The 576,716-nt window shown below is 38.3% G+C and overlaps 11 protein-coding genes across 16 annotated transcripts; 6 read left to right on the top strand and 5 right to left on the bottom strand.

Moving 5' to 3' along the window:
- The first annotated feature begins 115,555 nt into the window (after positions 1-115,555).
- Positions 115,556-146,677, top strand: kdm7ab (lysine (K)-specific demethylase 7Ab). The gene is made up of 20 exons (XM_066724412.1): positions 115,556-115,674; positions 129,958-130,043; positions 130,720-130,837; positions 132,929-133,089; positions 135,814-135,955; positions 136,164-136,350; positions 136,804-136,966; positions 140,708-140,795; positions 140,938-141,044; positions 141,364-141,455; positions 141,652-141,738; positions 142,346-142,555; positions 143,273-143,400; positions 143,827-143,990; positions 144,457-144,557; positions 144,980-145,131; positions 145,273-145,454; positions 145,654-145,724; positions 145,942-146,230; positions 146,553-146,677. Exons 1-20 carry the CDS (start codon positions 115,577-115,579, stop codon positions 146,639-146,641), a joined length of 2,715 nt encoding a protein of 904 aa, XP_066580509.1. The 5' UTR covers positions 115,556-115,576; the 3' UTR covers positions 146,642-146,677.
- Positions 146,678-151,640: 4,963 nt separating this feature from the next.
- ndufb2 (NADH:ubiquinone oxidoreductase subunit B2) lies at positions 151,641-155,613 on the bottom strand. The gene is made up of 4 exons (XM_066724411.1): positions 155,409-155,613; positions 152,894-153,038; positions 152,467-152,564; positions 151,641-151,751 (listed from the first exon to the last, which is right to left on the bottom strand). Exons 1-3 carry the CDS (start codon positions 155,492-155,494, stop codon positions 152,493-152,495), a joined length of 303 nt encoding a protein of 100 aa, XP_066580508.1. The 5' UTR covers positions 155,495-155,613; the 3' UTR covers positions 151,641-151,751; positions 152,467-152,492.
- Positions 155,614-156,535: 922 nt separating this feature from the next.
- On the top strand, positions 156,536-163,521 carry LOC136771856 (uncharacterized). The gene is made up of 9 exons (XM_066724403.1): positions 156,536-156,792; positions 156,993-157,358; positions 157,701-157,774; positions 158,546-158,702; positions 159,229-159,457; positions 161,035-161,540; positions 162,072-162,246; positions 162,887-162,993; positions 163,392-163,521. The coding sequence occupies exons 1-9, from the start codon at positions 156,544-156,546 to the stop codon at positions 163,404-163,406; spliced, it is 1,878 nt and encodes a 625-aa protein (XP_066580500.1). The 5' UTR covers positions 156,536-156,543; the 3' UTR covers positions 163,407-163,521.
- On the bottom strand, positions 163,471-170,750 carry adck2 (aarF domain containing kinase 2). Its single transcript, XM_066724405.1, has 8 exons — positions 168,906-170,750; positions 168,496-168,642; positions 168,036-168,164; positions 167,558-167,653; positions 166,572-166,817; positions 166,197-166,325; positions 165,630-165,683; positions 163,471-165,243 (listed from the first exon to the last, which is right to left on the bottom strand). Exons 1-8 carry the CDS (start codon positions 169,824-169,826, stop codon positions 165,103-165,105), a joined length of 1,863 nt encoding a protein of 620 aa, XP_066580502.1. The 5' UTR covers positions 169,827-170,750; the 3' UTR covers positions 163,471-165,102.
- Positions 170,751-171,250: 500 nt separating this feature from the next.
- LOC136771855 (DENN domain-containing protein 2A) lies at positions 171,251-214,996 on the top strand. 2 transcript variants are annotated; one of them, XM_066724401.1, is made up of 20 exons: positions 171,251-171,339; positions 193,473-193,571; positions 197,017-197,985; positions 200,999-201,126; positions 202,704-202,816; positions 203,068-203,265; positions 203,863-203,956; positions 204,192-204,242; positions 204,329-204,516; positions 205,058-205,167; positions 205,674-205,743; positions 206,527-206,604; positions 207,061-207,201; positions 208,345-208,493; positions 210,083-210,260; positions 210,683-210,724; positions 211,024-211,129; positions 212,635-212,883; positions 213,228-213,314; positions 213,660-214,996. In XM_066724401.1, exons 1-20 carry the CDS (start codon positions 171,320-171,322, stop codon positions 213,689-213,691), a joined length of 3,102 nt encoding a protein of 1,033 aa, XP_066580498.1. In that variant the 5' UTR covers positions 171,251-171,319; the 3' UTR covers positions 213,692-214,996. The 2 variants fall into 2 exon arrangements, with proteins under 2 accessions (XP_066580498.1, XP_066580499.1); XM_066724402.1 differs by lacking the exon at positions 171,251-171,339 and adding an exon at positions 178,097-178,498.
- Positions 214,997-217,009: 2,013 nt separating this feature from the next.
- tead4 (TEA domain transcription factor 4) lies at positions 217,010-254,961 on the top strand. 4 transcript variants are annotated; one of them, XM_066724394.1, is made up of 13 exons: positions 217,010-217,187; positions 217,684-217,765; positions 226,483-226,722; positions 236,627-236,691; positions 238,240-238,302; positions 240,150-240,284; positions 240,629-240,672; positions 240,922-240,983; positions 241,757-241,887; positions 244,192-244,365; positions 248,874-249,014; positions 251,796-251,948; positions 252,563-254,961. In XM_066724394.1, the coding sequence occupies exons 3-13, from the start codon at positions 226,716-226,718 to the stop codon at positions 252,674-252,676; spliced, it is 1,089 nt and encodes a 362-aa protein (XP_066580491.1). In that variant the 5' UTR covers positions 217,010-217,187; positions 217,684-217,765; positions 226,483-226,715; the 3' UTR covers positions 252,677-254,961. The 4 variants fall into 4 exon arrangements, with proteins under 4 accessions (XP_066580491.1, XP_066580494.1, XP_066580492.1 ...); XM_066724397.1 differs by lacking the exons at positions 217,010-217,187; positions 217,684-217,765 and adding an exon at positions 237,578-237,747 and having other exon boundaries at positions 226,612-226,717; XM_066724398.1 differs by lacking the exons at positions 217,010-217,187; positions 217,684-217,765 and adding an exon at positions 237,578-237,747 and having other exon boundaries at positions 226,698-226,722.
- Positions 254,962-262,396: 7,435 nt separating this feature from the next.
- Positions 262,397-267,582, top strand: mansc4 (MANSC domain containing 4). Its single transcript, XM_066724387.1, has 3 exons — positions 262,397-262,816; positions 264,173-264,307; positions 264,981-267,582. Exons 1-3 carry the CDS (start codon positions 262,594-262,596, stop codon positions 265,679-265,681), a joined length of 1,059 nt encoding a protein of 352 aa, XP_066580484.1. The 5' UTR covers positions 262,397-262,593; the 3' UTR covers positions 265,682-267,582.
- Positions 267,583-268,572: 990 nt separating this feature from the next.
- mrps35 (mitochondrial ribosomal protein S35) lies at positions 268,573-283,606 on the bottom strand. Of its 2 annotated transcripts, none has more exons than XM_066724389.1 (8): positions 283,415-283,606; positions 282,910-282,965; positions 281,548-281,715; positions 279,799-279,859; positions 279,545-279,684; positions 275,020-275,129; positions 273,266-273,335; positions 268,573-268,991 (listed from the first exon to the last, which is right to left on the bottom strand). In XM_066724389.1, exons 1-8 carry the CDS (start codon positions 283,557-283,559, stop codon positions 268,725-268,727), a joined length of 1,017 nt encoding a protein of 338 aa, XP_066580486.1. In that variant the 5' UTR covers positions 283,560-283,606; the 3' UTR covers positions 268,573-268,724. The 2 variants fall into 2 exon arrangements, with proteins under 2 accessions (XP_066580486.1, XP_066580487.1); XM_066724390.1 differs by having other exon boundaries at positions 282,910-282,962.
- Positions 283,607-288,638: 5,032 nt separating this feature from the next.
- On the top strand, positions 288,639-523,400 carry kcnq1.2 (potassium voltage-gated channel, KQT-like subfamily, member 1.2). The gene is made up of 19 exons (XM_066724383.1): positions 288,639-289,185; positions 306,141-306,231; positions 320,587-320,713; positions 321,450-321,528; positions 325,951-326,047; positions 328,476-328,616; positions 331,083-331,193; positions 332,206-332,301; positions 333,928-334,056; positions 337,394-337,559; positions 345,235-345,261; positions 349,530-349,589; positions 351,260-351,374; positions 354,816-354,884; positions 445,411-445,486; positions 446,855-446,949; positions 450,632-450,672; positions 456,378-456,439; positions 522,778-523,400. Exons 1-19 carry the CDS (start codon positions 288,779-288,781, stop codon positions 522,928-522,930), a joined length of 2,142 nt encoding a protein of 713 aa, XP_066580480.1. The 5' UTR covers positions 288,639-288,778; the 3' UTR covers positions 522,931-523,400.
- A 34,419-nt stretch (positions 523,401-557,819) lies between these two features.
- On the bottom strand, positions 557,820-561,938 carry cdkn1bb (cyclin dependent kinase inhibitor 1Bb). The gene is made up of 3 exons (XM_066724370.1): positions 560,956-561,938; positions 560,290-560,411; positions 557,820-559,075 (listed from the first exon to the last, which is right to left on the bottom strand). Exons 1-2 carry the CDS (start codon positions 561,425-561,427, stop codon positions 560,305-560,307), a joined length of 579 nt encoding a protein of 192 aa, XP_066580467.1. The 5' UTR covers positions 561,428-561,938; the 3' UTR covers positions 557,820-559,075; positions 560,290-560,304.
- Positions 561,939-567,374: 5,436 nt separating this feature from the next.
- yars2 (tyrosyl-tRNA synthetase 2, mitochondrial) lies at positions 567,375-573,883 on the bottom strand. Its single transcript, XM_066724369.1, has 5 exons — positions 573,074-573,883; positions 571,019-571,186; positions 568,923-569,078; positions 568,608-568,778; positions 567,375-567,838 (listed from the first exon to the last, which is right to left on the bottom strand). Exons 1-5 carry the CDS (start codon positions 573,853-573,855, stop codon positions 567,664-567,666), a joined length of 1,452 nt encoding a protein of 483 aa, XP_066580466.1. The 5' UTR covers positions 573,856-573,883; the 3' UTR covers positions 567,375-567,663.
- Between the last annotated feature and the right edge of the window lie 2,833 nt (positions 573,884-576,716).

The following is a 576,716-nucleotide window of genomic DNA, read 5'->3' as shown; positions in this document are numbered from 1 at the left end:
TCACAGGAGTTACAAAACAAAGTAATTGGAATAGTTCTCTAGGCTGAATCAATGATCAAAACACACACAAAAATGTATAGCTGAACAATGTGTATTAAACTAAATGAATGACTGCATGTCTTTGTTTTATGATTTTGACTCCATCTGTAAATTATTTAATAGTACTTTTCACTTCCATCATTTGACATTTGAAATTTGTTCTTGGCTGTGATTTGTATTTATTTCAACTACCAGTTTTTTTGACCCTGGCCCTTTTTTTTTTTTTTGGAAGAGCTCAATACCTGATGATTCATCACAGGGAAGGGAATTCACTCTACGTAAAATGCCTATTCAGGAAGTAACAGTGCTGAGGAAATTGAAAACATTTGGTGGGGTGTATTCCCGATTAGATGAATGGAATTCTAAATTAAGATTGCCAGCAAAAACAAAATAATAAAGAACACACTTCACTGCACAGAAATACTGCAGTGTGACCTCCAATTATTACATCTATATAGAAACATGAATTTGAAAACAAGGACATTTTTGTCACCAAAATAATTCTGAGCAAGTGTCCCCTCATACCGTATTTTTTGGGGAAAAAAGCTCATGGACCTTCTGCTGTCATCATCACACTGAAATTAATAATCTCTCAAGAATCTATTTAAAGAACAGCTACAAATTATTTTCTTATGTAAAACACATGGACATTTAAATTGGCTATAAAAGTAACTATACCTATTTTTTAACACACAAAGGAAGGCACAAAAATTATATTTATTTTATTATAATAATCATATAATTTATATATGTGTTTGCTTGCTTGTTTATGTATTGGTTTATTTTGACCCCTTTAAAATAAGAGACATACTGCAATTACATAACTACCCTAACTGTACGTTATTACTGTAATGTTAGATATTTTGCTACACAGTAAAAACCCCACAAACAACAGAAAAATCACTGAATAGCTACAATAAACATAAAAGTGACTCAGAAGAAAACTATTTACAGTAAAACTAGCCAGTACAGATGACAGCTAATTCAACAGCTGCTCCTCCCACAGCTTTTACAGTAAGGGAGTTTGAGTAATTTTTGAAGTGTACTGTCGACGTCCTTCTGTTTGTTTTATTTGACTCACCAAAGTTTTCCATTTTAATCTAATAATTACATTTTTGCATCTTAAATTGTTGGAATTAAATGATGTGTATTTAAAAAAAAAAGTGATTGTAGTATTAAGATTTATAAACATTTTCAGAAAAGTATTCATCAACAGCTGGTGAAGATGGCAGAGTAAGCCACAAATACTTATTTTCAGCTTGAATCCATGCAATAAACATACACACTAATGCAGAGAAATGCACACACACAGATATAGCTACTCGCAGTCAACATGATGGGGTCACCTGAAATTCTTCATGGTGTCGTTCCTGTTGTAGCTGTTTTCGACATTTGTCTTATGCCAATAAAGCTATTCGAACTGAAATCTTATCATCTTCTCAAATTAATAGCTTTACTATTTATTTATTTATACTATTGTTATTTTTGTTGATGTGCAATTTAAATTTTTATTTGTATTCATGTGCAGCAAGTTCATGGTTAGGAAAGGATTAGCTTTTGACTACAGTTAAGTTTTCTCTAGTTTTGCTTTTGTTGTTTTACTGCCGATGCCACTGTTTTGCATAAAGATTTTCTCGACTGTCTTCTGATTTCTGACACACAGACATACACACACACACACACACACACACATCTGAGTAATGGCTTCTAAGTTATCGTTTGGCAATTGCCTATTTTATTTTTACTATACAATTTTTTCCAGTACTTGGGCCAAATGACAATTGGATTCTTGTGCAGTTAATGTATTGCCTAAATCGATGTATTCTCTCTCTCTTCTTGTCTGATTATGTTGAAGAACAATATTACTGTATTGTATGAAAATAACTTGGAAAATGTGAAGGTACTTATTACACTGTTTGTTTGTTTTGATTTTGTTGTAAGCCATTACAAACACATATAACCATATCAATTTGTATTCCCTTGGGGCTGCTTTGTTTCCTGCATGTTGTTCCATCTGAGCTCTCAAATATTTAACTGACAAAATAATGTATTGGAAGTATTTAACTTTTTTTTAGCTTTTATGCAACTGATACATTTAATTCACCACACAGCACCTGGAAAGCAAGCAAGGCCACTTATCTAAATAATTTATGAAATAATGTTTAGCCTCCTAGCATAGCGTCATATATATAGTTCCTTGCAGTTTCATAGACCGTTTTATTTTGTTGTTATATATCTATGTATATCTATATCTATCTATCTATCTATCTATCTATCGATATTTATATATATATTATCAGTATTATCAAATAATCAAATCAAAATAATCACTGCAGTAAAACCTGTACTCATACTGAACCTTTGAATGAGCTATATAAGCAAAACATTAAATTATCTTCAAAATGACAGGGAGTTCAATTTAAGCTTTTACATTAATTTTCACTCAAGCAAATAAAGCCAATTGGTTCCCACAGATAAACAGAAGGTCCCAATTTCAGTGGCTTGTGCATACTTTAGTAATATATATGTTAAACCCCCTCTGATAGATCCAATGCCAAGCCACTTTCTTCCTTTGCAGTTCCTAGTGATCTTTCTGATAAACTTCCCAATGTGCAGGACCATGGAAGAGAACTCATTTCCTTTGGAGAAAAGCAAATCAAGGAGTTGCTTTTGCAAATTAATAGATTATTGCAGAAAAGCAGCACAACAGTAAAATAAGCAAAACCTATTGAATGACTGCGGATTATGAGATGATTGATAAGAATTCCCCAAAAATGAATTAGTCTAACCTCTAATGGATAACCCAGATATCTGGTAAGTCTTACATTTGTAAGTTTATTAGAAAGTCAGGTGTCTCAATGCTCATTTCAACTTGAGAAAGGAGGGCTTTGCAGACTCTAGCAAAACAGAGTGCCTTGTAAAGGTATTCGGTTTCACAGTTTTTGCTTTTAAAGCTTGCAGTCATGACACTTTGAAGTAGGAATTAATATTTGTTATATGCACAACCTAATGCACACATTCAAAGTAAAAGCAAAAGTAAATATACAATTAACATTAAATAAAAATGTAAAAGGCATGATTAATATGAGGTTTTCAAACTTTTTGCTGTGTACAAACCTAAATTAATTAATGGGGGAAAAAATAACCTTAACAACCCAAATAGTTGAATGGCCTCTGTGTGCAATAATAGTGTCTCTCATTTTTTCAGAATAAAAACACCTGTATATGTGTGATTCCCTGGTTAGGTTGTGGATTTCAAGCAAAGACTCAACCATGAGGCAAATCAGGAATACAATATTTTAAAAGCACAGGTCAGGAGAAGGGTACAAACAAATATTGAAGTCTCTGAATATCCTTGTGAGCACAGTCTACTAAATGCTACTTATCTTATCCTTAGAAGTCTTCAGATTGAGCATTCAAGTTTTGAAAACAATATTACATTTAAAAAACTAAATTGTAGGGTTCATTTTGTAACAAAATGGGACACCATAGGAAGTGTCTGAATACTTTTGACAGGCACTGTAAATCTGGCACTCGAGTCACACATTAAACCTTGTCATCCACAATGATCCCACCTGAAGGTAAGAGGCTGCAAACCCTATAGGCTACATCTCCATTTCTGAGTACAGAGTTAAAAAAGCCCTTCATGTGTGTACAAGTGTTTTTTTTTTAACTGTTAAAGTTAGAGATATGCAATATTTAAATTGCTTTTAAATTTAAGATGAATGTAATATCTGTTATTGCACTCTGTGAAATAGACAGCATGCTATCAAAAGTACTGGGACAACAAACAAATACCAAATGACATAGGCCTGTTTTTTCACATTAGGCCTATATAATTGGGTGTAAGCCCACCCTTGACATTATTGAATACTACTGATTGCTGGCCAGAGGACTACAATACAATATAATCTATTATAGGTAGAGGGTGGCTTGAACACTACTTTTTGTGGTATAGTTATGTTTTTATACCTATTACAGGTAACGGATTACCGATGCCTATAGTATTTTCTGTCATGGTACAAATAACTGGGACAATTAAGTATTCAAACATTAAGCATTCCATAGCGCTCTCCTATGAGTAGTAAACTACATAAATGTACACAACAGAGATACAGATTTACTAATAAAACAGAATCTCTGTTCAGGATTCAAATTAGTGCTTGTTTAGTGCTTCATTTCTACTTGTACGCATGCAAACTGGAAAATTCCCAGGGTCTACAAAATTTACATTTCACTTATGTAAAGTAACCACTTTCAGCATTAATGTTGAGTGACTTCAGTTGAGGACAAAATAATGAAACAATTTAATATAGCTAAATAATGTCAAACCACCAGAGATCTCGATATCTAATTAATAAATGACAGTAATATATTTATTGACAAATAAAGAACTTTACATTTTTGATAGCAATTCTAGGGAAAATACACAGAAGATTAAAAAATTGCAACCCGGTTGCTTTTGTGGCTATTGTGGCATCAATAACCATAGATATGAAACCAAATCTCTACCACTGGGTTGTGCCCAACAGGTATAGCAAACATGGAAAAATGATGAGGCAAAATCAGACATGTAAAATGCCAAAGTGTCTGCCATTTGTTTGCTCAAATTGTGCCCAAATCTAATCCAGTCTTGGACACATCATAATGCATATTAATTTTAAGCTTGGAAGAAAACCTGAAATTTGCATTCAAGAAAAATAATTCAAACACAGTTGCTATGGTAACAATAACCACAGAAGCATAACCAAGCTTATGCCATTAAATATATGTACAATAATCCTGCTAAAAACACAAATAAAACTTTAAGAGTTTATACGTTTCTCACAATAAACAGATGTTCTGTGGACATGGCAATGAACAGACTAAAACTATACCTCCTACCTCACCCACAATACAACAAGGGGGGATAGAAATCAAAAGACTAAAATTAAGTTATAAAGCATTTACCTCAGGTCTGGATGTGATAGCCATTGTGGATACCAATTAAACATGAACTCCCTCAAGTAAAATTGCAGCCATGTCACAGTCAAAATTAATAAAATGAATACATATTAAAAGTTCTTGTAAAACTTTCTGTGCAGTTTTAAGTAAATGGCAGTACTTAACAAAGCTAGCTGATTCCCCATTAGCTTTCTCTCACAGAGATGGGGGGTCATCCAATATTCATATTTGCCACCAGTTACAGTTGACCACAAAAAAACACTTGACGCTTTGTTCTTTGTGGAAAAAAAGAAACAAAAGAAACCTATTCTTTATAAAAGATAAACAGAAACAGTCCCAGTTTCAGCCTTACAATTCTAGTGATATTTCTTTACTACTGTATCATTGTTAGCATCAAAAATATCCATGTGGGCAGAAATACAAGAGGAAAGTGTCTTGTCAATGCTCTGCACAAGGTTCTTGCTTGTGGTAACCTATACAAATTGATCAAGTGCTGTCTAATTATAGAAGTTCCCTGAGGACAATCATCCAATAACTGGTATCAAAGCAACCAATCCAGTGAGCTCCTATCTTTGTGCAAGATAGGCAGTAGCAAACAGAAGTACCAAGGGACCTAAATCATATACACTGAAACACAGTAAATGGATGTGTTCTGAACTCAGCATGAACACAGCCTGATTGAAGGTTTGGCAAAATCACTGCTTGCTCAGACACAATGTTCCTTCAGTCAAGCCATTCAGATCTCACACCGTGTCTGCTTAGTATAGCAAAGACTATAACAGTAGGTCTCAAGTAGACAAGATGGTTGAAATAAGGTCACCAAGTGAAAAAAAAAGGAACTAAATCAGCCCTTCCTGTAAGCAAGGGTACCCGTGGGAATGTAGAGAAGGGGAATTTGTTGTGAGTTCCTGCTTTGAAACATTTCTTTTTTCAGTTTCTCTCCCCACCCAAACAAATGTATAATCACGTACATTTATGTATCTACACGTCCCATTGTGGCTGCGCACCTTGTCTGTGGTGTGATTGATTTACACATACACAGAAGACATTCTCACCAAACGTACATCAAGTCTTGTAGTTAGCACAGAAGCATGTTTCGCGAGACTGTAACGTAGTCATGACGTTGTTTTGATTCATTTTTGTCTATTCTGAACATTTCAGTATGCGCGGTTCCACTCAAATACTCAATTTCCCGGTTTCAGAAAGGTCAATTAGCAACATGGAGCCCTAATAGAGATGACCGAAGACACAGTTATAGCAAACATCAACAAATGTCAAACAGTTTCATTAATAATAAAGCTAAAATTGGTCCGAGACTCCCTTCTCCCTTTCAGGTTCAGAGACATTTGGAAGGATTGTTTTTCTGCACATCTGTCACTTTAAACTTCACTTCAAAACATGCACAAAGTGTACATAGGCAATAGGCAATGTAAGGAATAGTATCCTAAGTACTCCACACCTTTCTAATGGTCAATTGAGGACATGCTAATGCTTAAATTCTGTTCATGAATAATACCGTGTCAATGGGGATTCTTTCAACACAGATTTGAAAGTACCTGTTGCTCCTGCACTAGACTACATTCAAAAGGCTTTGTGCTTCTGCTTGGGTGAACAGAAGCTTGGGCTGGGCTTCTAATATTGCTATTTTTCTTGTCTCCAAGCTCTGCATACCCCCTGCCCTGGAGCCTTACCCACTCCACAGGGAATGACAGGGCACTCTAGCCATAGTGCCCACACAAATCTTGGCTGCAGGCAAGGGAGCTGACAGTTATTATTTACCTCAGTGAGCTGCAAGCAAGCTGACAGTTAGTATTTATTTGGCTGCTTTGCTCTACAGAAAAGCTGTGGGGCATAGCATGCAGCGAAGCCTGGCAAAAGAGGATATAAAAGCATTGTTAACCTCTAACAGTAATGTAAAAATAGAAGTGGCAAAACAAGAGTTGTTCCTTGTGGTAGGATATTGCTCAGATATGACTGAAAGCACAGTGTAAGAAAACAAGTCATCAATATATATAGCATATTACTTTTTTTTACTGAAAGGTTCTTTGAAGTCTGAGAGAAGGGGTAAAAGAGGGCTCGAATTATCCCAGCTGAATCTTTCTGTACAAATGAAAATGATTTTCATCTTTTATGTACCAATGCTACAACGCTACAGCAAGACACTGTTTATCACTTGCTTTATTGAGGACTTGGGAAGTGTCAGGAAAGCCTAATAACACATGTTTTACATAGGAGCGCCAGCAACCAGCTGTCAATGAGACTAGACACATTTAGACAACTGTTGATCACTGTTGATTCAGGTGGCTAATCCAAACAGATCTGAAACAACACTTGGTAAATTATTTTCTTATGCTGGGGCATAAGGAGCAATCTCTACAATACACCCCAGCAGTAAACAAACAGAAAATTGGCAATATGTTTTTAACAGGCCAATAAATGTTTTTATCAGTCTTTTCTGCTGGGAACTGGGTGGGTCTCCTTTGATCCTGGGGAACCTGGATTTACCGCTTAACAGAGTAACCTGATTTATTCCAATAGGCTTATGTAAAATCAGAGGATAATATATCCACAAGGGCTAAGGTCAGGATAAATGACTTTTTCAAAATCAGCAGCAACCACAGAAGCAGACTCACAAACTACCAATGCCAAACTTACAGAGCAGAGAGCAATCTGGGAGGACGGTCCCCACAGTGGGAAAGTCAAGCTTAGTAACTGTCCAGCCTGTAAGAGAACATGGGAAACAGATAATGAGTGCAACAAGTTCATTTTTAATCCAGAATGATCCACTCACTCTAAGGAAATGCAGCCTTTCTAATGTAAGCTTTTGAACGAGTTGAATCACATTAATCAAAGTGATAGCCATGGAAAGGCCTCATCCAGCCCTTTTCATTACACTATTTAAATATTGTTTTACAAATAATAGCAATAAAAGATGGAATAGGCTATTTCAAATGATGAGGCAAAGAGAAACTGAAGATTCCAGTTTAGATGGGGCTTGTGAATTTCTGAATGCCATTTCATAGAAATCAACAGAGTGGCAGTCTTCATTTACCACGCCCCCGTCGTAACTCAATTTATTTTTTTGTTTTTCAGTTTTACTTCAATGAACAGCTTAATATTGCTATTAAACTGAAAGAAAGTTAAAGATGGGGCCAAGCTAGATCCACTCCAGCAGGCATGATACTCCACAGAAATTACTTCCCCCATCTAGAAGCAATCTCAAAGGCTCCTAAACAGGCCAGAATGAATCTGGTATTCGGTTTCCGACAAAAAAAACTATTGCTATGCAGATTACCAAAGCATAGTGAAGTATCCATGCGTTGGACTTGGTATGCACTTGTTTACAGGTGCATACCATATTGATCTCTTCACTTGAGTATTACTTTCCCAGTGCATTAATGCATTGCCTGACTTGAAACAGAAAGCTTTTACTTCAGTAAGGACATATGTTACGACACCTACTCAAAAAGTTTTTCTTTAATTTAATTTAATCCAAGGAAGAAAGTTCAAAATACAAGTGTAAACTGCGACACAAATCGATCGTGACTCTTATATATCATTCATAGAGTCACTCGTATCTGATCCCCTCTAAAAAATATGGAACAAATGTGTCCCAAAAATAAAAGAAAAGCTTTACTCTAAACAAGCCATGGAAGAGAGTCAACTTTTTTTTTTCAGTCTTTCAACATAGTTTGCAAAAAGCTAGTTACACCCCCCTGCCCCCCCCCGACCCTTCACTTTCCCCTCAAAATCTGCTACTGCCTCTCAGCGAGGATCCACTTCAAGCTTGGCTCAGAAATGGATACTCCCAATTGAGAGCCCCTGTCATACGAACAGATGGAAACAGAGAATCGCAGCTATTTTTTGTTTTTTTTGCTGTTTTCTGGGACTGGGTCAAAAGGCCCAGCGCCTGTTGAAGGTGGGTGTGAAAATAGGGCCCAGCAGCAGGAGATGTCTTTGCTGTTTTACATGGAGAAGTCTGAGCGCTGGGCTGCAGATATACTGCGTCTTATACCTCTGCGGGCTCTCGGCATCCCGGCACCAGCCATGGCTCGGGCTTGTACGGGCACTTCAACTTTAAAAGCATGTCTAATCCAATCCCCAGTAGATTGGAAGCTATCTGTGTACCTCCCATATAGCATATTCTGGACGGCTTAAAACAAACCTTTTTTCCTCTCGTCAGTCTTCTCTGTTGTTGATCCGTCAATCCTGAACAACTGATCTGTCCCCTTGGGGCATACCAAACTAATCCTATTTACTCTCTCTCCCTCCCTCTCTCTCTCTCTCTCTCCTGACCCATCAGACTATCTTAAATATTCATAACTTTTTTTTGATGAGCATACTAAATAGGTGTCATGATTACTTGGAGACAGGACAAGATTGTCTTTTAATAAGCAAATAAAGAAAAAAAGGAAGAAAGAGAGAGAGAAAGAAACAGGCTAGCCAATGCCCCCACAATATGGCTTGGAAGGTTTGCCTGTCCAAAAAAGAGAGTTAACTCAGTCAAGTGTGAGGTCAGCTTGGTGCGATTCAAAAACCCTGGGAACGTACCCCATTGTCGCAGTTTGGAATGAGTTAAAATTCCTCCGCTGACCAAACCTGTGAACGATTGGAAAATGATTCCAATTGTAATTCAAATTCTGCTGGGGGGGCAAACATGTGTTCTACAGTAGACAAACACAGTTTTCAATATAGAGTTCCTTGCTCCCAGACTCTGAAGATAACTTTCTCTCTTTTGGTTCTTGTCAAAATGATTTTGCAACTAAGCTGGTGGGGGAGTGGGGGGTGGTAATAAACACAAACTACAGGGAAGGTCATTTAGTAATATAAGTATGATTTTCATATTTCATAACTAACATCCCGCAAGAAAAAGGACATAACAGATGCTACATGGTTTGCATTTAAGTTCAGTTTCAGTCTTGGTCACGTTTATGCCAAGTTGAACATTAAGGTTCAACTTCATAAGACTTTACTTAGATTTTAAATAAACCATATTTCACTTAATCTATTTTATGAAAAAACTGATTGCAATGTGTTTGTCTTAAATGAACAATAATGCCTAGCAGCCACCAGTATTGTGAAAGCATTTGTATATTGTTCAACTAAACCATGATGGTCTTTTGTCTCTGAGCATCTTCATTTCTTTTGATCACATACTTTGAGAATCTATTCTTTAGATAAACAAACATTAGATAATTTAGTCTGTGTTGTGGGCACCACCCTAACAGACTGCCTCTGTGTTCTGCATGTTAAAACCCCAAATAATAATAAATAAATAAATAAACTGACTTCTTTATTTCATATCCCGCTCAGTCTTGTCCAACTTTCCTACAAAAGTACTTCAAGCAAAGTAGAGTGAATAATCAGGACACATTGAATAGTTCTTTTTTATTAATTGAAGCAGATGTCCTGATTTTAATTCAAACCATTTTTACCCCACCGTAATATGTTTACATGTAATAAAGCCCAGTTAGTGAGTGTGCTAACGCTTAACCCTTTCTTTGTCGAATTCTACATTGATGCAACCGGGACTCAGAAGGCACTGATTTTTTTTAACAGCACAAGAGACAACGTATTCATCTGTGGCTTTGAGTTGCAGGTTTCTACCTCACCTCACGAGCTCAGAGCTTTATCTTAGTGGTTATTTGCATTGGCTAATTTAAAGCAGGCATCACAGACGGCGAAGCACAGGAGGCACTGTGTCTGACTGAGTGTAGAGAGGTGTGTGGTTGGGGGTTACGCTGAAGATGGCGAAGCTGGGCTGTACAATAGCAGAGACAGGTGCTCTTCACGGACCACCCTCACGTTGGATTCCGTGGGGCGACTGGCAAGGGTGTGAGGGGCGTGACACAGAGACCCCTGTGATTTCACTGCCAAACGATGAACGGGCTGGAGCTCTGGCAGTGGGCAGGACCGCTGTTCATCTGCCCCCTCTCCAAAAAACCAAAGCCACATCAAGCAATGCCGGTGACCCGCAGCGCTGGGCTTTGTAAGCCTGGGAGCGACATTCCAGTGATGTCCAGTTCACGGAAAACAGTTACAGACCGCCTGCCAAAAAGACAGTCATCAGAAACCACAGCACTAGTCAGCTTGAGTTATACTGTAAAGACTCTAAAAGCTATTCCCACAGCCCGCTCCAGATGTGCTGCTTTCTTTCGTTGTGTCTGTGAATGCATTTAGTTTTCTGAAAATGTTATATAATTGGACAACTGGATATAACGTAATTGGGTTATTTTTAAATACAGAGTGACACATGGATAATGGCGGTAAAATAAAACAGATTGCACAATCTAATGAATACAGCTATTTTAGGTATATATTTTAGGAAATTGTTTAGGTTCTCTATCTGAATTAATCTTGTTGGCATCGACCAACCTAATTCATAAGATGCCTTTAGCCAGTTAAGTGAGACTACAGTCTTGTACCCTTATGAACATAAAGTGTACTAAGAAGTGTCCACATCCAATGGCAGGACTCACAGGCACTTCGAATACATTCCACGAACCGGGGGTATGCGGTGTTGGCATAGTTGGCATTTCATCCCCCTGTGAGGCTCATATGAGCAACTCATCTCACCCTGCTGCTGGAAACAACAGCACTTGACTCCAACAATTCGGCAGGGCCCTCTCCCTTCCCTAGATCCCCTGCTCCCAGGGAGACCGCATGCAACTGTGCACCTTGCAGCCCACACATCTCAATAGGAAGTGGGAAATGGGAGAATTCCTCTCTAATCTGTTTTCAATTTGCCTTTCCTACTTTATCTGTCTTTTGTTATCACTGCACAGGCTCATGAATAGGGAAAGGTCACTGGGGTATGATTTCTATTCCTTCCTCTGCTTCAAGTGAAGAATGCAGGGGAAGGCCCCTCTCGGATATTTTGGGCGTTTCTCCCCCCTTCCCTTTCCTTTTTTCCCCCTTCTAAACCCAAATAAAGTATGTGATGGATGAGTGAGCAGAGGCAACACCGTCCCCATCAATCTTGGGAGACCTGGAGGTTCTGCAGGGCACTTTCAAAAAGACAAACCCCTTTTCAGGCCTCAGAGGACAAACCCCCCCCCCCATACACACACACACACACACACACCGAACACACATCCCCTACCCCCCAACCCCAATTAGTTGAAAGCTGATTTGAAACAGCATAACGTGCCCTACACCAGAAAGAAAGGAATGGGAGGGGGGGTACCAAAATAGGACACCAAATGGCCCTAGTTAGCTGCAGAAGAACAGATGATTCTCAGCGTCGCTGGTTGTGGTGGTTCTTGCTCTTTTTGCGCACCACTACGAGCAGGCGAATTCCAAGAGGATGCAGTCATCAGAAGTTGGTCAGAACAGGGAAGTGGTTTGAGAGTATGCGCCTTCACATGGGACTGAGAAAGACACAGACAGAGGGGAGGGAGACCCTGACAGCAAGAGGGCTCTCAGGCCATTAATCTAATCTTAATGATGTCAGCCTCGTCCTTGATCTCGATCTGCGCATCATTCCGTAGGCAGATAAAGACAACACAAAACAAACCGAGAGAGAAAAACAAAACAACATCACGAAACCACCGACGATAAAACAAGGACTGAACTGTGTGTAACTGTTAATAAGGAGGCTTTCATTTTATCACAGGCTTCTGGCTGTGCTGTAACACAGGAAAGCACAAGCCGAAGTGGTTTGCTCATGACATCAGACGCTTGAGATAAAATGAAGGACTAATTTATTCATATGGGATATTCTAATATGCTGAAACTTCAGAGAAGACCAGATTTTAAAGTATGTTAATGTTTTCAGTCAGTAAGTCATTTGACGTTTCAGACCAAATGCAGTATGGGCAAAAAGTCAAAGCAGGGGAATCCTCTTCAGACTCTTTATAAGAAGCAAACCATTCAATCATATGTTGTACTTGCCTACCAGATATACATTTTATGCTTTTGTATGGACATTCAGCTCAGCTGCCAATAAAATGAGTCCGCTTCTGTGACCGGAGCTTTAACGTACTGGATTTTGAGAAAATATTGATGCAATTTAGTTGATGGTCAAAATTCATAATACTGTGTAAAGGATAGATTCATGCATTATAAACCAGTTACAGAAGAGGAAAAAGTGAAAGTAAAAGTGATTGCAAAGAAATGCAGCTTTAGAAACATGGACAACACTCCCATCAGTGGTGGGATTCATTAGTAATGGTACTGGCATTCACACAGACACAGGCCTGGTATCCACATTTTTGCGTGAACTCCCAGAAAGTCAATGTAGTTTTTGTGCAGAGCGTCCCTTTAAAACTTCCACCATAAGAGGCAACTGCCTTCCTCTTGCTGCCGTTTGCAAGGCTGTGTTTACTCTAAATTTCATGTGCAACAACCAGCTTGACCCACAGATTAATTGTATCGAGTTTGCTCCCACTGTAGGGTAGAGGGAGTTTCTACTTCTAAAATTTCAACTTGCACATTTTTGTATGTCTTCGCCGGAAACGGGACAGTGAGGCAGGGAAGGGGGATTTGCCTAACAGCAATCCAGATTAAAGATCCATACAGAGTGTGTGACAGAGAGAGAGAGAGACAGAGAGACAGAGAGAGAGAGAGAGAGAGAGAGAGAGAGAGAGAGAGAGAGAGAGAGAGAGAAGCAGGACAAAAAACGAAAAGAAAAAAACGCCTAACAGCTGTGAACATTTTCCATTTGAACTGAAACATTCCTCCACACAGCCCGCGCACTAAACACAGGCTTCCTCTCATTTCCATGTGGTATTTGTCCCCAGCTGAGATCTAGATACTACGAGGGAGCTGCAAACTTTCCCATAGATACCACTCAACCACACGCTGCACTCAATGCAGAAATAAATCTGGGCGCACTGGAATGCTTTTAGGTCCAGTACAGTTAGTGTTTTAAATTGGCAATGAATTGTGTGTGTACATTTCTATTTAATAAATCTTTTTTGTTTGTTTGTTTTTGTTTTGTTTACCACCCTATTCACAGTTAAATATGCAGAAAAAAAGCCTGCTTGTAATACTGCTTCTCACCACTAATCCTTTTTTATTTTTTTGTTATGACACAAATTAAGGCTGTGACATGGGAAGTCTGTGTTCAATACAGTCGGTGTTGTTTTATTTTACTCTTCAGATTGACATTTAAGTCTCTACAGCCAAAAAATATATTTGAAATCCTTACAGAATCATTGCAGTTGTTTATTTCCCCCATTAATTAGGGAACTGTATCTCCTATTACTGATAGCTACAAGTTAATAAACAAATAGAATTACACAGAATAGATAACTCCACAGGACTATATACACATAGAATATATGTAATTGTTATTATTATTATTATTATTATTATTATTATTATTATTATTATATAAATACTCACTAATATATAGGTTTTAATGTTGCATACTCTATGATGAGGAAGCCTGCATCATTATACATTTGGGTATATAATCAGTATATTTGAAATATTGTTGAATTTTTATATGAAGTGACAGGGGCAATGAAAAAAGACTAGAGGCTAAAAATTATTATTTTTGTGGGGGGGGGGTATCATATGTTGTAATAAACAGCATGTGTGAAACAGAATTTTGTCTATTGAAAAAAAAAAAGAACAACAAAGGTTACTTCTTTACTTAAAACAAAAACAAAAACCCCAAACCAAATGAGTTGTCTTCAAAACAAATCTTTTGGATATATTTTTCTACTGAAGCCATGTAGTACTTTAACACTTTTGAGGAATCGTCTCAAAATACCAGCGCTTTGTCAGGTTCCGCTAATATTGGCAACTTTATATTTAGACCTTTAGCAGAAAAACTACAAACACACTGCATTGGAAGTGCAAGAAAGGCACCAAACTATTGCTATGTCAATCACTGGAGTCATACCTAGTAAAGATCCCGAGTTAAAAAGCAGAGACAACTTTCAGCAGAGTATATGATAAAAAATATTGTAGTTATCTAAGGACCCACTGGCTTACAGGGTTATAATTTTACTCTTTACACTTTTCAAGGAAATGTTAAAGTTCTGTCAATATAAACAATGCCAGCAAGCAAGCGGTCAGAGCTTCTAAACCCACGCCAACTCAAGCCTGCTTGTTGAAACAGAGAGTCGATGTGCCGTACAGAACATCTCACTTCAGTTCTTAAAATAAATGGTAAGTTTAGTCTTTGCTGAACAGGTTCACCTCAATACATGGATCATGAAACACAGCTGACAGTACTCCAGATCAAACTTTTGAAATATAAATATGTCTGGAATATAAATTGTACATTCGTATTATTAGTAAATATAATTAGATAATGTTATCACTTTGATCATTACAGTAATAAGTCAGAAAACGCCTCTATGTGGAGGCATCTCTTGCACAAAACATGATAACAGGTTTCCTGGCAAGAAGGGAGAAGGCTCTGGTGAAAAAAAAGGTGCTATATCTAAGCCAGGCCAGGGACATGTGAACAGAGCAAAGATTGTAGCAGATATAAAATGTCTCCTCATTATCAATAGCGTACCCCCAAAATGTATCTGTAACAGCACAGACAGAAGAGGAAGCAACCTGTGGTACCAGTTGGCATTGTGGCTGGTTCTAATGCATGCTTCGAATCGGCAGCAGAATGAGTGTGTGTGTGTGTGTGTGGGCGTGCATACGAGCGTGCGTAGGAGTGGAGCTCTGCATGTGTGTGGCCTTTTCACATTTATGAACATCAAATAAATGACACCTACACAGTAGCTCTATAGTACGCCTCTCATATCAGTGATTTTGTTTGTTTGTTTGTTGTTATTGAAAACTTGTACTATTCAGCAGGCAGGAGGCTACTTACTAAAGATATGTGAGAAAACTTCAAAAAGACACCTGTCTGTATGTTTTTGTTTTTCTGAGGCAAAGAGCTTTTCAGGCAGGTTGCCCACAAAAGCAGATGATGACTGCCATAAAATGAAAACTATAAAATGAAAGAAAATATAGCCCACCCTTTTGTTGAATTGACAAACTCAAAGGCCATTTTGGATGAAGGCATGGATTTTGCAGATGAATACTGATGTTTTACTGCAGATCTGAACCAAACGTTATGGAAGCAGGTATACAACAGGGGGGGAAATACAAACAAAACACACAGCAGTTTGACACCTGAGGGAAGGCATGACTCTGCAAACGCATAGGGGAGAAACCCTGGGGGGATTTAGACAGAGAAAAGAGGCTGGAGATAGTATGGAGCAGCTTGGCGGAGAGGACGATGTCTAGGAACTAGGGCCGGGACTTTAATATGGGCAGCAATAGTCAGCCAGTGGTTAATTTATGATATTGTTTTTTTTTTCACAATTCCTCCATCTATTTGGACTTAGGAGAAGCAAACAAATAAAGAAACAAAATCAAATCATTATGTGGTTAAGTGAAGCATACAGTGCTAGTGGTGGTGGAAAGCTGCAAAGACTGCATATCTGCCTGCAGTTACCTTACAATAGCACAGTTGCAAACAGTGCTCTTGTTTTAGTATGACTATTTCCATCAGCTAAACAACCCACTTGAAAATTATAGACAAAGTCATACAGTACAAAAGCTTTGGCTAAAAATATATATTGCTTACTAGTAATAAAAAATAAACATCCCTTTTAACTTTGAAAACGACTTCTCAAACTTGGCAGAGGGAGTCGTAACAAAGCACTTTAAGGGGGAGATTGTGGATGCAAATGTAGCAGTTTTTCATTCAAACTCTTACTTGATTCTAGATATCGGTGGGAAGTGTAACACCCTACACTATGTGCTTCCCCCGGATATGAAAACAAATACCGAAAAATACCATGTTAAGTTATAATAAATGGCCACCGCTTCTCTCTTTCACTGCACCAAGTTAATAACTGTATACTGCAGCATCCTCAATAGTGAGTATTTCTCACTACTATCAGATTGTCCATCAGTCAAATACCCAATACAAGGTTGCTACAAAGAAAAGGAAACAATCCTAACTGAAACACTCCTTTAACAAGACAATTGAAGGGAAATGAGCAGAGACTGGAAAAGTGCTCTACATCTTACTTATGCAAAGTATAACCTGATACATTTGTTATCACATCAATGTTCACTGTAGATATGTTCATTCAATGTAACCGCGTACTACAAGACAACATAGTCCATAATGCATTAGCCTACAGGTGAACAATTACATTACATAATTCTCACTTCTTGGGTATGGGGCCTAGATGGAGCAAGTCTGCTTAGTGGCCAACGCCTACAACAGGTACATCCACAACAGGACTGTTCTTGCCTCCACTTTTTTAGCAAATTTTAATGATTTTTGAAACAATGGGATAATTGTGGAGACTCTATTCAACAGAAAAGATTCTACACTGGCACTTCTGTACTATTCACCGCGGTTCTAATCTCAAGTACAGTAAAGCACTGCAACATTAAGTGAGAATAGCAAGAGAGCAGCATGGCTATTAATGATATAATGGCTTTACATCTGCACATGTGTGACAGTGTGACTGCTATGAGGTGCCACAGAAGGAGAGACATAAAGAGCTTCAGAGTGTGTGTTGGGGGTAAAGGGTGAGCTTTCTCCCCTTCAGACAATGGGACTGTTCACCCAAAATAGTACCTTCCTTCAGCAACTACTTCCTGCCTGCATCCCGGGGTTGCAATCTTTCTTGACTCAAAAGGGGATTCCTGTGGATTTATACCTCCATATGGGGGACTCTGCATCTGTTTTTGCAAAGGCCAGACAAGAGATGCTCAGTTGAAGTCCTGCAAGCACCTGCGAGCACCCCTCAATCCAGAGAACCCACATGGACGCACAAAGACAGCAGCTGAGTACAGGCAGCAGTTTGTGCTAAAGCATTAATCTGCATTCTGGAAAACTGAAATGACCAGTTTAAATGGTGAAAATGAAATGCAATATCAAGCTTCTCAGAGATCAAGAACAAAATTGTAAAACAAGTATTTTAAATGTATGCCTTATTATATCTTTGGAAACACAGAACAAGTGATAAATGCAGGGATGACTAAGAATCTGTTAGCACTGTACATTTTTATCAGTGCACTCTCTTTAGGGAAGGGTAGTTGAAGGTAGGTTAAATACACTTATGTAGAGTTAAATAATTAAAAAAATTGGTCGAGTAAATTTGCATTTCCCAGCTGTAGAAAAGGCAGTTTACAGCGTGACAAAATTAGAAAACAAAATATTAAGGCATAAGAGATGCCACAAAAACAACACCACCAAAAAAAACATGAACAAAAAACATAATTATATCAGAAAAAGATAAAGAAACTACCCATCTTTAAATAGATTTAGAGATTTAGAATTCCCCTAACATTCTGGCCAAAAGTAAATCAACATAAAAAGGAAGTAAAAACCACTTTCTTTCAGATTAAAAAAAGATTTACATAAACTGTATATATATTACACTAAATAATATTGGATTTCTTTCTGCAAATTATTACAAAAAAATATATATTCCCTTGATGCACAACACAGGGTAATTACAATAGAATCCATTCAAGAACTTGCACATGTGTCAAGATCTTTGGAAAGCCTGTATTTAAATACTTATTATTATGATTTTTATTATTATTTACATAACAGTCACTCAAGAAATGCTTCACATTAAATAAACAGTCTAAAAGTCACAGAGGTAAACTGATACAATTATTATAATATTGAGAACTTTAACCAAGACACAAAAAAGAAAGGAAATATTTAAGGAAAAATTCTGAACACATTCCTAAATGTATTTTTGTATAAGTGATACATAGATAGATGGATAGATGTACAAACATGTATAAATGTGTATTTATGATAATTAGTATAAATATTGTCATATATTTGTTCAATAATACTTAAAGGATTAATTAAACAATGAGTTTAAAAATATACACCATACCTATAAGAAAACTTGAAAGACAATAAGAATGAGGACAACAACAACAATAATAATAATAATAATAATAATAATAATAATAATAATAATAATAATAATTGATTTTCTAATTATGTTTTTTTTATAGAGAATAATTAGTGGTAGTAATAATAGTAATAATTATAATGATATACCTTTATATCCTTTAAAAGAATGTGTATCATAGATGACTAAGTAAGAAGTTACAGTTGAAATGCAAGGTATAATATTAATCCAATTGGCTTACAAACAAAAAGTAATTTTTACAATCAAAACCATAATATCATAATCATAATAACTGAGTAAAATTTGATTAATGTAATGTAACTCAACAGTTGCCTCATTTTTAACCAATTAACTGGAAAATAGTAGATCAAATCATTAATCCCCATTAATGAAGCAAGCACACATCTTTTTCCAACACACAATAAGTAGGAAAAGTACATTTAGAAATCTACCAATATACACATATCTTATTCAATGAAATACATATTTCATATATCAGAACATTTTGGAGACACAACAGTTACTGGTACCATCCTTTTCACTCTTCAATCAAAATTATTATTCCAGTATTTAAAGCCTTAAGTTAAGGGACATTAATGTATTAAATAATGTTGAAGTAATCTTGTTAGTACAATTTACATAAATTGAAATGCATTCCTAAATGTGTTTTCATTAAATGTTAACTCTTAATTATTAGCTGTTATTTCAGTTAATTATTATAATAGAAAAAATAAACATAAATCAAATAAACACAAATGTGCCAAGATCACACCCCTGTGCAGTTAGAGTAATATCTAACACAACTTAGTTTTTACTGCTTCAGAAATACCATAAAACAACATAAAACATTATATATAAAAGAACTTATTTAGTTTCCCACAAAATATCTATTTACTAATAATAGTTTCACTTCAAATGTTCAAGCAGTAGTAAATGCATTTCCCAATCTGATATATTTTAATATTTGAGTTATTATTAGGTTGTTCCTCTGTTTTTAAGATTCCTAAAAGAAGCAAAGAATATTCAACACATTAGACAGTTTGGTTTAGAAGTAAAAACAAAGTGAACAAAGTGACCATCTGATCCATAACTGAAGTTTAAAGAGACTTGAAGGAATAAATAAATATCAATGTGAACTTGTAGAAAGTACTGGAAGGTTTAGATTCCACATCCCGTTATAAGGAATTTGCAAATTAAACCCAGATGACAATGTATAACAATTTATTTAGAGTTTTATAAGAACTGCCAAATTTCGTATTCTCCTTATTATTGGAAACATATATACTGTACAGTTATTTCTGCAATGAAACATTAAAGCATTTACATGATTTTGATATATTTAATTAATCTGTATACTTGAATGTTTGTACATCAATATGAAAAACTATATGTGTTTATTGTTTAGTTACATCCTGAAGTAATTTTTTATACTTGTAAATTATACACAAGATTTTTTTCCCCATCTTTATTAATTAAAATGAAAGTAGAGTATTTATTTCACAAATTACGTAAAATTGTTTACAATGTCAAATGCTGTGGGAGCACTACTCAGGTGAAAGCGGGTGGTTTTCTTTTCTTTTTCTTTCATCACAACATATGACAGATAAAATTAAAGAACTGCTATATGAAACTTTTAGCATTCTAATTTTAATACTACTTAAAAATAAATAAATATATTGAAAACAATGGATACAGGACACTAAGATGTCTAGGCAACTGTGGGCTCCAAATTGTAAAATGATCTGCCTGTCAAACAAGCTACTGCTGAAAAATGCTTATTATGAATTCACATCACCTGTCAGATGTAGCTAGTTTGCTTCTACCTTTGTTTTTGGTTTGTTTATAATGATTTTATTTGTTTGTTTGTTTTCCCGATGTCTGGAAGTTGAAACGATCGACTGTCGGTGAGCAACAGTGTTGGCTCCATTTAGCAGAAATAAATATGCATGGATTTTGTTTGTTTGTTTGTTGTTTAACCCAATTCATAAAGAGAAACAAACAATGTATTTGTGCAGTTAGAAAATACAATACAATTCCAAAATGCAGACTTCATTAGAGTCCTTCCCAACCAGGATGAACATGAAATGAATTCTGAAAGGAACTGATATCAATTTGGTACACCTACCTATACACAGGAGGTGCACACATTTTTCTTTCATTTGTTCTTTTAGGCTTAGGAGTTAATTGAATGTTGACTATCTTGGCAAGGAAAGTAAAATTTCAAGCAGCTTCAATACAAGACAAGTAATCTACGCAATCTTAATTCTTGTTTTAAAGGCAATCTTAATTCTTGTTTTATTATTACTATTTTCTGGTGTGTGTGTCGGGGGGTTATAATTGCTATGTCTGGAAATGTTATCGTTTAAGGAAACAATGTTTTATACCTAATAATTATATTGCATCCTCCAGCTTAATACATTTTCATGCTTCAAAGACAAAGGCTTAATTACACTCACCCAGCAACAACTATTTAAGCTTATTACATCCTATAGCTGATTTTGAATGAGGACTTACTTAAATGTTTGTTTTTAGTGCTGTTCTCCTGTGCAGACTTTATCTGTATGTGTGATCTATTCCTCACACCCAGGAATGTGCTATCATATTCCTTTAACTCAATTTCTCCATCAATACAATACAACAAGATTGCTAAAACAATTCACTGGGAGACCACCTCAAAGCTCAGAGCACAAATAACTCTAAAAATACTGAAATTATCCATTATATCTAGTAATTAAAAGCTTAGGAAAACAGATATGTTCTTAAGTGAGGTTTAAAACGTGTAAATGAGGTTTCAGTTCTCAAGGACTTTGGCAAGGAGCTCCACAAACATGGAGCCCGGTATGGCTGGCCCCCTCCATGGTTAGGAGTCCTGCTAGAGTAGGACAGAGAGACTGTATGTCAATGTACTTAGATACCAGTTTTTACAGAAGATGGAGTATTTTGCGAGCAATTCAAATACAATCTTCATTACCTTTCAATGAAGTACAGCCTGTTCTGTCTCCCAATGTCCTGGAAAGATGAAGTCCAAGTAAAGAACAAGCTCAAAGGTGTGCCTCTAGAATAGCACCACTTGGCAGAGGATTCAGGATCATAGGATCATTCGCAGTCCTAGGGGGTCAACAGGTTATTGGTTATCACTACTGCTGTGGAGGGCGTGGTGGTAGATTGGGACAATTGTTCTGAAGGTGATTTGGAAGTGAATGTGCTAGCCAGTGAAAAGCCAGCCTGCGTAATGGTGTAATAAATGCTGATGTTCTGGTGTGACAGCTGCCCTGTGCACCAGATTGAGGGAGGACTTCCCCATGTCCTGCAACATCATGTGTCTGTATTGCACTGTCAGCACATCAAGATGGGGAAGACCATAATAAAACAAAACACCACAGTACACATTGCGCAAATAGAGTGAATGAGAGAAGACATCTTGAACAAAATGGCTGAGCCAACCTTTTACTGTTCAAGATGTTGTCTGGATGTTTCGCAGAGAAAGAAAAATAACTGTAAACTTTTTGTCCTTTCCCTTTACATTGTATAATACTAAACACCTTTGAACAATTTTCCAAAGAGTGGGAGAGACAAACCATTATTTCAAATTGTTCAGAGTACTACTTCTTCTAAAAGCAAGACAAATAGATAGGTTTATGTCCTCCTTTATTTATTATTACACTACTTCACGACATAATGTAGATTACTTGTTAACATAGGATACAATCTTATGCAAGAACATTAGCTGACAATTACAAAAATGCATAAGAAGGTCTGTAATGCAAACTAATAATAATTAGTAGTTTCATTCTTAAAAAGTATGGTTTATACATCTTTACGTGTTGCTATAAGTAACATGTTTTATGCATATCTACATGTAGGTAAGATGTACTGCACTTTTCCACTTTGACTCTATCATAAAAGCAATTTTAAAAACTTGAAAATGTAAAACATTTTACGTTTGGCAGATGTCAAACTCTGGCATTTTCAGGGTTTCAGGATGTGTTGTGTCATAACTTCCTGGATAGCAGAAACACAGCGGAAAAACTACAAGCGCTGGATTTGTCTTCCCCGTGGCAACTCTAGTCATTACATTCAGTGCTTTAAGCTTACCCAATAATATTAGTATTAATAATAATATTGTGATTTTTTTTTCATCAAAATGTACCATAAACCAAACTCATCACTGTGTAACAGTATTTAAATTAAATAAATGCTTAATAGTGTAACAAAATCTATTTTGCCTTATTTATTGTAAATAATCATAATTTTACATCCTCCCTAAGATATTTCTACTTGCTTTGAACTACAGATTCTCTTCTCCATGTCATGCCTCCAAGGCTTATTATTTAATCTTTTCACCTTGATGTGGTCATCTTCTAGGTCTTTTTTCATTTCTTGGGATCCAATCCATAGCCTCGTTTGTCATTTTTTTAATCTGTTCTTGGAATGTGTTTGGCCTATTTCCATTTTATAATTTTCGCTCTTTCAATTATGTCACATATTTTAGTTTGTTCTCGGATCCATTCATATTTCTATTCCTTTTTGTTTTATTCCAAGTATACATCTTTCCATGCTTTCTTGTGTCGTCTGCAGTTTCTGTAATGCCTAGATCACTCGATTTTAAGCCTGATTTAAGCCCAATTTGGCCCTCCCAACAAATCTGCACTGATTGTCATGACAAGCAGTGTGGTCGGGGTGCGTCCCTGCTACTGATCGTCGTGACAGGTTGCGATGCAATCACGTGCCCTCTGATCCAATCGTAAGCTAGTTGGAGCCCCTAGAGATTGTATTAAACATTTTTATGACTCGATCAGCACCGATCGTGTAGGGTGACGTGATCAGCATCACATGGAGACCGGCAGCAGCCAATGAGAGTTGAGCTGATTGAAGAAGAAAAAATAAACAGAAATCCTAAACATGTTAGGAGAATATAATTTTATTAAAATACTTCTAAAACTAATGGTTGTTTCAGGGAAGGTTATTTAAAAATACTATAATACAGTGGAAATATTTTCAAATACCAATTCGTATCTGTAATTGACCCAGGTCTACAATGAGATGATCATACTGTGGGATGGATATAGCCTGTTTGTTGCTCACCTCCAGCTCTCACAGCCACAGCTGCCCTCGCCTCCCCAGCCATGTCTTCAAACTATCTCTCCGCTTTTTGTGTTTGTCCGCACAGAGGAACACAAACAGCAACAGCAGCTTATGGTCGCGTTCTTGTTGCGCAGATTTCCACAGAACTGCAGACATCTGCGCTACACAAACGTGACCTGTAAATGTCCACGTCCGTGTTTGTTTACCTTTTCTCTAGATGAATCACATGTGTTTTTGAGAGATGTGGGGAGATTAGATGCTGTGTCTGAGCTTCCCACGACAAACGATTTCAGATCAGTTGAGAAGTGTGTGTATCCCTGTACTTAAGCAGTCGGGTAGTGTGCACGCAAAAGACAAATTCAGTGCAAAATAGTTGTTAAGTGTGAGCTGCCCACCATTCACAAAATCAGGTGTAGTGTGTAGAAATCGTGTAGTGTGACCCTAGCTTAACACATTTGCTGTTAGTGGCCAGGTTTCATAGCCATAAGTGAGCACTTTTGACTTCTTGAAGTATCCGTTTACCTAATATATACACTACCGGTCAAAAGTGTTAGAACACCTCAATTTTTCCAGTTTGTATTGAAATGTATGCAGTTTAATGTCTCAATGTACTCTGAAATTAAAGCATAGAACAAATAAACAATTGGAGATTGGAGAACAAAATGTAACCCCTTAAGCTGACAAACCCCTCTGCTACCCTTAAAAGGCACCAAATCCGTGTGCTTCTCTTTAATCCCATGTGGACTCTTCACTGTTGTTTGCCAAGTGTTTGGTATCCCTTGAAAGCTGAAACTCTCAGGTTTCTAGCGATGTGAAGCATTCCCTGATGTGAACAATTTGGTTTTATACCCCTCCTCCGCATTCTGAAATAGGGGGGTGGGGGGATACTTGGTATGAGTAGAAATACAAAATCTTAGACAATTATGACATATTCTGGAACCAGACAGTCTACTGATCAAAACAAGACTATCCACGTTTTGGTAGAAGCAACACACACCCGTAGAGAGCTCAAAAAGTCAAGATGGAAAACTCTGTTTACAGTGTACTAATACAGAATGATTTTACATCATTGGATCTGAACTCCTCTGTGTTTGATAGAAACTATCAACTAAATAATATATACTGGATTAATCGCTATGTTGTTCTGAACAAAACAAGCCTATTTGCAAGAAATCTGATGAAACTGGGTGATCTGTGACCGTCTGAATGAGACCCAACCCCCCAACCCCCGGAACAGAGTGCACAATTTCCCCCATGCTCTGAATGACGCCGGGCGACACGGAAACTGTAAATTGGATGTGTTTGCGAATGAAACGTGCTGGTAACCAAGAGAATAAGCTTTCAAATGATGTGCACATTGTAGGAATACAGTGTAAGTTCTATGCACAGGAACTGCGTGTAACACTGCCAAATAATGCTTAAGAGGGTGTAGCAACACAGTATATAACTCAGAAATGCACATTATTTTTCAGTATTTGGTAACCTAAACTTTTTTTTATCAACGGATACTCAAAGTGTTATAGATCTTACTTAAACACTATAGCAACACGTAAAGAAACATAAAACCCACATTTTAAGAATTGTGCATGTTTCCCTTTAATGTTGTCCATTAATTAAAATAGGAACATACAAGCTTGGAAGCTGTATTCATTTCAAGTGTTAGGATTAATTTCTTACACATTACACACAAAATGTGATAATTTGCATATAGGCCTATATGTTAAATAATCGAGTAAAGTCTATTTTTTAAAGTCTATTTTTCATTTGTATGTCATTATTACAGTTGCTTGCCTGCCTGCTCCCTTGTTCCAAACACTAACCTGTTTTCCAGATATATCAGATGTATCTGTATTACATGAGGACACATGTTGGCTGCTTCAGTATTTGGCAACAATCATATTGGACGACTTATAAAACAGAAGCACCACCCAAACACAATACACCACAATTATCTCAGTTCTATGCAATATGACATCACATATTGTTTAGACTATGAACAATAACTGAAGAAATACTTTTGTCTTTGTTTAATTGTATTACACATACACATTTTAATGTATTTTATGAGCTGTAATTCCTTCCAAAGCTGCTGCATGAAGACAGTTTGCAACCAGAAAGGCATGTATAAGAAGACCCACAGTCCAATATTAAATAACTGGTTCCCATCCTATGACTCCACCCATGTTTCAAAGACACCATGTGGAGCAATTTATATTGTCTTTCAGTTTTATGGGGATTTCAATGAGCAAAAGATAATCTGCAACAGGTAAAACCCTATATATGCAAATACTTCTCAAAACCACATAAAGGAAAGGAAACATGTAATCATATTTCTAAGAAAAAGCTCACTCACTGCCATCAATCAAGATCTCTGAATACAAAGGCACAAAGCCTCAAAACTCTTTCTGGTGATTCTGCAATACACTTAGTATCAAAGGACTGAATGAAAAAAGATTTTTTCAATTTAGGAACTATCTACATTAATTGATTAACTTTTCCCTTATATACACACATATACATATATATTGTCATGCCGTACCGGGCGGCATGGAGAGAGACCGCCCCCAACTATGCTGCATTTGCCCAGAGCCTGTTGGGGGTGAACTACCAGTTTAGGCTCGAGAGGAGCTACAGTTTTGTATACAATTTCTGTCTGTCTGTTTATTTTGATCATGGCGCTCTGTAAATATAATGCGGGATAAAAACCCACACTGCCAAACACACACACATATATTGATGCTATGCAGGGCGAGAGACGGGGAGACCACCCCCAAGAAGCACTGCCCTCCCTGTACCCATTGACCGGCTCCTCCACCCTAATAAAGCAGGACTCTCCTTCCTGAGGTGGGAAGGCAGAAGGAGAGTCGGCTTGTATGAGAGAGAGAAAAGGAAAAGAGAGTGAGAACAGAATCGGCACAGTAACAGACTTTGATTTTTGAACTGGGATTTCGGTTACGGATTGTGATTTGCGGTGAACAATTTAAAAGCCTCTAAAAGGTGTTAGCCTGGTATCTTAGGGCAAACTGCATGAAATTAAGCAAGAGACATTCTTGCACAAGTCTTTTGTTAAAGTAAAAACAACATGTTAAATCTATGGACTAGAATAATGCAGTCAATAAACCCATAATCTGAGTCAACCCCCAAAAGTATTTATGACAGGTTTTACCACAAAACATACAAAACTGCTCAAAGTAATACACATACCAACCTCCAATGTATTTGAACCCTAGTTAAAGCCCTCATCTAGCAAAGCAGCAGAAGTTATCTCTAGTGGGAAAAGAAAGGCAAAGCGTTTTACGTCAGACATTGTCAGTATTAAAGAAGCCTGTGACACACCTTGGACATTCCCGGGAAGCATATTTATAATCCCAAGTTTATGTGCTACTTTCCAATCAATAATGAGTAACACATACCAGGATTTCATAACAGTTAACAATTGAGTTATTCCCTTAAGCTCATAAGACAAAATGATTCATGTATTAATATTTGTAATTAATACCTTCTTTCCCTGAAGTGGTAAAGTATTATATTTGTATGCTTTGTATATATGGGAAACTGCACTGTGTGAAACTATCAGATGATTGGGAACAAACAGTTTTCCTCTGGGCAGTATTACTCTGTGAAAGGATGTGCAGACACAGTTGGATATTGTGTGATGGAAAGAGAGGAATTCTTCCTTAGTGACATCAGGGCACAACCAATGTATACCCTGTCTGTCTCCATCTTCAGATCTATGGCACAACACAAAAAGAGTAAAGCTCAGCACAGTATCACTGAACGAGGGGTCTGTAATAACAAATTAGCAGCCAACATCCATTTCACATATGGGTCATTCACCCAAAACATGTACCACTGAGAGTGATCACCAACTTGGCAATAGGTAACAAAAATTCAAACATGAATACATTTCTTAACATAAATTGTATACATGCATACAGAATGAATAAATAAATATGATAGTGAAATCCATGTAAGTCATCACAAACATGTTTTAACTAAAAATGTACTTACTTATTCATTATATGCAGAATTTAGACTGATCTTATAACATACACAAAATAGTTTAGATAGTTATTTACTATTTTGTTCCCCACATTGAGTTTGAAACACTCTGTGTCTTTAAGCACACAATTGTTTTGCCCATCGCAGTATTGAAAAGAAACTACAGTTGTGATATATCGTGATGCATATAACACAAAAATATAGGGTCGGTTTCATTCACATTTCAATGAGAATGCGTGCAGTGTTACGCAATAATAAAAAATAATTTGTTTCTGCGAGCCCAAATCATGTTTGATCGGTACATGAAAGGGATGTATTTTCTTGCATTCGGCATCCAATGAGAGCATTTTCTCTGTGTTTATGAAAAACCTACTGTTGTTTTATTCTGCTTGTATAAAAAAATAAAGGGTTACTATGTGTAAGGAGCAGAAAGAGACATTTTGTCCGTTTGTGATTAAGGTTACACAGAGTCAGCAAAAAAGAAGAACTATGGTGGTTTTAAGTGGCCATGAGTCTTGGAATACAATCTAATTACAATGAAAAGGTTTTTTTGTGTGTGCTTATTTTATGTTGGTTCCAGGTCGCGTTTGTGTTGTGCAGATTTCTGCGGTCCTGCACAGAGCTGCACAATTCCACAGATCCCATTGGTGTAGCAGTGCAGATCTGCGCAGAACTGTGAAAATCTGCGCTACACAAACACAAACACAGATCTCAAGCACCGTATTTAGTGGACAAATTCACTGTTCAGTTTCACTGACACCTTTTTATGCAAGTCTACAGCAGCAAAACATCAGAAAGAATTTATAAATAACCCAAACAGGTGGCAAAATGTTATGTTGGGTGTGCCAGAGAATGAAACTCATACCCAAACATGGCCGTGGCTTGCACCTTTTTAAAAATGTGACATCCACCCATTCAGACTCTCATGAACACCCACAGATACATGTGGACATTGTTAATATGTTAAAATTAATATATCTGACAACCAAGATAATATTTGTTTGTATACTTTTTGTACACCTGTTTTGTGTCTTTGTTCCAATCAAAACCTTAGATGGGGTGCTAAAAACCTGCCATGTAGCTGGCTGGTTATATTTGTTTCATAGAGATGTCTTTGGATAACTAATTTAATAATAAACAAACACAAGAATATAATTCAGTATAATTATATTACATTGTTCTTTCTCTTGTGTAACACTAGTGGTACAAGTTTTGAGAGAATAACTCATATAACCATCAGAGCATTCTGGCCTAGGGAACCTGTACTATTCAAGTAGACAGATATTTCAAATGTAGGCCCTAATGAAATTAAATTGATACAGGACGTATTCTTTTTTCTCTCTCTCTCTCTCTCTCTCTCTCTCTCTCTCTCTCTCTCTCTCTCTCTCTCTCTCTCTTTAAACAATTTCTTGTGCAACATTCAATTCTGTAATACAAGCTTTGTTTTTATGGTGTATTTCAACAGAACTGCTGGATACAGCAAGCCTTCATGCTGTAACAATCCAAGGAAAGCTTATTTCCACATGTTGGAAGCCACTCAATGCTACAAAAAAAAAAACGGGAAAAAAAAAACACACACATGGCTAATTCATATGCTGTGTGTTGGTGGCTGTAATTAATGAATGCTGCTACAGAGTTACTTCATGGGAAGTTTTTTTTGCGTAACTGAACTAGGGGAGAAATATAATCTATCGAACGAAACCTCACAAGTGCGCGGCCAGTTTACTGTTGCCCATGGGACTCCCACTCACAGTACACACATTCCACAATTTGGATTTACACCAGTGATCTCCACATTATAAAACACATCCCGTACTGCAGGCAGAGCCATTCACTACAAATGTACTTTTCAACTAATGTAGTTTGCCCTGGGTAAGGGCGTGTGCTAAGAATGAAATAATAATACTGATAATAATAATGACAGATGGGTCAATTGAGAACCTATTTTATTATTATTACTGTAGTATTTATTTTTTAATAGGGAGCGTGGGAGATTGACCTTCTTATCCGTCTCAGATCTTTTCATTCACCACTTATCTACAGTTTCTTATTTCCCACACTTAGGTCATTCCTTTATATTTTAAAAGACATGGGTCCTTGCTCTGCTCTGGGGACACAAACCATACTCAATGAATCAGACTTGCAGTTTGCCCACAGTGAAAACCCAGGCCAGGCGAGGCAAGCTCAGTACAGCTGGCACAGAGTAGTGTCCACCACATTTTGCCAGGAGTCCAAAAGGCTTCTCCATACCAGGAGTAATTAATTGAATCATAAGAGGTGTTTTCTTATTGCTATCATTCCATAACCTGTACATCTGAATTTTATAAGATTTATAAGATGTTGAGGCATGGACTCCACTAGACCTCTGAAGGTGTGCTGTGGTATCTGGCACCAAGACGTTAGCAGCAGATCCTTTAAGTCCTGTAAGTTGCGAGGTGGGGCCTCCATGGATCGGACTTGTTTGTCCAGCACATCCCACAGATGCTCGATTGGATTGAGATCTGGGGAATTTGGACGCCAAGTCAACACCTTGAACTCGTGATTCATCAGACCAGGCCACCTTCTTCCATTGCTCTGTGGTCCAGTTCTGATGCTCACGTGCCCATTGTAGGCGCATTCGGCAGTGGACAGAGGTCAGCATGGGCACCCTGACTGGTCTGCGGCTACGCAGCCCCATACGCAACAAACTGTGATGCACTGTGTGTTCTGACACCTTCCTATCAGAACCAGCATTAACTTTTTCAGCAATTTGAGCTACAGTAGCTCGTCTGTTGGATCAGACCACACGGGCCAGCCTTCGCTCCCCACGTGCATCAATGAGCCTTGGCTGCCCATGACCCTGTCGCCGGTTCACCGTTTTTCTTTCCTTGGACCACTTTTGATAGGTGCTGACCACTGCAGACCGGGAACACCCCACAAGAGCTGCAGTTTTGGAGATGCTCTGACCCAGTCATCTAGCCATTACAATTTAGCCCTTGTCAAAGTCGCTCAGATTCTTACGCTTGCCAATTTTTCCTGCTTGTAACACATCAACTTTGAGGACAAAATGTTCACTTGCTGCCTAATATATCCCACCCACTGACAGGTGCCATGATAACGAGATTATCAGTGTTATTCACTTCACCTGTCATTGGTCATAATGCTAAGGCTGATCGGTGTATCCACACCATAGTCCATATTCAGATGACTAGCTTTACCTTGCACTTGCCTTTGTTAATGCTGATATAAGTCAAACAGGGCAAAGCAGTAACAGTGTTTCAGTGTGAATTCAGTGTCAATGTGAATGGAATAAAAGCAAATGACATGAAACCAACACAAAACCTCCTTGTTTTGTGGCTAAAAGTTGGAAGGCAGGAGTCTTACTGCAGTGCAGAAATGAAGGGAAAGAAACAAGTGTTAGCACATTATATTCTTCACTATGGAAAAACTATGGAGAATCACAAATGCACAGACTTGTTCATGGGCTTAAACAACCCTCTGAACAGTGTATCTGTTCTCCTCTTGTTTGTGTGTGTTTTTTTTTTTTTTCAGATATAAATTTGACCCTCTCGGAGACAGGGCGATTGCAGAAAAATAATACACCCTAAAAGAGCATCCTACAGAGGTACGTTTAACTTTCAGACAGTATATGTGATTTATATGTGGAATGTAAACTCGTAGTGTTGATGTTTTTTCAGTCCCTGGACTACAGTGTCTTTAACCAATTTCTGCTACCATTAATTCTTTGTATTTGTTTGCTTATTTCTTGATTTGTCACTTCTGTCTGTTATAGATATTAGAATTGTGATCTGTGTGGAGTCCATAATGTCAATGTCTTACATCATATTAGTTTAGTAAATATATTATTGCTTGAGACAGTTAACTGAACTGCCTAATGGAAAAAAATACCTTTTCTGAGTCAATATTAATTAAACTGAAAAGATAACATTAACATAGGAAGGTTTTTTTATTTTTATTTTTAATCAACAATTTAATCAAGCTAAAGTAACCTTTATTTCCATAAAATAAAACTGCATTTTAATTCATGTATTGCTTTTCAGCTATTGTAAGTTGGTATTGGTATTTGTACCACAGTAACTAGTGGGAAAATATTATTTTCCGAAATTGGCTCAAGAATCATATTTGTGTAATAAGACTTGGATAATTTTGGTAATGAAATTTAACTGTACGCTGTATTAAAATGAGCAGAATTCACTGATGTGGATCAAAAACGCAAACATTTATTTTGACATTATATTTTCACATTACGTTTAATATCCTGTTTGACAAGATGACTCTGAAACACATAACCTGCAGCAAGTCAGAGCTGTGACATATTTGTATCCCTTCTCTGGTAAATTACTTCTCTGATATAATTCCATTTTACTGTCAAATTAAAACTAGATGTAATGGCATGATTGTCTTGCTTGTGATAATATATAAAAAAAAACATACATATATTTCACATAGTCGAATCAATTACCAAACTTTTATAATAGGCAAAGTAAGCAAGTCAGCTGAATTTATATGAAATGTAACTGGCAAAATAACAGCAATTATCCTTCTTATTGTTTATCTGTGTTGAATCAACATGCAGATATACAAGGACTTTTACACTGAATCCTCACAGTACAGTGTCTGGAGAACACAATTAGGGGAACAATACAGAAATACAGCAAGCTGCCTGGTGTTGTTAAGAAAAAGTGGATGAGACTGTTCTTTTGTAATGGGCACCGCATGATACTTCAGTGTGCTTGCTTACTTCCAGTTCTTGTGAATTCTTAAGAAAAAGGAATAAGCAATGTTTTTTATTTATTTATTAATATTTATTGCAATGACAATATTCTTTCTTCTCTAATGTTTAATGTTTTTTGTGTACATTCCAAAAAATTGATGGGAATTAACAAAAAGGTACATCACATATAAATGGTATAATGCATTCTTAATATTCCAGTGCCTTGATAAAAACATTTAGTACAAAAATTAATTGTGATAATGAAGATTTAATGAAAATGATTGTGATATGAAGTGGTCATAAAATGGTACATGACAACAGTAGGCAAGTTAATGCTTACATTTGGAGTGAAAGGGGATCATGCCTAACCTTTCTGTAGTCACAGTACATCTTCAGAGCTGTATTGTAAATATTGCAATACATTACACAGCACAGCAGATACAGAGAATAGAATAACTTATTTTCACCCCAAAGTGAAGCACCACAAAAATGAATACATTTCTTCATTCTGGGGATGTGACATGAATTCATTATATAATTACTCCTCCACACAAGTTTGTAGTACAAACAATTGTTTGAGGAAAGAGTAGATTAATGTGCGTACCCTATTTTAATCTCTAAAAAACTTCTGATTTCTTCCAATATCTACTTCTGGAAATACATTAAGTAAAGCAGTTTCCATGAGCCCTTCCTTCATACTAAACTCAGTAACATTTTAATTAAACAAATGTCTAGCCAGCAATTATCAGAAACCATGCATAGTCTTAATGAATCCCCCTGAAAGCTGGAATTCCAAAAAACAGAGAATAACGTCTAGCATGAGAGAAGAACAGTCATCAAACTTCATTACGTGTTGGGAAAGCTAACTTCAGAATATAATTACTGGTGTAATTTTGATTTATTTAGATAAAAAAAATACATATCAAAAGAATCAACTTTTTTTTTCAAAAACCAACTGAGTAATTGCCTGACACAACTGCCCAAGAATGTAAGATGGTATTTATGTTTCGGGGTCTTTTGTTTCTGCACAGAAAAATATGATTTGCTCTTGCTTATGTTATATCTCCTTAAAAGTGAAATTGCTCTTGGCCCAGCTTCAGTTGTTTCTGCAGGCTCTTTCATGGAAGGGGTGGGACCAGTGAGGGGGATTTACCTCACCACCTTGCAGCCATTCCCACTGAACAAGCTCCCAGTTTCACCCAAGCCAAGACCCATAAAAGCTGAAGTTACAAATGAGTGTCGCCATTTCAACCAGTCATTTCTCTCTCTGTTCTTTTCAACTCATTCTTTCCAGAACTTAATTGAACCATATATTGTAATATCCTAATGAATAACCACCTGTATTTTGGCTATTGCTAATGTGTTCCAGGTGACTGTTGCTCTCTGTTGAGAGAATTACCACCAGTACTCATATTGAGGACTCCCAGTTTGAGGTAATGGCTGGGATTTAATTAATCTGCCTTTCTTCAGGATTATATGAGTGTTCTCTAGCTGGTTCCTGATGCCTTTATTGCTCACTTTTAAGTCTGTATAACTATCACCTTTTTATACATTGCACAGCAAGAGTTTCCTTTTTCCTACAATTTCCAGTTCAGTTAGTTTCTCATGCAGTACAATGTCAAAACTTTTGGAATAGAGATATTATATCATACTTTCTATTGACATCTGCTTTAGTGGAATCTTATAGGGTTTTACTTACTAATTGTCTAATAGACTGGTCTGTCTTGAGTGTTGTATTAAGATGCTGAGGAAGACCATGCACCTACAGCCTGACTCGAGAAACAACTCTCCTGGTGTAGCAGTATATGAGGGTGTCCTGCAATACTGGGGGCTAGGGCTTGAATCCCATCTTTGACGCACATCAGCATCTGCCATAACAGTGTCCTTTTCTAAATCTTTCCCATGTCTTGGATTCCAAAGCCTTAGAAACAAATCTGTCAAGTAATGTCCATTAGAATCAAGTAAGATGCCCGCTGGTTTGAGTGATTTGACCATGGGGATGTATGCAGGCCATGCTAAAATGAACCCACCCTCTAGATAAGCAGCCATATAAATCATTTGTCAGTAAATGACAAATAAACGAACAAAAGCAATGGGTTTACAAACGGGGTTCTGAACAGAAAATATATCATCTATATATATATTGCTTTCTAATGTGAGCAACCGAAGGCTACAGAAGGAGTTAACGGATTATCAAAAGCTATTTCCTCTGAAGGAGATTTATCTTTACCTTCTGTTGAAGGGGTTGGCCATACCCTAGCAACTTCAGCTATGCAGAAGGCAGTTGGTATTTCAGTGTGGCACTGCCAACTCTGCTACCTGTTTAAAGAGATTAGCATGGCTTTATCCCCTACCAGGAATGTGGATTGACTCTGTTCCTGACCACACCAAGAAAGGTATCTTTAACTGTAAACATGTCTAGTCTTCCAGAGGGAGACTAGCTAGACACTCTTCATTATTGCATGCATAAGATCCACAATGGACTTTTAGCTTTGATGTCACAGGTCTGAAACTATGTGAATGTCTTTGAGGGTCTTGGCTTGGTTTCATTTGGTTACATCTGCAAAATTAAGGAAATGTCACCAAGAAACACAATTTCATTTCAATCAAGCTCAACTCTTTTTGTAAAGAAATTCAAAATACATATGTGTATGACTGTGCGTCAAAATCAAAAGAAACATACAGAGTTGCTTCTTACTTAGAATTGAATTCATTATCACATGAAATAATGCAAGAAGGGACTGTGTGAGGCTGTCACAATAGAATTAATTGGAAGGCCTAGTAGTTAGGACCAAGGTTTCAAAAGTTACATGAGGAAATAAACTGTCAATCATTATTAGCTGCAGTTGAAGGAGGCCTGCTTATTACTGCATGGAACAAAGTGTTTTGTTTTGTCATTTCTGAAAATATACATCACTTTTTTAAATGATTAGCTCACTGTGCATATAAATCAGTGTATATTGGACTCATTAACGTTCAAGCATTCATGTTACATTTATCATACCTTCTGGAAAATAAGCATTCAGAATGATTTATGTGACACTACAATTTTGTTGTGACTGCAGTATAATGGTAGAATGATACGTATTTAATTTCTTTTTAATATTTAATATTTAGTTTGTGTTGTTTACTCATAGCAGAGCTATTTTGTTCTGTATTTCTGCATGAAATAAAAACAGATTTAAACTATGAAAAAACAGTTAACATACAACTCAAATTGTAATTAAAACCTAAGATTATTTTTCTAAAAACAGTGCACCCGAGCCACAGAAGAATGTAGCTTCCATTCCCTTCATGCGGAAAAAAAAAAAGAAAAAATGTGGCAGCATGAGTTAGTCATGGGAACTGGCAAATATTTTCACAGCATGCTTGGGCAGGACCGTTCAGAAACTCTGCTTTAACTTGCAGTGGCACCCGGGCCACCGGAGTCCTTCTAAAGCAAGAGGATGCTTTCCATTGTAACCGGAGAAGCTATGGAAATGGGACTGAAGTACAACTAAACTTAATAAATCAGATGAATAGCTGAAATATGATGCACCCAGGGCAAATCAGGACAGCCTATCACAGCACAACTCAGAGCACATTCTTCTGCAGCACTTCAAGGCCACTGTGCCATCCTGTGCTTTGCAACACTGTACTGTGTGTGATCACAGATAAGCCCTTGTTAATGAGCCTTCCAGACAGAGTTCTAGTCTACGTCATCGACCCATATAAACATGTATGATGCTGAAGACAATTCTCAAATGCACATAACTTGCATGTCACAAACACTTTGATTTAATGTGTCCAGTATTTTATTTGATTGGCTTCTCACACATTTCCCCTTGGAGCTGAAAAATTCAAACATTGTTGAAGCCGGTCTCTTACATTTTCCTACAGTGTTTATTTGACCAAATTTCATGGCTGGCATCCATTGACAGTTTGTTCATCAGAAAAAAGGTTTGCAAGGAGAAATTCTCTGCTTCACGCCAGCTTGAGAGAAAAAAACATCTCTGCTTTTTTCTTTGATGTTAAGAGATTTGGAAAAGAGTTCATCTTGGGGGGCGGGGTCTGGTCTTGATTTCTTTTTTGTAGCTTCTTTTTTGGGCCTCAGTGTAATTTGTTTGCATAACTACCTGATGTAAATGTCAGATTTTCACACTTATAGAACAAAGGAAGTTGTTTACCACTTTTACTAGATGCTTGTGATTTGTGTTTTTCTTCTTTCATCAAACTGACAGATGCTCCCCCACCTTCCCCACCCTTCCTGCCCTGCCCTGCCCTGCCTTGCCCTCACCACACACAAAAAGGTGCCATTTCCCAAAGAGATCAAAACACACCACTTGCTTGGAAGGTGTATTTGATAACAGTGTCTTACACTGTCTAAAGCTGAAGCAGGTGCAGTAAGGTCAACATCTACATGGTGCAAAAACAGCGATCAATTGTTTCTTGTTTTGCTTGGACTGGAATTTGTTTTTGGAATGGGTTTTGTGCACATCTGTGTGACTTTGGGAGGATCCCCCAGATGAATATGGTTCACCTGTTTTCAGATTGATTCTGAGCCCCAAATAAAAAAGGAGGTACCATCATCTCTGCTATTTGTTACCCAGTAGTTTCATAGGAGGTCAAAATGTGTACTATAAAGATGTCCAATCACTGAGTTTTTGAATGCTTTCCTTTATGCTTAAATTAGGGCTGTCAGAATGAACGCGTTAATAACGCATTAACGCAAATTCATTTTAATGGCACTAATTTTATTAACGCGCGATTAATGCAGTGCGCATTTTGACCCATAGCCTAGCCCGTAGTTGAAGAAATGGAGATGCAGCCATAGCAAGCCATAAGACAGGAAAGGATGCAGCAGCGAAAAGAAATGGAGAAAGAAAAAGTTCTTCTGAACGGAAAATTCATATACAAAACGATGTCTGAAGTTGTCTGCATTGATTGTCGATGTGGATTAAGTTATCACCGCAGCACGTCGAGTTTAAAATATCACTTGATGGCGAAGCATACAACTGATGCAGAGAGCTCTCCTGCCCCTCGCCAAAGGCAGAGCACACTAGATCATTTGCAGCAGAGACGGATGGACAACTCCACAAGCAATAGACTCACCACAGCGATAACTAAATGGGTGGCTAAATAACTAAATGTAAACAGGCTTGTGTAATTAAATTGCTCAGTGCAAAGAAAGATAAGTAATGGGAACCTGGTATTTCTATGTTATTTTTTTCATGTGTCTAATAGACATGAACAAGTTCTTTGAAAAACATCTATGACCTTTGAAACATGTGTAGTCTTCATGCTCTATGTTGAGTATGGTTTCACTAATAATAACATAGATTTGTATAAAGCATCCATATTTGTCCATGCCCATGTTCATTACAGTATTAAAAACTTGAAAAGTATTAATTTAAGGTACATTTAGAACAGATAAAAATGTGCGATTAAATTGCAATTAATCACGAGTTAACTCATGACAATATTGAGATTAATCGCGATTAAATATTTTAATCAATTGACAGCCCTAGTTTAAATAATCTACTCTACTTCATTATATCAACTCATTCATCATCCAGCACCCTTGTATGTGGTCCTTATCATCTTATCTAAGAAGTACTTGGGCAAAATTTTTGTCTCCCAAAACAAGACAAAAGTTATCTGTCATTCATAGGGTGTCAGTTTTTCCCTTAAGTGTCAATGAAGCCAAAGGAAGGCCTTTCACCTTCCAGGAAGCATTTGAATTTCAAATTTCAAAACTCAGTGGTACTCTTATAGTTTTTGTCCTTCAGAGAAGAAAAATAAATATAACACCTGCGAGGGGGATGATTTTGGCCTTGCATGCTTCATATGCCCAGCTGATAGTTCTTACAAGGGAATGCCCTCAAGGCTGACAAACGCAAGGTTCGTTAAAGGGAAAGACAAATTCATTTTCCGCCACAGCCTCTCTTTCACCCTGACACTGTTCAACATCCTCTTTTAATGTTTCTATGTAATTGAAGCATCAAGAAGATTGGTATGAACAGAATATAAATAGGAGGCTCTCTGTGTTTGGAATGTGCTATCAAAATAATGGCATTCTCCTTGAAAATGTTTCCTGAAAGTTGCTAAGAAAACATATTTTGGAAATGTTTCTTCCAGTATGCAAGGCTTCAGCTTTTGAAAGGCTAACCTATTATTATGGGAATATTTTCTGACTTCTTAAAACTGGGGATCAGCAAAACTGGGAAAGAAATTATACATTACATATAGGGGCAAATGTAATAAAGGACTGCACAGGTATTAAGAGTTGTAGACTATTAGTTTGAAGGGATGAGTGACATGTATTAAACAAGTGCAATGATAATTGCATGGTTTTAAGAAATGTTTTGCGGAGGTAAAGTGTCTTTGTGTTTAAGCCCTTGATGAATATTGAATTGGTGGTGTTCCTGTTAAAAAAAATCCAAGAATGGGGTGGAGTGTACAAATATGTCATTTTTCAAATATTAAAATGAGATGCATTAAAGCTGCTGTTAGAAGCGAAACATATAAACTCTTGAAAGCACGCTGGAACAGTCACAATCATCAAAACATGAAAAGGCAAATGGGGGAAAACACCTCTCTGAACAGAGAGTATGATGCACTTGTTCAACAGGAGTCAGTTCCTGCTGATTTCTAGGACACCCCCACTGCACAACTGGCACTTGCTTTATTAGCTGTTTTAGTTTTTCCTCTGTCTGCCATTTAACATCATACAATCTTTTTAAAATTACTTTTAATTAATTTGGGGACACTTTTTACATATGTATTTTTGAAAGTAGGGTTCCATGTTTGTTTTTTAAATGCTTAAGTTTAAATGCTCCTGGGCAGAACATGAATTTCCAACTCTTCATCAGAATAGCAGTTGTCTTCCCATCTTGCAATTCACTGCTAGTGGCAGGTTGTGCTCTCAGTGAGGCAGACAGGGATATTACGCCAATACATTTTTGTTTCAGCTTGTAATCACACAGGCTGTATACACACCAGGCCAATCACAAATCAGCTACTGCGGTTCAGAAAAATGTTGCATATTTAGGGTCTCTTCATTTGCATATTGTCTTAGACCCCATCATTAAAATTGTGCTTTAAGAATTCTTACAATAAAAACTCTTACTGCTGTATATCTGCACTGCATCTGGCTTTTCTTAGCACATACCCTTACAAAAGATCTACATGTAGGCCTTGAGGATTCACAATTATTATTATTCTTGTTTATCACAGCACCTGTTCAACTATGACTGACTGCCAGTGTGCCAACCGAGATAATTCAGTTACATGAACATCACTTAAAATTTCTAAATAAAGCAGTAAAACAGTAGTAATCACAGAATGTTTCACTCTTCACAGTAGAACTTTTCTGATAGAAAATGCATCAGCATGAAGTGAATCCAAATTGCAGATATAAACCACTGCTTTCAATTAGATAATACACTGAAATCAGTGCTGTGGTGACTCTAAAGAGAAAGCGAACATCCAGACATGGCCTACTTCCTTAGCCAGTGTTGTATTTGGATAAAAGGAGAGGATCTGAACCTATCCAGATGGGGACAGGTTTACTGAGGACGGACCAGGTCAAAACAGAAACTGGAGTATCAAAGGAAGGAACAGTAGTTCAGAAACTTGGCACTTTCAAGTAGCACTTACCAAGAGTATCATATAAACTTAACCCTGCTGTCAAAATTGCTGTTGAGAAGGAAATGAGGTGAAGGTCATGACCTGGGAAGCAGAGGTCAAATGTTGCAGGCCACCATTGAAAGGAAGTCACAAGGTAAAAAGTTCTCCCTTAACAATAAGGTACCAGATGGCTGTTAAATCTGAGTATGAGCTGATGGAAAAGCAGACAAATCTCTGAAGACTGTCGTCTAGGCCTTATAAATTAGAGGGATATATAAGTTACTCAGCAACTGTCACATGAGGACCACACACTGCAGAGGCTGAATTTCCTTCTATTTACCTTTTTTCAATTTATTTTTTTATATATACTAAATCCCAAAACTCATAAATGTCAAAATAAAAGCGCATGCCTTAGTAACAGCCTCACAGAGCCATATGTTTTCTTTCAAATGAGCAAAACAGTTCAACTCCAAGAAACTGTATCTATTTTTCAAAAACACGTGAATAAGGCCTACATATTTTCATCAACAGCCTGCAGGAAAGAATATTTAAATACAAATTGATGTCAAGACTGTGTGTCATTAAATAGTTTTCGGACTAAATTAACATACAGAGGAGTCTCATTACTGTAGGTTCTAAAAAAAGGATACTTTTAAAAGTATAAACAGCATTAATGATGTTGTTTTTAAGCATCATTCTTTACCATTCAGTAGTTTAGTTCAGTTTCCATTTTTAAAATCACTTTAAAGGCTATATTATTTTCAATTTGACAGTAACTGCACTTAAAGAAATGCAAAACATAGAAAAGGAATATGTGGACAGAGCTATTCAAAAGAATCCCTAAAGAAAACAAATGAACTCAGAACTTATGGAAGACATAACAACCAAGTGCACCACACAGCAGGTCAACCTCAACATGGAAAAAAAAACTGTTCTACATGTTGCTTACATCAAACACCAACGAGCTGACAAGAAGTCAATACTTCAACACAAATGTCACCACACTGACACCTCCGTGTTGTACACACTCGTACATTTGAAGACAACCTTCAAGAGTTTACTGTGAATGCCACCATATTAAACTTTCAAAGTATGACATTGAATATTTTTATGTTTCTTTATATTTTGGTGTGCCACGCTCAGGAAATGTGCACTGCGTGTTATACCCTGTAAATACAGTCCTTCAACTTTGAAGTTCAATATGGGACATCCATATGCTTTTCAGAGAAGGATAAGCTTTCAGCTGGCATCCGATTTGCAATTTATCAGTCTAGACATGTCCCATGACAGTTTACTCGCAATTAACTAATCTATCAGATCCGTTTCTGTCATTCTTGCCTTTTTTAAGAATGATATAGAGGGGGGTAGTGCTGGTGTTGGGGAAGTTGGGAGCCTCTTTAGCACTCAGGCTTTGATCGGCCAGAATCTACTGAGAATTGAGAAATCGACCAAATTTAAAGATCCTGTCACAAATGAAAGAACGTGAGTACATCTAAGGACAGCATCATCAAACAGACAGAAAATTTAAAAAGTATCCCTGTAATATATTTGCAAGGAATTGTTCCTTCCGCCAACAGGCTTTTCAGATTGAATTTATTTTCATGGTATTTTGTGGTAGTGCTGAGAAACAAGGGGAGGTGGGGGGATGGTTTTCCAAGGTTAGCGTACATACCGAATACACAAATGTACCTTTATATTCAATGTCACAATGGCAAACTATTAACCAGTGAGCAATGTTTCCACCCTCTTTACAAAGAAAAAAAAAGAGAAAAATAATGTATTCCGATGTTCTGAAAATGCTGCTAATGAGTTTGGGGGGTTGGTGTATCATTTTAATGATACACAAATCTTTCCTTACAGTGTTCAGCCAGAAAGTGACCAACCAAAGCATTTCCTCTTTGTCACGACCTTCATGATACTTATAAAATCTCTTCTACCTTGACAAGCTGTTCTTTGTCTGTCAGAGAGGACAACAATCTAACCACTTTCACAGAGAATTAATGAATGCTAGCATCTCCACGTGCTCATGCTACTTTATGCCTCCGTGACCATGCAAGTGCCATGGTATCTATTTCAGTCAAATATTAAAGCAGTCATGAGACTATCACTTCAGTCTAACTTCTAACTTGAAACTAAGCATAAGTTGAAATGCAATTACTCAGCAAACACCTGTGCACATATGTAACATGTCGGAAGCTTTTAAACCCATTTCAGAAATACAAGCAAACGTAAATTCTGCTCCTATCAGGTGCAATCCAACAACAGAATGTCCCTTATGCCACAGCCACTAAATTGTGTTTTCAGATCATATTTAAGGGCAAAGCAGATGGACACGATATTCCAGGAAAAAATACATCATGTATTAAAACTATGCTTATATATATATATATATATATATAGATATTTCTATATACATATATGCTAAATTACTACTGTAATCCAAACATTTTCTGTGTGATCTCTGCCTGTTATAAAAAGTTTTTTTGTTATACAATATCTATAGTAACTTTAAAAATTAAATAGCACGCTCATAAATACACTACTGTTCATCAATAAATAAATATATTTAAGTTTTGTAAAGACAGAAATACACAATTTATGGTTGCAAGTGTTGTAATTATGCTACGATTTACGGTGAAAGAGTATATTCTATAATAAATACTTCAATACAACTATAATTTCTATAAAATGTAAGCCAGTGTACTATATTATTTATTTCCCACCAGTATGTTTCACAAAAGTGATAACTTACCAGATATGCTATGAACAAGGTTTTTGGGGTGAATTTCACGTGTTGCTGCACATCAAGTTCATCTGGAAGAAAAATATTTAAGAGAATTTTAAATGAATACAATAAATGATGGCCTAAAGAGACAACAATAAGTTAATTCAGTCATAACTGCATACCAGTCTAAACTTGGTTTCATGACAAAATACAGAAAACATTTCCTGATGAATGAATGAATCAAACCAGACATATCTATTGAAATAACTTGTAATTGTTTTACTAATTGATATGTCGCATATAACTATTGTTGTAGTTTTAGCATTTAGTAATTAATTTGAATCATTATTCTTTAAAATACTTCAACAGTAGATCTTAAAATTAACTGATCAACACCCTCGTACAGAAAATGCAAGGAAGTGATTTTAGTACTTTTGTACAGTACAACAAGAAAAGACATTGCTGCACTTGAAAGTTTTCAAAATATTTGATTAAAATCTTCAAAAACTTTTAAAGGAATTGACGAAGTTAACTTAAAACATCTACAAACACATCAACAAAGAAATCAGGATTAGTCCTGAGATAAGACAAGTGAAGGATGCATAAGAGGAAGTATTCCTTTACACAAAGAGTTGTGGGTGCTTGGAGATAATGAAACTAAGCACTTTGTGGAAGCTGATTCACTGAGATCCTTCTAAAAACATCTTGATGCAGTAATTAGAACAATAATACATTTACAATCAAGTCAACAGGAATAAACCTTTGATTATTTTTATATTAAATACAAAACAAATATGTTTTAAGTGAAAGCAAGAGCAGATACAGACAAAAAAGACATGAAAATGTCAAGACCACCACTGTGCTCTCTCTAGGGGACCTCCTGTGTCTGATGTAACCAAGAGCCCAATTGGAACAAATTCCAGCAGACTCAAGAGGTACCCAGGACCAGGGTTGTGAATGACAGCTTTATAAGTCACTGTCCTCTGTGTATAAAATCACTGATTTATTATATTATCAGAGATTAATTTGTGAATTGTAAAAGCTACAATCAGTACAACTAAGGTGTCTTCCTTATTCCTAAACCCAAATAAAAACAAAAAAATTATAATCTCTTCAGTTATCTTTCAAATCGAGAATACTGCCCAAAGGGGGTGGGACATTGTTGTTTCTATGGGACCTCAGTGAATGGAATTATGTAAAGAGCTGCCTATAGGCCGTCGTGAGCGCCACACAGGCAGACGCTTCCTCTACTGCCTGCTTTATCTGCTCTTTGACGCTATGCCTCTTTTGGGACCCATAACCCTGGATTCATGAGATATACATAAGTACTAACAAATATATATTTATTAGTACTCCTCGCTCAGCGCCCACCCATGGCCCTCTCCATGTTACCAGACTTTCTGTCCGAGATCCAGGCCTCATTGAAAAGACCATCCCCTGCCCCGACTCATGGTGGAGAGGCGTTCAGCCGTGTTCAAGGTGCACAAGAGGCCAGTCTACAGGCTTTCCCTCTTGTGGACACAGTGACTGCTGCAGAACCACAGGACCTCTCGTACCCTAATCAGGCATATATTTTCTTTAAAAATACATAGATGACACTTGTGCCGAAACCAGTCATTTCAGTAATTTTTTAAGAAAATATAGGCACTTTTGTATTTTTATTAATTAATGTAACAGGTTTTGTTAGACATACATTTGTTCTCCTATTGATAAATTGTGTGTATACACCCCATTTTTCCAGTTTTTATTGAAATTGAAGCAGTTCAAGTCCAGTGAATAACCTGAAATGGTACAAAGGTAAGCGGTAAACTGCCAGAGGTTAAAAAAAAAAGTTTAGGTTACCAAAAACTGAAAAATAATGTACATTTCAGAGTTATAAACTGTTTCTATACCCTGTTAAGCATTATTTGGCAGTGTTACGCACAGCTCCTGTGCATAGAAGTTACACTGTATTCCTACAATGCGCACATCGTTTGAAAGCTTATTCCTCTTGGCTACCAGCGAGTTTCATTCTCAAACACATCTGATTTACAGTTTCCGTGTCACCCATTCAGATTTTATTAAACAAAACGATTCCATTATTTATATTTTATCTCCAGTTGTTTATTTGTTCTATGCTTTAATTTCAGAGTACACTGAGACATTAAACTGCAAAACTTTAAATACAAACTGGAAAAATGTAGGTGTTCTAAAACTTTTGACTGGTAGTGTACACATATATAATAATTTAATTATTGCAATGAATTATTATTATTTTATTATTTAAGGATTTATAATAGTTAAGACCAAGTATTAATGACCAAGGCATTATTATAAGATATATAAATAAAAAATACATACTTTCACTTAGGCCCAGTCAACAGAAGATTAAAAAATTACACTATATACTATATACTGCAGCAGATTGATGCAATAGATCGTTATAATATATGCCCTATGTGTTAAATAAAATCAATCTGGTATATATTATTTTTAAGAATGTTCAGGAAAGCAATAGAATTTGTTTCAATCATAAGTGGCTACAGCGAGTGCAACCTGAGACATATATTCTTAATGCATTTTCACACCAAGAAGACAGGGACAGAGATAAAACACTGCTGGAGGAAATGCATGTGTGCATGCAATCTTCATGCAATGCTGACTAGCTTTCAAAGTTCAGTTATATGCATGTCTACACCATCAACACTTTGAGGAAGCACAACTCTATCAATGAAACAGTATCACTTTCTTTTTCTTTATTTGTCAATAAAAACTGTATTTTTGAAAAAATACAAAATATGAATACAAAGTTACAAAAACTTTTTTGGTAATATTACATTTTAAAAAGAAAACACTATGGGCAAAGTTGTTTAAAAACTTATAAAGAAAAAGAAAGAAAAGGAGATATGAAATTTTAATAACCATATAAAATAATATAAAAAATGACTACTTTCTGAAATATTTACATGCCTACACAACTAGAGTATAAACATCTTAATGACTGTTTTTATATTTCAAATTGGGAGAAATGTTTTCCTTATAACAGGTGAGGCGACACTGAACTGCCTGTTTGAGAGGGGAGTTAATTTTATGTTATTGAATTATCATCTGTTTGAAGATTAAGATATGCTGTCAAAAAGGAATATCCTTGTGCTACAAATTCCTAGTAGAAGAAGTCTCTGTACTGTACAGATCAAATACAGCATTATAACTCATTATAACTCATTATTCTTGTCTTTGTCTTACTTCAACTCACTTGCCCATTTGTTTTGAAATTATATCTGTGAAAACATTATATCCTCTTGATGAGCCACATTACATTTTTCAGATTGTTTGTTTCGTTCTGCAACAGAAGGACATGACACTTCGAAGCAAGTAAGAAAGTAGGTGGTCTCACAGACACAGTATATCCTCTGAAGCACATGTTTTTGCAGCTCACTGATCACAGAAGTCTGAAAAAGAATCTATATACAGACATCTGCCAACCTCTTATGTCACATGGCCTTACATACGTGGATGTATTTATCTTGCATAGGCTCTCCAATTATTTGAGATATTTAAAAACAACAACAACAAAAAATGTTTGATTTAATGCCCACAATAACGTTAAGTATTTAACCTTTTACTTTTCCATTTAAATCAAGGACAGTGAAAGGGAAAAGGAAGTTTAAGGTTAACTTTAAGGCCAACATTTGTGTATCACTGAATTCCCATGGTTAACGACTAATGTAGAGATATCAAGTGAAAAATGGAGTATGACTTTAGCCTCTTGGTTCCCATAGTCTTTGGATGATGTGGCAGTTTCTTTTTTTTTATCTATGAATTTATTTTAATTCATGCTATTGAACCAACCATTCCATTGAAACAGCTTGAGGAAGAGAATGGTCCATGTGGGATACACTGATTGCATTTCGTTTGCAAAGCTTTTTTTATATTTAGAGAATACAAAATTTGTATGAATGATCTGAAAATGAATGATTGCTTCAATAAATATTATCAATCTATTTGACTCCAATTATTGAAACAAAAAAACAATGTTCCCATTGTAGGTGATTCATTTTCTCAAGTGCAGGTTAGTAACACAGTAAAATGCTCAAACACAAGTCGGAGAATATCACTTGTTACACCCTTATAAACAACTTATATAGTGTTTAGGAATGCACCTTCTGTCTGAAAGAACACTGAGGGGGAAAATAAAATGGTAGCTATAATTATCTACATCTAATTAACTACATTCTTATGATGTCATTTCCTTCCACAAGTTTCTCAGTAACCTAAACCACTGTGGTTTCTATATGCTGTTCAACTCATTTCACATACAGATGGGTGACAAATTAAAGGAAAAACCAACATAAAGTGTCTCAGTAAGGTGTTGGGCACCACGAGCCGCCAGAACAGCTTCAATGCTCTTGGCACAGATTCTATGAGTCTCTGGACTCTACTGGAGGGATGAACACCATTCTTCCAAAAACATTTGGGGTTTTGATGATGGTGGTGGAGAGCACTGTGTATAACAAATTGCTCCAAGATCTCCCATAGGTGTTCAATTGGGTTGCGATCTGGTGACTGCGAAGGCCATAGCATATGATTCACATCATTTTCATACTCATCACACCATTCAGTGAGCCCTCGTGCCCTGTGGATGGGGCATTGTCATCCTGGAAGAGACCACTCCCATCAGGATAGAAATGTGAAACCATAGGATAAAGGTGATCACTCAAAATAACTTTTACCCCATTTCCACTAACCACGTTCAGGTGCACCTCAGTGTGGCCGTGCTGTAACTGTACACCTACACTGTGCCGGCAGCGTTTCCACTCATTGTCGTGAGGTATAGCTGCCCTAGGAAGTGACTGTGAGACATGAAAGATCAAAACACATCCTGGGACACTCGGCATTCTGGGATTTAGAGTTTTAAACTGGAGCCTGAAATACCTCTAACATGTAACATTAAAGTGCAATAAACTTTGTGTTAGATCTTATAGTTTACCAAATATTCAAAAGTATATATAGATATAATATTTTAAACCTTGGACAAGAAAACCATATTAACTATCTCACATGTCCAATTTTATTTACGTTAAAACAGACTTTTAATTCATAACTTTTAGATTTGATTCGTAGTAACTGACAAATAAATCGTAGGATTTCTGCTAGTTCAATTTCTGGTCATTCTCATTTAAAGTTATTTGTCCACAGGAAGATCCTACAAGTTGTATTTTAATCTAACAAAGGTTTAGTACTTTAACATTCAACAATATTTTTTTCAGAAAATGGCTACACAGAGTGAAAGTTTGCTTATTAACTTTCCATACATTTGTTTAAATAAATAAATAATAGAATATTCATTAATGAAATCCTTACATTTCAGTCTCTCATAACCAGTTACTGAAAGTATAAATTGACTGATATTCTTGCAGGCATTTTTCAAAATGTGTGTGACTGCTGGGGTATTCTACTTGATTACTGTGACTTCTATGTAGGTAAACAAAATTGTGTGATTTCCTGAATTGAATTATTTAAAATGTGGTATTATATAGTAACACATGTATGACTGTGTTATAAGCACTGTAATAACACTGTAATTGAAAAATATAAACAAAAGTCATCATTTTTATTTTATATTGTAAGGCACTGTGTTCAAATATCAGTTACACAGTAAAAACAGTTTGAATGTATCGGTGTATTGTTTTAGAATAACAGTATTAAGCTCTGTTTCAGGAGAAAACAATCATTAACCAACACATTAAGTTCTTGTTTATTAAAACAAATAACAAAATAATCTCTAATGGCTCTTTCTTCTCCAGCTGGTGCATTTCAAATGAATGCTGAACTTTGGAATAAGAACAAGAAAAACAAACGCACAAACAGAAGAAAGTGTGATCCCTGGTGGAAATCTTTGCTCCTAAATGATCCTACAAGATCCCCATAGGATCATGTTCAGAAAAGGAACCTGGGCAAAAGATTCTGAGTAAAACCCTATGAGGCTTGTGATTTTATATCATAAAAGCTTAGTATCTTTATCGGGAATCTGGAACTCTAAGGAGCCGACAATAATAGATTTGTCAGGTTTGTGAACAAAATACACAATATAAATACCTTTGAAGATCAGGGCAAATAATAATAATAATAATAATAATAATAATAATAATAATAATAATAATTACATTAAATATGTTATGTATGTGCTTAACAGATCCAGGGCAACTTATGTACAACAGCAATGCACACTAAACAGTTCTGGTTCCTTGGATTCTATGTTAAATATCTTGACAGGATCCTATAAAATACTTTAGGATCCCCATAGGATCCTGCAGAGGAACACATTGTGAACTGGAACAAGATCCTAGTCTAAATCTCAACAAGAGCATTATATAAGATGTCACTTTCTGCATTGTGTGTACTGTTAACTATAAGTGGGTTAAGGGAAGACATTTTGAAACCCTAAAAGGCAAATATATATCAATATGGTTAAATAAAATATAATAAATATTAATGAATATTGTATTAAGAATATCATTATACTATTTTCAGATTCATAACACACACCTAATAGGTTTATTTAGAGTTTACAGAAATTGGGCACTATTTTGAGAAAACACACTTTAATTTCCAGACTATTTATATATTCATCTCATGGCACCTTGGCTAGATCAATGTTTATGTTTGAGTTATTCTTTGCCAAATAAACTAATCTTCCATGTCAAAAGAAGTACAAATCAATACTAAGGACAGAATTAAATAAGAATAAATCACAAGGTGTGAACACGAAAAGTTGTGGAAGAGTCACAGGAGGGAATCTCACAGCTCAGCTAATTAAATCTAAAATATGAGGAGCCGCGAGCGAGGAGGAGCCTGTTTTGCTGGCCTAGCTTCCGAGATGGGCGGGCAGCGCGAGAGACACCGGTAGCCAATCACAGAGTCTGAAATTAGTGTGAGTCCTAATTAACAAGATGACCTTTATAACTTTTTTGAAATGCGTTTTTCTGGATTTTTTTGTTGTTATTCTGTCTCTCACTGTTAAATACACCTACCATTAAAATTGATCATTTCTTTGTCAGTGGGCAAACGTACAAAATCAGCAGGGGATCAAATACTTTTTTCCCTCACTGTACTTTTGAAGCTATGCAGATTTATACAAGTATCATAGAAACTACATTATTAGATGTTAGTGGAACCCTGTCAGTACTGTACTCCTGTACTACTGTACTGAATGTATTTCCACCCACACATATGTGTTCATCTGTTCATCTGCTGACATATTGATTAGATTATAGCTAACCTATGGGAACATTTTTATTGGTTTCAGACTTCCTAATGGTGAATATCAGAAATGATGAATCTTGAGGATAACATATAAAGGACATTATTCATCAGAAATTACTCACAGAGCCTGTCATTTAGAAACATTAATTATAATTCCTATACCGCAAAGCACAATTTGATATGATAATGCTTTACATCACATCTTCATGGTGGAATAATAAATACCAGTAAACATTTTAATGTGTTCTCTACTTTAATTTCAAGCTGTGATGGGGGTTTCGTTTTTTACATCAATTTCCAATGAACCAACAATGTATTTTGTTTGTTTTGAGACATGCAACATGTGGTACTATCTGTATTTAGCAGATAATACCATCTGTGTTGGATTACAATACTTATGGTTAACATTACTTCATAATAGTAATTATTAATTATAATAATTCATAATATTAACTGCATCTTTTCAGCTGTCTCAGTAACCTGCTATAAACCAACAAACAAAAATGTATATATTTAAGGCAGTATTAAACTGCATGTATTAGAATATGACAGGGATCAGTGAAAATATTTGTAGGAAATAAAATATATGAACTGATATATATATATATATATATATATATATATATATATATATATATATATGGGGTTCAGATAATTTTTCCAGAAGGTGCTTGCACTGCATATGCACACAATTAAAGTGGTATGCATCCTTTCATTAAAAGTGCTTACTGGTATGCAATTGAGCACTGAGCTCTCAGTATTATTTTCATATTTGCATTCCTACAACTTAATGCCTGCATGATTACAAAAACACAATTTAATTCAGTGAAAGTACATCTTAGGTAACCAATATCTTGCAATATCTGTACTGCTTTAAAGAAAAACAAAAATAAAACAAATAATAAAAGATTTTAAGTTAAAATGTGGAAATTTATTTTAATATTTCACTTTATATTCCACTACATTTCTTACATCGGTCCAAAACCATATTCCATCAGATTTTAAGCAAATTAATCCTTCATTGATGAATTTAGGCATATATGCTGATTTCCCAAATCCTCTGCTCCCTGATGGTTAAATAAATCTCATGATTGTTATAAAAAAGCAAATACACGTTAATGTAAGTGTCCATCACAGACCATGTCCACATATTAAAAACTGACCACAAGGTGACAATTGTGAAGACTGCATAATTTCAAAACATCGAACATGTTATAAACAGGAACTTTAATAGAAATCATGCAGTTTCAAAACCATTTCCTCTCCATAACGTTCTTTTTCTGCTTTAAAAAAGTTACATTGCTGCCACTTTTCTATTTTCCGTTTATGTAACTTTTCAACATATTCTATAAGTGTTTTTTTAATTAATGTAATGTTCTGTCACCATGGTTTAAAATTACAATATCAGCACCTAGATATAACTGAGACAACACTGTTTATTTTGTAATTAATTCTGTACCAGTATATAAAATAATTAGATTTCTATTAGATTTCAGACAGAATACCTTTAAGGTATTGATCTTTGTATCTCAACATTGCCTTGGGTAATAATGCCTTATACAGTATACAACTTACTTTTCATTACATTAAATTAGTAATGCTTTGCAATGGAGTATATTAAGCAGAATATTGTTAAAAACACATTATTTTATATACACATTATCCTCTGTGCCAAATTTAGTTTATATTTTGTAAACATATTTTAATATTTTTTAATCTGTGAAGCAACTTTGGCAACCTTGCAAATGGCACTATTCAAAACAAAAGTTGATTGATTGATTCTTTACAATTCCTTTAAAATTAAATTACTACACAAATGTCATAAAAACATTGTTTAGTGGAAATGATTTTCCTAAAATTACATGTAAAACAAAAAACATGTGATATACTCATTAAATTCCACAAGAAATGGCACAATAGCTGGTAATTATGAAAGGAAAGCGGAGACCATACATGTAATCTATTTAAAAACATGTTCAAAGAAAATGGCATTGCCTCTTTAAATTAATTGATTAAAGATCTGTTTATTTCTTTCCCAATATTAATTCTTGATCAGTGTTTATTTGCTTATACTGCTATTTAATAGCACAAAAAACATGTATTAGTAGTCATTATTATTGTTATTGTGATTTATTAATCGGGGATTAAAAAAAATGAAAATAATTTTGAAAACAAATATACAAACAAAAAAACAGCAAAACCAAGTCGGTATTTTGTTTCATTGTGTAATTTATTGAATAGTCGGCTTATTGAAATGTCATTGACAATGACTGCATGATATCAAACTATATAAAAGATCCATATTTAACACACTTCTCAATCTGATCACTTTACAAATGTACAGTATGACTATAATAACATGTTTTATTATTGTATATTATGAACTTTGCACTTAAATCAAAACACTGGAACTTATTGTACATTTACACTTAATACATTTACACTTTTGCAGCAGCGCCATCCACTATGTTGGGGAGTCTGATGGTCTTGTCCTCATGGCCAGGCCTTCACACAACCAAGCAGGTTAAGGCCAAATAAACTCTATTACTTCATCACTACTATCTTCCACCTGCTTCTATAGAGGGTTGTCCTTACCACTGAATCAGTAAATCACAAAAGGATATGACAATTGGAAAAGTAGAAAAACTAAATAAAATAACATGCTTATTTAATTCTTGAAAACCCTACTGTGAAATCAAATGCTCTGCAACCCCTTGTGTGTCCAAGCAAATAAGCATAGTAGTCATGATGGCACTGAAACCTTTTTTTTTTTGTATCTGTACAAATGAATTACTTAATTACTAAATATAATTACTTATAGTTGACATTAAGGCCAAAGTTATTACAGGTACTATAACTTTTGTATTTTTAAAAGTAGGTATGTTAACTATCCTCACATTCGGCAAATGTAAAACTGAAAGTTAAAAGTACTTAATTCAACGAAAGAACATTTTACCACAGTAAGATAAGAAAACATGAAAAGGATGCAATTGAGTTCACAGTTGGTAGAACCTGTTCAAATGTATCACTATTTGTTTTTCAGAAACCAGTTGCACTAGCCAGTGCAAAAGCACAGAATCAAAAAATATTGTTCAGTAGCAAAAACATTCAACATACAAAATAATTTCTGTGTAGGGTTTACTAAGATGGCACGTGGGATGTGGGTTTCCTCTTATGACTTCTAGTGAATTTTGAGAAGAAAACAGACTTTAAAATAAGCAGAAATCATTGCAAGGATTCTTAACCCTCTCTTGCTCTGTAGCACTGCTGTACTTTATGATTATCTCTCTCCAGTCCAACCTAACCTCCTAGTTACTCAATTAATCACATATATGTAATCAACCCTGGCCTAGTCAATAGATGAGTCAGCAGTACATGAAGACATGACTGCCTTTCTATGTATGCCTACAATATAATACCCTGTAAATCTGTAGAATAAGTAAGACTGTCATGAATGAGGCAAATTGTTGGTGCATTCAAATAAAAATAATCAACACGATATTGAAGTATTTTCCCCGGTGGTGTTATTGTGTGTATGTAATTGAAAGGAAGTAAAAAAAAGGGAAAAACTGGGACAATACAGCTGCGTTTTGTGTTTTATTTTCAAATGGATGGCCTTTGTCCAAACCGCCTTAAGAATCAATGACATCAACTGCAAACAGTGACTAAGAAGGACACACAGGCTTCCGAACGTGCGCTGAAGATATTCATGGTATCGGTCTTGCATTTATTGGTGTGTGTTATTTGCATGACACACGTAGTAGGCAAAGTTAAGGCTTGACAACTGATCTCATTTGACTAAGCAGGGCTGGTCCAGATCAGTATTTGGATGGCCATAAAGGTTTCTGCTGGAATAGTAAGGGTACAGCAGGTAAATCATCCCAGTACACAGACAAAATATATGACTATTTACTGATGCGAGGTCCGATGGGGGCCAGCCCTATGCTTCTGACCGAATCCTGAGGTAGTGTACGCTCTATCTTCACTGTTACAATGTAAAACATGTGCTCTCCTGGGTTACCAACTGGTGCAGTGAGAGGGCTGGAGAAAGATGGCACTCCTTGCTATGGAGTGAAGGTGTGCAGATATTGTGTATCCTCCAGTGGTGACACAAGGTCCATCTCTAGTAACTATGTCACCGTCTCTCACCCAGACACAAACTGTGTGGACACGCTGAATGGTGGCCCAGGTAGAGGTCACACTCTGGTTAGGGCTGAATAAACTTCATCCTCTGAGTGTATAGGAAAAGGAACCAATGGTCTCCCCATCTACAATACTACAACTGGACTGGAATAGCAGAGCTCACTGACAATTCACTCACTAAACTGAAATCGCCCCTCTGCAGGCTCCTCAGAAGAATCTTCTGGGGATTTCCAGTTGACTACTGTCACATGTAATGCCATGTGTTGGAGACTGCATAATGTTTTGACCAAATAAGGCAGTTGGCATAGCAGTCCAATACCTCTTTCCAATACCAACACATAGAACTGTGTCAATTCTACATAGTCCTATGGAATAGAACATTACATAAGAACTCCAGTATGGAATAATGCCAACCAATGCTGGTGATGCATTTAGAGATTTATGGTGATAAATAAAGTAAAAAAACGGAAGACGAAAAGGAACATTCAATGAAAATGATCTTCTCTGATATCATGGAGAATGATTCAAAGGTGGGCTTTGCAATATGTTTAAAAAGACAACAGAAAATAAGTGCACAACAGTTCAACATGAACATTCTATAGACCCTCACCCATAAAATAAATACAATTATTATTATTAATCAGGCAATTTTTATGTTTCTGATGCAGATCAAAGATTGTGCATAGACAAATAATCATTACATTTGCTTAAAAGCATCACAACTGGTGAGGTGTGTTTAAAAAAGCTTTTCCACTACTGACCACTAGGGCTTCCCTATAAATAGAGGGTAGGAGTGTGTGCACGGTTGCCAAATCAGGAAGATTCATACTGGGTTTTATTTTTTCATTGAGTCTGAAACAATTTCTTTGGGCAGGTACCTACATTTTGGGCTACTTTTTTCACATTGTGCAGGTGTTAATGTGATGAAATTTTGAATGAATTTCAAATTATATATTATTTTTCAAAATACGAAAGTGGTAGAAATGCACTTCCAACTTATTTTCACTGCTCTTCTGTACCGACTGGTCCAATGAGAATGCAGTGTGTGACTAATACAGGTGTGTACAAGGCCTACCTCGCGCTCCATAGCTTAGCAAGTCACAAATGACTTGATTGAGGCTGCTGGTTTTATACAAAAAAAAAAAAAATGCAATTATGGGTAAACAGTTTCAATACAAAAAAATGGACATGAGATAACTGGAGTGTGGGTTTATTTATTTATGTAAATGTAGATGAGGGTGTAAACACTTTTGTACTTTTGGGTTTGTCATAAAAAAAAAAAATTAGTCTGGTTTTGGCCTAGATTGATTTTGGACAACTGGTGCATTTTGATTTCTAGCAACTCAGAGCGTATGAAGAACACAGGTTCATTTTTGAGACAGAACACATATATACGTATACGCGTGTGTATATATATATTAGGGCTGTGCGATATGATGATATATATCGTATGATGATAGAAAAATTTATATTGTTTCATATTATATCGTTTATATCGTGGTGTCGCAAATTGCAATCTTTACGACAGTATTTTTCATCATTAGGACGCTTTGTGTTCTTCCCGGTTCTTCCACACGTGCTGGATGCAGGTAGAAATGTGCATCAGAAACACAGATAGACATGAGGAGAGAGACCTGACACACAATAACCAACACAACCAAGAGATACTGTAATGCGCAAGCACACACGTTGCGCCCCGTTCTCGTCGCCGGGCTAAACTCGATCTGCAAGCACCCCCCACCCCCGCTAATTTAGATGGATATAATTTGTATAAAATTAATAATAACATTTGTTTGCATTTTAATAAATTGGAAAGCAATGCAAACACATGCAGAAAGTATAATTTTATTTTATTTATTATTTATGGTGAAGTGGTTCAACAGTTGTATTATTATTATTATTATTATTATTATTATTATTATTATTATTATTATTATTATTACTACTATTTTGTATTAACACGTGCTGTACTTGTAAGTAGAATCGAAACGCGACAGTCATAAAGAAATGTCTCTGTCTAGTAGATGTTAATGCGCCACTATAAACCCGGCTGTGCTAAATCTACCTGAATCTGTACCTTTTACAGCGCATGTGTTGCGTGATTACTATTACTCGTGTTATTGTTGTTATGTGACAGTAAATCATACTGTGTATATGTATATATGTGCTCTGAGGAAGATCACTTTTTCTCTAATAAATAATTTTTGAGACATCGGTGAATATGGACTGTTTTTAGACGGGAGCTGCTGTACCATCCAAATTTAATACGGATAATTGTTCTATATAAAATCCCTGGGATAAGGCACCCCGCATTTAAGATTTATTAAAACTATTGTAACGCCAGCTATTTTTAAACGTATGTATACACTCACCTAAAGGATTATTAGGAACACCATACTAATACTGTGTTTGACCCCCTTTCGCCTTCAGAACTGCCTTAATTCTACGTGGCATTGATTCAACAAGGTGCTGAAAGCATTCTTTAGAAATGTTGGCCCATATTGATAGGATAGCATCTTGCAGTTGATGGTGATTTGTGGGATGCACATCCAGGGCACGAAGCTCCTGTTCCACCACATCCCAAAGATGCTCTATTGGGTTGAGATCTGGTGACTGTGGGGGCCAGTTTAGTACAGTGAACTCATTGTCATGTTCAAGAAACCAATTTGAAATGATTCGACCTTTGTGACATGGTGCATTATCCTGCTGGAAGTAGCCATCAGAGGATGGGTACATGGTGGTCATAAAGGGATGGACATGGTCAGAAACAATGCTCAGGTAGGCCGTGGCATTTAAACCATGCCCAATTGGCACTAAGGGGCCTAAAGTGTGCCAAAAAAACATCCCCCACACCATTACACCACCACCACCAGCCTGCACAGTGGTAACAAGGCATGATGGATCCATGTTCTCATTCTGTTTACGCCAAATTCTGACTCTACCATCTGAATGTCTCAACAGAAATCGAGACTCATCAGACCAGGCAACATTTTTCCAGTCTTCAACTGTCCAATTTTGGTGAGCTTGTGCAAATTGTATCCTCTTTTTCCTATTTGTAGTGGAGATGAGTGGTACCCGGTGGGGTCTTCTGCTGTTGTAGCCCATCCGCCTCAAGGTTGTACGTGTTGTGGCTTCACAAATGCTTTGCTGCATACCTCGGTTGTAACGAGTGCTTATTTCAGTCAAAGTTGCTCTTCTATCAGCTTGAATCAGTCGGCCCATTCTCCTCTGACCTCTAGCATCAACAAGGCATTTTCGCCCACAGGACTGCCGCATACTGGATGTTTTTCCCTTTTCACACCATTCTTTGTAAACCCTAGAAATGGTTGTGCGTGAAAATCCCAGTAACTGAGCAGATTGTGAAATACTCAGACCGGCCCGTCTGGCACCAACAACCATGCCATGCTCAAAATTGCTTAAATCACCTTTCTTTCCCATTCAGACATTCAGTTTGGAGTTCAGGAGATTGTCTTGACCAGGACCACACCCCTAAATGCATTGAAGCAACTGCCATGTGATTGGTTGGTTAGATAATTGCATTAATGAGAAATTGAACAGGTGTTCCTAATAATCCTTTAGGTGAGTGTATATATATATATATATATATATATATATATATATATATATATATATATCCCATAACAACATAACACACGTAATAGTAATCACACAACACTTGCGCTGTAATGTGTTGCATTCTGCATATATTTACCATGACAGCCTGCATGTAGTATTTGTTATTTTTGCTTATTGAAGGATTAACGAAATACTTGTAGTTTGAATGTCTTTGGTCTGATTTTGATCAAATTTGATTGGATAAAAACAAGAAATATCGATATATATCGTGTATTGCCCAAACTTCTAAAAAATATCGAGATATTATTTTAAAGTCATATCGCCCAGCCCTAATATATATATATATATATATACACACCGATCAGCCATAACATTATGACCACCTGCCTAATATTGTGTAGGTCCCCCTTTTGCCGCCAAAACAGCCCTGACCCGTCAAGGCATGGACTCCACTAGACCTCTGAAGGTGTGCTGTGGTATCTGGCACCAAGACGTTAGTTGCAGATCCTTTAAGTCCTGTAAGTTGCGAGATGGGGCCTCCATGGATCGGACTTGTTTGGCCAGCACATCCCACAGATGCGCTATTGGATTGAGATCTGGGGAATTTGGATGCCAAGTCAACACCTTGAACTCGTGATTCATCAGACCAGGCCACCTTCTTCCATTGCTCCGTGGTCCAGTTCTGATGCTCACGTGCCCATTGTAGGTGCTTTCGGCAGTGGACAGGGGTCAGCATGGGCACCCTGACTGGTCTGCGGCTATGCAGCCCCATACGCAACAAACTGTGATGCACTATGTGTTCTGACACGTTTCTATCAGAACCAGCATTCACTTTTTCAGCAATTTGAGCTACAGTAGCTCCTCTGTTGGATCGGACCACACGGGCCAGCCTTCGCTCCCCACATGCATCAGTGAGCCTTGGCTGCCCATGACCCTGTCGCCAGTTCACCGCTTTTCCTTCCTTGGACCACTTTTGATAGGTACTGACCACTGCAGACCGGGAACACCCCACAAGAGCTGCAGTTTTGGAGATGCTCTGACCCAGTTGTCTAGCCATCACAATTTGGACCTTGTCAAAGTCGCTCAGATCCTTACGCTTGCCCATTTTTCCTGCTTCTAACACATCAACTTTGAGGAAAAAATGTTCACTTGCTGCCTAATATATCCCACCCACTGACAGGTGCCATGATAACGAGATTATCAGTGTTATTCACTTCACCTGTCAGTGGTCATAATGTTATGGCTGATCGGTGTATAGTCATAGTTAATAGCTCAGGGGAAGGGGATATGGGCAAACAATATAAACAAGGGTAATGACCACGGACATGCTGCATCCTACTAACTATGTTTCCTATGTATGTATTTATGTATGTATGTATGTATATATTTTCATTCTCTTAAAAAAAATATATATTAGGAACTTGTTCAGATACAGCACACATACAACCATATGTAAAAACAGACAGCCCCACTGTTGATTTTGCGGCTGTCCACGAGCTGTCCCCTGAAATAGTGCTGTGTGTGGAGTTAACTTCACCCTTTCCACTGTGTTATTTTACGTGTCACAAACCTATACGAATATAGCAGGAATCACGCGTAATTTCAGCCACTTCCCCCATTTTGCACCTTGCACACAATGAAAGGGTGAACGGCGCAGAATGGATTTTGGGGGTTTTGAATATGGAAAATAATGCAAATTTTTGTGCGATAGCCATTTACGCCATGCAAACCCCTCTGTGCAGTGCTCAAACCCTATGAATATCTAGCCCCTTGTATCTTCAAACTTTGTCTTCTCAAAGACTGCAGTTTAAGATTTTATTTTCCAAGACCCTATGGCTATTTCCCATGGAGTTTTGTGGTATTAATTATTTAATACCCCTTCTTTAATACTTTTTGCTATATGAGGGAGTTCAAACTAACTTTTTTTTTCTGATGTTCTGATTTGCTTCTCTTTCTATTTGATTGTCATAAGGACATTCTTATGCTATTCATGTCATTTATCTTTCTCCTAATTTGCTAAATTTACTAAAATTTTTATCTCCTATTAGAGCTGTCTTTTACTATTAGTGAAGTATACTGCCTTTTTCTTTCTTAACACTTATTCTGAGTATGGTCTTCTATTCTATATGTATATCTTCTAGTCATTATATTGCTGCTGTTCTTTAAAATGAACAATCTGATATTTGTAATGGGAATGTGGAAAGCATGGCAATGAAAAATACAGTTTTTGCTATCAATAGTTGCTTTTTGTGAACCTAGATGCTTCATAATATACCAGTATAAATGCTAAAGACTTGCTTTTGTCATTCACATCTGCAGTTCAGTTAATCTGCTCTTAGAACCATTCTCACTAAAGCTTTAGTTTGACATTTTGTTAAATAAAGCTAAAATCCCCTATTTTAATGTATAGATTTCTGAAGCTATAATTAACCATTACACTAGGAAATTAGAATGGCTTTATTTAGTGTATTAGTTATTTCATCTGTTAATTGGTTATATATGTTTACACTATACTCTACAAATTACAGTAACTCCTTTCATTTAAAATTCTAGTGGACCAACTGCAATTTTAAAGGAATTTCTTGCCCTGTTATTTATCTATTTTGTGAATGAGCTAACCCAGAAATTGTAAAAAAAAAAAAAAAAAAAAAAAAAATCTGTGAATGAAAAGATCATGCTAGATGCCTCCAATTTAATATTTTATAGTTTAAATAGCTGCATCATGTGACTTGGGATTGCGGATGCTATTTATTTTAGTATACTTCCTGACACGAACAATGAGAGAGAAAAAAAATGTTCAAGGTCTTCTACACAGCTGGACCAGGTGTCAACAAAGGAAAGGGAAAGCAAAGATTGCCTAACATCATATGTATCTGGAAAACTAAATTTCAGGTAGTTGAAATTTTCTGAAACCGAAAGATATGAAATCGTGCTTGTTACCTATTGATACACTCCCCACCACCACCACCAAAGTAGAGAACTAAGATAACATCAATTGCTTCACATTCGTAGAAATCGGCTAAAGAACAGAATTTAAAATACCAAGAACAGGAAGTCTGACATGTTTTGGCCTTTAGGAAAAATAGTTGCAGCCGACATCCGGTCTTACATCATCACTTTCTGCGACACGACAGGTATAACGCAAGGTGACAGCTAGACTGTGCAGTGTGTACCTGTAGCTATTTTTAGGTTGTGAGCAGTATGTTGAAAAGGTTATCTCAGACTGGAGTGGGAAGTTGGGGCATGTTCCATTTTATTTAAACAAGCAAATGTATAGTTTATGTACCTTTCTCAAACAAAATGTGCACCTTGCCTGGTCATGAACAAAAATGTTTTGCTGTTGTATTTTTTTTATAATATGACCATGCTTTGAGATGGTTTTAGAGCAGCTTAGTATAATTAAACAATTGTATTAATTATTGGCAAGAACTTGTTACATAAAAAAAGTATTTTACTGATTGTCTTGTGAACAGCGTGGTTAACAAAAGGAAACAGCTATTCTGTGCTCAGAGACTTGTTGGAGGTGGTTATGAAATCATCAAGACAAAGCAGCAGTGACAGTTTCACAAGTGTTACAGTTTGACCGTTTTCGAAGCTGTGAGTGGATTTCCATGTCGTCGTGACAGTGCGGGGCAGAAGACACCATTGCATGATGTTGGTTATCACTTGTGTGGAAGGTTGAAAGGGGCAAATGGCTACCGACAGCATTTCCCCCTGATCTGCGTTGACTCCAGGGTGTGGTGCTCTTCATTGCAAAAGCTGACATGTGATCCTAGTGTCAAAAGTGGTAAACCAGACTGGCCTTTCTTATATGTATCTTTTCAACAGGCTGATTCAGAATGTGATGACTATGCAACTCTGTACACAGGAAGATACCTCAGTAAATTTCCAGTTCACTTGAACCTTAAAATCTACAGCTAACGGAGTCACCTTCCTAAACACATTCCAATATATCCATTAGAGCTTTTTTTTAATGTTGGCATTCATGTAGACCACAGCTATCGTACTTACACTCTATAATCTTTAGGAATTCACCTTATCTTATTATTATTATTATACCACTATAACGTTTCAGTTAGTCTATAAAGCACTTTTTTTTCCATCTCTTAATTTAATAGCTTTAATATGATCGTTTCTGAAGGATTCCAGACTCTCTCGTCATATAAGCAGCAGAGCACCATGAATTCCTCGAGCTCCAGAAAAGTACAGAAGTGTCCGCACAGTACAATAATAATTGAGTATTAAGACAATGAACCCAGTCAAATTAAAAATCTCTGGAGTGTCTTACAGTCTTTTGTCAACTAGCACTGCATAAGATCTATAAGACACATTTATTATTATTATTATTATTACAGATTTGCCTTTGTGCCACTACCCCCTAAGAAGAAAACAAAGAAACATTATGCAGCTTGCTTTGGTTTGACTTATCTCAAGTGTTGTTTATTTATGTTGTTGAATAAGTTATAATTTTCGGGTTGCACAATGAAGATTATACATAGGTTTCTTTGCAGGAAAGACTATTCTTTTCGCACAAGACTTTGGTAAAATGACACATTTCCCAATAAGCACATGTTGTGTTTTGAAGCATTACACGAGCACTGCAGTGAAGGCTCTTCAGATGCACAACGTTATAATTGTTACTATCAAGATCATATTACGTATCTTCCATTGTGGGCAGTGATGAGGACCTTTTTGGAAATCCACAAATCATTATGGTCCTCTCCTATGGAAAGGCAAGGGGAATGGGGTTTTATTTCCACTTCAAATTTGGTGGGGGCTTCTGTGCTGTCTGATAGACTCATAACTCCCTTTCTGAAGTATTTCTTAACACACACACACACACACACACACATATATATATATATATATATATATATATATACATATTCCTCACAACACTCTCCTTTTTAGAGGCATAAGCTCTTAAAGGAATCCTTAACAGAACCTAGCATTTGAACTCATGGTACCCAGAATGCCCTAATATTCAGAGAGACAACTGTAATGTTCCATGGCTTTCCTGCTACACTGTCCTTTCTGGTCAATCTAGGCATTATCTGGCAGAGATCAGTCATCCTTCAAAACCTGCATTCGATTCACTGGAAAAATGTATGGTGGACTCAGTCATAACAGATTATTAAACAATCCCAATCAATGGTCTTTCACACTGGAATGACACTCTCATATATTTTGTCTCCATGGAAGAGTGCACATAAAAAGTAAGATAACTACAAACAGCATACATCCCTTTAAAAAAACAAAATGAGGAAGCACCACCACAACACAGCATATGCCTGATCAGAGTCTGTGATTGGGTTCAGTGACAATGCAATGACATATAGTGCAGCTCCCTGAAAAAGAAAGTAAAGTGAAGCCTGAGGCGTGACCTGGGGAAGTCAGTTGAACCGTTCCCCCAGCTGGCAAAAGCACCTGTGAGGTATTAAATGCAGATGAAGGATGTGATCAACATTGAAGTTTGTGTTGAACACATTTGTGTTTTAATACAACAAAGCTAATTATGGAATTGCTTTTCTGTATAGTTCAGCATTTATGGGACACAATGAATGACAATTTCTTGTTCAGCGTTATTTTGCTTTTCTGACAATATATGTATACATCACTCTAATGTAGAATTTACTTAAGAAGCTAGGCAGGTGGTGATATTAGCTATTAGCCAGTGCGAAAATTATTTTAAATTGTTCCAGGGAAGTAAATGCATTTATTTAATTAATATCAATTATGTATTCAGTTTTTCTCATAAGTCTTTCATGACCTCATTCTGCTGGATTCAGTCTTTCAAAAATGTATGCATGCACACCTGTGTTTCCTGAAATACAGGAGTTCATAATTGCTCATAATAGGGGCAGAAACCTCAAGTTTGCTCAGTATAGAAGAAATACAAAATGTACAGTTGTATTCACTGTAATAGAGGCAACCTAAGAATTACTTGGTCTTCCATGACCAAATAAGTGGTCTTCCATGCCTTAATAATTCAGTAAGGTATATAGGGGGGAAATAATGTTCTGCATCATTATACTGCACATTGCTGAAGTGGGACACATCTGCAGTTGCTACAGCGCTCACAGACCAAGTTTGTTTGCGCTGGCTGTGCAGATGCAGAGACACGGAGTTCCTGTTTATTAGGTTCAATGTAAAAGAAGAGAGCGACATCTAAAGGCAATTGTATTACAAGCCAAAGTTTTTTTTTTTGCCAAAAAAAAATGGCATGTATCACAGTCACCTGAGCAATAAGAGAAACGTTGGCTGTGAGCAATATTGTTTGTTTTAGGCTATATATTTAAAAACACCCAAACAGGCACTTGACTATTCTTCCAAGTTCCCTTTCCTGATGAAGGACAGGAAGAGGCTAATGATTGTCCATGTAAGGGAAGGGGTATCGTCAGCTCTGGCCCAAGTTTAATGTTTAATGGTGAGGGGCATCTTCTATCCAAGAGCTTCACTATGGCCAGTCTGGAGAGGGAATGGAAATTGGATCTGGAGAAGGAATAGTGGAAATTTGCCAAAATTGTAATGGAACATCAGCTTCCTGGGGCAGATGATACTGAGACTGTAAACGAATGAGTCCTCATGTAATTTAAAACACGGTTAGGTATAATTATGTTATTGTGTGATCTGTACATATAAAGCATGGCAGAAGTTAGAAATAGTGCAGTCTTCTGCCATAATTGGCACATCGTATTTTTCACTGGATCCTGGCTGTAGCATATCATAGCTTATTAATCAGTCATTTTTTAGATGAAGGAAGTAAAATTAATTTCCTATAACCTTTCAGCTAGTAAAATGAATACAGTTCTGCCATCTAAGGACAGAAATGGGTACTTCACAGTGACACACTGTAAATAAACCATTGCCCCTTTGTAAATGAACAACTTCCAAAACTAATATCATGTATGCATTTGCTAAATCAGTCAAAAACACACACACACACACACACACACACACACACACACACACACATACATGCACCCATATATAAGACATACATACACACAAACAAACACCAGCACACTGTTACATAAAATATGTTAGTAATAGATTGAACCCACAGATCATGCTATGTAGAAATTGTATCACCATGTATGTGATGTTTTAGACAAACAAACTAATAGCTGGACAGGCATCTGGACACAAAAATATGAAATGTCCCATGAGCCCAGGCTACGCTTGAATGAGGTTGTGATGATTACAACAGGAGAAACGAACAACCCAAAGCACCACTGGCAAATGAGTCTCCCATTTGTTTGTGTGCCAGCTGCGTGCCATCACAGGCAGCAATTCATACTTTCAAGATGGTAATATGTGATTCAGAAAGTATTAAATGCAAGGCAATGAGATCTACAATTTGGGTCCCTAATGTTGAACTGTAGACAATCAAAATGATGTTTCTGAATCATCTTATTTTTCACATTAGATTGGATTAGGTTAGAGATGTGCATTTTGAATCTGTAACTGTGAACCAATGGACCAATCAGTTAACAAGTCTGGCACAACTACACTAACCAGAGTTTTATTAATAAATAAATCATGAGATATTGTATCACAGATTGGTAGTTTCTTTGGAGTTGATGCCGTGTGCATGGGAGCCATTAAGTAATATGAATAAATTATTTAAACTGACTGTTCAAAATCCCATTTTCTATTCATGAGACCACTGCACCTGGTGTTGTAAAATAATGACACTATCAATATGTTTTCAAACCCAAAGTGTTTTCTTAATCATAACTACTGAGGGTAGATTTGACAGAAACATACCAATGTTTAAATGAAAGGAAATCATGAACTGTGTATGCATATAATTACTGGAAAACCCAACAGTAATATATAGAAACCTATGAGATTCGGTTATGAGCACTATATGGTAGGATGTTCTAAGAAATCATTAAATGAATCCACTATTCTCAAGTCAATTAAATAAGGTATTAGGAAATTGGAGAGTTAAAGCCATTAAAGGTCTAAAGAAAGGAAAAGTAATATTTCCTGGCTTGTAAGGTGTGTTATACATAATATTTTAAAGGAGCTGAACATCCTTAAATGTGTTCTGTTCTATATAATTCAACAGGCAGGTAAACTTCCACCATAACACAAGAACCACTATGTACTTTATGTCCAATGTCTATTGCTGAACAGATTATGCTGCAGTAAATCATGTAGCACATAATTGAAAGTTTGTACAGAGTGGTGAAACTACAAAAAATAAAGAAGAAAAGATAAAATCAATTTACTATTTTATATACAGTAAAACACAGCTATGGTATATAACATCACGGAAAACTGACAGGTTGGTATGCTTTATATACTGTACACCTACTAAACACAGACCTGCAATACAGAACACAGCAGTAGAAATATGGTGGAATGATAATTAAAGGTATGAAACAATGAAAGAACTAAACTTATTCTTAGTGTTTAAATAATACTAGAAACACAATATCAAATCGCATAGCCGCAATGTGTTTACACAATAACAATAAACAGCTGCAGACTCAGAAGACAGAGGGATTTGGTAATTCGACAAAATAGTTCATTTTTAGGAAAATACAACAAACTACAAGAAAATAATAAACTAAGATTAATGTGTATATATTAAACAGAAAATGCTTGCCAAAGCGACAACGTTTTTGGTTGCTAGGAGATGCAGTGCTCATGTAAACAAGGTGGATTTTTAACTAGAAAATGGAGGATGCTCTTTGACTTTCTACAGGAAGTGCTCTCCAACTAATAGAAAATTACACTGTGCACAGTGCACAGTGCTGATCAATGAAGGCAAATAAAACACTAGCTGACAGCAAACCCACATGAAAATGTTATGAATGGGATCCTGCTGGTCGGGGTCCTTCACCTTCCTGGTTGTGTTGTCTTAACATGGGGGTGTAGGTGTAGGCACATCTGCCTTGTGCAGAGTGATAGGACATCTTAAGTTTCTGAACCCACCAGGTTTCTCAGTCTTTGAGGTGATTATACTGGGCATGGAGAGGGCAAAGCTGGACTCATTCCTCATCTGGAAAAAGTTTGAGAAGAAGGAGAAAGGGAAGATGACTTTGTGTTCCTCTGTGTACCCTGAGCCCTGGAACATTAACTTCCCTTGCAGGCTGTGAGGCAATTTCTGGGATTCACACCACGAGCAGTGTCAAGGTATGTAAGACCCAGTAGGTATCCCTCTATTAACCAGCTTTTGAGGGTCAGCGTTTTGGGAGCATTAGCCATGCTATGCTCTTGAAACGAAAAATTCAAATTTCTTCAAATTGGACGCACAGAATTAAAAAAAGGTTTCCATGGAATCATATGACTCTGGGTGAGTAAGCAATCAGGCTAAAATGCCAAAATACAAAGTATCCCTTTAACAAATCAAAAATCCCTTTAACATACTGTTACTAAATACTTTACATGTGTATTGGTAGTTTAATGGTTTAAACTACTCTGTATTTCACTGTTGTAATGACGCCCATGAAATGTGCTTTATGAAACAGCTTCCTCTTTGGTTTAACAACAGGTTCATTTTGAAATACCTATAATTAAGCATTGCAGTATTCATAACGCACAGACTAAAATGATGACACTGTCTCCTCTTGTAATTATTCTCTTACACCTTGCCTACCAATTCTTCTATAACAGTTGATTTTGGTTTCTAAAGTATTAGGTAAAACATTACTTTCTCTAGTTTTTTTATGTTGCCCCTCACTACTAGGGCTGTGCTGGTGACAGATTTAGTAGTATCGATATACCTTTGACAAATTTACCGCAGTGGCCAGTATTATTGTGGGGGAGGTGTTCTGAAATTCTTTAGAAGTAGTAAGACTCTTCAAATTAACTTTTAAATATCTAATAGCCTATGAGGAGTCAAACAGAATGACACTTTATTCTCACATGCACGTGCTCATGGAATGACCGTAATTACACATCTCAGTTTATTCAACAGAAAAGTTTTATTTTTTCAAAAATATTTAAATTTTTATATGTTGAATAAGAAGTTGCCCCACATAATGTTTTAAATGTTTGTATCTCGATTATTCAAATAATCACAAAAATGTATCAATAGAATATCTGTATCTATCTATTTTATTAGTCAAGAGTTGCAGCACTAGTTACAAGAAAAGGAAAGTCTCGCCCAAACCAACCATGGTCACAGGTGGTTAAAACATGGCGCAGACAGGAGTCAATGATGTCTGGACAATAGAGCCCAACCTATGCTCCAAGTGGAGGCTTTTACAAGTTGGACAGCACATGATCCCTACCAGATACACAAACCGTATATATCCACATAAAACATACATCCAAAGGTTGGAACGGCTGGCAAATGTATTCACATTACATTTCCAATCTGTACAATGTATTTTGTTTTCAGGACCTGAGCATTATATGCCAACAAACATCTAGATAATGAAGCAAATAAGTCTGATGTAGTAATTTTCTGTCAAGATAAAGTATTACAAGAAACTCATTTTGCAAAGCGCTTTGCGCACAACTGTTACAAAATATCAAAACCAGATAGTGCCCTTGAATAAAGGAGTCTGAATTTCCTGGACTGAAATTCACTTTCTAACAGCTGTCATTTGCACTGGGCCTCTTGTTTCCCTGCTGCAGTTCCTCAAAAGTAAAACCCTTAAGCAAGCTAGCAAGGACAAGAAAGCTATGTCTGGTTGGAAGGGAACTGGTGGGGGAGTAGGGCTGTTTTATGCATGGCCTTGCAGCTTTAGTGCAACACGTTTAAAGCTTCTGGTGTTGGACAGTATCAAATTATTGCAAAAAAAACAAACAAGGAAGTAGTAGGGCTGTGCACATAAAAAAGGACACGTATAAGAATATGGATTATGTAACAGGAAGCAATATCTCCATCTGTTCCACTTGTACTTTGAGACAGGAAAAGTTACACTGCACAAATCTATAGCTTACATCCTGACCTTCACAAAAATGTTTATGTCAGGCAAGCAGTCAAAAGACAAAAAGAAAAACATAAATAAATCAATAACAGTGCTTTAAAACAAAATGGATCAGAAGGGGGTGGGGTGCCATGTGATGGATGTAGAAACAATTCCTAGAAAATACTTCATATCACAAGCCACTGTCTCTGTGAAATATTTAATCTGCCCAAGTTCAGCTGATTCTCTGACCAGCTCATTTCCTTCCCCTATACCACTTACTGGTGTGCAAAGTGCTAGCAACCCGTCCTTCTGCTATGCCACGTTTTCACCATATAGGAAATTGACACCTCCTAAACAGCCACAAAGTTAACGAGAAGTAGCTTTGCAAAGCCAGTGCTACTTATATTGCACAGTCATGTGCCCAATTTGTCCTAATTTTTTAATTGGTGTGCACAAAAGAACAAACTCTTCTGATATTAGCTTAGGCAACGTCATGTGTATTGGTATAACTATTACATTTTTAAATCATATGTATTTCTCTCTGCTATTGGATAATACATTTTTATTTGTTGTGATGCAAAACTGTATTGGGGCAGAGTGAAGGCAAAAACAATGCAGTTAGCTGTGGGAATCAAGGCGCTTTCACAAGAGTAGGCCTATGTTGCAGAAACCAGAATGGAAAAGTAATTAAAGCAATTACTCCTGCGTGTCACTCCCATACTGTAAAAATTGAGTTGGTGGAGAACCTCTCATTGTTTACAGATGCACATATCTCTGACAGTTATTCATATAGCAAAACTATATATTTAATATGAGATCTGCCTGCCTTCAGGTGTTTGTTTCCGTTGCAACACATTGACACGACACAGAATGTCCAAAAAAGAAAACAAAATCTAAGAATTTAATATCTGTTATATTTCAGTAGCATACCTGTCAATAATAGTTACATATACTGCACATCCAGGTTCAAAATTAGTCATGCCTCAGTAATCAGTATTTTGGTATTCTCAGGTGCTTTCTGTAGTCTATTAATAGTTTCAGGCCCTTCTCAGGGGGAATTTTTAACCACCTTGTACAACTTCTCCAGCTATTTCAGGTAGCATATCATTTTAAATGGATACTGAATGTATACCACTGCATGTTCTATGTTCCAAGACTTCACTTATTTAAGGCTTTCAGAACACAAAACAGGAGACATTTCTTCATACAGACAGATGTGGAAGTCTCAAACAAATACCCTGGCCATGTTGTTGAAGCAGATGCCTAGAATATAATATTGGTTCGATTCCATGGATCACTAAGTTACTTGCTACCCAAACCAGTATGAGTCCTGCGGCCTCCTCTCGTTTGTAAACAATCCTTTGCTCTATATTTTTACATTACACTCTATCAAGGGTATGAAGGATTCAATTTGAGTTTTTCTGTGGGGGAAACCTATTAATATATTTAGGAACAATACTGTTTGCTGGGACAAAAGGGTCTTCAAATCAGTGAATATCCATATAGAAACTGGAATAATCCCCATTCCTGGTTAGCTCAGCGTCAAATTATGATGGAAGGGTAGAACCAATACTAGGTGTCTGTAGAACTAGAATGATTTAGAACCAGCTGTGTTGGTCTCCCAACTGGCAACAATGCCTCAGTCTCCTACACAGTGCAGAAGAAAGCTTCACGGTGAGGACTGAGCATATGAAGGTCCATAGTTCCCACCATGTGAAAAAAGTTGCTGAACAATAAACTGAATTAATCTACATGAAAAACATGTCTTATTCAAAGGCTTGGTCCAAAGTCCAAAGCGTAATGGAAGGTCTACAGTAGGTAGAAGTAAGAATACACTGAAGAAGAAATACTTAACACCAACAAAGCAGGGGAACTTGAGCTTCAATTTAAAACAGTGACAAGGACAAGGAAGGGGGGAAAGGAAAGTACACATATAACATAGTTGTTGTTTTTTTGTAACTGCACAAGTTTCATATGCAATTTAGAGGTTAAAGTTTCAAAAAATGTCCAGATTTTTTTTTATCAACAATACACATTAAACTAAGTACATCAAAAAGGTCAGCTTAATATTTCACAGTGTAGGTCTGAATCAGTATTATTCACAAACACAAATAAACAGCTTCAACTCTTGTTTTTTGTGAGTTGGTTTAGTCTAGTTTTTGTTGGTTGTTGTTGTATATAAAGGACAGATTAACCAAAAGGCATTTTTGGGTTACAGATCCAGTTGCCTATTTTACAACATATTTGAATTGGTTTTATTTTTGTGCTGAATCGATATCATTGAGATCACCTTAACATTCTAGCAATGATAAGTAACTGTAGAAAATAGAATGTATAATGAAGAATATAAAACAGCTGTCAGACCTAACTTCAAATCAGTCAAGTAGCCTACGCTAGACCTGAATACAAGGCATCAAATAAGATACATCATTACTAAAATTCAACTGAACATCATATAAAAATAAAATATAAATCCTAATTTTGACATCACATTCAAAAATGAACCCAATTTTATTTTATTAAGACATCTAGTATACAATTTGTTACATTGTTTAAATGCAAGCATTGATGGATTTTTATGTTGAAGGTCCATGCATCTACCAACATAATGCAATGAAACACAATGTGAGGATACTGCACTGGTTTGAGTGCAATAGCCCTGTCTTGACCTCAATCCCAAAGCAGAATTACCATCCGTCATTGAACAGGAATGGCTCAGGAAAAAGTTGTTAAGCTGTAAAATGGCATAGGTACTGTGATTGCACGTCATTGGCTTTGCTATATGAATACAAGTGAATCCCATGTGATCAGTGCTTCCACCTCGTAGAATTTGGACTTTTCCCCAAAAAGTAATAATGGAATCTGTCAAGGAAAACAGGCCAGATACAGCAGAGGGATATCCGGATGTTTCACTGAATGGATACATTCTATAATTTAGAAGAGAATAATTCTGACGGTGACACAGATTCTGACGGAGAAGTTCCGGGGCAGAAACTCTGACTCAACGACTGTACGTCAGCATGACCTTTGACACGAGCAAACATTGGCCCATATATGGGCACATGCATACTCTTATTCACTGGTGGATTTTACGAGAAATCAAAAAATGTACAGGGCTACAATTAAATCAACATGCACAAAGTAAGTTATATATTGTACATTGCATTAGCTTGTTGTGTAATATTGCTTGGTTCCTCTTGCGGTGTCACTTGCATTGTAATAGTTGTTGAAAGAGATATCACATATAAAGCACACAGTGTTGTGCAACTACATTTTTTTTTTTGGTGTTTCCCCCTGAATTAGAATTAAATAAACTCAATCTGTTTGCTGTGGTGGGGAAAAAAAAACAGCTTGAATTTGTAATTAGATGAAGAATCAAAAGTCCTGTCTGTTGTTCATTTAAACATGGCACAGTCAAATGTGTACGCAAAAGCACTGTTGTTTGTTTTTCCATGTTGAAAGGAAATCAGAGGTACAGCAACCGTGAATAAACTTTCAGAAATCTCAAGTTGGAGGTGTTGTCATCTATGGTACTAATCAGACACAAATGAAAACCACACAATTCAGGGGAGGGGCATTCCAAACTGGGGTGTGAAAGTTTAAATGTTTGGTTTGCAAACAAAAGATAAATTCCTAAACAGCTGAGTAAAACGTCCTATTGCTGAAACTTACTGTGCTTGATTACTTGATTTCACAAGAGTTTCCAACAAATACAGTCGACATGAAGTGCACCTTTAACCTAACAGTTTGAGCATAACTCGTACATATTCAACAACGTTTTACAAACAGGTTACATTAAGCTATTAAATGCATGAAAAGTTGAAAAGTGAAAGTGAAAGTGTCACACCAAAACAAATGCAACTTTAGGCACCTTTTCTTCAATTTTTAACAGCTTCCAAAGTTGCTAGTAAAACATTCATCTCCTAATCTAGTTGACCGTGGTAGAGACAGTGATTTGAGGAAAGACTCCGCAGACAAATGAGAATTACCTGTGCATTCCAATGATTTAATCACTGGAGCAGCAATGAACACACATACTCCACCCTCGGAAGTCAGGCCAGTTCCCTTTCCTCTTAGTTAAATACATATTGTGCTTTAAGATGATTAGATTACAGAACTGTATACAAGAATAAATGTTGGCGGCAAAAATAAGGTTGGCTATGAAAAACGTTGATAATCACGTGGTGGCAACAAAGCAAGAACTGTGTTCACAACCTCCTTTCAAAGAATCTAAAAAATGTATCCAATAAAATACAGGAATTATTTCAAAGGGTTTCCTCAGGCCTAGAAATCGAAATAAGATCATGCAGGACAGATTGCAGCAGCTGTTTGGCTTTGCTGAACACAGGGATATTTTTTGCTAATGGTTTTCGTAGTTTTTTTGTTGTTGGGGTGTTCTGCATGTGTACTGAACTTGGTAGGACGTGTAGAATATGTGGTCAGACCTCAGATATGAACCAGCATGCCAGCTACACCTCTGAGCACCTGATCTGCACAATCGCAAATGAGAGACAAACCCGCTATGACAATAGACCAGTCCCCAGGTGAATGGATTTCATGCTCTCTCATAAGCTAAAGTGAGTGACATGAGCCCTACCCACGGTTTAATAGTTTAATTCTACATTGATACACCTGGAAGCTATTGTCCATCCATTCATGTTAGGGTTACTGAAGCACAGCTCCTCCTCAGATTAATTCAATTAATGTTATGTTGAAAAGCTATATTTGATTTAATTTTGTTGATGAATATAGAAACGAAACAGAAGGAAAAGGATTAAGGAGCCTATACCATAAATCTTACAAATAGGCTTTTACAATTAATCGAACAGATCGGTTCCCACATACACCGGCTTCTGTTGAGCCTCTGACTTTTCCCAAGTTGCTGTACAACTCTGCTGGTGTTTAAACAAGTGTAAATGCAGGTCTGAAGACTAAATCCCTCTGTGGCTGTGATTGGTGAAAGTTGCGATTTCTTTAATTCTTTGCTGCCACCATGTGTGCATGTTTGTATTTCCCTCCTGTTTGATACTCATTTACTAGAACTCATGATTTGTATTACAACCATCACACAAACCTTATCCTTTACTCTCATCTAACATGGTTTAACTGAAAGCGGGTGGGAATTACTGTAACAAAATATAAGATCCCTTTCTACCTTTCCCAGAGAACACATCAAATCTGTATTTTGAATAAGGGAGGGAGCACTTGCCCCAAGGAAGGTCATAATATTTCCAGCACTCCCTAATTAAATCTTTTGAAAAGACCACAACTCTTGACATTGAAGGTACAATTATTTTTCTTGTCTGTTCATAGAACAGAAGAAAGAGAAATTAATCCGTTCTTTTGTCTTTTCCCCAAAGGCATTCCATGACTTTATAATATTTTTCAATTTTTGCCCCTCCAAAAAAAAAAAAACATCCTTCAGAATCAATGTTTCACAGTTTTGTGTTAAATGGAAGGGCTGTACCGCAAACCTAAATATAAGTGAACCTGCACAGGGCTATGTAACGGCACTTGTCACATTCAATAATATCTAGGCCACACCAAAAAGAAAAAAAGAAAAAGAAAATTGAACCCGTCTTGAGTTTTCTCATACGGCTGATTTTGCAGTGCAATAACCAAGTCGGAAAGAAACACAAAGATGCTATTTTTGTACCAATTCATTCTGTGTGGGAGTGCGTTGTTTCAATAATATTCGGCAGAGACAGAAACTGAATTTATTGTTAGGTTAGGTTATGTTATGGGTGGGTGGGTAGGGCTGATTTTAAGTTTTGTTCAATTTTTTTTTGTTTAATTTCATCTGCCTCTTGTCCATTCACAAAGACGATGAGATTTTGAAATTCAGAATCAAGACACCTAAATTTACCAAAAGGCTAGACACAGAGCGTAACTTCCCTCAACCAATACCTTCCCAGAAAGGCTAGTGGGAAATGTTCAAACCTTACTTAAACTGTGACCATATTTCTTAAAAAAAAAAAAAAAAAACGAATCTAGAAATGACAAATGACAAAAGAGAACACAAAAGCATTTTCAAAACAGTACTCCCAACTAGGAGTGGGTGGCTTAAAAATGTGTTATGTGGCTTGGATATTTTTTTGATCAGGTTTTTAGTCTTGTGCAAGCAGTGGATTTTTCCCTCTTTCGACCAATAATTATACCCTTCCACTTAGTGGCAGCTATACAAAATACAACTTTTTGGTTAATGTTTTACTTCAGATCAATTCCAAGAATGTCGCGATTCTATTTAAAGGAGTCCATCGTTGTCATCTATGCACAAAACATTGCCTCAGTTGATCTCCCTGTATCTGAAAGCACTACATTATTTGACAACATATCACTGGTACAGGGCAAGACAACTGATCCACTACCCTACTGTGTAGACACTCTTTCCATTTGTGCGAGCTGTATTTGAAAGCTGCCCAGTGCATTTTTTTAGCCCCCCTATTTGTCTACATCACTTTTAGTCTGTGACACTCGCAAGTCATTATTGGTCAGATGACTCGAATAACGTGAAGTCTGGTTAGTGTTCTCGCTATTATTATTTAACAGTGGAGGCAAAACAGTTACAATAATGGAGGAAAGCAGAAGAGCAAGCAAAAACATTAACTTAATACTCCTTTGAGCGCAGGAACAATGCAGTGGCCTAGCCCTAGCACGAGACACAAGGACTCCCTGAGGAATCTACCTGGAAGGTGAAAGGAGTTGACATTAGTTAATAATTAATTCTGACAAATAAGTGTAGGCCACCTCAGATACATCAAATATGTATAAATGCAAGGCTAAATTAGTTATTGTGTTGTGGTTTTGCTATTGTAGGTGAGCATTTCCCGTTAAAGATGAAGGAATTCCTTTCTTTTCCTCCTTCGTGTTTCTGTCTGGCGTTTGTTTAGCACGCAAGAGGAGACAGCTGCTGTTCAGGGCTCTAGGTAGCGAGGAGAGGTCGATTCTCCTCCCCCGCGGCTCTCGCCAGGCGGACAGCAGCTGTGCACTAGGCAACCAACCCTGCCAATCCACGGGGGCACCGCTCTTCCAGTAAAGACAGCGCCTGCACCCAGTCCCCGAGCAGACGCAGAAGCAGCTTTTCAAAGAAACAATGCCGTCGGAAAGGAGAATGAATGAAACAATAGAAAAAGAAAACCAAAACAACCTCCACACACCGCAGGGCAGAGAGTACCTGTTCAGACGCCTACATGTCTCTCAATGTGCACATGTGGGGGTAAGGACTGAACCCGTTTGGACCCGTTTCTGTCTCCCAGTGCAGAAGTTCACTAAGGAGCTTCTGAAAATAATAATCATCAAAATACCAACAATAAAGGACAGAAAAGACTCATCTAATGCCCTGTTTCCATACAGCCATGAAACATTTTGTCTCCTACTTGTTTTTTTTCCATATGTGTGTGTGCGTGTTAGTATGTGTTGGACATGTGTATATTCCACCTCTGCATTACAAAGGTATCTCCTTTGAATATAATGGAGTTGATTATAGCACTGTACCTCAGAGTATAGTTTTAGAGTCTGATTACTTCCTCCCTAACTAACCTTTTGTGTGTATTTCACCACTAGGTTAAATATACTCCCAGGTAACTCAAAGGGAAACAAACAGTGTATTTTTAATGCCTGTCTTCCTGAGGGCCAGGCTCATGTGGACTTCTTCAGACCCACAGACTGCTAAACTACTGTTAGTTTGACTTTAAGAGTCAAAGTGTCAGTGTGGACCACTGGCCAAATAATGTCCTAGCACAGTTCTGACCAGAATATTAATTTGTCCTTTAAGACAAAATGTATAAAATCAAAGAACAAAAATAAAACCTCCCTTTTTTCCCATCAGTGAAAGTCTAATTTTATCAAACATGACATGGGGATCTATGGGAATGAGCTTGTACACTGCGAGGGACAACCACATGCACACAGACACACACATACAACAAAAAGACAACCACCAAGTAGAAGTGTGATTTAAAAAGCATTTCTTTTCGGTTTGCTTTGAAATGCACCCTATGTAAAAAATACTTTTAGAGATGCAATCTCTTCCAAGACTCTTGCCCCGTTTACTCAAGCATGATTCTCCAACTCACTTTTTTTCTTTATATTTATTTCAAAACTATTTCTATATGAAATGATGAATTGGTCTTGGCTTCCTACATCAACTCCTCATACCTCCAAGCACTACATAAAGAAACACAATGGACAGATACAAACATATCATCATGACTTCCAAATGAGGTGACTACAGCATGACAGACACACACAAAAAATGCATAAATATTAAAATAAGCAAGACTTTGGAATGCCTGATTAGCTGGTGGTTAGGATATCACATGAAGAATTTGCTTTATTTTCAGAGATCCTAGTGTAACCTCAACAAGCCTGGTTGAACTACTAAGTGATGTCACCTCGTATGCAATAGAAATTATCATAAATAAATCAAAGCTATTTAGCACAGCAACATCATTAAACCCCAAAAGCACCACAGGGTTAACACTTAACACTAAAACAGGGCTGCTAATGAAGTGACTGGCAACCGCGTGGTTTATTATTTTGTTCATGCAGGACATATTGAGCAGACTGGCATAACAAAATCAGACATTTGCACTGCCTGAGTATTGAAGCATAATCGAGGCATTCAATAGGCTATTGTAAATGAAAGTTAATGGCAATTAAGTGGTTTCAGAGCTCGCTCATCAGGCGTTACTGCGTGGAAGAGGAATTAGTCAGTGTTTTGCAGCTAGGTTTTATAACGAAGGCTTTAACAACCTTCTTCATAACGATTTCCTGGAACTTTTGTTTTTTTTCTTTTAATAAAATCGAATGAAGAAGTGGAAAGTACAGTAATAACACCCATCCACAGAATTAACCTGCAGACTGTAGTGTGTTGCAGTGATGCTGCTTCCATCACCTTGCATTCATGATGACCACAAGTTTAATATGGATATCTAACAAAGGCGCACTCATAAATACAACACGCAAATAGGCACCAAAGAGGACCAAACAAATGGGCTCTGCCTTCGTTCATTTCACATGGAGCACATACCATTATTGCAGATGCATAGCTCTTTCCAACAAAAGCTGAATAGGGGAGAACAAATCTCAGTATGGACAGAATGCACTTCGATTTATTAGAAGAAGAGACACGCATCCTAAATGTGCCCCTCTCCCTGTATAAGGGAAACAGTTTTATAGCCTAAATTGGCCGGGAAAGGGCACACATGAAGAATAACAGTTGGTCGATGTGAAATAAACTATATGAATGCAGAAACCTTATACAGTCAGTACAGTACGATAATTATTATATGACAGAGGAATAACAACACTGCATGCTATTTTAAGAAAAGGTTTGCATAGCCTACCCTAGGAACACAAAGAAAGGTGTCAGCAAAGGTCTCAATAGAACCCTGCGCCTCTTTCTTTGGCTTGGTTTATTTGGGGAACCAATTCATAAAACATTTATATGTGCTGGCAGAAAGCATTTGCCTAATTTTAAATATGACTTATTTTTCCACAGAGACGTACCGGCTTAGCATACAGGCTTTCTATAAAAGCTTATATGGCCTTTAAAATATAAGCAGACTGTTCTGTCTCTTTGCCAAAAGCCATTTATTTCTTTGGGATTACAAAGAGTAACCGTGAGCTGCAGAAGTCAAAGTAGAATAAACAGATTGCCATGTAACAGATCCTTTGCAAACCATTCTCCTCTGGTGGTTTTTCAGGGAAGAGACACCTAGCAACAGCAATCAAAGGGAATTCAAGATAAAAAGATGCTATGTATAGGGCGAAAAAGGAATACATCATTAGGTCACCAATTAAACATCTCTGGTTCTTAAGAAATGTAATCTATGTGCTGCTTCTAAGGAAAAGAAAAGGGGAAAAAAAGAAACTTTGCAAAGTATCAACAGGCTAAATAAGGTCATAGAAACCAATCTGTCCCTGGATTAGATCACTCGCAAATCTCATGTGTGAAGAAGAATTTTAAAACTTAAAACTGCAGAATTTCTCTGCCTGATTTCATGACTTGGATCGAACATTAAAGGGTCAGTAGAAAAGGATTGATGGCTCTTTTACTACATTCATTAGATATGGTGCACCTTAAACTATAAAACGTTTGCCCTGTGGAACCTTCACAAATGTACATAATGGCTTTCCACGCACAGAACACATTAGTCACAGCTTCTCTTTGCCGGAAGACAATCCACTACTGTGATATTTATATTATTTTGACTTACAATTACAATTACAAATAATTACATTTGCCATCGCATTGTGGTGAATTGTGCAGTATACAACTATATGCCATATCATTTAGATTGATCAGAAATCCATTTCACGCAAACGGCTTTAGTTTTAGTTTGATATTGTGTATCACATGTTGTTTATGACTGTATACACTGCCCTGTATTACAAACGTGGCCACTCCCATCAATTACCAATATTTTGTGGTGACAGAAAAGATGACAGAAGAGTTACAATGTTTCTTGGCAGTAAGAAGAACTTCTATCTGGTACAATACCAAATTGACAGGATGTTCAATCACACTGCTGTCTAGCCTCCTCTATATCACACTGCAAAAAATACAAGTCTTATCAAGTATATTTATCTTGTTTCCAGGCTAAAAAATCTAAGTGAAAAGTAAGTGAAAAAATCTGCCAATGGAACAAGACAAAATACAACATACTCAAGGATATTTTCTTAGAAACAAGTGTTATTATCTTGCTTGTTAAGGAAATGTATCTTATTTTAAGGATGGTTCGATTTTTTAGCCTGGAAACAAGATAAATATACTTGATAAGACTTGTATTATTTGCAGTGCAGTGTTAAGAGCTTCCTCTCACTGCAACATACCCTATGGATTTACGTTACTCTCAGCTGATGACCAGAAAGAGTCTTTTCTGGGCTTTGGAATTGCCCCGAGAAGAAGTCAAAGGCTCTCCCTCCTTTTCTCCTCCTCTTAAAACATAAGAGTTTCAAAGCTCAGCAGGAGATGTTTCTTTAAGAGGTCAGTGTGTCTGGTATAGGCCAGATAGCTTTCAACAAGTCTGGGTTCCGCACTTTAAGATGACCCACATTGAAATACTTATGTCTACATGCTTAAAAATGGGCTCATTCCACCTGGAGCTGAGGATGCTTCCATATCCTGCGACAAGTCTTGAAAATTAGGTATACACGGCCAGCTTGAACACTATGGGTTTGCAGGGGAATGGTGCACAATTGGCACACAAGAGACTCCCTGTGGCCTGTTGATCATCTGCGAGTTCAGTGTCCTCCAATTGGTGGAATGGCAGGGCTGAGCTTTTACATTTTACATGCTTTCATTCTGCACGCTGATATTTCTTATTTCATCTATTTAGGTTTTACAAATGTGAATTGTAGCTTCTCGTACTGCTGTCAAAATGGCAGTCCAGCAAATGTGAAGTAAAAAGGCTGAAGCACCAGACTAGTTATAATTACCTCAGCAAGACCTACCTTAGTGGCACTACTTGCTTGGAAAAAATGTTGAAACACATCGGTCATAAACGATTTGCATAAGCCCCTGCAGTCTGCTCTTGCACTTGAAGCCATTCTGAACCTATCACAAATTCCTCTCTCTTGGCAGCCGTTCAGAGTGTTTTCTTTTTTTTTTGCATCAGAACTGGCAGTCGAACTGTAGTCTGCATTCTACACTAATTAACGACCTTCAGAAGAAGACCACCAAACTGGCGCACTGGCACACTCAGCACACACTTTTATTTTTTCCCATAAAAAGAGGGTATCAAACATGCCTGAAATGTCTTTTGAAGGAAGACAGCAGAGAAACACACTATTTTCTTTCATTCGTTTTCCTGCATGTGTGTGCGCGCACATTTTTTTTTCTTCTATTCCTCCCATTAACTCTTTCCTCCGTGGAAACCACAAACCTTCAAGACCGAGCCAAGAAAACGGGCAGCATCATGTGTTAGCCATTCCAGAACATTTATCACATGAGACAGTGCATTTCTTTGGCTCCGATACAGTCGTATGACTTTAAACTAAACTGCAGAAGAATATGTCACTTTCCCAGTCAGGCAGTCTCGTGGGTTAATTAGACATTGATGAGGAGGAATGATGAACTATCAGCAGAGCTACATTCAGTCATTACCTTTCACAAACCCTAGTAAAATGAATCAAATACACCAAGCACAGCATTTCTTCATTTGGGAGTTGGCATCATCAACAAACCGGGAAGATTCACAATAACAAGATTAATTTGAAAAAGTAAAAAATAAATCAATGTAGAATGGTAAGCCTGCCTACTTGAGTGTCAGTGGTAATGTTTGACGGTTTTATTTCTGGTTTTCTTATTTCACTTGATGACATGTCAGACTGAATGGTTTATTTGCATGGTTTCCTATAGCTGTACAAAAAGGAACGGTGGAAAGCAGTGTTTAGAGAGAGTTTTGATCCTCTCAACTTTTGCCTGTTTTTCTTACATTCCCAGAGGAAGAAAACGTTTTGGCCCTTGTGCCCAAAATCCAACTCCAGTGATTCACTTTGGAGAATGTTAACATAGCTAACAATTCGACATGCATGTAAGATCCCGCAGTTCCTCTTGCAAACAATCAACATATAGCTTTTTCTTCCTATGCCATTACGTTTTTTGTTCTCTTTCGTGAAAACATTTCTCTCTGTGCAACATTCATCATCTATATTGGACGTTCACACAATAGGACACATGCAAATAGCTGTTGGTTTCCCTAGCAATATCTTAAGATGATGTATTAAAGAAGAGACAATTATTTATTAACATAATCATTTTTCTAATAATAAATGGCAACTTGCATGTTATGTTTTCTCTATTTTGTTGTTGAAGAATGTTAAGAAAAGAATAATAAAGTATTTTTAATGATGAAAGTAGACAGTAGTTTATAAACAGAAACCCTCAAAAATCAAAAAGGCATCTAAATAAAGTATGTGCTTTTTGTAACTTTTCGTAAAATCTTCCCAGTTATTTTAGATTTGAAAGTGAATTGAAGTGTTATTTTTTTTTAAGTAAATAAATGAAATACGAAAAAATGCTCAGCAGTTCCCAGCATTTCTATGAAATGCATTTCAATCAAAGCCACAGCATTCTTTACTTCACATATCCTTCCAGAGTGGAATTCTGCACAGAGAAAATATAGTTTGCCTTCTGTAACTTCTTTATTAAGTTACTGCACTGCACTATTTATCAGCCTCATAGGCTGTACACAGTCATTCATGTAGTACCCTGGCTTTTGGTCAAGATCTTAGTAAACTTTAAAGGGCATGTTGGATGTCTGCTGGCCTAAGTTGACTTATCAACCAAACTGCCAATGTAATGCCCATCAGGGATCTCATCCAGTGTGTCTGTGGCCTTTTTTTATATATTCTGAATTATATTTTTTGTCTGCTGCTTATTTTCTATCCCCCACAATTTGGAATCGCTATCTATCAATCTTCTAACTTCACTGTGACGCACTTCATACAAACATGGAAGAGATGAGAACCGATTCTTGCATTCTTTGATATGGCCACTGTCAATCCACCAATTTATTTCCTCACTGAGGCCACAGAGTAAACAGCAGACCAACAGAAAGACCGGCAGAACTAATGCATGTTCAGCTGATAACACTGTTGGTTCTCAGGGGCCCAGTAAGCTACAAATATCAATGATTTTGTGGTAAGCTGAGGAAACTGGAGCCCACCCAAATCCGTATGCATACAGCTAATTACATGTTACCTCTTGGGGAATCCTATTAACAGCTGTCTTTGGGAGGGGGGGGTGACATACTAGAATCATATAGTATTGGGGAAACCTAGGCTCTGAGCTCAAATCACTCAGGTGCCTCTTTAGAAAAAACAAATATGCATGTACATTAATAACAGTAACCAATGAAAGCAAATACAGTTACAATAGCAAAGTAAAAGATACACTTAAGTATTTATATATATTTTTAATGATAAAAATGAATGGATGAGTAAATAAATAAATAAATAAATAGACACAGGAATTGATAGAATGCAGGGTTAGTTTTCCTTCTGCCATTCTGTTTAAGATCTTCCCTAGTGTGGCAGTGTTGAAGTGTTGCACGTGATGAACGATGCACAGAGGTTAATAAGGTGCACTTAGTAGATACCTGTATGCTACAAAGAGGAGTGATCTTGACCTGGAAATGATTGAGTGAAATGTGATACCAACAGATCACAGGCATATCTCTTTCCAAATCATCATTCTTCCTGAGCTCTTAATTAATGTAACACCCTTCCTAGGTGTAATGCACAAACTGATTAAAACAGACCTAGTATACTTGCTGGATTGTGGACTTCCAGGCCTGGATTTGAAGGACACAAAGTCAGTCACCGCAAGGAAAGGCAGTGGCAGCTATGTAAGAGTCTTAATACACCAAATACAATTAAATCTGTAATTGTGAAAACAACCTGTACTATGATACTATAGGAATAGCAATAGAAAATGGCTGATGGGGGGGGGGGGGTGAACTGATTTTAATTCTGACACGTTTCCTTACCCTGTCAAAAACACTACACATCCAATATATATCTCAACTGTAGATAAATGTAATTAATTGGTACAAGAATTCAAGTTAGATGGTGCCAGATTGAGACAATATTTCTAGTGAGAGACCATATCTTGATTTCACACCATGCAGCTTAAAGGTGTTCCCTGATTTCTCAATTCCCAAACATGGGACAAAGTTCAAATTTCCCCCAACATTGTTCTCATGTGTGTTTGTTTCACAGCAACATAATATTTACATCCCTTGCCATACCTGTGTAATGTGAAGGGTGCTTTTCAAAACTCAAGAGGTGCCACTCTCCTTGGGTTTGTTTAGCTTTCTGACGGGCAGTAGTGAGGAAGGCTGAACAACTTGCTTTGGGCTTTAAATATACAGAAGACTGAAGTACATTTATTTATGTATTTATTTATTTTACTTACTACATTATTCTAACAAGCATTTCTGATATCCACTGGAATGTCACACTAAAGTTCTGTCTTGTTCTTATGAAAGACAGGAATATCTTGAGTGTGGCAAATGCTGGACACGTGCTTCTCTTAGAAAGCGGCATGAATTATTACATGCCACTATATTATCATCAACATGCTTCATTAGGGAAGCACAAATGTTCCAGTGAAGTGCTGCGGGCCTGCAAACCAGAACATAACGGCAGATGCAAAGAGAATGTCGTGAAAGCCCTCAGACAAAAACACATTGTGTGTGGATTTAAAAAGGCTTACGGCTCCTATGAAAGTTGCTTTTAAAAGAATAATGAATCTCCCCGCCAATCCTCACTGAGATGCAGACTCACACTGTACACAAACAAAAAGACAGAAGGGAGGAAATCTGATGCAAGTGACACTTGAGCATTTGAAACAACTGACAACTCAACAATTGAAAAGGGAAGAGATTGACTGATAAACAGATACACAGATGGACAGATATATCTCCCCACAAGTTCAGGATCATCTAAAAATGAACTTGTAAGGAATAAGTAAAGCATATCTTTCAAGGTGACAATTGAGAACTGTAGCTGTCTGTTACAGCTAATTAATTCAAAATCATGACAACAGTGGTATACAGTAGTTGAATTTAACAGTTGAACTCTTATCTTACATCCTTGTTTTCGTATTGCCAGAGGGAGATGATCCTTCAGTAAAGCAATCTCAGTCTTTGAATGTCTTTCTTGTGCTTAGAGTGCATGGGTCTTTGAAGGAGCTGGATCTCAGGGCTTCTTCTCTGTGGCTGCATTAGTGCAGACATTTTCCATTCTGTCAGCGAAAGCACACAGGCTCCTTCCATAACTGAGCCCAAACTCAGCGCCACTTCATAAAATGACTTAAGACTCTTGGCACAGCCAGTGGGAAAAGTCTATATTAACTGTGTGTGAGATCCCTAACCTTCCAACAAAGAGACCAGTTGTTTCTGTACAGTACTTGTTAAGAGTTTTCAAACTTTACCTATACGGATATGCTGTGGCACTTACAGTCAGTGTGTGCAAGTTAGTGCTGTTCTGCTCCCAGGCCTTTCCATCAGCCTTTGATTACAGGGCAGTACCTCCCATGCTGTAAAAGTAGGCTGCAATGAAACTTTGTAAAGTGTCTTCAGTTTGCCCTGCACACAGAACCAGACCTATATCGGTTCCTAGCACAAAATCTTGATCCACACTGAACCTGACGTTTATTTTTGTATTTGTGATTTACACGTTAATCTTTAAACGATAAAAAGACGGGAAATGCACAAGATTGTTACATTTTAGCTCAATATTACATCTGGAGAAGCTTTGTATCTATTGTTTATGAGAGAGTCCTGTACTCAAAACCAGGGCTCCATTTCCTGGCTGCAAAGGACCCTCTGTCTCATGAAAATTTATATTTATAACATGTTTTTGGACGATGATTTTACATGGTTCCATTCAAACTACTGTTATGTATGCAATGTAGGCTATAACATAGAGCTGATATTGTAGGACAAGAAACGCTCATCTGAATGAAAACTATAAACTGGCTATTTCCATAACTCTAAAGACACGTACAAACAATAGGGTGTAGAAATCACTTCATATTCCTGGATGCAATCCTAGCCAGGTGTAAACCATGACAAATCCTTAGGCCATCCCTTGTGTCTGAAAATACAACATGCTGTAAAACTCTGCATGGAAAATGTCACTGAAAAAATGAGCATTCGCATTCAGAAATCCAACATCATGACAACATCCTGTGAAAACACAAATATGCAGGATATCACATATGCTGGTATTTTCTGAGAATCACAGAGCCAACGGTAGGCTGTGTTCAAAGATATGTGGCATATGAGTACCCCGTCCAACAAAGAGTAACTCAGAGACTTTAGGAGTAATCCCAAGATAGTGAAGAGGGTCAGAAAGAGAAACTGTTATGGTAAATGACTGGTTTAAAGCTATGCAAAGCCATTGGCTGAATACTACACAATAAACTATATTGTGGACTCCTAACAGTCACTGTATGTCTGGTATCAATGACCACTGGTGAAGATGTTGGGAGCAGTGTGCAATTAACTGCAACTTGGACAACAGGCAAGTGAAGCTTTGCTCTCTTCGCCGATCAGTCACAGTGCGGTCTACAAAGTGATGTGCGAAAGTTGTGTGGCGGTGTGGCGGTGTTGCGATGGGATGGGTGGGAGGACTCATCATTGATGGTCATGGTGACGCCAGTGACTTGTATGCACTGACACAAACAATAATCTTCCCATCGCATGACTCTTTGTAGCAAACACTGGTGTGTGTTTTATTGTCACAATTGTGTGAATGAATTACTGAACGAATCACTCAATGTGATTGGTCTATGAGGGCAGGTGCTCCCAACACACATGTCTGGAAGGCTAGCGGACAACATTTTAAGTGCTCTAATTTAAGATGTACTATATATATATATATATATATATATATATACGAGAGAGAAAATACATGAAAATGTGCCATGAAAATGTGACGCCAATGGGGATCTCCTTTTAAAAAAGAAATACATAAATTGATGATGATAAAAAAACAAGCCCTTGCCTTGAAAAGTCTTGTGTAGTATCCGGTCAGAGGAATACTGTTCAGTTCAGACCGGCAGGAATAAACTTTAGAGAATGTTGTACAGGGTCAGGAATTCATCACTGTCCACTTGTTGCCAGTCTGCCTTGTGGTTCACATATCCTGGCAGCAAACACTAAAACACTACAGTACATCTTGCAAGGGCAGCGCAAAGTCTTTCAGTACATTCTATGGATGGAAACACTGAAATTAATGAGGCACGGTGGTTTATACAGCGCAAGTGACTGAAAATCAGTTATACTTGGGATATATACAATAAGCACAGATAGGGAGATTTAAGTTTAAACTGCAGCCCACATATATGCATTTTGGAAGCCTGCAGGTTACTGTAGCTCTCGGTTGTGACCTCTTTTCCGATAAATTCAATGTATTTTTTCTAATCTAAATGCCTTCTTCTAATTAAGCAATTCATCTTCTGTTGTCAAGACAAAAGGAAAGGCCAATTACCAACAGGAAGGTACCAATTCCCTGGTCTCAGCAAAAGGTCTGTCAGAGGGGGTTAATACAAAGCTGCAACACAGAGTCCCACTGTGTGGAATTATGGGAGAAACAATTTAAGTTCCTAGTGCTGTTTACACAGGCTGGTTAAGGAACCATTTCAATGAGTTAGTTCAGAGCAAGCAAGCTCCCAACGGCTCCAGCTTCTGTTTATATAGACATTGTGGACTAATTTCAAGCCGTAAGCAATGTAATATGCCGGTCGTTTGTGAAAATGTATACATCTTTCAGCTGCTTCACTCTTGACTTTCTGGGAGGGCAAGCTTAAGATTTTGCCTGGGCTTGCATTCATTTTAAACCATTTAATCACAGAGAAATTTCAGTTCAAATAGTGCAGAACACCACACAGATTAAAGATAAGATTGTATTTATTTCTTTATTTGTTTATTTATTGACTTTGGAATGGATTTACACAAGGCAGTCTGGGATTCCCCTATTTGAAGAAGATAACATAGGAAATAGATGGGGTTTACACAGTCTTGTATATCAGAGGATTAGTCACTAGTCAGTGTTCGTCATTGCATTAGGTCTCAGAAAGGTTCTTCCTAAGGGCCTGCTACCTGCTTCCTCTAGTAGCCATAATGCTGAATTACCAATTGTCCTTTCAGGCAATTTTCTTTTAGGCGTTATTGCGCTTTGTTTCTCTTGGGTTGTAAATTATTGCTAACAGTTCAGATGTGGTTCTTCGAAGGAAAGAGAAGATAGAAATAAGAAAAAAAATTAACAAATCAATGGATTCAAGAACAGTGTGTGGTATATTGAACAAAATAATTTATCAAAAGAATGTTTACTCATATTTTCATCGATATGTCATAGGGAACAGCAATTGATTAGTTAAAGCCTTATAAAGAGGTGTGATCAATTACATTTGTCTAGCACAGAGGATCCTGTAGAGGAAGTGCACAGCGCGCCTCATTCAATACAATTCCGGCTTGAAGAAGGCAGCTCTGTGTCCTGTATTCATTTTATATTTATCTTCCCCTTCTCAGGGGGACACGACATGTTGGAGGTACCACTGGGATGAATGCGACATGGATCGGCTCCAGAAGATAGGCAGACTACCCCAACTGTCATACAGCCCTTTCACCCAACCTGGGCAGACAACACCGTGAGTCAATTCGGCTACTGTGGAGCTCAAAGAGACTGAGGGAGACATGAAAGCACTCTGAGGTCATCGCAGATACCAGGAGAGCAGCAAGGTACTTGGCTAAGGGAAGCATTCACATCACACCATTATTGTCCACGTTTCTGTTAATATGGATCCACCAGTGTCAGAAGATTAGAGAAGTTAGAAGTAAGAGGAGCATTGTATTCACTGTCTAAAGAGAACATTATACTCAGAACAAGAGCATGTGACTGGTGATTGGTCACTCATATATCATATTACTCAGGATCTTGAAAGGGAAGAGATCCTAGGACTAGAGGATAGAGATCTTGCTGATCTACTTTGCCTTAAAGACAAATTAGCTGGTTTCCAGGTAACTGGTGAAATTAGCACAGGAAGCAGAATCTGGCTTAAAGTATGACCCTGTGCTAGTTCAGAGCATGTTCCTCCATACAGTTCTGACTGGCCTACAGAATGACAGCATAAGAAGTGATCTCCAGCCATATCTCCAGCAGACAAACACCTCTGACAAGCTGCTGCTTGAGAAACTAAACATTGGATACATAAATGAGACTGAGAGACAAAACAAAAAAGAAACAGTCAGTACAACAGCGACCCATTGCAGTCCATTCAGCTCAGTCCAGTGATGTTTCTGTTGAAAAGATGTGCTATCAGAGCTCAAGGAATATGATATATATCTGATATGATGCTGATAAAGAGCTTGAGTGCAGAGGTCTCTCAAATCGGAGAATCTATCCAGCAGCCCCAGCTCATGCCAAAACAGTATCCTCCCCCACCAGCTGGAGGACAAGACAGCGTGATAGCTCACCAGTTTAAAGACCCACCACAAGAATATTGGCCATCTCGTGTGCCGGGACAGAGGAGAGAAACCACTCAATATCAACAAAGGTTTGCACCACAGCAATATTATCCAGCTCCCATTCATGCACCCATGAGATGTTTCAACTGTCAACAGAATGAGTCTGACGAATACTGTATGCACTGCTACAGATGTGGAAGCAGCGAACACTTCCTGGCAGGCTGCAGGGTTAGAGGAACAAGACCATACAGAGAGGGTCCTTTAAACGAGGAGGGCTTGCCCCCATGGGATAAGGAGTGAGCAGTCACAGAAATTCATCCCAACAATGTGAAAACTGTGGGAGAATGGGAATCAGTGTTCATCATGTAAGAAATCTTTCTACTGTTCAAAGCTATGTCAAGCTGATCACTGGACTGAACACTGAAAACACTGTAGGCAGAACATATGCATGAATGTAAATGCCACTGCTGTAAGGAGGAAGGCTCACATAAACAAACATGTCAGTGTAACTGCGTTAGTAGGGAAACAATGTCTCGTTGAGTGCTATATACAGGGCCAAAAGGTTAAAGTATTGTGGGACACTGGCTTTCAGCTGTGCATTGTAGATGATCAATGGAAAAATTAACATGTACCAAATGTGATATAATTATTCCAGTGCTTGTATTGAAAGACAGACATCTTTCTCATCCAATTATTGGGTTTAATGTCATTGAACAGATAGTGAACAAAAGTGAACTGGAACAGTCTGACCCCAGAGACAGAACAGTTAAACAGAACTGTGAGTATGGCTTTCCCTTGTCTAGAGAAAAACAAGATTCAGGCTTTCATAGAGCTAGTGAGCACTGAACAAACACATGAGTACATGGTCAGAACTACAAAAGAGAGAATCACTGTGCCAAAACACATATCAGTCCAAGTTGAATGTCGAGTGCAAACACAGCCATTAAAGGAAGACACCACATTGATTTCTGAACCTGTTGTAAATCCTCGGTGGACTGAGGGCCTTGAGTTCCCGGAGATTGCAGTGAAACTGAGAAAAGGTGTTTCACCATATATCGTCATTGATGTGTAGAACCCTACTGGCCATGATATCATGTTGGCAGGGAGAACTATCACCGGCACTGTGCAGCAAGTACAGACAGTCTATCCAGCCACAATACTGGAGGGGTCCTGTTCAAAGGCTTCAGTCACTGTAAACCAAGTCCATACAGAGACTGATCAAGTTGACTAATGGGATCCACCTGTCAATCTGAGTCACCTAAGCGAAAAAGAACAACAGATAGTAAAGCAAATGCTAAGAGAAGAATCAACCTCTTTCTCCAAATCAGACAATGACATCGGACATATTGAGAAGCTAAAATTGAGCATTTCACTGAAAGACACCGAACCTGTAGCACGCACCTACCTGTCTGTGCCCAAGCCGCTCTGCAGAGAAATGAAAGACTATTTACATGACCTTATTGCACAGGGATGGATGGAAAAGTCTACTTCTTCATATGCATCACCAGTTGTCTGTTTAAGGAAAAAGGATGGCAGCCTTCGACTATGCATTGATTACAGAGAGCTAAACAAGAAAACCAACCTATTCCCAGAGTGCAAGACATCATGAATAATCTGGGAGGAAATTCCTGGTTCTCACTATTTGATCAAGGCAAAGCCTATCACCAGGGTTTTATGGCAAAAGACAGTAAGCCCTTGACTGCATTCGTGACCCCATGGGGTTTATATGAATGGGTGAGGATACCGTTTGGTGTAATGAATGCTCCTGCTGCATTCCAACATTGTATGGAAGAATGCTTGGAAGGCTTAAGAGATGAGATATGTGCCCCTTGCCTTGACGATACATTGGTGTTCAGTAAAACCTTTGAAGCTCACATTAATGATGTAAGGAAAGTGCTACAGAAGCTGAGAAGCAAGATATACTATGACAACAAAGTGAGAAGCTCTGTATTACATCCTGGTGACCATGTTCTCATCCAGAACATGACTTCTCAAGGGAGCGCAGGAAAGCTTTGGAATCACTGGGAAAACACTATTCACACCATTGTGTGTCAAATAGGAAATTACATCCCGATCTATGAGCTGAAACCTGACCAAGGAAAGGGAAGGGCTAGAATCCTGCACCACAACCTACTGTTACCATGTGACCATTTACCCTTGGAAGTACAAATCAAGACAGGCTCCTAGCCAAAGAAAAGGGTGACAAGCCAGATGAACAAGAAAAACGAGGGACTGGACCAAGGGGATGAGGAACATGATGAGGAGTACTACCTACATGTTGTACCCCCCAAGAGGATGTCACTGTGGAACCCACCAGATTGTCAAATAAGGTTACTTCAGAAGAAATCGGTGAGAGACGAGCAGAACCAGAAAATCAGCAAGAACAGGAACCAGCAGAGGAAGAGGAAAAACCTGCGGATGAACTAGACGATCAAGTACCACCATCACCAGATGAGAGTTAAAGCAACAGTGAAACAGAGCAAAGATATCCGTTGCCAAGGAGAGAGCACCCAGGATCTTCACTTATGACCATCTTGGTACTCCGGTCTCTTACTCTGCAGGTCCCCCAAGTAAAGTGCCTTACCAGTACCAGACTTTACCCTACAGTAACCTGCATGCAATCACGACATGGACAACACCTGTACGGCCTTATCAGTACCAACCACTCTACATGTATGGGTACTAGAAACCGACAAAGACTGTTTGAGACAGAGACTCTTTGACACAGATTGTAAGAGAAACACAAAGTGCTCAAGGACTTTGTGTTAAGCCGAGCAGTACTCAGTCATGGACTGTATGTTAAGCTGGGTACATTGGAAGCTTTTTTTCTAAGGCCACAGGTCAAAAGCTTCAGAGGTTATAGGTTATGATATAAGGGACAACATCTATTTTTGATGGGGAGTGTGTGTTGTATTGAACAAAATAATTGATCAAAAGAATGTTTAAAAAGATTCTCAGTTAAAAAAAATAATGAATGTCATGGGTTAAAATATCTTTAAATTTAAAATTAATATTTTACTCATATTTTCATCGATATGTCATAGGGAATGGCAATTGATTAGTATAAAGAGGTGTGATCAATTACATTTGTCTACCACAGAGGATCCTGTAGAGGAAGTGCACAGCGCGCCTCATTCAATACAATGCCGGCTTGAAGAAGGCAGCTCTGTGTCCTGTATTCATTTTATATTTATCTTCCCCTTCTCAGGGGGACACAACAAGTGCACCTCTTCAGCTTTTCTTAGCATTCATTAGCATTTTAGAGAATCATTTGAGAGCAACATTACCACAGAAAACAAGATTTCAATTGATTCTTTATCCTTGAAAGCTGTCATACTCATATTTGTGTACAAGGCTGGCTCTGATCTCCAATTGGCAGAAGGAGTTCAAAAAGAGATCCAAGAGATTCATCTGAAAGATTGAGATGCACAAACAAATAACAACCAAAAACATGGAAAACTGGCTCCTACATATATTTGAATGTGGTTTGGATGTGTAAGATCAAACATGTTACAATGCAATATTTTAAGTTTCTGTCTCAAAATGAAATTATTTTATTAAAAGCAGAATTGTTATATCGGAGAAGGTTTCAGATGCTCTTTCATTTTCATTAAAAGAGGCAATTTAACGCTAGATCTTTCTTGAACAGATTAAGTGCAAACGGACTGGCACGTTTTCATTCACAAACAATAAAAGTAAATAAAATGTGACCCTCCACCACAAAACCAGTCACATTACCAAACTTTAGTCAAACTTTAATTGATTATTATTGTATCTGATTGAGCTGGATTATTGCTTCATAATGAATATAATTTTTTAAAATATGTTAATTCCCCACAAAGTTATGACATTTTAAAGTCCCACTATTGGAATTTACAAAATAGAGACAATCGCTGTTAAATTTCCTACATATCCATACCATTTACATGAAAATTGGCATACATATTCTTGACTGTATGATGTAGCCTACATAGATATATCTTGATTAAATGTCTTCTGGTTGCTCTACTTAAGCAAGTGGGTTGAAAGGACACCATGTTTGGCAAGAGGAAAGCCTGAGCTTTGTGTTATTACTAAACATCATGTCTTTCAGCACAGGCATGACACTATTATGCTTAAGTGACTGAACTTTATGTATTTTTATGAGAAAATCCATGTAAAATAAATTAATAAAGTACTCTTCAAGAAATGTCCAGTTTATAGCAGTTACACATTATATTTGATAACTTTCAAAACTGAAAATGAAAGTTTAGATGTTGTTGTATATGTAAACACTGAAAACTCAAAACCGATTATATAGACCTTTTTGACTACTCCCTGTATTGAAAATATATATGACGGTATATATGACTTCTGACTAGATTTGTGGTGGAGTGTCAGAAATAATCTACAGCTGAATTATGGTGAACATCAGGGAAGCCACACAACAACTTTTGCAATCGGTTTCCCACATTGCAGACAGAGAGGTTTAGAAGTAAAAGTCCAACAAGCAGAATCTCATCATGAGTCATAAGACACCAAATACTTGACTCCATCTAGAGGGCTATTAATGCACTCCACCTAAGAGCAATGGTTTCACTCGTCACAAAATGTATTCAGCTTCTCACAATTTTCTGTACCGGTTGTTATTTGTCACAGAAACTGGAAATTTGAGTCATCAGCCAAGTATTGCAGAAAATCGAGAACATCGCTATTACAAAGTCAACTATGCCACAACCCCACTCCCAATCAAATGACACACATTCATAGGCTGTCCTAATTTTAGTCGCCTTAGTATACATAGCATATTCTTCTAATCCACATTAAATACCAGGAGTCGGCCTTTAAAAAAAAGCCATTAGTGTAAGTAGGCTTTAGTGGGACATGAGGTTAACTTCAAAGGGGCTAGTAGACCTTGCCTCCATCAGATTCCCCCAATTTAAGCACGTTATTTTCTCCCTCATCGATTACGTTTAACAGACTTCAGATCACACTGAGAAACCTTTGCTTCCTTTGTGATCGGTACGAATCTCCTTTAATGTTATAAATTAAATCAATGAGCTGGCTTAGACCAGAGGGCCGAAGGGGTCAAAATTAATGATAGCCCTAAACAACTGAATTTCTGTTACCTCTTCCGTGATCCATGAACTCCAGTAGTAACCAGATTGAGTATACTTTGACAAAGCATGCAGCCTAAAGCCAGTTCCTGAAAAACAGTTATATAGTTAATATCCTTTATTTCCCTTGAAAATGATTGGAAAGCAAAATCACTGATGTGTGTATTTCTGAATCAATGCCCTGAAAGAATTCCCATCAGTGCCTAAGTGCCAATGATAATACAATGTCGTCCATCCATCCAAAATGTACTACTCATTTTTAACATCCCAAATTACACTCTATACTGAGAGCAATCCTGTAAACGAATTGGACAAGTTGGAGCTGTAGAAAATTATTAAAATTCTCTTTCTGTGGCAAGGGTTGCACCAACTACATTCTAGGGTCAAAGCTAGGGTTCGAATTGAGGTTGTGGTTGCAGTCAAGATTAGCAGGGACAGACCCAGCCTTGTAGGATGATTTCACTGTTTCCAGTTACAGAAAAGCAATCCCCCCAGCAATCAACTTTCCTTTATCAACAAATGAAAAAAATAAGAAGAATCAGCAGCAATGTAAGGTTGTTTGAATGCAATGCATACTTCAAAGTCTTACTTAATTTTAAATGAAGAAATAAAACTTGTGCCATTGGGAATGAATTTCAATTTGTCTGACCAGAGTGAACAGATCTGGTTATGGAGGTGTGGGTAGAAATGCGAAGATATGGAAAGATGCTCCTAGGGAGTTATTCAGCTATGATAACTTGACAATGTACATCTGAAACCCAAGTCGGCTTCTAACTAAGAAAGAAAATGTATTTTTGTTTTGTAAGCATCACACAAGATAAAGTACGTACACTTAGTCATTACTTTAAAGGACTGAGGAAGTCAGAATCATCCAATAAAAAAGGAAAGTTCTGCAGTTGCTGGTGAAAAGTGTTGCCACACTGTGTGGAGAACTCAAGAGCCCACAGCCAATGATACATTTGAATCTTCAAAAAGTGTGTTTTGTACATTTTAGAAGTACAACATCGATGACAGTTTCCATAGGATGCAATGATTCACTGGTCTTTCTCAGGTTCTTCCCCCACCCTCGACAACTCACATTCACTGTTAGCACAACTGAGCTGATCCAAAACACCCCTGTCGTTGCTCACTCCAAACAGTGGTTTTAAAGTTATTGCAGCTTTGCTTGTACTTCTTTTTCCTTTTGTCACCAATTATCTGCGAGCATAGTGATACATTTGTGGTATTTCCCATTATAATATGTGCCTTTAACTTATATAAAATATTACAATTCAGTTATTTTACACACAGCCAGTATACATACATCATCTTGCAACAGCTTAGATTCTGCATTAACCCTTTCAACTTTGAATGCCAACCCTCATTTATATATAAAAAGAATATTGTTGAAATATTATAATGAATTAAGTCATAGTGTACGCACCCACTCTGTGTTCTTTGATGTGTAAAAGGTTATAGCTTCCACATTCAAGCATTACCACAACGAAGTTCAATATAATGGACTTCAATGAAAATATTCAAACTTAAACTTTAAAGTCGGCATTTAAAAAGCCTGGTCTTTGCTCAATCACCCTGGTAGGTGAAGTGGGGTTCAGTATCCACAGATATCAAGGATCACTGTCTCACTGTGACAACAAATATAATAATAATAATAATAATAATAATAATAATAATAATAATAATAATAGATGCATTCAATATCACATATCACTTTTTATGCATCACTGTTACATATATGTAAGATCAAGGTATTGAATTACTTAAAACCAAGCCAAACAGTGTTTTTTTAATATAGGTGTTTGAGTGTCCCATCACTTACACATTCGTTAACTATTTAAAGCAGGTATATTTACCTAACAACCATCTATTTCTATATTTTCTGCCAGTTGTAGGATGACTTTAAACATTTCACTACAGTGTGACCAGCTGTTTCAGTTCTGTACATACCTACACATTATACAGTGTGATGCATTCGATCGCTATAGTATATAATATCTTTAATAATTTTGCTGACTTCGCTTCTCCTCAAGGGAGAAGTTGTTAAAGATCTAAAAAAAGGAAGGAAAAAGTTTGGTAGAGTTCAGAACACAGAACATCTTATGTTTCTTAGTACTTGCAAAGGCTATTTATGTCAAATGATGGCAACCAATTAATCAATACAGCTTATTAACTGTGTATTATGGTGCATTTCTGATTTATGGGTTATTTTAGTCTTTTAAAGGTTTTTTATGACTGTCTGTACATATTACAGTTACTGGATGTGACCAGATTCAAGTTTCGAATGGCCCGACTGTGCGATTGTGACCCTAATGTATTAGGATTGAATCACAAATAACCTAAACATTCATCGAATGAGTGCATTTTCTATTTCAATACATATGCTCAGAATAAGCAGGAGATTTTTTAAAGGCACATGTGTTTTAAAACTATTGCTGGGGAAGCCTGAATATATATTATAATATTTACATTTCTCTTTTAAGCCTTGCTTTTAGGGAAACATAAGAGTCTATGCCTTGGTCTCAAAAAATAACTTCCTAACTGACACAATTGTAACCTAATTAGCTTTACCGCTAATGCTGACACCTTTGATACATCAAATTTTAATAAATGGTCCACCTCATTTGCACAATTGCACCCAATTGTTGCAACTTTTTGCAGAAGCACACAGAATTAAATAATCATCAACGACTTAACCGCACAGACAACTTATGTCCACAAAACAGTTATTTAAACCAGACAGAAGTCATCGTGCTTGTTTAGTACACGTCACCAAACATTTCCAACTCATTTAACAACTCTAAAAACATGTGCAATCCTTGGTACTTCTAACCTTAAGTCCCTGTGGGATTTATTGTGCAAATCTTTGCTGCCACCCAGTGGCAATTAAAACACCTTGCAATATTGCCTAGTTTATTTTACACAAACTACTTTTATTATTAATCTCCAAGGAAACACACATTATTATTATTATTATTATTATTATTATTATTATTATTATTATTATTATTATTATTATTATTAAAGTAATAAAAATACATACACATTAACTAAATAAGTATTACTATAGACTTACTGACTGCTTAACTATATATTCAGCTGCTGGTTAAAACCATGATTCATTCTGTTTTTCAACTTTTCCCAGTAACACTGTACCTCTAAAACAATATTGTTTTATCGTTTCATATTTCACACTTTGTTTTTGTTCTTTTATACAATATTTTCAAAATATTTAAATTGTTGTTTTACTAAAACCTATGGAAAACAGAACTAAAATACAAATTGTTAAACCAAGAATTGTGTATGTAATTGCTAATGCAATCTTAGTTTAAACATACTGTTTTGTTATCTTGTTTAATTGCTGCAAGATTGTAATTTTAAATTAACTCGTCCCCAACTGACATAAATAAAGATTATTATTATTATTAATAATAATAATAATAATAATAATAATAATAATAATAATAATAATAATACCCTTAATAATAACAACATCTTTGTTTAATTCCGATACAAAAAATATAAACTCATAACCAAGATTATCTGATGCATTATCTAATACAAATATATTCCTTAGCATTTTGAACTAAAATATGAACTTGACTTGGATAACTATGATCTAAGGTAGCAGTCTTTCTAGTTACAATATAAGGGCCATTTTCAGTCTCTGAATAATATAGTAAACACTTATGCTTAATACAGCAGTTGGCAAACTAATTATCAATACATTTAGGTAAAGCCTTCCACAAATAATTTCAATTTGAATAATTTGAATAATAAATTAGAAATAAAAAATAAGAAAATCTATAATATAGATAATATTTATTTATTTTCTATTCAAATTTAAATTTCTAATGATAGCGATATATATATATATATATATATATATATATATATATATATATATATATATATATATATATACATTTAACAATGAAACCAGACATAATAATCAAACAAATAATAATTCAGACATTTCAATATTTTTTTAAATAAGAATTTAAGAAACAAAACTAAATAACAATAGTTCAACCCTCCCCCCCATAAGAACTCATGTGCAAAAACTGTTACATTTTATTCCAACTCCACATAAATGTCAGTTAATTTTCGAAATGCATATTTGACTGAAAAAGTATTAATTTCTGTTCTACAGTTTCTTACTATCTTGCACAATAACATTTACAGAAACGGGATGGGAAAATATTTGAAAATCCCCATTTGTGTTATTTAAATGTATTGCTTAATGGTGTGAAAGTGAAACTGCCTTAACATTCTGACAAAGAAATATCTGTGTAAAAAATATGTTTTTGTTACAACCATGGAGGAAATGAAAAAATAAGAAATTAAATTTTTTGGTCATTCATATTTGTAAAATCAAGATATAATATATAAACTTTATATAAACTATATATAACTGCATATTTTTGTATTATTATAGAATGTTGGTGGTGTTATTTTTATTGTTATTGTTATTTTTCCATGGAAAATGTTCTCATCAATTGTGTATGCAAACTGGTTAAGCAACTGCCTCTTTAAATTGAACAATAAAAACTTACCACACAACAGCACATAAAATACAGTGCATACTTACATCTAATTTAAACTATCAGTGCAATAGTCAATTTCAACTATCAAATATTTGGTTTCTGCTAAGATGTCAAATGCAAATTGGAGGGAAAAAAAAGACTGCAAACAATTAATTAGATTACAGGCACAGACAAGGAATAAATAACTTTAAAACATGAAGCCAGTGCAATTCGTCATGGTAGCTTTCAGTACTTCCTGTTCTATGAAAAATAAAATAAATATCGGTTTCAATGAAATACGAAAATTACATTCTAATGTTGCTTAATTTGGACGACTTACATCATTCAAAATGTTTGTTTAAAATTAAGTTAAGAGCTATTCATAAAACCACAATCTGCAGACATATACAAATATATTTCCTATAGCAGAAGACAAAGGTACAAGGCACTGTTGAGAATTTAAGGAGTGCTATGTTTGTCTTATACTTGGATCTCAGTCTTCTTAAAACTGTTTGTTGCGCAGTTTCTAATTAATGCATTGTCCTAATCCTGCTCTGTATAGTAAAAGGTTTTAGTCATACTTTAGGTTCTGCTAGATTCCATTTGGTTCATGCAGACATGCAAGCAAACATACAAACAACATGCTTTCTTTAGCTTCTCAAACACCTCCTACAAGTAATAAAACAACACATCATTTTATAGGTAACTATTATTATTAATAATAGTAATAATAATAATAAAAGTATTCCTTTTGAATAAATGTAATCCATTCATAAGCAAGGTATATTCTCCTGGCATTTGCTATTGTAAGAATGTATTAATATTATTAATAATATTTAATATATTTTTTGTGGCAGATAGCTCTTCTTTACCTTAAAAATAATATGTAATATTTGTCTTGGCGTTCCATAGAAAAACATAATTTATATTATGATTATTATTATGATGATGATGATGATGATATAGTTTAAATAACAATTACCCTTCTCTGAGTATTTGGCATGTAAGTACAAAATCATTCTGTTTTACAAGATGATAATCTAAAATAAGCATGTTTTTATTTCAAAGGTTAAAAAAATCACAATATATGTCACAATATACACTCTGAAATTGGATAACTGCTTAATCTTAACTGGTAACTGGTAATGTGTTCAGTACATTAGCAAAACTTATCAATTTATTATCATAATGTAATGAGTTCAATTATTGACTGTATTGACCTGTCTAACCTTAACCGAGAGGAAAAGAGATAGATAAATCAAAGAGGACTTTGTGCGTAATAACATCTAAGATTATCAATAAGCTTTTGGAGACGTGATAAATTAGAGGTTAAGGACAATTCTTTAAGTAAATGGCATGAGCCATGTTGCATCAAGTAGCAATATCACTGGGTTTGTGTCTGACAGTGCAGTTCACAGGTTTACAAGTACACTATACAGTTTGTTGGCAAATGCTTTGCCATTGCATGTAATGTGCAGGTGTAATGCGCCCCTGCTTACCCTTGCTATATAAAATGCACTTAATACAATGTACAGTAAGGGACTCACAGATGACAAAACAGACTTAAATGCTTTAATGTTAATCAGCTATAATAACTTAAATCAGAACATACCAGCTGCTGAAATAATAGATAATTGTATGCAATACCTTTCAAAGCACTTTGGGATGTAAAGTTGAAAGAAGCCATGGAAAATGTGTGAAAAACATAAAGTTTCAGATACATAAAGTTAAAGAAATTATAGAACACATACACGGTGTATGCAAACCTTCCAAAAAGCTGAGGAAAAATCAAATTTGCAACCCACCTCACTGCAGATACAAACTGCACCTCAACCAAAGTTTCTGATTTGCAAAGGCTAGCATGGATTGTCAACAGCAAGGGTCAGAGGTTTGCATAAATTATTGGGATTTCAATTTCATGTTTTGTTTGTTTCTCTGTTTTTGTACATCAATAGCAATTCCTACTGGTTTGCAAATCATTCTTATCTTGTGTTACTGGGGTGCTCAAAATATAAGTTAGTTTATAATATGGAAGAAATTATTTGCTTATAATTTGAAATTGACCTTTAACATAATGTCACTTTATAAATTAATCTGTAAAAATAAATAAATAATACAAAATAATCCATCCCAGAGTCAAGAAACTACAAAATTCTAAAGTAATTTTGTTTCAGGGGAGATTTGTAAATCTCCCAGACTAGATAAACTCTACTTAATATGTACACAGCTAAGATTAGTTCCTGCCAACTAACAATACTATTATGCACATCCTTAAAATGAACGTTATTGACACAAATAATAATAGCGTGTGAACAATTATAATAGCGTGTGTTGCTAACTAGTAGAATTCTACTTTTTGCTCCTTACAAAACATGAGATTGGCGTATGCAATGTCATATCATGCCTTCACTGATGATTTGAGCTACCTAATCAGGTGGATTTATAGCTCAAGTAACCTATATTTGAGAATTATTGTTCAATTGATTGTGAATGAATTTGTTTTCAAAACAAAATGTTGTTACCCTCAGAAAACCTAATACCACTGTGTTACTGCACATTGCTATTACTTGAAATGTCACTAATAGCAATGTATGGACATAATGTGGCAGATTTAACTTTCTACCAAATTCTGAAAAGCAATTAAAAATCACTTCTGGAAGTTACAGAACTCCCGTTACATATTTGACATTGACTATTTTTTATTATTATTATTATTATTATTATTATTATTATTATTATTATTATTATTATTTTCTTAATCTCCACTAGATGTCACCATGTCCTTATTTTATCTAAGCTACTGTAAATATATCAATGTATAGCTACAGCCTATACAAAACATCGTAATTTGTTACCAAAATCAGATGCAGAAAAAGTTTTTTATTTGAACATTGAGTATTTCTGCTTCAATGAAGAAGAAGAAGAAGAAGAAGAAGAAGAAGAAGAAAAATCTTCCAGTAATAGTAACAGATGCATTAGTATTAGTATAGTATCTGCTCTTGTAAAACAACACTGAAGAATAGGATAGAGAAACATTATAAATGTTTTAAATAAAAACATTACACATAAACAAACATGTTAAAATCTGCATATTGTCTAGGCCATAGTAATTTCAATGTGCAGCAGTAATATATATATATATATATATATATATATATATATATATATATATATATATATATAGATTACATGTAATAAGAGGTACAGCCATGTGACATGTGGTGCTTCCTAATGCACTAGGGAGCTGGGGTCCGGGTATTAGTCTCAGTGTCAGTCACTTAAACTTAAAAGTTTGTAGGTATTTTTATTAATTGGGTATTCCTCAGTGTACTGCAGTGTGACTTGTTTTTTTTCTTCATGAAATTAACCACAATAGAATGAGAAATCGAAAGAAAGAAAGAAAGAAAGAAAGAAAGAAAGAAAGAAAGAAAGAAAGAAAGAAAGAAAGAAAGAAGAAAGAACTTCTGGATGTTTTTACAAGTGGGGTTTCCACTGAGCTCTTCGCGTGACCTATTTTATCTCGACCAAGTGACAACCAACCTAGCAACTGTAGAGGAAATGTCACAGCAGTTCTGTTTTCAGACGGCAGCGCTGTACATTTCATTGGGGACAGCTGGTAAAGCTATAGACCTAATCCTGAAATTGACTTATTTTAAAACGTCTTTTGTTGACTGCTTCTACAACACTGCAAATACATAGTACATAGGATATACTGTACTAAAAAGAACTGGTAATCTTTAAGAACTCTCAGATACAAGCACAAAAACTGGATACAATGACCCTGAGTAATTTTTAACAGCTTTGTTAAATCTAAGAAAATTTAAAGTAGATCGAGAGATACTCGAAGAAATCAAAAGTTTTGTCCACCATGGACAACAAATCAGTGCAGACGGAGATATTATGAAAGAAATCAAAAGAAGAGTGAAAATTGGATGGAGAGCATTTGTAAGAAATGCTGCTGAAAGGAAATCGACCCATTCCCCTGAAGAGAAAAGTATCTGATCATCTGCATACTACCAATGCTCACTTATGGCTGTGAAAACATGTCACTTAACAAATATTTTTTTTACAGAAACTGACACAAAGAAGGATGGAAAGATGTATGCTTGGAATAACAACAAGAGATTAAAAAAAATCAATGGATCTGAAAACAAAGGGAAGCTATACATGAAAGAAAGTGGAAATATCTTGGGGAAGCCATCTAGCAGTGGATCAATATAGACTGATGATGATGTGTGTGTGTATATATATATATATATATATATATATATATATATATATATATATATATATATATATATATACACTCACCTAAAGGATTATTAGGAACACCTGTTCAATTTCTCATTAATGCAATTATCTAACCAACCAATCACATGGCAGTTGCTTCAATGCATTGAGGGGTGTGGTCCTGGTCAAGACAATCTCCTGAACTCCAAACTGAATGTCTGAATGGGAAAGAAAGGTGATTTAAGCAATTTTGAGCATGGCATGGTTGTTGGTGCCAGACGGGCCGGTCTGAGTATTTCACAATCTGCTCAGTTACTGGGATTTTCACGCACAACCATTTCTAGGGTTTACAAAGAATGGTGTGAAAAGGGAAAAACATCCAGTATGCGGCAGTCCTGTGGGCGAAAATGCCTTGTTGATGCTAGAGGTCAGAGGAGAATGGGCCGACTGATTCAAGCTGATAGAAGAGCAACTTTGACTGAAATAACGACTCGTTACAACCGAGGTATGCAGCAAAGCATTTGTGAAGCCACAACACGTACAACCTTGAGGCGGATGGGCTACAACAGCAGAAGACCCCACCGGGTACCACTCATCTCCACTACAAATAGGAAAAAGAGGCTACAATTTGCACAAGCTCACCAAAATTGGACAGTTGAAGACTGGAAAAATGCCTGGTCTGATGAGTCTCGATTTCTGTTGAGACATTCAGATGGTAGAGTCAGAATTTGGCGTAAACAGAATGAGAACATGGATCCATCATGCCTTGTTACCACTGTGCAGGCTGGTGGTGGTGGTGTAATGGTGTGGGGGATGTTTTCTTGGCACACTTTAGGCCCCTTAGTGCCAATTGGGCATCGTTTAAATGCCACGGCCTACCTGAGCATTGTTTCTGACCATGTCCATCCCTTTATGACCGCCATGTACCCATCCTCTGATGGCTACTTCCAGCAGGATAATGCACCATGTCACAAAGGTCGAATCATTTCAACTTGGTTTCTTGAACATGACAATGAGTTCACTGTACTAAACTGGCCCCCACAGTCACCAGATCTCAACCCAATAGAGAATCTTTGGGATGTGGTGGAACGGGAGCTTCGTGCCCTGGATGTGCATCCCACAAATCTCCATCAACTGCAAGATGCTATCCTATCAATATGGGCCAACATTTCTAAAGAATGCTTTCAGCACCTTGTTGAATCAATGCCACGTAGAATTAAGGCAGTTCTGAAGGCGAAAGGGGGTCAAACACAGTATTAGTATGGTGTTCCTAATAATCCTTTAGGTGAGTGTATATATATATATATATATATATATATATATATATATATATATATTAATTTAGATACAAACAAAAAGATACTCCTCATCAACTTATTAGTATTTACTTCTAGAAGCAACAAGTCTATATCCAATTCCACAAATTTAAAACTTTTAAAACATTTAGCAACTGAGCTACAAATATTTCACACTTCCAACCCACACAAACAATTGTCTATAAAAAAATAAAAAAAACAACAACACAGACGTTTTCGGTTTGTTTAATTATAACAGCTTTCAGTTACTGCTGGTTCCCCAGAGTCATGATTGCCTGCACCAGTGAGCACACATGAGATGTAACAGGAAACCGTGATGTCAGTTAAATTCTGGTAACCTTCAGGTGAATGCAGTAATCAGCTGCTTTTGAGACAGTGGTGTGTGTTACATCCTCATTAGCGGCAAATGAAAGCTAGCCAACCGAGGGAAATTTTATAACCAAAAAACAAACAGTTGGTATTCAGTTCAGTTTACCAGAAAGCCTCTTGGTGACATACAACTTCCTTATTGAAATAACACAATTGAAATTATCTATTTTAAACGTCAACAACAATAATACTAACAAAAATAGATCCCCGGTAATGTGCTGTAACTTTGGTCTGGTCACTCTTCCACTCTGCACTGTCAAAGTTGTAATTATACCTTCAAACTGATTTTGTATGTTTTTTTTGTCATTGTCATCCCCCCACTCGTTTTGAATGCTTTTAGAAATTCCCAACGTGGGTCCAAACACGGTTGGGGTTTTCCAAAGACTCCTCATGAATCTCTGAATAAATGTTGCTAACCTCCCAAAAGAGCCTAAATATAAATGCAAACCTAGCCTATCATGTTGCTATTGTTTAAGCGTTAAGACAAAGAAATGCTATAGCTGTATTGGCTTAACTTTCCAAAATGAGACGACCACAACAATATTGGTTTTCCTGAACACACCACCTTCACTCCAGATTGTATAAATAATATTCCTAGCTTTATTTTCTTTAAAATTAAAAAAACACATATCCTGTGAGTATACTGTTAAATTGGCATTGGTAGGATGTTTGTCTGCATTTCAAACCCAAATGGAAACTACACAGATTTAGTGCTTACATTTTTGTAAAGAGGAATATAATTTCCTCAGAGCGGTAGCAGCTGGCACTTCCTCTCTGTCTTACTTACTTTGAATTAGTTTCTAGTAAATGCACAGCTCAGGCAATCATGTCTATGGTGTTGAGATTACATTCCCTGCATGGCCAGACAACAACAATAATTGAATTACAGTTCTGCACTTCTTCAGTTTTGCATCAACCGGTTTTAAAATGCACACCGCTATGATTTCAGAGCGCGTTTTATTTTAGCCCCTGGAAACTTTCACATTGAATCATTTCTGGTAGATCATGTACCAGAACTCCGGAAGGCTGAGGTTTCACATGTTGTTTGTTGTTGTTGTTGGTTAGTTTGTTTTCTTTTGTAGACGCAGATCCACAGTAGAGTCCCTCCCAGCATCATTCTCTATAAACTTGCCTCTAACGTATTAGATAATTAGATAAAAGTCTAGTACACAAATGAATAGCTTGGATGTAAAACTTCTGTCACAGACTTCTCTCAAAACCAAAGCCTAGAGCAAATTAAAACAAATTATTTACGCCCCCCATTCCCAACTTGTCCCCAGTTGCAGTTTCATTTATTGTTGGGTGTTACTTTCTCCTACTAAAAACACAAAAGGAAGATAGGGATAGGGATCAAGCTTGTTATTTTTATGAATCGCGGGTCGGTCAGAGTCTTGTTATGGTCCCAAGAACCAAGTGTGATACAAGAAGTGTGACAAACTGGGAGTGAGTGGAGCTTGCACATCAAATCTGAGTGAGAATAGATGGTTTTTAGATCCAGTTTTAGCGACTGAATGTTGTGTTTTTGTCACCCATCGGCAGGGTTGTGTTATACTCAACATCAGAGAGTATAAACAAAACCAGGAAGCTGAAACCCCTTTTTCATGACTGCTGACTGCTCTTAACTGCACTACTCTCCAGACTGTATGACTCATTTGCATTATTTAACAAAAAAACAAATCTTGAAGTTCATAACAGGGTTAAAGTTCGCAGTACGTCGCACATAGACTAGGAATATTCCAATTGAGCTCATTCATATTACTGATTCCGTATGAGAGAAAACAAATACGCATGAGGTAATTAGGAACAAGGTCTATTTCATTCCTTTATCCTTTTTCTTTCCTTGGTTTTGTGTGTGTTGTTAGTAGCTGCTATCCAATAACCATTGACTAACTATCCGCACACTTAAAAATACCAAACATAAGCACACAGGTAATTATTTCCCCTTAATCAAAATCTTGTGTATTTTGAAAGACAAGGCACAATATTCTTAATTCAATAAACAATTTTCAGTCATTCTTATGTGTTTATTCTTATTTATTTTGATGTAGGAAAATACAGTTCTATGAAGAACATATATGACACACGTACATCAATGTACCCGTGCAACAGAAAACATTCTGTGCTAAGGCTGTACCCACATCCTGTGCAGCACAGTACAAAAACATACATGCATCTCTACACCGGGTGCGACATGTCACATCAGTCAAGTCAGCTGAGATTAAGTGAAACTGCGTTTTTTTTCTCTCTCTCTAATGTGACAACAAATGTGGGTGAAATTGAAACCTTGAAGATGGAAATTAGGATAGTTTGAGTTAGGTGGCACATTACCACCTACACAGATGTTAGCTAAGTAAAATACGAATGAGTGTTTTATCAAAAGTAAATTTATACACTTCAGCTCTTATCGAATACTTTGCCAACTCCTCACAGTTTTGACACATGACATGAAATTGGCAATCAAAATGAAAGTTAAAATCTGAAATTTGGCACAGAGTTCCAAACAGGTAGCCCTGTTGAGAGACAAACTACAGATTCATTTTTAACCTGTTTTAAAATCCATCCTAAACAAAAGGGGAAGGGGAGGGAAATCAGGCAGGCATGGAGAAGTTAAAATGTCCAAAAGCATGTTTTAATAATTTCAAACGGACATTAAGGCTCTCTCCCCCTGGTGTGAAGTGTTGTGTTGATTGAGAGTCAGCAGTCTGCCTGTGGAGTTCATTGCTAACTTTGGTCCTGACAAAGCTGTTCCAGGTTGTCCAACAAGCAAAACATGTGTCAGAGCAATTGAGATATATCTAGACATGCCACATCTTTGATTTAGAGAAGACTTTCTTTTATTTGTAAAAATGACAAAAATGTTAGGGGTTTTAATGGAATATATTACCTTTCTTGTGTTTTTTTTTACAGGACAGCACAGAATTAACTTAAAATATCCAACTTCTTTACATATCCAACTGTGAAACAGTTCCAGGTAGCAGGAATTTTGTTTAACCAAGTCATTATGAGAGACAGCATCCCTAACATCCATTCAGGACCATGAGGTGTCTACCACATCTACCACACCTTACACGAAAAACGAATAAATGTTTCCAGATTCAGAAGCTTTTAGAAAAAAAAAAATCTGATATTGAACTGATAACCACCCTGCTATGTTGCAGATGGTAAAATCATCTGAGAAATCAGCGTAAGTTCAGAAAAAGTCTTGATCTTGAGATGACAAAAATACCAAGGTATGGTGTAGAAGTAGTGCAGTACCATAGTTAAGGGCCGAATTAAATGAAAACTTTGACACACCCTCTAATAGCAAACTACAAACCTGTACATCATAGCGGTTACATTTCTGATTAGAAGAAAGTGGCATCTTACTAAAAATGAAGCCACAACTGAGTACAGTTCTGTAGTTTTCTATTAGCGGGTGGGTCAAAGTTTTGATCTAACCCCAACCTAAGTAAGGTATGTGATGCCATAGTAAAATGTAAGAGTTCTGTACTGGCTTTTTTTCCTAATAAAATTCAGTCATTCTTCTCAGTTTAATGGTCTACAGCACATTTCATTTAAATTGGAAAGCTATAATATTAATGTGTAACTTTATAATAATAATCATTATAACAGTTGTAACACTAACTTGTTCATGTAATGTAAAATAAATAAACACTCGCTGTATCTTAACTGTTACGACAAGGTGAATACTTGTCTTATCCTGAGGTTTTTCTTAGTTTGTGTTTTTATTGATAGTGTTTTCAAACTCAATGAGTAAACTTGCACAGCACAAGGAACGTGAATTCCTTTCATTTTTTCTCTTCCATATACATATGAAACTAAAACAGCACCAGAAAATCACCAAGAGACCAAACAAACGTCAAACGTTCCTCGTTAACTGAAATACACAGAGCTGTTCATTCTGAAAATACTGGAGTCATACCCTTTTGACAAGCAGGCAAAACCACACCATCAAAGGAAAATTAACATGATGCTCTCAATGGTTTCCCTCTGACACAAAACTATTCCGGGAAAATAAACAAATGAATCATTACACTGAATTATAAGCTTATTATAAAACTAAGTGGGTTTTTTTTCCATAAATTAGTCTGTCTGTTATTTGGGCTTTTATTTTCCAAAAAGTTGAAACCAGGATCACAGTAGTGAGTTTCATAACTTCAGCTTGGTCACGCTGGATGATTGTTTTGCCGTTTTACCGTTTCACTTCATAAAAAGGCAGAATAACTGCTGTCCCCGCCACTCTGCTGCAGTTCCTTCGATACAAGCAACAGTTGAGGTCGGAGCCAGCTGCACGCATTACACGTGTGGGTTTCTGACACTTTCTGTTGTCAATCATGCATTATTCAATGCATGATTGGCTTTTTGCTCATCTTTCAGCTAGCAAGATGATACTCTAAGTCCTAGATATCATTGGTCTTCTGATCAAAAGAAGGACAATGAGCACACTATTGTCCTTCCATGCCATTTAAAGATATCCCCTAACCTGAGCCATCAAAGATCGTTGATGGAAAAACCAAAGTCTGAAATTAAACATTTCTCAATTAGTTCAATATGGATCACCCTCTAGGCAGTAGTCAGATGGAGGAGACCTTGAGGAAGCGTGTAGATTAATATCCTGACATTCGATATCACATTTCATGAGTCCATTTTGCCTCCACCAGGTTTGCACCTCACATGTTTGAGATGATTGCCTGACTTCCATGTTATGTTGGTGGCAGCTGGTTTGAGGACCATTGAGTCTATGACAAGGAGAAATGTGGAGTAACACAGTCCTGACAAATATGGACATTTATATCTCTAACCGACATGGGTCTCCCTTTCGGAGCCACGGACAGGAAAGCGGCCAAATACAGCAGGTTTCTGTTCACAGTTTGCTTTTGTTTGGTTTCAGACTGTGATTTGAAGGGTTAACGAATGTATGCACCCAACCCATGAACACTTGATGCCCAATAAAGACTCTCAAACTCAAATCTTGTGGGTTTCGGCAATCCCGAAGAGTGCTTAAGGTTAGCGTTCGACAGCCCGTGTTGGTTGTGGTAGCCCTCTGTGATCGGACAATACAACCCATATACAGCAGCTACAACCACTATTCAGAGGAGTGCCATATATTTTTCTCTTAAAAACATAAAATAAAAATAATCTTGATATTAAACTTCAAAGTTGAAAAGCCAAAGCTACTGGGGGTTGAGTTTATTTGTAGGTATCTTGTAGCTTCTACCACCTTTATTGAAGAATCCGAAAGAATACAAAACCTCTCTAGCCCAGGATGGATCAATGCAATGTAAGTCTTATTTAACAGTGAAATAACACATCCATTATAATATCACTGTTACTAGACATTTATTGGCACATAACGATACCAAGTTGACTACAGTGATAGCCAACTGTAACACTGTATCAGTCACATACTATAGCAAGTACTGGCTCACACATCCTCCACCACAGTTACCACCCAACAAACAAGTATCCAAGTCAAAAAGGTCACATTGTAACAGTTTGACATAAATCACTACTTGCTGCGAGCACTGCCAGGGAGACGAGCAAACACTCAACTTGCGACATTTTGAAAAGATGTTGGAGATAAGAGGTTGAATGCGGGGGCTACGGAACTGGCAGCGGTGCACAATGCGATGCCAAAACACGGCCCGCCCGCCTGCATGCCAATGTGGCGACCACTGCAGCGCATGGGCAGAGGTGGGCAGTCGTTTACAGAGTCGACGTTGCACAGTGTAAACTATGGAAACTTCTGCAACCTCCCCCCCCCACCTTAACCTTCACTTCAGCGGAGTCTTAACTGAAACAAACGATATTTCATGTGCATTTCCTTCCAAAAAAACAAACACGGGCAACAAAAAGCTGTTTCCCTGCGAAAGGCAAGCGCACCTTTTCCCAGCGCAAGCAGGTCGTTTTCAAGGCGCCTGGGTTTAAATGCCAGTTGCGCAACAGCACTGGCTGGTAAGGCTATGGCTTTTTGTGGAGAGACTTCGATCAAAGATTTGGCCCAAATTGATTAATTAACCCCCACACACACACACACACACACTAGGTATATGTAGATAGCACCACTTATGTGTAGAAACATGCCTAACAATATAGGCAGCCCCTTAGGAAATAAGGTGTTTAATCGACTTTTTCTTTTTTCGTCTCCTTTGTATAACGTCCCGGATGTCTGCCAACATCACAATGCGAGCGCTCACATACAGTAAGTGATCCCAGGCAGCTATCGCCACATCCATTGTGCTAAACGGGCACCACACGGACGGGTAGCACTGGCAGTATAACCACATACCGCCCTTCGTCTTACCTTCGCGTTGTTTTCTACGGTCGCCCGTATCCACTAGGCGCTCTGATCCAGATGTTGCAGACAACGTGCCACTCTGTTGTTTACAAAGTTTCTGCCAGAGGCGCGATTGGTCGCTGCGCGGCGAAGACGACGCCCCACACTTACTACTGTCTTGAACTACACACTGCGCTATCCGTGTCGCACGCTAGGTGGCGCTCTTCACCCAGCGGGATGAGAGCACTTCACAAATGGCAATGCAACAGCACCGAGTGGTCTTCATTGCGCAAGGTGTGACTTGCAGGTAACAAAAATGTCCACTATACTGACACTGTGGGAGGAATAGAACTAGAGGAAGTAACGCATGAGAAAGAATTAGGAGACTATGTGGACTCCTCACTTTCTCCAGCCAAACAATGTGGGGAAGCAATAAAAAAAGGCAAACAGGGCATATTGTGAAAAGTGTAGAATGGAGAACAAGGGCAGTGATGTTCAGACTGTACAATGCACTAGTTAGAGCTCATCTGGATACTGTGTTCAGTTCTGGGCTCCACACTTCAAGAAAGATATCGCTGCTCTAGAGGCAGTTCAGAGGAGAGCAACCAGACTTATTCCAGGTCTGAAGGGAATGTCCTACTGAGAGACTGAGGACCTGAACCTTTTCACCCTGGAACAGAGGAGACTATGTGTGGACTTGATTCAAGTCTTCAAAATCATGAAGGGCATCGACCACATCAAACCAGAGGAGCTTTTCCAGATCAGCAGGGACACACGGGCCCGGGGACACCTAGAATAGGAGAGAGAAACATGATAAATGTTTTAAATGCAGTAGTGTGACTTTTTCTTCATTAAATTAACCACAATAGAATGAGAAATCGAAAGAAAGAAAGAAAGAAGAAAGAACTTCTGGATGTTTTTAGAAGTGGGGTTTCCACTGAGCTCTTCGCGTGACCTATTTTATCTCGACCAAGTGACAACCAACCTAGCAACTGTAGAGGAAATGTCACAGCAGTTCTGTTTTCAGACGGCAGCGCTGTACATTTCATTGGGGACAGCTGGTAAAGCTATAGACCTAATCCTGAAATTGACTTATTTTAAAACGTCTTTTGTTGACTGCTTCTACAACACTGCAAATACACAGTACATAGGATATACTGTACTATAAAGAACTGGTAATCTTTAAGAACTCTCAGATACAAGCACAAAAACTGGACATACAATGACCCTGAGTAAAACCAAAGTCATTTTGAACTTATTCCAGGTCTGAAGGGAATGTCCTACTGAGAGACTGAGGAACTGAACCTTTTCACCCTGGAACAGAGGAGACTACTTGGGGACTTGATCCAAGTCTTCAAAATCATGAAAGGCATCGACCACATCAGACCAGAGGAGCTTTTCCAGATCAGCAGGGACACACGCACCCGGGGACACAAATGGAAATTGGGCTTCAAGGCATTCAAGACAGAAAACAGGAGACGCTTCTTCACACAGAGAGGCGTCACAATCTGAACAAACTCCCCAGCGATGTGGCTGAAGAGACAATTTGGGAACATTCAAAAACAGACTGGATAGGATCCTTGATGACTTAGTTATTAATGGACACCAAACGAGCACAATGGGGCGAATGCCCTCCTCTCGTTTGGACACTTTCTTATGTTCTTATCATCTTTGTAGAAATAAATGAATAAATAATTTCTTTCTTTTCTTATTTCTTTCTTTCTTTCTTTCTTTCTTTCTTTCTTTCTTACTTTCTTTATGTATTAATGTATTTGACAGTCACCCTTATGACTTGCTTTTCTTTAAGTATAATATCAAAGTGCAAAGGTACCAAATATAAAGTAGTTTAACACAAACTATACTATACTACAGAGCAAAGCACAGTACAACATACTACTGTTGTTGTGTATTAGTTGAATGTTTCAAATTAAAATATGCTTGAATAGTGAACATAAGAATTGTACAAAGAACGCTTGTGATGTGGTATTCCATACAGAAAGTAGTGCAGTGGTGATAACAGTTTATAGGATGCAAAGCTGAGAAATAGACTCAGGGTCTTATGGTCTACATGTACAGTCTGCTTTATTGGTTTTAATGTAGATGATAAGAGATAATGCTGTCCTAGGTAACTGGTCCCACTCCTGAGAAATAGTCTGTTTCCTGAAGAATCCCAGAGTACACTTTGTAGTTAATATCAGGCACGCACCACACTGTGAGAAGTGCTTCCTGCACCTCCTGTTTACAGTCCTATATACAATTGTTTTAAATTTCAACTTGTGACCCCAAATCCTCATTTCATTGCTGAGCTATACATACTCCCTTGGGATGAATTTCTGAATACCTATGAAATAAGCCTGAAAAAAAAAAAGATAACGTATTGATATGTACACACAACCAAAGCAACTGTTAATGAATCCCTACCCCCCTACACCTCACACACACTATAAGGTATTCTGAAATAACATATACTATAAAACTATCTTCTAAATTACAAGCAAAGACAATAAACTAAGAGACAAAGACAAAGATCATATATTTGTATTCCTTCTTATCAGCACACCATGACAATGCATTCCTTGCATTATGAATATATTGCAACATGAATATGGCAGAAGAAAGACACAGTCTAACTGAATAAGACATAGAAAGCCTGTCAATGTTAGAACTGGTTAGTGTGCAGATAATTGCTTTATTGTGTTGTTTGGAACCCCCAGTGATATAACATTAGAAGCTGTACAGGAGATGTTAATTGTTGTAGAAACCTAACTGTTTCCTTGTTTTTATTTTTTCAGTCTTTTCAAAATCATTTGAAGACGGGCAGTTTAGATCACGCAAAACAGCCACCTCTGCTGACACAAAATACATTGAAAAATATGAAAAGGGAAAGCTTTAAAAACAAGACATCCTTTCTTGAACTCGAAACATCATGTCACTTCCCCTTTTTATTATTTGTTCTAAAACATTCGTCTTCTTTTCTCCTTCCTGTGCTTGTTTGCAAAAAGAAACCGCCATTCCAGTAGAGAAGGGGATCGGGAACGTAGAACAGCCTGTACATTTAACTCTGACTTAACCTGATTCCTCCTCTCTTATTTCTAATTCAGCACGATGTCCACTTAACTGCCAGTGCCAGAGAGCCCGCAGCAGCGTGGATGAAAGTGCACCCGTTAACACGCAGTGCCAAATTGATTAAAAGAAAACGTGCTGATAGCAAATTTGGCAAAAGAATACAATAAATCATAAATGGTTCGAATCTTTAACCTGATTTTCAACCAGCCAGGGGATGAGCTACTCTGGTAATGCTACACTCAATCAGAAGCTGTGCACACATCCTTACTCTGCTGGTCTTGAGGGCCCTTACAAAACCATTGCTGCACACTTGACTGTATTGCGTCACCTCGGTGCAGCGCCATGGGCCTCCAGCAGAGGCCGCTCTCCCGGACTGTTTATTCTGCATATATTTGTGTCGTTATTCTAAATAAAACCACACAATGCTGAGCTTGCATTGCTTTAAAAGGTGCTCCTCCTAACCTATAGGATATTTTCTCTTGTGAGATCAGGGGATACTTTGTAAATCAGCAGCCATGAACTTCAACTATTATGTTGCATTGTGGCAAAAAAAAAAAAAGTATATATTTTATTCATCTGTGTGTGTGTTTGTTTGTTAACTGTGCAAAAAACAACCTGTTAAGACCACTGCAACCGCACGCACGCACGCACACACACACACACACACACACACACACACAGCTGCAAATTGAGATATGATCCGACACAAAAGGTGGGCACACACGGACGCCCCCTTTGCACAGACACGCGTTGGTCGCCATACAGCCACACAGCGACCCCGATGCGGGAAGTAGGGGGTCTGCCAGCCTATTAGAAAGCCTATGAGAAGGCCCTCTGGGGATACAGCACTATAGAGACCCTCAACACAGACAGGCACGTACAGCACGACACACACGCCCGCCTGCACAGCCGAGCGACGTGCCAGCGCGAATAATATATGCAACATGCAGAAATTACACCACCCAATGCCTTCAGGTGCAAATACCTGAACTGATATATTCATTCTTATTTGATCAAATATAAGCGGTCTACTTCAATAGGTTCACGAAAGAGACTCAATTATTGGTCTAGTTCAAACAGCAGGAATTAGCTCAGCAAAGCGTGCAATTTATTTAGAAAAAAAAACATGTTTAATTAAGGCTAACGTTTTTAGGAGTTCACAAAAAGAAAGTTATCATGATTTGATTGATAGTCTGTGTTTAAACATTAAGGGCCAATTTGCAGATGAATTACTCAGTGTACTATAGTTGCAAATCCATTCCAAATGACCTTCAATCCTATAGGCTATGAATGTAATATATATATATATATATATATATATATATATATATATATATATATATATATATATATATATATATATATATATATATTGTTATATTCCGTACATTTCTGTAAACAGTACCCTTTATGGATTAAACTGGCTTTTGGGAAATATTGTTTTATTTTCTTGTTTTTGTAGTGATAATGAATTCTGAGTTCAGTTTTGACACAAAACATCGTGCGTTTCTAAATTGGATTATTACAATTAGGTTAAGCACGGAACCTAGACTTAGATGATTTCCCTTTCAGCACATAGTTTCGCAGTATTTCCCTTTCTCGTAGTATCTTGACAAACTGCAGTGTCTCTCTAGGGTTACTGGAGTTTGCAGTATCATTTATGTCCCCGACACGTTAGATGAAAGAGGGACGCCGCCGTCCCCGCGACGTCCGAATGGAATCAGAGAATCCGGTCACAGTGACGTCAGCCCTCGCCTGTCTCCGGTCACAGTCGTTTCCCACTTTTCCGAGGTCCGTACGCACTCGGGTTTCCCCTCGGCTGTTTCCGTCTCACCCCGGCGTTTTACGGAATCCCCGCCCCACTTGATCCTGTGCGTTGTTTGGGGACAGTAGGAAGATGGCGGCGGCCCCGCTGTACTGTGTCTGCCGGCAGCCCTACGATGTGAGCCGGTTTATGATTGAGTGCGACATCTGTAAGGACTGGTTCCACGGCAGGTAAGGGCACGATTTCCTCCTCGGTAGCATATCCCAAATCGGCGTAGAAATCGCCGAACGCGTGTCGGGAATTGCCTTCGGAAAACTCGGGGGGTTAATCCGATGTCAGTTCCGATCGCAGAGCTTAGGGGGGTCTTCATGTGTCTTTATTGTCATTATTTACACTTAAATGGATATGAGCGTGCAGGCGATATAATCTGACCAATTTGACGGTGTATTTTGAGGACCCGGCCGTGGTGCGAGTGCTTGTGCCGGGCTCTGTCAGTCCTAGCTTTTGCTGCTCTGTATTTGATCTCTTTAATTCGTTTTTGTCAAGTGTAAACACACAATGTTGTTCTAGAATGTTAAGAACGCGGTGCGAGTTCGACTGGTTCTCAGTTCGCAGGGAAACGCGCTTTTTGGAGGAGTTTGTCCCAGTTCCCCCAAGTTATTGGTTTCCACAGTCCGGGGCAGTGCGCGTCTTTGATTTGCTCTGTTTTGTGGCTGTTTGTGTGCATGTGTCGGAGCTGTCACTGACGGGTCCTATTTTGGGGAGTTTGTGGTTCTTTTCTTGTAGTAACCGTGACCTAGGGAAATGCGAATTATAATGTAAAGCGGCATTGCCACTGTCTAGAGTTGCAAAGACGATCAGTTAGCCAAGTTGGGGTTGCTTTCCCAGTTGACCCAGTCTCTTCCACTGGCGGAGACGCGATGAAAGAGCTTAACGTGCGTTTTGCGTAAAGAAAGAGTAGCAGGGAAAGTACGTGTCGTGATTAGATCGGAGGCGTCCGCGTTAGTCATTAATAAAAACCAAAAACTTTTGTTTCAGTTCTTCTTTTGTGATTCATTCACGGGGGTTATTCTAGTGTGTGGGTTTCTGATCCAGAGTAAGTTACGATCAGTTGCACAGTTTGTTGAAAAGGTGGCTGCATGCTACTAGCACTGATCGGGATTGCACAAACTTCCCAATTATGCTCTGGATTTGATTGCATTACAATTCTACAGCACTAATCACAATACGTCCATTTCAGGTGGCGTGGCACTGCGCCCCCCTCCAATAAATGTACTTCGTATTGTCTGTGTTAGTTGTGACTTCGAGGACAATGTGCGTTTTGGTGTCTTTCAGTTTCAGTTGGGATTAATGCAACTAAACAAAGACGTGCGCGGTTTGGACGGGAGATCCAGTGCGAGCTGAGACCTCCTCCGTCCCCGGCGTGTCCCTGTGCGGGGGTCTGTCTTGATGGCGATGTTTCGCGTAGTTTTAAGGAAAGGATTACACACGGGGACGGAGAAAAGAACGGTTGTTGTGATTGTGGGGGGTTTTGATTGACAGCCGATGGTCGGGCATTTAAATACCCCCCATTTAACAAAAACAGACTCCCGAGCAGGCCGAGCAGGGCCCTCTAGCGGCGGACGGCGGAGCTGCGTTTTAAAGAGACAGCAGCGTTTCTGACGTGTCAATGGGGAAACAAAACTAAAAACTACAAACTACAAACTAAAAACTACAAACAAAGCTCCCATAACTCAGTTTCTGAAGAGAGCCCGTACGAGATTGTAGCTTCATGTCTTGACAGACCACTAGTTGATGTGGAAATGATCTGTGTCAGACCTGAGCGTTATGCACAGTGCAAGCCGGGGGGGACTAGCTCCTGGCGGGACCTCCCTGCGCACCCATGTGAGGGGAGAAACGTGCAGGACAGCAGCAGCCTTGGGGTGTGGAGTCTGTTAAAGCCTTTCATTGCAGGTACTGAAAGCTATACATGTTACAGAGAGTAGTGGCCTGATCTATTTCGAAGTGCTTCATGACTTGGCACTTGCTTTACACATTGAAGGAAACTTCTCCTCTGCTGTCACCAACCGTTGGGCATGTTTTTAAACCCTGTAGGTCCACCTTCTGGGTGATGCTCCATTGTATGAGAAGGGAACAGCTTGTTAGCCTTGTAAACAGTACTACAAATCACATTTAACAACCTTCAATATCTCTAGTGCCCACTTTAATAATTCATACCAATCCCATAAGTCTAACACGTCTGGATCTTGTAAGGACGTCCATAAAGATATATGATTAACTTTCCAGTTTTTATGACATTATGAAGGGGGCATGAATGAGTTTTCTGGCAGGGCCATGCATAATCAATTATAATATTTGAAATATTTGTAGATGGCTGCTAAACAAATCTGTAAATCATGTGTTTATTGTGCATAAAAGGCAGTTATTATTTATTATTATTTCTACAGAAAAACAGAACAGAATTATGTCTGCAAGAATGCACTTGGAGAAAGTTTGCCCTTTGTACGAACAAAACGTGCATTTGTTTGACTAACCTGTATCTTAAGATACTGGTTACAGATAAGCCAATTTATTTCACTCTGCAATCACACTGCAGAAATGCAGAGCAAGGAAGCTGAGTAAATGGAGAGCAAGAATAATTCAGGCTGTGTAGATCCATACATTAAAGGAATCTGGTTCCTTATGGATAGTTAAGTATTGATAAATTAAGTGCAGGTCCCTTTTTGAATCTGTGCCACCCTCAAGAGAGTTTGGCAAATATGTCTTTATTGCATGTATGCTTGCTTATTTATTTGTCAGAGACCTCACACGAAAGAACCACCCAGCTGTCTCCAATTATACAGACATCTGCATTTAAAGTAACTTCTCAATCTTTAAAAAAACAAAAAAAAACACTTTTATACTGAACAATAGTGTTGAATGCATTAATTCAACACTTAGGCCTTCTAATACATATTTATACTTTTGTAATAATGCCTTGCCAGTAGCTACACACCGTTGTCTCATTTTACTTTCAGGTGAGTTTATTTTTCCAGTTGAACTGAAAGCCATCTGAGTCAAAATCTGGTTGAAGGGACTACGTGTAAGTTATTTGAAAGAATGGGTTAAAACTCTTATAGTACTAAACTGAAGAGGCTTAAGAAGTCTTATTTAATATACATTATATATTTACAGACCCTTTGTTCCGGATGAGCTTGCTGATTGAACTACCACTCAGGCAGATATGAGGAGGTGTTTGGAAGTGATCCGCTTTTACCTTCTGCGCTGAAATTATGTGCACGTCAGAGGAACAGTGCATGCAGCCTCTTGAGTCAGTGCACACTGTGTACTCTTTACATGTTTGCCTCTACAGCAACCATTTGGAAATGACATTTTGTTTGTGTTGTAATAGCAAGTCTTACATAACTAGTGTGGGCTGCCAAGAATTCTAAACTTGGGATACAGGATGTATGAGCTCAAATCTCCATTGCAACACTTGCCAGCAGATTAGCCGAACCTTCCTTATTGATGATTTTGAATAGGTGCACTTCCTGCAATCTTCCATATATATGTTTGTGAAAGGGGAAGGAAGATTTGCACAATGCACATTCTGATGGAAAATGAGAACTTAAGTGACGCATTGAGAAGCACCATTAAACAATATATATATTCAATTCAGAAATATATATTTATTTCTGTATCTGTAGTGTTTGAATAAGACGATTTTAATGCATAAAAGCAGCAAGGAACTGCTATGTGAACTTAAGGGTTCATGGAAGGGTCATGTACTTAATTAATGACCTATAATGCAACACTTGAGCCACAGTTATGTTTGTTGAATTTTTCTCTTGGGTGTAGCAGGTGTTATTGAACATTAGAGTGATATTGTACAAGATGATGCTCATAATTTGCTGCACGTGGACGATCCAATCTTGGTGAAAGGAAAGTTCTTATTAATTAGGTTGTGCACAGTGCTTAGGAAAAGGTGAGCCAAAAGCCTTACTTTGAATCATGGGATTTGATATTATGAATAATTAAAGTATACATTTTCCAGCCATTGCTTTTTGCACACACATTTTAGAGCAATGCTATATTGTGGAATTCCACCTTTTTAAGCTTGGTAAATTGTTTTCCCATTCTTGTCTGAAATATTCTTCACCAAATTAATCAATTCCCACCACAGAATTGTTAAAAGGTCTTTTATTTTATAGTCTTTTTTTTTTTCCTTTTCCTGCAGAGCAAGATTTGTGATCTAGTTTCTGTGAAAGTAGATGGAAAATATAAAAGGTGCAGACCTTGCTAGAAACGGGTTATTTGCACGACTGTAATGTGCTGTGAATAGTCGTCTTTTCTGCTAAATGACAGTTTTGGAAAATCGGCTCAATTTAATAGGGACTGACAAATTGGCACTGGTGCAAGAAGGCTTGGAAGTAGTAATTTTTATTGATTGAGATTGGTTGCGTTTTGAGAAATCACAAACACCAGTGTCCTCAAAAAAAGGAAAGAAGGCAAAACTAGACAAATTCTTTTACAGAAAACACTCTCCTCTTTATACAGTTGAAGAAATCAGTCGGAAGGATTTTTCTATGGATTGTTTAATGAAGGAATTATAACGGTTGCTTATGTTGGTGCTTCTTCACCAGTCCCCAGAAGACCTAGTCTGTTCCCTGATATGGCCGATTAAGAAGGTTAGGAATCTTTTGGGTTCCTGGTCTTGTGCAGTGTGTTCCTATTGTTCAAACTCTCTTGTCGTCTGCAACTCAACTCTCCGCTAGGATTATACTGTCTAGCCAGTCAGTGGGATGTATTATTATCAGGCAGTGAACGGGTTTGGGGGATTATAAACCTCTTTGCAATTCCTGTCAAGGCTTATGCTGTGCCAAGCGTGTTCTGTTATATACTGTACTTATACAGTAACACCTGCAGTATGTGCCTCGTGTGCTTCCAGAGACGCATCACTGCATTCTTGATTGCTAGTAGGTGCAAGACACTGGTTTAGATAAATTCCTTTTTTTTCTTCTTTTTTTTTTTAATCAAGATCTAATTTTCTTTTGTTTATTCAGTTTTGTTTCTCAAAAGTGTCTTTTGATTCTTGCGGTTAGGCCCTGGCTTCCAGTGTACAGACCACTTACAAAAATAAATTTGCAGTTTTCAACAGAATTGGGAATTTAGTCTGTTTACGTGGAGAGAACCCTTCCATATGGGAAATGTCTGTTTATCCCAGTGAGTTCAGTTAAGAGCTCCAATCTTAACTTAAAGTGCAATGTTATGGATTTAATGCTAATGTTAACATTAAAATAATGTAAGCAGCACTGACGAGTGTCTAATCCTAAATAAACGTAGACAAGTCTTTACCATTTCTGAAAGCAGAAATGTTTTTTGAATTTCCACATTGACAAGAGAAAACACTTCCAGACTTGTTTATGAAGTGCTGGGCAAGACAGGATGGGAAAACTGGATGGGATGCCATGAGATGCCTTAACAAAGGACTTTTTTTAGGCCCAAAGCAAGCAATGCCAACCAGCATTTGGTAGCTACTATTTAGTAACTGCTGCGTTTTGCTTTACTTTGAAAGATTGAACAAACTGGATTGTTTCAAGAGTTTAGATAATTGGCTGCTTCTTTCCCTGATGTAGGAGTTCCATGTAATAATATTAGTATTGTGCTCAAATGCTTTTCCTGTTGAGTTTTGTTGTGCTGTTCACTATAGCTGTCCTGAAGGAGGGTTCTAGCATGGTGATGCATCATGTGAATAAGCTTTGTGCAGTAGAAAAAGGGAAGATTGATAGAGGTGGTGCTCGGCATGTACAAGTTCAAAGCCTCATCCATCACTGCCTCTCATGGATGGACATGCTAAAGAGAGATGGATGATTCCAGTCATGTATTTATCCCTAATTATGACTTCAGTACCGTGTTTTTTTTTTTTTTTTTTTTCTCCCACAGTTCCGGACAAAATTAACTTGCCGTGATTGAACTTTGAGTAAGTGTGTCGTGGGTGTGTTTGTGTGTGCTGTACCATCCCTAAGTAGATTTGTGATATCGCTGCAATGTGCATATGTTTTTTATCTAGCTATATACCCATGTGTCTCTGATCATGCAACAGTGTTGAGGCATAGGCTGTATATTGACTAATGTTACATGGGTAGAAGAGCTTGTAAGGCCAAAAGGTTATTTCATTGAAAAACTTGAGTGATTGGTGCCAAAGATATACCTGTTGCCTTCTTGATAGGTCTCTCTTTCTTCCCTTTTTCTGTTAGGCAATCCTTTTGACTCATAAGGATTTCCCTCCACCCCAGTGGGAAGTCATAATCCGTATAACAAAAGTACCAGCATAGGTTCAGATCATCTCATATTTTATGTGTTTCAAGAATAAGACAAATTGGAGGAAAACGGACATGCTGATAAAATTCAATCGGTCAAAATCCGTCATACAGGCATTATTTTTTCAACTGTTTGCGTTCCATTTTTCTCTCTCCTCACCTCTCCCCAGTGTGCTTGCAGTGCACCTCATGAAAGGCGGAAGTATTTACCTGTCTGTACGATTCATTTTTTATTTTGTGTTTGAGGTTGGGTGGTGGTTAAAGCCTTGGTAGTTGAAACCAAAAGCTTTAAATGTTAGCATTAGCAAGGTTATTGTCTCAGCACTTTTGTACTTTCTAACTTATCAAGCCAAAAAGTAAACATACACCTTTTCGGTTGGTGATCCTGGTAACATTATTGTTAAGATTGAGTGGTTGGGGCTTTGAAAAGGAAAGATTTCTTTTTGTTTGTTCTGTTTTTTTGTTTTGTTTTCTGCTGCTTTCCTGTGCACATTCGTTTTCTCGAAGTGTCCGAGGCTGCAGAGCTGCGTGATGTTCTGACAATGAAAATAAGGATGTCTTTGGTTAGGTTTCCTGTCCTTCTCTTTGGTTCATTTCCTGCTGCACAATTATCTGTTGAATAGGCTTTTCTGTGAATTTTTGTTTTGAAGAGATGTATGAGGATTATGCACAAATTATACAAATAAACAGTCGAGTATCTTTATGAAGTGAGCAGCAGTGACTCGATAGTTGTACATCAGGAAACGGTTCACAGGATGTCATCTGTCTCTGATGCACTACATTTTGCTTAAGAACACGATCTGCAAAGTCGTAAATTCAAGGGCATGTCTCTTTGAAGAACCGTGGTCTCATTTCACATAATCCGGTGTGGAAACATCCTATTGTGTGTTGGCTTCATTGTGCCACAAAGATGCTTTCCCTTGGTTAAGCAGTTCCCTGGAAGCGGCTATTCTAGCAATTGGTCGAATTCTGATGCAAACACTTTAGGAGGATTTTCCAACAGATTAGAGCTGTTTTTGGATGTCAAGGTTATATTGCCTGCCTTCACATCTGACCAATATGTGAAGGCGAAACCAGTGACAGTTGCAGAGTTGACAGTTTTGTTTCAATAATAAGGAATCTGACTGACTGTACAGCAGACAATCGGTCATTGTATCCCTGCATAATTAGAGGCTAGAACAGAATTGGGATAGAGTGGCTAGGTATCCATGTAGTTGGATCAAATTATCCTCTTTAGTGAATAGTCATAGTACGACTGCTAAGTAACTTGCCGCAGGTACCTTTCTTTCTGAGAGTCTCAGGGAATTGCTAGTGTCCATCTCTGTAGCCTAAAATATAGTAACGGGAAGGAACATTGTCAGTCGCTTCCTTGATTTGAGTTTATGATGGAGGAAGTGTACGATGATGCCTTCTGCGTCTAATATAATGTTTTGACATTAGGTTTAGTTTAATTTTTGTACTTATGGTTCACCCTGACCAAGCCAGTCAGGTTAATAACTTTTCAGAATTGAATGAAGGAATCGATAAGAGCATATGGGTTTGCTATTGGAACCCATCCGCAACTTCCTGGAATCATCCCATAGTTGGACAGAGAAATGCAGGAGAGAATGTTGAAATATTACTTCCTTTGTGTTGGTTGGTACCAATGTTCAACATGGTTGGCCTGGAGCTATAGCTGAAACTGGCTATATTGTTGTCCTGAGGACCACTTTGTGGTGAGCAAAATTGTAGTGACCCTTTTGTCTGCAAGGGTTTCGATTTGTTTTTAGTGACAGTCTTCTGTTGGCACTCTTCATTGCTCTTGTGTTTGAATACTTTCCACTCTCTGTTATTCTCAATAAAAAATACAATCCAAGGACAGACTTTCCTTTCTTATACTCACTTGATCCTTTATGTTGTTTGAGGCAAGTACACTAAGTGTGTGATCACAAATCACGAGAAAAATATATTTGCACTACATACTACAACTGTGTAATCTCTTAAGATTCAACAAACCAGGAAAATATGACTTTTTCAGTGTAACCACCCCATTACAAACTTGACATTTACTTATCCCTGATACTGTCAGAGCATATCTCTAGCCTTCAGCAAATCTGGAGCAAGATTGTACCATCTACCATTTAATGGCTTTGTTTATTGATTTATCTAAACACTGATTTAAGTACTAGAATTTAAAGGTGTAGTTGTTTCACATTGTTTTAGACTATCTGAATATGAGAATGAAAGACGTTGTTTATGAGCTGACAGGGGTCGAGGGGGGGTTGGGCCATGAGTTTGCCAACGGTTTATGCTGGTAGCGTGTCTGTTGTCCCCATAGTAACACCCACACTGTTTAATTGCTCTAACTAAAGCTCTAAAGTGTGATACGCTCATGTGTTTTTCTTAAGTCTTGAATAGGATAATGCCAGAGTCCTTTAAATAATGTGTTAGTACCTTGCAATTAATCTGTTTGACTGTTCTTGAAACGAATAGGCTGCCTGGGGTTTGTGTAAATTGTCAATGCTGCCAGGTGTGCGCTATCTGCATTGGATCTGTTGACAGGCTGAACTCTCCCCTACTGCTCCCCTGCCCCCTGCTCTGAAAGCAATCTCGAGTGCCATCGGAAATCCTGGGTTCCTATTTCAGTGCCGTTAAAGCCCTGTTGTGGGGTTACTACTTAGACAATCGTCCCATTTCCCCCTATTGTCTGTCTCTGCAGGTTGTCCTAGGGAAAACACAATGAACTCTTGAAGCAAAGCTGACTAATGAATAACTCGCCTTCACAGATATCTGGCCTTAAAATTGTCTCGTCTCCATTTACCTTCGGATGGGCCCTTGAATTCACCCTGTCAGGTCTTCCTACTTCTGGAGTGATCCAATGCTATTTACCCTGCTGATGTTTGCTTCTTGGCAGGCTGCATTCATTGTCTCAACTAGGCTGGGAAGCACACATTAAGTGGGAAAGGGCTAGCGATTTGTCAGCAGTGAAGAGAATTACAATTTATGCTGGAATGGTACGGAAGCATGGGCTTAATTGGCAGCTTCATTATCCAGAATAGTCCAGACGATTTGCCTTTGTGTTGCTCATGTTTCGATCTAACCTTGTATATCAAGAGGATGCAGTATAATTGGTGATGTAGTTAGATGCTTTACCATGAATGTTATCCAAGGCATAAAGCCGCACACAAGGGGATATGCTACTGTTTGGAGCTGATTGCATGATCATGTAGCCTATAATTGAAGCTAGTGGTAAGTTTTAATCCTTTAAATAGGAATATCAATTCTGCCATCATCATCAAGGGATCCAACCGTGATTTGAATGCAATTGTATGTTTTAAAATCAGACTAGAATGGGAAGGCATACAGTTTTTGTGGTTTCTGGTCTCCTAGCAGTATTCTTAAAACAAGTTAAACTGTATTGCAGGCTTCCCTGCTGCTCTCATTCCAGACAAACCAAAATAAGGATAATGAATTTCACACAGCTGTGTTTAGCATGTGCATTCCTCAAATGAGAGGGGACGAAACTTGTACATAGATGCTCTTCTGTAAATGAGCTTGCAGAAGGATGGGAAATGTTGTTGACATTTTCTGAGTTGGCTCAGCCAAAACCAAAAAAACTTATGCTATTTGTGTAGGTGATGGGTCAAATTAAAAATCTGTTCAGCATGTTTCTGAGGTGCTTTCAACAAGATACCACAGCTGAATCTTAATGTGCTGTCTCTAATGGAGAAAATAAAATCAATACAGGGAATCACTGCTGTCCACGCCCAAACAATAAATATTGTTTTTCTATCTCTGGTACAAATATTAGGCATTAATCTTTGCAAGAATGCTGTGTATTGAAAAGTAGAAATATCAAATCAAATAGAAAATCCCCAAAGCATCACGAGAATGAAGGTAGAAGTTACTCATTCTGATTTTGAATGGGGGGAAATATGTTTTAACTGGACTGAACTTAACATTTCCTAAAAGAAGCAGTATATCTCCTAATAGTGTATTTGACATTTATTTAGTTGGAGCTACAGATAATTGTGCTACATCCAGATGATGCAATATCCTGCAATTCTTAGGACACTTATTGAATTAATGTAATTATAAACAGATTAGTTGTATGTATATATGTGTGTGTGTGTGTGTGTGTGTGTGTGTATATGCTTATATTTCAGTCTTTTCATTCAGAGAGAAAAGTACATAATTCAACCCCCATCGTGTTTTTGTTTATGGATTGTTAACAGTTGCCTAGGAAATAAAATGCGTGTAATTTTTGTGACCTAAAATGCCTTTTCACTATCTGGGTCACAAACCCAACAATTATGTGATATTCAGGCAAAAATGTACCTGAGGTTTTCATCAGTGTAGGGTTATCTTTTTATTTTCAGATTATGATTCAAGCCATGTAACATGATTATTGGTAGCCTGATATTTTCTTCTGCTGTACAATTTCATAGGGTTTGCTATTTTATCATGGTTTATTTTAATGGTACGCTAGAAAACCAGTTCTGATACAGCATATTGAATTTTTAAATTTTTTATAGACTGTACATTTTCTGCCTTAAGCGGTTGTCTAACAGGAAGCTAGAGTCTAAAAATAAATGTGTGTGTATGTGTGTAGCGGCTGTGACCCCAAGAGTGAGAGAGAGTAGAAAGACTTAACAGATAATTGAAAAGCAGGGTGGGGGGAGGGGGAAGGAGGCGGCTGACTTTTGGGTCTCATTCACTCTTGGGTGTGATTCTTCCCATGTGTGTGACCGGATGTTTAAAACTTCCAAGCCTTTCCAAAAATGTTCACTGTATGAATTTTCCATAATAATCAACTTCCAGTCCTTTGTAGTGAAACTTCTACCTGCCCTGTGTTTGCAAGGGAAAAAATATTTAGTCAATAAGTGTTATTTTATCCAGAGCAATTTCCACAGATTAGGGGATGTCCCTGGGGAATCTCGGTATAATAATTTTCATCTGCAGGAAGGGCCTAAGGAGGTTCAGTGACAGTGAATAGGAAGTCATTTTTCATTGCCACAAAATGTCCTGTCCTTGGTTTGCTTAGCTTTAACTTCCTAGGTCGTAAGTGAAGGAAATACAATATTTACAATGTTATCCTAGAAAAGGTCTTGCTTTCCATTAATACTTGGCTTTCATACTCTACCAATACAAAAAAATAAGCTTTTGCTTCACAGTTAGGTGAGTGATGAAGTCGGTACCCCAGTGGTGGCTCCGAATTTGCTAAGGGCTGGCGTGAGTGGGTGGGGTAGACGCGGGTAGGGGTAACTCGCAGGAATGTGCTGCATTCATTAGGCGCCATGGCCATGTTTCTGCTCTGGATAAAACATAAGACCCATTGTCTCTGCTCCGGATTGCGCTGTGATACAGCCGATCCGCCTGGGAAGCACATGTCTTCACAGCGCTGTATTCCCGCCTGATCCATTTGGGGACACAAGCTGTGATTCATGGAAAATCAAGTGATTATTGCCAAGCGGGTATTAACATGAGAAACATGACTGGGGATTTGGGATTCTAAAAACAGAATTTAGGGTCTAAATGGTGACTCTGTGATCGTCTTCTGGCACAGTGCTCTGGAGATCCCACAGGCCTGCAACTTCCTGTGTAGCTAATGGTTTCTTTTTGAGTGTGTTTTTTCTATGTATTTTCTTGTTTTGTTTACAGTTTCCCCCATTTCCTGCAATTACACGTAGATCAAAGCTGATAACAGCCAGAGGAATTCTGTGTCCCTCCTCCAGGCAGCTTCTCCTTTTAATAGAAGCACTGTTTCCTTTTCAAAGGTAGTTCCCCTTCTGCTAATATCCCACCCAAACCGACAGGAGTCAAGAGTTTGAGCTTTGATGTGGGCATCGCCACTCCAAGTCAATCAATCCTGCTTCCCACAGCCTGGGCCTCGGCACACTGCCTTGCTGCCTGCACCAGAGAGACATTCCTCTGCAGCTGAGACATTCTCAGTCCCAATCCCCAGTTGGGACTGCATTCCCATTGACTGTCAGGGTAAACTAGATGCTGACAAAATGCTCACAAATCTGACAGATGATTTTGTTAAGCCCAGTTGTTTCTTTCTGTTGGGCTTAAGCACAGTTTAGACAGTTAATTGATTTCTTTTAAATGTTAGAATTGCAAAAACAAAGGCTGTCATAGTACCAGTATCCTTAACCGTATGATTGGAAACATTATATAACCCTTGAAATGAATGTAATTCTTTTAACAATGACTGCATATGTTTGGAATCGCGTTCTTACAGCATAAAGGGCACGGGTAGTTTTTTTTCCCCTTTGATGTTTGCGCAAGTCTACTGTGGTTAAATGCACTCTACACTTCCCCTTAAAAAACTTCTCTATTAGTAATAGTATAATGCATCTTTATGGGCTAAATCGTCTTTGATTATTTGAGGATGTAATCTAATTATTATTTTCATCAGCAAGTTTCATAAGAGGAGGGAAATGGTCTGTATTGTACCATGCTGTAACCACCCCATTTTAATAACTTCTGATAGTTATCTTCTCAAATACTTCCTACTCCATCATCTTAGGACATCTAGGGTTGCTGTTTTAAGATGCATCTTTTTCCTCTTCTTTTTAGTTATCTGCAGTGTATAATATGTTGGATATTGTCACTCTGTTAAGCCAGGGTGAGGTAAAGGATTCAAGGAGTCTGAAATGTGCAGTGGATTCTCTTAATTGCCTCCTCAGATCCCCCTCCCCCCCTCTTTCTTTCTCCTTGCAGGCAATTCCTATGCTGTGTAGTGTTGGAGTGTTGTGCTCCAGGGCTGTAGCTCCGACAGCCAGCTTTTTTGTTCAGCCCATTTGTGCTGGAGCCACACCTTACCATGTGTCCGTTGATTCAGCTGGGCGCTTCTATGACAGAAGGTGTTCAAAAAAAAAAATCCTTAATTAAACAACAAAGGTTAGAAGTTGTGCTTTAAATAGTAATTCAAGATGGTGACTTTGCAGCTGTTTCCATGAGATGCATGCTAATGGTACAAGTGAGCTCAGAGTTTGCTTATAAAAACATGATTCCACTCAGTAGGGCAATCAGGGTTTCAATTTCTAGTGTCCATTCTCTGTTATCTATTAACAATCACTTCTCCTCAATATGAATTAACTTTCTCTTGGATTTGCAGTGCTCTAGAGCTGTTAACAAGCTGTTTTTGTTACAAAGCTAGCCTGTAACTTTGAGTTTGCAGTGGAGGGTGGGGGGTGGGTTGTAGGAGAATAGCACGGCAAGGATTTTGTTTGGAAGTGCTGTCCCCCCTCTCCCCCCTGTAATTTAGCTGCCTATTGTTCCATATTCTCTCTGCCCCCTTCGTTTGAAGGATGCTTCTCAGTGATCTGTCCTCGTTTGCTGAGCTGACGGCGATCAATTTGAGAAATAGTCTCGGCCGCTTAAGTGCAAAGAGATTGTACCTACAGTAGTCATGGCTTTGTCTTTAAATGGCTGTTTACAATAGTACAATAGAAGACCAACAGAGCCGTTCAACTTTTTCAGAGCGACCAATTTCGGAGTCTGCTGTACTGCCATTTGTTTAACATGCGTATTAATTTCACTGCGCCTCAGAAATGGGTCGCCCCCCCCATGCCTAAGTGTTTCCATCAGCACTCATCATAATTTCTTTGTACACAGTGTAGATGTCTCCTGAGTCCCTTGCTCTTTATTTAATTACTTTAATGTTACCTAGACAAAGCTGAACACCAGACAGAACAGCCATTTTTTAAAATCAATTATATCTAAAAATAATACTCTGCAGTATTGAATAGTATACTGCACAGAATTCACTTTAGTACTGTATGAAATCAGCTTTGCCACAACAGCTGCTGAATCTATGTTGTTGTTCTTAGGTAGACCAGTCTAGGGTTCACTACCAGAGAGGTAAGGCTAGGAAGAGATGGAGCATATAGATAGATCCAAAAGGACTTTGTTACCTTCATATTTTGAAACATCATTAAAAAAACTATCTTAACTCAATACAAAGCCGATATTTATATTTATCTTACTTTGACTAATTGTCGTGTTAGCCCTATAATGCTCATCTTTAAGAATCTTGTGTGAGTCTGTTTTACTTTTTGATTGGCAAAACTTATTTTCAGACTTTTTTCAGTCTGAGAAATCAATGCTAAACTACATTATAAAACAGTATTGTCACTTCATGCTGCAAGAATCTGTTGTTTTCTATCGAGCCCTTGTCATTTCGTGTACGTACAAGGTTGTTCTAATTGATTGCTCTGTTTGTTTCAGCTGCGTTCAAGTGGAAGAGCACCATGCCGTCGACATTGACGTCTACCACTGTCCCAACTGTGACATTGTACGCGGACCCTCCTTGAGTAAGTGTCTCGCCTTTGCTGGCTTCCAGAACGCAGCGTATTGGTCACGAGGGAATACCAGATATTAATGAAGCATTTTCCCTTTTGATTTAAGATGGTGCAACCAACCACTATGACTCACGAGAGTGTATCAAGGCAATGTTATAACTGCAAGATGGGTAATTGAATGGCAGTATTATTGATTAATAAGAATGTTAAAAGACCATTTTCTAACCGGGTCGGTGACTCTTATGAACTGGTTAATGGCTACATACCTTAATGTGGACATTAATGTTCAAAACCCCTTTTTACTACCAGGGGGATTAGGTTGTCAGGGAAGAAAAAGAAAATCTAAAAGACGTGAAGATAGTGGAATGAAATGTGTTTCCCTGCAACAGTGTTTTGTCTTTCTCTGACAAATCAGCCAATCAGACAATACCCGTTATCTTAAAATGACATTTGTAGTATGACATTGTCCTTTAAAAATACTATCGGTAAATCTGTAATATACATTCAATTGATGCTTAAGTGCCGTGAAGCCTCGTGCAAACGTTTGAATGATTTAAAACAAAGATGGAGTCTGGTGGATTGACAATGCCATGAGAGAAGTTATCTGACTACTCCAAAGGGCAAGGTTGATTCTGCAGGTGTAATACAGTGCAAGTAACAGGCCGTTATCCCTTTTCTCCCCCTGCAGTGAAGAAGCGCAATAACTGGCACCGTCATGATTACACAGAGCCGGATGATGGCACCAAACCAGTGCAGGCGGGCACGTCCGTGTTTGTCAGGGAGCTGCAGGGCCGGTCCTTTCCTAGGTAGGTGCCTATAGTTCGTGGTACAGATACACCATACACCTCGCAAACCTCTGGCAACTTTATAGACAAGTTGGCTGTCTAACTAAATGTACCTCCCATTGTCAGCAGACATTTACAGCATTTCTAAACCTGCTGTTCAAATCCAAGAACCTGTCTGTGTTAGAGCTTGGCATTGAGGCAACACTGACCAGACAGCCCAACTTGCCTATAGCCCCATGGGCATCAGGTCTGACCATACCACGGCCTTCTCGTTGCAGTAGCACTGCTGTAACAAGGACATGGATGAAATTGTGACAGAATATGTAAATTGATGAAAGATTTCAGTCAAAAAATCTAAATCATGGACCATATATAGATTGCTTCAGGTACATATTGCTCTAATCACTGGTCCCAAACTTTGTACCCTATGTAGATATATTTGTCCCATAAAACCCAATCTGTTATTTTGCTATGTATTGTCTTTTTTTTAATTTCCTGTTACAGATCTAATAATATACATTTTGGATGAGTCATTTTTGCTTGTGGTTATTTGAAATTTTAATGAGCTAATCTGGGAAAAATAGCCCATGAACTGTGATGCAAGACAAAGATTTATTTTATTTATTGCATTTATTTTTTGTTTAATACAAAGTCACTGCTCTGACTGACTGACAGACTGGCCAGTGGTAATCTGAGGTATTAATTTGTGTAATATATGGGTGCAAACTTTTTGGAAAACCATATAGAACCATATAGGCTTAGTTTTAGTCTTTTGGGGGGTCTCAGCAGGAAAACTAAGGTGTTTTATGGGGGGTTAAGGTACATTAGTAACTTGCCCAACTGTAGTTGCGAGTTTCTGCAGTACTGGTTGAATAGAAACTGCAGTATCACAGTGTCTGTAGTACTTTGCCCTGATTTATAGTAGAAGCTGAATGATGCATTATGTTGCCAAGGCTACAGGCCCAGGACTCTTTGAAAGAGGCTGGAGTCTGCAACTCATAAAATGAAAATATTGCTCCATAAATAAATATCACTGACTAAAAAGTGAGGAGTCCCAGCTGAGTGTCCAGACTGAATCCCTGCATGAGAACTGATGACGTAGAAGTCGCATTCTCTGTGAGACTTGTGTTTTGTATGAAAAATGTTCCTGAAATGTACCATGTCCAACCTGAACAAAGAGGTTTCTTTTTGCCCCGATTCAGGAAAGAAAAGAGGCTTTTGTTGACTTAAAGCCAGGCTCCCCAAACATTTTCCTGTCCTACCTCCATTTAAATGTAATATGGTTCTTGCACATGTCAACAGTGTTTCTGGTTTGCATTATGTCATGTGAAATTGTGTGAGTTATGGCTTGTTTAATTACTTACTGAGAGGAGCGTTAAGACTCAAGCAGGGGCTGGGGAAGCGGCCTGGGCTAAGAGTAAACAAACCGTTTCAGTTCATTTAGGGTCTTTGTGTAGATTTGCGTATGGGGAATGGTAAATTCTTCACGGTGAACCGATGAATCCACTTCATGGAAAGATACAGGCCCGTTTGTGCTTTACAAACAAAGCCCCTGTTTTAAGTGTTACAGAATGATTTTATTCATTTTTGTAAATCTTAGATGCATCTTATGATTCAATGTCTTGTATTTGAAATGGGAATTGTACTGAAGGTTGAACTGTATAGGGTGTTCCTTGCCATTTCAGAAATTGCTCCCGTTTTATTTCTTCCAACATCAAGGGAGGGGCCCCATGGTGTGAAAACCTTCAGAATTGGTCTCTCTGCACTGAACAAACTGACTACAAGATCAAATCTCTGCCTTAATCAGTTGTGCTTGACAGAACATTTAAAAGATATCCAACATTTAATTCCCAAATCTAATATTAACCTTGTCTATAATTAGCAGGTCTTTGGTGAGTTGCCATTGCATGCTAATCTGCTTTGCAAAGAAAAAAAGAAAAGAAAATGAAGATGGCCAACTCTTCTCCTTTTAGAACCTTGCCATTAAAACAAAATAAAAGAAACATGATATGATATAGGTTGATTATAAGGTCATTCCTTGACATGTGTGTGATTGGAGTGCAATTCATCCCTGTAATGATCTCCCTCTCCTTGCCTTTTCCGATGGTCCAGTGCTGACGAGATTGTGGTGAAGATGCAGGGGAGCCAGGTGACCCAGCGCTATCTGGAGAAGCAGGGGTTCGAGTATCCCATCGCAGTGCATAGGTTGGACGGCCTGGGGCTCAAGCTGCCTCCCCCCACCTTCACCGTCAAAGACGTGCAGCATTACGTGGGTAAGTGTCCAGAAATCGCTCACACGCTTTATTAATGCATGAATGGCATAGTAAAAACTAGAAACCTCTTTTCTGTTTATCCAGTACATTGTAGCTGCCTTGACTGTGATTTGACACTGACGTTTAGGTTGGTTATCCAGAGCTAGGTGGGGATGGTCATTCACAGGCTGTTTTGTTCTGAAACTCAAAATTTCTCTAGGCACCTTCCTTTTGTCTGTTGTGAAAATGTAAATATTAGTCAACCTCTTGGGTCCAATAACAAAAATGGTTTAGACCTTATAAATGTGTCCACATGTATGTATGCACTTATAGACACTCCCTCCTGGACACTCTTATGGTTATCTCCATTTACCTCTCTTTAAAGGGAAGTTAAAGACCCCGACACGTGTCCAAACCTACAGATTGTTTGTGTTGCTGCCAGTTGCCATGGTTTGTGCCTGGAACTGGGCTGTCAGGCTCTGTGCACTTGCCTGGTTGCCAAAAATGAAACAAAAAGAAGTATTTGGAACGAAAATAATCATAAAACCCGTTGAGCGCGCACAGGGCTGCAGTGCACATTCACGTGCCCCAATGGAAACGTGGGTTCAGATGGGCTCCTATTACACATGAAATGAGCCTTGTTGTCTCAGGTTAGCCTCCTGTGGATTTTAGTTCCAATTACAAAAAAAAACGTCACACCAGCCTCGTGCTGAGCCGTCCTTCTTTAAAAGAAACCTGAAGGGTTTTGGAAGGACTGGGGCCTAGATTGCGTTGCACTCCCACAGCTGGGAGACAAAGCTTCTGCAACGCCTGCTGTCGCTGTGCCTGACCGCAGCCACCTCCGCTGTCATTCACATTCATTATTAAAGCAAGCAAAAAATGTAATCGTACACTTCGTCTAGGCTGCGGCTTATTGTACCTAAGTTTTAATTACGTTGCCATGGTCACCCATTTCCCATCTTTCAGGTGTTCAGCAGGCATGTTAGCGTTCAGCAGAAGCCGATTGTAATGGGGTTTCCTCCTGGGTGGGATGGACATATCTGTGTTACCAGGCATTTACACATGTAAATATTTAAGATTTATTCTGTAGTACAAGAAAGGGATTTTAGGAGACTGCAAATTGCCTGCATGACTGTGAGTTGTGATAATTATTACATTATTTTTAATACACGTTTTACCACTTGAATTTAAAATTATTTGGGGATTAACTGATCTTGATAAAAAATTATGCATTTTAAACAGAACAGTATGGGAGTAATACATGGATTTGTTCAAATTGTGAACCAAATACAATGTAAAATGAAATGCCCATTTCTCAATCAGTGCAGGTTTTATTTATTTATTTATTTGTTTATTTATTTTAAATAGGTCTTTAAAGATGTATTGCAGTGATGCAGTAATCAAATAGCATCCATTTGATTGAATCGGATTGTGCTAGTCTATTTCACTTTATTTTCTTTATTTATAACAAAATCTTGATTATAGTCTCGCAGTGGGCACTAGACATTGAGCTTGATTTATATTTTACATAATGCCATTTTCCAAACACTCTTACTGTGCTTTGTAAATATACTGATTCAGTTTTTACACATTTATGATCCACATTGCAGACTTTATTCACTGAATAGACCCTTTTGTGCAAGGGACTTTTTTTTCCTTCCCCAGAAAGTCTGCTTTGAGGGAAAGATTGATCAGCGTTATTTGCAGTTTGGGTACCATAAAAATCCACTTGCTCTTTTGCTACGGTCGAGGTGCTTTTATGATTTAGGACCATCCCCACAGTCAATTACATGATTGCGGCCAGCTTTCCCCCTCGCGTCGCAGCCTCCCTACACTGTGCACTCTGTGTCCACCCTCTCTCCAGCTGTTCAATCCTGACATCAGCCCGTAGCCAGCTGGGGCCGAGCATGGCGGGCTTTCACAACTGCCAGCTGTCCCTGTCTGCCTTACAGCACCCTCCCTGCCATTCGGAGTGGCTGCCTCACAGCTGTCTGTGGCAAATGTTATTGGGCGCGCAAACAAGACGGCTCCTGCCATCTTTGGGAGAGATGCGCTGGGGAAAGATTGCGGCCCCACTTTCATGAGATTTCCAGGGGGACTGTGAAAATGTCAGCGAGCTCGCAGTTCTTTCCTCCCACACTCTTAAATAGGAGCGCGAATCCACTCTCATTCCTCAGCTCCAATACCGCCGGCTATGCCACATTTTTTCCTTTTAGTCGGTCTGTGATAAGAATCCATAGGAAATGGTTTTCTCTGATATGGTTGCTTTCACACAGCAATTTCAGTACACAAATTGACCTGCAAAATTGTTTCTCGGCACCAAGTTAAGCATGTAAAATGTAGCCTAATTATAGCCAAGTTTTACTTAAAAGAATCTTTTGTGGTTTATGTTTAGATGAGTGAAATGTTAATTATTCAAAAATTAATTGTGAATAACGTCTAAAAGTTATATATAAATCCCCCCCATTGAGGTGCAGATATAAGGCCTACATGTCTCAGTGTTTATGAGTGTAACGAAGAGAAGAGTGATTTATATGCACCAGTACCGTAAGTGAGATCTTGTTTAGTGTTTTTACATGGCTTTGCACTCCAAAAGCAGGGCTGACCACAGGTGTACCTCAGTCACATCTGTAAAGTGAATTGAAATACACCATTAATCAGTTCTGTGCTTTTCCTAGAAGGTCTGTAACGAGCCAGTTCTCATATACAGTGTTTTGTAACCATGGGTTCACTTGTTCTCTTCAGGGGCTGACAAAGTGATTGATGTCATTGATGTGGCCCGGCAAGCAGACAGCAAAATGAAACTGGGGGAGTTTGTCAAGTATTACTACAATCCCCAGCGGCCAAAGGTGTTAAATGTCATCAGTCTAGAGTTCTCGGACACCAAGTAAGTCTTCTTGGCCCACTCCTCTTGATTAAAAGGTATTTTTTCAGTAGGAATGGACAAATGTGGTATTTCATTTGATTTGTGTTGAGTAGAGATCTATGCAAGGCCCTTGCTTTAGTGGATAGTCTGTGTCTGTTCTCTCTACAGTTGTGTCTTTAGAAAAATCAAAAATACCTGCAACTCTGACCAGTGCTTCCCTCTTTCTCAGAATGGCGGAACTGGTAGTTGTTCCAGATATTGCCCAGAAGATGTCGTGGGTGGAGAACTATTGGCCTGATGACTCCTTCTTCCCAAAGCCCTTTGTGCAGAAGTACTGCCTAATGGGTGTGAAAGACAGTTATACAGACTTCCACATAGACTTTGGGGGCACGTCTGTGTGGTACCATGTACTCTGGGTAAGTGAATAGGAGCTAGGACTTCTACCTTCTGACCTTTGATTTTAAACCACATTTCTCTTGGGGGGGAAAAGCTAGGGGAGGGGTTGAGAAGCTTTGAGAGATCTAACCCATGTATTCCCAGCAGAACTACCAAACTCAGTTGTAAATATCCAACACCCATATTATTTTGTGCCACTGGTTTACCATCCAACTCTTCTTTCTTAGAGATAGGGTCCCAATCAAAGAGGCGTCATGTCAATTAATCACTTTGAAAGACTCCTGGACAGCTTCCTGTCTGGGGTCCAAAACTGTATTTACTCTGTGGCTTGAGGCAGAGATAAAGATCTAAATTGTAGCCAAATAAGTGCTGCCACTAAAGGAAAAAGTTTCCCCTAAAATATATTTTTTGCAGGTTTTTGTATTCTTATATGAGGATAAAACATGTATCTGTCATTTTTCTACTCTTTGAAGGGTGAAAAGATTTTTTACTTGATAAAGCCAACCGAGGCAAATCTTGCACTATACGAGGCGTGGAGTTCGTCCCCCAACCAGAGCGAGGTGTTTTTTGGAGAGAGGGTGGACAATTGCTACAAGTGTGTGGTGCGGCAGGGAACTACACTCTTCATTCCCACAGGTAAGGAAAGCCTTATCGGCCTCCCCTTATCCTCTCCTGATGCTCTATGTCGTAACCTTGAACTTGTACTTTGTTGCTACTGTTGTTTTAGCCTGCTGAGCGATTTACTCTTCCTTTACCACCCCCTTGACCAGGTCCCTTAACTCTTTCAGGCTGAAGCAGACGTCTCGGACGTACTCTTACCTGCCGAACCTGTAGGCAGGTGGAAACTGACAGGGATTCTAGACTTTTCCTGCAGGAAAAGCACGTATTGTAATTACCCTTTATGTACCTCAGCAATGCACATAATCATTCAAAATAAGCAAACCACGAAAAGGACTTTGAAGCTGGTTTTCCCCTCTCGATCCCGTTTCACAGGAAAATATGACCGATTTTATATTTTCCTCCTCGAAAAGTATAACTTCACAAGACCCCCATCTGGTATCCGCACAGTCGTACTTAGATTTTGTTTAAGAGTACTGCATCTTAACAGGAGTTATTTAAGTCACCATCCTATTTCACGTCTCATAATATTTTGACGCCGATATTCTTTTCAGGTCAGTGAGTGTTTCTTTCTGAATCCAGTTCAGTTGGAAAGTTGGACTGTAGCTCAGATTGTGGAAGACAGAAACGGATTCCCTGCTTATGCTCGATTCTGCAATTTGCAAAGATTTACTTATTCATTATTTTAGTATAAACAAAGCACAGCAGCTTTAATGATAATTGCAGGAACACACTTCTGTGATGTTGAAACTGAATCTGGAAAAAAATTGCATTCTTTTCTCCCATAATATAAGCAAAAACGCAACAAAGCACAGTAAGTATTGATGGGGGATAATTCGGTTTTAGAAAAGCATTTGGTTTAACATGTTGTCATGCAGGTTTGTGTTGATCTTATTGCTGCTTTTATTTGTGTTTGGCCACGCTTAAAATGGGTTCGTAAAGCTTCGAATTTGGCATTTCATGCATTCTATAGCATTAAGCTTCTCGGTTCTGACTGTAACATAGAAGGGTCTTTGTACCAAAGGACAGCTCTCATTTGGCAGCAATGGGAAAAGTAAGAAAGCTTTCACAGCTGATGGTGTTAGCAGACTCTCTGAAAAAGTGTTCCCCGCTGTGGAAACCCAGCTCTGACCTGGCTGTAGACTGTTGTTCTGGCCTTGATATCTACCTCTGCCCTGGATCCTGACTGGGGTCCCCCCCCACTGCTCTGGAAAAACACCCAGATCAGAACCAGATTTCTGACCGTGCCACATGGAAAACCAGCTTAAACTGTCTTCTTGCATAGAAGAAATAGTGTTGTATTTAATGCATTCAAAAAAAAGTGAAAAATCTTTGTCATTTTAAATAATTGCACAGTTTAATCTGCACAATTATTTCTGTAAATCTTGAATGAATACATGAAAGCAGTGTACATGAATACATGAATACACTGAGAAGAGTTTTTATTTTGCAGCAAGACGCATAGAACAAGCTGTGTAATTTTGCTGAGGAGAGAGAATAATGATAATCGTATCCTAAGTTATCACAACATAACTATGAAACAAAGACCATGATGATAGCACTGCATACCCTATTACAGTGCGGACAATAACAGTGAAAGACATTTATAGCCAAGTGCCATAACCATGCCGAATATTACAGCTTGGACAAAAACAGTGCATGACGTCTACTACTACTACTACTACTACTAATACTACTACTACTAATAATTTCCTGTCGAGTTTGTATCATGTTTGACACAATCTGTTGGTTTTGTTTAACAGCACTTGGCTTTGACCTGACTTTCGTAGTGCCTAGCAGAGGAGTATAGCTGGGAAATTCCCTGTCCAAACCATCTAGAGACCGAGCATAAAAATGTACAATAAAAACATTTATTAGTAGTTTGTGGGAGTTTGATAACTTGACATAACCATTAGGTCAAAGTTTTCTCTCCTTTGAGAAAGGTATCTTTTCTATAAAGTGTTTTAAATAAAGGTCACTTTGGGCAAATCTTTTAATCTCTTAGCAGAGTGAAATGCAAATGCTAGATAATTCTCGGATCAGTTAATCTACTAATTGTTCAGGTGAAACAAACCTTTTTTACATGACGCCACATTAGGTTTTGATTATTATTAGTGATCGCAATATTTATTGATGTTTTGACATGTTAATATTTCATTTTTAATTATTTAAAACGCACTTTCAAAAATACAACTTTATGCTTGGTTATGCTAATACCCCTATTACTAATAATACACTTGCAATATTAATACTGTAATTATTTAAATAATTTCTTGTTGTTCTATCCAAGCAAAAGTGATATGACTAAAAATCTAAAAAAAAATCTAATTTCACCCCAAACTATAAATTGGATTTGCTGTTATTGTCTGCACTATAATAAGACATACTGTGTTGTTGCGCTTTTTTGTCATCCTTGCTTTGCTGTGGTGTCATGTAACCGTTTCCTAAAATGTTGCATTTTCAGAGGGCTGTTTGTTCATGTCAATATATGTATTATAGTTTTTTGCTTATTATCACACTCAAGAAACCGAAAAACATCTGTTTTGAATGTATAACAGGCAAGGGACTGAGGATTGTTAGTGATTTTCCACAGCAGAGCAATAATATGGTACATATCCTTTTAGTAAATTGAATTCATAAACGGTGTAAAAATAATTTGTTGCATATCATGATATGTTACTGTTACACTGCCTTAGTTTCTCATGGATCAGTTATCCTACCCTTCAAAACCAGGACATTGTTTTTATTCAGCAGCAAAGATGTTTTCCTACTCCTCAGAACTGGCTATTTTTGAAGGATCATTATTTGGTACAAAACTACAAATCAAGTAGACACTACTCCTGGTATCCTTCGTAATTACATTGCAGGAGCACTGCCATTGCACTGCACACTTGACTCCCAGTGCAGTGCAAATGAATGGGCAGGAACGTGTGCACCACCCTGGCATTCATCCCTGGAGTCAACAGTCCCCTCTGTGCTGAGACCAGATTATTGTTGAACTTTGCAACAGAAACATTCATTAGGTTTTATGATGTCTCTGCCACATATAGAACCAATTTATAAATATATTTTTCCACCGTACAAGACATTTGGAAGTGTTCCACCCAAAGTGGCCAGACTTTCCTGTCCTGTTAGGTTTTTTAAGCATTACAGTTGGTGCCTTGATTCACTTCTATCAGACTGAACTGCCCTTCGACCGCACCACTCGACTTCTCTTTTTTTGTGGTGTCCAATGTCTGAGCACCAGAGACTGGGAAGATGACTTCCTCTCTCCAGTCTCTGAGTCTGGGCAGGTTCTCTTTCTCTTCCTGTGGAATTTGGAGAGCACTGATATCCTGGGAGGAACTCGCACCAGCTCGAGCATTATCCCTCTGGCCTTGTCTTTGGCTTTCCCGGATGGAAGGAATGGAAGGGGAGGGGGGGGTAGGGGGTTGTTGCCTCTCTGAGGTGGATTCACCCCCAAGCGTCTCCATGCTATTGATGTCTGTGTAGCATCAGTACAACTGCAGCTGTTCATTTAAATCCTTTATGGACCAAGGGAGCACAGTGTGTACAGGGATAGAATGATCTCTAGGCAGCAAAAGTGAACTAAAATGATAATCTGCTTGAAATAAATTATATTTATATATATATATATATATATATATATATATATATATATATAAGATTGAACGAACACCTGGTACATATGTTTGTGGTCCGCTATCCTCTTGACTCCTAAGCGTGTGGCAATATAGTAATTAATGTTTGTTTTAACAGGTTGGATCCATGCTGTTCTCACCTCTCAAGACTGCATGGCTTTTGGTGGAAACTTCCTACACAACCTTAATATAGGCATGCAGCTCAGGTAAGCTGGCGAAAAGCAACTGGTTCGCCATCAAAATTTTTTTTTCCCACTGGTATGTTTTATATACCTTTTATGATCAAGCTCTGAAATCTGACCCTCAGTCCATTTGTGTGTCCCCCCCCCCACCCATTTCTCCTGGCAGGTGTTATGAAATGGAGAGGCGGTTAAAGACTCCTGATCTCTTTAAATTTCCCTACTTCGAGGCTATCTGCTGGTATGTGGCCAAGAATCTGCTGGAGACCCTCAAAGGTAAAAAAAAAAAAAAACAATATTCAACTTGACGAGGTTCTTTACTGTTGACAACACTACGAATCCCAAAGTTAATCAATAATCGCCCAATGAATACAGCTGCCTCTGGGTGAAATGCCATTCATAATGCTTAGAGCATTATCACATGAATACCACGTCTTTAGGGGAGTGGGGGGTGAATACATTTACATAGTATTTAGTGTTTGTTAGCTTATCCTTTTTATATGTTATGAACGAATGGCAAACTTTTGGATACATGTTATAGTTTTAACAATAACAGGAAACAACTGAGAGAGGTTTTATTTTTCTGATCTTCCAGAGCTGAAAGAGGACAACTGCCAGCCCCCTGTCTACTTGATGGAGGGTGTGAAAGCTTTAACAACTGCACTGAAATCCTGGCTAAAGAGAGAGGTGAGTTACTGCACTGGGTACCTCCCATTCACACTTTGGTAGACTGGAAACTGACATTCACATTCTGACCCATTCCCATCTCCAGTGACTGGTGTGTTTGCTGTGGTATTTGTGCAACACGGGAAGGCCTTGATGGGAAGTAAAGCTGCCCAGCATTACAAGCTGTTCACCGTCTTGCTTCGGTTTGTGTCTGCAGGCTACAGAACCAGCTAGCGAAGTACCCGACCATATCCGGCCCAACCATCTCATTAAAGAACTTGCTAAGGAAATCCGCTACCAGGAGGTAAGACCAGCATAACCCCTCGAGACCCATGTATGTGTACTGCATACACTTCAATGAGAGTTCATAATGGCTTTATTTACTAACTTTTATTCATCATTTGGATGGTTTGCCCTCCTTTTTGCATACTAATTGCAGTGTGGCTCTGGTTATTGCCTGGTTGGCAAATATTTACCAGCCATCTGAATATTATATAACCAGCTCCACATGCTTGGCACGGAGCCAAGTCATTATGAATACAGCACACACACCATGGTTTGCTACAGTGCTTACATAATCGGCACCAATCTTCCCATGATTCATTTTGCCCTCCCAATCAATTCCTGAATTCTTCTGGTTGCTTTTTATACCCCAGACCATGTCAGGGCTGTTCTTTGACTGGCATTTCCCCCCCCCCCCCGGAACTTGTGACACTAGAGATGTATGCACGGAATTACTGCATCATCAATCAAAGTGAATAAGCCATTAAATACAGGTCGAATCTCAAATCTCTGTTCCTGATCCACTATTTTGAGGTTTCTTTGCCAGAACCTGTGTATGAGCTTAGCTTGGGAAAGTCGTGTATGGTGGCTCTCGATGGGCGTTTCTGATCTGTGTGTCTGTTCGACAGGAGGAGCAGAGTGGTAGCAAGCCAATTAAATCTCAGGGACTGGGGAGCTCGTGCCCCATGACACGGTCGACGATGGAGAAGGGCTCCCAGGCACGCAGGAATGCCCGGCGGCTGCGAGATCACGGCACCAAGACCCCCTCCAACCTGGACATCCTGGAGCTGCACACCAGGGAGGTGCTGCGGCGGCTGGAGGTGGCCCCCTGGGAGGAGGTATGAGAATTAATGTCCTGTGCATTGTACAAACTGCAGCCATGCTCGTTTTTCTCCACTTAGTTGTGTTCAAGGCAGTTCCTTCTCTCTAGGCTGAATAAGATGAAACCATCTGAGCACCAAAGTCTGGTCCTATTCTTGTTTTGTGAAGAATATTTTTAAATAAATATATAAATAAGATGCTGTTTGTAAAGTTAAATATCAGTTTTACTGAAGATGAAAAACTTGCCATGGTTAATGGATAAGAAAGCAGGTAATTTTGTAGAAGTTAGGGGTTTCCCTAAAAATGCTGACAGAAATCAAACCTGGGATGAAATCACAGATAACGTGAATGCCGTAGTGCACACTGTAACAGAGATTTTAATAGGAAAAAGGAAAAATCTCCTGTCTGAGTTTTTGAAGAAGACTGTTTAACTTAAAATGTATTAATGTACCTAGTAAATTTAAGTCTAAGACTTAAAAGCATGCAAGACCTTTTGTGCAACCAGCTCCTGACCTTTAAAAAATGCAGTTTCTCTGAACCTGAATAATTAAAATATGTATTACTTGTTTCCCTGATAAATGTGGTAATGTTTTATGTATCAGTTGGAGTGGCCCAATTCTGTTCTTTAAAATTAGGACTTTTAGACATATGTTATTCATAGTAAACCAGTAGGACTACAGTGCAGTACAGTCCTGTTTTTTATTTTTTTGTATTAAAAACTCTGCACCTTTTAGGATGCAGAGTATAGCGCTAGGATGAACGGAAAATTTCACAAGATCTTCCATACCTCATCTTCTGTGTCTGATCGCAAGAACTTCAACAACAACCTGCGCTTGGTGCTCTCCAATGGCAGGATTGTCAGGTGAGGAAGAAGCTCTTACCTCTGTCAAAGACTAATTACCATGTGTGGGTGGAAAAGGGGTGTAATTTGATTTAATTGAACCCTTCTGGGCATAATTCGTCGGCTTTGTGAGTCACAGATCCTGTTCACACATTTCACACCAGGTTAATTACACTCATCGGTCTTCTTAATTGTTCATATTATTGTGTGATTTGTGTTTGTTCCCAGCAATGTTAAATCTGTAATTAGATATGTGTTAATCCAATTAACTTCCAGGATGCACCAAAGGTATTTGTAGGCTACAGACACTTTTTTTTGTGGTCAACAAAGCCAAAATGAATTTTAGAATAACTCCAGCACTGATTAGTGTTCCTGCACAAAAAGTAAATGAGCAGAGGAGGTTTGCTCTTATTGCACTGGCTAAGCGGTGTGTGTGTTTCTGTGCAGAGATGAAAGGCAGATGTCAGACAGGAGTCCGAGTGATGCTGACAGGAATGGCAGCTCAGGACAGTCAAACGAGGCCGGCAAAGTCAAGGTCAAGAAGGAGAGCTCGGAGGGGTCAGGGCAGGAGAGCGCCATGGAAACAAATGAGAAACCGAACCCTCTTAACAGTAAGTTGGCTCACGTGTGGGCTTCACCACTCGCTTTAAATTTGACAAGACTGCCCATCGGGAAACAAAATAAAAATAAAACTCAGAGCCACAGAGATGGGTTTTTCTTAGCTATCCTGCTGGCAGCAGCTACCACTGTCACTAGCTGTGCATCGATGGGCTTCTTCCATGTAGAGTTGGTCTTTTTCTGTCCAAAAATAAGTGTCTAGCTCAAGGGTGAGTCTAATCAATGTTGACCGGTTCACTGAAATATTCCAGTTACAGAGATTTTGATCATTTTTGATCAGCTCTCTTGTTATATGAAACAAATCAGTGATGTAATGTTGTATTAGGTGCACATCACAATCAAATTCTTACTTGCATTTAAAACGTACAATTCTAGTTTAGTTAGACGGTTCTTAACATGCGTATGTAAGCTATAAGACTCTGACCTTGCTTGTTTATTTATTCTTTTTTTCTTTGACAGTGTTTTTTGAAAGTGTGAAATCTGAACTCAGGAATGGAGCATCAGGACACTCTGACGTTTCCGACTCGGAAGCAGAGTCTGAAGACAGTTGCACTACACAGGTAGACCCCTGGTTTCTTATCCACATTTACTGCATGTTTTCTCAAGACTGAACTGCTTGGGGAATAGGCATATAAAAATATTTAAGATCATGACAAATTTTCATAATGGATATTATTAGTTCCCTTCCTCCTACTGTCAAGAAAGTGTTTGGGTTTCTGATTCTAGTCAGTTGTGATACAAGTCCCTTTTCGTTTGGACTTGCCCTCCAAGACACACCCTCCAAAATCCAGAATACTTGGTACACTTGTTCTGTAACATAGCTGTGTTATGTAAGCCAGTCAATCAAGGAAAACATGGTTGTTGTGCATGCTGTGTGACAGGTCTAGGTTTGCAGATAACAAGAAAAGACCTTAATTAAAGAGTGTACTTCAGAATGGTTGAATTATGGCTTTTTTTGTCATTTTTTTTTCCTACCACCCAGCAAAAGGATTCTTCTGAGGAAGAGTCGGGTAGCTCGGAGGAAGACGACAAGCAGGTTTCCTCGAAGAGCAAGGCCAAGAGAGGCTCAGGGGGCATTATGGACCTGTACCAGGCCAGCCAGAGACTCAGCGACCAAGAGAAGCCACTCAAACGGTATTCATATTTAGCTTAATAATGTATGCCCAGTCACTTGTATTTAATTGCATGAGCGGGTTACACTTAAGCTCTGGCCTAAATCTCTTTTAGCGGTTTTCCTTAAGATGATTGGAATGAACGAGTCTTGTGATTTTGCAGAGCACGTCCTACCTCGCCAAGCACAGAAGAAGAAGCTATCCAGGGCATGCTGTCAATGGCAGGGCTGCTGTACCCTCAGTGTATGCCCGATCACCTGGAGGACAGCAGGTGCTCCCAGGAACCATGGGACTCCTCAGGGGAGCAGTGGTGGTCAAGCCCAGCTCACAGGACAGAAGACTGCGGTACGTGTCTCTCTATTTATCTTCTCTTCATATGCATATGTTTGTTGAGAGTGAGGCATGAAGTTGTTTGCAAATTCTGAAGACTCGGAAGTCTGAAAAGGTGGCCTGCTTGTTTGGGTAGTGAAGAGAAACATTAAGGTATGTGTACATATTGATTATTTGTGTTTCATTATTTTTCTTCTCCTGTTATCCTTCACAGGTGGTGGAGAGCCTGTGTCTGGAGAGGAGAGCCCAGGTGGTTTTGATACCACCTCCAGACTCAGCCACCAGGTAAGCCTGAATCCTGATCAGTGGGCATTGTCCTGCCCAGTGTTCTGGCTCTCACACTCTCAAAAATGAAACTGAGTTTTGGAAAGCGACCATATCCTAACTAAGCAGTTTTCACATCCCAAACAGAACAGGTTTAGAAATGGAGGAAGCCGCTGAACAACAGAACCCCTCAAACACTGTCCCGCTCTCCTCACCACTCTTGTGTCTTTCCCGGCAGGGTGAGATGAAGGTGCAGAAGCACCTGAGGAAGGAATGCACGGCTGAGCTGAGCCAGAGGATCCAGGAGAACAAGAACTTCATGGACAGCGAGAGCAGCAACAGCAACAGCAGCAGCAGCGACGCCTGGGCCAACCACCGGCACTCCCTGGGCCCCTCCAGCCCCCTGCGGGAGGAGAGCAGCCTGGGGGCCGAGTTCCAGTACAGCGAGACCTCCCTGTCGCCCCCCCTGCACCCCTCTAAGAGGCCTGCCTCAAACCCCCCACCCATCAGCAACCAGGCCACAAAGGGTAAGGCAGACGAACAGCGATTTGTTTTTCTTCTCCTTTGGTTCTCTACTCTGTCAGGAGACAAAGGGAGAGGTTAAGATTCTACAACAGACACAATTTAAGAGGTTCTTAAATGAGAAATCGATGCAGTTCTATTTTTATAAACCCATTTCCTGAACATATGCTATAACGGCATTAGTGCACCTGGATTAAATAAGATTGTGGTGCTACTGTAGTTCTCCACAGTCCAGCCATACAGTAATTGCTTGTTTTAGTATAGCAGACCTGTTCTTTCACACTCGCTCTCCTGTGATTTCAATGCTCCTCCCTTTTTTCTTTGCAGGCAAGCGTCCGAAGAAAGGCATGGCCACCGCAAAACAGAGACTGGGGAAAATCCTCAAGCTGAACCGACACGGACGCTTCTTTGTGTAGCAGTGAGCGGAAGGGACTTGGGAGGGGGGTGGGTGGGGTGGGGGGGAGAAGTAGAGAGAGAGAGAAAAAAAAAAGTAAAGACACTGTTGTTTCCAGTCTGTGCGAGGAGGCGGAGGAGGGGGTGGGGAAGTCCAGAGTTGCCCTCTGGGTTTCTCTGTCCTTTTGTTGAGAGACATGCTTGTGCTGTAGAATCACTGCCTGGGGCACAAAAGAGGAATGGCCTTTTACACTACATGATCACTGTGCAACTTTAGGTGACAGGGTATCCGAATTTCACTCGCGAGCGCACGGCTACACACTACACACGTCTGAGCAGACACGGAATAAAAACGGAAAAATGGAGACAAGAAAAAGACACGGGGGAGCGCGTGGAGTCTTCAGCAGCACCTGTACTGTGGGAGACGCTTTGGAGTCAAGAAGAAAGCGGGGGGGATCTAACACATTGGTCCAGTTGGAAGCGAGTGTGTTGGATCAGCAGCTACCGGCTTTTGACTGAATCGGGAAATGAGCTTCAACTGAAATTGGGAATATGCTACAGAAGATGGACCCCCCCCCACCCCCCAGCCCCTTGTCCCATCCTTCAATTGCCAACTATGTATTGATGCCACATCCTAGCATTCTAGTCTAGTACTTTTGGCTTTAGACTACTACGTCTCATTGTGGTGAGTGCTGGAGGGGAGAGCGAAGAACAACAACAACAATGGCCAAGAAAAAGTTGAGGCTGTTTTTCTCTGCAAAACTGCAATACTCATCCAATCATAGTGGTGGGCTGTTTCGCGTCCTCCGAAAACCATTTCCCGAGACGGAGGGTGTTGGCTGTCACCTGACACGGCAGTCTTGGGTATGAAATGGTGCCCCTGTCTGTGACTGTGAGGTGAAGAGCTTTATTAGAATGGTGCTGTGTTAATTGTCTCCAATTCCTTTGCCCTCCTTTACCTTCAAACCAGCAATAAAGAGAGTGTAGAGCAGGTGACGTGACAGGAAAACAAAGCACTTCCAGGGCTCCAGTTTCCTTCCCTTCACACAACCGCCAAATTCACCCCTGTTGCCCATTTTTTAAGCAATTTACCGTAACAATGACCGTCTTCGTCTTCAAAACCGTCAAATCCGAGTTTCCTCCCTCCTCAAATTGACCCACCTGCGTAATGCTTTAATACGTTAACACACTTCCTGTAACTGTATATTTAGGAATTGGGGTGTAGGGGGGGTTGTTTATAAAATATTTAAGAAAAGAAAGAAATAAGCCATACCGTATAAATATATATACAATAATTGCCTGATGAATTTGTAAATGTATTTTCGTTTCCTACAAGTCATAAAATTGACATTTTATAAGAAGAAATTGCACAATTAAAATTACTGTATGGAAATAACTCTCAATTTGAGCTTTTCCAGTTCTTTTAAGTTACAGACTCTTGTATATACGCCAATAACCTTATTTTAACTTATTTGCATTACCAAGTATGACGTTCAAATATTGATTTATTCAGATTTGCTTTTCTCCATCAGCTAAACAATTTGTACAAGAGGCTGCAGGTCATAAAACCTGACACAGCTCCGACTGTTTTACAACGGGAGTTTTATTTCAGTCCCAGAAATGTTTTGTTTTACCAAATCCCCCCAGCTTTTTAAATATGCGGGAATAGTTTGGGGGCATTTTTTTTTTTTTTTTTAATATTAGTAGCACAAGTCCCATCCTTAAAAATGACCAACCTTTTCCTTTAGTGTGGAAGCCAGAAGTGTCTGGAAGTGCTGCTGTCATAAAGTTGGATTTCTAAAGTAGCAAAAAAGGTTTACTTTTGCCTAAAGCATTAGATTATATAGGGAGAAATTACACAATCATTTTCTGGTTAATTTATTTCAGTCAGTTTTATTTTTAATTTTTTACTTTGGTGTTTGTTTTAATGTTTGTTTTTGACATTTCGATAGCTTTTGAATTAAGTATTTATTAAGGTGAGGTGACTCATGATGTTACTTTGGTTCTTTCATTTGAATTCAATGTGAAGCCTTTTTTGTGTTTTGGGTTTGTGGTAGAAAATGAAAGAATTTTGATTCAGTCTTTATGCATTCATACCCAACCTGATTAAAGTGCAGCTGAACTTTGGGACTTGTATATAAACTCAATCTACACTGAAGATGCAAACATTGGATCTGCTCAATATTTTATTTCTGTTTTTAACTGTGTAATCTTTCAGTAGCTCATGTTTTAAGATAAGTCATATTTGGAATTTCACTCATGAGCTTTTCGTTGGCCAAATTACGGTCATGTCTGTTTTCCTGCTTGGGCAGCAAACAGGTTATGATCTGTGTCTGTCTACATAATATAAATCACTTCACCAGCCTGTAACACGTGATGCAAAAGTTATACTAATACATGTTGGAAAAGAACTGAATTACAAGCAATTTTCTAAGCAAAGTCTTACAGTAGTTCAGAGTCAGATTGGATAGGATACTAAACACATTGCACTATTAGCGGAGTATACATTTGTCCTCTGTCATGGCTACTGATCTAAATATTTCACGACAAAGCATTATATTGCATTACAAATGTATTTTTAAATGAATAAAGTCTGCAAACTTCAGCTGACTTTTCTCTTGGGCCACACAGTATCTTTGTGAATCAAGAGTATATACACAGGGATTTGTATTTATTTCTTTCTGCATCATATTTTAGCCTCTGCTCTTCCACTGTTTTTCATAAGCTAGTCCTTCAGCGCATTATGCTATTCATTTGGATGTTTTTGTTGTTTTATTGTTTTGCATTCAAGGTTGCAAATTTGGAACTGCATTGTAGTCGTGTGTTGAACCCAGGTATTCTGTCTCAAGCGTGCGATTAGGTCCTGTAATGGTAGCCCAATCCATGCTGATTTCAGGGTGATGACACGCCTTAATCAATGTTTCTTTTCTTTCCAGGCTTTTAATAGCACCAGGGTATAGGGAGGGGTAGGTCTTTCTCAGGGATTGTTAGTATTGTGTTGAAGAAAAATGTCATCGGTAGGATGGGAAGACAGTCATATTCACTAGCATTGAATTCATTCATACAGTGTAACTCTGAAGGCTAGTCAACCTACTTTTTCATCATGACTTTACTGACCTCGCTTTACTTTGGTGTTCTGTTCTTTTTTTTAATTTAATATATTCACATCCAATTGGCAATAGAGGTCACTACAGGATGACCATTTAAAAGGAATAAACATATGCAAGTTTTCAATACTTAGTGGGTTTTAGGGAAACAGCTTGGTCTCTAATTTGTAAGAAAGGATTTGACTGTTTGGGGCAATACTGAAGGTAATATCTCTGTATTCTAGGCACTCTTTTAACCTGGTAACCCATTGAGACTGGGGCAGTTTGGTTAAAGAATGAAAATAACTATTCTACAGCAAAACTATGAGATCCATGTCAAGAGTACAGTGGCTGGGAGAAGGTGGTTGCTTGTTGGTCTGTGCTCTTAAATGCTTACAGCAGTACCACTTAATCAGTTTTCAGGAGGATTTGATTTTGTGGAAATGCAATGAAGGGTCCATTTTCCTATTGGACCCTCTGAACACCAGTTTCTAGTGCATCAAATTGTATTCAATTCGAAGGTATTTATCAGGTTTCCATTCTTGATGACGTGCGTGGTTATACTGCTGCAGGGGGAGTAATTCAGTTGATCAAATCAGATGGCATTTTCACTTTGGTTATCATTAATCATATTCAATTTAGACTCAATGAAATCTAGTTTAATTTCCTCTTGATCCCAGTTTTAATTTCCTTGGCCACACTCCTTTTGGGAATTAATTTGTGTTCATCTGAATTGTGAACAGGAATTCTTATAGCGGGAGACTCCCTTTTACATGAATTTGTGCTCATTTCAAAGTGCTCACTGATCTGGTGAGACTTCTCTCAAGACTGAATAAAGCGGGGTTTGGTGGCATTCCTTCTTCGTATACAGGACGGCAGTGATGGACCTGGCTGCTTTTGAGAACTCTCCATTCTGCTATAAATATTCAACCAATCTGAGTTTTAACAATGCCCTTTTTTCACAACCTTTCAGTTGACAGGGATGAGTGCCCATGTGTTTCTGAAGATCCCCTTCTGATGCAAGAAATGTCGAGTGTATACCCAGACCTCTGTGGTTGCTACCTTCTAAGTCGTATTGCACTAATTTCACCCAAGCTCAAGTTTGTCAGAGGCTTTTGAATGACCCATTTACTAGGCAAAAATAGAGTTCCTTCTTTGAAAGGCACCTACTAGCATGACTTGCCATACTGTCAGCTCTCATTGATCCCTGTTGTGGCTGTCAGGGCTATCAATCTATGCTCCCAGCCTGGAGGGATTGAAGTGATTCCACTGCTTAGTGTATGCTAGCTATATGAAACAAAAGCTTGATGCAAAAAACTGAGTTTGATTTCAGTTTCCCCTTACCTTTAAGCTGGTTTAAGTGTTTTTAAATGTGTTAATCACATTGCTTGAGTTTGTCTTCTAACTTTAAACCTACATTTTCACTAAACACTAATTTTATTTCTCAATTATTGCATTCAAATAATATTCTCGGTCATTTATCTGTCGGTAAACTATGTACATCAATGACTGGCCTGCAGGCGGGGTATGTATTATGCAGTACTATGAATTGTACAGTATTTATTTGGCTTTTTTTAATTTGTTTTTAGATCACTTTTAATGCATTCTTTTGTGTTAAGTATTGATGGTCATGGTGTATCTTTTTTCTTTGTTTTATGGTTTTCTAAAATTGGATGTTTAAAAGGTATTTTCATATTTGGTTTGAAAAACAAATGTTTTAGATATTGTGACTTTGTTACTCATTGCAATGCATCTTGGAATACTTTGATTTTTCTGTATTTGAAAATGGCCTGTAAATATTAAAAAGATTTCTTAGTATTCCTGGCTTCCTGTCCCTTTTGAGCATACACACAATATAAATATCAATACAACTGTTAAAGAATATAACTGTTTGTGCAGCCTGTAACTCCTCTGACAAAAGACAGGAGATTCCAAGTTGTGATTAACACATTTATTATCTTATATACAATACAGAAGACTCGCAGATGGTGCAACCAGAGATTCACTCATCTCCCTTCGGCAGCAAAGTGTCCCACGGTTGAGATAGCTGAAATATAAAGCATGAAAAACTGATTTGAAGACAGTATAACAATCTATAGCATTGCAAAAGTTAGTTTTTTGGAATAGAAAGAAAAGTATGAACAATAGATAGTCACCCACACAACAGTTAAAGTAATGTGGTAGCAGTAGAATACCACCTTGCAAATAAGGGTATTTACACAAGAAGTATGGAAGAATGAAGAGATACTCTTCAGTTAAGTTCAATACATCCAGAGCCCAGTTCTTAAGAGAATCATATCCTACAACTAGCTGTAAGGATTATCTGACTGACTAGATAAGTGAACAGTTGGCATGTTTTATTCTGGAAATCAAATGACACTCAGATTTTATCCCTCCATTTTCAGATTCCCAGACAAGATTTATATTACAGTGCATGTTAAAGGAATTGTGAACGGGGAAACAAAATACTGAAAGTGGTCTATAAATTCAGTAAATCAAATTAATTGAAAAACCTTCCTGACAGAAGCAAACCTGGGTTTTATGGTTGTCAGGCCACTCTTGAATGGGATGGGGTTCAGGAGACTGGATAACTGTTACACCTTTGTTAATTTGCCAGACACCTGCCATTGCCTTCCCACTTGAGGATGAGATTTCAGACCACTGATTTTGATAAGTGTGTCTTTGACCAAGAAGCCATTGCTATTCTGTAAGTAGCTTCCCTAAAACCAAAAAAAGATTTATATAATGTATTAATTATTTACCTTCTCAACCATCATCATGGGTTACATTACTCCTCCTCTGGTGGGATTCCTAATTCCTCATCAGTCCACTGAGAGGCATCAGGCCAGGGGAAGTGACCCTAAAAAGCAATGGTTTAATAAGGTGTAAATACACAGACAAACTGTATTAACAGACACACTATTGATCACACTATCTCCTATTATGCAAGTTTCTATACTTCACCATTCACGAATATAAAAAAGGGCTTTGAAATATAGCGATATATACCATGATATCATGTACCATAGGATCACTGCAGTCCTACAAAATACATTTTAATTAAACCCCCCTTAAAATGCTTCAGGTGATTTCCAATTACAGTGTTCATGAAGTATGTAGGCCTAAACAAGGGCGGGGAAACAAAGAAAAAAGATGAGCAGGGTTTTGACACAGAACCGGGTCACTCACCAACACTGCATCGGGGTCGTGCCAAAAGTGCCACAGGATCCAGAACCACATGAACCCGCTGAGCAGCTCTGCTTGGAACTTCTGGCTCTTGGTGAGCTGAGGGTACTGTCTGTACTGGGCCTCGATGTGAACGCCACCCCCCGCCCTGCAGACACATGTGTGGATCACAGTCAGTGGGAGAACAATTGTCTGCACTGATACACACAGCATAGATACACATGTGCCTGCATTTAGAAGCCAAACGGCTGAGATTGGCAATGTGTACTGATCATTCTTGTCAATACACTGAACGTAAAATGAACAAAGAAGTTAAGGGGGGGAACCCAATAAGTACATTAATCATCTGGTACTCTGTCCTTAGTGCTACAGAGATCTGCTTATGATAACATACTTTGCGGTACCATTGTTTACACCCAAGCAAGAGTCAAACCAGACACAGTAAAAAGTAAGCCAGAAAACAAGCAGGATAGGCAATAAAGGAGGGTATTAAAACTTGCAACTAACACAGATCCTTAAAAACTTATTTTAAAAGGTAATCTTTAAGACATTTCTTTAAACTAGCATGTGTAGGGGCACATCTCAGAGCCTCTGGAAGTGCGTTGCACAGCCGTGGAAAACAAATGGAAAATGTTTGGGTTTTGTTTCGAGTTTGGCTGCTGCTGAAGAAATAAGCAGCATTTGCATCGTTTTTAAAAAGATGTTAAAAAATATATTGCACATAAACTACACCTCACCATAAAGACACAAAAGCAGAGTGCATGTTTCAATGTTAAACTATTTATTTGAAAGTGCAGATCTTTGTTAATAATTTAAGTCACATTGTTGTTTATCTGTGCTTAACCACTTTCTAGAATTCTAGCTACATCAGACAGTCAGTACCATTCATGCCCAGCTCCTGCGTGATAGCTTGCCACATTGTCGCTCAATACATTTGCTCTGTTGTAAATTATTCGTGGTTAGACAGGCAGATCATAAGCTTTTCCACCAATCCACGTCTTCCTCTCGTGTTTCATTGATCCATGTCATTTTTAACACAGGTGGGACAGGGAAGATGCACACACTCGTGTTTTTCTCTTTTCACGCACTCGAAGACAGGATGCATCATCCAGTGTGCATGTAAATATGAATATTGTGCTACTATGCATACTCTTGTCTCTCATTTCAGAAAAAAAATATCTACCTCCATAGTCCAGTATTGGACTGCCGTGGAAGCTATATGATGTAGAAAAGCCTGCAAACACTGAATTTAATGTTTACTTTATTTTTCATTATCAAAACAGTTTAGCACCTACCAAACTAGAGTAAAACACCTTTGTGTTTTAAGATCAATGTAAAAACACTTGTTAATATATACACTATATGCAATAAAGCCATTTATTTTTGCACGTTTTCTATGCCATCTCAAGTTGTTTTAAATAGAGCATTACACACTTCTGTTTTTTTTTTTTTTAATAAAACACTTGCATTTAATGCTGGAATTATTTTTTATCCGATTAATCAAAGTAGTCATCAACAGATTAATCAATTATCAAAATAGTAGTTTGTTGCAGCCCTACCATTGTTAGGAATTGTTTTAAATCATTCAAGGTGGCCTATTGCACTTCATTTCATTGTTAAAGTCCTCACATACAGCAAAATGTAGTCTTAAACAGTAACTGTGCAGCAGGCCTGATATCCCTTGCCTAAATATATTGATTGGCAACTTTCAGTTTAATTTAGCTTACTACATGTACTATATGTCTATACCTGCCAATACTCGCTGTGATCTTTTGGATAGGGTTATAATTTGCAATGCATATATATTAAAAGGGCAGGTGCTCAGCCTCATTGAGGAAAAAAAAACAATTGTTGCCAGTCTATAGACATAGCAGGCACAGAGCTGGAGTGAGAGACAGTGCTTTTAAATATAAAAGCATATAAAATCAGCCTTAAAGTCTTGACATCAGCCTCACTAGCAACTTTCATGCAGGCATAGCAGTCCTTTTGACAGATCAATACATCCATAAAGCTGACCCCTCCAAACACGTCATTACTTTTTTTTCTCCACTGCAATATTTTGCTAATATACTGTACATTTTAAATGGGATGATCAACCATATTTACATAAACCATGGTTAAAATGTGAAGATAGTTAAACAATACTGACAGCTTGTGCGCCACCTACGGGTCAGTTAAAGCAATGGTTACTGCAAACTATTGTTTTCATTTCCCCAGGTCACGACAATTTCTTGTGAAACACTTTATAGATTCTCGTCCGTTTTAAAACGTGGATCATTCATACCAATGCACCCGGTTTCCGACACTGAAATCAGCGAGTACGTGAACCTTGACTGAAATCGCGACACAGCGTCAGGGTGAAACGACATCAGATTCAATCTTTTTAACGAATACAAAAATACAGCAGAGATCAAAGTGTTTCTCCGATCGCAATGAATAATAAGGTGTAGTAGTAATAATAATGACGATCGTTGTCTTTTAAGAGATATCCACAGCCGTGTTTCTGAATTAACCTCACCTCCTGATGCCCACTTGCTGGGTTCCGTTCCGCAGCAGCCGCGTCCCGGCTCGGATCACACTGGCAGCCCTAACCAGGGAGGACATGCTGTCGGACTTTCGCGCCGATTCCTCCTGCTTTTCTCCTGGTTTTCACCCTTGAAAAAGCGCCGCTCTTGTAAAATGTCACCTTCTCCCTTCCGACATAGATCCGGCCTGCCAATAACAAGCGCTCTCATTGGACGCGTCTGAACAGCCAGAGAGGTCGAAGGTCAAGGGTTTCTTGTAAAAGTAATAACGCTGTATATGCACTGTTTTTGTTAGTTAGGTATTCAGTAATAATATTGAAGACAGTAGTCAACAACAACAACCAAACAAAAAAAAAAACTTTCAAATATCTCCATTCGGTGCATTCAGCCTATTGCAATGGACATTTCTTGAATTGAAATCTGCAGTTATTTTTCTGGGTAAATAATGCAGGTTAAATACAAAAAATGAAATGGAAAAATCATATGTGTCTATGGAGTAAATAGAATGATGTGAACATTAAATAACGTGACAATTTTCCTATTTTTGAGATTACATATTTAATTGTCAAGCTATATTAAAAAAATATAGATATCTGACAATATAATTTAAGTACATGTTGAATTAATATGCATACACTGGTTCCCTCACTCCTATAATCAAGTGCAATGGGAGTGGCCTTGTCACTAGGCAACACGTCTCAGTCCGTACACACGGCGAGTTATTTTGTATTCAAAGGTAAGTATTGCTTCCGAAAGTGGTAGCTAATATACACTGCGAATTAAAAAGTTAAACAAATTACAAATATTTCCTTTTGAATTTTGGAAAGGCACGACATGTTAAGCGTAAGTAGTCTATGTTATATAGCGCCTTGGTGGATAAGAATTTCTCAGGAAGTTTCTATTCGTTTAGCTTTTTATGATTAAAGTGCAGGTGACCAAATACAAGTGTTTAACAACTGTCCGAAATAATTGACATTGTTTGATCCACTCATCAATTCATAATTATGAATGTGTGTGTGTGTGTGTGTGCGTCAACGTGCATGTAAACGTTTTTATGGCTTCAGATCTGAAAACGATGGATCTACCTGTATAGTTTAATTGCATCTCTCCTCTTCTTCTCTTCTGGCAATGCCTGTCAGTTTCAGGCTATTTGTGAACCCAACCACGATGTTGACCCACACCCTCATCCCGCAATGCATTGCCCACAAGAACCTCTTTGGAGCCATTTGTGAAGTTACCATCACATTTGTGATCGACACCTCAGGCAGCATGTATCTCAAACTGGGCAAAGTGAAGGACCATCTCATTGAAGCGCTCTTCCACAGGGCACAGACGGTACCACACTTCACCTTCAACCTGGTGGAGTTCAACAGCGAGGTAATCCAATGCAACCAGGGAACAGGACCACCTTAACCACATGCATTTCAGTGTTTGTTTTTTAAGCAAACCATAAAAAGTGCTCTACAAATGTTAAAACTGTTTATAAATACAAACAATTCCAGATATATTCATGGTAGAACATGGCTCCAGGGTTTTTTCAGGTTACAAGAAAGCGCCATCTTCTCTTCACATGCTAGGTGAGGAGGTGGTGCGAGCGCTCGGTCCAGTCCAGTCTGCTCTCTCTGTCAGACGCAGTGTCCTGGATCCGAGGACTGGAGTGCCACTCGGTCTCGGACACCGGGGCCCTTCTAACTGCCCTGAAATGTGCTCTGAGTGACCCTGGGTGCCAGGTTGTGTGCCTGATCACAGACGGGCTTCTACAGAGCCCTGCAGAGGAAGTGCGGCCCTGTGTGGCACTGTGGCCCCCAATCCATGTGGTGTACCTCAGCGAGGAGAGGGGTCAGCACTCCCCGCAATGGCTGCTGCAGGAAATGGCAAGGGAGACTGGAGGCACTTTCACGGTGTCGGGAGCACTGGAACCTGTTTGCAGTAGGGTGAGAGAGGTGGGTATGTTCATTGTATCTTTTCCCATATGGGGAGAACGATGCTGCTGTTATTGCTGATTTGGTTGAGATGTACTGGCTCCATATTTTAATTAAAGCTGATGTTGTCAATCAAGATCATAATTTTAGCAGTTCTTTTTCCTTCTGTGCTCAAGTATTGAAGTAAAAAGTACGTTAAGTTTTTTGAAATCTCCTTATTCAGCTCATCCAACCATTGTACTTGGTACACAGAGAATCATTCAAAGAAACCCATAACTAAAGCTAGTTTCAAAAATATGGTCCATTCAGCTTGAGCCACACAAGCTCTATCTCATAGCACTGTTCTGGATGTGTTTTTGGCAGCACAGGCCCGTTCCCTGGGCAGGAGGTACAGACTGCTGTTCAGGATGTCACAGAACACAGAGCATCTGTCCACAGTAAGTCAACTGAGCGCACTTCTAAGACTGCTTGAAGATGAACAGCAATATTAACAGTATTTATTTATGTATTTTTTTCTCTGTGGTGACTTGCAAGATATGCAGTAGGTTATAGAGCAATACAGACATTTATACAGTGTAGAAATATTATAAATTAAGTTTAATTGAAAATGAATGCAATCTTTCCTTTGTTACATGCTGAGCTCCTCATGGACGAACATCTTAAAGCACTGTACAGCATCAACATGAAGCAAAAGGAATGCCTAGCAATACTCACAGGAGGGAAATTGAAATCAAAGCTTTAATATTTGTAGTAAAATAGCCAAAGCTTCCGCTTAAAATAAATTATAAAAAATGTAAAAGGGTTGATCAAATATATATATATATTTTTTTTTTCTGACCTCATGATGTATGTTTGTAAAGAATCAGGGTCATAGAAAGTTGTCTTCTTGAATTGACAAGAAACAGCGGAGTAGTAGTTGATCTATAAATATTTAACACCACTGTCAAATTAATCTCTGTGCTGTTTGAAATGTTTGTTAATGTTGTGATACTTGTTTATCCTTCTGAAAGAGATCTCTTAAATTTAAAATTGTTTTCATGTATTTGGTGTTGAGGAAGAAATATCTGAGCCATTCTTGGTTGCATACTGCAAGTGCGATTCAGAGAATTGGTTGTTAAGCAAGTATATGGCAGATGCCTTATAAAGTAGTGGGGAAAGCAGCCTGTTAAAATGGGAAGTAATTAAATGTTTCCCTGAAATTTCAACAGTGTCCGGTTCTGTAAGTCACCCGTGGACTCGGCACTGGAAGGCAGTTTTGTTGATGGAGCCCATGGAGGTCCTATGCTTGTCAGAGGAGCACGAGTCCTGGCCAGAAGACACCAAGATAGGCTGTACTACCCCGGACACCTCTGCCAGGAAGCCGTAGTAGGCACTACTAAACATTCACTGTGGCAGGCCTAGTCAAATTACAATGCTGGTCTTTAGTTAGGGCATCCATATGGGCCCAAAGTTACTGGTGCTTTTTAAGACAGAATGGTCTTTTTAAATGGCAATGTTGAGATAATAACAATGGTCATTCAGAAAGCTAAAGAAGAAAAAACTTCTCTAAAGAGAACAGATTGGCAGAAATTGTAGAAGTAAACCAGCATGTGTGAAGCTCATTGCCTTCGATAGCATGGCAACAGATATCTGAAGAGAAACAGCACCAGAGATTCACGCAAAATAGGTTAAATCAAATGAACTCCTTTTTAACAACATTACCTTCTTAAATAAATGGCAACAATGTGAATAACAGCTTTTTGGTTTTGCTTGGTGTAATTACACTTGTCATGTACTGAGTGAGAGATAGTGGTACTGATCCATATATAAAGCACCTTAAACCCACTGGGATTCTAATAACTAAAACTAAAAAGCAAAGAGTGTGTGTATTGAGCCACCCTTCTCTCCTCAGGGTTTAGGCAGGAGGTTCACGGTGGAGTTCGACAGAGGGAAGTGTTTCCGGGGAGGGGCAGGAAGTCGTATACAGGAGACTGCCCTCTGTGACCTGCTGCACTTTGAAGATGCCTGGCGGTTCCCTGTCTGCCCAGGAGACTCAGTCCTGGCTCCCTGGGAAAGTGGAGCAAGCCAGTATGGGCCAGGGACTGTCCTACTGGGGCAGGAGAACAGGAGCAACACACAAGGTATCATCACCAAACTTTTATGAGTTTAACCTACAGTCCAGGTCCACAATTCCAGTCCTGGGAGAGGGTGATGTTGAAGTCAGCTGGGCAAAATCCTCAGTTTATCTCACATTACTGATTCTCAGGGGCTTCTAGGGCACCTGCAGATACAGATAGTAAGTGGAATTGTGAACTTCCAATCAGATCCGCCAGGTGCAGGAGCTGAGCTGTGGACATTCTGGGCTGGCAGTGCAATAACTGTTTGAAGGCTTTGATGGTTGATGGATACCTCCAAAGCTAGGCTTTCTGACATTTGGAGGAAGTGTGAAGAAACAAGGAGTATTAGGTGGGGGGTGAAGCTGACAAACATACACCCGAGAGCAATATGTACAGCGTTATACCACCAGATCTGTGATCATTGTTGTATCTGAGGGATCCACACAAATGGCAGTTGATGGATACCTCCAAAGCTAGTCATTGGTGATGCATTCCTTGAGTACAAAATGCTTAGGGGCAAGTGGAAGGCAGACTATATATCTTTCCTTTCAATACCAACCATCAAAATAGTAGTGTCATTTCGCACCTGTGGCATGTGGTGTGGGACGTGTTTTCTGCACTTCCCAATAGGTGCCATGCAGTGAGAGAGTGCATGCACTTCCCTGATGTAGACCTGGCTGATGAGCTCCAGGTGTTTCAACCTGCTTAAGCCAGTTGGTGTTTATCCCCCTCCACGTTTCAAAAGAATGGAAGGAGGGTGAGACACTTCCCCCACATATACTTGTTCTCCTGGATCACTCCCCAGAGGATAGAAATAAACTGAATTGGCCAATGCTGGAACGTAAGTCCTCCCATCAGACAAACACGTCTGGGACCAAAATTGTGCTGTTAAAAATCACAAGTTTCACCTTTTGAATGAATAGTTGAAACTGGTGATTTTTACAAGTTACTCACAATTTTGCTTGCCAAAATATTCTTGTTTTCTGATCTAAAATGTGTTCCTTAGGAGACATACATTTCTCCTATCTAATTTCACTACGAAGGGAAAACCTTTGCAGTCTGCAATCATCTTGCAAGAGAGATGAAATGGTGTTGACTCTACTCCCGCTGAATGCCAAAACACATTTCCTAAATGCTTCAGCTCACAAGATCTGTTGCACTGAGAGGATATGAGTGCAAATTATACATATTGTAGATGGGTGTTATTGTAATGGGAGTGGACTGCTCAATTTATAATTTACCCTACTCTCCAACACGTGTGAGCAATCCTTCAACTTTTCCATTTGGATAGCATTTTAGGAAACTGAGATATTTCCAGTACAGTTAGCATGCTTTCTATAGCATAGTCTGTTCCAAATCTTCCACATCTTGAAAGTCACTTCAAACTCTCTGCCAATCGGTAGATCCAAGGAATAGATGTGATACATTTTTCATACAGTTATTAGAAAAAAGTGTTTTTATACCATGGATAATTTGCATTACACTGCTAATCAAATCAGCTGACACTGAGCATTCTAGATACATCATCAGCCTAGTTTGGTGAGTGCATTCAGAGTTGTTTAATGCAGTTGTAGTTTGCCATTACTCCTGCTCTTCCACAGAGGTGTGCAGCAGCGATCAGGGTTTGGTGGTGACTTTTTGGAACGGACGCACTGAGAAAGTGCCACCTGGGCAGGCGGTGAGAATCCCCCGCCAGCTCTATGAGTTCCTGGTGCTGGAGCTCCAAATGCCAGCCACCGCCAGGGAGAGTCTCCAGCAGTCTGTCCAGCATTTTCCCATGATGGCACCTCCTGGGTACAGGGCCTGGGGATCACTGGCTGCCTGGAGCTGCCTGGCCCCAGCCTGCTCAGATGCCCACAGCTACTTCACAGCTGACATCGCCTCTACGCCTATAAGCTCACAAGGCAGCCGTGGACAGACACCAACAGTGCAGAGGGCCCAAGCCCAGGGAGTTTTGAGAGAGAAGGAGAGATCACTTACTAGAGCCCGCTCTTTGCCAGTGAAGAACAGCAGGACTGGTGTGGTGGGGACCCAGAAAGAGAAGTGTGAGAGAGAGATCTGCAGAGAGACAAGACAGCAAGAAAAAGCAAAGTGGTGGACAACACAAGTATGTGCTTTTTCTTCCTTTTCCTTCTCTTTTTTTTTTTTTTTACTAAAACTGTATTAGGGATGAAAAATGGCATTGACAAATTGATGCACCTCCTTAATTTATTTGAGAGGTGTGCTCACAAAGTAAAAATCAATCAGAGCTGTTGTGTTTCTGGCTTATTCTTAGCAGATATTGTTTTGCCTTTTTATTTCATAGAAGAACAATACCTGTTTTTTTTTTTCAACTTTTAAAATTTAAAATCTGAAATCAGCTCATGTGTTGGATAAAAATAATAAAACATTACAAATAATAAACATAGATTAAACAAATAAATGTATAGAATGAGAATTCAGCTGGAGCCATCTGCTTGATAGCTTTGCTATCAGGAGAGACAGACTTAAGCCTGTGGCCATTATGCTCTGACTTTACAAAATAGAACAAGGAGACATTAGACAATGACTGTTTGATAAGGGTGTCTGTTTGCAGCAGGACAGTGGTTTTGATGTGCTCTGTTAGTAAAGGTACTCTGGATTTGTGCTGTGGTTGCAGGGCACGCATTGTGCTGATCCGCCCCAGGGTGATGGGGCACACGCTACAGCTGCAGACAGGGCGGAGATCAGAAGCTACACCCAAAGGGCGTGTGTAGAGCGCAGAAATACGAGGACAGGAGACGACTGGAGGCAGAGGGACTGTCCAAACTTGTCATCGTTCAGGGGGACATCTGGTACGAGACCCTGGTCCTGGAGAGCCCCGATCAGATCAGTTTTATAGGTCATCCTAAATCATTTGTTTTTGAAGACAAGGAAATCATGATCAATTAAGCAAGTCACATCAATGTTCAAGTTAAGGGAACTCCAATCCTTGAGGGCTGAATGATTTCCCAGTGTTTGTTCTAGATTATCTCTAAAGCACTGAATTAAGCACATCTTTAGCTGAGGAGAATTAATTAGTGAAGGATTTACTATTTACTAATTTGAGTTATTGTGGCATACTTACATCTTATCTACTGAAACAAATTCCTGCAAAAAGCCCCTATACTTTATCATAATTTCAAAAACAGCAACATGTCATAAACTGAATCAAAGTCTTTACAAATGTAAGATAGGGTGAGCTATAAAACCTTAGGTTCTCCATGACTGAGCTGAAGACAAAAGAATGGCCAACTTTAGTAAATTCGATTTTTTTCCCCTAAGGCTTTATATCTGTATCAGTGGTTTATAAGGACATGCTGAATATGACTAACCAACTGAACTAATAAAAGCAGTACAGATCCAAAAGTGACAAATACATTCATATCCACCTTCCATGCCATGTTAATCTAGATCCAGATAAGTTTGCAATATCAGGATCTCTATCCCATACAGATAGGTATCAACTGGTCCTCGATGGAATCCATCAAGCTCTCAAGAGAGACCAGAACATAACTGAGACAGCCGTGGGGAGAATCATGGCAAGCAGGAATCATCACAAGGTAACTTTCTGACACTTAAAGTAGCTTCAAGAAAAAGTGATTGGCATATTAGGAATATATACAATATGCAATTTGTTAGCCTTTAAAAATAAAGGTTGTGTGTGGTAGTTTATAAATCTTGTTGGAGCTACTGAATTTGGATGTATATGGTGCAAGGTTTGCAACACTTGCGAAATGCCTTATATTACAATATATTACAAATGTTGTCGAGTGGCAAATCAGTGACTATACCTGATCACAATCACATTCATTGTGTTCTGAAGATCAGATGAATACATTACTGTGTGGTCACCATATTTTTAACTGCAGAGAATATTCTCCAAAATTGTATTTTATTAATGTATTTTATTCCTTTATTTTTATTTTTTTTATGTACTTCTTGGTACTTGAAAAAACAGATGCAGAAGCAATGACACTGAAAATGCAGACAATGGCTTACAGCAGTGAAGAAGATAATACCACACATCAACAAAAATGTATCTCCAAAACATGGCTCTTTATTAACAAAATACAAGGCTGTTATAAACCAATAGGTTATCTATCCATACGTCTTGTGCTTAACTCTGTTTAACATTTTATATTAAGTATTTTTTCCAATAAGGGCTTTTAGTAGCAGTCTTGATGTAAAGTAAGTAGTGACAACCTTTCAACTCGAGGCTAAACATTAAGTTTGTAAAGTATACATTCCTCATGTCAATATTCACATTTACATCACATGTCCAGGTACACTTTAGAAGAAACTGAACACTGAAAACTGGGTATGTTTATGAAAAAGAATACCCTATTATCCTTAACAATACACTCAAAATTTACAAAGTTGTACACAGCTTAACTGATTTACAGTACTGATAGACTTTAAGTTTTGTTACAGTTATTCACACTGACAAATTGTCAAATAAAATTATTTAAGGCTTCGGAGTGACTCTGCAGGACGTTTTCTGAAATCCAGGCTTTACCACAAGAACCCAATTAAGCCCGTCTCCCAGGGGCCACTTGGATAATGGTCATTTCCATATAAAATTTGATTATATTAATAGACTTCATTTGGATATGTGGTAGGAAAATACATTTTTTCTGTGTGCTATGAAAAGGCCAGTTTTCAAAGAACCTTTTAATATAATCACTAATGTTAATGTTAAAAGATTTAAGAATATATTGTGCAGGTTTACTTTGGGTGATTTATAGATAGGCAAATACACATGTGTACTTCATACTTAACTTTCCATAACCAGTCCTCTCCAGTATCAGTTGATGTTTTCCCATCCCTTGACCCCTTTAAGGCCATGGGCATTTCTGTTATGAATTTCTCTAGTCCTTCAATGTTAATAATACAGTTGAGGTTTAATGCTTTAATCCTGTGCTCCCGTGGGATGTATATATATCCCTATATTTGCCTGCATGAACCCGAGTTCTCTGTGTCATGTATTCAACGTACCCAGGGTTGATAGTTGGATTAAATTAATTTTGCACCAGAAATATCATTCACTGCTAAGAGTTAGAAGTCAGCGATTCAGATGATTAGTCAGTCTTTTTTTTCAAGCAACTTCTAGTTCAGTTTGCTTTTCCCCTCATTGTGCCTATCACTGAACTGGCATAACTTGGTGGGATTCATTTTCACATTTCTAAACCATACATATTCACTAGCAATTTTATGATTTCAGCACTTGCTGCCTTTTAAAAAGTTTGGCAAGTTCAGTAGTGGACTTTTCCAATAGGCTATCTTGTTTCCAGTGTTGTTCCTAGGCAAAATTAAACTTTTCTCCTAAGGTTCAGTGCTCAAATATATACTCCATATTTACAAGCCCCCTGCCTAGTTGCTGATATGATTAACATACCTATACTATTTAATGGGATTGTATATACAATTACACCTGATATGTAAATATGTGGGCTGAGAAGACTCGCATGCAAACAAGCAAACCAGTGCATGGATATCCTTGAACACAAAAGGCTGATTTTCTTTTCTTAATTTAAAATGTTCACTACGGTGCCTTCTGGGCAGAATGCAGAGGAAGGTTTTCCATAACGAGCAGCAGGATAAGTCCGAACTTGCTCCTGAAACATCCTACTCTGAAGAGGGATCTGAGTGGAGCAGCACGGCACAGTTTGTCACAGAAAAGCAGCCGAGTTTTTAAGCAGTAGGGGCCTGGCAATCTCCAGGATGTCCATTTCAGGATCCAAGGACCTTCCCAGACCCTCCAGGACCATGATGGCAAACACAATGGATGCAAAGTTACTCTCCAGCTTTACCTTGGAGTGAGGAGAAAAAACAGTGTTAAAGACAGCCTGGAAACAGGAAGTTGGTGTCATATCTGCAGGTAGATGTAATGGCTCCCCCTGCTGGATATAGTTATACTGGGTGATGGTTAGATTTACCTATTTCTTCAACAACAAATGGGTAGAAATTGACCTTGTCCTCTTCAGTAATGTACACTTTTGTTCCAAACCCAACAGTGATTAAGGCATGAACCACGAATCACTTGTTTAAGCATCGATTCCATTCGTTTTTTCTCTCCAAGTAAAGGTTAATAAATGCTACGTTCTAAATCAAATTACTTGAACATTAATCAGAACTGTCTGCAAACTCATTTGAACCTGAATTACAGAATTAGTCCACAATTTGCATTGAGGATTACCTTGTGTGTGATCAACAGCTTGAAGACTTGAGAGAGTAATGCAGCTACCTGGACCTTTAGGAACAAACAGAAGTGACTTAGCCCTAGAGAAACATCTGGCTTCAGAAGGATGCATCGCCATCTGAACAACAGTCCAAGGTGGAAACAAAGTGCAGACTTAAACTGCAACTACTTGATTATCTTCAAAAGTAAGAGATTCAATTCTGATTGTACATTAAAATAAAAAAAAGAGAGATGGAAATTATAAAATGTACTACAAAACCAGTTAAAGCTCCATCAGCCCCAAAGAAATATGAATCGCAGGCAGCGGAACTATACAATTCCCCATTCTTGTACGTTTGCTGACATTTTCAGTGTAATTGAACATAAACGTTAGACCCAGCTAACTGTTAAAACAAGAAAAGCAAAAAATAATGGAATTAATGAAGATAAATTGAGTGCTGTGGTGTTTGTGGAATTAATCAGATTAATAAAATGATGAACAAGAACTTGCTTGGAACTCCAATTAATAAAGGTGTTCTTGCTGGACAATGATAGAGGGTAGAGGGAGAGGTGGCCAGCCAGTACCTTGCCAAGGGTGACAGTGTTGCTCCGTGCCTCATTCACTAGCTCTGCCATCTCTTGTTTGAATCGCTCCACGTCACGGCATTCACTGGCACGTGCATGGTTTAGGATCAGCTCCGCTACCCTCTCACCCTGCCAGCCCACAAACCAAAAGAGCTGTTCAGATTTACATTTTCCACTATACCACATTTAGCACACAAAAAGCAAAACATTATATTTTAATAAATTAACGAAACAATACATAAACACAAGATTTCTGTGACCTCTTAAAATAGACCCTGTTGCTCTACGGGACGGAGTTTGACCGCTTTAAAATGTATTTCTTAAAAACAAAAAAACTGTCTGGTTGGCATTCAGCCACCGACCCCAGTTTGGTACCTGTCCGAGCACGATGGCGGTGAAGACGGAGCGGAAGTTGTGGAGGTCGTTCTCTCCGAGGTGGGCTACGATGCCAGCGTCCAGCAGGACCAGGTGCAGTGGGGCCAGAGGGGGCCTGACGCTCACAACCACCGTGTCCCACAGGTCGGTCAGCGCCGCGGTGCCCAGCGGGTCACTGTTCTTGTCCCCTTGCACCAAGATGTTCCCTGGATGCAAGTCCGCGTGTACAAAGTTATCTACAAACACCTGTGAGGGGGAGCAACACAGGACACACTGACAATACCAAGGACAGAAAGTCAGGGGAGACCTCGAGCTGCGCTGGGGACAGGTAGGTGGAACTGATGCATCTGATTGTGTGAATCTGATTTGTAGGTTATGGCACTGGCCAGCACTTCTCTTGCAGCCAGAGTAAAGGGAGGTTAGGAAAACTATAGGAGTTTATTAGGATTATACTTCAATACATTCAATGTTTCTTGAATTTTTGTAGGAGAATTACAACACTTAACATGTGACCAATGAGGGGGGGAAAGGTAATGTTAACAAAACTATCTGCAACAATGGGGGTAAGTATTCAGAATACTGCTGAAGTATAAGGGAGTTAACAATATTTCCATTTAGAACTGAACAGAAAGTTCTGGGGTTCTGGAAAAGACAGGAAAATACTTCTCTGTCTACGTTTTTACTACAACTTTTTTTTTTTTTTTTTTTTTTTTAATACTTCACATTCTGAAAGCGGATTTTTGTTTTTACAGTAAAGTGCTGAAGTCTAGTTCAGTCTATTTTGAATACACCTTTCCTCAGACACTGTGCTTTGAGGTTTGCAGGACATGGATTAATTACCCTGCTGGTGTGCACTTTGACCCACACCAATTCCATTCCTCCCTGATAACAGTACATGACAGAAGACATTTTAAATGATGCTTCAACCTGAAACTGTAAAACAAAAACGTTATGATGTTCACCAGTTCACCAGACAGACCTCTTACCATTTTGAGGAGAGTATCTACTCCCATCCTGGCGATTCTGCGCTTCAGCTCTTGTGGAACGTCTTGAGAGAGGTAATTGGAAATGGGTTCACTTTCCTAAAAGAATTACAGGGAGACAGAGAAACTGACCATTGCAATTTAGAGACCATAAACCTCACACTATTGTAAAAGCCTTTTTTCAGTTGGGTGAAAGGAGTTTGTTTCTTTTTCTCAGATTCCCAAATGATATTCAAGCAAATTCTGCAAGAGCCTTGGAAAATGTCAATAAATGCATCACAGGCTTTCACATACACTAACGTTGACAGATTATTAATCACTGAAATGCCTCTTTGGAATAAACCCCATTCCTGCTTAATAAACTTTGCTGAGGGTATAGGAGATTTCCACAGACTAATCCAGACTGGTATTTGGCGCAGGGCAAGCAAGTGGGATCAATGCCTGCTGGGAAATTAAAAGGTAGCCCATTCGTTCATCTTACCTCAAATGTTTCTACCAGAATGTTCCTAGTGACGAACGGCCGGAGGGGGGTGGGGAACTTCACGTAATCCACCTCACGAAAATTCTCCTTGAAGCGCTCAATGTTGCGAGCCTCATACCTCAGGTCAATCTGGAACGGCAATGGGAATGCATGGGATTTTGTGAACAAGGAGCTGGAAATAAAAACTGCAGAAAATGATTCTGAAAAGTCTGGGTCACAATTGAAAAGCACTACTAGATGTAATTTGCAAATGGATACCAGTGAGAAAGATAATTACGATTTAGCAACTATTGATTGCACTTGGCCTTGCCTTGCCAGGCCTTGGGCAATATTCAATAATAATAATAATAATAATTAAGCTTGCCCCTTGTAAAAATAATGTTATACGTGTAAGTCTACTAAGAAATATATTAATGTGATGAAAACATAAGAACAGTGTTGTGTGAGAAATATAGATTACCTGTTGGGTCATCAGTTTCTCAAACTCATCCACTACCTCTGGCAAGCTGAGCCACTTCAGCCCTGGAAGGCAGTCAATCAGCCAGCTTCCTACCTTCATAAGGAGCAGGTCAAGGTGCACCTGACGTGCAATTCCAGGATGGAGAACCTAGAGCGAGAGTCACTTTTAATTATTTGTATATACTCCACTTTATAATTCTACAATTGGAAAAAGCTACCCACTATCTAATGGAAATCCCTTGGAGACAATGGTAAAATAAAATATATTACAAAGGTAGCTACATCTGATACACACTAAAACATCTTTGCAGGCACTCCTCACAAACACAAACACTGTCACACTATTGCATAGTATGTGCAGTATCAAGTATCAATGCCTCCCTTTCTCACTGCACAGACTCTTAAGCACACCTTTATAGCTATTGGCATGAGGTGCTCCGTTTCTGGGTGGGCACTTGAAGACGCATCTTGCACGTGGGCATCTCCCTCAGCAGTCCCAGCAGGATGGCCCTTTTCTTTCCCCACTCCTTCGCCATCGTCGTCTTCTGCCCTCCCCCACAGTGTGCCCAGCACTCCTGACAACCCAGGGATCTCCCAGGCTTCCAGGAGGTCCTGCTTCTCCAAGTCCTCGACCAGCTGGCGAAACTCCGGGTCCTCCACACTGTCCACGTTGGCCATGGCTCTGTAGACCTGGGCCACACAGCCAGACCCCACTGGCTCCTTGCTGTCAAAGAGGAACACTTTCCTCCAGCCGTCCCCAAAGGCCCTTCTCAGGCATTTCTTGGTGTGGGCCCAGGAATGGGGTTGCACACGCACGTGTAACCTGGAGAACTTGTCACAGAACTCAGTGGAGAAGAGGTCACGTCGAGTGCTGGCCCACTGCCCCAGCTTTATAAAGGTGGGCCCAGAAGACTCTGTCACCCATAGTAGGAGGTCAAGCCAGGCGGAGGCCAGCCGCCGAGAAGTCAGGGACAGTGGGTACAGCAGGAGTAGGGGCCCAAACTTCAGCAGGAGGATGAAGGCCCGCAGACCCAGGCGCAGGCCGAATGCCAGCTTGTGGACCTGTAGCTTAGGGAGAGAGCTCTGGGTCTGCTGTCCTGCGGCTGACTGTGTCAGCAAGGCCTCTTGGCAACCAGCTCTGCAAAATACAGCCTTCTCTGCACCCCAGCATAGTAACATGAACTTGGGGACCTGAGTTAGACTTGGACCCTTGGTTTTACGGAACAGGTTTCCAACTGGTCTTAAGTGAAGCCTCACAAAATGAGAAGCACTTACTTTATAGAAGGAGCACCTGAGGTTATTTATGACAAACCAGGCACTAAAGGCAGCCATCGTAAACAAATGCTGAGGTTAAGTAAATACTAGAAGTTTGTTTTACTTCTAACTGATACACGTCTTATTGTAACTTACAAAACATTCAGTTTAATAAAAAAAAAATCTCGCAATTAAATAATTACTGAATATGCCCAGATAGTTTTGCTTTGCCATGCCATATAAATACTTGCTAGAGAAACAACTGTTGTCATTGATGGCAATTAATATAAATGTGCTCTCTTGTGTATTATTCACAGACAAAATATATGTTAAATGTATGTATATTGTTTTGGTTCGGTTTATAATTACATGGTAGCAAGCAAATTATTGTATACTTCTTACGCAAAATGACAGCTTATTGTAAGAATAATTAATGATATTATAATATCCGAGTGCCTCACAAGTTTATCAATGATTGTCTGACTATTATATATAGCTATCGAGGAGCTACACTAAAGTGAAAGGTTCCTCTCAACAAAATACATCTATAATAACACAAAAGTTTCAAGCAATTTGTTAATATAAAGCAGGCGATGTCCTGTAAAGTTGCACTGCTGGGCGTCTGTTTTTGGTCGCCACCATGAAAATGTATTACAGTGTAGAGCGATTGTATCAATAATTCAAGTAATCGGTTTATTGAAAATGTCAGTGTTCATCATTTTCCCAGCGGTCCAGACAATATCCACGCAATAGTTTGAGCAAATACCCTTTGGAAAGCAGGGACGAACACCTCGTTACGGTGAAGTGTGTAGTTCTTGTATTATTTCCTCCAGAAAAAAGATCAGCGATGAAAACACCGTGTTGCTGCATCCACAGTAGCCAACGAGGCCGTTGTGCGTGGTCAGTCGCTGGAGCCCAGCTCTCTGTGTCTGTGCAACACCTGCTGACGATGGCAATCACGCAGATCACAGCAGACATGGAAGCGCAGCTCGTTTTCCTGCAATTTGTTGGAGGGGCAGGAAGTGGGGGCGGGGCCAGTGCGTTGGCCCCGCCCCTACTTCCTGCCCCTCCAACAAATTGTTCCGGACAGCATTGCAGCCGAGGCGCCACCACAGATCCAGCACGACTTGACGAATTGTGTGTGTACACACACATACATACATACATACATATATATATATATATATATATATATATATATATATATATATATATATATATAATATTTCCATGCATGGTCAGTTTATCTTAAAAAAGCAACAGCATCCATAACATCTTTACAGCATTATCTTACATCTATTATATGATTATAATACATATTATTAAGAAGTAGAATGTGTTATTTGTATTTGTATCATTATTAAATTGATATGAATGGTTATTAATCTAAGTAAGTAAGTTCATTTAAGTCTTCTGCAGTTGCCGGAGAAGCTGTTCACACCTGTTGGAGAGCTCTCTTACAACTCTTCTCCCATTGGTTCACATGTTAGGTTTCCTTTCTTCCTATTGGCTGCGCGGAAAGAAGCATAAAACCGCAGGGAGCGCGGGGTTCTCATTCATTAGGAGCTGCAATGAATATTATGGAGAACAGGTAAGCCACGTGTAATTGTGTTATTATGCACTTTATTATATTTCTCTCTCTTAGTTTGCGAACCTATGCTAATCTTGTTATCTGTATCTATAGGAGGATGATAGGAGAAGCTATTTAAAATACTTTTTCCCCAAAAGATTAGTCTTGAATTAATTTGACGAGTGCAAGTTGAATGGATAAAATCATACTATTTATTTGTATTTATTTATTGTCAGACACCATTATCCAGGACATAGACAGCATATAAGAGCAATACAACAGTGCAATAAGAATTATATACTTAACAATAATAGGACAGCCAATAATGATCCATTACTATAGATCCATATGTAATGTAATGTAAGTAATGTATTATTATTATTATTATTATTATTATTATTATTATTATTATTATTATTATTATTATTATTATTATGTAGCATATCATTGCACATTGTTTCTTAAAAAAGCTGAACTGTTGTACAAGAATACACCGAACGCGCACATAACGAGAATTGTGTTTTCTAAAATCAGTGTTAAGTATAGGGTAAGCAATACAGTATAATATAACGAAATATTCGAAGTTATAGTTTTTAACATTATATTGAGAATTAGTTTAAAGATGCATCGGATGTCCTGTGAGGTTTCGCGGGCCGGCTGTCCCAGTGAAACAGCTGCTCCTCTGCGCAGCACAGGCGGGTTTTGGAGGGAAGCAGTTTGATTTCACAGTGATGTTGCATTGCGTCGTTGCAGTGACATATAATAATAATTCAAACTTTTCGATTCATCACTTACATTACGCCAATGTGTGGCAGATTGTGAACATATGTATCCAAAAGTGTATTCAAGTCTAAAGGCTACTAGAAAAAAATGAGCATATAGGAAGTAGGAGGTAGGTATGTATTTATGTATGATATAATCATTTTACACACACATGTAATGAATATCTAAATGTTCTATTTTATTTATAATGTAGTCATTCCAAGTGTATAAATTAGGACAATGATCAAGTTAGCATTTAAGGTAAATTAACTGGAAACCTAATGCTTTCATAATATATATGTTTACTGAATCACTATTATGTTTCATGTTAATGTGTTGAGCTAATGATTGAATCTGTTGATGAGGAAACTGTCCCAGGGTGAACTGACATCATGGCAAAACGTTGGAGAGAAAAAAGTAGTTACAGACAAATCTCCCGCAGGGGGCTCCAGAGTAGATCAAGTTAACACATCAGTGATGTCTGCTGTGAACTTACTCCAAAAGCTGAATTGCAAAATCCATAGATACACACATCATTAAATGCATCTTATTGTTTATGGGCAAACTTAATGTTGTTTTCTACAAATGCTCTAAATAGTCAGTGTTATTTCCTTCATAGAACATAGAACAAAACAATTAGGAATGAGAATATATCACTGTGTAAGCTTGGCAGTATTAGGGTGATAGTATTGCTATTGAAGATCGGAAGGTGAAGGTGTCAAGGTGAAAACGAAAGGATTAGGCAAATTATGAAACTATGGGACTAAATTGAAAGTGCTAAATTGCATTCTGTCAGAAACAAGGCTATTTGGCAAGAAGTTGTTGGTAATAACCACTCACCCATAAACATGATGCTTTACTGCAGTACAAGTGTAGGATATTCCATGTCGGAAGCATTAAAAGAGACACCTGTCTCTGTAACATTGTGTGAAAGATACTCTAGTCTGTACTAGAAGAGGACAGTGTGACTTAATGTCCATGGAGGACTTCTGACTTGAGAAGAAGTGAAAAGCCCCTTTAGCTGCATTGTTTAATGAGGAGTATGAATATCAAACAACCACTGACTCACAAGCTAGATACAGTGGCTCTCAAAATGGAATGGATTTAATTGACTGCCACTGATCAATACAGAATATTTCCATTATGTCAAAGTGAAAAATATAATCTGTAAATTGGTCTAAAATAATTACAAATACAAAACAGAAAATAACTGAAAAGTCCAAGGGGAGTGAATACTGTTAATAGCCACTGTATCTAGCTTGGGAGTCAGTGGTTGTGTATCCAAGTTCAATATCAAATTCAAGATGGACAGCTTACAGCAGGGATATCAAATTGCAGTCCTCAAAGGCCATTTTGTTGTAATATAGGGTGTATCTATACTTGGTTCACTTGGGCTGTTTGCATTGTTTTGTGTTTTTTTTTTTTCTAACTGCATAAAGTTTGTATACTTTGGAAACACAATGGTCCTTTTCAGAGTTCATTGTAATTGAACTAAACTGAGACTATGTCCAAAGGGAGGTGGGTTGGGCTGATTTGAGTAAAATGACCTAGGGCCGGATAAAATGAAAACTTTGACCCACCCGCTAATAGAAAACTACAAATCTGTACATCATAGCGGTTACATTTATGATTAGAAGAAAGTGGCATCTTACTAGACATGATGCCGCAACTGAGTACATTTCTGTAGTTTTCTATTAGCAGGTGGGTCAAAGTTTTGATTTGGTTAGTAAACTTTTCTGCAATTTTTAAGTTAAAATGCAAAGTGAAATGTTGAGATGTTGTGTAATACCCTTTCATCTGATAGAAATTGTGAGAAAGGTTAAAGAGGAAATACTGTACTTTACTCTTGTGGGCAAAAGTAACATCTACAAAGGGAGCCAAGAAGAATCTAAAGCTCAGTGGAAATCCAAAACAATCGTGTATACAGAAGGAAATCTCTCACACACAGAAAAATGCAATGATGTTTCACAGATTTAGCTGGTGTTGACTTGACCTAATTCCCAGGGTGCAGTGTGTTGTAGTTTGAATGAACAAGTCTATTATAATGACAATGAAAAAGTCAAGACTAACAAAGGACCAATTTCCCTTTCTGATGTGAAATTAGTGTATAAAACACCCTCTCTTTCTTATTTTACCCCATAGTCTATTTCCCAGTGAACTGAGTGTAGTTCATTCAAAAACAACTCAAAATTGATCCAAATTATTCTTCAACAAGACACTTTTAAACAGTTTATTCTTTGAGGTAAATGTCAATCTAAAAGACCTCCACTTAAGTGCTCTAAATCATTAGATTTAATAGCTGTTCTGTCTCAGTGCAGCAGTGATGTACTTATTTCTGAGGAAAACATTTAAATAACTGAGCAGAAGTCCTGCATTGCACCAATAATCCAGCCTTTATATAAGGGTATATAGGGCAACAGGATGCTTAATCTATTATCTACTGCCGGGATCAACATATCCACATCCGAGTCCATACAGCTGTTTTCTGTAGATACATTCCCTATTGTGGTTGTATTGTAATGAAGAAGGAAATAATTCACTGAAGTGTTCCATTAGATGGCAGTATTGTTGATTATTGGGTAATGGATCATCTGAGTTCTATGTTTGAAATTCATTAAATATAATTCAACATTATTACTGATTTTAAAAATAGAAAGGGCTTGTTAAATTTGTAATAGGTTGAATGCAATGTGAGTGGTTTAGAACCAATATTGCATAGGTCTTCTACAGAGTTGTTGTCAAAAGCTTAGAGCCCCATTTTATCTCAGTTTAATATCTGCAGTTTTATCTAGGCTGAATAACGGGTAAAAAAAAAGTCTGAAAATATATAATTGATAAATAAGTATAATAAAATGTAACAATATGTATTAAACTAAATGAATCATTAAGACTTACCTAACAACCTAACCAAAGCAATACTTGAAGATTTTGTAACCTAAACTCTGTATTTTTCCACCACCATTGTAGGCCATTTGCTTTTATTGGTTTATCCAGGCATGGTATTATTCTTATTTTACTGTTCCAATGAAACTGTCAAGTTAAATATACTGAGTTAATGCTGCTTGACAGTTCCCCAGGAAATTCTATACCTGTACAGTTCAGAAACGCATTATGTGTATTCATTTGCAAGTTGGATGCTAAACAGGCACACGTGTTCAGTGGCTTTAATCATGTTGTCATGATGCCAGGCTTCAGTGGAATCACGAAGGAGCGTGCTCTGGGAATGTTGCTGGCAGGAATGTTGCAACATGAATTCACTGACACCCCTGGTTCATCAATCCACCATTGCGCAATATTATTTTATATTATTACATAATTTACTAGATGTTCTTATCCAAGGCCACTTACATGGCTTTACAAACAATAACATCTGTGTGTTGTACTTCAAAATCGCCACATTACAAAGGTTCAACCACATCATTATGAAAATGACGCCACACATTACATTTATTGACCTGAAGAAAGTCTTGGAATGTTCTACAGGTGTAATCTAAACAGATGTGTCCTAAGGAGGTGCTGGAAGATGGAAAACACTGTAGTTCTGATGTTCATCTTGGGACAATTATTGCATCACTGTGGGATAACAGAGGAAAAGTTGGGCAGGTGAGGGAAGGCATGACAAGTTCACCAGAAGAGAGTTGCATCAGTCTACTCTTCACAGTTGCTCTACCAACTGGCAGGTAGTGATTGACCTAGAGCTTGTGAACCACATGAGAGACCACCCGAGGGACCAATTTTATACAGCAAGAAGTAGGGTAGCTTAAACAGGCTGGCATTATGGATAACCCGTAAATCCGATTATAGTCATTGCTCAATATAGGCAACTTATTATGACTCAATGCCAATAGGCTATAGTTTGCAAGACACAAACAACTCCCAGAGTATTGGCAGTTGCGAACGTTGCCTGAAGACTCCATATTGTCTTCAATCAGTGGCTAAAGATCATGTCAGTCTTGACTACTTGACTCTTATTATGTATTTGACATTTTGGTTTTAATTAAAATCGGCAAACCTGTAGTTTTCCAGTGCCAGGGTTGGAGACCCTAGTGTAATGAAGTGGCATTGTTTTGGTGTTGGTATAATGGTGTGGTATAACAGGTTTTTTTCTTAATTATCCCAATGGTGATCTCCTTTAACTGAATAATATTTCTCCTTGATTTTGAGATTCCTGTTGTTACAACAACACCAATACAAAGGTAATCCATGACCGTTAATCTTTCCACTTGGGGAAAAGTCACTGAAGGCTTTCTGCTATTTGGGATCAAAGCCATGCACTGGCCTGCTTTATAATCTGATCCTAACACATTAGTGCATCTATAGGATACAAAAACAATAGGGCACTGTTACAACATTTTATAAAGAGGTGAGCGATCAACAAGATTATTTCCAAGCTGATTATTATTTATTTTTTAAATCTCTTAATGCAAGTGGAGAAAAGCTAGCATATTTCTAGTGCTAGTGCATTTCCTTATCAAGGAGAATTAGCACATGATTGTGATCTCTTTCCTTTTCATCCCCCACAGACTTTTCTGTTTGTGTAAATAACTAATGGAAGGATCATTCTTAACTCGCAGGGAAGGATGTTGAGAGGCTAGTTCAGTTTCTGCTCTTGAGTGTGTTGAACCTTTAACTCTGTTTTTCATCCAAAACTAAGGTGGCCTCTTGGGGCGTTAATAAAGTTAATCACTTTGTTTTTGTGAAGACTTAGTGCCTAAATGAATACGCAAGAGGCACAAACTGATGAGAGATTCTAGTTTTCATAGAACCCTTTTTATGTCTTATTGCTATATAAAAATGGTATGTGTTATGGAACCTCCTGAAATGAAAATCAGCCTACAATCCAAAGGATTTCTACTGATGTTCTTGGCATTTCCCCACCATGAGTGTTTTGAAATAGTGGACAAAAATCTGAGTTCTATTCAATCAGTGGGGAGCAGACTTTAGTCAGTTGCAAGTCCTGAAATTGATTTGAGAAGGTGAATGATTTGTACAATAGACTGCAGAAAGACAAGATTCTCACTGATTCTTGTATCTGAGTTCTCTGCTAGTTCATAGCACAAAATGATGTGTCATTGTGAGTTGTGCATCAGTACAGTGCAAGTGAAGGTTGCTTCCATCAAGGCTTTGCATCCTTTGCCAAGAAAGGATCCCATTCACTGTTCAGTTGATGCCCATCAATCCTGGTCCTCTTCTTTCCAAGAGCCTGCTGAAAAGGGCGCCTGGCAGTAAGGATGACTGATGGAAACTACAGTGCCAATTTTGTCTATTAAAGTGAGAGGCTCCATCACTCAAGTTGAATTCTTTACCACCAAAGATAAAAGCTGAAGGAAGGCTGTGTGCTAAGGGCTGTATCTAAAACACACTGTTGGCAACTACCCCTTCAGTCAAACCGTGCCACCACACCTCATTTCCACATCCATAAGCACATCTTTTGTTTCTCAGATAAGAGTCTCGCTCTCGTGAGTTTCAGAAACTGTAAAAGAGCTTGGCCGAGAACTACACAGTCACTTAATGCAGCGGAGCAGGAGCATGACCTCAAAACAAAGTGTTTAAAAAGGGTCTGCACCTGTGGTGTTCAGAAAGCAAACACAAAGAAAAAGATAAGGTGTGGAATTGGCTTTTGCAGTAGCTGTTACAGCAGTTTTGCGGTTTTTAAAAGGAGAGAAAAGGAAAAGGTAAATAAAGAAGTGCTTGGCAGGGAAAATTGCACTTTCGAAGTTCTTTCAAAGAGGAAAACCTTCAGTGCTTTTAATATGCTCCCAGAGGAGCCTGTTATTTATGTATTCAGTTACGTTTAGCTTGCCCCTTCCTGTTCTGTTCCTCTTTGAGCAGGACACTTGGTTTCTATGGCAACTGTGGCTCCATTTGCACAGCCAGCTGCAGATTAGCTCAGTTGTGGGGGGTGGGGGGTGGTGTTGATGATGGAAAGGGAGAGGAGGAGGAGGAGGAGGAGAAGGAGGAGAAGAGGGGGGGTCATGAGAGGGAGGGGTGGGAAAAGTCCGGAGAAAGAGGGAGAGGCAACGTCATAGCAAAAAAGATAGCCACATAGTCAGATTGAGAGAGAGAGAGAGAAAAAGAAAGAGAGAGAAAAGAACTTAGGAAGTTTAGCCTGCAGCTCAGGGCAGGGAGTGAAGTGGGAAGAGTGTACACCGTTGGAGGCTGTCCTGGATTTGCTGTGAAGTGGAGTGCTTCTTCCTTATCAGAGGGAGAGCTTGCAGTCTAGGTTTTGGGATGTTTTGGGGGATCGCGGAGGAGGCAGTGGAAGGAGTGTGAAGAAGAAGGATTTTTCCCCCACCAAAAAAAAAAAGCTACTTGAGAGGAAATCATGCGAGCAGATGCTGCTGTATCCAGTGTCGGGTTTCAGAAAATGAGAGCTCTTTGCTACAGTGTTGCTGCAGGGACCATTCAGCTCAGAAAGGTAAGAGAGACTTGTGTTGTGGGAGAAGCTCCCTCTCTCATTGGATTTGCTCCTGTTTATTTGACTTTCTTTTTTTTAAAGCATTCTCTCAAGCGTTAGACTTAAGTGTGTTTGATCGTGGCTCAAGTGGCCTCCCTCCTGTAGACCCTGCGGCACTCTCCTGTGTGGAAGTACAGTATGTGGATGACACCTATTGGGATGTTTAAAACCAGAAACTTCACATAAACAAAAGCAACCAAAGACTGTCCTTTACTCCTGTGGCTTAAAACGTGAGCTCCCAAACCCTACACACAAGCGTCCACTGTCAGCACTCTGCATTCTGTATGTGAGCAGTCTGTATAACATTGGCCTGGCTTTCGTGAGCACACCAATAATAGAAAACTTGATAAATGAAGGGCGTGAGGTGGTCTATTTTGTTGAATTTGACAATGGGTGCTTTTCAGTAACTAATGAGTTATTTGACCCTTAGCTTTCTGAACTTTGGAAGTGAGCAGACATTTCTCTTAGCTATGCCCAGAAGGGGATCTCACCTATCAATCCAGAAAACTGAGTAAAGGGTTACATTTCAGCTTCAGCTGTAAATATGGGAATGTTTTCATGCATTCTACTGAAAGTTTTCCAATTCGACTGGACACCATGGGGGTGGGGGGTGGGGAAGCAGTTTAAGATTCATACTGAAAAGAAGCTTGTTTAAAAGACAATCTAATTCTGCATTGATCCAGTTGATTTTAGTTACATTTATTATTTATACTTTTCCTGCATTTTTTCCCTTGTTTTAGTTTTCGTTCATTTGTTTTGTTTGTGTTCTGTCCTATGATTTTCATTTACTTGAAACCACTTTGTAATGTGAGAATCCAGTTTTCCTTCACAGACTCAAACCACAAGTGTGAGCAGAATCCTGAGGATGAATGGTTATTCTCTGACATAACCTTTTGCCAGTTTCTTAATAATCAGATGGCCTTACTTCATCCCTGATTTTGGGAAGATGGTACTGAGCTTGGGCCTGGACTCCCAAGGATCTTGTATAGAGAATCTTGTATAGAGATATGACCCAAATCACTTACATTGGTCTTGATCAGATGTTGGCAAGCTTAGTATGTCCATTACTATAATTATTATTTATTAATTTATTTATTTATTAGCAGACAACCTTGTCCAAGGCGACTTACAAAATATGTCATTCAATTGTATTGCAGGATTTGATTCAAACCTGATTTTCATGTGCTAGTTCAGTGCCTTACTGAAGTGTAGATCCCTTGGAAGTGCCAATATCTGAGCCTGAAATCCTAGATTTGAATTTAATTTGGATCCAACAAACAACTTCAGTTTCACAGTGTTGATATAAAAAAGGAAACTTTGGAGTTGTATGACACTGTAAAAACTCCCTGAATGCCAAGAGCCCCTTTATAACACTTGATTTTTTAAATGTTGTTCTTGTTTTCTAAACAATGTTCTCAAACCTAAGCTTAGCAGAAACTACTTTGTCAGTGTGGCCCAGGAGGATGGCGAATGACTGGTGTTAAAAAGCTCAGTTTTGTTTGAGAACCAGCCCTTGACAAAAGTGCATTCTTAGATTGACACAGCTTTGTGAACTAAAGACTTCTGTGGTACAGAATTGAGAATCAATAAAAGGAATTCAATGAGAACAGTGGAGAGCCATAATGGACTATGGTCTCCATGATGATAAACAATATACATAGACCATATAATTACATTTTATATACTGCAAGGTTATATTATATAATAAAACCAATCAATCAAACAAATAAACAAACAAACGAAAAAACTGTTTAAATGAAAGGAACACAACAATCAGTCTTCTGAATGAGTTAAATTGTAAAAAGGTGTTTTATTAGAATTGTTTGTATTTAGTAATTGTATTTTAATTGTTGTATTTAAATTAATTCCATGAATACATATTTGTCGTTTTCCTAAATCTAGTTTAGGTTAGGTAGATTGCTTAGCAGATGTTAACTTGACAAACACAGAATATCTGGCCATCTCACTTTGCAATTGACTGTATTCTTGTAATGTGTGAATGTAGTATTAAACTGGGTGAAAGACACCATTGAGGGACTTTAAGAAAGATACCAGAAGAGACGGATGAAAGAAAAGAGGACAAAGAAATGACTTGTTCATACCACCTGACTGAAATATAACCAGCAGCCTGAGTTTACAAATAGCTTTTTTTAAAGGAAGTTTGCAATATAAAGGTCTCATCCTTCTTTTAAATCTTTAGAATCTATGGAATAATGGTTTGTTTATTATACTGTAGATTCTTTAAGATATTTTTTCTGGTTAGAGTTATGAGTTTTGGTAATTATCAGAATTGAGCAGATAGTTAACATGTTTGTGTTGAGAGCCATTTCCCAGGTGCTTGCAAGCCTGTGCTTTTGAAGGTATGGTGTGGTTTACCTGCCCGCTTTGTCTGATGCACTGGAATTCCAATATCTTGCTAAGGAAAGGGAAGATTGAGAGAAGGTAAATATAATGTAAGCTGGGCGCAGGTGCATGATCTATAATCAGGAGAGATGTCTGGTTGATCCCTTATGGAATTTGTATCTTGCTGAAGAAGCAATCTTCTCTGGTTCAGCTGGACCCAGCTCAACTCCTTCCTCTGCCATAAATGTGCTTGTCGCTCGCTTGCCTCTGCTGTTCATAGTGTACATTTTTGCAACCATTTTATCACACCACACAGAAAGTGTGGCTTGGCTGGAAGTTGGTTTATGTCAGTCAAGCCTCCTTCAACTGTATTTAAAAGAATGTTTACAGATGCTGTGTCTTGCGCTCGTGGCCACTGACAAAAACCATGTCATTCTCTGTGTCAGTTTGCCATATTTTGGAAAGGCCAGCTCTTCTCTTCAGCCTTATCAGAGTCCTCATGGACAAGCTGAGTTGTTTACATTCTCGGCAGACAAGTTAGCCACAGAGAGGCACATTTGTTAGGAAGCTTTAGGCCCACTGTGAGCCAATGCACAGTAAAGCAAAACACAGAAATCAGGGCAACTAGAGACTGAAAATGTAACTGTAAGAGACCAAATGTCACTCACACTGACACATTCCTATACGAGTACAATATGAACACACACTAGAGTTTTGTAAAATGCCTACATGTACACAGGTACTCAAAATATTTTGGTCTTGGATTACATCTCAATTCCAGCTATGAAACACCATATTGGAGTGAAATGGTCTGAATGGCTTCCTCTTGTTAACTTTTATTACTACTTTGTCTTTTCAAGAGCAAAGAAAAGTAACCACTAACATCGCAACACTTCAGAAAAAAGTTGGTGGAAAGTTGTGGTTTGGTTGTGGCAAACATAACATTTTTGCAATGTTTACAGAGAGTTCCGTGATTTCATTTTTGTCAAAGATAATGTTGCCACGATACTGAAACGAAAGACAATAGCTGTATGTATTTTTAAGTGATGTTTCCACTAGATGTGTTCTTGAATACTTAGCCTATATAATTAATCAATATGGTTTTCCATGTTATTTAACAACATTTAAGATTGTTTAAAATATGTAGCACTCTATTTTCGTTGGTTGAACACCACATTATACTAACAGATCTGGGAGTTTCCAAATTCACGTTGGCTGAGCGTGATTTCACATTACCAGAATGTTGTGACAACGTTGTCACAATTGGACAACCATTGAGAACTGTGTGGTTGACCAGGCCTGCTTTCATCACTTCGTAGTGTCACTTCGCTCTGAGGAGGGACACAGTTTGTAACATCTGTCCAGCTCTGCCTCCACTGCAGTGGATTAGGCTTGGATCAGGAACAATACACAGGGAAATGGATGTTCATTCTGGATAGAAAAAGAAGAGATCCCACAATTGTTCAGCCAGTGTCAATTCACATGCGATGGCCTGACAACTGGCACCTCTGCAGGAGGCCATCAGACTGTGATTGTTGCTGCGGGAAACAGCCTTGTCAGAGGGGGCCCAGCTGTCTCTATGGTGAGGTTGGTAGAATGTGCCTTTGGTGTGCCTGAGAGTTCCTGCACCCAGGAATTCCTGGAGTTCCCAAGCATTGTTTGTGTCAGGAGACGGGCAGATGTAGGTATTGTCCACCCCCCCACAAGTCACAACAGCCCCCTCCGCCTCTCTCTCTCTCTCTCTCTCTCTCTCTCTCTCTCTCTCTCTCTCTCGGACTTGTGCTTCCAAGCTGTTGTTGTTGCTGTGATGCGTGTTGAGCCTGGGAAGCAGAGGTGGTGGCTTTCAATCAGAGACCATGACTTCAGTTGCTGCAAACCTGAAGTCAAACCTGTAGAACCCAACAAAGGCTATTAAGGAAAGGTGTGCTTTCCAGACTGTGACATTTTATCCCCTTTATACCTGTATGCCACTACATCTATGCCTTAAAATCACACGCTATTGTAATAAAATATGATTTTTAAAGATGCTTTGAAAAGAATGAAGAGCACCTTACATTATGATAGATTTAAATCGCGTAATAACATGGTTGATTGAAGAAATGAAAAGTTATAGCTATTTTTGTTATTACTTTCTGATTACAGTGTCTAAGTAGGGTTTCTGGCTTGATCTGTCTGTAGGTTGTCTGTTGCCCTGCTCACTCGTTCATATTCTGAAAGAAGTTGTTTTAAAAAAAAAAAAAAAAAAAAAAAATCCCATATGTAGCATATGTCAAACAAAATACACTGGATTGCTGTCTCCGGAAGATAGTTTTCCCAAGCTTTTGCCATGAAACTCTGTAGGGAATACCGGGGAATTAGAAAAATCTGTTCCCCGCATAAACGCAGAGAGGGGATTTAGAGCAGTGATGGGAATTCAAATGCAGACCCCCAGAACAGAGAAATAAAGGAGGCAAGAGTGACACAGGAGAAAGGAGACGTGAAATGTCATGAAAAGGAAAATGGGGATAAGAATGAATAAGTCCTAGATGTATTTAAACTTAATAGAAAACTGAAATCCGTTTTTGGCCGTATTTATAGAACTTTTACAGTTGCTTGGTTAACAGCTGGGACATGTCACGTAAATCATTGAGTGCTAACTGAAGGGTTTGCAAAAGCACATTAGAAGGGGTGGTTAACCTAACATGAGTTTACTGAATATGACCTAAAATGCTGTGCAACCTTTGCAGATCATGAAAGTCCAAACAGTACCAGACTTCTGCAAGTGCATAACACTGGTGAAAGCAAGTCTGCAAAACCAGCAGCATTGAAAATCATGCTCATCTAAATTTATAATGGAATGTCAGGTATAAATTACCTGGAGATAAGACACTGGTGGAATTAAATCCAAGTTTCCAAATAGTTATGACTTTGGCATGTATGTTTTTTTCCCTTTTAAGAGTTGTCTAGAATTGATAATCCTCTCCTTAGAAACCAATTCATTTTCGTTCCCAAATTTACAAAAATATCCCAGTGATTGAAGACTGTCCAGGAACTTTACTTACCAGAAGTTATTTGTTTTAGGTACCTTTCTTTAAATAGCTCTCAAGTGTGTATTTAGCACTGCTAGTGAAAGATTAACATCTTACCCCAAAGAGGATAGTGTTTACTAATCAGGAGTTGTCACTGTGAAAGACTAGATCCAAAGCAGAGAAATCAAATGCAAGTGCAGTTTACTTTACTTAGTCTTGACAAAATATTGATCACACCAGTAGTGGCTGTCAGGAATACTGAATGGTTTTATACAAAAGCAGTTTAGTATGTCTTGAAAACAATCCTCCAATGTGTATATCATAAAAAAATAGATTGAGAAGAAGAAATGTAGTGACTTTTGAGTTGAGAATGGAATGAAAACAAGTAGCATTAAGTTTATTGTCCACATTAATGATACAAAAAAATACATGCTCACAGGTTCTGTCTTGTCAACTGAAGTGTTAGCTTTGTACAGACCTGAAATGCAAACTCTATTATTATCATGGCAGTAAGTAACTCCAATGATGTAGCTGAGCAGAAAGATGCCATAAATGCTTACAAAATTAAATAAAGAAGTGGCAGGGACTGCTGCAAAGAGAGAGACAATTGTATGTATTAAAGCACAAATTGTTTTTTCAAAATGTAATGTAGTCCCCTATCATCATCATCCTATGTTACAATACATAGGATATTTTTCAGTTTCATGTAGTGTTTTTTCATGAAGTTCACTAAAGGGGGAGGAGGAAGGGCAGGGGGTTAAAGCTGTCACAAGGCTATTTTGGTTTTCGTTTGTATTCCTGAATTAGACTGTCATATTCATTCTCTCAAGAGATCAAACCCTGATTAAAAAAAAAAAAAAAAAAATGTGGCTCAGCAACTTTGCACACCCCGAAGAGCAAATCATATATATTTGAACAACTTATTATATACTCAGGTAATAGCAGTCATTGCATTCATTCCTTAGTGGATTTTTCAGAATTCCCTGTTTTGTGTACGAAAAGTCATGTTTAACAAGCTGGTCTGCTGACAGGTATTGCACAGGGTTAGTTGTCAGCCCTGATGCTGTGAGTTATGGTCACAAATGACGCAGGTAGGACAACAAATCCAAATTGGCATCCTTAAACCTCAAAAGTCAAGGAGGGTCCAGTTTGTAACTTGCCCCAAGCCTAGGATGCATATTTGGTGGTACGTGGAGGTGTGCATTCATCCCGAATCAGTGATAAGAGCTGCTGCAATCGGTCACATTGTGGTGGTGGACAGCTGAAAATCATTTGATCTGGATATATATGCTATGCAGCAACACAGATGTCTGTGAAAACACTCCTCTGACCCAACATTTCATTTGAGCTCTTTGGAACCTGTTAGTTATTCTGGTTACTTTGATTTCAAATTGTTACATTAGGGCTGTCAAGCTTTGTTCGCTGGCTTTTATTTACCCCCCTGTCTTCAATACAATACACTACATTTTCTTTGCTTCTTGTTTTATTTAATTAAAAAGTAATTTGATTTCTATTTAAAAAGCCAACGCATTGCAGGGTTGTATTTAGTTGTCAATGTGGTTTGATTAGGCAAATCATTCCCAGCTGGGATTTTTGTGTGTTTTTCGCTCTCTCATTTTATCACTCTCTGCTGCCTCACTTTCGGGAATTCTGGTTTAAACATTACTACATGACGAGGAATGAATCAGATCATTTTAATTAAATTTAGGAGAATTGTTGTGAAAGTTTCTGTATCATCTGCGATCATGAGAATATGGGTTGGAATCCAAGGATTTTCCATTTCAGCACAACCTATAATAGTTGTCACACTAGTCTGATGTCACATTATATTGTTTCAAAGATTGTTTTCTTCTACTAAATAAGCAAAATGTTTTTACTTGAGATAGTTTTGTTCAGCCCTTGCGCTCTATGCCTGCCGGGATCGGCTCCGGCTTCCCCCACGACCCTCACCAGGATAAGCAGGATAAGATTGATTGATGGATGGATGGATAATTTTATTCAGTATGATTCAATTATCACCTAGACTATACTACATTCACCTGTGGTTTCTGTAGATTACAGTAATGAATGATCTGGAAGCAGTACACTTGGAATCTAGGCTCTGAGCTACAAATAATGCAATGCCAGGACTGAAGTCAGACAACACAACACAACACAACTGCATGAATGTGCTAATTTACTTTATTGGGGAATGACCCACTGATAATGCCATGTTGTCATGGTGTTTAGCTTCTAGTAAAAGTGCAATGAAGGTATGTGAAATTGGAGGGGAAGGTATGTGAAATTGGAGGGGAAGGCAGTCATTCAATCCCCAATGTTGGTACTACAGATGAACTTGTGACAACCTCACCAAAAGGCCTGCACTGCCATCTTCAACCCTGGAGCTCAGCAAGGGGCATACATGGTCCTATATACTTCAATGGATGTGAGCCTCTTGTTTGAACGAATTAGTTTTCTGCAGTGGAGCTGGGAGAGCTGACTCTGGGGTCAGAAGGTCACAGCAGAGCACAGCAAATCTGGGCCGTGGTGGGCTGGCGGAATTTGGAGAGTGGATGAAAGCATCGCAAAGGGAAGTGGACGCACTGGTGGGCTGCAGTGAAGCGGTCACTCGCGAGCCGCACTTCCCCTCCCTATGTGCGGGCCGACCAGCCCACAGCAGCTGAGAAAACTTCCGGGCTCAGTTCTTCAGGTGTGTGGTAGGCGTGCTTCTCTGATATCACAGAGCGGCCAAGCCAGACCCCAAATGGACTCATTTTTAAAAACAAGGATACTTCCTAATTTTTTTTCATTTTTCTTTTTTTATCGGCCATTTCAAAGCACTGCACTACTTTGGCATGGGACTGGAAAGCATACTCGCCGCCCCATCAAACCCTTTTCTTCAAAAAAATTGCCAGTTTTTGCCAGCACATAAAAATACATCATTTTGCTTGACTCGCGGTTCTTCACATGATTAATCACCCTAATCAATGGTTCTTCACATTCTTCACATTTATAAACTGTGGCCCTCTTGTTTTTTTGTGTGTGTGTGTGAATGGCTCTCAAGCTAAAGGGAACAGAGTTGAGAACTCTGACGGGGATGCACTTGCAAGCAAGGATTGCCTTATAATCTGCATTTCGGGTCTGTGCTTTCATGGAAATTTTCATGGACTGTTTCAAAGACTATGAATCTTCTGAAAAGCAAATAAATTACTTCCTGGTCCACGATGCTGCCAAAGAGGAAATCGAGCAACATAGTGAAGCCGGAAAGACATGGAGAGGAAAAGCCTGTTTATCCAGACCGTAGTTTTGACATACTATGCACTTCTGGAAGGAGATGGGAAGAGAGAGAAGGAGAATCCTGTGCAAAAGCCTATTCAAATCCCTGTTCATATTGGCTTGTTGTTTATTGTCTTAGAAAGGAATCCGGCACTGTAAGTATCTGTTTGTACTGGGGGATTTGTGCTTTCTTCTCTTTTCATGTACACCTGGGAATCAACGACACATTTGCTTCTAATGTGGTTCTTTTAGTCCTGAGCCCTTTACAGAACACAGTCCATTCAAGACGTACAGGCTTTGACAAGTACATTACAGGGGGTGCGGGGATCTCTGGCCTCTGATACATCAATCATCTGTGATCAAGGCTTCAGTGGCACACCTATCCCTCCTATAGTTTATGCATAATTTCAATGATTTCCCCATTGTAAGTAGTGTGGCTAATATGCTTCCTTTCTTTATTTTCTCTGCTACAGATGCTATTGTAAAGACAACAAAAAAAAGCTAGCAATATTTTGAAATTCTTCTAAAAATGGACAAAAATCTACATTAAAAACATCAACACTATTTTAATGACTAAGAATGAGAAAATAATTCATTCCACCAATCTCTTAATCTTTTCCAGTACCAAAAGCATGACATGAGTTCATGAATATGCCCTAACGATACCTGTGGAGGAATATAATACTAAGAAACAGACAAGAGTAAGCTGTAGCCTGGAGCTGAAGTCGGCTGCGCACATGGATCAGTTGAAACAAGCCCAGTCCGTTGCAGCCAATTTGCTAATGGGGAGCAGATTGCTCTGTAGGCACGATTGAGGAGCAAAATACAGAACATGAAGCTGTGAGGGCAGGGAGGCAGCAAGAGGTTTCGCTCCTCCCCTGTATGCCGCTGAAACTCGATTCCCCGTTGCAGATGAGAGACAGGATTGTTTTTGCGGTCTCTACCCCTTCCCCCCCAACGCACATTCATTCACACGCAAAAACACTCCTACTGGCTTCCAGGCCTGGCTGTAGAGGAACTCATAGTTTGTTTTTTCTTTTCCTCACTCCTTTCCTCTTTGTTGCCCTGTCCCTGAAAATGAAGTGACACTATCATGCATTTCGGTTTGCTGTTATCTCTTTAATCCAATGGCACTTAAACTGGACAGATAATGGGGGGACTACAGTAAGTTTGCTGTTCATTCTTTGATAGCATAGAGAACTAATAACCATATAATCCAAATTGGTATCTAGAGAGAGTTCTGTGTTTAAGGCACAGTAATAATACCAAAGAACCACATTAAGTATCAACTTCCAAAATCCCTTCCATGCAGAAACTAGTAACTAGTTACTAATGTAATGCTCGGCAATGGACTGGTGTCCCATCCTGTGCCCGCCAGGTCACCACAACCCTTCACTTGATGAAGCAGATATTCATTGTGGATAGCTGGATGAATGGACTAAAGTAATGGTAAGGTGTATGACTTATGACTTTTCTGTGTTTACATATGTCAGACTGTTTTTTCTGTTTTGGCTCTGCCATTCTTTAGTCCAGTCTCAAACTCTTTTCAGTTCCTCAACACCAGCACTCTAGTTGTGGAGTAGCAAGCCAACCCAAAGTGCCAGCTAGGTTTGAGCCGTGGCTCTCCCAGTACAGCATGTGCCTGTCATTGGGATTCCCATGGGCTGACTTGAAAGTGATGTTTACTATGAGCGAAGGGAAGGGGAGCGATTCCCCACAGAGAGAGACGAGTCGAATGCACACACAGTGCCTTGGCTGGCCTCCAGAGCCTGCTGTGGGATCTGCTTGGGAAAACTGGGCCCCAGACAGGCCACAGAAAAGAACTGACTCTGCTGAGGAGAGATAAAATTCCATTGTTTATTTGTGAAACCCCTTCCCCCTTTTAAGAAGCTGGCTCCTCGCCCAAACTCAGTCAGGTTAAAGCACACACAGCTAGCAAAGGTTCCCTCAGGAAACCATGGAAGACTCACATTTTTCAGACCTCTCACTTCATAGAAAGTACACTCTGGACCAGTGCTTGCTGTTAACATTGTGAAGGTTGGTACCCAGCAATGGTGCTTACTGGTTTGGGCCTGCCTGTTTGTGGTCAAAGCAAATATGTCTGTTGTCACTTTAAGGAAAACTGATGGTCCTGTAGAAGCCATGTAAAGTCTATCTAAACAATCTGGAATTTGTGGTATTGGATTAATAACTAAGGGGTTTGGAAGGTAATTGAAAGTGAAGAAGGAATTCAGTTCTTGTAATTCATTGATCGCACACTGGTAGAAACAATTTACTTTTTTAAATTCCCGGACAGCCCAAACAACATTGGTGATAGTACTTTAAAAAAATCTACGTATTCATGTATTTTTAGTTTATGTGCAGCTTTAATATTAATTAAATTAAATTAGCCACCAAAAAAGCATTGCCAAATAAGCTGTACGTGTGTTAGTATAGACTGGCTCTTTTAGAATATGGAAACAACCGCAAGAAATACCTATAGAAATAAACATTGCCATTTTGTGGCTCCGTTTCAGTTCTTATTAACTTGCCTCCAGGCTTTCATAATCTGTTCTCATCCACTTGCATTATCCATGTGGAATGTAGACTGTTTTTTAATTACTCTACTTAACAAAGATTCATTTACAGCTAAAATGCTCATTAAAATGCTTGCGGATTAATATAGCAAGGAAAGGTTTTGTGCATGTTTTTATCAGGAATGACTTGACTTCTTCCAATACAACACAATGCAATAACACATGAAATTCATTAGAAAAGCTTCCCTGATATGTGGCCTGATACGTGTAGTTTTACGTTAAATTGGTTCAGACCAAAGTCTTGCTGAATTCTGAAGGTAAACACTCGACACGAAAATGGTTGGGATGCGTTTCTCTGTCATTTCCAAGACTGAGCAAGAAAACAAGCCGACATCACAATGAATGTCTTCTATCTGTAGACTTTTGCATGCACTTTCCCCTGAGAAATAAACAAAAGGAAGGAGTGTGTAGGACGTTACACAGGAGTGCCGGGGTGCGCCAGTTCATTATTTTAGACTCCTTGGCTATAATCAGTGAGATGTCTTTCTGAGGGATGGGAAAATTACAGTGCTCTCTTGTATAGAAACTTGCAAGACCCATTAATGAAAGGATGATGTCATCCAGTTACTTACTTCTTTGGGGCCTAGTGTTGAAGGACAGCATCTTTATGTGAAGCAGCTGTGAGTGGAAACCTCTACATACAAATAAAGATAAATGTATATCACTTCAGGGTTTGTTGCAGAGGTTATCAGCTGGAGTCCACAATCCAAAGTGGGACTCAAAGTGCACTGAGCTGAGAGACCTTGACACTTTGTTAAAGGACATAAGAACATAACAGATAAAGAATGTATTGTCATCTCTTGTCCATTTGATACTAGTAAATTGTTATTGCTAGTTAGTAATAAGTGCATTCAATGTTTGTGTGCCATGGTTTTAGTATCTAGCGATGGCGTCAGCAAAGCTTAGTTGGTGACAAGGAAGACATTGAGGTCTAACTAGCCCAGGCACAGTAAAATCATTATGCAGCAATGAAACCTGGGTAAACCGAGGGAAAGGTTACCTACATTTAATGTTTTTAAAACTGGACACTAGGAAGTTGTAATTCTCAACATAGTAGCATCTAGTGTCTTATTTATGGGATGGGGGCAAATATGTGTTTTCTCAGTCAATCTGCCACTGTATGCTCTCTCCTACTAAACAATAAACACTGAACAGTTTCTAAACCTGCCTGAAAAGTTTTTAAACTGTCCTTTTGTTTAATAAATATTTGTTATGCTTTTTTCTAACTTTAAAATGCATAATTTGATGACCTTGCAATTCTGAGTGGTTTATTGTTGCTTGAATGGAGTGAATTTCTTATATTGACACCAGATCACATTTGTAGTTCAAAGACACTTTTTTATGACCTCATGAAAGACTGGCACAGTAGATACAAGAAAGCTAGGCTGAGTTTGTGAAACTGTTTGGAATAATTATATATAAGTAATTTAATCTTAATTTAATCCAGTGATAATGCTTAAGATGCAGTCAAACCAATCACATTTCAGCATCTAGGTAAAGGGGGGTGGGGCAGGTAGAGGCCATTGAGGTCACACTCCCTAAAGATTTTTATAGGCTGGAGCAGATGGCTTCTCTTCTTATAATCACTGTGGAAGTGCACTTATTTTTCGGCTTTTGCGTAACAATAGCACATTTGAACAAAAAGTGGCCCGGGCTAGAATTATTCTTTAGAAGAAAATGAAGTTACCCCAGTAACAAAAGCAATAAACATGGCAATGCTGTCAGATTTACTACTTTACAAGATTATGGGTTCTCACCCTTTCACATTCACAGACTTTTTATCTTTTTCCAACATGGTACCATCAGTTTGGCACGGCAGCAGCACAACAGTCGGTTACTGAATGCACTGTAACCCCTGAACTGCAAAACAGACAATGTAGCATGACACTTTGACACTGCAGACCTGAACATGCTACACTGTGCACAGCACTGCATAGCACTTAAACCACAGGAGCTACTGAACACATTGTAGACCAGATCTGTAACACTGACCCGTTCAAATTTACAGCTTTTCATTGAGCAACTCAACATTTTACTCAATTATTCAAACCCTAAGCCATCCACTAGAGGCCCATTACTGGTATGTTCGGTCCTCTGAGGGACTGCAGCCCCGTCAAGAATCCCTCGTCTCCGTTTTTGTCTGGGGCAGCGTACAAACCTCAGGCCCCATTCGCAGTGGCTTTCTGTTTTTAATTCCTCCCGTTTCTCCCCCAAAAAAAGGGAAAGTTTATGATTTTCAACATGTGACCTCTCGCAGCTGAAAATAATTTCTTCCCTGAAGAACCTTAATGCGCTGACGCAACCATCCCTTGCTCTCGGTGGGGGCAGAGGTAATTAAGGAGGGTTAAACGTCAGGAGCAAGGGGGAGGGTTTGGGGTTTTCTTGAGTCATATGATTCTCCGGGAAAGATTCCAAGAAGAAAGCAGCCCACGAGAGAGAGAGAGAGCGAGAGAGAGAGAGAATGCAAAGAGAGGGTTAAATGTAAAAGCTGGAAAGAAAAGTAGAGAAGTTGCTAAGTAGACGAGCTTTCATTACCCTTAAAAATGATACAAACTCTGGGTGAATTTCCTGTTGGTAATAATTGCGTCTATCTCTCCATCTTCTTGCTTTAGTAAAATCTCCTGCCTTTCCGAGCTCAGCGTTAAACACCCCAGTGTTTTACAGCATTGTGGCTTAGGGTTATTAATTTCAAGTGGTTTCTATAAACAACCTAGCAGTTAATGCAAGGGTGTACAAACTGTGCTTTAGCAGACTTATTCCTACTGCACAGCCTCTCTGTAAGTTTGTACCTTCAGTCTTTCCTTTTCACAGATGAGCTCAGGTAAAGATGCAGAACAGGAAAACTCTGAGGCATGGCTTATCAGACTTATCAGAAGAAATGTCTGCTGTGTCGTGTAATGTCAAACAACAATGAACGGCACAGTCCGTAAAAATGTGTGAAGCTTTTTGTGGAGAACTGATTTTTACTACTGCATAATATTTAGCTGAGCTGCAATGTGCTAATTTTATTTGCCATGTGTTGAGCAGAAAGGGGGGGAGAAAGAGTAGGCACAGATCAAAAACAATTATAGGTTTATTAATAACATACCACCATGTTGTTTAGATCCTTTAAGCAACTAAGTTCCTGTTTGTATTCATAAAAATACATTGTGTCTATGTCTCAGCAGGCAATTATCCCCATACAGTTTTTTTCTCTAAAACCTGAGCGTGAAGAAACACACAGGCGATTGTCTGAAAGAAAAGAGCACAACATTTCTATGTTAGGATGGTGTTCTTTTCAAAGAGCAAATCATATTTTAACCAGCTACACCACAGAGGGGTTGATATTTCGTCTGAGCTAAGATCTATAAACTTAATTTCCCAAAACATTTTACACTTTTTTATAAACTCTCCCTCACAGATCAGTTTTTTCTTTCCCCCTGCCAAATCCTGACTGCCATTTTCCATTACTGCTATTGCTGTACAAAACCAATTCTCCACAGAATTGAAGATGCGTGGCTGTTTACCAGGGCGGGGATTGGGTTCACAGCAATTTTACATGGCTGTAACCTGCAAGGTGTGATCTGACAGAAGATTGATTGTCTCCTTTAGCTAACTCCCTGAAACCTTTTTCATTTATACATTAATTTATATTAAAAAGTTTAATATATTGGTTTGAGTGCTTTATCTCTTTTTAGACCTCACGGAACGTGTCTCTTGGGGTCTCTGGAAATAAAAGGCTGACCTATATTTCTCTTTGTTCTCTGCCCACAGGCGTGCGGTGAAGATGCCAGCTGCTAGCATGATGACCGGTGGTAGGGTACTGCTGCTCTGTAGGAATTCTGAAAACGGTATCTACCAATCTATCAACGGGTAAGGATGAGAGGAGCTGAAGGGGTGGGGTGTCATTGTCTGTTTTCTGGTACAGGTCTATTCAAGGACGATGTGATACAATCTCAGGTAAAACAGTCATTTTGCTGAGACCTAACTATTAAAATGGTGTGCTTCCCAGCTGCCTGATAGAGTGAAATAGGCACACATTTCGTGATGACTTCATAAAGCTCAGCCACCGTATCATTTTAAGATGGGCCTCTTCAAGAGCAACAAGGATCAGTTCCAGGAGTTTTGCCAGCCTGCTGTGTGCTGCAAGATAAAATGAAGTAAAGATTTCAGTACTGACTGGAAGCGACTTTGTTTTGCCCAATGGGACTAAGTACAGGGGGAAGAGATAATGTGACCATCTGACTATTAACAGTGAATTATCTGAAAGGCTTTAAGTGATGTTGATTGAGGTAATATAGAGCTTTTATTTATTAGCTTTTTGAACATTTTCACGAATAGCCCCTAATAAAGGCTATTCAGACAAAAAAAGTTAGATTTAGTCTACCACTGATTAGTCTTAATCAAGTCCCGATTTTAAATGGGAGATACGAGAAACTACAATGGTTTTCTCTCAGTATGCTTTGGTGTTTAGTTTTAAAATCTTGCTTTCTAAACAGGCAGCCATTATAATGATAAACAATGCTGACAACGTTTATCTGTGTTTTGTATTCTGTTCCTGTAGAACACATAATGGCAAAGGAACATAGTTACCTTTTTATGCTATGAAGCTGAATAGAACAATGATTATAGGAGGGTCCATATTTTTATTCACTACGTTTTGAAACTAAACACTTGTGTTAATGTTGTCTTTACAGCACATCTTTTCTTTATAAAAATATGCATAGTCGGACTGAGAGAAATTCTGAGATAAATACCCCTGGCTGTATCATACTCATGTAAACGCACCATTTCACAAGAGTTTTTTCTGTTGGAAGGATTTCACAACGCGATGTAACATGAGCAGCGTTCAGGCACTGAGAGGCGCAAATCTTCCATGTCACTTCAGGAGGACTTTTGTAACTTTATGAATCATTTAAAATGATTCCACAATACAAAAAATGCATCATTTTAATATTAATACAAGATATTGTTTATTGGTAATTTGTTTTCGCTGAAGTACCCTTCAGTCAACCTTTGATATTAATATTATTTTTCTGTTATTGATTTTCCCTGATTCCTTTGTGCCAACCCTTCTAAGGCCAGCAAGAATACAATTACAATTCAACAAGTCTTTACACATGTGCAGTGTGTGGATCCAAAGAGAAACGCTGATGTCGTCCAGCTTTTCATTCACAACAGGCCAGAGTCTTGAAACCAAACGTTTTCATCTCTAACCTCATGTGCGACTGGAAAGCCAGTGCTGCAGTCTGCCTGCTGTGATTTCACTGGACAGCAGAGCAGCCATGTGGGACCGTCGGGGACATCCCTCCCGCCAGAGTTACCCGCCACCACGCTGCCTTGTAACCACAGCTGGAAGCTGGTCCAGAACAATGCTTCTCATGTGGCTCAGCACGACCACAGTGGCTCAGCTGCATGGCACTGTCAAACTCCAGCAATGTGATCTCCATGGATGTGTGTGTTCTTGGCTTCAGTTTCTTGGGCCAACCAAGCTGTCCTGAGCTTGGCTCTGACACCAGTTACAAGCACACAGTGAGTTTTACGCACTCAGCCTTGGGGAAACTTCAGCATTCATTATAATGTAAGCCATTCCAGGAACTCTGAACTCCCAAGAACTCGGCCATTGAGTCGTTTCGTATACCAGTTGATTCAAGGACACCCATAGTTCAAGAAATGCTCCTTTGGCTCCAGACATGCTTTTAACTCAAGCCCAGATGGAAAGAGTATGTTCTGGGAGGAGCTTATGCAAGTTTCTTTGCTTATGTATAGAATGCTGTGGTGAAGAAGATATTTGAAGAGAGAAAATGCACCCATATGCAATTATTATTTTGCTTTTGTTTTTAATGCTTTGTTTATTTGCTTGTTGAATGCTTCTTCTAGAATATGCAATCCGAACAGAAATGAAATAAAGGAACTTGTTGAGAAATAGTTTTGAGTATGAGAATTGTTGTGAGGTATTAGGTTGGCTTTTCCTAAATGTACTTGGTACCTACAGTGGTAACTAACTATTCCAGCTAAAATAGCATCAAGCAAACGTCTCAGACATTACTATATTTCTGCAAAGTAGCACCGATACTCTTACGGCTTGCTGATTTGCAGTGTAAAGGAGAAATAATTTACAGAAAGAGCACTAAAGCAAAAATACAGTGAAACAAATCAATAAAATGCATTATAGAGAAAGGGCTGGTAAACTGTAGTTAATTGAGCAGCAGGCTCATCTCATGAATTAAAGATAGTGATAACACAAACTAAAGTTGTTAAGGGGAAGTGATTATAAAAAATATCCATTACAAAATAAGCAAAACAAGTCAATACTGAAGACCAGGACCCTACTCAGCTTGTATATTAATTTTTAGACTGCTGATATTGGTGTACAATGATGTTAAACATGGTTTCAAAGGTGTGGAATACAATATAAAAAAATAATAATAGTACATGCAACGTCCTCATCCAGTGTTGAATCATTGGGCTCATTCAAACCCCAGCTCTTGACTTCGTAGCTTTCCTGTTTGTTCAGCTGCTCTGTTCTGGTTTAGTGCCTTTGCTCACGGGGAAAGCTGGCCTTCCCACAGCATCTGTATGTGGCCTGGACCATTTTACTAAACTTTTCTCTTGCCAAGAAGTCGACTGCCTTCACCCCCCAGCCCCACACCACCCCCCTCCCTTACTTTTCCTCCCACATGCCCCTCCTCTCTCTTTTTCTTGGCTGAGGAGTTTGACCTAGATTCTAAGTCCAGTGCTCCTCGCTTTTTAAATAAACACGGCCTCTAAAAACACAGGGAGAGTTCACACAAGCCCCCTGCGCTCCAAAGTGTCATTCTCTTTTTCCCACAAAAATTGCAAAAATGCACCGAACGCTACAAAACTAGAGACATGCATATGGTACAGAGTAATGGTGTAAAGGTAGCTATTTAAGTCTTGTGTTTTTTCTGTGTTTTTCTACTGATGTATATTTTTAAGATTCTGCAAGACTTACAGTAAGAGTAAATGGCTTTGTGCAATTTCCCACTGTTCTTCGGAGTCAAAAAGCTTGATGAAAAAGCAAAACTGAACCAGACGTGATTGATAAGTCAGTACCGCTGTCCAACTCCACCTATCAGAGTGACCACCCCACCCACCAGAGTAGCCAATGGACACATTTTATTATAAAAGTGAGGATGATTTATAAATTAGGCCTAGTTTTTGTTAATTCACCACCAAAGTACAGAATAAATATGCCAGCATTGTGTCCTTTTTGCCAAATGAGTCCAACATTTGGGGCAGCTTCATTTATTATTGTTCTTGTAGTATGTGAATCATTTCTGTATTGGTCTTACAGGCTTCAGTGTTGCGGATTGAAAATAGGGGAGGTTCCCACTGCGGTGCCTCAGAGCCAGGGCCTGCGGCGGGAAGGGGAGACCAAGAGCCCGCTGACCCCCTTGGACAACCTGAGCGACAGCCCAGGCCGTGCTACCATGCTCAACCAGAAGAGGGCGAGCGCCGAGCCCCGAGCCAACGAGAATGGGCTGGCGGGCAACAACAAACACCCCAAGACCCCAGCTGGCGTCAAAAGCAATGCCAGCATCCGGGACAAAATCTCCCAGTGGGAAGGCAAAAGAGAGCCATCTTTGTCTTCCCCGCTGATGGCGAGAAAGGAGCCTGAAATCGTGAGGAAAAAGGAGACCAAATCAATTGAAGTCCAGAGGGCAGACAGTAAAAGGTTTGTGAGCTGGGATAGACAGGACCTTGGGAAGGAGAATGCAGGAAAAATGGGGGATTTCAGGCCTAAATCCCCAGAGACACCTGTAAGGGAGAGGGAGGAGAAATTTGAGAAAGGGAACAGTGGGAAACCAACAGAGGGTACCCAGGATAAGAAAACGGTTTTGACTCACATCAAAAAATTGGAGCAAGCCATGAAGGAAAGCCCCAGCAAGCCCTCGCTGGGGCTACCAGGCAACTATTTCAGCCCCCAGTCCAAGGAAGAGCAGGAAGAGGCAGAGAGGAGGGCTGCAGAGCCTATCTTTGGGATCCTGGCTGTGGTGAGGCCTGGCTCGCGACGGGGACGAGACCAGGAGAATGTGTACACTGAGCCGGGTGCCCCCTCCATTAACCCTCTCCCCAAGCCCCAGCGCACCTTCCAGCACCACACGCACGGGGCAGCGACAGGCTCGGGGGCGGGATTCGGGAAAGGGAAAAGGAACCTACCTCCCCTGCCATCCATCCCCCCACCACCTCTGCCCACCTGCCCCCCACCCAGTGTCAGCAGAAGAGCCTGGGCCGACCGACACAGGGACAATGCCAACAACAGGTAACACAAGCAAAAGTCTTGGTAGAAGTGTGGTAAAATGGGAAGAGTGTGCTTTGGTTGCTCAGTAACAATTCAGATTTTAGTTTAGCCATTGGCAAATCAAAATAAGGTTGCCTTTCAGTAATGTCACAGTGTAATGACAATTCTTACAATTACAATTACATTCCCTGTCTTGTTTTTATTTATAAATAGTAGAGTATGGCCTCTGACAATTACAGGTTTTCAATTTGCTATTCGTGGGTAGGTCAATGTTTTGATTGGGTCTAGGTGTAAGTGCTTTGTATGATTAGGTTATACTGTATAATTGCTGTTATGAACATACCATATGAGACTAGTAGGACTTACCCTCTGCTCAAAAACGTTCTGAATTCAGCGTTCATCAAAGATTTTACTGATTTACTTTCCATGGCTTGGATGTATTACATACCATACCATATCTGGTTTTATTGAGCAGGCAGTTAAAATAATATATGAGAAGATTACTTAGTGAAGCCAGCAAACATTTATAAGAGTCTTAACTGTTCAAATTTAATGCATTTTACCCCAACTCTTTGTCAAAACCGTATGCAAGTGGCTGTGTAAAGCAAAGCAATGGAAATTCAAAGCTGGTAATCTTATAAAATCCTTTCTAAGAAGATCAAGCACGTATGTGTGTCTTCTAATTGTCAAAATTGCTGCAAGTGGATATGAATGTCTGACAAAAATATACAAGGACAGTCAAAATAATTTTTCCCTTTTGACTTGTTTGTAGTGCTTGAATTCCTTTCCTCTGCGTGGATGATAGAATCCATGCTCTATCAAACGTTTGTGCTCCAAAGTGTAATTCAAAGCCTGTGAATCAGAAAGGCAGGTTCATTTTAAAGAAAAGGTATTATTATTGTTTAAAAAGTCTCTGTTGTAAAATACCACGCTGTGTGTGCTCTATTGTATCCATTAATGGTGGTATTTGACCAGAATTCCCAGTGCAATGTGTATTTACTCATATGGTGGACTTCTGTGGCTGCCTTGTTGACAAGTATAGCTAGTACTCCCCTTTCTTTGTAGCTTTGTGTAAAAGTATTTCATTATGTTGGCAATAGGGAAATGGGAGCATTGATCACCAATTTCAGATGCTCTCATTAAAAATAAATTATTTATTTAGTTTGCACTCAGCTCTTACCATTCACAAGGAGTTTAATACCCATTTTTGGTTTAATACCCAAGTATTGGTAAAAACAATATATATAATACAAAGACAGCTGTTCACAATGTATTTAATAGGATGCAGACCTCTGCAATCAATTTCACAAAGGGCTGGAGAAATACTGTGGGGTTCCTCCCGCAGAGAGAAATAAATATCTTCCCAATTTAACTTTTACAGTAAGTCCCATAGATTTTCTAAAGGATTAAGGCGAGGACTCTGAGCAGGACGTAAGCGAATTTCCCAAGCAGTGAGCCCCCGATAAGGACCTGATAAAAAACTCCAGCTAAAGTATTACTTCCAAAAAATATATCAAATAAAAAAAAATAATGATCATGATGGGCACCAATTCTCAATGAATTGATGTATAAATAACAAATGAATCTCATCTACAACTAGGCTAGGGTCGTCCCTGGCAACCTCGTAGTCGGTCCTGTCAGGGGCAGGGAGTCCTTCTTCAGAGGGCAGTGTGGCCAGGATGCCAAGTGCAATGTGTAACTGCTCTACTGTGTGTCATGGAATTACTTTAATGCCTTTCCATTTTGGTCCAGTTGGTCCCCTCCAATTGTTTTAGCATTAGCCTCTGCCCTATCTGACATTCTCCCTGTTCTATATCCAGTGATGATATTGTAACTGTGACACTGTATTTTGCACTGACTAGTTTACTTTAAGTAGGACTTCTACTGTGTATTGTACTAAATTGCCCTTTGATGTAATATTTTGTGAAAAGCATTTGTTGTGACCACTGTCATTCTTATAGTCTTTTAAGATATAATTAATAATAATACTACTGGAGTCCCTGTTACTATTGCCAGCAACACAATTGCACAACACAATCGTAGAATGTGGGTTGTATTGCAGTGGGGTATGGAAGGAAAAGTGAAACTGCTAATTTTAAAGACTGTATCCTGATTTATAGCAAAGAAAATGCATGCAAGTTGCACATTTTTCAATACTTTACATAGCACAATGCTTTTTTTGCTGATGTTTTTGCATACTAAAATACTAAGGAAAATGTAAATAAGCTACTCCTCTAATGCTCTGAGACATTTGAGAAGTTCTTTGATTAAAACCAGACAGTTAAAACAAGACCTTCAAAAATTGCACACTACTATAAGATGTATACATTCATCCATTGGTTGCCGCAGGGAGGCAGAAAAAAACATTCTTAAAGATTAAAAGTGCTATACTTTACAAGAAGTTAAAGGGACTAGTTGGAAAGCTTTTTGCCCCAGTGCAAAATGTTGCTCTGCACTTTTTTCAAACTCTTAATAGCAGTTCAGCTAGAGTTCCTTGCCCACCAGCATGATTTTCATAAGGGTCAAGATAAGAAGTTGTTTATAAAGTGATTTTTTAAAACCTGATGTATGTAACTGAATCTCTTCATTAATAATTTATTGGTGCAGGGAGTCGATACTTGATACGCTTTATATAAACCATTTTATAGATGCTTAATGAGTGACTTGAATGAGCTTTCGGAATTTACTTTCCAATGAAAATTTTTTGACTTTATTTTTTAATCACTCTGTATATGTATGTTAGTGTTAGAATAGATGTGCACCTTTTAAATATTTTACTATTACTTTATGGAAGCCAGGAATGAACTGTTCTCCGGAGTGAAACCAAAAACACAATATAAAGTCGCCTTATTACCGTGTAAAATTACTTAAACATCAAAGGTGGACTTCCATCTACTATGTGACTTTAACACCAATCAAAGTACTAATGAATTGAAGTTCCCATCCATTTTTCTCCCTCTCAGTATTCTGTCTTGCGCCTCTGTTTTGGCCTGACATCTGTGCTCTTCTGTCTCCTCCATTTCCTGTGCTTCAGGAAGTCTTACGAGTTTGAGGATGTCCTTCAGTCGTCCGCAGATGGCTGTCGAGTCGATTGGTACGCCCAGTCCAAGCTGTCACTCACACGCACTTTATCAGAGGAGAACGTCTATGAAGACATCTTGGGTAAGCCTTCCAGGACATGAATACAAGGGTGAGGGAGTGACGTTGTGTCACTGCGGATATCTGAGCAGGATGTTTTGCTGTAGTACTATAATACCCAACCTTTGACAGTATTTGAACTGTGACAGCAGTCATGGTCTCCAACAAAATACCAAGAGGTTTGTAATTAATGCCTGAATATAGTGTGCTAATGCAGATCTGGTCCTGGGGTTCTTTAAGTTTACTATAACATATATTCTTTATGTATTTACTCTGAGCTGTAAAATTATGAAAATCTTCTGTTTTTGTTCCTTGTTTATAGAAGCTTAAATATTGTGTCAGCTGTAGCTTGACTAATTTTTCCTAACTCTGTCCCAAAAGACAAAGTGAGATGGGAACATTTTTTGGAGAATTAGCATTCAAGTTTGTTTCAAAAACAGAATTGTGCAATGTGTTTTTCTTCACTTTAGGTATATTACATTTTTGTTGTCTGTAATCTCTGGGTGTGAATTTGCTTGTTATATCTGACTACCTGCTTTTCACTGCCTTTTAGTTAAGGGTGACTATTTTATCAGTGCAAAGTAATGACACGATAATAATTCATTGAACTAAGGGATCTATTATTATTTGGGGACATATTGTCAAGTTTGCCATTTACCATTTTGTTAAGCTCACTTTTATTTTGCAAACCTTTCATATTAGAAATGTGCCTTATAGCCCTCGCACAAATAGTGTTTTTAGTGACATTTTAGAGTTAATAATATTAGGAATAAGTATAATGATTCTGTAATGTAACCTTAATACTTAGAGCAATGGTCTACTTTCCACATGTAAAGCAGGAATTAAAGCTATTTTCTCTCTTCGGTGGTTATCACATGAAACTGAGAAGAGCTCGTAAATGGGAACAAAGCGGTCTTCAAACAGACTCATCCCAGCAGTCTTCCCATTATCTGCAAATGGATTAAATAGCTGTCTGGCTTTAGCTTCTTTTAAAACCACTAACTCAGGGTAGAAGACGGGGTGCTGTAGAGAGGCCAGTAATCATCAGTCTGGTAAAGCTGTTCATTGTCTCAACACCTTCCCCACATGACTGAGGTTTATTTTAGATTGTGAGAAGCCATTAAACACCAGACACTGTCTAAAGGGAGCTTGCTGCTTGATTCCTAAAGGTTTGAGGGGCATGTTCTTAATGAAATAGAGGCCAAACACATAACATTGTTGATCTTAAGTGCATGGCTCAGTTCTTGAACGCTCTGAGAAATGGAAAGGAAGGAAGAAGCATAACCTTATTTTAAAAAGCCAAACTTGTAGCCAAGTGTCTCTTGTAGGTAAGAGGTGGTAAATGCCTCAGATTTGCTTGTAACAGCAAACTGTGACTGAAGCACTGTACAAACCACTACATGTTCCCGTAAAAGACCAAAGTAGTGTTGACTTTCAAGAGTCACAACATTGGTGAAGCCACATTTGTGTATCTAGCCCCGATTAAATGCTGCATCGGCCTGAAATTGATTTGAAATGACCTGGAAATGCCTGTTAGCAATGTGCCCTTTTGCTCTGCTCTGTTGCTGTGTCACTGGCTGTATTTTGTGATCTCTCCTCAGACCTCCCATCGAAGGAGAACCCCTATGAGGATATAGAGATGGAGAATCGCTGTCTTGGGAACAAGAGTCCTGCCCTCGCCCCCTCATCGCCAGCCCCCGACACCCCCACCAAGGTAATGTCCACAAAGAGCAAGTGAAACCACCTACAGATGTTAGGGCCAGGTGCATGGACACCCGTCACGTCATACTTCATGCAGAGGTCTATGGTCTTCGAAATCAGAAATGAATCAAATCCAGGCCAGGCATAAGTAATAAAGCCAGCTGTTGTTGTACCTTAGAATATGTATTTGTGTGAAACAGAACAATGAACCTGCTAGTTTAGTAAGCTGTGGTTAAAATGCTCTTATCCTCTGGTCTCTCCCAGCTCTCCTCCAAGCCTGGCTTCTTCAGGCAGAACTCGGAGCGCCGTAGTTTCAAGCTGCTGGATCTACGCAAGGTCAACCGTGAAGCAGGCTGGGTGTCACCCTCCAAAATCAGCCCACCGTCTACACCCAGCAGTCCTGACGACACCCCCTGCCTCTCGGGGGACCCCAATAACCGCCGTCGGAGAAAGATCCCAAAGGTAAGAGGACTGGGGCAAGCATAGGATGTGACCTCACTGGTGTGGGCAACCATTTGATCTAACAGGGCAATGAGCTTTAAGGCTCATCTTTAAGGAATATGATGGTCTATGTCCATGTCCTAGTCTGTTTTTATTATAGACCTGTTCCAGAGCTTTATGTATTACAAGATTGTACCCCAATAGAAGCAAAGCTCCCTATCTGCAGATACTATCTGTCTAGTGGTAGGTAGTACTGTTTGCTCAATTCAGGGGAGGTCAGTAATAATCCCTTCCTCCTCTATTGGATTCTCGAACCATCATATTTTCATTTCCTCTCTCCTGTTTCCAAGGTTACCATTGTAATTTTTTGAGTCTGAGTTTATTGTAGATATTGTATAAAAAAGAAAAAGATCCAATGTAAAGATTGCGGTTACAAAGCAGGAGGGAGAGTGCCAAGACATTTACAAATATTAATCAGACACTAAAAGCTGCTTTGAATTGAGGGAATGTCTGATTTAAGGTAAGGCGATGCTTTTTACAAGAGTGTGGAAATGACACGCACTGAGCACTGTTTATGGTGTAATGTTTGTTAACCTTCTTCCGTCGTTCTGGGTGCAGTTGGTGTTGAAGATCAATGGGATTTTTGAGGCCCGCAGAGGGAAGAAACGAATGAAGAGAGTGTCCCAGTCCACCGAGCCTAGCTCCGGAAGAGGTACGTGGGAGTTATGGAGGAGAAGCGATGAGTATCATGGGGTGTAAAATCATTCTGTGCTCTTTTCATTCTGATGGAGTAAAGTACACCTCGCCGAACTGTGGCATCTTTGTTTGAGGTGTTACTTAGCAACCTCTTCAGTTGAGCAGCGGATGCATTTTAATGGTTTAAACAATAAAAGCCTTTATTAATTGTGACACAACACCACTCACTTAATTTTCTTTTCCTTTTCCAGTAACTGATGAAAACAGCGAGTCCGAAAGCGACACGGAGGAGAAACTGAAAGGTGAGAAAAAGATGCTTGAGCTCTGAGATGCTTTCAGTCAATTGAGTGATTGTATGGTTAGTAATGCTGGCCCCCTTGTCTCTCAGCCCACAGCCAGCGGCTCGTGTCGGTGCAGTCCATGCTGAAGCAAGCCGGCCGCTATCGCACGCTGGAGAGGGATCTGATGGACCTGCAGGAGCGCCGGCTCTTCGAGTATTTCCTGGTGGTGGCGTTGCACAAGAAGCAGGCCGGGGCGCCGTACCTGCCCGAGGTCACGCAGCAGTTCCCCCTCAAGGTGAGCCTGTGAGGCCGAGCTGTCCACTTCATGTGCAGGAGCAGGGAATTGCTCGCTGCCATTGAAAGAAGTTGTGGTTCTGGCAGGGGGATTTCCTGTAGTGATAGTGACCTAGTGATACTCAAAGCTCACAGATTCAGAGGTTACCTCAAACTAATACTTTCCCAACTCCCATTCCTGCCTGTCCAGATATTGGCCAGCTAATATGCAGGCAGGGAGGTTTGAAAGATGAGTCCAGAGCTGGAGGATACTCGAGATAAGTGAATAACAAAAACAACAGCACAACCACCACTACTGCTGCTAATATTACTGATGTAGTAATACTGTTTCAACTGCTACTTCTAGTAAAGATAATAATATACCTTCCTTTTTTAGAGCAGTCCTCAAATTCCTTCTCTCTCTCTCTCTCTCTCTCTCTCTCTCTCTCTCTCATCTCTGTAAACTTGAGTCATGCACCCGCAGACCGTGCTTGGTGTCAGCGGTGGGTTTGTGGGCAAGTGGGTGAGTGAGGATAACAGGAGGTTTTCTCTGCTCTTGACAGCTTGAGCGAAGCTTCAAGTTCATGCGGGAGGCAGAGGACCAGCTAAAGGTCATCCCCCAGTTCTGCTTCCCGGATGCCAAGGACTGGGTGCCAGTGGACACATTTCCCAGGTTAGACTTGCTTCATTTTAATTGTAATTGGACTAAACACATTATACACATTGTGCATGTATTCATCTAGCAAAATAAGTTTTTCTACATTCATATTATATATATTTTAATGGTAAGACCATCAGTATCAGTAGCCTACTGAGTACAAAAATGACCCATCAATATAAAACAAAAAAATGATCAAGTGTTGTCCTTCTAAAGAACTGTGTGGAAGCAAACAGGCCATGTAACAATTGTTCCGGGAGTGTTGAATGTTTTTATACCGGAAACAAAAAAAAACTGCAAAACTGTATATTGCAGGTAGAATTAATTGTACAAGAGAAACAACAACGACAAAGAAACATAGACAGGGACATAATTACACATAATACAAAATATTGTATTTTCTTGTAATTCTTGTATATTCTTGCTGTGTATAAAGCTACCATTTATCTGTCCCTGTCTGAACCACATTAGCTTGCTAGACAACAACATTTAGCTGTAAAAGGTTGCTTTGTGTGTTTTAGTGAAACATTCTCATTCGTCTTGACCGGTGAGGATGGGAGCAGGAGGTTTGGATACTGCCGACGCTTACTGGTAAACAACTTTGTGTAATTCTCACACAGAAAGCTGGATTTCAACTGCTTTATCCAGTCATTATTGCCTATATATCTAAGACTATATATATATGTAAAAAATCAGGATGAATAGCTCTTCCATTACATTGTTTTCCTTCTTAACTTACTTTTAATGAGCTCTGATGTTTTGAAGCAGTTCTAACTGGACCAGTTTGCCATCATGACTCATTATGCTGTGTGCCGATGATGATTATTGCCAGTCAGGGCCTTCTATGATTCATCTTCATTCATTCTGCTTGTGGGTTCCCTTGTTACTTGTCACTATAAACTCAGATTTGTGGAAAGATTGTATTCCAACACACAGGATGCTGACTGCCTGTGTGAGCTAAAGATTATGCCCACATGAAAGCACTTTTCTTGAATTGTTAAACAACACCTCCCCCTATCTCCAACTGGCAATGTTGTGCATTCGCATAATCCGATAAGCACTTCAGACACAATTACCCCCTGCTAGCACTAGACCCTGTCTGTGTGTGACGTCCACCCTGTAATACCATGTCCCAATGATCTCTGAGCCCAAAAAGCCAAGACACCGGTGAGAAAGAGACATAAGAATTTTTTTTTTTTTTTTGGCTGAATCACGTTGGTAAATACGTGAGAGAAAAAAAACAAAAACATTGTCTGTTCTTCCTGGCAAGTTTAGGGGAATCTGTAGAGGCTAAGACCTTTTCTTTGTTTTTCTTTTCTGAAAACACTGGTAAATATCAGAACTTATGCATGTTTTTTTCTGGGGGGATTGCAGCCCAGTGGAAAGGGATGCCGTCTGCCCGAAGTGTACTGTATTGTGAGCCGGTTGGGTTGCTTTGACCTCTTCTCCAAAGTAAGTGTAGTTTTAAGTCCAGCCCTTGATATTTATTGGACGTTCTATCCCCTTGTAGTCAATTGAAATCTGTGAATTCATTCAGTTTCTCCTACAGGTGATCATACTTTTAAAAAATTGCTCCATTTACTTTGCCTCTGCTTTTTTGGGAACAGGCTTTGAGTAGTGTCCAACTTAACCTGTGTGTATTATTAACTACCTAATATTTCTGGGCTGTGTGAACCATAATTTACACCTAAGCATGCAGGCAAATCCACAATGCACAATAACATAGTTCCCTGGGAAAATGTGATTTAATTTGTGTGTGATGTGTTTCTAAAGGGTACAGTTTGCCATGGCATTAAGTACCCACAGGAAATGGAGCCCATTGTGTCTTGACCATGACGTAGACGCTGCACTAGTAATGAAGTAGCTCCCCCCCCATCAATAGTACTGTCTGCTGCTCTCTCCCAACAGATCCTGGATGAAGTGGAGAAGCGGAGGGCCATTTCTCCAGCCCTGGTCCAGCCCTTTATGAGGAGTATAATGGAGGCGCCCTTCCCAGCTCCCGGCAGGACCATCTCTGTGAAGAACTTCCTGCCCGGCTCTGGCACTGAGGTGCGCCCCTATGCTCCGAGTCAGGGCTTGCACCACTTGGCTCATCTCTCGTGTAGCCCTGAGGCACAGACATATCTACAGCATGTCAAGAACACCCAAGCGCAAATATGTGTATTAATTCGATGTCTGTCAGTCAGACCCCTGAGGTAACGCAGAACTAGAGCCGTCAAGGCTTGTGCTTGTAAGGGGGGAGAGGGAGCGGGGTTGTTGCTGTTGATGTTGTGCACGTGGCTGTGCGTTTTCAGGACCCTGAGGGCTGTAGATGTTTAATTTCACCTCCATTTAGGAACATAAAGTGCTTCTCTGCTGTGTGAAAAGCAGGAACTTATGCACTGTAGAGGACTTTACCAGCTTCCTGTGGCTACATTAAAGAAGACAGCGTTATGTCTAGATGACCTGGCTGACCTCGGCAAGCACGTTTCAATGTAATAAAATAGCAGAGCAAGCTAAATACAGCCATGCAGGGGCAGGCTTAAAGACACGAGTGTTGCAGGAGGTAAAAAGGTGCTTCACTTCTGTTTTGAAAAACTTAAGACGTGTTATGCCATGCTTTTTCAAATGTAGGCATTTTATCAAATATGGGCTGCAATGGATTTCAGCATTGGAATCCTTGTTATTGGAATATATAATCCTTTAACATAGGAGTCTGTTTGTTTTCTATAGTTCCTGTCAAGGGCAATTCATGACTGTTGCACAGGGAGCTCGTAGTAAAGCCCAGTTTACACCAGGAGACATTAGTCGACAGTTTCCTCAATTACTCAATGATACTTGAATCCTTAAGTTATTAATGGACACCAAACGAGCAGGATGGGTCGAATGGCCTCCTCTCATTTGTAAACTTTCTTATGTTCTTATTTTTAATCTTTACATCCGTCTTTAACGCTCTTTATAAGCGTAATTGCTTCACAGGTTTTGTAACATGCCACCCGCTAGGTGGAGGAATATTGAGCGGTCCATCATGCAGGTTTGTGAAAGACAGATGATCTTACAGTTGAAAGCACTGCTACCAAATTGTACATTCACAAATATATCAGCTGGGGCTACATTTCATGTGGTATTGTTGATTTATATTTCCACACCCATGACATGGTAAGAACCTGCAGTATTTTGCTCATGGTGGTGTTGGTCTTTCCTCTCCCTCAGGTGATTGAACTGTGCCGGCCATCGGACTCGCGACTGGAACATGTGGACTTCGAGTGCCTGTTCTCCTCGCTGCAGCTCCGCATGCTCATCCGAGTCTTTGCCTCCCTGTTGCTGGAGCGGAGAGTCATCTTTACTGCTGACAAGCTGAGGTAACCAGTCTGCATAAGCGCTGCAAAAGACCATACTGTACTGAGACTATAGCGACATTCCCTGCAGCGCCACAGTTTAGAAGAAACGTTATAGTACATTTTAACATATACAAGACACTGTCAGCTGTGGAAGGGCACCCTATTTATCTCTCAATGTGTGCCAGATGTGCAGGCAGTTTGTCTTCAGTAGGGCTGTGCGATCGTGAGATTGCTGTAGTCAAAGTTGTCTCTCTGTCGAAAAAATGTGCAGTTGGCAGTTTGTTGCTCGTGTGAAGGGAAAAAAAGAATACCGGAAAGAATGTGACGCTATCATAAAAAAATAAGAGATGAAACTAAAATCACTGGCTTTTTTTGTGTCTTTTTTGTTTTGTTTCGAGATGGAAAGCTAGGGGAAAGAATGCTGTTGTGTTACTGGGTTGCCATGGAAACAATCAATTTTGGAAAAAGTGAGCAGAAGCCAGAGAGAGAGAGAGAGAGAGAGAATTTGCGAAGTGATTTGTGAAAGCTCGTGGCTCTGGGCCAGGGTAGGGCTGCTGTTTTGCCTCTTTGGCAGAAAAGTTCATCTTAAGAGCTAGAAAACGAATTCCTTGAATTTCACCAGGATGCTGATGACATAATCTCCTCTTATTGTGTTCTCTGTCATTGAAAGAAAACGCAAAAGAATAGTTAAAGCCGTCTGAATTCAGAATGATTTTGGTGAATTAAACCCTTTAGGGAATTTAAGTTCTTTACTCCATCATGTTTTTCCATGTGGTACACACATTGAATTAATTCTCTCTTTATGCCTTTTAACATTTAGCTATAGTTGATGATTACTACAGCCAGGTTTAGTTTCATTAGATAAAGGTTATGATAACTCTCTGGCCTCTGTTTTTTTGTTTTCTTCTGATAGTTTTTTTTAATGATGTATCTTTAATTATTGATAAGAAGCAAACTTTGCTGTTTTACAATCCCCTGTAACCAGATAGTGTTTTGTTTGTTAATCTGATGGTTGTCCATAGTTTTAACCTTCAGTTCATTTGGTACCACACTGCCACCTTCTGGACTGAAAAGCTTAAACTGATAAAAACATACATCCATCCATTTTCGAAACCGCTTATCCTGGTGAGGGTCGCGGGGAAACCGGAGCCGATCCTGGCTGGCATAGAGGCGCAAGGCAGGAATACACCCAGGATGGGATGCATAAAAACATCAGTTACCTGATTTTATTGAATGTTGTGACTTATGAGGTCAGGCTTTAGGCTCAAATGTCCTTAAACTTTGCATTTATTACTGAATAGGTGACATTTTAAAGTAAAAAATGTTTGCTTTCTGGAAGTACCTTCAGCAATCCCTAAATTACACAAACTGGCATTTGTGTATATATATATATATATATATATATATATATATATATATATATATATACAAATGCTGTTTCTATTAGAGCATCCATGGGTACAAACCACTTACTGAATCTTCAGGTTTTTCTCTTCTTTATTGAAGGTCATAAGCTGCCCAGTGTTCTGTATTGTGTGGTGAAAGTAATGTGTAACATGTTTCTCTCTCATTTCTCTTGCTTTCTCTGTTTCTTTCTCTCTCTCCGGCAGCACCCTGTCTCAGTGTTGTCATGCGATGGTGGCCCTGCTCTACCCCTTTGCCTGGCAACACACCTACATCCCAGTGCTGCCGCCCTCCATGATTGACATCGTCTGTACACCCACCCCCTTCATCGTGGGCCTGCTCTCCAGCTCCCTGCCCCGGCTCAAAGAACTGCCCATCGAGGAGGTGAGTTAAGGCCCTGAGGACAGAGGTATTCCCAGTCTTTAGAAATTGGTGATTTGGAGAGAACTTGAAAGGTATCTAGACTGGGTCTCTTCAAGATTTTTTTTATTCTTATTTTTATACTGTCATTAAGATTGCAGCTCCACTCTCACAGAGAAGCTTAGTTGTGCCACAGGTTTTATTCATATATGAATTAAAGACCTCAGGGGGAATTTTGCTTGCAGAGGTGGGCAGATGATAGGACTTTGTCTATTGTACACACCCACATATAAAAGGTTATTTGTGTGTGACAGAGGCTTACTTCAGCCTTGCCCCTTCCTCCTTAAAACAATGGTTGAAAGTGTCATAAATACACATCAGGAAAAAGCTGAGGGTTGTCCACTCACAGGAAATGACATCACCCTGCCTTCTGTTCTGATTTCCAGGTCCTGGTGGTCGACCTTGGAAACAGTCGCTTCCTCCGACAGGTAGGCTGGATGTGATTCACTAAGCTTTGAGTTGTAGCCAAACAAAACCTCTTCTGTTGTCAGCATACAAAGTGGTGCGCAGAGTGGTCTTTATTTACATTTCTCATACAAAGATTAACTGCGGGATAAAACTACAGAGCTCTAGAACAAGATCAATCATTAGTTAAAATGACCCCATATGGAAACACACAAGTGTATAATGTATGTTTATATATTTATATTGTTTTCTAAATATATGAAACCATGTTCAAGTTCAACATGACAGTCAGCTTACTCTAAACGTTTCTTGCTCCTCACAGATGGATGATGAAGACTCAATATTACCCCACAAACTGCAAGCAGCTCTTGAACACGTTCTTGAAAAAAGGAAGGAACTAGCAAGCGAGAAAGGGGAGACGTCAAGTGGTGAGTATTTACAAATGTTCAGGAGTGTCTTTGGACAGGATGCCATCTGTGGAACATGACCTTTGTACATATTTCTATCAATACTGAGATTTTGCAACATGTACAGCTGCAAACTTTCATGGGATCACTTCTTTAACAGCTTCCACGTGCTTATACCACACGTTCTCTGCTTTGTCATTGTTTTCCAGGTTTGTATCATGGTTAACTTTCCTTGCTTTGGCGTGGTAAAATACAGTGTTTATAAGGGGAGGACTCTTTTTAAGACTTTTATTTTTACTTTGACCTGTTTAATTCTGGAGCATCAATATATGTATATTTACACCGATCAGCCATAACATTATGACCACCTGCCTAATATTGTGTAGGTCCCCCTTTTGCCTCCAAAACAGCCCTGACCCGTCGAGGCATGGACTCCACTAGACCTCTGAAGGTGTGCTGTGGTATCTGGCAGGCAGCAAGACGTTAGCAGCCGATCCTTGCTGTGGTATCTGGCAGGCAGCAAGATGTTAGCAGCCGATCCTTTAAGCCCTGTAAGTTGTAACGTGGGGCCTCCATGGATCGGACTTGTTTGTCCAGCACATCCCACAGATGCTCGATTGGAATGAGATCTGGAGGCCAAGTCAACACCTTGAACTCATGATTCATCAGACCAGGCCACCTTCTTCCATTGCTCCGTGGTCCAGTTCTGATGCCCACGTGCCCATTGTAGGCGCTTTCGGCAGTGGACAGGGGTCAGCATGGGCACCCTGACTGGTCTGCAGCTACGCAGCCCCATACGAACAAACTGCAATGCACTGTGTGTTCTGACACCTTTCCATCAGAACAAGCATTAACTTTTTCAGCAATTTGAGTTATAGTAGCTCGTCTGTTGGATCGGACCACACGGGCCAGCCTTCGCTCCCCACGTGCATCAATGAGCCTTGGCCGCCCATGACCCTGTCGCCGGTTCACCGCTTTTCCTTCCTTGGACCACTTTTGATAGGTACTGACCACTGCAGACCGGGAACACCCCACAAGAGCTGCAGTTTTGGAGATGCTCTGACCCAGTCGTCTAGCCATCACAATTTGGCCCTTGTCAAAGTCGCTCAGATCCTTATGCTTGCCCATTTTTCCTGCTTCTATCACATCAACTTTGAGGACAAAATGTTCACTTGCTGCCTAATATATCCCACCCACTGACAGGTGTCATGATAACGAGATTACCAGTGTTATTCACTTCACCTGTCAGTGGTCATAATGTTATGGCTGATCGGTGTATATATATTATATCTTGTATGCTTTAAACACAAACAAGGGGAAATAAATTCTTATTTTTTATGTATAACAATATTTTTAGCAAAATGTGCATCCATGGGTAGTTGGGTCAGAAAAAATGGACTTATGTCTTGCAAAATCTGTTATGATTTTGTAACGTATACAATTTTTTTTTTCCTAGTTAGTGAAATGTAATTGAAAAACCTCTTCACAGAAGTGTAATCCTATTGTCCCCCACCCGTATTCTACAGACTCCAACTCCCTCAGCACAGTGGTGTCAGAGGCCTTTGTGCGTTTCTTCGTGGAGATGGTGGGGCACTACCCCCTGTTCCTGGGCATGGGCGATCGCGAGGATGAGGCCTCCTCCTCCTTCCAGCGCGAGGCCTTCCGCAAGGCTGTCTCCTCCAAGAGCCTGCGGCGCTTCCTGGAGGTCTTCATGGAGACGCAGATGTTCACCGGCTTCATCCAGGAGAGAGAGCTGCGGCGACAGGGTCTGCGAGGTACAGCGATTAGGACAGCAATTTCCCAGCTTCAGAGGTCTCCTTCAGACGCATCTGAAGACCATACTGATCTTCTCTCTTCTTGAGCCACTGTAATGTGTGCATTAAATTATAAAAAAGAATACCGTTCTCTTGACATATCCTCTTATTCCAGTTAAACAGCAGTAAGACATATAGACTTGTCTTTAGGATGTACAGCACTCTTGAGCTACTCAATACTCTTCCAGTTCTCAAAATGCTGAAATATTACTCACAAAATAGGAAGACCCGGTGGCACTCAAGCACTAGAGTAGAAAGTCTTCATTCCTTCCCTGAATAATAACACGCTACTTTTATCTTTCCAGGCCTATTTGAGGTGCGGGCACAGGACTATCTGGATTCCCTTCCAGGCAGTGAGCAAAGTGGAGTCAATAAATTTCTCAAAGGTTTAGGTGAGAAATTCAGATGAATGTGATAGTTGATTAGGGGGCTCATTAGGCCAAAAGTCAGTTTCCAGTCTTTAAAGTGACCCTTAATGAACACAAGGAAAGTGGTCAGGAGAGTGTGCTTTAAAGTGGGCTGACCCACACTATTACATTATTAAAAAGAATGAGTAATTTTATTAAAAAGTTACGTTTTGTTTCAATCTTTTCATGTTCCACACACATCAATATAAACAAAACAAAAAAATGTTTTGCTGCTCCTACTACATGATTTACATCAGCCATATCACCTTTTGAAACCCATTTTGCCTTTTCATATAATTCTCCCTATAACATATTTTCTTTTGTTTCTAGGGAGTAAAATGAAGTTCCTCTCCAAAAAATGATGGCCAACAAGGAATAAAGACCTATTTATACACACAAAGAACATAAGCTCGTCAGAAAACCGTTTATCTGGATTTCTTTTATTGTGATGATTCAGGAGAAAAGACTCCTTCAAACCTATTTGAATGTATTTATGCAAACATTTCGGGCAATGCAAATGCAGAGCGAAACCCACACCAGGTTTTGGTCGGGGTGGGGTTGGTGTATTAACTGCTGACTGGGACATGAAGGACGGAGACACTGCCCTACTGCAGCCTGGACTGTGATTGTGGCCATGCATTCTGTTGGAGCCTCTTTGTTTTACACTTAAAGAAGTGGGACGGCCTTCAGTTATGTTCTGGGGATGTCACTAGGTAGTTCCCTGTAGTGACGGCCTTAAAAAATGCCATTGTGACCAACATTGTCCAAAAATAACCCAGATCGCATCTTCAGATGGTATCAGCCACCACCACACAGTACTGGTGGTTCTGTTTTCAACGTCTCAGACATGTTGTTCCTGTCTGTTTTCTTCATATGCCACTGCTGTCATGTAACTGAAATGTCTCCCCTGTAAGCACTGCATTTTCCCGAAGCACACAATCGTGACGTCACTGCAGTTTCAAGAGCTTGCACTGAATTCCCACTCACCTTTGACATCAGCCTGGACAGCTGGTGTTTTTCTTAAAAACCACTGCGGGGGAATTAGAACTAAATTGAAGAGGTTACTGCATTGCCAAAGGTGGATCTTGTACAGCATCTCTATTATTTTATTTTTTACCTTTTAATGTAGTACAACTTCTTTTGCAACAGGAGGCTATAATTTATTTTATGTACATTTATTTGACAAACACTCTTTCTCAATCCACTTTAAAAAAACAACAACAACCTTGTGCTGATTTGTACTGGTTATGTACTGTTTTGCGCTTTTATTTATCAAGTCTGATTGCATATTTGGACAGGAAGACCACTTTGACTAGGCAATGGACTGTACCACTAAAATTGAACAGAAGATTTGTGTAACTAAGTTTTTCTGGGAATGTACCAAATGAAAGAAATTCAAGGAAAAAGCAAAGGAACAAAGATGGATGCGTTTTAAAAACATGGAACAGTTGTAGGAAATGTGGAGTGGATGTCTAACAGAAGGAATCAATGACTTTTGGGCACGTATAAGCTGTGGAGAAAGTGGAATGGGGGTCGCCTCCCAAAGACTCAATTTTGTAAAAACATGTACAAATGATTGCCTTTTTTCAAAGACCACTAGATTTGTTTTTAACTTGATTTTGTGGAGCAAAGAAACTGTATCAAATAAAACAATTTTTCAAAAGAAATGCTCATACTTCCTTTTTCAAACTATTTGACCCTTGTTCCTACATACATGTTTAAATACAACTGGCCTACTGTATAGTCACTGCTGTAGTTTATGGAAGCACAGGTGTGAAGGTTATACAGCTCATGGTATAATCCAAGGTTATCATGTAAATTTGACTGTCAGTCTGGAGTATCAGATAACTTGATGAGTATCCTTACTAGGCATGCAGTGTAAATTAAATAATGGGAAATTCTAACAGGTCTCTGCATACCTAGAACACATTTTAGTGTACCAGTTTTGCCAGGGACTTTGCACCACAGAATTTAAAGCATAGATAATCTGAGATGAAAAAAACTGGTCGATGTGAATATAGTTTCTGGTTTTGGAATGTGGCTTGTGTTTTTCAATAGAAAGATGAATGAACTTTGATCAATCCCGGGAGAGTAGCAGTCTTGGCCTGTCTCCTTTACGTATTGCAGAAGGCTTGCTAAGTAAGCAGCAACAAAAGGCAAGGCAAGTTAAAAGCCAGTGGAGGCTTTATTTCACGCTGGCTGCAAAGTGGATCTTATTTATTCTTTTAGAAATCCCTGATGCACCGAGATCTGGGTTCACACAGGCCCCCTGGTTATACAGACTACATTTGTTACATGGATGTGAATAATGGTACCAAGATACGTCACAAATCAAAGTACATGATAGCCATGACATAAGACACTATGTCCAAACCACATCAAAGTCATTCCCCCACAGGGGCTGTCAGTCAGGCCAGGGTCAGTGCCCTGTCAAGCAGGCCGATCAGCCAACCAGAGTCCCAGGCTGCTACAGGAAGTTGGGCCTTGACAGACGGCCTGAACTTGGGCTGAAGAGAAAACGCAGAAATGATGTAAGACTCAGTCACTGCTGCTATGTCATTTGAGCATTTGGTGTGATCATTCCTATATTGTGTAACTTCTTTATTAACACCTAACAAACCGGTGGATCTCTTTCCCAGATGTTTTTTTTTTTTTTTTTTTTTTCGTTTAAAGTGGGAAATCTACTGTTATCAAATACATGGAAATACACAGTCATAGTATAATGGATTTATTTGTTCTATGAAATTGGGCGCTGCTTAAATGTCAACGTTTTGGACGTTACAGAACTTGCCGTGTAAAGACATTTCTGCAATATTTGGCAGCTCAGAAGATGTACACAGTTATCTGCATTGTTTGAAGGAAGTGAAATAATACATTTAATGGAAATTACCACAGAAAGGCGGTGGCTGATTGCATGAGAGGTATGTACCATCGACTTTCTAGAAGGTAAAAGTCTAGAATGTAAGTTTACATATATAGTATCATTTTCTTCACATGTGATATCCAGTATTTTAAATCCCTTCACATCATTTGAACATGCAGAAATATCCCTATATTCTACACACCCGAAGAATAACTAACAAACTAAACAACCAAATAAATACAGAGTGAGGGTCTTTGAAAGCAACACTCTTATACAATCCACTAGGTGGCTCCATACAATAAGGTCCTAGGGGTAAACTCCAGGCATATCCAAGACATTTCAACAGCCTGGTTTCTGGAAGAGAGAAAACAAGGGTCAAACAGAATTATTTTATGAATATTAACTAAGAAAGACTAAACATTTCATATGTATTTGTTTGTACATTGCCTGTCAACTTGACACTGATGAAGGTGAGGATGACGATGATTATTAGTGGCAAACAATTATAAACCAATTAGTTTCCCATCCCCTTGCGATGAATAGGGATGGATGTTCTTTCTCAGCAAGTAAGAGATATTAAACAAGGGTTATGACATCACTCTGTGTGTAATGTTTCTTAGTGGACCCCCCCATCCCCCCATCAAGGCTATCCCTGCTTGTTTTTCTTCATGTGATTTCCTCTCTCCCAGTGCCGAGCCTCGAGGCTCTTTTCCTTTTCAGATCCCGGACCCTCCCCTCGTATCCCCCCCTCCTTCATTACGTGCTGCCGGTCGGTCCTGCCTCCCTCTTCCCTCTCTCTCTCTCTCTCTCTCTCTCTCTCTCTCTCTCAGCCTTCATTCCATACCAGAGCTAATTCCTCAAATTCCAACCTTCCTTGCGCTCCAAACGACACAGGAAGGGGGGACAAAAACTCTGCTATTCCTCTCAAAATCCTCCCCCCAGCCCAGCTCACCTGCCAGCCCCCCGGCGCTCTGCTCCCGCTGAACTTCCAACAGGTGAGTTTGCGCAAAGTTTGCCTTTCCTTCATTTTATCTTTCATTCACGCCTTTGTGTTTATTTGAGCACTAACTGTTTTAAGTGTGAAATGTCATTCTCTCTCTCTCTCTCTCTCTCTCTCTCTCTCTCTCTCTCTCTCTCTCTCTCTCTCTCTCTCAAAAATGTCACATCTTTGACATTTTTTACATTTTTGCCTGAATCACCGTGATTCCAATTCCAATTCCTTCCTGTTAGAACTTTGGAATGAAACTAAAAACATAATCGGCATGCAATAACGCATAATAATAATAATAATAATAATAATAATAATAATAATAATAATAATAATAATACTATTTTCTATTATAATAAATAATATCAATAATAATCATTATTGTTATTTATTATTATTATCATCATCATCATCATCATCATTATATTTGTAGGCTATAGCCTAGGTCTGTAAAGACATGTTTTGACTGTATATTACAGTTTTACTTTGTATTTCATACACAGCCCTTACCGGTACATCTTTCATCTGAAGGCAGACAATCAAGGAGAGCATGAAAATATAGCAGCTTCGGTTTTTGTTCTACAGGTGGGTACACTTTCTGAACACATCCATTATTATTACTATTTTTGAACTGTTATGGAGCTTTTATTGAATATAGTGCCATTGTTGCCCTCGGGACAGGATAACGTGTTTGAAAAGAAAGCTCAAATGATCGGCTCTTCCGTCCCGGGGCTGAGTGTGGCTGCCCGTCCATTGACTCGACGCCAGGGCTCGACTCGGCTGCGTAGCGCCCGGCTCTCCCAGCGTCCGCTTCCCGGGCGGGTTCAGAGCAGCGCCAGCGCAATTCATTGGCAATAATTGGGATTTTCGTGAGAGGACGTGGCGTGACAATGTGGACCCCTGCTGAAGGCACTGACACACAAACCGAAACAAACTAACATCATATGTTGTTCATTTCAACGTGCTGTTAGTTCGCTCCAGTCATACCTGAGTAATTAAAATAACTATGGTTTGAGATATTATATATTTATGTACAATAATTGAAAAATAAATATATTTGTATGTATGATATTTCATATAGATATTTGTGTCTATGTAATAATTATTATTACTACTGATAATAATAATAATAATAATAATAATAATAATAATAATAATAATAATAATAATAATAACTATTCCTGCAATAATTACTGGTATCCACCCTGTTTACAACTATACCTTAAGGAGTGTAGAGATGCATTAGCCCTTTTTTCCAATAGTACTGTGCAGTTAATGAGCAAAGTTACTTGCTAACACTTTCCATCTAAACTTCTCAATCCTCCACATGGACCTCTGCTTTCACCTCCAGCATGAGCTCTTTAAACAAACAAAGGATTTGTTTAATGGGACTGACTGAACACTTCCACCATTCCTTTTGCTGTTGATTATTTAAGGAGACTGGTCAAACCCACTGGACTGCAGCCCTAGAGAACCAGAAGTGTGCACCTGTATATCAGTGCCTTCACTCTCAGGCTGGTATTCAAGTTTTTGCACTGCGATAGCTATACATTTTAATGATTAGAGTGACACAAGGACTCCTATCAAGCCCTCGATGTGTCCGTTATTAGCTGCCAAAATTATCAAGGGAACCAGACGTACTGTGGTCTTGAAGTGGAATATATTTGAATAGCCATATGAGTCTGCCACTTCTGTTGGCAATCGTACTGTACTTACTTAAATAGAACATTTTTTGTATTTCATGTCCGCATCCCCTGCATGACTTGCAAACACACAGAACTTAGTGTAGCATGAAGGAATTCTTAATCAAGCGATATCATGTTAAATGTATAGCGTGCCACTTTGTGGCGAGTACCATCACAAAGCAAAGTCATGTTACAAGAGACAGGGTATATGTGTAAGAGGAAGTTTATAGAACTTGCCGTAAATTTGAAAACAAAAAATAAAACTATGACAGAGTTACTTGCAAATAGAGAAATGACGAAGAGTTTGGTAATAGAAAATGTATCCCAGTGGATAATCATGAGAAGTTTCAGAGACAGAGAGAAATGATGTTGAATTTTTGCCACCAGACCTTGAGGGCAGAAGTGATGCATCTGATATTTGTTTTTATTATTTCCTTCACTGGACAGATCAAAAACAGCCCAACACTTATATTTATAAAAGGATGAGTAATATTTACACAATGGTGAAATGCTGATATAGTTTTGCTTGAAGATTTAAAACAAGTTCTAGTCTCCAACCCTTCTAGAGATTATGCTCCAGAGACAAACCATTTGAGGATTGAAGTCCATAGAGCATGGGTGTCCAAATTATGAACCTTAGTACAGTACATTGAGTGCAAATCACACATTACAGGGAGGTTAGTGTACTGGTGTACCGTAGATTTTCAATATTACAGGAAAGCCTTTACACTGCTGAGCACAGGGAATATCAGCTAACAACCTGTGTGAGAGACCCAGCATATTTTTAAGACTGCTCTAATGGAGGATTGGTTGTTAGCTGTGGGGAAGGTCCCTGGTGCCTTCCTTGTATGAATCCTTTTGCCAATTAGCCTCTGTGTTACAGTGCAACAACAGGTGGAATGGGGCTCGGGCTGACAAACATGGAGACAGCTGTCAGGCAGTTTCTTGGAGTCTGACAGCAAAAAAAAGTATTTTTTCGCTCTGTCATTTGTTCCACCTCCCCAAATCGATATCATTCCCTTTCAGTCAGCAGTAACCAGGCTGTTTGTTTTCCCTTTTTCAAACACTGAACCACGTTTGGTTTTCAGACTACTTGTTGCTCGAGTGTAGAGTGAAAGGGCTGGTTTAAAATGTCCTTCCTACATGGAATTATTTTTAAAATATATTTTTTAAATTGGTAACGACTTATTTATGTACTAATGCTTTTTAAATTGGTAACGACTTATTTATGTACTAATGCTTCATATATATATATATATATATATATATATATATATATATATATATATATATATATATATATATATATATGTACAGTTCAATTGAGTACATGGTATCAGCAATCTTCAGCAAATGTATGGAGAATATATCAAACACCTTTATTGTTGTGATATGTTTTAAGTATTTTCTATTGTGATATATATTTTAAATACAGTTTTTACTATGGAGGTTTAAACCAGTTATGTTCTGAAAGGGTCCAAACATCCTTCATGTACGTAGGTAGGGAGGAAAGTTTTAAAAAGTTTTTATCTTCAAAATTTAATCTCCCGGAATGATCCAGACACAAATAACTTTATTTTAATTATGGTTAAGGTTTTTTATTCAAAGCTGAATGACATACTTTATTGTATGTTTTATACTGTATACTGTTTGTTTTAGTCAGCAAGAGTCAGACAGTATAAAGGTTTTCAAGTATTCATTAACTATAGTCTGTTTTGCTTCTTAAAGATTGAATGTAGGAAACTGAGTCTTAAAAAATCTAGCTAATATTCCATTACATTATTTGGTTATGAATAGAAATTTTGCTTTCTACAAAGCAAAATGTTGTAAAATCTACTTTCGCACCTTCACAGTGAAATCCCTTTTTTGTGTTGTTTATTTTTAGTACTTATAAAGAGGGCTGAGTATGTTTAATGTTGCCTAGTCTGAAGCAGCAGAATATTTCAATTGCTGTCTACAAAGTGAACTTGATTTTATTTCACTGTCACTTCAGGAAAATCAAAGGGTGTTACAAAAATGAATTAAACGTGTTCTTTGCTATCAGTTTAGTTTTTTAGATGGGGAGATTTGATCAAAGGTACCTTTTTTGTATTCATAGATTTTAAATTGTACGCCCCTTCTAGAATTAATTTGCTTTCAAACACATTTGAATGGTAGGTTTAAAACTGCACGGGGCTGAGGTGGTTATAAAGTCAGCTTGTCGTATAAAATGTGACATTGAAACATTCTGCACTTGCTTTGTTGCTGTGCTGACTCAATAGAAGAATACTGAAGATAGGTGCATTGCAACAAAAAGCCATGTCAATCTTGTCATTCTTTCTCTCAATTGTCCCCCAAAAACAATTTTTCCTTTTGTGCTTACAAACTCTTTAAATTGTGCTTCTGTAAGACACATTTCCTGACAGCCGTTTTCTCTTAGTCATTTATGAAAGGTCACTGAGATGTTATTGTTTCAATCAGACGTAAGATATGTTGCCATCTCCAAACAGCAGGCAAAGTTCCACCATTCAGCAGACAATCAAATGTTTAATAGCAGCATTCAGCTAACATATGATTTCAATTAGGAACAAGTCTGCCAGGACTGTGCAGGAAGTGGGATCTAATTTCTAATTCATTGAAAAGGTTGTAAACATATTTTGAGTGTATAAAGAAAACAATTTAATACATCTTTATTCCCTCCATTGTTTGCTTTAAAAGTCAGTTTTCACATATCTTCATGTCATTGTTGGCACAAAATAGTTTGGATACCAAAGTGTGTGCTCGGTGACAATATTTGACATGAAAGACATCGTTGTGTATTCCAAATAGGTATAGAAACATATGCTGTTAAAGTCATATATGCTTCTCACCAACCCATCTCCCTTCACAAGCCTCATTCAGCAATATATATATACACTACCATTCAAAAAAGTTTAGTACGCCTCAGTTTTTCCAGTTTTTATGGAAATGTACGCAGTTTAAAGTCTCAATGTACTCTGAAATTAAAGCATAGAACAAATTAACAATTGGAGATAAAAAATAAATCATGGAATCGTATTGTTTAACAAAACGTAACCCCTTAAGCTGACAAAACCCTCTGTACCCTTAAAAGGCACCAAATCCATGTGCTTCTCTTTAATCCCATGTGGACTCTTCACTGTTGTTTGCCAAGTGTTTGGTATCGCATGAAAGCTGAGACTCTCAGCTTTCTAATGTTGTGAAGCATTCCCTGATGTGAACAATTTGTTTATTATACCCCCCGCAAGGGATGCTTGGTCTGAGTAGGAATACAAAATCTCAGAAAATATTGACAATATTGACATATTCTGGAACCAGACAGTCTACTGATCAAAACAAGATGTTTTGGTAGAAGCAACACACACCCATAGAGAGCTCAAAATGTTTACAGTGTACTAATACACAACAATTATACATCATTGGATCTGAACTCCTCTGTGTTTGATAGAACATCAAATAATATATACTGGATTAATCATTAGGTTGTTCTGGACAAACAAGCCTATTTGCAAAGAAATCCGATCGAAACTGAGTGATCTGTGACTGTCTGAATGAGACACCCCCCCCACCCAGAGCAGACTACACGTTTACTCCCCGGGCTCTGAATGATGGCGGCGACATGGAAACTGTAAATCGGATGTGTTTGAGAATGAAACGCGCTGTTAGCCAAGAGAATAAGCTTTCAAACGATGTGCGCATTGTAGGAATACAGTGTAACTTCTATGCACAGGAGCTGTGCGTAACACTGCCACATGATGCTTAACAGGGTATAGCAACACAGTATACAACTCTGAAATTTACATTATTTTTCAGTTCTTGGTAACCTTTACCGCTTACCTTTGTACCATTTCAGATTATTCACTGGACTTAAATGTCAATAAAAACTGGAAAAATGTGGGTGTTGTAAAACTTTTGACCGGTAGTATATATACACTCACCTAAAGGATTATTAGGAACACCATACTAATACTGTGTTTGACCCCCTTTCGCCTTCAGAACTGCCTTAATTCTACGTGGCATTGATTCAACAAGGTGCTGAAAGCATTCTTTAGAAATGTTGGCCCATATTGATAGGATAGCATCTTGCAGTTGATGGAGATTTGTGGGATGCACATCCAGGGCACGAAGCTCCCGTTCCACCACATCCCAAAGATGCTCTATTGGGTTGAGATCTGGTGACTGTGGGGGCCAGTTTAGTACAGTGAACTCATTGTCATGTTCAAGAAACCAATTTGAAATGATTCGACCTTTGTGACATGGTGCATTATCCTGCTGGAAGTAGCCATCAGAGGATGGGTACATGGTGGTCATAAAGGGATGGACATGGTCAGAAACAATGCTCAGGTAGGCCGTGGCATTTAAACGATGCCCAATTGGCACTAAGGGGCCTAAAGTGTGCCAAGAAAACATCCCCCACACCATTACACCACCACCACCAGCCTGCACAGTGGTAACAAGGCATGATGGATCCATGTTCTCATTCTGTTTACACCAAACTCTGACTCTACCATCTGAATGTCTCAACAGAAATCGAGACTCATCAGACCAGGCAACATTTTTCCAGTCTTCAACTGTCCAATTTTGGTGAGCTTGTGCAAATTGTAGCCTCTTTTTCCTATTTGTAGTGGAGATGAGTGGTACCCGGTGGGGTCTTCTGCTGTTGTAGCCCATCCACCTCAAGGTTGTACGTGTTGTGGCTTCACAAATGCTTTGCTGCATACCTCGGTTGTAACGAGTGCTTATTTCAGTCAAAGTTGCTCTTCTATGAGCTTGAATCAGTCAGCCCATTCTCCTCTGACCTCTAGCATCAACAAGGCATTTTCGCCCACAGGACTGCCGCATACTGGATGTTTTTCCCTTTTCACACCATTCTTTGTAAACCCTAGAAATGGTTGTGCGTGAAAATCCCAGTAACTGAGCAGATTGTGAAATACTCAGACCGGCCCGTCTGGCACCAACAACCATGCCACGCTCAAAATTGCTTAAATCACCTTTCTTTCCCATTCAGACATTCAGTTTGGAGTTCAGGAGATTGTCTTGACCAGGACCACACCCCTAAATGCATTGAAGCAACTGCCATGTGATTGGTTGGTTAGATAATTGCATTAATGAGAAATTGAACAGGTGTTCCTAATAATCCTTTAGGTGAGTGTATATATATATATATATATATGTCCAATACCCCAAATATTAAGTGAATTTCAGTTTGCAGGCTTTACTAAGCTTTTTGACTGCTATTAGTGGAGTCCCTTGGAATCAGTAAGCCAGACCAGAACTCTCCTAATCGATGCCCCTAAATGCTGTAACCCTGAAGGCCGTGTTGCAGGGATGTCTGGGCAGAGCACAGGTCCATGTAGACTGGAACAGCTGCAGAGATTTTGTGTGTATGGGGGGGCATTGTCGAGCTGGTTATTGACAGGAGATCCAGCTGTCCTAACCACAGCACCAGCTGGAAGATTAGGGAGCCCAACTATCAGAACTGAGTATAGAATGGTTTCAATTAAGGGCCTAGGCCAATTAACCCAACTAAGAATGACCTGGCCAGTATGGTTGAAGTCATGATTCAGAATTTGGTCACTGAGAATAATTACACTGAAAGACAGATTCCTGAGGGCCATTGCCGAACACTTTGTCACTTAAAACTATTGGGTCGGTTTTTGTTTTTGATGCATTTATGTGCTTTTAAACTTCAAATCTGTAGATCCTACATGGTCATTTATATTATTCTAGAATTGAATATTTAGTAATTGTGGAATTCATCGTTGTTTGGCAATTCCAGTGGTTCTGCAATGCGCCAATTTAAGGGAAGAAAGTAAAAATTCTGAGAATAAAACAAACAACTTTTAAATTTGACAGCAAAGACGTTGAATTTCTCCAGCTGTAAAGTTTACCGCCTCCATGATAATTGAAAGACATTCAAGTAAAATTGAAACTCTTCCCTTAGATGGACAGTTTTTAAAAGTTCATACATTCAGTGAGAAATATTTGACTCTATATGGTACTGATACAGTGAACCCCTAAAATTTGTAATCGTTTTAATCCAAAATCTTACAGTTTGCAGTTTTTCAGATTAAAACAATGTATGGGGCTTTTTGCAACCATTTAGTGGAGGAAAATAAGATGTGAGTATGTAATTGTAACTCCATTAGTAAATCCCTTAACAACTTTGGAAAATCAGGCCCAACATTACAAAAAAAATGTAATCGAATTTGCATTTTATCACCCGCAGAATATGCCAAATGACATAGTAACTTTTAAGTTAACAGTAGTATGTTTGCTTAACCCTCCCTCATCCCCAACTGCATCTGAATGGCTTCTCTGTGTCTCTGTTAAATGAACAAATTGACAACTGAATTTGAGTTAGTGCTCCACTGTCTGTCCAGATTTATGGGAAGTGCTGAATTGAGTGAGCTCAAAGGAAAAGGCTGATTACCAATTGTTGCTCACACAGAGCGGTGACGCACAGAACCAGTGGTCTGACTCACTGCCCTGGCTGCACCGCCCCTTCCCTCCTGAGAGCACCATTAACCCCTTCACCTCCTCTACTCCAAAAGAGTGAGCATGAGAAGAAACATTAGCTCCTTACTTAATTAAACTGATGCCTTTGTACAAGGGGACTCACATTGGACATATTACACATATGATGTGGTGTAGTAAAAAATATTAAATACCACGCAACATTAAAAAAAGGTTTCTATATCCATGAATATTAAGCATGAAGTGAAAGAAACACGCTTGTATTCTGATTCTCCCCAATGCGCAGTGTAGCACTTTACTGGGGATTATGGGTAATGTGGATTTGTCCAGGTGTACTGCAGTAAATACTATATTATAGGTTCTGATGTTCTTCATTTTTGTAAGTGTATCTTCAAAAAGATGTAGATCTAGACTTTTATAAAACCCCTGCTGTTTAGTGTGTGAGAAATCCACCAGGATGGTCTTCTCTTGTTGGATTAGCCTTTAATAATAACAAGTCTACCATATGGCTCTGTTGTTATGATGGTTTTTCCAGGTCACTAAACTCGCTATGGTTGCTTCATTACCCTGCACGGAATAATGGCAGATATATCATATTTGATTTCAGAAACTTTGTATTACTACTGTTATTAACACGTTAGTGGTGAGCAACCTAAATTAATCAGGGGGCCGCATGTCCAGCTGTCAAATAACTGCCTGGGCCTCAAGACCCCTTTTACCACAATTACAAAACACAAATGCTACATTTTAATTTAAAATACATATCAACAAAGTATTAAGGGCTTAAAACATTGATACAAAATAAAAAGCAATTACTACTTTCTTACTTAATTATTAGTTTTGGTGGGAGGAGGTTGTGGGCAATAAGGGTTGCCCATGGGTTGTCCACCACTGCGTTAGTTAGTTAGTTAGTTAGTTAGTTAGTTAGTGGCAGCTTCTGTCTGAAATGGCATATCCAATGTAATATGCAAGTTCTCCTATCCACATCAGTAATATCTGATAGGTGGCAGAAACAGTGAACAGTTAAGGTGTAATGCATTCATTACATGTTAATTTCCTTCAGTTTAAGGGCAACTTTAAAATTTAGGTAGGTAAAAATGTATGCTCTATACCTGTACTTAAATATCTGTGTGGTCTTCCTAGGAACACCGGCCTGACCCCCCTTTCCCCATCCCAGCGGCACCACGTCGGCAGAGTGGGTCCCAGCCCCCTCCCCCGGGGGGACCAGCGAAGAGCTGAATGAGCCACTGGACAAGCCCCTGGAGAATGACGCTGAGGGAGTGTGGAGCCCCGACATCGAGCAGAGCTTCCAAGAGGCCCTGGCTATCTACCCCCCCTGCGGTCGCCGCAAGATCATCCTCTCCGACGAGGGCAAGATGTACGGTACGCTAGTCCCCTCCACACACTCACACAAAAGACCTGAAGGGCATTTTACAATATGCCACATGGATCGTAGCAGACTAATTGAGACCACTGGCAGAATGAACACCTCCAGAAATCTGGCCAATACTGTGACAGCCTGTCTTGGTTGTTCCTTTCCAGTCCCATGATCCTTCACTATTTTAGTCAAAGGGTCTGGTCCTGGAGACATGATGGGACTTCTAGTTTGTATTGCCACCCAACTCTCAGTTACTTGTTTGCAGCACTTATTGGATTATTTTAACATTGTCTTCTGCCATTGATTGGAGGAAGGGTGGGTGAAGACTGGGTCTCTCCAAAAACAGCTACAGGGTTTTGCTAAGAAGGTGCTGATCACCTCCCCTGATCTAACATTCAGGATTTTTATAGTCGGCTATTCCATGACTCCATTTTGTATGAGACCCTTCCAAATATAAATGAAGCCACCCAGTCAATATATGTATGTCTAAGAATGTTGTATAACTGGTGGACCCCAAGTCGTTCCACTGGTCAAAGCCTCAGATTAGAGCACAGGCTGGGGCCTCGAATCCAGACAGCACTGTTTCCAGTCAGTGATATTTCATGGTCAGCTATGACCATGACCCCTCAAGGGGTGGTTACTTCATAGAAGGGTTGCTGGGCTTTAGTGGTCTTGCAGTTGGACAGGATTTCCTGCTCTTTGCATCATGGACTTGTCGTTTAAAATGGATGACCTGCCAATCCCAATCTAAGAGGACACATGTATGTATTTTTCATCTCTTCTAGTGTCTAGCAGGGGTCATTGGGGTCATAAATGGGAGCCAAGTTGATATTTTACTCTGTGTAGCAGGTGTGTCTCAGCTGGTGGTTCAGGGTGCAACTGTACAATGTTAATTATATAGTCACTGTAGGCCACAGAATGCTTTGATGCATTCATCATAATCCAGAGATAGGCTACTATTGGACTGCTGTCTGAATTAAATGTATAAGATGTTATGAGGTTCTCCAGTAAGCTGTAGTTCAGCAATGGCAGATGGACGTGTTTCACAGGCAGAAGTCTAATTGATTGTGTATAATTGACACAATATATTTTACTCATAGAATCCTGATAATGATAAATTCTTGCTTGCCAAATGCATTTTTACTCCTTGATATCATTAAAACCATTAGCCTCAGCAGTTTAGGATAAAGTATAACACAACACACCCAGAGAAAACAATACATTGCCTAGGCATCAAATTACTTTCACATTGTCATTTTCAATCTGAGATTAAACACTCCCCACCGATTGAGAAATATAAAGTGAATCGTAACCCGTATATTGTAGCGCAAGGCCAATGTGAGTGGTGGGTCACCCTGGGGCCGCCCCGGAGTTACTCAACCCAGGATTAGATGGTGTCGTTTTTTCACACGTTGAACTGTATATTAATACATTCATTCAATAGATGGCACAGCAGGCTACTAAATACACAGCAATATGTATAATTGCTGAGGCCTTGTTCCATTTTTTTTCATTTTTTAATAATAATTAAAACAAAAACATGAAGAAATAAGAGGGCAACATAACATCAACATAAAAGGTTTCTTCCATTTTGCTCAAAATGAAAGCCAGACAGACAGATACAGCATGTTCTGGTGGTCATAACCTCCTTGGTGTTTCCCATTGTCCACGGAGACAGGAGACATCAAGGCCAACCCTGACCCAGCCCTTTAATAATTTCTAAAACCTTATAAAGCCCGCAGTAATGGTGGCATTGAAGTGTCGGGCAGGTGTGAGATTCTGCAGTGGGACAGCCCCCCCAGGGTTATGGCAGGGTGAGCCCGGGTGGAGAGTGTGCCGGCTCGCACGGAATGGTATGCGGTTCGATCGGAGTTCAAGGCAGATCCGAGTGTAACTCGAAACCAGAATAGACATTTACCCTTTGAGTGTTTGGGGGGAGAGAAACAAATAAACACCAAGGTACTTGTCATGTCTTGCACTGTATCTGCGACTCGGTTTGCACCTGTCCCTGTTGTGTGTCTTCTCAGCCCCCCGTTCCCTGCTATTTCTGTGATTTATCAGCCCACCTCCACCCCCCACCCGCCTTCCATCCCTAATAGTTCAGTCTGCCCTCTGTCTGACAGTCAATCTCTTTGTCTGTCTGTCAGTCTGCATTTTTCGCCTTTCACCTTGGCTGCCACTGTTCCCAAGTACACCATGAATCCTTCAGCCCAGTCTGGATTTATGGCATGTGAAACGATGCTTCTACAAATGAGGAGGCTGGTACATATATCACAAACATTTTCCACAGCACAGTTTCTAGTTTAGTGAGAAATCCTGGACTCGGCTGGCCTTTTGGGATTCACTATTCCAGATCTGGGATGTTCTGTGTGGACAGGAAATACTTTTCATACAGTTCCCCCAAACCATTGTGTAACATCCCCAGCTTTGTGTCATGCTTTAGTGTAGGAAGATGTACAGGCCATTAACAATAAAGGCCTCACCAAAGGCTTGCTGCCCTAACTCATGGCACATGGTTCAATCAGTTACCAGTGGTGGGGGGTTTGTGCCATTGCTATTGGTAATATCATAATTGTCATACGCTGGTTTCAAAGTGATTTTCCTGATTTATACAATTTCATGACTTCATTTGTGTTTGTAAAGGTGCAGAAAGAAACATGGTACATTTTATTAAACCCCTTTGTTTAGTTTTGATGTTCAACAAGCCAGCTTCGGAAATCTGAATTGTGATGCAGACTTCATTGAGCTTTTGTTGTACATTGAGGCTTTTGAGTCACTTCCTGGTTTGCATTTTGAGACACTTACAGTATTTTCAGAACGCTGCAATTTAATTTAATCCTAACATTTCTGTCTGATTCCTCAAGATGTATCTGTGTTGTTTTATTGCATATTTGAGATACACATGTAGATTTGTTCTTCAGACGGTACTGAATCCAAACATATAATGCCTAAATATGTATATCTATTTATTTAGGACTTAATGTAAACATCCACTATATATTCTTTAATTATGCCTTATCATACACTCCTAAGGGAGGACAAAACAAACAAATAACATCTCTAATTTTAGTTTTTGGTTGAATGTTTTGAACCCTGAAGTAGACTCAAGTGCACCTTGTTTTTTGTGTTAAACCTGATAGGGAAGACATGAAAGAATGAAACAAAGAATGTTCTCAGTTCACATATTATAGCAGGAGCAAGAAATACAAAAATACACAACTCCTGACTGGAGCAGCTCACCGATTCACATATTAGGACCCGTCTCGCCAGCGCTCTCCCAATTTGTCTGCCCCTGTTCAGATTTTATTCACTAGATGTGCTTTTGATGGTCAGGATTATCTCACCTCATTCTAATTGTTATTATCTTACATGTGTGAAGAATGCAAGGAAATAGTGCTAGTACTGCAGCCGACTCAGACAACACTTGAGTGTGGGGTGAGAAAGGCAACCTGTCCTTTCCTGCAACATTAATGGTTTTAGAAATCTGAAAATCAGGGCAACAAACAGACTGTCACGGTTTTTGACCAGCAGGTCAGGCTAGAACCGCGGTCTGTCACACGTTACCACCTCTGTTTGAGCTGTTTCAGCTGGAGGCCTGATTATCCCCCCGTACGTCTGCCAGTGGTTGTTTTTCACCGAGGTAGTTGCCAGGCAATCTGTAAAGATAATGAAATTAAAATAAGAGACTGAAAGGAAAAGCCAGTCACAGATAGCTGGCTGCTAATAGCACAGGGGAGCGAAATAGCTGGATGTTTAAAATGGGCTTGTCAATAGCTGCTTTGCTGGTATCTGAGGGGAAATCACAGTGAGCCAACAGATTCCTTTTCACTAAATGTGACCTTTGTTTTCTTCCCTGAGCGATAGGAGCATGTGTTATAGGAGCGTATGGACAGCAGATGTGCATCTGTGTGGCTTTGAGTATTAATACAGATCAGCTTTAGGTGTTGTTACTCATAACAATGTTTTATTATTATTATTTTTGAGGCCATAGATTGTAAATGGTATACTTTTATTTTCTAAGAATTTAATTTTGTTTATTTATTTATTTAGTTTTTTTTTAATCTAATGTACATTTAATGTCTTCTCTTGTTTCCTTGATGCAACAACTTGGCTAATTGTATCTGGGAAGGGTCACAAAATAAATATTAATATAGATATCAAAACAACTAATGTACAATTCAGGCTTTCACACATAAGTCTTAAGGATTTCTTTGAAGAGATGTTTTATTTATGTTTATATAAATTCTTCCTCAAACCTTTTCTTTGCCTTTATTGAACATTTAACAAGCAGACTGCTTTGCATCCTGTTTTCTGAAATTAATCTTACTCACTGAATCTCGATTTGCACTGTTCGTGTTTCTGTTTCTTGTTCTGTTTTCATATTTTGCAGTAGTTATATATAGGCCTTACACTCACCCTTTCACAGTTTCAAACCCCAGTCAGGGAAGACTGGAAATAACCCTTGCTGTTCTTGCAATCATTCTCCTCCCAAAACTGTTAATTGGAAACGTTAACAAAATCTATGCAGATAATTACACCTAATTATAACACAGAGATTGAAATGACAATGTGTTCATTAAGCAATTTGTTAAGAATTATGCTTTGTTCATACTGTGATCTTTTTTTGCACATGTGAAGAAGCTTAAAGGTAAGTAATTGTTTTTGTACTGTGAAAAAATTCCAACACTAGTTGTAGTGTAGTGGATGACCCCTTGTGCTAATTTATGTGCGAGCCATCCAGATTACTTGCACTATCTAATTTAAATAAATAAATCAGTAAACCCTTCCATATTATAACAAGCTCCCTTAACATTTAGGTCTTGTTCCCCCAGAGTACTTTGCTGTCTGGGTCTGCATGCTGGACAAACTCAAGCTATTCGATATTGCTGTGTTTGTGTCTCCTCTGTTTCATGCTCTGTGTTGTTTTGCACAAATACTTTCCGCCAATACTAAGGCCCCGCTTTTTACCTTGTCACATTTTACTTTGCCACACTATAGTAGTTAGTGCAGGAAGGTTTTATTAAGTCACTAATTTCAAAATATTAATAATTTATTCCCGCTGATACGCATTCTATGTATTGCGGAGGCTACCATTGCAATCACAGTCACTTGTGAAGGATTCCTCTCTCCCGCAGACCAACTACACTTAAAAAAAAGATGCAGAAGAGTGCCAGTGAGTTAATGTATGTCTGCCGGTGTTGGTGGTGGTGTTGGTGGGGGCAGAGGGGTTTGTCCCCCCCCTTGTGTTTAGCTGTCCCTTGTGAACGCAGCAGATGCAAAGTACAGTCAGCGGGCAGGAATGTGTGGAATGCGTTGGGGAGGACAGCAGCGGTGGTGCAAAGGCCCAGAGCGGACTGCGGAGAGGGGCGAGATTTATTACAGCCCGAGTGCAGAGTGCTACCTTCGCGTGACACCGTCTGAGCTAACCAGCACAGCCCCTGCGAGTGACTCTCTGACCTTTCACTGACCCAGACCAGGGGTATAAGGATTATGTGTGGGGGGAGTTATTGCTCCAAATGACCTGTCCTGCCTCTCTCCTAGGCCTCAGCTGTACATTATTATTAAGTTATAAAGCAGATGCCTTTATCCATATTGACATACATGGTCTTACAAATGGTATCTTACAGTGTTCTCCGTATAAACACCATTACAAGGAAAATACATAACTCAAAAAAAAAATCTACACATTACAGTGAATACAAATACTGTATAAGGGAAGATCAGACATGTATATAATCACAACCATGCACACAAGAGTTAATCAAGACCAGTTTATTTGTGCAGTCACAATAATGCATGAATACATTAAGATACTGTATACTTCAGTTTGTGCTGCTTAGGTTTGCTGTTCAATGGAACCCAACTGAAATCTGCTTAATTTGGTCAACAGCTTGAATGAGGATAATTTGTGTATCTCTGTGTTTTAAAATAACTGACCCAAGGAAACAGAAATATCCAGTACTGACTCCATCTGCCAACGTGGTGCCCTTCAGCCCTTCATTACATACAAACTTTCAGGCTTTGAAAAGCAGCTTCAGATTCTTTTTTTACAGTCAGCCTGCTGAATCGGGCGAACATGCAGTTTATCTGGAGAATCTCAAAATCAAGAATATCACAGTTCAATGTTATTATTTGTTTGTTCAGAAGAATTGCGTTCCACTACAAAACTAAAAATGTAAAAAAAAAGCAAAGGGCAGAAGAATTTCACGGAAGGGATGCGATTTAAATGATTGCAAAAGAGGGATGACTGGAGTCAGGGCAAAACATCAAGGAGACAAGAAGATGTCAAGAATTACAATGTGGGAATGTTTATTAACACTAGGCACAATGGGCATGCAACTTTCTTTATACAATGTACTATAAGACAAATGGATTGAGATATTGTATGGCAATTTGAACAGTATCAGTCAACTTTATATATACGTCCCTGATTCCTTCTCAGCCAATGGAAATTGTGGGTTTACACCATTTCCAGCACATTCTACAATCTACATTCTAGATTCTAGAATTGTACAATCTATGGGACCCATTCTGCTGTAACTAGCATTAAATAAGAGTCTGAACTTGAGCACAAAATTTAAATTAGAAATATGTTTGTTTACTTTAGTAGTATTTTAAAATTAACATTTAATCTTGAATAATATATTTCAGTAATTCGTCCAAAAACCTTCTAAGACTTTTTTTTTCCATGTGACCCAAATAGTAATAAACTTTAAAAAGTGTAGAAATCATGAAGAGCATTTCAGAGTGACCCATCTTTACCAGACTGTGCAGTGCAGGGTTGGTTTCTGTGTAGTTTTCAACAATCAATCCAAAACGAGCACATGCAGCATAGGGACTGAGCAGGATAGGGGCTGAAGTGAGGAGTCCTGAAATTGCTATTTAATGGCTCCCCTTGTGGCTAGGTTTGCACTAGCAGGACTGAGCCATTACTGATGAGGATGGTTCCTCCAATTGGCACTGTACTTCAGCTTGGTAACGTATGGCTCTTGTAGGTAGTTTTGGTGCCGAAGGGACACTAGTCTTAGTTTTGGGATTAATTTATTGTCAAATAACAAAGACAGAAAAGTCTCACAATATCTACTGTACAATAATGTTTTCAAATGTTTTGAAACCCAAGCTATTCTCCTATGTTGTTGGTGTTCCCACAATCACACACAAACTGTACCTCAACATAAAGACACAAAAGCAGGATGCATGGTTCAGCATTAAACAATTTATTTGTGCAAATCTTTGTAAATAATGTAAGTCACATTTTTCTTGTTTATCTGTGCTTACCCACTTTCTAGAATTCTAGCTACATTAGTAGGTACCATTCATGCCCAACTCCTCTGTGACAGTTATCATATATTGTCTCTATATTGAACAGCAGCGATATTTTTCTTGAAGTGTGGAGCCCAGAACTGTCCACAGTATCCAGATGAGGTCTAACTAGCGCATTGTACACTCTGGACATCACTGCCCTTGTTCTCAATTCTACACTTTTCACAATATACCCTAACATTTTGTTGGCCTTTTTTATTGCTTCCCCACGTTGTTTGGATGGAGAAAGTGAGGAGTCCACATAGACTCCTAGGTCTTTCTCATGCGTTACTTCATCCAGTTCTATTCCTCCAATAGTGTAATTATATTGGACATTTATGTTACCTGAATGTAATACCTTGCACTTGTCCACATTGAGTTTCATCTGCCAGGTGTTGGCCCACTACTGAATATTATCTAAGTCCCTTTGAATAACCTGTGCTGCCGAGATTGTATCTGCTGAGCCACCTATTTTAGTATCATCTGCACATTTGACAAGTTTGCTAACTATCCCAGAGTCCAAATCATTAATATAGATTAGAAACAGCACAGGCCCTAATACTGATCCCTGTGGAACTCCACTAACAACCACACTCCAGTTAGAAGCAACTCCTCTAATCGACACCCTCTGCTTCATATACATCAACCAGTTCATATTATAGAGTGTGCATGATGAGAAAGAGATACACACGCTCATTTTTTTCTCTTTTCACGAGTGCAAAAATCAGATACTTCATTGGATCTGGTGCAAAGGCCTTAAAAGTGAGAAGTTCAGCAATTTCAGTGTTACAGGATTTGTGAGATTCTCAGTGATTGACTGAGTAAGCAGGTTGAACTGGGTTTTATAGTTCAAAACAGAAAATGCACTTTGTGTCTCTGGCAGGAGATGTCAGTAGAACTAAGTAGTGTTGGACATTGGGGGTGGGAGGGACTCTTTTGGCTTCTAATGATTTACGTAATGAAAACTATACTTGATTGACTTGTGTGTCACTATCTGAAGCCGCAATAAGAATGGTGTGTGCAATATGGTCAGTTTCTGTTGGAGGTCGCGTTGACCTCTGGTGAGTTAACACTACCCCTCCAAAACACAGTGCTGTGGAGGCCCAGGCTGTGTTTAAGAGGTGTCAGAGGTTTGTGTCTCGCCCGCCCATATCCCCTCCTCCTACCCCCACCCCCACTCTCGCATGACCATGGGACAGGCCTCATGACCGTTACACTGAGCCTCCTGCCTGTAACTTGAGGCCTGATGGAGGAACAAGCTGAAGATTTACTGCTGCAGTTAGAGGCATATTCTATAAACATTGACACACAAACAGCTGCCATGGCCCTTTCAGCGCCCAACTCCGTCACCACCCCCGCCTGCTGCACAGCGTCTCTCCTTTGAGGAGAGCGGAGCCCCCAGGGGGATCGCATGGCAGAGAGCTCGCCATTCACCTGCTCTGCCAATGTGACCCATCTGTCATCGGCATCCTTGCCCCCTGAACAGACACACATCGCTCTGAGAAAATCACGCTCAGCAGCCCCTCTCAGACGTACCCTTTCAAGGATTTCGAATAATTGTAATTCCCCTTCATTTTCTCCTATTCTACTACTAAACATTATGGTTAAAACACTATTTTAGTTTATCTTTTAATGCTTTGATGTTCTTTATTTATCTGTGCCTAGCTGTGTTTTCCAGTTATGAAAATTAGACTCCCCCTTTCACAGCATCTCCTTGCTCTTGAAGTTTGACTTTATTCATGTTTGAATTTAGTTTTAATTGTGTAACTGTGTATTTGTGTGAGCTTACAAACAGGAAAAAGCTGCACCTGGTTTTGGGTGATTTACAAGAATCTGCAGACATTTATTTTTGATTTTTATGTATTTCTGTATTTCTGCTTGTTTAGTGTGTATAACCACAGTTCTATAGTGCTTGTTTATGCAGGGAATGAGAAGGACATAAATTAGTCCAATCATCTTTTGAAGATTTTATGAAATAATAATTCAGATTTTGAATGTCATGTACACATGTTTTTTCCAGAATGTTTTAACAATGTTTTAAAAATGTTAGGTTGCTTCATTGAAAAAGAAAAGCAGTCACTGTTTTTTAATTGAAAGAGAACTAATGTTTTTGTCACATAAACACCCTTCTGGGAAAATGTATTCTGATAGTGTGCACCTTAACTCACCTTAATTTCTGCTCAGGCTGTTGTTGTGTCTGCACATTAACCCTAAGTTTTAGAACTTTAACTGGCTTGTCATTTAAACAGAGACACAATTATATCATGACACATTTATAATACATTTCAATTTAGTTTACAATCATTTGAAATAATTTGCGTGTCTTTTTTTATATAATAACTTTATAAAGTCTCTATATGCATTATATATACATATATATATATATATATATATATATATATATATATATATATAGTACATAATGCATACTTGGGCTGGGATTAAATGAAAACTTTGACCCACCCGCTAATCGAAAACTACAGAACTGTACTCAGTTGCGGCTTCATTTTCAGTTAGATGCCACTTATGTAAGCAGTTATGTAAGCAGTGTTATCCTTTTTTTCCAAACTTCCACTATATAACCAAACAAAATGTTTTTACCTTCAGGACGCAATGAGCTGATAGCAAGATATATCAAGTTACGGACTGGAAAAACACGAACCAGAAAACAGGTAAGAAGAATCAAGAAGCTGTATTGTGAATACTGTACCAGGGCAACATTCTTATGATTATTACATTTCACATGTCTGGAGGACCTATACTGTAGGTCCCATCCACTTTTGGCTATCATTGAACTTTTCAGCAGATAAAGCCTACTATACAATAACAACAAAATGCCAATGATGTGCATGCATTGTGTTCCCGTTTTTAAATATTAAAGTAGCCAGTCATAAGAGAATTAGCTTTGTGAGATTCTTGAATCATTAATTTATTAGCAACCAAATTAACAAGAAGGTTTTAAAAGCCTGCTCTCATTTGTAGCCTTTCCTTAAATATTTATGCTGTTATTCAGCCATTGTCAAGAAAATACAGTAAATCAATCATAAAATTTGACTTACTGAGAAGGTGAGAATTAAAAAGCAGAGAAGGCCAACACGGGTATTTGCATGCCTGTATATGGTGTACTTTTTCGTAGTAATTTCTTGATATACAATTACATTTGGTATAATGCCAAAGTAGTTCTACTCCAGAATTGCACAAAGCAGCACATTAAGGGATCAGAGCAGGACATAAATTATATGGAAAAATTAATCAGGTTTTGGGGATGTTTAGGCAGAACATAGTATAATATACATTTTGAAATTAGCTGAATAAGTAGGGGAACAGAATTTCCAAAAACACGGCAAAGCATTTGATTAAAAGTCTTATAAAAAGATCAATAAAAATAGTACCAGCTAACAATGTAATTCACTTATCCAGAACCATCTCTAGCAGATCCCAAAAGGCAGTGCAGGCCCAAACTAGGCCCAGCCTATCCTTTTGTCTGACAGCTAACCTAGGTGGTATGGCTGCACTGGGTCTTACAGTCTTGGTCAAGCAGGTTTCTCTCTTTGTAAGGAAGCTGTGACTGCCAGGAAATCCTTCAGTTTGAAGCACTCAAAGTTACTTGCATTGAAGAATGGGGAAAATTTTCACAGGACAGATGCTGACAACTACTCCCAAGCTACAAAAGATGTTTGCACGCTGTAATAGAAGCCAAAGGAGGACACACTAAGTACTAACTTAGAGTATGTGACTATGTTTGTCGATGCATGATATCAGATCTAGCAATGTAGTTTTTCTAAAAAAAGTATTAGATTGTATTATTTTTATATTTCAGTGCTATGAACTTCATATAATTTAAAAATATGCACTAAAGTTGACTGATTTTGCATCATGTATCATTGACTTTAACATATAGATGAATCTGGATGAATTATGACCTAGACTAATGGGTCTCTTACATTGTGTGTTGCATGTATAGTGAACCATTAAGAAGCAGTGATAGAGCATTCTTAGATTAAAAACATGGAAGTGGTAATATTGACTTGCCAAAGTCATGGGGAGCCAGTTTCTACACAAAGGCTTATTTCTACTGCTTTGAGAACACAGAGCATTGATGCTGTGAAGAACACATTTCTCCACTTAGTTTCCAAAGCTGGACTTTACTAGTTTCCAGACCTATTTGTCTGCCATTTCTTCTCAGAACTTCAGAATAACCACACGTCTGCCTTATTCAGGTGTCCAGTCACATCCAGGTGCTGGCTAGACGGAAGGCCAGAGAAATCCAAGTGAAGCTAAAGGTAAGTGCTTTGATATGTAATTATTTCAAATAGACATCACAATGTAGACACTCTGATACTCTGCCCCAAGACATCAAGAGCATTAACAATGTGAGGCAAAGATGTTGTGGAGCTGTTTAAGTGACACTGTGAAGTTCTCTCCATGAGCAAACACTACCCCAAGTAATTATTTTGTCCACTACACCCTGACATTCAAATAGAGTTTTAATGTTTGATACAACAAAACACCTGAACACATGAACACATGAAAAGTAGAGGAGTCATTCCCTAAACCTGGTTTTGTAGGGCCATACTGTAGCAGGTTTTCCAGCTTTCTTTAGTGATTACCATTACTTTCACATCTGGTAGGAATGGTTTAATTGGTCCAATTAGGAACAATTTGTTGAATGAAAATCTGAAGCCACTGTGGCCCACTAAAACAAGGGTTAGGGACCCCTGATGTAAAATGCTGCTTTTTGTACCACTGGTCAATACCAATATTCTGGGTGATTGCTTTGCTATAGTAAATATTTTTACACAGGCCTATGTTTAGCCATTGGCTTGTGGCTGCTGTGCAATGTTCACAATCACAATTGACTATCAAAGCCAACAAGTAGCTCAGCTTGCTATAATCACTAGGTATTGAATTCTGTTAGTAGAGTTTGCTGTTGAAACAGATACATAGTTATTTGACATTTATACCCTTTTGTCAGTTAACATTTTTAAGAGTTCTAGATTCAATTCAAGTTTGCTGCCAGATATTCAGATTGCAAGTTTTTCAGTCAACTCTCCAGGGTCCCGTCAAGATCTGTAAAAATTTTTTAAGCCCCAATACTTTATTTTCTAAAGAGGGAGAAAAAACTACAGGACTGAACGTCTCCACCAGAAGGATTTGTACTTTATAAGGATCCTTGCTCGTATGAGCAATGCATATTTTCTCTTAATCACAGTTACCACTGTTACAATCCCTTTGCAGTGAAACATCTCACCTTGTCTAAACCCCATCTCCAGCATCATCATCATCACCTTTTCACAATTGGTGGGGGAACTCAATTGTCATGATCATTGTATGTGATGGTACCTTCCTTGGGACTAAGGACATCTATTCCAAGTCTAGGTAGTGGTGTCACAGTGTATTCAGTACACAGTGAGCCGTTACACTGAATTATTTTTCTTGTAAATATTAAAAACAGTATGGAAATGTTTTGCAGGCCTTAAACCCCTCTTGTGTTTTCAACATGCAATTCAGAAACAATGCAGTCATTTAAAAAACATTTGATCCTTATTGGTTTTGACAGGAGTGCATTCATACACCTACATTTGTTTTTGGAAACTGCATGCAAAGCTCTTTTGATGGGGTTACGTTGGTCTTAATTTAGGGGGCAATTTTTTGGTGGCTGGTTTCCAATCCTTTTTGAACAAATGACTGTCACCTCGGCACACAGCCATTGTCTCTCTACTGGCTGTGCCTCCAGAATAGATCTACTGTGTCCGCTGCCAGTAATTCTGAAATACATCTTTATTATTACCTGAAAAGATGCCAAATGCACTTGTCATATATTTCATAATACTGTAGCATTTTGGGTTCTGGGAACAACACAAGGCATTGTTCTAGAATTAAGGCAGTAAACAGTTTTTGTGCCCAAACTTTATTAAGCAACTAAAACAGTTATGCAGCAGGCAGTTAAAAGCAGGATATTACTCCAGCTGCACCCGTCTCTCCCTCATTCATACAATTGAGTCCTGGTTTTCACTTGGCTGCTATCAACCTCTTGCACACTGAATCATGTATTATGGGATGGGAGTCAGACAGGCACTGTAGACACATGTTCTGCTGTTGTAGTGACAGTAGTGCTTCTTCCACACAGGACCAGGCAGCCAAGGACAAGGCTCTCCAAAGCATGGCCACCATGTCCTCTGCCCAGATCATCTCCGCCACTGCCTTCCAGAACAAGATGGCGCTACAGGGCCTCTCCCGGCCAGCCTACCCTGCTGCCACTGGGGTGAGTCCTCCCGTGCCTTCCCTGGGCAGCTTCTTACGTCCACATACATCCCCATGTTTGAATGGGTTACGTGATAGATTGCCCCGGATAAGGGTGTCTGCTAAGAAATATAATAATATTTACTGTAAACTGTAAACCAAATTAATCAACCTATTGTTATAAATACAACCAGAACAGTTCTTGTTTACTTGCTCTGTCAACAAACACCCTTCCACTACTTTTGTCTCATTGGCAACAATTTCTTCTTTCGGCAATGACTCAGCGGTATTTGGTGTATATATAATTGAACATGTGTTAATGTCATGTAAAGCTTATGAGGGGAAAATCCTTTCTTTGCTCTTTAGTTTTGGCATGGAGCTCTACCAGGACAACAAGCTGCCCCTGAAGAGTAAGTGATAATATGTGTTTGTGCTTTGGCTTATTATTTGGTACCTCACATTTACATTGATACAGTGTGCTGCCCTGCTGTCGCAGTAAGGAAACAAGAAAGATTTGTAAACTGTAATTCAGTGTGGTTCAGTGGTCAGTAAGAGTACCATAGATAGTAAACTTGGTCACACATTCCCACTGTGCCTGTGTGTTTCCTCTCATCTGAAGTCTAGATTCAGCACTTTGACTCAATGTCTGCTTTTTCTAGTGTGAAGCCTTTCACACAACAGAGCTACACCATCCAAGCATCTGCCCTACCTCCAATAACAGGTAACACATCTTTAGCTACATGCGTGTTTGGAGACAGTTCCACCTGCCTGATTATGCCTTATTCTGTCCGAGTACAGTTCAGTACAATACAATACAATACAATACAATTATTATTATCATTTATTATTATTATAATGAAATTGATGCTGATGGTTATTAATACTGTCATTCTGCATGGTCTTTCACCATTGAGGTGAATGAATAGTGTAACACTAACCCGAACTGGAAGAAGATGTTTTGAATCACATGACCACAGTACATATTAGAAGCACTATAGGGAAAATGTAAATCATTTAGGGTAGGGATTAATCTGCAATATTAGTGTTTCCTTCAGAAAAATATATTAGTTTCTACCACCTGGATCGATGAAACATTCTCACAACCTCCTGAAGGCAGTGAAGAATATCTGACCCCAGCGAGTGCGTAGGTTTCATCTGGACGCCCTCCTGTTAGATTCTATTCCAGGATTTGATGATGACTGTAAATCAGACATGGAAAATACCGACCATATGCAAAAGTAACAGCAGTGGAATGTCTTTGAATTATTTTTGAATTAAAGCTAAAACAATATTTCCCAATTGAACACAACAATTTGTTATTGCTACAAAATATATTAGTAAACTGTCGTATGAATAATGCCAAATCTTTTATATACTTTAAATACCATTGAATGCAAGGGTTTTTCCTTGTTCTGCCCATTTCACTATGTGTGTGAATATGTCTTCAATAGGCATGCTGAGGGTGATTTTTATTGCTTTGGTTTGCGTTCACAGGGTATGACAGCACAGTAGGGATCCCCACTTCCCCCCCGGCCCCACCCTGGCAGGGCCGCAGTATAGGGAGCTCCAAACTGCGCATGCTGGAGTTCTCTGCCTTCCTGGAGCATCAGCAAGATCCCGAAACAGTAAGCTGGGCCATCCTGGGGTATCTGCAGCCTCACTGATTTACAACTCCCTGAAACATCAAATTGTACCAGAACACCAGTGATGGGTCTCTGTGAAGTGGTCAAACACAATAAAGTGAGCGCTAATTGTCCAAATTGGTCCAATAACAACACATTCGACAGTTGCGCAAAATTATTAGAAAGACTGTCATGAAATAAAACAAGACTTCCACCACTTCCCCCATATAAAGAATACTCTTTCCATTTTATTGTCCTCTTGCAGATCTTTCTTATTCCATCTTATTATGCAAATCAATCTTTATATATTCACATTTATTACGAGTTTTTTATAGAGAGAGAATTTTGTCACAAAACCCCCAGATCCCTACAATATATAAAATATTGGCATATAATGTACCTATTATATTAACACCACATTAACAAGTTTTTCATTCACACTTTGTACATCATTTACTTGTAAATGTATTTGTACAATTTGGTTATTTTAATATTTCAACATAGTGCATCACAAGTTGTTTGTAAGGGCTATATTTGTTCTAAGACTTAATTGGTACATTAATGTATATTTGTAATTAAATGCATTAAACACATCATCCTGTTGTTTAATACATTAATTGATTACCCAGTAGGCTAAGACTAATATATGCATAGGCGTAATTTACAGGGGGGACATGTTTCCACCCACCCCAAAACCCCCATTTTTTGAAATATTATTTTTGAAAGAAGGGGGGGATACAGTTTCACTGAATGAACCCCATGTTTGATTTAAAGTTCTGCCACTGAATATATGGGTTTGTGAAAGGGAATTGGGTTCATTAGTCAGTTAAAAATAATAAGTTTGATGTGAAGGACACACTTTGAAGTTGTGTGATGTTAATGAGATTTTTTTACAATCTGTATTGGTTATTACACAGATGTTTTTTCCCCACATTTCAACACCGTGCACACGGCGTTTGAATTAACTCACAAAAACTGTTGTCCTTTATTGAAATAACACATTTCTTCTTTGAGTGTAATCTAACACCTAAATCATCAATGTTTGTAATAAGCCGTTTGCACTTTATATTGTGTTGCTGGAAATAATAGAATGCTTTAGGCATACAGCCAATCAGGTTTTATTTTTGCTTGATTTTTCATATAGTGATTCTGACATATAGTGTGAATGCACACTAAATCTAACAAGTTTTATCAAGTACCTCCCTTCCCTGCTCCATTAACTGGCTATTAGTGCCTAAGAAAAGCAATAATGGGAATTGCTGTGCTGTTGGATTTTTTACTCTTTTATCTACTTGTTATTAGATCTACTAATCATAACATTAATATTCATAATATTACCAATTATATTATTATTAATTTGTATTATTACCATCTTCTTCATGGCAGCTTGAATAGTCCTCTTTATCCTAGACAGATGGGGTAGCGTTCTCTTTCATCATCTCTGTCCTGCGTAAAACTCCATGTAAACCTCTGTTCATTCTTTGAAGGATATCTTTTAGAGCACAAGATCTCTTCAGCACGTTATGTAATATATAAAAAAACCTTCACATAATTTTATTATTAATGAGATCATTTGCATTTGGAACACACAATTCTTTCTCTAAAATAAACGCACCTATAAACAGAGAAGGAGATCTGTAATGACCCCAAATACATAAGAAATGTGCTGTCACACTTTTCAGTTTCTTGCATGTAATTTGCCTCAGTGTACTAACAATTGCTAGAACCCCCTGGTCAGGGATGGTGCTCTCTCTCTCTCTCTCTCTCTCTCTCTCTCACCTACTTGCTCCCATTGAGATGCTGGCCTGTTTCTCTGACAACAGTGGCCCGTCACCACTTCTACCAATTGTGCCGAATTCTGTTTCTGTTACTGTTGTTACTGTTATTCCAAGTAATCAAATGCTACAGTAAGCCAATAACATTTTGTCTAAAAATGGCAGCATTGTCCCATCTATGCACACTGCACTGTCAACTGGCTTTGCTGTTCTCTGACTGTCTGCTTTCAAAATACATAGGAATTGCTCACTGACCTAACTGGAAATTCACACATTCACTCAAAGAACATTGTATACATCATAATAGTATTTGAACTGCATAGCAGACTCAAATCCCTTAAATGGTTTAATACGATTTAGTTTGATCTAAAATAGATTTCATTCCTCATATTTTGACAATAAAAGAAATTAATAACTAAGGATGTGAAGCTCTGTTCTCTGTAATGATGCCACTTGATAGTCAGTACTTCTGCTTTGCTTCATTGTCTTTCCCCAGAAACACTGCCCTATCTCTCTTGTCTTTGATTTCCAGTACAACAAACACCTGTTTGTTCACATTGGACAGTCCAACCCAATCTTCAGCGACCCCTACCTTGAAGCAGTCGACATACGGCAGATTTATGATAAGTTCCCGGAGAAGAAAGGTGGCCTGAAGGAGCTGTTTGAAAAGGGACCCGTCAACGCATTCTTCTTGGTCAAGTTTTGGGTGCGTTATTTTTTAACTTGTGGATCTTGTGAACTTCCCATTACTTCTTATTTGGGTTTTTAGGTGTCCTCTTCCGAAGGCCGTTCATTTTCATTTTTTTGTTGATGGGCTAATACAATTTTAACTGCCTCTCATTTTCATTCATGGATCAGACAATTGGAATATGAACTATGCTATGCTACTGTGAGACATAGTAAGAAGATCGGAATATTTATTTAACTTTATTAGTCCCGGAAGGGCAATTTGATTTAGAGCTGACAGATAAAACAATGTACTAAAAATAACAAACTAATGAAAGTGCAAAGAACAATAATACATACTGTAGAGACATCTGTATAAAGAGCATAGTGCAATATTAATAGCTAAAAAGGCTTAAACTAAATGTAGTTTAAATCTAAATTGTCACGAGTATTGCCTCTCTTATAGTCCTGTTGACCTGGCCAATAAAGCAAGTCTTGGGGAAGCCTAGAGCGATGACCCAAGCCACTGGCAATAAATAGAGATTTTCTTAACAGTACTCAAATAGACATTTATTTTTTATTTTTTTTATTTTTCAGCAACTGAAATTATCTAAACTAATCCACACGTTTCCAATATTAGTGGAAGTTTTAAGGTTAACGTCTTAAATTCAGGTGTCTTCCCTTAAAATATGTATTTCTGTTTTGCTTTTGTAAGTGGTACAGCTGATATGAGAGTGCAGTTTGTTTTTAATCCCTGAAAAAAACCCTGAGCGACGGGTTTAAGAAGATTCCAGTGTTTATTTATTCATTTTGAAACTTTTATACAGCTGGGACATTACAATTTATGTGATACAGTATATGTATCTTTCGTTGTGTTTATTTTTGTCCATACAATTATATATTTCACAGAGGATGAGTGTTTTATATAATTATTATAATTTCTTCCCCTCATGTGAGTGTATCAGAAGAAAAAAACTAAATAAAACCATCTGAATTCATTCCAAAGAGCGCGTTCCCAATTTCCAGAAAAGATGACGCCTTCGTGGTTTTCCATCGGATCGTCATGGCAACTCTAGAGTGCAGACCCACTTTAAAGACAGGTTTATTTAAGCCGTGAAGCGTGGTATCCCAAGGTCTGTGAGGCTCACATTCCCTCGCACGACAATGTGTGGAGCACGATGTGTGTATTATGAGCCACAGAGGAGAATGGCAGGGCTGCTCTTTGAGAGGGAAATCGGAGCCCAGACACCTGTCCTGCTGCTCTCGGACTGAACTCTTCCGACACGCACACTTATTTATAGAGCCCGGGCCCTGAACAAGCACAGCGAGGGGGAACAGGGACACGGTCTGGACAAAGGGCCAGCCTACATATATAGAGGATCTGTCTGGACGCTTGTGCTGCGTCTGAACAGCATGCCTAATCTAGCCATGAAGGAGTATGCGCTCCAAATAAGCAAGGGGGGCCGTGATATCGAAAAGGTATTTCTCACTTCCGGATGAATCGCCAGAGTGGAAATTGAGTCTTTTTCCGCTATTTCCTTTTGACATACCAGTAACATACCAGAAGTTCACTTCTTCATCTGTATGATATATTGTTTTTTGTTTTTGTTTTTATTGCTGTTGTTTCCCCAGGAAATTGCACCATTTTGGTTAACAACTCTTAAGTCAATTTTAACATACAATATACTGTACAGGATATGGGAGATGAATTAATAAGTGTGGCATATCCTGTTCACATACAGTATCTGAGGCTGTTATTAATTAAAAAACACATATGAAACCTTCACTGATTTTAAATTTTTTAAAGTGATTGCATATTTGTGTTTTAGGACAATTCTTGACTTTTTATATATTTGATGTTCTTTAAAATATCAGCATGATCCCACATAATTCTGTCATCTTCAGTTATGTTTAACATTTAGTTTGGTTAGACTGATATAAGGATTCTAGTATCAATGAATTCATAAATATACTGAACAAAAATATAAATACAACATGCAAACTTTCAAAGATTTTACTGAGTTCATACAGTTCATATAAGGAAATCAGTCAATTGAAATAAATCCATCAGGCCCTAATCTATGGATTTCAAGTCTCAGGTTTTGAGGGAACGTGCAATTGGCATGCAGACTGCAGGAATGTCCACCAGAGCTGCGGTCAGTTCAAGACCCTGGTGAGGACGACAAGGCCGAGATGAGCTTCCCTGGGACGCTTTCTGACCATTTGTGCAGAAATTCTCTGGTGTGCCAGTTTCATCAGCTGTCGTGAAGAAGCCGGATGTGGAGTCCTTGGCTTGTGTGGTGACTCGTGGTCTGCGGATGTGAGGCCGATTTGGACGTACTGCTAAATTCTGTAAAACGATGTTGGATGCGTGTTATGGTAGAAATTAACATTCAATTCTCTGGCAACAGATCCGGTGGACATTCCTGCAGTCAGCATGCCAATTGCACACTCCCTCAACACTGAGACATCTGTGGCATTGTGTTATGTGATAAAACTGCACATTTTAGAGCGGCATTTTATTGTCACCAACACAAGGTGCACCTGTGTAATGGTCATGCTGTTTAATCAGCTTCTTGATATGCCACACCTGGCAGGTGGATGGATTACCTTGGCAAAGTGGAAACTGACTAACAGGGATATAAACTAATTTGTTTATATAGAACAAGAAATAAGCTTTTTGGGCGTATGGAACATTTCTGGGATCTTTCATTTCAGCTATTGAAACATGGGACCAACACTTTACATGTTCCATTTATATTTTTGTTCAGTATATATATATATATATATATATATATATATATATATATATATATATAATTTCCTTCTAAAAGTATTAGTTCATTCATACATGGTTTCAAATAGTCAAATTAATGGATTCATAAAAAGGGACAGGCTTGTGTTTTTTCATGATTTTAGTACATAAAACAATATCTTTTGCAACTGTTACACAATATAATTTTACATGAATATCAGCACCAGTAAGTGAAAAATGTCACTTATTTTCTCCTTCTTTTAAAATGTGAACAAAATACAGTAGCAAACAGCATTGTAGCGCTTTTTAAGAGAAAAAACAACAGCCCCTTTATCCCCTTTCTCATCAGCTCAACCCAATACCCCTCCCCTCAATCTGAATTCAGGTCATGTCATTGGAAGGCAATTGGCTAAATCAAAGCAACAAAACTCAAAGAAAACAGCTCTTTTACACCAGCAAGTCACATGTTTGCCCTACAGGGTCCTTAGGTGTGGGTTGGCATGGTGATGGTGACAGGCTGCCAGCCTACCTGGAAAGTGATGGCATTCAGGATTGAATTTCAGCCTCGGCCTCCCATCTCCAGTGCTGCCTCTGGCCTTGTCTTAACAGATTGTCTAACGCCTTTGAAGTGCCGAGAGAATTGGATTTTGGCCAGGCGTTGTAAATTGTTACACAGGAGCTCGTCTAGGTGATTCGATTTAAAAATTGTGGGGTTTTGATTGTAATCAGATAAATTCCCTTGCAGGGCATCCGAGCCATTCTATTAAAAGCAGGCTGCTTGGGTCAGAGGAAGTTAAGGGGCCCGGCAAATTAAGATAAATGAGCAAATTATACCTTAGTAAAAGATGAAAAGAAAATAAAAGGAATCACCAAGTGAATTATTGGCCTTTTATTAAGCAAGATAACTGAGGGTAAAAGTTAAAACCTGACTAAAATCTGACATATACGTTTCACATGGCAGCACCTGGCTAATAGGCCACAATTGCAATAAACTGTTTGTACAGTTGGTGTCTGCTGACGAAGCCGAGGCAGGCCTGCGAGCCATGGGGATATGCTGTACTGATGACAGTGCTTAGGAAATTGTGCATTGCAGGAATAAGGATTGCATTGTTTTTCTCTTTCTGAGTGGTATAGTTTTCTTGTTCTTGTTGACATGCATTTCTTCACTTATACTCTTACAACATCAGGTATTTGTATTGGCTTCCAGCACTCTGCCTCCAGCATCTTTTGGTATTTCTTTTGGTTTGTTTTCATGCATTTCATGATTAAGTGGTTTTGTTTTTGTAAGTATAGTTAGGCTCCGTGATTTGTTAGATAAAACTTAGTGTCAGATTGTTAACAGGTATGCAAGAACATGGAATATTCAGTCTCATAGGATGGGGACATATGATTGGATTAAAGTGCCTTGGAAAAGCAGCCATAAGATTACAGGGTTGTTTCAGTGTCAGAGCAGGATTGCAAACCTCTTTTCCAAAATTAAACATTCAATTTCTGTGATGAATTGGTGTAATTTGCATATTCCCCAGCAGCACTTTGAGACTTGACCCATTATGACTCTATCATGTTGGGGAGAAACTAGAACAAGATTCGATTTTATTTTCAGGAGAATAAAATGGAATGAAAGTGGAAAACTTTTTTGGTCATAATTTGAATTGATGATTTCCAACAATAATTTGGGCGTGGTATTAATTTCACAGCAACTGTGGTATAATCAAACCCCAAACTGTAAATCCATTAGATGGTGTATCTGGATTCAGACCAATTCTTCTTTTGTTCTCCTTGCCATGTTGCAGGCAGACTTGAGCACAAATATTCAGGATGACAGCGGCTCCTTCTACGGCGTGTCCAGTCAGTACGAGAGCTCAGAAAACATGATCATCACATCCTCCACTAAAGTGTGCTCCTTCGGCAAGCAAGTGGTGGAGAAAGTGGAGGTAAGAGAGGAGTGGACACTGAGGGGAGAGAATGGAGAGGTTAATGAATTGGAACAGAGTAAATAATAAGGAATATATTAATGCCCACAAACAACAAAATACTGGAGTGGTTTTCCAGAAAGTATTGTTTCCCCACCCCCCCCACCCCCAAATCACCTCTGAGTAGAGCTTTTTGGTAAATCCCAGCAACTCCATGTTTACAGGAATAAAAATAAAGCTTTCAAGGAATAGAACACCATCCCTACCGTGAAACACGCAGGAGGCTCAGTGATGTTTTGGGGTTGCTTTGCTGCCTTGGGCACTGGGTGCCTTGAATCTGTGCAGGGCACGATGAAATCAGAAAACTATCAATGCATTTTGGCATGAAACGTACAGACCAGTGTCAGAAGCTGTGTCTCAGTCACAGGTCATGGGTCCTCCAGCAGGATAATGACATACCTCAAGAAGCACCCAAGAATGGATGAGAAGAAAACATTCGACCGTTCCAAAGTGGTCTTCTATGAGTCATGATCTAAATCCCATTGAACATCTGTGGAAAGAGCTGAAACTCGCAGTTGGGAAAAGTCACCCATCAAACCTGAGAGAACTGGAGCGGTTTGCTCAAGAAGAGTGGGCCAAACCACCAGTCGAGAAGTGTAGAAATCTCATTCAGAGCTACAGATAGCACTTGATTGCAGTTATTGTCTCCAAAGGCTGTGCAACAAAATATTAGGTTGAGGGTCCCAATATTTATGTTCGTGCCATTTTCATTTGTTTTACTATTTAAAGTAATATGTTACGTCATAAATCTAAAGCAAAGTTTCTGTTCTATTGAATGTGCAATAAAGAAGGGTGGATACCAAATACGTTTGTCAATTTCTACTTAGTTTAGAGAAAATTGTGAGTTTTTGTTTTTTGTGGAAGGGTACCAATACTTTCGGCCACGTCTGTATTTGTTTCCTATAGCTGTACTGTCTGTACTGTGCTGTAATGTTAACAATATTATTTTTTACTGTTACTGTAAGGCAACATTTTCTGGTTTCAAGGCCTTTTATTTACAGGTTTATAAAAATGCTCTTTACAGCTGTTCATATTGGACAAACACAATAGTAATATATTTGCTGTTTTCGAATCCATTACCTTAATATAGCATTTCTGTAGAATCTGTAGTTTTAAAACAGGTTTTTTTCCCTTTGTTTCCCTGTCACCATTTACTACTTTGATCTTCCAAGACTTAAAGGTTTTCAGCTTTGAGCTTTTCTCATCTGCTTCTGAGCGTGTTTGCAGTGCTTTCATCTACCAACCACTAGAATTAGAAATGCGCTTGCTTTCAGCATATCGAAAGACAATTTAGAAAATATAGTTCATTCATTCATTGTGTCATGAAGTCATCTGTAAGTGAGAAAGGGAGACCGAATTTAGCTAGGGTATCATTCTGTAGACTTTTGTTTTAGATCTTATCAGCTAAAGTAAAAAAATCAATTTGATACAAATCCATGTTTATTTGAAAGTAAAGACTCAGAAAGTTGATTAACCTTCTGATGAAACTAGGAAAATGCTGTGAAGTACGAGTCCCATCAGAGAGATCAGTTCAGCAAGGTTTATAGGACTCTAAATCGACAATGGTATAAAACCAGGAGTGTAAATAAATAATCTATTAAAATCTGTTATTCAGGTCTGAGCCGAAATGGAAAAGAACGCAGAAGATACTATGGTCCACTATGGTGCTTTAAGTTAATTCAGGTTTGCTGTTTGGCACTTAAAGAAACAATATGGTATTATTTGGGAATGGTAATAACCAAAAAATATTTGTTGTAATGCGTAATGTCTATTTCTGAAGAGTAGGAAAACATTTTGTTTCAGCTTAAACTGGTTTGTTAAAGGACAACTGAACAGTAACATAATTATTGTGTTAGTTGTTTTAGTGATTTCCCCAGTATATAAAGGACAGTTGACAGGACTAAAGGCAAGCCTTCCAGGGGCAGAGATTTACATATTTACATTTATATTTACATATTGAATGTTCAGTAAAAATAGAGCTACAAAGATCAATATATCAAAGAAAAAAAAAAAGACACTGCTTCATCTTATTACTAATAAGAAAATATAGTGATTTGTGTTCATAATAATGATTTGAAGAAATACTGTTCAGTTGACCTTTACGTGTGACAGAAGATGGGAGGGCGGTCTGTAGACTGGCAATTTATGTGCAAGCCTACAACGTAGTAAATCAGTAAGGAGACACCTGTGCAGCTTTAGCTCATGTGGGTTGTAATTAAATGAGAGCTTGTTGTTAATGTTTTGGTTAGGGTTGCAGTTAAGGTTAGGGGTTAAAGTTAGCACATGAGGTATATAATGCAAAACACATGTATGATACATAGTTGCACATGGCCATGGCTACATTTATCTGCGGTGTTTGGCTGTATTGAGAGATCCTGCACCAACACCAAGAGACCCACATCCAACTATTTGGAGCTCTGGAAACAGGACACATCTCTCTTTTCAATCAGTTCTAGACAATTTGGCAACTACCAAATTTAACCCTGCGCAAACCAATGTTGTACTTCTCTCTTCCTCTCATTTTACACTAACACTAATATTCAGGAATTTTTGGGATACACAATCCAGATGAGTGTTTTCAAGGGGTGGGCGCTATACACTTCCAAATGTATATTCATGTATTTTGTGCAGATGATATATTATATATTGTGATATTTGAACATGATTTCCTCCTGTATGTTTTAGTCTTGTGCAGGACTTTGCTATAAAGCGTGCATCCCTCTCTTGTCTCTTGCATCACAGACGGAGTACGCAAGGTTCGAGGGGGGGCGCTACGTATTTCGGATCCACCGCTCCCCGCTGTGTGAATACATGATCAACTTCATCCACAAACTCAAGCACCTTCCCGAGAAATACATGATGAACAGCGTTCTGGAAAACTTCACTATCCTTCAGGCAAGTGTCACTACCTTGTCTATATCTGGATGTATTTTTCAGTGTCTGTAACTCCAAGGAAATGGAAAATGATGAAGAAACATGATTTTCCATTGAGTGCACATTGAAGACATAAGAAGTCTTGGTATTTGGTGGGTTTTTATGACATATTTCAAATGAATTCATATTATTTCCCTGGTTTTATTGTGAATGGATCAAGAATGTCCATTCATTTTCAACTGTTACCAAGCAATGTGGAATATGATCACTTGGCAGTTTGAGTACGCTTGACAAGGATTATAAATAGCCACAATGGTCATCGTCTCTGGTGTTTTCTGCTTTAAGAGGCTCACAACTGTCTACATTACTGTTGTATTTACACCACACGATACGCCATCCAAGCATGTCCTCCATGCTTGCCGTGAAAGAACAAATATGCATATTTGAAAATCACACTGAATCAATGAGCCAGAACATGTTTAGTTCAGTGCATTTAATGGCAAAATATGCCCCAAGTAAAAGACTAAAACACAAGACACAGAAACTAGGTTAATTGTGGTTCAGCAAACTGAGATTTTCGTTTCACACTGTTATTCTGTCTGCATAGTACAGTAATAACCTGTATTTGTTTGCAGGTGGTAACGAACAGAGACACGCAGGAGACACTACTTTGCATTGCCTATGTGTTTGAAGTGTCAACCAGCGAACATGGGGCTCAGCATCACATCTACCGGCTCGTCAAAGACTGAGGCATTATGGGACAGAAATGCTCGCTCTCGGTGCGTCCCTGCTTACCACAACAACCTCCCGCCTTCCTGAATGAAATCCTGTTCTCTTTTTGGAGTGCCTACACATTTCCTGTCATTAACAGGATACATGGACACAAAAATACCATTTCAATGAAGAGGAAGCATTACACACTGTGGAATATTTTGAATTCTCCAGTTTGTCTTTCTCTCTCTTTTTTTGGGGTTCTGAGAGCAAACCACAGAAAAATTGCATGGACTGTTTTATTTTATTTGTAATTTTTAGTCTTTGACGTATTTGTTTTTTTGTTTGTCTGTTTAATTAACGTTTACACGATTGCATGTGAGGATGTATGGTGTTGGGTGCGCCTAGAGAAACGCCGTGTTCTGGAGTGCCAGCCAATAAAAAAAGCAGGAGAAAAGGCCGTTGCTTGTTCCCCATCTCACATCCCACTGGAAGAAACCTGGCCACCACTGGAATTGTCTTCTATACCTTGTACTTTGTTGTATAAACCACTGTCTGCTACCTTTTTGCTCCCACGTCATCTGTTCTGAATTCCATCGCTGTTCCAAAGACCCCGGCATTCTGTTTGACAGACTAAAGACACATTTCAGCTAATTGACGCTTTCCTCTTTTTTAGGAACAAACTAAACATAATAATGTTATTTTAGTCACACTGTCTTTGAACCAATGTTGTTTATTGGCCTTCTATGTTGGGTTGTAAGTGTAGTTGCAGTAGAAAAGACTGTAAAAGTAAAGCAAACTGGATTTGGTAATGCAGTCCGACAGTGCTTTGTATGTCAGTGGCTATTCTGAACCACATTGTTTTCTGTGTAATTGGTTAGTTCACAATTCATTGGAAATGATCCAGAGACAGACTTCCCTGTCAACATTTCACCAATTTGGTCTCCACAAATAGACTGCCAAGTGGCTCTATCTAAAGCTTTAACTCAAAGATTTTTTTCCCTCCTTAATCTGTACCTTTTTAAGAGTGGAGACAATGTATTGGGAATAATGCTTCTAACCTCAGTTTCATGTAAATGTGGATATTTGTCCTGTCCCACCTCTCAGCCTTTTTGAGCGATTTCTACAGGAAAGCTGCTGCCTGGTGTTTCATTTCTCATGTCCCCCAGCTCCTTTCCCCTTACAAAAGTGGCTGCACTGAGAATCATACTATTGTTGGTTTATTTAGAAGGCATACAGTGATGCTTATGACTGAATACCACTGAAGTGACATATTGACTTTTAAGTCTGAAAATTATACCCGAGGTTCAGGTGTTCTGTGAGAAATGGAGCAAGTCCACCAGAGATTAAACATGTAATGTGTTTTGTTCATATGATGCATTAGCTTGGTAGGCATTTATTAGGTTATTGGGTCTGTCTTTTAGTTTAACTGATGGAAAGAAATGTCTGCAGTTTGAACGATGTAGAATTTAATTAGTTACGGTGTATGTGCGCCTAGTGTCTGGATCAGGTGGGAACAGATTGGTTGTAACCAGTCAGCCTCTGTGTGCTTGTATTGCTAAATACTTATTCGTTTTTTCTCCAGTTTCAACAATAATAATTATGTTTAATGCTGCCAAAAACATTACATGCAATAGGACTCACAGCAGATTCCTGTAACTTTGTAGATTGGTCTTCTTGCAAACTACTGTTTTTACTTCAATGAATTGTGTGGGAGTTCAATAAGACTTTCTCAAGAGTGAAAGGAAACATATGTACAGATCAGGATCACCACCATATCAAGACTTTTTGGAGACCGAATATATATGCAAATCAAAAGTAACTTTCTGTTTCTCATTTCTCCCACAAGATGTCCCTGTTAAACAATAAACCTGAGGTGAGCTTGTTAACGAATCATAAAGTGTGTAAAAATAGAATTGTGTGAAATAGATACAGTGGGTCTAATAACAGGTCTGTCGGGGCTGAAGCTAATGTCAAGGGAAGCCAGAAAATAAGAAAGATTATTTGTATTTGAATCTTCTAAATGGGGTATAGAGAGTATATGCTGTGACACTACTGACTGGATTCACTAGCAGTACATAAGTCTTTTCAAAGATGTTTGTAACGTGCAACTTTTATTCATTTTGAATGTCTCTTTGATATCAATTTAACTCATTTTGAAAATACCTTTATTTTATTTGCAGATATTGATTCTTCTGGCATCTGAAAAACATTGTTTAATGCATGCATAATATACATATCCAAAGCTGTTTTAAGTGTTTAGGGCCCTGGTATCTGTGTTATTTTCCTTGTCTTAGTAAATGCCTTCAATCTCTTCATCAAATTATCAAAACATCTCGTTATTGTTTCCTCTGAAGGATATTATTTGGAACTGACATAAGCAGCTACAGTGAGGGAAAAAAGTATTTGATCCCCTGCTGATTTTGTACGTTTGCCCACTGACTAAGAAATGATCGGTCTATAATTTTAATGGTAGGTGTATTTTAACAGTGAGAGACAGAATAACAAAAAAATCCAGAAAAATTCATTTCAAAAAAGTTATAAATTGAGTTGCATGTTAATGAGGGAAATAAGTATTTGACCCCTTCGACTTAGTACTTGGTGGCAAAACCCTTGTTGGCAATCACAGAGGTCAGACGTTTCTTGTAGTTGGCCACCAGGTTTGCACACATCTCAGGAGGGATTTTGTCCCACTCCTCTTTGCAGATCCTCTCCAAGTCATTAAGGTTTCGAGGCTGACGTTTGGCAACTCGAACCTTCAGCTCCCTCCACAGATTTTCTATGGGATTAAGGTCTGGAGACTGGCTAGGCCACTCCAGGACCTTAATGTGCTTCTTCTTGAGCCACTCCTTTGTTGTCTTGGCTGTGTGTTTTGGGTCATTGTCATGCTGGAATACCCATCTACGACCCATTTTCAATGCCCTGGCTGAGGGAAGGAGGTTCTCACCCAAGATTTGATGGTACATGGCCCCGTCCATCGTCCCTTTGATGTGGTGCAGTTGTCCTGTCCCCTTAGCAGAAAGACACCCCCAAAGCATAATGTTTCCACCTCCATGTTTGACGGTGGGGATGGTGTTCTTGGGGTCATAGGCAGAATTCCTCCTCCTCCAAACACGGTGAGTTGAGTTGATGCCAAAGAGCTTGATTTTGGTCTCATCTGAGACCACTTTCACCCAGTTCTCCTCTGAATCATTCAGATGTTCACTGGCAAACTTCAGACGGGCCTGTACATGTGCTTTCTTGAGCAGGGGGACCTTGCAGGCGCTGCAGGATTTCAGTCCTTCACGGCGTAGTGTGTTACCAATTGTTTTCTTGGTGACTATGGTCCCAGCTGCCTTGAGATCATTAACAAGATCCTCCCGTGTAGTTCTGGGCTGATTCCTCACCGTTCTCATGATCATTGAAACTCCACGAGGTGAGATCTTGCATGGAGCCCCAGACCGAGGGAGACTGACAGTTATTTTGTGTTTCTTCCATTTGTGAATAATCGCACCGACTGTTGTCACCTTCTCACCAAGCTGCTTGGCGATGGTCTTGTAGCCCATTCCAGCATTGTGTAGGTCTACAATCTTGTCCCTGACATCCTTGGACAGCTCTTTGGTCTTGGCCATGGTGGAGAGTTTGGAATCTGATTGATTGACTGCTTCTGTGGACAGGTGTCTTTTATACAGGTAATGAGCTGAGTTTAGGAGCACTCTCTTAAAGGGAGTGCTCCTAATCTCAGCTCGTTACCTGTATAAAAGACAGCTGGGAGCCAGAAATCTTGCCGATAGGGGATCAAATACTTATTTCCCTCATTAACATGCAAATCAATTTATAACTTTTTTGAAATGCGTTTTTCTGGATTTTTTTGTTGTTATTCTGTCTCTCACTGTTAAAATACACCTACCATTAAAATTATAGACTGATCATTTCTTTGTCAGTGGACAAACGTACAAAATCAGCAGGGGATCAAATACTTTTTTCCCTCACTGTAGTTGAGATCTGTTGAGGAAAGGATTAGCCCTGACCTTTAAGAAAGTCTGTACTTTCTTTTAGTTATTTTCCTCTTTCAGCTTTGGTCACTTTTGTTTGCAGAACAATGGTCTGCAAACCATTAAGAGTGGCACTGTCTTTTCTTACTGTTTCCCCTAGAATGTGACGGTTAAAGCTGCATCCACACTGGACATGTGCGACACGAGTGTCAATCCACACTAGACACGATGGGAAGAATTGGATTTGGAAATAAATACATAAGCCTGCCTCTGCATTCCTGTTGCATATGCTATAATTACTTTACATTAACTTTTCTACATTATTGCCATTGTTACTTTTGATATTATTACTGTTATTACTATCAGTATTATTTGTTGTTGTTGCTGTTCAGCTTTTCAGTTCATTATCATTATTGTTATTTGTAATATGAGGCTTGTGCATTATTTAGCACTACATCAGGAGGGTCCAAGTTGTTTCAGTAGTGGGCCACATGATCATAATCACATTTTGTATTGATAATTTCACCAGACAAAGAAATGAAAAGGGAAAATAAGATTCTAACTTGGTGACGGAACATTTTCTCAAAGCAATGTTGCTCACATCTGATATGGAAGCTCCCATTGCAAAACACTGACATCAAAAAAACGTGCTTGCATCGCTCCCATCCAGTGTGGACGGATGTGCCCTAACTCGGGGTGCACAGCTGTTGTACTTTATTACCCTTTATGGAGTCATGGTGACATGTACTGTACAATCCTTGAGGCAGGGGTCAACCATCCTGGTCCTGCATGTCCACAGTCCCATAGGTTTTCTAGCTCTCTTTTCATCTCTAACACTCTCAGAACTGGGAATAGTAGTTGGTTCTAAGAAGACAATATCTGTAGTTTATGTGCTCAGCTGGAATAAAAATTGAAGACACTGCAGCCCTCCAGGACCAGGCCTGGGGACCCCTGCTATAAGGGATAATGGGATATTTATACATAACAAAGTCTAAACATATACTATTTTGCTATCTCGCATATAATATGTTATTAAATGGTCTGTTAAAAATAAACTTCAACATGATTATCCATGTTCTTCAGAAGAGAGTATATTACTAGGTATGATATACTTAGTTTGCTTGGTGTATTTACATTTCTTGTGCACCTCTACCCCAATATAACGTGGTCCTTGGGAGCCAAAAACTCTTACCACGTTACAGGTGAAACCGTGATATATCGAACTTGCTTTAGCCTCAAAGCATTTCCAGTATTAACAGTCAGCAAAAAAATATATATATACGGTTCAATTGTATCTCCTTTCTTTAATTACAGCAATTATTTTATAAGCTTACTTAAAACACTGTTAAATGGTTTCATCATACATCAGTTATTTGGTTTGGTCTGCGTGTAATGCTTAAATAAAGCATTAGCATAAAATACTAAACATGCAAACATGTAAAAAAGGAATTTGGCCTAATATGTTATACGTAGATTGTTAAAATGAACTGTTAACTGTAAAATAGTTTGAAAACATTTTGAAAAATGAAGATAATTTAATAAATTGATTTAAACTGTCAACGTTAAAATTGCCGACACTGTTTTCACATCGGAGTGAAAATTTGAAAATGCTAAAAATGTGTTCGGCTTTGTGTTTCAACTTTGGAAACCATATATATATATCTGAATTCACATTATATCAGATTATATATCGGCATAGAGGTGTATGTTAGATTAACTTTGCAATACTGTGTTGAATATGTTCTGGCAATTTGGATAAATTTGACCTACAGGACAATTAACTGCCTGTATCCATCGCCCTCTAGTGGCTGATAAGGAGGATTACTTTTTATTCCTATTATTACGAACAATATCAATCCCATTTCATAATAATAACTAACCTTTATTCTCTTGTTTTGGTTACAGGATTCAATTTAAATTATATTAAATTAATATTTGTAGTGGTTCAGGTCTGAAACCTATATATCTTGTTTAACCCACAGAGTATATGAACAAGAATTACAACAGCTTGAAACGAACAATCATTGACAATTTTATTCCTCCGTCACGAGAACAAGCTGTGTTGGATGTTCGACAGAACTTTCCATGGCCTTCTCCACAGATTCAAATGAAATGTTGTTCTGTGTGTGCGTAGAAAGTCACCTTTTGTCCATCCACTGGATACTTCTGTGATGTTCTTCTGTTTAAGTGAGGGACGCGCTTTCCGAATACATGCTTTGTTAGGAGAGGATGAAAGACAGGATGCTGGAGAGATCGGTGGCAGATTAGCCACACACCAGGAACAGTTAAGGGGTGCCCAGAAGAAAGATTACCTTACACCAAAAACTACTGAGGAAATCAAATTCATATCATGTGACAGTAACTTGTCATTTAGAAAGGGCAAAATAAATATATTCCGGACAAAAAATATTTCAGCTGTATTTAGACTGACTGCAGAAACGACACAGATGGCACACAATCATGGGAGGTTGGTCTGTAACAATAACTGTTCTACAGACAGGAAACTTATGTGCAGCTCCAATAAAGCAAAACGAAATTGTAGACTCTCACTCGTCAGAGGAAGAGGCAGTATTCTGGTACAGACCCAGGGTTTTACAAGAAATGTTTCAGAGATAGTTCAATATAGTTCAATGAAGGCCAGGTGAACATATGCATTGGAATAGACTCAAATAGTGTGTTGTGCATTTGTCATTTTCATTATATTTAGCTGCAGAAGTTCAGTGGCCGAGGTTGGCAAATTCTATCTTTTTGAAGCATGATCATGCCATTATTTGGACCTTTCATTTTATACGCGGATCTCTCTTCAGTTGAAGTCAAGCAGCTGGACAACCCTAATTGTCAGAGTTGTGTCCTAAAGGACATTGTAGAGAATGCTAGAAGCACACATTCATCTTATTTATTTTTTTCCATATGATTTTAAGAAAAGGAAATGACCTTGCAGAATATATTGTTGATCAGAGTTACATGGAGAGCTTAAAAAAAAGGCTCCCTTGTTTTGCTTCCAAAGAGCATGATGTAAGAAACACTGCCAAAGTGAATTGATAGAATAGCTGAGGGGGATTTCTTTGTTCTTAGTGTTTTGCATTGTGCACCTGTGATTAGATCAAATTTCTTCCCATTCTTTGGTTTTAATACGGGTGTTGACAGGTTTGGTATTATTACTGAGAGGGTTTTGAAGGTTATATTCCTCTGGGTCAGAGGAATGGATACATATTGTTTATACAGGATTCATAAAGCAGTCTTTCTTCAATTGCCACCTTCAGTTATTAGTCCTTTAGTGTTACAAGCTATGCTGCCTTGGGTCTAAAAAGATGAATTAATCTTATGTTGCAATAATTATGTATTCATCTGAAGAAAGGGCAGTAATTTCAGGTTTTCAGGATAACTCTCAAGGAATCTGTATTCATGGATTGATGAACAAGGATGTGTGTCAATTAAACCGTTTTAATTCTAAAACAATAATTCAGAATAAATAATGATAGGGAAATGTTTTTTTTTGTTGCAATGTTTATAATTTCATCCTCCAGTCTTTTATGTGGTGATCTTCTAGGTCTTTTATAATCTCTTGGGAGGCATTTGTCTGCTTCCTTTGTCCATCTCTGATCTGTTCTTCTTGTTACTCCAAGCATACATCTTTCTATGCTTCTTTGTGTCACCCGCAGTTTCTATAACATTTTTGTAGTTAGTGACCAGATCTCTTTTTCTTTTTCTTCTTCAAGTATCCATTGATCTTCAGTTGAGTTAAATTAAGGTTTCAGGTAACTGAAACAAATGCGAGCAGGACAGTGAACACCCAGGATCAGGGCTGAAAGTCACTGTTCTAGATCAGTGCTTTTAAAACCCAGTCCTTGTAGACAACAATGATCTATCATGTCAATAAATGGTCTCAATCTTGGTTTCTGTTTTATTTTCCAACTGGAATTTGCTTAATCAATTAATGAACATAGTTATTGAATGAACTTGTCATATATACCATAGATTAAAGGTCTTTCACAGCCAATTACTTAAATATGCTTTTGTACTGCCTCTACCATAATTTGCAGCATGCAAAACACTATTAAATTGCTAATTAGACCAATTCAATAATTGGGTGCTTGGTCTGAACAAAATCCAGAAGATCCTGCAGCCATCCAGGAACTTAGCTGGAGAGACCTGCTTTAAATCACGACCTGCAGTCGATCAGGGAAACGTGGCTTAAATGGGTTCAATTCAGTGGTCAATCAGTTCAATTAACTCATTCAGAGCTCAGGTACAATGAAACCAAGGACAGCTTGAAGCCCTCAAGGTGCGGATTTCGGGGCAATTGAAATGCAAGGCAGTTGTGATTTTCCTGGTTGAATCTCTCAGCTTCTTTTTAGGTAATTAAATCTAATTTAGCTCTTCCATTTTCCTTTTTTCATAAAGTGCTGTTGCAGCAGCAGCCAAGTTTGCCTCGAGCCAGCATTTTTGGCAAACCAAAGGGCAGCGTGCCCTGCGCCCAGCGTTTTAAAGCAATGAAGGTTTTTCTCCTCAACTGCATTCCGACTGCACAGGCCACTTAATGCTTCAGTTTGTAAGCTCGAATCAGCAGTTGGCCTAAGTGGGAGCTATTTACCAGCACCACAACATAAACTGCTAAATTACAGATGACAAAAAGTGCACTGAAGCACTGTACAGAAATGGCAAATGAAAGAATGTATAAGTATGGTTTTCTGTAAAAGCACAGCAGCTGCAAAAAAAAAAAAACCTTCTAATCTTTCTTGAAAGAATCTGGGCTGCTACAATTATGGTAATCCTTTCTCAAATTCTTGCTGAAAAACAGACAGGTCTCTTATTATTGTGAAGTGGATTTCTGCCCCCCTGCAGGATCATACCTGGTGGACTGACACCAAGACAGGACAGCAGTGGACACAAACATGATGGAGTACTGTACACGCTAAGTTCCTTGAATAGCCCAGGCACTGTGAGCAGAGAAATACTGAAACATTTTTCACAGAAACAACTTTTCAGTTACCAACCCTGGCTGTCCTTCAGAATGAGAACAAAACCTAGCAAATGAAAAAAAGAGACAAAAAAATGATAGCCTCCAATTATATAGGGACAATATTGACTTCAAACAGTACCCTGCCATATTGAAATAAGGGTAACACTTTGCAATAAAGTGTACTGATTTATGAATCCCACATATCCCCTCAGAAGGTAGATGAAATAATTCAAAATTTAAATATTAATCATTATCATTTAAAAATATGAATGTAGATTAACTTCTGATAAGAAACTTGCACATGAAAGGAATCAAGATGCCCAGACTCATTCAGGGCACTGCCAGCTGGGTCAATATCTTCCATGGACATCCTTCCCTCTTTTGGAGATCACGATAATCTCTGTATGGACTGGTCTGACATTTAAACAATCTTCTATAGGTAGTTGAAAAATGTTCTAACAGAAAAAATGTGTCCTGCCCTGAGGGAGCATGTGCATTGCCCATTGTAACTGTGGGTTATGGAGTGGTTTTGTGACTCTTCTTTTTTACACAACATCTGATTGTTAAAAGTCTGTTTTAATGGTAGCAACCACAAAGTCAGCTCTTTCTGTATGGGAAAAGAAGGTTTCAGATACGACTGATTACATGTACAGAACTGAAGTACACGCACATTAGCGACTCTGACCTAACGGTATGCTGATATGAAACTGTCGATCCAAACCTCAGCATGTTTTTGCCAGCGGCATGACGTCGATTTGCAATTGAGATGCTGGGGACCCAGGTGTGTGTGTGTGTGTGTGTGTGTGAGAGAGAGAGAGAGAGAGAGAGAGAGAGAGAGAGAGGGGTCAGGTATGAGCGAGGCTAGGAAAGGCAACATGCGCATCCAGTCACCACGGAGGAGACGCACCTGTCACACACTGGACTCCGCGAGTAAAGACGCACTAGAAATCTTCATTCGTTTGCTGCAAACGCACAGCATGATTTAGCGGTGTCTGGCACGCCTCTGGAGCCGCCCGCGATGCCGGGCCCGTGGAGGGGGCTGCTGTTTCTGCTGGGTTTGCTGTGCGGCGCCGAGGCGAAGTGCTCGCCCACCACTTTCTACAAGAGCTGCTGGATCCGCCGCTTCCCCGGCGTCTTCATCGACGTGCTGCAGTCGCAGGGCCGCGGCGCGCAGCTGCTCGGGGTCTCGCAGGAGGACAGCGCGCTGCGCTGCAGCCGGACCTGCTGCCTGGCCAGCAACGGTACACACACACACACACACACACACACACAGCTATTAGTGCAATTCATGAAAGTTTACTGATTAAAAAAGCGAATTCACTGACTGATTCATGCTTTACGTTTTAACAATATGTGCCTATTATTATTATTATTATTATTATTATTATTATTATTATTATTATTATTATTTATTGCCTTAATTGTTTAAAAAGACGTGGTAGACTCAATCTGGAATTTAATAGTAAAAACTTAAAAACCGGACAATAGGCCTATATACTTGTCACTATCGCATACACTGTTGGAACTAATGTGTCCAATTTAACACTTTCCGTGTTTGTTCAACGAAAACATACATTTGTGTTAAAACGTACCAAATGAAAACACAATAAAGTGTTTTCCCCACACAGACTTGTGTTAAAGACACATTGTTGTCTTGTGCTTTGGTGAATTGTACCACAACAAATGTTGTTGTCCTTGAACAAATACAGCATGAGTTCAATTTAACACATAATACAGTCGAAAAGTTCATTGTAATTGTATGTTTTATTTATTTATTTATTTATTTAATTTCTGTATTATTTAAGGTCTCCTGCATAAACATAATCACTACATTAGCCTCAAAATGTACACAGGGACATTATTAGGCCATTGCTAAAGAATATATACTTCAAAAGCACGACATTCTGAATTAAATAATACAAACACTTACCAGGATTGCTTATAATAACTTTAACAGTATGTCTAAGGAAATTGTCAATGGAAGATTCGTTTTGTAAGTCTCCTTCAATAAACTGAACTTCCATTAAAGTTACTTAAATGTAGAATTACCCAGAACAATTAAGTCAGTTTACAAAACTTATTTCACACTTTGAATTGATTGTGCATTTGTTGCTAAAAGTTGCAAGATGCTTGAAGTATGCTTAAACAATTAAGGACTTGCTACGGATCACAAAAATATATAGTAATGCATACATGAAGTATAGTTGGTGATCTCATTCTTGCTGCTTGACTTAAAACTGGCTTAAATCAAAATTGAATAGACCAGCCAACAATACATAAAACAACATGTATCATTCTGCAACTGTTTTGTTTTTGATGGAGTCTTCATTCTTATAACCAGAACAAAAAGGACATCATGCAGTTGGTTTGAAGTTCTACATTTAATCCAGGTTAAATACTACTTAAATGCCCTCCATTATACTTCGTAATTGCTTGGTCATACAGAATAACTAACAGCTACAATAAGCTAACCTTGTAGCTTTGAAAAATAACAGATAGATCCAGACAATTAGCTGGCTTTTGATTCAAATTGATCATGAAACATACAAAAATGTGTAATAAGTGATCATTGCAATACATGTTTTCCTCTCTTACAGCGTCCTGTAACCTTGCAGTGTTTCACTATGAGACCGTCCAGAGCAGCGTGAATTGCTTTCATCTGAATTGCCCCACGCTAGAGAGCTGCATCCTGAAACGAAGAAGTAATGTAATCTTGTACAACATCACAAAAGGTGAATGGTAACATCTGAGGCTGAGGAAATTACATCTGGACTTGTGTTTGTCGCATTATTATTATTATTATATCTGAAATCTATATCCAGCGCAACTTGCATTCAAAAACTTCTTTATAAGCTCGCAAGGAACAGGTACAAGTGACAGAATTCAAATGTGCCACAGTCTGGAGTGTTTAACACAAACTGTAGAGTGCAATACAACAGAATGTCTTCAATAAAATATTATTAGCATACATCAGGGGTTGAAGGAATTAGAATGCAGACATTAAGTAATGCCACACTTTACCACTGTATTATAACAGCATGTTTAAAAAAAAAATTATTCATATAATTCTCTCTGTCTCAAAATAGGATCACACTCAATTACAGAAGGGTTGCAGTCTCTTCTGTTTTATTCCTTGTGGAGCACTCGATTATGGAATTATTTCATGTTATCCTCTCATTTAGGCTGAAGATTTATATTTTTTGTGGTTGAAAGCTTAAAAAAGTACTGCAGGCAGGTACTTTCTGTTGCCTCGAGAGAAGTATTAAATGAAACCAGCGTGTGATAAGATGATTTAAGTAGCCGAGACTTAGGCTAGGAATCTAGAAGGTTTGGAGTTTGACAGACAAAATAAATCATTATTAAGCCTTTGAACTTGTCTTGGTTTGACTTTGCTTATTCCCACAGGAGTTGATCCTGACTTGCTTGTATTTGGGAAGCACTTCTCCTCCAGCCTCCGACTGTGGCCCAACCTGTCGTCCTCGAAGCTCAACTTCTCCGAGTCCTCCTCCACAGACAAACGGCACTTCCATCGACCTCCCTTCCCATCCTCCCTGACCCAGACCTCGCCTGGCAGCCAGGGCCGGACTCTGCCACAGAGTACCGACTGGGAAACGAGGAGCACTACTTCCACGGCCTTTGTTTCTGTCGCAACACGAGAGACGACCAGCGTTTCAAATGCTGTAGACACTTTCTCAACTGAGGTCGCTGTCGGACATTCGAGAGAGACGTCAACAGCTAACATCTACCCAGGGCCCCCTGTGCATTTCACAGCCGGCTCGCCAGCAACCAAGCCCTACTCCAACATTGCTATCCTGGCCCATTTTGACAGCAGCAAGCAGTACCCCAATGACACCAAAGGTTATGTGAGCAGGAACCACACATCAGAAGACGAGCCTGGTTCTCTGACGCCAGTGTGGGACATCGCCACTGGTACTCTGCTGGTTCCTGTGGTCATCTGCTCCAGCATCCTTCTGGCCTGCTGCTGTACCGTGCTATTTGCGGTCGGTTGGCGAAGCAGGAAGAGGGGTCACTACAGAACATCCTGGAGGGTCAAGAGGGGGTCCATGCGTTTGATAAAGTACGTTATTGTGAGGGAAAGCCTGTAAAGGGAAAGCCAACACTCAGCCCTCCAGCCATTGATACAGAAGCCCTCCTGCTGTCCAAATGATACATCTACAGTCTTCATACCACCCTTATGGAGCAAAAAATATATATTTTCTTTAAAGAACAGTGAAGATCTGATTGTATTACTCTTCAAAAGTGAGTTTGCCATTCACTAATGCTTTTCTTTGTGGAATAGCAAGAATCTCAAGACCCAAAATATGACGTCACTAAAGGACTTAATTCCCCTCGATACCTTGACCTAGATCTGAAAGACCACCCCCACCGCAGTGACAAGAGCAGCTTTATGTTCCCATTATAACTCAATCTATAGGGCCTTTCTGTTTCACGCGAAATCCACCTGAAAAGTGTATTCTGCAAACAGACCTTTTCGTCACATGCAAAGGAGCTTGACTTCTCCCTAGAAACGCAAACCAAGAAGGAGAGACTAACTTGTTTTGAGAGCTGTGTGCGATAATTCCAGTGTCATGGATCAAGGAACAAGCCTGGGGATTTTGTTTGAGTGGGGCAGCTTACTGAAACTTGAGAAAACAAAAGTAAAGGTATCTGAATGGTTCACAACTACTTATTTTAAATGGGAGACAAGGTCAAAATTAGCCATCCTTAATGCAGTTCTCTTAGAGAACATTCATTTATCAACAGTTTTCTAGGACAGAGATTTAGTTGGTGAACACATGTAGCAAGCAATTTCATTACTACTGCTGTTATGCCTTTCAATTCTGTCTCATTGTAGAAAAACATTTGTAGGTTTTCAGTTTTGCAAATATAGTGATTTTAAGGAGTCATAATACTATACAAGACTCAAACAACTTAATACAAAGTAAAAGAATACACTAACATGCACATTAATAAAGCATCCTCTTAAATCTAAAAAGCTAATCTAGGCCTACATATACTCTATTTAACTAATACTATATATGTCTATTAGAGTTGTCCAGATTTCCTAAAAACTTAAATGTAGAAAAACCTTAGTAAATCGAAAGAAAGGTATTTAGTTTCTTGTTAGCACTGGTTTTTCACATTATTTGCACATATTATTCCATCGGCACATCTAAAATAACACTTCTCAACAATAGTCAGTGATTTGGAAAATGAATACATGTCTATGTTCTCTGTACTGGAGAAATGATCACGTTATCTGCTATAGATCACTTTTTTTCCTGTCTGACCTTCTGAAGTATATATATTTAATATTGCTTCTATGTGTTTATTAAATGATAAAGGATAAAGTTTCAAAATTCCTTATGGCTTTCAAATGAATGATGAACTTTAAGCTGTTATCTTTAAATGTATAATCTTTTAAATGGATAGGCCAATAAATAGACACATCTGGAGTTCTAAAAATGATTACTTAATTCCGTTAAAACCTTCAAATCTCGTCTCTTATAATTTTAACTAAGCTCTATCCTAGTTAAGCATTTTCAGCATTTAAACACCACCACTTGCTTTTCACATACTGATTTTGGCTTTTCTAACAGTGCAGAACCATAAAGGGAGGTAAAATGTAATGAACTTTGAAAGAATGCATTACAGATTTAGTTTCCTTCAATGAAAATGCTAAGTATACAAATATCATTTAAGAAATTGTTTAAAAGAATAATGAATGTTTGGAGAAATATTGTGAATGAAATAAAAGAAACATGACTTTGTATTCTTGCCATAATGTTATGCAATTTTAGTTCTAGGTTTTCTGTATACAGCTACTTAACAAAATCAAATATTGGTTGCATTCATTGATAATAAAGTGATCTGTAGTCACTGATTCAATATGTTCATGCTTGTCAGCAGCAGGGTTGGAGAATATCTCCCTAACTAAAGACACTTCTTGATAATAATGGAGAGTTTGAATAATAACTTTGATATGTACCACAATATAACTGTATTAACTGTGGCAATTGTTTGGTCACTAAATGAAATAGAAAAATGTGTGAAATAATTGTTTAAGGAAGAGGCTAATATTCACTTTGTGTATCAATTATACCCAATTAATTTGTGACTCCAGAAATCTGCGGTCTGAGGTCAATTTAAAAAGCTCAGTTTCTAAAAGCAATATTAAAGGGGAACATCTATCAAAAGACTACTTCCAAATGGAAAAGTGGAATTCATATTGCACTCACTTGAAAGCAGACTTGGTCAACTTGGGGAGTGGATTCTCAATGGGAAAATGTGTTAAATAACTGCATTGACATTCACTGCATTGGCAGAAATGTCCGAATTGGATTGATAGGAACTGTTTGTGTCTTCCATGCAAGAGAACAAGCTCAGTTCTGTTCAGCAAACTTCGGTAAGCTGCTTAACACAAAGATGTAAGAAGAAACCCTTGTTATTTGGTTTGGCTGGACTTACTATCACTCTAAAGTTCTTGGAACAGCAACAGAACAATTAGTTCAGACCATCGAGCTTCAGTTTCCTTTGGCCTCGCCTAACCAAAGAAAGGACTTTGAGAGGGCGACCGGGAATCTCAAGGGGCGTACCATGATTTCAACCACTGCTGAATGAATCTTTTCTTCACCTAAGACCAGGATGTTTTTTTCCTTTTCCCCACTTCCTCTTAAAAGGCAGAATGTGGAGTATCCCAGCCAGAACGGATCAGTACCGGGTCTGTGACACAAATTTGGGTCGAGGAAACAGGTTTCTGTCATTGGAGTCATGGATCAAGAACAGTTCAAATTAAAAAGGTGTTTGTTTTTGGTTGGAATCGATCACAAGTCAACAATACTCGAGGATCTGCTTCTTTTGAATTATGAATGTCATTAGCATGTCTGGAGAACTCCATTGTGGAGACCTGTATTATCTACCTACATGCTGAAGCATCCAAGAGAGAAAAAGTTAGGGAACAATATGTGCATTTCTGTAGTAAAAACACTTCAATGGGTTATTTTCACATTTTAATCCCGTCTCAAACACAAAAGCAAGAAGATGTTGATTCCTCCTGTGCAGAAGTTTAAAACTGTGCTTCAGTTTTTCATCCCACTGCCCCTTTGCTAACTTTATTGGAAGCGGATGAGGTGGCGGTCAGTCTCCTGCTTAGAGGTTGAACAGTTTCTTGACAGACTCCCTGTACTGCTGGAGGGTGCTCTCGTTGTCACCTTCGTTCTTCAGCCTGGTGATGGAGTCTCTGTAGTCTTGGATGGCGGAGGACTTCAGGAGCTCCTCCCGGTCAGCAGCGGAGGCCTCCCCTTGGCCCTTCATCCTCAGGAGGGTGTCCAGCACATTCTTCTGGGAGGGGCTGTTCTCCCAGTGGTACTCCTCCATGTCTGCCACTGTCTTCTGCTGCTCCCATGCCTCGGTTTTCTGAGAGAGAGAGAGAAAGACGCCATTACTGAATGGAGTGGGCTTTGTGTGTCATATATGTAGTTATCACTTGATGTAGAACACCAAAGAATAGCCAAAGACAGCGATCAAATGCAAAGATCTCCTTTTTTCGATCTAGTTTGTTTTAAAGCTAAAATGCTAATGCTGTCAGCCTATATCACAGTCAATTCCAGCAGTGGAAATGTCACTTAAACGAAAGCAAAGAAGAATATATTCTCAGTGGATATGACATTGGTGTACATTCAACACAAAAATGTTCTTTAAAACCAGCAGCCCACATCCTAAAATGCACTGCACGGTTAAATTCTGAATTCGGACTCAAATTGCATCTTACGGGGGAAACTTTTTACACTTGTGCTTGAGAGGCTGGCTCTGAGCTTTTTTATGGAGAGGCAGTGATGTAAAGCAATCGACAAGCATCTCTCACAGAGATCGAGTTTCCTCGCCCGTTACTTAGCAGACACTCGGTAACCTGGGCACAAAGTACCTCTTCATATCCCTACGGTCACGTCATTTTACCCGCAGACAAAAGCGCAATTGTCCAGACCCTGTAAGCATGGCCGAGCTGCAGTATTTTTCCAGCCACGGTAATCAGAACTAATGACCATCATTACATCTATCTAGTCAGGAAAATCCTCGACAGCGAGGGCCTCCTCCCCTGGGATATTAGAGTTGAGGGCTGATAACGGGATTAGCCTCCCGCTACCTGCAGGGCAACTCTGGTGAGACCGTCAGCCGCCCCGATAAGATCACCCAGGCGGAGCGAGAAAAATGCCAGGCCCAGCTGCCCTCTCTGTGTTTTCACAGAACTCACGCTCCTGGTGGAAGATGACTGAATGCTCCCAATTAAGCAAACAAAGCCCAATGTATTTCGAATGCGTCATTCTCACATGACATTAAAACATGAGCAAAGACCTGCCTTTATCACTGCATTCCACTGTCACAATCTGAGACGCCTACAATTTAATAAGAAAAACAACTGACCACAACGAAGCACAAAAGCAAAAGTGATCTTGTACCTCTGCCGGTTTAAAGGGTCATAAATTAGGTGAACGTTCCAAAATGAAATTTATTCTATACTATACTTAATTGTTTTTCCATGTTACCCCAGGGGTGTGTTAGGATTGAAACTTTCCAATCAAAACAAAACAAACAAAAAAATGTTAAACCTTGCACTACTTTTATATACATTTATGTATATAAGAAATGCATTAATTAAAAGAATGGGGTCCATAGTAATTTTACAGTATGTTACAGTTTTTGTCTGGTTTTCCTCCCCGTTACAGTTGATGAGCAGGGAGACCTGAATCCAGATTAACACACTGCAGAATTAGTAGGGGGGGGTCAGTATCACAGCGTATCGTGGAGATGCCATCACTCAGACAACTAACAAAGGGCTCCTTTACTGGGTTAAATTACTTCAGTCCATGGCATTCGCTCCCTGCTGACATCATGTTTAAACAGCACTGTGCTCACCATTGTGGCCAAAACGGCATCAGACATCACTACACACCGATGCCCCGATTCACAGCACAGGGCTGTCACATGACTCCATGGAGGAGAACACTACCAACTAACAGGGAGACACAATCAACTCAAAACCATGTTCTCCAGATACATACAAACATTTGAATTTTCTGATCGTTTTTTTTTTTTTTTTTTTTTTTTTTTGCAAGACTGGTACTATTTTAGAATACCACTGGCCAATCTACTGCAATGAAAACAAATACCCTAAAAATAAGTGGGTTTTGGCCAATTCCTTCAGAACACAAGTCCCTTTTTAGATGGCATGTATTAGGCTAGACTTTATTCCACACTTACTTCAAGCCACAGTTGATTCTGGCATTTTCCTGGCTTTTCATATTATTTCTACCAATAAGTAACTTAAGGTTTGCTCCAATTCTAGAACTTTATGAAGTCATTTATCAGACATGTCCGCTGTAGAACAAGACAATGTAGGAACACCATATCACACAGAAGAAATTAAATATATACAATAAGTACACAATTTATTAATGTTTCCACTTGCTTCGATCTACAGCTTCTCTTTTTCACGTCACGCCTGTAAAGTTTATGATTTAATCTCCCCATATTTTATGTGGTTGTCTTTTTAATGTCTTGTTTCTATAAAAATATATACATATATATTAATAGCCACAGGGAGGCACTATACCACACTGCACTAATTCACAGCTTGTAAAGTCTCCAATTATTCTGTTCATGATATATATTTTACTGCTATATATGGAAAGCATAGGTGCAAATGCAGAAAAAAAAAAACGTTAGATAATATTTAAAAGCAATGCAGAGTATCACACTTGCTTTCAATTTTACACATTCTATATTAAGAAATGCAGTGTAAACCCTTTGCAATCCAGAGGTGAATAAAAGTTATTGCATTTTCAAAGCGTCTCCTTATTTATAAGATTCTGTATTTCCACATTAGTTAGTGATGGTTAGTGATCTGGTATTGAATGGTCTTCAACAATACATGCTGAAGATACATGAATGCAGGTCACAAGTGTGTGCTGGAGTCAAACCAGCTTCAGCAAAAACAATTGAACTTCCTCTACATAATCTGAATACATCTTTGCAATTGTGCCCTTTCTATCCCTTTAGCTGTTTTGTCTAAGTTTATTTATTCATAATTGAAGGGGCAGTGTTACAAGATGTTGAACCCCTTTCATTAATTTCCTGGAGTTTCCAGGACCTAAATGCAATATCACTGGCACAAGGTCCAAACCTGCCCTGACTATTATACTCTCTCCAGAGGACATGAGGATACAGCTCTCATATTACTTGTCCAGTTGAACAAGACACTGGCAATTGACCTGCAACATGTCATTCACTTGTCAGCACAGTAATTGGCCCTGGCACATCAACGTAGTCTGCCTGTGGAGCGTCCACTTAGACCCCAACATGCATCTCTGTGATTGAATTACTGCTAGCTAATGTTCTGGTAATGGAATAAAAAGCAATATTGAAGAATTATTGACTTCTTGAGGTACAGAATGCATGTCACCTGGTTTGTCAAACCTTGGTCTGGTTGGCAGTGTATCTATTTTCCATCTTCAAGATAAACTTAAGAACCAACACACAAATTACTAATAGTGCCTCGAAAGTAGCTTTACAAAGAAATAATCTTGTGTTTGCATATTCATGATCATCTCAGTTCGGCACAATTCAGATCTTCACCTAGTTAGAATTTAACATATGCTGAATTCAAGATAATTGTCCCCACAATACATTTTGGAGTTTGGAGAGAAGTGTTAAATTCAACCAGTTAATCGTTTAATTACATCGATTAAACTAATTAAGAGCGGAGGGAAAAACAAACAAACAACTTCCAATCCTCCAGGAGCAGAGTTTAACAGCCAAGACTTTCAGGTGTCTTGATTCTTTTGACTGCCACAGTGCATGGGATTATTTATAATTTATGGGATAATTTATATTTTGTAAGGTAGCCCAGGATAAGGGCATCTGCTAAGAAATACATAATAATATTATTATTATTATTAAGATTGGGGGAATAGTCTGTGAAAATGCACTGGACAGGTTACATCGCCCAGGTATTCTTGGCTCAGGGAGAGGGCAGATGAGTGGCTTTAGCACGGCTCCAATTAAAATCTGAAGCTGGTGCAGATATGTCAGTTCTGACAGTGATGTGGCACGGCCCTTTTAGCAGCCCTTGTTAGAAAAGGGATTACATTGATCATGGAAAAATCAAACATGTCTCAGCACCCCATTTAATGTTTCAAGGACAATTACAACTGCTTGATTCCCTGTTGAAATATTAATGCTGTGGTTGAAAGGTAATAAAAAGACAGTCTTTTAAACAAGAGGCTTTTAACGTATATTCAATCCGCAGTAAACAGTCAGCCACACTGTATCAGGTAACCGAGTTCTGCAGAGCGTAGAGTTGTTACAACCAAAGGAAGAGGGTTTGAGTGCTGTGAGAGCTAGTCTAGGACTAGAATCTAACCCAGTGGTTCTCAACCCTGGTCCTGAGCAACCCTCTACCCTGCTGCTTTTTGTTCCATTTGGGCTCTCAATTAATTTAACCCTTAATTGAACAGGAATAGTTCCTAAATCAGAGCCTTTTAATACATTTTAAACAGTAGGTGGTTTAATTTAAGTATAACATTTTATAAGGAACTTATCTTAAGGAACCAACTTTTAACAGTTACACAATACAAAAAAAAAGTCAAATGAAATCACTGCAGAGTTTGAAACAAAAGCAAAATCGAGCTTACCCATGATTCGTGGTACACAACAGTCAGGAGATACATTGCATAGTCATAATTCTGTTTCCTCAGAGGACACCTACAACAACAAGAGGGTCGATTTTGATTAAATATGCAATCATCAAAAATCTCCAGTCATGTTTAAATGACCAAGTGTAACAATACATAAGAATTAATTAGGCTTAAGAAGAGGCCCAAATGACGTCCTTCCCCTTAAAATTATTTCCAGTGTTCTGGTCACCTGATCATTTATCTAGCATTTAAACCTCAAGGTCAATAGCAAGCAAATGTTTTTTTTTTTTTTTTTTCAATGAAGAAACAAAATGACAAGAGCATGAGATGAAAACAACTCTTGTATTCCAGTCCTAATCAGCTAATACTCTTCAGAAAATTGAAAGGGGTACTTGTGAACATCACAATCAACTGGCAGATAAAAGGACTTGATTAAATAACTAAGGCCTGGACGACTTGGCAAAGTTGCGTATATGGGAAAGGACCCTTGATTTAACTGCAAGTGTCCTGCTATCAGTTGAGTCTTCATGAATAACTGTAGAGGGGAAAAAGTCAGTTACTGCATTAAATTGTTTGGCTTGGTAAGAGTTTTGTTTTCTTGTATATCAGAATTACAAAAAATACACATATATAAACCAAGCTGCCATTCTGCTCAAACAATTTTCAGTCCTCTTCTGGCCTAGCAGAAACCTGTTGTTTTTAAGGTTCCAGTTAATGAGGATGAAATGGAGACCATGAAATTGGGGAGAAACAGCCTTTGATACTGTTGATTATGCATTTTAAAATGTCTACATTGGTTATTATCTTAGTTTTCAGTTTCTATTGTTGATTTTGTGTCTCCCTCTGCTCCAATTAATTGTGGGATCCCTCAAGGGCCAAATTTGGGGCAAGTTTTGTTTTCTATATTCAATCCTCTTGGTCATATCATACTTGACCATAATATCTCTTTTCACCTTTACGCTGATGATACGCAGCTTTACCTCACGATAAAACCTAGTGAGTTGAGTAGGTTACATGTTCTGTATGTCTAAATGACAAAATGTTGCTTGGCCCAAAATTTTCTACAGCTAAATAGGGATACATCAGAGGTTTTAATTATCAGACCAAAACAGTTAAGTGAGCAGATCTATGCTAATCTGGGTCCCCTTACCTCCAATATAAAAGCTTTTCCAGGAACCTGGGTGTAATTTTTGACGCTAGTTTGATTTTTGAGCTACACACTAAAACATGTCTGTAGGTGATACTGAGAAGGTAATTCATGATTTTGTTTAATCGTGGCTAGACAACTGTAATTTGCTTTACAATTGTCCAAATCACCTAACCCCTCTCACATCTGCAGTTTGTTCACAATTCAGCTGTGAGGAGAATAGCAAGAGAGCACAAATTACCCTAATCCTTGCATCTCTGCACAGGCTTCCAATTGCTTTAAGAGTTTATTTTGAAATTATATTAATAACTTTTAAGGCAAGACAGTAATTACATTGAATGGCCACTCAGATCTAATGACAAAGCCCTTCTGATTGTTCCTCATTCCAAGCTAAAATCAAAAGGAACTGTGCATATTGTGATTTTATTATTTTAAAATGTCAGTATTTTCTTCTTCTGTGATTTTGCCTTTTTCTGTTTTATTTTGTTTAAAATGTCTGTAAAGCGCTTTGTGCACCAGCAAGAAAAGTGCTGATTAAATAGTTATTATTAAATAAACACACAGAAATGCTTCCAATATGCTGTATCTGTGTGCTTTACTATACCTGTCAGCTGTGAAGGTAAGCGTGTCCGTGTTCTTGCTGTAGCGCTCTCCTACTAGTTTAAGAAGCTTCTTCCGTGCATGGTCATCAAGGTTCAAACTGGAAAGTTTTACCTTCAAAAACAAATACATGAATATAAATAAACGATAACTCATGAAGAAGGGTTGGGTTTACTACTTGAAATTACAAAATGGTTTAAATATATAGGGGAACCCTTGTTTGCTCCAAAGCACCGACTCATTTTTGTTCCTATCAGAAAATAGTTGGTGCATGGGATTCGAACCAGGTTTTCAAACCTCAGCAGCTTTTTTTATGCAAGAGCTATGTTTTCAGTTAGGCCGACCATGTGACCTCTTGTTTCCAAACTATTCTATAAAGAATCAACGTCGGTGCAAGAGCTCTTACCGAATAACCAATTCTCCTGACACAGACCCATCATCACACCTGCCACTCACAAATTTATTTTAATTTATTAATGTGCAAGGATAGGATTCTCTCCCAGAGTGGAATATCACCGACACAAGGACACAGACAATGTAAAGGAAATAAGACCCACGAGTGAAAACTTAAATGCTGAAAAATGCCATGTTCTCCTGAGTAAAGCTGTAATGAATAGGGTAATTTATTGGCTGGTGAAACTCAGCTGGACCAGGCATCTGAACCTCAATATTTCACATTGGAAAAAATACCAGAGCTACAAACACAACCAGAATTTCAGGTTTCTGAGCCAAAAGTGGACCTGTGGTGACCTCCATAATACAACTAGGACTAAAGAAAAGTTTTCTAAATGCTTTATAAATCATACCCACTTTTTGTAGGTGACAAGGAGTTTATGTTATTGTACATCTCATGTTTTCCAGGCCAGGCCAGGAAATGAACAATTTGTACAGATTTTCTTACAAAAATGATGAGATATCGTTATATTTAATATAGGTAGACATATAGTTCAGACATTTTTGTAATCTGGGAAAATAAAAAACAAACAAACACAGAAACATCTATTCCAATTATATAATGTCTAAAAAAACATATTATAATTATTCAGTAGGCACAGGTACAATGTATTTTCAAAGCAATTAAATTGTACATAACACACACACTTCACTCCTGATTGTACTTTGGAGGTCATTGTTGAAGCTGAATCAGGAAAATGTAATAGGCACATAAGTTTATGCTGGAGTTTATTATACTAATCTCTCTGTGGCAATGAAATGAACGCCTTATCGCCTGACGCCTTATCCTAATATACAGTGAGGGACAAAAGTATCTGATTTTGTACGTTTGCCCACTGACAAAGAAATGATCAGTCTATAATTTTAATGGTAGGTGTATTTTAACAGTGAGAGACAGAATAACAACAAAAAAATCCAGAAAAATGCATTTCAAAAAAAGTTATAAATTGAGTTGCATGTTAATGAGGGAAATAAGTATTTGACCCCTTCGACTTAGTACTTGGTGGCAAAACCCTTGTTGGCAATCACAGAGGTCAGACGTTTCTTGTAGTTGGCCACCAGGTTTGCACACATCTCAGGAGGGATTTTGTCCCACCCCTCTTTGCAGATTCTCTCCAAGTCATTAGGGTTTCGAGACTGACGTTTGGAAACTCGAACCTTCAGCTCCCACCACAGATTTTCTATGGGATTATGGTCTGGAGACTGGCTAGGCCACTCCAGGACCTTAATGTGCTTCTTCTTGAGCCACTCCTTTGTTGCCTTGGCTGTGTGTTTTGGGTCATTGTCATGCTGGAATACCCATCCACGACCCATTTTCAATGCCCTGGCTGAGGGAAGGAGGTTCTCACCCAAGGTTTGACGGTACATGGCCCCGACCATCGTCCCTTTGATGCGGTGCAGTTGTCCTGTCCCCTTACCAGAAAAACACCCCCAAAGCATAATGTTTCCACCACCATGTTTGACGGTGGGGATGGTGTTCTTGGGGTCATAGACAGCATTCCTCCTCCTCCAAACATGGCCAAATGCCAAAGAGCTCGATTTTGGTCTCATCTGACCACAACACTTTCATCCAGTTCTCCTCTGAATCATTCAGATGTACAGGCCCGTCTGAAGTTTGCCAATGAACATGTGCTTTCTTGAGCAGGGGGGCCTTGCGGGCGCTGCAGGATTTCAGTCCTTCAGGGCATAGTGTGTTACCAATTGTTTTCTTGGTGACTATGGTCCCAGCTGCCTTGAGATCACTAATAAGATCCTCCCGTGTAGTTCTGGGCTGATTCCTCACCGTTCTCATGATCATTGAAACTCCACGAGGTGAGATCTTGCATGGAGCCACAGACCGAGGGAGACTGACAGTTATTTTGTGTTTCTTCCATTTGCGAATAATCGCACCAACTGTTGTCACCTTCTCACCAAGCTGCTTGGCGATGGTCTTGTAGCCCATTCCAGCCTTGTGTAGGTCTACAATCTTGTCCCTGACATCCTTGGACAGCTCTTTGGTCTTGGCCATGGTGGAGAGTTTGGAATCTGATTGATTGATTGCTTCTGTGGACAGGTGTCTTTTATACAGGTAACGAGCTAAGATTAGGAGCACTCCCTTTAAGAGAGTGCTTCTAATCTCAGCTCGTTACCTGTATAAAAGACACCTGGGAGCCAGAAATCTTGCTGATTGATACGGGATCAAATACTTATTTCCCTCATTAACATGTCACTGTTAAAATACACCTACCATTAAAATTATAGACTGATCATTTCTTTGTCAGTGGGCAAACGTACAAAATCAGCAGGGGATCAAATACTTTTTTCCCCTCACTGTATTCCTACTTTCTCCAGTGTGCTGCATGGTATCTATATGCTTTCATAGTTACAGGGTTCATAAGCTTTTAGAATATTAAAAAATCCTTGAATTTTAAGCACTTTCAAGGGCTGATTCCAGATTTTTCCAGGACCTCATATGCTATTTTTTTCAAAACAAAACTATTTCAAAACACAGCACTCTATATTGCTATTTAACCTAGTAGAAAAGATTGGTCATAAATCAAGGTCACTTAACCAAGCATTCTAGTATTGGCACAATGCCTTAATGTCCATATCACACACAGAAAAAATAGTTTTTAGCTATGTGCTCTTACTTGCTGTACTTTAGGTATATGTAATCATCATGGCTGTTAGCACTTTGAAAGTCCCCAAATACCTTGAGAGTCCAAAAAATACAGAGAACTATCCGAAAATGCCTAAAGTGGGTGTGATGACATGAGCTGAAGAGACAACATGGCTTCTGACAGCAAAATCCACTGTTCATGCGTTTCTGGTGTTGCATGCAATCTGTATGACAGTGAAGTTAGCAATCATATATAGCAATTTGTATGTGTATATTAACATTAAAAGTAGTAATTGCAGTTTTTACTAATTAACTATTGCAAATCATTATCTACACAGTATACATTTTAAAATTTGACACACTTTATATCCAGTTTGTGAACTGCTTTGCTTCTTCTTAACAGGTGGTGGTAAAGAAGGCGACTTCTTTCTAGGTTTTTTTTTTTTTAATCTGTTAATGTTAATATTTAATGTAATCAACAATAATTAATTGTGACATTAAAGATTCCTCAAGCAAATTTTCAATTTCTATCTCCGTATTGATGGAAAAGCCACCCCAGGGTCTCTTGACTGTGCAACAGGCAAACTCTCAAAATATCTGCATATGAGGCATTATTATCCTGCGATCATGTAAAGCACATCGACCCGATCACTGGGAAACTCTCTAAATTCAACAGGGGAAGGTGTAACAACACCATCAATTCAAAATCTCAGTTTTTGAGCGCCGACTCACCCATATTGCTATATTGATGCTTTTATGACAAAACCGACACCATGTCTTCTGGTTTGTTCTTTTTATCCTCTTGTAGCCAGTCTTTATATTCCTTCTTCTTAAGCCATGTCAAATTAAAATGACATCTTCCAGGCATTTTGAAATATTCAATAGTTTATCCTAATAGACAAACTTCAAGTGCTTTTGCACACTTTACTCACTCTCAGCAACTGAAAGTTTCTCTACTCATCAGCATATCACGCAGTTCAGCACAATTCTACTAGTTGTACATATAGTCGTGCGAGATCATTCAACACCCTGACCAACCAATACTAGCTTACAAGCTGTGAGGTTTTTAAAAATAATTTGTAAACAAATTATTAATCAAACACATCCATTTAAGTAAACCTGCGCAACCGCACGCTCCTTACAGCCTCATACCGACCCTATAGAGATTGAGCGATTATACTATGTTATTTAATAATCTGACAATCAGAATGTGGTGGACAACATTGCATAAAGATATTGAATACATTTATATTCAAGGACTTTTCGAGCACTTAATCACAAAAGGGGGGTGTTTTTCCAGGTATTCCAGTTCTTACATTTTTGCAACCCAAATTCAAGCACTTTAAGCACCTTGTGCGAATCCTGTATTTATCAACTTTCCAAAGCCCAAACATCAGGAAGAGATCACATTCATTCTTAATTAAGACAGAAAGGCAGCCATACATAGCTCTCTCTCCACCATGATACTCATACTCACACTGAGGGTCACCACTCTGGCTTTTGGGTTTCTGACAGAAAGTCCGGCTGAAACGTATTCCGTGGTCTTCACTCTGATGGGAAAGTGCTCCTCACACTTGGCGTGACTGTCTAGGGCCCCAGGCCACTGTGTGCAGAACTCTGAGGACAGGCAGGCAGAGGATCATGTCTAATGTAACTCTTGTTTTGAGGAGTCCATCTGTCAATGTGGTGATTCCTATATGTACATTGAAATGCATCTCAAATGATACCAACCTTTCAAAGCTGCACAGTGTTTCTTAATAGCTGCCGGTGTCAAATGCAAGAAGTTTGGAATCTGAAATAGATTGTTTTGGTCACTGATAACAGTTGCACAGGCATACATATTTGAGAGCGAATACATTAATTGTGATGAAAAGTTCTTCATAAAATATAACCTTTGATATTAAACAGTCAATCTGGAAAGAAATACAGTGAGGGAAAAAAGTATTTGATCCCCTGCTGATTTCGTACGTTTGCCCACAGACAAAGAAATGATCAGTCTATATTTTTAATGGTAGGTGTATTTTAACAGTGAGAGACAGAATACCAACAAAAAAATCCAGAAAAACGCATTTCAAAAAAGTTATACATTGATTTGCATGTTAATGAGGGAAATAAGTATTTGACCCCTTTGACTTAGTACTTGGTGGCAAAACCCAAACTCGAACCTTCAGCTCCCTCCACACATTTTCTATGGGATTAAGGTCTGGAGACTGGCTAGGCCACTCCAGGACCTTAATGTGCTTCTTCTTGAGCCACTCCTTTGTTGCCTTGGCTGTGTGTCTTGGGTCATTGTCATGCTGGAATACCCATCCACGACCCATTTTCAATGCCCTGGCTGAGGGAAGGAGGTTCTCACCCAAGGTTTGACGGTACATGGCCCCGTCCATCGTCCCTTTGATGCGGTGCAGTTGTCCTCTCCCCTTAGCAGAAAAACACCCCCAAAGCATAATGTTTCCACCTCCATGTTTGACAGTGGGGATGGTGTTCTTGGGGTCATAGGCAGCATTCCTCCTCCTCCAAACACGGTGAGTTGAGTTGATGCCAAAGAGCTCGATTTTGGTCTCATCTGACCACAACACTTTCACCCAGTTCTCCTCTGAATCATTCAGATGTTCACTGGCAAACTTCATACGGGCCTGTACATGTGCTTTCTTGAGCAGGGGGACCTTGCGGGTGCTGCAGGATTTCAGTCCTTCACGGCGTAGTGTGTTACCAATTGTTTTCTTGGTGACTATGGTCCCAGCTGCCTTGAGATCATTAACAAGATCCTCCCGTGTAGTTCTGGGCTGATTCCTCACCGTTCTCATGATCATTGAAACTCCACGAGGTGAGATCTTGCATGGAGCCCCAGACCGAGGAAGACTGACAGTTATTTTGGGTTTCTTCCATTTGCGAATAATCGCACCAACTGTTGTCACCTTCTCACCAAGCTGCTTGGCGATGGTCTTGTAGCCCATTCCAGCCTTGTGTAGGTCTACAATCTTGTCCCTGACATCCTTGGCCAGCTCTTTGGTCTTGGCCATGGTGGAGAGTTTGGAATCTGATTGATTGATTGCTTCTGTGGACAGGTGTCTTTTATACAGGTAACGAGCTGAGATTAGGAGCACTCCCTTTGAGAGAGTGCTCCTAATCTCAGCTCGTTACCTGTATAAAAGACACCTGGGAGCCAGAAATCTAGCTGATTGATAGGGGATCAAATACTTATTTCCCTCATTAACATGCAAATCAATTTATAACTTTTTTGAAATGCGTTTTTCTGGATTTTTATGTTGTCATTCTGTCTCTCACTGTTAAAATACACCTACCATTAAAATTATAGACTGATCATTTCTTTGTAAGAGGGCAAACGTTCAAAATCAGCAGGGGATCAAATACTTTTTTCCCTCACTGTACATATTGACAAACTAGATTCCATTATTGCAGAAGCTCTTACAAGAAGAACTGTTGGCTGAGGACAATAAGAGCATACTTTCTACGTACCTTTATAAGCTCCAGATTACCCTTCTTTTCTGGGGGAACTCCTCTCTTAACAGGATAGCCCATGCGGACAGGGAGAGGCACGGCGCTGTGCCTAAATGGAGCCGCAGTTGGGTACACACTGGTCCAGTCTTGGTCCACGGACATCTTTTCAGTTCTTGGCTCTCCAGACTATACAGAAATAGGTAAAGATAGCTTTTAAATGTAAAATGGAGTTTGCCCTTCCTCTGTTCTCTGTTATGGACATTAATAATTCCAGGTACAGATTGGATCAGCTTTAATCAAAATGCTGGATTCCATGTAAGATTTGATTTCAAAAATGTAATTGAATAGAGTCAACACCATGAATAGGATCAATTCCAATTACTGGAATCAAATAATTTTCTTAATTTTTCCCTTTGGAAAGTACAGACTGGAATGCTGCCACCTGCTTGATTGAAACAGAACCCAAAAGTGTCTTTGGGAATTGTAGTCTTTGGCATTCGCAAAAAAAATGCTAGACCTGGCTTTGTAACCTCTATTTCTGTCAGATATAAGCTCCTTTTTAAAGCCACTTATTGAGCAATCACTAACCATCATCCCATTGTGGTACCTTAATAATCTTACATTATTTTATTAGCAAAAAGTAGGAGCATTCGCACAGTTTAACACAGCAGTGCAGAGCAGAAATTATTTAATCATGTGTTTGTTTTAGTCATTAGTATTACAGGCAATGCATCAATAAAATTTAATGTTACCCAGGAAAACCTGTGTGCCCTAATCATAACTTGTAATTGCATGTAACAATGTAAACCATGTTAAAAAATGTATTGGGTGACATGAGTAATTCTGTTATAGTCTATACATAAATCTATATTAATTGTTAAAATACAAACAGAATAAAAAGTAAGACATTTTAATTTAAAGTGATCTTTTACTGTTCTATCTCTGTATTGCATAATTATATTAACAAATATTTTTTGTATGAAAAACATTTCAGAAAACAGTCTATTTAGACAAGCACACAAAATATATATTCTTTTAGTTTGAAAACATTTTGGTTTGTTTCTGCATCGATTTTTGCACTCTATTTGCTTAATCGATTTTCATACAAATATAAATAATAAAGTATGATATGATAATATTATAATAATAATAATAATAATAATAATAATAATAATAATAATAATATGCATAATAAAGTTAAAATAAAGCCATGCATATTTTGTTACATTTGATTGAGCTTTTTAGTTTCGTTTTAGAATTAGAATGATTCTGGAATCAACTCTGAACGGAGACCCACATTTTCAGTCCCTCCAGAGCCCATTAGTATATTTAAATAAAGAAATAACTACAAATAAATAAATACACAGAATAGATTCTCACCTCTCTTTTTGGTCTTCTGCCCAGAGTCCTTTGACCGCCACCTCTTAATGAAACTGCTGAATGAAAGAGAAACAACACATTTTTATGCAATTTGACTACAAAACAGTGACATGTTGGGCTGATTAAGTACTGTTTTCTCCGCTCTTCTCAAAAATGCATTTTAAAATGTTTAGAAATGAAAAGCCAAACAGATGCATTATTTGTAGCTGATAAGAACAACACACAAGGACATTAACAATCAGGATGTAAGTTAAAATCGTATGTATTATTGCTATTAAAGTTATACAATAGCATTAGTTCGAGACACATTCAAAATAAACATAATCATAACAACTAAAACGTTACACAACCCAGACGAATACAGCAATAAACACACCTAATCACTTCAATGTCCTCAAATGCCTGAAATAATGAACAATTTGGCCATTTTAATGCAATGACCTTATCTCAGTTTAAATCCTGACACATAAAAGCTGCAAAAATAAATGATCGCCGAATGACTCACCTTTATTCTGGACACCGTTGTTTAAAGACAGTGCCGATGAATAAGCAGCCCCTCTGTAAATGGGATTTAACATTTGAATTACACCTACATGACAATTATTTCGGCTCAGGGACGAAACAACCGTGCACATTGTGGAGGCAGCCATGATTGAAAACCAGACCCTTCAGTGATACACCACTACGGCATCCCCGTGAAGACAAACAGAACGCAAAGCGGAACTGTTTCAGACGGATACGCGCTCTCAAGTGGAAAACCGCTTGTGCAGTAAGCACGTGTTGCTGTTGTTGGAGGAGGTCAAAACTAATTCAGTGAAACTTTACTTATCACATCCATTCTACCGTTCCTTAAGAGAGAGAGAGAAATAATAATAATAATAATAATAATAATAATAATAATAATAATAATAATAATAATAATAATAATAGTAATACAATACATGTACATATACAATGTAAAATGTAAGAATACATTAACAATTATCAAAATATCATCAAAATTGAGTGTACTGTAAATAGTTGTGTGGTCGAGTTTAGTTTACTTAAATTACTTTTATAAATAAATTCCTCCTATGCATTCATTCAAAACTATGTATTTATTCCTTTATTGTAACTATGTTAGGACATTACAATGTTGTCCTGAAATATTATGTTTTGTCACAATGCCAGGCTTTAAGTTAAAATGTAATTTTGCAAATGTTCATGTAAAATATAAAAACATTATGTAACTTTTTAACTGCTCTGTATATTTGTGCTTGTATTTAATTTGTACCTTCTAACCTTTAGGATATGGTGTGCTAAAATAATACCATCAAATAATACAGATTTTGATGTTTCCTGTTGTGCACAATAGAAATAGAGAGCTCACATGTCTGCACACGCAGCAACAAGTTGTAAATGCATCGATCAGACCGTGCAATTGTTCATGGGGTGGCAAAGACCCGCAAAGACCCGCACAACTTTGCACAAATTCAGTCTCCGACAGTAAGACGCAGTGGATGGATGCTCAGATGGATCAGGTGCAACAACTGTGAAGTGAAAGGACCTGTCCTCGCTCTTTTCTGTGGCGCTTAGCAACAGCAGCAGCTGCTGATTAGGGGATGCAGTTTGTACTCATACACACACACAGAGAGAGAGAGAGAGAGAGAGAGAGAGAGAGAGAGAGAGAGAGAGAGAGAGAGAGAGAGAGAGAGAGAGCGTTTATGGAATGACTTCTGTTTCGCTCTCCACGGTCCTGAACCAAGTCTTTCCCATCCCGCCATGCACTGTGACCGTAAAAATGCATTCAGCGCGGTGGGGATGAATTAAATCCAGCATAGAAATAGAAGGTAAGGTTTTTTTGGGGGTTTTATGTATATATACATATTCATGTGGTGGCTGGATGGGGTACATAACAAGACAAACATTAAGTTAGTTAACTCCTTAGCTCTGTTCATCAACAGTAAATATATAATAATCTATACATGCGCATTCACCCGTTGACAGAAACAACTATTTATATTTTATTGTACATAACATCACCACTGGTTTGGGTTTAAACGCCTGTGAGCTTCTAGTATAAATCCTATTATGACAGTCAGCTTCGTTTTATAAAGCTAAAACTGTTACTAAGAATATATTATGATATAGTAATTTCAGCAATAGTTCTGTTAAAGGTATCTTTGTGCAATCGTTGGGCTGCCTGTATCAATGATGTACTTAAAAACTGATTTATGGATTATTTGGGTTCTGGGGAGCTACTGTTAAAGAATGTTGGGGTTTGAATAAAAGTCTTTAAATAGAGAGCATGCATTGAATAAATGAATAATGTCAGATTGTTTTAGATAAACAATACAACAGAATAACATCTATCTAACTAACATTACATTCAATAAATAAATAATACGTGTATAAATAATGCAGTAGTTTTAGTTTAATTTGTGTTTATATCCTAGCTACATTACATCGATTGATTACAGTACAATATGGTGTTCCAACAAGGACAATGTTGCGTCATCTTAACATTTAGCTGATTTTAAGTTATTATTATTATTATTATTATTATTATTATTATTATTATTATTATTATTATACCAAGAAAGTTGGCACTGTTGGAACACCACACTTTTCACCACATTTTAAATGCATGAAAACGTTTGAGTGACACTCAAAGAAGAGAGAAAAATGTTTAATGTCACTCATTCATCAAAGAGACATACATGCAATGCATTGTATTCCACCCCTTTGTGCTGGATTCTAAAATCTTTACCATTACATCCACAAAACCCATGTGCAAATAATTCCTTGTTGCATAAATCCGTTTTTGTTTTTAAGATGGAATAATATGTATGTTAATAATAATACATTTATTTTAAAACGCTAGTTTGTTAGATTCTTTGTAACAGTAAATTGCTCCTGTTGACAGACTGCTTGTCTGTGGCTCATGTGATTTAAACAAACAAATAAATAAATATTTAAGGAGCAGGGTTCCACTACTGATGTTGTGAAGGGCTTTGCATCTGTCAGAAACATTGTGCCTTAGATTGTAAAACAATTGAACACTTTTACACTGTATATAACAAACAGGTATATGCTTATTGTTTGTGTTGTGCATTAATCTATGGGTGGCTTTTGTAGAAGGACCTAATTTATATAACTAGGATAAAAAGATAATATTCTATGTTGTGTATATTGTCCATTCACCGGACTAGCATATTGCAGCTGTTTAAAAGATATCCATGAGTACTGTAAGAGAGCACCACAGTTTAAGCTTTGAACAATTATATTGTATCACTGGGAGCTGACAGTTAGCTGACAAATGATGGAGAGTCTGGTGCCCTCTGGTTATTGAACAGATATCCCTTTGCCATTTCAAAAGAATAATATAGAACTGAGTTAATGGTCCTCTGGACAATAAACATATTATAACTCTCTCACTGGAGTGAAACATTTTAGATGCAGTTTTAGTTTTTTCATTTAGCACTTGTTCCACAAGTTGTGAAGTTCCATCATATTACTTGGTGGTTTAGTTGTTGATTGGTTTATTTCATAGTCACAGATCCTTTAACAAAAAACTCAAAATCGTTCATAAGGAATCCCCACTGTTACAACGGTATTACTTGCAGGGTGTCCTGCAAGTGTAACATAAGGAAGAAACTGAATAGCTTTGAATGAAAGCAATGGCAAAAACTGTCATCACTGCTTGCAAGCTATATGACAGACACCACCAGAGAAACAGTGACTCCTGTTATATTTACATTTTGTTGTGAAGGCTGATTTACAACAGCTTCATAAAGCAAGCCACATATCCATTTTTGCTCCTGCATTGCACTAAAAAAATAATAATAATAAAACCCTTGAAAGGTCATAGAGTAGAAAGCCTATGAATAGTAAGCCATTTGGTCTACTGTGTTAATCCAGATTTTTGTATCTTTTTTTTGTCCAAGACGCTGGTCATTAAGTATTATACTGAGTGTAGATTGGTGTTAAATTTGTTAATTCCTGTCGGGATTTTGAATATCTCTGTCAAATCTCCTTGTCTTGTTGTCTAAGACAAGGACTACAGTACTCACATTATTCTTCAGACTGGTTTTGCAGGGTTATCTCTTGGGCGCCAATAGGGATAAACAAAACTGACCACAGCACTCTATCTAAACAGAATTGTTTGTATCAATTATTATTATTATTATTTTTTTTTTTATTATTTTTTTTTTTTTCTTGGCAGATGCCCTTATCCAGGGTGACTTACAATATAAGTGTAAAACAAAGTGCAAAAATACAGTTAAATAAAAAATTAATCAATAAATGTGCAATGTCCAAAACCAGAAATCAGTGTACAAGAAATGTGAACCAAAATTGTGTACAAAGAAACTATGAACAACACAATACCTAGGTACAAAAAAAACATACAGGAAAAGTAGAAAAAGGCACCAAAGCAAATATTTCTGTTAAATAAAGTATGTACAAATAAAATGTCTTTGCGCAAGAGTTAAAAACAGTCCAAAACAAATTTTTCCAAACAATCATTTACAAACCAAGGGGTGTAACTGATTGATCGATCGCTCCGCATGACCACTAGAGACAGCTTTGTGAATGTTAAATAACTCACTTCTAACGGATACATGTGCCTTACAGAGTACCACGTAAGCACTTTGAGTTGTAGTCAGAATCTCAGTTAAGATGAAAAGCTCATCTCAAATCATTTGAACTCGACTGGTGTATCTTATCAGTGGAAAAAGTCACAAAGAGACTAATCAAGTCAGTGAATGGCACAATTGGGGAAAGATAGGTTGGATCCTTTAGTTGATGGAGGAAAAAGAGTACTGAGTCTGCCGCATCCCTTAAAACATTTTTTTACCAGTTATTGAAAAAAAATAAAGTCTCTCAGCTGGTCAAAAGCTAAAAAGCATATACTTAGTAGATATTCTTCACTACAGTGCAACACTCTCATTGCCTTAACTGGTTGTTTACTGTGAATTTATGTTTTTCAGATAATGTCACAGAGAAACTGGATTTTCACAGTTAGAGGTATTATTATTAGAGTAACATTTTAAGACAAAACAGATTGACCAATTTGCAGTTTGCTGTCCCAATTTTGTCCCAATCACATCTTTTTGTAATTTGACTCTGTTGTAACTTGTAAGGTTTTGAACATTTTTATTGAATTATTTTCAATGTACATTACAGAATGAGGTTCTTAGGTGGTAGAGAGTGGTGCATTCAGTGTAGTTGGCATATTAAGTAGATGAAATATGTTCAAATTTTAGGTATTGGAGTGAGGTTCCTGTTTACTCTTAAGAAAAGGTGTCAGAAGGTTCACTACTTAAACAAATGACAGTGGTGTTGCTTAAACAGTTGTAGCAACACATGGGGAAGCAGACATCCCTCGGTCACCTACATGCGAATTGAAGAGACTGAAGTGAAAAGTACTCATAATCAGTTCAACTAATAAGCTTTGTCTATACCAACACTTCTGAAGTCCAGGCAGGGAAATCAAAACCTGTTGTGAAAATGTGTTGAATGTTTTATGTGGACTGATCATTTTATAAAAAAATGGAAACTGTAACAAAATGAATAGTGTTTGTGATCATGAATATTCATGCTTCTTTCCCATTTCCAAATGAATAATTATTATTTGACCATCTGTAGGACAATGAGTCTCCTACCAAACACATCATGGGATGTACTGTAACTGAGTCTCTCATGCAACCTTATGTATGATTAATGTATGTCTTTTCCTTCAGGGAGATTGCATGTGAAGAGTAGGTGACTGACTCTGAGGTGCCCATGTCCACCTGGAAACCCTTCTTTCCCAAAGATATCTCTTTGACACAAGGAACACTGTGTGGACGCTGCTGTGATTCGGCCTGACAGAGAGCACCACGGCTTCATGGGTGACAACGAGGGCTTCCCCATGTACGATCTCTGCCACAGCAGAGGAAGCGGCAGCCGGGCTCAGCTCTCGGCAAAAGTGACAGGGCCCAACGGCTACGCCAGGAGCTCTCTGAGTCTGGAGGCGGGCAGGGAGGTAGCTGACAGCACCCGCTACTCTCCTGTTTCACTGGAACAGGAGCCCACAGTGAATAATGGATCAGGCATTCCCTGTAGCCCGCCGACTGACACAAAGGACCCAGCCTACCAGATCGATAGCAAGCCCTCAGCCAGCGAGCTCCGGAGGAACTTCTCTCCCATGCGCTACCGGCACCCTTACCTGACCAAAACTAGCATGCAGGGGGATGTCTACAACTTCCTGGAGCGACCGAGTGGCCTCAAATGCTTCCTGTACCACTTCACTGTGTGAGTAACCCTAGTTGTGTTTTGCTCTTATTTTTCCATTTTATAAGCATGTACTGATGTTCTGCTTAAATGATTAATTTGCACCTATGGATAGTGACTGTACATTTTTGTACCCGTCACTCTTGTCAGGATCTTCCAATGTCTCATGGAAGAATAATTTATAAAACAATATGTCAATACAGGGACTCTTGATTTCTTAAACACATTTGAAGGCAAATCATCAACAGTTTACCAACTTTAATTTGGTTGGCTTTGTTTCTGATGTGATCATTTGTAGTTCTCAACTGGCAGGTTGTCTTGGATTTTGAGTTTCCATCCTTTGTCTCTCCACAAATATAATTATATTGTTATCTGGGCTTATATCTTAGACATTGTACATAACTAAATCAGCTCTTCAGGCCTTTGGTAGCCATACACAGCACTGCAACTATATATTTAAGCAATATATTGAAGGTCTGCATTTGAAAAGATGGGTTGAAGATGGCTTCAAGACAGAATTTACCAAAAATCTAAACAAAGGAAATTCATTTCAATGCAAAGATATGCCTGCTGTTTAGTGTGATTTATAGCAGGCTAACGAGTCAAGCAAAGTTAAAATATAATAGATATCCCTGCTGACAAATCATACACTTTGTGTTCAAATTAGACTAGTACTCGATGTTTAATAGGGAGCTCAATCATCACATGATGGATTATACGAAAAATATTGAAAAAATATACGAAAAAATGATGTGCTATATAGAGCTTTAATTTTCTGAGGGTATACAACCTGGCAGTAAATATGGTGAAAGTGTCAATATTGAGGGACTTTTATGGTGAGGGACCAGGGTTAATTGTATAAAACACCTGAAGTATTGAGTAACTTAAGCATTAAATAACAACTTTTTCCTTCCCTTCCCTGGCATTCAATTTGACTTCAATGTCTTAAGATACTGTGTTCAACATCCCTAAACTCAAGTAACACTTAACTGGAAAACTAACTTAAGATGTTGTATAGAAGTGGGCGCCTCTACCAACACAATCAAGTATGAATCTGGAAGTGTATAACACAGTGGTTCAATGATAATAAAATCACTTGACCTCATCATGATATCAAACCCATAAAACATCTCTGTGAAGAACTGGAATGTCTCTCCCTGTACTAGTAGCCATGTTGCAAGAGGCTCAGTGAAGTATTCTTCTGTCCACCTCTCCAAATGTTTGAGGCAGTTATTAAGGCCAAGAACAGGCCTACTACACCCTATTTAATACATGGTGGAAGGGCTTTGTGTGTTTGTCTGTTGTCCTGCCATTATCTTAATGGCCTGGCAGGTTTCAAGGAAAGAGGCTAAAGGTCAAATTTACTTGCCTTAGCTCACGGTAGGTTACAGATAATATGACCCAGTTTAGTGTATGTTTACAGTAACAAAAGTAGGGTTGTCTTCTCTAAAGAGCTGTGTGCATCTCCAAGGCTATAATTAGGAGGTCAATTTTGTCCTGTAAACCTGACCTCTTTTACTTGTATGGGCAGCTCCCTTAACAGCATATCATTAGACATAATTTACGGGACATTATTTAATGAGGGTAGACGTTTCCTCCTCCAGTACAAAATGTTCTCAAAAACAAGATAAAACGGTTTCACACAATTATTGCTCAGTGAACATGAATACTTGTTATATTTGCACGTCAGACATTCACATCTGCTGAGGGATCCAATTTAGCCCCAGATCCAAAACCTTAGGAGAATAATATCTGTGGATCTTAGTTTGGATTTACATTCTTTCGGTTTGGTATTGTCCAGTGTGTTCAGACCCTAAATCACAACAAATGAGATCTAATTTGTGTTTTTAATGGATGGAAATAATGGAAAGATGGACATTAAAAGTTTGTTAGAGGGGAGGGGAGTTACTTGTTCTTCTTTCTCGGAAACAGAACCCTGATAGACAGAAAGAATTTGCTTGAAAAATCATTCGGAAGGACATATAGACCTGTAGACAGTTAGCCTAATTTACACCTCCATATCCAATACAATATTTCTCATGTGTAAAATATACAATTATTATATCGATGCAGACTGATCTGATGTAAAAAAGACAAAAAACATTAAAAGACTTGTCTACTTCTCTAACACCTACACCCCTTTCCTTTGCGTTTGGCCTTGTGTTTTGTGATTAAAGTTAGAATAGTAGCTTATAACACAGATGAAAAACAAAAACAGAAAATACCCGAATCCTCAAATAGCACATTATTTCTTATTGCCAGATTACTGTCGAGCTTTTAGTATTTGCAGCTAATTCATAATTCCAGAATAACCCTCCCTAAGGTTAAAAAATAAAATAAAATACGAGTTCCTTAAAACATGTGGTTTCACACGTTGTTCCTTGTGTGGTTTGAAAGATTATGCATGCACGCATTTCCTGGATGTCATGTTGAGGAGATTATTTGTGATTTATCAGCTGCTTTTCTTTCCATTGCTACCAGAGGGATGGACCTTGTGGACTCGTAGCATCTAATGAGCTTGGCCTTTATTAAATCACAATCATTGTGTATTGTAATGGAAATTGGTGTTCACAACGGTTTCTGTTTTGGTTCTTGTTTTGCTTTAGGTTTCAAGCCATCCCTTCAGATAGTAATTGAGTCTATCATGTTACATCATTCTGAATAGATCTGGAGCCTAGGCTATTGCAAAATGAAACCCCTTTGACAAGTGCACTTCAGGACTCTTTTAAGTAACTCTTACTTGTCGATGGGTATCTGTGCTGCTGTGTCAACCTCTACAATGAGCACAGAAGCAAATGTCGGACATCTTGGAGAAGATAATAGGTACTAAATATCAAACACGACAGGGTGATTGAAGTGTCATTTACTGGGATTTGGGAGCATTTTGTGCCAGTCAGATTTCGTGTTATGCACGTCCTGTCCGGCAATCAGATTATCTGGTTGTGTTTGTGCAGGGTGTGTTTCAGTGCTCTGGTGGTTCTTTGTTGTAGGGTCAAGAAGGACATAAACAGCTTCATTCATTTGTGTACAGAGTCAAACAACAAATGTGGAGGGAAAATCATGGCTTGTCTCCCTGAAAGAGATATACTTAAAAGAAAAGATCTGTATTATAATACTGTGAATGCATTATGCATACTTTTGGCCATATTCAAGAAACACCAAAAGGCCGACACCTGTTTTTCTTAAGGAGGAAAGAAATATGAAGAAGTGGGGAAGCGTCATATAAAACATTCAGAGTGCTAATTGATGTTAACAAAAGTCACACAAAAAAAATTATACCATTGGGTAAAAAAGTCTGGTACAATTAACACATTGCTTATATTGTATATGGGCCTATGTGTTTTAGTGCTTTCAAAGGACAATGACATAAATGCAGAAGCAAGAATTTTACAAAGAAGAACCAAGAGCCTGCAGTACTTCAGCTGAGCTAGTTTAATCCATACAGTGCTCTGGAGACAGCAGAAAGCAGAGTAAAGCTACATATCTAATATACTTTACTGTTTTTGTGTAACATATCATATGTTAACAGTTTCTCCCCAATGTTATTCCCCATCCACTGTCCTCCCACAATCCTCCCCTCAGCACTGTTCGTATCCCTCACAAGGACATATGCATTTGCAGAACTATCAATACATTTGATTCAAACAAAAAAAAAACTTCAGTCAGGCATCCGAATTCTCTGTCACAAAATTGTATGAATGCGAGCATATTGTGTAATATGTCTTAATGTGGGATTAAAGCACAGCTGCAAAACTAGTTTTAAATATGGCAGGGATAAAATAAAACTGAATTTTGATCTGTGTCTGGGAATAACGCAAGAGAATTTGCTTGAAGGGCAGCAAAGATTTCAAGCAAAGCCAAAAAGCTTTTCCATTAGGCCTGTCCCCACACATGATGTTTGTTGTGCGATAGCAATGTTATTGCCTCTTTTTATTGTTATTATTATCAAGGAACATTTCTTGCTTTAGTTTGATAGTATTTTAAAATTGTATTTTTGTGATATATACATACAGTACACACACACACACACACACACACACACACACACACACACACATATATATATATATATATATATATACACTCACCTAAAGGATTATTAGGAACACCTGTTCAATTTCTCATTAATGCAATTATCTAACCAACCAATCACATGGCAGTTGCTTCAATGCATTTAGGGGTGTGGTCCTGGTCAAGACAATCTCCTGAACTCCAAACTGAATGTCTGAATGGGAAAGAAAGGTGATTTAAGCAATTTTGAGCGTGGCATGGTTGTTGGTGCCAGACGGGCCGGTCTGAGTATTTCACAATCTGCTCAGTTACTGGGATTTTCATGCACAACCATTTCTATGGTTTACAAAGAATGGTGTGAAAAGGGAAAAACATCCAGTATGCGGCAGTCCTGTGGGCGAAAATGCCTTGTTGATGCTAGAGGTCAGAGGAGAATGGGCCGACTGATTCAAGCTGATAGAAGAGCAACTTTGACTGAAATAACCACTCGTTACAACCGAGGTATGCAGCAAAGCATTTGTGAAGCCACAACACGTACAACCTTGAGGCGGATGGGCTACAACAGCAGAAGACCCCACCGGGTACCACTCATCTCCACTACAAATAGGAAAAAGAGGCTACAATTTGCACAAGCTCACCAAAATTGGACAGTTGAAGACTGGAAAAATGTTGCCTGGTCTGATGAGTCTCGATTTCTGTTGAGACATTCAGATGGTAGAGTCAGAATTTGGCGTAAACAGAATGAGAACATGGATCCATCATGCCTTGTTACCACTGTGCAGGCTGGTGGTGGTGGTGTAATGGTGTGGGGGATGTTTTCTTGGCACACTTTAGGCCCCTTAGTGCCAATTGGGCATCGTTTAAATGCCATGGCCTACCTGAGCATTGTTTCTGACCATGTCCATCCCTTTATGACCACCATGTACCCATCCTCTGATGGCTACTTCCAGCAGGATAATGCACCATGTCACAAAGGTCGAATCATTTCAAATTGGTTTCTTGAACATGACAATGAGTTCACTGTACTAAACTGGTCCCCACAGTCACCAGATCTCAACCCAATAGAGCATCTTTGGGATGTGGTGGAACGGGAGCTTCGTACCCTGGATGTGCATCCCACAAATCTCCATCAACTGCAAGATGCTATCCTATCAATATGGGCCAACATTTCTAAAGAATGCTTTCAGCACCTTGTTGAATCAATGCCACGTAGAATTAAGGCAGTTCTGAAGGCGAAAGGGGGTCAAACACAGTATTAGTATGGTGTTCCTAATAATCCTTTAGGTGAGTGTATATATACACTTACAGATAAGCTGAGATCAACCATGAATTCCATTTGAGTATATACTTAATCCAGCTAGGTTTACTAATGGCAAGGAATAACTTGCTTTCTGTGACCCCATTATTCAGCAGAAAGCTAATTAAACCCAGTAATCAAAGGATGCCAGCAGTATGAACATCTGAGCTCAAGAGAGCATACAAAACTGAATGAGACAAAAGTGATCGTTGTAACACAAGCACTGTATACACTAAGAACATATTTATTATTACATTATTTGATTGAAAGGCACAACAGCAGTGTTAGAGACCTAACCACTACTGCAGAATGCTGCTTATCTTGTCCATCTTAGTCAGTAGTCAAGTACGCTAAATGGTACTTGAAGAATAAACAAACTGTCCCAATAAGAGTGGCTGTCAGTGGAAACAGAAAGAAAAATAAAACAAGTAATAATGAATTGCCCCATGGGGAAAAGTATTTAAAAGACATACAAAGCCTAGGCTAATTGACTGGACTAGGCTAATGAACAGGCAGGATTAAGCTGTAATGAGGCTCTAGTAACAGTGGTGGTTGTGATTAGAGGTAGGGTGTAGATGTGATTTCAAGAAACTTATGTAAAAAAGTAGATTCAACTCAAGACTTATGTTGGAGAATTCCTATGGGCTTTTCTAAAGCCTGAAATCTGTTTACAAATGGAGGATCCTTTTGTATAATGCATTAGATGCCAGGTGTTTGGCAATTGGGATGCAGATGGCACATACAAAACTGAAAAAAGCTATTCCTCATTTGGCTTCATACATGTTGTCATTAGTGCACATTGTCACACCACAGAGCTCAACACTGAATCAGTGATATAACCACACGTGTGTCTGTCCCTGGATGTTTTTAAGATGACGAGAAATCTGCTGAAAGAATCTAGTTTAACACAGGACATCTGTCGTCTAGAAATCTCTCTTCTGCAATGTGTGGTTGTTGTGTTGAGGTGTGAGTAAAACTGAATGTAACACAGCTACACACATTAATAACCAAACTTGTGTACTTTACACATTGAAAATTACACTTCCAAATATTACCAGTTGCACAAGTAACATAGGTTAGGTATACAGACAATGATACTGACATATACATGGTGGCTTTTTTTATTTTTTACACAACACGGAGTCTGGTTGCAATCAATAGCCTCTACATATAATTGCTCCTGCTGACACCCTGCAAAATTAATATTTTTTAATAACATTAAACATTTACAACACATATCCACATACACATACATTATTTAAGCGGAATACCTTGGGAAATAATTATGTACAAACATTATTTCACACAATTGTCTGATTATTGGTACGAAAGCAGTATTTCAAAACAGCACATGGTATTCATAGGAAGGAAGAGGTGCATTTTGAACAAAGCTAGAAAAAGTGTCATCACAGACAATAAAGACACTCTTGCAAAAATTCCAGGCCTATGATAAGCCTTCTGTCTAACAGGACACGCATACGTGAGATTGACCCAAAGGATTATGCCACTGCATCCTCTATCAACATCCCCTCCCTCGGGCAGCCCTTTATGAAAGGACATGCGCTGTTTGAGGCAGCAAAATATGAATGCTTGCGAGGGGAGCACTGTGGTTCGTAATGCTGGATCAAACACCAGCTGTTTTATTTTAATCAGCCTCTGGAGGTTTGTCGTTGGCTCTAAGATTCATAAATTGTGACCTGGTTTGTACTAAAGCCTGCAGCAATACGAGGGGAAGAGTCTGTAAACAAGACTACCTGGCAGAACAGAAACAGAAAACAATAGGTTTGGAGATTAGACTTTATATCTATCTCACTATGTCCCTCTAATCAATTTAATAATTGTACAGCATAATGGATTGGTTATACTTTATGCTGCATATAACATTAGAACGAATAATACTTATTTCTTTATGTATTGAAAATCTAAAGAGTTTTGTAATCATGAACTGAGTTACATTAAAATGACACACGTAATTTAACTGTTTATTACATGTTTATTAATTGTATTAATGCCATTTATTATTTGTTTTCCTATTTAACAGCACCATAGATGCATTTGTAAACATATGCATAAAGTAGTTATTAAACCTAACTTTTAAAAATAATGAACTTACTATCTATTAATGAACAGCTAATTTAATGTAAGGGATAATTAGCACCTGGGATTTGTTAGTTTCTGGTACGTAAGCAAGCAGAAACTGATTGATTAACTTATAGTGCCCATGACTAACTGCATCACATCCCAATCCTCTGTGGATTAATTAGTGGCAAAGCTTGAAGGGTATAGTTTCTGAAGGTAAACAAACATCATGTGTTTCTTTATCTTAAATACTGTCTGTTATGAAACCTATTACTACATTGTGACAAGGCTGTGACTGCTACTAACATCTGCTTTCTCCTTCTGGTCAGCTTTCAATGGATATTGTGAATACACAAGCAGCTCTTATTGAAAGCTTATATAAAGGTATATATGTGGAGGAGTAATGGAACCATACATAAAATGAGGCGAACAATCTGAGATTCAAAGTGCCATATGCAACTGACTAAAACATGAACTGAATTAACATGCTGTCTGACTGGAATACAACATCTTGTATAACAGAGGCTAGTAGTCACTAGTTCACTAAAAAGATTAACCCTCAGATATGGAGTAAAAAGATGGCATAACGTAAACAGTAAGTGAAAACAGTGGCGTAAAACTGCCAACTTACTGTGCAGATGGGACTGTATAAGCTGATTAGAGGTACTCTGGAGGGGAGTGACTGTTTATTGAGCAATTTATCCCAGGAATTAAGGTTATGGACCCTATTCACGAAGATATATCTCTATCTTGTTTCATAGTAGAATGGACTTGTACAGTGTAACTTCAAATAATGCTTCAGAGGGTGTAGTAACACAGTATATAACTCTGAAATGTACATTATTTTTCTTTTTTTTGTAACCTAAACTTTTTAACCTCTGTCAGTTTACCGCTTGCCTTTGTACTATTTCAGATTATTCATTGGCCTTGAACTGCTTAAATTTCAATAAAAACTGGAAAAATTGGGGGTGTTCTAAAACTTTTGAATGGTAGTGTATATATCTGCTTTGTTGGCAGGAATAGCAGTAGAGATTAAGTTAGCTGATCTCTCTGCTTAGCACTCTCTCTCTGTCCGTCTTTTCAAATACTATGCACATCTTTTTTCAACAAATTCTGCTACTACTACATAGAGTATACAAATTCAGTAACAGCAATTTACCTCATTATATAGTATTTTTTAGGGCTACAATGAATCCTTTGAGAAAGGTAATATCAGTTTCAGCACACTTGAGTGTCATTGTTCATTCCTGCAGGAAGTTATATCTGTGCTTATATGAAGTTTCAGTTTCTATCCAGAGCCCTCCCTTATGCCACAGTGCCCTTGCTGGAAACTGCTGGAATGGCCATTTTCAAGAATATGTAAACCTATCTAAATCAACTGAGCACTTCAGTTTTTTAATTGAGTTTCCATTCAATAGAATGCAAAACACAAATTTTCAAACTGATGAAAACAAAGGATAATACCTGAGAACAGGTCATTGTCTATAAATGGGAAAGGAGATTTATTATTTACATTTGACCAAATACCTGCAAATCCTATGAGAATATGTATCCTTCAAGAATATTTATTTGCGGCTCACATGAAAGATGTAGTGATGCAAGAACATCTGGTGCTTTAAAGAGGAAGGATTAAGGTTTAATACAATTCTGTTACTATGAGGATACATGTCATTGTTTATTATCTATCTATCTATCTATCTATCTATCTATCTATCTATCTATCTATCTATTTATTTATTTATTTATTAGGAATTAGAAATATGCAATTCAGTAGCATTTTGTGTGAAAATATTTACAAATATATCATGCAAAAGTATGACATAGAATAAAACCAAATGTATATATTTGGTGCCTCAGATAAGACTAAAGCCCCATACACAGAAGATATGGAGTTAATACCTTTGAAAAAAGTGATGCAGGTGAAGAGAAATTTAAACAGAAAGCCGTGCTACAAACATGAAAGCTTTCTTTAAAGGAATGTCATCTGACAGGTTGTTGATCTGATAAACATATATGATATGATCAGGCAAGTTCATTGTACAACCTTTGTTAAAGCTAATGCCCTGGAAAACAATCTGGAGCTTTATTTCTTTGTAAACCCCTGATTCCTTTGCTATAGAAATCACCAATCACTCAAGTTGCTTGCAGCTCCATTTTTATAATTCTCCTTACATATAACAGCCTGGTGCTTTCCTCTGTTTATTTTCTTTAATCTCATATGCATTAAGCTGTTTTTTAAATGTATATATGTATACTATGCAATGTGCCTGTAATTTCTTATAAGACCTGTGCTACAATTATACTTTTCAATCACTTTGATTCACATTCAGAGTCTAGAACGGCTTTTTGGAGACCCGATTTTGTGCACTGAGACAGTAATGTAAATTAAGCTTTAATCAGATCCACTAATTAAGAATTGCAAAGGAGAGGAGTTCAACAAGAAAGGATGTATCAGGTGTGTCCTTTTGTTGGGGGCTGTAGAATATTGCCATGGCAATCTGTGGCTCACAACTCTTTTATGTTTTATGAATTTATTATATTTAAAAAGTAATAAGAATTGTTCCTGCTTCCTTTTTTTTAAACATAATGTTTTCACATAATTTGATTGATTTGTCTCACTGGTGTAACAGACACATGACCAAGGGCAGGGGATTAAAGATGGGTTATGTAATTAACTACTGAGCATTTATATAAATGTAGTTTGTCTGTAATCTTGCTTCTTGATTCTTGGAAATTTCAGCCACATTAACCTTATGTCAATTCTCACTTCAGACAAAGCTGAGTATGTTGATGTACCATTTCGAACAGTGGATGCCCTTGGATGACCTTGTCTGGTCAGATACAGTCCCCACAGAAATTAAATCAGCCAGCGATCCCAGAAGGATAAGGTTGCTACAAACCCATCAACAGGCTAATTTAGCAGACTGGTCCCCTGATATGTGATGTTTGAATCGGCCTACTCTTCATGTCTCGGGGAGTGACATCACCATAACAATCTTAACTAATCTCCGCAGCCATCTCAGTAACTGAACAACATCAATCTCATTGACCCGGGTCAGGACATAATTTTGAATTGTGTAGTCAGACCCCACTTAGACTCAGGTACGTTCCGAGTACTTGATCAGGACAGTCCCGAATGAGTGACAACCGCATTATGTCAAAAGACTAATTCTCCTGATGTGGAGAGTTTGAGTATAGAGGAGTGACGTCACCATAACAGACCTGTGTGCATAATAAACCCTGTTACACTTCATAAACGGATCTAGCCAATTCATGAAACATCACTGCGACCTCCAAGTCAATCATTTACGTGTTTGTGTTGGTAACATTTCAGATGTGAGAAGATATTTATACTGTACGTCTCTTAAACTCTGCTTATAATTCTCACATAAAAGGTGTAAATATCAGCATTTACCGTATTTTTGTTTTATTGATATATATGTTTTAACCTGCACAACATGCATTTTGTTATATGGATGTGTGCAACAATGGAAAATACTGACGCCTGTTGGTGACCTTGGGTAACAGAATATGAGCTTTTGTGTGTCTATATGTCCACTCATCTGTATTTGTTTAATTTTGAGAAACTTTCCTTTTCCATTTCTTCTACGGCTTCTTTTAGATATCCACTGTGATTCCATCTTCTCCAGGTGTTTTTCCATTTTTCATCTTCTTTATGGCACTGCCTGCTTCTGGAATCACATCTGGTATTTCACTTGTGTTCACTGAAAGTTCTTATTTACTGCTCTCTGTCTTTACACTACTATGTAGGTGTTTGTAGAATTCTTCCACTCTTCTGATAATCACATTTTGATAAGTGTGCCATCATCATTTTTCAGGGCAATGATTGGATTGTTTCTTATTTGGAGGAGTTGTTTTGTATTTTTTATGTTCCCATTTTTTTCAAATGTTTTTTTTTGTTCTAAAGTAGGTTGCTATTCAGTTTTCTTACATCTTCAGTAATATGTTTCCCTACTGTTTTGCACAGTTCAATGTAATTATTGGTTGATCTGGGGTCTTCACTGTATTTTATTTCTCTTCTTTTCTTTATAAGTTCTCTGTTTTTTTGAGTTTGTGATTAAATAAGTACTCAAAATTATCTTGCAATTTCTATGGTGTCACTTATTTTATCGCACAACTGTGATACTTATAGGTCTTCTTGTTGGTCTTCTTCTTCATTTCAAATTTGTACTCTGAGGTTCATGATGTCGATTGGCTTGTTTGGTTTCTTCATTTGTTTTCTTCTTTCTACTTTGATATTGAGATTAATTCTGCATCAAACTATTCTGTTGTTGTTTTTAGTACTGAATCTATCATATATGTGTATACAGCATATATTCTTTATTTATATACACACACTATATATTAATCAAAGCCTTTTAGCATCAAACCATTTTAAAAAGTGTGTCTTAGACTTTGATAGACTTGCATGTCATTATGAGAGTTAGCCATAACATAACCAAGTGGTGGTCAGGATTTTCACAGTTCACAATCTATTTACAACAAGAATGAAAGCCTGAAAGCATTTTTTTTTCTTCACATTCTCCAATTCTACCTCATACTTGAACACTTTGCAGAGGTGCATGCTGGGAATAAAGGATTATACAATCAGTATCAGTGGCATCTGGTGCAATGTCACTCCTGCTTAAACAGGATAATCTAGCATATATGGATATTCCCCAAAAGTACACTTTAAAACATGTAAAACTCAAGGATTTTTAAAGGCCACACATTCATTGCTTACTAATGGTCAGAATATTCACATACAGATTTGTTCAGGTGTATCATCGGTACAAACTACAACAAGATGTACTGGATATTTTATTTTTTCAAATTAAAAACAATTGTGTGGTGTGGGTGTTATACATTTCAGAGAATAGTCATAATGTCATGGAAGGACAACACAAAATGTTGTACACTCTCAACTTAAACACCTTATAGCTTCTCACCTGTAAAATAAATACATACAGTGAGGGAAAAAAGTATTTGATCCCCTGCTGATTTTGTACGTTTGCCCACTGACAAATAAATTATCAATCTATAATTTTAATGATAGGTGTATTTTAATAGTGAGACAGAATAACAACAAAATAATCCAGAAAAACACATTTCAAAAAAGTTATAAATTGATTTGCATGTTAATGAGGGAAATAAGTATTTGATCCCCTATCAATCAGCAAGATTTCTGGCTCCCAGGTGTCTTTTATACAGGTAACGAGCTGAGATTAGGAGCACTCTCTTATAGGGAGTGCTCCTAATCTCAGCTCGTTACCTGTATAAAAGACACCTGTCCACAGAAGCAATCAATCAATCAGATTCCAAACTCTCCACCATGGCCAAGACCAAAGAGCTGTCCAAGGATGTCAGGGACAAGATTGTAGACCTACACAAGGCTGGAATGGGCTACAAGACCATCGCCAAGCAGCTTGGTGAGAAGGTGACAACAGTTGGTGCGATTATTCGCAAATGGAAGAAACCCAAAATAACTGTCAGTCTTCCTCGGTCTGGGGCTCCATGCAAGATCTCACCTCGTGGAGTTTCAATGATCATGAGAACGGTGAGGAATCAGCCCAGAACTACACGGGAGGATCTTGTTAATGATCTCAAGGCAGCTGGGACTATAGTCACCAAGAAAACAATTGGTAACACTACGCCGTGAAGGACTGAAATCCTGCAGCGCTCGCAAGGTCCCCCTGCTCAAGAAAGCACATGTACAGATCTGTCTGAAGTTTGCCAATGAACATCTGAATGATTCAGAGGAGAACTGGGTGAAAGTGTTGTGGTCAGATGAGACCAAAATCGAGCTCTTTGGCATCAACTCAACTCGCCGTGTTTGGAGGAGGAGGAATGACCCCAAGAACACCATCCCCACTGTCAAACATGGAGGTGGAAACATTATGTTTTGGGGGTGTTTTTCTGCTAAGGGGACAGGACAACTGCACCACATCAAAGGGACGATGGACGGGGCCATGTACCGACAAATCTTGGGTGAGAACCTCCTTCCCTCAGCCAGGGCATTGAAAATGGGTCGTGGATGGGTATTCCAGCATGACAATGACCCAAGACACACAGCCAAGGCAACAAAGGAGTGGCTCAAGAAGAAGCACATTAAGGTCCTGGAGTGGCCTAGCCAGTCTCCAGACCTTAATCCCATAGAAAATCTGTGGAGGGAGCTGAAGGTTCGAGTTGCCAAACATCAGCCTCGAAACCTTAATGACTTGGAGAGGATCTGCAAAGAGGAGTGGGACAAAATCCCTCCTGAGATGTGTGCAAACCTGGTGGCTAACTACAAGAAACGTCTGACCTCTGTGATTGCCAACAAGGGTTTTGCCACCAAGTACTAAGTCGAAGGGGTCAAATACTTATTTCCCTCATTAACATGCAAATCAATTGATAACTTTTTTGAAATGCGTTTTTCTGGATTTTTTGTTGTTATTCTGTCTCTCACTGTTAAAATACACCTACCATTAAAATTGTAGACTGATCATTTCTTTGTCAGTGGGCAAACGTACAAAATCAGCAGGGGATCAAATACTTTTTTCCCTCACTGTACCTAAATAAAGCATTACTTAAGTCTCAGTTTCATAGTTTTTCCCAGTTTGTGTTAAAAACATTTCCAAATCCAACAGTATAATGTCTCAGTGAATTCCAGAGCTCCCTCACTCAACATCCCATAATGGCACAGGGGGAGCTTTCAGAGACAGGACGTCATGTGTCAGAACCCAGGATATAGTATACTGTATGTGACATTTTGCAGACAGACTATTGTGTGGTATATGCATTCAGACCTCAGGTTGCTGTCACAAGCAAAAGATTGTTGTCCTGACATATTCCAAGTTTTGGAAATGTGACATCGCTGTAACCTGCTCATGTACAAATACATACAGTACTGTGCAAACGTTTTAGGCAGGTAGGAAAAAATACTGTAAAGTAAGAATGCTTTCAAAAATAGACATGTTAATAGATTATATTTATCAATTAACTAACTGCAAAGTGAGTGAACTGAAGAAAAATCTACATCAAATCCATATTTGGTGTGACCACCCTTTGCCTGCAAAGCAGCATCAATTCTTCTAGGTACACTTGCACACAGTTTTTGAAGTAACTCGGCAGGTAGGTTGGCCCAAACATCTTGGAGAACTAACCACAGTTCTTCTGTGGATTTAGGCAGCCTCAGTTGCTTCTCTCTCTTCATGTAATCTCAGACAGACTCGATGATGTTGAGATCAGGGCTCTGTGGGGGCCATACCATCAAAGGCAAAGGGTGGTCACACCAAATATGGATTTGATTTAGATGTTTCTTCTGTTCACTCACTTTGCATTTCGTTAATTGATAAATATAATCTATCAGCATGTCTATTTTTGAAAGCATTCTTACTTTACAGCATTTTTTCACACCTGCCTAAAACTTTTGCACAGTAACAGGTGTAGCTCATAATATTTTAAGGGGTATAGACGAAAACCCTTAGAGATACTTGAAATCCATACAAAGGATACTACAAATCATCAAGTTTTAATAAACAAAATTGCATTCTGTAAATGGCATAGGGGTGAATCATCCACAAGGAGCACGGGGGCAGTGGCCCACCATAGCAGAACATGAGAAAAAATGAAAAGCATAAAAACATTTTATTTAAGTGCTTAAATCTCACATACATCACATTCTTAATTGTTATTATTCAGAGCAAATGTGCATTTTATGAAAGAAAAAAGTATTTATGCCACATCGCAATACTTATTTTATTCCTCTTCTAGTAGTAAACAATTTATTTTTTCCATAAACGTTTTTTTGGAGTTTGAGAAAGTTAGGAACAGTTAGGAACAGTGAAGCAAATAATTCATTGTTCAGCACATAGCTTTGAACGTTGTCCTGTTAGTGAACTGTATCAATGATTCATCCTGACAATAGCATGGATTTAAATAAATCCTTAGGTAAGTTAGAGAACATCACAAAGCTTCAATTTGCAGTATGAAACATATCATGGTTTTATCATGGTTCCCCAACTCACAGGGAAACATACATAGTTCCTAAAAAAATGTTTTTATGCATCTAAGTGTGGCTTAATGTATAAGTAAGATGTATAGCACCCTTCAAAAATTAATATATTACCAAATAATGGCAGATTTGGGGTTCGTTCCCTTTCAATGTTTCAGAATGTGTCATGTCATAACTTGGATAGCAGAAAAACTGTAAAAGCACTGGATTTGTCTTCCCTGCTGCTACTCAAGTCATTATTATCAAGTCAACTGAGTATTAGTGTTTCACAGCATTACTCCTTGATAGTAAGTATAGTTTCCATAGATAACATGAAGTGTGCCCACGGCTGGGGGAAAAACAGTGAAGATGACTTTATTATTTACCCTTTCCATCAACAGAGGAGGTTCATGCACAGTAGAGATTGTTCTTGCAAGTAAACAGTCCCAAAAATATATTTTTGATCGCAGGGCATTCCAACATTTACACAATTAAATCATGCCACTTGCCTACATGGATATGAATTGGCTAATGCACAGTAATGTATGTCACAGTGTGTCTTTGCAAGTTAAATTGTGACTTTCTTATTCCAGTACAATCTGCATGAAGACATTTGTTTTGTCTTTTGTAATAAGAATGGTAATTTAAAAGAAATGCTGCCCCAACACCTGAGATGACTGCACCACCTACTAATATATATTTAGAAATCATCAAAAACTGACCTACAGAAAACTTCATTTTGTACATTTTGTAAATTACAGAATCACAGTTTAATATAGACTAGTAATGGACTGGTAAGAAAATACATATGCATTAAAACTACTACAGGAAAGTAGCAAGGTCGTGTAGCATCTGGAGAATGATGTAATTGCTGTTTTATAAAAAATGATATTTTTTCCTTTTTTGATCTCTCCAGTAATGCAGATGGAACATTTTGATCACAAAGCTCTATGTGCTTTACTGGTAACTCTTAATCCGCATACTGGAAAATACAAGCCCATCTGGCCCAATGTGTCATAATAAAAAAGAGGGAAATCCTACATCAGAAAAGCTGGCGATGGAAGATATTTTCTTTCAGATAAAAGTCATTTTTTAACCACACTGTTTCTCAGGTGTGGTGGATTAGTTTTTTCCACAGGCTGAAGAGTAGTCTAATTAGAGAGGGTATCTCTGGGTCATATACATGTAGCATCAAGCCATTGAGGAGAAAGCAAACACAACTGTTAAATTGTTAATATTTAAAATCCCACTGACGCTATATTGTGAACATATGTATACACCTGTGTATACATTATCTACTGATTGGGCTTTTTCTTATCTTGATTAATATAGGTGTATTTGTGTAGGTACAGTTGTACTTAGAAACATACACGCTCTTCACCTGAAACAATATTATGCTGTGATTATTTTAGTTTCATACTTATTGTTCATCAAACTATACTTGAATATTAATAGTATGTTTTCAGAGTTTGCTCGAGTTTCGATTTTTTTGGAAGACACTTTTTGTAAGATGTCCACTGCCACATTAGTGATATTTTGAACAATGGCAGTCAGATGTTATAACATGGTGAGAGACTTTTAGTTAACCAAACATCTCTATTTTTCTCTTGGCAGGTTCTTAATGGTGCTGGTCTGCCTCATCTTCAGTGTCCTGTCAACAATAGAACAATATGCTGAGTTTGCCAGTGGAACTCTGTTTTGGATGGTAAGAGCACTTAATAATACATATTTTGAGAACCTGGCATATTTACAGAAACTCACTGAAACCACTTCATACACATTGCCTCTACTTAGATATATGCTTTAGGCTGCATTCACTGTGGTTTGATACTTACTTGCTTCCTCCAGACACAGGGTTACAGTATTTTTTAGAATGTGATTTTACTAGGATAATCAATTTCTATGAAACTTAAAACAGATGGAAATTGTAAATTTGTAGAAAATGTATTACAATTTTTAACTGAAATAGTTTGGTTGGATAAGTGTCCACCCCAGTTGTAATCCTAAATTAGCTCAGGTGTAAGCAATCACACTAAGTTAAGTGGCCTCCACCTGTGTTGAATTGTTGTGAATTCAGGATACATTCAGCAGTTAATGTCGGTTCCCTTGCTGGGTTGTGCATTTCAAAGCAAAGACTCAACCAGGAGCACCAGGGAGCTTCAATGTTTTTGTAAAGGCACAGATCAGGGGATGAGTATAAAAAATATTGAAGGCCTTGAATATCCCTTGGAGCACAGTCAGGATAATTATTAAGCATTGGAAGGCATATGGCACCACCAAGACGCTGCCTAGATCAGGCTGTCTTCTCCAAACTGGATGGCCGAGCAAGAAGGAAACTGATCAGAGCTACCAAGAGGCCAATGGCAACTTTGCAAGAGCTACAGGCGTTTATGGCCAAGACCAAAGTGTGCATGTGACAACAATATACCAAGCAGTCTACAAATCTCACCTGTATGGTGGGGTGACAAAAAGAAAGCCATAAACCATGCCATGCACACCTTTTGCAGCTATGCACGCTCTCACTGTCGACTGAGGCTCTCCGAATCTATCCAATCAGCGCACAAATAAATTGAAAATACATACAATAGCTACGCATTAAATGAAAATGAGGAAAACTACAAACTAACAAAAGTTAATTTTATAGCCTTCCAAAGCAATCTGCATTGTCTAAAGATGACCACAAAAACATCTCCCACACCGACAGATGAGTGTGACGGTGTAGATGCTACAGGAATACAGACCGCAAAACAAAAAAACAAAAAATACAACATGCTGTCCACACACTACCAAGTATTAATCAGCGGCCTACTCGTCCGTTTCTGGACAGAGGCCAAGCGATTCCTCTGCGAGTAGATCACGTGATTACATCAATTACAGACGGAGTCAGAAAATCACACCCTACCATTTACATTGTTGTCAGTGATTTATTTAGTGCTCTTTAGTGTTGAGTATGTGGTGTATAATTTTCAACATCTGAGGTCGATGTAAAAAGCAATGTCATATAACTGAAAAAGCAGACCACATACGTCTCTGATATGACTATTATTTGTATTTTCTTAATTCTCTTATGTTGACTTTGGTGTTGACTTAATTTACCTAATATCACTGCCCCCCCCCCCCCCCACACACACCTGGGTATTACTTGATGACAATACGTCTTTCTTGATGTTGCAGGGTAGAGTTCTGTATTCAGTAATTACATTGAATTTCTGTATTACATCTTATTTCCTTGTGAAATACTGTACTATTAATGCACACGTAGGTCAGTATTTAACTTCAATATTGGAGTCAATATTTTAACGCATGATGATTTCCATATACACTCACCTAAAGGATTATTAGGAACACCTGTTCAATTTCTCATTAATGCAATTATCTAACCAACCAATCACATGGCAGTTGCTTCAATGCATTTAGGGGTGTGGTCCTGGTCAAGACAATCTCCTGAACTCCAAACTGAATGTGTGAATGGGAAAGAAAGGTGATTTAAGCAATTTTGAGCGTGGCATGGTTGTTGGTGCCAGACGGGCCGGTCTGAGTATTTCACAATCTGCTCAGTTACTGGGATTTTCATGCACAACCATTTCTATGGTTTACAAAGAATGGTGTGAAAAGGGAAAAACATCCAGTATGCGGCAGTCCTGTGGGCGAAAATGCCTTGTTGATGCTAGAGGTCAGAGGAGAATGGGCCGGCTGATTCAAGCTGATAGAAGAGCAACTTTGACTGAAATAACCACTCGTTACAACCGAGGTATGCAGCAAAGCATTTGTGAAGCCACAACACGTACAACCTTGAGGCGGATGGGCTACAACAGCAGAAGACCCCACCGGGTACCACTCATCTCCACTACAAATAGGAAAAAGAGGCTACAATTTGCACAAGCTCAAGGGATGTTTACTTGGCACACTTTAGGCCCCTTAGTGCCAATTGGGCATCGTTTAAATGCCACGGCCTACCTGAGCATTGTTTCTGACCATGTCCATCCCTTTATGACCACCATGTACCCATCCTCTGATGGCTACTTCCAGCAGGATAATGCACCATGTCACAAAGGTCGAATAATTTCAAATTGGTTTCTTGAACATGACAATGAGTTCACTGTACTAAACTGGCCCCCACAGTCACCAGATCTCAACCCAATAGAGCATCTTTGGGATGTGGTGGAACGGGAGCTTCGTGCCCTGGATGTGCATCCCACAAATCTCCATCAACTGCAAGATGCTATCCTATCAATATGGGCCAACATTTCTAAAGAATGCTTTCAGCACCTTGTTGAATCAATGCCACGTAGAATTAAGGCAGTTCTGAAGGCGAAAGGGGGTCAAACACAGTATTAGTATGGTGTTCCTAATAATCCTTTAGGTGAGTGTATATCTAGCCTATTTGATTAAATAGAGATTAAAGAATGTTTAATAAAGATGTGGATATTTAATGTAGTATTATGTAGTGGTGGTGTTTCTTACTATTATTAATAGTAGAAGTAGTAATTGGCCTATTCTAACTCATGCTATCCACATATTGGCTTGTCAATTTTTTGTGGATCTCGAGGTCTCGACTCAGACTCGGACCCTTGAGCACTGCCAGTTTGTGATTTGAAAATTTGTGGCATGACTTGAAGATTGCTGTCCATCAACACTTCCCAAGGAAATTTTGCCAAATCTAGGTGTGCAAAGTTGGTAGAGACCTATCCCAATAGACTCACAGCTGTAATTGCAACCAAAGGTGCTTCTACAAAGTATTAACTCTGTGGTGGAGACTTGATATTTCAGTTTTGTATTTTCAATTTATAATTTTTCTCACAATATAAACGTTTTCCCCCTTAACATGGTGGAGTATGGTGTGTGCATTAGTGGGGGGAAATCCTAGTTTAAATGATTGAAACTCTGAGGCACTGACACAACAAAATGTGAAAAAACTAATTCAAGGAGACAAGTGTAGACTTTCTATAGGCACTGTATATATGTAACGGGACTCATAGTGTAGTTTATCGACTTTTTTACAATACTGTTTTGTTGCTTATTCAGTTCCTTGGTAACTAGAAATGGTTAAAGGATTGAAGTATATGTGTATTTTGTGTGCTTGTATGTTGTAGTACCATAAAAGCCCACATGATGGTGATATTTCATCTTGATGTAACATCTTCCTAAATCAGAAGACAGGGATGAAAGTTATTTCTGTATTGATAGTAGTAATAGTAGCAGCAGCAGTTCAATTTACATTTAGGCAACAGTACTCTCCAACTGGGGAGGCTGACTAAAAGTGTGGGAATGTTTCATAGCTAACAGGAGGCTTGACCTAATTGGAGTGATCAAATTGAATTGGATTATTAATTCACTGTAACCTCACCACAAACTTAAAAGCAGTGGCTGGGAGGAATCCATGTTGGGTTGAATTTGGGCGAGTTCAAGAAGAGTTTTGGTTATGATAGTATCCAAATATTTGGGTGTGTAAATGCTTGCCCATGACTATATAACAGGATCAAGAGCAAGTAGTGAAGTCACAGGATACCAGCTTTATAAGCCCAGAAAGCTTTGACTTCTGCTCAACATAATCGAAATCTGGAGTCACTCCAGCAAAAGAGAAGAAACATGAGATTGTGGTTTATTTGAATTTACTTATCTTCCCTGGAAAATTCCTACAATATTTGTTTCGATAGAGCCAATGTCTTATTATCCTGACAGCTCATATTGACTTATATCTGATATGTTTTCAAAGATAAGACCATTTGGTGCTCTGTGCTCTATCTCAGTGTATTAAAAGCCTGTATTTGCTATTTTAATCCACATATTTTCAAGCTGGAATAACAGTAATGAACAGGAGCTCTGTCACAGTTGCTGACTTTTTTGTGTTTACCTTCAGCTAACTCATTGACAGACACCGGGGATGTGGACCCAGTAAGACGTGTAGGTTTCCAGAGGTGTGTTGCACTTAAACTTGACTTGGTCACATTCTACCATTAGAGGCACGCGAAGGGGACTATTGAAGAGTTAGAAGTAGACAATGAACTATCTGAACTATGAACTATGAACAATGAACTATTCGCCCTGGATAAGGGCGTCTGCCAAGAAATAATAATAATAATAATAATAATAATAATAATAATAATAATAATAATAATCTGTTACAGTGCAGTTACACTCAATTAACCTTTATCATATGGAGATATATCTTTCTTCCACAGTAGTTCAACATCTAAAATATAAACTTCCCTCTTTTTTGTGTCAGAAAGCAAATGAACTCTCATATAAAAAGACGAAGTTTCAGTTGGGAGCAAATAATCTGTCAATGTAATTACTGTATTGGATAATATATTTTTTTGTATCACCTTTCATATGCTTGTCTTGTGAAAGACAAGGACAGCTACAAACAACGTGAATGATAAGATGAATTACTGTGTTAGTCCATGCCCACTAGTATAAATAATTGTGTCAAGATTTTATAGCGCCCAGAGCGTCAGCGTCATTCCAAACATTACCTTTTGTCAAATAGTCATCCTGACTCAAAGTTAATGTGAATGGACTGTAACAGAAACAAAATCAACCGAAAAGTCTAAGCCTATGTAACAGGGTTGGAGCCAACACAGTTCCTGGATTCTTTCAATATCTCCTGACATGGCAGCACAGTCTGACATTGTAGACTTTACACTGCACTCCACAGTTGGCTGATCAGCATAGCCTAATCTCTGCAAGTGTAGTAGTGCTGATAAGTGCTTCTTCGTGGGATTGCATCATCCTGTAATGGTGTCACCATACCCCACTACACTGCACACATGCAGGGGGGAGAAAAGGAAGCCAACAGAATGCTTGAATAGGCTGTAAAAGTGTCAGTTCGAGGTCACACAAACACTGTACTGCACATACATGACTGCGTTTAGACTACTGGGTTTGCTGCAATCAAATCAAATAAAAGCATGAATCCTGAATTACATGAATGCACAAAATAATTAATTGGTCTTTAACTGGTACTTCTAAATCCTGTAACCAACTGAAATATTAACCCCAGACTACAACTAGTTGCTGAGGATAGAGTTTTAAGTTATGGTCCAATGTATTGTGGCAGGAATGATGATTCACTGCCCATATTTTAACAAAGCATTTATACATACATGTTCACATATCTGTTGCACATTTATTTATTTACATTTCATGGGTACAAAAATGTAATATGCATTTTATCATTGTTATCAATGTGTAGGTCATGAATTTGTAAAAAAAAAATCAATGGGAAAAACTTGATCATGTCTATAATAATAATAATGAAAGATGGAGAAAAAGGAATATTTTATACAAACTATTGTAGTATTTTATTGTTGTTGTTGAGGAGGACCCTGGATCAGTAGTATATCGTTCACAATATTACAATCGTTTTCTCTCATTTATAATTTACTGAAGTTATTTTGTATTATAGAATTTTCAAGTTCACACAATTCTTGGTGCTTAAAGGACAATTTATACTCTCCAATCTTCTAAATGAGGTTTGCAGATTTAGTTTGTTGTAAAATCTCATTCTTTACTTTATTTGAATTAATTTATGTATATTTGTATTTTTGGAATAAACACAATACCACATTATGAGGTTTATTGTGAAGGTTACAGTCAACTTCACAGCCTTCTGGTGATAGCTGTGGACAGTAGCCCTCACAACAACCCAGTTGTTTTTCCTCCACGGTGTCTTTGCGAACACCTGCATATTGCTTGTTTGTAGACTATACTTAGTGAGTTCAAGGTTAGCTGACACTCATGAATCAAAGTTTGTTTCTCTTGGACCACAGAAAGGACATAGGTCCTCTAGGATATTTAACTTTCAAGATGCTTGCCAAAATAAAGATACAGAGAAACGGAGGGTGTGTAGACATCCATCACTGTGTCACTAGCTGGAATCCATTTTCTGGAGGCTGAAGAGTTGTGGCACCTACTATTTCTGACCTGGGTGCAGCTATAAAACAGCAAGTGAATGGACCAGTTTATACAGTGACTACTGTACTTATATTGGCCGTATCTCATTTATTTATTATCATTATTATTACAATTATTTTGACATCTCTTAGAATTAATTTAAATACTGCAAAGACAAATGTTGCTTACTTTTCTTTAGAACAAGATTAAATAAAAACTTTAACCCACTTGTCACCTGCCAACACTGGACTTTCATTCGTTCAAAAAACCGAATTATCGGGAAGCAAAAAGCTGCTGTCAAATACTAGAATTGTAGTTTTCAATTCACTGGTGTAAAGCGTTTATTCTTTTTCCGTTCTTTTCATTTGCAAACATTAAATCAAATCCATGTGGCCTCAAAACAAAACACATTGCCTTCTTCTGCAAATGTGTTTTTCCTTTGCTTTCTATTAATGTAAAAATGTGATAAATCAGAAGGATTAATATCAGAGGGATTCTTTTCAAATACAGTTAAGCAATTTACTTTTAAATGTAGGTTGTTTAATCTTTAATCAAAATATTGTAGTTTTGTATTTAGAAGAAGAAATAGATGAGCAAGGAACAGCATATCCATATCTTATTATTTCTATTTAAATACAAAATGGAAAGCTACAGCTGTGGAACGAACAAACAAGCTCACAGATGTTCACCTGTTGCATGATTTTCTAGTTGGCAGTTTATTACACAGTCTGAAATTGAGTGAGAATCTAAATTATAAAGCTCTCACACTTCCCACATTTTTGTGATAGCTTTGATTTTCCTTTATTTTTGTTATAACCTCGAGTGAGTTTTATTCAGTTCAGAAAGGACAAAAAAAAGTGTCACAGCAGGACATGAATGACAGTGCTGGCATAAAAGGAGAACTGTAATAAAAGTAGTCATTGACAACGTGGTAGAAACCGATGCTTACTTCTCAAACCATGCTCATAACTCTTCATAATAAAACTGTGAAAGAGGTGTAGCCAGTATTGCTGAATTAGCGGTGAAAGACTGGCTAGACACGTGTGCAAACAGCAGCTCGGTGGCAGACGTGAGGGCGCGATTGTTCAGGGCCTCCATTCCGCCACACCACTTCCTCCTGAATATGAGATCTCCGAGGCCTGGGGGAGAGGGAGTGTAGTGTCGCAAGAGCCACAGATGCAGCTGTTAAAATAGGTTGGAGGCCACAGTGTGTGTTTTTTCATGCACCTGGTGAAATGTACAGTAGTTTTGCAAATGGAGAACAAGGGTCTCCAAAGATAAATGTATTTTCATGTTTATACTCATGCACTGGATTTTTTTTCTTCAGTCTCATCACTGTGTAATTAAATAAGGACAGCAACATTCCTTCCTTTTAGTGGTTTGCTTTAAAATTATGTTTTACTGTAGGAAATGTTTGCAAAGTGAGGTTCCAAATCATTTAATTCCTCACCTGACCCGAGTTGAGCCATTCAAAGCAGTGTATTCTTGATGTACTGTGCAAGCATAACAATACAAATGCATGCATTTTATAATACCAAAATGACGAAGATCCAGCTTGTCATGATTAAAAGGAAAATATAAATTAATTCATTATTTACTCAAATAAAGTATTAAAAAAAAACTGTAGTAGACATTATTTTATCAAGAGTTTGTCTATCAGTCGTATTTAAAATGGTTAAATACATGAATTGTTTGATGGGGCAAAAATGTGTGTGTAGCTTGCTCTACTTGTTGAATAGAAGGGACAGCAGCTCATATAAACAAAAGGAATGAAAACTCTGCAGGTATTCAACTGTACAATTCTTAAAATGCAATCATAAATCACTCAAACAGTGCTTATACAAAGTCTACTTCTCCTTGAACTTTAAGATTTTGTTGTGTCAATACCTCAGTTTAATGTATTTATATTCATATTTTTTCCCCCACTTATCAACACACCATACTCAACAGAGGAGAAATTAGCTGGGAAAAAATACATATTAAATATAAAAAATACAAATCTGAAATATGGTCTCCACCACAGTGTTAGTACCTTTGGCAGCAATTACAGCTGCAAGTCTGTTGGGAATGGTCCAGCTTTGCACACCTATATTTAGCAGTATTTGACAATTCTTCTTTACAAAACTGTTCAAGCTCTGTCAAGTTCATTGGAGAGCATCAATGTGCAATTTTCAAATGCATTTAGGTCAGGGCTCTAACTCAAGGACATTTAAGTTTTGTTCCTTACTCACTCCAGTGTGCTTCAGGTCATTATCATGAAAGGTGAACTTCTGTCCCAGTTTCAGTTTTCTTGCAGAGGGCAGCAGGTTTATCTCAAGGACTATTCCGTACTTTACTCAATTCATTTTCCCTTCTTTCCTGACAAGTGTCCCAGTCCCTGCCAGTAAGAAACATCACATCACATCCCATAACATGATGCTGCAAAACCATGCTTCACAGTAGGGATGGTGTTATTTGGGTGATGTGCTAGGTTGGTTTGCCATGTTGCCAAAAATGTTTCATTTTAGTGTTTTTTGCATACTTCAAACAATATTCACTTTGACCATTAAAGCTGCAGCTCTTGCAAAGTTGCCATTGGCCTCTTGGGAGCCTCTCTGATCAGTCTCCTTCTTGCTAGGCCTGATCTAGGCAGGGTCTTGGTGGTGTCATACACCTTCCTCTTCTTAATAATCATCTTGACAGTGCTCCATGGGATTTTCAAGGCCTTTGATATTATTTATATCCCCTGATCTGTACCTTCAAACACAGGTGTTGTGAAATACCTTGGTTCTCGTGGTTGAGTCTTTGCTTTGCAATGCACAACCCAGCAGAGAGAACCTACAGGAAGTGTTGAATTTATCCAGAAATCATGTGAATCACTTCACTTAACATTGGTGGAGGCCACTTAACTGATTTTGAAGGCGATTGCTTACACCTAATTTGCTATTCCAATTAGGGTGGACACTTATTCAACCAAGCTATTTCAGTTCTTATTTTTAATACATTTTCTACAAATGTATAAAAAAAATCTATTGAAAGCTGTGTGTGGTGTAGCATGTGTAGATAAAACAAAAACAAACAAAAAAACAGTTTTAATGCATTTTAATTCCAGGCTATAAGGCAACAAATGGTGAAACATTTAAAAGGGGGTGTAGACTTTCTATAGGCAGTTTAATCTGGGCAACTAGGAATGCTTTTTCATATTACTCAGGTGACGTGTTGATGATTACGATGATGTTGATTTATTTATTTATATTTTTAAGTAAACCATTACCCATTCACAAAATGTTTTAAGGTTTGTTCTGTTTTGTTATATTTTTTTCTTCAATTAATTAATTAGACATGTACTGCTTAAGATCTGTCTAGTTTGTCTGTGATTCATGTCTATCCAAATCGGTTTCCCTTTTCCTTTTCTTTCCTCTGCGCTGCTGTTGATCTATGCAATGAATGTGATCTGTTAAAACTGCTGCCATGTGTGAAGTGATCAGGTTACGTTCCAAGCTCACCTGTGGGACAGTAAAGAGTCAGTAACAACTAGGTCCAGGAGTAAGACTACTTCAGTGTTCTCTAATCCATTTACCTTCTGTTAAATGTGCTACTATAATAAGGCCTGTAAATCATTCCCTGAAGTGGAATGTCTAAATCAACACCCATCCCATACTTTTGGCTTCAAACATACTCTACCCCGAGGGAACTGATTTGACAGTGTCTCGTAATGAAACTAACCAGGAGACATCCTAGTCTACAGTGGTCAATCTTGCGGCTTTGTAAATTGTGAGGAATGTTCAAAATGTATCGGGTCTGTGGTTTCTACCTGTAAAAGCCTCCTATCCCCGGTATATTGAGGAACTTCATTTGGATGTTACACATCTGAAAGTTTAGACAGTGTATATAGGCTTTCTTAAATGAATACACACCAGAACAGTGTGATATACCTTTCTGACAGTTATTCAACATTACTGTAAAGAAGATGACACATGCTCTATCTATTCTGAGGCAGGCGTACTAGATTGAAGGGTTCTTAAACTTTTAGACTCAGGGCCGGATTATATCAAAACTTTGACCCACCCGCTAAAAGCAAACTACAAATCTGTACATCATAGTGGTTACAAAGTTGCATCTTACTAAAAATGAAGCCGCAACTCAATACAGTTCTGTAGATTTCTATTAGCAGGTGGGTCAAAGTCCTCAGTCCTGTTGTTTGTTTTCACGGCGGGACACCTAAAACACGAATCCTTTTTGGTATGTATTTATACACATTCAAGTTTCCGACAAACCATTTTCAACACAACAGGGGATATTTGCAGAGCTGGAAAAAGCATTAAGTCTAATCAAATTGCAATTGGATAAACATTATGTTTTTCCAATTGGTACACAGACATTTGGGGCAGTTTTATGATGCTCCGTGACTTTAAACTCTGCGTGTCCTATTTAAGGGATTTGTGTCATAATTCACTCTTTCCTTGTTTTTATCTGTACATTAATTGGTTACAATTGACCGTATTGTTAGTATTCCACCTTTAATCAACACAGTTCAAAATGCTGGAGAGAGTATGAAAAGACAAGATTATCTTACTTTGGTGACACATCACACATAGCATTGTATTGTATTTTGGTTCCCCAGTCTATTTTTGGTCTTAAGCTAAACACATACACTCTCTAGACTTACACTGATCTGAACTTTAAGGTCTTGGAGATATTTCCATGAAACAAATAGGCGACACTAATGTATCAGCGATTACGAGACTTAAGATTCTGTGTTCTTGTGTAGTTTTGCCACACTAAGCTTGGTTTTGGATTAGTTAAAAATATACAAATGCATTCCAGTTTTGATTTGAACTAACTTTCAGTAGTTTTAGATATTGGAACTTGGAAAAATGTGTCCAACAATTCACTGAGTTGTACGTGTAATCGGATGCTACTGCTTTTTCTACTGAGAACACATATTTGCCTGTATGAAACCTGTAACCTTTGTGACAGTTATCCAGCATATCAAAGGGTATAATTATTATGACTATTCTCTTACAATCTGTTGACATTGTGGACATCATAGTGCTGCAGTTCAGTGTCACAGACGCAATCGGTGAGCAGGCTTGAAGAGCAATTGCAGTGTGTTTGCATATTTATAAGACATTCATAACTGTGGAGAAATAAACAACGATGAGCCGGATTAAATCAAAACTTTGACCCACCCGCTAATAGCAAACTACAAACCTGTACATCATAGCGGTTACATTTATGATTAGAAGAAAGTGGCATCTTACTGAAAATGAAGCCGCAACTGAGTACAATTCTGTAGTTGTCAATTTGCAGGTGGGACAAAGATTGATTTAATCCCAGCCAATCTCCAACCTAAAATAACTGTTATGCTAGTGGTCACATTTTGTGGGCTAGGAGACCTTTCTATTGACTACAAAAAGATGCAAAAAAAAAAAATTCTACTATTTTTGGATATTTTCAAGGTATTTCACTAGTTTAGTGGCCCCAAAAGATGCCACAGTGTTATACACTCTCCGTCAAAAACAAATGGTCAATGCAGTGAAGATTATAGGGAAAAAAGGCATACTACTTTCGCAAGGGGCTCTAAGCTCCAAGACTATCCTAAACGAACAAACAAAACACATTTGAACAAAAGTCCTTTGTTGTCGAGCCAGTATCTTTGTTGGCTTTTTGTCTCCACAGTGGGTATTTTATTCTCCTTGAGCTTGCAGTCTCTTAATTGATCCATCCATTTAAGTAAAGATTGGTTTATTTGGTCCATTTTCTGTTTTGTTTTTGGCTACTATATAGCTGGTACTTGAAATGTCCAGATAAAGTCTCAAACAGAAATGCACAGTCTAATTAGAAATAGACAAAGTAAGAGAGGCTATATGACAAAATAAAGAAATAAATGGACAAGTAAAAGAAAATGCTGGGGTCCCAAAGATCTGGATCGGAAAGGCCTTGGTTAAACTAGGCTGGAGTATTCCAAGGGTGGACCAAACATGAGCATGTTCCAGCAAAGTGAGAGCAGGAGACCACCCACACGCACATTTGTTCACCGTGTCACTTACAGTTCATTAAAACATGCCTCTACAGACTTCAGACTCAGCGGGCGGGCGAGTGGGTCACGAGTTGACCTTTCTTAGAGGTAGAGGTACATGATTGTTTTGTTGTTGTTGTTTTGTGTTTTAAATGTGATTGGCCACCTGGCATATGAAAGCAGGAATAAATTACTTATTAAAAGGATTTACTCAGGAGGGTTACTCTTGAAAATGCACACAGTAAATTAAGAGTTAGCACAGCTTTGTAGTAAGTGATCAAATTAACAAATATAGACTTATTTTTCTGGCTATAAAGCAATACATATTTTTAAAGAGATAATCTCAGGTATGGCCTCTCAGAGATCAAGTAAGTTTATGGGGTTGGTATAGTTCTAGTGCATTAGTGGCAGTTATCAGTAGCAACTGGTAAACTTTAAAATAAGTGGGGGGATGAAAAGTTTTAAATCTATATATTTAAAAAAAAACTGTTTTTGAACAGCTTAAAATTAGATTCCTGCAGTTTACAAGCATCTCTGGTCTTCCCAGAAGGAAACGGAGAAAATAGATAACTAAATCAACATCATATATGAAATAATACATAATATTGAACACTGGAGAAAAATATTTATTACAGTTAAATAACTATAATTTTTATTATTTACACTTCTAGCCATTACCAGTTTATTTAGTGTTTCACCAACGAAGACAAGAAAGTTTGAGATGATATAATAATATATAATATAATAATGAGACTTTTAATTATATCAATATTTAAATTAAAGCACTGGAAACACTTGTTTTTGCTCCAATAAAGCACTCCAAAGTTTGAATGTGTGTGTGCCAGAGAGAGTGTGAGTACAGATTTGTTTCTAAGGGAAATTATCGGTTGACAATATGCATTTTAGCTCGATGAAATTGATGAAAATGATCTCCTTATTGAGATATTTATCGGCAGGACGAAACGCAATCCCCGCATATTGCAACCAGGAAGTTTACTTAGGTCTTTTGGTTAGATGTGCTTTTTGAGCATGCATTTTGTTATATTTCTCTGGACTTGCGTGTTTGCTGAAAAGCCAAAATAAGCTACAAATCAGAGCAGGGTTTTTAAATACTCTTACATTGGATTATCTGTTTAACGCAAAATCCACTATGAAAGAAACCCCCAATGAACCAGCAACGTGCGGGTTGACGCGAGTGACCATGTGCGCATGCGGAGGCAGCAATCCTGTAGATGCGGTTTGTAGCGCTGCAGTATCATCTGCTGCACAAAGAACAAGCCAGGACGTGATTTAATTATTCATATTTTTAATTAAAACCCTCAAATCACCAGCCGCGTAGTATTGTCATTATGTATGCCCATATTGTGCACTGCTCTTCCAGACACACAACACAACATTGAGTCATTTTTTTGTCTCCACTTAGGAAGTGTTTGATAGTCATGTTCAGAGTGATGGCAGCATCGTGTCTACGCAGAATATACGGGGATTATTTTTTAATTATTAGTTGACTATAGTAACAGTGTCTGAATTCTGAATTCCATAGCCAACCAAAATCAATAAACAATAATGAGGATTTGAAATGAAAATAAGAACCATTCAAAAAGGTTGCCTAAGTAAGTTACTAATAAACTGTAAATCCCTGACTGGCATTAATCATTTTTATTTTGTTGGGGGGGGGGGGGGGGTGTAAATGCTATTTTCTTTACAGCCAGAGTGTAATTGTCTGTGCTGTAAGTGATTTTCTGCATTATTTGTTGTGCTGCCAGGGAAGGTTTTTACTCTGCAGCATAATGAATGATCAGTAGTGCTGGCAGTAGTCAATGCTTTGGGGAATATGCTGGATCATCTCTAAAACGTTTCGGTTAATGCCTTCCTGTTGAGCACAACCTTGAAACTGAAAGATGTTTGGTGAAAATATAACCTGGACAATTGTACATCGCCATTCAATCCAGGTTGAAGACTGACACAGCCTGACAGGTGCCAAAGCAGTGGCGGGGGTTTGTGTTGTGTATGGAACCAAGGATCTCCAACTCTTCAGTACTGAATTGCTTGCCCAATTGTGATCTACAAAACTGGAACTCCCGAACACAGCCAGACAATTAAACTGTGCCAACATTGTCTTATGTATCTGTCCCTTAAAATATATATTTGTTTGCTTTTCAGGAGATTGTTCTGGTGGTGTTTTTTGGTTCAGAGTACGTGGTCCGTCTGTGGTCAGCAGGGTGCCGGAGTAAATATGTTGGTATCAGAGGAAGACTCAGATTTGCCAGAAAGCCAATTTCTATCATTGGTAAGTTTGAAGCCTCATTGTTTTACAACATTCTTCTGTTGCTTTAAGGAATACCTACAACGTTGCCTAAGCGTTGCACAGGAAGTAAACCACATGTCAATATGGCAATATAATCTGTAAAATAAAAAGAACACACAATCGATATATGTATGACATAGCATTTAATCCTTTTTATGCCAACAATGAAAGATGTTGTTCAGGAACTTACTGCACTCAGCTACTGGGATGACCTGGTATTAAGAATTATGGTTTGAAGACATTTTTATGAGAAACGTCATCTTCAGCATCACTGAAACAGTTTGTATTAGGAGATAGATACGCATAACACCTCTGTATCTATACAGCGCATTAAAAAAGTAATACAAACAAATAATGGTTGCAATAATCTTTATCAGTGCTCTTTAAAAAGATGCAGTCCAGTAATTAAATATGAAATTTAGGGTGATTTGGAGCCCTGCAATAACTATCTGCATTTGAGATTTGGTGGCTGTGGACAAAGTGTTACTTGTGAATACAGTTCCTATGCATGAGATGCTGGGACTGGCTGAGTCCTGTCTGTAGATTTTATTGACACATGCAGCAAGCTTCAAAATACAGATCCAGATAATTGTACTGCATTGATTTTAAATAGTAAAAGTTAACTTGGGTTTGGCACACCCCTACCCTGTAAATTCTTAGTCTGTAAGACTCTGGTTGGTGGTTTCCTGTTTTCACAAACTTTGTTTCTATTCCACAGATTTGATTGTTGTAGTTGCTTCAGTCATTGTGCTGAGTGTGGGATCCAACGGCCAAGTCTTTGCAACCTCGGCCATCAGGTATGTGCTGAAGAACAGTGAAAGAAAAGAACTCCCACAGTGTTTAAATTTCTCACAGTTTACTTTTAACATTTTAAATGTAATTTACTGTACCGTGCATGTTAGATTGACATAATGTATGAGACTGATCCTGGCTGGTTGCAAAACTAGTGTAACTTATGTGAGGTTATACTGACTGATTACCTTGATTTGCTGTTTTAAAAGCAAATGAAAAGCAAAGTGAGCTCTGAATTTGGGCCAGATTAAATAAAATAATGTTTGAATGCCGCTAACATGAAAGGTTGGTGAGCACCATGCCTGTGATTGTGACAGCATGTAGCAGGACCCAGTTAAACATTTAGCCTAACTGCTGTGCTCATTTGACAACCAACAACAAATATTTTTTATATTTTATTTACATTGCTTGATTGTGCAGTTGCACAGGTTGAAATGTATGCATTTTGTGTTTACTATCATTTCAATCTTATTATTGCATTTATATATAATGTTAGAGCCTTGTTTGTTCAAATCTTTATCCGCCCCCCAGGCTCACAAGCTGCTCCCCTTGAACAACACGAAAACGGCAAAAAAACAAACATTTTATGTATATTTTATGTATATTTTTTAACAAGAATATGTACCTGACATGAACAGATACATCGTGGCTTGAATTAAAATTGTCCTACTGTCGGATATACCCCATGTGGAATAAGTTGCCGAATGGCAAGTGTGCCTTTTTTACATTTAAGCACAGCCCCCCTTTTCTGTTACATGTGATACTTTTCAGATAATGCCAAAATTAAATCTACTGTATATTGTATGATGCATGGTTCTTGATTATATGATAGGAGGCTTTTTGATTAATACAATAAATAATGTTGTAATAAGTACAAGTTAAGCTTAGTATTTGACCCATAGCAAACCCCTACACCCTCTGACTTTTCCACCAGCACCCCTTACCACTCCCTGAAAAGAATAACTGAAATACATTTAAAGATGGAAAACATTTAAAAGACATAATACAAAATCCAAGCAAAGAGTACAATGAAAAAAAAGCAAGAATCAAATTAATGCATAAGTCAAATACATAAACAAATCAGTAAAATAACCAGACAAGAAAGTTGAATTTGCTAGAAATGCTTTGTTTACATTTTGGCATCACTGTGAAGCCACTTGGAAGTTGTCTCGGAAGAGCTGTGATCGCATTTGCGGATGGTATTCTCGCAAGTATTTTCTTGATTAAATAACGCTGGCATGTGTCCACTCCCAGGGCACTGTTGTGTGAAACAAGACCTGTGAGAAGCTCGTCTGGCACCACACATAATTTTAGATTTGATGCCACGAAAGTTGAGCAGTGCGATACCCGTTTGCAGAAATGCCAACAATGCTTCTGTGAGCTCTTTGCAGCACAAACTATTTTCCCGATGTGCATAGCTTGCTAATAAATAACAGGCAAAATAGAATGAATTTCTACTTCACTCATCAGGGACAATCAATACAATGCTAAGTAGTTAGAAAACATATAATAGTAGAAGATACAGTACCTAACCTGTTCTGTCCATTTGTATTGTAATTTGTATGTTTGCTGTCTGGAAAAATAGACAATGTATTAGTATAAATTTCAGTACTAAAATCAGACTGATTTCTGTGGGTTGTTGGTTACATCCTAAGTCTACCTTAAATATGTCTTTATTGTTGAATGAAAATAGGTTAGGTAAAATCTCTTATTTATCATAGAGCTCTGTCTTTTGGGTTCATTTGTGGGTGAGACGGCCTGGTCAAAGAGAGTATGATAGATCTGCCTGATCTTTTAAAACTGTTTGATAGTAAAATTTCTCCTGGGTTTTGAGTCATATTAACTGAGGTTGAAAAGGAAAACAAGCTGCTGCAGGTGACTCATAAAGACTAAGCTGCTAAAAGTGTGGTTAGCTTTTCAGTTGTTTTGATACATTGTAAAATTCAAGCTGCTTTGGTCTGATTGAGGGAAAAAGTCAGACAAATGGGTAGATGACCTCAGTGCATTCATGGTTCAACTGCAATATCATCTCAGGATCACTGGTCAGAGAATAGTACCGCACATGCCAGGTTCCTTCAAATAAAGTGCATTGTCTAATTCTGATTCCCAGTGTTGGCTCTTCCTGTAACAGGAAATGCCAACTTGTTCAGTCTCACATGGAGATAACAGTGAGGATGTTCAACATTTACAACGTTATGCTGAAGCTTTTTTTTTTTTTTGCAAACTGTCTATATTCCAAAGTTGTGAAATCTCCATGTGCTGAAGTAACTTTAAAGGTAATATCCATTTAATTATCTTGTATTAGTCTAAATGTAAATGTAATTTAATAAATCAGTAGAATAAACAGACCGTGTCTCCTTTCTAAGAGTCTTCTTAGATATTGTCTGCTCAAAATCTAAAACCATGACCCACCAATAGTCCAATCAAGCTGTAATTTGGAATTTGTTGTTTGCCAAACACATAGACACACAACATTAAACATTAAACATTAAGGAACAACTTTCATCAAAGTGCAATGGTGCCGTGATAAAATAATGCTGAAGTGTCAACTCTTCTACTAAGAACTTTTTGAGTTAAAGCAGAAACTGAACAAGCAACATGCCAACTTCCTGGAATTGCCATTTGTCAATATCTGCAGAGCTGTTCTGGTGATGAACAGATCTGGCTTGAAAGTGAAAGTGAAGGATAGGATTGCTCAGTGATCAGTGTTGGATGCGGGACTGAGGATAAAACTGAACAAAACATATAAGAATGTCAATGAGTTGTGGGCCCCATCCTAAGTAGAGGTCCTGTTTGGGATATACAGTGGCTCTCAAAAGTATTCACCCCCTTTGGACGTTTCCACATTTCATTGTGTTACAACATGAAATCAGAATGGATTTAATCAGGTGTTTTTGCCGCTGATCAACACAGAACATTTCCATAATGTCAAAGTGAAAAATATAATCTGCAAATTGTTCTAAATTAATTACAAATACAAAACAGAAAATATGCTATGACACACCTGACTGAGCTGTGGTGAAACCAATTGTCTTTAGAAGTCACGTAATTAGTCGAATGGAGTTCACCTCTGTGCAATTAAGGTGTGTCACATGATTTCAGGTTAAATACATCTGTCTCTGGGAGGTCCCACAGTTGGTTAGTACAATTTCTAACAAAAACTACATCATGAAGATTAAGGAACATTCAATGCAAATCTGGAATAAGGTTCTTCAAATGCACCAATCAGGGGTAGAATATAAGCACATTTCCAAGGCATTGAATATCCCCACAGCACAGCACAGTAAAGTCCATTATTAAGAAATGGAGAGAATATGGAACAACTGTGAATCTGCCTAGATCAGGCCATCCTCAAAAACTGAGTATGTGGGCGAGAAGGGCACCAAGAGGCCTATGGCAACCCCAAAGGAGTTACAGTCTTCTACGGCTGAGCTGAGAGACACTGTGCAGACTGTGAAAAAAACTCACATCAGATCTCGGCTAGAGTTTGCCAGAAGGCATTTGGGAGATTCTGAGACCAAGTGGAGGAAGATTCTATGGTCTGATGAGACCAAAATAGATAATTTTGGACTCAACGCTAAGTGGTATGTTTGGCGCAAGCCTAACACCGCACATCATCCTGAGAACACCATCCCTATCGTGAAGCATGGTAGTGGCAGCATCATACTATGGGGTGCTTCTCTGCAAGAACCCTGGGACTTGTGAGAAGATTCATCTTCCAGCAGGTCAATGACCCCAAACATACAGCCAAAGCCACACTGGAGTGGCTTAAAAACAAAAATGTCAATGTCCTTTAGTGGCCCAGTCAGAGCCCGGACCTCAATTGAGAATATGTGGAAAGAGTTCAAAATTGCTGTTCACCAAAGGTCCCCATCCACCTTTTTTGCACAGAAGAATGGGCAAAAAAAGCTGGTAAAGGTGCCTCTACCAAATATTGACTGAAGGGGGTGATTACTTATGCATTCAATTATTTTCTGTTTTGTATTTGTAATTAATTTAGAACAATTTGCAGATTATATTTTTCACTTTGACATTATGGAAATTTTCTGTGTTGATCAGCGTCAAAAACTCCTGATTAAATCCATTCTGATTTCATGTTGTAACACAATGACATGTGGAAAAGTCCAAGGGGGGTGAATACTTTTGAGAGCCACTGTAGCTGGACATATTTGGATGGATCCCATTTCTCTGGGGCTGGGGTCCATCAGTGTTGTGAATCAAAGGGAACAGTTCTTTATGGAAATAACTTTAATTATATTAAACAGAGGAGAAAAACATGATGTAGGCATCCTGGGTGTGACCGATATTTTGAATTGGAATCTTTCATTTGGGATTCATCACACTGATTTGCTTGGGCAAAGCAGACAAAATGAAACTGTATACAGCAGAAAGGTTCTGATCTTCTCACATCTGATTATTTTTTTCAGGGGTATTCGCTTCCTGCAGATTCTACGCATGCTGCACGTGGATCGCCAAGGGGGCACCTGGAGGCTTCTGGGATCTGTAGTTTTCATTCATCGGCAGGTGAGCATCAGAAAAACATTAGTGCTTCTAATGCATAATTCACCAGGCACATTAAGAGTTATATAACGATGCTATTGCCTAAGACAACACAACAAAGAGCTAAATGGGAATGATGTGAGATTACAGACTTGATAACAATATCTGCAGAGTGTTGGACTGATTTTGATTTAAATTGAAGTTGTTGCATCAAGGATACAGCTCTCTTTTAAATGTTATGCTGAACAAGTGGACATGTGAAATGACTTCAATCTATTATTATAGTTATATTTATTTATTTTAAACTTAACAATAAAAAATGTTTATTCTGTATGTAGGATGCATTATTATTTTAAATGTAAGGAATTCTAATACATTACAAGTATTAAGTTTTTATTGGTATGATTTTAGGCAATTTGTAATATATTATTATAATTTGCTAATGACACAAACATGGGGCAATAGTAGCAAACAGTGTGGCAGTAAGTAAATACAAAAGAGTCTATTCTGGACTAGGAAGACACCTGCCAAATTAATATGAATGTTGACAATGTAAAGTCCTGCATGCATGTAAAAGGAATTTACATCATAAATATAAAATATCAGGTGGTAACGAATTGTATGAAACACCCAATTATTTCACTATTTAAGTTTATTTAAATTTGGACAAAGTGGGAAACCAAAAAAAAAAAAAAAAAAAATAGTCTTGAATAGATTGGAATTATGAGGGGATTTGACTTATTTTTTCGAATCCCTGTAATTAACAGGCAAGGACACCGGACCACTTTAACCTAAATACATTAAATAAGAACAGAAAGCATGTGATGCAAAGATGTTGTTCGAATCTTGAATAAACTAATCAGGCCCATGTTTGAAGCTGACTTTCTGGGTTCCTCCAAGAAACGTCTGGATGGAATTCTGGGATTGATTAGCTGCAACTAGAAAGGAAAGCAGCCTCCTCTCAAATACAATGTTAACTTCTTATGTTCTTGTGTAGTGTACATACTAAAGTACAGGAGTACATAATGTAAATAACAATAAAAGATGTTAAATGTTATTCCTATGAAGGTCATAGTAAAGACATTAAGACAAATGTTCCCTGCCTGCTGCTCAGCATATGTGACAGAAGCTAATCTAATGGTCACTGCCTGGGATGAGGTCAGGCCATGTGGTTTTCTCAGACAGTTCTTTGACACCAGACTGCTTTTGTTTGATGGACAGCAGCTTTTTCACTATAAACAGATTTGTGCCTCTGAATCTTAAATACAAGAAGCCAGACAGTCAACCTATGCATATTAAAAGCTGTTCACTACATATAATGAAGTTTATTTAACTCAAATCCCAAGTAGAGCAGTGATGGGGCACAATTGCACAATGCATCCAAAGTAGTTCAGTTGATTCAGTTATTCTTCTTTCGATGAATGTGACCTGTTTTGTTTATTAGTTCAGTTCATCCACTGTATGATATCCATTTCAAAGCCTTAACACATTCTGGAAAAAGAGGAATGGGAAATAGGTCCACTGCTGATTAATGGAAGGTTTCTAAAATAGGCAAGCTGTCTTTGGATATGTTTTTGTGCTGTTTGAAATGGGATAAAGAAAATGGTAGCTGGTTGTGGTGAGTTGATTGAGGCACCAGCTCTTAACTTTGCAACCAGAAACACGTGGTTTGACTTCAAAAATAGCTGGGGTGAATGCTGATTAAAATGAAAGAGGCTAGTATTAATCTGTCTGTGTTTTCCAAGCTGCAGTGATGGAAATATTGCTTTATGAGGTGCACGAGTTGGAAAAGTCAACCTTTATTTAAATATATTTTCATCTCCTTCACAATATTAAAACTTCAAAGGCCTACTTTTTATCCTTTTCTATCCCTCCCCGAGTTTCTTGTGGTAATATCCCCACAAACCACAATGAGAACAAAGGATATTGTTTTTTAAGTTTTTCTTTTACATAATTGTTGTTTTATCACAGAAACCCCAAATCCAAACCACTGCACCAAGTACAATAAACAAACAGTAACATACATTCATAAATAAATGTTAACATATCAATTAAGTATTAAATAACATCAGGAACCAAGAGTGTTTTTTTGAAACCATTTAATCTATCAATTTTGTAAGTAAAGTGGTTCAACACTCAAACATTGTTGCATATTGTGTATGAAACATCAAAACATGTTCTTATATTGAGTTTTGTGACACTTTGTATGCATTTCACAATCATTAAATTAACCCTTTACACCCCGGCAACATTTTCAGCTAAACACGTAGAAGAGATGTGATTTGAAGCATCTGACAGGGCAGACGAGAAGCAGCTCCATTATATTTGTAAATCATGGGAGTAGCTTCTTTGCTACACGAGGTTTTGCATTTGCAGGTTAAAGCATTAAACAAGGTTTTAGAGATGTATGTATGTATTTTATAGTTGTTCTTTCCCTTTTGTGTTTCTTTAGGAACTGATAACTACACTCTATATAGGTTTTTTGGGACTCATCTTCTCCTCCTACTTTGTGTATCTGGCGGAAAAGGACGCAGTGGATGAGGAGGGAAAGACAGGATTTGCAAGCTATGCTGATGCCTTATGGTGGGGCGTGGTAAGCCAGTTTCTTCTCTTATCCCTCCTCTAAAGACGCAGTGGACTATGGGAAAGCAAGGGCAATGCCATGGCTGGTGTGATGCATTTTTTATTACACTAAATCAAATGACAAATTGATGTAAATCAATAAATTGGTCATTGATGTCAAATTGTCCTTGAGGAAGCTTGGGGTGTCTTTCCTGCTAGAGATGCATTGAGAGAATGATGAGGGGAAGAATCTGTGAGTTGTACAAAAATTATATAGCTTTCATATGTGTGCCCCTTGTTTTGTTTTAAACACACAATCATTCAAATCCTTTTTTTTATTTAAAAAACTCTAGAACTTTGCTTCTGTGATTCTTCATATTTGATCCCAATCTTGCATTAAATTGTATATTAATGAAATGTCACAGAGGAACATGAGCCAGTCAGCAAAGAAAATACATACATTCTGTGGCGTTTATTTACTTGATCTGAAATCTGACTGAGAAAGTGGAGAATGATTAAGCTTGTCGATTGTGAGCCAAATTCTCTAGCATAAATTTGAGGAAACCAGATGAGAACAGAGATGTACGACACAGAAAGGAGTTTGAAAACAAATGCGCTTCAGGGGTGATAAGAATTTGCTCAACAGTGTATTGTGTACCTTACGTGCCAAAAGGGAAGTCATGTCTGGGAATATTACAAATGTAAGGTCTCTTCAAGGATTTCCACTGATTAGACTGCTCTAATAGCTTTGAAATATTATTCATTTTCCTGTTTGGGAAGCAAAGGGAGTCAAGCAGAGTTTTGAGAAAACACAAAACTCTCTCTTCTCTTGTCTCTCGCTTCTTATCTGAAGGTTACAATCCTGCACGTTTTAATGATGACTAATCTAGTAGTTATCAGCTGACAATGAATAGTTGTTGACTTTACAAATAAATAATTGTATGTATATAAAAATATACAAACCCCAACGATTTGAATTTGACTTCATTGGTCTGTGGTTACTAGTTTGTTTTCTATTTTAATTAGTTGAACTGATAAAGAATTAATTTTCTTCTTCTGTTTTTCTGGTAGTCATTTAAATTAATATAAAAAAATAGTGAGTTTTGGTGAGCCTGCATTAGCAATACATTTTATATTCATACATATACAAAGTTTAGTTTAAAATCTTACATATTCATATAAGTATTTTCATCTCTCTGTAATCAGTATGAATTTCTTTACATTTAAATAAAAGGGTGAAGAAAAACCTTTTTTTTAATCTGGTTTTGTTCTTGTTGAAACCCCCTTAACTAAAGTTTAAAACAAAGACTTCGCCTTTTGCACATACATGAATACTGTAGGGCTGTTCTGTATGTCAGAGGCTGTTAACGTGAGACTCGTAAAGCACCAAGGCAATTGCTTTGGCTAGTCTCATGTTTACGAAAGTCAATTAGCTATGTAAAAGAGGAAGTCTGATGGGAGGGATGCTGTTTCATCACATGCTCCTGTCAACTTGTTTTTGACTCTGGGTGCAGGTGCACTGTACAGCTGCATACAGCACCAGCCAACAAAATGAATCATATTCCTCTGCTTTAAGTGCACAATCAAAGCAGATGGAGGTCATTAAAGACTGATGTTTGATCTGGATCCTAACCATCTTTTCTAGTAAACCACATTACGGCACAAAAAGAAAAAAGAAAACGAAAACAGAGGGTTCTTGCAGTTCACAAGCGTGTCTGTTCTTCCTTCAGTCCAGGCTGTCATTATTAAAGCCCCGAGGACAATGAATGTGCACTGTGAGAAAGACTGCATGCTTCGATGATAATAACGTGGCTAAATTATACCACACACATAGAAACTGGCCTCGGGCTGTAATAGACCAGGGAGCAGTGATTGGCTGTACTTTGCTTGTGTTAAGTTATTGTTAGTCAGCAGATTCTGGAGATAAGGATTAAATTGCTCATTCTTGGTAGAAAAAAGAAAGAAGTTTAAACGATTACTTTACACCAGGTCCAGTTGTTTCCCCTTAGGGCAGAACACCCTGAAGATACTTAGTGTATGTCAAAAGCAGGTTTTTATGTGAAAATATCCACTGGGGGACAGAAGTATACATAATGCAAAGAATGTATAAATATTCTCAGTCGCAGTCTTTTTTTTAACTGCTGTTGTACTCAGTCTGAGTTTTTTATAAAGAGAATAGAAATACACAGATCTGAAGCAGGCATATTATGATATATGTTATATAGTTTTACAGTAATAACATTTTAGAGTGGTTTAAATATCTTTGATAGTAACATATGGACATTGCAACTTCTGGAAGCCAAATGTATAGCACCAATATATTATAACACTGGAGGGGAAGAAAAGTCTGGGCCAGGGATCAAACCTAGATTGCTGGCACTGCAGACAGACTTACTGCCCAATTGCCAAGAGCCCTGGCCTGCCTGGCAACATGCTCTCTGGAACTATGCCAAAGGCGTCCACCTTATTTTGTTTTGCTTTTTACTTTGCTTTTCAGGTTACAGTTACGACAATTGGATATGGAGACAAAGTGCCACAGACGTGGATTGGAAAGACAATCGCCTCCTGTTTCAGTGTATTCGCCATCTCCTTCTTCGCACTCCCTGCTGTAATTACCCTTTATGCCACTTGGAGATCTGCCTAGTATCCTCAGGGCTTGGTCATTATAATGGCCCCTAATTGGGGGCATAGGCAATCAGAGGCAAGATGATGTCGCTCGAGTTTTCCCTCATAGGCAGTGGCTGACAGCTGTCCCAGATGTGGGCCAGATAACCTTAATTGTTGTGGTGCACATGCATTTGTAAGATGAGATAGACCAGGAATATTTACCAATAATACAGCAAGTTGTTTGTAATTATAATTAACTTCTAATTCGCTAGCACTGAAACCAAGTTATAAGTTGTTCAGCAATGTAGTCACACACTCCCTATGCTATGCACAATCACAGTCTAGTAGTTTGGTTGTCCCGGCCTTAACAGACTGCAGTGCCGTCTCCCAGTGGAGACTAATTGGCTAATTGACCAACATAAAAATGTGTTTGCATGTTGTATATTCATTGGTTGGTCAATCAGTTGGGCTACCAATTATTAAAGGTCAGACCAAGGGCTATAGTTATTTTTTTGTTTTCATTTTTTTGTGCTTGTACTGTGCCACTGTAAATGTTTTTTCCAACTCCAAACCAAATCTTTGGTATCTCTGTGTCCTCCCCAACCCTCATTTGGACCAGGCAGCCACAGAGACAGATAAGACAGCGTGGCCTCAATCACTGCACCTTATGCATTGTATTCATTCCAGTAGTTAGAAACTAGATTAAGGAGATTGTGCTGAGTAGTGAGCTATACAAAAATATATCTGACACATATGCTTAAAAAAAATAAAAAATAATAATCTTTCACTCATTTATTAATTCTTTCTAAAAGTCTTATAATGGCTGAATCCTTGTTTTGTGTCTCTTCATTTTTGGTGTAAACTGTAAAGTTGATTGTGTATGACAGGTAACTCTTGGCTAAGAGTCACATTATCTGAATGTCAACCAAAAGGATAATTTCACTTTCTGTTAAGCTTCTTGATGCTTATAGCATTCCACACAAAAATAATGCTGTACAAATGTCTGATTTCAGGGTATCTTGGGGTCTGGATTTGCTCTGAAAGTTCAACAGAAGCAACGCCAAAAACATTTCAACCGACAGATTCCAGCAGCAGCGTCACTCATTCAGGTAACGTGACAGGAATTGTGGATAAAATGCACATCAATATACAAACAATACAGTCTCTAGATTTGTTCAAACACTGGTTAAATTGTAACACAAAGTTTATTTATCAGGGTAATGCAGTCGTAGACTCAATATATTTCTGTATAAATACATCAAGAAGTAATGCATTATATAACTATCAATATTGTGTGTATAAAAATGTTGGGTTGTATCATATATTTTTGCACCTGCCAAACTGCTAATGTCAGTTTCCAAAATGACAAGACAGCTTATATATTAGTTTTGAGCAGTTTCTCAATAGGCAATGACACATTAATTAAAATGATAATATACTATTATATCATATTTATAGTCAATAAGTGAGTAGTATGAAAAAGAATTTGCAGTGCTGGCATGATAACCCATAAGGAAGTTTCAGCAAGTACACACTACATTGGCTTAAAAAAAAGCAGAAGGAAAAGGTAAAACCCACAGAATGAACTCAGTCTTATGACAAATAAAAAATTACCAATGTAGTGGGAAAATTTACTTTTATTATTTCCTGTATATTCTGTATATATTATTAATTGTTTCATGTTGTTATAGTATAATTTGTTTCAGTTTATCTATGAAGCAATCATTAGTTTGTATTTATTCTGTCCGAGAGGTTACTTCAATCAAGCATCGTCTTTTCATGATTTCATTCAGCCACTGTCTTCTGGATATTCAATCAGCTGGAACAGTCAAACAGTATAGAGATTGTGTGTTTTGGGGCACAGGTATTTGGTTAAGGACTTACAACAATGTCTTTGATAAACATGTGCTGCCTAAGAATGCTGACCAGCACCAATCAACTCATCAAACAGTTATTATTAGTTATTATGTATGTGGTAAACTATGTTGTACAACTGTATTTTAATGAGATGTAATCACTTCTGACAGAGAAGACTGTAACCCATTGTCTCTGAAGATACAAAAAGGCTTCTCCAACTCACATCCTTAGTTCTTTTCTTCACTTCATGTGAGAGGAGAGCTCCGGGTTAACCTGTATTCATGTTTTTCTGTAATAAACTTGTTGCTTCTTCATCAGTGTATCCTGGGACTTACTAAAACCACTACAATATCCCATCCTCGTCGCCAAATTGTAGTGCCCCAAAACACACAATCTATATACTGTTTGACTGTTCCAGCTGATTGAATATCCAGAAGACAGTGGCTGAATGAAATCATGAAAAGACGATGCTTGATTGAAGTAACCTCTCGGACAGAATAAATACAAACTAATGATTGCTTCATAGATAAACTGAAACAATGTATACTATAACAACATGAAACAATTAATAATATATACAGAATATAAAGAAAATAATAAAAGTAAATTTTCCCACTACACCAACATAACTCAATCCTGAAAAAGGTGCACTGTCCTGCCTTCACAGTCTGAGATGCACGATAGACCGAGACGGTAAATATTAGTTTTATGCTGTTGGGACTTAATGGTGTATGCTCTTGCACTTGAATGAGACTGGTATACTCTGACAGTGATACTAAAATGTTTTCATTGTTGGATACTTAACTGCGTTCCTCCTGTCAGAAAAGCCAAATTGTGCTCTGTTTATTTTTGATCGGTTGTATCTTTTCGCCCTCCAGACACTGTGGCGATGCTATGCTGCAGAGAAACCTGGCGGCTGCCCAGCCACCTGGAAGATGTATGTGATGCCTTGTGAATATCTTGGCAACATCACACCAGAAACATCCAGCCCCAACCTCAGGAAACTGGTAAACAGCTCATCAGTATGAGGGGACAATCCATTGTTCTGTTTCTGGTGTGAATGCCTACTTGTATTTGATAACATGGGTCCTCCCATTCTTTTTCTGCTCCGATTGTTCTTTGAAAAGGCGTATTAGTGTAGCAGTGTAATGCGTTGGGTATTGAAAATCCCTAAGTTACAGCTCTGATCAAATTTCTAAAGGCCTCGTCCTCCTGTTCACCCTGGAAAAGTATTTTTAGAAACTGCAGTCTACATCCACAGACAACAAAACTCCAGTGGTGAAAAAAGCGTTTAAATCGTATCAATCTGTTTCTTTTTTGTGTGTATATATTTCACACGCACATTTTACACTTTTCTGTTTTCTGAAGAACAATTTGAATTATTAGGTTTGATCTCTGTCCATCTGTCACGTAGTAGAATGGTACATTTTAAGTCCGTAGGGTTATGGTTAGCCATAAGTCCTATAAGCAAGTGGAAAACCCAAAGATTTCTGTCATTTCAGCCTGAAGGTGTATTTTAGTAGTTCTATATTCCTGCAACAGTGGATATGATTTTCACTGAAATACAAATAGAGATGGCACAGATATTATGCAATGCAGTAAGGAAGAAATGTTAAACAAAAATATCTTCCTTCCCTTAACCCCCCATCGGGGAATCCAATAGTTTATTTATAGTCATTTCAGATCTCCATGCTCTCATTTTAAAGCCTTTGGTTTGTGGAATACAGCTGTGGCTTTATTTGCTTTAATTGGTACCTACTCAACTCATTGTATTGCACAATCAAATAACCCTAACACCTTTCCCACCAAACCTACTGAGACCCAAACTGGTGTTGGTTTGAATGGGGATTGAAATAGTGATCTCCTATGTAACTTATTTGACATGTGTGGTATGAAAATGAATGAGCTCTTTTGGACATTGGTCAGGAAGCATTGGGCAACCATGGTGTTGGTACTGTGAGTTCATCCCCTAAATGCTGCACAGTTTGGTTTTCTTTCTCTTCAGGTGAAGCCAGAGTGTTTTATTTTTATTGGTAAGGCCAAACAGACACTTCAATTTTTTTCTTCTTTTGTCAACGTGGGCAACTGGGTTTCAGGGAGGGAATCTGCGCTGTGCTGATGTGTGAGACAGCCTATGAAAAGACCAAGTGTTTTCATCTCCTCCATCAGTGCTGCTCCAGTTCTTTGTCTGTGCCACACAAATGCACAGTCAGATGAGATGATGTAATGGCCCTTTTCTCATGGGAGTAAATCTCTAGGTTGTAAAAAAATAAAGTCTTTGTTTAACGTTGTATCCTTATACAGCAGGATTGAAAAAGAGCTACTCTTCTTTTTTCTTTTTCACTTCTTCCTGTTTCTTTCATTTTTTTTTTCTAATCAATCACAGCAGACCAAAACTGGGCAGTCCTGTTGTCTTGTGCTGTCTTAAAAGATTTAATAAATAACAGGAAAGCCATTGTCTTGGAGACAATTTGTCAGGGACACATTTATGTGCAGATAATTGAATATCATGCACCAAACATTCACATGAAGAAAAAATAATAATATTCAAACCGTATGTGAAGATGAAAACAGGCAGCTTTAATCAGATTTTAAAGGGCGAGTTGTAGCTTTAAGATAAAAAAAAGGAAACACACACATCCAACATCTTATCCTGAAAAACAAGTGAAAAACTGAAGATTGAGTAGTACCTGCACATTTACACGTATGCTCCAAAAATTGTCCAATATATATATATATATATATATATATATGAGCATATATGGCATTGTACTCTTTGTTTTTTATAATGATCAAGTAATTGCTTTTATTTTTTTCCTCATTGTTGTTGACATGTGCTTTTAAGTATGTGCCAGTCACTTTAAAGATGTTAGACATGGGCCTGCTGTACGCCATGGAAGGGCTCTGATGTCATTCCCAGCTGCTGGAGAAACGTCTCCAAACCTTGATGCCATGCCTTGAGGCAATGAAAGGAAGCAACTTTTTGAGTATTTATATAGCAGCTGCATGTGACATCAGACAGACCGCAGCCTCGAGGAACATCCCTCCGCACCAAATGAAAGCTGACATCTTCAAAGTGCCTGTACTGGTCTTTAAAAGGACATTATACATTCAAGTTATATGCAGTGGCCCTTCTTTGTCAATTTGAGCCAATTGTAAACACTTGGTCCACTCTAAAGTAAGTTAATCAGGAGGGTGCTCCCACCAAGGGGAGAAAACATGCTTTAAACTTTCCACTGTGCCTGCTGTTCTTCTAGCATTGGTTTGGACAGGTATAGAAGATCAGTTTTAACTCTTTTAAACATTTAAGGAAATTTGCTGTTTACATTCTAAATGTGAATGAATTCAGTGCCTTGAAAGTAACTTCAATAGATTATATGTATGACTGTGCATACATATATAGGAGTTATACTTATCATTGATGTGCTACCATTTCCTGGAGTTAAATTAATATACTACATACATTATTTTGTTTACGATCAAGACAAGCCTACTGATTTCAAGAAAACAAAGATTTTACTCATTTGTGATGTCGTAACAGTCACAACAAACCTGATGCTACAGCAGGAAACACATGACTGCGGAAATCTTCCCCCTGCACAAAGAAAGCTTTTCCCATAAAGCGCAGTAGAGGGCAGCAGTAGGGTTTGTACAAGAACACGGAAAACCATAGTAATCACGACCTGTAAAGTGTACCATAAATATTTACATGGAGAAATGTGATCAGATTGGAGTAGCATTTGTAAACTAACATAAATAACACACTCACACAAATACAAATAAAATATATATGAATATAGAGAGATAGAAAACATAAGCGACAGCGATGCACAAACACATAGCCCGATATTCTGAACACCTCTTAAATTATGTATTATTTGAAGAATCTGAAAGTTGACATCACACAGCTGTGACATTTGTGGCTCAGAATAACAACCCGTAGTTTTCTCATTTTAAATGCGATGATCGCTTCAAAAATAACAGTCTTGCCTTTCTGATGTAACAGTATAAGCCAAACCCTGGAACATGTTGTTCAACTGCATGAACTTTCTGTGGCTTTAATAAAGAGGAACAGAGGGGAGGTGGAAGCTCTTGTGCTTCATGCTTCATAAATATTTCAAATATGGTCATTTGAAGTCTGTTTTGGTTTCTGTAATCAACTTGCTATTGTGTCCATATCTTATTGACACCTTCACTTATCTCTTTTCAGTTTTTGTCTTTCAATTTGTAGCCAGTGATTTAAAACATGGTTCACAGCTTATCTCTTATCATAGAGACATTTTGCATGGCTGTGGAATTCACCTTTTAGAACTTAACTTTCCTATTCTGTTTCTGTCATTTCAGAGCAAACGGTACAAAAAAAAAGTCAAGACTTCACGTGATAATGGTTCCACCGGCACAATGAACCCTGGTGACAATGCTCCCTTATCCATTCCCCAAATCACATACGATCACATAGAGGAGAAGGATGACAAGAAAGAAGTTACCTTCTATATTGATGAGCCAGCAGGTAAATCTTTCAGAGACTTGTTCCTTTGTCTGGCCCAGCTTTTTCACCTTTCCATGGTAAATCTGCAGAGACAAATTTTCTCATATTTAAGAAACGCAAAGCTACAAGAACTTAATCTTGATAAATAATATAAAATAATATAATTCACAACTCCTTGTTTACTGCGCTGTGATATATTTTGTCATACATGGATTCCTTGCATAGGCAGAGTAAAATAATATTAATTAACATATGACATTTAAAATTAGCAATAAGACAGCTGGTTACTGGATAATTAACTTCTCGTTGCGTAATCTCAAATTAGAAAGTAAGTAGGATATGATTGAGCAAAGACTATAAGAAAGAGAGTGAGAAATTACAAGATATTCATGTAATTGAATTTAAGCATTTCATACTTGAATTAGAAGAATTACTTTTATTAAGCAGATGGACCACAAATATAAACCAATGCAAGGAAAGAAATACTTTGTTTTCTTGTTTACTTTTACATGTGGAAGGAGTGAAATACAATCTTCAATCATCTCATGTAGTATATAGACATTACTCTAAATTAAATTTTCATTTTTAAAATGGAAGATGCTTATTTTGTCTCCTGTCATATTTAGTGTCCAGTAATTGTCAAGCCATTTGTTTGGATTAATGAAGGGAGAAAAAAAACAAAAAAAAAACAGAATCATCCTAAGCTTTGAAAAATATTTTATTGTACAAATGGACTCCGTAATGCCAAGTTCTTTTCAGCTGTGTAGGAATATTGCTACCTTGGTGTGGATAAATAGCAACATTTCTTGAAATAGTTTGACATTGGGTTCTCTCTCATTTGTTAAGAGACTACAGTTTTTTCTTGTTTTTTGTGTGGGGATAAGGTAAAGGAAATCACGGTCAAAGTACTATTATTGTGATAGCGAGATATTTAGGTTGATAATAATATCTACATTTTGAGGGAGAAAGCAGGAAAAACATCTCCTTTGCCAGAACATCAGGAGACATGTACATAAATCATGAAGTGCTTCACCAGAAAAAACAGGATATAATTCTTGGGGATATTTTTTTTTGGGATAATATTATTTTTCCATCACTGGAATCTTTTTGCAGTATAGCTATTGTAAAATGAAAATGATGTCAGTTGCTGTCGTAATATACATTAATTACATTTTAGTGCACTGCATCTAACGTTTGATTAATTGTATTTATAATTACATTAAATATTAGAATGTACAAATGGATGGCTTTGTAGATGTTATGAATTGGAAAATGAATATTCCCTATATACATTTACCTACATACCTTTTGGGATTTCACAATATTGGAGAAAAAATTACTTAATAGATAATACAAAGACATTGGCCAAAAGGTTCAAATAAACCTACTGGAATCAGGAATTCAAGGACATGTACCTTGGCTCAAAGAAACAGTTTAAAAGAGGATGTCCATATATGTTATTACAATCTCCGTTTAATGTGTCCATTCATCTTAACGACAGACCCCATTCTCCAGGCACAGGAGAGCTGCATTGTCACATGGCAGGTCAACACCTCTGGATGAATAGCATCCTGCAACCCAATTCAATAAGTGGGCATCCAACATTAATCTCTCTTTTGTATCTAGGGCCTTTATTCCCTGGGCCCGATGTGAGACTTGCTAATGTTTGATATGCATGAGAGGCAGTCATTTCCGGAGAGTTACAAAAATAAATAAAAGCCAATGCTTACATGCGATTTATACAATTTCTATGTGGTTGGTTTAATGGGCTATAATGGTTTTACATGGGATTAGCCGTCAAGGATTGTTTATCTAGCTAACCGGCAGTTGTATGCACATGGGCTCTGTTCTGCTGAAAGCTTCAGAGGCATATTTACATATCTGTAGTGTAGTCCTTTAATTCAGAATTGACCATTATTCACTCTTCTAACTATTCAGACTACTCACTGCTACAACCCCAGTGCTAACCCAATAGATATGAAGACAACAATCTGAGAAATGTAGATTTTCGCTCTCTGAGTGTTTGGATTTACACTTGAGAAAACAGTTCTTATTCTACTACTTCTACTACTGATGATAATACATTGTAGTATTAGTGGTAACAGTTTAATACATACAGGTCAACATATCATATGATGAAGCAAATTCGGTCCAATTCGCGTTCTGACGACAAGGGTTTTTGAAATTTATTTTTCTAACTTAGCGAAAAAAGTTTGTTTGTCTTCTCTGACAGTTTTCTTTGCGAAGGAACTCTTCAGCCAAGTAGACTGTCACCATAGCCAGAAATGCGCCTTTATTAAGCCTATGCGTGGGCAGAATGTGTACACAAAGCACAATCATCTGCACGGATTCCATTTAAAATTTGGCCAAAGTGTCATGGCTTACTGTTAAAATTTCTCAACTCTTGACAGTGTGACTTTTGGCACACTGACGGTCGTATCGTTAGATTGGTTTTCCATTGTTTTTCATAAAAAGAGAACTGAATGTTTTCAGTTTGCAACCCCCCTCGACTGCTCTGTGCCCCATGAGATTCGTTCAGAGCAAGATGATGTTGGTTGTTTATGAGCATTTTAATCTCTATAAAAACATGGCTTGCAATATCCCTGCATGCACAAGATTGATGCCACATGGATTCAATCAAGCAGATGGAAGTCATTACTCACCACTAGTGATTGCAGGTCATGTATACAACTCATTACTGTTGAACTTGTCAAAGTCACGAGTCTCTGCGATTGACAGCATGATAAATATCTGCTGGAAAATGTTACTCAAACCATTGGGATTTGCTTTTGATGTGTTTTTTTTTTAACGAAGAGAGAGCTTTTATCTCTTAAGTTTAACTCATCAGTTTCTGCCATCTATTACTGAACTCCAAAAATTTGGATTGCAAACCTATCCAAATGTATCCTCTCTGAAATGGGCAGTCCAACATATTGTATTTGTATGTATATTTCTAATACATTTTAATTGTCCAGTCTACAATTATATGCAGATTGTTTTTAGTGATGACTAAATGTAGGGCTTTCCCACATGAACAGTCAGAGTCAATTACAACTTTCATTGTTCAAGCAGTACTTGGATAAACTACAAATCTTTGTAGCAGTACATTTTGATGATTTTTTTCTTTAATTTCAGATTTCTTTATGTTATTATTATTATTATTATTATTATTATTATTATTATTATTATTATTATTATTATTATTATTATTATTGATGTTTCTGGGTTAATACAAATAGATTTGTTTTGAGTTGATTCAGGTGATTCAGATTGAAAATCAAATAATGTTTTATAAATGTTAGGGCCTGGGCGGAGTGGTAAAGAAATTGAATGAAGCCAAAATTAGTTGTGCATTGACATGAACATGGGAAGGTACTTTTAATGTAGTGATTTTAACTGTAGATAGAGGGATTATATTTACAGTTTAAGTAGATACATCCTCACAGTCAAATATGATAAAATCAGATCATCAAACAATGACTATAATTTACTGAATAGCAAAACAGTTCTCACATTTATTTATTTAAATTTGGAATCGCCAATGATTTTTGTTAAATTATTAGTACTCCCGATAATGACATGAGCTGGGATTTCATATTTTTTTTAAAGGAGAAATTTTTAAGCAGCATTTCTGCTCACTCTGAAACCACAGCATCCTAGTAATCCTAAAATTGGAAGCTGTAGGCATTCAGGGTAATGTAAGTAGATGGATTATGAACTGGTTGATGTCTAGGAAACAGAGGGTGTCGATTAGAGGAGTTGCTTCTAACTAGAGTGAGGTTGTTAGTGGAGTTCCACAGGGATCAGTACTAGGGCCTTTGCTTTTCCTAATCTATATTAATGATCTGGACTCTAGGATAGACAGCAAACTTATCAATTGTGCAGATGATACTAAAATAGGTGGCTCAGCAGATACAATCTCAGCAGCACAGGTTATTCAAAGGGACTTAGATAATATTCAGTTGTGGGCGGACACCTGGCAGATGAAATTCAATGTGGACAAGTGCAAGGTATTACATGCAGGTAACAAAAATGTCCACTATAATTACACTATGGGAGGAATAGAACTGGATGAAGTAACGCATGAGAAAGACCTAGGAGTCTGTGTGGACTCCTCACTTTCTCCATCCAAACAATGTGGGGAAGCAATAAAAAAGGCAAACCGAATGCTAGGGTATATTGTCAAAAGTGTAGAATTGAGAACAAGGGCAGTGATGTTCAGACTGTACAATGCACTAGTTAGAGCTCATCTGGATACTGTGGACAGTTCTGGGCTCCACACTTCAAGAAAGATATCGCTGCTCTAGAGGCAGTTCAGAGGAGAGCAACCAGACTTATTCCAGGTCTGAAGGGAATGTCCTACTGAGAGACTGAGGAACTGAACCTTTTCACCCTGGAACAGAAGAGACTATGTGGGGACTTGATCCAAGTCTTCAAAATCATGAAGGGCATGGACCACATCAAACCAGAGGAGCTTTTCCAGATCAGCAGGGACACATGGACCCGGGGACACAAATGGAAATTGGGCTTCAAGGCATTCAAGACAGAAAACAGGAGACACTTCTTCACACAGAGAGTTGTCACAGTCTGGAACAAACTCCCCAGCGATGTGGTTGAAGTGACAATTTGGGGACATTCAAAAATAGACTGGATAGGATCCTTGGATCACTCAGTAATTAATGGACACCACACAAGCACGATGGGTTGAATGGCCTCCTCTCATTTGTAAACTTTCTTATCTTATGCAACAAATGCTAAGGATCCAAATCACGAATTGTAGTCTGTTAAATGAATTTTGAAATTAAGCGAAAGTCAGGGCTGATGTGTATGTTGCCAGTCATCGCCTAATTAGAATTGATTGCTTTGGTCTTGTCTGACATCATAGGAACCTTGCTCTGGTGATCACAGTGCAAGAAACAAAGAGCATTGATATAAACAAACCTTCAGCTCTTCAATAACACATCAGCAGGCAGAAGGTCTGGTTAGAGTGACCTCTGTGGGAGTAAGCAGTGGTGCGTGTAGGTTTCACAATAAGATAAAGGCACAAAATACACACCTCACAACTGTGATGCAGTAACACAATCTTGCACAGCCAGAAACTGAAATCTGAATGTCATTTATGCTGCTCTTGTGCTCTGGAGAAGTCACCCACTGTTACTGTATTCTCAAACATAGGTAAGCAAAAAACAAAAAAAGATATGTAAGCCAACATGTCACTGCCTTACAGTGTAAAGAAAAATCCTGTAACATAACACTGTTGAATTCATGCCTTAGTTAATAACATTTGCAAAAATGGGAAAATAAACTTTCCTAATCATTTTCCTTCGTTATCATGAAAATCATGCTTCCTCCTTGAAAGTAAACATTTACACTGTAATCGTGTTACTCGTTCTCATTACTTGAGAATAATGATATATTTAACTTCCCAACTGCGAGTATGAGTGTATGTCCCCTGAGCTTCCTCTGTAAAACCAACTTACGGCCAAATGAATCCTCTGAGGAATTTGATGGTTAATAAGTTCTTTTTATGAGTTTTTCCTTTCAAACAAAGTCATGATGAAAATAATGGTTGCAGTGGAAGCTTGTCGCTGGGAGTGAAGGCATTACTGGAAGACAAAATGGTATCTCATTTGCCATTTAATTGGAAGTACCTCGCAGGTTTCAGAGATAATGGCAACGAACAGATGTCGCACTCCTTTGAACTTCCAAACCAAATTAAAACCTGAAAAGGCAGTTTTCGCATGTTATTTTCCATATATAGCGGTACTTAGTTGATGTGTAGGAACAAGTTGTACTTATCTACCCAATGCACCCTCCTTAGTCACAGACAGAACATGCTGGAGGGCATATTTAGAGATCTGTTTTCACATTCACCACAACAGTTAGTTTGCCATTTCGTTTTCTTTCACTATTTTTTTTCAGAGAGATAACAATTACCAGACTGACTTGTATTATTTGTACTGTATGTCTTCCCTGATATCTAAGTAAAGTAATAATATTTTCAATAGTATGCATCCATATTCTTAATGTAATGCAGATATATAGAATTCTGTTTTATTAAATATGTATGGGTAGTTTGAAATGGTTTGAACCTATTAACGATGAACAGATTAGACCACATATGAATTTGAACGCTCTGTCTACCTGTTGTTAGTCTTCCTCAATGAAACAGATTGAAAGAATAATTTAGTAATCAACATGCCTATGCCTTCTACTGTTAAATATTAAAAATCCCACATAATTGAGTCTCATTGTAATAGGTATCTTATGTGACAGAAACAGTTTAGCGACTGGAGGTTGTGTACCATCTGCTTCGTAAATAAATAATTAGCAGAGTGAAATAAAACATTGAAAACTGTGTTGGCAGAGGTTTAAGATACAACAAAAGACAAACTAACTACAGATGTAGCTCAAGCAACATTTATTCCTCTCTGAACCTGTAGTAAACAGGAGCAGGTCCTCTAGCTAATTGCATGAGCTAAGCATTGCAGCACATGTTAGCGTATCGCTGAGCTTTACTTGAATATGGCCACGGGTGTTGTGTCTCAAAATGTGGTAAACATAGATAAAGCTGACCTTCTTCAAGGTTTGGTGTTTAGTTCCCCTGCATTTGCCTTATAATGCTCAAATCAGCCTTTTGTTTGTGATGAAATGTCTACATTTTAAAAGATCAAGTGACATCAGCCTGTATGTACTGAGTAACCTGAATCTATCAAGTAGTTGCACAAGTTATGCTGATTCTAAATAACAAATCCAGTATTTCTCAGGAGTTACCATTGCTGGGGATTAATCATTGAAATGCTTTGTTGCCTATTAGCACAGTTCTTTCATTATCTCTATAGGGAGTCAGAGATCAGAGAAGTCATAGAACAACCTAGATTTGCCAGTTTTATTTTGGCTGTTCTTTTTGTTCTCAGTGTTTCCAGATTACTTTTTGCTTGTTTTGTTCTGTCTTTTGATCGCCTCAAGGTCTTCATGGGCCAGTGTGTATTTATTTTGTTCCGAATAAATTACACCATGTAACACAATTTTTGTTCCTGGGTAGTAAGTGTTACTTCCTAATTGCTTATGCCTCAAAGGTATATAAAATGGCTATTATTCCCCACAAACTTTGCTTTTGTGACCAGGACAGTGATATTTTGAAATGTAACTATTTCCAATGAGAAAACGGGCAACTTTGTGTCTTTTCGTTCACAAGTCATGTATTTATACTAAAGTAATTAAAAAATGACTACAAAAGGTTTAGAAGTGAGTAGTTTTTCGAGCTTTATGATAATACTGTATTACTTTACATGTTAATTTGGATTCATATGTTATTTTTTTTTTACTTTATGTGAACGAAAAGACACAAATTTGCCCGTTTTCTCATTGGAAAGAGTTACATTTCAAAATATCACTGTCCTGGTCACAAAAGCAAAGTTTGTGGGGAATAATAGCCATTTTCTATACTTTTGAAAGTAATAAGCAATTAGGAAATAACACGTACTACCCAGGAGCAAAAAAAAACATGTGTTACACAGTGTTATCCTTTGTCTTCATGGCATGGCCCTCAAAAGCTTTTCCTACCCAGCATGGTCCACCTGTCCCTGTCAAAGACTGACAGTGAAGCATCAAAAATGCTATGTTAATTGTTGTGAAAATGTGGGTGAATGCATTTCCTTACTGTTCATTCTAAATGCTTTCCTTGTCTCCACAGGGTTAACAAGGATATTCAGACAATCAGGTAGGTTGTTTAAAATGTTACCACCCTTTCAGTTGTAATCACCAGAAGCTAGGGAATAAATATTGGCGTTTTCATAGTCTGTATTGTAGAAATGATGGTGTATGTGCAAATTTGATTTTTTTTATCAAGGGGCACTGCTCAAAAGGATAGAGCAGATATTTTTGGACAAGGGATTTAGCAAAAGGGAAGGCCTATTTTGTTGAAATACATTAAACGAAAGTCTCCAGCATCATGGTTTGGTCTAAAAATTGTCTAAAAAAATGGTTTAAGGGACCAGATTCATACAGACTTTTTTATTACCCTTAGACATTATGAACAATCCTTGGGATTCCACCTCTTCTCACTCATTGTCTTCTCATTTCACATTGCCAGTCGAATCAATCAAAACACAGACAACAGTAGAGAGTCAGAAAGAACACTTAGAAAGGGAAATCTAATTTTGTAATGACCTAGACAGCATATTAATGACAGAGGCATTTTATAATAATGTGGAGCAATCTGGAAGCAACCCCAGCTCCTTTACTCATCGGGCATGTGGCTCCGTCCGTACAGTACGTCGAGAGTGTTTTCTTTTCTCTTAACTTTAGCCAGCTTGGAGGGGGAGGGGAGGGTGCTGGATAAGCAACCATTGTGGAACTTCACTGGTCGAAAATAAACTCAGCATTGTTTCAATTAGTCAACGTCCATGTTATCGCATCGCTTATCTGTCTGGCTTCCTGTCTGCGAATTTCTGAATGGACTCTCTCTGGTTCTGTGCATCGGATTGGCCTCTTGTTTTCATTGCTGGGCTTCCAAACCAACCTGTTTGTGCAAGCAGGGAAGATATTAATAAGCCAGCGTTGTTTATACAGCCGATAAGCCTTTTTGCTTTTGCTGAATGGAAACTGGAGGATGTACTGGGCTTTTTCTCCCGGCGTTCAGCCTTTAAAAAAAAAATGAAATGGGCCTGCATAACTTTGGCTTCCTGACTTTGCAATGTAAAACAAACTTAATTAAAAACCCAAAGGCTTAGTTGTTTTGCTTGGGTGAAAATAATCGCTCAAACTTGTTTCAGTTCCTTTACCAAAATTGGACTCTTTCTGTAGGCCTCCTTTAAAGGGGCTAAAGGCATGGTCCATGGGCAGGATTTTTGGCCATGGAGTAAATTGCTGGATACCTTTAGCATTTAAGTAGGGATATGCATGTTGTTCCCTCATATTTCCCCCAACTATATCAACTGTATTTAAACACTTAACACTTAAGACATCCTATGGTCCTCACAGATCATTTAAGTTTGGCTTCCCTTTATCTTTCATTAGAGACAAAATGTCTCTCCAAATTACTCTCACAAGCCAAATGAGAATCTGTATATCATCTTCAAAACCAGCTTCAATGATTATTATGTCTATTATGTTATTAAGTAATTATCTGATAATCTCATTGAACACCAGGCTTAAGGTATGCTGTGAAGGTGTGTTTGTTTTTCTGTTGAATTCTTCTGAAATAATTTAAATTCTCCATAGTCATATTTAAGAAAATACCTTTGTAAGGTGGAAGAGGGTCACAATGTATTTACAATATTCCCTTTAACATATTGTAAAGAATCACTGTTAAGGAAGTGGGGTCTATTCACAGAGCAAACAGGTTACAGGGTTACACAGAAAAGAGCGCCTAGCAACTCCTCTCTCATAGGGCGCCGTACTATGTGAACCCCACCCAAACCCCACTATATATACCCTCCTTGCGTGACTACCCTGCAGGTCCAACCCCCCTGCCGGTAGCACACCTATCCCAATACGTTCACCTAGCACTCCTGTTACATACGCCGATATGCATGACGAACTAGTCCCCAACAGGACTAATCACGTACGTAAACACTGCACATAGTACCAGACGAGGGTGTAACCCCCTGACACGGTACAATATATAAACACTCATTATTTATTGATACATTGCTGTATGAAAGCCTCCTCAAGATATTTCCACATTACAGCGTCTCTTCTCCAGGTCACACCAGTAAATCTTATTTCATCTTCCCATCTTTTATGTGGTTTTCTTCTAGGTCATTTTTAATCTCTTGGGACCCATTCTATAGCTTCTTGTGTCCATCTTTGATATTTTTCTTCTTACAATGTGTCCAGCCCATTGCCATTTTAACATTGATACTCTTTCAATGATGTCACATACTTTTTTTTTACCATTTTATTTCTTTCTCCTCTTGTTATTCCAAGCATGCATCATGCCATGCTCCTTAGTGTAATTTTCCAATCTCCATTTTTTTTTTTTTTTCAGGCTTCAGAGCCATAAGTGAGCATTAGTAGTATGCATTCATAAAATACATTTCTCTTCAAGCAAATTAATAAAATATATAAGTTATATATATATATATATATATATATATATATATATATATATATATATATAAAAAGTCCTAAACAGAATCAGTACTGGAAGCTACCACAGAATGGTTTGGTGTAGTGTTAATCTCGATATGAAAGTGAAAAAAATAACATCACTGAAGAAGACAAACAAGTACATCCACACCATCAACCTCAAGAATCATCAAGCGGAGTACAAATTAGTAGACGTACAAATTGAATAAACTATTTAGTGGACTTCATGACCAACAAGAAGACCTAGATGCATCACAAATATGCAAAAAATATCATAAGTAACACCATGGAATCTGCTAGAAGACTTGGAGGCCTCAATACATCACAACAGATAAAATGATATTCAAGTCATCGGAGAAGTATTAGAAAGATATAGTGAATATGAGCTTCCATTGTGTCTGGGCTTATTGGTTATGAGAAAGAATTTCAGTATATACAAACTCATTAGAACGGTTTCTAGAAATCTGTTTGCTGTGGAAAAACTGAATTTTTGGTTTGGCAGAGAATTTTTTTTTTGTTATTGTTGATTTTTTTATTTCTTATCTACGAAATACACTGATAAATGGATTTTGAATGTTTAGCTTACCAGTGAGTGTGATTTCTGCATTGTACGTAACATCGTCCTAAATATACTTTAATAAACTTTTCTGTGCTCAACTCCAAACATCTAAAAGATGAATAAGTGGCTGGAATGCTGCAGCTTTACATCAATAGCAATCTAAATGCTGATGACTATGATGGCTAAGTAAGGGTTGATGATAAATTCCATTTTCACTCCCAGTTCTGTTTTTGCATAAATCATGGTGCTTTTTTTCTGCAAAGAAAAAGTGTAAATACGATTTGCTATTTTGATGAAATATTAAAATGATGAAGCCTGTTTTTTAATGATGGTTGTCAATGGGCTCTAATCTTGATATCAGTGCTTAAGGTTTGAATAAAATAGCTTTTGTTTAACTCAATTTGTTGTGTTTGTGTATGTTCTGGTTATGAATATGTAATTGTATTGTTATTTTTAAAGTATGGAAAAACACATTTTTATTTTTTATTTTTTTATAATGGAAACCCAGGAACCTTGGTGATCAGGGATCTGAAAAAACAATACATTGGGGAAACATACATAAATCTTATTAAATATATCTACAACAATGCCACATCAACAATCCGTCTCTAGCTAGACACTGACAAGATCAAGATCTGCAAAGGAGTACGTCAAGGAGACATAATCTCCCCAAAACTCTTCATGGCAACACATGAAGAAATGTTCAAGACCTTAGATTAGGAAGAAAAAAAAAATATCAAGACAAATGGAACTTAATTGAACAACCTACGATTTGCTGATGACAGTCATCTTTACAAAAACACCTGAAGACCTGCAGGTTCAAATTCAAGAACTCTCAAGATGCAAGTAAGAAAACCGGACTCAAACTTAATGATTCATGAACTTTATTCATGAACCTGAAGTCAAGTTGATGAAAGATAATTGAAGAAGTCAAATGTTATATTTTCGGACAGCAAATCAACGCAGAGGGAGAGCTCATGTAAGAAATCAAAAGATTATTGTGACACTCTTGAAATTAGATCTTCCCATTTCCTTATATATACACACATACATACATATATAGTTTGGTAGTATATACCATGTCAGCTGCATTTTCAAACTTTTCAAAATACTTCATACACTTCATACACTTAATATGTTTATTAAGTGATTTCTCTCCATTAATCATATTCTAAATCTGCTTGGAAGGGAAGGATACTGTTTCCATTTTTTCTGTTCTGTAAAACGTGGAAATATTCTGTAATTATTGCAACCGATAATAAGTCCCTGTTTGTTTTCCTTTCTGCTGTCTCTTTACTCCTCTATGGCTCTACCTGTGATGTGTTGCTTGCATGCAGGCCGGCAACTCTCCTGGTCTTCTCTCTCCATCTGCACCTCAAGCTGCCCCTCCTCTCCAGGTATATCTCCATCAATGATAATAGCAGACTGCCCAATACATCTTTATCCCAGTCCTTAGGCTATATGAATGGGTTGTACCACAAACTGACTACTTGCAAGGAGGTCTTTTAAAACAGTGATGTTGTTGCTCTGTTTACATCAGAGATTTGTGGCCTTGTAAAGGGTTATGGCAGGATAATGGCATTGTTGCCAGAGCACAATTCCAGGATTTTAAAAAGCAGAAAGAAGAAACGAATGAATGCAAGGAAGAAGGAAAGAAAATGTATATTGTCCGTCTGCCTTTGATGTCTGATCTCTGTTTATGCATCAGAAAAGGAAATAACAAAAAACAAGGTTTTTATTAACTGTCTCATAGAAGACTGGCAGAATTTGAATTTCTTTAGAAGGAAAGGACTTAACCTAAGCTAATGATATTTACTATTTTGTCCAGCATTCATTTCCCATTTGTACGAACGTGAGAGAAGGCAATGTTTAATCAATGCTTAAAAAAAAAAGTTTCAACATTAAATAACAAACAGGTCAACAGATCCTCCTTTGTTAAGGGAATATGTGTGGAAAATTAGATGAACTTGACTAGAGCCATGCACTTTTTTACACAAGAGGTTCCTTCTGCGCTCTTGTCATAGTAGATATACCACTGTGAGCAGGAGTGAGTGTGGCGGCGGGGCAATACATCCTACCACCATTGTACACATCGTCATACTTTTAAGGGACGTTGTAATGGACAATCCTGCTTCACTGATCTTTAGACATTGTTTAAGACCAGCTGTACTGCTGCACTCATTTCACATGGCAGCATGTGTGCTGAAATGGAAACTTAAAGCTTTGCCATCTCCTTTTGGCACACTGATAACCATGTTTTTCACCATCACGGAACCTGCACCAACCAAAATCCTTTTGGTCCAGGAATAATAACCCCATTATAGTTATGGCAGGGAAGTGGAGTCCTGATTGACAGGTCCATTTTAGCTTTACGCAATAATGTGTATTTCAACAATTAGGAACTGACCGTACAACTTTCTTACCAGGCACGTGTACTGAAGGCCTCGGAATGGCTCAGTAAATGACAGGGTTCTTCAGCCGACTCATTATAAGATCATTAAGTGCTTTTCATCAGTGCTTTTAAAATGGTTAGACCATTCTAACAAAAAGTGTTGCATTTTTTAAGTTAGCAATATATTTTATCTTATACTTAACATTATATGACATTTCACATCTAACAGCTAACAAAACAAATGAATACCTAACACATTATTTGCAGGGAATAAAATATTTTCATTAGTAGATCATTTCTGTGCTTTCCTATAACTGTACATTGGTAATCCTGTGTCTTAATGGGACATTGTAAAAAGAAATATCAATGTTTTGATGTACAGAAGTATACAATATCTATATTTAAAATAATCTGAATTTGGAACATCTTAAAATTGGAGAATATGCTCTGCTTTTAAACTATTTCACTGAAATGCGATTTAGTATAAAAATAAAAACACATTAAACAACAACAAAGGATGACTTGCAGTGAGTTTCTTAGACTTCAAGATGATGGTATAAAGGATTTATGTCATGTAAAATGTGTGTTGGTTCAAACTGGGTTTATGATGGTAACTTAATGCTGTTTTTATTTATTTATTTATTTTATTTCCCCAATATATTTCAAACAATACAGTGAAGAAAAGACTTGAAGGTGCTCCACTGGACATGTCCCGAACGAATAGCTTTGTTGATGACATGGACTTTGCAGGCGAAGATATCCCCCTGCCTGTGGTGACTGATGCATCACAGTAAGTAACTTTCACAAGCTCTTAGCATCTCCTCCATTGACAGCTTGATGGGTGAATGGTTTTGGTTAAAAGCCTTTTTTGTTTTCTCTAACTGAAGCGATGAACACTGTGTACAGTGCTAGTGAGAAAACTAAAAATGTCAAATTACGTTTGTTCTTCATGCAAAGATGCTGAGGCTTTCATGTCCAATTTTTGTTTGCATTTTATTTCTGCATTGCTCTGTGGACTGAAACTGTGACCTAAATCGGGAATTATCTTGCCAAGCAGCAGCAAGTGCCAGTGTTAAGGCTAGAGGTCATACAATGATTGGGGAATGTAAGTTTGCATAGGAAGTTAGGGTAGTCATTTGACATTTGACCAGATTTGCCAATCTCAGAGGCTGTAGGAAAAGGGCGGAAAACAACAACTGACTTTGCTTCTGGGCCATGTAATGGGTATTATATATTTTGTTGTAACTTCACAACATTGTGTAAAGCCCCAAGGTGGTCTACTTCTCTCAAAGGTTGTTGAATTATCTAAAGCAGGGGTTGTCTGGGCACATGCAACAGAAAGGCAACAAGCAGAACTGCTATACAGAAAGCTTTTGTAAGCTGTCAGAAACATGGAATTGATGACCAAGTAACATTATGAGGTTGTATCCACTTTTATTGGATTGGCCTCAGGAGGTAAATCGTCTTGACAGTGAAATGACAAAACAATGCCTTTACATTGATTGAGCATGTGCTACAAATTAGCAGTTTCAGTAACTGAAGAATATATAGACAAATTCACCTTAACTGAAACTGTTTGGCTGTGGTGAAATATCTGTCATACGTTTAACATTTTCCTGGATTTAACATAAGTTCATTTTTCTACAATAACAAAAAAATGTTCAAATAAAAATACCTATTAGGAAACAGAGCTAATTGCCCCTGTAAATCAATAAGTATGGGTGACAGTATCCCCATAGTTTGTCCAAAAGAAAAATGAGGACCTGTATCTTTAGGACTGTTCCCTCCTGTTATGAAATGTAATTAACAAAGAGACACATCAGGCTCATTAATTGTACTAATAGTATTTCTGTTAGTATTGCTTAAGACATTTGTATTTCCTAACTATTGATGTGTTAGGTGAAGAAGGCTCAGAATTAATATATGTAAGATCAAACTAGACATGTCTTAAGAAATACATAGATTTTGGTAAAGACCGATAATTTAGTACAGGTCGATTTCATATAATTTCATATATTTCCACTTTATTATGTTTTTAATTTTCCCCTTTGCAGTAGTCTTATAGTATATCAAGACAAAATAAGCTGTGATTTCCATATTTCATAAGTATTAGCACTTCCAGTTGGTTGAGGCAAATATTCTACCAAATGTGTGGCTTAAAAGGTTTGCATAGAAATGCATTTGTTTTAAAAACAGTCATACATCATTTTTAGTGATGAGAAACCATTCTGGTGCAAGCAGCACTTAATATATCCCAGCTTTCAAAGTGCACAGGGCAGAAATACTTTGTGTATACCTCGGTTTGAATACAGCTGTTACTTTGCGTCATTCGGGCTGTCATTTCCTGCTCTTCTTTGACCCAGAGGAATTGGTTTCGCTCCACAAGAAATCCATAAGAGTTCGGAGTCTCAGAACAAAGGATTCTCACATTGTGGTAAATCACTTTTCAGACTGTGACAGCAAAATATTATTTGATTCCAAGAATAAGAAAAAGACAACACATTTTGGCATAATTATTTAGAAAATATCTTGATCTAATGTGTTAATTGTGTGCTTCACTGTGAAAACCGTGTGGATTCGTTCTCGTTCTCATATGAGTTCTAATCCTATTCTGTTTATTTTTACATATATTTTTACACGTGTTGCATAATCCAATGCTAACAAACCTTGGAATCGTCATTTCTCTGATAATTGTGTCGGGAGTCTTTCTCTTTTCTTGGCTAGAGAAGGATGTTAGTCAGTTTCCAATTATTTATCCACAGGTGTATCCTTCTCATGTGTCTAACTGCAGGATAAATGAAACCATGATATCTTCATATCAAAGTGAAATGGGCAGCATTGTGTAGTGTGTAGCAGGTTGTGTAATTTTAATTGGCAACTACATTTTGTCTGGTGGTTATATACCAGCACAACATGCTCGTAAAAACAGTACAGCATGCTCTCAAAATGTCTTCTACAGTTCGATTTTTGTCTGGGTTTGAGACAATCAATAATAAAAAAAAGGTAAACATGAAATGGGCATAATGAGTCATACTTACATAGTGTCATTAAACACTTATTTTTTATTTTTAAATGATACAGTATAGGGTGGTTGAGAATACATGGGCTATCTTCCCTTTCTGTTTATCATTGACTACAGCACCTTTGCCCAGTCATCAGTGGTATAGGTTTATGCCTTTTGTATCCACGCTGGGTTATTTGCTCAGAACTGGTATCATGCTTTACATCAATTTTGTCTCCTGTTTTACTTGACAAGTCAGTTCCAGCTGTCTGCTGCAATTCAGTAGACAGCGATGTTGCATTGTCTTATGGGGAGACCTTTTTAAAGATTCATGTGAACCTTTTTATTTATTTTTTTACCCCTGTTGCTTGTGATTTGGCCATTTAAATCCAATATAGGGGGGTTGAGAGAAACTAAGAGAACCTGCAAGGGGCCTTCACACCAAATACAAATTGCTTTTACAGCTGCCACAGTCACGCCTCAACGACCAGGCTAAGAAAGGCTGGTGAAGAGATGAGTGAGTGAGTGACTGAGTCATTTCGCTGTGACGTTTTCAGTCTCTTCTAACCTTTGACACCGTGTGAGTTGCACCTAACTCTGTGAGTGTACTACTCAGGAAACAGAGACCGTCTAGACTTCAAAGCCCTGCAATTCCAGCTTTTATTATTTGATTCCGTATGCAGGTGACCGCAGCTTTGGTCTTTTGTTTTTGTTTTTGTGGCGTGGAGCCCAGTCTGGCCAGTGGTTAGTTCTCCTGAGAAATACAGCTGCACACTGCAAACCATAGTTCAGTTCACAGGTGCCAGGACTTATTTATGGAACAGAGCACAGTGTTTCTCAAGTTCAATAGTTACATTAGGGGGCAAGGAAAACAGTGCCACATGGTGAGTTCTCATGCAAATAAAACAGGGAAAAAGGGAATTGAGTTATACTATTTTTTTTGTTTTAGTGTTGCTTCAGTTCTTTGGTCGTCAACTTTTGAGGAAGATGCTCCAAAATGCTAGAATGATAATGATCTGAAGAGATGATGAGAGAATGGCTGCATTTTTCCCCATCCTGTATTTTCCCGCTTCCCTAGCGTCATCACGTGTGACACTGGTCCCTTGTCTGTCCCCTCATCTAATCCAATCCCATGTTTATGGTTTTTCTGCATTCCACAAAGATTCAAACGCCATGCCATGTTCCTAACTGAGGCTTTTGTAAAGGAGGTCAAATGCTTCTCTCTTACAGTCTGTTGACACGTCCGTTCATGGCAAAGGTCCAGGATTCGCTCTCCACACAGCAGTTGAATTCAACAAGGTATTTATGGGTTTATGCTTTTTGTTTGCTTGGCGCACTGCCTCCCCCACCCCCCCCACTCTTCTTAGTGTAATATGACCCATATATAATTTAATACTTATTACATTACATGTCATGTTTACAGTATGTGCACATTACTTACAATATAATATGGCTGCAGTAAAATCAGTGTCTGTTTCTACTTTAATTAAACCTCAGAAATGCTGCTGCAATATCAGCCTGTATATTATGGTTATAAAACTGTGTGGAACTCCTTTGACCGAGTGTGCATGAGCAAAGAAATAGTATACACTGAACGTTGTAAAGCTAACAAAATTGCACAGTTTTACGATTAACACATATAGACCTTGAAGGTGAAGCCCCCGGCCATTCGCACATATCTTTATTATTTTTTATTGGGTAATGGACGTGGTCTAAGCAGAAAGCTTATAGGACGTATTAACTGAACTATTTATTAAGAAGATTTTGTATTTTCTTTAGAGTAGACGTCACCAGATTTGACAGATGTGGGGTTGGCATAGATATGTTATGGGAGGCTAATACTGCCTCCGAATTTTGATTATAATTCAATGTTCCTCTGAAAGCTTTATTTGCTTCCGTTACAGTTACTGGATGGATTACTATGTCGTTTTCTATTCAACCAACCCAACCCAATTTATTGCCATGTGGTCATGAAGTGCTAATAAAGAACAGTTCAGAAATATTATGTGAAGAAACACACATACACACCCAGGACTTAATCAATAATATGAGAATTTGCGGTTGTATTAAGAGCATTATATCTTGCTCTGAACATGAATAGAAGACTATTATATTTGTTGTTTATGAGGCCGATGCTGAGAGCATAAACACAAGGCCCTATGGGAAGTGAGACAGCCAATACTGGTAATTTGAAAATCATTTTATTCTGATTTACTGGAGCACTGGGAAGCCTTGCACAATGAGTTTGTTTCGATGTCTGTTCAAGACAGCAGATGGCAGTATTCTGTAAACCTAATCTGATCCAAACACAAGGTATATTCCTAGGCAATAGATGATTGAGATTTACGAGATACATGTCCAGTATCTGATGGGCTTTTTGGGAGACATTTTTAGGCAGAAACTGTCCTTCGCAGCAAAACAAAACCAAATAACAAACCTCAAAATAGAACATTTCATAAGAATGAGCAAGGCGATAGTAGAGCTGAGCAGTAGAAAGTAGGTCAGTCTGATGGTGGTCTATCTTATTTTTTGGTGTCAATACATAATTTGAAACACATGTGTAGTTGTGGAGTGTTTATGCCTGTTATGTTGTCGATGACAGTCGACTTACCAGCCTTGACTTTTCCCTTTCCCTTTGAGATGAATCGGAATTGGATCAAAATGGATTTTCTGCATTTTATTGTGGTTACACACGCAAATGTATTCTGTTTACATCACTGTAACAAGCTAAAATCAATTTGGTTGATAGGAGACAAGGATATATATATATTTTTTTTTCAGAACACATTTCATTACTGGAATTAGTCAGAAGCATATGCAGGGACTAGGTCAGTGTGGGTTTATTTCGAATACTTAACTTAAGTCCCCTTAAATCCTAAAACTCCAAATATCAGTGTTGAAAGCAAGGGTCATTTATGCCGCATGATTAAAAAAATCATAATCTCTTAGTCTTTAGTCTCTGCCTATCAGAGTTTGGCATTAATTATGACCAGTGCAACAACAGCTTATTGGATGTATAATGTGTGTCCCTCTTGTGGCATTGAAAAGATTTTTGACATTCAACCCATACATTCATCTCTTGTACGGTACCATGCCCCATTTTATATAGTTTACTCTCCTAGCCAAGTTCTCTCCTGGCTGCTTACGTCTATAATTACTGTAAACACACACTGAAGGAGAGGCAACGTTAATTGCACTTTCCCTGATCTTTTTCTGGCATGCAGAACCCCAGTACAACTCGAGCGAATCCTTGCATCCGCTGAGCAAGTCTACTGCCCGAGGCTGTGTATTGCAAATACGAACTGATAATTAGTGTCCTTTAATGTTATTTGTTCATTTGTTTTCATCCATAAAGTTTTAAAGAAAAGGCAACTATACTGAAGAGGTCTGAGAAGCCATTCCTCAATAACTTTTTTTTTTAAACCACTCTATGCAATTCACTACCGCCCGGTCTCTCATCCAATCTAAATTTGTTATGTGATGCCATAGCCCAAAGTTATTCTTACTCTTTGGAAAGTCAAAATCATGCATTATTCTTTGAATACATCAGAAATAGCCTTGGTTATGTGGCTGAATTCCAATAGAAGTCGAGTGAAAAACATTTTTTTTAGGTATGTCAGCTCCGTTTGCTTTCCAATGCTCTGTCAAATGATTTTCAGATGTTCCTGTTTCTTTCCACTGCACTTGCTCCTGTAACAGCTGAGTTTGCTAACTGTGGAAGAGCACACAATCCAAACCCCTTTTTAACATGTGTTGCCTACCAGTAGCTGCTTCCCTCCTTTCTATTTATCACAGAATAACAGCATTTGTACCAGAATGCTGAGCAATGCAGCGGTTTCTCTCTTTGCTTTAAAATCCCCCCACGGTATGTGTTGCACTGCTGCGAGATGGTCACCAGAATGCTGACTGCGATTAAAATAAGATTAAAATTGAGTTTAGTCTTTTTTATTTTTTGTTTTCTGGTCTCAGGCATCAGAAGAAATGGAACAGATCATAACAGCAAAAGGCTATTTCTAGGCAGGGAAAAATGGAATACTATAGAACTGGTGAAGCAATTTCTGCACATGATATTGAGTGGGTTTCTTGTATAGTTCACTCGAGTTTCAACTTGAGGTATACTCTTATCTTGCATGGATAGACAAGATACTATTGTTATCGGAATAGTTTCACATCAGCCATGACAAATAACCCTAAGGACTGTGAATTTGGAGTGAATAAAGCTTTATTTCCAAGCATAAACAAATAGGAAAAGTAAGGAGACGTCAGCTTCTGGATGAAAAATATTTACGAAACACAATCATTTCAAATTTGTCCTTCAAAGGAAAATCATTTGAGAGCATTTCTTTAAGAAATTGTTTTGTTTTAAAGCATTATTTTTTGGCAGCATTTAAATTTTTATAAAAATATACCTACTTATTTTTTTACTTATTTTTTTATGACTTACAGAGGAAATTTGAGAGACAAGTTTTCTTTCTCTATCAAAATATTTGTGAGAAACGGGGCCATTTAGCTTATAATTACAATGCAATGTTGTATACTGTATGTTTTTCTAATCTGAGATTCTTGCTAACCCAATCTATTCTCATTACACTGATATTAAAACATGCTCACAGTCCTAAAGCCTGGCCAGTTTATTAGTTTTGGCATTGCCTTAAAACTAGTGTGAGGTATGTGCTGCTAACTCTTTTTTTTTAAGGTATTGAATGTTTAGTCCTTAAAAGGCAGCAAATGGCTTATTCACATTTTACTAATCACTCTCGAAAGACTTTTGGTTAGATTTCCTTTTTTTTATGATGTTTACCTTAGATTATTTCGACAGCAGGTATTTCAATTTGTTTTCCTCCACTCTATTAATTTTTATTTTTGTATTGTACATTTTTTTGTTTTAATCCTCAGTTGTAAGTGTGTATCACTACAACTGTCTTAATAGCCAGTTCCAGGCCTACATTTGAATCAGCAAATCAGCAATAAGGCCTAACCAACTTGTACTCCGAGCAGGTGCCTTGACAAGTTGAGTGACTCAAAAGCTTCATTCAGATTTTAATTTAATTTAATTAAATTTTTTTATTAATGGACCAAGTTTAGTGGGAGATAAATATATATAGTTCCTGGGTTTGGTCTATGTACAGTTCAGGCACAATCAGAGGTAAGTCATGAGTTTACTACTCAGTTCTTTTTTGTTTAACCATTTTCCAAAGGCAATAGAGAACTGTGCCGCATTGTGACTGGAGGCAAGGTGACTTTCTGCTACTTCATTGTAGATTTATGTTGGCTTCTTGCTGCTTTTAGAGGTTCTATTCAGTTCTTCAAATACTCATAAATGTCTGAAGAGGACACCTGCAGCTTTGCTTTAATGGCTTCCTAATTGGTTCCCCAGCTTCCAAGCTGTGCTCAGATTAACTAACTAACTAACAAAATATGGAGACTATAACTGGAGGACTAAAGGCAGTCTCACCTGCTTTAGTTACTACCGTTTGAGTATGTTCAAATTATATTTATGTTATCCTTTGCTTCGGTGACTTTTCCATAATTAAATTGCTGCACTTTTGGTCTGAATTCTGTTTTTCTTCAAATGCACTGTTATATGGATATCCTCTAGCAGTTTCCTGCTGCAGAAATCCAGTAGTTGAAGCTTTTGCTGAGAAGGGGATTCCTGTCAGTGCATCACTGACACTCTCCTTCTCCTTCTCTCTTGCTCTTTTCATTTTTAGGGGTGGTGGTGAATAATGACTGTATTAGCTCTGATCTTTAATGACTACTATCCCTTTGCAGAATTAACTGTTTATATACAGAGGTGACCCTGTGTGTCTGGTCTGTTTTACTTTTTTTTGAGCTGCTTTTGAAATTATAGCTTAATGTTTAAAGTTGTATCCAGCATTCTACTACTACTGGGAAGATTTAAAAATTAAAAATAATTCCCATAGCCTGTTATCCTGGATCTGTTGTATTTTTATTTAGATCTCAATTACATTAAATATATACTGATCAAAAAAATTAATTGTTTTGAGCGGTATATTTGAATCATGGGTTTATTCCTTACTGTAGTGTAAGTTCGAACCCAGCACTGTATGGAATGCCATACTAACGTAGGGTTCGATTAAATCAAAACTTTGACCCACCCGCTAATCGAAAACTACAGAGCTACAGTGAGGGAAAAAATAATTTGATCCCCTGCTGATTTTGTACGTTTGCCCACTGACAAAGGAATGATCAGTGTATAATTTTAATGGTAGGTGTATTTTAACAGTGAGAGACAGAATAACAACAACAAAATCCAGAAAAACACATTTCAAAAAAGTTATAAAAAAAAGTTATAAAGATTTGCATGTTAATGAGGGAAATAAGTACTTGACCCCTTCGACTTAGTACTTGGTGGCAAAACCCTTGTTGGCAATCACAGAGGTCAGACGTTTCTTGTAGTTGGCCACCAGGTTTGCACACATCTCAGGAGGGATTTTGTCCCACTCCTCTTTGCAGATCCTCTCCAAGTCATTAAGGTTTCGAGGCTGACGTTTGGCAACTCGAACCTTCAGCTCCCTCCACACATTTTCTATGGGATTAAGGTCTGGAGACTGGCTAGGCCACTCCAGGACCTTAATGTGCTTCTTCTTGAGCCACTCCTTTGTTGCCTTGGCTGTGTGTTTTGGGTCATTGTCATGCTGGAATACCCATCCACGACCCATTTTCAATGCCCTGGCTGAGGGAAGGAGGTTCTCACTCAAGATTTGAAGGTACATGGCCCCGTCCATCGTCCCTTTGATGCGGTGCAGTTGTCCTGTCCCCTTAGCAGAAAAACACCCCCAAAGCATAATGTTTCCACCTCCATGTTTGACGGTGGGGATGGTGTTCTTGGGGTCATTCCTCCTCCTCCAAACACGGCGAGTTGAGTTGATGCCAAAGAGCTCGATTTTGGTCTCATCTGACCACAACACTTTCACCCAGTTCTCCTCTGAATCATTCAGATGTTCATTGGCAAACTTCAGACGGGCCTGTACATGTGCTTTCTTGAGCAGGGGGACCTTGCGGGCGCTGCAGGATTTCAGTCCTTCACGGCATAGTGTGTTACCAATTGTTTTCTTGGTGACTATGGTCCCAGCTGCCTTGAGATCATTAACAAGATCCTCCCGTGTAGTTCTGGGCTGATTCCTCACCGTTCTCATGATCATTGAAACTCCACGAGGTGAGATCTTGCATGGAGCCCCAGACCGAGGGAGACTGACAGTTATTTTGTGTTTCTTCCATTTGCGAATAATCGCACCAACTGTTGTCACCTTCTCACCAAGCTGCTTGGCGATGGTCTTGTAGCCCATTCCAGCCTTGTGTAGGTCTACAATCTTGTCCCTGACATCCTTGGCCAGCTCTTTGGTCTTGGCCATGGTGGAGAGTTTGGAATCTGATTGATTGATTGCTTCTGTGGACAGGTGTCTTTTATACAGGTAACGAGCTGAGATTAGGAGCACTCCCTTTAAGAGAGTGCCCCTAATCTCAGCACGTTACCTGTATAAAAGACACCTGGGAGCCAGAAATCTTTGCTGATTGATAGGGGATCAAATACTTATTTCCCTCATTAACATGCAAATCAATTTATAACTTTTTTGAAATGCGTTTTTCTGGATTTATTTAAATCAGCAGGGGATCAAATACTTTTTTCCCTCACTGTATACTCAGTTGTGGCTGCATTTTCAGTAAGATGCCACTTTCTTCTAATCATCAATGTAACCATTATGATGTACAGGTTTGTAGTTTGCTATTAGCGAGTGGGTTAAAGTTTTGATTTAATCCGGCCTCTACTGAAGTTAATTGGACTGTCAAATGTGCGTTGGTCTAAAAATTTTTTTGTGTATTTTAAGTATTTTTTCTTAAGTGTTGTACTATTCAGTACTCATTTTTTTTTAATGCATATGCAATCCATATTGTAGCAATGGGATATTCTGAGTGAGGGAATATTTCTTATTTGTCTCTGGCAGTGAGGGAGCAGGTAGAAAGAAAGGGAAACAAGTCTAAAGAGAGAGAGGTGACACAGGGTTTTGTTTCAGACAGATGCATGGTGGTGACCAAAAAAAAAAAAAAAAAAAAATTATAATAGTGATTGCCATAATTGTTCCAGTAGACCAAAACTGCACTCCAAAGCACATGCGTCAGATTGATTTAATGATGATATTAATTACTTAAACTGATTATGGAACCTCCCCTGTTGTGGGACAAATAAGCGCAATCACTTGAAAACTCCTTAATGCAAATTGAAAGAGACCATTCACAACTGCTTCATCATGATAGCAAACTCTTTGGAGATTTGGAGATTGTATATCTGACCCTAGTGTCAACAGCCTTGTAGCTGCATCTTGTCATGAATATCTTGGCCCTGGAGTGATGAAAACAGCAGACATGCATTCTCTGAAATGCGCAGTCTCCACCCGTCTGCTGCTTTTCACACTGGGAAAGTCATGTCTTGGATTGGATTAATGCAGCTCTCACTGATAATCTTAGAGGTTTACAGGCACGGCATAATGCCACAGGAATTGCTGTTTAATGGCAAGCTAAAGGAAATCCTGGCCGAGCTTTGTATCGCCCAATGGGAAATACCAGTAAACTAACCATGTGAATCAGCAATGTCTGCACAGTAGAGTCCAACCTGTGCTGTGTTGTGAGGCTTTTACCGGTTGATGCCTGAGGGAGCTCAGAAGTATGTATATTAAGAAGGAATCATGCTTTATTAACTGAAAATGCACCAAAGTCTCTCCAGTTTAACTTTATTCTGTATCTTAAATAGTATACTCTAGCATGACAGGTTGTTTTGTAGTTAACTCCTAATATTGGCCAACCATCACAATCTCTTCTTGTTTTTCTAAACAATTTTAATTAGTTCCTTTCAGAAGTCCTGGACAGCAAGCCGGAATTTATATGTTTTAAGCAGTTACATTTTTTTTTACAGAGGATCCACACAAACAATTAGTGTTTTAGTCTGACCAATATTTAGAAGGGATTCGTTTTTTTACATTCCCCTGAGATGTATAAGGCAGACAGCAAGCAATCCTTCTAGGTGCAGTGAATTCCAAACTAGCCAAAAATGAAGGCTAGCAACAGTTTTTATGAGGTATATGCCAGACCATTAAATATCTTTCCATAAACCATTTAATTAAAGAGTACATTTTCACAGGAGTTGTCATTGGATTCCCTTGGATTAATGAAAACCTCCTGTTGTTCATAAAATTGAGCTTTTACCCAGTGTTAGTATAACTCTTTATTGGAGGGGGGGATCTTCACTTGAGGAATGTCATTTAATCATAAATTGTTGCAGGGTTTCTGAAGGGAAAAGCCAGTATATAAAAACAGTACCCTCATATGAAAATGTTTTTTGGAAAGTAACAGGACAAAACATAGGAGGACATACTGCCTATATTCATACTTTTAAACAATCCTCCTCACTTAAAGTCACATAGATGGAAAGGAGAGCTTTATATCAACTACTCCTTTAATTTGATCTCTCAGTTGTTCTGTTTGCTATAGATTTCTCAGTCACAGATTTTGCTGAAATGAATGGCCTTGCTGACATATTCTAGTGAATGTTAAGTGATGTATTGGTAGTCACCTGAAAAAGAAGCAGCAAACCATATATAGCAGGGCAGTAGACTTACAGTCCATGCTGAACTTCTCAAAGTCAATATTTTGTTCATTATTAACAGTTTGCTTTTTTGAGGTTGACCATGTAGTAAGCAGTTTGTGATCCCACTCACTCAGTAGTCAAATCATGTTACAGCCCAATAAAATGTGTGAAAACTCCCCATGGGACTCTTCAGTTATCAATCCTAAATGTATAATGTTGTTATACGTTTTTTTCCCTATAACTTAATACCAGATATGTATAACCTAACCTATATGGGGCTAATACAAAATTATTATATAATACATTGTTTAATTCTAAACAATATAACTGCTAGATTGGTTTTCAAAAAGTATTTTTTTCATCCACATGGAAGTGACATTTTTATTAGAAATCTTTTGTTCAGACAATAAATAGCTATGGAGAAAGGAAACCTTTGAGGCATTTTCTTTTTTTTGCTTTTTTTTTTAAAGCCATCTGGTTTCTAAAACCGTCATGGCAATTAAAAGACAAGAAAAGACATGGTAGGATGAGATCTGGGTGATAAAAGTGCCTTTGGAACATATAAAAGGGCCACAAATTTGTGCATATAAACAGAAGAGCTTAATTCTGTAAACAAAGTGAGCAAAGACAAGTCAGTTTTACTGCAGACCTTTCATTCCCTGTTTTTTATTAATCCTGCTTCTGTATTTTCTGGGCTCCTAAACCACAAGAGGTCATATATTTCCTATGTAGAGAGATACTAAACTAACAGATTGGCACAGGCAATTTTGGCAGCAGATACTGTTCTTTCACTGGTACAGATCGTTCCATACCGCGACAAATCTTACAAAAATTTTAAACGGAAAAGAAAAATAAACACAGGAAATTGCTGTTTTTGCAATATGTCTTGCCGAAAGCTGAAAGATGTCATTTTTTTTTTTTTTTTTTGGGGAAAATATTAGTGAAATTAGTCATGTGTTGACTTTGGTTTAGCCTGACCCCCGTTAACAATTACAAAGTGGCTAGTGTTAGGCAAGCCTGGGTGCTACAAGAATGGAATTTCAAAAGCATTTTGTACAGTTTACACTGCACTATTCACTGTGGTGTCATTATGTCAATAAAATAATACTGTTAAGTATTGTCATTTGTTTTACAATCCATTTCTAATACAATGCACAGGTAGTTGAGAATAAAGAGGAAATTATAAAGATACAAAGAAAGGGCTAACATTACAATGATCATTGTGATAAATACAAACATCATGACTGGTTTAGATGTTTCCCTTAATATAGGACCATATATAGAGATCTGTACAGACAACATATATGCTTTGGAAAATTATTTTTATTCCTGGTGATACTAGAGTTGTGAACAAACTTAGTTGTGAGAAAACATGGTATTTCTTTTCTACTTTATTTTCTTGTAATGTAATACTAAATTAAAGGGGACATTAGTATGTATGGCTATAGAGCAGGAATAGAAAAGTGTGTTTGAGATTACCTCCAGGGGACAATAGGTCATGCTAAATGGCAATATAATGACATCTAATCTTGAGATAATTGATGGTAAAAGCAGTTTAGTGTAAAAACACTTGCTGAGAATACTAAATAAACAATTCTAAAAAAGGATCTGACAGGATTTCAGAGAAAAGATGAGGTAAATGATAAATGAAGCATGATAATAAGGTATTATTTCCCCTTCTGTTAAAATAATTGAAACATAAAATGATGTAGGGTTATAATTTTTTTGTATTTTATTGCATTAGACACATTATTAAACAGTATTACTGAATACAGCATTACAACCTTATAGAAAACTGTGTGTGTATTACAGGAGTCTTTGCATGCTTTTTAAAGCATTCCTAATGGATGACACACTTTTTGGAAATCTATTTGGGAGGCTGAGCTGGAACAGTACATGGGGAGGTGCGAAATTAAGTGCTTTTGCTCATTCAGAAATATGTCTGGTGGTGCTATTCAAAACACCTGTACAAATAAACACTCTGTCGTTAGTTTTGGTTTGGTTTGGTCGTGGAAATAAAAGATAAAATAAAGAAATAAAGAACGAAAAAAAAGATGCCAGGAACACCTGAGTCTTTTTTTTATCTGCATAACTTTTACTATGCACTCGTCTCGTGGATTATACGTGGATGAAGATTGATTTCAAACAGTTGCCTTGGTCCTTGATGTGGCCGGTCGAATGTATTCAGGTGTAACCGCGCCAGGAATGCCTCTGATGTCTTCATTCCTCTGCTAGGTGCCTGGAATTTGCTTCAAGTGTGTATGTCTGAGAGACCCACACAGCTGAGAGGAGTGAATGATCCATTTTACCATTTGCTGGGAGTGGAAACAGGAAATACGGCGTCCAATTGTTTTTTTTTTTCAGCGTGAGCAATAACAGAATCTCAAATGCCCACATGTATGGTGATATTAAACGAGAAAAGTACACATCCTGTTATACTGGTTTCTGTGTAGAGTAGACCAAATCCTTAAAGTAAATAATTAGATTTAATCTCCAGCTTTCTTTGGTACCTTTTAATGGGGTGTATTTTTGAAAATGTACCCAGGTATGCAGGCTGCAGAAAGTTACACCTGACAGAAATAACAAACCTCGATTGGGTACGGTTGTAATTTGAGGTCAAATTACAACACTGTTTTGATTTGGGGTGTGTGTGTGTGGTGTGTGCAGTGAGTCTAAAATGTTTTTTATTTTCCTAACTATGAAAAATGTGTTGTCTGGAGAGATTTCTTTGGTAAATCATGAATAACAATATTCTGCCAAGAACTCTGAGATATATTTATGAGGATTAAAATCTCTGGAGTTTAACAGCAATTGCATTTAAGTGTTAGTATCATTGCGTACTGCCAATTCAGATACGTGTTTTGTAAAGTTATATTTGTTTCTCTTTAGGAAATGAAGAAAGTTTGAATTAAAACCATAAATGGTGTTTTGACATCGCTTTGGAATTTCATCCATGAAAGCTATTCTTAATTTGTTGTATTTATGATTTGTGTGAGTAGGTGTGCTATTTGAATTAGGTGCCCACTTATTTTATGAGGTTATTTGGTCATATCTGTTTATTACAGAATGTTCTCAGATACTGCTTATAGAAACTTTATTTGTGTATAAATGTCAAGACATTCCAGTGTGGTCATTTCTAGATAAGTGCACACACTTGAGTCGCTATTCATTTATAGATGTATTGGTTTGTAGCTCATATGTTGTGCCTACCGAAAAAAAAAAAATTGTGATAAGATGTCATCTTTAAACAGAAATCATGAAATCCCAGATTTTTTTGGCAGTATGATCTTAAGCACATCATATTTGAATGGATTTCCAACATAATCTCCAACTCAAGGTACACTTTACATACAGCTTGTAGTTAAGGGAGACCATATTTTGGTGACCGTGGGTTCTCGTGGTAGTAATGAACAGTAGCCATCTTTATAGTACAGTAATTAAGAGAACAAATATCTAAAATAGTATAACCACCCATTAATTATATCTGTGTATTAGAAAAGTAATCATCTACACTTACTGATATTTAATCAGACCTCTATGTTGTCCCATGAGTAATGGTCACACATGCTGCTGTTTTATGGCCATTCAAGCCAGATGTTTAAAAGAAAATAAGATGATTTGGGGTAACAGGTAAGCGTTCCATCCCATGGGCATCATTTCAGACTTAACAGTTATATTTATTAGCACATTCCTTTTAATTAAATGCTTCCCATATGCCATACTCACAACGTAAAAAAAAAAGGATTCTAAAAGTTATTAAACCCATGTAAAATTGTTTTTTTAAAACAACACACACATCATTAATTAATAAGAAACCCAACCAATAAGAAATCAAATCACAAGAAAATATTCCACTTCTAATTTGTTGATATCCAAATATGTAAAACCTAGTTTTAAATCACTATGACAAACTAGCATTCAAATTCATGAACTTCATGAACCCTTTTCATGATTTTTAAAAAGCTTGTAAATTATTTTACACCTCAAATCAATAATATGTTTGAATTATGTAAAATTAGTTACAAGTTACAATGTGATGATATAACCCATATGACCTTTCTGTCACTTCCAGTTCCAAGTAATATTTACCACATCACAAACAGTCTTTGTTTTGGTCACAAACCGTCATACAAAACTGGTTTAAAGATAATCAGTATTGTATTTTTGGAGCACTGTAAAGCCACTAAATCAATTTCCAACTTCCCCTTCTCTGGCGTCCAATTAATGAAAGAGTTCAGAGAAAGAAAGAACATGGAAGATAGAGAAAAAAGATAGAAAGAATGAATTACAGAGTTTTGTTAAACATTGTTATAGCCTGTCTACTGCAAGAGAAGATGCGAAGAATATTTATGTCTCTCTTCCACTTGATGGGTCTGGCAGGAGAGATGCGGTGCCCGAGTTGCGTGACAGGCGTCTGTCTGACAAGCTGCCACAGAGGCCCAGGAAGTGTTGAGGCTATCATTAAATTTCCTGTTAACTCTCCGAACTTGTGATCTCCCAGCGAGAGTCCTGTGATCGCAGTGGCACGCATGGTAAAACCTCGACTTAATTGCTCAGATGCGCATAACATTTTATTCAACATGACTTTCAAACACAGAGACAGTGCCAAGTGCATCCTGCTCAACCCCGGAGCGCGGCTGAAGATGCGTGTCCTCAGGAAGATGTTTTTCATGGGCTTTTTAATAATAATAGCTTGGCCTAGTTTCGCTCAGATGCTTACCTGCTCATTCATCTATTCCTGTCTCCTGTATTGAGCTAAGGATTTAATAGGATTTTAGAATCGGGCGCATGCTACCACATAGAAGTGGTGCATCTGCAAAGCAGTTTATCTCATCGGCTCAATCACAATGTCAAGTATTTTTTCTTCAAAGTCCTCCAAATATGTAAAGCAGGTCAATGAGTAGTTCATGTCATGGCATCTTCCAACGCATCTTCAAGGCATTTCGATTGCGATACCTTTTTAGTTTGTTTCCCCATTCCCGGTTCCGATAGTCTTCCCTAACAAAGTTGTTACCAATTGGAAATTACCCTGACATGCTGGTAAACTCCCTCATAGTGACTTGTTCCCTGAGTTGGTGAGACTAGCAGGGATCAGTTATTGATAAACCTGAAATATAAAATAGACATGAAAAATTATTTTCCATTGCATGTTTTCCTATGGTAGTGGAAATTGGTTAGCAGAATTAAATTCAATATATTATTGTCTGTAAAAAACTTTTTAAGTACATTTACATATATACTTACATGCAGTTTCTGTTTTTTTCCTAGCATACAGAGAAAAACATTTCCCAAACATACAGTTTGTAATTGTAGCCTCAGTTGGGCTGATATATGGCTTGATTTCTTGATTAATGGAAGTATAGAATGTTTAAACATGTAACCTTTGCAATGCTTGATATTTTATCAATGTTTTTGATTGATCTTAATATTAATCTGAATGTCTACACAAGAATAAGTGTTTAATCAAATGAGCATCAAGGAAACAGAAATATTTGACATTAATAAAACATGAAGTGTCTGGTAATTTCTAAATTTTTAATTGGTACATAAATAAGTGCTGCAGAAGAAAGTGAAAGGATTTGTGTTCATTAAATTGCTAATTAAGCTTTCTCTAGCTTTCCTGTTTTATTATATAATTTCAACCAAAACTGTGAATGGGACATTGCTTAGCTCAACAGATGAATTTGAACAAAGTTTCCATATTGAGTGTGACATCCAATCAAGAATTGGTTTTAGTTTGAGCATCATTTCTGATATCCACAATGAGGTTTACAGTTTTGTTAAGTTGTTATTGAGCAACTACAGGCTTCTGAAAAGAAAGCATTATATTTTGAAATTGGATATATAACCAATATATGGGGTTGTTGTGTACTTTTTAAAAACTTAATTAAATCAGCACCCATTAGATATATTCACAGATTAAATTATTTGTAGCCTTAATATGAGACAGTATTCATGAATAAGAACACAGGATGCCGATACTTATGTCTGCAATTCCACAGATACTGTATGAACTCCAATAATGTTCCTGCTATATTTACTAGTATTCACTAGCTGGGGTGATTGAGTGTTCAATGAATTTCAAAAATATAGAATGGTTAAATAATACCTACTTTTTAAAAAACATAATCTATTAAACTAAATTGATTAGTGAATTATGTTTTTTGAAGTAACAACAGATATGTCCTCGACGAATGATTTGTGATTACATAATATTTTAGAAATATGGCTGCCTAGTACCCTAGAAATGCATTCTTTTGGGTATTTCCTAAATTACTGGAGCAACGGAGCTGGAGGGGACATTCCTGCATTATGGAGAGGTGACCAGGGGCAACTCTAACCACAATAAGGGCAAGGAGACCTCTCTGCAATATAATATGGCCTATAGCACAAGCTACCTAGGGTTAAATGGGTGCATTGTGGCACAGCATGCCACCATATAATTCTGTAAATACCACATATCTGTAGTCTATTAAGTTAGTGATGGAGAAGCTGTCCCTTTCCCCTGCTTCTTCTCCCAACCCTACTGAAGTATGTTCCTCTTTTGTTTCTCAGCTTTGTGGGAGACCATTGGAAGTCTCTTGTCTGTGACTTAAGAGGCTAGGAAGCATAAAACGTATTATTCTAGGCCTGTGTGTGACCTCTTACTGCAAGCCCTGCACTGCTACCGCATTTTACACTTCCTAGGCCTTGGCCACTTTCTCCCGCACCTCTCGAGAAGTTGGGTACTGGTGAGGATGGAGAGCACACTGGTATTTCAGTTCCTGTCCTGTCTGTGCTGGTGGAAATGTAGTTATATGACTACTCTAAACACAAACATCCTCGGTGACGTGCACCCTAAGACTACTCTAATGTAGTTGCAAATGTGTCATCATTGTTCATGTAGATCTCTTCAACATTTGTCCAAACCTATCTGTGGGTGTTTTTTTTAAGACCCCAATATGAGTGGTGAAACCACAGTCAAAACAGCAAAGGACCATTGAATTTCTATGAGCCGTGTTGTGTCTTGAAAGCAAAAGTTTTTTTGAAGACTGGTTCCTAACGCTAAAGCAAAACTAACATTTTAGTAACCGCTTTGCTCTCAGGGTTAGGCTAAAGAAAAAGAAAAAAAAACTTGTCACAAACCGCACAGGTGCTAACTTGCCATTTTTTTCTTGAAAATGATTAATTAGGAGTTACATGATGGTAGCCTCCAAGATTAGCCCAGGGCAATTTTTCTGGTCTAGGTCACCTTTTCATTTTAGTTTAACTTAAAACGGCTTCTCAATTCCTACCTTTGTGTGCACGCCTGCTCTTGTCATTTTCTGTGTAGGTTACATTATCACATCTGAGCATACCAGTGGCAGACCATCTACCTCCACCCTATTTTTGAACACAGAATGTTTTTGTAACCATAGTTTAGTTAGTTGCATAATTTGTATTATGTTTTATTGTATTAATCAGTTCTAAAATCACATTCTATTTGATAGGAAAGCCCTTTTTTGCTTCCTAAGCTTGGCTTTGACTGGCCGAGTAGTGTGTGTTGGATGGTTTCAAAGATTGCTCCAGTGAGCTAATTAGCATTTTCAGTGGTTTAAAACACATGCCAGATTTAGGAATCAGAAAATGGGGGAGGGGGAATCCTCACAGTAAATGACTTGGTTTACCACCAGGGTGCGCTGGAGTGTCATCTTAGGACAAAAGGACCTCTTAGTATAGTAGGCCTGCACTGTACATCGGGGTTCAGATGACTACATATGATATGCTATATTCTTACCAAGCCAGCTGCCTATTCATTTACGCAAAGAGAAAAGTTTCCATTGTGACAGAAAAGAAAGCCGCAAGCACAACAGTGGATTGAAAGTGGAAGACCATTAGCAGGTCAAGTCTCTCCCTTTGTGTTTTCGGATGTCGCCAAAATCTCTCCCTGCCTGCTTTCTCCCTGAATCTATTTGCAGTGTTAAAGTCTATTAGTGTTAAATTGTTCACCTTGAGGCAGGGTTAACAAGCTGTGTTTTCACTCCATTCAGACTGTCTAAATAGGGGTTGGTACCTATATTAGATTCATTGGACTATGCAGATGCAAGTGATGTCTTTGCTGGCATTTGGTGCCATTTCTGACTGCGGCAGTCTCTGTAGACTTTATAATTTAGATATTTTTATTTAGAGGAAGCAGGATAACTAGTAAAGAAGTGCCCAACATACATAGCTCCACGTTAATCACCAAGTAATATTGGCTTGTAATTGATGTTGTAATTTGTGCTAGGAAATGTTAGGGTACTGTTATACCCTGACTCCTGTTGTGCCCATTAGCCTGGGCGTTGTTATCTATGTGCCCAGCTGGAAGCAGGAGATTGTAAGTTTGGCATGAATACATTCTGGAACCAAAGCATCAGGTATTGGGGAAGCCAAGTCAAAGGCATATATAAAAAGGTTGAATTTGCCATCAGTTAGTGTGCTATCAGGAAGTAAAAGGGATACTTTCCCCTTAAGGAATCCAGGGATGCAACGGCACTGGAATGTTGTCAATCTGGGAATCTGCTTGGCACTGTACTACCCCGCTGAATCAGTCTATTGGGTCTTTGAGAAGGCATCCCAAAAATAGGCTCTGTAACACTGTATGCTTTTATTAAATAGGTCTTGCATGCACAACAAATAGTCCCAAGTTTTGCTTTATTTTTAGTTGCTTCTTTGGCAGGTTCTCAACTTTGGGGAAGTTCTCCACCGTGTGGGGAAGAAAATAGATCCTTTTCTTATGAAAGAACTAACTTGTTTGGTGGCATCAGCACAAAATGGCCACGCAAAAATGTCACAAATAGAGTTTTTAATTATTTATTCTTTGGTCAGCCTTAAGGCTTACCAAAATAACTAGAAAGGGAAAGCCTGTGGTGTGATGAAGCTGAACTGAAACCGGATATTACAGTACACAGGCCATACATTCCCTTGTTTCTCTGTCAGAAGTTTTATTCAAGTCGAGGCAATATACCAAATAAGTGTGTGGGAGATAGGAAGAATGTATTTTATCCTCTATATCCATATTTATAAACACACGACTTCTCTCAAACCTTGGAATGAAAGAACAGGGAAACCTGTGGTTAGAAAGATGATCGCCACTCAGATGCTGATATTGCTATGTAACACAAGACCCAAATGTCATTATTGTTACAGCTCCACTAAAGTCAGTTGTGACATCACCAATTATACACACATATATCGTAATTTGCCCTCTTTGTACTGGAGAGGATAGTTTACTATGTTGACACTGGCGGATGGCTCGGCGTTTTGACCTGAATTCGAATGCACTTGAAGGACCTTCTCACTTTGCTCTGAGGGCTGTTTCCTGCAGTCTGAGGGGGTGGGGACAGTTCTTTACTCATTTACATGTGTAAATGTGTTACATGTGTCAAATCAGTAATTATGATTAAAGGGCATCTTTGTCTCTATATCGGTGTTTGTCCACTTCTCATTTCCCAAAATAATACATACATAATATCACGTTAATCATGTACTTTAGAATAGTACACATGATTGTGTTCCCTCGAATACTTCACAGTAATGTGGTTTCTACAGCTTTTCGCAATTAAACTTTATTACTGACATTTTTCCCTCCAAAATCAGTTTTTTCCTGAGCTTGGAAATGCTCCTAACCCCCCCCAACACACACACACACGCACACATGCACGCACCCCCCCCACACACACACACACACACATACACAAAAAGTTTCTTTGTGAGCAAGACGATTGCTCAGAAATTAAACCAGAAATGTAAGACCACCAAAAAAGTATTGGAAAACATGTATTTATATATTTCTCTCTCTTTCTCTCGCATTGAATCCTCGTGCAGTGGTAGAGAGCAGTGGAGTTAAAACTCAGCTCTCTGTCTTGTGTCACCCCCAGGTTTTTGTCTTTCAATCTCTCCTCTTTCAGCCAGGAGAACAGCGGCAGAGTGTGGAATTTCAGTGTGTGTTGATGAGGTTCTGCAAACAGCACACTCGTGGTGTCAAAACAAATAACGCACAAGGGGTTTGTGAGTGTTAGCTTTCTGTCTGTGCGCTTGCTGACAAAGCCCACATACTGTATGTGTAAATGAAGTGGTAATAGTGGTTCCCTGGAATGATCGTTTCTCCCTTTTTGAACAGCGCTATAAAATATGAGCATGACAATAGGACTGTAGTCTAAAAACTTAAATGTGTAATAACCAGAAAAAAAGGACAATGAGTGAGCTTTGTTGTGCTTTTTTGTTGGTACACTGATGTACATTACAGATAGAAAAAAATAAAGTATTATAGTTCTACAACTGACACTTATTTCAGGCACCTGGACTGCAAATGTCAAAAAAGAAAGAAGAGGGAATAAATTGAGCTTTGAACTTCTCCAAGAACTCACATAGAGAGAGAGCTGCTCCAGAGCGGCGGAGGAGTGGGGTCAGGGAAAGCAGTGGTGTTGCTAGGATACTCTTTTACAGAGTAACAATGACAAAAGAAAAAAAAAACCACAAAAACCTTCATCGTTTTGAGTCCGCTTTTAATCAGTTAAACACAGGGGGGTTTAATGAGAGGGGCAGTAAGTTAGAAAGGGGCTAAACTGTTTAAGATAGAAAGATATGTTATTGTCTTGAAAGATATCAGCTGCTTCTTGGACAGTTGATGTTGCTGCACTTTTTTTTTTTGTACTCAAGAGAATTGTCCAGTCCAATCCAAATAACAGACATTTTTATTTGCATCGTACGGAAAGGGGCCTGGAATAAGAAATATGTAGGAAGAACATAAGGAAGTAATCTTTTTTTTTAGTATCAAGTGCTTCTTAAATATAATGTGTTTTTCTTGGGCAATAAATAGAAAAGAGATCAAGTGTACAGTACATGCTTATTCTATTACTGTAATTTGCAGTTACTTCAATTAGTGAACTCTTTAGTTCTACCAGTCACTAAAACTACAAAGAGTAGTAAAAAACTAAAACAAATCATATGATGAGGTAAATACCTTTTACACATTATCTGGTGGATCGCTGTCACAGTAAAACATTTAGCACGGTGAAGATGGTGGTACATCTCATGAATATGTAAATGTTTTGACAATACTATAGGCTAGTTTGGAAATGCTACTTCTCGGATATACCGTTATTTTACAAATGGTTAAAAGAAATGGAAGGTAGGTTCTGTGCTTCTAACATAGTACACTGATTGGAATGATAATTGTGGAAGTATATTGAATATTGGTTTCTGTATTTATTACAAAATGTTCATGTATAGGTTTAGTTGTGTTTCTTTCTGAAATGCAAACAGAGAAATAGACTGTAGGTTCATGTGAAATTATTCTCCTTCCCTCCCCTCTCCTCCATGTATTGCAGTATTGTAATGAGAAAAAGCTCAACTGAAGATATAAAAGATGTTAAATCTGTATAAAATCCTATAGATTGCAGGCCCCATCAGTTGTAAAGCCTTACTGTATATATTAGTCCTGTCCAGACAAAGTAGTACTTGGAATTAAACGTATCATCCTAAAAGCATTTTCAGAGAGGGTATTTCTTTCCTCAGAGTAAAATATTTAATTTCTCCTCTCTCACCCTCTGTTTCTCTTTCTGTCAGTTTCGAAGGGCCTCTGCTGTATCTATCTACACATCCTGTACACACAGGATGCTGGTTGTGTGCTGGAAGCGGGCCTGTGTAATTTAGATAAATTACAGCCTACCTGAGCTCAGTGCTCTTTAAGATACCTCTGCCGTCCCTGAGGAATCGTATCATATTTTATCATCAATTTTGGCGCCCTGTCATTTTTCAACAATGATCCAGCTTCCCCGGTAACTGTAGCCAGCGCTCTCCAGGAGCGGACCTCTGGGATTTGAACTCCATACTGCTGCGCTGGTTAAATCCTGAATGATGTGATTGTCAACCCGCCTGTTTTGGGGGCTGTAAACGTGCAGCACACTGTGGTTGATGCTCCACGGTAGAAACCCCTCACCACACAGCTAATTGCACGGTTTGAACTCCAGAGTAATCAAAAAGTTAGTTTAGCTCGTGAGCAGTTCCACATGTCTCGAGTGCATCGTATCAAATGATCCCTGCCTCTAGAAACCCTAAATATCCGCATGTGACAGGGAATGTGTTTGCTCCCCCTCATACCAACTGGCCACAGCCCTGCATCCGAAACGTCTGCCCAGACACTCATTCAGTTAAGAGGAAAGCACTCAAGATCCTTCAGATTGTTCTGAAAGGCGCTTTGTTCCTTTTTTGTGTGGTTTCTCTGCATTTTATAAGCAGGAATGTTGGTAAAATACATACTGACACACAAATACAAACTTGACAAGTTTCTACTGGTGGTGTAAAAGAAGGACGTTCACAGCATTTACAATATACTTACACACACACCTACAGCTCTGGAAAAAAATTAAGAGACCACTCCAAGTTCAGAAATCAATGTTAAGTGGTCTCTTATTTTTTTCCAGAGCTGTATATAGTTTTCTAAGTGCTAAAATCTCCTTAGCTTTGTATATTTGTGAAGTGCTTTTAGTAGTGATGAACAAGAAGCGTTGCAGTGATTATAAACAAGTGCAAAAATAAACAAACCACCCCAGCAATCCCGTGTTGTGTTCGTGAGAAGCAAATATTAACCTGTCCAAAAAGCTAATTTGAAGAATTATGGCCTGACTGCATAAACCATTCATGATGTGCACTTTTGAAACTTTCTGTTGATCACATTTACTGTAGTCTTCCTGTTTCACATTCAAGCTGAAAAAGCCCTGACCACTCTGCTCCGCGGAGCCTTAATGCAGCAGTACCACAACCAGTTTATTACTTTTAATCCTACTAATTGTTCTGTTTCTTAAATGGTTCTCAGTGTGCTTGGAACTAATTCTGTCTGGGTTTTCAATTTAATTCGCCACACTGGGTATAAGCTCTTTTAAAGCAGCTCTAAGAATATAAAGCCCTTATCTTCCCTTATTTGAAAACAGTGAGCGACTTGTGCTGAAAGTAATTTCTCAAGGGTCCATAAAACATTCTTCTGACATTTTGACATTTACACTAATAAATAATGATACATCGACGAATTATCGCAACTGCATCATTGAAACACAAATGTCCTACAAGGTGGGATAAGCTGAACAAAATTGTTTCAGCTTTTCTGTTTTAGAACTGCTACACATGTTGTTCACAAATAAACTATTTGTGACCCCCTGGCGCAAACCTTGGCATATGTTGTTCTGTTTATTTGACCATATAAGGTGAAGAACTCTTTTGATAGGGCTTCATACTTTCAAAGTTTTTATTTGCACACTATAATTACTGTTGTCACTCCATCGTTGTTTCTCAATTTATTCACAGAGATTGGTTACGACCAATCACATTTTAAAAAGCGTTCAGGTGATATTGAGAGCAAAGCTAATTAATTAATTTGGTTTTGTATTTTGATAAACAACTCATTTGAGGACATTTGTTCTCTACAACAATTTCCTTTCACTTGAGGAATTACACTAGCACTCCGGCCAGTCAATGAATCTGACAGGTGCATTACTATTTAGTTTTTTTTATCTTTCTTTTTGTAATTAGATTTTGAGTTTTTAGTTTGGTTGAGGCCTATACAGTGAAAAAGCCAGTTTAAATACTAGCTAGCTAAAGGAGTCTTTAGGTCACTGAGCATTGATTGTCTAATGTGGAGCTGCAGCCAAGGGTGGGGAGACGTGGAGGTAGAAGGAAGGATTTGGCGATAATGTTAATCCTTGCAGGCGAATGCGGTGCTTAAGCATTTAATGCAATTAATTCAAAACCCAAGACTCCTGTTTAACCCCTGGATCACTGGTTCCACACCGGATGTGCTTAGGGCAACATTGAATGCATTCAGGTGAGCATAAATGTTCCCCTTTGTTTTATTTCCACATCTTAAGGTGCTTGCAAATCTTTTGGTATTGACATATACAAGACAAATACACTATTCTGGAGATGCACCTAATGTTAAAATTAATTTAATTACAGTAAGTATTTGCATTCAGAAAGCAATCAATCAGCTTACTATATTTCTGTAGGGAGTAACTTAAGTAAGTAGATTACTTTAAATACATTTTCATGTTCATCTAAGAGACAGATTAATGTATTTCTGGTAGGAATAAAGAGCTGAAGAAATAGATATAATAAAACGTATATATGTAGTGCAACCAAAAACAGATCTCCTTCCATATCCCCTTGCATGGCTCTGCGATCCTCAAAAGTGATGTATTTTATTATATCTCTTATGTTTGCTTATTCACATTAAAGTGAGAGATCTGCAAACTACAGTTTCACTTGAGTGATATCTCGGAGTCTTACTGATACTTAGTTGAAAGCAAGATGCTTATGTCAGACACACACACACACACACACACACACACACACACGCGCGCACGCACACACACACACACACACACACACACACACACACACACACTAACATGGTTTTAATCATATTTCTCTCCTTCCTCTCTCTCGCGCTAAGTAACTCGCTGGCTTTCCTTTGATCAGAATTTTAGATGAGCTGAAAAGCCTTTTGATGTGGGAGGCTTAGAGGTTACAGAAAGTGAAGGGAGACAGCGCAGCTCTTTGATGTTGAGCTCGAGTAGGGCACTGCACGCTTTGCACTTATCTGTCGGTAGCCCAGCTGCTGCAGCGCTCGAGTCTTTGGAGCCTGCTGCGTTAGACAATATCTTCACCTGACTCCTGAACTCAGTGAGCTGTGCACCGTGGTGACTTTCAATCTGCTGATGGCGACCAGTCTCCCCTGTTGGTGAGGTGGATGGATTTTAGGGGTATTATGTCAGTCTTGTTTTCCATTCGTTGAATAAATAAAGAAAGGAAAGGTGGAAAAGTACAGATTGCGATCACAATATGGCTGCAGGAGACATGGACGTCAGATCGGTCTTCAAAACAGGCAACTGTTCGATGGGGAGGAAGACTCCAGTGCTCTCTCACATAATTGTGTTTTGTATGCTCAAAAGAAACCCCATACAGTTAGAAACTGGTACAATATAGATACATGTGTTCTATATGGGTCTTATAAGGAGTGACCTACACTGCAATAACATATCCCATTGTGACTACCTGTCTTGTACTTCCTTTGTGATGCAACATTTCAGTTTCAGATCAATCCGTAACTTTCTTGGGGTGAACAACTGCCAAATACAATATCATATACAGTGTATGGACATAAAAGTGATGAAGAATTGAAAACGTAGTGGAAGAAAGTAAATATGCTACACATTAGACAATATGTACTTTTAAACTTTAGTTTTGCAGTATATGAATTCGGGAGAAAGCATCATGACACAGACAACCCATTTATGTGGTTTCAAAGAGAACTGTAGGAAATGATACATTTCCTCAAACGCCAAGTATATCAAAGAGTCAAAGGTCATGGGATTCTTTTGTAGTAACACATCCCTTTTGTGTAAGTACATAGTAAGTGTTGCTCCTGTGTTAAAAGCAATTCAATTTCAATTTACTGGAATCCTGTTTTCCTAGACCTAATTAAAAGTCACTTGTGGCTAGTAGACTTCACTGCTGCTGCCTCCAGCTTTGGCTACTCCAACATGACCTTCTTATCTGGATTTTATTTTGCAATAAGCAGTGTTAATGAGGGAGAATGAAGTGTTTAATGGATGTGTATGGGGTCTCTTTAGCTCTTACTTTACTTACTTTACTATGTCTTCGTCTTGGACCAAGAGGGATCCCTTCTCAGATTTCACATTTAAACAAGCATTGGTTAATATAATTGTTCCCAGAGAAAGAGAAAGAAAAAACGCAAAGCAGTGTAAGTCCTAAATGTATCAACATCTTTAAGAAACCATTGATTTTTTTTTTACTGATCTATGAGTTTTAATACAGCAATAAGTCATGACAAGTCATTAATTGACTACATTTTATAGTTATTTAAATTCAAGTCGGGCTTTGCCTGGCATTTTGCTCCAAGACACTGCTGTATGAAAGTCTTTGGCCTTTGCTCTCACCCTGCAAGGGGCCCTACTCTGAAAGTAACTATTCCCATCATCCCTTGCTGCACAGCCAGCCCTGTGCAAGGGGTAATGAATGTAGCTTCCACTCCTACATCAGGCAAAGCCACCAGGAAGGCACAGGCTGGGTAGGGGGTGAATTTGAATATATTGGATTAAACATTTGAAACTGTAAAACATAATCTGTACAATCTGTATAATCTGTAAGTGTACATGCAACGTTAATTATTTGTCAAAGGGTTTAATGGCTTCTCAATAGATTTTGAATATTTATTTCATTTTCTTTTACAAATTAATTATTTTGAGTATTTTCTTAAAATGTTGTATATATATATATATATATATATATATATATATATATATATATATAAAAAAACATCAAAAAAGAACAACAGACAAAATCCCACACTGAGGAGATTTGTGTTGCTCATAGCAGACTGAAGTTCAATGTCAGGTGGACATGCTTTAAAACTGTTTTTTGAATTGTTGAACTGGTTTCAGCAGCTTTAGTGATTGGTTGAACTGTTTTCAGCCATGGTGTTGAGTACTGAGTGAATTTTCAGATGGAATGATGTGTACGCTCCATTTAAAGTACCATTTCAATCATCCCTTTGTGAAATGTATTCACAGTATTCATAATATTATTAATTATTATGTAGGAGTAGTAGTGGTAATTTGTAGTAGTAGTAGTAGTATTTCAGGGACAAACTATAAAATGTGTATTAAAAGCCTGTAAGAATAGTTGTAAATTTGAAGTAGAAAAATATTTTGAATTAATACTTTATTAGTGCCAAAACTTAAACTACTTTTATAGCAAATTCATGGAAAAGGTGGAAGGCTATATTCCCTATGACAAATTCCCTTATTTTACCAAGCATTGTATTGCTGAGTTGTAGAATGTTAATCTGAAATGTTGAAATATACATAAATATTGACCAATGTTACAGACATTAGACTAATGTATTCATACAGGACTCTGGAGTGGAGGGTTGTGGGTTCAATCCCCAGGTTGGGGGCACTACTGTTCTACCCTTGAGCAAGGTACTTTATCTAGATTGCTCCAGTAAATGCCCAGCTGTGTAAATGGGTACAAATGTAAAAAATAATAATGTGATATGTTGTAACAATTGTAAGTCACCCGGGTAATAATATCATAGCTGTTGGTCGTAGGCAATGATGTAAAGCAGATGGAAGTCATACAAGATATTAAATCTTGTTTGCCTATGCAATTAAAATGCCCTTAATAATGTTTCCATTAATTTGTTTCCATAGTATTACCCAGTATGCAAAAATGTACGGATTGCCAAATATTTCTGTCTTTTGCAATTAAGCTGAGCATATTCAGACACTATGCTGAACTGCTCTGTACTTTATTTCTGCCTTAACATTTGCAGGTTAGATGTAGTGGATGCCAAAACTAAGGCATTGAGTCCTGGACTATTATGGAATGATAAAGCCAGCTTTCAAGTTATTTTGTTTCAATATTCTTTGGTATCAGAAACATGATACCATGTCACGTAAGAATGCAACTCCAAATTTGCTATTTTACAATGTGGAGGAAAATATTATACTGAGTACCAGTGGCTGCTTCTTTTTATTTGTTTTATATATTGTAGTCATTTAATCTTGAATTTCTTATGCCCACTATTCCAGAAAATATGACCACTGACATATCACAGATCATAGAAGATTTATAAAAGTGTCTTCTCGTGATATTTTGTTCTTATTCTGCATTCAAAAGGCCTGTTTTGGATTTATTAGATATCCCTTTTCAATGTGAATTAACTTGGAGAAAGGTGTCAACACAATACATAAGTTAATAAACAAATAAGTCATACTGACAAATTATTCCTATACAAAAACAAACAAAGTACTACTGTTGAAGCCAAAGTGATAAATAAAGTGTATATGAAGACGTTTATTGCCTACTGCTACATAAAGCTGAGGTAAAATGAATAATTAAATCCATGTTTATAGATAGATAAGAATCAGATATGTTGAGAAGTTGATCTTGATAAAGGGGTCTCCTGTAGCCTGTATTAGAAGACAGAATAATAAACACTGAAGAAGCTTCACAGAATGACTAATCCAAGTTGATTTCATTCTTTCTTCTCAGAACTGTTTTTACACAGGATAATCAGTTGATCTGGTTGATAAATCAATTGATTTTATAAATGCTATTCTCTGTTAAAGAAACATCAACAACAGAAAGTTAATCTGTTTATTTAAAGTTAAACAGGAAAAAAAAAAAAAAAAAACATCCAGTGCGGTTGGGCCAATTTTTGCTTAAAAACGTCTGAGAAGAATGGTTCTTGTGAGCTTGTGTATAGAAGTTCAAACTGTTCACTTTTCCCAAGGTCTCTCTTTCCAACCATGTAACTCAGTTCAGCAGATCACATTAATTTATATAATCTTCCTTTATATATCACTGTCAATGTGAAGCATCCCTGATGTCTAAATGGGACACAAAGGGACTATAGAAATCCAGAGATGACTAAAGGCTTTATATTTAGCTGAAGCCCACAAAAATTACAAAGGCTTTCTCTGTGGGCAAGGTTTCTGTCAAAAGGAAAAGATAGTAATGGTGTGAAAATTGGGTGTATTGAGGGGGAAATAAAATAAAAAGCAAGATGTTACAGTATTTGAAAAAAAAAAATCTCCAGAGTGAACCTGCTTCACAGTTTATTTGCATTACGTTTGCTTTCTGTTTCTCTTGTTGCCCAAAAAAAGCAGACTGTGTCTTTCCTTGTATGGGTGCTGGTTTTGTAAACACGGCACTTCTAGTGGGCACTAATGTGTGAAAGATCTCACAGTCCCGTGTTTGCAGAAGCACTCACACACGTATCCGATTGTGGTGGAACGTTGTCAGTGGAGTTTCCAGTGGCTTCGGCGTTCTTCTCAGCACAGCCTGAAGTTAACCCTGTGAACGCCACACCTACAGCAAGTAAAGAGCTCATCTGTATTTGTGTGAGCATCTTGGCCTTTGGTTTTCATTTGATACATTTGATTACATTCTATATGGTGCCTGCTACAAATGCATTTTTACTTTGCCCCACATTAAATCAAAACTTCAATATTACCCGCTAATTGATTGAAATCTAATTAAAAGTCGTTGATGGCATCTCTTTATCAGATGCTTCTGTCATTCTCCTTGTGAAACCCTGTCACAGTTATCTAGGTGAGTGAAGTTTATTACATTTTTTGACTATTGAGTTGCTTGTAAGAACCGAATACAAATAATATTACTGATGTTATAATTTGATATTAGATCATATATGTTAGTTTGGTTTAGACACTCAGACTTCATTTGACAGTGAATTTATACTAAGAACATGTACGTGAATGCAGATTTTCTTACTTAGGGAAGGAAAGTCTGATTTATTTTATTAAATGAAACTGGGCAGGTCTTTCAACATGAATAGCCTACATTAGATTTGTTATGTATTTGTCTCTTAATTTGCAACAGTTTTATCCCAGAAATGTTGGCGTTAAAGACTAACTGTGTCGAGGACTTTTGGTTCCAGTGTGTCCTCCATGTTATGAATGGTCTTCTTGAGAGAGCTTTGTAATCTTTTTCCAGCAGCTGTGATGAGTCCCACCATTGCAGATCCTTTCGTTGGGCTGGAAGGCTCCAATATGCTTTGCTGGTTTGACTAATGCCTGTTGGTAAAGGAAGAAGCAACTGGTCTTCAGTTCGGTGTGAAGGACTTAAGCCAAGCTAATGTAGACTAGCCAGGAATAAAGTTTGGAAGGCTCAAAGGCTTCCCCAGCTGCTCTGTTGGTTACTTTCATTTTGACATTTGCTTTGGAGACAAATGTTGCAGGAATGCAGGCCATTCCCATCCTCAAGAACCTCAGCCGTTTCTGATGAGATGGCTTGTTTTGATCAACGTGAGTGGCCATGTTTAACCAGACCACAAGAACAGTCGTACATTCCCAGTGTCCCTGAAGCACAAATCCCAGCATGATGCAGCACTTTTGTATATTGGAAGCGTACAGTATAATATGAACTATTTATGACACTGCATGGGTTCATTTCACTCTAAACATTCAAATTCAAACACGATTTAATGTTGTCTCTTACATCTTGGTGGTGGTCAGACTGTGGAAACCTCCCATGTCATCATATTTGTGTACTGCTTATGTAAAAAAACTGAAAAATCCTGTATATCTGAATCACTGTTTTGACCTTTTTTGGAGTATGTACAGCTTATTGACACACTGAAAGTGTAATTACTGCTTTGGTTGGTAGTGTCTGAATGTGAAAATTCCCCTAAGACATCATACATTTTTCTTTCCCCTCCAGAAAACAATTTAGTTGTAATTAAAATACTCATGAAGCTTTGGATAAAGTACAAAGCGATACACAGAACAATGTTAAAAATGTTTTCAGTGACTGAAGTGTTTCACTTATTTAAGGAATATGATTTATGGAAAATTAATCGTGGTTCAGGCCTCTCTTATGTCCAAAGACAAATATTTTTAGAATTGTGGCTCTCCATATAAGTGGTGATTGATGATATTTTGTTCAAGATCATTATGTGCCTTGTATTGATAGCAGAACAAAAGGAGTGTCCAAAAAGCATACACATTATGCAAAGTACCAAGGTTTCAGAGTGGAAAAATTAATGGCAGCCTAAAATTCTAATAAACAGTGAAGGTTTGTAGTGAGATTTCTTTGAGAAATATTGTCTTTGGGTTCCATCCAGTTTTTCTCTGGTAAATGTGTGCCAGATGAAGGCTCGTCCAAACCTCAGATATTCTCAAGTGGGCTTTGTGTTGTTTTGGAAAGTGGTTCTGCAAAAAAAAAAAAAAAAGAGTAGGTAGTGATTTTAATTTATTTAAAAGAAATTAGTGCAAGAAAGGGAGATAAAAATAACATAACGTTTTAATTACATTAAGCCCCTAATTCATATTGTAACTGAAACCATGTAACAGTTTGCCAGTTGTAACTTCTATGCCTACAATTAGTGTTATTTAAAAAAAATATGGATTTTCTTATTACTTCTAAGTTTGTCAAAGATAGTGACTTAAGCTATCTGTGTGGAGTCCAATTAAATAATAAAAAAGGAACATCACTTTCATATGTAACTACTGCACCCGCCTGCAGTTTTACCTCATGTATTATTGGAGTAGGCTACTTTATTTTGAAAGACCTCCTTACATCTCTCTCCTAATTATTTTAATAATACATTTTCAGTTTGGTCTTACATATTTCCTGCCTTTGATTTGCTGCAAACAGAGATCTGAAGCACTAGTAGTAAACTATTTCGAGGCGTCACATATTTGAGTCATCAAATGCTTAGAGTCTGTCCTGGATTGCATTTAGACCTCCCCATGAACTTGCTGAGGAATCTGAAAGACCCCCAAAAATGTTCTATGTCAAAAGTGAAGGACTTCATTTCATGTGTGCCTCTTACATTTGCTTTTGCTTAATCTTACACTGTGGTGCAGGGCTGTGTACAAGATGATATTTTTTTGAGGCAACACTGAAGTCTTAATTCAGAACGCCTAGAGCCTAGTCAAAATTCAAATGTTGATTAATTCCCATGTTCCTGCAAAACGGAGAGAGCAGTATGTATAATGCATGAGGCTGCTATCAAAGATCTGTGAATTTGGTGTCTGATGAAGTGTGAGAGCTTGGCAGCTTTTTCGAGGACAGGAAGTCCGTTGTTGTCAAGGTGTAAGGTCACAGTCAACCGCTATGCTTCCCTCACGGCCGTGCAAAAGTAGCTGGCCATGACTGCAGAGATGCATTGGGAATAGAGGGGTGATGTGCTGTCTATCCATCCATCATTCCTGGACCATGTAACAGTGGATCTTCATCAGTGCATGGAGAGCACCTAGCCACTGCCATTTTGAACTTGGGTATCCGAAGAGACACTTGTGGCAGAGTGATATAGGGGAGTCGTATAAGGAAGGGTCAGTGGTTGTAACACATTTCTAGGTTTTTGACAGAGATGGTAGCAGTGTAATTTTTCCATTGTCTGTTTTTAACATCTTGCTACTCTTAGTCTGAATATATTCAGCAGATATTGGCCTACATTTAGGATTCATGGACAGTTTTTTCTCAATGAATGAAGCTTTCTGGGAAGGAAAGAATCACCTAATTATATTAGTGTGCAAGGTCACATTTGAGTGCCAGTTAATACCAGTCAGTTTATCCTGCTCTCTATGTGCTGGATTTACTGTGAAGAAACTATAGTGCCTTTGACAAAGTGAATATAGTCAGGGTTCTTTGGCTAGAAATACATAACCAAATACAAATTAAAACGTGATATAAATATAAAGAAAATGTATTGTTGGATACTTGAGAATATTCCAGGAGCTCTAAATGCATAATTTTAAATGTCTAACTTGTTGACATCAAATTAAATATTCAGTAATGATAATGATTAGCATTTATTAATGTCTGCCATGGATTAGTGGCCTTTTTACTTCAAAGTTAGACACAATGATAAGCACAAATGTTCAAACACACATTAACAATTCACATGGCATCATCAAATAACACTTAGTAAGTGACAGTATTTACCATTACATCATACATTTGTGTGTTTGTGTATAAATATATACAGTCCTTGTAGAAAATCAACACCCCCTCAAAGTTTGCTGTGTCAGTACCTTGCATTTAAATTAGGATTTTTCCCCCACTTATCTACACACTATACTCCAACTGAAATATCATAATTGTATCATTCTTCTCCCCTCTGAGTTAATACATGGTGCAGGTACCTTTGGCAGCAATTACAGCTGTGACTCCGTAAGGACTTTGCACACCTAGATTTGGCAATATTTGACCTTTCATCTTTACAAAACCGTTCACACTCTGTCAAGTTCCTTGAGGAGCATTGATGGACAGCAATCTTCAAGTCATGCCTTGAATTATTGATTGGATTTATGTCGGTGCTCTGACTGTGCCACTCAAGGACATTTACCTTTTTGTTCCTTTGTCACTCCAGTGTAATTTTCGCTGTGTGTTTCGGGTCATGCTGAAAGATGAAAGTTTCATTTTTCTTGCAGAGGGCAGCAGGTTTTCCTCAAGGACTTTTCTATACTTTGCTCCATTAATTTTCCCTTCTATCCTGACAAGTGCTCCAGTACCTATAAATGAGAAACATCCCTATAACATGATGCTGCACCACCATGCTTCACAGTAGGGATGGTGCTCTTTGGGTGATGCGCTGTGTTGGGTTTGCGCCAACAAATGATTTGCATTCAGGCGAAAAAGTTCAATTTTAGTTTTGAGATACCACACAACTTTTGTGCTACATGGCTACAGAATCTCCTGTGTTTTATTATTAGCATACTTCAAACATGATTCAAAGTGAGCTTTCTTGAGTGCCATACAGACCAGATTTGTAGAATGCTTGGTACTGTATATTGTTGTCACATGCACACTTTGACAAGTCATGGCCATAAAAGCCTGTAGCTCTTGCAAAGTTGCCATTGGCCTCTTGGTAGCCTCTCTGATCAGTCTCCTTCTTGCTTGGTCATCCAGTTTGGAGAGATGTACTGATTTAGGTAGGTTATTGGTGGTGCCACACACCTTTCACTGTGTAATAATCATCCTGACCATGCTCCAAAGGATACACACATATATACACTCACCTAAAGGATTATTAGGAACACCATACTAATACTGTGTTTGACCCCCTTTTGCCTTCAGAACTGCCTTAATTCTACGTGGCATTGATTCAACAAGGTGCTGAAAGCATTCTTTAGAAATGTTGGCCCATATTGATAGGATAGCATCTTGCAGTTGATGGAGATTTGTGGGATGCACATCCAGGGCACGAAGCTCCCGTTCCACCACATCCCAAAGATGCTCTATTGGCTTGAGATCTGGTGACTGTGGGGGCCAGTTTAGTACAGTGAACTCATTGTCATGTTCAAGAAACCAATTTGAAATGATTCGACCTTTGTGACATGGTGCATTATCCTGCTGGAAGTAGCCATCAGAGGATGGGTACATGGTGGTCATAAAGGGATGGACATGGTTAGAAACAATGCTCAGGTAGGCCGTGGCATTTAAACGATGCCCAATTGGCACTAAGGGGCCTAAAGTGTGCCAAGAAAACATCCCCCACACCATTACACCACCACCACCAGCCAGCACAGTGGTAACAAGGCATGATGGATCCATGTTCTCATTCTGTTTTCGCCAAATTCTGACTCTACCATCTGAATGTCTCAACAGAAATCGAGACTCATCAGACCAGGCATTTTTCCAGTCTTCAACTGTCCAATTTTGGTGAGCTTGTGCAAATTGTAGCCTCTTTTTCCTATTTGTAGTGGAGATGAGTGGTACCCGGTGGGGTCTTCTGCTGTTGTAGCCCATCCGCCTCAAGGTTGTACGTGTTGTGGCTTCACAAATGCTTTGCTGCATACCTCGGTTGTAACAAGTGGTTATTTCAGTCAAAGTTGCTCTTCTATCAGCTTGAATCAGTCGGCCCATTCTCCTCTGACCTCTAGCATCAACAAGGCATTTTCGCCCACAGGACTGCCGCATACTGGATGTTTTTCCCTTTTCACACCATTCTTTGTAAACCCTAGAAATGGTTGTGCGTGAAAATCCCAGTAACTGAGCAGATTGTGAAATACTCAGACCGGCCCGTCTGGCACCAACAACCATGCCATGCTCAAAATTGCTTAAATCACCTTTCTTTCCCATTCAGACATTCAGTTTGGAGTTCAGGAGATTGTCTTGACCAGGACCACACCCCTAAATGCATTGAAGCAACTGCCATGTGATTGGTTGGTTAGATAATTGCATTAATGAGAAATTGAACAGGTGTTCCTAATAATCCTTTAGGTGAGTGTATATATATATATATATATATATATATATATATATATATATATATATATATATATATATATATATACGTACACATACAGACACACATATACATTTATAAATTCTATATAATTTATATCATATTATATATAAATAATGAATATAATTTATATATAAATCTATATATACATTTATATATAATTATATATTATGTTACTCTGAGTCACATTATCTGTTATTCAAAAGTCTCTACCACAGAAACCTTGAGATAACTTTGGTTCTGAGGCTTTTTGAGGTCAACCATTGGGCAATTGTATTTTTATAGAAGATAGAGCTTGCTGTTACAGACTGTGGTTTTCTGTTTTTGTGACTCTTTTTTTACATGAGTGCACTTGTTTAATCTGTGCCAGTTACATCAGTTACAGTTTAAGCTCTAGATACATTGTGTCCCATTATGTTTAAAATGTTAGCTAATAGCTAATGTGTGAGCACTGTGGATTTATATTTTAATTCTCTGATTCAAAATGTTTTTCTCTCATGCCTCTCATGCATTAGACTGTTTTCCATTTCAGAAAAAGATAACCTAAAGGCTAAATATGAAGAAACAGGAGTGGTCTCCCAAACAGTGATTTTTCTCCTTCACCTGTAATTAACTTACAGATCATTTTTCCAAAACCTTTCATTTCACAGCAGAATCAATTCATGCAAGGTAGTAAATTAAATACTTGACTAGACTAGCAATAGCTTGACTAGCAATAATTTGAATGAATGGAATGAAAAAGCTGTGCATCCTTTGACATTGCCGTTGTTTTTCAGCAGTTCTGCCCACGCTCCCCAATGCTTAAAAGGCCATTTTGATGTGGTTTCCCTCAGTAACGTAACGTCTCAATCAATGTACAAGTTATTGTCTTGCTATTTTTCTCCAGGACACACTTTCATGTTAAAAGTGAAGGCTCAAGTGTTCCATGATGGCAAATTTATTTTTGACTGTTTGATGTTACGGATTAATAAATTTATTTAATTAGCGAGACTAGCAATATGTGCTGTAAGCAGTAACCTCATTTTTGGCTGTCTGTGTCAAAATGGACCCATATTGCATTTGGTGCCTTAACTCTTTAAATGTAACCAGTTAAATCTGCTGAAAAAAAAGGCCATGCTTAGATCAGTATTGCACAACCTGGATTGTCTGTTATTGTCATTGTCTGAAAAAATGTGCACTCTTGAGAGGAGTGTGTTTGAATAAATGTAATGTAAGGTCTAGGCATATATTTAAAACTGCAGCTCTTTGCTGGATGTAATATAAATCAACACAAATAGAAAACGCCTATGTAGATGCCTTGATTCATACAGTACCTTTTAATCAACGTTAAAAAAATGTGTTCGGTATCCTGCAATAATACACTTCTATTCCTTAACTACCTAAGATATGTATAGATTTTTTGTAGTAAAGCAATCGCTACTTTAATGATTTCATAAATAATTGCCTTTTAAGGGATGCTTTATGAGCGCAGTTCAGTCACAAGACAAGTTTCAAAGGGAGGCCATGTGAAAAGGGACAGGACCACAGACTGTACCAGTATTATTGACAGAGGAACAAAGCTGCATACGCTTCGTGTGCAGAGGTTTTGTGGCCAAATCATGCTTGAAAAGTCCTAGTTAGAAAGAGACTAAAACCGAGTCTAAGGCCTGTTTTGATATACCACTGGCTCTTGGCAGGAAATATATCTGTGTTGTAGTTGTATTGGTGTTTTGTCTTTCAAGCTCCCATGCAAATTATTTATTCTATCAGAACAACTTGCTTTTTAAAATGCAGCTTATTTTTATTTGACCAAAGAGGGTGACATGTTTTATCCTTTTCAAATACATACCTCTCATTGTACGGCATACTCAGATTTTGACACTCCACCCCACTCTGACACGGAACTAAACGTGTGTATTTTGTTCATTGTGCGTATGTGTCACCAATGCAACACAATAAAGTTGTGGGACGGCAAGAATTAGGCCTCACTACATCTGGGTGTGAAAAACTTTCACAAGATCAACATTGTGGTCGTTTTCCAAGTTGTCATCATGTAGTATTATCACAATTTGAGTCATTCATTTTGATGAGGGTATGTTTTAACCATTGTATGAACAGTCGACTTATATACCTGAGCCCAGATGGCAGGCTGTCTGTATACAGTGTGTCACAGTCAAGGACATATTGTAAGAATAAAACTAATGATGAAAATAAAATGAAATTACATAATTTAATACTTGAATGTCAGTCCCTAAACCTAATTTTAAATGAGCTACAATTGATTATCATCTGAGGTAAATGTAAAGCAGAGCATGACATCATATTCTATAACTGATTTTAAGACAGTAGTTACAAATAATTAGCAAGGCTAAAACCAGACTGGGTATTTTTTGAATAAACATAAATTGCTTTGCCTGTCACCGTTCCTGAATTAAGTTAATTAAGTATTACTGCTTAAAAACTCTGAATTAAATCCTAATTTTGTGGCAGTTGAGTTTAGGTGAAAGAGGAAACCATACTTTGTTTATGAACACAGTGCCATTTTGTGGGCATGTGAGTTATCCCTGCTTTTTACTAGAAAGAGGACAATATCATTCTGCTGAGATGGTAGTATGTTTCAGATTAAACAATAACATTGTGGGTCAGAAGGCTCAGGGGAGAAAATATATTTAAAAAACAAAATGCATATAAAATATAAAATGTCTTTCAACATCAATAATAATGTAACAAAAAGCATACACTGTGAGATTACACAGCCAAAATGAATGTTATACATTGTTTGGTCAAAATTAATTACACTACTCACGTAACACAGGCCTGGCATAAACCTTTTCACAATGCATGTGATTTGAAATCCTCTATTTCTTTAGCATTGATAGCTTTAGCTATTTCAGATTTTTCTGTGTTATCCAGAGTCTGTGTCTTATTCAACCACAGTTCTACATTTTAAAGATGTTTTTTTTTTAGCTTTGCTGACCTACATAGAGGTCTTTTGAGAAAGGCCAGACCATTGGGGAACACTTAAAAGTGTTCCCACTTCAAAAAAGAAATCCAAACTGAGCAGGAGACAGAGTGCTCCCCAGACACGCCTATGAAACCTACATCAAAAGCGGGGGAAACACCGATAGTAGCAATGCTTTGGAAATTTCAGAAAAAGTAAAAAGGGAAATATAAAAAAAATGGAATCTCCCTTAAAATTCTGCCATTCATATGAATTCTGTTTATTATTATTATTATTATTATTATTATTATTATTATTATTATTATTATTATTATTTATTTTTGCTGTTCTATGCTCATGCTGCTCTCCAACAACCACAGAGTATATGTGTCCTTAAATGTGCAGCAGCATAACATCTGAGCATAGGTATCTTTACAGTAATTCAGATTTAAAACACAAAAATAACCCCCACATAATTTCTGTAATATTCCTGTCCTTCTGTAAAAAATGAGCTGAAAAGGCCCAATATGTGCATTGGAAACCACCCTTATGATTGTATTATTCATATAATTTTTGGTACTTTCTGATTTCAGTGTGATTTGAAAGAACAACATGCAGTAGGGTTATTTGCAAAGACAGAATTAAGGTTACCACCTTGTGCTGATTATTAAAATCAGGAAATTCTAACATGAACTGAAATGGTCGAAATGAACGATGTTTGTTTATTTGAAAACGTGTGTATTTAATGTGTGCACACAGCAGATCCATAAAAGAAAAGTTACATTTTAGAACCTGATGCTTCAATCATATTACATGATCCTATTAGTTTTGATAAAAAGTGGTACAAATTAACAGGCCCCTAAAAAGACACAGATGAAATCAAACTATTAATGCAAAACTGTAAGCATGGTTAATTGGGGAATGACAATAAGCCCACTATATAATACAAGAATATAATGATTTGGTAAATACAAAATGTTTCCAGAGTTTGTAAATTGTATGCGGTTTATGCCTGGTGTAACAGATGTAATTTGACTGCGCTGTGTAGCCTAATCGAGTTCTGAAAATCAGCAGGAGGAAGATATTTGCATATTTCTTGCTAGTTAGATATATTGCAACAGAAAGTGGACAAGTAACAATACATACTGAATTGTATCAATATTACAGGATGTTTATCCATTCAAGAAAAAACAAACAATGAAAATAAAGACGCTAATGTCAGTGAGACTCATATATTAATATGCAGTACCTGTCACAGTAGCCGATAGACAAATTTGATGACGAAAACTGTACAGAACAAAATGTATCATTCATCCCAATACACGCAAAACTGTTTCACTGGAATAGATATCTCTTTCTTAGTTTGCCTGTGAAAGTTTTTCCCATTCATTTTGAGAAAATCGGCAAAAAACTTAGAAAAGTCACCTGTTAAATATGCTTCTCTCTCTTTTTCAAGCATGTGATGTTAATGGTTTCGGTTTTATACAGTGTGTTTCTACTATCCAAAAACAAACCGCATTTTTCTTTTTGTCAAAATCCCTCCCCCCACACACACACACCCACCCCCACCCCAACCTCCTTGCTTAAAATGAGAAGAAACATCAAGTAAACTAACAGTGAATTCAAAGGCTGTCAGGACTGACTAATTTTATTGGCGATTGCTCCGTCGCTAGGCACCCCCTTTTCTAAGAGAAGCCCTTTTATTCGTTGTTGGATAATTGAAAGGGGTCAATGCTTCTGCATGCAGGAACCACAGTCAAAAAGTCTGAGGATAGAGACCGGAGGAGTCTTTTACAAATTGCTCTGAGAGAATTGCTACCATTGTCCTTTTTTATTTTATTTGAATTTGAATGGCTCGGTCTAGCTGATGCCCAGAGTGTAAGGTAAACAAATGACTGTCATCTGGGATGGATATCGTTAGTGCTGCATGCTCTGCTAGGACCACAGTTGGCTTTTTAGTTCAGCGACAACAACCTGAGATTTAATTTGGGATTTTAGCGTCCAGGAAAAAACACATTTAAAGAGTATTCTCTACTGCAAATTTGACCATGCTTTACTTTAATAATTAAATACAAAAATCATTTTCTTTAGTTATTGTTCATTTAATGTTTATGTACTAACTTTCACAGGTACAGACATATTGCCTGGGAGCTTGTATCTAAAATGTGAGTCGATTAACAGAATGATCTGTTACGTTTAATTTATCCAGAAGTATCAATCATTAAACAGCTTACGCGTAACAGAGAATTACAATTACATTATTTTTCGTTATAGTTAGAATTAATTTGAAATGGTTGTTTTCAGTTTTAGGGGAAAAAAAACACTTGTTAATTAACATTTACTGAATCTTAGTCACTAATCACCCATTCTGAATTTCACAATACTCAATGCATTAAAGGAAAAACAAAACTATATACATTTTCCCCACGAAGGGCAGGCTGAAATTGGTTGGCCTTAATCAGTATCATGAATCAGGCTGTCAATACACTGTCTGAGGCGAAGAGGCGCTGGTTGTGTAAATCCCGTACTGTATTCTTTTCAAGAGCTATTACACTTTTTGCACAAACCTCATATCTGAGACATCACAGCCGTCCCCGCTCACTAGTGGTTAATTGAGCTCCTGCCATGGTTGCCTTTTATTGCCTCCATTTGTCAAAGCCTCCAGGTCTGAATGGAGCAGAGACGTTAAACAAATCAAAAGCCGCCTCGGCTTCTCCCCTTCTCCGTGAGCAAACAGCGAAGCACAGTCCGAACAAATGCAAACAGAGGGCCAACAAAGGAGGTATGCTGGTGTGTTTGGCAGCAGACGGTCCCCTGACTTTTCCATGCCCCTTGTTGAATTGCTGGGGAGTGTGTGATCTATTGAGATCATATCAGGATGCCATATCCCCTTTCAGAGAGAGAGGCCAGGGGACGCTAAGCACTATGCCTACTCGTCGCATGCCTACCACTCAAAATCTGTTTGAAGAGATGTTGAAAATAATACCAAGCTCACAGGTGCTTGTAGAATAACCACTTTGATGGCACACAAAGTAGTCAACCTCTCGTGCGCTACCCTCCTGATCGAAACAGACTTTTCAGTGTATTTTGCTTTATTTTAGATGGCACCATCATAACAGTAGTCACAAAGTGTCTTTTATGGATCGGCTACAAACCCATACATTCAATATTCAAAGTATCCTGACATTTTATAGCTAATAATAAGCTGGCAAACAACTTTGTCTGCTTTACTGGAAAAGATTCTTCACAGATTTCCAGGTTATCATTTTGTTGTTGTTTATTTATCCATCTAAAACCCTTTGCTAAAATTGTGATATGTTGTCCTGTTTCAATAATTTGTAAACCTTAGCTTTAGCTTCTCTAATGTCAATATCAATAAAACATCCTTCCATTGTTATTTAGTCCCTTAATTGTTTTAGTTTTGTACTGTCTTAATTGGACTTTCCATTTCCCCTATATTTCCATCATATTAGTCACAGTATTCTGCTCTTGTGGGTTGGTAGTGTATGTTGCCCTGTTGAACTTCAGCTCAACTTCCTAGATTAATTCACATATTTTCCATTGCAGCGGATATTAATATATTTGAGGTGTGGTTAGTCTTGGAATAAAATGCCAGTATTTTACATTCCATGTTGCAAAGAAGTCACAACACAGACCAATTTATCCAAGCCAGACTCCCTCTACGGATTGTGTCATTTGCTTTAGCAACGTCTGACCCCAACTCTGTCAGACAGCTTTCTTCACAGAATTAGGTCATGTGCTTTTCCGACTTCGCTGTCTCTTAGGTTAGACGAATTTAAGATCTTACCCTTACAGGATATTGTCCTCGTTCCCACGATTGAAATGATGCTATCCTCTTCTTAGAGAGAATGTTTTGACCAAAGGATTCCATGGGGAGCAGACAATTGGAGGAAATTTAAGACCTTTAGATCAGTTGTTGATCCTATCTTAAAGAAAAAGGGTGCATGTTCTGAAATAAAAAACACTCTTAAATATTAAAATATGGAACTTTAAAGCAGCATTCTTCTCTGGGTTGCACATGTCTGCACTATATCTGGACTGAACATATTTGTTTTGCCTAGTATTCTTGGCAGAAAGTACAAGGGTGGAAAACAGTTGGAAAACAGTTTTTTTAAATAAATAAAATAACAAAATAAGCGACTGTGCTAAACTATACCTTCAAGGAGGGTTGTGTATTATTAAGGTATTCCTAGAATACACTGACTAAACTTGACTAAAAGTTTTATGTATATAAAACATAAAAGAAAGGGCTTCTGGGAGATGTAAAAGTGTCCACAATCATACAAACACAAGCTTATCTTTGTCAGCCTCAGAGCAGTAGGACTGTCTTTAAGCATATACCATCTGGTAGCAATGCCTGCAAATTAAGCGATACAGGAGGTTTAAAGGGAATAGGGGAGTGATTGGAAATAGCTTTGAAACCCCATGTTGTAGACGAGAGATATATCTTGGAAAACAAAAAAAGGAGGCCTTTATTCGTCATTCATGGGACAATACTGCCGAGGTGGGCAAGGGGAGATGAATTAACTCTTTCTGTTACGCAGCACAATGACCCGATGAATAGGAAGAGGGGATGAAACACAAGCCCTCACTCGTGGGTTCTGTATGTTAGCAGGAGTTTGTCCATAGACAGATACCATCAATTACCACATTCGCCAAGGCTACCATATGGCCGGTAGCCTTATAGAGAGCCCAATTCTCAGGCCTGCATATGTTTCGGGCATCTATAATAGATGCTGTTACATGTTTGCTAGGTACTGTCAGGAGGCTTGGGTTACAATCCTGCTCACAACTCGGGGGTCGGGATCTGGTTACGCAGGAGGAGAAAGAGGACGAAAGACATCCAGTCCTCAGCTGCTGCATTTCTGTAATTTAAAGCTATGGAAGTGAATTCAATTTGTAGTGCGGTCTTCGGTTGAGAGACGATGGTTGGGGCTGAGCTTGGATGTATACAATTGAAGTTGTATACATGAACAAAGCACTAGACTGTTTGATTTGTGCAGAGTGGGACTATTTAACTAAACTAAAATAGTGTATAAATGTAATCCCGTGCACAGAATTATCAGTATTTCTATTTTTTTCAGTTACCAACGACGTTTCAGGTCTCTTAAATGCAAGTGATGCACGTTTTCCAGGATGTACATTTGTTTTAAATAGTTTTGTTGTATTTAACTAGCAGGGCAGCAGTGTGGGGTAGCAGTTAGGGCTCTGGAGTGGTGGGTTGTGGGTTCAATCCCAGGTGGGGGACACTGCTGTTGAACCCTTGAGCAAGGCACTGTACCCAGATTGCTCCAGTAAAAAAACAGCTGTATAAATGGGTAATTGTATGTAACAATAATGTGATCTTTTGTAACAATCGTCTGTCCAATGGACCAGCAGTCTCAGATATCTATAGGCTATGAAGTCTGCCCAAGGGCCTGACAATGAATCTCCCCTTGATCTTTCTTCTGTGTCATCTGGTACAGTTTGATACTCCTTAAGTTGACCACTGCAAGATCTTAATTATCACGTGTCACCTGTGGACTCATTTAAAACTTTCTAGGAACATTTGGTAGATGCAGATTTGTAATACACCGCACACTATTATTATTGATGTAGGTTCCTGACTCCTGCTGATTTAAATGCTATAGTATTACTTCCATAATTCTAGTCCCATTCTCTGGCCTTTCAATGCAATGCAATACATTCATTTTTAATTATTACTGTTCTTGATTTCCCACTGGACCCTACTAGTAACCCAGACAGTTACCTACAGCTTTTTAATGTGTCTGTTGGTGTGTGTATATCATCATCATTTGCATTGTCTTGCCTGCAAAATGTAAAATTTAATGTTCCCATCTTTTATGTGAAAATGTAGCTGTCTATATACAGATATAAGTGATTAATGTCTAATGACAACCTTGTATAACCAACATACTAATTATGTATACATGATTATTCTTACATTTTTTATCTTGAAATGTCATGCAAAATAAAATATATTACTTAAATTTGAGCCAAAGCAATTTTTTTCTAATAATACATTATTTATAAATGTATTAGTTAATTTCTAATTTAAATTAAATGTGCTTTAAAAAAATAGACAGAAATACAAAAGATTTTGAGCAAAAAACTGTGTAATATACCCACTAATGAAAAACATATTTACTCAATGGCTTCAATGAAAGTTTTTTTTTAAATATATAATGTGAAAAAGAGAGAACAAAAAACACTAGGAAACATCTGGGTAATTAATCTTTTGATTCAAAAGGAGAAAATAGTTGTAGTGGTATAAGAGACAAAAGATAACCATGCACTCACATTTATGACAGCCAAAAGCGGTCAGTGATCATTTTACATGCAGATGCATCCCTCTTATTCATAATTAATTTCAGTCCCTTTAATGTTGCAGCAGACAAAGAAAAAGGAAAAAGAAAGGACAAAAAAAAAGCTGGGTATGAGTTAGAAAGGCAGTCGACATAGCTCTGCCATGTGTTTTTCACTTTGTCATGACAAACCGATGAATCATGCTTACCGCACCATTTAGAGAGCTATTTATTTTAAGGAAGCTTGTCCTGATGCTTTAAAAACGAGAAAGAAAAAAGAAAAAATTACTCAGCCTGTTGTTCAGCAGTTCGGTTTCTGATTACAGAGATTGTACCTTAAACATCTGCTAGCCATTGGACCTCTTCTGCGGCCGTGTGCGTGCCGTGTGCAGAGTCAGGGCTACGGGCACCGTGAAGCAGGTGGCAGGGAGAGAAGGGCCTGGCCAACAGTGGACCGACTGTTTCAGCAGTGTGCTTGTAGTTTTTCTTTTGGTTGTTCACATGCTGACAAGGATTTAAAAAGTACACAGGCCAGTCACCTGCCCTGCAAGGTGGCTGCTTGCATGGAGGTGCAGTTTCGTAGCGCAAGTCTGTGTTCTCAAGCTCATTTTCTATCTGACCTCCCTCCTAGCTCTTTGAGAAATGCCCCTTGACATGTACACAATTTTTCAGGTTCCCAGCATGTACACTGAACGAAAATATAAGGAAATTGGTCAATTGAAATAAATTAATTAGGACCTAATCTATGACAGCATGACAATTGCACACTCCCTCAAAACTTGAGACATCTGTGGCATTGTGTTGTGTGACAAAACTGCAGATTTTAGAGTGACCCCCAGTGCACCTGTGTAATGATCATGCTGTTTAATTGGCTTCTTGATATGCCACCTGTCAGGTGGATGAGTTATCTTGGCAAAGGAGAAATGCTCACTAACAGGGATGTGAACAAATTTGTGCGAGAGAAATAAGCTTTTTGTGTGTATGGGAAATGTCTGGGATCTTTCATTTCAGCTCATGAAACATGGGACCAACACTTTACATGTTGCGTTGATATTTTTGTTCACTATATAAGTGTATCCATTGGCTCGGTCTTGGGAGGGAGACAATTTTCTAGCAGGTGCAAATGAAGTGGGACACACAGCCTCTTCAAATAGTACTGCACCGAACAAAAAGTCAACTGTTCAAATGGTGTTTTCCGGGAAGAGTGTAGTTTGAGTAGTTGGACACTTAAGGACAGCTGCAAGAGGTTTTATTGATTAATCAGCACTATACAACAATAAGAGATAAACAATTCACTTGGCAAGGAGTTCTTCACATCATCGTATCTTCAGTGTGTATCTGTCTCTCTCGCCAGGTGCATCAGTTTTGCTCAGTTCTTACCACTTCCCTGATTAATCACTGCACAGTCCCGCAGCTGTTCTGCTCTCCAGTCAGTGCTAGTCTGTACCCCTCCACAAGAAACAGATTATCCATCAAACAATCTTTGTGCACAGAAATATCTTCAAAGACGCACCCCAGCCATCTGACAACTCTAAATATGATTGCTAAAATGTCAGCTTTTAAAAAGCATTTCAAGATCCTGCATTCTTTCTTTTCACATTCTGTAGCTCGTACTCCATGTACTATGTGCTATGGCTCGTACTCCAAGTACGATAGAAATAACGCTTATTAGACGCTTATTAACGCTTAGGGCCTAAATCATCCAAAACTGGGAAGAAATAAGTTACAAAAGAATACAAATATAGACTCTTAAATCTTCTGCAGTTTCCCGAACTTTACTTCTTTCTTTTTAAATGTTATGACAGCCCAGTTAAAAAAAAACAAAAAAAAAACAGAAATTTGGTTTCAGAGCCCTCATTGGCTTGGGCACTTTGGCCTGCATTTTTAATAATTTCTGAAGGGGCAACATAAACTTTCCAAAAGTCTCCTAGGACCTGTATTGTGAAATAGAGAGGTCTCTGTGGCATTACACACTCTGCTCTCGCCTTGCGTCTTTCCACAGTGTGTTAAGGAACAGTGAAAGGGAGGTCGTTTTTGATTTAGTGTTGCTAAAATTGTTTGCTCAGACTAGTTCAATGACCTCAAGGGAACACTTCAGTGTTATCTTAATCCGATTGCTGAGCAATCCCCATGTGGTTTCTTCCAATGTGATTGTGAGTGAAATCCAACCGTCAGCTTTTGTGGGTTGAATCATTTTCATTCTGTTATTACTGCCAAATTATGTTCTTTACTAAGAATTTGGTTCTTTATTTCACCAAACCTCTTCTTCATATCCAGACACAACCCACATGCCATTCCACTACTCACAAATGCACATATACATTTTCTTAACTTATATTTATGGTAACATCAAAATGAAGGAGGAAAAGATCTATACATTCCACTGCAAGTTCTTGTCTGATGATGTTCTGTTTAATTGTCCAGTAAACTTATTTTATTTATATAAGAAATACCTTTGCACAGCTGAAGACTGGATATGCACCAGAATATTTTGAGGATGCTTTCAAGAGATGTAGGCTAGACCTCCATTACCTGTGATGACCACAGTTCCCATTGTGGCTGTGAAACCGTTGGCTGGTGTTAATTAAGAAGGAAAATGCAATATTAAAACCTCAGTGAGGGGAGTTTTTGCTGTCTCATTGGTGCGGAAAAGCAACTGGTGATCTGTGTATAAGCCAGTGTGCTGGCATTGTTGAAGGATTTTCCACTCAGATGGAGAGTCATTGTGGGGGTCTGTGTGAAACAACGGCACTGATTGGACTGCATGCTGAATGGGGAAGGAAGTCTATTCCAAAACTCCTGCTTTCTTGGCTGAAACATCAAAACAAAAGTCATGGGCATTTTTTTTTTTTTTATGAAGAAAACTTGTTAAAACAGCTGGTAAATTCGGCAACCAGAATGCAATGATATATAAACCGAGCAGCATACATCACTTGTGTTGCCACAGATCGAATCGATATGATTTTGTTTCAGGGTTGTAATAATGAAAGCCAGGTTGCTGGTTACATTTCTGCATGCCGCTGTCTGAACTAAGAGTTCTTTCTCCCTGCTTTTTCAAATTTTCTTATTATTGTTACTTGCCTTGCTGTTACAAAGTAATGTTTAATTCATAAAAAGCAGCTGACATAAAATAGCCACGCTGGCTGAGACTCTTTTGCCTGTTATTCCAAAGTAATCTGCCATTGTTAATTGTGGCTGTGCCCTTTGTCAGCAACAATGCACTAAACAGTACTGGTTTGAAGGATAGGACTATATTGTCTTTTACGTATTGTGAATTCTACCAACTTGCAATTTTAGCCATGTATGTTTTAAAATGACAGAATCGTGGGATGGCATCAGTGGGTGGCTTCGTGGGGATGGATCACTGGTTTAGGCTTTGTTGCTTTAGTAAAACCAGTATTATCTTTGCCATAGTCATAACACTAGAACTGGTGTCTGTTGCAAATGAGAAAAGATAGGCATTGTTGTGTGAGAAAATTTGATGTGGCATTGCTCTTGACTAATTGTAGAGACCTCAGTTTCCACACTTGTGCCAACTACTATCAGAGTAATCTGGCAAGAGTTATTTAATTATTTATTTTCAATTATGGATTGGAAGCAGTGCCAAGGTGACATTGAATCTAATCTGATTGAATATAATTTGAGCTCTCTGGATGGAAAAACAACTCAAATAACGTAGACTATGTAGACCCCAGTACAATTTTAGAGGGACCTCAAGGAGATTTTAGAGGAATACATGTTTTTTTAACTGGGAACTTTACAGTGTTAAGTACACACACCAATCTAAGAATAACAAATCAAACGTGCAAAGACACCTATTTATTTTCAATACAAACAAAAAGGGTTTAAACAAGTAGACATTTGAAAAATGGTGGATTGCTTTAAAAATAAAGGTTTTAGTAATGAAAGCTCACGACACTCGTCAGTGAAAACTCTTTGTGAACAAATTCCCCAATCCAGATCTTGATATTGTTTCTTGATTCAGTTGTCCAGCTCTCAGCAGGGAAGTTAGACTCATGAACCACCTGTTCTTGTCCTCTGGCTTTCAATTAAATTTTTCATTCATTTTATATTAATCCAGTTACATGGAAGTGACGCCTAGGTCATTTTTAGTTGTTTATTTCTTTGTTTGATGTGACATAAAGCTATGACATTCTGAGTGTATTATCTAAAATGTCACATAAACCTAAATAGCTCTGGATCAATACTTTCTCAGCCCTCCTAACCTAAACAAATTATCTTCAAAGGTGGCCCTGACCAGCACTTATTTTAATTTCCTTTGTAGAGTGAAGGTTGAGCAACTAGATGGATTACATGTCAGTTTCCTCTCAAATAAAGGTTATCAATAAAAAAAAACATGAAAGCGGTTATTCATTTTCCTTTATCAAAAGCTTCAACACTGAGGTTTTATTAGGCCCTTGGCTATACTTTTATCACAGGGCCTCTGTTTTGTCTGCTGATGATGGCTCTTTGATTTCCAGCTGTAATAATAAACCAGATAATTATGTGTTTGTGTCGGGGATAAGTAAAGTAAATCCTATTTGGCCTTTGTTGTGTAAAAATGTCCCCAGCTTTGTCTGGGAAAATGGCGCCGACAGGTAAACATTGAGTAAATACTCTATCCAACCCACAGTATTCCTTAACAGGAAAAACTGGGTTCTGCTTCGCAGGTGAAAATTATAGAGATATGCTTCTTTTAGTTTTTCTCCTATTTTATTTTTTCCACATAAGAGGTATATAGGATGGAATTTCTGTATTTTGAAATGTGAATCAAATCCGTTCTTTGAAAGAGAAATGAGACATCAAAAGATCAATGTACACCTGTGATGCAACATTTCATGCAGAAAAGCCTATGAAAACCAGTTAAGAGATATTCGATAGTTTGATGACTCTTTGATGACTCTTCAAATCAGAGTCATCATGCCCATACAGAAGGTGACATAATCAAAGTGCAGGAAATGGCTGAATGTGTAGATGATTGCATTTTAAGCAATTCTAAAAATGAATTGGTCCACAATGTCTAAGAATTTAGGCCCCAGGATAGAACAACCAACCAGTTTTACAGCATTAACCTTGGTAAATAAGTAATAGGAAAATCGAAAGCAGGACTTATACACAGAAAGAAAAATACATTGTAAAGAGAAATGTAATACGTCTGACCAAGTAAGAAACTAAATACATGCCCGAAGCACAGATTGTAAGCAGCAAGCAAATCTTTCACTTCATATTTTATTTTAGGTATTTATTTAAATGTATACATATACATATGTGTGTGTGTGTGTGTAAAAATAAACTCTATGAATGGAGATCCTATATACAACAGATATAGACTCTTTCCTTTTGTCTTCTTTTAGTGATCATGCTACATGTATTATTAAGAAGCAAAATTGAAAACACATATGTTTTGCATTTAGACATTAAAGAAAACGATTATGAGATTAAATCTGGAACTTGTGATATTCTACTAAAATCCCTTCTTGTTCCAGCCTTAGTCACGCAGATAGACTTTAAAGTCTTTAAATGATATTGCTACATTGCTTGCCAATGTATAATCAGAAGGGGTGAAAAAGCCTCAGCTGGGACTGAAAGTGGATATCAGATACTATGGAAAGCCCTATCAGAACCTTTAAAAGAAACCATTTATCAGTTATGAAAGAATGAGCAGAGATACTAACAATTGTTTTTTTAAAATGGCTGTACAAGATACATTGGCTGTGTTCAGAATCAGACAATTCTAATATTAAAAGAGGGGGTTGTAGGCGCAAAGAATAAGGTTGATCCATATGTGAAGTTATCTTCTTGTCCATTTCGATGTTTATAAGTTTCTAACCTATGCCTTCTGGAAAAACTGGTTATGATCATAATCCTAAACAATAATAAATAATAGTAATAGTACAACCCCCCCTGAAAGTGTTGCAAAGATCCCAGCCAGTCTGTATCGTGGGGACGGTACATAAAAGATGGTTAGAACTCTTTTAATCTCTTTCCAAGCATCTCTTATCTAATCCTATTTTTAATACGTTACTAGCTGGAATCTGGACAGAGATTCTTGCTGTTTTACACATCAGTTGGCCTATAAGGATCAGTTGGCATTTTTGTATAGCCACATTGTACTTGAGTAATACTGTAGGAATAACAATAACCTTTTTTGCCCTTTCTGGACATTGTTCTTTAAACTTATTTTTGTATTGATGCAGGTTTGTATCTTTCACATGCTAATGTTTTTTTGTTACTGATATTGTTACATATCCTATGAATTCTCAATTGTTTTCTATAAACCATTTTGCTTTCGATGTTATTTCACGGCAAGTGTAAATAGCTTGTATGGTAAAAATATTACCATTTGGCTAAGCTTAAAAAATAAAAGTATGTTAAGGTACATTAAGTGAAGCAGTAAGGTATTTGTCTATGGTAACATTAGTATAATTTCTTCTCTTATTCAGTTTTTTAGTAAAAGCCATTACAATATCTGTTTTGACACAAACAGCAAATTCACTTTGTATATAAACATCTAACGAGTTATGTCAATAGAAAACATACAGCACATTCCTAAAATGATAAATTAGCATGCTGATGATAGGAAAGTGCATAATATTTGCAAGGCAAATATCAGTGTGTAAAATTTTATTTTCAAACAACTAGGAAAATGTAGAACATTTCTTTGCCTACGTTGCAAAGTTTTTGACTGTACATTTTAAAGGCCTTAGAAAAACAGTGTCAGACTTTGTAACAAAATGAATAAAGGATGTAATTTTGCACCTTTTAAATGATATGCAACCACAATAAACCAAAATCAAGTGTCTGATATAAATCTGTACTTTGAATCGCTACTCTGTGTAATAAGTGGAAGAAGTCATGTTTTTGTGGTTTAAAATGTTACGCTAGCTGTAAAAGAATCTGCAGGAAGTTAAGTATGTTCAATTTGGGGCAGTTTACCTTATCTTGCAAAGACACAAGTCCCTTTCTACACGGCGATGGGTTACAAAGCAGCCTTCCATTCCTAATGGCTTCTCTGTGAGCCGGAGTGCAGGTGGTTTGTATTTGGCCCGTCTCGATCATGATAAGCAGTGTGCAGCTCTGTAAATGTTTCTTGTCATGTACAGCAATTAAGTGATGAACGGCTATTCAGTAAAGACCTGACAGAGTTTTCTAATAACTTGCGTGACTGGTCTTAATAGGGAGTTTTAAGAGGCAGCTGATGTTATGTCACTTTACAATATATTACTCGTAGGACGGGAGAAGGCCGCACGGTGAAAAGACTTAAGGGGAACATCTGGGAGCGGTAAATCTCCCGAGCTTTTCAACAGAATGGACTTTTGAACCATGCAAAAGATTTCACGTGAATGAGATTGAAAACTGCTTTTGCGATTCATTCTGCCTTCTTCTCAATTCAACAGAATGGCGTTAGAGTTGCCAACTGGTCTGAATCCAACCATTAGCATAGGGAAAACTGAATGCCATTTCAGCACTGTATTCATTTTTTTTATACTCAACATGAAAATTCTTTTGACCCATATCTAAAATAAAGAGCCTAAGTTAAATCTACAGCTTCATCATAAAATATGTGGGTGATTGTGAGAAAGAGAGAGTCACTACTTATTTTAGTTTTCTATTTCTACTGCCAGTCCCCTTTCCTTATTTTAATATTTTCAGTTTTGTGGTCATTTTGTTTAAAATAAACAGCTTTGGGCTTTTTGTTGAATTGCTGTCCCTGCAAGAACCCAAACTGCTACAATATGTTCAGTACAATAAATGAACAATTAGCAATACATGTTTTTCTTTCACCTTTGCAAAAAATACTTTTTCACATGTGTCTTGCAGGATTCCAAAAAAGCCTTTATTAACACATGGTTTAATTTAATTTGTGGCTTCAGAATGGAAGTTTGTTCCTAGTGTAGATATTGATATTATTATTATTATTATTATTATTATTATTATTATTATTATTATTATTCCTAGTAGTAGTAGTAGTAGTAGTAGTAGTAGTAGTAGTAGTAGTATTGATTCAAAGCAACCCAGTGGAGAGAACTGCTGCTATACTGTTATTGATACATTTGCAATGTCAAAGGGGACCTCAACATTGAAGAAGCTATACATATATATAATGGCCTCTCCCCTGACTGGTGCATAAGAACATATTGTGCTGTCTATAAAACTTCACATTGTGTGCAACATAATGTACTTAAATTAGCTATGTAAGAACTTAACTGGTAAGAAAAACTAGTTGGTACTTCCCCGTCGAAGAGGCCAAGCGAGGGGGAGGCAGGGCAGTGGAAGGCTGAATAAAGACACGACAGTGGGGTGTGGAATAAGAGGTTGTATTTATAGAGAATCCGCGCTTATGTTTTTGATTGATGGATGGAGTCTCCTTTCAGAAATACAACCTCAGCCTTCAGCGTAGAGTCCGTCCACACCTATTCTAATGCTGATGGTGTCTTACAAATGCACCAGGACGCCACAATTAAAGTATTGTTACAGCGATTTAAATTTCCCAACTCCGGCTCATTTTCAGTCTTCAGAACCGACCCAGCCCTCCATGACTTCCATGGATTTTGTCTTGTTTTATTGTTCAAACAAGATCTTTCTTATCTACTGACCCACTTGATTTCTGGGGCGCTGCTTTAAATACTGGTTTCTTGTATGGGCAAAGCTGTGAAGCACTCCATGCGGCTGTGAAACAAATTGTCAGTAGGGGGCTGTGTTGCCAAAGCCTGTCTCCAGAGCACGGCCATAGACTGATCAAACGTTCGTCTTCCTTTATGGCCATTGTTACTTGTCTGCTTTTTTCCTTATTGTATTTAGTGGTTTTATTATCATTGGACGGCACATATGTGCATGTGTTGTATATGATCAATTAAACATTTACATCAAAAAGATTGAAATAAAAGAATGTTAAAACAGCCTTTCTGGTTGAGATACACAAACAAATACACACACATATAAATAAATGAATATAGATCCTGCAAGTGATCACACAGACTCAAACAGGTGTCTCATAAAAATAGTATGAATTGTACAGTGTAAGGACACAGAAATACAATACCTGAAAATCTAAATTACAGTAAGATTGAACATATAAACATGTATTTTTACTATTAATATATCATCTCCCCACATGTCTTAGTCAGTGGAATGATGTTATTCTACAATGCGTCCTCTACCTTTACATGATATTCCTCTGGGATGGGAATTGGCTCAAGTCTCAGGAAAAATCTCCTGCGACTTATTCTTAAAATTTTAATTGAATTTTGCTAAATTGAGGAGAGGCTTTAGAACTGAAGTTAAATAAGTTATCTGGTTTTAAGTGGCAAAACTGTACGCACTGCCTTATGCCTATGAAAGAACACTGTCATCTTTAATACATGTAGATACAGTAACAGTACCAGTATAAAACCTATATATATTATACATGAAAAACATTAGCCTTTCATTGTATGCACAGTCATAGCTGAATTTACCTCTGCTGCATGTAATATCTGCCTTTGTAATCTGATTAAGGTGATTCAAACACTGTATGCATCACTTGAGTTGTACTGCTATTTCTTTAAATTAATATTAACTACATATCTTTGACCCAAAAGGTACATTTTAGATGCTTTAGTCTGGCTTTACATTTCAAAAGAACATGCTCATACATACCAGACAAATGCAGTATACACTCTGGACGAAACTGCAGCTTCGTGTCTTTTTGTATGTTATTAGTGGGCAATAAAAAGTCTACTAAGTCTTGGAAGAAATCCTGCCTCCGTACAGTTATCTTTGCACACAAATAGAAGCGGTCACCTGGGGTACCGGTCCAGGTATGCACGGTGCAGTGTGTCATTTTCACTCCATACCAAGGGCAACATAAATATTTACATTCCTGCGCTGAGATCCCCAACGGCCCCGCAATGCAGGCTTCTGCACAGCAGGGATGGAGTCACACATCATGCAATGGCATCATCTGTAGCCTGACCTCTGCTTTTCCAAGCCCCAAAACAGGAAGACCCTCTTACCGTTTCTGTCTGTCAGTGCACAGCTATTGTCAGGTGCCATCAAGCACAAGGGAGTGGGGCTGGATTGTTTTCAGGAAACCGGCTTCACTGTTTTTTAAGACAATGCTCATTTCCTGACTGTTTAATCCTAGAAAGAAACTGCTTACGCATTGTTTTGCCTCTTCCACTCCAATGCCAGAGTTGTTTCTTGTGTGTAGCACATTCATAGTTTCCTCGCTTTGAAAATAATAATTTGCAGGTTGTACATTCTGGAGCTTCTCACATGTCTATTACACATTCCGGTTTGTGTGTGTGTATGTGTATATACAGCCAGGTGACAAATTAAAGGAAAAACCTGAATAAATCAGTGGAGGAACATAATGAATTGCAGATGCCTCCAAACAGGTGTACTGCATGATACAATGAAGCAATTAACATCCTATCATGCTCTGTGGCATGTATACAAATGCTGAGCAGGATCAGTTGACCTAGATTTTGGATCAAGATGGCAAGAGGAAAGGATCTAAGTGACTTTGAAAGGGGTTATAATTATGGCACCATAGGCACTGGTCTACAGAGATGTGGAAAAAGTGATCTGGTCAGATGAGTCATCCTTCACCGTATTCTCGACAAGTGGGCAAGTGCATGTGTGGCGACACCAAGGGAACGGTACAGGCCTAACTGCTGGACCCCTACAGTGAGGGGGTCTGGAGGCTCTGTTATGCTGTGGGGGGCATTTTCCTGGCACGGTTTGGTCCACTTGTCCCCTTAGACAAGTCATTACAAAGATATTCACCTTTATCCTATGGTGACACACTTCTCTCCTGATGGGAGTGGTCTCTTCCAGGATGAAAATGCCCCATCCACAGGGCACGAGGGCTCACTGAATGGTCTGATGAGTATGAAAATTATGTGAATCATATGCTATGGCCTTCGCAGTCACCAGATCTCAACCCAATTGAACACCTATGGGAGATTTTGGACCAACGTGTTAGACAGTGCTCTCCACCACCATCATCAAAACCCCAAATGAAGGAATATCTTTTGGAAGAATGGTGTTCCATCCTTCCAGTTCCAGAGACTTGTAGAATCTGTGCCAAGAGCATTGAAGCAGTTCTGGCGACTCATGGTGCCCAACACCTTACTGAGACACTTTATGGTGTTTTTTTCTTTAATTTGTCACCCATCTGTATGCATCATCAATCATCATAATAATCAGCCTTTGTCGATCCACTGAAGGCCTCCCGAAATTCTTCACTATACTTTTAGCAATGTGTCCCATTGCCATTTCAACATTTTAATTATTTTAATGATTTCAAATACTTTTGTTTGTTCTCAGATCCATGTATTTGTTTTTCTGTCTCTTCTTGTTATTCCAAGCATGCATCTTTCCATGCTTCTTTGTGTTGTTTGCAGTTTTCTGTATTATTTTTTGCGTTTAGTGACCAGGCTTCAGGGCCATAGGTAAGCACTGGTAGTAGGCATTGATCAATAATTGTATCTTCGGTAAAATATTTCCTTTCAATAGCATGCCATTTCTTCCAAATGTATTCCATCCCTTAAGGTCTCCAACTGCACTGATTTGTTGTCCAAGGGGTGTTTGACTCCTTGAAGTATATTTTGTATATCTACTTAAATTTTCTTAGTTGTCACAAAGTTTTTTCTTTGATGACAATGTCCTTGGCAAATCATAAGTTGTTCAAATAAGCTTTTATCTTAATTAATTTGTATTCCCAATCCAAAGTCTTGAACACTAATTCAAGGTTTGCTGTGACGCGTTTTGGAGAGATTGTGTCTCCTTGATGTACTTCTGTCCATGTATTTATTAATTTGTTTGTTTGTTTATCGATCCACTGCTGTTAGAGTTAGAGAAACACTGACTGACACAGTATCAGCTAGAAGTCTGTGTCTACTTTTTTATTGTTGTTGCTGTTTCAGGACCATGTGCCTGTTTTATTATTCTCTATTTTTGGTGATTAATTAAATTAAAATCCTGTGTTTTGCCTCCTACCCTCTGAGTGCCGGCTCACAATATTTAAAACTGTCTTATGTTTCTCTGAAAATCTTTGAAGGTTAAAAAGATCAATTAAAAAGATCTTCCCTAGTCCCCTCTTCTGACTTCTGATAGTTTTGCATTAACATCTGCATCCAGCCATGAGGTCAGACTACCAGGTTGTGTTATGTTATATGATTCTCATAAAACGTCTGTTTAGCTCAATTTAACAACAAATGAAAATAACTTGTCTGAGACACCTTTGGCACTACTACCCTGGTCCGGGTTTCTCCATCTCCTTCTTAGAGCTTCATTTAATTTAACAGATGAGCTGGTCTCAGTCTGTTTCATGTTTAGAGAACACTGAAGGTGAATGTGTGAATTATACTTCTGCGGTGTAATGTAGTGCCACTCTCCTGAAGAATATGGGCATGAAACATCTGTGCACAGGGTTGTATATTAAATGTCAGTGTACAATAGAGACATCCCTCAACAAGCACTAAGCACCTTCTGTACCAAGCTGTAGCACAACAGGAAGCATATTTCTGTCCCTACCAAAACTAAAGACTCCTTTCAAACATAAACTATCTTGTTCTGGTGTTTTAATAACATTTATAGACCTTAGGCTATTGTTGAAATCATCTGTGTTACATGTCAGTGTTTGTGTAACGATGGTGGAATCGATGTAGAATTGGCTGGTAAAGGCAGGCGCTTGGGGAAGTGGCACTGATACAGGACTTCCAGGTCACGTTGCCGCAGCAGTATCACTGTCAAGTGTGATGCTTTTGATCATATTGGCCCCAGCTGCAAGGATCAGCTGCAAGCTGATATCTGTACTATGTTACAAATGGTCCATAACACAAGACCTCTGAGAAATACTGTGGGATACACCTGGTGTTGGCATGGGGATCGTGCATACTGAATATCAGCCCTTGCAGACATCCTGTACAAATCCTAACCACACCTGATGGAGTTATATGTGAGACTTTTACCAACTTATTTACTGTATTTGGCAAACAGTTTACTGAGAACCCTTCCCCTATGAAATGGTGTACTGTTTAAAAGAGAAGTTACAGATTAAGGAGCTAAACATAATTCTTTTGTAGCATTTTTTATTGTGAAGGTAAATGGTTATTTTCAAAAGAAATTATTGTTTTGTAAGTCAAAGGGGAACAGAAAGAGTATTGTGTTTTTTTTTTTTGTATCTTAAGGAATTAATCATTTTACTAGTTAACACCATGTTGTGCTTCAGCAGTTTATTTTTAGACTAAATTAAGCTAGTTGATTAACCAATAAAAACAAAGAGCTCAGCTCAAGGCTGGCTGATACCTGACACATGACCTTACAAGGAAATTAAAGTAACTAGTCTAATCATTTCAATAAAAAGCAATTGGAGGGGTTTGGGTTTAATTCAGGATTTAATTTAAAATGTGCACACTGGTAAATTATGTCATTTCCCCTAAACGTTCAGTTTTGTAGATTTTCAGTAGATACTTCTCAGTGTTTTTTTTATTATGAAGGCCTTTGGAGATGCAGGGCACACACAGAAAGCAGTCGCCCTAATGCTGGAATTAGCCTAGACTATTAGTCAACTATTATTTATACACAAAATTTTGTGAAATACAACACCTTAAAAGCACAATATAACAAAAAAAGTATAATGTTATCAACCTTTGGAAAAGAACATAACTCCCAAAGGGGACTATGGGATATTGTACATGCAAAGAGAAATAGTGAAAAACATAACAAAGCTGCTGATATGCCTCTGTGCACTGTCACTCAGACCGTTGTCTGCTCTATCTGTACAGCACTAAGACAAACTTCCTCTTTTACCTTTCACTGGAAAGTTCACAGCTGCCCCTTCCCTGGCTGTATATCTGTTACCAAACATATACATTAATTATAAATAGCTTTGTTTATTATTTAAATTCATGTGGGCTCTATGTCAATTTTTCTGAGACCGTGTAGCATCAAATAGCTTGTTTACTTGCTTATTATCTTGTTAATCCTCAATTCAGCCCATGTCCTGTGGTAGCCCTGCTCCTGGTACTGTCCGTTTATTAAATACTGTATGGCTTCCAGTTTAGATTGGGCTGAGGGTGGCCCCTGCTCCTAGTCATGTGTTTAAGTTCAGTTTTGTCCCAGGGCCCCTTTCAGATTCCCTGTTCCTGATTTATTGATCTCCAGGTGAGATTGAGCCCATTGTGTTCACTCCCCAGTTGAGCTCAGTTGTGAGACTCCAGGCTAGAAGATGTGTCTGTGCACTATTTAAATAAAGCAGGCAAGGGGGAGGGCTTGTCTGAGTGACAGCACACAAAGGCCTATCAGCAGCTTTGTTATTAGTTTTTCACCACTTCCGATTGCGTCCCATCATCCCCATTGTGAGCCATTTTCTTTTTCAGCTAACCAATCAGAGAAACATATTATTTATAAATACACTTCAGCTTTTGTGATCTTGGGGTTGATTGTCAGGTCTGGAAAATAGGGCAAAAGTCAAGGTTGAATTCATATCTTCTAGATGTCTCTGCAGTTGTGTTTCCTTTATGAATAGATCAGAATCTATTTACTGAAGCAAAACTGTAATCAGGTATACAGGATATCTTGTTATCGATTGGGTGAATAATGCAGCCTGCTTGTATTTTGGGAGTGTTAGTTAGATTCTATCAGAGAAGCACAAAAGCACCATTAAAAAGCAGAACAGTCTAGAAGGATGTTTAGCCCTACAGCTGAATTATATTCATTACACTGCATACTTGCATGAATAGTATACACACTTTTATCAGTTTAAATGCATGATTTAGAAGGGCTTTTTATTTTAAATCAAGGGCTTTAATCATAGGGTGTCTGTCTTTAAAATAGCAGTACTATAAAGGCACATCTTACACTAAGATTATGTAATAAGACACAAATCTGGCCTTATGATCCACAAATGTCACTAATTTGTTATGTGCACAAAGCTGGATGAAGTTTAAAAAGTAAAATGTAAAACCTAAAGCTGAAACACAGTGCAGAAGTGAAGTTGTAATATATATATATATATATATATATATATATATATATATATATATATTGCTCAATATATTGAACCCCTTTTAAAGTATGTACTTTCATAAAGTTTAAAACATAAACTAAAACATGCTCAAAGTGCATTGGTATTGATACACTCATAAAAACATGCAATCAAGATTTCTATCAGATTCTGAAAAGTCAACACCCATGTTTGAAAAACACCTCACTCTCATTAATCTGAAGTTCAAATTTAGAACATAGGAATATAGGGTTACACACGAGGAAAAGCCATTCAACCCACCATGCTTATTTGGTAGAGCTCTAACCAAATTATTCCAAGGAGACAACACACAACACGGCTAGGGAGTTAGTTCCAGACTGCCACAACTGCTTTAAACTCAGTTTCCATTTGTGTCTCCTGGTCCTGGTGTCTTTGTTGATCTGGAAGAGATCCTCTTGATTGATATGGTCAATACCATTCATCATTTTGAATACCTGGATCAAGTTCCCCCATAGTCTCCTCTGTCCCAGGCTGAAGAGATTCAGTTTCTTCAGTCCTTCAGTCCTGGAAGGAGTCTGGTTGCTGACCAGAATTGAACACAGTATTCCCGATTAGGTTTAACTAGGGTATTGTACAGTTTAAATTCTGCATTTTTAACAATATATCCAAGCATTTTATTTTATTGCCCTTTTCATTGCTTTCACACCCTGTCTAGAACAAGAAAGTGATGACACTACATAAAGAAAAGTTTCTTTCTCAGTAGACACCTGTGTGAAATACTCATTTAGATAATTTGTGGCAAGTTGCTCAACTTTTAACTGTATGGCTTACCCCTGATTGACATTTGCTATTGTAGTATTGGAAAACCCCATTTGCATTAGTCTTTAGTTTAGTTTCTTTCTTTCTGCCTTTCTGTAATTTTTCTTAATCTTGTTTTTTATTGATCTACTATACCATTTAGGGCAGTGTTATCTGGACCTTGGTTTGCTTGTTTTTGGTATGAAATTTGCATAGGCCTAAATGTTCCTCCATTTTCTGCTGATTCTGTGTCTGTAACACACTTCTATCACTAAAACTCTCTAGATCTCTAGTACTACCTAGATTGAGTTCTTCAGCATCTTAACCATTTCTTGTACATTGCAACCCTGCCACCACTTTGATCTTGCCTGTCTCTTCTGGACATTGTAAAATCATTTAAATTGTACTCATCCCCCTCAGTCTCTGTAAGTCATATTCTGTGACCCCTGCAATATTAGTCGCGATTCTATACCCAACATCTTGTTCCGAAAACCCCTGGCGTTTAGATACGGGTATCTCAGAATTTGCTTACTAGGCTCTTTTGGTTTTGCACTGCTTGTAATCATGTTCCCTTTGAAAGACCCCCCTGCCCCCCGGGTCCCTAGTTGGAAATAAAAAAACTAAATTACTCTCCACAGACAACATTTTAATCTGTAATTTAAAATGATTTATTAATTTCCTGTCTGCATGTATTACATCAAATGATAACATTTTTTTAATAACAAAGTGTGATGCTAATTTCCTTAATTCCACTTCCTTACTGAATGTCTACTTTTCTCGGTTAATTTCCTGTCTTCAATAATATGTAAAGAGTAACGCCAGGGGGGAAATGGTGCGTCACTGCCTGTTTTTATAAGTAAATGCTCTTCCTTTCTTTCTTTTTCTGGACACAGCATTTTCTTGACTTTGATTTTGTGAAAATATTTGAAATGATGACACATTAAACATCCTGCAACCTCTTTGAAGTCAACTTTACCCTTTATATTTTTCCCAGTTAAACCACTTACTGTCATAAGATACATTATACTTTATATTTTATAAGAACATAAGAAAGTTTACAAACAAGAGGAGGACACTCGCCCCATCGTGCTCGTTTGGTGTCCATTAATAACTAAGTGATCCAAGGATCCTATCCAGTCTGTTTTTAAATGCCAACATTAAACATAATTAATCTAACTATTATTAAAAGCCCTACAGTAAAAGGGAATGTTTTTTTGCCCCTATGTTTTCCCTATATTTGGCCTGTCACCAACTGTGCAGCTGACTAGGCAGAATCAGACAAGTCAATTAATATTCTTTGTCTGAGAATTGTTTTGGGAAAATCTTATATTGACATTTATTGAGAAAGAACTCTTTAGTGCTCCAGAAGAAGTTTATTATCATTCACTTAAAAGTATCTTAATTTCTTTACAGCTGTACTACCCTGTACTTGTACTTGTACTTGTAAACAACTTTGTTACGTTTCCTCAAAAGAAAAACCCATTAATACAGGAAAAATACATAATTTTGTTCTAAAAAACAAAACATCTTCAGTGTGGCTGGAATGGTTAGGGATCAGCCGTAGCAGCGCACCTGTAGCTGAGTGTTCATTACATTGACCTGTGAGTGACAGTCTGGCCTACAAGAGTCTCTTGTTCATTGTGATCCCTGAACTTAATTAACTCTCAGTCAAGGGTCAGGAGCACCTTTAATACGCTGCCAGTGTCAGATCATACAACAGGAATATAACACAGTGATCTGATTCATGGTTGCCTTATTTGGATGCAATCTGGAGCATTTAACGTACAATGAGACACAGTCCCAATCCCTATCTTATCTACTGCACTCACACTGAAGGTGCCAATGTATTTGATCTTTGCTGTTTTTGTTTTTTTAATTCATAAATTCATAAATTGTGCCAAACTATGTTTATTATACATCATCAGCTAATGCTAAATATTTCAATAAATAGCAACAGCTTTTCTCTGCCTAACGAGTCATGCGTTAAATCTGACATATGCAACCAGTTAACAGATCAAATATTCTCATATCCCTGTGGTCACCCAGATGAAGGTTAGTTTTAAAGTAACCAACAGTTTAATGTTTAACTTACAGTTTGCTAATGACTCATAATTGTATCCTAATTTAGTTACTTGGTGATTGGTAATGAAGGGCCTACTTTGCATCAGCAACACTAACTGTCACTCATTCATAATAAGACAACTGAAGGCACCTTTATTCATAGCAACTAGTTTCTAAGTAATGAATCATTTGATTGTTAATCATAAGTATAATAAATGATGTGTCAGGTAGTCATTCATGCAATGGCATGCAAAATCATGATCCTACTAAACAGCTACTTCAATTGGGGTACAATCATTTAGCATTCAATTATTTATTGATCAATCATTGGACACCTATTTGGAAGTTGAAAACAAACATTTTAGCACTTTGTCAACAATTATTAAATGATCAATATGTTTCGATTTTAAATGTAGCCAGAAACGTAATCAGAAAGTAGCAACAGAGCTTGCCAAGGAGTGGTGGATGGGTTGACAACCTGCTCTTTAATGGTGTTGCAGCACAACATTGTTAATGACACACGTGTGTATTTAACAAGTTACACCATATTGTGGCATTATAATGTAATATTGTACAACACTGAAACGCTTTTATTTTTTTCATGCACAACCGAAGAAAACTTAACTTAGGCTGAAAGTAGCAAGCTAACGTTAACTGTGAGGGCTGCTACTCGGGTCAAATGGTTAGCTAGAACATTACGTAAATTGGTAAACGATTTAGCCTAGGCTACTAAAATGAACACCAAAACTTAACATGAACTGTTAAAAATTTTAGCAATTTATGCTAAAAATCGATGGAAAGCTGGCAACCTACACGTTTCTCACCTTGACCTTCTTCTTTGGGTATGGATCAATTTTCTGTTCTGATCTCAACAAGTCACTTGCCCAGTCAGAGGCACCAATCAGAGGCAGCATTGTTATGATGTCATCATTGTAGACTTCTCACAAAGTATTTTACAGTATTTTAAAACTACAAAATACAAAACACTAAACATATGAAGCCATTTTCATCAACCCTATCAAATACAAATTACAAAATCCTATTTTGTATTTGAAATATGTATTTTAAATACATGTCTCATAAATACTGCCCATCCCCATTCACACACATGACTGATCCATGTGCCTGGACTCTGCGAGCAGGAAATCACATCGACACTGTTGACACACATGAGAAAAGTCACTATTAGGCATTGTAGGCTCCAGTATTTATTTTTGACACAACAATATCAGGTTTAATATGATTATGTGCATACAGTAGGTAATTTATGAGCTGGGAGATGACTGTCAGATTAATTCTCCCTTCACACAACCATGGGTTTCTTATCCCAAAGTCACATTGCCTTCTAGGTGTGTTTAAATGAAACAGAATTCGTCAGCATTGCCCAGATATTAAATGCACCAGTCGTTAAATGACCCGATACACCTGAGTCAGAAGTTACACAAATAAAGAAATAAATCGATTCCACTCAGCATGGAAGACAGCAGGTGTGAAGATATTATCCTCCAAGCTGGAGCGGGCTTTGAGAAGTGGCGAGGACAGGCGTCTGTGGTCAAATATGAAAGTGTCTTTTCAAAATCCACAAATGATCTATATTCAACATATAAAATAATACATCTGACAATGTTGTTTTACAGTTTCAATTATTGATATTACTATCTCTGAATATTTGTTTTAATAATCATACAGAAAGGCATCACTGTCTACTGTTTAGACATATATTTTATTTTAAACACAATAAGAACATACTTTATTTCCCTCTATATATTTTCTATGGAATGTTATGTCAAATACACAATTATTTCATAAGGCAATCTGCATCTTTTTGAGGTTGTATCCAATCTGCTACGTTTGTACTTGGAGTACAAGTTACATAGTTACTTTTAACAAAGCGTTGTCACATCATCTCCAAGCTAACACTAACACACACACACATATATATATATATATATATATATATAGTGTTATTGTCATTATTTCTAAATGGCTGTAACTGATATTTAAATAAATAAATACAAATAAAATCACAATACCAGCTTACCTAGAACACAAAGAAATGTTGATATACCTTTATTGTTAGTTTATTGTGGGGAACATCACTGGTCAGGACAGGAGGCTGTATTTGGGACAGACTAAAACGAATGACAAATCGGAATATCCATTGACTATAATCGTGAGTGGAATGCCCATAGACTACAATGGGGAAAACAGAAGGACGGAGAGTCTATATCTCCAAATCCCACACAGGAATCTTAAAATCCTGAATACACTTTCTTTAAAATAACCTCATGTAAAACATAAAAGTGGAATGACAGGCCTGGAATATCGAAAACACACTAAAAACATAGCACAAATAGGTTTGACTGCCTATATATATCAATATATATGTATATATATATATATATATATATATATATATATATATATATATATATACATACACCGAACAGCCATAACATTATGTCCACCTGCCTGCCTAGGTCCCCCTTTTTCTGTGGTATCTGGCACCAAAACGTTAGCAGCAGATCCTTTAAGTTCTGTAAGTTGCGAGGTGGGGCATCCATGGATTGGACTTGTTTGTCCAGCACATCCCACAGATGCTCGATTGGATTGAGCACATTGAACTCGTGATTCATCAGACCAGGCCACCTTCTTCCATTGCTCCGTGGTCCAGTTCTGATGCTCACATGCCCATTGTAGGCGCTTTCGGCAGTGGACAGGGGTCAGCATGGGCACCCTGACTGGTCTGCGGCTACGCAGCCCCATACGCAACAAACTGTGATGCACTGTGTGTTCTGACACCTTTCTATCAGAACAAGCATTACATTTTTCAGCAATTTGAGCTACAGTTGCTCGTCTGTTGGATCGGACCACATGGGCCAGCCTTTACTCCCCACGTGCATTAGTGAGCCTTGGCCGCCCATGACCCTGCCGCCGGTTCACCGCTTTTCCTTCCTTGGACCACTTTTGATAGGTACTGACCACTGCAGATCGGGAACACCCCACCAGAGCTGTTAGTGTTGTGTGTATCTGTGTTAGTGGGCACGCGTGTGTGTATTTCAGTGTCAGTGTGTGTTTGCGTGTGTCAGTGTTGTTTGTGTGTGTCAGTGTCAGTGTGTATATATGTGTGTCAGTGATTGTGTGTGTGTATATTACCCTCTCCCTCTCCGCTCTCAACTCTTTAATCTGCACCTGACGACACACACAGTCCTGTCCTCTTGCAGAATTATTTATTTATATTTATATTGTAGCAATCCTGGCTGGTGTCTGTGGGTAGGCTGTGTGTGTGAGTGCCAGCAGGGCAGTCTAAGGGATGGGGGGGTTGTAAAAGTGTGTATGGAGGGTGGGCAGGTCAGTTTGGGGAACCTGTCTGTGTGTGCGTGTGTGCGTGTGCGTGTGCGTGTGTGTGTGTGTGTGAGTGAGTATTCAATTTCATGTGTGTGCCAAACGGCCCGTCCTACACAATAGTGTCCAGAGGAATTTTTATCAGTGTAATCGTACAGTTATAGTTAAATATATTCTGGTCCAATGCCTGCTGACACGACAATGCAATTGAGGGGCTTTTTATGACGGTTTGGAACTTGATTATATCTAACTTTTATTTAAGTGATGGGCAGTATGCAAATCTAATGTTTTAATGTAGACAGAGAGACATCTGAAGTGTACTTTTGTATTGTAACGCTTGCGGGGGCTTCCAAGCAGTCGACCCACCTCATCAATGCGGTGCTGAAACAAATCGTCGTATTCGTTCTTAGTGCAGCCGAGCAGACGCAGGTCTCAGGCGCTGAACACCTTGTATCCCTCATCCCTGCACTCCTGCCCCACGCACCCCAAAAATAAAATAAAGGTGATCGTCACATGACAAACCTTCGAAGGTCTGGAGACCGAACGAAGCTTCGAAGACAGCCCTCACTTCAAATGTCAAGGCCCTGTACCGAGATCAATAAACCCCCAGGATCACAAAGTCAGAGTGCTCCAGTGTTTCTATTAAACGCATCCTCCTCATTAGACCAGTCCTGTCTGTTCGCCGCCGCCACTGCCCTGTTTTTGAATGAGTCCGTTATGTCAGAGCAGACCCGGAGGAGCATGCGCACCACACGTCCGCTCATCCCGCTTCATAATGTCATCGAACAGGCCTATATATGGCTAATATTCTCCTACTGAACATGTTATCAAAAGGCACAGACAGGCCCATTACTGAGACTGGCTCCGCTGGGGTTATTCTACTGCGGTGCTTATATGAGGGGATTGTATTCAGAATGGACTTGATTGGGATTGTTAATGGAGTATCACAGACACTATAATATATATCTGGCCATCCCTGGAGGTTAGTCTTCCGCTTTCACCGATACTCAGGACTCCTGAAATGGAGGGGATGTGGTGAGGATTCATACTGTGCCTCTTCACATCACTTGAATTGGTTTATGGTACAGCTTGACACTGCACACAAGAAGGGCAGGACAGGAGATGTTGTTGCTCTGAATTGGGCTTGTTCAGGATTCTTCTGTCGGTCAGAGAAGAGCACAGCAATGGGGAGAGTCTGACACTCGCAATCCTCTTCATTACCCTCTGTATCAGTGAGTCTGGACAGGGACCCCAGCTATGACCCAGTTATGACATCATTGGCATCTTTTAAGGCAACTTAAAGGGAACTTTTGTGTTTACAGCAATTATAATGTAATCTCTATATTTAGAACATTGCACACAATGTGGAAGTGTTGGTATATGTGGTCTACACATCAATACAGTAGAAAAATATATATTAGTAGTGAGCTGTGGTCCTAATGGAGTGTAAGAGATCACAAACACAATATTATTGTATTATCTGTAGCTCTGTCCAGTGTGGAGGAAAAATGAATCCTTTTGTGCCTCTGTGACCCTGGAATTCTCTAACAGTAACTTTTAATGGCCGGCATTCTTTCTATGCAACTTGCGTTCCTTTTCAATTACTTTCTTGTTTGTTATCAGTGTAGGAGCCATTTGTCATGTGTGTATGTATATGGAGTGTGTGTCTGTATATGTGTGTTATTTGTTCCGCCTCTATGCCTCTCCAGGTTGGGGTGGACCCTATAAAGCAGGAAGACCTGGGTTTGTGGGCGTGGCTGACTGAGAGTGCACAGTGTTTTTACTTTGTTTTGTTGCGTGTATTTGTGCTCCAAGTATTTGTTTGTTTGTTTTTGTTACCAAAAAGGTTTTGTTTATACATGTGTATGTAAAGATGACTTGTAGTCACTACAGTCAGCAGCCTACATTCCTCTCTTGCTACTTATTCAACTTGAATGACTTATATCCTATCTTTGCTATCGGCAAATTACCTTCCAAATGCAGCTGGCAATTTAGAGGTTAATGATTATTATTCATGAGTAATGGTGATGGTAATATTGATGAGATGAAAAGGCTTATTATAGAATGCCAATGAAATCGCTGCTGTAGGGACTAGGATGACCAATCAGACACTGTTAGTGTCCCCATAAGAGAAATATAAGCCTTGTATGTCCTTGACAAGTTGGAAAAAAGAGAGAGAAACGTGCTTAACACTTCCTTGTGGTGTTTTACTGTGTTTCCCGTGTGCACGTAATCCACTCTGATTAGAACTGCTGACTCCCGATCTGTCTTCCAGCACACGGGCTAAAGGTCATTTTTGTTGATGCCCTTGCTTTTATATACTCCCACCCCTTATTGCTTTCTGCTGTACCCCGTGGATAGAGGGATCTACTGTCTTTGATATTCATTTTTGTAGCTAATTTTATAGTATTACAAATGACCATCAATGAAAGCAGCATTTGACTGATATTTTTTTTATTATTAATTTAAAGTGTTGGGTCCTGATACCAGCACATAATCAGTTAAAGAAATGAATAATAATTAAATAATAATAAAAAAAAAGTAAACTCTGCTTGGCCGGCTTGATCTTTCTCCTCCTCTTCTGTCCTCAGACACCGAAGCCATTCTCTGGTGACATTTTCTGCGTCCACTTCAGATTAATTGCTGAGAAGAGAGTTATACATTTACAAACATTATACAGTATATACATTTATGAATATGCATGTGTGATATTTTCCCATAGACCTAATAGAATGAAGGCCAATGTGCTTTTTCTCCCCGGAGTTGAAATAATACGGGTCCCACTGTGAATGAATCATGTGCACTATTTACTGCACTGCCTTTCATTAATACAGGAACTCACTCTGAGCAATCAGTGTGAAGTGGACAAGTGATTTTGATACATGAATACCAGCGCCCAGCCCGTGCCCCCCTATATCTGACCCACTGAACACTACTAAGTTTTCATCACAGAGCTGAACCAATTATGGAACAATACAAATATGTGACAACCTGTTAACAATTCACACCCCTAACTTGGATATATGCAGACAAATCTGTACAAACAAAATAAATCATCTGTACTTACAAACTCTGATCTTCATTGGCTTGAAACGATGGGTCTGAGAGAGGAGGCTCTGTCTAAGAGGGGGTTTAACTCACTACCATACGAGCCTCATCGAAACCTCTTTCTGTTCAAGCTGCCTATAGGCCCCTGTGTGTGTCACTCAAACAGTCCCTTCCAATTTCCTGTTTGTACTGTATATAATGTGACACACACAGGGACTTCCTGTTTGCCAGGAGACCAGACCCCGGTGTGACTTTGTGACCCCTGGGCAGAGCTTCCTCTCTCAGGTGACTGGGACTGCAGCCGCAACCTGTCGCTATGTTTCCTGTGGGAACCACTGCCCCGGGGAGGGGTTACTGTGGGACTGGACCATCGCACGGGAGGGGACAGCGAGCTGGTGAGGGAGTCCTGCAACTCAGGTTAAACATTTCACTTCTGAGAATGAGGCGAGAGCAATGATGAGAACACAATATTGTGAGCTGTTTTACAAGTAAACAAAGGTAAAATATGAAATGACGAGCGCTCTTCATTCTCAGAGGTGAAACGGTTAACCTGGGCTGCAGGACTCCAGCAATAAGGTTCACGCCGGCACTTCCATCACTCCATGTCCATCACTGTGTGTAGATATCATGCTTTTAAAGTGACTGGTCGTTCAATATGTATATAAACACAGAGACTGAGCCAAGACACAACCGGAGCACCGGGGCGCGGACAGCACAGCCCAGTAAAGTACAGTAACAACAGATACACACAGAGTTACCAATGAACTGGATACACTCTTGCTATGAGCAGCCAGCTGAAAACACAGACTCTGCAACACAAGTCCAAGAGCGAAACAGCAAAGTGCCTGTGCGCTGCCCTGTTGTCCCGCTGGGCATACTCCTGTACAGTGTGTCTGTGGCCCACAATAACCCCTCCCCAGGTCAGAACTTGCTCCTGGAAATATAGCGATGGGTTGCGGACGCAGCCCCGGTCACCTGAGAGAGGAAGCTCTGCACGGGGGTCACAAGGTCACACCGGGGTCCGGTCTCCCAGCAAACAGGAAGTCCCTGTGTGTGTCACATTATATACGAACAGGAAATAGGAAGGGACTGTTTGAGTGACACACACAGGGGCCTATAGGCAGCTTGGACAGAAAGAGGTTTCAATGTGGCTCCTATGGTAGCGAGCTACAACCCCTCTTAGACAGAGCTGGATAGATCACCTCGTGTGACTCCTCTTCCACACCAGTGAAGTGGGCTGGATAACCGCAGGTTACACACCACATATCATTTTATACCACCAATGTGCTTGAACAAAATGTTACATCTAATCAGTTACATTAACAGCAGATAACACATCAGCTTAGTCTGGGCCGTTCAGAAACCAGTCTGGGGTGAAGAAAGTCCCTGCTATATCAGACAATCTTCTTAATCGATTCTTTCAGCAAAGGGAGACGCTCTTTCAAAGGAGCCTAAAGCATAGTCACCTCCTTGGTGGTCGAGAGGCGCCCCCGTGTCCCCAGCGCCGGGCCTCAGCGCTGGGGGAAGCCGGCCTGGACTTCAGCTGCCTTCCTCTGGACCCGTGGATCAGAGTCCTTCAGGAGGGCAGAGAGAGTTAGGAGGAGAGAAACATGGATAAATTAGAGGATCTCCGATCAGAAGCTTCTCACATCAGGGTCACCAGGGCGTATCTGGTTTCATTGGGGACTATTTCATTATTTTATTGGCCAATCGTTTCATCACACAACTAGGCCGACAGCAGGAGACACAGATGATTATTGTTTCTGTGTATTAAGTTCCTCATTGTCATTCTTTCATAATATGTAAGCGCGGAAACTTCGGGCATCACAGCAAGTGAGAGCACGGCCCTCGAAGTCACGGGCGTTCTGGTACCTGTCTTGAGTTTCCTCGAGGCCCAGAAGCTGCAGATGGTCTTGTCCATGTTCCCGAGAAGGGCCCCTGACACGGAAAAACAACATGTGTGAAGCCGTGTGAGACGCAGTGGGACAGCGGCACAGGACACGCTTAATCTCGCCAATAAAAACAGCAGCACTGCGGACTGAGCTGTCTGGTTCTCTTACCGATGAACACAGCTGCGCCGGCTCGGAGGTGAGGGCTGCTACTCTTGGAGAGGCACAGGGCACAGCGTCGATACACGGCCGTCGCGCTGGGGAGCCGCCCTCGCTGTGGGGACAATAACCGTGTTCAGCAGGAGATACCAGAGGCGGTGTACAGACAGCGAGGCTGGAATGCTTCGGCACGCACGAGGAGCGAAACCAAACCAGGAACCCACAGTGACTCACCAGCACAGCGGCCACGTCCCTCGCGAAGGATGGGAAGTCCAAGGTCTCCTGGCTCAGGTGCCCATCGATCAGCTCGGCGAGAGTCAGGCAACCCAGCGCCGGAGCACACTGCCGCAGGGTCTGCTGGCACGCCTGGGGGGGAAACCACAACACTGCACCATTCATTCAGGCACCGGCCAGACCGCAGGGAAAAGGTTAACACTTAGAGGAAGACCACTTTGAGCCGCCGTTGGGTTTCCTTTGCTCTGAGCTCGTCAGCCAGCATGTTCCGTCTTTATATTCAATCTCCACATGGTGCCGTCCACAGAGAAACCACTTGTCCCCCACTTTTTCATAGTTTACGCAGCAGAGATGAAGACCCTTTCCTTACGATTCCTTTCACTCCACACAGTTACATTGGTGAACCTGTCAAGCTGACGACCCCATGGTTTGCGCTGGAGCACGATTTTGAAGAACTACTGGCTAACAAAGTTTCCACCGAGGTAAAGACACAAGGTGGCTCTCCGCGGCCCGGTGTACTTACCTGGGAGACGGCCGGGAGCGGGTCCTACAGGTGCAGCAGCAGCATGGCCAGCGAGCCGTGGCACTGCTTCTGGAGAGATCTTTTCACAGAAGCCGCTTTCACCAGCTGCCCCAGCAGCAACACCTTGGCCCTGCGGATCTCCGAGTCCGGCTGCAACACAAGCACAGACCTGTCAATCTCGACGGCTGAAAGCTTGGGATTTGATCCACTCTAGTGATGGAAACGCTGTATAACATCATCTTTTTTAATTGATGATGGGTATATAAATATAAATAGGCACGTCTTCCACATGGAACAGGACTGCAGAGTTCAATCCTGGAGATATTCCATTCTCTTTTACAAAGCCTGAGCTTTTGTCAAATATATGTGTTAGATAAACACAATTGAATGAGTGAATTAATTTATTTGAGGGTTTTTTACAAAAACACAATAAAACATATATATTCTCCAAGAAAAAATGATATTGTACATATATACAAAGTATTGTCCTGGATTAAAACAAAGTCAAATGATTTACTTCCATTCTGCTCCTCAAGAAAGCAGCTGACACACGTGGCTGCTCAACTGCTGAACCAGCACACATTAGCGACTCCAGATTCAACGAAGGCAGATTACAGCCACGGTGTTTCTGAGACAGAGGATCTTCTGCACTAATGGAACCGAGGAAACGAAGGACAGCAAATCAGCCCAGACTGGAGACAGCTTCAGCTGCTCTGTGGCGTATCTGTACATCTGAGAAAATGTATGAACGAGTGCGTTAATAGCAACGAAGTAAACACAGCACTGGCGGGAACACCACACACCCAGTCAAAGCCACATGGACACCAAAATGACAAGAATGAGCCTAGAAGCACAACGAGTGGATGAACGGCTCGCAGCTTCTCCTCCTCTTTAATACAGATATGAAGCTCTGAGAGAGGAGCCATTGCTGGGCCGTTTCACTTTACCTCCGTGGGCTCGGCCTTCAGCCCCAGCATGGCCAGAAGGCGGACGTCCTCCAGTGGCTCCTCACACATCTGCAGCGTCAGGTTCCTGACCTCGGTCAGCAGACAGGGGTCGGTTGGGTGCGGCTGCCGCAGAAGCTGTGAAAGGGAGAGAGAAGAGAGACGGGCGAGTCAGATACTCTGGAGAGGACTAGACATTCACTGGACACACACATGATTGGATCACTCACTCCGGTGAAGAAGGCAGCGATGCAGATATCCTGGCCTCAGTCTGCGCTGCTGTATCGCTGCCAGAGAAGCTGCACCACCTCCGGCAGGACGGGGGCGGCGAAAGTCTTCAGAGCCCTGTGAATCAACAGCACGAGGATCAGGGTCCGTTCTTAACATGCCTGCTTTGCTGCCAGCTCACTGATTTTGCAAGTTTTTTCTCTAAAGATCAATGTCTCCCTGCTGGGGGTTGATTTTGAGGGTGTCTATGTACAGTTATCGGCCGTATTAATCTCGCATTAATGATTGCCTGTGAAGAAGGTTTTTGGATCTGCTCTGGGCCTAACGTTCGGGCCCGGCTCGTCGTACCTGGTCAGCCGGAAGATGCCCTCGGGCTGCTGGCCTGGTTCCCGGATCAGGCCCCAGTCCTGTTGAAGAGCCACCTCGCCCAGCTGGGCTCTGGACAGCAGAACCTTCAGAGAATCCACGACGAAGCTGGAGAGAGGAAGGGACAGCGTCAGCGGAGATAAAGGGAGACACATTACACAGGGAGCGGTTCTGTTCAGGGAGTGATGCCAGAGAAAGGGAGTGAACACAAGCAGAGCTAGACCTGAATAAACACACTTTTTAAATCTCACCAGATTCGTCTCTCGTTCTTTTCATGTCAGGGCTCCTTATGGGACAGAGAGACACAAACAATGACTTCCACAGAGATGTGACATTGATCCAAAACTGTGCTGGAAAGTAGGAACACTGCAGTGCGACTGAAGGAGTCACAATCTCTGCAGTAGCCATATTTGTCTTTAAACATCACTGCCCCTCACTAAGCAATGATGTCTCTAGACACAGGGGCTTGTTCAGCATCAATTGCTGTCCTATTGTAATGTGCACAGAAAAAAGAGTCCAGTCTCTTGGACAGCCGAGGCTGTGAGGCGAGGTGAATGGCTGACCTCCAGCATCTCCTCCAGTGTTTCAAGGCAGACGTCCTGAGTCAGCGTGGCTGTGAGCAGGGCAAAGTGGCCACATGTGTCGCCTGAGAACACCTCCTACACAAGACAGACACAAGCTATTAGATACAATGATGGCACAGTATTCATGTGACACACGTTTAAGGAAGGTCTTTAAATTGAACACTTGTGATCATATGTAAGGCCGTTATATTGATCTCATCGTTTCTGTTACAACTCTGTGGCTGATCTCTCTTCCCTGGACTCCCATTTCTGCTCCATGTTTCTCACGGGAGATTTAGGACAGATGACTGAATAGTATTGTTCATTCACCAACATTACACTTATTACTGACCACTCACAAAAGTCATTTTCAGCTCTGGACCTGTTTCAGTATTAAATGATGAATAGAATGAGTGGAACAGGATGAAGTGTGCATGAGGATTGTCCTGCAGGTCCCCAGTCATCGTGTCAAGACAGTGGGCCACAGGCTCCACAGATCCTACCTCAAAGTAAGCTTTGCTGATGGCCTCGCTGGGGCGAGTCAGGACTGCCTCGAGACACAGCTGCACGAGACAGGCCTGCATCTCATTGAAGAAGGGTCCCACTTGGCTGGGGAAACAAAAGCATAAACATCAAACCCACGTTGCTTTAAATTGATCACTTCGGCGAAAACATGATGCCACCCATCAGACACTCATCATAGAAGAGCCGCTGTGATTCGGGTCAAGTCTCTCTATGCCCAGTTACTGTGGGGCCGATTTGTCAACTGCACACATTGAGTGTTTTTACAGTCATAGGTGTTTCCAGTGGGTTCAGCTAAATCAGACCCTGACCCACAATGACTCATCAAGGGTCAAAACACATCTCAGCCACGTGCGGTGCTGCAGTGAAGGTGCGTCTCTAAGGGAGAGTTACCTCAGACGGATGCAGGCGTGCAGGACCTGCTGGCAGTAGAACTGACTGGCAGCCACCGTGGGACGATCCCTGATGTATTTCTGTGGGTGGGGGAGAAAGCGGGTTTCTGACACTGAACACACGACACACTTGTACAGACAACCATCTATATGAATCCAGTACTCGAGGAAACCCCACTGACCATCATCACGTTGAGCAACTCCGCTTTGCGAGGGAACTCCACCCCAGCTCTCCCGATTGCCTGGGCCATGATGCTCACGCTGAAACACACTCCGGCCCTGGCGGTGAGGTCCTGCAGGAGAAGACACACCACCCAGTCTCTGACGGCCGTCACCAGCAATGAACAGCCAGGTGTGGAAAATCACACTCTCTCTTGTTTAAGACGTATCTTGCCTACCGTGGAGGTGAAGAAGGGGCGCAGTTTGGGCAGGATGTGGCGCCTCAGGTATACCTGCTGCTGTGCTTTTGGGATCTGCAGGGTTACGAACCCGTAACAGAGAATAACTCTCTTGTAGAGGTCGGTCTGCAGGAGAAAACGAGGCAGGTTATGCAAGATGGTGGCCGTATTTTGTATGTGAGCATCCTTCGCTCTTTAGGGGGAAGGTTTGACCCACGGGCTCCATCCCTCAGGACTCAGATCCGTTTGGTCTTCGATAGTGGCAGACGTGTTGAGTATCAGCAAACAAACACAGTCTGTGTCCTGTGGGAGGGTGTGGACAGTGTGACCAGGCTGTGGATGGCGTACCTGACTGGCGCAGCGGACACTCAGCTTCCGCAGATCGCGGCCGCTCTCAAAGATCCGCACAGTGACGATCGAGGCCATCACTCTCAGCGGGCAAGACAGCGGCTTTTTCCTGGCCACCGTCTCCATTGCATCGCATATGACACGCCGATGCTTCATTGGCACCTGTGGCAAGAGCAGGACAAGAAAGAACTAATATCTCCTGTGCAGTTGTTCAGTCGGTGGGGAACTGAGCTGGAAGCGAATAGAGATTGCACCTGTATCCGTCACAATCCTCTGCACTTTAGTAAGACTCACATTAACTGTAGATTACTTCATTTGCACCCTATTCTTTAAAACAGTCAAGTGAAATGATATCTGCATGTGTATAATATACTAATTTTAAAAACTACATATAAGGGTCAATGACATGACGTGCATTTTTTGTGTCCGAAGCCATTATTTTCCAAAATATTTTATTAAGAAATACATGTAATATATAAAAGCATTCTATGATATCTACTTTAAATGGAACCAATTTAATTTCATTTAAATATAATACATTTTTTGAGTTTTGGTGTTCCAAAGCCCCAAAATGTCAGGTGGTGCAACTGTCCGAACATATATGCAGAGAACAAATTTGTAGTTAAAAGGTTATTTCACTCAATACAAATCTTAATCAAATAGTTTGGCATAATTGTATGTTAAATTGCTTTTAAATTATTACAAGTTGTGAAACAGTGCTGTTAAATGTATTCTATACAACATCTATACAACCCATAAAAATAGCATTTTTATGTAATATCACTTTAAGAAAACTATGAACAGGATGTGGCATCACAAAAAAGACCCCAAATGACCCCTATGCTGTAGTAAAAAGATTAGCAATTCTCTCACAAACATTTGATAATTTGACACTTTTGAGCCATGTTGAGGGTGGGTCAAGTTACCATGTCAAGTTATGTGGTATGACCCCTGGAAAACTACCAAAACTTTGTTTTTTTGGTAGCAATGTATGTATACATTCAAGGCCAAAATAGGTGTTCAAGTAAATGCTTGTTAGATTTGAATTGAGTTTGAAAAGTCAGGTGGCGCAACCAATAAGTCAAATGCTGCAACCAGAATTACAATTGCACCAATGGAAAAAAGTCATGTTAATTCATGGTTTTGAATATATTAAATACATTTGAATGATCATAATAATCTTTCTGTATGATATCAAGTAATTTAAGCGCATCTATTTTAATTCATTTTTGTTTCAAAAGAAACACCTGAACTAAATAAATTAACCCAGCATCTCATTGTGAGCCTCCAGTCCAGTGACAGAGTCATACATGAAAGAATGTTTGATAGTTAATGTATGTAATACATTGAATTTATGGTCAGGCTTATACATTCATACATTTCATATAGCAGACATATTTTTAAAACATTTTCAAAGATGTTTTCACTATTTTATGTGTGTTCAGAAAATAATGTCTTGTATTTCATGAAAACAGTGATTTTGATTTATATTTTTGCATTTTGTGGTACAAATTTTCTCTAAACTATTCCACATAGGTTAGGTTATTTCAATTGCACATTATTCCTTAATTTCTTATGCTATTTTCACCCAACAACTTCTACAAATTTCAATTTGAGTGGTATTTCAACATAAAATTTTCATCTCAAAATGTTCCTTACACTTCAATGGAGGAAAAGGTCAAAAATGTCAATTTCAAAAAACAGATTTCTGTTTTTGTGAAACAACCTTGGTAGTAGTGTAATATAGTTTGTCTGATCATGATCAACTATGCAGAAAATTATAGTACAGTTTGTCTATTTTCATTTGAAAGGTGTCACATACCTGTATTCCTTATAATGTCCATATTAAAAATGTAATATAAAACATATATAAAAACTTATGTCCGATGCCTGGTTTGCTCCGCCGTGGTTAGCGGTGGGAGTGCCAACTGGAAGAGAGATGCACATCAGGGTGTCAGAAGACATTCAGCTGCCCGCTAAGACCATCGCAGGACACAGACACTGCTCTCGCTATGGAAGCAGTACGATTATATACATATATATATATATATATATATATATATATATATATATAAATGGATGTAGTAATAATTATTACACAATACCCATGATTGTCTGTATGTATGTAGGCCGTCTCACTGCAGAATAATAGAACATAAGAAAGTGTCCAATCGAGAGGAGCCCCGTGTCCATTACTAACTAAGTCATCCAAGGATCCTATCTAATTCTTTCCAACATTTTACAGGTGATGCAGGTGAGACTGATTGGTCTGTAATTTCCTGGCTCAGTTTTGTCCCCTTTCTTGTGGATTGGTATGACATTTGCCGTCTTCCAGTCAGTTGGCACATCCCCTGTTCTAAGTGTCTTTTGGAATATTTGAGTTAGCGGCCTATAAATAATTTCCCTCATTTCCTTGTTGGAAATATACCATCTGGCCCAGGTGATTTGTTTGTTTTTAATTCTGCTAGTCCCTTTAGTACCTCCTCCTCATTTATCCTGATCTCTCTTAGGGTTTGACTGGACTGATTGTTAACCTTTGGCATGTTATCTGTTTTTTCTTTAGTAAAAACCTCTGTGAAATACTCGTTTAGAACATTTGCCACATCTTGTTCATTTTCCAAAATACTTCCATATTTGCCCTTTAGCAGTTTCACTTACTTTTCATTTCATTGCATACTTCTATTAAACCATTTTGGCCAATGTTTTTTGGTCCTCAATTTGATACGTTTTGGTACAAATTTCTCCTGCGCCTCACGTAGTATATTATTAAAATATAACCTTCTATTTTCAACTGAATCTGTATCCAGTGTGCTCCAGTCTTCTAAGTGGCGCCTCATACCTTTAAGGTTTACATTTCTAAAATACTAGCAGGATCACATATCATTTCAGCCACTGCCCCCATATTGTGCCTTGCATTCAATGAATGGGTGAACGGCAGGGTTTTAAATACAGAAAACAATGGCATTCGTGTGCGATAACCATATCCAACCATATGTAGACCCCTCTGTGTGGTGCGCAGACACTTTGAATATCGGGCCCACAGTACCTTTTCCGGTAGGGTTAATTCCTGTCACCGTAATTCTTTACAATTCTTCTGCAGAATACAATAGAAAAAGACAGGTAAGCAAAGCAAACACTAACATGTTATGTTACCAATTAAACCAGCTGACTGATTGGTTAAGTCGTTAAGAATCCATGCAAATCAGGGTGATATACTCATTCACACAATGAATGACAAATATACATATGTTAAAAGAAATGTAAATAAATATGAACATGATGTACATGTTTTCTTCATTCAAATTGATTTCATATTGGAATTGCATAAAGTGTGGAAAAACACATTTTTGACCCCCATTGTTTGTTTTTATAACATTTGAGTCTCCTGCCCAACGTATAATGAGATTAAAATGATGTTGAGAGTCATGTTTGCGACTAGACATCTATATATGTTGTGATGCTAACTTTATTTAAACGCATATACATTCACGGCTCGCTGACGGGGGTCCTGGGTGACGCGGGAAACCCCCTGACTGCCCACGTCAGTAATTTCACCCACTCGACAGGCCGAGGCAGGCCCATTAGAGACCCCAGTGCAGCGCAGATGTGTAACTGACACATTTTATTTCAGTCCAAACACAGACACGTCACAGACACGTGTACTTGCAGATGTTGGGGCGTGGTTCGGAGTCAATTAATTCCCAATGAACGCGCATGCTCCGCAGCCTTCCGGGGTTTCCCTGCAAAAACAGCGCACAGCTGCCCACCGGGCTGATTTTCTATGAATTCGCTGCTATGCCCTGAATGCGCAGACTTGAGTGCAATACAGTAGCACGTCAGTCCGGAGACAGAGATCTGGACTCGAGTGTCAAACACACGCAAACCCGCCAATGACAGCCTATGGACACTGCCCAGACTTGGGTACAGGACAGGCATGCGTGCTGCACCCATGCTTCACAGCTCGGGCAATATGTGAGCGTTTTACATATAAACGCCGTAATAAACAATGACCCCGTTCACACTTGAGATGGGCCGGCCTAACTCATACGTGAACGGGGTCATAGATTTAGGCCGGCCCTGTGCCGGGTCAAAACTAGTCCCGCTTTATATATATTATATTTTATATTATATATATTAAAAAAGTCTAGGCTATGAGTTACAATGATGTAAACAGTTCAAACTACTTGGTCGATTAAAATAAAAGTGTGTAGCTGGTAAACTTGCTATTGTTCTTTCTTGCACTAAGTCTGATTGAAGTCTGAAATTGAACAGCATGCATTTTACACATGGAAATTGCCTTGTGAACTTGTGAACGGGACCAGGTAACTTTATTTATTATCAAAATTTTGCCTTAAAACGATATACATTTCACCGAAGCAGGTTTCCATTGAATCCTGAGCCACTGGTTGGAGCCTTTATTAGAAATGTCTTATTTTAAAGTTGAATTGAATATATTTCAGTTACATTATCCTATTAAGTGGATGAAATCCCACTGCTGTCTCAAATAAAATAATTCGGTAATCTGCATATATACATATAAAACCAGTGTATTAGTTGTGAAGCAAATTACTCCCAAAATGAAATAGTACCTGTAACTCCAGTGAAAATTGTAGTTCTTACTACTCTGTTACTGCTAACAGGCCTCCATGTTTGACTTTTCTGAAGAATGAGATAGTGTAGTTTGAATCAAAATAAATGCTAATTTGATCCAAGTCCAATTTAATATTTTTATGCTATTTCTTTTTATAGTACAACGAAGAGAATCCCCAATGGACTGTGAAATGCTTTGACAAGATCAACCTATATGAAATAGTGTGTTAAAATGCTTATATTTGTACAACATGCTGAATGGACAATGTCAGGAGAATACATTAAGAATGGTTAACACAGGTTCCCAGCATGTTATCAGATTATGTTAAGCCTTAGTGAAGTAGCAGTGATGAATGAGACAAATAATGCTACTTTGGTAAAAAGATAAAAAATAATATATGATTTGTTAATCTACTGTAGATGATGGCCTTAAATATTTGTTTGGCTATTTTCTTCTAGCTTGATCTTGTATTTTAGTGTAGGATACAGCATGTCTATTAACTACTGAGTATACTTATTTTGGTTTACTGCAGTAGACCTTTTAAATGCTTATGCACGTTGTCTTGCATAGAAATAAAGGCCCTGAAAGTTTGAAATGGTTTATGAGAGTCTCCAATAGGCAGCTGATTTAATTAAATTTCGCCCCTCTATGACTTGTTCCAGTTCGCTCAAAAGAAGAAAAGAGCAAGAGAAAAAAAAAACACAAAAAAACGTCTCACACAGAGGAGTGTGTCTTGTGGAGTCCAGGGGAGGCGGGGGGGGGAGTCTGGTGGGATTGTGTGTGTGTGTGTGTGTGTGTGTGTGTTTAGGGGGGCTGGCTAGTGCGGGCAGGACAGCACACTTGGAGAAAGAGAAATCAGGAGTCTGTCTCCTGCTAATAACATTTAATTTGATGCAGTTTGCTCTTTCCCCTGGCTCGGCTCACATGTGTTATCGCATACCTCCCTTTCAGTCCACACTCGCTTTGTGGAACCTGTCAGGCACGGAGCCAGCGAGTAAAGTGAAAATGTGGCTTGCTGGCGTCGGGTTGATTAAGTCTGTGCACGTGTCTGGGGAGAGGAGACATAAGGTTTAATCACCCTGGCTCTGATATTTCTTTCCCTCCCCCTCTCTCTCGTTCTCTCTCTCTCTCTCTCTCTCTCTCTCTCTCTCTCTCTCTCTCTCTCTCACTCCCTCTCCTGTGATAAACAGTTTCTGAATTCCTTTGCACAGCAGTGGAGCACTCACTGCCAGAGAGGTTGCGTCCCTCAGCAGACCTATAAAGCTGTCAGAGTAGAAAAATAGCCCAGCCGTAGCGATCGTGACAGTGCAAAGCACCACGCAAGAAAAACGAGTTTAGTTATGAAAGTCCTCTCAGTTATTTATTTATTAATTTATGTGTTTATGTATTTATTCCTTTGCTGGGGGTCATTTGTGTGGTATGTGTTGGAAAGATGTGTGTCTTTTCAAAGGAACATGAGGCGAGGTACTGTTTCTCCTGAAGCTTCACAAATGGTACTCTTTCAAGCGCATATATCTATTTGAAGATACCATTTGATCAAAGAAAGACATACAACTCTGTGTAGGCTCCTTCAAAGTCTTTCTTGAGGTGTACATCATATGATGCTGTGGACAAAATCAACTTTCTTTTCACACCACACTCTCTCTCTTGAGATACACATCGCCAGGTGCTCAGCTGTAATGTGCCGCGATGATGTGGTTTTGTCAGGAGAACACATTTCAAGTCAGATCAGAACCTTTCAGAGTATGGCAGCGGAAATATAGATGCTCCTTTAGTACTAGGCAAAGGCAATGGCTTTCCTTCATTATCCTTTCTCGTAATAATGCATAACTTCTAATCTCTTGATCTACCAGATTAACAGGAAATACATACCTACCCACATAATTCAGGACAATACCTTTCTTTTTTTCTTTCAGTTGAGTCACCATTTCATCGCACGATATGGGTGGAGATAGGTGTGCCATATGATCCTTTGTCAGCGGCCCAACCTGACCTGAAGTGTCTATAAGCAAAGCTCCACTTCATAAATGACTACAGGGCCATTACTGATATATTCCTGTGATTCACGTTTTGAAAGACAATGCAATGCTCGGCTGGATTGTGATTCAGATTCCACACAGATGGTTTACAAAATGGGTGGATATACTCTACGTTGTGTTTTAATGATGAGAAGATGTCATTGTCAGTCTAACACATTTATTTCCTGCTTGGGACAGAAGTAAAGCAGTTCTCAGACTATAGGTTCAGCCAGTCCCCTCTGCCTTCCAGAGTTTCACAAACTGAGATTATAGAATTATTTTTATACTACTAATGAAAGTCATCAGTATCAGCATCATACAAAACAAATTACTGAGCCTATACTAATAATTGTTTACTGTATGCAAATAATAATACTACCATGCAAATACTCGCTCTCCTCCATATAAATACAAAAACCTATATCTAACCCTGAATTAAACATAGATCACTTAGAAAACCAAAAAAATGCTCTTGTTTGGCCTCCACATAATATATCGCAGATTAGAAAATAAATAAATAACTGAAACATATTATATTCCTTAGCAGATACCCTTAGGACGACATACAATTGTTTCAATACATTTCCAATTTTTTTACATAAAATAACCCATTTATACAGCTGGGTGTCCCCGACCTACGTGTGAGATGTGAGAATGTATAAATAATTTATACATTTAACAAGTATGCTTTTGAGATAACGTAGAATAAGATAAGCACTAAGATATAGAGTATGCGTGCATTTGTTTTGAACCTTGTGTAATAATTATACCCCACGCTTCTCAAACATCACTCTTCTGAAGGTTTTTGTTTTATATTCAAGGATTTTCACAAGAAATGCATTTTTAAGGGAATAATATCAAATGATATGTAGTGAAAAATATGTTTCTTAATTTCCCCAATTAGTCTTATTCATGTTAGTTTCTCTTTCATACCATTATCTTCAGCCCTTTTCTATGTCTTTGGACTTTACAAATGGGCATATAATCAAGTTCAATTTCAAGGGCTGAAGTGATTAATCCCAAATGGAGTTTGATGAAATGTTGATGGAAGGGGAATTGATAGACATGTATAGACTGCCCACTACAGTTTCGGTCTTGATGTCTTAATGTATACTCGAGACTCCCAGCAGATTTACCAAGAGTTACTGGCTGTTTGTGGAAACCCTTGGTGTCAGAAACCTCCAAGGGTGATGCTCTTTAACTGCGAGCCAGACGGAGTGTAAATTAACTCGTTGAATCATTACTTTCACATGAGACTTTAATTATACCTTACCAGGCGGCGCAGGTTAATTGTATACCAAAGACCAAGGGGATAATATTAAAGAACCTGTCTGCCAGAACTTGCAGGACTGATGCAATAAATTCCTACTCTTTTTCTCTCCCTTGCTGTTATAGAGTGGTTTACTAGACACATTCTCCTCCATCATAAAGCCTCTTATTTGTTTTCTTGAGGAGGCTCATAGTGATGGTGTGTGAGTGCCACAGTTGTATGGCACTGAAGCATGAGGCTTACCATCAGTAGAGGCCTAGTAAACTATAATGTTACAGGAGCTGGCAGCGGTTGGGGAACCAATGAAAAGCCAGTGCTCCGAGCTATGCCTGGATTAAAAAATTCTTACTGAAGAATTTCTGCTGACTGAACTGCAGTTGATTTTCGCCTTTACTTTATGGATGTGAACAGACAACAGCCGCACGTAGTTTGGCTTTGAAACCAGAATTGTACACATTGTGGGTTTTGAGAAGAAGTGAGATGGAAGTTGTAATTTCTGGAAGCACACCAGGAAATGTTTTTTTGTCAGTTTTGTTTGCCTTCACTATTTAATAAGGAGGTTGCCTGTGAGACTCACGACCCATTTGATCTTGCAGACCTTATTCATATCTTCAGTAGAAATGCTAGACAGCTGGGCCAAAGCCTACTTGCTTGTATAACACCATTATATAATAAATGACTGAGGTGCCTTGCCTGAAATGACATACACAATACAAACGTTTCAAGAAAACAAATCTAATCCTCATATCATTTAATTTAAGCATTAAACGCTGCAGATGTTGACTGTTAAATGTACCTTTGTGTAAATATCCAACTGATAATTGAAGGCCACAGGGATACGTTCCATCCTTCCCTGGATGTTTGTAATCAGTTTTTGAAATTAAATAACTGGCACATCAGAACATACAGAACCCATTTCTGCGAGTTTCATTTTGCATCCTTTACATTTAGAGCAGGGATGCTGAAACCTCAGCTCTCAGAAAGCTGCATTGGATGTGTGCTGTAAATATGTTGCTGTTTTTGCTTTCCCAGTTTGACATGCTCTAGCATTCTGTTGCCAAAGCATTGGTTATCATGCTTTACCCTGAGCCCCCCAACCCCAGATGGCAATTATCTCACTCTCTGTCTGGAGACATAAGGCATGTCCTCGCCACCACATTTATCAGCACATTCAGGGAGGAGGACCCATGCCACTCGAAGAGATGGCTTCGTCTATTGAATGTGGTGCTGCCCCCCGAAAGCCCTGGCATACATTTCCCACAATAGATACACCGCCACAGACTACAATTAAATAACACCGAGTCGCTGTTGGCTAAGTGGTAATGCCTGCTAATTGCCTGCATCCAGATATACGCATTGTTTAAGCTTGATGGATGACTACAGCAGGGAGTTTTGTGTCCACCCACCCATGGCAAGCCAGAACAAGCTTAAAGGTTGAGGGGAGCTCCACACATTTTTATGACTCTTTCCTCTTCTCTTGCTTTTCTGTTGTACCAGCACAGACATCCCCAACAAGCAGAGAAGGGAACATTCGGCATTTGAAAAAAAATACTACTTAGTGAATGAAAACTACCTAACTTCTCCAACTTTGCCTGGGTTTTCCTCTCCAACAGTATTCCCTGTTCAAAATCAGCCGCCACCCCCCCTAATTTATCTTTATAGCAATTTCACACTTTGTACCATAGTCAGTTTCTACATTTTACACTTTACTTTCAGTGTGCTTGCCCTCAGTTTTGCCATGCTTTCACTTTGCGTTAATGCACCACAATGCAATAGTATCATAGGGCTGTGTTATACTACCCTGATAAATATTCAACATGGTAAATCCCTGTCTAACATAATAAAAAAATTGATGCATAATAATGCATGGTGAAATCAAGGTGAATTAATTTAACATGTACAGGAAAATTATTTTGCAAATTGACAGTGGTAAACCTGCATGGGGGTGCCTCACGCTGTGAGAGAGGGGAACGGTGTCCAAACGTATGAAATTGAAGCTGTATAATTTCAACAACATTGTAAGTTTGGCAACAGTCACCACAATCATAGTAAAATCTAAGGGGTATAAAAGGCTTACATCTCAATTTTGTAGTATTTCCAAATATCCAAATACACATTTGAATATACATCCAAATTAGTAATTACATAAAAGACCATTCATATTATAATTTATTTACTATTAGTATATATTTTGTATGTATACTAATATGTATTATGCGCTTGTTTACTATAATTATTTAAGTAGTTGCTATAGATTGGGTAAATGCTTTTAATAGGAGGCATTTCACTTAATTTTCCATGCATTTCAACTCGAACAACATATTTGGACCACAGATAGTGTATATTGCCTTTCCCATGGCTACGTTTTGAAGCAGAGCTTTAACTGGGGGAGTTTCTGCTGAGAAGACACGTGGAAGTGTGACAATGGGGCTGATTGTTCAATATAGACTTGTAAAGGTGGTTATCCAATGTGTGAAACCTCTCTCCGAGAGATCTAAACCAGGGTTTATTAAAGGGAACAAAAGATCTTCTCAGAAGAGAAGGACTAATTAAGAAGGAGCCTTTGTGTCCACAAGAACCACATTTAAAGAAGAAGAAAAAACTCTCAAAGGAGAATAATTTTATAAATCCTTCACCTTTCTTCTTGTGAAAGGGAACTGTCAGTTATGAGGCATAGGGTCACAATCTTTACATGGGACGCCAAGAAGAAAGTGTTAAGCCAGGCTGAACATCAGCCAGACTGAGGCCATGAAGAGACAGCCTTGGCTCCTCACAAGAAGGTGTTCTTAATTGTTCTTGGAAACCCCCCGCAGGACTCATGTGCTAGGATTATGGGACTGCATTAAAATAACCAATTTAATCCGAATATCGCTGGATAACGGAGACACTTTATGGATGGGAGAGCTGAAGCAGGCCTCCACTGACAAGTAATCCCATAAATTGCTTAAAATAACAACGGTCCTATGTAGTTTTTACGACCCCCTGACAGGCAGCAATAAATAGATTCTTTCTCTAACATGCCTAATCCTGCTAAACAGTACAAAATCCTATTACTCGATGAATTATAAATCCTGCTTCAGCACCTCGCTTGTCCTCGAGTGTTTCATTGTGCTGAGGAGAAACTCAATACCCCTTTAGAGTTCTCCATAATCAGCAGGCATACCGGGCTGTTTGGATTCTCTGAGAATGTAAGACAATCCTCACATATGAGGCATTGAGCCGGGGTCGGACGACTAGGCAACTTTGAGTGTTTCAAAAGAGCACTCTCCGTGAGTGTTACTACCCTCTCACGTGTCACCTATTTGTGATGTGTACTAAATGGGTATTTACATTGAGGAATATTGAAACCATTCCACCTTCAGGAAATAGTGGATTTAGATTCGATTTTCTTTTTTAATCTTTTGTTGCTAATACAAAAGGTATGTGTTGGTGTAGAGCTCAGCTGAAGGTGGTTTTACGCATGCGTCTCAAATGTTTGATTGGTAGTTGAACGTTTAGTTTGGAAGCTAAAGCCGGCGGGGTTTCATTTGCAAGCCTTGGGAAAGAACAGTCATTGTCTCCGGTGTTAAACAAATGTGGCCAGTTTCAGATTAACAAATCCCAGTGAACCCAGTAGTGGAGAATAGTACTTAAAAATAAGTAAAATACTTACTGTAGTAAAAGTTTCAGTTCAGCTAACATACAATCTTAAAAATCGAATTAATAGTAATAATGGTAATAATGAAAATGAATTGCTGCTCTCATGGGGTGGGTGTTATGTGACATGTATTTTATGCCAGCAGCTCACTGCACAACAGATAAGGTGGAGACATGAGGAATGACTTCTCCAGTTACACTACATAAGGAACTTTAGGCAGACCAGATTATGAAAGTTGGAATATAGCCAGGACATCAGCTATACCCCCCTATGCCTTTCCAATAGGATACCAAGGGATCACAAGTGGTCAGGCCCTTAGTTTAACTTTTCAGTTAAATGACAGTGGCTCAGAGAGCATGGAGTCTCTCTTCAGTAAGCAGGGAGAAGGAGAGCTACCTTTTTCTTTAGAGGAGTTTAATTTGAGCAGTGATCAGGCCTGGCCGTGTATGCAATATGTGGTTAGATAGGCCCTAAACAAGTGACAAACCTCTGACAAACTTCTGATATCTAAAAAAAGCCTTACAGGTGGTATATCTGCTGTTTTATTACAGCACAGTACATAACATTTATTCAATCTGTGTTTTTTGGGGAGGACTATGGAATGTCTTAGGTGTTTGACACTTCAAATTGAACAATACAACAATCTGTATTGATTAATCGGCACTGGGAGGGAAAGAGGGAATCAGATTAACTGGAAGAGAGGAGGCAGAGATCCAAATAATTGTTTTGTGTTGCACTATATGAAAGTTGGCATCTTACATCTTTTGTTTGTTTGTTTTTTGCATCCAGATTATTATATTGTCCTTGGAAGTTTACAAAGCAGGTGTGAGATTAATATTATAAAGTTACTGTGGGTTCTTTTTTTGCTTCTGTGTTTCAAAAAATTTGTTTAAAATTGCTGGGTCTATTAGAAAAGAATATACTGCATTCTGGTGTCTCTCAGATATTTGGTGTTTCTGGAAAGGTACTCTGCATTGTTGTTGTTTTTCCAATCATTAACCAGCTAACCACCACATTCCCAGAGTTCTGAGGGGGTAAGGATTTGTGTGTGTGCGTGGGTGTTTCAGCAATAGGCTCAGGGGACACAAGATGTGTCACAGATGTGCTTCGTTGTCCTAATCTTACCAATTTTTGTGGTGGAAGAGCCTGATACAAAAATGTATATTCCTCTGTGTTCTTAACCATTAAAGCATACTTTGATCTTCAGCAGCTCTCATTGTGATATTCCAGTGTTTGATATTAAAATGTTTGTGTAAAGCATCTCGGGGATCGAGGCCTGTGGAAATACATCTCCTTTTGACAATGTCCCCAGACATGTTAAGAGAGAAAAAAAAAGAACAAGTGGCAAATACAAACTGACATTCTGAGTGTTTTAATTATAAACACACAGTACAATACCGCATTCAGGAAACAGGAATGAAATCTTCATTTTGGGGCGGCGGAAACTTAAAAGCCCCTGTCGTGCTCTGACCGGGCGCGCCAGCTGTAAACATAATAAAAACGGTATGTTCGGCTCTCCCCATCTTTTACTGTAAATGTTACTCCACTACGGGAATGCTGGGAAAGGCTGTGGACCTGTTCCACTGAACAGTTAACTATTTAACCACTCCATTTCATTTTTACTTAAAAATGTAAAAACTATCAGCAGTGAAGACTTTCTCCTTCTTTGTCAATGTCAATGGGAAAACCACAAGAATGTCAGATTTTCTGGTATAGAAAGATTTCCAATAGTTTTTTTAGGCAGTAGCATTTGGTAGTGTGGCTTAACATGAGCAAGTCTACCTTTTCATTTTCAATATATCCAAATCAGAAGTCTCAACCCCTAATGCTATTAGTTTGTAATTTGCTTCTGTGCAGTAAATGCATGGATCATTTTTGGTGTTGGTTTAAATGTAGAGAAGATCAGTTCTTTCTCTCCTGACAGCTCATAAGAAAGGCATAACAACCTTCGGCAAGAGAGATACTGCCATCTACCACCAGGATTGGGTTGGATTTGTAACAGATGATCCCTTTTGGTCAAGTAGGTCCACAGCATAGTTATACATACACTTCTGTCAGATACACTAAAGGGGGGGTATTCCCTCATTAATCTGCCTCTTAGTCAGGGGGTTGCTGGATCACGTCATGACTTGGGTGGAAAATATATGCAGACTAGATTAATTAATTGCAGGTCTCTGGCAGTTGGGGATCTCAAGATTCAAGACTTGAGATTTGCCTGGTGCCTGCCTGCCTTCCTTTAATTCATTAGGCACTTTCCATCTCCCAGAGAGCAGTTAAGATCCATTGTTTCAGTTGTGCAGCGCATGTGTGAAAACAGGCGATTGGCCTGGAAAACACATGACTGTTTGTCTTCACCAGGCCAGTGCAGGAAGAAAGCGAAGAACGCATGTAAGGCTGCTTAACAGTTGCTTTTCAAGCATGAATAAAAACAACAGTGCCTCTCATCGAAACACAATTGTTGCAAAGAAATCTATAAATAAATAAACTTGCTCTGTGGGTAATGAAACAATCGTTCTTAAAGCACAAACAGAATGCGTGCAGTGGAATCCGGTCGCACTGTGCAAAGACTGGGCTACATTAATCTCTGAAAGCTGTACACAGAGTCCGTGCTGAACCTTGAAAAGAATAGCGACTCTGTGGATTGCGTGGTGGTCATAAGCTTCGTATTCACATGAGACAACAATCTTTCTATTCAGGCTGTAATCATATGGCAGAGGACAAAAACAAGAATAAAGTCTTGCGAGATGAAAGCCGTGCTGACTTAAGAGGGATCATACGTTGCAGTGAGCGCTTGTTTTCTGTGTGTGGAACTTGGGGCTCTTGTGAAGTTGGTGCAACAGAAGGTGTGGCAAATGGGATATGCATTGAAATGCAAGGCCTACATACTGTTCCCATCTGTAACGTACATCAACGTCACACCTCAAGATGATGTAACTTAATTCAAAATATGAAGCTGATATCTACCTGCATCAGAGTTTTTTTTGTGTGTCTTATTTACAGTGCAGATTTAAAGCAAAAGGCTTTCTGTAGGTTGTGTGCAAAGAGAGATTTATATTCCAGTGACCCACTACTGTCTTTAAAGGCAAAGTTTTGGCTAGTTGATTAATTTGTCTCTGTTGATGAAACTCGGTATCTTTAATCTTTTAATAGTTGGAAAATCAGAAGAGTGATTTAGAAATGATTTCCATGGAAAATTGGAAGTTCCCTTTTTCGTTTGCATTCATTAGAACAATTAACAGAGTGATGCATCGTTTTTATTCTGAAAATCCCTCTATATGTTTATATATGTGTGTATTTTTCACCAGCACTGGAAACTGGACTGGTAAGATATATATTTGAACTTATTGGCATCACCAACATTTTTGTATTGATTCTGTGGAAGAAATGACAAATAAATCCCTTTGTTATTTATTTTCATATTTAGATCTCAAATGAACTTGCTGACTCCACAGAGGTGGAGCCTTTAACACATAGTCAGTAAAGCAGCCCAAATTGATCTCCACATCAAGGACAAAGGGCAAGATTCAGCAACATCAGTTTTGCTATAGCGTGCCGCATAAACAAGAGGGTTATTTCGCATTGAAAAGTCTCGTCAAGTTCATCAGAGTATTTCATGGCTTCACAGATTTTTTTTTTTTTATTATTGAATTGTGTTGACATAGCTGCTACAACATAGACATTTCATAACACCACTGCTGGGACAGAAGCATACCCAAAAATAAGAAATGCAGTTCTTTCATCTCTAATTGAAGCACATGCCTTTAATTGTACACATCTGTGTGATGCAGCTCAAAAACAGCATCGTATTTTACTATTAGAAAGACAAACTCATTTTCTGTCAGACAACACGCAGCTCTATAAGAAATGAGGATTATCTTCTTCAAGACTGCATTCAAAATGTAATGGAAAAAAATGAACTAAATGGTACACCAATGTCAACTTCGCTTTCAACTAAAAGTATCTGTGTGTCGTTCAAAGTTCAACCCTACTGTTTTTTCTTTTATTTTTAATCTGTAGATGATTTCAGCACATTTTAAGCACATTTACACTGCATTTCCATTCATTTAATGTCATAGAAATAAAGCCTTAGTGTTTATAGTCTGAAGAGAAGATGTAAGATAGAACAAAAGTGCATTATGATTATAAATATGCATTGTATGCCTTTTTTCGTGAAATGCCCTTTTATATTATCATGTAATCTTGATACAATTGTTCTTAAGCCAATTAAATTATAATAATCTGTGTACATTATTAGTGCCTTGAAAAACATTGTATTCCCAACACATGCTTCTACTTAAAAAACAATCTGATGATCTTAATTATTCTTAACTATTTTATGAGTTTCACGTCTTTCTCTAAATGTACAGAATACTGCAGATTGGGATAGAGCTGGCTGCCTTAAAACCCACAAATCCTTTGTGTCTCAGTAAGGCACTAAATACCAAGTTTAGGCTTACTGTGTACTTTGAAGTCTGAGATTTGCCTATAGGACATATTACATGCATATAGAGCATACTAGATATTTGTGGTCACTTTTAAAAAGCAAAAATGTGAGCTTCAAATCCCTACACTTCCTTTGAACTATCAGCTATGTTACTGTCAAAGCAATGTAACAGAAATCCGGCATTTAACCAAGTGAAGCTGCTTTGTGTCAGGAGCTCAGAAGCCTGTGTACAATCCTGACTGTATTTTTGAAGGAGTTGCTGATTTTGACTGCCAGTCATCATCAGGAGCCCAATGAAGCCTAGTACTTCTAGGGAAATTGTGTTGCTATTTTGTGAAAGAGAAGGGGAAAAACAAAAATGAGCATAATTAAAAATACATATAATGTATAGCACCAAAGTACTGTATCAGGTATCCCTCCACTGGTAAGGGATTGTACCAGAAGTCACATTCTATGTAGAAACTGTTTTTTGTAGATGGTGCCATGACACCATTAGCAGCATTGGTTGAATTTTATGGTAAAGGCCCAGAGCCCATATTTAATTCAGTGGCTAATATATGACAAGAGAGAAAGAAAGTACAGTTACATTCTACATTGACCAATATCTCCAGCAGATGCACGATGTAGTGGGCAGCCACTAGATTGTTGAAAGGTCTCTCTTCACCATTTCCTGTCTATGCTGCCTCCTCCTCCTCCAATCTGTAGACAAACCAGACAAATGCCACAGGGCATACAAATGGGGTATTTTATCTCTTCTATTTTTAATTTCCTCGCTTGTCTGTCTTAATATTAAAAAAAAATAGTAGCAGTTATTGGAACCACTATTTACGGAGGTCTAAAAGTATTTTTGGGAGGCAGTGGATAAAAAAAGACAAATACATACCAATAAATCAATCAATCAATGGAGTGGCATTCAAATGGTTACATACGCATTGTGTTAACTCACATCAATCAGCTAGAATCTTTTTGGATTTCTCTTGCCTGAGACAGTGTTCAAACTCAAAACGTGTATAATTAATACATAGGTGTCATGGGCCTGCATCCCCTAACTCTGGTCCTTTGTTGGGTCTATTGGTTTTTATTCTTATTGAATTGTCTCAGGTCTAAGTAATTAAAATATATAAAACCTGCTGAGATAAAGAAGGATGTATGCAATAAGAAACACAGACCTCAATCATTCTTTGTTAGAAAGGGCAAAGAGGTGACAGTCTAAATCCACTTGTAAGGGAAGTGTTAATGGTAGTCAGACTGTTTTGAAGTCAGATGTCTCACTAAGAGAACACAAGCCAGCAGGTTTTATGTGTCTTTAAATCATCGTCATGACAGAGGTTTGTGAGGATTGTGTATGTGCAAGTAGAGGCAACATTTCTCTGGTTGCTGACAGTCACTTGGCTTCTTCTCTTTTCTTTCCCTCGTTTTTTCAGGTTGACAGAAGCACATCGCGCCGCAGTCAAAGTCATCCGAAGAATGCAGTATTTTGTTGCCAGGCGGAAATTTCAGGTGAAAAGGAAATTGGTTTCAATAAAATAACATGGTAATCAGGGAGGCAGGCAGCCTGAGGCAAAGTGTGACGGGAACTTTTGCATAAGTTAGCTATTTAATCTCAGATGAGAACTGAAGGGTTTATTTTCATGATCCAGTGCCCAATCTTCTCTCCTTTCCCCTTCTGTAACAGCATTGTAGAAGGCGTGCATCTCCTCTGGATTACTTGCACTTTACTTTCTTGTTCCTGTGCATGTTTTGCATTATAACCCATTCTCTGTTGTAGCATCACATTACTTCACAGGATATTCTAGACTGCAGATTACCTGATGTGATTCAGATCATGAAAAATATGCTGGAGGCAATAGTAGATGAAGACACGACGAGCGCACGTCTCAAAGACAAGTTTAATTTTGCGGAATGATAAAAACAAAATGTTTTTCTTGACTAAAACTCGGATATAAAAGCTTCCAGCACATTAGTCACACACTGTTGTCCTTCACATAAATCATTCAAATGTATGTTTCTCCAGCTCCAACAAATAGAACAACAAAAAATATGTTTCCAGTTCTGGACTAAATATAATGCAACAGAACAGTGTGCATTTCAGATATATCACCTCCAAATTTGATTTCTACCTTTTTTGTAGGATTTTCTGATTGACTTTTATAATGAAAAAAGTGTGAAATTCAGTTTACCGGCAAAGATATGTTTCTTAACTGATACAAATCCTTGTTTATCTCTGTTTATTTGTTACCTACATACAAAAAAAGTTAGTTTGGAGTGAAGCAGGAGTTCCATTTCAAATTAGTTTTCCCATTTTTAGCCTTGTGGATTACATCATGGTAATGAAACACATCAAGATACAACCTCAAACTCTGCTATTAACCAGTAGCATAGCATCACCTCATTGTATTTTACTGATACATTTGTCACATATAGAATATATATATATATATATATATATATATATATATATATATATATATATATATATAGAATGAGAAATTTGCAAACAACGCTAATGGTTTTATAGATTTTTGGAAAAGTTACAGTAATCGGTTCACAGTTAGGGATTGGGTTACAGACTATGGTTGGAGTTAGAGCTTCAACATGTGATCAGCACCAGAGCTCAGAGGAAGTGCATGAGATACTCATGTTTTTACTGTGGTTTTCACTCATGAATACTTAAAGAGTTTTTGCACATTATTGTACAGCATTACCATTGATTTTTTAGTTGCAGTGTCATACTCCTCAATCTGATGACCCCCTCTTTCCTCACTGTGTTATTATTGCCTCTTAAGACCCCACAGCACAGGGAGATTAGTGTCCATAAGTAAACATGCTGCTGTACAAATATCTGCCTTTCCCTTTTATGCTTCACAGCAAGCCAGGAAGCCATATGATGTACGAGACGTGATTGAGCAATACTCTCAGGGACACCTCAACATGATGGTACGGATAAAAGAACTGCAAAGAAGGTGTGAGCTTGATCTTTTCAGCTTCTTAACCATATGTAAGAAAGAGAAGGAATTGTCTTTGCCGAAAGAGGTGCAATATGAGCTCTTGTAATGTTCTTCAGTACAAAAGAAGCTAGTTTGTATAATCTGCACATGCTTATTTGCTGTATGCTATGTAAAGGAACTTTTCCATTGAAAACCGACTCCCTAAAATGTATAGAGAATCATAAGTTAGTGTGCTTGACCCTGCCAGCTGTTGTTGACTCATATAGAAAGGCACTAATTACAAGTCATCTAAAGGATATTTCCTTTTTAGCAGAAATGTATGTCAGAGCAGTGGGTTCCTGTTTTTTGTCACAGCCGAGGAATATAAATAACCACGATAATGATTTCCTCACAGTTGTAGAGTGCATCGACAACCAGGCACAATTACTGCACTTCACCTTTTCTGTTTATGTTATTTGTTTTCTATTCTTTTTATGTACTGTAATAGTCAGTTATATTAAGAGGAAATCTTAGGAGTAGCAAACTGAGAAAATTGAGAAAAAGGGCATCTTATGAAAGCAAATAAAAGCAACAGAATTGTTTGGATTGTTTAAAATTGATGTTCTTAAAAGGGAAACTAATGTGATTTCTAAAATTATGTTTGTATGCATATTTACGCATATTGTGTGTAGTTCCAGTTCCACTCTACCATATAAACAACTTTTAACATTGTATATGGTCTTCATGTATGCTCTTTCAGCGTTACAGGATGTGTTGTGTCATAACTTTCTTAATTGTGTAAAGACATCGGAAAAACTACAAAAGCACCTGAATTGTCTACCCCGTGGCAACCTGAGTGTATTTACCCGATAAAAATAATAATAATATAGTGATTTTTCACCCAAACTCCACACAAAACTACCAATTCTTAATTGAGAGATACGTACATTTATACAACTGCACACATCTACAATTAACATGTTTTTTCACTCTGTGAGTACTCTTGTGCAGTTTGAGCGAGAGGACAATGAAGCCAAGCTAAAATGCACAAAATTACATCTCTTTATAGTAAGAGACACACTTAAAATGACCTATTAACTTATTATAAATCACATACATAAGGAAACCACTAGTGTTGAATTGTCCTGAAGTGATAACAGAATAATTTTTATATACTGATAATTCTATACATGGGATGACATTTATACACCAGATAAGAGGTATAGGACTTTTTGGGAATGCTGCTCTGTGATTGGCTGGTTTCTCATATGTGATTTATATGTGATTAATGATTGATTTTTTTCCCGGGTTTAATTTGCTGACATACTGATCTCGAGGCCTGCTTGTCCAGATCTTTTCCGATTTTTCATACGATTGAAACAAAATAAATGTTTTACATATTCCAAGTTAAATATTTGAAACATTTGTTAAATACATAAACACAGCACCTTATACTATGTGCCAAACACTGAAATAGTCCCTAAATCTTTAAACAAGCATATTTTCTATTAATGATTACATTTTCCGATGCCTGTCGGTTACAAGGGCAGGCAGAAAAAATTAATATAAAACGAATGACAATCATACCTATATCACTATTTTTTTTGTCAACTTCCACAAAACTGTAACAGTAGTAAGTAAGGACTGTTTATAGCGTACATCACCTCTAAGTCAAAAAAGCACTGCCTTTATATAATCTATCAGTGCAAGCTGCTGAGCACGAATTATAACTGACCCACTGTTCTTAATGCACTGTTTTACCTTATTGTACATGCCCTTGTGTCCATGACCTTACCCGAGGACTGAGGTTTGTTTGCAGTAATAGCAATACACAGATATTTTTTGGTTTGTTCTTTATTGTCATATTGTGCAAATTGAGTGTAACATATAAACAAAAAGTTCTGTTAACATAAACAAATACAATTTGTACCTAGGTTTTTTGTGGTTTGCTTTTGTTCTGTGTGGGTACCTATATATATATATATTGATGCAAATGTTAAAATGCACACCGAGCAAAATGATTGCTGCAGAATTATTTTTTCTGGTGTTTTTGTAGTTTTTCTCTGTCTAGGAAGTTATGACACAACATCTTGAAACACTAAAGGAGCATCCATCCATTATGTGTTGAGTTTTAAATTTTAAAATGTGAACAAATGGGCAATATATTAGAATTTAACTAGAAAAATACTATAAAAGTACTATAAATCTTAAGACGCATAAAACTTTAACATGAATTGCATGAGCAACATGGGATATATAATGAACTACAAAATTAAAACATTTTAATTAGTAATATAGTTTAGTCACATGACAGTAAATAAGACAGAGCAAACAAGGTAGAAAGGCAAGCGTCTGGATGAGTCTTTAAGCTGCTCTTTATCAAATATAATTAACTTGCTAAATAAATAATAATCAGATTTTTAATAGTCAGTGCATATAAAGTATGCTGTTAATAAAAATGATACATGAATTAAAAAGAATGTCAGTTCTACTTGTGATACCAATGATAACGGCAAAATGTAAGTTAGTCAGATTTATATATTGTTTTTAAAGGCTGTTTCAACACAAAGTTGAGAAAATATTATCAAAAATAATGTGCTGGGAAACTTGAAGGAACTTGAAGGTCGTTTCTTGAAACATTTTATGATCAGCTGTGTTTTTTTGTTTTGTTTTGTTTTTGCAGCCAGTCAGGGACAGCAAAAATATTTTGTGATGTGTAAAAAAATTCCATAACCTTCTGTCGCTATATTTGTATTTTTAAATATGAATTATCTTGTGGTCTTTAACAAACACACAGCAACAAGGCACCACAAGGGAGTAAATAGAGCTTGAACAGCCCATATAGCAAATAATTATCAGCAAGCAAGTTCAGCCCTGCATTAGTCAGGTTTCAGTCATTCGTCTTGTTTTCCCTTTCATGTTCGCCCATGTAAATAAAATAAGTTTAAAACTATACCACTCTAAGAGACAACCTCCAAAACAAACACAGGCACATATGCATCAAAAACAGTGTAATATACTGTGCAGTTCTTCTAATTCATCAGTCTGTAATAAAGTATGATCTGAGCATCAGGTACTGTACCACAAGTTGGTGTTAAAACAATCTTAAATTATAAATGTTTGAGATTTTAGGAAGTAGATAGATTATGCTTGTAGCTGGTATGCTTAGTTGCTAAGTTTGAAAGATAGAGCAGAATACACAGATGGGGAATAAGTAATTGAGAGCAGTGGACATGAAAGGTAAAAATAAAAAGTCAGTTATTTAACCAGTCACTGATATATATATATATATATATATATATATATATAAATTCAAGTATTTGTATTATAGCTACTAACGGAAAACAAAAATAAATCATCATTACAGCATTTTGTTCTTTGGTCATGATGTAACTGGAAAAACTGGGTAATTTAATTCCAATTGTTAGACCATGTCCATTGTATCACCATTTGAAACCTTTTAATCAAAGAACCATGTCTGCAAAGCTGTCCAGCGTAAAGTAGGCTCAACAAGCGCATTACTGTAACAAAACAATCAACACAGAGGCACATTGGTCCCCTTAGGTATTGTTTTAAGACAATAATAAGGGGGAAAATGTACCTTTCACATGTCAGGGTAGGGCGATTGCCCAAACATACATGTTTAACTGAAGATTGTGTACTGTGTTGTATTCTGTCATCAAGCAATACTGTACTTTCTTCTTCCATTTGCTCTCAGATTGGACCACTCTTTGGGGAAACCAGGGATGTTTCTTTCAGGTAAAGAGCAATAGAGGGATTTGGTCAGTAACAGTAATTTAGCACATTTTTCACGATAAGTAGTCATGTTCAACATAATAGAGAATGTTTTGATGTTTGGGTTCACCATTATTTTCACACTTCATTTGAACAACAGACTTTTTTTGCATAAAAAAATATATAATCTTATTACAATCCGGAGGCAGGTTTTCCTGTATCAAATTAAACTACCGTAGTTTAGCTGCCAAATTAATAATTATTATTTGTATTATTATTATTATTATTATTATTATTATTATTATTATTATTATTATTATTATTATTAATAGACCACTATTTAGGGATTGCTTCATCCTCTTCTGATCATTACATATTGCTGTTGACTTCAAATTATGGTAATGATGACCAACGAAGTGTCCATGTAACAGTGCAATATGGGCCCATTTTCCTATTGCCAAACTATATACCAGTATAATCCCCATGTTGGCTTTTAGCCATTTTCTGTCAGGAATAGTTTCCCTTTAAGGAATGTAAGCTTTGCAGCAGGCAGATTACAGTAGAGTGATATTGACAACAAAGAGATTAGAGGCACACAGCAAACCCTGTAGTGCAAACAACAGTGCAAATGTGTGGGAGGGTGGAGTGATGCATCTCCATGTGATAACATTAGAGTCATACATAGTGCAACAGCAAGCCATAGGGGAAAAGGCTATGTGGCGAGCTGAGGAAACCTTACTTTCTCCACACGGGTCAGGCTTGGCCAGTTCAGTAGCATTATTTCAGAAATCCCAGTTACAGTCCGCTAATGAATTTTCCCAAGTTTTAACCAACATTCTCCAGACTACAGAGTCCAACTTGTGCACTAAGCAGAGACCTTTATAGCTTGAGCCACTGAGTAATCCCTAAACTATACCTGCTTACATAAATACATACTTGATTATAATCACCTCTAGTTGTCTGGATAAGAACTTTCTAGAATTTGTACCATGTTAACATGGCTTTGGGGTAGTACAATGTACAGTATTTTTCTATATACAACTGTATCAGGGCACAGTAAATACATAAATAGTTTTTAGATATAATATCACTCCTGATGTGTACTTTAGCTATGAATAAGCACAGTCTAAAGTAGCACTTTCCTAATACATAATCATTTCCGTAATAGTATAACATCAATCAAAATTGGGTTCCAAAGAGGAGAGATAAAATGACTAAATGTCCTGTCAATTTAGACACATGTTTAAGGTCTACTGAGCATTATTTATATACATATAGATATACAGGGACTATAGAAAGTCTATACCCTCTTGAACTTTTTTTGTGTGTGTCAGTGCCTCAGAGATTTATGCATTTAAAAAAAAAAAAAAAAAATATATATATATATATATATATATATATATATATATATACACTCACCTAAAGGATTATTAGGAACACCTGTTCAATTTCTCATTAATGCAATTATCTAATCAACCAATCACATGGCAGTTGCTTCAATGCATTTAGGGGTGTGGTCCTGGTCAAGACAATCTCCTGAACTCCAAACTGAATGTCTGAATGGGAAAGAAAGGTGATTTAAGCAATTTTGAGCGTGGCATGGTTGTTGGTGCCAGACGGGCCGGTCCGAGTATTTCACAATCTGCTCAGTTACTGGGATTTTCACGCACAACCATTTCTAGGGTTTACAAAGAATGGTGTGAAAAGGGAAAAACATCCAGTATGCGGCAGTCCTGTGGGCGAAAATGCCTTGTTGATGCTAGAGGTCAGAGGAGAATGGGCCGACTGATTCAAGCTGATAGAATAGCAACTTTTACTGAAATAACCACTCGTTACAACCGAGGTATGCAGCAAAGCATTTGTGAAGCCACAACACGTACAACCTTGAGGCGGATGGGCTACAACAGCAGAAGACCCCACCGGGAACCACTCATCTCCACTACAAATAGGAAAAAGAGGCTACAATTTGCACAAGCTCACCAAAATTGGACAGTTGAAGACTGGAAAAATGTTGCCTGGTCTGATGAGTCTCGATTTCTGTTGAGACATTCAGATGGTAGAGTCAGAATTTGGCGTAAACAGAATGAGAACATGGATCCATCATGCCTTGTTACCACTGTGCAGGCTGGTGGTGGTGGTGTAATGGTGTGGGGGATGTTTTCTTGGCACACTTTAGGCCCCTTAGTGCCAATTGTGCATCGTTTAAATGCCACGGCCTACCTGAGCATTGTTTCTGACTATGTCCATCCCTTTATGACCACCATGTACCCATCCTCTGATGGCTACTTCCAGCAGGATAATGCACCATTTCACAAAGGTCGAATCATTTCAAATTGGTTTCTTGAACATGACAATGAGTTCACTGTACTAAACTGGCCCCCACAGTCAGCAGATCTCAACCCAATAGAGCATCTTTGGGATGTGGTGGAACGGGAGCTTCGTGCCCTGGATGTGCATCCCACAAATCTCCATCAACTGCAAGATGCTATCCTATCAATATGGGCCAACATTTCTAAAGAATGCTTTCAGCACCTTGTTGAATCAATGCCACGTAGAATTAAGGCAGTTCTATATATATATATATAATACAAAACTGTAATATCAAATTTTGGATAAGTCTCCATCTCCCTAAGTTTGGCAGCAATTACTGGGCCTTACTGGGCCACTCAAGAACATTTACCTTTTTGTGCCTTAGCCATTCCAGTGTAGTTTTGTCTGTGTGCTTTGGGTCATTGTCATGCTGAAAGGTTCAGCAGGTTTTCCTCAAGGACTTTTCTGTATTTTGCCCCAGTCCCTACCAATGAGAGACATCCCCATGACATGATGCTGCACCACCATGCTTCACAGTAGGGATTGTGCTCTTTGGGTGATGCGCTGTGTTGGGTTTTTTACCAAACATAACACTTTGCATTTAGGCCAGAAACTTCCTTTTGAGTTTTGTCAGACCACAATACATTGCCAAATGGCTACGGAATCTCCTTTTTTGCATAATTCAAAACAATATTCACTTTGACTAGACTTGGCCATAAAAGACTGTAACTTATGCAAAGTTGCCATTAGCCTCTTGGTTGTCTCTCTGTTTCCATTTTGCTCGGTCATTCAGTTTGGAGGGATGGCTTGATAATCATTCCAGGGTTATTCAAGGCCTTTGATATTTTGATATACATATCCTCTGATCTGTGCCTTTCAACAGCTTTGTCCCAGAGTTATTTTGAAATCTCCTTGGTGCTCATGGTTGAGTCTTTGCTTTGAAATAAACTACCCAGCAGAGGGGACCCACAGGAACTGCTGAATTTATCCTGAAATCATGAAAATCACTACAATTCAACACAGGTGGAGGCCACTTAATTTGGTGTGTGATTGTTAAGGTGATTGCTGACACCTGAGCTATTTCCGTTTGAATATTGAATACAATTTCTACATATTTCTAGAATATTTTTTTCAATAGGAAATTGTGGGGTAGGATGCGGATAAAGGAAAAAAACAACAAAAAAACTATTTTAATAATGCATTTTAATTCCAGGCTATAAGGCAACAAAACGCTAATATTTTGAAAGGGGGTGTAGACTTTCTATAGTATAGGCACTGCATCTATATCTATATCTATATATATATATATATATATATATATATATATATATATATATATATATACAGTGGGGGAAAAAAGTATTTGATCCCCTGCTGATTTTGTATGTTTGCCCACTGACAAAGAAATGATCAGTCTATAATTTTAATGGTAGGTGTATTTTAACAGTGAGAGACAGAATAACAACAAAAAAATCCAGAAAAACGCATTTCAAAAAAGTTATAAATTGATTTGCATGTTAAGGAGGGAAATAAGTATTTGACCCCTTCGACTTAGTACTTGGTGGCAAAACCCTTGTTGGCAATCACAGAGGTCAGACGTTTCTTGTAGTTGGCCACCAGGTTTGCACACATCTCAGGAGGGATTTTGTCCCACTCCACTTTGCAGATCCTCTCCAAGTCATTAAGGTTTCGAGGCTGACGTTTGGCAACTCGAACCTTCAGCTCCCTCCACACATTTTCTATGGGATTAAGGTCTGGAGACTGGCTAGGCCACTCCAGGACCTTAATGTGCTTCTTCTTGAGCCACTCCTTAGTTGCCTTGGCTGTGCGTTTTGGGTCATTGTCATGCTGGAATACCCATCCACGACCCATTTTCAATGCCCTGGCTGAGGGAAGGAGGTTCTCACCCAAGATTTGACGGTACATGGCCCGGTCCATCGTCCCTTTGATGCGGTGCAGTTGTCCCGTCTCCTTAGCAGAAAAACACCCCCAAAGCATAATGTTTCCACCTCCATGTTTGACGGTGGGGATGGTGTTCTTGGGGTCATTCCTCCTCGTCCAAACACGGCGAGTTGAATTGATGCCAAAGAGCTCGATTTTGGTCTCATCTGACCACAACACTTTCACCCAGTTCTCCTCTGAATCATTCAGATGTTCATTGGCAAACTTCAGACGGGCCTGTACATGTGCTTTCTTGAGCAGGGGGACCTTGCGGGCGCTGCAGGATTTCAGTCCTTCAAGGCGTAGTGTGTTACCAATTGTTTTCTTGGTGACTATGGTCCCAGCTGCCTTGAGATCATTAACAAGATCCTCCCGTGTAGTTCTGGGCTGATTCCTCACCGTTCTCATGATCATTGAAACTCCACGAGGTGAGATCTTGCATGGAGCCCCAGACCGAGGGAGACTGACAGTTATTTTGTGTTTCTTCCATTTGCGAATAATCGCACCAACTGTTGTCACCTTCTCACCAAGCTGCTTGGCGATGGTCTTGTAGCCCATTCCAGCCTTGTGTAGGTCTACAATCTTGTCCCTGACATCCTTGGACAGCTCTTTGGTCTTGGCCATGGTGGAGAGTTTGGAATCTGATTGATTGATTGCTTCTGTGGACAGGTGTCTTTTATACAGGTAACGAGCTGAGATTAGGAGCAGTCCCTTTAAGAGAGTGCTCCTAATCTCAGCTCGTTACCTGTATAAAAGATACCTGGGAGCCAGAAATCTTGCTGATTGATAAGGGATCAAATACTTATTTCCCTCATTAACATGCAAATCAATTTATAACTTTTTTGAAATGCGTATTTCTGGATTTTTTTGCTGTTATTCTGTCTCTCACTGTTAAAATACACCTACCATTAAAATTATAGACTGATAATTTCTTTGCCAGTGGGCAAACGTACAAAATCAGCAGGGGATCAAATACTTTTTTCCCTCACTGTATATATATATATATATATATATATATATATATATAAACATCAACTACTCAATTTCTTTATTAATCTTAATATCATATATGGTTTGATTGATATATCATGTTTTGGGTTAATGAATTACTAACTATAAAGTAATAACCATAAAGTGGAGGGGAGGCTGGCTCCTGAGGGTGATGTCACACTGCCTCCTTGTATAGACAACCAGAAGTAATTGTATGAGACAGGGTCAGAGGTCAGTCAATTTATCATTCTTAATCATTGAAAGCTGACTTCCAGAATATGATAAAGCCAACTAATGGCACATTAGCTTAATATTATGAGAGAAATATAGAATGGTTAGTGTTAATATAGCTGTTTATTTATTTTTATTCTGAAATAATGCTCAATCGACCTTTACGTATTTCAGCAAGCGATTAGACTGCTTGTCTCTTTTGTGTTGCCTTGAGTATGTTACTAATTTCATTTTGTTACTCTTACTCTCCCCTGTAGAAAAGGGCCTAGATAAAGGATACTACACAGTTGGAGCCAGACTGATCCGTTTAGAGGATAAGGTAGGGAAGCGGCACTTCTCTTGAGTTTTTGTTTTTGGATGTCTGAATGATAAGCAAGTGCTACGATATTATCTCGGGTACAGTATGCATTCTGGCTGAATACAGCTCATTCATAGATAATAAAGCATTCCTTTTTTAATGTGCAAAGAGCCCTTTTAGTTACAACCTGTTTTCTTGACTCTATCCTTGTCAGCCTTATAAGTACACTCATTTGGGAGAAGCTCTTTTTTTTGGTTTTGGTTCGTTATTGTTGTCTCCTGGCTTGAGTGTGACTCACTGGGTGAGTGAGGTAGCCCTGACTACTCACAGGAGCACTGTGGAGGTAATAAACATATAATAAAAAAAATATTTTAATAAAATAAAATGTCATAAAATAATCAGAATACTGTTTATTGTATGTGGTGACTAACAGCAGATTACATTTTACTGGAAAGTCAACGTTAACAATGCACGCCTGCATTTTTGGTATTAATTAATTAACTTATTGTTGTTAATTTATTGAAATGAAAGGCAGGAAATTTATAACAGGCGTTCAGCTGACAAACAAGACAAAGAGACAATGTAACAACATTCATAGCAGTCCAATATCTTTCCAGGTATGTCTTCTCCTCACACAAACACTTTATATATGGTAAGCCTGTTTAACTAGAAGTAAAGCACACAAAGGTTTTAATCCTTTCTCATGTGCAATTGAAGGTAAACATTGTACAGCCTGTAACTTGTCACAAAGCAGCTTCTTATTTCTTGGAAATCCTGGTAATGCCCCCCCCCAAATGTCTAATATTGGATTTTGGCAAATGGGCCTGAAGCCACATGCTGTGGTACATCATACCTTGAATGGGCAGAATGGAATAGATGCCCTTACCAGCAACGATTCTGCGTCTTCTGTATTAAAGCAGTTGTCCTCCAGAGCAGAGAGATTTCCAGTTGCCCAGTCTGCTCTATAATATGCTACATACAGTAAACATCAAAGTAATTATTTTACAAAGGCAATTTGCACAAATGATTATCCCGCCAACCTTGATAAATGATTGATCACAAGATCACAACATGTGCAAACCCACTTTGGGAGTTTCAGTCAATCTTGGTCTCAGGCCAAATCTAAACAAAACACACACAAAAAATTTTACATAGGAAGCCCAGTGATATATATATAGTCTTTCAGTTTATTTTCATATTTCTAAATTCGACTGTGTTTTTCCTTAAAAAAATAAAATAAAAACAAACTGGGGAGAATGACTCACCTGGGAAAATGTGAAAGGTGTATTTAAATTAATGTCAGTATTGACATAAAGAGCTAAGCTTCAGAAACGTATGTTGCATTACAAGGCCTACACAGTCCAGCTGTATTATGTTAATCAAATCCATTGTTACTAGGTGTACACCCTGCACCCCACAATGTTTCTAATTATAAAGCAGCTGGTACCACTGAAATCCAGTTGACAGATGTTATTATACATGTATGGCCTAAATGTTTACACTCCCAGCTTGTTTACATGCACATGCAGTTGGTGCACGCAGTTTCGCAATGCCCCCGTTGTGAAGGCTGTGATTGTGTCTCGTGTTCTTACTCTGTGTCTGTGTACCAATTACTCTCTGCAAGGAAAGACCTTCCTTTTTAGGTGGAACAAACAGACCTCTGTATGTCGTTCTAGCTTTGACTGTACAAAACATAATGACATTTAATATAACATAAAGCCATTCATGTGCTGTTGCTGATGATTACCTTCTCTTTTTCATACCACCCAGCAAAACTGTATTAACCTGAGTGAAACTGTGGTTTCTGATATCATCTCATATATTTGTATAGACTGCTCTCAATAGCACTACATTATATTGTCTTGATATGTGAGAAAGATCGTTTGTGTACTAATACAGAAAGTAGGTTTATCCATAACCAAGCAATTGTTCATCTTAACCAGTTCATTTGGATAACTCATTGGTTGTGGTTAAGTACACTATGAGGAGCAATGTAGAAGTTGCTCTTTCTAAATAAACAAAAATCCTTGGAAAAAATGGTACACAAGGGTTTAGGGTAAGCCTAAAAGCTTTCAGAGTGTGGTTTATGGCCCATTTGCAGTACATGCTGTGATTCCAATCTCCTGATTGGTAACATAACCTTAACATTAAAAACATAATTTCCATCTACTGGCACATACATTACAGTGAGAAGCAGAGCTAAATTGAATGTGATAGTCCCTAATGAGCAGACCTTTACTTGGAGTGCAATGAATTTAAAAAAGCTGCCTAATGTGAGCTGCAGAAGGAAATGAACTGGATCCAATCATTCCTCTTCAGCTTCAATGTGTTTTTTTTTTTTTATAACATTCATATTTCCACCGTGATTATTTCAGCATTGTAAAAACAGAGATCCTTAATGCACCTGCATCTTTATTATTATCTGTAATTATTTTACCTTGATTGTGGTTGGCATTAAAAATCCAGTTGACATCTCTCTGCCCTTTTAGTCGCACCTGTTGATTTCCCCTGTTTTGAATGCCCTTGAGGCTGCAGGTGTAACAACTGCTAGACATTGACTTAGTCACAAACAACCCATTCCACACCTTACTGTGAAGGCAACCAAGCTCCTTTTCATCTCCGCTTGAGAAACAACTTTGTTTCTGCAAACATGTATCTCATGGCCAAGCACAAAGTTCTTCCTGGTATTTGACCTCCGACAATGCAACCTCGCTTGGCGCACTTCTATTGTGAAATTCTTAGGCCAGATCATTGTTTTGCCTCCAATGGAAATGTAAGTGAAGGCAGCTGATTGTGTTGAAATGTGAGGGTTTTTTTTTGGAGTCAGTGTTTTTCCCTTTTAGAATTGTAAAGTCAAATTCACTGTGGCAGCAAAAGAATACCATTATTGGGTGTAAATCGCCCTGAATTTTTAAAGAGTAACTTTCTTTTTCCTTCAAGGATCCCAGGACAATAACACTATTATACAGCAGGCAACCATTTTGTACATTGTTTTCATATAGCAGTATATAAAGCACTCTGGTTACCATGGATAAAATGTAGACTATATTTTACAAAAAGCTTTGTTAGAATCCATTGATTAACTTGACGGGCATATTGAATACTTAATACTTGTTTATTTTACATTTTGAAAATAATATTTCAGCAAGAGATAGGTCTTTGTTTCAGGCCATTTTTGGCAGAAGTGGTATCCAGTTAAACAGCTCAGTGTAAAGTAAGCTTTGGCGTGTGCCACTTTTGTGAAAATGCCTTTTCTCCCGTGAAACAGGAGACACTTCTTCACACAGAGAGTTGTCACAATCTGGAACAAACTCCCCAGCGATGTGTTTGGAGAGACAATTTGGGAACATTTAAAAACAGACTGGATAGGATCCTTGGATCACTTAGTTATTAATGGACAACAAACGCTCATGATGGGGTGAATGGCCTCCTTTAGTTTGTAAACTTTCTTATGTTCTTATTAAACTCTTCCTGATAATTCAGGGTTTAAATGTGTCCCTTCTTTTTTCCATTTTCATCAAACGCTAAGCCCACAACCTTTTGTAGTAATTGTGTTCATGTTTTTAAAGGATTTTCTGTCTCCCAAATATTTTGTGTATATATATATATATATATATATATATATATATATATATATATATATATATATATATAATAGGAAAGTCAACACTTGTTCCATAGGGGAGAAAAGTCAGCTTCAGTCTGTGCATTTTCTTGGAAGTGTCCGTGCTTGTACAGTGAGGGAAAAAAGTATTTGATCCCCTGCTGATTTTGTACGTTTGCCCACTGACAAAGAAATTATCAGTCTATAATTTTAATGGTAGGTGTATTTTAACAGTGAGAGACAGAATAACAGCAAAAAAATCCAGAAAAACACATTTCAAAAAAGTTATAAATTGATTTGCATGTTAATGAGGGAAATAAGTATTTGACCCCTTCGACTTAGTACTTGGTGGCAAAACCCTTGTTGGCAATCACAGAGGTCAGACGTTTCTTGTAGTTGGCCACCAGGTTTGCACACATCTCAGGAGGGATTTTGTCCCACTCCTCTTTGCAGATCCTCTCCAAGTCATTAAGGTTTCGAGGCTGACGTTTGGCAACTCGAACCTTCAGCTCCCTCCACACATTTTCTATGGGATTAAGGTCTGGAGACTGGCTAGGCCACTCCAGGACCTTAATGTGCTTCTTCTTGAGCCACTCCTTAGTTGCCTTGGCTGTGTGTTTTGGGTCATTGTCATGCTGGAATACCCATCCACGACCCATTTTCAATGCCCTGGCTGAGGGAAGGAGGTTCTCACCCAAGATTTGACGGTAAATGGCCCCGTCCATCGTCCCTTTGATGCGGTGCAGTTGTCCCGTCTCCTTAGCAGAAAAACACCCCCAAAGCATAATGTTTCCACCTCCATGTTTGATGGTGGGGATGGTGTTCTTGGGGTCATTCCTCCTCGTCCAAACACGGCGAGTTGAGTTGATGCCAAAGAGCTCGATTTTGGTCTCATCTGACCACAACACTTTCACCCAGTTCTCCTCTGAATCATTCAGATGTTCATTGGCAAACTTCAGACGGGCCTGTACATGTGCTTTCTTAAGCAGGGGGACCTTGTGGGCGCTGCAGGATTTCAGTCCTTTACGGCGTAGTGTGTTACCAATTGTTTTCTTGGTGACTATGGTCCCAGCTGCCTTGAGATCATTAACAAGATCCTCCCGTGTAGTTCTGGGCTGATTCCTCACCATTCTCATGATCATTGAAACTCCACGAGGTGAGATCTTGCATGGAGCCCCAGACCGAGGGAGACTGACAGTTATTTTGTGTTTCTTCCATTTGCGAATAATCGCACCAACTGTTGTCACCTTCTCACCAAGCTGCTTGGCGATGGTCTTGTAGCCCATTCCAGAGTTGTGTAGGTCTACTATCTTGTCCCTGACATCCTTGGACAGCTCTTTGGTCTTGGCCATGGTGGAGAGTTTGGAATCTGATTGATTGATTGCTTCTGTGGACAGGTGTCTTTTATACAGGTAACGAGCTGAGATTAGGAGCACTCCCTTTAAGAGAGTGCTCCTAATCTCAGCTCGTTACCTGTATAAAAGACACCTGGGAGCCAGAAATCTTGCTGATTGATAGGGGATCAAATACTTATTTCCCTCATTAACATGCAAATCAATTTATAACTTTTTTGAAATGCGTATTTCTGGATTTTTTTGCTGTTATTCTGTCTCTCACTGTTAAAATACACCTACCATTAAAATTATAGACTGATAATTTCTTTGTCAGTGGGCAAACGTACAAAATCAGCAGGGGATCAAATACTTTTTTTCCCTCACTGTATAGATGACTTGTGTCACCATTGTTCTTGAAGGGAGCAAAATAGATGTCATTCAGAACACTTGCCAAATAACACCAAAAGAGTTATTAATCAACGTTTTCGCATTGCTCCCTCTGTGCTGACAATGAATCTTGGTCACGTTCCAGCCAAGGCTGTTTGTCCTCATTTGTTGCGGCCGCGGTGCGCGCACACATCAGACAATGGCTGCTCTTTGACGGATTCCCAGTTATTAGAGTCAGGGATTTTTTTTTTGCATCTCATCCTCGAGAAGCATTAATCTTTCCACTGAAAGTTTATAAACATCTCAGTGTTACATCATGAGTAATACTTTGTTAATGTCAATGACCAGTACAGAAGCAGACAGTGATTTATGCTACCCGAACAAAGCTGTACCTTTTTCCCTTTTTCTGTTTTAGAAGAGGGAGAATGATTCTACAACATGCACAGGAGGAAGACTGATTGCATTTCACAGCAGGCTCTTTTTTCCAAAATGTGCTGCTTAGCTCAAATTCAATTGATTGATTGCTAGAAGCTTATAGCACAAATTATATTTGTAAAATACATGTGGAGAAATAAATGAGTAATATTTAACAAGAAACCACTCCAGGGCACAGATTGGAAGATTTAAGCAATACTAAAGGCTTAACTATTTTTTCATTCTTTTTTTTCCTCCCCCCCCCCAAGACAGAGAATTAATTTGAACATAAATATGTACAATTTTGAGACATCAGCTATATTTCGTAAGTAAGTGGAATGCCCTTAAAAATCCTGAAGTACTCAATCAATAGATAACAATGAGTTATATCATTTAACTTCGTGTATATCTCAGAGACACTTTAAAAATCCAGAAGATTTTTTTTCTGTAAACCTTTTCCAAAAAAAAAAGCTACCAGACAGAGAATTAAATTGAACATAAAAATGTACAATTTGGAGACATCGGCTATATTCTGTAAGTGGAATCCTCAGTACTCAGTAGATGATGATGAGTTATATCATAAAAATACAAAAGAAATGTCTTAAAAAAATTATTATTAATAATAATAATAATTATATATATATATATATATATATATATATATATCTTTTTTTAATGTCTGTTTTTGTTAATAAAAAATGGATTTGCCACATGATTGAGAGATGGATTCGTAAATACAGCTATAACAAAACTTCAATTCCAATTGCTCAACTTAACATCTCATCAAAAGACATCTGTTCTAGGCATGTGCTTTGCTTTGAACCTGTAAAGTGTCTTCTAACCGTTTTTTTCATATAACATCCTGTTTACAATCAATTTCTCAGCATGCTGGACATCCTTCATATTCTAAACTTCCTTTGATGTTGTTTGTGTTCTTGTATGTGTATTAGCTTTGTTTAAATGCTAGAAATGTATTTGGTAGTTGAATACATTTTTTAAATTGATAACTTGATTTGACTTTTATTTTACAATGCTGAATTGTTACATGATTCTTTGAAAAACTCACGGGTAGGCACTCCCAAAAGTAAAATATTATATAAGTATTTCTATGGAGGATGAAAGGAGATATGCTGATGACCACTCTTAACACCTTTATCCCAGAGCATAATGTACATAAAGAATGCTGCAGCTTTAAGTTTACATTTGCTTAACTGCAATGTTATGGCAACAGTGTGGCTTTGAAAGAGACTCCCTCAAAGCAGCAGCAATAAAAAACAAGGCAATTTTGTGGAAAAAGCCCATGCACAAAAGAGAGAGACTCTTAATTAGTGCACTTTACAAGTTTGTGAGACTGCGGTTGGAAGATAGTTATTTTCTTAATGGTAGTATGATAAAGATATATACAGAAAGAACTGCTTACGCGCCACAAATTTGATCATAATTATGAAGATTGTAACGTTATCATTATTGTATTTTTCTTAAAATCACTGTGGTGAGACAGTCTGTAAGGGATCTGCCTGTGAAACAGTCAGCATTTTCTCCTTAGATATCTAATATTTTTCTCCTCTGAAGAGTGCAATTTATATTGTGTATATATAGGGTAGCAGTGTGGACTAGTGATTCTGGCTCTGGGTTGTGGCTTAAATCCCAGGTGGGGGACACTACCCTTAAGCAAGGTACTTTACCTAGATTGCTCCAGTAAGAAAAACTAGCTGTATAAATGGGTAATTATATGCACAAAAGTGATATATTAAGAAAAAAAAAACTTTGATGCTCAAACTGACTTCTATGGGTAAGATAAGTAACATTACATGTCAGCAAGAACTAAACAGAAAAAAAATGAAATATATTAATTGCATAAGTATTTAGACCAATACTAGGTGGAAGCACCTTTGGCAGCAGTTAAAGAGACAAGTCATTTTGGGTAAGTCTCTGCCAACTTTAAACACTTCTTTGTGCAATTTTTAGAACATAAGAACATAAGAAAGTTTACAATCGAGAGGAGGCCATTAGACCCATTGTTCTCGTTTGGTGTCCATTAATAACTAAGTGATCCAAGGATCCTATCCAGTCTGTTTTTGAATGTCCCCAAAATGCCTCTTCAGCCACATCGCTGGGGAGTTTGTTCCAGATTGTGACGCCTCTCTGTGTGAAGAAGTGTCTCCTGTTTTCTGTCTTGAATGCCTTGAAGCCCAATTTCCATTTGTGTCCCGGGTGCGTGTGTCCCTGCTGATCTGGAAAAGCTCCTCTGGATTGATGTGGTCGATGCCTTTCATGATTTTGAAGACTTGGATCAAGTCCCCACGTAGTCTCCTCTGTTCCAGGGTGAAAAGGTTCAGTTCCCTCAGTCTCTCAGTAGGACATTCCCTTCAGACCTGGAATAAGTCTGGTTGCTCTCCTCTGAACTGCCTCTAGAGCAGCGATATCTTTCTTGAAGTGTGGAGCCCAGAACTGTAAACAGTATCCAGATGAGCTCTAACTAGTGCATTGTACAGTCTGAACATCACTGCCCTTGTTCTCAATTCTACACTTTTGACAATATACCCTAACACTGTTTGCCTTTTGTATTGCTTCACACCTTGTTTGGATGGAGAAAGTGAGGAGTCCACGTAGACTCGTAGGTCTTTCTCATGCGATACTTCATCTAGTCCTATTCCTCCCCTAGTGTAATTATAGTGGACATTTTTGTTACCTGCATGTAATACCTTGCGCTTGTCCACATTGAATTTCATCTGCCAGGTGTCGGCCCACAACTGAGTCCCTTTGAATAGCCTGTGCTGCCAAGATTGTATTTGCTGAGCCACCTATTTTAGTATCATTTGCAAATTTGACAAGTTTGCTAACTATCCCAGAGTCCAGATCATTAATAAAGATTAGATACAGCAAAGGCCCTAATACTGATCCCTGTGGAACTCAACTTACAACCTCATTGCAGTTAGAAGCAACTCCTCTAATCGACACCCACTGTTTCCTATACATCTCTTCATTTTTTCCAGAGCTGTATATCATATCATATGCTTTCACGTGATCTACAGCTGCAGTTGCATTATTATTATTATTATTATTATTATTATTAGTATTATTATTTTTATTTCTTGGCAGACGTCCTTATCCTGTTCAAAGAACTCTAATAGATTAGTAAGACATGATCTGCCTCGTCTAAACCCATGTTGACTATCTCCAAGAATATGGTTTTCATTAAGATGCTCCTCTATTTTCTGTCTAATGAATTTTTCCCACATTTTACGGGTGATGCAGGTGAGACTGATTGGTCTGTAATTTCCTGGCTCAGTTTTGTCCCCTTTCTTGTGGATTGGTATGACATTTGCCGTCTTCCAGTCAGTTGGCACATCCCCTGTTCTAAGTGTTATCTGGAATATTTGAGTTAGTGGCCTATAAATAATTTCCCTCATTTCTTTAAGTTCTGTTGGGAATATACCATCTGGTCCAGGTGATTTGTTTGTTTTTAATTCTGCTAGTCCCTTTAGTACCTCCTCCTCATTTATCCTGATCTCTCTTAGGGTTTGACTGGACTGATTGTTAACCTGTGGTATGCTATCTGTTTTTTCTTTTACAACAACCTCTGTGAAATACTCATTTAGAATATTTGCCACATCCAAGATACTTCAATTTTTGCCCTTTATCTGTTTCACTTCCTCCTTTATTGACCTTTTGCTGTTGTAGTATTGAAAAAAGCTCTTGCATTAGTTTTAGCTCCAAGAGCTATGTTTCTTTCTATTTCCCTCTTTGCTTTCCTGATCCCTTTCTTAACAGTTCAACATATTCTTTGTATTTTGTTTAGTCTCTATCCCTTCTGTATGCGCTATTCAGCATTTTCTTTCTCTTGATTTTTTTTTGCATACTTCTATTAAACCATTTGGGCCAATGTTTTTAGGTCCTCAGTTTGCTAAGTTTTGGTACAAATTTCTCCTGAGTCTCAAGTAGAATATTCTTAAAATATAACCATCCATGTTTGCCCATTCTTCTCATCAGATTTGCTCAAACTCTCTTGCTTATGAAAAGCAGTTTTCAATTCTTTCCACAGATTCTCAACAGTATTCATATCAAGGCTTTGACTGGGCCACACACTTTCTTCTTCACTCCAGTGCAGCTTTTGCCTTGTGCTTTGTGTCATTGTCCTGCTGAAAGGTGAATTTCCACCCCAGTTTTAAGTCTTCATTAGACTGAAACAGGTGTGCTGTGTTGGGTCTGCACCAAACATAATGCTTGGCATTTAGACAAACAATTTCCAGTTTGGTCTCATCTGAACATCTTTTACAACATTTTTGCAGGATTGCTCAGGTGCTTTACTATTTTTAGTAATGGATTCTTGCCAAACAGGCCAGTTGTGTGAAGTGTTCTGGATATTATTGACTGTTGCACATTTTCTCCCATCTCAGTTGAATTGAACTCTGAGCTCTTTCAATCTTGTCATTGGCCTCAAAGTGGCATCCCTCACAAGTTTCCTTCTTGCTCAGCTGCTCAGTTTGGAGGAATGGGCTGATCTAGACAGTGTCTGGTTGGTACAATGCACCTTCCATTTCTTGATGATTGATTACACTGTGCTCACTGGGATATTCAGAGACTTCAATATTTTTTGTACACTTCTCCTGACCTGTCCTTTTCAATGATTTTATCCCTGATGTGTTTTGAAAGCTCCTTGGTGTGGATGGTTGAGTCTTTGCTTGAAATACTATATCTAACCAATGAACCTCACAGAGACAGGTGATTTTATTCTGAAATCATGAGAACCACTATTATAGCACACAGACAGAGACACATTTAGGACAGTGTTTGTCCAGTTGGTCTGGAAGGCTCATTCATTAAGTACCTCACTGAGAATCAGGTTAAAAAATAGTGTCCTGACCTAAGGAAAAAAGCTGCATTGCTTCAGCTAGATTTGCTGCTTCTGTTCCCGTGTTAGTTTGACTTGGCCAAGAAGGCAGGATTCTGCACTTCGAACTGGCTTTTTATATTTTGATATATGTGTTTGGCTGCAGTGAAGGAGCTGGGCTGACCAAAGTGGACTAAACAAAGAAAGGAAACTTGGCAAGGAAACCAGCCTGTAGTGCTGAAAAGCCTCTGGGGCTATATATAGAGATAAAGGCCAGTGTGTAAATCGGTTTAACCCAATGCCTTCACACCTTAGAGAAATATGACTTATAGAGTGTGGCAAAAGCAAGCCTAGACTCCATGTCATATTAAGCATACTCTCTAACACCTTGACATGCAAGATTTTCACTGGAAATGCAGTCTTAGTATTGTTTCTGACTTCCAAACACAGAGGTGTAGGAATACCAGTGGAAGGCTGTGAGAAAACAGGGAAAGAATATATCTGTCAATACTTTACAGATGTGTGATAGTGGGTGGCAGTCCAAGAAAGGCAAGCTTGTCAAAAGCTCCTAGAGATGCAGGAATGCCAATCAAAACGCAAAAAGATGCTACTAGGACAGTGAAGCCTGTCAAGGCTAAAAAACAAAAAAACTGTATCTTTTTTCATATGAAATTCATTTATCTTAAAAGAAAATGCAGCAGAACCTGTTCCGATACAATTTCAAGGCAAACACTTTCTCCTCAAAATAAACCCATAGTTATTATAGTATAGTGTCATTACTGTAAGTTACTGTAAGGGTACAATGTTGCTGTCTGGTTTTGTCCTTTCTTCAGCTAATTTTTCAAAAGCACATGTATGCTGGATGTATTCTTTGTTTTCTCATCCTGCTGTACTTTTTAGGGCTGAGGTCAGGAGACTGGAGATATTAGCACTTCAAATTCAAGAGCTGTTTGTCTTACTGTTTGATTTACTTACTATGGAATTTGTCTGTGTGTTTAGATAAATCTTCCTTTCTGCAGGAGTCATCTTTCTCTGGGTTTTGTATGATGCTGAAGAATGAAAACATATCCTGCCTTTACATTATATATTTTTCACCCGCAAAACCCATCACCATCACCACCCAAGGTCTACACATTTTGACAGCCTTCTGCCTGTTTTTCTTCTCACACAGTTTGCTCTTGGTACTGGAAAGGTCAAGCACGGTTTCAGATATCCATAACATTTTCCAGAGCTCTTGTGGTTTGCTCTTTCTGTTTTAGTTCCCTATTTATATGTTTTTTGGGGGCGAGATTTCGTATGTTTTTCTTATCACAGCAAACATTTTTAGTTGCAGCTCTCCTCATCACATTTGCTTCTGGAAGATGTCTTTTCTGTTTCCTTTCAATATTGTGACATTTGATGTTAAAATCAGCAGCATGTTAAGTGATGGTTAGGATATGATGAGCCTCCTCTTTCTTCCTCTGCCAATTTCATATGAAGTGCTACCATTTATTCTTTATCTGTTCATGTTTTTCTGTACTCAATCAAGAAAAACATACATTTTAATTTTCTTCCAATCCCATTTGCCTTATTCAAATAGCTTGCTGTTAGTAATTTCTGATAAATACAAGCTCAAATTGAGGGGCAACAGTATTCCCCTTGTTTCTCATGGCACAAACTAAGAAGGAATGAGGGAGAACACCACGGCATTATAAAAATTAATAAAATCCTAATTGTTGTGTTGTGATGTATGTAAGGATCAAGAATACAAGAACATCCATGTGTACGGGTGCATTGCGGTGCCAGCTCATTTCCTAGATGTGACGTGATTTAGACCGTTATTATCTGGCAGTTGCAAGGCAGTCGATGTTTGAGCTCGGTTTGTTACATAACGGAAATGTTAAATAGCAAAGAATGACTCTAAAGTCATTTTGTGTGAAAAAACCTGAACAATAAGAAAATAATTGGTATTTACAGGTGTATTTACTGAAGTGTGAATAATACAAAAAATATTTCTTATTGATTTCATCACAGAATTATTTGATTGAATTCCTCCAGCATTAGTCAGCTGTAATCTATTTATAAAATATATAACAGCCCATTTAGTAGTGCATATATCAGTATGTATATTTGATTAATTTTATTAACAGTGACCAATGTGCTTCAATGTATTTGGGAAGCCTTACTTTTTATAAAATGAGTTGGTTGGCCAGAGAATATTGTTTATCAACAGATATGAATGCCAGGATTTGAAGCACTAAGACTGTTGAGCATAGTTATGACATGATTTGGAAAATATTGTGATAACATATTTCCTTCACAGCTTCATTTCATTTGATTACTGTTTTATTTATGATATAAACCTATACTCCCCTTCAAATTAATTCTGCTTAGGAGTGTAAAGTACAAGTGTAAAGACAAATTTAAACTATTTTAACTCAAAAGCTCAAGTGCCAGAAAGAAGCAAATTAACTACAACTTCTCCCAAAGGATTTGTTAGCTTAGAAATGCAAAAAATATGAAATGCTCCTAGACTGACTGGGACCACATTTCACACAAGCCATGTTCATAGTTGTCATTAAATAGTGATAGGAAGAAAGACTGGTTTGACCCAGTTTATTAGGTTCACTTGAAGCGGTACATCATGTGACCAGACTGGTTGGAACTTATCATGTGTCTGACAGTTTTAGTGGCAGCATCAATTTGATGTTGTTTCAGTCCTATGTAAATATTAAAAATATTATTTGAATTGATATACAATATATAAATATGACCTATGTGTGAAAGAAATCCCCAGTAGTATAGATAGCATGCCCCATGTACTTAAATAAGCATTTCTGACTTACTAAAGTGTAAAGTGTAAACTGTTTAAAAATTGAGCAAATACTGTTTAAGTTCCTACTAACATAAAGACAAACCTATTATCATGTGAGCCGGATTAGTGAAATAAAATTGTTGTTTTTTGTAAAACATACTATTAAACTCAAAACCAAAAAAAAACATTATAACAATTTGTTGTGGAAATGTCTGGTACATTAGTCACACTGTTAAAAAAATGTAACATGAACAGTAACTCACTGGCAGCAGAGTTGCCAATAAGTTACTGTAATTATTACAGTCCAGAGTTACTGTAAAATGTTTTTACTGAAATGTTTCTAGTGCACTGGCCAGTTTGAGTGCCCCAGCAAATCTCAGTGTGTTGTTTTATCGTAGCTCATTTCACTGGAACATTTAGTTTAGGCTCAGCTTGAACTGGTCAGGCTTTCAACCTAGAATCTTGCACATTAGAAATGAGGTCCACGCTCACTGAGTCACTATACTACCCTGTGACACTAGCAAAGACACCGACGTGTATCAAGAGACTAGCACACAAACAATTCCCACAGTGTCTACCAAGCTATCAATGATAGATCTGGCTCTAAAGTTTTCAAACTTGACTTGACAAATGTACTGTCATCTTGCTAAAATGTAACTTACTGTAAAAATGTCACGTGGTACTTTACTGTAAAGAATACAACAATAAACAGGCGAATTGAACGCATTTTTACAGTGTAGATGAGACACAGTTTGCCCTGTGGCTCAAGCAGTAATGTGAGAAAGTGTTTAATATTTTTAGTTACAAGGATAGTTGTTGTCCCTTGTAGTGAGTGAAAATATCTGCTACTGACACGTGTTTGAAAATATATTTTGTTAGAGGTCAAATTTTTTCAAAGCTTTCATTGTATACAATTCATTTTAAACATTTGGAATTTAAACCGCTCCAGAGACTGTGGATACCTGACCATAGTGTGCCTAATTTAGGTGTATTACTAATTGATTGGCCAACCAATCAGGAGACAGAAAAGACTGAATTCCCCTGTTTAGCCAGACGACCATATAAACCTCTAATCATGCACCCTCAGCAGTCTGAATCTGAACTGGGCTGGCAGCAGATTCTTGGCAACTTGTTACCTGGTTGGGCTAGCTGCCCCAGGAACAGTGGCAGCTCTGTGGGAAAGTGCTTGAGAAGCAAAGCCTCGCAAACTTAAGGTTGAGTCACAGAGTGAAGTAAAACCTACACTTGTCCAGGGCTTCCTTCACACAAGTGGAGTATTTGTCCCAACACATGCATTGACTGTGCAGCTGTAAGGATTACTGATGAGGTTACACTTGTAACCATGGAGTCTCGGGTTCAAGGGTGACACACTGCTGCTGTACAGATGTGAGGTGAGGTGTCAGCCCAGAAAAATACAAATAAATCGTAATTAAATGCACATCATCCTGATTCTGGCTCTAGCCAATAATGATTGTCTCTTTCCAGTTAAAGAGGCTTTTCAGATGTTGCCCAAAATGTGTTTAAGCAGGGTGTGAGTCTTTGTTTATTATCTCTCCAATAAAGAAGGTTATAAAATCTCGATATAAAATAGAGATATATAAATAAATATATATGGAGATATAACATTTAAATAAAGATATAACAAATACATACTTCATTGAATGCCAGTGCCAGTGTTTATAAAGCAGTATTTAGCCAGGTAGCATTTTCAGGCCACTTTTTGAACCCCTTGCTATGACATATTATGCTTATTTCTATCATGTTTTAGTTGTTTTTTGTAGCTTTTGCATTGGCTGGATGAGTGAATTACTTGTGTCTGCTATCTTGGACTGTCCTTTCCCATAATTCTCCTGCAGATGTTTCCATGTTTCCATATTCCCTTTTTATTTCCACTGGGGACCTCTAAGTCAGGACAGAGAATGTTTTTACCCACAGAACTTCACAAATTTCCATGCAAACTCCCAAGAATATTCTCTATTTCCTTATATAATGTCCCATATCGCATCATGCCATGAAAATAAAGGAAAGCCCATGACATTTATTTTAGCTGTATAAAGACACATACAGGTTATTGTTTGCTGCCCTTACGTAAAATCCCACAAAATGCCGTTTCATGAAGAACGTAATGTTCCTGAGCATTTTACAAGGAACCCCACAGTTGTCAGAGTACATTGACAGGTCCCAGGCATCTACAATATAGTTTTATTCCATAGACAATAATGTTAACTGTTCAAGCTTATGTTGTTTTCTAAAGAGCTTGAAACCTTTTCTGTTTTTGTTGTGGTCCATCAGGAAAAAACAAGAAAAGATGGATGTTTATTGATATTATTTTTGGTTGCCTATGCCATCATTTAGCACCCTCTTCACTGAAAGAGAGTGAGAGAATATAGAGAGGGGGAGAGTCCAAATAATTGAAGGAGACCTAATTGAAACAAAAGCCTCTAATCCTTTGTTCTAAAAATATATTTATAGAAATGGTTTCATGGGTATGTAATGGTATGTTATGTAGCTTAATAGAATACATTTTTCAAATCCTATCATAAATCCTGTGGAAATGTGTAGAGAAGGAAATTAATGCACAGGGTTTTTGTCTCCTTCTATTAAGTGGAGCTTAATATAGTTAGAAATCATTCAATAATCAAGAAAATGAAACCAATAAAATATAGTAACGTATAACATATAGTATATGATAGTGAACACAAATGAGAGAAGCAAAATTCCCTCTGGAGAGAGACGGATGATTGTAGGTAATAGCTAGATTACTGGCTGAAGCCGATTTCCAGTAACTGATAGCAAGGCCTCTGTGTGTTAACTTGGATCGGCTCTGACAGAAGCATTATCTGACTCATTTGAGAGAAATGTGTTTTCTCTTCTGAGCAGAGATTCAGTGTGCTCAGTGGCAGAGTACAAACCTATGAGAAGCATGATTGTTACAAAATGCACAGAAAGTTTCAAACACTGAAAATCATGACTTCCTACTGGAAAATAACAGTGTTTTCCTGTGCTTTCGTATTACTATATCAGTTACTGGTTTATTCAATAGATAAACAGTTACTTAGATTTAGTTAACTAATAATTGTTGTCAGTTCCTGTTATGGGGATAGGCATGCAATATTTAACAGTAAAACGTGTTGCTGTTAGAAGTAGAAATGTAGAGTATTCAAAATGTTTTTGTCCACTTTTGTCTTAACACATTGATGTAAAACAGGTGCTGGGGGGTAGACTGAGACTTTTGACTCCTTGCATATGTGTTTTCTGCATTGAAAAGAAATATAGGCAAATGAAACTGACCACAATTAGAATGCAAAACGTACTGGTGTTGTTTTAAGGAAAAACTATACAAAATAAAATAGATTTTGGAATTGGCATAAATGAAAGCACAAAAATGTCTTTGATTCAGGGCTGCAACCCAATGCATGTCCCAAGTCACATGTATTTAACTTGAAAATGGCTACTAAGGCTATGAACAAACAAAAAACAAAACATATTCAGCCTGCAAATACTGTAAGGATTTCTTTGTGTATGAATATGTAAGACTACCATTAATTCACACATAAACCAAAACCATTCTTCGACTGTTTATTTGCAAGAGCACAAATCACTGCAATGTGTGAAAATGTTAACTTTCCAAAATTGAATTATCAGCCACCTGTTATTAATCAAGATTGGTTCATAGATGGTGGAGCATACATTGCTGCCTGTGGTAGCAACTCCCATTCCAATCACCCTGAAAAATGTAAAATAACATAAACACCCCTTTCTCTTTACATACAAAAGTCACATTGTTCTGCAGTGCAGTGCTTAATCTATTTTGGGCATGACTTTCACTCTTAATTTTCTCCTCCAGAAAAAATAGTTTGAGTTTAATGATATTATATAGGCATGTACATCTGTGACACTTATTTCTCTCTCACTCTGTTTTGATTTTTTAATGCTTTTCTGTCTGGGGAAAAAAAGACTAAAGAGGATTAAAGAAAAAATCTGTTTATTTAAAATGTTGCATGCTCCTTTCCTAGTGAAGCGTAAAGAGCTTTTTTTTTTTACTAACCGTGCCTTTCTTGGACTTCACAAGAAATAGTCCCCTGTGTCTAATTTGTTTAAAGACAACACTTATTCCAGCCATATGTCTTGCACTATTTCAAAACTGAGGAATAGAGACACCTTCGGAAAAAGAAGTTGCAAGTGCACAGAAGCCATCTTTTATAACACAGTAAAAATTCTTTCTGAGCTTCTTCATTTCTGTTGTTTTAACCTTGCTCTTCTTCTCCGTGCTTGATTATGAGCATATCAGATTCTGTCTTTTGATTTTCATCCTCCTTGTCTGCCTATATTGAACTGTGCTTGTTTGGGTTAAGCCCTGGTATTGGTTATCCAAGGTCACTCACGCCTGCAATTTGTAACGGATAATTGCTCTTGTCTTCACGAGAGGATCTGCGTTGGGGGGGGGGCTAGCCTGACACGAACATTAAACCCATAGCCAGAAGATATTTTCTTTCCTGTTTTTGTTATTGTGTGGTTGTTATTGGGGTTATTTTTGGTAATCCCAATTGTGCCAATCAGAGAATTATACATTCTTGCGTGCTTTTTCATCAGCTCTGTGACAGTATAATGCAAACAGAGCTTACCACGCAGTTAAAGTGCATGTTTGTCAGCAGTTGACTGCTGTATTATTGTCTAAGAGCTTAAAGGAGTAACTAAACTTCTGGATCCTTGAGTTTTCTGTAACACTGCGTTGAAGATTGAAGTGGTGACGAAACAGTTGAGACATTGAGAAGCAAGCCTGATCCTTAAAATAAAATTGGCGTGTATGTACCTAATTTAGCTTTACAGAGAGTAGTGTTTATCCTAACATCTGTGGAGTCCTTGTGCCTTCATATATATATATTTTTTTAAGTATGTGGTAAAAATGTGGGACATGATAGCCACAGGTCACGTTCTGATATGTGTTTATGTCACCTGGCTTATTGGTTTGTACAGTACCGGACAGAGACTGGACCAAAACAGGGCCACACAAATATGGGTGTTGCTTCCTTTTTTTATTTTGTAACCTTGCCACTCCTTCAACTGTTATTTCTGGGCGTTTTATTATGTTTTATTATGAATTAGGGCTTATTGTAACAGGCCATGGATTGGCAAGAGTGTGTCAACCCGTGTTTTTAGATATGAACCGGCTTGAGTCAATTAATATCCTGTGAGGGATTCATTAGGCACTGCTGTCCACGCGTTCCCCCCACTGCACCTGTCTGCAGATGCTTTCTATCCCTGTGGATTTTTTTTTTAGCACGCTATGTTGTGAAATAAGCTGACATAATACCAAGGGGTCAACAAGGGGTTTCACCTGTTATGAATCCCTGTCCAGAACAGCTGAAATGGAACGTAAGTGTCTCTGTTTCAAAAGAAAAAGAAAGAGGAGAGAAGCTCATGAATGCCTGGAGTATTTTCCTTTCTTAACAGCATCTCTAGATAGAGGGTAAAACAAACAAACTGATGTGAATTAGTTGTTAATAACTTGTGCGCACTAATTAACCAGTTGGCTTGTTCATATCCATGTATTGTTTACCATATTACCATATTATTCATTTGTGCACAGATTAATTCAATTACTTTTGAGCTTCTGAGAATGTATGGGTTCATTTCATGTCCCCAACCCTCACTTGCATTACCTATGGCTGTGATATACATAGGTACAAGAAGCCCCACTTAGACTGCAAGTGCAAGTGCATTTACGGTATCATATGCTTTAGAAAAAGTGCAGGATTAAAATAAGACTCCCACCATGTCAACTTTGACACATGGCGAGCTCGTGTGTATTAAACAACAGTTGCACATTTCATGCTAGTTATGTTATTTTGTGTAGATGTTCTCATATGGAAATAAACAAATGTTATATTACTTTTTATACATTCACCAGTGCAGTTTCGTAAAATCATAATCATAAAACCTGAAATAGGTCAAACTGCTATGGAATCAAAGTCTTATTGCCATTCCTACTATGTCCCAATGTCTCTGACTCTTTTAGATAATCTGTGGTTTTGATTTAGATTTATTTACTTGTTTGTTTTTCCGCTTTCATAACATATATTGTGACACAGCTTTAGGAAACCAGCCTCAAAGTGCGACCACAAAGCAAAAATGAGCCTGATTTATGTTATGTCTTTCCAAAGTGGCCATGAATGAACATTTGTGAAGAAACCCAAATGTGCATTTAACATCTATGAATCCAGTAATTCGATTTTTAGTTTTTTTTAAGGTGTTCAGATTCTGGAGTGGAAACATTTGGACTGAATGTAAATGAAAAATATAGTACAGTTTCATTAAAGTGTAGGATGTTCACATTTTCATAATAATAATAATAATAATAATAATAATAATAATAATAATAAGTGTGGTTCCCAAAATGAAGCTGTCAGCACAAATCTCGATGTATTAAAAGCTAGCCAGTCCGCCCCCCTCTGATGTCTGTGGTTCACTCAACACCTCACAATTGGCACAAGTCTCCTTGGATATTTGCTGCTTCAGCTTAAAAAGTCCCTCCTGCCTCCTGTGTTGCTATAGGCAGCTGCAGAAAGGCCATTAAGTCACTTCATTTCTTGTCTGAGCTCTTTTGACAAGTTTTGGAGGTGGGGGGTGGGGGGTATTGAAGTGTCTGTGAAAAGCCCTGGTAGGGTCGAGCAGTCGAAGCCCTCAGTGTGTGTACCGCTGTGCCCTTAACAGTGCTGCCCTTTCTAATGCACTCTGGCCATGCCCTGAGGGACGCTGCCACACCTGAGGTGCAGTGCCACTTTTCAGTTTCCATACTGTCTGAAGCCCCAGCTTTGCACCCAAGCATCTTACATGTCTCCACTAAGTTCAAAAATCTATTCTGATCATGAATACTTTTTTGGGGTGGGGGTGGGGGTGTGTTGTTTGTTTTCTTGTTTGTTTGTTTTTTTGTTTGTTTTTAAATAGAAAACTTTAATAGAAAAATTGTGATATCACTAATTAATGATATGTTTTTTAAGGATCTGAGGGGGTTATATGCGCAGTTTATTTATTTATTTATTTATTATTTTAGAAATAAAATGAAATCCATTTCTGCAGTTAAGCAAAGTCCAAAGTCAGTTTTATTCATATAAGAATACAGTGTTGTCATGATTGTTTGAACTATTAGGGTGTTCGGGCTATTCCAAACTCGGGATAATTGAGAAACATTGTGACTTTCGAATCTGGTCACATCCAATCACCATAATATGTACAAACAGTCATAAATCACCTATAAAAAACAAAAACAAAAACTATATAACAAATGCACTGCAATACACTTAATATAAGCTGTATTGATACATTGGTAACCATCATTTGACATAAATAACCATTGCAGATTGCAGGAAACAAAAGACGGTCTGTCTACCACCTACCAAACTTTGTCCTTCCTTTTTTTTAGATCCTTACCGCTTCTCCCTTGCCATACTTAACATTATTATTGCTGAATGAACTGAGTTAAAACAGTGTTAAGTGTTAAGATTGTGTTAAGTTTAATCTCACACTCCATTGGTTTATGTACAGAATGGATGTATGGATGTGTTTATAAAAGATTTGGGTGAGGAGTTATCTTACTTCCTATTGGTTACTAGTGCTTCCTAATCACATTTCCATTTGGCTTGTACCTCACATTATTGTTAACAGCAGAATATTGCTCTAAAAAGTCAAATATTTTAATCTCTGTAACAAGCCAACAGAAATCCCTTTTAAGAAGCTTGAATAGTATGTCAATGATTCTATGGAGCACACATCTGTAATGGACCTGGCAGATTGTAATACATTGAAGAAGTATTCCAGTTCAAAATAGACGAAGGCAAAGAAAACGGTAGCTATTTTCATGGTTCTGTCACATGCAGTCTCTTGTCTGTATCCCAGACCACTGTGGTAAACCACGGCTTGTATTACACTGCCTTACATTTGTGCAACAATGTATTCAACATGAAAATCGAACAATGTGCTTTCAAAGAAGAAAATACATAATTGAGTTGCTTGGCAATCTAATTGGTACTCCACCCTCCAGATTATATGATTAGGCAGGCCAAAGAAAAGGGATAACATTACAATAACATGACTTGCTTAATGGGTTCACATGGAGTAAGTGTTGCCAAATCTTGTAAAATATCAGATGTCAGAACAAGTGCCTATGATATGCTTACCCCCTCTCTTTCTCTCTCGCTCTGTGACCTGACTTCTCCTTCTCTGCCCTTACCTCTGTATGTATACTGCATATGTATAGTCTCACCTCATAGGTCAACTCAAAGGAACATCACTAGTCACATTTCAGCATCACTGCCCTTAGAATGGCCTTGTCAGTCCTCAGCCAAAACAAGCTGACAGATTGTCCAGTGGTTCAGTGATGCATCCTTTGGAGTCTAAACAGAGAGATGCCTGCACATTAGTCTTTCCACATAAGGCATAACACATAGGAATCCAAAGTGATCAGCCATCAGAGGGAGAGTATCTAATGTGCATTGTTTGAAACATCACAGCAAAACATACCACAGAAATAAAATACAATCCAATACCTCCTCACTTGTATCCCATATACGTCCTTTCTTTCTTCAGTGTGTCATTATTGATTGGGTGAGATGTTGGCATTCAGGTGAATATTCTATCCAGCATATTTATGTACAATGGTCTACTCTACATGCACACATATGTCTGAAGGTTCAAAAGAAAAATTTGAACATGAAAGTGACAACCAAAAAAAAAAAAAACAATAGTCATATTTAGGAATGGTATCACCAGTATCAAGAGGCAGAAACATATTTCAATGTCTCTGTTGAGATCTGTAACCTTTAAAAAAAGATTTCAGTAGCTGTTGGTTGGGGTATGTGTGGGTGTTTGTTTTCTCACAAGCATTGAGAAATGATAGGGTGCAATAGGCCATACTGTGTCTGGTTTTGCTTAGCAGTTATTGAGGCATTAAGCTCCCGTGAGCAAGATATTTTCACATACCTGAAACTGTACTAACCTCTGGACCGTAGATAAGTTTTATTGTCTTTCCCATCATCACTCAATACTGTTGTGTTCCTCAAATGAATAGGGACGCCACATTTTATGGCAGATGTCATAAAAGAGCTTGCAAATGTCAGTTTTTCCTGGTCTCATGTACAAAGCTTTCCAATGCGAAGAAATCTGCAAAAAAAACACCCATCAGCTTGTGGTTTATGAAATTTTCAGATACAAAAACATGTAAATAGCTGGACTAGTGTGAATTTAATTATACAAATATGTTATATAAGTAAATGACCCATGGTATTATTATAAGCTTCTGTATAGGACTCCATTCACACCAATAGAAAACACTCAAATAACATAACAACATTGAACACTCTTTCAAGCAGCACAGGTAAATAAACATTCCCTGAAGTGTCCTGCATGAAACTTGCAGGACTCCATAAGGATTTTGGATATTTAAATACAGCCCAGATTGTTCCAAACTAGACAAATCCACCTGCCGTTTGTTTGGGTGTGGCCTCAGTTCAAGGAAAAGTGCTGTCAAGGTTTTCAAATTGATCAAGTATTGCATCTGTATTTTTTATTTTTTTCCATTAACCTCAAAACAACTCCCAAACTCCAACCCATCATGCCCACTTTTGCCTCTTTGACCTTCACGGTCCAGTGTGCAGAAGTTGGCTGAGTTTTTGATGTGCAGTGGCCAGTATTGCTAGCCAACAGTGTGTCAGCCATGAGTAAGAAATGGTCTGCTTGTACCGACGATGCCAAATCCCTCTAACCTCCTGAATGATGGTTGCTATTACTGGATGAGTGTTTTTTTTAAGCAACAGGCACTGTACTTTCCCTTTTTTCCCTTTCGACAAGTAAATGAGTGGCCACAGCAGGGGTGCACATGCAGTTACATGGATTACATTTGTCTAATGTAGCTATTAAAAAACAAAACAAAGCATGAAAAGACTTCTTTACAAGGGCACTATTAAAATGCTTTTCAATGTGTATCTGATTGCCAATTCTTATGGAGGTATCGACATTTTAAGAGTTCACAGATTGATATTTTTTTACAAAAAGGGGAAACTTGTACTGGCCTTCCAGTTCCAGAACAAATGTAACACTGGGCATAAATGCCAAAAAGTTCTTACAAAGAATCGGCAAGATTTTTAATCCGTAAAATTTCAAATCTGACTCACATATCCATTCCCTTTTCAAGTATTTATTCTGGGAATAGAGCTTCCTTCCTAACTCCTGTTGTTATCCTTATATATTATCTGTTCATAATGAATATTGGCCAGTCTGGTGAAGCCCATCAAAGCAATCATTTTACACCAAGTGACCCAGTACATTTTTTATCAAAGCCAATCATTGGCACCAACATTGAAAGACAGTGAAAGAGGGCTAAATGTAATTGTGGGCAAACGCTAATCCAAACCCCTCAGAAAGCTATGATTGATAAAAGATGCTGACAAAATTGAAAGGTCAAGCATTAATCACAATGCTGAAAATGAAAGGGTTGGGCACCTTTTACAAGCAATGAACATGCTTCCTGTGTAATAATATTGATTCATGAAAAAATATTGCCAGTGGGATTAAGAAAAAAAAAATCTATAAAAGGATTGTCACTCGGTTTGGCTAGAACTAGGTTATGCAAATGTATTGGGGTGCCCAAACTTTTGTCTACAGATGTGAGGAGCTCTGTTTTAACTGCCAATCGGAAAGATGTCTACTCTAAATCGGGAGGTGGTGGTTTTGGCAGTGCCCTCCCTCTCGCTGGGAGATAAGGCTGGATGTTTCATGTCAGTGACCAGAAGCAGCCACAGAACATTACCCAGGCTCCTGTCTGTCGAGCAGTCAACAAGACCCCGAGACGGCAGGGTCAGTCTGGTATTATCTCATTAGTGGTTACGTTTATTGGATGAAAACGGGGGAGCACTAAACACAGGGGGGAGACCAAGCACTTGAGAATATATTTTAACTCTTTAATGCTGTAGAACTTCCAATTCATTTTATGAGTTGGTTTAATGTGGGTTTGCAGTAAAATGGAAAAGAAAAAAGTCTTGTAAAAAAAAAATGTATTCTGAATTTAATCAGGGATAGTGCAAACTGGGGGAAATGTCTCTCTATAAGCTTTGTAAGGATTTCATAGTATTTGCAGATATATTTTTACCCCAGGGATAAACTCAAACAAGGAAGACATTTAACAGAGCAAAATTGAAACACAGAGAAGTGACTGTCTTCTGTGTGATGTTGCGATCAAATTATTTCCTCAGTAGTGCAGAAGTGTTCATTTGAAAAACAACAAGAACAATATATTTCAAGATGGATTTTTCCAACTAATTATTTTAGATACATTTAAGGATTTAAGCACAGACCTCAGATAAGGCTTGCATTGAATGCTAACACTGGCAAGTAACCAGTAGCAGAATACATATACTTTCTATACAAATCACATTAATTGGGATTCGACTAAATAAAGAATACATACTAAATACACAATGGCAACATGCATAGACTGCTAATGTGTGCTTTATGGCTTGATTACCTTTGCAATTGCACTATGATTGTTTTGTTATATATTGTAAATTCCTTTTGGTAGCTGTAACCAGTGGAATTGGTTACAATAACTAATTTAAAAAACAGCTTTTTGTTTACTTTTATTTTTTCAAGACAGTATAACAGTTCTGCCTGAATACTTTGCCTTTTATTACACTCAGCATGCCTTATTGGATGTGCCATGTAAATATAAATGATTTCCTGAAGAGACACGTCATCCCTGCAGCACAATAAAGTTGAAGGAGCTGTGCAATTGCAAACAATCCATCAAACGCAGTCCAGATAAAAAGCATTACACAACATGTCAAAGAAGGCTGGTATGAAGGTGGCTCACAATAGAGAGCAGCACAATTGCAGTGCGGTCGTCACGGGAGATACCTGTGGTTACAAATATGTAGAGGCGGAGAGATGGCGAGTTCAGACTGCCTTCTAAAGAGAAGCTGAAACGCAAGGGGCCTTTACTGCAGGGCATCCCCACACCCTTTCTGGTCAGAGATGCGATTACTGTAAATGGTTGGGCAAATCATATATTAGATAGAAATGCAAAAAAGGGACCTGGGATGGCTGGTAGAACTTTTAAAGCTGTTATTGCAAGGTTTTCCATTCACTTCATTAAGTACTTAATCAGGTATAGTGTAGCTTCAAAGCTGAAAAGAAAACAAACAAACAATGTAAACGCGTCAAGTACAGTACAATTCAATAAAAAGATCAACACATTGGCAGTGTTTTCATAGACAGTGTTTTTCTTATTTCCTGTAAAACTGTGGCTCCAAAATGTCTTCTTACTCTACCACTAATGACCATTACATATGTTTATTTCCTTCCCTTTTTTAGCAAAGTTTTGAGAATGACATGCTCTTCATTGCAAAGCTCCTTTGTTGTAGCATCTATAAATGCACCCCATAAAAAAGAGCAGTCTGCCTTTTTGGAGTCACTTCCAGTTTTACCAGTGGAGTGTGTAATGATAGTATAAAAATGAATAAAGTCGTGATAACTTCAATTTACATCCTAAATCTTTACCAAGGTTACGAACCATATGGTAATTTATTTATTTATTTTTTTACCTTGAATTGTACAGTCAGTCCGCTAATAAAGAAGGCTAGATCATTTCGGCTGAGAGAAAATGACTGAAATTCTTGACTTGTTTGGTAATCCTTTACCAGCATAATTTCAGGAGTTTTCCTTGTATTTAGTCAGATGCTTAAAAAAAATAGCATTACGTACCACCATGCTGTGGTCTGAGGTTTGTGCTGATACAAATTCTTCACTTTAGTAATTATATGGAAAAACCTTCTTTAAAAAAATGGAGGCCTTAAAAAGTATATATTTAAAAAAAAAGCATGGAAAATGATGTGTATTGATTTTTTTTTTCATATGATGATTCTTAAATATATATATATATTTTTTTTTACAATTCAATATTTTTTAGAAATATTAGGAGATCAAACTTATAGTGGCATTGTGGGACTGTGTGTTGAAACGAGCAACAAGAAATGCTTTTGTATGGACTCATATTAACATATCAAGTGACTTAATTTGGAGCAGCTGTCAGATTCTTAACACTAAATGCCAGGTGAAGAAAGCTTTGCACACAGAGCCCTGTCTACAATATCTACAGTATCTGTCTTTGTTAGCCATAAACCTAGCCGATATGTTTTATATCCCAATAAGCATACGCATTCTTTTCCATTTAGATTATAGGAATTATTCACCTTTTATTATTCTCATGCTGCACCAAAAAAATGCCTCTGGCTGAGCACGTAAAACGCACAATTTTATTTTTACTGCCAGAGCAGACATGCTGTCTCACCAGAGAGAGGTGGGTGGGTGTAAAGGACGGGAAGCAGCAATCATTAACGGTTTTTGACTTCTCACTCTCTCTCTCTCTCTCTGTGTCTCTCTCAGAAATAGTACAGTTAAAAAAAACACTGGTTCCAGTTTTTTTTTTTTTTTAACTTGGCTCGCATTCAGCGTGTCTTGTCGGTTCTATAAGTCTCTCTAACACTTCCCAAATTCCCTTTGCTGATTCACGCATAGTTGGTATATTCCTTTAGAAAGAAAGATTCCTGACTACTTTTCTTCCTGTTATTTTATTTAATATTTGTATTTATTTTTGTGCCACAAAATCTCAAATCAATGAGTGTCTGTCTCAAGTAGTGTTTAGAGCAAGTCGTATATAGGTAGGATCAAATTTTACCTTCTGACAGGACCTTTCATGTGTCAGTGTGCTAAAAGTAAACTCAAAAACCTGGAAAAGGATTAACAATTTATCCAAAAGATTTTGTAAGTCATTTTTTTTCCTCTCAAAAGTAAATTCCCAGCAGATTAGTATAATTTGCCCTGATACAAATCTTAAATATGAATTAAAAGGTAATTATGGTAGTTGAAATGTAACTGATTGTTACTCAAAAATAAATTGGGGATGGGGGATTTACTAGTCAGACCTTTCCTATGTACATTGTGCTTGCAATATACTGAAATAAGAAAATATGATAAGAATTAAGTTTACACTCTCTTAAACATGCAATGTAGCTTAAATTAAAAGTTACAGCAAAAGGAAACTCAGTGTTTTTACTAACAGACTAATATTACTTTGATCTCAGTTCCCCCCTCCCTGTCACCACCATTGCTCAGATAAGGATCTCTGAGCTCAAATGCATACCTCCCATCATGGGTTTATTTTGTCAGACAATTCACGATTCTTCTGGTTTTTACTTAGGTGCCTGAGAATCAGTGATTAACTGATCATAATTAGTATGTGCAATTGGAAGAAAACCTTTCTAGCTTAACAGAAACTTGAAATGGAATTTCCTGTGCTTGAATCTGAGACAAAATGAGGCAAAAGCATTCTACTTCAGCAGAGTACACGTTCTAGTCTTAATGTCGATGAATTGTGCTGCCATGTAATTGGAGATGTTTGGGTCCCTCTGTTTGGAGGCTAAATGTGATGGTGTGCAAGTTATGCTTGTTTTTGCTAAATAAAGTGGGGAACTAAACTGCAACACACTTTTTTATTATCCAAACAGTTCACCTGTTGCTTAGGTCTTGGTTTGCTAAATATTTGCTATTCAGGCATAGTTATAGTGTAATCATTGATTTTATTTGATGTAGTTTATTTTTATTTATTTTGCTTCATTTTGAGTCTTTATTGGGTTACACTGCATACTATACCATATACTATGTCAAGCTCATCATGAGAAACTGTTTTCATATGTCCTTCAGTGTGTTGCTTAACGTTAGTCACCTTGCATAAAGGCGTCAACCAATAATTACAATAAATATTTACCTGAAGACTGGTTGTTGGGTGGCAGGCTGCACTGGACGTATTGTAAGGCACTCTATCAGTGTAACAGAAGTTTCCATTCAAAATACTTCTCGGATGGGTTTCAGAGCATTGTGCAGCTAGAATTGTCTTCCCTTCAACACACAGTCGGCTTTAAAAGCCTATTGCAAGGTTAGCAAGCCAGAATGTCACTTCTAAAATTTAAGCAAAAGCCAAAATAAAGAACTTTCACAGTACACCATTACCTGTACAGGCAACAAGGGAGTTACCAGCAAGTCAGAAGAGAATATTGTATAAGCTTCCCACTCAAGTGTGAAAGGGAGATTTAGGTAGCAAAGAGGTTTTCTGCATTTTGTTTTCCCAGCAGTCATGCTTATAGATTAGAAAATACCAGTTGAAGCTAAAATATTACATCTCTGATAGAGGCCACAGTCAACAAAAGCAGGTGGCAGTATAGGTATATAAAACAGAATGTGTTTATTAATGATTTATATATTAATATTTTTTTAAATTTATTGTCAGAATCCCCTTTAGTAAGCAGCCTGTTTAAAATAATAAAAAAATAGAACCTGAAAAATTCTCATAGGTGAGGTTTCTGAGCACATTCTTAAAACTTGTTTTGTGGGTGTGAATAACAACACTAAAGCCTGACCAACAAAAGCTCTGTTTGGTACACCTTTGCTGAGGTTTCTGTTTATACTTCCAGATGTGCAAGTCACTCTGAGAATGTGACACAGATAAGATATGCCTTAGTAAGTAATTGCTTGCCCTTACCAATGAACTTAAGTTTATGATAGTAATTTACAGAATTTAACCTGAAGCCTTTTTGACATGTTAGGTTGGTCTTAGTACACCCTGAAGCCCTCTAAAAAACTGTACTTGTATAATCACTGAGGAAATTCTAGCCCTGTAAATAATTTCAGAAGAAACAATGCCCAAAGGTTATGTTAATGGTGTGGAGGCAGATTACATTTAAACTATAAATACTTCTACTAAGATTAAATGGAATATATTAATAACCATGGTTACTCTGTCAATTGCTAAGGGACCAATAATAAGATGGTTTACACCACTGTAAAACTGTCTACAAATATTCCTCTGGTTTGCCCCTGCTAGACCAAGTCATAAATAGTTTTCACTAGGTCTTTTATAGTTCTGCTGAAAGTGAACATGTATATAAAAATATTACCATGTAAAAATGTAAAATTATATATATATATATATATATCATGATGGTGTGTACATTCCCAGAGGTGAACTGGGAGGCTGTGTTTTTAGATGCTAAATACATAAATTTGACATTTTTATTTTTGTTTTTTCTGCTTGTTTTGTCTGTGGTTGGTTTAGCTTATGTATCAAAGTTTATTAAATGCAAGATTAAGAAAATATGTTTACACATACAAATGCATTTATGTTCCCATTGTATTATACATTTCAGAGATTGAGGTATTGTGAACCAAAGCCAGTACTGGCTTGAAGCAGCACCTCTGTCTGTTATGTTGCATGACTCCCTCTTCCATATTCATGTGCAAGTATTTTAATTTTAATTTCATGTTCCTCCTTTAGATATGACAGCTTGTACTCATGAAATTCAATTGCCAACTTTTCATGCATGGTCAGTTTCTTGTTTTAAATCTGCTGACCAGAAGTAGCACCAACTCCCTGCCTTGCCTCAGGAGATGTGGAATAGGCACCTTTAGAAAAGTGTCAAAAGCAAGAGTAAAACTAAAAAGATAAGTCAAATGAACATGGACATTTCAAAATGGTCCACCAGTAAAAGAAAATCCAAGCAGAGTGCAGAATACATGCCAAGTGAGCTCAATCCCTCATCTGACAGGTTCAGATGGTCGTTATCTATAATTAATTTGATAGGTTGCTACTCCTCTATAATACCACTCAGTAGGTCACCTAACGAGTCATTTTGTACCTGCTCTGGCAGTCCACCGCTGGTCTTAACCCTCTCTCTTGAAAGACTTTTTCATTAGTCTTTTTCAGGCCAATTTTCAAATTCTTCCACAGGACCTTTCAGGAGGGACAGATGTCATGTAATACAAGCAATGTCACACACACTGAAATCATTCAAATGAAGAAGGTCCTTACCTGAAGTTGTGGAATAGGTTGTGTTGTGGTGCATTCATCAGCACTGAATTAATTGCAGATGTCTGTCCATGTATGTTTCTTCTAAAATTCAATAGTCAAATTGTGCTATTTATTTTCTATTATGGGCTGGTTTGACACCCTGAAATGAGTGTGTTCTCTTCTCTCGTTACATTGTTTTGTCTGTGCCTCCTGCTCCGATTCCACACAATGGAATATGTTTTGAAGTCCATTCCTGTTTTTATGAGCAGCTGTAGGCTTGAGCCTTGTGGGCACACTTGTATTAATCAGGACTAACACAATCAAGGACTCCATACTCAAGAAGTAACTAATCCACAATTAAGCTGTGTTTCAGAAAGCAATTTTTTAAACCATGATTAACTATTCTAGATTAAGGCCTACTCCTGGCTTAATCTAAGCCCTGCCTGTGAAACCGGACCCATATTATGTGTTGTTCTGCTATCAAACGGGAAGTGAAGTCGGGTCTCGCCTCAACTTAGCAAACCTGAGCAGAGCGCCTGTGGTGACGTGCTAATGCTGCTGTGCATTGGCAATGCTAATCGTGTTAAAATGCAACTGCACGATATAATGATACATTTATTAGTCTCAGTTATTTCAAAGTATTTAATAAAACCTTTCAACTGACAATTTGTACACTGGTTCTTATTTTAATTATGATTTTTGTTAGCTGTGGTGTCAATTTCACCAGTGTACAACAGAGTATTATTAATAAATTACATTTTGTCAATGTCACAAACAAAAACATAACTATTTGATATGTAAAACAAAACGGTTTGTGTTTATAAGGAGTTCAGTAACAAAAGTAGTCAATACCTTGTGATTTGTCACACTTTGTTCCCCTTAGTACGGTACTATCCATAGTTAGTCCCATACTTAGTCTCCTCTAGAGTCAGCAGCAGTGATTTTGGGGTTTGTTGCAATGGAGGCCTTGTTTAGTCCGCAGCTGTGGAAGAACTTTAGCCGCTGAATGTGTCGCAATGGGTATTAAACTTGCGGACTAGTTTAGTACGGAGCTGCGTACTAACCACAGGATCATCTCCTGTAAGTATGCAGCTTTCAGTTCGTTGCAATTGACCCATATATGTGTGTTTCTGGGTTTTGGCAATACAGGGAAGCTGATCCTTCACAATATATACAGTTACTATAGAAAGTCTACACCCCCTTGAACTTCATTTGCATTATGTTCTGTCAGCGCCTCATACCTTGAATTTTTTTTTTCCACTTATCTACAATATTTTATTGTGGAAAAATAATATTTAATATAAATACAAAAACTTAATTGGATAAGTCTCCACTCCCCTAAATTAATATTTGATGGAAGCACCATTGGCAGTAATTACAGCTGTGAGTCTGTCTGCCAACGTTGTACTCCTAGATTTGCCATTCTTCTTTCCAAAACTATTCAAGCTCTGTCAAGTTCCTTGGGGAGCATTGATGGAAATCAATCTTCAAGTCATGCCACAAAGTCAATGTAGGTCAGGGCTCTGACTGGGCCATTCAAGGACATTAGCCTTTTTGTTCCTTATCCACTCCAGTGTAGTTTTGTCTGTGTGCTTTGGGTCATTTTCATGCTGAAAGGTGAATTTCTGTCACAGTTTCAGCTTTCTTGCTGGACGTGAATGGAGCCTTCAGAAAGCTCTCTACATCAGCATGTTGGAGCTTTGTGCAGTGTTCCTGGGACTTCAACACTGATCAGGCACATGCTGATATGGACCCACAATATCTCTTTTGTGGCCTACATCCAGAGGCAGTGAGGGAATGTCCGACTTTCAATCTGGTGCACAAGCTGCTCCTCTAGGCCAGCCTCAGTTGGCCTCATGATGACCAACACCTTGACAGACCTTCTCTCTAGTTGAGGTCCCCTGGCCTTCAAGTGGTGCCTTCACAAGTTTGGCAAGGTGACCGTAGATCTCTTAATCTCACTAGAGTTCAGTTCAGCAGAGAACTGTCTAGTCCGTTGGGGATCAACGCTTTGGCCTACGAATGGCAGAGTGGTCTACACTTTCTCCCCCTGATTTCACTTCTAGCCATGTTGGAGACTATCAGGAGTTCTCTGCCCTCATCCTGTTGCTCTGCAGAGATCTGACGCAGGCTCCCCTGTTTCAATTTCAGTGTTCTTTTGTCTCAAGACCATGGTGAGCTCTGGCTTCCAAACCTTTCATTGTTCTAACTATGGGTGTGTGGCCCCTGAGCATGAGTGTCCGCCTTAGCAATGTCCCCTCTATTGTGGTTACTGTTCAGACTTTAAGGTCACTTACTCATACCGATGACAGTGTTTCCAGATGTGGTGTCTGGACAGAGGATATGACCCTGTATCCTGCCCTATGTCAATGATTTTATCATTTTTGCAGGAGCTGTTAGATGAAGTCATGTCTTCATCCATGTTTAAGATCTAACAGCCATATCTGCATTGACAGAATTTCATCTGGAGCCCACTTCTTGGCCTTCCCCTTTGAACTGCTTCACTAGTCTCTAAGAAGACAGCATTTTTGCTGGCCATTCAGTCAGCAATGAGCTGTTAAACATTTATATGTACAGTATATATAGTCTAATTACCCATGTTTGCATACAGTATAGTTGAGAAGCAACCCACATTACTTTTTTAAACAGCTTTCTGCAAGTGAAAGTGATGGTTACTGTTTTTGTGGATGGGTTTCCAATTCCCAACAGCCCACCATTGTGGCACTGTTCACAACGTTAATACACTATGGTAATTCTTCACACCAGCAGTGTCCAGTTCTTTTTCTGAAGATCCCCAATCCTCCAGTTTTTGAAGGCAACTTTGATCAATGCCTGAAGGCCCTATTATTCTGATTATACTGGTTGACTAATTATACATGTAAACGGTTCAATTAAGTAATTGAGAGTTCCATTTTTGTAAAAAACGGAAATACTTGTTTCTCTGAAGGACCAGGGAGAGTCAACTCTGGTTTATACCTATCAGCTGCTCTGCAGTCTGTATCTACCACACAGTTTCTCTGTCTCTTTGTGGTGCAAAACCTGGTGTATTGTCTTAAAAACAGACGTGGAATGCCCTATGATCTGAACCTATAGACCACATCGGCCCACTGGATTCTTTCATAATTTAAAGGGCAGCCTCACAATACTGAACAATACTTTATTTAAAGGTTTAAAATGAACCTTATATAATTGTTTGTTTTTCAATGTTTATTCCATGTTGGTAGCTTCCTACTTATTCAATGTGTAGGAAGTTCCCATTTGCACAAAGGACCAGTTAAAACCAGTTAGGGGACTTCTGAACTGGTCCTGTCATAGAAAGCCTTGGTTGGCAGTACAGTTTTCTTTCTCTGCTTCAAGTGAGCTATAATTTGGTGCCTTCCTGTGCAGAGACAGACACCATAATAAGTGGATCTTATTGCCTTGAAAACAATATTTAGTCATTGAATGGATTACGTAACTGCTTTGTGTTTATCTCAGGTGGGGACACATAATTTGGGGCTGACAACAGACCTACCACTAAACAGCAGTTCTTACATAAAGAATTAAGTGAGGTGTTCAGGTTAATTGAATGTTGGAGTTTGGGTAGACAAACACTTGGGGCAGCCCTAAGCAACTGGTAAAAATAGGAACTTTTTTTCCACTCAACACAGCTTCATAAACCAGATAAGCATGTAAAAGATTTATGGCAGCAGATACGACACCAGTGGCATCGGAAGAGCCATGCAGTTACCATCTGTGCTTTCATTTTACTCTAAATGTTTTACTGTAATTGTAACCATATTCCTGTTCCTGTGTTTCTATGGACTCAATTGATTTTGCACTGAAAATCCCTCTGTTCACCTGGTGTCATGCAATGTGAATCTTTTTTACATATGCAAATGAAGGTTTGCATATGCATAACAGTGTTTTACATCATTCACACGTATAAATTAGATCTGTAGCCTGTCCTTCTCTGCTGACATTTTTTAGGCCACCGACTTGATTTGCATCATATTTTCTCTTATGGGAACTATAAGTGCAATAGTTCAGTGTCTTGCCATGATTCTCTAGCTCTGTTTCTCTAAGTTAAGGACCAGGTTAAAATGTTTTACCCACCTGCCCTAACAAATTACAATTACAATTCTGGATGGCAGCTTTTTATTTGGCAGAAGTTTATTATTTTTACTTTATACAGTACTGTATTTTAATTTGTGGTTCTAGGGTGGATTAAAAAAAAAACATTTGGCCTGGGCCTAGGTATGATTTTGGGGCAAACAATGACAAACAATGGCTGGAAATGTGTAAATACATCATTTTTTTGTTTTGTTTTTGTTTTGGAAATGTGTAAATACATATATTTTGTATATATTTTTTTTGTTTTCCTTGCACCATTTCTCCTTTTAGGAGTGCTTTAGATAATCAGATGAGCCCCACCGTACCCAGTATTTGAGTGTTTCACATCTGTGCAGGGCTATCAGGGCTTGCCATTTCATTTTTCTGGCAAACCTCTAGCAATTGTGCATTAAAAACAAAGAGCGGTTTGTAAGTGAACTCTCAATTGATGGATTAGGGCTGTGTGCTGTCTGAAACTAGATCCCCACTACAAGTTCATTCAGCTGGAGCGCGGTGCGGAGGACCTGCAGCAGGGATCACATGTCCTCGTCCTTCGCTGCTTGCCAATTAAGTCCCAATGCATCTGCAGTGTGTGGGACTCTAGGGGGTATAAAAAGAAGAAACAGGAATGACAGAAAATCAAGTATAGGAATTTAATTACACCACAGTTAAATACAAACAAAAAAATCTATACAATTTTGTTTTCTGTATAAATCAAAGCAGTCTTTTCTCTCTCTCCCCATTGTACAGTTTTACATCAGAGTTTGTTTACTCAACTATACTCAAACAATGATGCATGCATGTACCATTTTCATGGTCATTTATTAGTAAGGGCACGAAAATGCACATTACTACAAAACTGCTGTAAAAATAGGCTAATCTTTAGTACACTTTTCTTTGTTATCCTAATACTAATAGTACTTTACAGTACCTATAGATTTGTAATGCATTCCACGATCAGTAACTGTATATTGTCACATATTACATTCCCCTAACAGGAATATTTTTGGCCGGGGTTAGCATCTCTCCCCAGGCAGAACTGGTAATGCCTGGATTCACACTCACTTGCAGACAGGTTAGATTTCCCCCTGTCCAAGTGATGAATACATGTTGCATTCTTGCCGTTCATTGCAAAGAGATTTTTTTTTTTTTCTTCAATCATTTGACCATTCTGGTTATACCTGTATTTTTGCGTGCAGTATTTTGGATAGTAATAGACTGCATGTCTGACTCAATCTGTTCTCTTCCAGAAGCTTAGCCTAACCCTACCTTCCTACATGAAAATATTACAAATATTGCATCACTCTCTTTTAGACCAAAGACTGACATTTTTTGTCTCAGCAATATTTGATTTGGTTCCAGCTGACCTCTTAATTGATTCCTTAATTTAACTAATTGTCTTACTTTTAGCCTTGTCAGTTGTTTTCACCTCTCTGTAAGGTGGAGATCATTCAATATGTGAAAATGGGACTGGAATGAAAAGCAGACAAGTCTTCCGAGACCAGTGTTGGGAAGAAAATCTTGCTGTGGATTCACACCAAATCTTTTAAATGAAAATAGCCTTCAGAATTCATAGATAGAGCTGCACATGCGCTGGGCATTCTCTGAGACAAGTTGAGAAGTGTGTATGGTTTTCATTGTTATACCTTCAGTCCTGTCCATATCACATTAATTACACTGGTTGCAGTCTTCTTGTACTCTTGTCATACTGTTGTTATATCCATAAGAATAAAGACTGAAGATACTGGCACTCATTACCAATAAGTATTAAATCGTTATGTGCATGAGGAAATAACTTGAAAGGGTAATCAGAAGAGCTTTGAGGTAACTTTGAACTGTACACAAATGGACAAAGGAATAATAAATTAAAGCAATTAATAATTAAAAACAATAATAACAAATCAAAAGAAGAAAAAAGTAGAAGAATTAGCGCTAAAGATCAATGCCTTTAGTATTCTTGCAAATGTAATGCAGGGTCGATGTCTACAATGATTACTTTGTGTAATTCTGTGAATCACAACCACACTACCACATATAGAGTGATAGAGACGCAATGCGCAATGCATTTATATACTTTCCCAACTAACGTCTCTCCTTACAATTTCCCCAGACCACTTAGGAACTCAGGATAATATTTATGAACGTCTTATGTAACGGCAGTGTTTGGGAAAAACATCATGTTTGAAAGGTGTTTAATGTATTATTATTATTATTATTATTATTATTATTATTATTATTATTATTATTATTATTATTATTATTATATTTTAGTGTCCTCTCATATTACAAGGGTAACAAAACATACCTGCACATGTCAGTGAATACAATTAAGGTATAAGGGAAGATAGGGATCTTCTACAGGTTTAATCTTATCATATTTTGAATTATACAAACTTCTTGGAACAAGAAGTGCTATGGTGAATATTTAATTGATCAAGATGGAATTTAAAACTATTTAATTTTTCTGTAGTACAACTTGAATGAGGTGCAGATTGATTGCCAGCCCTCGGGAATGTTAGGTGGTGTTAGCACAGGAAGAAATGGATAAATGATCTATGAATTAAAAGAGAGGAAGAATAAAACAACATTCAGACCCTACCTATAGAACGTTTGATAGTTTCAAGAGTACCAATCAGAAAACATACAAAACATTTGTCTCAGATGTTGTTATATATATGAAGATCCTGTGCCATATTATTTTGAATAATACAATAGTCTCCCTCCCCGAGAGCTGTTTTTGCATAGTGTCAAGGCTAAGCTATGTAGTAAATCATGTCATGTCAGAGGTTAACAAAAAAAAAATGGAATAACTGAAAAGACATGTAATGCACACATAACACATTTTAGAACACTTTTAAGATCACTTTTAAGATGGATCACTTCCAGCTCATTCTATCTGTTGAAACTGATGTTGTCTTTAATATTTTAGAAAGGTAAATATTATAACGTCAACTTTTCAGCTGCACATTTTATTCAAAAGAAGCAGTATTTCAGTTTTAATAATTGTGTTGACTTCTCAGTGGGAGTATTGTTCTGTTTCATTATCATTAACTTGATCAAAAGACAATTCACCAAATACAAGCAGGAGTTTTGAGGTAAATAATTACACCATTCGGCATTTAGTCCCCATGATCCATATTTTATAATGAAGTTTCTCTTGGTGTGCCAGTGTGACTCATAGAAGTATTTTTTATGATGAAAACAATCATTACACGATGATGATATATAGCTAGGGCAGAAAATTACCGACATACATTCATCCAGGAATAAGAATAAAGGTTGAGTCTAAATAAACTGTCATCATTAAAGATAACCAGTTGCTTCTTTGGAAATAAAAGCCAACTTAAAAAAACAACTGTATTTGGTACTGAGGAGATGAAATCATGATGAAGATATATATTTATTAAAGGAGGAAAAACAAATGTCAGGGATCAGTATTTACGGTTCCACTGTGTCATTTCTGGGCAAGAAGAATAAATAATCTTCATTGCATCTCGTATAGGGCACTCAGCATTAAAGCATGGCACAGTTAATCCTTGCTGTTTTTGTTATGGACGATGTCAACAGAAAGTGATCTTATATTGTTGTTAAGTACCATAAAACAAGACTCGGTCCAATTATCATGTTTGTCGTAAACTCATGTTGCTACGCATTTTGTACAAATGAGAGTGACTCAAGCAGAACACTGCATGCAATTCTCTTTGAAAGCTTCCCGTATTTTTCCCACGCCTCATCTCAGAACTTGAATGGGGCAACAAGCTCACGGCTGCGACCCAGATGACACCAGACAGACGCTTTGAGATTACTTTTTTTTCTTCTTCTTCATCTTCAGCATTTCTCAAGGGGTATCTTTAGGAGCCTTGGCCAATTGAGTCTTGTTGCTCAGAAGAGACGCAAGCAAGGTTTAAAAACATGGCTGTTTTTTTTTATTTATTTACCCCATTTCACATGCTTGCATGCTTACTTCCTATGATCCTGCCCTTTTAGGACTGACCTGTAGTGCACGTATTAATAAACATCAATGAAATGAATCCCCACAAGACTTGTGGTTTCTGTCTGCTGCAGTATGACGCATTACTTTTGAAAGAGTACATACTTTAGCCCAGGGGTGCTGCTGTTAACTTGATCATTATAAGTAACCCTTGGGAGAAAACAAATTGATTTAAACTAGCTCTGGTGATTTAAATTGTGTATTTCTGGGAGCAAATTGCCCAGGTAACATAGGTACTTTATCGGAGGAAATCAGATAAGACAGGATCTAAGATGATGAGGGGAAGATAAGGGTGATTCATGTTTTGATGTATTCTTATTCTTTGTCTTTTAGTATAAGCAGTGCAGTTGCATCTGTTTTAAACCAGTTTGTACTCTGATCTGAACTTTACCTTGTATGCCTCTAATTGATGTTCCCATCCCAAATGTACTTACTTTTTTGTATTTGTGTTTGCAGAAAATATTGAATATTGGTTTTCCAGCTAGCAATTAATCAGCATTTGTTTCCTGCTAAGATGTAGTGGAAAGAATAAGGATTTCAAGAGTGCAAAATAGGTATAAGAAGAGATTCTGATTTCTGGAAGTGTTTGTGCCTTTGCCGGTAACATCATACATAAGGTAATGTCCATAAAATGGTGCTGGTCCCCGTCGGCGTCATAAAATATCGCCCTGGGAAAAGAGCACCCATGCAAAGCGAATGAGAAGTGCAGTGTGTGCTGCCATGACTCAGAAACAGAATGCTAAACAGCACAATACAGAAATCCCTTATTAGAAAGCAGCAGTCACGATAATTTCATTATCTGCTGGCAGTGAAAACCAATGAAAGTGCGTGTCAATTGTGAAGCGAGGCGCTCCTATTATTTATGGTTTCACTGCTGTTTCAGCAGAAAGGAATGCCAGCGCTCATCCAGAGCTGATTAAACCGTTCAGGTCTGCTTTCTAAGAAAATGACTGCTGGACCATCCTGCAGATTTGTAACCTTCCTCTAAACATTCAGGCATTTAAGGTAATTAGTAGGTGCCTGCGTTCTTTCCCCACCGACAGCTGAGTAACAGAGCTTATGACATGACAGTTTAATAGAGAAAGCGGCAAAATATAATCAACCAAAGGTGTTATTAAGAACGGCTTGATATTGATATTAAGATGGCTAACACCAATAAGGAAGTTTGGAATTTCTTATACATGTGAAAAAGTTGTTTAAAAGTCACAGCCGGACAATTTAATTACTGCAGCACCAATCTTTTAAAGCCTCTCCACTGTAAAGCTAGGCTCTGGGTTTTGCCTTTCAGTCTTTTTAAGTAACACAGCTGTTATGGCTTGAGTTACATCGACTGACGTTCAGGTAACAGTGGAGGAGCATTCATTGTTTGGCAGGTGCTGTCTCCCACAGTAAGCATGGTGGGGGGGTTGGGGGTATACTGTTCTGAACCCAACAAATGTGGGCTTTTCAGTGACAGCAAACATTGTTTTCTCTTAGGGGCCCCAGACAGTTAATTGGGCATATGTTTGTTGTGGTTGTTTTGGGGAGAGGAAGTTAGATTTAAAAAAAGGGGATCAGTCATTGGATCAGGAATCTAATAAAGGTCAAACCTGTCCGACTTATATTGGGAGGGAGACAAATCAACAGTTAAACGTATCTAGTACAATGTAATAGAAGCCGGTCAACTGGTTATACACAAGGTAGGCGTGGAATTTCATGACCTATGCATTTCACCGTCTGTGAAAATATGAAAGGTATACAATGCATATGTGTGTGTAGGTGTTATTTGTACAACTTGTTTCCTGGGTGACTTAAGGGAAAAAAATTAAACATGACAACAATGTTTGAGTAGTACTTAAGTTTGTTTGTTTATTTGTTTGCTTTTGCTGCTGTTGTTGTTTTCTGTCAAGTAATCCCTCAACACCACTAATACCCATGATGCAACCCCACAGACTAATGTAAAGACTGCTTGCATTGTCCACTGTGTCAATAGCGTATAGTGGGATGGCTTGTGAAACTGCTGAGGCTGCACAATCTTCGATCAAGAGGACAACAACAACAACAACAGCAAACTTGTTAGTATCCCTAGACACCAGACTGACGACACTCTAATTACAGGGTACAGGGCTAGTGCTTTAGAGTTTCCTGGTGCAGAACAGCTGAAGCCGAGAAGATGCCCTGAACTTCTTTTTAATTACACCCAATTACCTGCCTAGTGCGCCACTGCTTATTACAGCTTAAGCAGGCCCTGTTGTATATGTTTGTATACTTGAACCGCTTATTATAGCAGTTTATTCTTGCGAAACGCCAAGACTGAGCTTCTATTCTGCTTCATGGTGTCTTTGTTGGTTTAATGAGCAATGAAAAGCACCAGAAAAATCTTTCACTTAGCCGTTGTGCCCTCATCACAAACAGTGTGTGTGTGTGTGTGTGTGTGTGTGTCAATAGAAAAAAGCAATGGTGTGGTAGTCAATAGTTTCCACACCCCTACTCTTAACTCAGTGCAGTTAATCAGTCTGGCTGAATCAGTGTTGAACTAACTCTGAAAATATATAATTGTTAAGTTAGTATAGTTTAAAAATAATATTTCTTCAACTTAGTGAATTGTCAAAGAAAATTAATTGAAATTAAATGTTCATATATTTTTACTACAACTGTATTCATATTAAACCTTTTGATATGACTCATTGTTTTGAAATAGTAATTGTCTCTTATTTCTGTCATTGCTGTTAAAGACATAAAGTTAATGAATACATTTATTAAATGGAAAACATAAATGTTGGTCACATATTAATGCAGGATCAGTTTTTAAATTAAATAAGAGGGCAGTAAAATAAATGTATATAAAAACTATTTTTTTGTGGGACACAATGACATACAAGTACAAATATAGAACTATTTATTTTGTATCCACGTCATGACATACAGATACTTCCCCTCTTCAATTCCAGATACAATTTCTTCTGATAAACATATCTGATGTCGCGATTTGAAAATGAGCCCATCGATACATTGTCCTGGTTTATTGCATTGGGAAGGAAGTGGTTTGAAAAGGGGCAACGGTCGTGTTCCTGACAATTAGGCCTATCGCAGACTGTCTTTTGAAGCATGGTCTCCACAATACATACTCTGTTGAAAAACACCAGTTCTGTGGGGATATGCAGGGCCCGACAAGTGTCACCTTGCCTCCCTCCACCCTGAAAGCAGCTTTGAAATCAGCAGGTGGCAAAGCCCCACAATTAGAACAAAGCTTGTTGCTCGGTGCTGGAGAGGATGTGGTTAACAAAAATGAAAAGAGAGAGAGAGCAAAGAGCAAAGAGCACCGTGACAAACAGAAGCATATTTTGACTGATCTCTGTATGTGTTAGTTCTCCCATCTTTACTTTCTATTTCTTATCAGATAAATTATTGGGTGGTTGTATAAGATATAGATATAGATGGATATTATATATAAGAATATGTGATGTAGTGGTAGACCATAGGCAGCATACCACCAAGCAGATACAAGATACATGAGCCACATCTGATAGTTTGGCTTTGTATACATACAGCAGGGTAAGATCCATACAGCAGGCAACACAGAAATATTGCAGGAAACCTGGATTGTTCTAGTATGTTTGAGGTGTATTATCTAATGATATTTGTATGTCTGTATATGCATTTATATATCTATATCTATCTCTCAATAATTATTTTAATTATAAAAATAACTGTGAAATTATTCATATCTGTGTCTCAATATCTTCCTTTACTCTGTGTTAATTGCAAACATTCTGGGACTTGAGCTCATTCTCCCTTATCACCTCCAGCCCACGAGTTTCAGTACTGATTTGTACCTCCTGTATCGCCTCCGCACACATGCAGTGTTTGTTTCTTGTTTTCGCAAGAAACTCTTCTGTTTCACGTGGAAGGTTTATTTGTTTATTTGATATTATAAGATGTAATAAATTAAATGCATACATACATACAATAGTACATTGAAATATAGTTTTTTTATATAAATATAGTGGTAGTGTTATTTCCGCAATTTAGTGAAACTATACTTATTTATCAATATCTTTTCTGAGTTTGTTGAATGCTGATTCAGCTTAGAGATGACTTACAAAAACGGTCAGGATATTGTGTATGCTCATTTAAAGACTGTAATTTCATTATTATATAAATTAATTTAAACCTTACACTTCTTGAAATCTATTATGCAAAATGTATTTTAGGGTTAGATTACACCTAAATCTGTGTATCTACTTGCTAATCTAAAATGAGACCGAGCTTTGCCATTGACTCACTGTAAGTGACTGCGAAGCAGTTGCTGATGTGTAGTACACCTACTAGTTTGTATGAATCACTTTGGATTACATTCTCTACTAAATGACTTATGAGTTAAGAGTGGGGGTAAGGTAACTGCACAGCTGTAGGGATATTTGTGTTGTGTGTGTGTGTTGGGGGGGGGGGGGTTGTCTGTCATTCTTTAACATGTGACTGAAACTAGTCAACCTTGTAACCAGTGTGTTTATGTTTTATTGCCATGCAGAGAAGAAAAATATAGCTATTATTAAAGTAAGAATTTTGTTTAATAAATTATGAACAGAGTATTCTGGGAGTATTAGTGCTGGAAATATCATTCAGTGTCAAGCAGTTTAGGTGACCTCCTGAGTGTTTTCATGTTCTACCAGCTCCCACATCTATAGCTACAACCCTGACTCCATCCACAAAGTCTGGAAATTGCGATGTGACACAGCTGGGTGTAGTTTAATAGCCAGCCTAATGCTGGAGCTGACATAGCAGAGTGAAATATCCACTGTCTGGTCCGCAATCCCAATCCTGTTTCACCATCCTTGCGAATTGTAAAGCAATTGTTTTTTAAAAGAAGAGGTGACACCCAATCTTTCAGGTCCAAACTCTGCTCGTAAGGAAACACTGAAATGCAGCCCTTTGATTTGAATTTCTGTTATAACCAGTGCGTGCAATTTGGGAATGTCTGAACCCATGCCAGGTATGTAAATAAAATAAGTACTCACTGGTAAATAAGTCCTTAGAATTAAGAAGTATCATATGTTAAAATTGAAGTGCCAGTACAGGTACCAGGTACCAGGTAAAGTAGTACCAAACAATAACAAGTACTGATTGTGATACCTGTGGATGCCCTGATTTTGTTTACTTGTCTACCGAGGATGATGGAGAGCCCTACTCACTGCAAATCAAACCCATCTTTCACCCTGCTTACCTAGAATTTGCAGTAATGTATGAAGTCAGTGACCCATAATGCACACTGAACTACCCCAGGTCTTTATGTTATTAAATAAACTCATCACAAGCTCACTGACCAAAGAGAGGAATGTAGGGTTATTACAGGCTGGGGTTTATAAGGGGGCTGTTGTTTAGGAAAAGGTGAGAATCAAAGCAGCGCTGGAAAGAAGGCTGTGTTTGAAGGAGAGGGCACATGGCTTAATGAACCATATGTAACAATACCATCACAAATGGTAGACTACTCCCACAGTCCATTCAGGGCTTCATCAGGTTAACAACTTCAAGACTTGCCTGTATGATCAGTGTAGTAAAAAGTGGGTGGCATAAAAGCTTAGTCCGGGCCTTGTGTTGAAAGTCAGCTCAGTTCAAGTTACTGGTTTCCAAGTGGATGTCATGCCAGTTTGCAAAGCCATCACAGAGCTTGGCACAGATTCACCACAAGCCAGTCTGCAATAAGGGAGGCATAGGATTCGGGCGGGGGGGAGAGGTATTCAGTTTGCAGTTCAAGTGTCCTTGCAGAGCTTTGGGAAGCAAATTCAATAAGGATTGCTGTCTGAGCAAAGCTTTTATCCCTCTTTTATAATGACATACATGAATACACAAAATGGAGGGAGAAAATCATGAGAATTGAACCTTTGCATGGGGTAACAGGCAAGAAGAAGCTAGTGAACATTGTTATAATATACTTTTGTCAAAATCTTGTACAGATATAGGTTTGTTGTCAGTTGAGCGTCGTGGTTTAGGGAAGGGTTGTTTACTTCTATTATAAGAAATGAATGGATTTCCGGGCCAGGGGCAGAAAATAAAGTCTTGTTCTGGTAGACCGATATGGTGGAAGGTTAAAGCAACTGAAATTTTGAGATGTCTGACGGAAGGAGGTTACAGGTCCTCTGTGCCTGTGAAGCAGCCCCCCGGCAGGGAAGGTAAACAAACCAGGAGACCCAAACAAAAGTGTTATGCAAGCATAAATATGGAAATGTAAACAATACAAAAACAAAGAACAGACAAATCACCCAAAAAAAGGCCAGTTTGTTGAAGATCTCAACACACCCACGTATTTGAGTGGTTCTTGTGCTGTCCTCTGGTTTCAAGATGTCTCATTATCTTTTTTATCAATACTACATTGCCATGAACGGATGCAGACGGTGTTGATGTGAAATATTGGTAACGGTTAGTCTTTTTCACTATTAGTATTTCAGTGCGACCATATTCCAGTTGAAATACATGAATCTGAAAGTAGCCACAAGCAAACCTATATGCTCTTATAAAGCGAAGGGGGGAAAAAACTAATCTCTTTTGCTTTAAGTAATTTTTCTCGGTCAATCTCAGCCAATACTGCAAGAGTAAAATTAGCCCTGCAGGTCTCTTGTTTTATCGACCAGCAGTTTTATTTTATTGCAATTAACATCCCTCACAGTGTAAGGAGCAGGTAGCCAACATGCATTCGGGCTGAAAAAGGAAACTACTCCCACAGAGGATTATGTACTGTTGAATGTGGGTGGAGTTGTTACAGCAAAGTGTTAAAGACAAAGAAAACACGAACAGGCATTTGAAATGATGAATGCTTTAAAAAATCAGAAGAGGTACTTCAAGAAATTCTGTATTTGGAAATGGGAAACATATGCTGTCGAATTCACATTCAACTCCGATGACCCTGAATAGAAAGAAAAACACTTTTTCTATGGAATAGCGGAATGGTGTTTGAAATATTTAGAATGCCATTTCATATTTGGAATTTTGTGTTAGTTTTTGAGAAGTGTGTAATTTAGGAAAAGGGCTTTGATAAAGTTTGCAGTGAACTTATAATAACATGTTTTAAAAGCTGTGGCCTTCAGCAGTTGCATACACAATGCCTTCTGGGTATATTTTATAGCATTTCCATGGAGTTTCTTAATACAACCTTTTAATATGTGTTTTAATGTTTCACTGAATTGTGATATACCTAGTAATTGCTATAGACTGGACTGCTTTCCCTGTCAGTGTAATCATTACAGCACTGTATATGTATGTGGAGGGACTGCAGTGTCAAACTAGTGTCAAGTCAAACTACTATTCACCTTTCAATGAAACATTTATATATATATATATATATATATATATATATATATATATATATATATATATATATATATATAAAGACTCTGTACTACAGTAAAACAGAAAGCTCTGTATGACTAAAGAGGGAAAGCAAAACTTTCAAGTTGAGAACAATTACTGAAACATGATTGGACAAATATATTTATAAATATTTGCTATTTCACTTCCACAGAGACATTAACTTATATTTAGCTGTGATTTTGAAAAAGGGCCCCTTAGACACTATTGACACGTTTGTGCTCTCGTATCAAATCAACCTTGCCTCTGGATCTCGCTGTTTGAGATGCAGAGCTGCAAGGAGGCACGTGCCACAAACGTGTAGAAGTGAAAAGCCAAGGTTTGGTTTTGGAACGGGGATGCTTATAGAGGCCTTTTACTGAGGCCGCCTGGCTTGAGGTTGTGGGAGGTTTCCACACTGTGGAGCCTGATTTGCCTCTTGAAGATTTATACAGCTGCAAGAGGGAACCTCTCCCGTGTGTAAAATAGCAGCCCGAGCTGTGAAGCCCTCTCCAAAACATATATAGAAGAAAGTGTTCCTTCGGCTTTTGCGGTCGAGTCAGCCTTGAACAAACACGCTCAAGGGCAGGATCGCATTTATGGTTTCTTATTTAATTTTTCTTTACTCAAACTTTTCTTGTGCAATTTAAAAGGAAAAAAGGAAGTCAGTTGCACCTTCTTTCTTCTTTTTTAGGCACCCCTTATTCTCTAATGTTTTAAGTCTTAAAATTCAAATAATTCACATAGGTTCATCCTAAGGTGTCCACTGAATAAAAGTTTGTTGCCAAGAACTGAAATATTTTTTATAAAGGGTGAATCAAAGGAAGACAATAAACTTGTCTTCTATTAAAATACATTTTCACAAATATATTTGTAAACTAGTAGCCTTAAAGACCATAGAGGAGAAGTGTACAGTATGTGAGTTTACTATGACCACAAGGAATGAGATAAATATAATTATTGTGTCATCCTAATTACAGTTCACAAGAAAGATCATCTTTAAGGGCAAACTGGAAAAAAAAAAAAAACAGCATAATAGAGTGGAGACCAGAGACTGAAAAACTGGTGTATATATTATTAGGGGGACGTATCTGATAAAACGCCAACAAAACTAGTCCATTACTGTTCGTTCGTTAGTTAGTTAGTGTTCATATAAATAAATAATGCATGATGATCTTTTCTTTCTCAGTTTTGCATCAGTTTAAGTTAGAGATGTCCCCATCATTTCAGAGTGTCTAGTCGAGTGATATTCTAAGAGGGTTCATGTGACATTTAGGTGAGCCAAGAAATGTCGAGAGTACCAGGAGCTGGTTTTGTCTCACACACACACAGACTAATCGTGTCTGGCGGTTTTCACAGTGTAAACAGAGACAGACTAAAGGTTGTGATGTCGAGTAGTAAAATCCAGTGGTCCCTCAGGCATACACTCTTCCATATGAACATCTCCAGACTCTGATGTAAGCAGTGTCTGATTAGATTAGAGCCTGTTTATGTCCTACCATAAACTCCCATGAAAGAAACCCTTAGTTCTCATGGGTGCTGTTATTTATTCTTTGTTTACTGTGAGGACTCCAAATCCTGGCCATGGGCAGCAGAGAACAGAGAACTGACCTCATTTTGAGGGCATTAGGCATCAAAGTCCAAAGAAGAACATTTCACAATACAGCTCTGGAAAAAATTAAGGGACCACTTAACATTGATTTCTGAACTTGGAGTGGTCTCTTAATTTTTTCCAGAGCTGTATATCAGTGTATTTTCTTTAAGGAGTGGATAACCACATCTGATTTAAACAGTGAATGGCATTTTGATCATTTTTGTTAAGATGATGTAAAATTACAGTGGATACCAGAGAAACTCATTGTAATATAAAATACAGCAGAGCAATATGTTTTCTTCACAGTAGCGCATTCTAAAATGAATTCCGTTTATGTATTATAAAATGTGTATGTTTTTAAGCCACAAACAGAAATTCTATACTGTGTACTGTGTTTGTCCAGAAAAACTGTATAAGAGTTTGTTTTTTATAAGGATTGGTTATGTTATCACTCCTTTTTTCCTGCTGAGGGTCAGTACTTGAAGGTTACCAGTCTCAGGATTTTAAAATCATTAAAGTGTGCAGGTTTCTATTTTGAAAATAAACGGCACGCTCATTAGGTGAGTGTCGCCAGACAGCAGGTCGGCGGTGTCTGAGTACGCTGCAAGCTGAGCTGGGTGTGTCTCTTGCAGGACATGAATATCGCTGGACTGTGGTGAAAGGTTACTGAGTGTAATTAGTCATCTCTTCAAACTGGAAGTAGTGATGTGCAGGCTGAGGAAGTCTGCCCAACATTAATCTCCCTGCCTACTCAACCGTATAGGCGATAGGAATAAAAAAAAGAACTTTACTCAGGCAAGTCTGAGGAATGATTGTTGCAACATTTTAAAGCCCAGACAATTCCACCCATGTCATCTTCTGTTTAACATACAAGTCCCTATTTTAACTGCCCACTCCATAGTAAACTATATTTAAATGTATGTGCATATGTAATCTAGATGGTGATTTTGCTTTGGTCAGTCTGACATTGCAGGTGTGTAAATAATTTTTCGACATAAAAATAATAAGTTACCATCCTATCCAAAAAAATGTTTTAACTTCAGGATGAGCTGTGTAACATTTTGGTTTCCATTCAGGTGATTGTAATTTTACTATTGTTCTTTATTGATGCATCTAATATTATTGCAGAAAATGCAATATAAATATGGTAAATAAATGAAGAGGTGACTTTCATTACAAAAAAATCTAAAAGTAGAAACGAGTAAATACACATACAGGATTAAACATATTCTTACATGAATAGAGATTTTTCATAGCAACATGGACACTTCAACATGTCTTCTTCTGTCACTATCTGAACTCCAGACCCACACAGTAAAACTAGTTTCAAAGTAATGTCTCACTATAAATCTGAGAATTTAAAACCTACCAACAGGAATTAGGACCACCTTTATAATGATTTAGTCATTTAGATTCGGCCTACTTTGGTAGACAACAAGAACATTTTCTTGGAGAAGGTTTACATGTGGTGCAGATTTATTTAGTTAGCCATGTTTGAGGCAGGACATGAGCTAGATCCTGTTTAATTCTGGTGACCGTGTCTGCAGATATTTCCCACCTGTTTAACCAGTCCAGTCTCCATATGACCTCACCTGCTTCTCTCTCCTCATAGGTTTGACTAACAACACTGAGCCAAGTTCTTACTCATGTGTGCAATCAATTTTTTTTTTCTTTCTCTCACAACTGGGAATGTGATTTCAGCTGCTGAACTACCAGAAAGCCATTTCTCTTTAGATCCATGAAAAGTGCAAAGTTAGACCTGGTCAGCATTAGCACAGTAAAGAACAAAAGAGAGATTTGCTGTAAGGGGGTGTTGGTGACACTTTCCTCACAAATAAAAATTCTAAACCAGTGCCCCAGGCAGGTGATGGGCGGGAACTGTAGTGTATACGGTGATGTTTTTCAATGGAGGCATTAAACTGAGCTCCTCTCCTCAATATAGACTTGAGAGGAGCCCTTTTCCATGCCATGGCGTGTGGATTAGCATCTCCTGTGACAAATGTGGCATTTAATTGAGACCCCACCACACTTTCCCCATGGGGGTATTAACTCCAGTGTCCTGGGCAGAAAAAATAAAGTATCAAGTCTGCGGTACCTTCGTCTGTTGCTATTTCAAGCCCAACCCCCAGGTCTCCCTTGGAAATTAGATATTAATCTCAATGGCATTTCCTGGTTGAAGAAAGGTTAAGTAAATGAAAACATTTCTACATCACTTGCAGCAGTAAAGGGGCAGGTTTGTAGCTCCCCTGATGCACTGTGCTGATCCTGCCTTGGGTCATATCTGCCCAGCTTTCCACAGTCTTTGCTTGATGAATGAGAGACCTGAGGCCTGCTGGGCGTCTCTTCTGCTGCTGCTACAATCTGTCAGGGTAATGGCCCGAACATTTGTTTCAAACAGCTGAATGATGAAGCCAAAGGTATGAGGAGAACCTTTGGGGCTATGCACTCCTGGCACTGCAGGAGTATACGTCTTTTATTGAGTTGTGTGGGATGGTTCATTTATCCTTGTTAAGAAGATGTACTTTGTAAAGAAAGGAACTTTTCATCTAAAATATTACAGCCCCTTTTTGGGCATCAAGGACAAAAATACTGGTTTTGTTCAATGTGCACATCAAAAATATTTTAGGTTTTTGTTATACTTTAACTTGTTTTGTAAGGTGACCCATTTGTCTAAGCCCTACTAAGAGAGTGTGAAAGATGTGCAGATTAAAAAACTAGACAGACCAGCACAGTGGAGGGAAACTTGAAAAGAAAAGCCACTGTAATTTCCTCCTTTTTTTCATAAATTAGTGCATTCACACAAGCCAACCCAAGCCTCTGATCTCCCCTCATGGTTTCCTTTCAGAGTGCACAGCTATAAAAGCATGGTTTGTGTTTGATGGGCACTCCAGCATCCGTCGTATTTACTTTGTGCTAAAAATACCTTTGCGCTGAAATTTTGTTTTCCAAAGCTGGACAGCTGAAGCCCATCCCTCAGGACAAACACCCCATTCCACTGAGGGAGGAAGGAACAGGTGGAAAAGAGCTGTCAGAAAGGAAGGCCTGTCTTACTGAAACCTATGCCTCATACTTTGAGCTAATAAAGAAGAAATGGTTAGAAAACTAATTTTACACTATAAAGAGGCTACAGAAGACTACTGGATTTACTTTTAATTATGTCATAAAGAGTCATAAATCACAAAATAATTTGGTCAAACTAATAAAGGAGAGTGTTGTGGAGAGATTAAATACAGTCTGAACTTGTCAACTTCAAGCTGCAACATGGAAAAGGTCGACTTTGAAAAAGTGACCTTGACTGGAAAAATCATCCAGGATTCAACATAGAAACTGCTATTTTTAAAATAGTATATCTTTGTAATTTCAAAAATGTGTCAAAAAAACTCCCCAGGTAAATTTTTCAAGCTAAAACTGGCATGGTTGGACAACAAAATGCCCCTTTTTGGTTGTGTTTGTATGTAGTGACACATTCGTTTTATGGGGGGTTTTCATTAGTATATATATCAAGAAAGTCACATGGTAGTCTACAAATATAAGGGATTGGTAAATGCAATAATAAGGTAAGATAAGCCACATCATTATGAGTTTCAGGATAATATTTTAACTTTTTATGGCCAAGACTGGTCAAAGTGTGACTGTAATGTCCCAAGCACTCCACAATTCTGGCCTGTAAGATACTCAAGAAAGCCCTCTTCAATGTTTGAAGAATGCAAAAAAATATATAAAAATAGAATATTATAAAAAAGTTTTGTTGTCTGATGAAACTAAAATTATAATTTTTTTGGCCTACATGCAAAGCGTTATATTTGGTGCAAACCCAACACAGCACATCACCCAAAGAACACCATCCCTACTGTGAAGCATGGTGGTGCAGCATCATGTTATGGGGATGTTTCTCATTGGCAGGGACTGGGGCACTCAGGAAAGGGGAAATTAATTGAGCAAAGTATAGAAAAGTCCTTGAGGAAAACCTGCTGCCCTCTGCAAGAAAGCTGAAACTAGGACGGAAGTTCACCTTTCAGCATGACAACGACCTAAAGCACACAGCCAAAACTACCCTGGAGAGGCTGAGGAACAAAAAGGCAAATGTCCTTGAGAGACCCAGTCAGAGCACCAACATAAATCCAATCGAAAATGTGTAGCATGACTTGAAGATTGCTGTTCATCAACACTACCCAAGGAACTAGACAGACCTTTTGTAAAGAATGGTCAAATATTGTCAAATCTAGGTGTGCACATTTGATAGAGGCCTATCCCAAAAGACTCACAGCTGTAAAGTGCTTCCACCAAGTACTAACTCAGGGGGGTGGATTTAACTACATTAAATTATGTTGTTTCAGTTTTGCATTTTTAACATATATATATTTTCACAATAAATACTTCTTTCCCCTCAAACAGTGTGGAGTATGGTGTGTAGATAAGTGGAACAAAACCCTAGTTTAAATGGATGAATCTCTGAGGCACTGACACATCAAAATGTGAAAAAAGTTCAAGGGGGTGTAGACTTTCTATAGGCAGACAAGGTAAATATCTTGTGTATATATATATATATATATATATATATATATATATATATATATATATATATATATATACATTGTAATGAAACTTATGTACCTATATTTGGAAGCAGAACACTGCCTAGCCAGCTAGACGTCAATGTTCCCGTCTTCAGCTGTGTGTCCAAGGCGATATAACATAAAACAGGCTTTATTTGATTTAATGCTTCTTAGGAAATGGCAGGCTCCAATCAGAATGGATCAGCTGGCACGCTTGCCTTGGCAAGGAGATTAGTGTCGTGCGGTCTTGGAATTTCATCAGCAGCATAGATAGGGCTGGAACAGCTGATAGCTGTAGGTGGAATGTGTCTTGTGTGCGATTTGGGTCATAACATTAAAAAAGATGTTGTGGAAAAGTGTGTTCCCTTCTCTGGAAGAGTTCAGACTGTGTTTTGATCATTTATGTTGCTTTTAGTATTTTTTTGTTTTTTGTTATTTTTCCTGAAAATAATTGCAAACACCTTGTACTTCAAGGCACTTTGGGTAAAAGTAGAAAACTGCCGAGCAGTTGTGACTGCAGGAGTAGCAGCTGTAGTACAGGAAAAAACTCTTATTTCCATTTATTGTTTTACAGGAGTTGCTCAGCTTGTGCAAAAGGCTCAACAAAGTGGCACTGTGTATTAATGTAGTGGAACTTAAATCATAATAATTGTGTTTTAGTCACTTATTAGGAAAACAAAGGAAAGCCTTGAAACAAAGACATGAGCATTAACTAATCATTGTTTACTTTTTTTAAGCTACAGGCCTGAATAATGCATCCTGTAATGGGTTATACTCAGACATACTGTACACAACAGCCGTGGATCCAATTTTAAGTTCGATACCTTCCATTGCCACACAGCCTAAAGATATATGGCTCTAAACCAAATAGGTCTTGCTATTCTCCCCAGTAGTTTTTCACATACGTTTATTGCCATATATCACACACTCTTGTCAATGGAATGTCAACCTGAATCAAATCTGGTGTCGTGTTTAAAGCCCCATCATGGGTTCAATTGATTAAAATGTCATTGTGGTTCAAAGAAACATTTAATTGTGGGTTTTCCTTTACATTTTTCAAAGCTCTGTCAAAGCAGGTAGGTTGATGCTTCTACTAAGTGTTTGCCAATCAATGTTGAGAACAAAATATTGGAATTGTTCTCTTGGGCATATACTGAAAACAAAACCCCTCATAAAAACAAAAACCCTCCAAGAAAAGTTTGATAACTAGTGCAACTGATAACTAAATGGTGTCATAGTAAAGGTTTATGTGGTTCAATGGAAGACCTTGCATTGTCTGTGTCTGGAATCCTCATGATCTCAAATAAAAAGACAGAATATAATAAAGAATAACTTGAGCCCTTTGAAGTTCATAAAAAAAAAAAAACTATGATTCTAAATGATTAGTAAAAACATGTTTTCAAATGTTTTCTTCCACCCACTTGAAACCCTTTCTTTCTAGAGAAACTTTACTTGTCTTTATATCAGATTTTAATTAGAAGCAGGATGGGTGGGGGGACAACAACATTTGTATGTAGGGAGTTAAATAAAATATATGCATCCCATTGCCACCCTGGGTCAACTAGTAACAGATGTCAGTAAGCAGCTGGAACTCAAGACCAATTTTATAATGACACTCCTGTTGAACAGGTGCCCATTAACTGTGCTTTTGAAAAGGTCCCAGCGCACAGTCATTTGCCTTGTGGTTTTAAGAGTATGGAACATTTACATCAATTGCCTGATACAATCTGACTGTTATTCTCATTGCTTGAACAGAGCTGGTGATGTGAACGTTTAGTATTGTTTTGCTGGTAAACAAACAGGCAATTATCAACATGCAACACCCTCCGGAGGTTTATTTATGTGTGAAGGATTTCTTTTTCAACAGGGTAATGATCCTTAACACACAGCTGGACTCAACCTACTGTAAACTACTAACAACAGAAAGAGCAGCAACAGGTTTTGAAATTAATGTGCTAATCCTCTGACCTTAACCCAGCTGAAATGTTAAGGGAATTAAGTTCATAGGAGTAAGAAGAAAAACACCCAAAAAACAGTGTAGCTAGCATAAATGTATCCTTGGAGGTGATTCAGAGTTAATTGCCAAAATGTGAGTAGTATACTAATAACCCTGTCAGATTGAGTAGGATATGTATGAAGATGTTATACTTAACAATAACAATTGTGATCACCTGTCTTCTGTTGCACTCTATTTCAAGTCTGTCTTTATTAGTTAGTGCACATAAAGGGATGAGGTGAATATAGAGATTTTGAAGCTAGCACTGAATGCTCAGCTCATACCTTCAACTGCTACTGTGAAAAGAAGTTCCTCTCCTGCGATTGCAGCTATCAAGTTGTGAATGATTAAGAAAGGGAAAAGGTCACAGCTGTTGCCGAGACAAATGGTGAAAAAGCAACTGGCTCATGTGCACAGAGCCCTTTAAACCAGAGAGAAGGGGCTGACCTTCTGCCTGGTTTTAAATCCTTGTCTCGTCTCTGCAGGCCACCGCCCTCTGCACGTGTGCCGAATCTAGCCATAAAGGCTAGAGTATCTCTGTGACCAATTCTCAAGAGCACCTGTGTAGTATATTTGCAAAAATTGAAAAAGCCAAAATGTGACATCTGTCACTCACAGCTCTCATTGCACTTCGGACTCGGGGGTCATTTGAACGTCTTCCAAAGTGCATGATGTAGCTGTAATTCTAGTCTAGGATTGCACTTATTGCTGCTTTAGTTGTGGGAAAATACATCCTGAATTGACCTAGTATGAAATAATAATACTAATTTTGGGGAGTTAAAAATAATTGGGAACTGTAGTGCTTTCGTCTGAACAATGTAATATATAATACAACTTACAACTTTCTGGTGGCAGTAAGGTCATTCCACCCACATCTAGCATGTAGTTTGGATCTGAAAGCTTTACTCCATGGTGATGCTTACTGTGAATCAGACATTGGCAACTGCCTACATATGCAAAAGAAAATGGTGGTGGAATGTCTTTGAATGATTTTTGGCTTATTTCCCAGTTTAACACCAAAGGTTAAGATATATTTGTTAAATCAGTGAATGCTGAAAAAGGTGTTTCTTTATATGTCAAATTTCAAAGAACAAATTGACATTATGAAAAATGTTTGTTATATATGCTTAATTGTAAATGTAATGTACTAGAACTTCCCTTGCCTGAAATCATTATTATTAGTGAGCCTTTAAAATATGAATATGGTGTACAGCTCAAATGTATTGTGAATATATTTCATAGTATGATTTATGTGTTTTGATAGTACATAATTACAATTTATTAATAATTACACATTATCTAGATTAATACTGAATACAACATATTACTAACAAAACCATGATTAAATTAATGTTAGTCATATCATATGTTTGTGCAATTCAACAAACTTATGCACTGCTTTTGTAACAGAATGACTAATTGAGATGGAAGACTGAAATATTAAAAACCATATCATGCAAAGTTCAAGGCAATTACAAGGTAATTTAAATAATATGTTTCTATGTTCCTTAAATATAGGCTCACAAACACAATGTATTGTCAAATTTAAAAACCCATAATCCATTCTAAGGTGTAGCTGGTTTCTATAATGTAACGTTAATTGGTCATTTTCAGTTTCAGAACCACCCTTTTTTGGTTTCATTCAGAAATCTTGTAATTACTTTCAGAAGTAGTCACTGTCTCTCTGCACATCTGAAAGCCCACGAGGACAAGAAGCATGTGTGCAAAGCCAGGATACATTTCCATCATATACAATCTGCAAATATGAAATTACTTTACTTGCAACTCGTATATTTATGTTATAAATGTTTGTAACTTATATGCATAATGTATTTACATACATTATGTTTTACTGGCTCATAATGTGTATTAAGAACAAAATGATGTTGTTGGGGAATCTAAATATTTTTTATGTAGCCTTTTTTAATACAGAGCTTACAGTGGTTCTCAAAAGTATTCACCCCCTGTGGACTTTTCCACATTTCATTGTGTTACAACAGCATATGTGGATGAGTCTCTACCAGCTTTGCACATCTGGACACAGCAATTTTTGCCCATTCTTCTTTGTAAATTTGGATGGGGACCTTTGTTGAACAGAAATTTTCAACTTTTTTCAAGTACAGAGAAATTCTTGAAGAAAACCTGCTGAAGTCTGCAAGAGACCTGGGAAGATTAATCTTCCAGCAGGACAATGACCCCAAACATACAGCCAAAGCCACTCTGGAGTGTCTTTAAAACAAAAAGGTCAATGTCCTGGAGTGGCCCAGTCAAAACCCGGACCTCAATCCAATTGAGAAAATGTGGAAAGAAAATTGCTGTTCACCAAAGGTCCCCATCCAACTTGAGCAAATTTACAAAGACGAATGGGCAAAAATTGCTGTGTCCAGATGTGCAAAGCTGGTAGAGACTCATCCACATAGACTCATGGCTGTAATTGCTGCCAAAGGTGCCTCTACCAAATATTGACTGAAGGGGGTGATTACTTATGCATTCAATTATGTTCTGTTTTGTATTTGTAATTAATTTAGTACAATTTGCAGATTATATTTTTCACTTTGACATTATGGACATTTTCTGTGTTGATCAGGGGCAAAAACTCCTGATTAAATCCATTCTGATTTCATGTAACACAATGACATGTGGAAAAGTCCATGGGGGGTGAATACTTTTGAGAGACAATGTACTCTTTCTGTCTCTATGTACAGTGAGCAACTTAATCTCTCTGACCATTATAGTATTTAATCACTTATTCACAAATCTTTGTGGTGGGTGGACTCAAATCACACCATTTGTGTTATTTTAGAAGGTTTAACCAAAAAAAAAAGAATGAGGAAAGCACTGCTTTAATTAACATTGGACTATTTGTCTTCAATTTCTGTCTTCACATTATAGATACCTTACAAGTTCTCACAGTGGGTCCTTTTGTTGTTGTATTTTATAGACAACATAATCTATACAAGTATTCCTGTTCTGGTTGATTTGTCAACACAACCCACAGTAACCACAATGCTAAAGTAAAATCCAGCGGCCATTATTGCGTGTAGTAGTGAAATCGAGCCTGCTTTCGAGCAGAAGAAACAGTGTGGATCACCGCAGCATGGTACCTCCTTCTGAAAGTAGCTTAGAAACAAAAGACACTTTCAGCACACACCCAGTCGCAGAGATTAGAGAGCCGGGGCCTGCTACAAAGGAGGCTGGCTTTGGCTACAGTTAAATGGCACGTGGCACAGTCCTTGATACTTATCATGTGCATCAGGTGCTTTTGGTCGGTTTCCTATTCTTTAAAACATACACCCACCCCCTCTTCCCCCCTTTACAAATACAAAGAACATATTGTATCTGCCAATGTTAAACTGAATCCATTCATCTTGGCAGAGCATGATTTAAAAATAAGAATCCCGCCCCACGCTTTTGCAAGTTTCAAATCAGCAAAAATGCCAACAACTTCAGTGTATTTGTATAGGACCTTCTCCCTCACTACTTCAGACATGGAGGAATTCAGATTTAAAAATTTAAACAAAATAGGCCTCGATATCTGCTCAGTATTACTACACACACATACTAGAACAATGCAGTACATGTTATACATAATGTGCATTTAAAAAATATTTAAACAAGAGAAGAAACATTAGAATCCATTAGCAGTAACAATTTAATACCACTGGGCCTGCTAAAAGACAGAAACAAATTTGAATGAAACAGAAAGGCAGGAGAAACCAAGAGTCATGAAAGGCAGAAGCAAAGTTATGAGAGACAGAAGGAAAGAAAGAGAGAAACAGGGTGAACGGAGGAAGCGGGGCAGAAGAGAGTCGTGGAGAGTCATTTTTTCAGCTCCAGGAGAGGGGGAGAAAACAGGTGTCTCCAGTCGTGGTCCAGATGTGCATGGTTTTTTTTTGTGTGTATTTTTTTCTGAACTCATATTTAAAACCGTTTAGAGAAACGGAAACTTTCAAGAGGAACAGGGGCGAGAGTTCCTTGTTGGACTGGACTTCTGAACAAATATAGACCATAACTTAAAGAAAGGATTGTATATTTGTATTGTTTGACTGAAATATGAATACAGGGTAAATTACAACCATTAGATGTTAATTTCACCTTTAAAAAAGCTTTCCAGATAATGGCTGCCACAACACTGCTAGAGTTACTCTCACAGCAGCTGTATAAACTCCTTGATCAACTCCTGTAACAGTATTTCAACTGTAACTCGCAGGGGTCATTTTTCACAGCATGAAGCCAATGTTTTTGTGTAACCCAAGGTGTAAAATTGTGTATATCAGTACAACTTTGTGTTTTTACATGAACAGATCAGACGTTTTCAACTCAATATCCAGCAGCTGTTGTGCCAGTCCCCGACTCAATTCACGGTGCCATGAAAAATCAACCCCTACGTTCTGCATTCATTTGTTTTTTCACATATCAGCCTTGATAATGATGTGTTTTCACTTGGAAGCAATACAGCTAAAATAATGTAATCTTTGGCAATCGGTTACCCTTTGTAGTGAAATTTGCTGGTATTTCTGAGGAGTCCCTTTGATCTCTTCCGTGGCACATCACCACAGCAAATACTAAAAGTGGCATAAGCAGACAAGTGGTAGACACTTGTAAAAAAAACTAAAAACTAAACATATTAAAAAAACATTTGCATAGGTATGGCTTGGGATGGCATACCTTCTGACATGGCATTGGGATTTGTATGGGCACTCAGCATCAATGCCACGATTTCACAAAAACTATTGACTATATTGAAAATTACTTGTCATGCAATTCCAATTACAGGGAAGCTTGAGCTAATAAATCTGGAAGGCAAAAGTGCACCCAATGAACTTCTGAACCAACATATGCAGAGCTTTAAAGGTTACCATGATTATCATTGTCAAATGTTTTTTGTCCCATGTTTCCAACAGTGTAACACATGGCCCCCATTTCCCCCACCCCAACAACAAACAAACAAAGCAAAAAGGGCCTCCAGATGTTTTAGTGTACAATGCACTTCATAATAGGTCATGTGTACATCTGTTGACAGGTAGAGAAAAGGAAACGATTGATCTTTCCTTTAATAACCTGCGAGTGTATATTAGTGTTGTACAGTGACTTCACTTTGAACGTTTCCAATTAACCAAGCATGTGTCCCGATTCAGCAGTGTTTTATCTGGGGTTGTTCTTTTCGGCGTGTTCCAACCACATGGCATACATTGTGTATTGTGTCAGGAAACTGGAGTACAAATTTACTGAAAGGAAACAATAACAATGAAAAGTAGAAGTCAGACAACGCAGTAATCCAGTCACCTGACCTGACCCTGGCGCTGTTTGCAGGACAGAGGAAGGGAGGGTGGCAGACGGATGATTTTTAGAATCAACAAACAGGTTTTATGGAACAAGTGTGGAAACGAAGGTCAGGAAAAAGAAAATGAGCAGTGATTGCGCGTGTAGGTAGCTGTGCAATGAAGCTGTGCAAGTCTGAAAAATATACTGAAATGCAAATTGACTGCATTTGTATGGGTGAATGTCACATTTAATGGTGTGAGAAAAAACAAATAGCTAATAGATCTATCTCCATGTTTATGAAAAGGAAGTTTAGTTATTTAGAATTGCTCTGAAATGGATTTTGGATATCGTCCATTATTTTACAGTAATTTTGCAATCAGATTTGAAATTCACATTGTGCTGCACTTCATATAACTGACAATTAGAATCCCCTATGTTTTTATTGTTGATTTTCCTGTATACTTATATACTGGAACAAAATATCTATCTTTTTAGGCATAATATGCTCTTTATTTTATTTCATTTTGTTTAAGTGTTTTCAACTGCAACTGTATTGTTTATGTCCAAGAGAAATAACATTTCAGATTGCAATGTAGGTTTAAATTTGAATGCCCATAATAAACAGTAGATGAGATTAGCAAGTGAATTATTTGAAACTCCCAATCCCCTCACCTAAAACCCTTAAGCATCCATTTCTTCCAACAGATGGCAGTGTGAATCATGTAAACAGCTTATCACAGACACATCTTTCTCCATATTTGTGTGTGTGTGTGTGGGGGGGGAAGGTGTTATTTAATTGTTTTTGTTTGGACAGTGTTAAGGTGTTGTTTTGCCCTGATCATTACAATTATTGCCAAAAAGCAACACTTATTCTAACCCTTGTCACGACTGAATGCTACTGGTTTGTTTTCGTGAGAGCAACTGCTTAATCTTACAAATAAGAAAAGCTTGACAACAATTGAGAAACAAACACTTTAAATCACTTTAAGCCCAAAGTTTCAGATTTGATCCCCCAGTAAATACATCCATTCATATTGTTTTCAATAGACACCTCAGGCAATGCTGTAAAGCTTTAGGAAAAATGTATTATCACCACATAATATGAGTGTTCGTATTTTCAGATGTCAGAAGATAAATTTGTTTACAACTTCTGAAGATGACATGCTTGTACAACCTTGAAATACTCTGCATTTACAATAGCACAGTTTCAGTATTGCTTCAGTCTTCTTACAGTACTTTTTAGATCTAATCAGATTAGTCATCATTGCCAGACCAGGCTTCATCAGAATTAAGAATGAAAAAAAGCTTATTGCAAGTGCAGCTAGCGGATGAGGAATGAGACAAGACTGAAAGAGCAAAGTTTGTGTTAAAGGAAAGGAAAGCATGACAAGATCACTAGTTAGACAGCAAGTTCCTCCAGTGTTCAGCTGTTTCACACACATCATAATATTATTACGTTTTTTGTAGTGTATAAATATAAATGCATTAATATAGCACAGAAGATCTCCGTATTCTTGTTCGGGTGGTGCAAGACTCAAGTACAAGCTGTCCTGCCCACCCACAGAAAAAACAAGATAAAGAAGCCTATCCTGAAAATACATTTACAATATTAATTAAAAACTGGTTTGAAATGAAAATGGGTTCCATTTAAATATTTGAATTGGTTTAACTGACGGATTTATTAGTCCACATATATTTACATTTGTGTAATTGGATGAGTTGCCGTGTCAGTATTGTTTGTAGGGACCCCAGGGCTGAATGACAAGACTCATTACTATAGGAGTGTGTTGTGCTCCTTCAGAGGAGTACTAGCTAAAAACATGTGCCTGTAATCAATGCTCTTGTCCTGCTCATTTCATCAGCACACAAACATATACACAATACGAATGCTGCCAAGCCAGTTTGGTTGGTCTCAGCTCGGCCAAGGTCCCTCAGGACAGTCGAATTTATGGCAAACCACCAGGAAAGAACTATAGGGAGCCGATTCGGTACTTCTGGATTCTGTATGCTGCTTCCTTTTCAGAATTTGCATATTAAAAACCACCCTCATTACATATGCACAGCCTAGAGTCTTCTCAATCCCAGGGAAATGTACGTGCACTTAGGGACTTTATTATTATTTGGTGACGTTTGGTGCCACCAAAATGTGAAGACAGTGTTACACACACTTCTTGTATTTACTTAAGCTGTGAATTATGAAATCTATTAACATGTATTATTTGATTCAAGTTCATTTATTATTTTGACCTTTTTTTATTATTATTATTTTTATTTCTTGGCAGACGCCCTTATATAGGGCGACTTACAACATAAGACCTTATTAATCAAAATGTCCTTTACACACAAGTGTTTATTAAAGGAAGTATATTGTGCAATTATTTAAGTCTGGTGTTGGATCTTATGTTAGACATATAAAGCTTATGTCCTTTTACTTGAAATGTCAGGCCTTAATCCTTGTTTCTGGGTCCAGAATCTCCAGTACTTAAACCAGGACAGAAATGTATGCAAAAATCTTTTACAACCTTAAATATGAACATTTTTTGCCTGATATTGAGGTCCTGTAGGAGTCTTTCAGGTCACAAAATGCCTACCCTGTGCATTTCTTCCCCGAACACTAATACCAGGCTTAAAGGCATTCTGCTCCATGTTATTAATGTTTTTATTCTGGGTTTGATGTGAAAGTATCTTTGTAAGCGTGGTATCTATTTCAAGAAGGCCTGGGTGAATAAGATCATTAAGAACAGTGCTGTTGTTTTCCACTATCAACTTTTCCCCTTGTGCTACATGTGAAGCTAAGCATCGTCTTGTTCTCTTGTTCACACAGAAAGATAAAGATTATGGCCAGGGGGGGGGGGGGGGCTGGGGTGTTTTGCTACCATGGAGATCAGGACTTGTGTGCCATTTGTTTATGGACAGCTGATGGTTCACCTGTCCACATATCACATGTCTCCAGTGCTGAAAGACTAACAGGTTTCCCTTAAGTACACTTCATAGTGTCACAGCAAACTGGAATAGCCTGTTTTGATGTTCAGCTACTTCAAATTGACAGTGAGAAAAGCTTGAAAAAGTTGTACACATTGCAGTGAATACAGTTAAGGTTTTAGACCATATTAGAGTGGTCTTAAAATGTGTCTTTAGGAGATGTCAAAAGGTGGTAAAACACTATGGTTGCAATGTTCCAACATTCTTCTGTTAAGATGTAGTCCATCCAGTTTGTACAGGTCCCATCTATCGCAGAAGAAAGCCCAATATCTGCAACCTGAGCACCAGCCAGGCAAGATACCATGCTATCTAGTACACACTGTGTGATCTATACCTCTAAGAATCGAGTCTCCTACTATAACTACCTCCCTGTTCTGGGGGGGAGTGTGCACCATGGTGCTCTGGTGCTCAATTGACCTCCCATCACCCTCTGAGCTGTCACTGTCCAACTTGGTGTCTAGCATTTGGAACCTGTTGGGCATTTCTAGTCTCTAAGTGCACGCCCTTTTCTGCAGTTATGACCTACTGTAACCCAGCTGTTCTCTATACTTTCCTGCTCTACGGTCTCCACTCTCCTAGGTTTTGGCGTGCACCCTATCTCTCTCATGGGCTGATTGACTAATTTTTCCATATCACTAATACAGTACAGATCAATAAGCTGAGCCTCAAGATCACGGACCTTGATCTCTAGGAGTTAACATGCTGACAACGTTCACAAATGAAATCTTCTTAGAGGAGTTCATCCAGGAAGGCAATAATTCTGCAAACCTGTTTTTGAATTTGAAACCCTAAAAACCCTAAAAACTCTTGGTTTTTGCCCCATAATTCAACCGCTTGTCTTTTTTTGGTACCAAGAACCAGCACAGCTATTTCTTTGATTGAAATGAAATGAAAAAAATGCTTTCTCCAGCTGCTCTGTGACTTTCTTGTGTAGTGTAGTACAAACAGGGCAGTGCTACTTCCACAAAATATTTGCGCTTCTGCAGTTCATATTTGGGATGAATTGTTTTCAGCATCTTTATGAACCCATTCTTTTCAACTGTGTAGATGGGGACCATATCTTTTATGATTTAAACTGTCTGTAATTTCCTTCCAATTCCTGTCATATGGGATGACATTGGAAAATGAAGCAGCTAATGTTACCTGCCTTTTAGCAAGGGATTTGGGAGTGGGACAGGAGCTTGCGTCTGTATCCCGCAGTGCCACACTTTGCTCCCATTGTACTGCGTGTTTGTGTCGCAGGTGCTGGAATAGGTTTGTTGTGCTGCAACTTTTACTTGCAATAGACTTTCAACAAACGATAGACTTCTAAAACTTTACATAGCACAGTGTTTTGCTCGACGTCAAATTTCACAAAACCGAACCACTTCCATATCAATGAGGTGACATTACTGCCTTTTTTCATAACTATCTCATCGGCGTTGATTGCTGCCATCTTCATAGTGAGTCTGACTGGCAATAGATACAGATGGATAAGAGTACTTAGCAGAAGTGGGACTCTACCATTGATTGCTGTTTAATTAGCGTAAAATAAGATGCAGCATTTGCGCACCTCAATTTAAAGATTGTACACATCGTGCAAAAACATAAATTCTAATTTAATTAATTAATTTGATTTATTGCCCAGCCCTAGGTGTAGCCTACACTAAATTTTTATGGTGTTTTTTTGTTTGTTTTTTGGATTCTATGTAGCACCTTTTGGTTCTTGCAACCAAATTTGGAACCATTTATGAGAAAAGGGCTCCATGAATGAAGAAAAGAACCTTCAAGGAGCCTTTATTAATTAATTAATTAGCAGACATTTTAAAAGTAATAAGTTGTATTAAAGTGACAAGATTTCATGTGTATAGCTGCTTAATTCACTGTTTGTCTTCAAACTTCCCTTTCTAGTTGTTAATTGTTGCTTGATGAGATCATAATGATCTGCCCTTCCTTAAGTTAATATTAGATATTGTAGTACTAGAGGGCAGCTGCTCTGGCATTAGCATAAGGGAACAGAGGCATGCTGGGAGCGGCCCTCCACAGGGTAATGGACCCTGGTGGACTGGACTGAGGGGGGTTGGTCGGTTTGTAAATGGTTGTGTGGGTGTTATTGTGTGTGAGTTGGCCTGTGAGTCCCTTACCCTTGTGGTGTGCACTTTGTCTGTCTCACCCTGGCCTCGTCAGAAGGAGCCTGGTACAGCCCCCCTGACTTCATTCAGAACATCTTTTTTCCATCATAATTTGTGCCATAATAGAAACTGGTATGAACCTATCCTGAAAACGGTGTCTTGTTGTATTCTATTGCCTGGCAGTTCTCTTGTGAACGTTTAAACACTTGTGATGCAGACACCCAACCTCAACATCTGTCTAATCTGTGTCTTGACATATCTTTTCAGTGAATATACTGTATAGCTGCAACTTAAATGTGTTTTGAAATCTTTAAACTGTGGTTTTCAAGTGAAGGGGAGATTAAGATTCTTGATAATGGTATCTTTGCTAAGAACAATCGTTCTTTTATACCAGAAGAGTCCCTTTCATTACATTGTGAAGGTGGTTATGGTGAGAGGCAAGAAAGTGTAGCAGCTCATCCGAAATTAATGCAATACAATGCCGTACACTGAATGAATTGCAATATGTGAAATTCACTCCTACATGGCTTTTTCATTTCTTGGTATGTTCCATGCATAGCTTTTTTTAAGTCAAATATATATATATATATATTTTAATGTATTTAGATTTCCCAAATACCCACCACCCTCTTTTACATATCTGTTTGGAAACTTTAGTTTTTACACCTGACTCATGTTGCCACTTTGTTACTGATCTGGCTAATAGAAACTGAAGTCTCACATGCAGTGTCCTCTGAGAAGGACACTGTTTACTGTTGGGCCACTTGCCTATTTTTCCACTCTCTGAAACACAGAGTCAAAAGACAGACACTACTCCCACGGATGTTGACAACATCCCCACAGACTCTGTCTGTCAGTCAGTCATCCTCCAAACTGTGGGATTCATTCTACACTCCAGGCATATGTTTTCCTCCCGGCAAGCCCTAAACCCTATCCGTACAGGACTAAAAAAACATCACATTTGCAGGTGGCTTCAGATTTTTTTATTGACATCAAATAAATGTGTTCCTGTTTCAATTGTCCCATTGTTCCTACTCCAATATATTTTTTCTTAGAGCTCCACTGACTGTTTAAAAATGTTAAACTCAGTTTTAAAGTTTTTACTCCCATGATAATTGACAATGTCAATGCTTTGTTAGAATAAGGAGCATTATTTTTAGGTTTTTGGCCTCCACACTGTTGTAGGGTAGGTGGAAATAAAGATATCAGAAATTGATGCTTTCAGCAAACATCTGAATGTATTTATGCCTATATATGTGCAGCAATACTGTAGCTATTTATTTTATGTTTCTAAGACACTGGTATCCTAAACTAAACATACAGCCAAATTGAAACAAATCTGTCTCAAATGGTAATTTCGGTGTTTTGGTCTTGACTTAGTTAGTTTTGCAATTCATTTTAAATTGTTAATTTGATCCTAATCCTTTCTTATAGATCACATGAAATAGAGGCTTCTCTGCCTACAATGTTGCACGTAATGACAAATTATCTGAATTTTCTTGATGTGAACTAGTTTAGGTTACTAGACACCATTTGACCAACTTAATTTAACTAAATTTACCCTTCTCCAAAGAGTCACAAGGAGCAGTGTAACCTCACCACTCTGATTATGCCAGCCACTGTTCAGTTTATACAGAGTCTTTGTTTTAATACCTGTTGCTTTACCAGAGAGGAGGGTAGATTGGTTGACAGCACCAATGCCTTACTTGACATTTTGGATGTGGAGTCAAGAAGGCCGTTCCTTTTTGCAGTTACATGTGGGTGTTTGCTTGGCACATAGTGAGCCGCACATTTGCCTGCTGTGGTTCCTGCATCATTGCTTCTTAATGCACCTGGTTCACTTTGCAAGAGAAAGTATGTCATGTAAGAAAGTAAATGTGAATAAATAAGAGTGGTTTGAAGAAGCAGCGTATGCTAAAGAGCAAAAACGAATATCACATTCCATGTTGAAAGTGCTCATCCATTAATGTCAGCCTGAACATAAACGAGGAGCCCAACAATCTACAATATTGAGACTTGGCTGTTCTCCATAAACATAAAGTAGCTGCAACATCAGTGGTGTGTACATCTCAATCAATTTCCCTACAGTTTAAATCAACCATATACTGCTTCATCTGTGGTTCAGCCCAGAGCTCTGTGCAGATATATACATTGAAAAATAATTGCATTTCCTTTTTTCTTTTCTTTACACAAGGTCACACAGATGGACCAGAAAGTAGAGGACATCTTAAAGATCTTGGTGGACCAGTTTAAACCACAGCCAGAGCTTCTGCAGAAGGCAGCACCAGTGAGTCCTAGACTGTCCGTTATGAAGCGCATGGGATGCAGTTTTGACGAAGGCCAATGATATCACAAGTTTCACTTGAGGAAATCTGCAGTGAGGTCAGCCAGTCGACTTCTACCAAGTGAAAGAAGTTCTAGTTCCAAAGCATTTGTTTCGAAGAGACACTAAAGGCTGGAGGTGTCTTGTCTAAATGAAGGCCATTAAATACAGAGAAGAGACCACCTGACTTTTGGACATGAGGATCAATGTGAAAGGAACTCAAATTTTTAATACATTTCCTAAAGAGACAATTTGAAATAGATCATTTTCAGAGTGTAACCAATTTGAAGGCTGTTTGCTCTGACAACCACACATTGAAAATGTTGTGAAAAATGTGTTTATTTATTTATTTATTCAATTTATTGTTTATTTGTTTCTTTGTTTCAGAATTTGTGTCCAGACGCTCAGGGGTATTTTCATAGCTTTCAAAGTATTGTGAAAGTTTCAAGATGTAAATTTACCAATGAGAACAAATAAAATGCTGTTTAATACTTCCCACAGTTTGGAAATGATACCTTTTTAATTTGGACATACACAAAATGGGACATCTTTAGCAATGGAGAAAAACACTACATGATTAGTCATTAAACATTCAACTGAAAAGCAAGTACAAATTTATAAATTAATGTTTAAATTAAATGGCAGACTGGCACACAACTGGTATATTTTTATGTTAGAGCAAAATAAAACAATAGATGTTAGCAATCATTCTTGTTTTTCTATATCTTGCTGGTATATATATAAAAAAGTTTAATCTCTCTCATGATGACTCAAATTCGTAAAGCATTGGGTTGCCTGCAAATGCGTGGGTGCAGTGATAATCTATAAATTAGCAGAAATGCATTTTAATGAGTTAAAACCATGTGAACAAGGCTTTCGAACATCCTGTCCCTTCTAAATAGCTTTGTGTAATAGCTAACTATACAATCAACAGATAGCTTACAAGTACTAAATGAGGTGAATGTAAGACAATAAATAGGTTGCATTCAGACAAATGCCCCCCACATGAATGTGTAAAGCAATAACAGGTAAGTGTTTTAATCTAATAAATCTGCTAATTCACTATATTGCCAAAAGTATGTGGACACCTGCTCATTGAACATCTCATTCCAAAATCATGGGCATTAATATGGAGTTGTAACATGGTGATCTTAGGCTTGTGAGTGGCTGCTCAGCCATGGAAACCCATTTCCGGAAGCTCCCGATGAACAGTTCTTGTGCTGACGTTGCTTCCACAGGCAATTTGGAACTTGGTAGTGATTGTTGCAACCGAAGACAGATGATTTGTACACGCCGCTACGCCCTTCAGCACTCGGCGGTCCTATTCTGTGAGCTTGTGTGGCCTTCCACTTCGCAGCTGAGCTGTTGTTGCTCCTAGATGTTTCCACTTCACGATAACAGCACTTACAGTTGACCTGGGTAGCTCTAGCAGGGCAGACATTTGACAAACTGACTTGTTGGAAAGGTGGCATCCTATGACGGTGCCATGTTGAAAGTCACTGAGCTCTTCGGTACGTGCATTCTACTGCCAATGTTTGTCTAAAGAGATTGCATAGCTGTGTGCTTGATTTTATACACCTGTCAGCAATGGGTGTGGCTGAAATAGCTGAGTCCACTAATTAGAAGGGATGTCCACATACTTTTGGCCATATAGTGTAGGTTAATGTTTCAATCTACTAAAACTCTTTCAGCACACTGGATGGATGCATCTGTGACATGAATGAATAAATCATGATTATCTTTTCAGATGAAGATGTTTAGAAGATGAAAACGTGCTTATTCAGTTTGGGGTGAATGACGTGTCTAGTTAGAGCATAACACTTAGTGACAATGTTGTTTATTTTGTTATAAAGCACATTTTTACAACCAAGACACATCACAGACTACTTTGGATTTTGTTTTGTTTTGTGTTTGACATTTCCCAACATTATCCAGGCGGGATGCAGTCCTAACATTCAGCTTCAGTAAGAAAAGTCATGACAAATTCCAACCAAAAAGCAAAAGTTGTAATGGTAAAGAAGGAAACAAAACTGATGCTGAACTTTAGATCCTAATAAAGACTTTGGCACTGCTCAAATAAAAGCAATTCTTTCTTAAACTGTTTCCTTTACGTGTGCGAGGAAAGTTTATGATTATTTTCAATTGGCACCATTAACAGACTGTATTCGGCAGTGTATACGTGCTACTTCCAGATCTGCACAGTTGTTAGCTGTCATTGCCATATTCGTGCCAGAAGTCTCATAAGCATTTATCTTTAAGTTCAGAGGAGTGACAAAAAAGGGCTGTAGGAAACATTCTGTAGCTGATTTATGACTCAGGTTCAGCTAATAAAAATAGCAAAACAGGCATGACATGGCTTTACAAAGTATTCCAGGAATACAAAGAGGAAAAGTGAGAGTTATGGGAAGTTGTGCAGCAATTTAGCTTCAAGTGCCAAGATTTTCAGTTGGATACTAGGCCCTGCATTTCCATTGAAGAAAAAAAGGCTTCTCCGTTTCGCAATGTGCTCTCATATTTAAATGAGCCCCCATAACGAAAAACAAAACAAAATACAGATATTAAGATTCACATTCATTTTCAAAATTACTTACAACAGACTTTGAAAGGGTGCTGACATAAGTCCTTAATATGGTGTCTATAAAAGAGCAGTTAAAGCTTAAATGCTGACTATCAAGAATTAGTCTGTATCTCCTGATTGAATCCAGTACAGATAACACTTGGCCACCATATCCTATTGTTATATAATTGTTTGTTCAGCAAATACAGCTTTAAATAACAGAAGATAATGATTATTGTTACTTTCAGTTGTATTTCCAGAAAATGATCCTGAAATCAGAAAGTGTCATTACAATTGTCATACAAAATTGACAGAAAGCCTTAGATGAATGCAAACCACTTATTCCACACGGGAAGTCTTAAATATTGGCTTGTCTTCTTGTTGTTATTGTTGTTTTTTACAGATGTTTTATTTTTCAGATATTTGTTAGGCCTCTGGTCCAGTAGGAATACAAAGGAAACATGACATATTTCCAGAAATGAATGAACATATGCATTTGACTGTTCAGTCACTTGTATGTTTTTGTAAGAGTTGTTAACAGTGTTGCCTTATATTTAATAGCATGGGGAAATCTGATCTAATATTGATCATTGTGGTTAACGATTGCTTGCAGAATGTAACTGTAGACAATTGTCAAAAAGAAAGCACAATAAAATGAGATTTACAAGACACTTTGTGCCATAGTCACACCATATCTGTCCAGTGCATTCACTACTTATTGAACATATTGTAAATTAAATCAAATAAAACAGCTTTAGTTAGAAATTAAGTGATCTTCATGAAAAATGTCTTTCCAAACTATGTCTTATCATAACAAGAGTGGGTTGAATACAATGTCCCTTCTTCGGTATTGAAAATCCTTGTTATTATAATTATAATTCATTATCTGGGTCTGGTGCAAGCGCTGGTGGTGGTGAATCATCGCTGATTTTGGTGTATGCCATTGTTCTTCAGTTTCCTGTTGCTGTCCGGTTTTCATCAAAAAGAGGTTATACTAATAAGAATCATCATCAATATTATTATTAGTCTAGACAGTGTAGCAGAAACAGTACAGTTTGCTGATTTGAAGTTCATCCAAGTGGTAATTGAGCACCTAATTCTATCTGCATTTTCAGCTAACCCCTTTAAGGTCACCACATAAGCACTAGTGTTTCTCACACTGTTTTGGCATCTCACTGGTTAATTTTGTTTATCTGTTAGTGCCATATTATGATGCTTTATGTCATGTTTTCAATGTTGTGACTATTTATACTGGTTCATATTACATTATTTAATTTACCCCAGCAAGTTTATCCCCACAATATGAGATTTTCTATTCTGATGTAATACATGTGCAGTTCAATAAATGCAGTTTAATCATGATATATTAGTGTTGCAAATTCGATTTAAAAATCAAATAAGGGATAGTGGTGCTGGACTTGTTGTAATACCTCTGAGGTCTATGATTTTGTTTCTTGCTTGTTATATCCCACTGCATGTATTTGGTTCAATTTGTCTTCAATATTTGTACTGCAGATCTCCGCTTTAAAACATTTCCCTATAAATTCACAGGTATTCTCACAAATGCCGATTTCAAGTACTGTTGGAGAAAAGTTATTTGATTATCTACACCTAAGGCCCTTCAAACCTTCGAGGAGTCGAGCTGTGACTGGCGTTTGAAGTAAGTCTTTGTATAATTATTTTATGTTGACCAGGGCACGTCATTTAGCTGTAAAACTATGGAAAAGTCCAGGAAAAACCCAGCTGTATAAAAGCATAATTGTATGTAATAAAAAAAGGTGCTATCTTGTAAATTGTAAGTTGCCTGGATATGGGTGTCTGCTAAGAAATATAATATTAATATAATACAAAATGGAAATGTATTGATATTAAGGCTGCCAATATTGTGTTTATATCACTAAGATGGCTACTTTCACAATGTACCTGTGATTTAAAAAAACAGGTGTTGTGTTGTTTGCATAACACATCTGTATCTTTTTGTTTTATTATTTTACTTTGTATTAAACATTTAATCAAGAGTCCACTGTAATACACATGTATATTGAATACAGTGAATTGAATTGCACTGCTATACTGTTGTAGATTAATATGTAGTCCTAGGGTGGTTAGTAAAAGGCAATGCTTTGGGCTCATCACTAAATACTGCCTTTTGTATTGTGTTGTTGGTTCACCCACGTAACTGATATTAAAGCACACAGCAGGACATTGTTCAAAGACAGTAGGATGTTGTTTACTCTATCAGAGGGATACATTCACAGTGAAAGAACAACAGTAATATCAAGTGAATACACTATAAAATGAAAACACAGCACTTTTGTATTGTCTTGGGTTGTATGAACAAAGCAAGGTTTCATACACAGTGATGCATTGAAGCATACAAAGTTCTGTCAAAGTCAGTCATGTACATCGGCTAACTGGACCTCCCGTGACCGTTTGCTTATGATTGGTTTAATATTAACAGGTTTCAGCTTTTAACCAATCACCAAGTTATGGCTGTGATATGTATATGAAAGAAATGGTACCAAAAAGATCTGAATAATTGGCTTTTATGAATTTATCGATTGATTTCTGTGTATTGTTTTTGATCTTTTCTTGATGGCTCTAGATTGGTGACTTTCAACTTCCTTCCTTGCAGGATTGTGATGTGAGACAGAGACTATGGTTTATACAGCAACCGGAAAGATCTGCAACCACAACTGGTTCTTCATGTATTTCCTTGTGTACATATTTTGTACTTATGCATATAATTAGTGAAGTGAGTACTTAGGGAAATAATTACTGAGGACTGGCAACTATCCAGCTACTCTAGTAATATTTCTGTCCTGTTCTCATCACTGACTGAATGAAGCTCTAAGTGTCTTTATTAGGTTATACTGTGTGACCTTCTCATATGTTTGCACCTGATGGCCTCTAAAAGACTAGAGTAATTCTGCATGCTGTGAAATGTTGTGAGTGAAAATGCTCTGGACTTTAGAATAGAAAGAAGTTGTGTTTTTGTGCGATTGTCACAATGACAATACCCTACAAAGCCAGGCTGTTGGATAGGTAAGACAAAGGCGGAGGAAATCATTAAAAAAACAAAACATAGATGCATTGCTGGGGCTGATTTCTGTGTCAAGTGAATCTCATGTCAAGTTTCTATGTCAGGTTGTTAACAAACACTCTGCCTGCTGCTTCACAGAAAAACACACTTTTCTGAAACCTACAGAATGGCTCTATGTGTCACCAGGGCAAATTCTGCACCGAATATACACTCACGTAAAGGATTATTAGGAACACCTGTTCAATTTCTCATTAATGCAATTATCTAACCAACCAATCACATGGCAGTTGCTTCAATGCATTTAGGGGTGTGGTCCTGGTCAAGACAATCTCCTGAACTCCAAACTGAATGTCTGAATGGGAAAGAAAGGTGATTTAAGCAATTTTGAGCGTGGCATGGTTGTTGGTGCCAGACGGGCCGGTCTGAGTATTTCACAATCTGCTCAGTTACTGGGATTTTCACGCACAACCATTTCTAGGGTTTACAAAGAATGGTGTGAAAAGGGAAAAACATCCAGTATGCGGCAGTCCTGTGGGCAAAAATGCCTTGTTGATGCTAGAGGTCAGAGGAGAATGGGCCGACTGATTCAAGCTGATAGAAGAGCAACTTTGACTGAAATAACCACTCGTTACAACCGAGGTATGCAGGAAAGCATTTGTGAAGCCACAACACGTACAACCTTGAGGCGGATGGGCTACAACAGCAGAAGACCCCACCGGGTACCACTCATCTCCACTACAAATAGGAAAAAGAGGCTACAATTTGCACAAGCTCAAGGGATGTTTACTTGGCACACTTTAGGCCCCTTAGTGCCAATTGGGCATCGTTTAAATGCCACGGCCTACCTGAGCATTGTTTCTGACCATGTCCATCCCTTTATGACCACCATGTACCCATTCTCTGATGGCTACTTCCAGCAGGATAATGCACCATGTCACAAAGGTCGAATCATTTCAAATTGGTTTCTTGAACATGACAATGAGTTCACTGTACTAAACTGGCCCCCACAGTCACCAGATCTCAAGCCAATAGAGCATCTTTGGGATGTGGTGGAACGGGAGCTTCGTGCCCTGGATGTGCATCCCACAAATCTCCATCAACTGCAAGATGCTATCCTATCAATATGGGCCAACATTTCTAAAGAATGCTTTCAGCACCTTGTTGAATCAATGCCACGTAGAATTAAGGCAGTTCTGAAGGCGAAAGGGGGTCAAACACAGTATTAGTATGGTGTTCCTAATAATCCTTTAGGTGAGTGTATATACAACTATCTTGTGCATAAATACTGAGCAAAATTACCTTCTTTTTTAAATACTGTTGATGTTGGAAAAACGTCAACACAACCTGTGTTTAGCCCCTGGGGTGGGTGTGAATGTACAGTTTTCTTTGATATAAGACTGTTTTCAAAAACTCTGCGTGTTATGGTTTTGTTAATCTAATAAGAGACCTCATGAAAATATGATGCTGGTGTTTGGAGAAGGAGTTCCATACCATTGTAACTTGTGGCTCAGGGATTTGTGAAATTCCAGTACTGGATCAAATTCTAAAATGAGATGTACTAGCCATTGCATAAAGCCTGGGATTATGAATTGTTCGGTGACAGAATGTCATTAACAGGATATTTAAATTTTAATATCAAATTAAGTTTCAATCAGCAAGGATGGAGTGTGAATCCTGAGAATAAAAGCTTCATGTGAACAGTGGCCTACCTTAGGATACATTTTGAAGGTATAAATAGCAAATTAACCTGAAGTTCGGAGAGGACACTAAAATATGAAGTAACTATACCCTTTTTCACAGCTGCTTAAAAGTGAATTATCTTCCTTCTGTTGCTGTATCTCATGTTTGTCCTTTTCACCGCCCCTTTGGAGTCACAAACCACATAGCTGGTGACCTTGCTGCAAAAATGGCAGCCCCTGTGTCAAAGGTTATCGGGCCTCTGAACCATCTTTCTTAATACATAAGCATCACACAATAAAGATGGCATTATACTGTGGAAGTGGACTGGTACTGTTGATGGCAAACTTGCTCATTTGAAAGCAGATATGTAAGTGAACAGGTGTGGGGGTGGCTGAGTAGGTCCTCAGAGCAGCTGACATCAGGCATGCCATCTCGAGTCCCTAAATAGCTGAGACCAGACGACAGTTGGGAAATGCCTGTTGTTTATTCAAGTGACTTTCGGGTTTTGAGAGAGGATCGCAGATGCATCACCCTGAGCCAGCAGGAAAGGAAGGTGTTCCTTCAGCTGAAACAGAAGCGTCAGTGTGGCAAAGAAGTGCTTTATCATGATAGATCACCAATTGGAGAGGAAACATAAACCTCTCTGTCAATGGAACAAACTAAATGCTTTTTTTTAACACCATACTGTAGGCCAGATCTTACATAACAGTGACATGTGACAGACCAACCACCCCTCCCAAGGTAGCTCCCATCATCTGTCTAAATTGACAATGACCCTTTGACCAACCAAACCTGTTCCACTGGGGTTACGATAGTGCTTGTGAAAGGTACACCATAGCAAAGTACTGGAGACATTTTTTCTCACATGGTCTTCCCTGTTCTGCGAAGATTGATCACACAAAGATTGATCTTCGAGACGCACTACAGTCATATGTCAAGCCTGTAGTATTGAAATATGTAATCTGCCAACTAAGGAGTCCTCTAAAACAGTGGCTAGATCCAAAACTGAACCCTGTTTGTTTTTTCTTCATTTTTTGGTGGTGGTGTTTGTATTTTTAAAAGCTTGAAAGTGTGAAATGTGATGTGAAGAAACAGAGCAGCATAATCTAACCTAGGCAATTTTACAAGTGCTCCCAGGCTTGGCTCTGATGTCATGGCGAAGCAGCTGTAGGCCACAAACCTCAGGGCACACATGCTGTTATGTAAAGGGACAGTAAAAAGGACAGACACTCTCCAGTTAAGTAGGTCGCATTGCAGAGGACTTTTCTTCCAGACAGACAGAAAATTCCTGGCTGAAACTGGAACTACATCAGTAGTGTGGTTGGGCTGGCCAGTCTGAATGGTATTTAAAGCATGGGACAGCTGCAGGCACCCTGCTACTGTGGAAACATCAAGCAGGCTGCTGCAATGAGGAGTATGCTAGGCCCGGGTTTGTAGATGGATGGATTTGCTGGGGAACAAAGCTTGGGACTCAGTTTGTTTTCCTTTATTCAAATTTCTTTGAGATTTTGAGCTAAGAAAATGCCTTGTGTCCTCCTGTCTGAATAATGCATGCTGAGATCTGACTTATGGATATCTGCCATTCCCCATCCCCTCAGCTCCCAGTTGTAAGTAACAAAGGATCAGGTTCACATTCTAGTGCTCATGCTGGAATTATTTAAATGATGTGACTATTCCAAAATCAGGAACATAATAGTGATCTGCCATGCCTGGATGGATACACCAAGAATCTAGACTCATCAAGATCTTTGCATATTTCAAAACTGTTCAAGACAACTTCAGAATACAAAAAAAGGAACCAAAAGTTATGAACTCATACGAGGACATGGACAAGCAATTAATGATATTTCAGTATTTGGGGAACAGACAGGATTTTTCCATATCAGTGAAAAGAAAATGCAATTTTAATTGTAAATTTAGATAGTTTATAATTTCCGTGGGTCAATAAAAAGGCCTTTACGTGTCTGGCTGTTTCTATCTTTCATGTTACACTCCAGGCCAACTGCAATAAATCCTTGCCAGTAGGAATCCAGAGGGATGAGAACCCAAAACATTGGCCTGTCCATGATTAGGATCACATATGAGAAACATGGACATGGCGAAGTTATGACACTTTTCTCAGATCGGACACTGATAAGCAGCTCTCACACTGTCTAGAGAAAGCAGGACTATCTGGAGCTTTAACACCCAGGTGTGATTTTTAAAACTCTTTCCAGTTCCCTTCATTGCTTGTTAGTACCTTAAAAACAGTTACAAACTAGGCAATGACTATAGATTGCACAAATAAGAAAAAAAGTTCAAATGAATGTCGATAAGAAACAGATGGGACTTTATTCTTCCAAAACACAAGAGCCGTTTTTTAAACCTTTGTTCCCTGGGGGTATGCCAAGCATTAACTCATACTTAGGACTCTTGAGGTAACAAGTTTGCATTTAGCCTGCCAGTTTTAAATATCCCCGTTTTTTGTTATTCTCTGAAGCAGGATAAAATTAGCCCTGTACTAATTTTATCTTAAACACTACCTTTCTACTTTGTCTGAATTCGACCCTGCAGCCCTAGTGCATGCAAGCATCTGCCCATCGTGTGGATTGGCTGCCCTCTCTGCTCACTATGAGATGTTAGGAAGCTTGGCACTCATGGAAATGACTTTACATCACCATGTTCCAGGATAATTAAGTCTTCAGGGGGTCTAGGTGGGCCTTCAAGCTAATTGACTGGCCTTTCAGATCTGGGGGCCTGAGTTAATACCTGGCATTGGACGCTCAAGACATTAGTTTGGTGATCTCATCTCAATATGTAGTGCATGTTTTGGCTTGGACTGAGAGGTAGAACTAAGTTTTGGATGATAGTCTTGTAGTAGACTTTTTCCTTTAGCGAAGTTAAGATATAGCAGGGGCTGTGTTGAATCCTAGCCTGTTGACAGAATAGTGGGCTGTCTGTAAGGAGCCTGCTAAGGAACAAACCTCCTAACCCCCAAGTGTCTGTTAGCATGATTCAGCCGCCTCATGTGTCAGTAAAATTGCCACGTTCCATTAAATAAAAATATATTCAGCACTATTGCGGATTAATACACAGTCATCATGACCTGACCAGCAGAATGTGACAGTCATATGATTTCCACACATTGTGAGCTGTCATCACTGGGTGCTGGTAACTGGTATTAATACGGAACTGTTTGGTGTCATCTCCTGGTTGCAAAGCGTTTTCCTGCACTGTCCTGGAAAAAGCATTTATGAATTCCCAGACACTTGATCCTACGACTGAAATGACATGCTTTTCCATGATTCCCTGAGGAAAGCCTAGTGCTGGTGGACAGAGATTTTGTTTTTTTCCCCTGTGTTATTCAAGCATTTAACAAGTATAAATGAATTCAACTATATGTATTGGTCAACTATATGTTCACAGAGCTTGTTGAACACTCATTCAGCTTGAAAAGTTACCAGTTAATCAAATTGAGCCAAGACAGGGGTTGTGTAACCGTTTGATAGCCACACTATAGAAATCAAGCCACGTGAAATAAAGTGTGTGAAAAGTTTGGACTACATCTGTCTGGCCTGCAACAGATGTGATCTGGTGAACTGATCCCCGCTTATGGAATGGCAGACAGGTTTGTTTTTATGTTCCATACAGCTGCAAGCCTATTTGTTACAAAAACATCACATCCAGTTTGTTGTGTTTTGTTTTTCTATTGGAATGAGTCAGTTGTACCTTGAGATTACATTTTTATTATAAGCCGTGGTACATTTTTATGGGGACGCGCCCTTTGTGATTCTTTTTTTTGGTTGTTCTGGTTGCTAGTAGCTGGGTAGTACTCCTGCTAACAGATGGATTTGATTTTTAGTTGACCACAGTGGAATAGCCCCTTACATCCTGATAACTCTGGGCTTCGGAAGAGTTTGGCATGAAATACACGCTTGTGATCATGACCTACACGCACTGTGCTACTATTAGTGCCATCCATGGTGAAATATAGCCTCTGATGCCATGCAGCTGTGTTATGTTTTGGGTTCGGAATTATTTGCCTCTCTTATGACCATGAGCAATATGGGTGCAGTTTTTCAAACATCCTGTACTGGCCTAAATACAAGTACTCTGTCATTGAACCTGAAGTAAACTTGAAACATAATCACTAACATATCGTCTGATTTCGAAGATTGAGGGCTCGGTTTTTGTGAACGTTTTCACAAGCAGAAGTTCAGTTTAGGAGGAGGTGTAATTATGAAAAAGTGCTTCTCAACTGAAGCGTTTGTAACTGGCGAGTTGAAAAAGCCAGATGATGTCACTGGCTCTGGTGGTGTAACTGTTTTTTCAGAAGTGGGGGGCACGTTCAATGTGAGTCTGATGGCAAGGGTGGAGTTGTTGGGTGTGGATATTCTGACAAGTTATTGGGAAGGGGGGGTGGTTTCAATTTGTCAAAGAGTGGGGAGGACAATTTCACCTGTAAACCTCATAAATACATTCTATGAATGATCGTGTCTTCTATAAAGTGTGGGGGGCAGGAATTGTATTCTCTAGAGGGGGTTTAGTCCATCGCCTATGGCTCACATCTGGTGCCTTCTAACTCCCACAAGTGGTTGGTAGGTGTTCATATGTTTGAGATTATATTTCAAGTTTTGATTTTAAGATTCCATTCCAGACTAGAAAAAAAAGGCTTTCTATGTCACTCTTAAAGAATCACTATATAAAGATTTGAAAATATTCAATTCAGATCAGTTAAGCAGTAATTTAAAAATAATTCTGAAAACATACCTGAACACCCTTCAGCCCAAGGAACTTGCACAACTAATCACTCATTAACATAATCCCACTCTGTAATTTGGCCATTTAGGATTACCTATACAATTAACTGGATTGCAATTGCAGATCTCCAGGACCAGGTTTGGGCAAATCTATTCTGAATTAATACATTAACTTGACCTGCTTTCATCAGTGTTTTTATGATGGTAAACACACTGCACTGTTGCATGAAAACCCCCTTTAGAATATGAGGGAGAACAGGATCTGACTGCTGAAGAAGTGTGTTTTGTTATTTTTTGTTTGCTTTTTGGATATTTTCCTTGTGCTTCAATGATGAGAAATATCACAGATCTTGTTATTTGATGTACTCATTGTTGCTGTTCTTCTTCATGTAGTTCATGAATCATGCCCATACATTCTTTAAATGGTTATTTTCTCTGATTCCAGTCAATTTGTCCTGACTTGCTGAGATCATATGCAGACACATTAATGAGCAACACTCATTACTAAATATGGAAAAACACGGGACTAGTAACTAAAATTCGGTATTACAATAGCAATTTCAAAATATAAATTCAGACATTTTCATATAATCTTTTTTCAGCGTGTCAGTCTGTAAAAGCTGTGCATTAAATGAATGATGTGGCAGCTGGTACGTATGTGTCATATACCACAGGGAAGAATAAAACCGCATGATTGATGTTGATTGATATGTATATTCTACATAGAACTTATTGATGATTGATATCTTACCTCTCTGTAAGCATCATGACCAATACAACAATCACTTTCTTGTTTTACATTTAAAATACAATGGTATATAGTAAAATTGTTTATTATGTTTGTATTTAAGACAATCTAGTTAGAATTTAATAGCCACTGAGAGATATACCTCATTCACACGTTGAGTTTTGCTTTTTCAATTGTACTGACTATATCTATTCCATGTGATAGCTGTTAAAAAAAAAACTAAGTGTGTGTATATGAATGCACACACGCACACAGACATTTCTTTTTTTAACTGACTACCAAGTGGCACAGATGGGATTTTCTCATGACGACAGTTGTGGTCATTGGAGGAAATGTAAAGAGGAACTAGAGGTTTTCTATGAACTGGAAGAGAACTACAGTTTACAGGAAAGTCAGACCTTTTGCTAATTGACTAATAGTAAATTAAATATGAACTTTTCTTCTGAAACAGGAAAATACTTTAGAACTCTGTTTTCACTTGTATTTCTAGTCTCAACTTAAAAGGAAAAACAAAAAGGTGTTATAAATAGATATTTGTTTTCATAACAACACATGATCAACACATGATCAGTTACCTGGGTTTCTTTGTGGTTTAATCTATCATGTACAATGCATCTTCTACATGAATATAAACCCAACCTCTCAAGGATATGAGAGCAAATGTATTTCATGTCATTATGTGATTGTCATTTAAAAAACTTTACTACAGTCATATTTGAGCCAAACTGTTTGGGTACGGAATAAACATAGCAGGGAAAACAAAAACAGCCTTTTGTCAAGACACACAGCCTTGCCGTATTCAAATATGCCACACTGTCAATATTTGCAGAAAACGGATATATGCACCACCAGGGCACCATACTGGGGCAACATTGGACCGTTCTATCTTGCAGGAGAGGGGGAGTGAGCTCATTTTTACACAGCTGCCCTCTGGATAAGGGTAGTAGTGGCACACCTCACAACGTGCTGTGCAGTAACAATGCATGAATACATATGCACAGCTGGTAGCCCATTATAGCTTCCACTACTCCAAAAAAATAATGCTGTGTGCAGGTGTTCAGCAGGAGTAACTCTGGACACACAGGAAAGAAGAAAGTGCTCAGACAAGAAAGAATGAAAGGAGGGAAGGGCAGCAACAAGGACAATCATTCCTCTTCTGCCTGGTTTCTGCTAGCGTTTTGACCCTGGAAATCCAGAACATGATGCCCCAGTGATGGGGTTAGTGGAGTTGAGTGCCACTGCTTGCAGTCACCCATGAGGCATATATAGGTTAGTAGATGAGTCAGCACAGTCTTTGTAGGGAACCACAAATAGGAGATGGCTTTTACGTTTCTTTAGAAAGGCAAAGATAAAAATGGAATGACCAGCTCAAAGCCAGACAGTGTTTACTTTATAGAAACAAAAGTGCTGTTATTTATTATTCATATACCAGACAGTTTATCACACTTCCCACCTGAAACAAAGGATGTGGTACAGCATACAAAAATATATGAGGGTGACTTTATTCAGGTTGAGAGATGTTCTTCATGGAGGCCTTCTCTGATAGTGTCACACCTTAAGCCAGCAATCCACCCATTTGCATGTCAGAATACATTTTAATAGTTGCATGAAGGCTTAAAAAATAAACAGGTAAAAATATCAGATTGACTTTGAATTCTAATTATGTTTAGACAACAGGATTTCTTTAATATAATAATTATGGGGCAGCAATTGTCATTTTAAGCAGGAACTTGATATAAACCTGATTAAAACCACTTGTCCCTGAACCCAGGTAATACAGTGAGGGAAAAAAGTATGTGATCCCCTGCTGATTTTGTACGTTTGCACACTGACAAAGAAATGATCAGTCTACAATTTTAATGGTAGGTGTATTTTATCACAGAGTCATTATACTTTATTAACATATATTAATGTCTGGATGTCACTTTTGCAAGGTCCAGTGTTTTTAATAATAGGTCTAATTCTATGGGGCTTGGGCTAGTCTGATCTCTCATAGAATTGTACAGAACTATTGAACTTGTGAACCTAATGACAGGACAAATGAAAGCATTTTGCAAATAAAATGTAAAAGTGGGTTCTACACCTTAAAATCATGAGGGGAAGGAATGTGATTTATAATGTACACAAACTCATGATGTATCAGGTCCCTGTAGAGAAACCAATGGTCAGATATGGTAAACAACTCAATGTGACCATGGTGCACTATGTGTGCTTGTTGGTTAACACAGATTAGTTGTACATATAGTACTTTGTCAAACTTTAAATCATTTATGTGGTATAAGCAGTGAACAAGCTGTTTATTGGAAAAATTAATAGTCCAACCCTGAATAGTCAAATTTAACAATCAGCTACTTCAGTTGGATTCTAATATATTTCTGTACACTTACAGAATACAATATTTGATTCCTAAAAATAAGTAATACAGTATAATACAGTTTTGTTTTGCAAATTTGCGTTAAATTTTGTAATTTAGTTTTAAAGAAAAACATTATTCAAGATTTTGAATTACTAAAAAATATATATTTTTAATTTATTATTTAATTTATTATTTTTTAATAACTTATTGTCAACCTCTTTTTTGTTGTTGTTGTTTAGTGTCTAAGCACTGAGTCCATGAACTCAACAACCTTCCCACCATTTTTGTTTTCTTTTCTTCCTTACCCAAGACAGAGGTGGGACATTTGTTCATTTTTCATTGCAACAGACAATGGGGAACAAAAACCGAAGGAAGCAGAATTACAATATAATGGACATTGAACAACATAAGAGAAAGCCCAGCATCCTGGGGAGAAGCTAATTTTTTCAAACTTTAAGGCGACTGCTGTGGGGGTTGAGCATGTTTACCCTTTAGTTTGAAGGAAAATATGGTCATTACTTTGTTCTCCCGAGTTTACAGTTTCATTTAATTTTCCTTTTCCAGAATTTGATTGTTAAAAACATATTTTGCAGTGTTTATTGTTTGAATTAAATGCATTGGGTATATCTCATCAAGTTTAAAGATAGCCATATAGGAAAGCTGTCAACAAGCTAGTCAATACTACCTTCAAACAGAAAAGTCTGTAAAAACTGTGGCTGATACAGTCATTCACCAGAAGGGTCATAACCATGCTTAGAAACCCACAGGCCTCACTTAGTAGAAAACAGACCAAAAGAAGCAAGACAAAACACCTTCAAGACCATGGTCATATTCCTCAATCAGCAGCCCGATGGCTTGCTTTGGTGACTCATTTCGGTATACTACTTATAATTTGAAATCAAATGATTGCATTGCATTTGTCATGTATTTATGATTTTATTTCTACATTCAGATGAAGAAACTGAGATATGCTAAGGAAATTTAAATGTATTAGTATTGTTTCGTTTGTTGGGGGAGGGAGTCAATTTTCACATCTTGGGGAGTTGTGTGAAGAACAGAGCAGCTTAGACTTGAGCACAGATTGATATTCTGCGATGGCCAAGGAACTGTTGAAGACCACCTGTACACAAATAATCCCTGATTCCTTTGATTTCCCACACAGCCGTATTTCTAAACAGAGACCCTTGTCTTTGGGGCTTTTCATACAAAATATGGGACATTTTCTTTAAAAGTCTTTTTTTTGTGTGTGTGTTTTTCATTAATGTTTTTTTGTTGTTTTTTTTTCAACCGTGAAAGCGTTTGGGCAGGGTCTTTGTACCTGAAAGCACTCCAGACACAACAGTACAGAAAATCACCCGGTCACAATGAGTGTGAGGACAATGCAACAAAGCAAAGAACAATGGGCCGATCTTTCCATGGGGGAAGACCAGCGACAGAATTCATGCACCTGCAGTGCGCTGCAATCTCAAAGCAATGGTGCAGGTGGGCCGTTTGTGGTGGAGTTTCCCATTTCCTGCAGACCTATTGTATTGTTTTTTGTTTTTTGTTTTTATTCTGTTCCATTTTGTTGCAGGCAGACCTGTTTCTTACCAATTCAATTACAAAAGAGACTGTCCCTTATTCACAGTATTAGGACATAAGAACGCACTACATTTAGGGAGATAACTGCAGATATGTTCAGTACAAATGTGCAATTCCTCAAAAAATGTTGTTGTAATTATTGTTATATTTACAATATTGTTTTGTTGTTGTTGTTGTTGTTGTTGTTTTTTTGCTTTAGCCCCATGTGTTAAAGCTACAGTGTATGTATACCATCATCCGTTGCTGTCTCAAAATTGTTTTCCAATATAATGTGATAAGCCACCCTCCGCTGGTGAGGTCCTGTGCTCTGTGGAGGTTGTTTTATGTGTTTCCATCATTGAAATATTCTGATCCTTTGGACAGCATCATACTGTCAGATGTAATGCTTTTTACAGTGAGATCTGTCCTATAGATCTACTGAAATGAAGTCACGCACAGAGCTGGGTGTGCTACACAGTGCTTCAAATATAATAGTTTTTGAGAGCATTTCATGGATTACAAGTTCACAGATCATCTCTGGAATTAACTACAAATCAAAATCAGGAAGAGGCATCAAAAACCAATATCTGGCAATGCACTAGCAAACCATGCTGTAGATGCCATCTATGAAAAATATTTAAACAGTCACTAAGACTAAAGATGCTTTCACAGCATATGAAATGCATCGAGAAGAGTTTTTTATTTTTTCTTACTTTGGTACTAGACCACTTAATTTATATGTTTTTGGAGAAGTTAATTAGATTGGCTGTAACACTTTAACAAAAAGCTGAAGAGGTTGCTAGACCTCAAAAGTAAAGACCACTCATAATGCAACAGTTAAAGATACCAATTTAGGTTGGCTATCTATCTCTCTGTATTGAGGTATTGTGAGTAATGCAAGGATGTAAACTAGGGGAGGCACAGGGACAGAAAGCAAACAGGGGCACCAAGACCTGATGAGTGATATTTTCTTCTTTATTTTCTGGCAGTTGTTGCTTTCCTGTGCCCAAAATAAGTGTGACACTTAAAAAACAGTTAAGACGTCAATGCAGGGAATATGAATCAAACCGAGAGGAAGAGGCTGTCAACTCAGAAAGCAAACCAGAGGAAGCTCAAACGCAATCACATCAATTTGAAGTGCTGTTGAACAGAATATTGTAATGGCTGAAGTCATTTAATATTATAAAGAGCAGGCGGAAAAGTAATGTGTAAGATGTTGATAATGTTGCCAATTTGAACCCTACTAAAGTTATTAAATGACTCACAATACTTTTTACTGTGGTGGTGGCAGTATCTCCAATAAGATTATCCAGCTGTTGTGGCATTCTGTTTTTAATAAGCCTTACCCAATAATCCTATCTTTTATTAACTAACTCATCTCTGTTTTTCCTGTATTTCATCAACCTATTCATCTCCAATGTAATTTTCTATATGAAGGGCAACACTGCTCGACTTTGTACGGCTTAATGACTGAGGATGTTTTCACCCATAATAGTCAAACAATGCTTTGAAACTGGTGGTTGCATTTGAACAATACAGAATTTATATATATTGGTGTTCATGATTCAAATACATTTGCACCAAGGATGGCCAAATAGGAAATAGTACCATTAGATTAACAATTACAAAGTTACTGAATAAAGCCAGGGGTTCAGGAAGAGAAGTCATCTTATTATTATTATTATTATTATTATTATTATTATTATTATTATTATTATTATTATTATTATTATTTCTTGGCAGATGTCCTTATCCAGGGCGACTTACAACATAAGTGCAAAACAAAGTGCCAAAATACAGTTAAGTACAAGGCATCAAACATTACAAATTCAATTTACATTAAACATGGCAATTCAAAATATAATAGCTGATTTAATCTTAGCTCATTTAATACAGTTCAACCCTCCAAAGCACATGACTGGCTTAATTCAGTTTACTGCATGTACTGCAAGCTTGAGCCACCAAGTTACCCATTCACTGACTTATTAACATACCTATATATTCACAATATAAATATTCACAATCCAAAGACAAGTACTAAATACACTCCAACTCAGCTTCCAGATCAAATAAGCAACTACCCCTACTGTCCTTTGACACTCTGAAATTATATGACTGTCACTTTTGAATTCCCCATCTAATATTTCCAAACTTTTGATATTTCTCATGACATGAAATTGCATTTGTTGTCTCAAATATGTAAACAGAGATCTATACTCCTTCTTTGAATGTGTTTTTTAATAAATAAACAGAGCTGGAAAAGTGGACACTTCTGTTGAATGGGGCTATACCTCTATTCCTTTTTCATAGAGTGGGGAAATTTGCAGATGTATTTATTTATTTTAATTTTGAATAAGTGGTGACCTACTTTGCTTAATTTGCAAGTCTGCAAGACCCTGTTTCCAATTGAATATGTCTTAACTAGTTTGTGTAACACTTGTCTTATTTTATGTATGTAGTGTCACTGCCAAAATACAACATACGTTTTATATAAATAAAAACACAGGCTGCCTTCTCTTCATGCACTGGCTTTGCTTAACAGAAGTTTATTTTGCATATATAAAACATCATTTTTGTAAATTTCTTCCCATGACTGTTGCAGAACCTGAATTGTTCCAGCACACAAAAGAAGACATTCAAAGATAGAGCATGCCTGTTTGTAAGTGTGAAATGAAGTGACAAGCCTAATTTACCTATTTCGTATCTTTTTTCACTATTTATGTAATGTTTTGTTCTTTTGTATTTTTCTTTACACTGCAGTTCTATTATTTGTTTATTGATTAATTATTTTAATGTTTTTGTTAATAAGCTTTCACCGCCCTAGTGATACAGCCACAGCTGACCCACTTAATGACCTCACAGGTTTAAAAGGGGATTGGCCAAAGAATAATAGGAAGCTACAGACATAGGAGGAGTTGGGATTCCCCAATTAAACATACATTTTGTTAAAAACATACCTGTGTCCATATCAAAGTGTCCTGATGTTCAACGAACCTGCATGGGGGAGCTAATGAGGGAGGGTGATGAGGTTCCCCTTCCTCAAAAATTGAAAGGTGGCGCAGTTGGGAAAAAACAGGCAGACAGCAGGGAAGCACAAGTTTGGGCTCTGTCAGCTGAACCTGGTAAATCGGGATTCTGAATAATTATAAAAATCTAGGGTAATGCTAAAGGACAGTTTTAATGAAATCCAGTTGTGCCACGTATTAATAATGTTAGTGAGCCCTGGCATCATTTAAAGGAATCACATCTTTAACCATATTGTACAAAATATTGACTCAGATTTCACAAACTGCTGCCTTAAGACATTTGAGCACTCTTTTGCGGTATCCAGAGACTTCCCTTCAGAAGGATTATAGCAGAGTCATAGCAGAATGGGAGCTTGCAGCCTTCTCCAGCAGTGAGTCAAACTTTGTATTCTGATTTAGCCACACTGACCTTTTGATTTCTCTATGATTCACACCATTATCTTCAGAGACAATTGTGAGTCTCTGCAGTGATAAGAGAAGACCTTCTCTGTCTAAAAGGATACAGTGTAAACATGTTTAAATATACAGTGGCTCTCAAAAGTATTCACCCGCCTTGGACTTTTCCACATTTCATTGTGTTATCATTGTGTGATCTGCAAATTGTTCTAAATTAATTACAAATACAAAACAGAAAATAGGTGAATGCATAAGTAATCACCTCCTTTGCTATGACACACCTGACTGAGCTGTGGTGAAACCAATTGTCTTTAGAAGTCACGTAATTAATTGAATGGAGTTCACCTGTGCAATTAAGGTGAGTCTCATGATTTCAGGTTAAATACACCTGTCTCATGAAAACGAAGGAACATTCACTGTAAATGCGCAATCAGGTTCTTCAAAAGCACCAATCAGGGGTAGGATATACAAACATTTCCAAGGCATTGAATATCCCAGGAGCACAGTAAAGTCCATTATTAAGAAATGGGGAGAATATGTCACAACTGTGAATCTGCCTAGATCAGGCCATCCTCAAAAACTGAGTGTCCGGGCGAGAAGGGCACTAGTCAGGGAGGCCAACAAGAGGCCTATGGCAACTCCAAAGGAGTTACAGTCTTCCACAGCTGAGCTGGGAGACAGTGTGCAGACTGCAACAATAGCCCAGGTACTTCACAAAAGTGGTCTTTATGGGAGAAAAAAACTCACATCAGATCTCAGCTAGAGTTTGCCAGAAGGCATGTGGGAGACTCTGAGACCAAGTGGAGGAAGATTCTATGGTCTGATGAGACCAAAATAGAGCTAAGTGCTACGTTTGGTACATGCCTAACACCGCACATCATCCTGAGAACACCATCCCTACTGTGAAGCATGGTGGTGGCAGCATCATGCTATGGGGATGCTTCTCTGCATCAGAGCCTGGAAACCTTGAAAAGAGCAAAGAAAAATGGGCACAAATTGCTGTATCCAGATGTGCAAAGCTGGTAGAGACTTATCCATATAGACACACAATGTAATGTCATGTTTTTTTTCTCACTTATTTTAGTTGATTTAACTTTCCTGCAGTATATGTCAAGACCCTACACAATGCCTCTCGTTACACGACCATAAGCCGGCATTTCAGTGTGAATGGGGCTAATGATCTGGCCAAACTAATGACAAAGGTTCCCATAGTTTCCAATCCAATAACCCTGAAGGAGATGAAAAACAAAACCAAAAGCACTCAAAAATAGAAACAAAAGCACACAAAAGTCTATCAAAATCTGACAAATGTTTTAAATAAAAAAGACCATTGTTTTCCATTGTCATGGGTGTCTCCAAGGACACGTCAATCATTCTCTTAGCTGCCATGGTGACAGATGTGTCAAGTACCACAGATATTTGTAAGGCAGGTGATGTCTCTGAAGCATCACTCTAGCCACACTAAACAAACAGTAAGGCTGTGCAAAAGCCTGCCACAAGTTTACACAGATTTTACTGCAGACGAAAGCCCGACTGTACACTTGTTCTTTGGGTGTGGCCTACACTTCAGAAATAGCCAGCCCTGTGATTATCCATCTGATTCACAGAAAGACGTGGAGTTGCACGTAACACAACACTGTGGTAAACAGACAACAGCTGGAATGTTCATTCCACAAAGAAATTGCCATTTTTTTTACAAATAAATATGGGAAATCAAAACAGCATGTTATACAGTAACACTTTTAGAAAGGGGAAAAAAGGGTGAGCTAATCAGTTAAGATTTATATACAAGTACTCAACTGCCAGCAGCATACAAGTGGACACTAAGTTACATTCTGTGTGATCTCCTCCTTTCTAATGAGCATGTGTGATATCATGGGAAATGTTCTCCACTAGCTACTTCCATCAGTGCTTACAAGACTGGCTGGCATCTGTTTGTTGATTATAGGTCGGGCCCTGTGTTTTTGCACAATTTGCCATAGCAAGTATATAAGAACATAAGAACATAAGAAATTTACAAACGAGAGGAGGCCAGTCGACCCATCATGCTCGTTTGGTGTCCATTAATAACTAAGAGATCCAAAGATCCTATCCAGTCTATTTTAAAATATTCCCAAATTGTTGCTTCAACCACATCACTGGGGAGTTTGTTCCAGATTGTGACGCCTTTCTGTGTGAAGAAGTGTCTCCTGTTTTCCGTCTTGAATGCCCTGAAGCCCAATTTCCATTTGTGTCCCTGCTGATCTGGAAAAGCTCCTCTGGTTTGATGTGGTCGATGCCTTTCATATGGACAGATCACACAAAATATAGGGCCCTACTTAAGGTGTGTATTTTGGGACCAAACCTGACAGTTACATTTTCCAACCTCAGAGAAAATGGTTGACAAGATTACCTTTTTTGTGTAGAGGTCCTTAATGACCAGGTTCATACAGGTTTTCTGTGAATGACTGATTAATACCTGGGGACAGGTGGAATAAACAGGGGAATTGGAGGTTTATCTTACACTGAAAAAAAATATTAAATGCATACAGTGAACTACATTCATGATTTTGTGAATTAAGGTCAAATGTTACAATATTCTGAAAGTAGGCTTAATAACTCATAATATATGTAGGACTACTTCCATTCTTTACTTGGCAGTGTTGCTTACAAAACCATTTTAGTTCCAGAGCTACACCAAAGCAAAAGAAAATCTTAAACCAGTTCCAAGTCTAAACAATTCCCACAAAGCCTCTGAGCTTTCAACATTAGATATGGTTGCAAAGTTTTCAAACTTGACACATACACTGATCAGGCATAACATTATGACCACTGACAGGTGAAGTGAATAACACTGAAAATCTCGTTATCATGGCACCTTGTCAGTGGGTGGGATATATTAGGCTGATAAGTTGATGTGTTAGAAGCAGGAAAAATGGGCAAGCGTAAGGATCTGAGCAACTTTGACAAGGACCAAATTGTGATGGCTAGACAACTGGGTCAGAGCATCTCCAAAACTGCAGCTCTTGTGGGGTGTTCCCGGTCTGCAGTGGTCAGCACCTATCAAAAGTGGTCCAAGGAAGGCAAAGCGGTGAACCGGCGACAGGGTCATGGGCAGCCAAGGCTCATTGATGCACGTGGGGAGCGAAGGCTGGCCCGTGTGGTCTGATCCAACAGACGAGCTTCTGTAGCTCAAATTGCTGAAAAAGTGAATGCTGGTTCTGATAGAAAGGTGTCAGAACACACAGTGCATCGCAGTTTGTTGTGTATGGGGCTGTGTAGCCACAGACCAGTCAGGGTGCCCATGCTGACCCCTGTCCACTGCCGAAAGTGCCTACAATGGGCACGTGGGCATCAGAACTGGACCACGGAGCAATGGAAGAAGGTGGCCTGGTCTGATGAATCACGTTTTCTTTAACATCACGTGGATGGCCGGGTCCGTGTGTGTCACTTACCTGGAGAACACATGGCGCTAGGATGCACTATGGGAAGAAGACAAGCCGGCGGTGGCAGTGTGATGCTTTGGGCAATGTTCTGCTGGGAAACCTTGGGTCCTGCCATTCATGTTGATGTTACTTTGACACGTACCACCTACCTAAGCATTGTTTCAGACCATGTACACCCTTTCATGGACACATTATTCCCTGATGGCATTGGCCTCTTTCAGCAGGATAATGCGCCCTGCCACAAAGCAAAAATGGTTAAGGAATGGTTTGAGGAACACAACAACGAGTTCAAGGTATTGACTTGGCCTCCAAATTCCCCAGATCTCAATCCAATCGAGCATCTGTGGGATGTGCTGGACAAACAAGTCTGATCCATGGAGGACCCACTTCGCAACTTACAGGACTTAAAGGATCTGCTGCTAACGTCTTGGTGCCAGATACCACAGCACACCTTCAGAGGTCTAGTGGAGTCCATGCCTCAATGGGTCAGGGCTGTTTTGGTGGCAAAAGGGGGACCTACACAATATTAGGCAGGTGGTCGTAATGTTATGGCTGATCGGTGTATACTCTTATATATCTGATCATGCTAAATGTACCAAAATGCCAATCAGCAAGACCTGTAATTGTTTCAGTACAATAGTTTTCAGTTTTGACACTACCCTCCAGCTACATATACATGTAAAATAATTGCATTTAACTTTGCCCATAAATACTTGCTTATTCACCAGAAAATGGATGTCCTAGGACTTTGGGCATCACACAGCATTTTACTTTATGGAATACTTTTGCAGTTTATTTATTATATTATATATTATATATAGATAGATAGATAATGAATAGCAGAAATTAATGTTGCTCTACACAACTAGAATTGTCTACCTCTGGTGCAGGACAAAGGAGACTCTAGAATTTGGTTGTGGTGTTAAAAATGTCTCTGTGGCAGAGGTGGTATTACAGTCCCATAAAGCATTTGAGATCTCTACCCCAGAGAATATCTAAAAGGTTATTAAAGCTGAATTAGGGCCTATTTCAAAGCCCCGTCCAAAAAATAATAATACATTATTACCGGGTGTAGCTCTATTGTAGGGAGTTTAACCATCCCTTTGCTGTGTTAAACAGTTCTTGTATTTTCAGTAGTAATATTCAGAGTCATAAAAACAAAAAAGTTTACTTCAGTCCTATTTTGAGAAGGTTTTACTCCCACACTGACTCACACCAGCTACCTTTGCCTGATGCGGAGCTGGTCTGAAGAAACCTTTCCCTTGGGATTGGGAAGCTCCCTCACACAAACACAAAAACAGCTCTGGTTGCCTCTCACAGAATCTAGACTTTCCGGCTTTTTCCAAAGTTATTTCAGTGTAGTGCCATCTGAAATCTTTCATTAATTTCCTGTCAGCAGTAACCTCCACATGTCTTTGCTTCACCTTCTTCGAAAGCCAGTCGCGCCTGAAGTGCTCCACTTAATAACGCCAATAAAAGCCCATTAAAGCTCACTTCAAAATGCAGCAGCTGTCTGTGGTCAGTATTCAAGTTAGTCACACTGTGAAATTTTTTAAACCCAAATTATTATTTTTTCTTTTTTCTTTCTCAGGCCGAGATCATCACCTTTGTTGTCTAACCACATTGCTGGCTCTGGCTATGGGAGAACGTTTCTTCTCATGGACATCCCTCCTGATGAAAACAGGATCGTTATGTGTAAACAGTCTGAATCTGCTTTAATTGTGGAGATTTGTCCTTAATGCCAAAAGGGATTGATGGGAGAGTTTCACATATAAATCCTTCCAAAGTTTCCAGATATAGACAAAATTATTAGTTGCAAAATGTTCCAGTGAAATATTTAATGTTTTTCTTTCTTTATTCATACAAACAAGCATTCATAATGGTGTTTCTATGGTGTTGTTATTGGTAGGTTTTAGTTTCTAAAAGGTTTATTTCATGGTCTAATTAAGCATATTCCACAATGCAAAGTCAAAAACAAAAGTATACCCCACCTAGTGAGCTATGGAAAAACAGGGCATATGTAGCCATATAACAAGAAAGGAATAGATCAAATACAGTTTATTGTTTTAATCTTTCTGAAACTACATTGCGAAGGTATGTATACTCTCTCAGATCTGGATTAGATACAAATTGAGACCTACCTGCCAATTTCTAACTCCAAACCAAATACATGGGAGTTTTTCTTGGGATAAGTACAAGACAACTCTGACAAGTAGAAAGCCGTCATCCTGTAAAATGTCTGAAGCTTACAGAAAGTATATTTAATCTTTATACTGTTTTATTGCTGTAAGTTTCTTTGCATTTATTTTAACAAAGGGATTTTTGGCTTTAATAACACTGCAGATATCTGTTTATTTTTCAACCGTTCATTCAAATGGGAAAATACTATTGGTTTCACTGGGTGCCATCTCCAAATGACCTCTCACAAGCTCTGAAAATGAAAAACTTTAGTCATTCTGAAACTTTAGCTTCAAGGTGCTCATTCATTAATATGTATTGAAGCGGTGGGTGGACTTTTCCTTTTATATGTGCCTAGATATGGCTGGTATTACAGACCGCATTAAAATATGAGTGGGTATTGTCATAAGAGTTCTCAGTTCTCAGTTCTCAATTGCAATATTCACTGTCACACTGTTGTGGAACGTGTTGTTTTACTCACAGTCTGTATTACACATATATATAGTCAGTAAGACTGATGTGGATCTGAAGAAGATTTTATGGAGATTCAAGTTGGCATTTTTGAAAATATCACTTCCTGCCTTGACTTCCAGCCAGTTAAAATGAATACAATATACATATTTAATGGAATTGCTGTATATGATTTACCTGAAAATCATAGTTATACAGCAGCAGAAAGCAGACAAGTCCCAAACATTCAATTCAACAATTCAATCTTAAAAATGAATTCAACATGATAGTTAAAAAAACATCTGCATGGATACCAAGATGACATCAACTATTTTGTTCAGCACCAAACTTAGTAAAATGACAAAATGACTAAGTTTCAGTCACCAGACTTTTGTCAAGATTGAAATGTCTGCATTTTGGCATTTACTAATACAAAATATTGGAGTACATGCACAGTGTTTAAATAGGTATGGTACCAAGGAATACAGAGGGCATGATACCATGTACATTAAGTACTAAAAAACAATTCCAGTGTATATAACTATACAAAAAAATGAATCGTGAAAAAATCATGGATGGGGATAGAAGTGCAGAGCGCGAGATCCACAAACACAGTTCAAACTGATACATTTGTGGGGAGAAGTTGCAATGTAGCTGGAAACAGTGCAGTCAGAGTTTGCAGGCAGCTGGTCCTGCCACAGGGGGGCAAGAAAAAGGAGTGTATATTATTCCAGTCTGGCCTGCTACAGAACACTATTTAGTTTTAGCATTACTGGCCTTGACATGATTTCCGCACTGTTTACCGAACCGCCTTATTATCATTTCTGCAAATAATGTGTCATACAACATTAAGCAGTCCATCTAATGCCATTGTGTGGCATCACTACTATGTAAGAATCCAAACGGCTTTTGCAGCAAGGCCCTATACCTGCATATTATTGTCTACTTACCTTTACAAGCCTGTGCGATTAATACATTGGTAATTTCACTTCAGAGTGAAGTGAACACAACAGCCTCAAAAAGAAGGTGAACTCTTATCTGGGGGGTTACAGGCTATTTAGACACCAGAGTTAATCCACAGCCTCTGATTGGACTGTAAAATCTGCATGGGCAGCATTGAAAAGAGATCTCTTCTGTATAATATGAATTCCTAAAAATACCAATATCATATTTGCATTTGATCTTAATCTGTATAATGTGCCAACAATTAATTTCCATATCAGTTCATGGATGTCTTTTTCCAGTCAATATATCTAAGTACAAGAAGTACATTCACTTTTTATCTGACAGAAAATGTAATGAATATAATTTGATCAGGTTTACAAAAACGTCTTTCGCTGTGAGGATAAGGAGGGTCACCACAAATCCATGACAGGACAGCATGGAAAAAATAAATAAAAAAAAAGGTTTAACCTAAAAATCAACAGTTCTTCAGTTATTGATCACTACAAAAACTTTACAGTTGCAATTGCCTGCCCATTTTAAATGTAATCTTCACATCTATCAAAACACTGCCATTCCTTTCTAATTAACAGGAATAAAGACTTAATTCTCTCAGTGTGAGGAGCCCTTTCCTTTGCCAGTGAATATTGGAAAACAAGCTTTGGAATTTGAAAGAAAAGACTCATTTTAACCCAAGGAAAAATAACTTGGCAGCTCATCTTTTCTACCCATCAGTAGCCAAAATCCATTTGCGGATACAAATAGGCAGCAGTTCAAGAAAGACAAACACAACTATTTGAAAGTTTCTCTGAGATCCAGAAATAATGCAAGATAAATCATGTAAATAAAAGGATTTTGCACCCCACATTTTACCACTTAAACTTTCAGAAAGTCTTCTTCAATTGTAAATCTATAATTGTTAATTTATAAATACATTAAAAAAATAAGAGAGAGAGCATAGTAGCACACAAAGTATATAATTCATTTCAGACCCTGTGCACATTATTTGCTTAAAAACAAATGAGGTGGCAAAGCATTGGATATATCCTGTGGATGTATTGTGAACAGAACATTCATTCGTCCATCTAAATTCAACAACCACCTAATCCAGAACAGGGTCATAGCGAGCTGGAGACTTACCTGACAGACACAGGGTAAAAGGTAGTGACACCCCACTCACACTGTGGGGTAATTTAGAGTAGCCAATCAACCAAAGCAGGACATCCAGAGCACTTGGTGAAAACCCAGGTGGCCTGAGGAAAAGCATGCAAACTCCACACAGGCAGACACCAAAAGATGGAATCAAATCCAGGTCCCAGAAGCTGCAGAACTAAGCACTGTACCACTACGCCACTTGAAGTAAACATACTGAGCAAGAGTCATGCAGATGGGAGTTTTTCTGCAGAATTATTTCTCACTGGGATGAGACTTTCAAATTCAGTTCTCCAGTGCTTCTCAGTGAGGTGCTCTCAGTTCACGAAGCAATGTTAGGAAAATACTTTACATAACAAACAATATCAAAAATATTATAAAAAAACAACTTGAATTAACTGTCCCAAATTAAATTGAGGTAATGATGTCACAGTCAAGTTCTTCCTCATGTGCCGAGACACTGTCACAAGGTTCAGCGAACACATGTTTTCTAAATTGGAAAAAGATGTCAGAAAGGAAAAATAGACTGGCTTCCAAAATAAGAAGTAAATCCATTTTAGGCTGTATTCAACACTGATCTTGTCTTTAAACCAAATTCGATTTGGATTTTGAAACTTGGGGCATTCTGTGTGGCACGTGATCAAAGCACTCAGACAAAGTTTAGGGCATGAGACCTATCTGGTCTCGAATCCAATCTTGACCTTGAGTGCAGGTAAATGTTATCAGATAAATCGGAGGTATAGTTGGAAAACACTTTGCATGTTGTGTTTAAAAATGAAGTCTCCAGGTAATGTCTTGCCAATAGGCTTTTGACAGAGTAAATTAAGTTGTCAATCTTCAACAATCAAAATTAAAAATAAATTCTACCATAACTACTATTAATAATAAAGATTAGATTATTTTTTTACATTTAGATCATGTTTTCACGTGAACAAATGTCCTTATAATGCCTTTCCTACCCCTCGGCTGTTAATTCCAGGGCATGAGTTTTGAGCTCTGATCTCTGAGGTAGGCCCTTCCGGAAGAGCTGGTGAAAGGATATGAGAAGGAATCATGAACCAGGGATGGAGACCTCCTGACCACAAACATCTAGCAGTATAGACTGGGTTTTGCGTAAACCCACACACACTGTTGGTACCCTATAAAAATGTGATGTGGGGGAGGGGGGGAAATACTGATGGTGGAGATTAATGAATGGTGATGCCAGAGAAGACCTACCCACATGTGGGGTGTGTGGATATTTTCGCTAGGGCAGAATATGCTATTTGAAACAACACTAATGAATAACATTTCTCAGAATTTCTCAGGCTTTTCCTGCCACTAGACAACTGCTAGACAGACCTTGCAGACCTTTCTGTTCATGGCAATAGTAATGTATCCTAAGTATTCAAAGGTTTTTAAAGAAGAATGTGTCTAAGCTCACATTAACCATGCAATGTAAATACAGCTAAAGAGTCAGGGCAGTGATGGCCTGGCCAATCAATAAAATAGAGCACCCTGGATCCTGTATTGTCTATGCATCACTGGTCCCTATGAAAGTGTCTCAGAAAACTACAGATCCCATGGCAGGAATGAGCTGCAATCAAACAATTTTCTAAAATGTTTCATGTGTAAACTGGCTGCAACCAAGCATAATCCACAGTGCAATAGACAAGTAATACATTATTATTTGTCAGTGTTACATACGGTTCAAGAGGGATCAGGTGTCTTCTTTTAACTCAGCTGTGAATTGACTTACACTTGCCTGCACATTAAACCACACCATCAGTCAATATTGACTCAACAGTAGCTTGTGATTAGCAGTCGATCATATCAGCATTAACACGTGAATTATACTTCACATGACAGTAAGGAACGTTGACTCATCAAAAGTTAAAATTTAACCTGGGCTATAAAGAGAATAATGGAAGACCTGCATTATGTTGACCGTGAGTAATTAGAAATTAACATGAGAATATCTCACGACACCAGGAAAACCCAGTTAAATTGTAAAACCTTAGATTTCCTCAGGTTTTCCTCAGCTATTTCTGAGCTGCCAGGACTCCATCAATTTGAAATCAAAATGAGTAAATAATCACAAAACCTCAGACTAGGGCATTTTAAACCAGCTGGAATAATGAAAGCAGATATCATGTCTGTTGAGCAGAAACTCTGAACTCTGCTGTTGAATAATCTACAGTAACAGCACCATGACAAACACTCTAAGACAGAGGCCTTTCTCTGTGCTACAGGTTTTTATTTAAATTGAAATGATTGCACTTTTCTCCAAAACTCAACATCTCAAATGTACATTTTATTATATTCCATTTGTGCAATCAGAACAATCATAAACCTTCTTCCAGATTGTGCTGTTGTGACAAAAATAAGGTGTACGTTAAGGGAGTTACTATGGCTCCAAGGGAGGAGATTAAATAGAATGATCATATATCTATAATTACAGGAAGTGTACTGCGTGTGGGGAAAGTGCAAAAATAAATCGTTGTTTCACGCACAGAGAAAAACATCTAAATTGCACACTCTCAGGTTGCAGTTGTTATTCAATCCTTGAAAAGAGTAACAGCACAAAATAACCTTTGAAACGAGGGAACCTCTGAAAACGAACTAAGTAATAAAGACTCCCAAAAGAGCAATGGCCAAGATGTTACTGAATATTCTTTTGAAGGCAACCTGTGAGTAGAGGAGTTGTTTTTCAACATAATGAAGACCTGAAAAACACTACCACTCTAAAACTTAATCATTTACAAAAGAAAACAGAACAACCGGTTTTCAAATGAGTACACTGGCCTCCCCAGAGAATCTGACCCCCATTAAAATGCTATGGGAATAGTTTGACAGGATAGTGAAAAATCAATGTGCAATCAAATCAGCTGTACTCTGGGAGATAATTACAACTGAATGGAGCAATATAGACTATAGACTTCTGACCTTGCGTGATATCATGCCTAGAGCGACTCAACTCCAGGACTGTACAGGGTCTTTTGTGGTTCTTAATCTTAAGGTATATTGTTGCAGACATAGCCTAAACTATAGGCAGCTGTAATTGCTAAGAGGGGGGTTATTTTTCATAAACTAATCCTTTATGCTATTTCTTCCTTAGATAGTTGCATTTCAGTTACCCTGTGCATTACTGTAGCCTACTATTTTGATAGTATATATTGATTATACACTGTCAATGTATGTATAGAGAAAAGGAGAAAGACGATATACAAGACAGCCACAACTTTGGCAGGACTGACCAAATATGTATGGGGTTAAAACTTTGTGCGGCAGCATGCATAAATATTGTGTGTACAACGGCAGCGATTCCTGGCACAGCATCTGCATGTGTGAGCGAGGTGCTTGGGGTTTCTGATCTGCTGTCATGGGGAAAGGTTGAGTTAATTTCTAGTAACTGGTCAGGCCTGGGGAGAGTTGAAATGTCCTTACTTTCCATTGCATGGTCAGGGTGAGTTAAGCCAGGAGGACCCCCTACCCTGCTGGTTTTTGTTCCAAACAAGCTCTCAATTACTTAATTGAACCTTAATTGAACAATCTGCTTAGATTTTACTTTTTAAATTGTGTAATAAAAGAGGTGGTTCTTTAATAAGTTATTTATACAATTATATACTTAACTTAAAACCCCTACAGTTTAAAATAACAAAAATGCTCTGATTTAGGAAATTATTAGTTCAATTTAAGGTTCAATTAAGTAACTGAGAGCTGGGTTGGAATAAAAACCAGGGTTGGGGCTCCTCCATTACCAGGGCTGGGAACCACTTTGTTAGGCCACAATGGTCCACAAAAAAGCAACACTGCCTTCTTTGGGAAGGTGTTCACTCTCAAAGACCCACATAAGTTTCTTTTGAAACATGCTGAAGTTACATTATTACAGGTGTTGAAAAACTTTGTATGTTTTAAATACAGCAGCCTTTCCCTTAAATAATTTATAAAGACCAATGTGTTGTTACTTTATGGGATATTCCTAATGTCAAGAAACACTTTTTCATGTTTCATTTAGAGGGCCACAGGGCATCACAATTCTTCAATGCCCGGGCCAAGGTTAATGCTGGCATGAGAAAGCATTGCAGGGACTGCCTTATTGGTATCTGTTAACAGTGCTGGTCGAACCCATACAGTGAAACACTTCTGCTGGTTTGTGCAGGAGTGTCCACCGCTGTTTAGGGATACAGAATAAACAGATATCCAAGCGTGTCTATTAACACGTATGTAGCACAGCTAGGCAGACACACATGAACTGCTTCTGATGAACGACTGAAACCCGGAAGCTTTCGAACTGGGTGTGTGAAATCAGCGCAATGATCAGTTTATCTTATTGTGAGAAAAAAATATTAATTCTTGTAAAGCTTATGCACAACATCGTATCGTATTTCGAGTAAAGATACGTTGCACGACAAGTTATTTACTTATTTAGTTCTATACCCACGTCTGGACTTGGGTGGACGATCGTCTCGTTTACAATTCGTGGCACTAGTTTGCCATTTATTTTGTATGTTTTACACGCCCCTCGGTTTCTGTAGTTGCACAGCGTGGAAAATATGAAAAAGGGCTTCGCTAGACGGTGCGTGGATTCAGCGCAAAACAGCGCACGGTTGTGAAATGAGCGGGGGAGCCATTAAACACGCCGCAGTGTGCGGACTATCTCGGCTTGGAGCGGCCGCGGCTTCCCGGAACAGGCGCCCGTCGTCAGAGCGCGTTATGAACCCGACTCTGTCGACCTGAAAACGAACACAACACGCACGGCTCCCCCCGACCCCCTCGCCTGCACGGCCGGCGGCCACACCTATGAGTTCATGCTGCTGGTATCGGCGAAACACAACTAAACCACAAAAACAAATCCAACCCCTGCGGGAGCACCGATAGCGGGCGCTGCGTCGGGCCGCCGGCCGGGCAGGACCCCGCGTCACCCGGCCCGAGGTGCGCAGCGCGGCCGCTCGCCTGGACGCCGCCAGTGGCTGTGCGCGGTGGCGTGCTTCTCCCACCGCGGCTCCCATTGGGCCGCAGCCCCGTCCATTGCACTGCCTGCGCGCTGAGGGACTCCCCCTTGTTTTCCCTTCGGCTGCTGGCTGTTTGTATCCTCTGGTTGTGGAGAAAGCGCGACCGATGCACGCCTTTTATTGCCCCGATTTGTATAACCCTTTAATGTACAGAAAAACACTTTCAGTTTGCTTCTGTTTTGTCATCTGGTGCGCAAGAATATTATTTATAGCACCGGCGTTTGAATATAAAACCCCATATACAGGCTGCTGACAGGTTTCGCATTGTGCCCTTTTGTCATGGGGGTTTCGATTTTAATACCACTACTATTATTATTTTGTATGATAATTATAATGACAATTGGTAGTAGTAGGCCTGGTAGTGCTGTTGTTAAAATGCAAGACCTTAAATTATATTCTGGAGGTTAAATTGCCCTTTTTAAAAACGAAATAATTGCACACCACTATATTGTATAGTTTTCATATTTAAACAACGTAACTTTACATGTCTTGCATTTGCTGGCTTATTAAACAATTTGAAAGGTGGCTTCTACCCATGTGCACTTAAGGAAACTGATTTTGAATCAATCAGAAAAGTGTACAGAAAAGCTATAATTAGTATTGATAGCGGTAAAATCTTTTATAAAGACAGTCATCTTCTATTGCAATCATACCTGCATGTATAGTTTAATAATAATTGCAAACTTTTATTTGAATTGGTGTAGTGTCTTTAATGTGCGTAATTTAATTAATATGTTACAATGCCATACCAGATATGTGGCATCAGTTTGCGCTTTAATTCTAATAAAGTTTTGAAACTTAATGCCAATATTAACGGGTACACCTTTGCTGCTTGATTTTAACAGCATCCTCTACATTGAATTTCTGTTCAAAAGAGCAGGCTGCGTTGACACAAACAGTAACCAATACTGTTTCAATGTTTATTTAGGGTAAATTGCTTTGATGCTCAATGTAAAATAAAGTTAATTTGGATAGTGCCTTTAAGCGTCGATATCAATTTGCATAGTGTAATAATAGTGTAATATACAATGAATACCAATCTCTAGGAGACTTGGTGATTTAACCCGTAAATTAGTGTATTGGTCATGACGGGCCTTATTATTATTTTTGGTTTACAAATGTATATTATTAAATGAAGTAGACACAAATTTTACTGCTAGTGTGGTCACCTGGGTAACTGCCATTGAATACACCAAATATTTGGAGGATCACATTGAATTCAATTGAATTAATATGTAACGTGTAAGAAATGCACTGGTATATTAATGTTATTAATTATTACATGTTAATATATTAATTTAACACCCCTCCATGTTTAAAATCAATACTGAAGTGGTATGTGTCGTTCAATTAATATATAGGATTGTTTTATTAATACTGCATGCAGAACAATAATCACACTCATCCACAGGATTTTTTTTGTTTGTTTTTTTAATTGAAGACAACATTTTAAAACACACATTACAAAAAAAGAATATACCAAATGGTTTAATCTGGCTCAGATTTTTTTTTTTTTAAATCAGAAAAAAAAAAAACTTTGTCAAACTACAAAAAAAAAAAAAGCTCTTAAAAATGCACAATAAATGCCACTTTGGATAACCATAAAACAAACAAAAACACATTTCTTCTAAATTATATAAAAAAATCTTAACATAAATAAGTTAGTATAATTTCTCAGTGTTTTTACAAAGTTATGTACACAGGTACACTTCAACGTTTTATACTTTACAAATACACAGGCAATGTAGTTTCTGAATTTTGAAAGACAAGAAATGCCTTTTCTGATCAATACGGTGCCATTTTATATATTTAAAATCAGGCGCTCTACCACATAAAATATGTATTTGTTTGTGTATGTTTACACATTTTTAAATGGTAACAGGTTTACTTAAAATAATATGGTTAACTGACTTCATACAAATGGTTCTCTGTTGATTAAGTTGCCAGGTTTACTGGGTGTAACTTATTTAAATCAAGCTTTCCGTGCTGCATAGTTTTCTGCAACAGATTTCAAACATAATTTTGCTTCTGAAATTTAGGCTCTTTTTCTTAGCCCAGAAACACAGGCTGAATATGACACTTGGTGTGGAAGCCGTGTTTGCATGGCACCCACTTTGCATGCTGGATTTTAAATAATTTGACCTTCCAATTCTGAACAGATCATCTTAAATTCTGCTCACTCACTCACCTCTGAAATAACAAAAATAAATAAATACATGCTGTATCTGTGTTTCACACTCTTTTGTCTGGAAAACTGGGATTTACATTTTTGAAAGAAACTGTTATATATTAGGTTTAGAGTACTTCACATGGAGAAAAACAAGGAGAAAAAAAAAAAAAAAAAACTACTTCCACAAAGTTTCTAATGCTACCTGGGGTTGGTGAGAACCACATCAATGTCAACCTCTCATGTCAGCGGGTTTTGGACATTATACATATAACTGATTAGAATATAACAGACCACCTTTAAAAAAAAATGACAGCATTTTGGAGACATTAAGAAAAACTACACTGCAAATCTTCAAGTCATTTTTTTTTTAAAGGAAATTTGTATCTGAAACAATAAAAAAAGTTTTTTTATGTGCTACATATGGTGAGAAAATATTTATATACACAGGTAGTAAAAAAAAACCAAAAAGAAAATAAATGAGCAAAAAGAAAAACCTAATTGCACACTGCTACATTTACTGCTTGAGGCAGCTTTATTTTTTTATTTTTTTGAGTGCCAGAACCTTAGTGTTTATATATATATGTATATATATTGTTTTAATACATAGATATACATACATGTATATATTTCAGTGCTTGTACAGTAATCTCCATCGTTTGGAGAATTAACGATATGTATTTTCTTTTAAACGCAGTTCCACTTTACTTCATCAAGCACTCATGTATTCGATGAACAAGGGAAACATCTTCAGCTCTGAAAAGAAAAAGAGAGATTTAGAATCACAGTATATTATACAGTGATGAAAATACATTTTTAATCCTTGAAAGCACAAACATGACAGTATAGAGGTTTGGATCTCTAATTTCAACCTTATTACAAAGTAATTAGAATAAATACTGAATAATAGCAGCCTCTGTGATTTTCTAATTAAACACTCTACTGAACTTTATTTTTAACATGTTAATTTCACAGAAAGCTTTACTAATGTAGCCCTATTCATTTAACCCAGATGTTATTTTTAAATATAAATTATAGACTGTTGTAAAAAAAAAAAAAATCCTTTAATGAAAACGGTAAAATTAATAATAATAATAAAAACTCCTATGAAGCATGAATACTTGTGTCTTCTTATACAACCATGTTCTGATATTGCACAACCTTTTGCATTATTCATAAATGTGAAATCAACACTATTTGTTGGAAACTGTTTTGGTGATATTTTGCAGATTATTGTATGAAAGTGCACGTTTGGGAAAAAAGGTTTGAAATGAGAATAGTGGAAACGCATACTGAAACCATACTACTGTAATGAAACCAACCTGCTTTCTCAAGCGCCACTTGCTGACGTGTTACTACGCTGGTTCAATGCAAGAGCACTTGTTTATAGTAGTAGACGAGTATTTTCTAGCCAGTTTGATTTATTTTAACTGTTTGTCTGCATATAAAGCATAGAATCATTGCAGCATTATTTATGTATTTTTTGCATTGTCCCCTCAATTGCAAATAGGTGATTCCAAAAGACAGAAAACTAGGAAGTTGCGTGTGTACCAGATTTTAACCCACTCCTAACCCCAACTGGCACACAAACTGGCAAGAAAAGTGGGCAGTTCTAAATCAATCAATTAAGCAATCAATAGCATGCATTTTGATCAGCCACTAAAATCACACTTGGGATGTATAATTATACCTCATAAAACGACCCTATTCATAGCAGGACTTACTTCTTAAACTCAACGCACATGCGATTGCGTTGATATGAGAATTCAGCAGATTAATTAGTGCCCAATCCAATGTAATCGGTTGTATCAATTAACTAACTATAAACAAATAGCAGTTATGCACAAGGTCCACAGAGCTGTAGGACAGATAGCTAAAGACTAACCGCTAAAAAACGCATATACTGCAGCAGCAGCAGTAGTAGTAGTAGGATAATGATTTGAAAATAAAAGTTAATTAGCACATCTCACCTGGGCTAAAACCCTTCACGTTTGTTTCCTCGGACTGGATTTCCTGGGTGTCTGTTCCACAGTTGCGGTAGGTGCTACATCTTCAGAGGCGGGTTTGGCTCTTTTATTTTGCGAAGAAGACTCTGGTAAAGACAGAGAGAGCACGATATTTTCTTTTGCAAAGCATTGCCTTTTGAACACACAATTACTACACAAAACGCGCCAGGGCTGGGCTGGGCTGTGCTGTTTGTAAAGGCGCTGCTCGCTCGCCACCACCACAAGATTTGCATCCCGTAGTAGCAGCGATCATTGAAAAACAAGAGGGAGTGACGTGTGTCACAGCTACGTGTTCATCGCCGCTGCGAAACTCAATAACAACACGCAAACACACAAGCATGTGATGCCCGCTTTGCAATGCAACTGAACACACCGATCGTCTTTTTTAAGTCGCGGCATATTTGGGAAGCAAAGTGTCTCTTGGTTGCAAGAAAACGTGATAAGCATAGTCTGATCGTCGTGCGTGTTCTTTAAACTAATATGACATGGGTAATTAACTCATATACACCTTTTGTAACAGTGCTGGACAGTCTTAATAAGAAGAATAGTAACAATAATTCGAATTTAGAAGCCGAGAGCTGCGTTCTACAGCGCGAGGTAGTAATAATAATTAGTTAATTGAAGTTCTACCATGAGTGGCGGATCTCTTCCTCTGCGCCGTGCTTTGTGCTCTGCTGTCCACTTGACTTTCTGATGTCTCCGTCTGCTCGTCGGAAAGTCTGTCTCCCAATTTGCCCTCTGGACAGGGTGTCCCCCCACACTGATGATTCCCATTAAGATCCAAATTGGTATTCCCAGAGGCGCAGATCCCCTTGGGTGCCCGCGGCGGCCGGTTGTAGAAGTCGGGCACATCTTTGGCATCCACGGGCACCCACTCGAACCTCCCCGAGCCGGGCAGGGGCCTGTGGTTGGCGAAGTCGAAACCCCATCTTGCGCAGGACGCCTCTTCCATCCCCTTCAACTGTCCCTTTAATTCTCGCTTTAACTCTTCGCGGTCCGGCAGGCCGAACAGGGTCCTGCACGCCGAGGGCTTGTGATCCGCCAGCCTGCCGTCCATCCTTTCCAGCGTCGGACTCCCATTGGAAAGACGAACATTGGACATTGTTTCCCTGGCTTTCCCCCCCCACACACGCACACGCACACAAAAAAGAAATTCAACAGAAAACGACGTATCGCTGTCTCCTTCAAAGCGACCCGAAACAGGCGTGAGCGGCTCCAGTAACCCGCGCAGACGCAGGCATGCCGTGCGCAAAGCCGAGATCTACAGAACCAGAGCCACGGTGGCAGGGCGAGCAAAAGCAATCTCCGCCGATCATCAAAACAAAGTGCTGCTGCAAAAGCCACTCCTGTCAATTTTGACTTGTAGTAAGAGCAGGGGGAGAAAAAAAAAAACAGACAAGCCTTTTTCAGTACCCAATATGGCGATTGAAGGGAGGCTGACTGAGAAAAAAATGATTGACACGGAGATCTATTTAAACACAGAAGGAGATCCATTGGTTAAAGACGATGGCGCCGCCCACTTCTCTTAAGGTGCGCCTTAATGTTGCTATTCCCCAACCACGGAGCAGCGAGACCGCAAGTCCCTTTAAAACACACGCCGTGGACGGCTACCTTTAAATATGCATTCCAGATCTATACATTAAGCACTAATTATCCAGCATAGGAGACGGTGCTGTAGCCACGTAAAGTCCATTAGCAGCAACGACGCCTCTACTGCGGGGTAAATAACAGCGCCGCCGTGCAGTAGTATTGCGATAGGAGGAAGTGAAAAGTCATGCATGCATTCATATTTAAAAATAAAAATGCAATCCATATACATACGCATACACTCTGTCAGCAACGCCTATATGGACTTGAATCACGCATGCATACGGCGTTTGGAGTGTATTTGCGTCGGTAAAGCTGCCGTACGCGGCTGCGCTGTTGTGATTCGTCACTACTAGTCCACCTTTAATGGAGTTTGTTGCTTTTTAAACTGGGGGGCTGTGTGTGTGTGTGTGTGTGTGTGTGTGTGTGTGTGCGGAGACCTTGCTCTCATCTAAAGTGCTGTGTTTGTGTATAAGCAAGTCCCTCCCCGGCGAGAGGGGCCGGGGCGGGCGGAGTAGTAGAAAGCGAGCGTAAACAAGGTGCAACTCTGTGGTAGAGCGCCATCCCCGCGGCTCGTATGGTGCCACGACGCTGAGTGTCAACCGGGACCCGTAGGGTCACATCAAACGTCCCATCAAACGTCCCATCGTAGCACTTCTGCACTGTGTTGGTGTTATTCGTCATCGTGCGAAAGTCGGTTTTGTACAAGTAAACCTCTTTGGCGGTCCAGAAAGTGACAATTATTAGTTACATTTTGCAACAACGAGCTGTAGTAAAGTAACAAAGTTCAGATGTTACAGTCAAACCGATGATATAGGCGTGTTTGTGATTAATCGCCCCGGAGTTATTACAGCTAGTAGTGATTTTAAGTGGAAATAACAAAAATACATAAGTAAACTGAGCTGAGAAGGGAAAAACATGCATTGAAAATGGGTGGTGCTGGATACATACACGTAGCCTGTATAGTTAAACATTGTCTGGAAGGGGTTGTTGGTGTATTCATTATTCTTTAAAAGTGTGCTATTGTTCCCACTTGTAGAAGTAATTTGTGCATTTTAGTTTTCTATTATTTCGCCATACCTTTCCTTTTTAGATTATGTGAATTATTAACTTGAACCTATACAAAAAAAAAAAAAAAAAGTTTTGTGATGCATGGATAGGGTGAATTAGATATAATCCATACAAATAGTGCCCTTTGTGGACAGATTTGACATACACATGCAGAAGTCTCTTGTGTGTGAATCTTACTGTATCGGGCCCTTACAGTACAGACCGCCGGCTATGATTTTCCAGTTTCACCCCACACTTACAGGAGTCAGGGCATTGTGTGTCTGTGGGAGCCTGGTCAGTCACATGGCCCTCAGCCATTGGTTTCCTGTGAGATCAATTCCTGTGAAAGAGGTGCCCCCCAGTAAAGCAACTGTATTCAGTGTCATATAGGAGCACTCATGTTTCCTCTTTGCCAAAGTACAGGCCTCCATTTGAATTGCTGGTTGTCCAAAATATCACTGCATGTACAGGCTTAATATGGTATCCTTCCCAAAAACACAATCTCTGTATCGCACATGGCACCAATGCAATCTGTTTATTGGCAGAGGGAGGCTTGTCTCACTACATTTGCTAATAAATGTAAATAACAGTGTGTGGTATATAGTATTGTTTATTTGAATGGTATACAGCATTTACAAAACATATGCTTTGTAGGGTAGAGGAATAGATGCTGGTTGCAGAATCAACAATATCTTGTAGATAAACAGTCACATAAACTGTACTTACATGCCACTTACATGCGTTTTAGGACTATTCATTATTTTGGAGTTTTTGTTTTTAATTTGTTATGCAGTTGTGCATGTTTGTTAGTCAAATGGTTTGTGTATGTGCATTACCTGTCTAAACCACTGGTACAGCAGACACTGGCGTGATCCCATTCAAGGGTCCCATGAAATATTTGCTTTACAAATCTGGTAATAAAACCAGTTTGTACAGTCCATATGCCATGTTTATATACAATGCCTGGGCCACCTTGTCTGGACTTGTAATTAATGTCAGTGTGGACTACCCGTTCTTGACATTGACGAGGGCAGAGATGGGTGTGGTCTGGCCTGATCGGCACATTTCTCTCAATTATGCATGCTTCTCTCTTTCATTAATATATGTGGCCTTTGTGTCTATATTGTGACCCCTTTTCTTCTATCATCTCTGCCACATCTTATAGACTGCATGTGCTGTTCTGTACTACCTTTGCCATCTCCACTCTTAGTTGTGGAACTTCTGTTCCAAAGGAATGAATGTTAAATATTTGCTTCTCGCCAAAATACAAAAAACATTTTCATTTTAAAAGCAGAGGCCTTTGAATACAGCAATATTAATGCCCGTAAGTGTAGAGTTGTGTTCATCCCAAAGCATGTTGTATAAATATGTATAAATGTATGTGTGTGTGTGTGTGTGTGTGTGTGTGTGTGTATATATATATATATACACACTCACCTAAAGGATTATTAGGAACACCATACTAATACTGTGTTTGACCCCCTTTCGCCTTCAGAACTGCCTTAATTCTACGTGGCATTGATTCAACAAGGTGCTGAAAGCATTCTTTAGAAATGTTGGCCCATATTGATAGGATAGCATCTTGCAGTTGATGGAGATTTGTGGGATGCACATCCAGGGCACGAAGCTCCCGTTCCACCACATCCCAAAGATGCTCTATTGGCTTGAGATCTGCTGACTGTGGGGGCCAGTTTAGTACAGTGAACTCATTGTCATGTTCAAGAAACCAATTTGAAATGATTCGACCTTTGTGACATGGTGCATTATCCTGCTGGAAGTAGCCATCAGAGGATGGGTACATGGTGGTCATAAAGGGATGGACATGGTCAGAAACAATGCTCAGGTAGGCCGTGGCATTTAAACGATGCCCAATTGGCACTAAGGGGCCTAAAGTGTGCCAAGAAAACATCCCCCACACCATTACACCACCACCACCAGCCTGCACAGTGGTAACAAGGCATGATGGATCCATGTTCTCATTCTGTTTACGCCAAATTCTGACTCTACCATCTGTATGTCTCAACAGAAATCGAGACTCATCAGACCAGGCAACATTTTTCCAGTCTTCAACTGTCCAATTTTGGTGAGCTTGTGCAAATTGTAGCCTCTTTTTCCTATTTGTAGTGGAGATGAGTGGTACCCGGTGGGGTCTTCTGCTGTTGTAGCCCATCCGCCTCAAGGTTGTACGTGTTGTGGCTTCACAAATGCTTTGCTGCATACCTCGGTTGTAACGAGTGGTTATTTCAGTCAAAGTTGCTCTTCTATCAGCTTGAATCAGTCGGCCCATTCTCCTCTGACCTCTAGCATCAACAAGGCATTTTCGCCCACAGGACTGCCGCATACTGGATGTTTTTCCCTTTTCACACCATTCTTTGTAAACCCTAGAAATGGTTGTGCGTGAAAATCCCAGTAACTGAGCAGATTGTGAAATACTCAGACCGGCCCGTCTGGCACCAACAACCATGCCACGCTCAAAATTGCTTAAATCACCTTTCTTTCCCATTCAGACATTCAGTTTGGAGTTCAGGAGATTGTCTTGACCAGGACCACACCCCTAAATGCATTGAAGCAACTGCCATGTGATTGGTTGGTTAGATAATTGCATTAATGAGAAATTGAACAGGTGTTCCTAATAATCCTTTAGGTGAGTGTGTGTGTGTGTGTGTGTGTGTGTGTATGTATATATATATATATATATATATATATATACACACACACACACACACACATAAATATAAGGTTCCAGTTCTTACTAAACAGAAGTACTGTTCAAAGAGCATTCTATCATACATAGTGATGTGTGAACATTTGTTAACTGTCCTCACCCTTGCTGAAAAAACTTTCCTCATACTTGGCTAGAGTTTATCTTGTGGTGATTAAACTTTGTTACTATAAAGGCTTCTTGTATTAGCATATTCATCTAGAGCTGTTAAAGAAAAAAAAAGTGAGATAATAACGTTTACTCATCGTTCAGAAGGTCATTAAGTTGACGTGCAGTCCAACGCGTGAGATGAGGTCATGTTTAGGGAAATGCTGATGATGCTAAATGGTTTCTCTGGGATCGGTAAAACACAGACACTTAATTACTGCTTTCTTACAAGGTTTGTGCGTTTGCGTTCAATTATATCAGCTAAAATATCCAATAACAGAATAGCAACAATATGTGCGATGCACCCGTTTGGTGCAGTGCAGTGGAGTGTTGTTTGCCAAGAGTTTTTTGCATTACCAGGAAACTAGTAACATACTTTGACAGCTTCACCTCTGTGTGCAACCATATTTTAATAATACAATTATGCAAAGAGTAATAACATAACTCACGGAAGGCTGCATTTCATTTTGGCATGCATGTGGAATAAGGTTTCACAGCACCAATATTTCAACTTTGTTTAAAAGTTTAAAAAAATGTTTGTCCTCTGTGAACAAACTGACACATGTAAGCTACTCCCAAATCTGTAAACGCTAAAGCTTTTCAAATGTGGAGACAGTCTGCCACTGACACCTGCTGGTTACAAGAAAAAGTGTATGTAAGGTTTGTTACATATTTACAGTACATATCAGGTATTCTGTTAAATGCTTGTACTATTGTATTTTCCCCTTAAATTAAATTGATTGAGTTTTCCTTTATTCGAGTCCTATTTTGAAGTTTGTGCTCGAGAAAGGATGTTTGTCTTGATGCAGTTTTCAACACGCACAACTTCCCCGATTTACAATGACAAAATATTAACATTTGTTTAGGGTCATTCAAATATTTGTAAATATAAATGCCATTTACACATTCCTCCCTGTAAATGAAGAATTGGGTCTCTGCATTTGTTCACAGTAAAATTAACACCCATTATTTAAAAAAATAAGTCAAATTTTGCCATTGCTGTGAGACTTTACTTCAGAGGAAGAGTTCAATTTCAATTTCAATTTAGGTGGCAATTGACATTTTTCCTGACTAGATCATTTCATGCAAAGGTTTTTGTGCCACAGTACATGCCTACACTACAGCTATTGCATCCCATGAACTTTGTTGCACCTAATTGTGTAAATAACGTATATCACATACACCTTGTTTGGCAAAAAATAATGTGCTTTGCGTACTTTTTTTAAATTCCATTTCTCACAACGGAAACCAGGAAAGAGACAAACGCACAGACTGCAGTTGTCACATCCCATTTTCAACTATTCAACAAGCTAGGAGCAAGTAATTTTATTTTCCCTGTACAAAATAATGTTAACCACCTGGAAAAACATACATGGGGAAATTTAATGTATGTAAGATTTAGGATGATGTGAAAAAAAATGTGTAGGAATAAAAATGTAACATCCTTATTTTCGATAATTTTGTGTTACACCATAGATCCTAGAATACCCCCATTTTAACACATGCACATCATAGGAGGAAAAAATATATATATGATAAGGTATGTTATCAAAAGTTTTAATTTTATTATTTTCACTCAATACCCATTTATACTTAAACATTTACAGATTTATTTTTCCTCATAAAAGAAAAAACAAACCACTGTTCCAAAAAATATATATTTAGATCATGAGATCCAATTCAGAGGCTCTGAGCACAATCCTTGAAGCTGTCTGAGAAGCTTGGTCATATGATTTTGGTTTATATTTACTCCTAACAACAACAATGACAAAAAAACAAACAAAAACGCTAGGGGGTTTATGGTTCAGGAAAACAAATTAGAAGTCTTCTGCTCATTGCTCTTGACCATACAGGTTTAGCCACTTGATAATATAAAAGTTTCTCTTCCCTATCCGGATGAGCGTCAGTCCGTTTGTCAGGATGTGCTGCCCGGGAATCAGGACCTGCTCGGGGGTGGTGACTCGGCTGTGGTTTATCCACACCCCTCCGTCTGTGACCATCTGGTACCTGTTGAGGAGCAACACGCAGGGAGAGACAGCCTTTATAGGGGAATTCTGTCCATTTGGGTTTTGGGAGGAGCACAAATCAATTCTTCAGATATCCAATATATGGACATTCATTTAATTAATTCACTTAATTCCACGCCCCATCAAGCTTAACGACATTCAGTCATGGCCACTGCGTCTGTTTTGCAATAAGTGTTACGACACAGGTTAGCAGCTGTGTCTTGTTGCAATTAGTATTATAAAATGAGTAACTACGAGTGCTGTTGTAATAAGTATTAACCAAACCCTATTCACGAATGAATGCAATGCACTCTCAACACCATTTTGAAACAAGCAGAAGTCACTCATGAGTATCTGTTTTGACGTACTTAGTACAGCAGGAAACTCCTAGGAGCTTGTTTTGTAATCCTTATTAAAATAAGACACTTATTACAATAGTGGTTGGAATATATCAGTGCAACCCGGAAGTACATCATTGCTGTTCTAGTAGTAACAAAGAACCTGGACATGAATTGGTATAGGAGCTATGAGTTAGATTTTATATAATTATAATATAATGTATATATTATAATTACAGATTTTAATACAGGTTCCCTTACCAACAAAGAAAATAAATCCTATAGTATCTTACTTTAGTTAATTTCCAATTATCACACTACTTTTATTTGTGGAAAACACTATAGAATCTGTGCAGGCACTATAGGTTGAACACAGTATTTCGTCTCCTGGGCATGTATAACTCAAGGTCAGCTGCAGAAGGTGGAGCTCACCCTCTGGCGCCCTCTGGGATGGCGTTGGCCTGGCAGCATGCGTCCAGGACGGTGGTTCCAGGTTCCAGTAGGAGTTCACAGAAGGGAGCTTCTCTGAACAGTTCCTGCAGCTCCTCGTCACTCATCTGCTCCAGAGCCCGCAGGCTGCTGTGGTACAAGGCACTGGTACACCTGCCAGCACAAACCAGCCCAGACAGGGGTAACACAAAGAGAAATAGAAATATGGGAAAAGAAAGAGGTGGAGAGTCAAGGGTAAGTCAAGCCAAAGGGGAAATGAGGTATTCCCATGGGCCCACATATTCCATCATGGTTTACCGTTTGGCACTGTCTAAGCCTTCTTTGCCATGAACGAGTTTGGTGACTTCAGCAGCCAGGCGTTTCTGCGCAGATCGCTTCTCAGGCTCCTGGTGGTGCTGTTCCATGAGGTGACCTACTTCTGGTAATGGGAGGAATGTGTACAACTTCAAGTACCTGAATAATAGAAAAGGAAAGCTACTTTTGTCAATATGAAGGCCCACTTTTTTGTTTCAAGTGGACGAATGGGGAAAGTGAGTCCAACATAAAGGAAGATATTTGACCCTGTTAGGACCTTATTAAAGTCAAGCTTTGGCACATTTTCCCCAGTTGAACTCCGAGTACCTTCAAGAAAAGACTGGATTGTATTCTGAATTTGAGCTACTAGCAGCCAAACATGAAAGATTGGAAAAGTTTTAATGTTATAAGTGTTACTGCTGGTGAGAGTAACAGATGTGAGGGTTTAGTGAATTATTCCACCTCAAATTATCACTATAATAAAGGATTCTGGACTCCAAATAGGATACCTTTCCAGGGTTTGTCAAAATCACAGGCCCTTTCAATTAAAACAGAAAAGGTAATTTAAACCAGAATAAACTGAGAAATATATTAAAATGAACACCAGCCAATCAGGAACCTAATAAATCGATATTGTACAAGAATTGGAACAAAACAAAAAAGGTTGTCAAGCACTAACATTGAAAATAACAAGCAGTGCTTGTGAACATAGTGCCACCTAGTGACCAATCTGTCATATTACATGACCAGCCCTCCTAACATAATAGGGAAAAGTACATCTCTCATTTTTAATTTGTAAAACTGTACATCTTGGTTTATGATGAAACAGCAATCAATTGTATATTAATATAAGATGGGGTGCAGGTGAAAGCTACTGGGTGTTTTGACATTTGTTCCCCTTGACTACTTAATTGTCTTTATGGACAATTTATTTTCTAATCTGAAGCAACTGGATGAATTTCCCCTATGAGTGTAATTTGTCTGTTGACAATCCTTCCAGAATAAACACCCTCTAGTTAAATTAAACAAGATCTGTCCAAAGTTACTGCCAAGAACAAAAAACAAAAAAAAACAGTTGCCAAATGTTCTAAAGCCAAAAATATCAACACAACATGTAAAGTGTTGGTCCCATGTTTCATGAGCTGAAATGAAAAATCCCAGAAATTACCCATACACATAAAAAGCTTATTCCTCTCAAATGATCTGCACAAATTTGTTTGCATCCCTGTTAGTGAGCATTTATCCTTTGCCAAGGTAATCCATCCACCTGTGGCATATCAAGGATCCAGCACGATCATTACACAGATGTACCTTGTGCTGGGGTCACTCTAAAATGTGCAGTTTTGTCACACAACACAATGCCACAGGTGTCTCAGTGTTGAGGGAGCGAGTGATTGGCTGCTGACAGCAGGAATGTCCACTAGAGCTCTTGCCAGAGAATTTAATGCTCATTTCTACCATAAACCACGTCGTTCACAACCACAGACCATGTGTCACCACACCATCACAGAAAGCGTCTCAGGGAAGCTCATCTGTGGCTTGTCGTCCTCTGCAGGGTCTAGACCGGACCGCAGCTCTGGTGGACAATCCTGCAGTCAGCGGCCAATCACACTTGGATTAGGCCCTAATGAATTAATTTCAATTGACTGATTTCCCTATGTGAACTGTAACTCAGTAAAATCTTTGAAACTGTTGAATGTTGCGTTTATATTTTTGTTCCGTGAAGAACAGAATGATTTGTTTCAGCCTTGATTGAGGATGTTTAGATGCAATTCATGTTTAGTGGTTGCAAACTGAAATCAAGATCTCCACATGAATGGGGAACAAGAAACAGTACAGCAAAAGATCAGATTATCTCAATTAAGGGATCTTGACACATTATATTAATTCAGCATTCTTCATATCATAATTTCCCATTAACAGTCTTGGAGGTCAGATAACACTCCAGGTTTCTTGCATTTCCCATGTATCCAGGTATTATTTAATATGACTGCAAAATGATGAATTGCCACAGTCCAGTGAATAATTTAGAAGAAAATCCTGGATCAGGGAAAAGAGTTAGGAAAAACTGCCCATGAATGCACCAAGTGGTCACCTGCCTTTCCACGTGCGAGTCTGGTTGTCTGAGGAAGAACTGGTAGAACTCAAAGGGGGACATTCGGTCTCTGTTGAGCCACACAGCATTGCCTGCGGTCTTTCCCAGTTTGTCTCCTGTCGAGCTTGTAATTAGGGGAACAGTAAGTCCAAACACCTCCTCCCCAGTTACTCTGTCATAAAAAAAACATACACACAGAAAATGTTATGCCAGGTGATATTCTGAAGTAAAATTCTATCATGAAGAAATAACTAATGAACGTTCGAATGTGTTCTCTATGCTTCTTGTGTCCTTTAACTTTCAGTGCCTTTGATTCCTACAGCTACTGCTGGTCAAGTCAAACACTGCTTGTAATAGCCAGATCTAAACAAAACACTTTCAAACATAACAAACGAGAGGAGGCCATTCAACCCATCGTGCTTGTTTGGTGTCCATTAATAACCAAATCATCCAAAGATCCTATCCAGTCTGTTTTTGAATGTTCCCAAATTGTTGCTTCAACCACAATTTGTTCAGATTGTGACGCCTTCTCTGTGTGAAGAAGTGTCTCCTGTTTTCTATCTTGAATGCCTTGAAGCCCAATTTCCATTTGTGTCCCCAGGTGCGTGTGTCCCTGCTGATCTGGAAAAGCTCCTCTGGTTTGATGTGGTCGATGCCTTTCATGATTTTGAAGACTTGGATCAAGTCCCCAAGTAGTCTCCTCTGTTCCAGGGTGAAAAGGTTCAGTTCCTCAGTCTCTCAGTAGGACATTCCCTTCAGACCTGAAATAAGTTCAAAATGACTTTGGTTTTACTCAGGGTCATTGTATGTCCAGTTTTTGTGCTTGTATCTGAGAGTTCTTAAAGATTACCAGTTCTTTATAGTACAGTATATCCTATGTACTGTGTATTTGCAGTGTTGTAGAAGCAGTCAACAAAAGACGTTTTAAAATAAGTCAATTTCAGGATTAGGTCTATAGCTTTACCAGCTGTCCCCAATGAAATGTACAGCGCTGTCGTCTGAAAACAGAACTGCTGTGACATTTCCTCTACAGTTGCTAGGTTGGTTGTCACTTGGTCGAGATAAAATAGGTCACGCGAAGAGCTCAGTGGAAACCCCACTTCTAAAAACATCCAGAAGTTCTTTCTTCTTTCTTTCTTTCTTTCGATTTCTCATTCTATTGTGGTTAATTTCATGAAGAAAAAGTCACACTACTGCATTTAAAACATTTATCATGTTTCTCTCTCCTATTCTAGGTGTCCCCGGGCCCGTGTGTCCCTGCTGATGTGGAAAAGCTCCTCTGGTTTGATGTGGTCGATGCCCTTCATGATTTTGAAGACTTGAATCAAGTCCACACATAGTCTGCTCTGTTCCAGGGTGAAAAGGTTCAGGTCCTCAGTCTCTCAGTAGGACATTCCCTTCAGACCTGGAATAAGTCTGGTTGCTCTCCTCTGAACTGCCTCTAGAGCAGCGATATCTTTCTTGAAGTGTGGAGCCCAGAACTGAACACAGTATCCAGATGAGCTCTAACTAGTGCATTGTACAGTCTGGACATCACTGCCCTTGTTCCCAATTCTACACTTTTCACAATATACCCTAACACTGTTTGCCTTTTTTATTGCTTCCCCACATTGTTTGGATGGAGAAAGTGAGGAGTCCACATAGACTCCTAGGTCTTTCTCATGCGTTACTTCATCCAGTTCTATTCCTCCCATAGTGTAATTATAGTGGACATTTTTGTTGCCTGCATGTAATACCTTGCACTTGTCCACATTGAATTTCATCTGCCAGGTGTTAGCCCACAACTGAATATTATCTAAGTCCCTTTGAATAGCCTGTGCTGCCGATAGTGCATCTGCTGAGCCACCTCTTTAAAATTAATTCTTACCATTGCATGTACATAATATGTAATTCAACAGAAATAAAAAGAATTACTGCAAAATACTGAACCTCTCAATTGGATATATAGGTCAAACTTGAAGAATTGTAAGGATGGTAAGATTTTACCTGCAAGGATGTTGTTTTTGCATCAGTACCACATTACCTCAACAAACTACATAACTTAAAAGAATATAATTACTTTTGAATGAGGTTATGTCCAGACATTAAGTTGCCCAGTTGGTCGGTCCCACCAAGCTGGATTCTGCAGCCGTGGTGCTGGTTCAGATGGTAGAAATCGTAGGCTTGGAAGAGCTGGTAGGTGAACTCGGTGAGGCTCATGCCCTCGGCGCTCTTCAGCCGCGTCTGGACGCTCTGCCGGCTGAGCATCGTGCCCATGCGGAAATGTCTGCCCACCTCGGACATAAAAGCCACCACATCCCAGCCCCGGTACCAGCTGCTGTTGTCCAGCACAGTCACGGTCCCCAGCGTCTGAGGCTCCCCGGAGAAATACAGTTCATGGTTAGCGATGACCCGCTGCAGACCGCTTCTGATCCCCCCGACATTGACCTCCACGGCCTCCGCGGACAGGGGCTCCCTCTCCGTCGCTTTGCCGCTGGGGTCCCCGATCCGCGCCGTCGCCCCGCCGATGAGCGCGATGACGTGATGGCCGGCGGCGCGGAAGTGCAGCAGGCCGACGAGCGCCAGCAGGTTCCCGGCGTGCAGGCTGTCGGCCGTGGGGTCGAAGCCGCAGTAAACCGTCTGACCGCCCGCCTGCAGGAGCTCGGGGAGCTGGGTTTGAGCTGCCTGCTCGGGGAAAGCGTCCTTCAAAACCCCGCGTTTGCTTAACGAGGACAGGAGCCCTCCTCCAGCCGAGCCAGAGAGTCTGCGGGTGGGGGTTGTACATATAGGTTTCTTTCTCAGACTAAAACACCGACTAGAACTCCCCAAACATCGCCATCCCTTCGCCATGGGCGCCGCCATACTTGTGACAGTATGACCTGCCAGAAAGGGGCGGGCCAAACAACCTCAAAAACCGCACTCAAAATGTGCAATCGCGCCACCTGTTGGATAATGGATCAAATTATATCTGTAGTGGTTATTATGCAAAGCAAACAATTGAATGCTGTTTTAAAAAGTTAATTATTTGAACCACTTCGTTACTTAAAAATGCATTAATTCAAATATAGTGAAAAGAATCAATCAATTTGTATTTGTATAGCGCCCTTCGCAGGGTGCACTTACAGACTGGTAAACATACAACAAACGTACAGCAAATAAAATAATACATAAATAATACAATACATTAAATTAAATATAGACTTTTAAACAGTTTACATTATCAAAAATAAAGTAAATGAACATTTAAATAAACCATTTAGGCATGGAGGAGAGAAAAACAAAAAACTCCTATGGATGGCATGTAGGAGAAAATGAATCTCTGGGGGTCCACGGCTTAGGGCCTAGGCCTAATGGCTGCCTCCCCTTCAGGCAGTATAGTTGTTACAGCAGCAAGGAGATCAGAAAGTTTCTTGATCTTCCCTCTGGAGGAGGCCTCTTGCCGGCCATCGGGGGTGGGGGGGTTGGATCATCAACAGCCTTTAGGTGGTGATGGCTCGTCAGACCCTGTGGTGGGGTGCCCCAGAGAATGACACTATAGTGTTTTAAAACACTATTACTTAAAATGTACTCTGTATTTTTCTAATATACTATACAGATGATGACGATGATGATTATTATACAGAATAATTATTATACAGAATAAGCAGAATAAAGAATAAATGTAACACATTGAAATCAATACAAAATGGCCAAGCTCAGCATCTGATATTATCAGTTATTAAGTAAGCAATCAATAAATATATTGTTACATTTAAAATATAGGATATATTAAAACATATCTAGATGTTTAGAAATTCAGCTAAATCAGGCACAGTACACGGTGATATTAACATATAGCGCACATTAAAACAACAAAAAGACACATATGCATGTCTAGTTCATATTATTATTATTATTATTATTATTATTATTATTATTATTATTATTATTATCTTCTCACAGTGCAAGTATCTCATGTCATCAGTACTCTGTGGCACATGTGCAAGGTCAGTCTCTAGCACTCTGTGTGAGCTGGGTCATGGTAGGTCCCTACAGCAAGGCTGGCAATAATGCAGTCTTTAAGGGATGCAAAATAAATATACTCTGAACTAGTGAAATGACTACATGCCACATGCCACATAGGCACACCAACAGGACAGAATTATGCTTGTATATTTTAGAGAGGCTATGGATACAGAGCCTTGATTTGAGTTTTTCTTTTCAGTTTCTTTCTCTTTTGGAGGACTTGCTTTGGCTTGAAGTGACTGGGCAAGTCTGTGTTCTCATCCTTTCCAGTAAAAATTGTAACTGTGATGTAAGAGGGTGCAATGCAGTTGAAACCTGCAACATGCTTGGTAGAAAAACCTGCTTTCTCCAAGTCCACAGTGAAGTACGTTATACACTCATGACTGCACTAACTCAGCATCATCTACCTCACCAGAACCTTCTGATACTTGCCACCTCTGAAGGTGATGTTTCCAATCTCTGGCCTGAGAAAAGAGTTCTTTATTATCCACTTATTTATTGTACGGGCTTCCTCAGCCTCTTCTGCAAGGTTTTCTTCAAGGTCTGAGGAAGATGCATATATGGTAGCGCTTTCCTTTTTCTGTGAATATTTGAATAAGCCAATTAAGAGAATATGCACTGGCACATGAAATAACTCTTAACTCCGACCATTCAGGACTGTAAGTAGTGCAATTCTCTGTATTCCAAATGCCTTTCTTTCTGGAAAAATACGAAGTCGTTGAAGTCCAGTGAAGGAGCTGGGGACGATACATGCAAATGCAGAAAAAAACAGGTCATCATCCTGCAGGGCGGAGGACAGCAGGATGCTGTAAAAAATCTTGTTTACGTACTACATCCTCCCGGGCTGTGGCTGTACAAGTTTGCTCCAGGTTCCCATTTCCTTTGTTTGTGGTAAACCATTTCCTACAAAGGAAATACCACACCTGCTTGTTGCACAGGTTCTCAAATCTCTACTAAGATACCATTCTGGGGAAAGGCCAGTGTTGTAGTGTCAAACCCTGATCGAATGTATGTCACCTAAATCAGAGTTTTTGGAAAGCAAGAACATGTCTATATCCCTAATATAATTTGGGTGCTTTAGAAGATGGGCATCGCTCTGGCCACTATTGCCTATCAGTCTGCAGAAAACAATAGTTCCCATTCTCAAACCAGCTACCAGTGTAAATAGTTACTAGATCATTATCACTAGGGTCATTATCAGGTAAGACAATGACTTGATCTCTGTTTCTTTTATCAGTTTAAGCCTTTCTGAAAGCCCATGCAGCCAAGCCCATGTAAACAGAACAGGTAACACTAAGTAATCCAGTTTTTATGCATGGTCCCAAACAGGCTTCATATTTTCTCGAGTTCTACAACATTTGGAACCACAAAAACCTTCCCATCTAAAGAGCTCAGGAATCTAGCTATGAAAGGTTTTCATTTTTTTGTGACAGGATTGCAAACATAATGATCCCTGTCCGTGTTTGCAAGTGGACCCCACTTTACATGTCTGATTTTTCCAACTGGTAGACCAACCACCAAAGTCTAAACAAGACACAAAGAAACAGGAACATTTAGCACCTAGCTCACTATCAATTGTTCTACTACCTTGATTAAAACTGTGACTTATTGCCCTCACTCTTTGGAAATAATTGAGGTATCCAAACCACATATTGGTCCTGAGGCTCCACTAACTAGCTAAAGTGTTTTTCTGACTGTGGTGCATACTCTAGTATGGT

This window comes from Amia ocellicauda, chromosome 15 (assembly GCF_036373705.1).
Source record: "Amia ocellicauda isolate fAmiCal2 chromosome 15, fAmiCal2.hap1, whole genome shotgun sequence".
Classification (NCBI taxonomy): Eukaryota; Metazoa; Chordata; class Actinopteri; order Amiiformes; family Amiidae; genus Amia; species Amia ocellicauda.
The sequence above is the reverse complement of the archived record's forward strand: the minus strand, read 5'-3'. Positions and strand labels throughout refer to the sequence as shown.

What these genes read in the sequence shown, in the direction of transcription:
- kdm7ab (XM_066724412.1), top strand. Translation starts at nt 115,577, where the DNA reads ATGGCGGCGGCCCCGCTGTACTGTGTCTGCCGGCAGCCCTACGATGTG. An exon ending in CAGGGCCGGTCCTTTCCTAG is followed by an intron (nt 130,838 to 132,928) that starts GTAGGTGCCTAT and finishes CCGATGGTCCAG; the next exon opens with TGCTGACGAGATTGTGGTGA. An exon ending in CAAGAGAAGCCACTCAAACG is followed by an intron (nt 145,132 to 145,272) that starts GTATTCATATTT and finishes GTGATTTTGCAG; the next exon opens with AGCACGTCCTACCTCGCCAA.
- ndufb2 (XM_066724411.1), bottom strand. Translation starts at nt 155,494, where the DNA reads ATGTCCTCCCTGGTTAGGGCTGCCAGTGTGATCCGAGCCGGGACGCGG. An exon ending in CAGCAAGTGGGCATCAGGAG is followed by an intron (nt 153,039 to 155,408) that starts GTGAGGTTAATT and finishes ATGTGTCTGCAG; the next exon opens with GGCGGGGGGTGGCGTTCACA. An exon ending in ACGACCCCGATGCAGTGTTG is followed by an intron (nt 152,565 to 152,893) that starts GTGAGTGACCCG and finishes ATTGCTTTTTAG; the next exon opens with GGTCACTTCCCCTGGCCTGA.
- LOC136771856 (XM_066724403.1), top strand. Translation starts at nt 156,544, where the DNA reads ATGCCTGTCAGTTTCAGGCTATTTGTGAACCCAACCACGATGTTGACC. An exon ending in TGGTGGAGTTCAACAGCGAG is followed by an intron (nt 156,793 to 156,992) that starts GTAATCCAATGC and finishes TTCACATGCTAG; the next exon opens with GTGAGGAGGTGGTGCGAGCG. An exon ending in TTTGCAGTAGGGTGAGAGAG is followed by an intron (nt 157,359 to 157,700) that starts GTGGGTATGTTC and finishes TGTTTTTGGCAG; the next exon opens with CACAGGCCCGTTCCCTGGGC.
- adck2 (XM_066724405.1), bottom strand. Translation starts at nt 169,826, where the DNA reads ATGGCTGCCTTTAGTGCCTGGTTTGTCATAAATAACCTCAGGTGCTCC. An exon ending in TCATGCCAATAGCTATAAAG is followed by an intron (nt 168,643 to 168,905) that starts GTGTGCTTAAGA and finishes CTCTCGCTCTAG; the next exon opens with GTTCTCCATCCTGGAATTGC. An exon ending in ACACTGTCACCCTTGGCAAG is followed by an intron (nt 165,684 to 166,196) that starts GTACTGGCTGGC and finishes TTGTTCCTAAAG; the next exon opens with GTCCAGGTAGCTGCATTACT.
- LOC136771855 (XM_066724401.1), top strand. Translation starts at nt 171,320, where the DNA reads ATGAATATTATGGAGAACAG. An exon ending in GCTTTGACCTCTTCTCCAAA is followed by an intron (nt 206,605 to 207,060) that starts GTAAGTGTAGTT and finishes CTCTCCCAACAG; the next exon opens with ATCCTGGATGAAGTGGAGAA. An exon ending in GCGGCGACAGGGTCTGCGAG is followed by an intron (nt 212,884 to 213,227) that starts GTACAGCGATTA and finishes TTATCTTTCCAG; the next exon opens with GCCTATTTGAGGTGCGGGCA.
- tead4 (XM_066724394.1), top strand. An exon ending in ATCAGCAAGATCCCGAAACA is followed by an intron (nt 241,888 to 244,191) that starts GTAAGCTGGGCC and finishes TTTGATTTCCAG; the next exon opens with TACAACAAACACCTGTTTGT. An exon ending in TCTTCTTGGTCAAGTTTTGG is followed by an intron (nt 244,366 to 248,873) that starts GTGCGTTATTTT and finishes GCCATGTTGCAG; the next exon opens with GCAGACTTGAGCACAAATAT.
- mansc4 (XM_066724387.1), top strand. Translation starts at nt 262,594, where the DNA reads ATGCCGGGCCCGTGGAGGGGGCTGCTGTTTCTGCTGGGTTTGCTGTGC. An exon ending in CTGCTGCCTGGCCAGCAACG is followed by an intron (nt 262,817 to 264,172) that starts GTACACACACAC and finishes CCTCTCTTACAG; the next exon opens with CGTCCTGTAACCTTGCAGTG. An exon ending in CTTGTACAACATCACAAAAG is followed by an intron (nt 264,308 to 264,980) that starts GTGAATGGTAAC and finishes TTATTCCCACAG; the next exon opens with GAGTTGATCCTGACTTGCTT.
- mrps35 (XM_066724389.1), bottom strand. Translation starts at nt 283,559, where the DNA reads ATGGCTGCCTCCACAATGTGCACGGTTGTTTCGTCCCTGAGCCGAAAT. An exon ending in CAACGGTGTCCAGAATAAAG is followed by an intron (nt 282,966 to 283,414) that starts GTGAGTCATTCG and finishes TCTTTCATTCAG; the next exon opens with CAGTTTCATTAAGAGGTGGC. An exon ending in CTTACCTTCACAGCTGACAG is followed by an intron (nt 273,336 to 275,019) that starts GTATAGTAAAGC and finishes TTGTTGTTGTAG; the next exon opens with GTGTCCTCTGAGGAAACAGA.
- kcnq1.2 (XM_066724383.1), top strand. Translation starts at nt 288,779, where the DNA reads ATGGGTGACAACGAGGGCTTCCCCATGTACGATCTCTGCCACAGCAGA. An exon ending in AAGGATATTCAGACAATCAG is followed by an intron (nt 345,262 to 349,529) that starts GTAGGTTGTTTA and finishes GCTTGCATGCAG; the next exon opens with GCCGGCAACTCTCCTGGTCT. An exon ending in AAGCTGCCCCTCCTCTCCAG is followed by an intron (nt 349,590 to 351,259) that starts GTATATCTCCAT and finishes CAAACAATACAG; the next exon opens with TGAAGAAAAGACTTGAAGGT.
- cdkn1bb (XM_066724370.1), bottom strand. Translation starts at nt 561,427, where the DNA reads ATGTCCAATGTTCGTCTTTCCAATGGGAGTCCGACGCTGGAAAGGATG. An exon ending in GAAGAGATCCGCCACTCATG is followed by an intron (nt 560,412 to 560,955) that starts GTAGAACTTCAA and finishes TGTCTTTACCAG; the next exon opens with AGTCTTCTTCGCAAAATAAA.
- yars2 (XM_066724369.1), bottom strand. Translation starts at nt 573,855, where the DNA reads ATGGCGGCGCCCATGGCGAAGGGATGGCGATGTTTGGGGAGTTCTAGT. An exon ending in CCAGACTCGCACGTGGAAAG is followed by an intron (nt 569,079 to 571,018) that starts GCAGGTGACCAC and finishes TCTATTATTCAG; the next exon opens with GTACTTGAAGTTGTACACAT. An exon ending in GGCTTAGACAGTGCCAAACG is followed by an intron (nt 568,779 to 568,922) that starts GTAAACCATGAT and finishes TTGTGCTGGCAG; the next exon opens with GTGTACCAGTGCCTTGTACC.